General features: G+C 43.0%; 6 protein-coding genes and 1 long non-coding RNA gene across 42 annotated transcripts; 4 read left to right on the plus strand and 3 right to left on the minus strand.

Annotated features, from left to right (window-relative positions):
- The first annotated feature begins 95,871 nt into the window (after positions 1-95,871).
- CRTAP (cartilage associated protein) lies at positions 95,872-118,927 on the plus strand. Its single transcript, XM_075055922.1, has 7 exons — positions 95,872-96,408; positions 99,870-100,019; positions 100,633-100,804; positions 103,012-103,140; positions 104,713-104,858; positions 107,287-107,370; positions 117,135-118,927. Exons 1-7 carry the CDS (start codon positions 95,968-95,970, stop codon positions 117,192-117,194), a joined length of 1,182 nt encoding a protein of 393 aa, XP_074912023.1. The 5' UTR covers positions 95,872-95,967; the 3' UTR covers positions 117,195-118,927.
- Positions 118,928-124,144: 5,217 nt separating this feature from the next.
- On the minus strand, positions 124,145-167,830 carry SUSD5 (sushi domain containing 5). Its single transcript, XM_075022524.1, has 5 exons — positions 167,661-167,830; positions 159,219-159,396; positions 146,167-146,285; positions 137,334-137,522; positions 124,145-127,646 (listed from the first exon to the last, which is right to left on the minus strand). The coding sequence occupies exons 1-5, from the start codon at positions 167,752-167,754 to the stop codon at positions 126,364-126,366; spliced, it is 1,863 nt and encodes a 620-aa protein (XP_074878625.1). The 5' UTR covers positions 167,755-167,830; the 3' UTR covers positions 124,145-126,363.
- Positions 167,831-196,831: 29,001 nt separating this feature from the next.
- Positions 196,832-252,939, plus strand: FBXL2 (F-box and leucine rich repeat protein 2). 4 transcript variants are annotated; one of them, XM_075055935.1, is made up of 15 exons: positions 196,832-196,953; positions 211,264-211,325; positions 227,685-227,739; positions 229,257-229,331; positions 232,557-232,651; positions 235,767-235,835; positions 235,922-236,017; positions 236,323-236,449; positions 236,647-236,721; positions 240,070-240,200; positions 244,220-244,280; positions 245,718-245,762; positions 246,045-246,101; positions 249,858-250,070; positions 251,035-252,939. In XM_075055935.1, the coding sequence occupies exons 1-15, from the start codon at positions 196,951-196,953 to the stop codon at positions 251,140-251,142; spliced, it is 1,272 nt and encodes a 423-aa protein (XP_074912036.1). In that variant the 5' UTR covers positions 196,832-196,950; the 3' UTR covers positions 251,143-252,939. The 4 variants fall into 4 exon arrangements, with proteins under 4 accessions (XP_074912036.1, XP_074912045.1, XP_074912060.1 ...); XM_075055952.1 differs by lacking the exon at positions 196,832-196,953 and adding an exon at positions 197,379-197,454 and having other exon boundaries at positions 235,903-236,017; XM_075055944.1 differs by lacking the exon at positions 229,257-229,331.
- A 235-nt stretch (positions 252,940-253,174) lies between these two features.
- UBP1 (upstream binding protein 1) lies at positions 253,175-292,120 on the minus strand. Of its 8 annotated transcripts, none has more exons than XM_075056205.1 (16): positions 291,858-292,120; positions 282,525-282,676; positions 276,391-276,467; positions 275,155-275,260; positions 274,420-274,526; positions 272,534-272,686; positions 272,270-272,380; positions 271,608-271,715; positions 264,338-264,441; positions 263,452-263,506; positions 263,176-263,266; positions 260,171-260,261; positions 259,341-259,450; positions 257,210-257,352; positions 256,595-256,646; positions 253,175-255,065 (listed from the first exon to the last, which is right to left on the minus strand). In XM_075056205.1, exons 1-16 carry the CDS (start codon positions 291,968-291,970, stop codon positions 255,028-255,030), a joined length of 1,611 nt encoding a protein of 536 aa, XP_074912306.1. In that variant the 5' UTR covers positions 291,971-292,120; the 3' UTR covers positions 253,175-255,027. The 8 variants fall into 8 exon arrangements, 7 of the variants coding, with proteins under 7 accessions (XP_074912306.1, XP_074912296.1, XP_074912329.1 ...); XM_075056195.1 differs by having other exon boundaries at positions 263,176-263,269; XM_075056228.1 differs by having other exon boundaries at positions 263,176-263,269; positions 282,525-282,645; positions 291,858-291,980.
- Positions 292,121-308,409: 16,289 nt separating this feature from the next.
- CLASP2 (cytoplasmic linker associated protein 2) lies at positions 308,410-461,207 on the minus strand. 24 transcript variants are annotated; one of them, XM_075055970.1, is made up of 41 exons: positions 460,822-461,207; positions 448,055-448,133; positions 434,250-434,353; positions 430,705-430,796; positions 430,296-430,371; positions 428,693-428,790; positions 421,151-421,221; positions 401,092-401,238; positions 384,203-384,282; positions 378,729-378,821; positions 377,942-378,087; positions 376,374-376,509; positions 372,976-373,046; positions 370,281-370,340; positions 368,950-369,027; positions 368,183-368,350; positions 365,455-365,510; positions 364,126-364,296; positions 360,864-360,887; positions 358,033-358,050; positions 355,984-356,085; positions 355,822-355,848; positions 350,582-350,752; positions 349,515-349,622; positions 345,190-345,252; positions 344,386-344,492; positions 340,894-341,138; positions 340,180-340,243; positions 334,156-334,319; positions 332,886-332,964; positions 332,672-332,722; positions 327,331-327,474; positions 323,105-323,248; positions 322,557-322,663; positions 321,582-321,735; positions 320,635-320,863; positions 315,954-316,147; positions 314,993-315,121; positions 313,051-313,257; positions 311,790-311,906; positions 308,410-310,682 (listed from the first exon to the last, which is right to left on the minus strand). In XM_075055970.1, the coding sequence occupies exons 1-41, from the start codon at positions 461,014-461,016 to the stop codon at positions 310,596-310,598; spliced, it is 4,656 nt and encodes a 1,551-aa protein (XP_074912071.1). In that variant the 5' UTR covers positions 461,017-461,207; the 3' UTR covers positions 308,410-310,595. The 24 variants fall into 24 exon arrangements, with proteins under 24 accessions (XP_074912071.1, XP_074912081.1, XP_074912090.1 ...); XM_075055980.1 differs by lacking the exon at positions 358,033-358,050; XM_075055989.1 differs by lacking the exon at positions 355,822-355,848.
- Positions 461,208-461,210: 3 nt separating this feature from the next.
- On the plus strand, positions 461,211-473,145 carry LOC142044135 (uncharacterized). Of its 2 annotated transcripts, XR_012654231.1 has the most exons (5): positions 461,211-461,332; positions 466,933-467,014; positions 467,118-467,199; positions 468,232-468,448; positions 470,902-471,550. It is a non-coding gene; the product is annotated as an uncharacterized LOC142044135 (long non-coding RNA). The 2 variants fall into 2 exon arrangements; XR_012654230.1 differs by lacking the exons at positions 468,232-468,448; positions 470,902-471,550 and adding an exon at positions 472,764-473,145.
- Positions 473,146-484,581: 11,436 nt separating this feature from the next.
- Positions 484,582-517,140, plus strand: PDCD6IP (programmed cell death 6 interacting protein). Of its 2 annotated transcripts, none has more exons than XM_075056256.1 (18): positions 484,582-484,927; positions 491,078-491,132; positions 492,922-492,991; positions 495,937-496,064; positions 496,675-496,828; positions 499,957-500,057; positions 502,575-502,706; positions 505,190-505,412; positions 506,168-506,291; positions 506,999-507,176; positions 507,574-507,685; positions 508,487-508,656; positions 509,410-509,658; positions 511,038-511,172; positions 512,114-512,208; positions 514,981-515,113; positions 515,482-515,696; positions 516,475-517,140. In XM_075056256.1, exons 1-18 carry the CDS (start codon positions 484,722-484,724, stop codon positions 516,641-516,643), a joined length of 2,649 nt encoding a protein of 882 aa, XP_074912357.1. In that variant the 5' UTR covers positions 484,582-484,721; the 3' UTR covers positions 516,644-517,140. The 2 variants fall into 2 exon arrangements, with proteins under 2 accessions (XP_074912357.1, XP_074912366.1); XM_075056265.1 differs by having other exon boundaries at positions 502,590-502,706.
- The last annotated feature ends 59,576 nt before the right edge of the window (positions 517,141-576,716 follow it).

Consider the following 576,716-nt stretch of genomic DNA (forward strand, 5'->3'; position numbering starts at 1 on the left):
GCGGACTTCACACGCCCCTTTCCACAGGGCAGTCGCTGCTGGCTTCCGTTCCCGACAACTTGTCGCAATCTCTTTGTCAGGCCGCTGGCGGCCTGCAACCGTGACAACTGCGGAACGGCCACCTTCGGGCGCGCGGCTGGCTCTCCCTGGTTCCTTCAAAGCCTACGAGGACGGGACGGCAGCCTGGGGAGGCTCCCGACCGATCAAAGGTTTCAAAGACTTCTACCTCGCCATTGCAGGCGAGCGTAGCAAAGGTGTCCCAAAAGCGCACTTCCGTTTTTCCGTGGGATTGCCTCCCAAAGTCCTGTTCCTCCGTCTGCAGCGTGACGTGCCCGTGGTGCCCCCTGCTCGGTCTGGGCCAAGACCAGTTTATTGGATGCACTGAAAACCGCTCGAATTGGGGGTTGCTAGGGGGGTTTATGTTGGGTTTTTGGTTCCTTTGGTGGTGGTGGTGGTGGTGGTGGTGGTGGTTTTTTTAATCCCCGTGCCATAAACGAGGGCTGTCAGAAAATCAGAGAGTTCCGACGTTAACGCGGAGATGTAACCGTGTGTCAGAATAACATAACATACGTGTGTGAGTAAGAACGACTACTCCGTCCCGGTAGCCACAGTTGTCCGGACGGCTCCCTTGGCCATCGTTGCCGTATCCCTTTGGCCACCTTTGAGGCTCAGCGGTTGGCCTGCCTTGGTTCGTCTCTGCCTGGCGATCTGTACCTCCTCTCTCCTAAATATGACAGCTTTCTCTGGCCTGTTTCTCATCTTTCCGACGGGAGAGTTTCACTAGCAGACGAGATGCCTTTCCGAAGCAGCTCCTGTTAGGGTAGACACTGGCAGCCACTTGGTCTCCGCGCGAACGCATGCGACGACACGGCTCCCTTTCGTACACCTGTGCACCAAAAGACGCGGTTTGTGCCAAGAAGCCGTGGTGGCCAGGCTGCCGGGCCCACAGGGTTGTTAAGCATCGGAATGCGTACAGCTCTGCCCAGGCGAGTTTTCTGGAAGGGAAACGGTGGTCAAAAAGCTCAGGCCAGCACTCGCGCCAAAGTGAAGACGAGGCATCGGTGGAATTCCGGGATTTAGCTAGTAGGGAACAAACCCAAAGAGCGCCCCGTGCCATTTAGAAAAACGGGGACAATATTAGCGCAATATTAGGGTCAAGAAAAGGCCCGGAGCCCTCAAAAGAAGAAAATGCCCTTTGCACGCCGTAACCCCAGGAGGCAGAGCGGCAGTACCTCTCTCTGTCTGTCTTCCGACCCCAGGTTTACACCGCACGCTCCCGCCGGCCCCGGTCCGGGGACTTGCCCCAGCTCCTCCGAGGGGACGAAGGGAGCCCCCCCCAGCCCCTGCCCCCCGCCACCTTGGCTGGGCAGAAAGGCCTCGCACGCCTCCACCCGCCCCAAGGAGGTGGAAGAGGCATCTCCCAGGCTGCAGGCCGGCACCCGAGGCGCCGACGCCGCAGAGCGCGACGCTGGCGGGACAGGACCCAAAGGCGGGGGCAGAGGAGATGGCCCTCCGCCCTTTTCCAGCCCTGCGGCCCATTTCCCCATGGTGCGCCAGGAGGCTGGAGAGGGAGGACGAGGAAATCCCGGGCAAGAGAGGAGGGGGGAAGCCACCCCCACCCCTCCCCGGGGAGGGGCAGAGGGAAAAGAAAAAGGCGGTCTCCCTTCCCGGTGGTAACCGGGGCCGCCGCCCCTGCTTAGGGGTCTCCCCTGCTTAGCGGTCTCCCTTCCCGGTGGTAACCGGGGCCGCCCCTGCTTAGCTCTTCCTGCAGACACCCCGGGGGTAGTGTGGCGCCACACCGGCCCCCGCCAGCACGGGCCTCAGCGCCGCTCTTGGGCCCCCCGCCCCGCCCCGGCCCCGCTTTCCCCACCACCCGCTTGCCTTCACGCCGGCGCACACCCTCCCCGGCCCGGGGCCGGACCGACTTCCCCCACCCTCCCGGCCCCGACACTGCTCCCCATCCCCATCCCCATCCCCATCCCGCTCCCCTCGCCCCGCGCTGGCGCCCACCTGCTCTTCAGCGCATCACAGCCTCTGCGGTAACCCCGAAACGCAGAGACCTCACTCACTCCAGCGGACTTCACACGCCCCTTTCCACAGGGCAGTCGCTGCTGGCTTCCGTTCCCGACAACTTGTCGCAATCTCTTTGTCAGGCCGCTGGCGGCCTGCAACCGTGACAACTGCGGAACGGCCACCTTCGGGCGCGCGGCTGGCTCTCCCTGGTTCCTTCAAAGCCTACGAGGACGGGACGGCAGCCTGGGGAGGCTCCCGACCGATCAAAGGTTTCAAAGACTTCTACCTCGCCATTGCAGGCGAGCGTAGCAAAGGTGTCCCAAAAGCGCACTTCCGTTTTTCCGTGGGATTGCCTCCCAAAGTCCTGTTCCTCCGTCTGCAGCGTGACGTGCCCGTGGTGCCCCCTGCTCGGTCTGGGCCAAGACCAGTTTATTGGATGCACTGAAAACCGCTCGAATTGGGGGTTGCTAGGGGGGTTTATGTTGGGTTTTTGGTTCCTTTGGTGGTGGTGGTGGTGGTGGTGGTGGTGGTTTTTTTAATCCCCGTGCCATAAACGAGGGCTGTCAGAAAATCAGAGAGTTCCGACGTTAACGCGGAGATGTAACCGTGTGTCAGAATAACATAACATACGTGTGTGAGTAAGAACGACTACTCCGTCCCGGTAGCCACAGTTGTCCGGACGGCTCCCTTGGCCATCGTTGCCGTATCCCTTTGGCCACCTTTGAGGCTCAGCGGTTGGCCTGCCTTGGTTCGTCTCTGCCTGGCGATCTGTACCTCCTCTCTCCTAAATATGACAGCTTTCTCTGGCCTGTTTCTCATCTTTCCGACGGGAGAGTTTCACTAGCAGACGAGATGCCTTTCCGAAGCAGCTCCTGTTAGGGTAGACACTGGCAGCCACTTGGTCTCCGCGCGAACGCATGCGACGACACGGCTCCCTTTCGTACACCTGTGCACCAAAAGACGCGGTTTGTGCCAAGAAGCCGTGGTGGCCAGGCTGCCGGGCCCACAGGGTTGTTAAGCATCGGAATGCGTACAGCTCTGCCCAGGCGAGTTTTCTGGAAGGGAAACGGTGGTCAAAAAGCTCAGGCCAGCACTCGCGCCAAAGTGAAGACGAGGCATCGGTGGAATTCCGGGATTTAGCTAGTAGGGAACAAACCCAAAGAGCGCCCCGTGCCATTTAGAAAAACGGGGACAATATTAGCGCAATATTAGGGTCAAGAAAAGGCCCGGAGCCCTCAAAAGAAGAAAATGCCCTTTGCACGCCGTAACCCCAGGAGGCAGAGCGGCAGTACCTCTCTCTGTCTGTCTTCCGACCCCAGGTTTACACCGCACGCTCCCGCCGGCCCCGGTCCGGGGACTTGCCCCAGCTCCTCCGAGGGGACGAAGGGAGCCCCCCCCAGCCCCTGCCCCCCGCCACCTTGGCTGGGCAGAAAGGCCTCGCACGCCTCCACCCGCCCCAAGGAGGTGGAAGAGGCATCTCCCAGGCTGCAGGCCGGCACCCGAGGCGCCGACGCCGCAGAGCGCGACGCTGGCGGGACAGGACCCAAAGGCGGGGGCAGAGGAGATGGCCCTCCGCCCTTTTCCAGCCCTGCGGCCCATTTCCCCATGGTGCGCCAGGAGGCTGGAGAGGGAGGACGAGGAAATCCCGGGCAAGAGAGGAGGGGGGAAGCCACCCCCACCCCTCCCCGGGGAGGGGCAGAGGGAAAAGAAAAAGGCGGTCTCCCTTCCCGGTGGTAACCGGGGCCGCCGCCCCTGCTTAGGGGTCTCCCCTGCTTAGCGGTCTCCCTTCCCGGTGGTAACCGGGGCCGCCCCTGCTTAGCTCTTCCTGCAGACACCCCGGGGGTAGTGTGGCGCCACACCGGCCCCCGCCAGCACGGGCCTCAGCGCCGCTCTTGGGCCCCCCGCCCCGCCCCGGCCCCGCTTTCCCCACCACCCGCTTGCCTTCACGCCGGCGCACACCCTCCCCGGCCCGGGGCCGGACCGACTTCCCCCACCCTCCCGGCCCCGACACTGCTCCCCATCCCCATCCCCATCCCCATCCCGCTCCCCTCGCCCCGCGCTGGCGCCCACCTGCTCTTCAGCGCATCACAGCCTCTGCGGTAACCCCGAAACGCAGAGACCTCACTCACTCCAGCGGACTTCACACGCCCCTTTCCACAGGGCAGTCGCTGCTGGCTTCCGTTCCCGACAACTTGTCGCAATCTCTTTGTCAGGCCGCTGGCGGCCTGCAACCGTGACAACTGCGGAACGGCCACCTTCGGGCGCGCGGCTGGCTCTCCCTGGTTCCTTCAAAGCCTACGAGGACGGGACGGCAGCCTGGGGAGGCTCCCGACCGATCAAAGGTTTCAAAGACTTCTACCTCGCCATTGCAGGCGAGCGTAGCAAAGGTGTCCCAAAAGCGCACTTCCGTTTTTCCGTGGGATTGCCTCCCAAAGTCCTGTTCCTCCGTCTGCAGCGTGACGTGCCCGTGGTGCCCCCTGCTCGGTCTGGGCCAAGACCAGTTTATTGGATGCACTGAAAACCGCTCGAATTGGGGGTTGCTAGGGGGGTTTATGTTGGGTTTTTGGTTCCTTTGGTGGTGGTGGTGGTGGTGGTGGTGGTGGTGGTGGTTTTTTTAATCCCCGTGCCATAAACGAGGGCTGTCAGAAAATCAGAGAGTTCCGACGTTAACGCGGAGATGTAACCGTGTGTCAGAATAACATAACATACGTGTGTGAGTAAGAACGACTACTCCGTCCCGGTAGCCACAGTTGTCCGGACGGCTCCCTTGGCCATCGTTGCCGTATCCCTTTGGCCACCTTTGAGGCTCAGCGGTTGGCCTGCCTTGGTTCGTCTCTGCCTGGCGATCTGTACCTCCTCTCTCCTAAATATGACAGCTTTCTCTGGCCTGTTTCTCATCTTTCCGACGGGAGAGTTTCACTAGCAGACGAGATGCCTTTCCGAAGCAGCTCCTGTTAGGGTAGACACTGGCAGCCACTTGGTCTCCGCGCGAACGCATGCGACGACACGGCTCCCTTTCGTACACCTGTGCACCAAAAGACGCGGTTTGTGCCAAGAAGCCGTGGTGGCCAGGCTGCCGGGCCCACAGGGTTGTTAAGCATCGGAATGCGTACAGCTCTGCCCAGGCGAGTTTTCTGGAAGGGAAACGGTGGTCAAAAAGCTCAGGCCAGCACTCGCGCCAAAGTGAAGACGAGGCATCGGTGGAATTCCGGGATTTAGCTAGTAGGGAACAAACCCAAAGAGCGCCCCGTGCCATTTAGAAAAACGGGGACAATATTAGCGCAATATTAGGGTCAAGAAAAGGCCCGGAGCCCTCAAAAGAAGAAAATGCCCTTTGCACGCCGTAACCCCAGGAGGCAGAGCGGCAGTACCTCTCTCTGTCTGTCTTCCGACCCCAGGTTTACACCGCACGCTCCCGCCGGCCCCGGTCCGGGGACTTGCCCCAGCTCCTCCGAGGGGACGAAGGGAGCCCCCCCCAGCCCCTGCCCCCCGCCACCTTGGCTGGGCAGAAAGGCCTCGCACGCCTCCACCCGCCCCAAGGAGGTGGAAGAGGCATCTCCCAGGCTGCAGGCCGGCACCCGAGGCGCCGACGCCGCAGAGCGCGACGCTGGCGGGACAGGACCCAAAGGCGGGGGCAGAGGAGATGGCCCTCCGCCCTTTTCCAGCCCTGCGGCCCATTTCCCCATGGTGCGCCAGGAGGCTGGAGAGGGAGGACGAGGAAATCCCGGGCAAGAGAGGAGGGGGGAAGCCACCCCCACCCCTCCCCGGGGAGGGGCAGAGGGAAAAGAAAAAGGCGGTCTCCCTTCCCGGTGGTAACCGGGGCCGCCGCCCCTGCTTAGGGGTCTCCCCTGCTTAGCGGTCTCCCTTCCTGGTGGTAACCGGGGCCGCCCCTGCTTAGCTCTTCCTGCAGACACCCCGGGGGTAGTGTGGCGCCACACCGGCCCCCGCCAGCACGGGCCTCAGCGCCGCTCTTGGGCCCCCCGCCCCGCCCCGGCCCCGCTTTCCCCACCACCCGCTTGCCTTCACGCCGGCGCACACCCTCCCCGGCCCGGGGCCGGACCGACTTCCCCCACCCTCCCGGCCCCGACACTGCTCCCCATCCCCATCCCCATCCCCATCCCGCTCCCCTCGCCCCGCGCTGGCGCCCACCTGCTCTTCAGCGCATCACAGCCTCTGCGGTAACCCCGAAACGCAGAGACCTCACTCACTCCAGCGGACTTCACACGCCCCTTTCCACAGGGCAGTCGCTGCTGGCTTCCGTTCCCGACAACTTGTCGCAATCTCTTTGTCAGGCCGCTGGCGGCCTGCAACCGTGACAACTGCGGAACGGCCACCTTCGGGCGCGCGGCTGGCTCTCCCTGGTTCCTTCAAAGCCTACGAGGACGGGACGGCAGCCTGGGGAGGCTCCCGACCGATCAAAGGTTTCAAAGACTTCTACCTCGCCATTGCAGGCGAGCGTAGCAAAGGTGTCCCAAAAGCGCACTTCCGTTTTTCCGTGGGATTGCCTCCCAAAGTCCTGTTCCTCCGTCTGCAGCGTGACGTGCCCGTGGTGCCCCCTGCTCGGTCTGGGCCAAGACCAGTTTATTGGATGCACTGAAAACCGCTCGAATTGGGGGTTGCTAGGGGGGTTTATGTTGGGTTTTTGGTTCCTTTGGTGGTGGTGGTGGTGGTGGTGGTGGTGGTTTTTTTAATCCCCGTGCCATAAACGAGGGCTGTCAGAAAATCAGAGAGTTCCGACGTTAACGCGGAGATGTAACCGTGTGTCAGAATAACATAACATACGTGTGTGAGTAAGAACGACTACTCCGTCCCGGTAGCCACAGTTGTCCGGACGGCTCCCTTGGCCATCGTTGCCGTATCCCTTTGGCCACCTTTGAGGCTCAGCGGTTGGCCTGCCTTGGTTCGTCTCTGCCTGGCGATCTGTACCTCCTCTCTCCTAAATATGACAGCTTTCTCTGGCCTGTTTCTCATCTTTCCGACGGGAGAGTTTCACTAGCAGACGAGATGCCTTTCCGAAGCAGCTCCTGTTAGGGTAGACACTGGCAGCCACTTGGTCTCCGCGCGAACGCATGCGACGACACGGCTCCCTTTCGTACACCTGTGCACCAAAAGACGCGGTTTGTGCCAAGAAGCCGTGGTGGCCAGGCTGCCGGGCCCACAGGGTTGTTAAGCATCGGAATGCGTACAGCTCTGCCCAGGCGAGTTTTCTGGAAGGGAAACGGTGGTCAAAAAGCTCAGGCCAGCACTCGCGCCAAAGTGAAGACGAGGCATCGGTGGAATTCCGGGATTTAGCTAGTAGGGAACAAACCCAAAGAGCGCCCCGTGCCATTTAGAAAAACGGGGACAATATTAGCGCAATATTAGGGTCAAGAAAAGGCCCGGAGCCCTCAAAAGAAGAAAATGCCCTTTGCACGCCGTAACCCCAGGAGGCAGAGCGGCAGTACCTCTCTCTGTCTGTCTTCCGACCCCAGGTTTACACCGCACGCTCCCGCCGGCCCCGGTCCGGGACTTGCCCCAGCTCCTCCGAGGGGACGAAGGGAGCCCCCCCCAGCCCCTGCCCGCCGCCACCTTGGCTGGGCAGAAAGGCCTCGCACGCCTCCACCCGCCCCAAGGAGGTGGAAGAGGCATCTCCCAGGCTGCAGGCCGGCACCCGAGGCGCCGACGCCGCAGAGCGCGACGCTGGCGGGACAGGACCCAAAGGCGGGGGCAGAGGAGATGGCCCTCCGCCCTTTTCCAGCCCTGCGGCCCATTTCCCCATGGTGCGCCAGGAGGCTGGAGAGGGAGGACGAGGAAATCCCGGGCAAGAGAGGAGGGGGGAAGCCACCCCCACCCCTCCCCGGGGAGGGGCAGAGGGAAAAGAAAAAGGCGGTCTCCCTTCCCGGTGGTAACCGGGGCCGCCGCCCCTGCTTAGGGGTCTCCCCTGCTTAGCGGTCTCCCTTCCCGGTGGTAACCGGGGCCGCCCCTGCTTAGCTCTTCCTGCAGACACCCCGGGGGTAGTGTGGCGCCACACCGGCCCCCGCCAGCACGGGCCTCAGCGCCGCTCTTGGGCCCCCCGCCCCGCCCCGGCCCCGCTTTCCCCACCACCCGCTTGCCTTCACGCCGGCGCACACCCTCCCCGGCCCGGGGCCGGACCGACTTCCCCCACCCTCCCGGCCCCGACACTGCTCCCCATCCCCATCCCCATCCCCATCCCGCTCCCCTCGCCCCGCGCTGGCGCCCACCTGCTCTTCAGCGCATCACAGCCTCTGCGGTAACCCCGAAACGCAGAGACCTCACTCACTCCAGCGGACTTCACACGCCCCTTTCCACAGGGCAGTCGCTGCTGGCTTCCGTTCCCGACAACTTGTCGCAATCTCTTTGTCAGGCCGCTGGCGGCCTGCAACCGTGACAACTGCGGAACGGCCACCTTCGGGCGCGCGGCTGGCTCTCCCTGGTTCCTTCAAAGCCTACGAGGACGGGACGGCAGCCTGGGGAGGCTCCCGACCGATCAAAGGTTTCAAAGACTTCTACCTCGCCATTGCAGGCGAGCGTAGCAAAGGTGTCCCAAAAGCGCACTTCCGTTTTTCCGTGGGATTGCCTCCCAAAGTCCTGTTCCTCCGTCTGCAGCGTGACGTGCCCGTGGTGCCCCCTGCTCGGTCTGGGCCAAGACCAGTTTATTGGATGCACTGAAAACCGCTCGAATTGGGGGTTGCTAGGGGGGTTTATGTTGGGTTTTTGGTTCCTTTGGTGGTGGTGGTGGTGGTGGTGGTGGTGGTTTTTTTAATCCCCGTGCCATAAACGAGGGCTGTCAGAAAATCAGAGAGTTCCGACGTTAACGCGGAGATGTAACCGTGTGTCAGAATAACATAACATACGTGTGTGAGTAAGAACGACTACTCCGTCCCGGTAGCCACAGTTGTCCGGACGGCTCCCTTGGCCATCGTTGCCGTATCCCTTTGGCCACCTTTGAGGCTCAGCGGTTGGCCTGCCTTGGTTCGTCTCTGCCTGGCGATCTGTACCTCCTCTCTCCTAAATATGACAGCTTTCTCTGGCCTGTTTCTCATCTTTCCGACGGGAGAGTTTCACTAGCAGACGAGATGCCTTTCCGAAGCAGCTCCTGTTAGGGTAGACACTGGCAGCCACTTGGTCTCCGCGCGAACGCATGCGACGACACGGCTCCCTTTCGTACACCTGTGCACCAAAAGACGCGGTTTGTGCCAAGAAGCCGTGGTGGCCAGGCTGCCGGGCCCACAGGGTTGTTAAGCATCGGAATGCGTACAGCTCTGCCCAGGCGAGTTTTCTGGAAGGGAAACGGTGGTCAAAAAGCTCAGGCCAGCACTCGCGCCAAAGTGAAGACGAGGCATCGGTGGAATTCCGGGATTTAGCTAGTAGGGAACAAACCCAAAGAGCGCCCCGTGCCATTTAGAAAAACGGGGACAATATTAGCGCAATATTAGGGTCAAGAAAAGGCCCGGAGCCCTCAAAAGAAGAAAATGCCCTTTGCACGCCGTAACCCCAGGAGGCAGAGCGGCAGTACCTCTCTCTGTCTGTCTTCCGACCCCAGGTTTACACCGCACGCTCCCGCCGGCCCCGGTCCGGGACTTGCCCCAGCTCCTCCGAGGGGACGAAGGGAGCCCCCCCCAGCCCCTGCCCGCCGCCACCTTGGCTGGGCAGAAAGGCCTCGCACGCCTCCACCCGCCCCAAGGAGGTGGAAGAGGCATCTCCCAGGCTGCAGGCCGGCACCCGAGGCGCCGACGCCGCAGAGCGCGACGCTGGCGGGACAGGACCCAAAGGCGGGGGCAGAGGAGATGGCCCTCCGCCCTTTTCCAGCCCTGCGGCCCATTTCCCCATGGTGCGCCAGGAGGCTGGAGAGGGAGGACGAGGAAATCCCGGGCAAGAGAGGAGGGGGGAAGCCACCCCCACCCCTCCCCGGGGAGGGGCAGAGGGAAAAGAAAAAGGCGGTCTCCCTTCCCGGTGGTAACCGGGGCCGCCGCCCCTGCTTAGGGGGCTCCCCTGCTTGGCGGTCTCCCTTCCCGGTGGTAACCGGGGCCGCCGCCCCTGCTTAGGGGTCTCCCCTGCTTAGCGGTCTCCCTTCCCGGTGGTAACCGGGGCCGCCCCTGCTTAGCTCTTCCTGCAGACACCCCGGGGGTAGTGTGGCGCCACACTGGCCCCCGCCAGCACGGGCCTCAGCGCCGCTCTTGGGCCCCCCGCCCCGCCCCGGCCCCGCTTTCCCCACCACCCGCTTGCCTTCACGCCGGCGCACACCCTCCCCGGCCCGGGGCCGGACCGACTTCCCCCACCCTCCCGGCCCCGACACTGCTCCCCATCCCCATCCCCATCCCCATCCCGCTCCCCTCGCCCCGCGCTGGCGCCCACCTGCTCTTCAGCGCATCACAGCCTCTGCGGTAACCCCGAAACGCAGAGACCTCACTCACTCCAGCGGACTTCACACGCCCCTTTCCACAGGGCAGTCGCTGCTGGCTTCCGTTCCCGACAACTTGTCGCAATCTCTTTGTCAGGCCGCTGGCGGCCTGCAACCGTGACAACTGCGGAACGGCCACCTTCGGGCGCGCGGCTGGCTCTCCCTGGTTCCTTCAAAGCCTACGAGGACGGGACGGCAGCCTGGGGAGGCTCCCGACCGATCAAAGGTTTCAAAGACTTCTACCTCGCCATTGCAGGCGAGCGTAGCAAAGGTGTCCCAAAAGCGCACTTCCGTTTTTCCGTGGGATTGCCTCCCAAAGTCCTGTTCCTCCGTCTGCAGCGTGACGTGCCCGTGGTGCCCCCTGCTCGGTCTGGGCCAAGACCAGTTTATTGGATGCACTGAAAACCGCTCGAATTGGGGGTTGCTAGGGGGGTTTATGTTGGGTTTTTGGTTCCTTTGGTGGTGGTGGTGGTGGTGGTGGTGGTGGTTTTTTTAATCCCCGTGCCATAAACGAGGGCTGTCAGAAAATCAGAGAGTTCCGACGTTAACGCGGAGATGTAACCGTGTGTCAGAATAACATAACATACGTGTGTGAGTAAGAACGACTACTCCGTCCCGGTAGCCACAGTTGTCCGGACGGCTCCCTTGGCCATCGTTGCCGTATCCCTTTGGCCACCTTTGAGGCTCAGCGGTTGGCCTGCCTTGGTTCGTCTCTGCCTGGCGATCTGTACCTCCTCTCTCCTAAATATGACAGCTTTCTCTGGCCTGTTTCTCATCTTTCCGACGGGAGAGTTTCACTAGCAGACGAGATGCCTTTCCGAAGCAGCTCCTGTTAGGGTAGACACTGGCAGCCACTTGGTCTCCGCGCGAACGCATGCGACGACACGGCTCCCTTTCGTACACCTGTGCACCAAAAGACGCGGTTTGTGCCAAGAAGCCGTGGTGGCCAGGCTGCCGGGCCCACAGGGTTGTTAAGCATCGGAATGCGTACAGCTCTGCCCAGGCGAGTTTTCTGGAAGGGAAACGGTGGTCAAAAAGCTCAGGCCAGCACTCGCGCCAAAGTGAAGACGAGGCATCGGTGGAATTCCGGGATTTAGCTAGTAGGGAACAAACCCAAAGAGCGCCCCGTGCCATTTAGAAAAACGGGGACAATATTAGCGCAATATTAGGGTCAAGAAAAGGCCCGGAGCCCTCAAAAGAAGAAAATGCCCTTTGCACGCCGTAACCCCAGGAGGCAGAGCGGCAGTACCTCTCTCTGTCTGTCTTCCGACCCCAGGTTTACACCGCACGCTCCCGCCGGCCCCGGTCCGGGGACTTGCCCCAGCTCCTCCGAGGGGACGAAGGGAGCCCCCCCCAGCCCCTGCCCCCCGCCACCTTGGCTGGGCAGAAAGGCCTCGCACGCCTCCACCCGCCCCAAGGAGGTGGAAGAGGCATCTCCCAGGCTGCAGGCCGGCACCCGAGGCGCCGACGCCGCAGAGCGCGACGCTGGCGGGACAGGACCCAAAGGCGGGGGCAGAGGAGATGGCCCTCCGCCCTTTTCCAGCCCTGCGGCCCATTTCCCCATGGTGCGCCAGGAGGCTGGAGAGGGAGGACGAGGAAATCCCGGGCAAGAGAGGAGGGGGGAAGCCACCCCCACCCCTCCCCGGGGAGGGGCAGAGGGAAAAGAAAAAGGCGGTCTCCCTTCCCGGTGGTAACCGGGGCCGCCGCCCCTGCTTAGGGGTCTCCCCTGCTTAGCGGTCTCCCTTCCTGGTGGTAACCGGGGCCGCCCCTGCTTAGCTCTTCCTGCAGACACCCCGGGGGTAGTGTGGCGCCACACCGGCCCCCGCCAGCACGGGCCTCAGCGCCGCTCTTGGGCCCCCCGCCCCGCCCCGGCCCCGCTTTCCCCACCACCCGCTTGCCTTCACGCCGGCGCACACCCTCCCCGGCCCGGGGCCGGACCGACTTCCCCCACCCTCCCGGCCCCGACACTGCTCCCCATCCCCATCCCCATCCCCATCCCGCTCCCCTCGCCCCGCGCTGGCGCCCACCTGCTCTTCAGCGCATCACAGCCTCTGCGGTAACCCCGAAACGCAGAGACCTCACTCACTCCAGCGGACTTCACACGCCCCTTTCCACAGGGCAGTCGCTGCTGGCTTCCGTTCCCGACAACTTGTCGCAATCTCTTTGTCAGGCCGCTGGCGGCCTGCAACCGTGACAACTGCGGAACGGCCACCTTCGGGCGCGCGGCTGGCTCTCCCTGGTTCCTTCAAAGCCTACGAGGACGGGACGGCAGCCTGGGGAGGCTCCCGACCGATCAAAGGTTTCAAAGACTTCTACCTCGCCATTGCAGGCGAGCGTAGGAAAGGTGTCCCAAAAGCGCACTTCCGTTTTTCCGTGGGATTGCCTCCCAAAGTCCTGTTCCTCCGTCTGCAGCGTGACGTGCCCGTGGTGCCCCCTGCTCGGTCTGGGCCAAGACCAGTTTATTGGATGCACTGAAAACCGCTCGAATTGGGGGTTGCTAGGGGGGTTTATGTTGGGTTTTTGGTTCCTTTGGTGGTGGTGGTGGTGGTGGTGGTGGTGGTTTTTTTAATCCCCGTGCCATAAACGAGGGCTGTCAGAAAATCAGAGAGTTCCGACGTTAACGCGGAGATGTAACCGTGTGTCAGAATAACATAACATACGTGTGTGAGTAAGAACGACTACTCCGTCCCGGTAGCCACAGTTGTCCGGACGGCTCCCTTGGCCATCGTTGCCGTATCCCTTTGGCCACCTTTGAGGCTCAGCGGTTGGCCTGCCTTGGTTCGTCTCTGCCTGGCGATCTGTACCTCCTCTCTCCTAAATATGACAGCTTTCTCTGGCCTGTTTCTCATCTTTCCGACGGGAGAGTTTCACTAGCAGACGAGATGCCTTTCCGAAGCAGCTCCTGTTAGGGTAGACACTGGCAGCCACTTGGTCTCCGCGCGAACGCATGCGACGACACGGCTCCCTTTCGTACACCTGTGCACCAAAAGACGCGGTTTGTGCCAAGAAGCCGTGGTGGCCAGGCTGCCGGGCCCACAGGGTTGTTAAGCATCGGAATGCGTACAGCTCTGCCCAGGCGAGTTTTCTGGAAGGGAAACGGTGGTCAAAAAGCTCAGGCCAGCACTCGCGCCAAAGTGAAGACGAGGCATCGGTGGAATTCCGGGATTTAGCTAGTAGGGAACAAACCCAAAGAGCGCCCCGTGCCATTTAGAAAAACGGGGACAATATTAGCGCAATATTAGGGTCAAGAAAAGGCCCGGAGCCCTCAAAAGAAGAAAATGCCCTTTGCACGCCGTAACCCCAGGAGGCAGAGCGGCAGTACCTCTCTCTGTCTGTCTTCCGACCCCAGGTTTACACCGCACGCTCCCGCCGGCCCCGGTCCGGGACTTGCCCCAGCTCCTCCGAGGGGACGAAGGGAGCCCCCCCCAGCCCCTGCCCCCCGCCACCTTGGCTGGGCAGAAAGGCCTCGCACGCCTCCACCCGCCCCAAGGAGGTGGAAGAGGCATCTCCCAGGCTGCAGGCCGGCACCCGAGGCGCCGACGCCGCAGAGCGCGACGCTGGCGGGACAGGACCCAAAGGCGGGGGCAGAGGAGATGGCCCTCCGCCCTTTTCCAGCCCTGCGGCCCATTTCCCCATGGTGCGCCAGGAGGCTGGAGAGGGAGGACGAGGAAATCCCGGGCAAGAGAGGAGGGGGGAAGCCACCCCCACCCCTCCCCGGGGAGGGGCAGAGGGAAAAGAAAAAGGCGGTCTCCCTTCCCGGTGGTAACCGGGGCCGCCGCCCCTGCTTAGGGGTCTCCCCTGCTTAGCGGTCTCCCTTCCCGGTGGTAACCGGGGCCGCCCCTGCTTAGCTCTTCCTGCAGACACCCCGGGGGTAGTGTGGCGCCACACCGGCCCCCGCCAGCACGGGCCTCAGCGCCGCTCTTGGGCCCCCCGCCCCGCCCCGGCCCCGCTTTCCCCACCACCCGCTTGCCTTCACGCCGGCGCACACCCTCCCCGGCCCGGGGCCGGACCGACTTCCCCCACCCTCCCGGCCCCGACACTGCTCCCCATCCCCATCCCCATCCCCATCCCGCTCCCCTCGCCCCGCGCTGGCGCCCACCTGCTCTTCAGCGCATCACAGCCTCTGCGGTAACCCCGAAACGCAGAGACCTCACTCACTCCAGCGGACTTCACACGCCCCTTTCCACAGGGCAGTCGCTGCTGGCTTCCGTTCCCGACAACTTGTCGCAATCTCTTTGTCAGGCCGCTGGCGGCCTGCAACCGTGACAACTGCGGAACGGCCACCTTCGGGCGCGCGGCTGGCTCTCCCTGGTTCCTTCAAAGCCTACGAGGACGGGACGGCAGCCTGGGGAGGCTCCCGACCGATCAAAGGTTTCAAAGACTTCTACCTCGCCATTGCAGGCGAGCGTAGCAAAGGTGTCCCAAAAGCGCACTTCCGTTTTTCCGTGGGATTGCCTCCCAAAGTCCTGTTCCTCCGTCTGCAGCGTGACGTGCCCGTGGTGCCCCCTGCTCGGTCTGGGCCAAGACCAGTTTATTGGATGCACTGAAAACCGCTCGAATTGGGGGTTGCTAGGGGGGTTTATGTTGGGTTTTTGGTTCCTTTGGTGGTGGTGGTGGTGGTGGTGGTGGTGGTTTTTTTAATCCCCGTGCCATAAACGAGGGCTGTCAGAAAATCAGAGAGTTCCGACGTTAACGCGGAGATGTAACCGTGTGTCAGAATAACATAACATACGTGTGTGAGTAAGAACGACTACTCCGTCCCGGTAGCCACAGTTGTCCGGACGGCTCCCTTGGCCATCGTTGCCGTATCCCTTTGGCCACCTTTGAGGCTCAGCGGTTGGCCTGCCTTGGTTCGTCTCTGCCTGGCGATCTGTACCTCCTCTCTCCTAAATATGACAGCTTTCTCTGGCCTGTTTCTCATCTTTCCGACGGGAGAGTTTCACTAGCAGACGAGATGCCTTTCCGAAGCAGCTCCTGTTAGGGTAGACACTGGCAGCCACTTGGTCTCCGCGCGAACGCATGCGACGACACGGCTCCCTTTCGTACACCTGTGCACCAAAAGACGCGGTTTGTGCCAAGAAGCCGTGGTGGCCAGGCTGCCGGGCCCACAGGGTTGTTAAGCATCGGAATGCGTACAGCTCTGCCCAGGCGAGTTTTCTGGAAGGGAAACGGTGGTCAAAAAGCTCAGGCCAGCACTCGCGCCAAAGTGAAGACGAGGCATCGGTGGAATTCCGGGATTTAGCTAGTAGGGAACAAACCCAAAGAGCGCCCCGTGCCATTTAGAAAAACGGGGACAATATTAGCGCAATATTAGGGTCAAGAAAAGGCCCGGAGCCCTCAAAAGAAGAAAATGCCCTTTGCACGCCGTAACCCCAGGAGGCAGAGCGGCAGTACCTCTCTCTGTCTGTCTTCCGACCCCAGGTTTACACCGCACGCTCCCGCCGGCCCCGGTCCGGGGACTTGCCCCAGCTCCTCCGAGGGGACGAAGGGAGCCCCCCCCAGCCCCTGCCCCCCGCCACCTTGGCTGGGCAGAAAGGCCTCGCACGCCTCCACCCGCCCCAAGGAGGTGGAAGAGGCATCTCCCAGGCTGCAGGCCGGCACCCGAGGCGCCGACGCCGCAGAGCGCGACGCTGGCGGGACAGGACCCAAAGGCGGGGGCAGAGGAGATGGCCCTCCGCCCTTTTCCAGCCCTGCGGCCCATTTCCCCATGGTGCGCCAGGAGGCTGGAGAGGGAGGACGAGGAAATCCCGGGCAAGAGAGGAGGGGGGAAGCCACCCCCACCCCTCCCCGGGGAGGGGCAGAGGGAAAAGAAAAAGGCGGTCTCCCTTCCCGGTGGTAACCGGGGCCGCCGCCCCTGCTTAGGGGTCTCCCCTGCTTAGCGGTCTCCCTTCCTGGTGGTAACCGGGGCCGCCCCTGCTTAGCTCTTCCTGCAGACACCCCGGGGGTAGTGTGGCGCCACACCGGCCCCCGCCAGCACGGGCCTCAGCGCCGCTCTTGGGCCCCCCGCCCCGCCCCGGCCCCGCTTTCCCCACCACCCGCTTGCCTTCACGCCGGCGCACACCCTCCCCGGCCCGGGGCCGGACCGACTTCCCCCACCCTCCCGGCCCCGACACTGCTCCCCATCCCCATCCCCATCCCCATCCCGCTCCCCTCGCCCCGCGCTGGCGCCCACCTGCTCTTCAGCGCATCACAGCCTCTGCGGTAACCCCGAAACGCAGAGACCTCACTCACTCCAGCGGACTTCACACGCCCCTTTCCACAGGGCAGTCGCTGCTGGCTTCCGTTCCCGACAACTTGTCGCAATCTCTTTGTCAGGCCGCTGGCGGCCTGCAACCGTGACAACTGCGGAACGGCCACCTTCGGGCGCGCGGCTGGCTCTCCCTGGTTCCTTCAAAGCCTACGAGGACGGGACGGCAGCCTGGGGAGGCTCCCGACCGATCAAAGGTTTCAAAGACTTCTACCTCGCCATTGCAGGCGAGCGTAGCAAAGGTGTCCCAAAAGCGCACTTCCGTTTTTCCGTGGGATTGCCTCCCAAAGTCCTGTTCCTCCGTCTGCAGCGTGACGTGCCCGTGGTGCCCCCTGCTCGGTCTGGGCCAAGACCAGTTTATTGGATGCACTGAAAACCGCTCGAATTGGGGGTTGCTAGGGGGGTTTATGTTGGGTTTTTGGTTCCTTTGGTGGTGGTGGTGGTGGTGGTGGTGGTGGTTTTTTTAATCCCCGTGCCATAAACGAGGGCTGTCAGAAAATCAGAGAGTTCCGACGTTAACGCGGAGATGTAACCGTGTGTCAGAATAACATAACATACGTGTGTGAGTAAGAACGACTACTCCGTCCCGGTAGCCACAGTTGTCCGGACGGCTCCCTTGGCCATCGTTGCCGTATCCCTTTGGCCACCTTTGAGGCTCAGCGGTTGGCCTGCCTTGGTTCGTCTCTGCCTGGCGATCTGTACCTCCTCTCTCCTAAATATGACAGCTTTCTCTGGCCTGTTTCTCATCTTTCCGACGGGAGAGTTTCACTAGCAGACGAGATGCCTTTCCGAAGCAGCTCCTGTTAGGGTAGACACTGGCAGCCACTTGGTCTCCGCGCGAACGCATGCGACGACACGGCTCCCTTTCGTACACCTGTGCACCAAAAGACGCGGTTTGTGCCAAGAAGCCGTGGTGGCCAGGCTGCCGGGCCCACAGGGTTGTTAAGCATCGGAATGCGTACAGCTCTGCCCAGGCGAGTTTTCTGGAAGGGAAACGGTGGTCAAAAAGCTCAGGCCAGCACTCGCGCCAAAGTGAAGACGAGGCATCGGTGGAATTCCGGGATTTAGCTAGTAGGGAACAAACCCAAAGAGCGCCCCGTGCCATTTAGAAAAACGGGGACAATATTAGCGCAATATTAGGGTCAAGAAAAGGCCCGGAGCCCTCAAAAGAAGAAAATGCCCTTTGCACGCCGTAACCCCAGGAGGCAGAGCGGCAGTACCTCTCTCTGTCTGTCTTCCGACCCCAGGTTTACACCGCACGCTCCCGCCGGCCCCGGTCCGGGACTTGCCCCAGCTCCTCCGAGGGGACGAAGGGAGCCCCCCCCAGCCCCTGCCCCCCGCCACCTTGGCTGGGCAGAAAGGCCTCGCACGCCTCCACCCGCCCCAAGGAGGTGGAAGAGGCATCTCCCAGGCTGCAGGCCGGCACCCGAGGCGCCGACGCCGCAGAGCGCGACGCTGGCGGGACAGGACCCAAAGGCGGGGGCAGAGGAGATGGCCCTCCGCCCTTTTCCAGCCCTGCGGCCCATTTCCCCATGGTGCGCCAGGAGGCTGGAGAGGGAGGACGAGGAAATCCCGGGCAAGAGAGGAGGGGGGAAGCCACCCCCACCCCTCCCCGGGGAGGGGCAGAGGGAAAAGAAAAAGGCGGTCTCCCTTCCCGGTGGTAACCGGGGCCGCCGCCCCTGCTTAGGGGGCTCCCCTGCTTAGGGGTCTCCCTTCCCGGTGGTAACCGGGGCCGCCCCTGCTTAGCTCTTCCTGCAGACACCCCGGGGGTAGTGTGGCGCCACACCGGCCCCCGCCAGCACGGGCCTCAGCGCCGCTCTTGGGCCCCCCGCCCCGCCCCGGCCCCGCTTTCCCCACCACCCGCTTGCCTTCACGCCGGCGCACACCCTCCCCGGCCCGGGGCCGGACCGACTTCCCCCACCCTCCCGGCCCCGACACTGCTCCCCATCCCCATCCCCATCCCCATCCCGCTCCCCTCGCCCCGCGCTGGCGCCCACCTGCTCTTCAGCGCATCACAGCCTCTGCGGTAACCCCGAAACGCAGAGACCTCACTCACTCCAGCGGACTTCACACGCCCCTTTCCACAGGGCAGTCGCTGCTGGCTTCCGTTCCCGACAACTTGTCGCAATCTCTTTGTCAGGCCGCTGGCGGCCTGCAACCGTGACAACTGCGGAACGGCCACCTTCGGGCGCGCGGCTGGCTCTCCCTGGTTCCTTCAAAGCCTACGAGGACGGGACGGCAGCCTGGGGAGGCTCCCGACCGATCAAAGGTTTCAAAGACTTCTACCTCGCCATTGCAGGCGAGCGTAGCAAAGGTGTCCCAAAAGCGCACTTCCGTTTTTCCGTGGGATTGCCTCCCAAAGTCCTGTTCCTCCGTCTGCAGCGTGACGTGCCCGTGGTGCCCCCTGCTCGGTCTGGGCCAAGACCAGTTTATTGGATGCACTGAAAACCGCTCGAATTGGGGGTTGCTAGGGGGGTTTATGTTGGGTTTTTGGTTCCTTTGGTGGTGGTGGTGGTGGTGGTGGTGGTGGTTTTTTTAATCCCCGTGCCATAAACGAGGGCTGTCAGAAAATCAGAGAGTTCCGACGTTAACGCGGAGATGTAACCGTGTGTCAGAATAACATAACATACGTGTGTGAGTAAGAACGACTACTCCGTCCCGGTAGCCACAGTTGTCCGGACGGCTCCCTTGGCCATCGTTGCCGTATCCCTTTGGCCACCTTTGAGGCTCAGCGGTTGGCCTGCCTTGGTTCGTCTCTGCCTGGCGATCTGTACCTCCTCTCTCCTAAATATGACAGCTTTCTCTGGCCTGTTTCTCATCTTTCCGACGGGAGAGTTTCACTAGCAGACGAGATGCCTTTCCGAAGCAGCTCCTGTTAGGGTAGACACTGGCAGCCACTTGGTCTCCGCGCGAACGCATGCGACGACACGGCTCCCTTTCGTACACCTGTGCACCAAAAGACGCGGTTTGTGCCAAGAAGCCGTGGTGGCCAGGCTGCCGGGCCCACAGGGTTGTTAAGCATCGGAATGCGTACAGCTCTGCCCAGGCGAGTTTTCTGGAAGGGAAACGGTGGTCAAAAAGCTCAGGCCAGCACTCGCGCCAAAGTGAAGACGAGGCATCGGTGGAATTCCGGGATTTAGCTAGTAGGGAACAAACCCAAAGAGCGCCCCGTGCCATTTAGAAAAACGGGGACAATATTAGCGCAATATTAGGGTCAAGAAAAGGCCCGGAGCCCTCAAAAGAAGAAAATGCCCTTTGCACGCCGTAACCCCAGGAGGCAGAGCGGCAGTACCTCTCTCTGTCTGTCTTCCGACCCCAGGTTTACACCGCACGCTCCCGCCGGCCCCGGTCCGGGACTTGCCCCAGCTCCTCCGAGGGGACGAAGGGAGCCCCCCCCAGCCCCTGCCCGCCGCCACCTTGGCTGGGCAGAAAGGCCTCGCACGCCTCCACCCGCCCCAAGGAGGTGGAAGAGGCATCTCCCAGGCTGCAGGCCGGCACCCGAGGCGCCGACGCCGCAGAGCGCGACGCTGGCGGGACAGGACCCAAAGGCGGGGGCAGAGGAGATGGCCCTCCGCCCTTTTCCAGCCCTGCGGCCCATTTCCCCATGGTGCGCCAGGAGGCTGGAGAGGGAGGACGAGGAAATCCCGGGCAAGAGAGGAGGGGGGAAGCCACCCCCACCCCTCCCCGGGGAGGGGCAGAGGGAAAAGAAAAAGGCGGTCTCCCTTCCCGGTGGTAACCGGGGCCGCCGCCCCTGCTTAGGGGGCTCCCCTGCTTGGCGGTCTCCCTTCCCGGTGGTAACCGGGGCCGCCGCCCCTGCTTAGGGGTCTCCCCTGCTTAGCGGTCTCCCTTCCCGGTGGTAACCGGGGCCGCCCCTGCTTAGCTCTTCCTGCAGACACCCCGGGGGTAGTGTGGCGCCACACCGGCCCCCGCCAGCACGGGCCTCAGCGCCGCTCTTGGGCCCCCCGCCCCGCCCCGGCCCCGCTTTCCCCACCACCCGCTTGCCTTCACGCCGGCGCACACCCTCCCCGGCCCGGGGCCGGACCGACTTCCCCCACCCTCCCGGCCCCGACACTGCTCCCCATCCCCATCCCCATCCCCATCCCGCTCCCCTCGCCCCGCGCTGGCGCCCACCTGCTCTTCAGCGCATCACAGCCTCTGCGGTAACCCCGAAACGCAGAGACCTCACTCACTCCAGCGGACTTCACACGCCCCTTTCCACAGGGCAGTCGCTGCTGGCTTCCGTTCCCGACAACTTGTCGCAATCTCTTTGTCAGGCCGCTGGCGGCCTGCAACCGTGACAACTGCGGAACGGCCACCTTCGGGCGCGCGGCTGGCTCTCCCTGGTTCCTTCAAAGCCTACGAGGACGGGACGGCAGCCTGGGGAGGCTCCCGACCGATCAAAGGTTTCAAAGACTTCTACCTCGCCATTGCAGGCGAGCGTAGGAAAGGTGTCCCAAAAGCGCACTTCCGTTTTTCCGTGGGATTGCCTCCCAAAGTCCTGTTCCTCCGTCTGCAGCGTGACGTGCCCGTGGTGCCCCCTGCTCGGTCTGGGCCAAGACCAGTTTATTGGATGCACTGAAAACCGCTCGAATTGGGGGTTGCTAGGGGGGTTTATGTTGGGTTTTTGGTTCCTTTGGTGGTGGTGGTGGTGGTGGTGGTGGTGGTTTTTTTAATCCCCGTGCCATAAACGAGGGCTGTCAGAAAATCAGAGAGTTCCGACGTTAACGCGGAGATGTAACCGTGTGTCAGAATAACATAACATACGTGTGTGAGTAAGAACGACTACTCCGTCCCGGTAGCCACAGTTGTCCGGACGGCTCCCTTGGCCATCGTTGCCGTATCCCTTTGGCCACCTTTGAGGCTCAGCGGTTGGCCTGCCTTGGTTCGTCTCTGCCTGGCGATCTGTACCTCCTCTCTCCTAAATATGACAGCTTTCTCTGGCCTGTTTCTCATCTTTCCGACGGGAGAGTTTCACTAGCAGACGAGATGCCTTTCCGAAGCAGCTCCTGTTAGGGTAGACACTGGCAGCCACTTGGTCTCCGCGCGAACGCATGCGACGACACGGCTCCCTTTCGTACACCTGTGCACCAAAAGACGCGGTTTGTGCCAAGAAGCCGTGGTGGCCAGGCTGCCGGGCCCACAGGGTTGTTAAGCATCGGAATGCGTACAGCTCTGCCCAGGCGAGTTTTCTGGAAGGGAAACGGTGGTCAAAAAGCTCAGGCCAGCACTCGCGCCAAAGTGAAGACGAGGCATCGGTGGAATTCCGGGATTTAGCTAGTAGGGAACAAACCCAAAGAGCGCCCCGTGCCATTTAGAAAAACGGGGACAATATTAGCGCAATATTAGGGTCAAGAAAAGGCCCGGAGCCCTCAAAAGAAGAAAATGCCCTTTGCACGCCGTAACCCCAGGAGGCAGAGCGGCAGTACCTCTCTCTGTCTGTCTTCCGACCCCAGGTTTACACCGCACGCTCCCGCCGGCCCCGGTCCGGGACTTGCCCCAGCTCCTCCGAGGGGACGAAGGGAGCCCCCCCCAGCCCCTGCCCGCCGCCACCTTGGCTGGGCAGAAAGGCCTCGCACGCCTCCACCCGCCCCAAGGAGGTGGAAGAGGCATCTCCCAGGCTGCAGGCCGGCACCCGAGGCGCCGACGCCGCAGAGCGCGACGCTGGCGGGACAGGACCCAAAGGCGGGGGCAGAGGAGATGGCCCTCCGCCCTTTTCCAGCCCTGCGGCCCATTTCCCCATGGTGCGCCAGGAGGCTGGAGAGGGAGGACGAGGAAATCCCGGGCAAGAGAGGAGGGGGGAAGCCACCCCCACCCCTCCCCGGGGAGGGGCAGAGGGAAAAGAAAAAGGCGGTCTCCCTTCCCGGTGGTAACCGGGGCCGCCGCCCCTGCTTAGGGGGCTCCCCTGCTTAGGGGTCTCCCTTCCCGGTGGTAACCGGGGCCGCCCCTGCTTAGCTCTTCCTGCAGACACCCCGGGGGTAGTGTGGCGCCACACCGGCCCCCGCCAGCACGGGCCTCAGCGCCGCTCTTGGGCCCCCCGCCCCGCCCCGGCCCCGCTTTCCCCACCACCCGCTTGCCTTCACGCCGGCGCACACCCTCCCCGGCCCGGGGCCGGACCGACTTCCCCCACCCTCCCGGCCCCGACACTGCTCCCCATCCCCATCCCCATCCCCATCCCGCTCCCCTCGCCCCGCGCTGGCGCCCACCTGCTCTTCAGCGCATCACAGCCTCTGCGGTAACCCCGAAACGCAGAGACCTCACTCACTCCAGCGGACTTCACACGCCCCTTTCCACAGGGCAGTCGCTGCTGGCTTCCGTTCCCGACAACTTGTCGCAATCTCTTTGTCAGGCCGCTGGCGGCCTGCAACCGTGACAACTGCGGAACGGCCACCTTCGGGCGCGCGGCTGGCTCTCCCTGGTTCCTTCAAAGCCTACGAGGACGGGACGGCAGCCTGGGGAGGCTCCCGACCGATCAAAGGTTTCAAAGACTTCTACCTCGCCATTGCAGGCGAGCGTAGCAAAGGTGTCCCAAAAGCGCACTTCCGTTTTTCCGTGGGATTGCCTCCCAAAGTCCTGTTCCTCCGTCTGCAGCGTGACGTGCCCGTGGTGCCCCCTGCTCGGTCTGGGCCAAGACCAGTTTATTGGATGCACTGAAAACCGCTCGAATTGGGGGTTGCTAGGGGGGTTTATGTTGGGTTTTTGGTTCCTTTGGTGGTGGTGGTGGTGGTGGTGGTGGTGGTTTTTTTAATCCCCGTGCCATAAACGAGGGCTGTCAGAAAATCAGAGAGTTCCGACGTTAACGCGGAGATGTAACCGTGTGTCAGAATAACATAACATACGTGTGTGAGTAAGAACGACTACTCCGTCCCGGTAGCCACAGTTGTCCGGACGGCTCCCTTGGCCATCGTTGCCGTATCCCTTTGGCCACCTTTGAGGCTCAGCGGTTGGCCTGCCTTGGTTCGTCTCTGCCTGGCGATCTGTACCTCCTCTCTCCTAAATATGACAGCTTTCTCTGGCCTGTTTCTCATCTTTCCGACGGGAGAGTTTCACTAGCAGACGAGATGCCTTTCCGAAGCAGCTCCTGTTAGGGTAGACACTGGCAGCCACTTGGTCTCCGCGCGAACGCATGCGACGACACGGCTCCCTTTCGTACACCTGTGCACCAAAAGACGCGGTTTGTGCCAAGAAGCCGTGGTGGCCAGGCTGCCGGGCCCACAGGGTTGTTAAGCATCGGAATGCGTACAGCTCTGCCCAGGCGAGTTTTCTGGAAGGGAAACGGTGGTCAAAAAGCTCAGGCCAGCACTCGCGCCAAAGTGAAGACGAGGCATCGGTGGAATTCCGGGATTTAGCTAGTAGGGAACAAACCCAAAGAGCGCCCCGTGCCATTTAGAAAAACGGGGACAATATTAGCGCAATATTAGGGTCAAGAAAAGGCCCGGAGCCCTCAAAAGAAGAAAATGCCCTTTGCACGCCGTAACCCCAGGAGGCAGAGCGGCAGTACCTCTCTCTGTCTGTCTTCCGACCCCAGGTTTACACCGCACGCTCCCGCCGGCCCCGGTCCGGGACTTGCCCCAGCTCCTCCGAGGGGACGAAGGGAGCCCCCCCCAGCCCCTGCCCCCCGCCACCTTGGCTGGGCAGAAAGGCCTCGCACGCCTCCACCCGCCCCAAGGAGGTGGAAGAGGCATCTCCCAGGCTGCAGGCCGGCACCCGAGGCGCCGACGCCGCAGAGCGCGACGCTGGCGGGACAGGACCCAAAGGCGGGGGCAGAGGAGATGGCCCTCCGCCCTTTTCCAGCCCTGCGGCCCATTTCCCCATGGTGCGCCAGGAGGCTGGAGAGGGAGGACGAGGAAATCCCGGGCAAGAGAGGAGGGGGGAAGCCACCCCCACCCCTCCCCGGGGAGGGGCAGAGGGAAAAGAAAAAGGCGGTCTCCCTTCCCGGTGGTAACCGGGGCCGCCGCCCCTGCTTAGGGGGCTCCCCTGCTTAGGGGTCTCCCTTCCCGGTGGTAACCGGGGCCGCCCCTGCTTAGCTCTTCCTGCAGACACCCCGGGGGTAGTGTGGCGCCACACCGGCCCCCGCCAGCACGGGCCTCAGCGCCGCTCTTGGGCCCCCCGCCCCGCCCCGGCCCCGCTTTCCCCACCACCCGCTTGCCTTCACGCCGGCGCACACCCTCCCCGGCCCGGGGCCGGACCGACTTCCCCCACCCTCCCGGCCCCGACACTGCTCCCCATCCCCATCCCCATCCCCATCCCGCTCCCCTCGCCCCGCGCTGGCGCCCACCTGCTCTTCAGCGCATCACAGCCTCTGCGGTAACCCCGAAACGCAGAGACCTCACTCACTCCAGCGGACTTCACACGCCCCTTTCCACAGGGCAGTCGCTGCTGGCTTCCGTTCCCGACAACTTGTCGCAATCTCTTTGTCAGGCCGCTGGCGGCCTGCAACCGTGACAACTGCGGAACGGCCACCTTCGGGCGCGCGGCTGGCTCTCCCTGGTTCCTTCAAAGCCTACGAGGACGGGACGGCAGCCTGGGGAGGCTCCCGACCGATCAAAGGTTTCAAAGACTTCTACCTCGCCATTGCAGGCGAGCGTAGCAAAGGTGTCCCAAAAGCGCACTTCCGTTTTTCCGTGGGATTGCCTCCCAAAGTCCTGTTCCTCCGTCTGCAGCGTGACGTGCCCGTGGTGCCCCCTGCTCGGTCTGGGCCAAGACCAGTTTATTGGATGCACTGAAAACCGCTCGAATTGGGGGTTGCTAGGGGGGTTTATGTTGGGTTTTTGGTTCCTTTGGTGGTGGTGGTGGTGGTGGTGGTGGTGGTTTTTTTAATCCCCGTGCCATAAACGAGGGCTGTCAGAAAATCAGAGAGTTCCGACGTTAACGCGGAGATGTAACCGTGTGTCAGAATAACATAACATACGTGTGTGAGTAAGAACGACTACTCCGTCCCGGTAGCCACAGTTGTCCGGACGGCTCCCTTGGCCATCGTTGCCGTATCCCTTTGGCCACCTTTGAGGCTCAGCGGTTGGCCTGCCTTGGTTCGTCTCTGCCTGGCGATCTGTACCTCCTCTCTCCTAAATATGACAGCTTTCTCTGGCCTGTTTCTCATCTTTCCGACGGGAGAGTTTCACTAGCAGACGAGATGCCTTTCCGAAGCAGCTCCTGTTAGGGTAGACACTGGCAGCCACTTGGTCTCCGCGCGAACGCATGCGACGACACGGCTCCCTTTCGTACACCTGTGCACCAAAAGACGCGGTTTGTGCCAAGAAGCCGTGGTGGCCAGGCTGCCGGGCCCACAGGGTTGTTAAGCATCGGAATGCGTACAGCTCTGCCCAGGCGAGTTTTCTGGAAGGGAAACGGTGGTCAAAAAGCTCAGGCCAGCACTCGCGCCAAAGTGAAGACGAGGCATCGGTGGAATTCCGGGATTTAGCTAGTAGGGAACAAACCCAAAGAGCGCCCCGTGCCATTTAGAAAAACGGGGACAATATTAGCGCAATATTAGGGTCAAGAAAAGGCCCGGAGCCCTCAAAAGAAGAAAATGCCCTTTGCACGCCGTAACCCCAGGAGGCAGAGCGGCAGTACCTCTCTCTGTCTGTCTTCCGACCCCAGGTTTACACCGCACGCTCCCGCCGGCCCCGGTCCGGGACTTGCCCCAGCTCCTCCGAGGGGACGAAGGGAGCCCCCCCCAGCCCCTGCCCGCCGCCACCTTGGCTGGGCAGAAAGGCCTCGCACGCCTCCACCCGCCCCAAGGAGGTGGAAGAGGCATCTCCCAGGCTGCAGGCCGGCACCCGAGGCGCCGACGCCGCAGAGCGCGACGCTGGCGGGACAGGACCCAAAGGCGGGGGCAGAGGAGATGGCCCTCCGCCCTTTTCCAGCCCTGCGGCCCATTTCCCCATGGTGCGCCAGGAGGCTGGAGAGGGAGGACGAGGAAATCCCGGGCAAGAGAGGAGGGGGGAAGCCACCCCCACCCCTCCCCGGGGAGGGGCAGAGGGAAAAGAAAAAGGCGGTCTCCCTTCCCGGTGGTAACCGGGGCCGCCGCCCCTGCTTAGGGGGCTCCCCTGCTTGGCGGTCTCCCTTCCCGGTGGTAACCGGGGCCGCCGCCCCTGCTTAGGGGTCTCCCCTGCTTAGCGGTCTCCCTTCCCGGTGGTAACCGGGGCCGCCCCTGCTTAGCTCTTCCTGCAGACACCCCGGGGGTAGTGTGGCGCCACACCGGCCCCCGCCAGCACGGGCCTCAGCGCCGCTCTTGGGCCCCCCGCCCCGCCCCGGCCCCGCTTTCCCCACCACCCGCTTGCCTTCACGCCGGCGCACACCCTCCCCGGCCCGGGGCCGGACCGACTTCCCCCACCCTCCCGGCCCCGACACTGCTCCCCATCCCCATCCCCATCCCCATCCCGCTCCCCTCGCCCCGCGCTGGCGCCCACCTGCTCTTCAGCGCATCACAGCCTCTGCGGTAACCCCGAAACGCAGAGACCTCACTCACTCCAGCGGACTTCACACGCCCCTTTCCACAGGGCAGTCGCTGCTGGCTTCCGTTCCCGACAACTTGTCGCAATCTCTTTGTCAGGCCGCTGGCGGCCTGCAACCGTGACAACTGCGGAACGGCCACCTTCGGGCGCGCGGCTGGCTCTCCCTGGTTCCTTCAAAGCCTACGAGGACGGGACGGCAGCCTGGGGAGGCTCCCGACCGATCAAAGGTTTCAAAGACTTCTACCTCGCCATTGCAGGCGAGCGTAGGAAAGGTGTCCCAAAAGCGCACTTCCGTTTTTCCGTGGGATTGCCTCCCAAAGTCCTGTTCCTCCGTCTGCAGCGTGACGTGCCCGTGGTGCCCCCTGCTCGGTCTGGGCCAAGACCAGTTTATTGGATGCACTGAAAACCGCTCGAATTGGGGGTTGCTAGGGGGGTTTATGTTGGGTTTTTGGTTCCTTTGGTGGTGGTGGTGGTGGTGGTGGTGGTGGTTTTTTTAATCCCCGTGCCATAAACGAGGGCTGTCAGAAAATCAGAGAGTTCCGACGTTAACGCGGAGATGTAACCGTGTGTCAGAATAACATAACATACGTGTGTGAGTAAGAACGACTACTCCGTCCCGGTAGCCACAGTTGTCCGGACGGCTCCCTTGGCCATCGTTGCCGTATCCCTTTGGCCACCTTTGAGGCTCAGCGGTTGGCCTGCCTTGGTTCGTCTCTGCCTGGCGATCTGTACCTCCTCTCTCCTAAATATGACAGCTTTCTCTGGCCTGTTTCTCATCTTTCCGACGGGAGAGTTTCACTAGCAGACGAGATGCCTTTCCGAAGCAGCTCCTGTTAGGGTAGACACTGGCAGCCACTTGGTCTCCGCGCGAACGCATGCGACGACACGGCTCCCTTTCGTACACCTGTGCACCAAAAGACGCGGTTTGTGCCAAGAAGCCGTGGTGGCCAGGCTGCCGGGCCCACAGGGTTGTTAAGCATCGGAATGCGTACAGCTCTGCCCAGGCGAGTTTTCTGGAAGGGAAACGGTGGTCAAAAAGCTCAGGCCAGCACTCGCGCCAAAGTGAAGACGAGGCATCGGTGGAATTCCGGGATTTAGCTAGTAGGGAACAAACCCAAAGAGCGCCCCGTGCCATTTAGAAAAACGGGGACAATATTAGCGCAATATTAGGGTCAAGAAAAGGCCCGGAGCCCTCAAAAGAAGAAAATGCCCTTTGCACGCCGTAACCCCAGGAGGCAGAGCGGCAGTACCTCTCTCTGTCTGTCTTCCGACCCCAGGTTTACACCGCACGCTCCCGCCGGCCCCGGTCCGGGACTTGCCCCAGCTCCTCCGAGGGGACGAAGGGAGCCCCCCCCAGCCCCTGCCCGCCGCCACCTTGGCTGGGCAGAAAGGCCTCGCACGCCTCCACCCGCCCCAAGGAGGTGGAAGAGGCATCTCCCAGGCTGCAGGCCGGCACCCGAGGCGCCGACGCCGCAGAGCGCGACGCTGGCGGGACAGGACCCAAAGGCGGGGGCAGAGGAGATGGCCCTCCGCCCTTTTCCAGCCCTGCGGCCCATTTCCCCATGGTGCGCCAGGAGGCTGGAGAGGGAGGACGAGGAAATCCCGGGCAAGAGAGGAGGGGGGAAGCCACCCCCACCCCTCCCCGGGGAGGGGCAGAGGGAAAAGAAAAAGGCGGTCTCCCTTCCCGGTGGTAACCGGGGCCGCCGCCCCTGCTTAGGGGGCTCCCCTGCTTAGGGGTCTCCCTTCCCGGTGGTAACCGGGGCCGCCCCTGCTTAGCTCTTCCTGCAGACACCCCGGGGGTAGTGTGGCGCCACACCGGCCCCCGCCAGCACGGGCCTCAGCGCCGCTCTTGGGCCCCCCGCCCCGCCCCGGCCCCGCTTTCCCCACCACCCGCTTGCCTTCACGCCGGCGCACACCCTCCCCGGCCCGGGGCCGGACCGACTTCCCCCACCCTCCCGGCCCCGACACTGCTCCCCATCCCCATCCCCATCCCCATCCCGCTCCCCTCGCCCCGCGCTGGCGCCCACCTGCTCTTCAGCGCATCACAGCCTCTGCGGTAACCCCGAAACGCAGAGACCTCACTCACTCCAGCGGACTTCACACGCCCCTTTCCACAGGGCAGTCGCTGCTGGCTTCCGTTCCCGACAACTTGTCGCAATCTCTTTGTCAGGCCGCTGGCGGCCTGCAACCGTGACAACTGCGGAACGGCCACCTTCGGGCGCGCGGCTGGCTCTCCCTGGTTCCTTCAAAGCCTACGAGGACGGGACGGCAGCCTGGGGAGGCTCCCGACCGATCAAAGGTTTCAAAGACTTCTACCTCGCCATTGCAGGCGAGCGTAGCAAAGGTGTCCCAAAAGCGCACTTCCGTTTTTCCGTGGGATTGCCTCCCAAAGTCCTGTTCCTCCGTCTGCAGCGTGACGTGCCCGTGGTGCCCCCTGCTCGGTCTGGGCCAAGACCAGTTTATTGGATGCACTGAAAACCGCTCGAATTGGGGGTTGCTAGGGGGGTTTATGTTGGGTTTTTGGTTCCTTTGGTGGTGGTGGTGGTGGTGGTGGTGGTGGTTTTTTTAATCCCCGTGCCATAAACGAGGGCTGTCAGAAAATCAGAGAGTTCCGACGTTAACGCGGAGATGTAACCGTGTGTCAGAATAACATAACATACGTGTGTGAGTAAGAACGACTACTCCGTCCCGGTAGCCACAGTTGTCCGGACGGCTCCCTTGGCCATCGTTGCCGTATCCCTTTGGCCACCTTTGAGGCTCAGCGGTTGGCCTGCCTTGGTTCGTCTCTGCCTGGCGATCTGTACCTCCTCTCTCCTAAATATGACAGCTTTCTCTGGCCTGTTTCTCATCTTTCCGACGGGAGAGTTTCACTAGCAGACGAGATGCCTTTCCGAAGCAGCTCCTGTTAGGGTAGACACTGGCAGCCACTTGGTCTCCGCGCGAACGCATGCGACGACACGGCTCCCTTTCGTACACCTGTGCACCAAAAGACGCGGTTTGTGCCAAGAAGCCGTGGTGGCCAGGCTGCCGGGCCCACAGGGTTGTTAAGCATCGGAATGCGTACAGCTCTGCCCAGGCGAGTTTTCTGGAAGGGAAACGGTGGTCAAAAAGCTCAGGCCAGCACTCGCGCCAAAGTGAAGACGAGGCATCGGTGGAATTCCGGGATTTAGCTAGTAGGGAACAAACCCAAAGAGCGCCCCGTGCCATTTAGAAAAACGGGGACAATATTAGCGCAATATTAGGGTCAAGAAAAGGCCCGGAGCCCTCAAAAGAAGAAAATGCCCTTTGCACGCCGTAACCCCAGGAGGCAGAGCGGCAGTACCTCTCTCTGTCTGTCTTCCGACCCCAGGTTTACACCGCACGCTCCCGCCGGCCCCGGTCCGGGACTTGCCCCAGCTCCTCCGAGGGGACGAAGGGAGCCCCCCCCAGCCCCTGCCCGCCGCCACCTTGGCTGGGCAGAAAGGCCTCGCACGCCTCCACCCGCCCCAAGGAGGTGGAAGAGGCATCTCCCAGGCTGCAGGCCGGCACCCGAGGCGCCGACGCCGCAGAGCGCGACGCTGGCGGGACAGGACCCAAAGGCGGGGGCAGAGGAGATGGCCCTCCGCCCTTTTCCAGCCCTGCGGCCCATTTCCCCATGGTGCGCCAGGAGGCTGGAGAGGGAGGACGAGGAAATCCCGGGCAAGAGAGGAGGGGGGAAGCCACCCCCACCCCTCCCCGGGGAGGGGCAGAGGGAAAAGAAAAAGGCGGTCTCCCTTCCCGGTGGTAACCGGGGCCGCCGCCCCTGCTTAGGGGGCTCCCCTGCTTGGCGGTCTCCCTTCCTGGTGGTAACCGGGGCCGCCCCTGCTTAGCTCTTCCTGCAGACACCCCGGGGGTAGTGTGGCGCCACACCGGCCCCCGCCAGCACGGGCCTCAGCGCCGCTCTTGGGCCCCCCGCCCCGCCCCGGCCCCGCTTTCCCCACCACCCGCTTGCCTTCACGCCGGCGCACACCCTCCCCGGCCCGGGGCCGGACCGACTTCCCCCACCCTCCCGGCCCCGACACTGCTCCCCATCCCCATCCCCATCCCCATCCCGCTCCCCTCGCCCCGCGCTGGCGCCCACCTGCTCTTCAGCGCATCACAGCCTCTGCGGTAACCCCGAAACGCAGAGACCTCACTCACTCCAGCGGACTTCACACGCCCCTTTCCACAGGGCAGTCGCTGCTGGCTTCCGTTCCCGACAACTTGTCGCAATCTCTTTGTCAGGCCGCTGGCGGCCTGCAACCGTGACAACTGCGGAACGGCCACCTTCGGGCGCGCGGCTGGCTCTCCCTGGTTCCTTCAAAGCCTACGAGGACGGGACGGCAGCCTGGGGAGGCTCCCGACCGATCAAAGGTTTCAAAGACTTCTACCTCGCCATTGCAGGCGAGCGTAGGAAAGGTGTCCCAAAAGCGCACTTCCGTTTTTCCGTGGGATTGCCTCCCAAAGTCCTGTTCCTCCGTCTGCAGCGTGACGTGCCCGTGGTGCCCCCTGCTCGGTCTGGGCCAAGACCAGTTTATTGGATGCACTGAAAACCGCTCGAATTGGGGGTTGCTAGGGGGGTTTATGTTGGGTTTTTGGTTCCTTTGGTGGTGGTGGTGGTGGTGGTGGTGGTGGTTTTTTTAATCCCCGTGCCATAAACGAGGGCTGTCAGAAAATCAGAGAGTTCCGACGTTAACGCGGAGATGTAACCGTGTGTCAGAATAACATAACATACGTGTGTGAGTAAGAACGACTACTCCGTCCCGGTAGCCACAGTTGTCCGGACGGCTCCCTTGGCCATCGTTGCCGTATCCCTTTGGCCACCTTTGAGGCTCAGCGGTTGGCCTGCCTTGGTTCGTCTCTGCCTGGCGATCTGTACCTCCTCTCTCCTAAATATGACAGCTTTCTCTGGCCTGTTTCTCATCTTTCCGACGGGAGAGTTTCACTAGCAGACGAGATGCCTTTCCGAAGCAGCTCCTGTTAGGGTAGACACTGGCAGCCACTTGGTCTCCGCGCGAACGCATGCGACGACACGGCTCCCTTTCGTACACCTGTGCACCAAAAGACGCGGTTTGTGCCAAGAAGCCGTGGTGGCCAGGCTGCCGGGCCCACAGGGTTGTTAAGCATCGGAATGCGTACAGCTCTGCCCAGGCGAGTTTTCTGGAAGGGAAACGGTGGTCAAAAAGCTCAGGCCAGCACTCGCGCCAAAGTGAAGACGAGGCATCGGTGGAATTCCGGGATTTAGCTAGTAGGGAACAAACCCAAAGAGCGCCCCGTGCCATTTAGAAAAACGGGGACAATATTAGCGCAATATTAGGGTCAAGAAAAGGCCCGGAGCCCTCAAAAGAAGAAAATGCCCTTTGCACGCCGTAACCCCAGGAGGCAGAGCGGCAGTACCTCTCTCTGTCTGTCTTCCGACCCCAGGTTTACACCGCACGCTCCCGCCGGCCCCGGTCCGGGACTTGCCCCAGCTCCTCCGAGGGGACGAAGGGAGCCCCCCCCAGCCCCTGCCCCCCGCCACCTTGGCTGGGCAGAAAGGCCTCGCACGCCTCCACCCGCCCCAAGGAGGTGGAAGAGGCATCTCCCAGGCTGCAGGCCGGCACCCGAGGCGCCGACGCCGCAGAGCGCGACGCTGGTGGGACAGGACCCAAAGGCGGGGGCAGAGGAGATGGCCCTCCGCCCTTTTCCAGCCCTGCGGCCCATTTCCCCATGGTGCGCCAGGAGGCTGGAGAGGGAGGACGAGGAAATCCCGGGCAAGAGAGGAGGGGGGAAGCCACCCCCACCCCTCCCCGGGGAGGGGCAGAGGGAAAAGAAAAAGGCGGTCTCCCTTCCCGGTGGTAACTGGGGCCGCCGCCCCTGCTTAGGGGGCTCCCCTGCTTGGCGGTCTCCCTTCCCGGTGGTAACCGGGGCCGCCCCTGCTTAGCTCTTCCTGCAGACACCCCGGGGGTAGTGTGGCGCCACACCGGCCCCCGCCAGCACGGGCCTCAGCGCCGCTCTTGGGCCCCCCGCCCCGCCCCGGCCCCGCTTTCCCCACCACCCGCTTGCCTTCACGCCGGCGCACACCCTCCCCGGCCCGGGGCCGGACCGACTTCCCCCACCCTCCCGGCCCCGACACTGCTCCCCATCCCCATCCCCATCCCCATCCCGCTCCCCTCGCCCCGCGCTGGCGCCCACCTGCTCTTCAGCGCATCACAGCCTCTGCGGTAACCCCGAAACGCAGAGACCTCACTCACTCCAGCGGACTTCACACGCCCCTTTCCACAGGGCAGTCGCTGCTGGCTTCCGTTCCCGACAACTTGTCGCAATCTCTTTGTCAGGCCGCTGGCGGCCTGCAACCGTGACAACTGCGGAACGGCCACCTTCGGGCGCGCGGCTGGCTCTCCCTGGTTCCTTCAAAGCCTACGAGGACGGGACGGCAGCCTGGGGAGGCTCCCGACCGATCAAAGGTTTCAAAGACTTCTACCTCGCCATTGCAGGCGAGCGTAGCAAAGGTGTCCCAAAAGCGCACTTCCGTTTTTCCGTGGGATTGCCTCCCAAAGTCCTGTTCCTCCGTCTGCAGCGTGACGTGCCCGTGGTGCCCCCTGCTCGGTCTGGGCCAAGACCAGTTTATTGGATGCACTGAAAACCGCTCGAATTGGGGGTTGCTAGGGGGGTTTATGTTGGGTTTTTGGTTCCTTTGGTGGTGGTGGTGGTGGTGGTGGTGGTGGTTTTTTTAATCCCCGTGCCATAAACGAGGGCTGTCAGAAAATCAGAGAGTTCCGACGTTAACGCGGAGATGTAACCGTGTGTCAGAATAACATAACATACGTGTGTGAGTAAGAACGACTACTCCGTCCCGGTAGCCACAGTTGTCCGGACGGCTCCCTTGGCCATCGTTGCCGTATCCCTTTGGCCACCTTTGAGGCTCAGCGGTTGGCCTGCCTTGGTTCGTCTCTGCCTGGCGATCTGTACCTCCTCTCTCCTAAATATGACAGCTTTCTCTGGCCTGTTTCTCATCTTTCCGACGGGAGAGTTTCACTAGCAGACGAGATGCCTTTCCGAAGCAGCTCCTGTTAGGGTAGACACTGGCAGCCACTTGGTCTCCGCGCGAACGCATGCGACGACACGGCTCCCTTTCGTACACCTGTGCACCAAAAGACGCGGTTTGTGCCAAGAAGCCGTGGTGGCCAGGCTGCCGGGCCCACAGGGTTGTTAAGCATCGGAATGCGTACAGCTCTGCCCAGGCGAGTTTTCTGGAAGGGAAACGGTGGTCAAAAAGCTCAGGCCAGCACTCGCGCCAAAGTGAAGACGAGGCATCGGTGGAATTCCGGGATTTAGCTAGTAGGGAACAAACCCAAAGAGCGCCCCGTGCCATTTAGAAAAACGGGGACAATATTAGCGCAATATTAGGGTCAAGAAAAGGCCCGGAGCCCTCAAAAGAAGAAAATGCCCTTTGCACGCCGTAACCCCAGGAGGCAGAGCGGCAGTACCTCTCTCTGTCTGTCTTCCGACCCCAGGTTTACACCGCACGCTCCCGCCGGCCCCGGTCCGGGACTTGCCCCAGCTCCTCCGAGGGGACGAAGGGAGCCCCCCCCAGCCCCTGCCCCCCGCCACCTTGGCTGGGCAGAAAGGCCTCGCACGCCTCCACCCGCCCCAAGGAGGTGGAAGAGGCATCTCCCAGGCTGCAGGCCGGCACCCGAGGCGCCGACGCCGCAGAGCGCGACGCTGGCGGGACAGGACCCAAAGGCGGGGGCAGAGGAGATGGCCCTCCGCCCTTTTCCAGCCCTGCGGCCCATTTCCCCATGGTGCGCCAGGAGGCTGGAGAGGGAGGACGAGGAAATCCCGGGCAAGAGAGGAGGGGGGAAGCCACCCCCACCCCTCCCCGGGGAGGGGCAGAGGGAAAAGAAAAAGGCGGTCTCCCTTCCCGGTGGTAACCGGGGCCGCCGCCCCTGCTTAGGGGTCTCCCCTGCTTAGCGGTCTCCCTTCCCGGTGGTAACCGGGGCCGCCCCTGCTTAGCTCTTCCTGCAGACACCCCGGGGGTAGTGTGGCGCCACACCGGCCCCCGCCAGCACGGGCCTCAGCGCCGCTCTTGGGCCCCCCGCCCCGCCCCGGCCCCGCTTTCCCCACCACCCGCTTGCCTTCACGCCGGCGCACACCCTCCCCGGCCCGGGGCCGGACCGACTTCCCCCACCCTCCCGGCCCCGACACTGCTCCCCATCCCCATCCCCATCCCCATCCCGCTCCCCTCGCCCCGCGCTGGCGCCCACCTGCTCTTCAGCGCATCACAGCCTCTGCGGTAACCCCGAAACGCAGAGACCTCACTCACTCCAGCGGACTTCACACGCCCCTTTCCACAGGGCAGTCGCTGCTGGCTTCCGTTCCCAACAACTTGTCGCAATCTCTTTGTCAGGCCGCTGGCGGCCTGCAACCGTGACAACTGCGGAACGGCCACCTTCGGGCGCGCGGCTGGCTCTCCCTGGTTCCTTCAAAGCCTACGAGGACGGGACGGCAGCCTGGGGAGGCTCCCGACCGATCAAAGGTTTCAAAGACTTCTACCTCGCCATTGCAGGCGAGCGTAGCAAAGGTGTCCCAAAAGCGCACTTCCGTTTTTCCGTGGGATTGCCTCCCAAAGTCCTGTTCCTCCGTCTGCAGCGTGACGTGCCCGTGGTGCCCCCTGCTCGGTCTGGGCCAAGACCAGTTTATTGGATGCACTGAAAACCGCTCGAATTGGGGGTTGCTAGGGGGGTTTATGTTGGGTTTTTGGTTCCTTTGGTGGTGGTGGTGGTGGTGGTGGTGGTGGTTTTTTTAATCCCCGTGCCATAAACGAGGGCTGTCAGAAAATCAGAGAGTTCCGACGTTAACGCGGAGATGTAACCGTGTGTCAGAATAACATAACATACGTGTGTGAGTAAGAACGACTACTCCGTCCCGGTAGCCACAGTTGTCCGGACGGCTCCCTTGGCCATCGTTGCCGTATCCCTTTGGCCACCTTTGAGGCTCAGCGGTTGGCCTGCCTTGGTTCGTCTCTGCCTGGCGATCTGTACCTCCTCTCTCCTAAATATGACAGCTTTCTCTGGCCTGTTTCTCATCTTTCCGACGGGAGAGTTTCACTAGCAGACGAGATGCCTTTCCGAAGCAGCTCCTGTTAGGGTAGACACTGGCAGCCACTTGGTCTCCGCGCGAACGCATGCGACGACACGGCTCCCTTTCGTACACCTGTGCACCAAAAGACGCGGTTTGTGCCAAGAAGCCGTGGTGGCCAGGCTGCCGGGCCCACAGGGTTGTTAAGCATCGGAATGCGTACAGCTCTGCCCAGGCGAGTTTTCTGGAAGGGAAACGGTGGTCAAAAAGCTCAGGCCAGCACTCGCGCCAAAGTGAAGACGAGGCATCGGTGGAATTCCGGGATTTAGCTAGTAGGGAACAAACCCAAAGAGCGCCCCGTGCCATTTAGAAAAACGGGGACAATATTAGCGCAATATTAGGGTCAAGAAAAGGCCCGGAGCCCTCAAAAGAAGAAAATGCCCTTTGCACGCCGTAACCCCAGGAGGCAGAGCGGCAGTACCTCTCTCTGTCTGTCTTCCGACCCCAGGTTTACACCGCACGCTCCCGCCGGCCCCGGTCCGGGACTTGCCCCAGCTCCTCTGAGGGGACGAAGGGAGCCCCCCCCAGCCCCTGCCCCCCGCCACCTTGGCTGGGCAGAAAGGCCTCGCACGCCTCCACCCGCCCCAAGGAGGTGGAAGAGGCATCTCCCAGGCTGCAGGCCGGCACCCGAGGCGCCGACGCCGCAGAGCGCGACGCTGGCGGGACAGGACCCAAAGGCGGGGGCAGAGGAGATGGCCCTCCGCCCTTTTCCAGCCCTGCGGCCCATTTCCCCATGGTGCGCCAGGAGGCTGGAGAGGGAGGACGAGGAAATCCCGGGCAAGAGAGGAGGGGGGAAGCCACCCCCACCCCTCCCTGGGGAGGGGCAGAGGGAAAAGAAAAAGGCGGTCTCCCTTCCCGGTGGTAACCGGGGCCGCCGCCCCTGCTTAGGGGGCTCCCCTGCTTGGCGGTCTCCCTTCCCGGTGGTAACCGGGGCCGCCGCCCCTGCTTAGGGGGCTCCCCTGCTTAGGGGGCTCCCCTGCTTAGCGGTCTCCCTTCCCGGTGGTAACCGGGGCCGCCCCTGCTTAGCTCTTCCTGCAGACACCCCGGGGGTAGTGTGGCGCCACACCGGCCCCCGCCAGCACGGGCCTCAGCGCCGCTCTTGGGCCCCCCGCCCCGCCCCGGCCCCGCTTTCCCCACCACCCGCTTGCCTTCACGCCGGCGCACACCCTCCCCGGCCCGGGGCCGGACCGACTTCCCCCACCCTCCCGGCCCCGACACTGCTCCCCATCCCCATCCCCATCCCCATCCCGCTCCCCTCGCCCCGCGCTGGCGCCCACCTGCTCTTCAGCGCATCACAGCCTCTGCGGTAACCCCGAAACGCAGAGACCTCACTCACTCCAGCGGACTTCACACGCCCCTTTCCACAGGGCAGTCGCTGCTGGCTTCCGTTCCCGACAACTTGTCGCAATCTCTTTGTCAGGCCGCTGGCGGCCTGCAACCGTGACAACTGCGGAACGGCCACCTTCGGGCGCGCGGCTGGCTCTCCCTGGTTCCTTCAAAGCCTACGAGGACGGGACGGCAGCCTGGGGAGGCTCCCGACCGATCAAAGGTTTCAAAGACTTCTACCTCGCCATTGCAGGCGAGCGTAGCAAAGGTGTCCCAAAAGCGCACTTCCGTTTTTCCGTGGGATTGCCTCCCAAAGTCCTGTTCCTCCGTCTGCAGCGTGACGTGCCCGTGGTGCCCCCTGCTCGGTCTGGGCCAAGACCAGTTTATTGGATGCACTGAAAACCGCTCGAATTGGGGGTTGCTAGGGGGGTTTATGTTGGGTTTTTGGTTCCTTTGGTGGTGGTGGTGGTGGTGGTGGTGGTGGTTTTTTTAATCCCCGTGCCATAAACGAGGGCTGTCAGAAAATCAGAGAGTTCCGACGTTAACGCGGAGATGTAACCGTGTGTCAGAATAACATAACATACGTGTGTGAGTAAGAACGACTACTCCGTCCCGGTAGCCACAGTTGTCCGGACGGCTCCCTTGGCCATCGTTGCCGTATCCCTTTGGCCACCTTTGAGGCTCAGCGGTTGGCCTGCCTTGGTTCGTCTCTGCCTGGCGATCTGTACCTCCTCTCTCCTAAATATGACAGCTTTCTCTGGCCTGTTTCTCATCTTTCCGACGGGAGAGTTTCACTAGCAGACGAGATGCCTTTCCGAAGCAGCTCCTGTTAGGGTAGACACTGGCAGCCACTTGGTCTCCGCGCGAACGCATGCGACGACACGGCTCCCTTTCGTACACCTGTGCACCAAAAGACGCGGTTTGTGCCAAGAAGCCGTGGTGGCCAGGCTGCCGGGCCCACAGGGTTGTTAAGCATCGGAATGCGTACAGCTCTGCCCAGGCGAGTTTTCTGGAAGGGAAACGGTGGTCAAAAAGCTCAGGCCAGCACTCGCGCCAAAGTGAAGACGAGGCATCGGTGGAATTCCGGGATTTAGCTAGTAGGGAACAAACCCAAAGAGCGCCCCGTGCCATTTAGAAAAACGGGGACAATATTAGCGCAATATTAGGGTCAAGAAAAGGCCCGGAGCCCTCAAAAGAAGAAAATGCCCTTTGCACGCCGTAACCCCAGGAGGCAGAGCGGCAGTACCTCTCTCTGTCTGTCTTCCGACCCCAGGTTTACACCGCACGCTCCCGCCGGCCCCGGTCCGGGACTTGCCCCAGCTCCTCCGAGGGGACGAAGGGAGCCCCCCCCAGCCCCTGCCCGCCGCCACCTTGGCTGGGCAGAAAGGCCTCGCACGCCTCCACCCGCCCCAAGGAGGTGGAAGAGGCATCTCCCAGGCTGCAGGCCGGCACCCGAGGCGCCGACGCCGCAGAGCGCGACGCTGGCGGGACAGGACCCAAAGGCGGGGGCAGAGGAGATGGCCCTCCGCCCTTTTCCAGCCCTGCGGCCCATTTCCCCATGGTGCGCCAGGAGGCTGGAGAGGGAGGACGAGGAAATCCCGGGCAAGAGAGGAGGGGGGAAGCCACCCCCACCCCTCCCCGGGGAGGGGCAGAGGGAAAAGAAAAAGGCGGTCTCCCTTCCCGGTGGTAACCGGGGCCGCCGCCCCTGCTTAGGGGGCTCCCCTGCTTGGCGGTCTCCCTTCCCGGTGGTAACCGGGGCCGCCCCTGCTTAGCTCTTCCTGCAGACACCCCGGGGGTAGTGTGGCGCCACACCGGCCCCCGCCAGCACGGGCCTCAGCGCCGCTCTTGGGCCCCCCGCCCCGCCCCGGCCCCGCTTTCCCCACCACCCGCTTGCCTTCACGCCGGCGCACACCCTCCCCGGCCCGGGGCCGGACCGACTTCCCCCACCCTCCCGGCCCCGACACTGCTCCCCATCCCCATCCCCATCCCCATCCCGCTCCCCTCGCCCCGCGCTGGCGCCCACCTGCTCTTCAGCGCATCACAGCCTCTGCGGTAACCCCGAAACGCAGAGACCTCACTCACTCCAGCGGACTTCACACGCCCCTTTCCACAGGGCAGTCGCTGCTGGCTTCCGTTCCCGACAACTTGTCGCAATCTCTTTGTCAGGCCGCTGGCGGCCTGCAACCGTGACAACTGCGGAACGGCCACCTTCGGGCGCGCGGCTGGCTCTCCCTGGTTCCTTCAAAGCCTACGAGGACGGGACGGCAGCCTGGGGAGGCTCCCGACCGATCAAAGGTTTCAAAGACTTCTACCTCGCCATTGCAGGCGAGCGTAGGAAAGGTGTCCCAAAAGCGCACTTCCGTTTTTCCGTGGGATTGCCTCCCAAAGTCCTGTTCCTCCGTCTGCAGCGTGACGTGCCCGTGGTGCCCCCTGCTCGGTCTGGGCCAAGACCAGTTTATTGGATGCACTGAAAACCGCTCGAATTGGGGGTTGCTAGGGGGGTTTATGTTGGGTTTTTGGTTCCTTTGGTGGTGGTGGTGGTGGTGGTGGTGGTGGTTTTTTTAATCCCCGTGCCATAAACGAGGGCTGTCAGAAAATCAGAGAGTTCCGACGTTAACGCGGAGATGTAACCGTGTGTCAGAATAACATAACATACGTGTGTGAGTAAGAACGACTACTCCGTCCCGGTAGCCACAGTTGTCCGGACGGCTCCCTTGGCCATCGTTGCCGTATCCCTTTGGCCACCTTTGAGGCTCAGCGGTTGGCCTGCCTTGGTTCGTCTCTGCCTGGCGATCTGTACCTCCTCTCTCCTAAATATGACAGCTTTCTCTGGCCTGTTTCTCATCTTTCCGACGGGAGAGTTTCACTAGCAGACGAGATGCCTTTCCGAAGCAGCTCCTGTTAGGGTAGACACTGGCAGCCACTTGGTCTCCGCGCGAACGCATGCGACGACACGGCTCCCTTTCGTACACCTGTGCACCAAAAGACGCGGTTTGTGCCAAGAAGCCGTGGTGGCCAGGCTGCCGGGCCCACAGGGTTGTTAAGCATCGGAATGCGTACAGCTCTGCCCAGGCGAGTTTTCTGGAAGGGAAACGGTGGTCAAAAAGCTCAGGCCAGCACTCGCGCCAAAGTGAAGACGAGGCATCGGTGGAATTCCGGGATTTAGCTAGTAGGGAACAAACCCAAAGAGCGCCCCGTGCCATTTAGAAAAACGGGGACAATATTAGCGCAATATTAGGGTCAAGAAAAGGCCCGGAGCCCTCAAAAGAAGAAAATGCCCTTTGCACGCCGTAACCCCAGGAGGCAGAGCGGCAGTACCTCTCTCTGTCTGTCTTCCGACCCCAGGTTTACACCGCACGCTCCCGCCGGCCCCGGTCCGGGACTTGCCCCAGCTCCTCCGAGGGGACGAAGGGAGCCCCCCCCAGCCCCTGCCCGCCGCCACCTTGGCTGGGCAGAAAGGCCTCGCACGCCTCCACCCGCCCCAAGGAGGTGGAAGAGGCATCTCCCAGGCTGCAGGCCGGCACCCGAGGCGCCGACGCCGCAGAGCGCGACGCTGGCGGGACAGGACCCAAAGGCGGGGGCAGAGGAGATGGCCCTCCGCCCTTTTCCAGCCCTGCGGCCCATTTCCCCATGGTGCGCCAGGAGGCTGGAGAGGGAGGACGAGGAAATCCCGGGCAAGAGAGGAGGGGGGAAGCCACCCCCACCCCTCCCCGGGGAGGGGCAGAGGGAAAAGAAAAAGGCGGTCTCCCTTCCCGGTGGTAACCGGGGCCGCCGCCCCTGCTTAGGGGGCTCCCCTGCTTGGCGGTCTCCCTTCCCGGTGGTAACCGGGGCCGCCGCCCCTGCTTAGGGGTCTCCCCTGCTTAGCGGTCTCCCTTCCCGGTGGTAACCGGGGCCGCCCCTGCTTAGCTCTTCCTGCAGACACCCCGGGGGTAGTGTGGCGCCACACTGGCCCCCGCCAGCACGGGCCTCAGCGCCGCTCTTGGGCCCCCCGCCCCGCCCCGGCCCCGCTTTCCCCACCACCCGCTTGCCTTCACGCCGGCGCACACCCTCCCCGGCCCGGGGCCGGACCGACTTCCCCCACCCTCCCGGCCCCGACACTGCTCCCCATCCCCATCCCCATCCCCATCCCGCTCCCCTCGCCCCGCGCTGGCCCCCACCTGCTCTTCAGCGCATCACAGCCTCTGCGGTAACCCCGAAACGCAGAGACCTCACTCACTCCAGCGGACTTCACACGCCCCTTTCCACAGGGCAGTCGCTGCTGGCTTCCGTTCCCGACAACTTGTCGCAATCTCTTTGTCAGGCCGCTGGCGGCCTGCAACCGTGACAACTGCGGAACGGCCACCTTCGGGCGCGCGGCTGGCTCTCCCTGGTTCCTTCAAAGCCTACGAGGACGGGACGGCAGCCTGGGGAGGCTCCCGACCGATCAAAGGTTTCAAAGACTTCTACCTCGCCATTGCAGGCGAGCGTAGCAAAGGTGTCCCAAAAGCGCACTTCCGTTTTTCCGTGGGATTGCCTCCCAAAGTCCTGTTCCTCCGTCTGCAGCGTGACGTGCCCGTGGTGCCCCCTGCTCGGTCTGGGCCAAGACCAGTTTATTGGATGCACTGAAAACCGCTCGAATTGGGGGTTGCTAGGGGGGTTTATGTTGGGTTTTTGGTTCCTTTGGTGGTGGTGGTGGTGGTGGTGGTGGTGGTTTTTTTAATCCCCGTGCCATAAACGAGGGCTGTCAGAAAATCAGAGAGTTCCGACGTTAACGCGGAGATGTAACCGTGTGTCAGAATAACATAACATACGTGTGTGAGTAAGAACGACTACTCCGTCCCGGTAGCCACAGTTGTCCGGACGGCTCCCTTGGCCATCGTTGCCGTATCCCTTTGGCCACCTTTGAGGCTCAGCGGTTGGCCTGCCTTGGTTCGTCTCTGCCTGGCGATCTGTACCTCCTCTCTCCTAAATATGACAGCTTTCTCTGGCCTGTTTCTCATCTTTCCGACGGGAGAGTTTCACTAGCAGACGAGATGCCTTTCCGAAGCAGCTCCTGTTAGGGTAGACACTGGCAGCCACTTGGTCTCCGCGCGAACGCATGCGACGACACGGCTCCCTTTCGTACACCTGTGCACCAAAAGACGCGGTTTGTGCCAAGAAGCCGTGGTGGCCAGGCTGCCGGGCCCACAGGGTTGTTAAGCATCGGAATGCGTACAGCTCTGCCCAGGCGAGTTTTCTGGAAGGGAAACGGTGGTCAAAAAGCTCAGGCCAGCACTCGCGCCAAAGTGAAGACGAGGCATCGGTGGAATTCCGGGATTTAGCTAGTAGGGAACAAACCCAAAGAGCGCCCCGTGCCATTTAGAAAAACGGGGACAATATTAGCGCAATATTAGGGTCAAGAAAAGGCCCGGAGCCCTCAAAAGAAGAAAATGCCCTTTGCACGCCGTAACCCCAGGAGGCAGAGCGGCAGTACCTCTCTCTGTCTGTCTTCCGACCCCAGGTTTACACCGCACGCTCCCGCCGGCCCCGGTCCGGGACTTGCCCCAGCTCCTCCGAGGGGACGAAGGGAGCCCCCCCCAGCCCCTGCCCCCCGCCACCTTGGCTGGGCAGAAAGGCCTCGCACGCCTCCACCCGCCCCAAGGAGGTGGAAGAGGCATCTCCCAGGCTGCAGGCCGGCACCCGAGGCGCCGACGCCGCAGAGCGCGACGCTGGCGGGACAGGACCCAAAGGCGGGGGCAGAGGAGATGGCCCTCCGCCCTTTTCCAGCCCTGCGGCCCATTTCCCCATGGTGCGCCAGGAGGCTGGAGAGGGAGGACGAGGAAATCCCGGGCAAGAGAGGAGGGGGGAAGCCACCCCCACCCCTCCCCGGGGAGGGGCAGAGGGAAAAGAAAAAGGCGGTCTCCCTTCCCGGTGGTAACCGGGGCCGCCGCCCCTGCTTAGGGGTCTCCCCTGCTTAGCGGTCTCCCTTCCTGGTGGTAACCGGGGCCGCCCCTGCTTAGCTCTTCCTGCAGACACCCCGGGGGTAGTGTGGCGCCACACCGGCCCCCGCCAGCACGGGCCTCAGCGCCGCTCTTGGGCCCCCCGCCCCGCCCCGGCCCCGCTTTCCCCACCACCCGCTTGCCTTCACGCCGGCGCACACCCTCCCCGGCCCGGGGCCGGACCGACTTCCCCCACCCTCCCGGCCCCGACACTGCTCCCCATCCCCATCCCCATCCCCATCCCGCTCCCCTCGCCCCGCGCTGGCGCCCACCTGCTCTTCAGCGCATCACAGCCTCTGCGGTAACCCCGAAACGCAGAGACCTCACTCACTCCAGCGGACTTCACACGCCCCTTTCCACAGGGCAGTCGCTGCTGGCTTCCGTTCCCGACAACTTGTCGCAATCTCTTTGTCAGGCCGCTGGCGGCCTGCAACCGTGACAACTGCGGAACGGCCACCTTCGGGCGCGCGGCTGGCTCTCCCTGGTTCCTTCAAAGCCTACGAGGACGGGACGGCAGCCTGGGGAGGCTCCCGACCGATCAAAGGTTTCAAAGACTTCTACCTCGCCATTGCAGGCGAGCGTAGCAAAGGTGTCCCAAAAGCGCACTTCCGTTTTTCCGTGGGATTGCCTCCCAAAGTCCTGTTCCTCCGTCTGCAGCGTGACGTGCCCGTGGTGCCCCCTGCTCGGTCTGGGCCAAGACCAGTTTATTGGATGCACTGAAAACCGCTCGAATTGGGGGTTGCTAGGGGGGTTTATGTTGGGTTTTTGGTTCCTTTGGTGGTGGTGGTGGTGGTGGTGGTGGTGGTTTTTTTAATCCCCGTGCCATAAACGAGGGCTGTCAGAAAATCAGAGAGTTCCGACGTTAACGCGGAGATGTAACCGTGTGTCAGAATAACATAACATACGTGTGTGAGTAAGAACGACTACTCCGTCCCGGTAGCCACAGTTGTCCGGACGGCTCCCTTGGCCATCGTTGCCGTATCCCTTTGGCCACCTTTGAGGCTCAGCGGTTGGCCTGCCTTGGTTCGTCTCTGCCTGGCGATCTGTACCTCCTCTCTCCTAAATATGACAGCTTTCTCTGGCCTGTTTCTCATCTTTCCGACGGGAGAGTTTCACTAGCAGACGAGATGCCTTTCCGAAGCAGCTCCTGTTAGGGTAGACACTGGCAGCCACTTGGTCTCCGCGCGAACGCATGCGACGACACGGCTCCCTTTCGTACACCTGTGCACCAAAAGACGCGGTTTGTGCCAAGAAGCCGTGGTGGCCAGGCTGCCGGGCCCACAGGGTTGTTAAGCATCGGAATGCGTACAGCTCTGCCCAGGCGAGTTTTCTGGAAGGGAAACGGTGGTCAAAAAGCTCAGGCCAGCACTCGCGCCAAAGTGAAGACGAGGCATCGGTGGAATTCCGGGATTTAGCTAGTAGGGAACAAACCCAAAGAGCGCCCCGTGCCATTTAGAAAAACGGGGACAATATTAGCGCAATATTAGGGTCAAGAAAAGGCCCGGAGCCCTCAAAAGAAGAAAATGCCCTTTGCACGCCGTAACCCCAGGAGGCAGAGCGGCAGTACCTCTCTCTGTCTGTCTTCCGACCCCAGGTTTACACCGCACGCTCCCGCCGGCCCCGGTCCGGGGACTTGCCCCAGCTCCTCCGAGGGGACGAAGGGAGCCCCCCCCAGCCCCTGCCCCCCGCCACCTTGGCTGGGCAGAAAGGCCTCGCACGCCTCCACCCGCCCCAAGGAGGTGGAAGAGGCATCTCCCAGGCTGCAGGCCGGCACCCGAGGCGCCGACGCCGCAGAGCGCGACGCTGGCGGGACAGGACCCAAAGGCGGGGGCAGAGGAGATGGCCCTCCGCCCTTTTCCAGCCCTGCGGCCCATTTCCCCATGGTGCGCCAGGAGGCTGGAGAGGGAGGACGAGGAAATCCCGGGCAAGAGAGGAGGGGGGAAGCCACCCCCACCCCTCCCCGGGGAGGGGCAGAGGGAAAAGAAAAAGGCGGTCTCCCTTCCCGGTGGTAACCGGGGCCGCCGCCCCTGCTTAGGGGTCTCCCCTGCTTAGCGGTCTCCCTTCCTGGTGGTAACCGGGGCCGCCCCTGCTTAGCTCTTCCTGCAGACACCCCGGGGGTAGTGTGGCGCCACACCGGCCCCCGCCAGCACGGGCCTCAGCGCCGCTCTTGGGCCCCCCGCCCCGCCCCGGCCCCGCTTTCCCCACCACCCGCTTGCCTTCACGCCGGCGCACACCCTCCCCGGCCCGGGGCCGGACCGACTTCCCCCACCCTCCCGGCCCCGACACTGCTCCCCATCCCCATCCCCATCCCCATCCCGCTCCCCTCGCCCCGCGCTGGCGCCCACCTGCTCTTCAGCGCATCACAGCCTCTGCGGTAACCCCGAAACGCAGAGACCTCACTCACTCCAGCGGACTTCACACGCCCCTTTCCACAGGGCAGTCGCTGCTGGCTTCCGTTCCCGACAACTTGTCGCAATCTCTTTGTCAGGCCGCTGGCGGCCTGCAACCGTGACAACTGCGGAACGGCCACCTTCGGGCGCGCGGCTGGCTCTCCCTGGTTCCTTCAAAGCCTACGAGGACGGGACGGCAGCCTGGGGAGGCTCCCGACCGATCAAAGGTTTCAAAGACTTCTACCTCGCCATTGCAGGCGAGCGTAGCAAAGGTGTCCCAAAAGCGCACTTCCGTTTTTCCGTGGGATTGCCTCCCAAAGTCCTGTTCCTCCGTCTGCAGCGTGACGTGCCCGTGGTGCCCCCTGCTCGGTCTGGGCCAAGACCAGTTTATTGGATGCACTGAAAACCGCTCGAATTGGGGGTTGCTAGGGGGGTTTATGTTGGGTTTTTGGTTCCTTTGGTGGTGGTGGTGGTGGTGGTGGTGGTGGTTTTTTTAATCCCCGTGCCATAAACGAGGGCTGTCAGAAAATCAGAGAGTTCCGACGTTAACGCGGAGATGTAACCGTGTGTCAGAATAACATAACATACGTGTGTGAGTAAGAACGACTACTCCGTCCCGGTAGCCACAGTTGTCCGGACGGCTCCCTTGGCCATCGTTGCCGTATCCCTTTGGCCACCTTTGAGGCTCAGCGGTTGGCCTGCCTTGGTTCGTCTCTGCCTGGCGATCTGTACCTCCTCTCTCCTAAATATGACAGCTTTCTCTGGCCTGTTTCTCATCTTTCCGACGGGAGAGTTTCACTAGCAGACGAGATGCCTTTCCGAAGCAGCTCCTGTTAGGGTAGACACTGGCAGCCACTTGGTCTCCGCGCGAACGCATGCGACGACACGGCTCCCTTTCGTACACCTGTGCACCAAAAGACGCGGTTTGTGCCAAGAAGCCGTGGTGGCCAGGCTGCCGGGCCCACAGGGTTGTTAAGCATCGGAATGCGTACAGCTCTGCCCAGGCGAGTTTTCTGGAAGGGAAACGGTGGTCAAAAAGCTCAGGCCAGCACTCGCGCCAAAGTGAAGACGAGGCATCGGTGGAATTCCGGGATTTAGCTAGTAGGGAACAAACCCAAAGAGCGCCCCGTGCCATTTAGAAAAACGGGGACAATATTAGCGCAATATTAGGGTCAAGAAAAGGCCCGGAGCCCTCAAAAGAAGAAAATGCCCTTTGCACGCCGTAACCCCAGGAGGCAGAGCGGCAGTACCTCTCTCTGTCTGTCTTCCGACCCCAGGTTTACACCGCACGCTCCCGCCGGCCCCGGTCCGGGACTTGCCCCAGCTCCTCCGAGGGGACGAAGGGAGCCCCCCCCAGCCCCTGCCCCCCGCCACCTTGGCTGGGCAGAAAGGCCTCGCACGCCTCCACCCGCCCCAAGGAGGTGGAAGAGGCATCTCCCAGGCTGCAGGCCGGCACCCGAGGCGCCGACGCCGCAGAGCGCGACGCTGGCGGGACAGGACCCAAAGGCGGGGGCAGAGGAGATGGCCCTCCGCCCTTTTCCAGCCCTGCGGCCCATTTCCCCATGGTGCGCCAGGAGGCTGGAGAGGGAGGACGAGGAAATCCCGGGCAAGAGAGGAGGGGGGAAGCCACCCCCACCCCTCCCCGGGGAGGGGCAGAGGGAAAAGAAAAAGGCGGTCTCCCTTCCCGGTGGTAACCGGGGCCGCCGCCCCTGCTTAGGGGGCTCCCCTGCTTAGGGGTCTCCCTTCCCGGTGGTAACCGGGGCCGCCCCTGCTTAGCTCTTCCTGCAGACACCCCGGGGGTAGTGTGGCGCCACACCGGCCCCCACCAGCACGGGCCTCAGCGCCGCTCTTGGGCCCCCCGCCCCGCCCCGGCCCCGCTTTCCCCACCACCCGCTTGCCTTCACGCCGGCGCACACCCTCCCCGGCCCGGGGCCGGACCGACTTCCCCCACCCTCCCGGCCCCGACACTGCTCCCCATCCCCATCCCCATCCCCATCCCGCTCCCCTCGCCCCGCGCTGGCGCCCACCTGCTCTTCAGCGCATCACAGCCTCTGCGGTAACCCCGAAACGCAGAGACCTCACTCACTCCAGCGGACTTCACACGCCCCTTTCCACAGGGCAGTCGCTGCTGGCTTCCGTTCCCGACAACTTGTCGCAATCTCTTTGTCAGGCCGCTGGCGGCCTGCAACCGTGACAACTGCGGAACGGCCACCTTCGGGCGCGCGGCTGGCTCTCCCTGGTTCCTTCAAAGCCTACGAGGACGGGACGGCAGCCTGGGGAGGCTCCCGACCGATCAAAGGTTTCAAAGACTTCTACCTCGCCATTGCAGGCGAGCGTAGCAAAGGTGTCCCAAAAGCGCACTTCCGTTTTTCCGTGGGATTGCCTCCCAAAGTCCTGTTCCTCCGTCTGCAGCGTGACGTGCCCGTGGTGCCCCCTGCTCGGTCTGGGCCAAGACCAGTTTATTGGATGCACTGAAAACCGCTCGAATTGGGGGTTGCTAGGGGGGTTTATGTTGGGTTTTTGGTTCCTTTGGTGGTGGTGGTGGTGGTGGTGGTGGTGGTTTTTTTAATCCCCGTGCCATAAACGAGGGCTGTCAGAAAATCAGAGAGTTCCGACGTTAACGCGGAGATGTAACCGTGTGTCAGAATAACATAACATACGTGTGTGAGTAAGAACGACTACTCCGTCCCGGTAGCCACAGTTGTCCGGACGGCTCCCTTGGCCATCGTTGCCGTATCCCTTTGGCCACCTTTGAGGCTCAGCGGTTGGCCTGCCTTGGTTCGTCTCTGCCTGGCGATCTGTACCTCCTCTCTCCTAAATATGACAGCTTTCTCTGGCCTGTTTCTCATCTTTCCGACGGGAGAGTTTCACTAGCAGACGAGATGCCTTTCCGAAGCAGCTCCTGTTAGGGTAGACACTGGCAGCCACTTGGTCTCCGCGCGAACGCATGCGACGACACGGCTCCCTTTCGTACACCTGTGCACCAAAAGACGCGGTTTGTGCCAAGAAGCCGTGGTGGCCAGGCTGCCGGGCCCACAGGGTTGTTAAGCATCGGAATGCGTACAGCTCTGCCCAGGCGAGTTTTCTGGAAGGGAAACGGTGGTCAAAAAGCTCAGGCCAGCACTCGCGCCAAAGTGAAGACGAGGCATCGGTGGAATTCCGGGATTTAGCTAGTAGGGAACAAACCCAAAGAGCGCCCCGTGCCATTTAGAAAAACGGGGACAATATTAGCGCAATATTAGGGTCAAGAAAAGGCCCGGAGCCCTCAAAAGAAGAAAATGCCCTTTGCACGCCGTAACCCCAGGAGGCAGAGCGGCAGTACCTCTCTCTGTCTGTCTTCCGACCCCAGGTTTACACCGCACGCTCCCGCCGGCCCCGGTCCGGGGACTTGCCCCAGCTCCTCCGAGGGGACGAAGGGAGCCCCCCCCAGCCCCTGCCCCCCGCCACCTTGGCTGGGCAGAAAGGCCTCGCACGCCTCCACCCGCCCCAAGGAGGTGGAAGAGGCATCTCCCAGGCTGCAGGCCGGCACCCGAGGCGCCGACGCCGCAGAGCGCGACGCTGGCGGGACAGGACCCAAAGGCGGGGGCAGAGGAGATGGCCCTCCGCCCTTTTCCAGCCCTGCGGCCCATTTCCCCATGGTGCGCCAGGAGGCTGGAGAGGGAGGACGAGGAAATCCCGGGCAAGAGAGGAGGGGGGAAGCCACCCCCACCCCTCCCCGGGGAGGGGCAGAGGGAAAAGAAAAAGGCGGTCTCCCTTCCCGGTGGTAACCGGGGCCGCCGCCCCTGCTTAGGGGTCTCCCCTGCTTAGCGGTCTCCCTTCCTGGTGGTAACCGGGGCCGCCCCTGCTTAGCTCTTCCTGCAGACACCCCGGGGGTAGTGTGGCGCCACACCGGCCCCCGCCAGCACGGGCCTCAGCGCCGCTCTTGGGCCCCCCGCCCCGCCCCGGCCCCGCTTTCCCCACCACCCGCTTGCCTTCACGCCGGCGCACACCCTCCCCGGCCCGGGGCCGGACCGACTTCCCCCACCCTCCCGGCCCCGACACTGCTCCCCATCCCCATCCCCATCCCCATCCCGCTCCCCTCGCCCCGCGCTGGCGCCCACCTGCTCTTCAGCGCATCACAGCCTCTGCGGTAACCCCGAAACGCAGAGACCTCACTCACTCCAGCGGACTTCACACGCCCCTTTCCACAGGGCAGTCGCTGCTGGCTTCCGTTCCCGACAACTTGTCGCAATCTCTTTGTCAGGCCGCTGGCGGCCTGCAACCGTGACAACTGCGGAACGGCCACCTTCGGGCGCGCGGCTGGCTCTCCCTGGTTCCTTCAAAGCCTACGAGGACGGGACGGCAGCCTGGGGAGGCTCCCGACCGATCAAAGGTTTCAAAGACTTCTACCTCGCCATTGCAGGCGAGCGTAGCAAAGGTGTCCCAAAAGCGCACTTCCGTTTTTCCGTGGGATTGCCTCCCAAAGTCCTGTTCCTCCGTCTGCAGCGTGACGTGCCCGTGGTGCCCCCTGCTCGGTCTGGGCCAAGACCAGTTTATTGGATGCACTGAAAACCGCTCGAATTGGGGGTTGCTAGGGGGGTTTATGTTGGGTTTTTGGTTCCTTTGGTGGTGGTGGTGGTGGTGGTGGTGGTGGTTTTTTTAATCCCCGTGCCATAAACGAGGGCTGTCAGAAAATCAGAGAGTTCCGACGTTAACGCGGAGATGTAACCGTGTGTCAGAATAACATAACATACGTGTGTGAGTAAGAACGACTACTCCGTCCCGGTAGCCACAGTTGTCCGGACGGCTCCCTTGGCCATCGTTGCCGTATCCCTTTGGCCACCTTTGAGGCTCAGCGGTTGGCCTGCCTTGGTTCGTCTCTGCCTGGCGATCTGTACCTCCTCTCTCCTAAATATGACAGCTTTCTCTGGCCTGTTTCTCATCTTTCCGACGGGAGAGTTTCACTAGCAGACGAGATGCCTTTCCGAAGCAGCTCCTGTTAGGGTAGACACTGGCAGCCACTTGGTCTCCGCGCGAACGCATGCGACGACACGGCTCCCTTTCGTACACCTGTGCACCAAAAGACGCGGTTTGTGCCAAGAAGCCGTGGTGGCCAGGCTGCCGGGCCCACAGGGTTGTTAAGCATCGGAATGCGTACAGCTCTGCCCAGGCGAGTTTTCTGGAAGGGAAACGGTGGTCAAAAAGCTCAGGCCAGCACTCGCGCCAAAGTGAAGACGAGGCATCGGTGGAATTCCGGGATTTAGCTAGTAGGGAACAAACCCAAAGAGCGCCCCGTGCCATTTAGAAAAACGGGGACAATATTAGCGCAATATTAGGGTCAAGAAAAGGCCCGGAGCCCTCAAAAGAAGAAAATGCCCTTTGCACGCCGTAACCCCAGGAGGCAGAGCGGCAGTACCTCTCTCTGTCTGTCTTCCGACCCCAGGTTTACACCGCACGCTCCCGCCGGCCCCGGTCCGGGACTTGCCCCAGCTCCTCCGAGGGGACGAAGGGAGCCCCCCCCAGCCCCTGCCCCCCGCCACCTTGGCTGGGCAGAAAGGCCTCGCACGCCTCCACCCGCCCCAAGGAGGTGGAAGAGGCATCTCCCAGGCTGCAGGCCGGCACCCGAGGCGCCGACGCCGCAGAGCGCGACGCTGGCGGGACAGGACCCAAAGGCGGGGGCAGAGGAGATGGCCCTCCGCCCTTTTCCAGCCCTGCGGCCCATTTCCCCATGGTGCGCCAGGAGGCTGGAGAGGGAGGACGAGGAAATCCCGGGCAAGAGAGGAGGGGGGAAGCCACCCCCACCCCTCCCCGGGGAGGGGCAGAGGGAAAAGAAAAAGGCGGTCTCCCTTCCCGGTGGTAACCGGGGCCGCCGCCCCTGCTTAGGGGGCTCCCCTGCTTAGGGGTCTCCCTTCCCGGTGGTAACCGGGGCCGCCCCTGCTTAGCTCTTCCTGCAGACACCCCGGGGGTAGTGTGGCGCCACACCGGCCCCCACCAGCACGGGCCTCAGCGCCGCTCTTGGGCCCCCCGCCCCGCCCCGGCCCCGCTTTCCCCACCACCCGCTTGCCTTCACGCCGGCGCACACCCTCCCCGGCCCGGGGCCGGACCGACTTCCCCCACCCTCCCGGCCCCGACACTGCTCCCCATCCCCATCCCCATCCCCATCCCGCTCCCCTCGCCCCGCGCTGGCGCCCACCTGCTCTTCAGCGCATCACAGCCTCTGCGGTAACCCCGAAACGCAGAGACCTCACTCACTCCAGCGGACTTCACACGCCCCTTTCCACAGGGCAGTCGCTGCTGGCTTCCGTTCCCGACAACTTGTCGCAATCTCTTTGTCAGGCCGCTGGCGGCCTGCAACCGTGACAACTGCGGAACGGCCACCTTCGGGCGCGCGGCTGGCTCTCCCTGGTTCCTTCAAAGCCTACGAGGACGGGACGGCAGCCTGGGGAGGCTCCCGACCGATCAAAGGTTTCAAAGACTTCTACCTCGCCATTGCAGGCGAGCGTAGGAAAGGTGTCCCAAAAGCGCACTTCCGTTTTTCCGTGGGATTGCCTCCCAAAGTCCTGTTCCTCCGTCTGCAGCGTGACGTGCCCGTGGTGCCCCCTGCTCGGTCTGGGCCAAGACCAGTTTATTGGATGCACTGAAAACCGCTCGAATTGGGGGTTGCTAGGGGGGTTTATGTTGGGTTTTTGGTTCCTTTGGTGGTGGTGGTGGTGGTGGTGGTGGTGGTTTTTTTAATCCCCGTGCCATAAACGAGGGCTGTCAGAAAATCAGAGAGTTCCGACGTTAACGCGGAGATGTAACCGTGTGTCAGAATAACATAACATACGTGTGTGAGTAAGAACGACTACTCCGTCCCGGTAGCCACAGTTGTCCGGACGGCTCCCTTGGCCATCGTTGCCGTATCCCTTTGGCCACCTTTGAGGCTCAGCGGTTGGCCTGCCTTGGTTCGTCTCTGCCTGGCGATCTGTACCTCCTCTCTCCTAAATATGACAGCTTTCTCTGGCCTGTTTCTCATCTTTCCGACGGGAGAGTTTCACTAGCAGACGAGATGCCTTTCCGAAGCAGCTCCTGTTAGGGTAGACACTGGCAGCCACTTGGTCTCCGCGCGAACGCATGCGACGACACGGCTCCCTTTCGTACACCTGTGCACCAAAAGACGCGGTTTGTGCCAAGAAGCCGTGGTGGCCAGGCTGCCGGGCCCACAGGGTTGTTAAGCATCGGAATGCGTACAGCTCTGCCCAGGCGAGTTTTCTGGAAGGGAAACGGTGGTCAAAAAGCTCAGGCCAGCACTCGCGCCAAAGTGAAGACGAGGCATCGGTGGAATTCCGGGATTTAGCTAGTAGGGAACAAACCCAAAGAGCGCCCCGTGCCATTTAGAAAAACGGGGACAATATTAGCGCAATATTAGGGTCAAGAAAAGGCCCGGAGCCCTCAAAAGAAGAAAATGCCCTTTGCACGCCGTAACCCCAGGAGGCAGAGCGGCAGTACCTCTCTCTGTCTGTCTTCCGACCCCAGGTTTACACCGCACGCTCCCGCCGGCCCCGGTCCGGGACTTGCCCCAGCTCCTCCGAGGGGACGAAGGGAGCCCCCCCCAGCCCCTGCCCGCCGCCACCTTGGCTGGGCAGAAAGGCCTCGCACGCCTCCACCCGCCCCAAGGAGGTGGAAGAGGCATCTCCCAGGCTGCAGGCCGGCACCCGAGGCGCCGACGCCGCAGAGCGCGACGCTGGCGGGACAGGACCCAAAGGCGGGGGCAGAGGAGATGGCCCTCCGCCCTTTTCCAGCCCTGCGGCCCATTTCCCCATGGTGCGCCAGGAGGCTGGAGAGGGAGGACGAGGAAATCCCGGGCAAGAGAGGAGGGGGGAAGCCACCCCCACCCCTCCCCGGGGAGGGGCAGAGGGAAAAGAAAAAGGCGGTCTCCCTTCCCGGTGGTAACCGGGGCCGCCCCTGCTTAGCTCTTCCTGCAGACACCCCGGGGGTAGTGTGGCGCCACACCGGCCCCCGCCAGCACGGGCCTCAGCGCCGCTCTTGGGCCCCCCGCCCCGCCCCGGCCCCGCTTTCCCCACCACCCGCTTGCCTTCACGCCGGCGCACACCCTCCCCGGCCCGGGGCCGGACCGACTTCCCCCACCCTCCCGGCCCCGACACTGCTCCCCATCCCCATCCCCATCCCCATCCCGCTCCCCTCGCCCCGCGCTGGCGCCCACCTGCTCTTCAGCGCATCACAGCCTCTGCGGTAACCCCGAAACGCAGAGACCTCACTCACTCCAGCGGACTTCACACGCCCCTTTCCACAGGGCAGTCGCTGCTGGCTTCCGTTCCCGACAACTTGTCGCAATCTCTTTGTCAGGCCGCTGGCGGCCTGCAACCGTGACAACTGCGGAACGGCCACCTTCGGGCGCGCGGCTGGCTCTCCCTGGTTCCTTCAAAGCCTACGAGGACGGGACGGCAGCCTGGGGAGGCTCCCGACCGATCAAAGGTTTCAAAGACTTCTACCTCGCCATTGCAGGCGAGCGTAGGAAAGGTGTCCCAAAAGCGCACTTCCGTTTTTCCGTGGGATTGCCTCCCAAAGTCCTGTTCCTCCGTCTGCAGCGTGACGTGCCCGTGGTGCCCCCTGCTCGGTCTGGGCCAAGACCAGTTTATTGGATGCACTGAAAACCGCTCGAATTGGGGGTTGCTAGGGGGGTTTATGTTGGGTTTTTGGTTCCTTTGGTGGTGGTGGTGGTGGTGGTGGTGGTGGTTTTTTTAATCCCCGTGCCATAAACGAGGGCTGTCAGAAAATCAGAGAGTTCCGACGTTAACGCGGAGATGTAACCGTGTGTCAGAATAACATAACATACGTGTGTGAGTAAGAACGACTACTCCGTCCCGGTAGCCACAGTTGTCCGGACGGCTCCCTTGGCCATCGTTGCCGTATCCCTTTGGCCACCTTTGAGGCTCAGCGGTTGGCCTGCCTTGGTTCGTCTCTGCCTGGCGATCTGTACCTCCTCTCTCCTAAATATGACAGCTTTCTCTGGCCTGTTTCTCATCTTTCCGACGGGAGAGTTTCACTAGCAGACGAGATGCCTTTCCGAAGCAGCTCCTGTTAGGGTAGACACTGGCAGCCACTTGGTCTCCGCGCGAACGCATGCGACGACACGGCTCCCTTTCGTACACCTGTGCACCAAAAGACGCGGTTTGTGCCAAGAAGCCGTGGTGGCCAGGCTGCCGGGCCCACAGGGTTGTTAAGCATCGGAATGCGTACAGCTCTGCCCAGGCGAGTTTTCTGGAAGGGAAACGGTGGTCAAAAAGCTCAGGCCAGCACTCGCGCCAAAGTGAAGACGAGGCATCGGTGGAATTCCGGGATTTAGCTAGTAAGGAACAAACCCAAAGAGCACCCCGTGCCATTTAGAAAAACGGGGACAATATTAGCGCAATATTAGGGTCAAGAAAAGGCCCGGAGCCCTCAAAAGAAGAAAATGCCCTTTGCACGCCGTAACCCCAGGAGGCAGAGCGGCAGTACCTCTCTCTGTCTGTCTTCCGACCCCAGGTTTACACCGCACGCTCCCGCCGGCCCCGGTCCGGGGACTTGCCCCAGCTCCTCCGAGGGGACGAAGGGAGCCCCCCCCAGCCCCTGCCCCCCGCCACCTTGGCTGGGCAGAAAGGCCTCGCACGCCTCCACCCGCCCCAAGGAGGTGGAAGAGGCATCTCCCAGGCTGCAGGCCGGCACCCAAGGCGCCGACGCCGCAGAGCGCGACGCTGGCGGGACAGGACCCAAAGGCGGGGGCAGAGGAGATGGCCCTCCGCCCTTTTCCAGCCCTGCGGCCCATTTCCCCATGGTGCGCCAGGAGGCTGGAGAGGGAGGACGAGGAAATCCCGGGCAAGAGAGGAGGGGGGAAGCCACCCCCACCCCTCCCCGGGGAGGGGCAGAGGGAAAAGAAAAAGGCGGTCTCCCTTCCCGGTGGTAACCGGGGCCGCCACCCCTGCTTAGGGGTCTCCCCTGCTTAGCGGTCTCCCTTCCCGGTGGTAACCGGGGCCGCCCCTGCTTAGCTCTTCCTGCAGACACCCCGGGGGTAGTGTGGCGCCACACCGGCCCCCGCCAGCACGGGCCTCAGCGCCGCTCTTGGGCCCCCCGCCCCGCCCCGGCCCCGCTTTCCCCACCACCCGCTTGCCTTCACGCCGGCGCACACCCTCCCCAGCCCGGGGCCGGACCGACTTCCCCCACCCTCCCGGCCCCGACACTGCTCCCCATCCCCATCCCCATCCCCATCCCCATCCCGCTCCCCTCGCCCCGCGCTGGCGCCCACCTGCTCTTCAGCGCATCACAGCCTCTGCGGTAACCCCGAAACGCAGAGACCTCACTCACTCCAGCGGACTTCACACGCCCCTTTCCACAGGGCAGTCGCTGCTGGCTTCCGTTCCCGACAACTTGTCGCAATCTCTTTGTCAGGCCGCTGGCGGCCTGCAACCGTGACAACTGCGGAACGGCCACCTTCGGGCGCGCGGCTGGCTCTCCCTGGTTCCTTCAAAGCCTACGAGGACGGGACGGCAGCCTGGGGAGGCTCCCGACCGATCAAAGGTTTCAAAGACTTCTACCTCGCCATTGCAGGCGAGCGTAGGAAAGGTGTCCCAAAAGCGCACTTCCGTTTTTCCGTGGGATTGCCTCCCAAAGTCCTGTTCCTCCGTCTGCAGCGTGACGTGCCCGTGGTGCCCCCTGCTCGGTCTGGGCCAAGACCAGTTTATTGGATGCACTGAAAACCGCTCGAATTGGGGGTTGCTAGGGGGGTTTATGTTGGGTTTTTGGTTCCTTTGGTGGTGGTGGTGGTGGTGGTGGTGGTGGTTTTTTTAATCCCCGTGCCATAAACGAGGGCTGTCAGAAAATCAGAGAGTTCCGACGTTAACGCGGAGATGTAACCGTGTGTCAGAATAACATAACATACGTGTGTGAGTAAGAACGACTACTCCGTCCCGGTAGCCACAGTTGTCCGGACGGCTCCCTTGGCCATCGTTGCCGTATCCCTTTGGCCACCTTTGAGGCTCAGCGGTTGGCCTGCCTTGGTTCGTCTCTGCCTGGCGATCTGTACCTCCTCTCTCCTAAATATGACAGCTTTCTCTGGCCTGTTTCTCATCTTTCCGACGGGAGAGTTTCACTAGCAGACGAGATGCCTTTCCGAAGCAGCTCCTGTTAGGGTAGACACTGGCAGCCACTTGGTCTCCGCGCGAACGCATGCGACGACACGGCTCCCTTTCGTACACCTGTGCACCAAAAGACGCGGTTTGTGCCAAGAAGCCGTGGTGGCCAGGCTGCCGGGCCCACAGGGTTGTTAAGCATCGGAATGCGTACAGCTCTGCCCAGGCGAGTTTTCTGGAAGGGAAACGGTGGTCAAAAAGCTCAGGCCAGCACTCGCGCCAAAGTGAAGACGAGGCATCGGTGGAATTCCGGGATTTAGCTAGTAGGGAACAAACCCAAAGAGCGCCCCGTGCCATTTAGAAAAACGGGGACAATATTAGCGCAATATTAGGGTCAAGAAAAGGCCCGGAGCCCTCAAAAGAAGAAAATGCCCTTTGCACGCCGTAACCCCAGGAGGCAGAGCGGCAGTACCTCTCTCTGTCTGTCTTCCGACCCCAGGTTTACACCGCACGCTCCCGCCGGCCCCGGTCCGGGACTTGCCCCAGCTCCTCCGAGGGGACGAAGGGAGCCCCCCCCAGCCCCTGCCCCCCGCCACCTTGGCTGGGCAGAAAGGCCTCGCACGCCTCCACCCGCCCCAAGGAGGTGGAAGAGGCATCTCCCAGGCTGCAGGCCGGCACCCGAGGCGCCGACACCGCAGAGCGCGACGCTGGCGGGACAGGACCCAAAGGCGGGGGCAGAGGAGATGGCCCTCCGCCCTTTTCCAGCCCTGCGGCCCATTTCCCCATGGTGCGCCAGGAGGCTGGAGAGGGAGGACGAGGAAATCCCGGGCAAGAGAGGAGGGGGGAAGCCACCCCCACCCCTCCCCGGGGAGGGGCAGAGGGAAAAGAAAAAGGCGGTCTCCCTTCCCGGTGGTAACCGGGGCCGCCGCCCCTGCTTAGGGGTCTCCCCTGCTTGGCGGTCTCCCTTCCCGGTGGTAACTGGGGCCGCCGCCCCTGCTTAGGGGGCTCCCCTGCTTAGCGGTCTCCCTTCCCGGTGGTAACCGGGGCCGCCCCTGCTTAGCTCTTCCTGCAGACACCCCGGGGGTATTGTGGCACCACACCGGCCCCCACCAGCACGGGCCTCAGCGCCGCTCTTGGGCCCCCCGCCCCGCCCCGGCCCCGCTTTCCCCACCACCCGCTTGCCTTCACGCCGGCGCACACCCTCCCCGGCCCGGGGCCGGACCGACTTCCCCCACCCTCCCGGCCCCGACACTGCTCCCCATCCCCATCCCCGACACTGCTCCCCATCCCCATCCCGCTCCCCTCGCCCCGCGCTGGCGCCCACCTGCTCTTCAGCGCATCACAGCCTCTGCGGTAACCCCGAAACGCAGAGACCTCACTCACTCCAGCGGACTTCACACGCCCCTTTCCACAGGGCAGTCGCTGCTGGCTTCCGTTCCCGACAACTTGTCGCAATCTCTTTGTCAGGCCGCTGGCGGCCTGCAACCGTGACAACTGCGGAACGGCCACCTTCGGGCGCGCGGCTGGCTCTCCCTGGTTCCTTCAAAGCCTACGAGGACGGGACGGCAGCCTGGGGAGGCTCCCGACCGATCAAAGGTTTCAAAGACTTCTACCTCGCCATTGCAGGCGAGCGTAGGAAAGGTGTCCCAAAAGCGCACTTCCGTTTTTCCGTGGGATTGCCTCCCAAAGTCCTGTTCCTCCGTCTGCAGCGTGACGTGCCCGTGGTGCCCCCTGCTCGGTCTGGGCCAAGACCAGTTTATTGGATGCACTGAAAACCGCTCGAATTGGGGGTTGCTGGGGGGGTTTATGTTGGGTTTTTGGTTCCTTTGGTGGTGGTGGTGGTGGTGGTGGTGGCTTTTTTAATCCCCGTGCCATAAACGAGGGCTGTCAGAAAATCAGAGAGTTCCGACGTTAACGCGGAGATGTAACCGTGTGTCAGAATAACATAACATACGTGTGTGAGTAAGAACGACTACTCCGTCCCGGTAGCCACAGTTGTCCGGACGGCTCCCTTGGCCATCGTTGCCGTATCCCTTTGGCCACCTTTGAGGCTCAGCGGTTGGCCTGCCTTGGTTCGTCTCTGCCTGGCGATCTGTACCTCCTCTCTCCTAAATATGACAGCTTTCTCTGGCCTGTTTCTCATCTTTCCGACGGGAGAGTTTCACTAGCAGACGAGATGCCTTTCCGAAGCAGCTCCTGTTAGGGTAGACACTGGCAGCCACTTGGTCTCCGCGCGAACGCATGCGACGACACGGCTCCCTTTCGTACACCTGTGCACCAAAAGACGCGGTTTGTGCCAAGAAGCCGTGGTGGCCAGGCTGCCGGGCCCACAGGGTTGTTAAGCATCGGAATGCGTACAGCTCTGCCCAGGCGAGTTTTCTGGAAGGGAAACGGTGGTCAAAAAGCTCAGGCCAGCACTCGCGCCAAAGTGAAGACGAGGCATCGGTGGAATTCCGGGATTTAGCTAGTAAGGAACAAACCCAAAGAGCACCCCGTGCCATTTAGAAAAACGGGGACAATATTAGCGCAATATTAGGGTCAAGAAAAGGCCCGGAGCCCTCAAAAGAAGAAAATGCCCTTTGCACGCCGTAACCCCAGGAGGCAGAGCGGCAGTACCTCTCTCTGTCTGTCTTCCGACCCCAGGTTTACACCGCACGCTCCCGCCGGCCCCGGTCCGGGGACTTGCCCCAGCTCCTCCGAGGGGACGAAGGGAGCCCCCCCCAGCCCCTGCCCCCCGCCACCTTGGCTGGGCAGAAAGGCCTCGCACGCCTCCACCCGCCCCAAGGAGGTGGAAGAGGCATCTCCCAGGCTGCAGGCCGGCACCCAAGGCGCCGACGCCGCAGAGCGCGACGCTGGCGGGACAGGACCCAAAGGCGGGGGCAGAGGAGATGGCCCTCCGCCCTTTTCCAGCCCTGCGGCCCATTTCCCCATGGTGCGCCAGGAGGCTGGAGAGGGAGGACGAGGAAATCCCGGGCAAGAGAGGAGGGGGGAAGCCACCCCCACCCCTCCCCGGGGAGGGGCAGAGGGAAAAGAAAAAGGCGGTCTCCCTTCCCGGTGGTAACCGGGGCCGCCACCCCTGCTTAGGGGTCTCCCCTGCTTAGCGGTCTCCCTTCCCGGTGGTAACCGGGGCCGCCCCTGCTTAGCTCTTCCTGCAGACACCCCGGGGGTAGTGTGGCGCCACACCGGCCCCCGCCAGCACGGGCCTCAGCGCCGCTCTTGGGCCCCCCGCCCCGCCCCGGCCCCGCTTTCCCCACCACCCGCTTGCCTTCACGCCGGCGCACACCCTCCCCAGCCCGGGGCCGGACCGACTTCCCCCACCCTCCCGGCCCCGACACTGCTCCCCATCCCCATCCCCATCCCCATCCCCATCCCGCTCCCCTCGCCCCGCGCTGGCGCCCACCTGCTCTTCAGCGCATCACAGCCTCTGCGGTAACCCCGAAACGCAGAGACCTCACTCACTCCAGCGGACTTCACACGCCCCTTTCCACAGGGCAGTCGCTGCTGGCTTCCGTTCCCGACAACTTGTCGCAATCTCTTTGTCAGGCCGCTGGCGGCCTGCAACCGTGACAACTGCGGAACGGCCACCTTCGGGCGCGCGGCTGGCTCTCCCTGGTTCCTTCAAAGCCTACGAGGACGGGACGGCAGCCTGGGGAGGCTCCCGACCGATCAAAGGTTTCAAAGACTTCTACCTCGCCATTGCAGGCGAGCGTAGGAAAGGTGTCCCAAAAGCGCACTTCCGTTTTTCCGTGGGATTGCCTCCCAAAGTCCTGTTCCTCCGTCTGCAGCGTGACGTGCCCGTGGTGCCCCCTGCTCGGTCTGGGCCAAGACCAGTTTATTGGATGCACTGAAAACCGCTCGAATTGGGGGTTGCTAGGGGGGTTTATGTTGGGTTTTTGGTTCCTTTGGTGGTGGTGGTGGTGGTGGTGGTGGTGGTTTTTTTAATCCCCGTGCCATAAACGAGGGCTGTCAGAAAATCAGAGAGTTCCGACGTTAACGCGGAGATGTAACCGTGTGTCAGAATAACATAACATACGTGTGTGAGTAAGAACGACTACTCCGTCCCGGTAGCCACAGTTGTCCGGACGGCTCCCTTGGCCATCGTTGCCGTATCCCTTTGGCCACCTTTGAGGCTCAGCGGTTGGCCTGCCTTGGTTCGTCTCTGCCTGGCGATCTGTACCTCCTCTCTCCTAAATATGACAGCTTTCTCTGGCCTGTTTCTCATCTTTCCGACGGGAGAGTTTCACTAGCAGACGAGATGCCTTTCCGAAGCAGCTCCTGTTAGGGTAGACACTGGCAGCCACTTGGTCTCCGCGCGAACGCATGCGACGACACGGCTCCCTTTCGTACACCTGTGCACCAAAAGACGCGGTTTGTGCCAAGAAGCCGTGGTGGCCAGGCTGCCGGGCCCACAGGGTTGTTAAGCATCGGAATGCGTACAGCTCTGCCCAGGCGAGTTTTCTGGAAGGGAAACGGTGGTCAAAAAGCTCAGGCCAGCACTCGCGCCAAAGTGAAGACGAGGCATCAGTGGAATTCCGGGATTTAGCTAGTAGGGAACAAACCCAAAGAGCACCCCGTGCCATTTAGAAAAACGGGGACAATATTAGCGCAATATTAGGGTCAAGAAAAGGCCCGGAGCCCTCAAAAGAAGAAAATGCCCTTTGCACGCCGTAACCCCAGGAGGCAGAGCGGCAGTACCTCTCTCTGTCTGTCTTCCGACCCCAGGTTTACACCGCACGCTCCCGCCGGCCCCGGTCCGGGACTTGCCCCAGCTCCTCCGAGGGGACGAAGGGAGCCCCCCCCAGCCCCTGCCCCCCGCCACCTTGGCTGGGCAGAAAGGCCTCGCACGCCTCCACCCGCCCCAAGGAGGTGGAAGAGGCATCTCCCAGGCTGCAGGCCGGCACCCGAGGCGCCGACGCCGCAGAGCGCGACGCTGGCGGGACAGGACCCAAAGGCGGGGGCAGAGGAGATGGCCCTCCGCCCTTTTCCAGCCCTGCGGCCCATTTCCCCATGGTGCGCCAGGAGGCTGGAGAGGGAGGACGAGGAAATCCCGGGCAAGAGAGGAGGGGGGAAGCCACCCCCACCCCTCCCCGGGGAGGGGCAGAGGGAAAAGAAAAAGGCGGTCTCCCTTCCCGGTGGTAACCGGGGCCGCCGCCCCTGCTTAGGGGGCTCCCCTGCTTGGCGGTCTCCCTTCCCGGTGGTAACCGGGGCCGCCCCTGCTTAGCTCTTCCTGCAGACACCCCGGGGGTAGTGTGGCACCACACCGGCCCCCACCAGCATGGGCCTCAGCGCCGCTCTTGGGCCCCCCGCCCCGCCCCGGCCCCGCTTTCCCCACCACCCGCTTGCCTTCACGCCGGCGCACACCCTCCCCGGCCCGGGGCCGGACCGACTTCCCCCACCCTCCCGGCCCCGACACTGCTCCCCATCCCCATCCCGCTCCCCTCGCCCCGCGCTGGCGCCCACCTGCTCTTCAGCGCATCACAGCCTCTGCGGTAACCCCGAAACGCAGAGACCTCACTCACTCCAGCGGACTTCACACGCCCCTTTCCACAGGGCAGTCGCTGCTGGCTTCCGTTCCCGACAACTTGTCGCAATCTCTTTGTCAGGCCGCTGGCGGCCTGCAACCGTGACAACTGCGGAACGGCCACCTTCGGGCGCGCGGCTGGCTCTCCCTGGTTCCTTCAAAGCCTACGAGGACGGGACGGCAGCCTGGGGAGGCTCCCGACCGATCAAAGGTTTCAAAGACTTCTACCTCGCCATTGCAGGCGAGCGTAGGAAAGGTGTCCCAAAAGCGCACTTCCGTTTTTCCGTGGGATTGCCTCCCAAAGTCCTGTTCCTCCGTCTGCAGCGTGACGTGCCCGTGGTGCCCCCTGCTCGGTCTGGGCCAAGACCAGTTTATTGGATGCACTGAAAACCGCTCGAATTGGGGGTTGCTAGGGGGGTTTATGTTGGGTTTTTGGTTCCTTTGGTGGTGGTGGTGGTGGTGGTGGTGGTGGTTTTTTTAATCCCCGTGCCATAAACGAGGGCTGTCAGAAAATCAGAGAGTTCTGACGTTAACGCGGAGATGTAACCGTGTGTCAGAATAACATAACATACGTGTGTGAGTAAGAACGACTACTCCGTCCCGGTAGCCACAGTTGTCCGGACGGCTCCCTTGGCCATCGTTGCCGTATCCCTTTGGCCACCTTTGAGGCTCAGCGGTTGGCCTGCCTTGGTTCGTCTCTGCCTGGCGATCTGTACCTCCTCTCTCCTAAATATGACAGCTTTCTCTGGCCTGTTTCTCATCTTTCCGACGGGAGAGTTTCACTAGCAGACGAGATGCCTTTCCGAAGCAGCTCCTGTTAGGGTAGACACTGGCAGCCACTTGGTCTCCGCGCGAACGCATGCGACGACACGGCTCCCTTTCGTACACCTGTGCACCAAAAGACGCGGTTTGTGCCAAGAAGCCGTGGTGGCCAGGCTGCCGGGCCCACAGGGTTGTTAAGCATCGGAATGCGTACAGCTCTGCCCAGGCGAGTTTTCTGGAAGGGAAACGGTGGTCAAAAAGCTCAGGCCAGCACTCGCGCCAAAGTGAAGACGAGGCATCAGTGGAATTCCGGGATTTAGCTAGTAGGGAACAAACCCAAAGAGCACCCCGTGCCATTTAGAAAAACGGGGACAATATTAGCGCAATATTAGGGTCAAGAAAAGGCCCGGAGCCCTCAAAAGAAGAAAATGCCCTTTGCACGCCGTAACCCCAGGAGGCAGAGCGGCAGTACCTCTCTCTGTCTGTCTTCCGACCCCAGGTTTACACCGCACGCTCCCGCCGGCCCCGGTCCGGGACTTGCCCCAGCTCCTCCGAGGGGACGAAGGGAGCCCCCCCCAGCCCCTGCCCCCCGCCACCTTGGCTGGGCAGAAAGGCCTCGCACGCCTCCACCCGCCCCAAGGAGGTGGAAGAGGCATCTCCCAGGCTGCAGGCCGGCACCCGAGGCGCCGACGCCGCAGAGCGCGACGCTGGCGGGACAGGACCCAAAGGCGGGGGCAGAGGAGATGGCCCTCCGCCCTTTTCCAGCCCTGCGGCCCATTTCCCCATGGTGCGCCAGGAGGCTGGAGAGGGAGGACGAGGAAATCCCGGGCAAGAGAGGAGGGGGGAAGCCACCCCCACCCCTCCCCGGGGAGGGGCAGAGGGAAAAGAAAAAGGCGGTCTCCCTTCCCGGTGGTAACCGGGGCCGCCGCCCCTGCTTAGGGGGCTCCCCTGCTTGGCGGTCTCCCTTCCCGGTGGTAACCGGGGCCGCCCCTGCTTAGCTCTTCCTGCAGACACCCCGGGGGTAGTGTGGCACCACACCGGCCCCCACCAGCATGGGCCTCAGCGCCGCTCTTGGGCCCCCCGCCCCGCCCCGGCCCCGCTTTCCCCACCACCCGCTTGCCTTCACGCCGGCGCACACCCTCCCCGGCCCGGGGCCGGACCGACTTCCCCCACCCTCCCGGCCCCGACACTGCTCCCCATCCCCATCCCGCTCCCCTCGCCCCGCGCTGGCGCCCACCTGCTCTTCAGCGCATCACAGCCTCTGCGGTAACCCCGAAACGCAGAGACCTCACTCACTCCAGCGGACTTCACACGCCCCTTTCCACAGGGCAGTCGCTGCTGGCTTCCGTTCCCGACAACTTGTCGCAATCTCTTTGTCAGGCCGCTGGCGGCCTGCAACCGTGACAACTGCGGAACGGCCACCTTCGGGCGCGCGGCTGGCTCTCCCTGGTTCCTTCAAAGCCTACGAGGACGGGACGGCAGCCTGGGGAGGCTCCCGACCGATCAAAGGTTTCAAAGACTTCTACCTCGCCATTGCAGGCGAGCGTAGGAAAGGTGTCCCAAAAGCGCACTTCCGTTTTTCCGTGGGATTGCCTCCCAAAGTCCTGTTCCTCCGTCTGCAGCGTGACGTGCCCGTGGTGCCCCCTGCTCGGTCTGGGCCAAGACCAGTTTATTGGATGCACTGAAAACCGCTCGAATTGGGGGTTGCTAGGGGGGTTTATGTTGGGTTTTTGGTTCCTTTGGTGGTGGTGGTGGTGGTGGTGGTGGTGGTTTTTTTAATCCCCGTGCCATAAACGAGGGCTGTCAGAAAATCAGAGAGTTCCGACGTTAACGCGGAGATGTAACCGTGTGTCAGAATAACATAACATACGTGTGTGAGTAAGAACGACTACTCCGTCCCGGTAGCCACAGTTGTCCGGACGGCTCCCTTGGCCATCGTTGCCGTATCCCTTTGGCCACCTTTGAGGCTCAGCGGTTGGCCTGCCTTGGTTCGTCTCTGCCTGGCGATCTGTACCTCCTCTCTCCTAAATATGACAGCTTTCTCTGGCCTGTTTCTCATCTTTCCGACGGGAGAGTTTCACTAGCAGACGAGATGCCTTTCCGAAGCAGCTCCTGTTAGGGTAGACACTGGCAGCCACTTGGTCTCCGCGCGAACACATGCGACGACACGGCTCCCTTTCGTACACCTGTGCACCAAAAGACGCGGTTTGTGCCAAGAAGCCGTGGTGGCCAGGCTGCCGGGCCCACAGGGTTGTTAAGCATCGGAATGCGTACAGCTCTGCCCAGGCGAGTTTTCTGGAAGGGAAACGGTGGTCAAAAAGCTCAGGCCAGCACTCGCGCCAAAGTGAAGACGAGGCATCGGTGGAATTCCGGGATTTAGCTAGTAGGGAACAAACCCAAAGAGCACCCCGTGCCATTTAGAAAAACGGGGACAATATTAGCGCAATATTAGGGTCAAGAAAAGGCCCGGAGCCCTCAAAAGAAGAAAATGCCCTTTGCACGCCGTAACCCCAGGAGGCAGAGCGGCAGTACCTCTCTCTGTCTGTCTTCCGACCCCAGGTTTACACCGCACGCTCCCGCCGGCCCCGGTCCGGGACTTGCCCCAGCTCCTCCGAGGGGACGAAGGGAGCCCCCCCCAGCCCCTGCCCGCCGCCACCTTGGCTGGGCAGAAAGGCCTCGCACGCCTCCACCCGCCCCAAGGAGGTGGAAGAGGCATCTCCCAGGCTGCAGGCCGGCACCCGAGGCGCCGACGCCGCAGAGCGCGACGCTGGCGGGACAGGACCCAAAGGCGGGGGCAGAGGAGATGGCCCTCCGCCCTTTTCCAGCCCTGCGGCCCATTTCCCCATGGTGCGCCAGGAGGCTGGAGAGGGAGGACGAGGAAATCCCGGGCAAGAGAGGAGGGGGGAAGCCACCCCCACCCCTCCCCGGGGAGGGGCAGAGGGAAAAGAAAAAGGCGGTCTCCCTTCCCGGTGGTAACCGGGGCCGCCGCCCCTGCTTAGGGGTCTCCCCTGCTTAGCGGTCTCCCTTCCCGGTGGTAACCGGGGCCGCCCCTGCTTAGCTCTTCCTGCAGACACCCCGGGGGTAGTGTGGCGCCACACCGGCCCCCGCCAGCACGGGCCTCAGCGCCGCTCTTGGGCCCCCCGCCCCGCCCCGGCCCCGCTTTCCCCACCACCCGCTTGCCTTCACGCCGGCGCACACCCTCCCCGGCCCGGGGCCGGACCGACTTCCCCCACCCTCCCGGCCCCGACACTGCTCCCCATCCCCATCCCCATCCCCATCCCGCTCCCCTCGCCCCGCGCTGGCGCCCACCTGCTCTTCAGCGCATCACAGCCTCTGCGGTAACCCCGAAACGCAGAGACCTCACTCACTCCAGCGGACTTCACACGCCCCTTTCCACAGGGCAGTCGCTGCTGGCTTCCGTTCCCGACAACTTGTCGCAATCTCTTTGTCAGGCCGCTGGCGGCCTGCAACCGTGACAACTGCGGAATGGCCACCTTCGGGCGCGCGGCTGGCTCTCCCTGGTTCCTTCAAAGCCTACGAGGACGGGACGGCAGCCTGGGGAGGCTCCCGACCGATCAAAGGTTTCAAAGACTTCTACCTCGCCATTGCAGGCGAGCGTAGGAAAGGTGTCCCAAAAGCGCACTTCCGTTTTTCCGTGGGATTGCCTCCCAAAGTCCTGTTCCTCCGTCTGCAGCGTGACGTGCCCGTGGTGCCCCCTGCTCGGTCTGGGCCAAGACCAGTTTATTGGATGCACTGAAAACCGCTCGAATTGGGGGTTGCTAGGGGGGTTTATGTTGGGTTTTTGGTTCCTTTGGTGGTGGTGGTGGTGGTGGCTTTTTTAATCCCCGTGCCATAAACGAGGGCTGTCAGAAAATCAGAGAGTTCCGACGTTAACGCGGAGATGTAACCGTGTGTCAGAATAACATAACATACGTGTGTGAGTAAGAACGACTACTCCGTCCCGGTAGCCACAGTTGTCCGGACGGCTCCCTTGGCCATCGTTGCCGTATCCCTTTGGCCACCTTTGAGGCTCAGCGGTTGGCCTGCCTTGGTTCGTCTCTCCCTGGCGATCTGTACCTCCTCTCTCCTAAATATGACAGCTTTCTCTGGCCTGTTTCTCATCTTTCCGACGGGAGAGTTTCACTAGCAGACGAGATGCCTTTCCGAAGCAGCTCCTGTTAGGGTAGACACTGGCAGCCACTTGGTCTCCGCGCGAACACATGCGACGACACGGCTCCCTTTCGTACACCTGTGCACCAAAAGACGCGGTTTGTGCCAAGAAGCCGTGGTGGCCAGGCTGCCGGGCCCACAGGGTTGTTAAGCATCGGAATGCGTACAGCTCTGCCCAGGCGAGTTTTCTGGAAGGGAAACGGTGGTCAAAAAGCTCAGGCCAGCACTCGCGCCAAAGTGAAGACGAGGCATCGGTGGAATTCCGGGATTTAGCTAGTAGGGAACAAACCCAAAGAGCACCCCGTGCCATTTAGAAAAACGGGGACAATATTAGCGCAATATTAGGGTCAAGAAAAGGCCCGGAGCCCTCAAAAGAAGAAAATGCCCTTTGCACGCCGTAACCCCAGGAGGCAGAGCGGCAGTACCTCTCTCTGTCTGTCTTCCGACCCCAGGTTTACACCGCACGCTCCCGCCGGCCCCGGTCCGGGACTTGCCCCAGCTCCTCCGAGGGGACGAAGGGAGCCCCCCCCAGCCCCTGCCCCCCGCCACCTTGGCTGGGCAGAAAGGCCTCGCACGCCTCCACCCGCCCCAAGGAGGTGGAAGAGGCATCTCCCAGGCTGCAGGCCGGCACCCGAGGCGCCGACACCGCAGAGCGCGACGCTGGCGGGACAGGACCCAAAGGCGGGGGCAGAGGAGATGGCCCTCCGCCCTTTTCCAGCCCTGCGGCCCATTTCCCCATGGTGCGCCAGGAGGCTGGAGAGGGAGGACGAGGAAATCCCGGGCAAGAGAGGAGGGGGGAAGCCACCCCCACCCCTCCCCGGGGAGGGGCAGAGGGAAAAGAAAAAGGCGGTCTCCCTTCCCGGTGGTAACCGGGGCCGCCGCCCCTGCTTAGGGGTCTCCCCTGCTTAGCGGTCTCCCTTCCCGGTGGTAACCGGGGCCGCCCCTGCTTAGCTCTTCCTGCAGACACCCCGGGGGTAGTGTGGCGCCACACCGGCCCCCGCCAGCACGGGCCTCAGCGCCGCTCTTGGGCCCCCCGCCCCGCCCCGGCCCCGCTTTCCCCACCACCCGCTTGCCTTCACGCCGGCGCACACCCTCCCCGGCCCGGGGCCGGACCGACTTCCCCCACCCTCCCGGCCCCGACACTGCTCCCCATCCCCATCCCCATCCCCATCCCGCTCCCCTCGCCCCGCGCTGGCGCCCACCTGCTCTTCAGCGCATCACAGCCTCTGCGGTAACCCCGAAACGCAGAGACCTCACTCACTCCAGCGGACTTCACACGCCCCTTTCCACAGGGCAGTCGCTGCTGGCTTCCGTTCCCGACAACTTGTCGCAATCTCTTTGTCAGGCCGCTGGCGGCCTGCAACCGTGACAACTGCGGAACGGCCACCTTCGGGCGCGCGGCTGGCTCTCCCTGGTTCCTTCAAAGCCTACGAGGACGGGACGGCAGCCTGGGGAGGCTCCCGACCGATCAAAGGTTTCAAAGACTTCTACCTCGCCATTGCAGGCGAGCGTAGCAAAGGTGTCCCAAAAGCGCACTTCCGTTTTTCCGTGGGATTGCCTCCCAAAGTCCTGTTCCTCCGTCTGCAGCGTGACGTGCCCGTGGTGCCCCCTGCTCGGTCTGGGCCAAGACCAGTTTATTGGATGCACTGAAAACCGCTCGAATTGGGGGTTGCTAGGGGGGTTTATGTTGGGTTTTTGGTTCCTTTGGTGGTGGTGGTGGTGGTGGTGGTGGCTTTTTTAATCCCCGTGCCATAAACGAGGGCTGTCAGAAAATCAGAGAGTTCCGACGTTAACGCGGAGATGTAACCGTGTGTCAGAATAACATAACATACGTGTGTGAGTAAGAACGACTACTCCGTCCCGGTAGCCACAGTTGTCCGGACGGCTCCCTTGGCCATCGTTGCCGTATCCCTTTGGCCACCTTTGAGGCTCAGCGGTTGGCCTGCCTTGGTTCGTCTCTGCCTGGCGATCTGTACCTCCTCTCTCCTAAATATGACAGCTTTCTCTGGCCTGTTTCTCATCTTTCCGACGGGAGAGTTTCACTAGCAGACGAGATGCCTTTCCGAAGCAGCTCCTGTTAGGGTAGACACTGGCAGCCACTTGGTCTCCGCGCGAACGCATGCGACGACACGGCTCCCTTTCGTACACCTGTGCACCAAAAGACGCGGTTTGTGCCAAGAAGCCGTGGTGGCCAGGCTGCCGGGCCCACAGGGTTGTTAAGCATCGGAATGCGTACAGCTCTGCCCAGGCGAGTTTTCTGGAAGGGAAACGGTGGTCAAAAAGCTCAGGCCAGCACTCGCGCCAAAGTGAAGACGAGGCATCGGTGGAATTCCGGGATTTAGCTAGTAGGGAACAAACCCAAAGAGCGCCCCATGCCATTTAGAAAAACGGGGACAATATTAGCGCAATATTAGGGTCAAGAAAAGGCCCGGAGCCCTCAAAAGAAGAAAATGCCCTTTGCACGCCGTAACCCCAGGAGGCAGAGCGGCAGTACCTCTCTCTGTCTGTCTTCCGACCCCAGGTTTACACCGCACGCTCCCGCCGGCCCCGGTCCGGGACTTGCCCCAGCTCCTCCGAGGGGACGAAGGGAGCCCCCCCCAGCCCCTGCCCCCCGCCACCTTGGCTGGGCAGAAAGGCCTCGCACGCCTCCACCCGCCCCAAGGAGGTGGAAGAGGCATCTCCCAGGCTGCAGGCCGGCACCCGAGGCGCCGACGCCGCAGAGCGCGACGCTGGCGGGACAGGACCCAAAGGCGGGGGCAGAGGAGATGGCCCTCCGCCCTTTTCCAGCCCTGCGGCCCATTTCCCCATGGTGCGCCAGGAGGCTGGAGAGGGAGGACGAGGAAATCCCGGGCAAGAGAGGAGGGGGGAAGCCACCCCCACCCCTCCCCGGGGAGGGGCAGAGGGAAAAGAAAAAGGCGGTCTCCCTTCCCGGTGGTAACCGGGGCCGCCGCCCCTGCTTAGGGGTCTCCCCTGCTTAGCGGTCTCCCTTCCCGGTGGTAACCGGGGCCGCCCCTGCTTAGCTCTTCCTGCAGACACCCCGGGGGTAGTGTGGCGCCACACCGGCCCCCGCCAGCACGGGCCTCAGCGCCGCTCTTGGGCCCCCCGCCCCGCCCCGGCCCCGCTTTCCCCACCACCCGCTTGCCTTCACGCCGGCGCACACCCTCCCCGGCCCGGGGCCGGACCGACTTCCCCCACCCTCCCGGCCCCGACACTGCTCCCCATCCCCATCCCCATCCCCTCGCCCCGCGCTGGCGCCCACCTGCTCTTCAGCGCATCACAGCCTCTGCGGTAACCCCGAAACGCAGAGACCTCACTCACTCCAGCGGACTTCACACGCCCCTTTCCACAGGGCAGTCGCTGCTGGCTTCCGTTCCCAACAACTTGTCGCAATCTCTTTGTCAGGCCGCTGGCGGCCTGCAACCGTGACAACTGCGGAACGGCCACCTTCGGGCGCGCGGCTGGCTCTCCCTGGTTCCTTCAAAGCCTACGAGGACGGGACGGCAGCCTGGGGAGGCTCCCGACCGATCAAAGGTTTCAAAGACTTCTACCTCGCCATTGCAGGCGAGCGTAGCAAAGGTGTCCCAAAAGCGCACTTCCGTTTTTCCGTGGGATTGCCTCCCAAAGTCCTGTTCCTCCGTCTGCAGCGTGACGTGCCCGTGGTGCCCCCTGCTCGGTCTGGGCCAAGACCAGTTTATTGGATGCACTGAAAACCGCTCGAATTGGGGGTTGCTAGGGGGGTTTATGTTGGGTTTTTGGTTCCTTTGGTGGTGGTGGTGGTGGTGGTGGTGGTGGTTTTTTTAATCCCCGTGCCATAAACGAGGGCTGTCAGAAAATCAGAGAGTTCCGACGTTAACGCGGAGATGTAACCGTGTGTCAGAATAACATAACATACGTGTGTGAGTAAGAATGACTACTCCGTCCCGGTAGCCACAGTTGTCCGGACGGCTCCCTTGGCCATCGTTGCCGTATCCCTTTGGCCACCTTTGAGGCTCAGCGGTTGGCCTGCCTTGGTTCGTCTCTGCCTGGCGATCTGTACCTCCTCTCTCCTAAATATGACAGCTTTCTCTGGCCTGTTTCTCATCTTTCCGACGGGAGAGTTTCACTAGCAGACGAGATGCCTTTCCGAAGCAGCTCCTGTTAGGGTAGACACTGGCAGCCACTTGGTCTCCGCGCGAACGCATGCGACGACACGGCTCCCTTTCGTACACCTGTGCACCAAAAGACGCGGTTTGTGCCAAGAAGCCGTGGTGGCCAGGCTGCCGGGCCCACAGGGTTGTTAAGCATCGGAATGCGTACAGCTCTGCCCAGGCGAGTTTTCTGGAAGGGAAACGGTGGTCAAAAAGCTCAGGCCAGCACTCGCGCCAAAGTGAAGACGAGGCATCGGTGGAATTCCGGGATTTAGCTAGTAGGGAACAAACCCAAAGAGCACCCCGTGCCATTTAGAAAAACGGGGACAATATTAGCGCAATATTAGGGTCAAGAAAAGGCCCGGAGCCCTCAAAAGAAGAAAATGCCCTTTGCACGCCGTAACCCCAGGAGGCAGAGCGGCAGTACCTCTCTCTGTCTGTCTTCCGACCCCAGGTTTACACCGCACGCTCCCGCCGGCCCCGGTCCGGGACTTGCCCCAGCTCCTCCGAGGGGACGAAGGGAGCCCCCCCCAGCCCCTGCCCCCCGCCACCTTGGCTGGGCAGAAAGGCCTCGCACGCCTCCACCCGCCCCAAGGAGGTGGAAGAGGCATCTCCCAGGCTGCAGGCCGGCACCCGAGGCGCCGACGCCGCAGAGCGCGACGCTGGCGGGACAGGACCCAAAGGCGGGGGCAGAGGAGATGGCCCTCCGCCCTTTTCCAGCCCTGCGGCCCATTTCCCCATGGTGCGCCAGGAGGCTGGAGAGGGAGGACGAGGAAATCCCGGGCAAGAGAGGAGGGGGGAAGCCACCCCCACCCCTCCCCGGGGAGGGGCAGAGGGAAAAGAAAAAGGCGGTCTCCCTTCCCGGTGGTAACCGGGGCCGCCGCCCCTGCTTAGGGGTCTCCCCTGCTTAGCGGTCTCCCTTCCCGGTGGTAACCAGGGCCGCCCCTGCTTAGCTCTTCCTGCAGACACCCCGGGGGTAGTGTGGCGCCACACCGGCCCCCGCCAGCACGGGCCTCAGCGCCGCTCTTGGGCCCCCCGCCCCGCCCCGGCCCCGCTTTCCCCACCACCCGCTTGCCTTCACGCCGGCGCACACCCTCCCCGGCCCGGGGCCGGACCGACTTCCCCCACCCTCCCGGCCCCGACACTGCTCCCCATCCCCATCCCGCTCCCCTCGCCCCGCGCTGGCGCCCACCTGCTCTTCAGCGCATCACAGCCTCTGCGGTAACCCCGAAACGCAGAGACCTCACTCACTCCAGCGGACTTCACACGCCCCTTTCCACAGGGCAGTCGCTGCTGGCTTCCGTTCCCGACAACTTGTCGCAATCTCTTTGTCAGGCCGCTGGCGGCCTGCAACCGTGACAACTGCGGAATGGCCACCTTCGGGCGCGCGGCTGGCTCTCCCTGGTTCCTTCAAAGCCTACGAGGACGGGACGGCAGCCTGGGGAGGCTCCCGACCGATCAAAGGTTTCAAAGACTTCTACCTCGCCATTGCAGGCGAGCGTAGGAAAGGTGTCCCAAAAGCGCACTTCCGTTTTTCCGTGGGATTGCCTCCCAAAGTCCTGTTCCTCCGTCTGCAGCGTGACGTGCCCGTGGTGCCCCCTGCTCGGTCTGGGCCAAGACCAGTTTATTGGATGCACTGAAAACCGCTCGAATTGGGGGTTGCTAGGGGGGTTTATGTTGGGTTTTTGGTTCCTTTGGTGGTGGTGGTGGTGGTGGTGGTGGTGGTTTTTTTAATCCCCGTGCCATAAACGAGGGCTGTCAGAAAATCAGAGAGTTCCGACGTTAACGCGGAGATGTAACCGTGTGTCAGAATAACATAACATACGTGTGTGAGTAAGAACGACTACTCCGTCCCGGTAGCCACAGTTGTCCGGACGGCTCCCTTGGCCATCGTTGCCGTATCCCTTTGGCCACCTTTGAGGCTCAGCGGTTGGCCTGCCTTGGTTCGTCTCTCCCTGGCGATCTGTACCTCCTCTCTCCTAAATATGACAGCTTTCTCTGGCCTGTTTCTCATCTTTCCGACGGGAGAGTTTCACTAGCAGACGAGATGCCTTTCCGAAGCAGCTCCTGTTAGGGTAGACACTGGCAGCCACTTGGTCTCCGCGCGAACACATGCGACGACACGGCTCCCTTTCGTACACCTGTGCACCAAAAGACGCGGTTTGTGCCAAGAAGCCGTGGTGGCCAGGCTGCCGGGCCCACAGGGTTGTTAAGCATCGGAATGCGTACAGCTCTGCCCAGGCGAGTTTTCTGGAAGGGAAACGGTGGTCAAAAAGCTCAGGCCAGCACTCGCGCCAAAGTGAAGACGAGGCATCGGTGGAATTCCGGGATTTAGCTAGTAGGGAACAAACCCAAAGAGCACCCCGTGCCATTTAGAAAAACGGGGACAATATTAGCGCAATATTAGGGTCAAGAAAAGGCCCGGAGCCCTCAAAAGAAGAAAATGCCCTTTGCACGCCGTAACCCCAGGAGGCAGAGCGGCAGTACCTCTCTCTGTCTGTCTTCCGACCCCAGGTTTACACCGCACGCTCCCGCCGGCCCCGGTCCGGGACTTGCCCCAGCTCCTCCGAGGGGACGAAGGGAGCCCCCCCCAGCCCCTGCCCCCCGCCACCTTGGCTGGGCAGAAAGGCCTCGCACGCCTCCACCCGCCCCAAGGAGGTGGAAGAGGCATCTCCCAGGCTGCAGGCCGGCACCCGAGGCGCCGACGCCGCAGAGCGCGACGCTGGCGGGACAGGACCCAAAGGCGGGGGCAGAGGAGATGGCCCTCCGCCCTTTTCCAGCCCTGCGGCCCATTTCCCCATGGTGCGCCAGGAGGCTGGAGAGGGAGGACGAGGAAATCCCGGGCAAGAGAGGAGGGGGGAAGCCACCCCCACCCCTCCCCGGGGAGGGGCAGAGGGAAAAGAAAAAGGCGGTCTCCCTTCCCGGTGGTAACCGGGGCCGCCGCCCCTGCTTAGGGGTCTCCCCTGCTTAGCGGTCTCCCTTCCCGGTGGTAACCGGGGCCGCCCCTGCTTAGCTCTTCCTGCAGACACCCCGGGGGTAGTGTGGCGCCACACCGGCCCCCGCCAGCACGGGCCTCAGCGCCGCTCTTGGGCCCCCCGCCCCGCCCCGGCCCCGCTTTCCCCACCACCCGCTTGCCTTCACGCCGGCGCACACCCTCCCCAGCCCGGGGCCGGACCGACTTCCCCCACCCTCCCGGCCCCGACACTGCTCCCCATCCCCATCCCCATCCCCATCCCGCTCCCCTCGCCCCGCGCTGGCGCCCACCTGCTCTTCAGCGCATCACAGCCTCTGCGGTAACCCCGAAACGCAGAGACCTCACTCACTCCAGCGGACTTCACACGCCCCTTTCCACAGGGCAGTCGCTGCTGGCTTCCGTTCCCGACAACTTGTCGCAATCTCTTTGTCAGGCCGCTGGCGGCCTGCAACCGTGACAACTGCGGAACGGCCACCTTCGGGCGCGCGGCTGGCTCTCCCTGGTTCCTTCAAAGCCTACGAGGACGGGACGGCAGCCTGGGGAGGCTCCCGACCGATCAAAGGTTTCAAAGACTTCTACCTCGCCATTGCAGGCGAGCGTAGGAAAGGTGTCCCAAAAGCGCACTTCCGTTTTTCCGTGGGATTGCCTCCCAAAGTCCTGTTCCTCCGTCTGCAGCGTGACGTGCCCGTGGTGCCCCCTGCTCGGTCTGGGCCAAGACCAGTTTATTGGATGCACTGAAAACCGCTCGAATTGGGGGTTGCTGGGGGGGTTTATGTTGGGTTTTTGGTTCCTTTGGTGGTGGTGGTGGTGGTGGTGGTGGCTTTTTTAATCCCCGTGCCATAAACGAGGGCTGTCAGAAAATCAGAGAGTTCCGACGTTAACGCGGAGATGTAACCGTGTGTCAGAATAACATAACATACGTGTGTGAGTAAGAACGACTACTCCGTCCCGGTAGCCACAGTTGTCCGGACGGCTCCCTTGGCCATCGTTGCCGTATCCCTTTGGCCACCTTTGAGGCTCAGCGGTTGGCCTGCCTTGGTTCGTCTCTGCCTGGCGATCTGTACCTCCTCTCTCCTAAATATGACAGCTTTCTCTGGCCTGTTTCTCATCTTTCCGACGGGAGAGTTTCACTAGCAGACGAGATGCCTTTCCGAAGCAGCTCCTGTTAGGGTAGACACTGGCAGCCACTTGGTCTCCGCGCGAACGCATGCGACGACACGGCTCCCTTTCGTACACCTGTGCACCAAAAGACGCGGTTTGTGCCAAGAAGCCGTGGTGGCCAGGCTGCCGGGCCCACAGGGTTGTTAAGCATCGGAATGCGTACAGCTCTGCCCAGGCGAGTTTTCTGGAAGGGAAACGGTGGTCAAAAAGCTCAGGCCAGCACTCGCGCCAAAGTGAAGACGAGGCATCGGTGGAATTCCGGGATTTAGCTAGTAGGGAACAAACCCAAAGAGCGCCCCGTGCCATTTAGAAAAACGGGGACAATATTAGCGCAATATTAGGGTCAAGAAAAGGCCCGGAGCCCTCAAAAGAAGAAAATGCCCTTTGCACGCCGTAACCCCAGGAGGCAGAGCGGCAGTACCTCTCTCTGTCTGTCTTCCGACCCCAGGTTTACACCGCACGCTCCCGCCGGCCCCGGTCCGGGACTTGCCCCAGCTCCTCCGAGGGGACGAAGGGAGCCCCCCCCAGCCCCTGCCCCCCGCCACCTTGGCTGGGCAGAAAGGCCTCGCACGCCTCCACCCGCCCCAAGGAGGTGGAAGAGGCATCTCCCAGGCTGCAGGCCGGCACCCGAGGCGCCGACGCCGCAGAGCGCGACGCTGGCGGGACAGGACCCAAAGGCGGGGGCAGAGGAGATGGCCCTCCGCCCTTTTCCAGCCCTGCGGCCCATTTCCCCATGGTGCGCCAGGAGGCTGGAGAGGGAGGACGAGGAAATCCCGGGCAAGAGAGGAGGGGGGAAGCCACCCCCACCCCTCCCCGGGGAGGGGCAGAGGGAAAAGAAAAAGGCGGTCTCCTTCCCGGTGGTAACCGGGGCCGCCGCCCCTGCTTAGGGGGCTCCCCTGCTTGGCGGTCTCCCTTCCCGGTGGTAACCGGGGCCGCCGCCCCTGCTTAGGGGTCTCCCCTGCTTAGCGGTCTCCCTTCCCGGTGGTAACCGGGGCCGCCCCTGCTTAGCTCTTCCTGCAGACACCCCGGGGGTAGTGTGGCGCCACACCGGCCCCCGCCAGCACGGGCCTCAGCGCCGCTCTTGGGCCCCCCGCCCCGCCCCGGCCCCGCTTTCCCCACCACCCGCTTGCCTTCACGCCGGCGCACACCCTCCCCAGCCCGGGGCCGGACCGACTTCCCCCACCCTCCCGGCCCCGACACTGCTCCCCATCCCCATCCCCATCCCCATCCCCATCCCGCTCCCCTCGCCCCGCGCTGGCGCCCACCTGCTCTTCAGCGCATCACAGCCTCTGCGGTAACCCCGAAACGCAGAGACCTCACTCACTCCAGCGGACTTCACACGCCCCTTTCCACAGGGCAGTCGCTGCTGGCTTCCGTTCCCGACAACTTGTCGCAATCTCTTTGTCAGGCCGCTGGCGGCCTGCAACCGTGACAACTGCGGAACGGCCACCTTCGGGCGCGCGGCTGGCTCTCCCTGGTTCCTTCAAAGCCTACGAGGACGGGACGGCAGCCTGGGGAGGCTCCCGACCGATCAAAGGTTTCAAAGACTTCTACCTCGCCATTGCAGGCGAGCGTAGGAAAGGTGTCCCAAAAGCGCACTTCCGTTTTTCCGTGGGATTGCCTCCCAAAGTCCTGTTCCTCCGTCTGCAGCGTGACGTGCCCGTGGTGCCCCCTGCTCGGTCTGGGCCAAGACCAGTTTATTGGATGCACTGAAAACCGCTCGAATTGGGGGTTGCTAGGGGGGTTTATGTTGGGTTTTTGGTTCCTTTGGTGGTGGTGGTGGTGGTGGTGGTGGTGGTTTTTTTAATCCCCGTGCCATAAACGAGGGCTGTCAGAAAATCAGAGAGTTCCGACGTTAACGCGGAGATGTAACCGTGTGTCAGAATAACATAACATACGTGTGTGAGTAAGAACGACTACTCCGTCCCGGTAGCCACAGTTGTCCGGACGGCTCCCTTGGCCATCGTTGCCGTATCCCTTTGGCCACCTTTGAGGCTCAGCGGTTGGCCTGCCTTGGTTCGTCTCTGCCTGGCGATCTGTACCTCCTCTCTCCTAAATATGACAGCTTTCTCTGGCCTGTTTCTCATCTTTCCGACGGGAGAGTTTCACTAGCAGACGAGATGCCTTTCCGAAGCAGCTCCTGTTAGGGTAGACACTGGCAGCCACTTGGTCTCCGCGCGAACGCATGCGACGACACAGCTCCCTTTCGTACACCTGTGCACCAAAAGACGCGGTTTGTGCCAAGAAGCCGTGGTGGCCAGGCTGCCGGGCCCACAGGGTTGTTAAGCATCGGAATGCGTACAGCTCTGCCCAGGCGAGTTTTCTGGAAGGGAAACGGTGGTCAAAAAGCTCAGGCCAGCACTCGCGCCAAAGTGAAGACGAGGCATCGGTGGAATTCCGGGATTTAGCTAGTAGGGAACAAACCCAAAGAGCACCCCGTGCCATTTAGAAAAACGGGGACAATATTAGCGCAATATTAGGGTCAAGAAAAGGCCCGGAGCCCTCAAAAGAAGAAAATGCCCTTTGCACGCCGTAACCCCAGGAGGCAGAGCGGCAGTACCTCTCTCTGTCTGTCTTCCGACCCCAGGTTTACACCGCACGCTCCCGCCGGCCCCGGTCCGGGACTTGCCCCAGCTCCTCCGAGGGGACGAAGGGAGCCCCCCCCAGCCCCTGCCCCCCGCCACCTTGGCTGGGCAGAAAGGCCTCGCACGCCTCCACCCGCCCCAAGGAGGTGGAAGAGGCATCTCCCAGGCTGCAGGCCGGCACCCGAGGCGCCGACGCCGCAGAGCGCGACGCTGGCGGGACAGGACCCAAAGGCGGGGGCAGAGGAGATGGCCCTCCGCCCTTTTCCAGCCCTGCGGCCCATTTCCCCATGGTGCGCCAGGAGGCTGGAGAGGGAGGACGAGGAAATCCCGGGCAAGAGAGGAGGGGGGAAGCCACCCCCACCCCTCCCCGGGGAGGGGCAGAGGGAAAAGAAAAAGGCGGTCTCCCTTCCCGGTGGTAACCGGGGCCGCCGCCCCTGCTTAGGGGGCTCCCCTGCTTAGCGGTCTCCCTTCCCGGTGGTAACCGGGGCCGCCCCTGCTTAGCTCTTCCTGCAGACACCCCGGGGGTAGTGTGGCGCCACACCGGCCCCCGCCAGCACGGGCCTCAGCGCCGCTCTTGGGCCCCCCGCCCCGCCCCGGCCCCGCTTTCCCCACCACCCGCTTGCCTTCACGCCGGCGCACACCCTCCCCGGCCCGGGGCCGGACCGACTTCCCCCACCCTCCCGGCCCCGACACTGCTCCCCATCCCCATCCCCATCCCCATCCCCATCCCGCTCCCCTCGCCCCGCGCTGGCGCCCACCTGCTCTTCAGCGCATCACAGCCTCTGCGGTAACCCCGAAACGCAGAGACCTCACTCACTCCAGCGGACTTCACACGCCCCTTTCCACAGGGCAGTCGCTGCTGGCTTCCGTTCCCGACAACTTGTTGCAATCTCTTTGTCAGGCCGCTGGCGGCCTGCAACCGTGACAACTGCGGAACGGCCACCTTCGGGCGCGCGGCTGGCTCTCCCTGGTTCCTTCAAAGCCTACGAGGACGGGACGGCAGCCTGGGGAGGCTCCCGACCGATCAAAGGTTTCAAAGACTTCTACCTCGCCATTGCAGGCGAGCGTAGCAAAGGTGTCCCAAAAGCGCACTTCCGTTTTTCCGTGGGATTGCCTCCCAAAGTCCTGTTCCTCCGTCTGCAGCGTGACGTGCCCGTGGTGCCCCCTGCTCGGTCTGGGCCAAGACCAGTTTATTGGATGCACTGAAAACCGCTCGAATTGGGGGTTGCTGGGGGGGTTTATGTTGGGTTTTTGGTTCCTTTGGTGGTGGTGGTGGTGGTGGTGGTGGCTTTTTTAATCCCCGTGCCATAAACGAGGGCTGTCAGAAAATCAGAGAGTTCCGACGTTAACGCGGAGATGTAACCGTGTGTCAGAATAACATAACATACGTGTGTGAGTAAGAACGACTACTCCGTCCCGGTAGCCACAGTTGTCCGGACGGCTCCCTTGGCCATCGTTGCCGTATCCCTTTGGCCACCTTTGAGGCTCAGCGGTTGGCCTGCCTTGGTTCGTCTCTGCCTGGCGATCTGTACCTCCTCTCTCCTAAATATGACAGCTTTCTCTGGCCTGTTTCTCATCTTTCCGACGGGAGAGTTTCACTAGCAGACGAGATGCCTTTCCGAAGCAGCTCCTGTTAGGGTAGACACTGGCAGCCACTTGGTCTCCGCGCGAACGCATGCGACGACACGGCTCCCTTTCGTACACCTGTGCACCAAAAGACGCGGTTTGTGCCAAGAAGCCGTGGTGGCCAGGCTGCCGGGCCCACAGGGTTGTTAAGCATCGGAATGCGTACAGCTCTGCCCAGGCGAGTTTTCTGGAAGGGAAACGGTGGTCAAAAAGCTCAGGCCAGCACTCGCGCCAAAGTGAAGACGAGGCATCGGTGGAATTCCGGGATTTAGCTAGTAGGGAACAAACCCAAAGAGCACCCCGTGCCATTTAGAAAAACGGGGACAATATTAGCGCAATATTAGGGTCAAGAAAAGGCCCGGAGCCCTCAAAAGAAGAAAATGCCCTTTGCACGCCGTAACCCCAGGAGGCAGAGCGGCAGTACCTCTCTCTGTCTGTCTTCCGACCCCAGGTTTACACCGCACGCTCCCGCCGGCCCCGGTCCGGGGACTTGCCCCAGCTCCTCCGAGGGGACGAAGGGAGCCCCCCCCAGCCCCTGCCCCCCGCCACCTTGGCTGGGCAGAAAGGCCTCGCACGCCTCCACCCGCCCCAAGGAGGTGGAAGAGGCATCTCCCAGGCTGCAGGCCGGCACCCGAGGCGCCGACGCCGCAGAGCGCGACGCTGGCGGGACAGGACCCAAAGGCGGGGGCAGAGGAGATGGCCCTCCGCCCTTTTCCAGCCCTGCGGCCCATTTCCCCATGGTGCGCCAGGAGGCTGGAGAGGGAGGACGAGGAAATCCCGGGCAAGAGAGGAGGGGGGAAGCCACCCCCACCCCTCCCTGGGGAGGGGCAGAGGGAAAAGAAAAAGGCGGTCTCCCTTCCCGGTGGTAACCGGGGCCGCCGCCCCTGCTTAGGGGTCTCCCCTGCTTAGCGGTCTCCCTTCCCGGTGGTAACCGGGGCCGCCCCTGCTTAGCTCTTCCTGCAGACACCCCGGGGGTAGTGTGGCGCCACACCGGCCCCCGCCAGCACGGGCCTCAGCGCCGCTCTTGGGCCCCCCGCCCCGCCCCGGCCCCGCTTTCCCCACCACCCGCTTGCCTTCACGCCGGCGCACACCCTCCCCAGCCCGGGGCCGGACCGACTTCCCCCACCCTCCCGGCCCCGACACTGCTCCCCATCCCCATCCCCATCCCGCTCCCCTCGCCCCGCGCTGGCGCCCACCTGCTCTTCAGCGCATCACAGCCTCTGCGGTAACCCCGAAACGCAGAGACCTCACTCACTCCAGCGGACTTCACACGCCCCTTTCCACAGGGCAGTCGCTGCTGGCTTCCGTTCCCGACAACTTGTCGCAATCTCTTTGTCAGGCCGCTGGCGGCCTGCAACCGTGACAACTGCGGAACGGCCACCTTCGGGCGCGCGGCTGGCTCTCCCTGGTTCCTTCAAAGCCTACGAGGACAGGACGGCAGCCTGGGGAGGCTCCCGACCGATCAAAGGTTTCAAAGACTTCTACCTCGCCATTGCAGGCGAGCGTAGGAAAGGTGTCCCAAAAGCGCACTTCCGTTTTTCCGTGGGATTGCCTCCCAAAGTCCTGTTCCTCCGTCTGCAGCGTGACGTGCCCGTGGTGCCCCCTGCTCGGTCTGGGCCAAGACCAGTTTATTGGATGCACTGAAAACCGCTCGAATTGGGGGTTGCTAGGGGGGTTTATGTTGGGTTTTTGGTTCCTTTGGTGGTGGTGGTGGTGGTGGTGGTGGTTTTTTTAATCCCCGTGCCATAAACGAGGGCTGTCAGAAAATCAGAGAGTTCCGACGTTAACGCGGAGATGTAACCGTGTGTCAGAATAACATAACATACGTGTGTGAGTAAGAACGACTACTCCGTCCCGGTAGCCACAGTTGTCCGGACGGCTCCCTTGGCCATCGTTGCCGTATCCCTTTGGCCACCTTTGAGGCTCAGCGGTTGGCCTGCCTTGGTTCGTCTCTGCCTGGCGATCTGTACCTCCTCTCTCCTAAATATGACAGCTTTCTCTGGCCTGTTTCTCATCTTTCCGACGGGAGAGTTTCACTAGCAGACGAGATGCCTTTCCGAAGCAGCTCCTGTTAGGGTAGACACTGGCAGCCACTTGGTCTCCGCGCGAACGCATGCGACGACACGGCTCCCTTTCGTACACCTGTGCACCAAAAGACGCGGTTTGTGCCAAGAAGCCGTGGTGGCCAGGCTGCCGGGCCCACAGGGTTGTTAAGCATCGGAATGCGTACAGCTCTGCCCAGGCGAGTTTTCTGGAAGGGAAACGGTGGTCAAAAAGCTCAGGCCAGCACTCGCGCCAAAGTGAAGACGAGGCATCGGTGGAATTCCGGGATTTAGCTAGTAGGGAACAAACCCAAAGAGCACCCCGTGCCATTTAGAAAAACGGGGACAATATTAGCGCAATATTAGGGTCAAGAAAAGGCCCGGAGCCCTCAAAAGAAGAAAATGCCCTTTGCACGCCGTAACCCCAGGAGGCAGAGCGGCAGTACCTCTCTCTGTCTGTCTTCCGACCCCAGGTTTACACCGCACGCTCCCGCCGGCCCCGGTCCGGGACTTGCCCCAGCTCCTCCGAGGGGACGAAGGGAGCCCCCCCCAGCCCCTGCCCGCCGCCACCTTGGCTGGGCAGAAAGGCCTCGCACGCCTCCACCCGCCCCAAGGAGGTGGAAGAGGCATCTCCCAGGCTGCAGGCCGGCACCCGAGGCGCCGACGCCGCAGAGCGCGACGCTGGCGGGACAGGACCCAAAGGCGGGGGCAGAGGAGATGGCCCTCCGCCCTTTTCCAGCCCTGCGGCCCATTTCCCCATGGTGCGCCAGGAGGCTGGAGAGGGAGGACGAGGAAATCCCGGGCAAGAGAGGAGGGGGGAAGCCACCCCCACCCCTCCCCGGGGAGGGGCAGAGGGAAAAGAAAAAGGCGGTCTCCCTTCCCGGTGGTAACCGGGGCCGCCGCCCCTGCTTAGGGGGCTCCCCTGCTTGGCGGTCTCCCTTCCCGGTGGTAACCGGGGCCGCCGCCCCTGCTTAGGGGTCTCCCCTGCTTAGCGGTCTCCCTTCCCGGTGGTAACCGGGGCCGCCCCTGCTTAGCTCTTCCTGCAGACACCCCGGGGGTAGTGTGGCGCCACACCGGCCCCCGCCAGCACGGGCCTCAGCGCCGCTCTTGGGCCCCCCGCCCCGCCCCGGCCCCGCTTTCCCCACCACCCGCTTGCCTTCACGCCGGCGCACACCCTCCCCGGCCCGGGGCCGGACCGACTTCCCCCACCCTCCCGGCCCCGACACTGCTCCCCATCCCCATCCCCATCCCCATCCCGCTCCCCTCGCCCCGCGCTGGCGCCCACCTGCTCTTCAGCGCATCACAGCCTCTGCGGTAACCCCGAAACGCAGAGACCTCACTCACTCCAGCGGACTTCACACGCCCCTTTCCACAGGGCAGTCGCTGCTGGCTTCCGTTCCCGACAACTTGTCGCAATCTCTTTGTCAGGCCGCTGGCGGCCTGCAACCGTGACAACTGCGGAACGGCCACCTTCGGGCGCGCGGCTGGCTCTCCCTGGTTCCTTCAAAGCCTACGAGGACGGGACGGCAGCCTGGGGAGGCTCCCGACCGATCAAAGGTTTCAAAGACTTCTACCTCGCCATTGCAGGCGAGCGTAGGAAAGGTGTCCCAAAAGCGCACTTCCGTTTTTCCGTGGGATTGCCTCCCAAAGTCCTGTTCCTCCGTCTGCAGCGTGACGTGCCCGTGGTGCCCCCTGCTCGGTCTGGGCCAAGACCAGTTTATTGGATGCACTGAAAACCGCTCGAATTGGGGGTTGCTAGGGGGGTTTATGTTGGGTTTTTGGTTCCTTTGGTGGTGGTGGTGGTGGTGGTGGTGGTGGTTTTTTTAATCCCCGTGCCATAAACGAGGGCTGTCAGAAAATCAGAGAGTTCCGACGTTAACGCGGAGATGTAACCGTGTGTCAGAATAACATAACATACGTGTGTGAGTAAGAACGACTACTCCGTCCCGGTAGCCACAGTTGTCCGGACGGCTCCCTTGGCCATCGTTGCCGTATCCCTTTGGCCACCTTTGAGGCTCAGCGGTTGGCCTGCCTTGGTTCGTCTCTGCCTGGCGATCTGTACCTCCTCTCTCCTAAATATGACAGCTTTCTCTGGCCTGTTTCTCATCTTTCCGACGGGAGAGTTTCACTAGCAGACGAGATGCCTTTCCGAAGCAGCTCCTGTTAGGGTAGACACTGGCAGCCACTTGGTCTCCGCGCGAACGCATGCGACGACACGGCTCCCTTTCGTACACCTGTGCACCAAAAGACGCGGTTTGTGCCAAGAAGCCGTGGTGGCCAGGCTGCCGGGCCCACAGGGTTGTTAAGCATCGGAATGCGTACAGCTCTGCCCAGGCGAGTTTTCTGGAAGGGAAACGGTGGTCAAAAAGCTCAGGCCAGCACTCGCGCCAAAGTGAAGACGAGGCATCGGTGGAATTCCGGGATTTAGCTAGTAGGGAACAAACCCAAAGAGCACCCCGTGCCATTTAGAAAAACGGGGACAATATTAGCGCAATATTAGGGTCAAGAAAAGGCCCGGAGCCCTCAAAAGAAGAAAATGCCCTTTGCACGCCGTAACCCCAGGAGGCAGAGCGGCAGTACCTCTCTCTGTCTGTCTTCCGACCCCAGGTTTACACCGCACGCTCCCGCCGGCCCCGGTCCGGGACTTGCCCCAGCTCCTCCGAGGGGACGAAGGGAGCCCCCCCCAGCCCCTGCCCCCCGCCACCTTGGCTGGGCAGAAAGGCCTCGCACGCCTCCACCCGCCCCAAGGAGGTGGAAGAGGCATCTCCCAGGCTGCAGGCCGGCACCCGAGGCGCCGACGCCGCAGAGCGCGACGCTGGCGGGACAGGACCCAAAGGCGGGGGCAGAGGAGATGGCCCTCCGCCCTTTTCCAGCCCTGCGGCCCATTTCCCCATGGTGCGCCAGGAGGCTGGAGAGGGAGGACGAGGAAATCCCGGGCAAGAGAGGAGGGGGGAAGCCACCCCCACCCCTCCCCGGGGAGGGGCAGAGGGAAAAGAAAAAGGCGGTCTCCCTTCCCGGTGGTAACCGGGGCCGCCGCCCCTGCTTAGGGGGCTCCCCTGCTTAGCGGTCTCCCTTCCCGGTGGTAACCGGGGCCGCCCCTGCTTAGCTCTTCCTGCAGACACCCCGGGGGTAGTGTGGCGCCACACCGGCCCCCGCCAGCACGGGCCTCAGCGCCGCTCTTGGGCCCCCCGCCCCGCCCCGGCCCCGCTTTCCCCACCACCCGCTTGCCTTCACGCCGGCGCACACCCTCCCCGGCCCGGGGCCGGACCGACTTCCCCCACCCTCCCGGCCCCGACACTGCTCCCCATCCCCATCCCCATCCCCATCCCCATCCCGCTCCCCTCGCCCCGCGCTGGCGCCCACCTGCTCTTCAGCGCATCACAGCCTCTGCGGTAACCCCGAAACGCAGAGACCTCACTCACTCCAGCGGACTTCACACGCCCCTTTCCACAGGGCAGTCGCTGCTGGCTTCCGTTCCCGACAACTTGTCGCAATCTCTTTGTCAGGCCGCTGGCGGCCTGCAACCGTGACAACTGCGGAACGGCCACCTTCGGGCGCGCGGCTGGCTCTCCCTGGTTCCTTCAAAGCCTACGAGGACGGGACGGCAGCCTGGGGAGGCTCCCGACCGATCAAAGGTTTCAAAGACTTCTACCTCGCCATTGCAGGCGAGCGTAGCAAAGGTGTCCCAAAAGCGCACTTCCGTTTTTCCGTGGGATTGCCTCCCAAAGTCCTGTTCCTCCGTCTGCAGCGTGACGTGCCCGTGGTGCCCCCTGCTCGGTCTGGGCCAAGACCAGTTTATTGGATGCACTGAAAACCGCTCGAATTGGGGGTTGCTGGGGGGGTTTATGTTGGGTTTTTGGTTCCTTTGGTGGTGGTGGTGGTGGTGGTGGTGGCTTTTTTAATCCCCGTGCCATAAACGAGGGCTGTCAGAAAATCAGAGAGTTCCGACGTTAACGCGGAGATGTAACCGTGTGTCAGAATAACATAACATACGTGTGTGAGTAAGAACGACTACTCCGTCCCGGTAGCCACAGTTGTCCGGACGGCTCCCTTGGCCATCGTTGCCGTATCCCTTTGGCCACCTTTGAGGCTCAGCGGTTGGCCTGCCTTGGTTCGTCTCTGCCTGGCGATCTGTACCTCCTCTCTCCTAAATATGACAGCTTTCTCTGGCCTGTTTCTCATCTTTCCGACGGGAGAGTTTCACTAGCAGACGAGATGCCTTTCCGAAGCAGCTCCTGTTAGGGTAGACACTGGCAGCCACTTGGTCTCCGCGCGAACGCATGCGACGACACGGCTCCCTTTCGTACACCTGTGCACCAAAAGACGCGGTTTGTGCCAAGAAGCCGTGGTGGCCAGGCTGCCGGGCCCACAGGGTTGTTAAGCATCGGAATGCGTACAGCTCTGCCCAGGCGAGTTTTCTGGAAGGGAAACGGTGGTCAAAAAGCTCAGGCCAGCACTCGCGCCAAAGTGAAGACGAGGCATCGGTGGAATTCCGGGATTTAGCTAGTAGGGAACAAACCCAAAGAGCGCCCCGTGCCATTTAGAAAAACGGGGACAATATTAGCGCAATATTAGGGTCAAGAAAAGGCCCGGAGCCCTCAAAAGAAGAAAATGCCCTTTGCACGCCGTAACCCCAGGAGGCAGAGCGGCAGTACCTCTCTCTGTCTGTCTTCCGACCCCAGGTTTACACCGCACGCTCCCGCCGGCCCCGGTCCGGGACTTGCCCCAGCTCCTCCGAGGGGACGAAGGGAGCCCCCCCCAGCCCCTGCCCGCCGCCACCTTGGCTGGGCAGAAAGGCCTCGCACGCCTCCACCCGCCCCAAGGAGGTGGAAGAGGCATCTCCCAGGCTGCAGGCCGGCACCCGAGGCGCCGACGCCGCAGAGCGCGACGCTGGCGGGACAGGACCCAAAGGCGGGGGCAGAGGAGATGGCCCTCCGCCCTTTTCCAGCCCTGCGGCCCATTTCCCCATGGTGCGCCAGGAGGCTGGAGAGGGAGGACGAGGAAATCCCGGGCAAGAGAGGAGGGGGGAAGCCACCCCCACCCCTCCCCGGGGAGGGGCAGAGGGAAAAGAAAAAGGCGGTCTCCCTTCCCGGTGGTAACCGGGGCCGCCGCCCCTGCTTAGGGGGCTCCCCTGCTTGGCGGTCTCCCTTCCCGGTGGTAACCGGGGCCGCCGCCCCTGCTTAGGGGTCTCCCCTGCTTAGCGGTCTCCCTTCCCGGTGGTAACCGGGGCCGCCCCTGCTTAGCTCTTCCTGCAGACACCCCGGGGGTAGTGTGGCGCCACACCGGCCCCCGCCAGCACGGGCCTCAGCGCCGCTCTTGGGCCCCCCGCCCCGCCCCGGCCCCGCTTTCCCCACCACCCGCTTGCCTTCACGCCGGCGCACACCCTCCCCAGCCCGGGGCCGGACCGACTTCCCCCACCCTCCCGGCCCCGACACTGCTCCCCATCCCCATCCCCATCCCCATCCCCATCCCGCTCCCCTCGCCCCGCGCTGGCGCCCACCTGCTCTTCAGCGCATCACAGCCTCTGCGGTAACCCCGAAACGCAGAGACCTCACTCACTCCAGCGGACTTCACACGCCCCTTTCCACAGGGCAGTCGCTGCTGGCTTCCGTTCCCGACAACTTGTCGCAATCTCTTTGTCAGGCCGCTGGCGGCCTGCAACCGTGACAACTGCGGAACGGCCACCTTCGGGCGCGCGGCTGGCTCTCCCTGGTTCCTTCAAAGCCTACGAGGACGGGACGGCAGCCTGGGGAGGCTCCCGACCGATCAAAGGTTTCAAAGACTTCTACCTCGCCATTGCAGGCGAGCGTAGGAAAGGTGTCCCAAAAGCGCACTTCCGTTTTTCCGTGGGATTGCCTCCCAAAGTCCTGTTCCTCCGTCTGCAGCGTGACGTGCCCGTGGTGCCCCCTGCTCGGTCTGGGCCAAGACCAGTTTATTGGATGCACTGAAAACCGCTCGAATTGGGGGTTGCTAGGGGGGTTTATGTTGGGTTTTTGGTTCCTTTGGTGGTGGTGGTGGTGGTGGTGGTGGTGGTTTTTTTAATCCCCGTGCCATAAACGAGGGCTGTCAGAAAATCAGAGAGTTCCGACATTAACGCGGAGATGTAACCGTGTGTCAGAATAACATAACATACGTGTGTGAGTAAGAACGACTACTCCGTCCCGGTAGCCACAGTTGTCCGGACGGCTCCCTTGGCCATCGTTGCCGTATCCCTTTGGCCACCTTTGAGGCTCAGCGGTTGGCCTGCCTTGGTTCGTCTCTGCCTGGCGATCTGTACCTCCTCTCTCCTAAATATGACAGCTTTCTCTGGCCTGTTTCTCATCTTTCCGACGGGAGAGTTTCACTAGCAGACGAGATGCCTTTCCGAAGCAGCTCCTGTTAGGGTAGACACTGGCAGCCACTTGGTCTCCGCGCGAACGCATGCGACGACACGGCTCCCTTTCGTACACCTGTGCACCAAAAGACGCGGTTTGTGCCAAGAAGCCGTGGTGGCCAGGCTGCCGGGCCCACAGGGTTGTTAAGCATCGGAATGCGTACAGCTCTGCCCAGGCGAGTTTTCTGGAAGGGAAACGGTGGTCAAAAAGCTCAGGCCAGCACTCGCGCCAAAGTGAAGACGAGGCATCGGTGGAATTCCGGGATTTAGCTAGTAGGGAACAAACCCAAAGAGCACCCCGTGCCATTTAGAAAAACGGGGACAATATTAGCGCAATATTAGGGTCAAGAAAAGGCCCGGAGCCCTCAAAAGAAGAAAATGCCCTTTGCACGCCGTAACCCCAGGAGGCAGAGCGGCAGTACCTCTCTCTGTCTGTCTTCCGACCCCAGGTTTACACCGCACGCTCCCGCCGGCCCCGGTCCGGGACTTGCCCCAGCTCCTCCGAGGGGACGAAGGGAGCCCCCCCCAGCCCCTGCCCGCCGCCACCTTGGCTGGGCAGAAAGGCCTCGCACGCCTCCACCCGCCCCAAGGAGGTGGAAGAGGCATCTCCCAGGCTGCAGGCCGGCACCCGAGGCGCCGACGCCGCAGAGCGCGACGCTGGCGGGACAGGACCCAAAGGCGGGGGCAGAGGAGATGGCCCTCCGCCCTTTTCCAGCCCTGCGGCCCATTTCCCCATGGTGCGCCAGGAGGCTGGAGAGGGAGGACGAGGAAATCCCGGGCAAGAGAGGAGGGGGGAAGCCACCCCCACCCCTCCCCGGGGAGGGGCAGAGGGAAAAGAAAAAGGCGGTCTCCCTTCCCGGTGGTAACCGGGGCCGCCGCCCCTGCTTAGGGGGCTCCCCTGCTTGGCGGTCTCCCTTCCCGGTGGTAACCGGGGCCGCCGCCCCTGCTTAGGGGTCTCCCCTGCTTAGCGGTCTCCCTTCCCGGTGGTAACCGGGGCCGCCCCTGCTTAGCTCTTCCTGCAGACACCCCGGGGGTAGTGTGGCGCCACACCGGCCCCCGCCAGCACGGGCCTCAGCGCCGCTCTTGGGCCCCCCGCCCCGCCCCGGCCCCGCTTTCCCCACCACCCGCTTGCCTTCACGCCGGCGCACACCCTCCCCAGCCCGGGGCCGGACCGACTTCCCCCACCCTCCCGGCCCCGACACTGCTCCCCATCCCCATCCCCATCCCCATCCCCATCCCGCTCCCCTCGCCCCGCGCTGGCGCCCACCTGCTCTTCAGCGCATCACAGCCTCTGCGGTAACCCCGAAACGCAGAGACCTCACTCACTCCAGCGGACTTCACACGCCCCTTTCCACAGGGCAGTCGCTGCTGGCTTCCGTTCCCGACAACTTGTCGCAATCTCTTTGTCAGGCCGCTGGCGGCCTGCAACCGTGACAACTGCGGAACGGCCACCTTCGGGCGCGCGGCTGGCTCTCCCTGGTTCCTTCAAAGCCTACGAGGACGGGACGGCAGCCTGGGGAGGCTCCCGACCGATCAAAGGTTTCAAAGACTTCTACCTCGCCATTGCAGGCGAGCGTAGGAAAGGTGTCCCAAAAGCGCACTTCCGTTTTTCCGTGGGATTGCCTCCCAAAGTCCTGTTCCTCCGTCTGCAGCGTGACGTGCCCGTGGTGCCCCCTGCTCGGTCTGGGCCAAGACCAGTTTATTGGATGCACTGAAAACCGCTCGAATTGGGGGTTGCTAGGGGGGTTTATGTTGGGTTTTTGGTTCCTTTGGTGGTGGTGGTGGTGGTGGTGGTGGTGGTTTTTTTAATCCCCGTGCCATAAACGAGGGCTGTCAGAAAATCAGAGAGTTCCGACGTTAACGCGGAGATGTAACCGTGTGTCAGAATAACATAACATACGTGTGTGAGTAAGAACGACTACTCCGTCCCGGTAGCCACAGTTGTCCGGACGGCTCCCTTGGCCATCGTTGCCGTATCCCTTTGGCCACCTTTGAGGCTCAGCGGTTGGCCTGCCTTGGTTCGTCTCTGCCTGGCGATCTGTACCTCCTCTCTCCTAAATATGACAGCTTTCTCTGGCCTGTTTCTCATCTTTCCGACGGGAGAGTTTCACTAGCAGACGAGATGCCTTTCCGAAGCAGCTCCTGTTAGGGTAGACACTGGCAGCCACTTGGTCTCCGCGCGAACGCATGCGACGACACGGCTCCCTTTCGTACACCTGTGCACCAAAAGACGCGGTTTGTGCCAAGAAGCCGTGGTGGCCAGGCTGCCGGGCCCACAGGGTTGTTAAGCATCGGAATGCGTACAGCTCTGCCCAGGCGAGTTTTCTGGAAGGGAAACGGTGGTCAAAAAGCTCAGGCCAGCACTCGCGCCAAAGTGAAGACGAGGCATCGGTGGAATTCCGGGATTTAGCTAGTAGGGAACAAACCCAAAGAGCACCCCGTGCCATTTAGAAAAACGGGGACAATATTAGCGCAATATTAGGGTCAAGAAAAGGCCCGGAGCCCTCAAAAGAAGAAAATGCCCTTTGCACGCCGTAACCCCAGGAGGCAGAGCGGCAGTACCTCTCTCTGTCTGTCTTCCGACCCCAGGTTTACACCGCACGCTCCCGCCGGCCCCGGTCCGGGACTTGCCCCAGCTCCTCCGAGGGGACGAAGGGAGCCCCCCCCAGCCCCTGCCCGCCGCCACCTTGGCTGGGCAGAAAGGCCTCGCACGCCTCCACCCGCCCCAAGGAGGTGGAAGAGGCATCTCCCAGGCTGCAGGCCGGCACCCGAGGCGCCGACGCCGCAGAGCGCGACGCTGGCGGGACAGGACCCAAAGGCGGGGGCAGAGGAGATGGCCCTCCGCCCTTTTCCAGCCCTGCGGCCCATTTCCCCATGGTGCGCCAGGAGGCTGGAGAGGGAGGACGAGGAAATCCCGGGCAAGAGAGGAGGGGGGAAGCCACCCCCACCCCTCCCCGGGGAGGGGCAGAGGGAAAAGAAAAAGGCGGTCTCCCTTCCCGGTGGTAACCGGGGCCGCCGCCCCTGCTTAGGGGGCTCCCCTGCTTGGCGGTCTCCCTTCCCGGTGGTAACCGGGGCCGCCGCCCCTGCTTAGGGGTCTCCCCTGCTTAGCGGTCTCCCTTCCCGGTGGTAACCGGGGCCGCCCCTGCTTAGCTCTTCCTGCAGACACCCCGGGGGTAGTGTGGCGCCACACCGGCCCCCGCCAGCACGGGCCTCAGCGCCGCTCTTGGGCCCCCCGCCCCGCCCCGGCCCCGCTTTCCCCACCACCCGCTTGCCTTCACGCCGGCGCACACCCTCCCCAGCCCGGGGCCGGACCGACTTCCCCCACCCTCCCGGCCCCGACACTGCTCCCCATCCCCATCCCCATCCCCATCCCCATCCCGCTCCCCTCGCCCCGCGCTGGCGCCCACCTGCTCTTCAGCGCATCACAGCCTCTGCGGTAACCCCGAAACGCAGAGACCTCACTCACTCCAGCGGACTTCACACGCCCCTTTCCACAGGGCAGTCGCTGCTGGCTTCCGTTCCCGACAACTTGTCGCAATCTCTTTGTCAGGCCGCTGGCGGCCTGCAACCGTGACAACTGCGGAACGGCCACCTTCGGGCGCGCGGCTGGCTCTCCCTGGTTCCTTCAAAGCCTACGAGGACGGGACGGCAGCCTGGGGAGGCTCCCGACCGATCAAAGGTTTCAAAGACTTCTACCTCGCCATTGCAGGCGAGCGTAGCAAAGGTGTCCCAAAAGCGCACTTCCGTTTTTCCGTGGGATTGCCTCCCAAAGTCCTGTTCCTCCGTCTGCAGCGTGACGTGCCCGTGGTGCCCCCTGCTCGGTCTGGGCCAAGACCAGTTTATTGGATGCACTGAAAACCGCTCGAATTGGGGGTTGCTAGGGGGGTTTATGTTGGGTTTTTGGTTCCTTTGGTGGTGGTGGTGGTGGTGGTGGTGGTGGTTTTTTTAATCCCCGTGCCATAAACGAGGGCTGTCAGAAAATCAGAGAGTTCCGACATTAACGCGGAGATGTAACCGTGTGTCAGAATAACATAACATACGTGTGTGAGTAAGAACGACTACTCCGTCCCGGTAGCCACAGTTGTCCGGACGGCTCCCTTGGCCATCGTTGCCGTATCCCTTTGGCCACCTTTGAGGCTCAGCGGTTGGCCTGCCTTGGTTCGTCTCTGCCTGGCGATCTGTACCTCCTCTCTCCTAAATATGACAGCTTTCTCTGGCCTGTTTCTCATCTTTCCGACGGGAGAGTTTCACTAGCAGACGAGATGCCTTTCCGAAGCAGCTCCTGTTAGGGTAGACACTGGCAGCCACTTGGTCTCCGCGCGAACGCATGCGACGACACGGCTCCCTTTCGTACACCTGTGCACCAAAAGACGCGGTTTGTGCCAAGAAGCCGTGGTGGCCAGGCTGCCGGGCCCACAGGGTTGTTAAGCATCGGAATGCGTACAGCTCTGCCCAGGCGAGTTTTCTGGAAGGGAAACGGTGGTCAAAAAGCTCAGGCCAGCACTCGCGCCAAAGTGAAGACGAGGCATCGGTGGAATTCCGGGATTTAGCTAGTAGGGAACAAACCCAAAGAGCACCCCGTGCCATTTAGAAAAACGGGGACAATATTAGCGCAATATTAGGGTCAAGAAAAGGCCCGGAGCCCTCAAAAGAAGAAAATGCCCTTTGCACGCCGTAACCCCAGGAGGCAGAGCGGCAGTACCTCTCTCTGTCTGTCTTCCGACCCCAGGTTTACACCGCACGCTCCCGCCGGCCCCGGTCCGGGACTTGCCCCAGCTCCTCCGAGGGGACGAAGGGAGCCCCCCCCAGCCCCTGCCCGCCGCCACCTTGGCTGGGCAGAAAGGCCTCGCACGCCTCCACCCGCCCCAAGGAGGTGGAAGAGGCATCTCCCAGGCTGCAGGCCGGCACCCGAGGCGCCGACGCCGCAGAGCGCGACGCTGGCGGGACAGGACCCAAAGGCGGGGGCAGAGGAGATGGCCCTCCGCCCTTTTCCAGCCCTGCGGCCCATTTCCCCATGGTGCGCCAGGAGGCTGGAGAGGGAGGACGAGGAAATCCCGGGCAAGAGAGGAGGGGGGAAGCCACCCCCACCCCTCCCCGGGGAGGGGCAGAGGGAAAAGAAAAAGGCGGTCTCCCTTCCCGGTGGTAACCGGGGCCGCCGCCCCTGCTTAGGGGGCTCCCCTGCTTGGCGGTCTCCCTTCCCGGTGGTAACCGGGGCCGCCGCCCCTGCTTAGGGGTCTCCCCTGCTTAGCGGTCTCCCTTCCCGGTGGTAACCGGGGCCGCCCCTGCTTAGCTCTTCCTGCAGACACCCCGGGGGTAGTGTGGCGCCACACCGGCCCCCGCCAGCACGGGCCTCAGCGCCGCTCTTGGGCCCCCCGCCCCGCCCCGGCCCCGCTTTCCCCACCACCCGCTTGCCTTCACGCCGGCGCACACCCTCCCCAGCCCGGGGCCGGACCGACTTCCCCCACCCTCCCGGCCCCGACACTGCTCCCCATCCCCATCCCCATCCCCATCCCCATCCCGCTCCCCTCGCCCCGCGCTGGCGCCCACCTGCTCTTCAGCGCATCACAGCCTCTGCGGTAACCCCGAAACGCAGAGACCTCACTCACTCCAGCGGACTTCACACGCCCCTTTCCACAGGGCAGTCGCTGCTGGCTTCCGTTCCCGACAACTTGTCGCAATCTCTTTGTCAGGCCGCTGGCGGCCTGCAACCGTGACAACTGCGGAACGGCCACCTTCGGGCGCGCGGCTGGCTCTCCCTGGTTCCTTCAAAGCCTACGAGGACGGGACGGCAGCCTGGGGAGGCTCCCGACCGATCAAAGGTTTCAAAGACTTCTACCTCGCCATTGCAGGCGAGCGTAGGAAAGGTGTCCCAAAAGCGCACTTCCGTTTTTCCGTGGGATTGCCTCCCAAAGTCCTGTTCCTCCGTCTGCAGCGTGACGTGCCCGTGGTGCCCCCTGCTCGGTCTGGGCCAAGACCAGTTTATTGGATGCACTGAAAACCGCTCGAATTGGGGGTTGCTAGGGGGGTTTATGTTGGGTTTTTGGTTCCTTTGGTGGTGGTGGTGGTGGTGGTGGTGGTGGTTTTTTTAATCCCCGTGCCATAAACGAGGGCTGTCAGAAAATCAGAGAGTTCCGACGTTAACGCGGAGATGTAACCGTGTGTCAGAATAACATAACATACGTGTGTGAGTAAGAACGACTACTCCGTCCCGGTAGCCACAGTTGTCCGGACGGCTCCCTTGGCCATCGTTGCCGTATCCCTTTGGCCACCTTTGAGGCTCAGCGGTTGGCCTGCCTTGGTTCGTCTCTGCCTGGCGATCTGTACCTCCTCTCTCCTAAATATGACAGCTTTCTCTGGCCTGTTTCTCATCTTTCCGACGGGAGAGTTTCACTAGCAGACGAGATGCCTTTCCGAAGCAGCTCCTGTTAGGGTAGACACTGGCAGCCACTTGGTCTCCGCGCGAACGCATGCGACGACACGGCTCCCTTTCGTACACCTGTGCACCAAAAGACGCAGTTTGTGCCAAGAAGCCGTGGTGGCCAGGCTGCCGGGCCCACAGGGTTGTTAAGCATCGGAATGCGTACAGCTCTGCCCAGGCGAGTTTTCTGGAAGGGAAACGGTGGTCAAAAAGCTCAGGCCAGCACTCGCGCCAAAGTGAAGACGAGGCATCGGTGGAATTCCGGGATTTAGCTAGTAGGGAACAAACCCAAAGAGCACCCCGTGCCATTTAGAAAAACGGGGACAATATTAGCGCAATATTAGGGTCAAGAAAAGGCCCGGAGCCCTCAAAAGAAGAAAATGCCCTTTGCACGCCGTAACCCCAGGAGGCAGAGCGGCAGTACCTCTCTCTGTCTGTCTTCCGACCCCAGGTTTACACCGCACGCTCCCGCCGGCCCCGGTCCGGGACTTGCCCCAGCTCCTCCGAGGGGACGAAGGGAGCCCCCCCCAGCCCCTGCCCGCCGCCACCTTGGCTGGGCAGAAAGGCCTCGCACGCCTCCACCCGCCCCAAGGAGGTGGAAGAGGCATCTCCCAGGCTGCAGGCCGGCACCCGAGGCGCCGACGCCGCAGAGCGCGACGCTGGCGGGACAGGACCCAAAGGCGGGGGCAGAGGAGATGGCCCTCCGCCCTTTTCCAGCCCTGCGGCCCATTTCCCCATGGTGCGCCAGGAGGCTGGAGAGGGAGGACGAGGAAATCCCGGGCAAGAGAGGAGGGGGGAAGCCACCCCCACCCCTCCCCGGGGAGGGGCAGAGGGAAAAGAAAAAGGCGGTCTCCCTTCCCGGTGGTAACCGGGGCCGCCGCCCCTGCTTAGGGGTCTCCCCTGCTTAGCGGTCTCCCTTCCCGGTGGTAACCGGGGCCGCCCCTGCTTAGCTCTTCCTGCAGACACCCCGGGGGTAGTGTGGCGCCACACCGGCCCCCGCCAGCACGGGCCTCAGCGCCGCTCTTGGGCCCCCCGCCCCGCCCCGGCCCCGCTTTCCCCACCACCCGCTTGCCTTCACGCCGGCGCACACCCTCCCCGGCCCGGGGCCGGACCGACTTCCCCCGCCCACTCACCCTCCCGGCCCCGACACTGCTCCCGATCTCGTCCCTCCCCTCGCCGTCGCTGACCTGGTGTGCGGCCGGCAGCCGGAGGCGCAGCCATGTGGCTGGTTCTGGCGGCGCTGCTGGCTGCGGCGGGGGCGCAGTACGAGCGGTACAGCTTCCGTAGCTTCCCGCGGGACGAGCTCATGCCGCTCGAGTCCGCCTACCGCTACGGCCTGGACCAGTACAGCACCGAAAACTGGCCCGAGAGCGTCAACTACCTGGAGGTCAGTATGCGGCTCTACCGCCTGCTGCGCGACAGCGAGGCCTTCTGCCACCGCAACTGCAGCTTTGCCGGCCACCCCCCCGCCGCCGCCCCCGCCGCCGGGGGAGCGCTGGCCGAGCTGCGCCTCCTGGCCGGGGTGCTGCGGCGGGCCCAGTGTCTGCGGCGCTGCAAGCAGGGGCTGCCCGCCTTCCGGCAGGCCCAGCCCGGCCGCGACCTGCTCGAGGACTTCCAGCGCCGCGAGCCCTACAAGTACCTGCAGTTCGCCTACTTCAAGGTGAGGCCCGGCCCTTCCTCCCTATTCCTTTCCGTCCCGTCCCATCTCTCGGCCCTGCCTCTGCTCCCTCCTGGCCTCGCCGGGCTGAGCCGAGCCAACCCACACCAAGCCGAGCATGCCTGTGGGTATCACGGTGGAGGGGGACAGCGTGGCGTGTCCCTGCACAGTCTCTATGGAGGCAGGTACCTCGTGCGCCTGATGCCCAGAGCTGGAAAAGCCTCTCATCGTGCTGACCTCTCGCCTGACTCTCGGAGCAGGTCACTCTGGGCCATAGCCCCATTCCCCATCGCCTCTTCCACACCAGTTGAGCTGCCAATTGTCGTCAGCCTGCCCTCTGTGTCTCATGGTCGGGCCTCCCAGTCCCTGCCCTCCCGGGCTGCCCTGCCTGCACTTCATCCTCTTCTCCCCGGCAAGTCTTTCTGCCCCTTCCTCCCACCCACCTCGTGTAACCCACAGTGGGACCAGTGTACCTTGTCTTGCCCACCTGGCACCGGCCAGCTTGCTCTTCTCCAGTTTTGCCACAACTCATCCAGCACGTCCCCTACATTGGCCTCTTCAAGTTCTTCCCAGACGCCCAGCTGCTGCACCCTGCCTCCTTGTCCTGTATGTGTGTCATTCCTACCCCTGTCCCTGTCATCTTTCCATCCGCCTTGCTTGCTTCTGACCTTCTCTGAAACCTTTTCCAGACCCTTCATTTTACCACTCCGCTACTGCAAGCACTCTTTGCTGCTTCCCCTCCCTCAGCCTGTCCGTCTTCCTCGCTTGCTGTCTTCTGGTGCAGGTCTTTAAAGCACAGCAGCCCCCAGGCTGTGACTCGCAGCTAGCCTGATGCCTGCGAAACTCCAGTTTTGTTAGAGCTAGCGGGAAGAAATAAAGCAAAAATCGGCTGCTAAAGTGTGACGCTGATGCTGGCCCTGGAATGGGATTTCCTTTTTGCTCTTGGGTCAGCCAGGGCTGGAGACACACACCTCTTGTAACAGATTTCATCCTGTTTTTCCAGCTTCTTGTCATCCTTCTGTCCAGGATCTAATGGACGATTTTCTCTCTCCTTCTCATCTTCATCTTCTGTTCTCTAAATCAAGGCCCATCCCTCGCGCCAGTCCCTCAGACACTGTGATTACTTGCATTTCAAATAAATGGGACGTCTGGGGCGGGGAGAAAACAAGCTGAAGTCTTTGGTCAGGTTGTTTTCTCTTTTCGGGATTCACTCCCAACACACCCCAGTGTCCGTTATGTAGGGTTGTATGCCTGTGCATTGCTCTTGAGATTGCTGCTTGAAAACGCACATCTTAACTGCTGCTGTGCCTTATTTGCAGGAGTGCTGTTTTCTCATGAAAATATGCAGTGCTTTTCCCAAATTACACAAACAGAGGCAGGGAAATGTGTTCTCATAAAACAGGAAAGGTATCCCCACACACAGCATCACACCGGCATAATTCTGTGCATTTAAAGCCATCCCTAAGACCGTACAGAAGAACTTAACTTTATAGATTAAAGCCTCTGCACGCACAGAACAGAAGGTATCAAACAGTGGACTTTTCTTTTGAATAAGCATGGGCAGGCTCTCCTTGTATTCTCCAAGCCACATAGGGATACCAAAATGACATCACCAGAAATGTTTCCATTCCTTGTGTTTCTTACTCTAACTATTGATTCCCCCTTTGGGGTACGTACAAAGTTTGCCATGTATGGATCACAGCAAAAATCATTTCTGCTTACTGTTTCTGATACTGTTAAGTAACTGGCAGGGAGGAATGTGGGAGGGAAATTTGAGGAACTTCTCCCTTTCCCATTAAACTTTTTCAATCACATTTGCAGGAGGTTTGTGTGGTGCAGTTTGGCAGGTTTGCCTTTAGTGTCTAGAGCTACAAACAAGTACTGTGTACAAAGGACTTTTTCCTGGCTGGGGGTTTTCTGAAGAAAGGAATGTCACTTCGCCCACCGCCCCACCCCGCCAACGGCATTTATAGCGTAGGAAGAAGGCAGAGGGAAAGCCTTTATGTCATTTTTTAGAGTGACCAGGTGTTTATTCAGGTGGGTTCCACAGTGAAATTTTGCCACGTGTTAGATCCTGGGAGTAGATGTTTCTGTGCTGCTGCTTGCTCCTCTGGAGGGAGCTTTCTCGTAGCCAGTGAGTTTGCTCAGCAACACGTTTCTACAAAAACTTTTTTTTTTTTTTTTCTTTTTAAGTGGTGAAAATTGAAACCCAGCATGAATTCTGAACTAAGCAAAAATGAGAGACCTGTCAGCCTACCGACAAACAGGATTTAAGCATAAAGCAGAAAAGAAACCAGGCATTTGACGAAAGTGCAGCTGAGATCTCCCTTTGTGCTTGGCACCATCTGGGCTGACTGGAAGCGCATAGTTTTGGGACAGCCAGGAAGGGCAGCTGGCAGAGTTCCAGCGCCGGGACACTTAGAGCAGCACTGCAGCAAGAGCTCGTGTTAGGACTGAAGTCCTCCTTTGGTGTAGTTGACTCTCAGGTTTCTTTCTGAAATGAAAGGGTACGTTCTATGGATGCAAACAGAAGAGGGCATGTGCATACATGCTTGTGATTCTTGCTTATAGTTTCATACCTACACTTCCATAAGCTATTTCAGATGTGAGGTGGAGCTCTATCGCCTGCACACCGGTACGCTGAACGGGTTGCTGTGGATCTTGGCTTACAAGGGGAAAGGTTTTAACATTTCAGAAATACTTGAAAGACTTTTACTTTCTCTCTCACTCTTCCTAAATATGTAAATCTATACACTATAGCTTATAAAAACATATATATATACACATAAAAAATAAAAAGTATAAATGCATGCACCCAGAAGTATGTATGTGTTTGGCACATGCAGTGGTAAGTGAGGAATACGTACTTCACAGAGTATCTCTAATGCGGTTTGAAGTTAGTTTAAAAAAGGGTACAGAAAATAACATAGTACATTAGGACACGATTATGAAGCAAGTCCCTGCTGTTTGCTCCAACTTTGTAACACTATCAGGATGATATATTACTGTAATATTGTCTGCTGTGCTGCTAGGCAAATAAACAACATAAACACCACATAAACATGGTAAGTGACCAGTAGCCGTAGATGAGCATCAGTAATTTCTGTGAGGTTAATCCCACACAGGAGCAACAGGATAATCTTGTGCCTTATCAGCTTTATGAACAGGGGAGGGGGAAAGGAAAAAGTAATCTTTTTGACTTACGGTCATCATCTATGCTATCTGCAACAATAACAGACTTTTAAAATAAAAAAAAAAATGTTCACAGTGATGCAGCTAAGAGTAAAGAATTCTATCGGTTTTACTGTACCCTTGTATCTGCTGAGACTGTGGTTTCAGTAGAAGTTAAGTTTGGGAATGTAGAGGCTGTGGGAAAGTTCATTGACAAAAACTGGGAAACTTTGAACTGTTTTTTTCCAATTAACCTTTCTTCCCCCCTTCCTCTTCTCCCCATCCCTGTTTAGGCTAATAATCTTCCAAAAGCTATTGCAGCAGCTCACACATTTCTTCTGAAGCATCCAGATGATGAAATGATGCAAAGAAATATGGCCTACTATAAGAGCATACCTGATGCTGAGGAGCACATTAAAGACTTGGAGACAAAGCCTTATGAGGTATGCTCTTTATTCAGTCTGGTCTTGTGGAAGTGTTCCATTGCTTCTCTTGATGTGTGGGATTCAAGGATCTCATTTGCTTACATGTTCTCAGTTCTTACTCTCCTTTCCCTCTTGCTGTCTTCCTCAATCATCTCTTCTTGAAGCATTCAGTAATTCTCACCTCTTGTGCTTTTTTGCACTGGTCCATCAGTGAGTCACAGTAAATCATAGACAGCAACATACCTGAAAGCTACTACGTGCAGATAACTAATGGAGCTAAGCAGGTGCATCAAGTTACTCAAATGTGCGAGTGCTGTAGCAGCACAATGTAAAATAACTCGGATGCTTGCTGTTAAGGTTCCATTGAAAATCACTATCAAAACCTGTGCTTTAGACTCACAGTATTATTTCTGTCCAGCAGGTTTTTCTGTTGATCTGAAATGGAATAATCTACTCTGCTTTCTAATCTGGTAAAATCTATTAGCCATCTGTATTTGTTGCCCTCACATTAATTGGATAACAGCTTATATAGTAACCCCGAAATGCAGAGATGTCATTTACTGTATTTGAGTTCACACGCAGCTTTCCACAGGGCAGTCACTGTTGGTTTTCATTCTTGCCAATTTTTCAGAATCTCTTTGTCAGGGCTGTGAGAGCATACAATGGTGACAATTGGGGAACATCCATCTCGGACATGGAACTGGCTCTTCCTGATTTCTTCAAAGCCTACGATGACTGTACGGCAGCCTGTGAAGGCTCCCGAGAGATCAAAGATTTTAAAGACTTCTATCTTTCCATTGCAGGTGAGCGTAGGAAAGGTGTCCCAAAAGCGCATTTTGGTCTCTTGACCATCATTTCTGTATTAGTTTGGACACCTTTGAGGCTCAGCAGTTAGCCTGTCTTCAAAATGTGCTTTATGGTTTATCTATGTCTGGTGATCTGTACCTCCTCTCTTATAAATACGACAAGTTTCTCTTGCCTATTTTTCATCTTTCCTACAGTAGAGTTTGACTAGCAGATAAGATTTCTTTTTCTTTAGTGTTTAGCTTACAAAATATCCTTTGCTTTGCAAAGGAAGAGGGATGCCACCTCTTTTGATGCTTGTCAAAATGGCGCATAAGCATTTCCTATGCTTTTTGGTAGCGAAGGAAACAAGTCATTTCTGCAGTGCTCTGGGCTCAGCATTGTTGATGATACTTGTGTAGGGAATGCCTGCGCGTTTTCTCAACCAACTTAAAACCATGAAAAATGCAACAGAATTTCCAAGTTCCCAGAAGGAAAACCAGCCCAGCTTCTTGTCCTAAAGCCATATGATGCATTGACAAGGGGAAACCGGTAAAAAACATTGATGCATAAATGTCAAGTACAAGAGCAGCTCCACAGTTTCTCCCAGTGGGTAACTGGTATCCACCAGTACAGCTGACATGGACTAGCCATTGCAGGCTACTCCTGAAGCCTTGCTTTACTCTTGGGCAAAGCAGCTAGGTGTCTAGGAGAGCAGGTGAGGAGAGAAGGTCACATCACAGGCGGTAAAGGAAGAAACATGGGCTTTCTTCCCCAGCGGGTCAGAGCCCTGACATCAGGACAACCCCCAAGCCACTGTAAAGAGCTCAGTGTCCATGCTTAGCTGTGACTGGCACTTGCTGTCGTCCTTCCTCTTCCTCCTTGGAAGGAAAGGACAATTTCCAGCAGCAGTGGTGAGAAGGAAAGGTAGGAGGTATTGCCTGACGGCATCATGGCCACGTGCCTGCATTTCAAATATTTTGTTCCTGAGGTCAGAAAATGGAAATTTGCACTGCTTGGGGTGAACTTTGATCTTGCTCCAGGGAGATATATTCTGCCTCTGAGGTTTTTACTGCAGAAAGTAGATGTAGCAAGAAATGTTGACCAGAAGCATTTGATGATTGCATTGGTTATGTATTTATCCGTGAGCTACGAGTTATGTTTGGAAGCCAGCTGTCCTCATTGCGTGGGATTGCTTCAGAGGAACTTGTGTCTCTGGCTTTAAGTGCTGGCTGGAATTGAACACTGCTTTGTCTGGAGACTCCACTGCTCCTGTAAAAGATGGGTCTGGTAATTCCGTTTGGCCAATCATTTTTAGTTAGCTTCAGCATTCTTCATGTTGGGAGCTGTCAGAGGTGAAAACAGGAGAAGGGGCCTTTGTCATTCTTTTGCCTTGGTCGGAGACTTTCTGCACAAGCTTTGATAACTTGCTTTCACCTGCCAAATGTGGCTAACAGGGAAACTAGGGCTTTAAAATGTTTCTGTTTGGTGGCGGTGTCGAATGTACTATATCCTGAAAACACTTGTAATTCTTTGACGGAAGGTTTTCTTGGAATGTATTTTCTTGAAGATAAGATCACCTCTCATCCTATCCCATTGCAGCAAGCTTTTGTAGGCTGGGTAAGCTTGTGAACTTAAACGTTTCTGGCTGATAGTTGTTCTGCAGCAAGTGATGTATTCATGTCTGCCTTCTATTTTAGAACGTCCAAACTGCAGGCACAAAATGCAGCCATCTCTGGAGGTTTATTTTGCAATCACCTGCTGTATTTCTCTGTGACGAAGTTGTACTCAGCAGCATGTGGACCTTATTCATGCAATAATTTAATGAAATTACAAAGGCTCTCAAAATTAAAAAAAAAAACAAACCAGCACTATTAGGTTCACAGATAGGAAATAATGTGAGACTCCCTAACACTATATAAAACCTACGACTACAGACTGCCTGTAGGTGTCAGTGAAACCTAACTGCTTAGTTCTCTGGAATTGCAGCTTTGATGCATTTAAGTCCAGACCGCATTGATTTTTGCAGAAAGGCTGGAGACCAGCATTGGTATATACTTCAGATGGAGTTGTAGATGCTCAGTGCTTCCAAGCAGCAAGATGCAGATGCACAGGACCCAGGAGAGCATTATAAGTCCAAACTTTAATGGGTAGCTAACGGGAGGGCTTATAACAATTCACTGTATGCTATCCATATCCTGTGTTGTTTTTTTTTCTTCCATTCTAGATCATTATATTGAAGTCCTTGCATGCAAAGTGCAGTGTGAGAGTAATCTGACACCCATTATAGGAGGCTTTGTTGTTGAGAAATTTGTGGCCACCATGTACCATTACTTGCAGTTTGCATATTATAAATGTAAGTAGTCATTTAATGTGCTTCAGTAACATTGGGATCATGTGGGACAGTTTCCATTCATAACCTTCTCCTCCAGTTATAATGCTTTAGAATGTAAATAGTAGCCTCCAGAATCTGCATTTTAACCTGTTCTGGGGCAGAACGTGTGAGCTGCCTGGTGTCTTTCTCCCTGTATAACTGTAGTTAACAGGCATGGGAGGTAAATGTTACGTATAGAGCCCGTGCTCATAAAATTATCCATGACAAAATAAATTGCTGAACATAAGTTCTATAAGGGCTGGATTTTGTCCAGGGCAGACCCCACTGGTTTAAGTTATGCATGGTTGTGACTGGCCTCCACTTGGGTGTTAGGAAAATGAGGCAGTTACAGCCTCAGTGTGAAGTGATCCATTGCTGCCCTTCGTTCTTTTTATGACACCTGCTGCCAGCACAAGTTGCTTATACCCTTCAGAGTGTCATATAAATGATCAATGTTCATCGTATGTATTTTGGATATTTAAATGATACACCAATTCTTCTGCCTTTCTGAAGTAACTCATGTTAGGGTAAACACTGTCAGCCACTTCCTATCCATTGAAACACATGCAATGACACAGATCCATTTCGTACATCTGTGCATCAGAAAACATGGTGTGTTCCAAGAAGCCGTGATGGTTAGGCTGTCAGGCCCACATGGTTGTTAGGCATCTGAATGTGCATAGCTCTAACAAGAATTTTTTTCTTAGACTTCTAACTCATTCAGTTAGAGAGAAGAAAGCTTGTGACTTTAAGGCAACACATTTAATGTAACACCACTTATTCTATTGAATAAATACTCAGTTTTCAATTTATTATTCAGAATTTCTTCCACAGATAAACTTATAGAGTATTTCATACCATTTGCTTTTTCCTAGTGGATTCCTATAATCCTGTTAGAATGGGGTCCATGGGGCTAAATGGCTTTTGAAGAAAGAGGGGACCGCTTAACAGAAGTTGTACTATTCTGGTGCTCAGTGATTACATATTTGATGGGTAAATCATTCAGTGAATTTTGTGGTTTCTTGAGGAGCTGCTTGCACTGTAAAGAACAGATGTAGCCCTTATAGCTACTCCTGCAGGCTCCAACATAAAGGGAAGACACATCCAGCCATGTAGTATCAAGGCATTAATGACTTTTGCTTATGTTACTTGACTACACATTTTACACATTGACTCTTCCCTCTTTGTCAATTCTAGTACAAAGAAATGTGTTTTTTTTTTAATTTGTTTATTTGGTTTTTTAATAAGTGCCCCAGTGGGGATCACCAAGCTGTGGGCTGATACCTCACTGATACTGGGATACCTGGGAGGGACGTTTGGCTAGAATTTTCATAGAAAACCATCAGAGGTGAGTCCCCATTTTTGAATCATGGCCTTACCTGTTTCAGAACACAAAAATAGCATATTCTTTCTGGGAAGCAATTTTTTTCTGCGTAGCTGGTGGGGAGGTAGAAAAGTTCGGTTTCCATCTGAGTTTTTCAGAGCTTAGGTAATAGTAGGAATTTGTTCATTTGCCTTATCTGGATTTTTTGTGTGTGTGTGTTTATTAATTAGTGAATGACATGAAGAATGCAGCTTCTTGTGCTGCTAGTTACCTTCTGTTTGACCAGAAAGATGAAGTAATGAAACAGAACATGGTCTATTACCAGTACCACAAAGACAAATGGGGACTTAAAGAAGAGGATTTTCAGCCCAGATCGGTAGGTGAATTACTTAAAATGCCTTCTAGACACATTCAGGTATTTCCCTGAAACTCAGTGGGTCAGAGGTTGGGAAGATGGGGGTTATCTTTTGGTTCTGGAGTTAAACACATACTGTTTTATTAAAACCATCTAGAAAGTTGTACATAGAGATGTACAGGTACTCTGTAATGTCGATAGTGAATGTCACTATATATGCTACAATAGGATATAATATGATATGATGGCAAGTAGATTCATGCTGGTACTTGTCTGCCACTTATGCATATTTACATCTTTATCTACCTCAATAAATAAAGCAGTTGGCCCCTGAAATCTCTTCATGAAAGGATCACCCCAGTAACATTCGGGCTTTTGTCGATCACTTATTATTTCCCAACATGTAGTTGCCTACCTGCTTGTTATCTCAGGTTCTGTGGGCATTGGAATGTGTCCGGATACGATAACCCCAGCTAAACTCACTTTGCACTTACTCCATTTAGAACATAGCTGGGTAGATGAGGATGCAAAAAGGCTCAGGACTATATTGTTTCTAATTATCTCAGTTAGAATACTTGCTGCAAAGAACCCACAGTAAACATCAGTCCATCCAGCAATGATGTGTGTGGCTTTGAAAAATTATTTTAAAAATGGGTTTCTATGCTGTTCTTAAATTTCCGCATCCAAGGAAATTTGACATATAAAAGCATCTTTGCTGTGTTTCTGGACTGCTGTAGCCTGGACTCTGTCAATCAAACTTGTCATTTCTTGTTACCAGGATTTATGCCATGCAACTGAATTAACTTCTTTGTGATACCTGAGTGTCGCCTTAGGCATCAGTGGTATGTGCTGTACAAGTAGCTGGTCATTAGCAATACGTGTTCCGCAAATGAAGTTTAGTGCCTTGTCTTTCTCGTAGGGCATGACTTCCCTGTGGAAGAGTCATTTAAGTTAACCTAGCTGAAGCAACAGCGGGCATCCCGCAGGGTAACATTCCAGTTGCCCTTTCCATGTTGCTTCTTCAGACACCTCAGTCACAGAGAGCTGTACTGGCCCAAAAGCCCTTGATTCTTAATGCTGTGATAAACTTGGTACATCAGTGTGGTGCTTAGGTGACTGGCTTATCTGTAGCAGCACTGCAGAGGAGTTCATGTATGCACCTTACAGGTTGCACTGATTTGATAATTACAGTTTCCTTCCTCTTAGGCCAGCCAGTTCAAGTCAAAAATACCACTCCATTTGAATTAAGTGGTTTTTTATTTGTGGACAGCTGTTGAGTTAAGTGCAACATACCTTACCCGCGCACTGGAAACCCAGGCATGCCCTGCAGGGCCAACTGGGACAGAAGACAGCAAAAATTTGGTTCTTTCAGGCAGCAGCAGCGAGTCTGAGCTCACGGGGAAAAGGGACCACTCCTTTGTCACTGCTTTTGGGAACAGAACTGCGCTTTATAGCTGTATCGGAGACAATGTTTGATGGTGGGGTGGGTGAGGGGTAACAACAGTATAAAACTGCAAACCGCAGACAGATTTGGCATACCTGTGCAGAAAGGACAGAGCAAGGGCCCTGCACATTAACTCTGAATGTTTCATTGGTAACTTCTCAGGAGCTGGGGACTACAGATAATTTAATTTTTAAATATATAATACTAAATGCACACAGCTGTATTTTCTTGTACTTTGATCTGTGTAACTATGAATAGAAGTTGCTGGCTGTCCTAATCACTTGCCATGAAAACCATAGTGCCTCTGGTTTATTTTCACAAAGTGGTAATGGGGTGACAGCAGCATTTGGCAGTGGCACTAAGCTTTAGATGGTCTTGTGAAAGAGGAACTCTCCTGTGTTCCTCCCCAAAAAGAGTTAAATGGGATAATCAAAGTAGATTACTGTTGGTATTCACAAATAGGAGAGTAGGTGACTGAGCTAAGCTGTGCTGTCCAGGCAAACAGCTGGGGAAGCAAGGAGGGACAGGTGGGTGACTATACAGAATTTCCCTAGCCCAGACGCAGGCTGGGATGGTGAGTCATTTTCATGCAAAATAGCTTAGCATCTGTTTTTCCCAGAACTGCCTGCCACCATACGCCAGCTCACAGGGAGACAGAGGCTTTCTGGTGTCCAAAGCCTGCTGGAATGCAGGCACAGGCTGCTGCTTAGCTCTGGCAGTCTCATTCCTTGCTCTCAGACTCGCCAGTGCTTTGAAACATGAGAATGAGGAGAGTGCTTTGTTCTTCTCACACTGATGGACCCTGCACTTAGAAAGATCCACAGGAGACATTGGATATGCTGCTTGCTGCTCTGCTGTTTACTTTCTCAAACATTATAACCCCCCCCAGGATCTACGTTCTACTAAGTCTGGGTCTAACTTCACTGGAATAGTTTGAGGTGATACAGGATGACGCTCCCCTGTCTTGCCACCCTAAAGTAACATAGAAATTTTGGTTTTTGATAGGAGGCAGTTCGATACCACAACATAACCACACTCCAGTTGGAAATGTATGAATTCGCAAAGGAACATCTGATGGATGATGATGAGGTGAGTTTTCTAGAAAGGAAATTGTGGTCAAAAAATCAGCAATCACATTAAAGTGAAGGTGAGGCATAGATGGAATTCCAGGATTTAGGTAGCATGGAAAAATCTTCTTGTAACCATGACCAATTTATCACAAATTTTTCTTTGCTAAATGGAATATAAGAAACAAACCCAAAGAACATCACGTACCTTTTAGAAAAATATGGACAGTATTAACACAAAGGTAAATATAATGCACTGAGCCCACAGAAAAAGAAAATCCACTTTGCAAGCTGTAACACCAGGGGGCAGAGAAGTAGTATATGTATATTTAAGCCCAACGTTTTTCTGTGCTTTTTTTCTGAAATGTTGTTTCAATTAGATTTAAAGTTCCTTATAATTTTGTCGAGAAGTAACCACCTAAATTGTAATTTTTGTCAAAAGGAAGTCTTGTTATCTGTTATTTTCTTCTGCACAGTAACATTTTGGTCACCCAGTCTTGCTTCTTAAATGGTTGGAATTCATGGCCAAATAACATAAAATGACTACTATTAGACTGGAAATATGTAAAGTGGATTTTTTGTGCAAGAAAAGCAGTTAAATTGTTGAAAGGGCTTTTCTTTGTCTCCCGCAGCTGAAATTAAAGTATAAATCATGGAGGCTTTGGATTGCCTTTTGTTTTGCTTTGTTTTCGGAACCTTTCATTTAAATGTTTAAAGAAATCTTCAAATGATGGAATAGTTCGCTGCTGGCATTGGCAAAGAGCTGTGTTCAATTATGGCATGGAGCAGTGACTTGTTATGAGCACTGCTGAGGTCTTTTTTAGTAGAGAAAAGAGAAAATGTTTTATGTTAAAAGATGAAATCACCTTTGCAATTTTTATGTTAGCCAGCACATAGGGAGAGAGAATATTTTATAGTGGAGAAGTAATAACATGTCTGTGCTGCCTTCGGTATGCTAGTGACCTGAAAACAACTCCATACGTAAAATTCCATTGCAAGGTTACCAGACTTTAGGAAGAGTTTCCATTGTGATAAAACTTTGTGAAAGACAGTTGAATAAGCTTGTTTTAATGTTAAGCTTAGATGAGGACTGGTCTGTATGCATTTTCATCAGGGTGTGAAATACTTGAGCACTTTTTTATATTCCTTTGTTCGTTTATGCTTTGCCCATAATGTTTTCTCATGTTAGGCATAAACTTAATTTGTCATTTTTTCTTTCTTTCATACCTGCTGCTTCAAAACACAGGGATGAGTAATTAAGGAAGGGGAGAAGCAGTTCATTGTGAGGGCTTTCCCCATGTGTTGTTACAAGAAGGGATTATAGAAACTGTCTTCACCCTCAAGCACTGTGTATGGAATAAACAAGCATTCATTTGCTGGCATTCATTCCTGTAGCCTGTTTCACCAGTGCAATTATAAATGACCTTGCCATCTGCAGGAGGGAAGTACAGTGGAAACATCAATTAAACTTTTGGGGAAGTGACAAGGAAGTCGTGTTACACTGGATTATATGTTTGGGTTAAACAACCAAAATTACTGGGCCTGGTCATGCCTATTCCTACCCCACACTCTGATCATATTAGGAAAGTTACCATTCTTCTCTCCCGGGGACAAGCTGAAGGGCTTCTGTGCCCTCTCTTCTTAGGGCTGAAGAACCTGGGAGGGATGGAGGCTGTCCATGCCTCTGGCTTGGCTCAAGCTTTTGGTAGTGAACTCATAAATCCCTGGCTACCAGAACTTGTCTTTGGCTGTAGGAGCCTTCCAGGGAGTCCAGACAGAGCAGGAATAGCACAAAGGTAAAATCACTACCTTGCAGTTTCTGCTGTATGGGCAGGGCCTCATAGTGCAAGTGGAATTTTTTTTTTAATATTTCTCCTGGCACAGATAGAAAAGTTTATTCCACAGGAATGCTGAAAACTGATGAAAAACCCAGATAAGGTGTTATAGTAAAAGCTTTATTAAAAATTGTTAAGGATGGAGGCAAGCTGTCTTTTTAGTGCACTTCATTTAAACCATGTGCTTCTCAGGCCATAGGCCATACCTTTTGTGAGTTTCTGTGGCCCATGTTTGCTGTCCGTGAAGTTGCTTATGGGCCAACAAGCCCATAAAATAATCTGCAGAAAAAAATAATTCTCTTTCCTTGAAGGAAGCAAAAGGATTGATGTGGCAAAAGGATCTCTTCCTATGCGAATATGTCATTATTCCCAAGTGGAGAATCTCACTTTATTCAGACTTCTCAGTACTCCTGTATCCCAGATCATCCATGTGTCTTTTTAAATCCCATTAGCAAAGCGAGTGAGAACATGTGGCTTCTTCCAATAATACATTGCAGTAATTGCAGAGGCTGGAACATGCAGTAATGATTTTTGCATATGTCACTACAAGAAATACTGTCCTGTTCATGTTACTTTATTAATGTTTTTCCACAAGGAAATTAAAAACTCTAGTTCAAACATTTAACACAGTAGAGGTGACAGAGAATATTAGCGCCAACTAGCTATAAATTACATTTTCTTAAAAGTAATTATTATTAAATATCCTTACCGTTTTCCACAGTGAAGTTAAAAGAACATTACAGTGTTGTCATCTTAGTTAGCCACCACGCATAGTCAAGCTTTGTGATTTCTGTTCAGATATGTAATGCATAGAGTCTCTAATAGGTACAACTAGTATTGCACAGATTTAAATAGCAAACTGAAATGCCATTAAGAGCCAGATACTCAGCTAGTGTAGATATAACTTCAGCTCTACACTAATTGTATGAGACATGTTTCTGGCCCATAAAATCAGTGTTCTTGAGGAATTATTTTTCAGGGATAGCTACTTAGCTGTTCTAAATTACATAGGAACCACAATGGGATGATCTTGTAATGTGATTTTTCTTTCAGCACTTAATCAGTAGGTGGAAAACTGTTGGCAGCTTTGTCCCACTTTTTTGGCATCTTGTTCTTTTTGTTCGTATATAACGTGTGTGTTTGTTTGTATAGTAGCTGAAATTCAAATGCTCCATTCCTAAGAGTGATGCGAAGTGTTGAACTTACGTGACCGGTGGAAAGAGAACATACGGAATAGCATCAAAGCACGAGGGCCCAGTGGACTACTGATAGCAAATAATAATCTGAATTCAGCCTATTTTTCTGTTCAGGAATTGCTAAGAACGTATTTTCAGCTTTATTAACTTTTTGCATATGTTCAAGTGATTTATACAAGTACACTTGTAAAGGCAAGTTGTAACTGCAGACCTGTAAACCCTGCCCTGCCAGCAACCTCGGACCAACACAGCTGCAACAGCATGGCTACACTGAGAAGAGCTGGTGACAGCTGTTTCAGAGAGAGTTGGCAGCTAATTGGTATTGTTTTGGTCCCTGTTCAACATACGCTTCTTTAAACAAAAAAGAAAAGGAGATTTTTTTCATCCTCATTTCCTAGTGGAGATGCTGCCCATGTGGCTGGCTTTCCAGCAGCTTCCTGCTTTCCCCTCTTGCTTCTTTACTGTTGGATGTGTATCTTGGTCAAAAGTGTTCCTCCTGCCATTTAAACCACCTACCATGGGAAGCTGCAAGCATGGTTGGGCTTAAATGGCAGGATGTCTTCAAGTTGCGGGTACTGCCATTAGGAGGAATTTTTACCTGCCGAGGTTTTCTTTAGCTTCTGTGTGCAGTATAAAGCAGGCAAGAGGGTGTAAGCAGAGCTCAGAAACAAAGCCACTAGAAGCAATGTTGAAGTTACTCTGAAACTGGGTTGACTCGTGTTTTATAGGCATTATAAAAATGTTAAGAGGAAAGCATATTTACTGGATTGCTGTAAAATACTGCTGTAATAACTGCAGTGTACTGCAATCTCCCATAGTATATGGGAAGAGAACATTTACATGTTCAGAATATATCATTAAAAAAGAAATGAAAAAATATTTGAGAAAGTAGTTAACATAAATGTAAAGAACAACTAAGCTCTTTTAATACTGGGGGGAAAAAAAACTAAAAGCATGTGACAGTGGGTCACACTGTGGACTAAGTATCTGAAAAATAAACAAGTTAAGGGCCAAGTAATTTTTCTGCACAAAGAATTGAGGGATTTTTTTTCCCCTGCTAGAATGTGAGGAATGTCCAGCCTGGTCTGTACTGTTCGTGGAGGATCTGGGAGGGCTTTGAGGTGGTTACAGTGAACTCTCGTGTTTTAACTGAAGGTTAGATCAAGGAGCTTTTTCTTGGTCGAAGGCTGAATAAACCTTTCAGGCTGAGCTCCCCATTGACACATGTCTTACTGTTATCCCAAAATAATGTGTCACACACACCCCCCCCCCAAATATCACTGGCCAGTGAGCTGTGGTGTGCACTTGCAGGCTTTATCAGGCCCAGGGAGCATGTATCCTCCACAGTCATCCATATCCAACCTTTGTCTTCACTCTTGCGAGATGGTTATTCATCCCTGAACAAAATCTGCTGTTTTTCATAACCTTACTCTTTGTCACTACTTCCATTAGTTACTCAAATTAGTTACTGGGGCAGTTACAGGACAATTATTCATTAGTTACAGAGCAGCCCTGACTTCTCCTCACAGAGGCCATCCCTGCAACCCTTCCCACTACCACAACCTTGCCACCTACACCCAACACGTAAGGGAATCAGATCTGTTACTCTCACTGTTGAACTCAAGTTTCCAGTCATTAAGATCTTTGAACTTCAGCAAAATCTGAATTTTTGCTGTGAAGGACAGCCGGGGGACATTTTGTGGGATGAATATTTTCCATCTAGGTCATATATTATAAGGAAACAAAGATCCAGCCAATTCTTCTCGCTCTGTGTATTGTCTCTTTGTTGGATGAGTTAGGATAACGACTGTTTCTTATTCATTCACTGATAATCATGCATGAAAGCATGTCTATAATAATATTTTTCTGTAGATCTTAATCCATTCTAGAAGACTATTATTTTAATATTTTCTGTTACTTCCCTGAAGAATAGGCTATCCCACTGCAGTGCATATGGAATCCCTATAGAAAAGGCCATCAGCAGATCTGCATGGAAAGTATGGGTTACTGCAAGAAAGCTTATTTTTTTCCAGAACTTTTCCAGTCCACACTAAGAAAGGACAGAACAGATTGTAGGTGGAGGCAAGGCCCCATGAATGATTAATATTTGCTACACAGAAGGCAATGCTTAGTCTTTGCAACCAACGGCAAAGCATTGGGGTCTGTCAGTGAGCAGTACAACTGTCACTGCTTGCTACTATTTTTAACTGCTGCTGTTGAAAGAAAAGTTGGTGCTGGACCATCAGACTCCAGTGGGCCATAACTGAGACATGTACTGGTAACTTTTCCTCTTTGTTGTTTATTTTAATAGCTGGCTAGGAGTCTGCAAAGTACAGATGTTTCTTCTAAAAGGTTGTGATTTGAAAGTGTGAATGCAGCACTTAATATTGCATAAGGAAGGGCCAGCAACAATCCCTGGCCCAATGTGTACCTTGGTCTTGGACACTCAGCTTGTGGTATAAGAAGTGAGGAGTTCTGCATTTTTCTCCTTTTTAGGACTTATTTTTTCAAATGCTCTGGCTTCGCTTATAATAGTGCACCAATCTGACTAGCCTGGGTTAGCTTATTCAGAATTGATCAAGAACTCTGTTTTAAAATTATTTTTTATTATAATTCACCTACACACGTATGCTCTGTAAAGCCTTCTTGAATGACTTATTGTGGTATAAAACTTGTTCTTTCTGTTTGTGCCTCTGTTCAGTTGTTAACCTAAGCCAAGGGTGCTCAATTTGCATATCTGGCAGATAATTAGAGGCTCCAGTTGATCAGATCAGCTCCTCTGATTCTTCCTACCACTTGTACCAGCCCAGGAGTGTTCCCCTTCTGCTGTTTGATATTGTGCCTCCCGTATTTCAGTCTATACCTGTCCCATCTTTTCCCATACATCCTTGCTCCATCACTCCCACTTTCCGCTGACTGTCCCTGCACTGGGAGAGGGAAGAGGTTGGTAGCATAGGGAGGGAGGTCATACCTGCTGCGCATACCTGCCCTCCAGTGCAAACCCACAGGCAATGACTGTGGACTGAGGGCAAACTTGCTAACGAGGACGTGCTTCACTGCAGCTGACCAACCAGTCCACATGTGCGTACTTTCCAGTTGTTGGCTGCCTAGCTATCAGACATGTACTGGTCTGGCAGCAAACCCTTCTCTTCCCAGAGCTTAGTCAGACTTCACATACTGATTTGCTAGCTACCAGCCAGACAGCTATGTCAGGCTTTGGGCCATATGTTGCTCAACTCTGATTTACATCAGCACTGTGGCTGAGCAGCATGTTTATGTCACCTGCCTTAGAGCTGGGTGGCTGTTGTCCCCCCAAGTAGCTGGCAGCACAAAGAATTACGGGTTTGCAGCTGACTTTGCATGTAAAATTTTATGTCCTTCCTATTAAGGTAGGTAGGAGCCAAAGAGCATACCAGATAACAGGAGGAACTCTGTCACACTGAATGCTTAAATCATATGAGAGAATCTTTTCAGAATCCAGATCTGCAGGCCAGCATGAAGTTATTAGATATCAGTGGGCAGGCGGCTTTTTCCCTGGAATGAGCACCTGTGAAATATTTGCTGACTTCAGTCATGCAAACTGCCTGATGCTGTGTCAAGTGAGTGCTAATGGGGCAAGGACAGTGATCAATCTGGTCATAGCTGCTAGTGTGACAATGTGATCAGCTCTTCTGATGTAGCGTTGTAACCTTTTCATTTGGCTGCCAACCACACTATGGACAACTTGCAAATGTTTTACATTCTGACTGTGAATGCACAAGCAACAATATTTTAACTACGGGTTTTGTTTGTCTTTAACTGTAATCTGGAGTTTTTGCCTTTTCAAAAATAACCAACATCTAGGCAATTATTCAGTTGCATTACAGCATTATTTTCTGCATATATATTGCTTCAGCAACTATTTTTATATTTTTGCCATATTTCAACCTCTCTTGATCCCCAGTACTTCTCATTAGACCACAACAGCTTCTGTCATACTTTCCTTTAGAGGTCAATTTTAGGCACTGGAGATTTCAGTTTTCAGTCAAATTTGTTTCAAATACTGCTGCTTTTAATATCCTTTTCCATTTAAAACTTGGGCTTCTTATGTGTTTCTGGATTTGAAAACATAACCAGAATTAAAAATCCTGAATTCTGTCTGGATCTTCTGTGTCTTCTGAAATATCCTATCTTGGTGATGAGCGTGACAATACTATGAATTAAGTTCCCATGTAGTAGAGTTACTAAAGGTACAATATTGAAATCCCCATCTCTTCCTTATACTTAATTCTGGGTCATCCAGTCAGATGTTTATGCCTTTCACCCTACCTCTCAGACTCTTACCTTTTGAGGATTGTCTTTGCAGGTAGACCAAGGAGGGAAATCCTTTTTGATATCTGTTATTCTTTCATTAAACTATGATCTTGAGGTGTAAAAAGAATCAGTCTGAATTAGATCTGGGACCCCTATAGTGGACACCTGTAATCCCAGTCTCCTAACTTTGTTCAGAGTTAATGGGACCTGCCTGTCTGTAGTCCTTCAAGAGGCACCCAAATGCTTGTGCCTGCAGTTTTAGGATTGTGCTATAAAACTTGACCTGAAGTCCTCTGTGCCTCCGTTTCTGTATCTTTCAGCTGCTCGCAGAGTGACTGTTGGACCTAGTAGTTATTTTCTTCGTGTGCATTTATGAAGTGGTATTGAGTTCCTCCCACGATTGGGCTCCTTAGGCAATCAAAATACTTCTAACAAAGAAAAACATGCAGAAATGCCAAATTCCTGTTTTCCAGTTGCCAGATTTCCTGCAACCAGGAAGACAAGTAGGGAATATGAAAGTGCTGGCATTTGTTCTTGTGTTTTTATTGAATTGGATACTTAGATGTTTTGAACAAATTCAAAGCTAAATAAATTGCCATCCTTCAGGACTTGCTAAAACCACTTCATAGTTGCAAAAACTTCGCAGTCTTTTGAGATGGAACTGTGAAGCAGGGAACAAGAGCAGCAGTTATTTCAGCCAGCTTTCCTCTCGCTTTTATTTTTGTTTGCTTCGTTCTTGTTATTTCTCTCCTTGCTAATCACACTTCTGAAAAATGTGATGTTAATATTTTTAATCACCATATCCATAATACAGTTGTTGTATTAAAAATAGACAAAAAATCCCTATTTCCTTTTATTATTTTCACTGACAGAGGTTTTAATGCCCTTTCCTCTCCAGAATAGAAAACAGTAAAGTTTTGAGTCTCAAACTGCGTGTGTCTGGAAGGTGCTGTCTTCCTAAGGAATACCTTTCTAGATAAAAATGTGCTTAAAACTTAGTTAGGATTGTAAAATACTGTTTGCAGTCTTCATTGAGCAGACTCAGAAGCCTAATACAGTTCACAAAGACTTGGAATGGGGGTGAAGGGAAGAGGGAGAATAAGCATCCAAGCAAGGATGACTTGCTTTCAAAATAACTGTTATAAATTCTCATTATTTTAAATGTGAGAGTAAGAGCTGATCAGATTTTCCAGCAGAGTATTTTCCTATCAGAAAGTGATGATTTGTTTTGGAAAAAAACTAAATGACATCTTAAGACCTTTTTAGAACAGAGGTTTATGTCAAGAAAGGAAGGACAGGAAAGTTTTAAAAAAAACCAGTTAAAACAGTTCAGCAGAACGTTGTAGTTATTAGAATAAAAGGTTGGAAATGTAACATTGAGCATCCACATCTCTCTTCCAGCTCAGTATTTTGAGTTGTATCAAACAGTGAAAATATGCACAGGCATTCCCACGGGGCCTCCCATCTCAGGCAGTGTTGTTTCTGAACTGTGCATGGAAGGCAAACTGGAAAATATTAGTATTTCTGAGGGTGCCAGCAGATGGGCTGCTACAGTCAGTTTTCAATAGTCTGAGATGCTGCTGCATGTTCACTGTTAGCTCCTTGCTTTTCACTACTGAAGGTGTTAACCTTGGGCTGAAAGTGATTACCACAGGTTTTAGCTCAGTTACTGTAGCTTGGTTGACAAGGCAGTAAATTCCAACCGGTGGGGCTTTATCATCCCAAAGTGCTCAGGCTTGACTGCAGGAAGACATTTGACTATGGTGTATGACTTATAACTCTGTTAGGAGTAGTTTAAATAAAGTTAGATTGTTATGTTGTGTTGGTACCCTGTATTAGCAGAGTGGAGCTTGTAAATACAGTATTTTCTGGTCTGAATCTAAACCCAACGTATTCGTTTCCAGTACGGAAAACATTCTGGTGTCTCTGGTTCTTTACATTTTTGCACACTGAAGCATGGCATGTGAAGATCTGTGGTTGAAAATGGAGGTGTGTGTTTAAGGGTGTCACGGGGGACATAAATGGTTAGAGCAGACAGATGCAAAGTCAAAGTTATGGTTCTACAAAACACTTTGACTTTTGAAGCTTTCTAAAATTCTTTAATGTTTTATGGTATTTTAACAATTTCCTAATTAAATGCTTTAAACATTTTTGCCTCTATTTTCTAAGTTTGAGGATTTCATTGTCTATTTAAATACCTGAAAACTTACAAGAGGTTTACTGTGAAGTGTAACGTTTCCTTCCTGTAAGGTCTGTATGTCACTGCAAGTACTTGTGCTACCCCTGTATGGGTCATATACTTGCATTTTATAGGCTTGTTGTGCTAGCTTCTGTATGAAGGGTGTTACAAAATATTTAGGCACCTTTTATGACAGTTTATGTTTTGATTAAAATAGTTAAAATTTTCTACTGATTTTGCAGTACAGGGTTAACTTGTTTCTGTTAAATTTAATCCTTTCTAGGGTGAAGTTGTGGAATTCCTTGATGAGCTGTTAGAAGTGGAGGAAAAGAAGGAATCCTGATGAGTGAAATCACCACGAAGTATTTTATAAAAGTGAAGACTCACCATTGCTCCTTACTATTGTTTTTGGTCACTTGTAGTTCCAGTTAGATATACCTCAAAGCTGCTCCTTTAAGCTCCACCTTATGTCACAAGATCAGCTCCTGAAAGATCACTTCCATGCTGCACTGACTCTTCCGTGAGCATGGCTTTTCACTGTGCATTTAAAAAATTGGTGCATATGGATTTCCCTCTTGAGCTTTATTTCCTTTACACCAACATAAAAAAACAGACTACTTGTATTTTCTGGGCTAACACTAAGGTTCCTCATTTCAGTGCTGTTCTAAGTTATAACAGTACAGCTACATTCTAAAGAACTTTTGTGAGATTATGAACCACAGAAGACATAATAGTTCCTCTAGACTTTCTGAGCTATGTATTGTACTATTTATATATGTCTTTTTCTGTGATGATGAATAAAGTGATACTGAATCCCAGTGTACCTGAAAGATGTTAAAGATACATTTAAGTAAGATGATCAGCAAAGCACAACTAGTGATCTTGTAAAAATTGCTTCAAGAATTCTGTAAGCAGCGTTGATCTTTCTTAAAAAACTAAATTAAATTCCATGATGTGAAACTGAGGTCACTTAGAACTGAATAGTAAATAATTCCTTCTTCCTACCAATTCTTACTCTTGAAACAACGTGTGGTTCCTGTGTGAGATGGGGCCAATCTTGTATAAAATAATGATGATTGATGTATTTAGTGTTCTTTTCTGTGGAAAACGATTTGCTTGGGTTTGTTTTCAGTCTGGCGGGACTATCTGCATAGTTTTCATCCAAAAGCAAGTGCTTGGACACTGAGGCGATTTTAAGTGGAATCATGAAAAATATTTGCATGTGAATTCCTGACATTTTTATTAAATATATGGCAGAATCCAATACAGAAGTACTTTGAAGGCCCAAAAAATACTGCATTAGAGAGGAGTAGTGAATTAGTGCACAAGACTACTGAAGAGCAGAAATGCCATTGACCTCACGGGAGGATCAAGGATTTCATCCTTTGCTTTCCTCTTTTGTTTTTAAGGATCAAGTCCTGCAAGTGGTTTCATCCCGCTTGCATCAAGGGGAGACAAGAGCATTCAGTGCTTTTAGGACTGAACCCTAGTTCAGCTGAATGGAAGTGAATTGCAAAACCAAAATCTGCTTTAGGTTTTTGAATAGGCAAAACACGGTCTACACTACCTTGCTGAGTTGGTTGCTGCCATGGCTTGTGTATGCTATTAGAAGTATGGCCTTACACTATTGAGCGTCTACAGAGAATAAGAAGGGGAATCCACAGGATCAGGTTCAAATGTCCTCCAGCCTGTGACAGCAATAAAACATTTTTAAATGTTAAAGTTGTGTGTGAAAGATGTTTGGAAGATCAGATTGGGTTTTTTAGCTTCTTTAATATAAATCGCAACTAATGCGCTGAAGCCAATGGGCAGACCATTTTATTCTCAGAATGCAAATCTATCAAGAGCCTTTTAACTTTAGGAGGTTTACCCAGCTCCACTTGTGATAACGAGACCAGAATCTGGCTTGCTGTATGTCTTGGACATATAGAGGGTGTATCAGATTTCCTTGCGCTTTTTGTTCCACACAGTATTAGCACTCCATGTATTGTAATTTTATGTAAGAATTTAACTTTGCTTTTAAAACTTACAAGCAGTTGATTGTAAACCATCACTTACTTCCCCATGAAATACATGTAATATAATACGCAGCTGGGGTAGCTTCTCCAGTTAGTTGTTTCTTGCCAGAGGTGTCTGTATGCTCAAGGGAGAGGTTACTGCTCTGAAGGCCTCTCTTGTCCTTCTGCTTTCTAACCTGCATAGGACAAATCCAGATTTCCTTCTCAGGAACTCGGCCGTTGATGTTAAGATCATATGCCCAAATAACATCGTCTTTGATCCTCTAGCTTGTGAATCCAGAAATCCCGCCGTTAAAGAAAGGGCATGGAGCTGGTTGGAGGTTGATGTATCCACCTACCTTGCCTTTGTTTTACAACACTTTTAGTTTACTTTTTTCTTGTCACCATTTACCAAACTGACTTAGGAGCTCTGCCAAGCACCAACTATTGTCCGGCTATTTGTTTCTGTGGTGCCTTAGCTCTTCTGTGCTGTCTGTAGGTACTGCCATGCAAAACCTTAAAGACTTCCAAGAGAGTTGCCTATAATTCAAATTTCTGAGCCTGAGGATTTCCATAACTATGCATCTTGTGTGGAAATAACGTGTGCATAAAGCTTCTAACCGAATTTTGCCTGTTGGTGGAGCAAGTAGCATAGACTACAGTAGGTACGAGACAACAGAAAATCGGTTCCAGGATCTTTTTGGTTTGCCACCCATATTTATTTCTTTCTAGTTAAAGAACTCCCTTCCCCTCTCCAGCAGTAGTTGTCAGAGATTGCTATAATCTTTTTTAAAGACCAAGGTGTGTGGTAAAATATTGGAATATTTTCATTCCACCAGTAAAACAGTGAGCACCAGAGTTAAGCTGTTTTGTGATTCTACTTCAATGGCTTACACTGGGGATATATTTAGCACTTGTGAACCCTAATTTTTCCTCTTCCTCAAACAGTTATTCAACTACTGCAAGTCTCTTGGGTATTACCAGTTTTCTCGTAAGCTTGCGATTCTGCCTTTAAGGCTTCCATAGCTGATGTCTTTTCATGTTCAGTCATTTCATCAGCTCTCGACCTTACAGCTAAAATCCCCTACCATTGTGCCTTCTCGGGGATTTCATGATTTACCAAGATGTCCATTAGCCAATGATTTATTTTTCTTAAGCCTACGTTAAGTAAGTCTGATGTCCTTTACCATTCCATTTAACTTGAGGAGGCAACTGATATTCTTGCGGCCTCCTGAAATGGCACTGTGATCCCTTTTTCCTTTTGTTCAAGTGTCTGTGGATTTTTTCTGGCTTTCTTAATTTCCACTACATATGGTCCCAAGCCAGTTCAATCTTAATAAGTACAAGTAGTTCTCAAACCCTTGTTCTTGTCTAATGAGAAATAGCTCCTCTTCCAGTTCAGTATTTATTGTGGCTTTTTTCAGCATTCTCAGGTTCTTTCAACTGATTTTTCTTTTGCTGCTGCTATTATTAAATGCCAACATTTACATGTGACTGCAATAAATTAGTGTCTTGTCTTCCACTTCTCTGATCCTGCCAGCTCTTCTTGGGAGGCTGCAGGAATATGGTTCTTGCCTCCCCAAATTCTTGCAGTTATGAGTTGTCTGCCTCAGATATTAGCAGCTTCTGCCTAACCTGAAGTGATATTTAGATTTTGTCTCCATTTCTTTTTTTTTTTGACAAGGCTTACAATATGGTGGTGATGCTCAGGGAAGCATCATTTTGTTGAAGCCACTGTGTTCATGTGACTGCCTTGACCGCAGCATGGGTACGATGTGTCTGCTGACCCTGGAGATGAAATTCATGTTGACCTTGGTAGTATTGCTTGTTGTAGAGCTGTACAATTACGCTTGTTAATAATTGCTCACATCTCTAGTAACAAAGCTGGCTATTTGGGCAGCTGCTGTTGGCCTCTGATCCTCCGTTGCTGCCCACAAGCAGGTCTGCAATAATTCTGAGCATGTCGTTCCATCACCACTTACAGGTGAACGGTGGGTGAAGTCCATCTTCTAGCAGATGGTTAGCACAAGGATCTGCATGCAACATGAGTCGTGTGCTTGATCTCTTGTTGGATGGGGTCCTGCGTGAGGGGGAACTGCTTGAAAGCTGAAGATTAAACAACTGAGTCACAAACGCTGGTGCACTGAAGTGGATATTTGGTTACGTGAAAAACACTACAGCTGGCTGTTGGGACAATCTTTCTTACATAAGAACCAAAGCTTGGGCAAGGGAAGAGATTCACAGGTTGGAAGTCACTGTATCTGGCAGACTGTGCTAAGTATGTCACCTTTTTCAAATTAATGCCTGCTCTTACTGATAGTAATTCTTCATGTATTACTGGCTTCTTGCTAATTCATCCTCATAAATAGCAATATTCATTAAAAAAGGAAGAAGGGTAGTAGTGATTTTTCTCCTCGAAGTTTAATTCTGTTCTCATAAAACATCATCGCAGGCTCCATACTTCTGTGTCTCAGCGATTCTGATAGCCAATAAAGTCAGCTATGAAAAATAAATACTTTTAGAATGATCAGTTCTGGCAAATTCAATGGGAATTCAAATGTCCTGTTGGGCCCTTTCGTTCACCGTGGTGATTCTGCAAGCAGACCTTAATTACGTCTGTTGACAAGGCATGAGCCAAAAGCACATTCAAATAGCCCTATTTTCCAGAGCTTTACTGCTTTGGAATGCTGAAATATAAATCCGAAAGTTAGTCAGATGCTGTTCTCAATTCACCTGGAAAGCCTGTCCAACCGAGGAGGTGCCATTTCTTCGTACTTGCCAGAGTAAGTTTAAGGTAGAAATAAAGGTGGGTTTCCTCAAGGTGAGCTATTCCCCTGAAAATCCTAGAGCATATCCTGCTTTACAAAGCTTTTTCTCAATAGACTGTCACTGTTAATACCCACCATGTATCTTCACATCTTTTACAGTGAATTATTGGTCTCTATTGATAATGAAGGCAGACTTAGAAAAGCTTTCAATTTCTAGAGAGTCTTCATGAAAAATGGTTTAAATAGCATGCAAATTTTACAGTTCTGAAACAGAGTTGTGATTAGACAAAGATTTGTTGCATTATAAAAGTACAAGTGTTTATTATGGCTGGTACTGAGAATAAACAGTTGTCTGCATATGCCAGCTACCATGGAAATATGTTTTTAAGTTCTAATGTGAGCTGTAAACCAAAGCTACTTCAGTTAAAAAAATTCAATACTTAAACTGTGGGGAGAAGTAGTCAGTGCCAGAGAAAACATTCCCATTTAATAATGTTTGAACATAGAGCTGTGATGCAGTTTGTAGCAAGGCAGTGAGAAAAACCCACAACTAATCCTTCATTGCAGCTGTCTGAACTTTTGGTTGTCTGCCATACTTTAAACAGCAACTTCTTTTTCCTAGTGACTCAAGACTTGAATGACCTAGTGTGGAGAGTTTAAGCTATATACAAAAAAGAAGTTAAGTAAGAAATAGCCAAAGTAAGTTGGGTTGCACACCCCAGCAAATCAGGGGTTTGTATCTTAAGTCCTTTTCAGTGCCTAGGAAAAAAATATTAAAATAAATAGACACCTTTTTTATTTATTTATTTTTGGCAAGGAAATATTCAGCGGTTTAGACACCCATCTCTCTTCCCTCCCCTCTTCTCTCTCCTTAGAGTACCAATGATATATGGAAACTAAATTCTGTAGAGAGTTCTGAATTTTTAAGTTTATAAATGCTAACCTTTTCTGTAGAAAAACTTTCTAAAGTTTCTTTGATTATTTTTAACTTTTTCTTCCCTTTGATGTTTCACGGGTAGGCCTTTTAAGTGGCTTGAAGTAACAAATGTGCTTTGTTCCTGATTAATTATTTTGCAAAGTAATGGAACGGGCTTACTTTCAAGTGGGAATATGGGGGTCAGAGATGTAACTTTATGTGACTACTAACTTTAAAGAAAAAAAATTGAGTCTTTCTGCCTTTGCCTCATTCTCACTATCACTTATCTGAAAAGGGATTAAACATTTAAGTGTTATCCTGAGCTGGTGGTAACCCTGTAGTTTGCCAAGCCTTACAACTATCTAATAATTTCTAACTTTTACAATGGTCATTCATAGCTACGTATTCTGATCTTTCACAGCTATGTATTATGTTGTGTCTTTGCATTGGATTATTGGATATATTGGATATATTTATATCCAGTAGAAATTATTGGATATAAAAAAACCTGTAAATTCTTTTCATCGAAGAAAAAAAAATCAATCTATGTTGGCTTCAATGCCTGTGGCAACAAATCCCCAACATAATAGCTTTTAAGGTACAGTATGCAATAAAGCAGTACAGCACAATAAACCATATATTGTCATCTAACTAGCAAATGCAAGGACAAGCACAGAAATTGAGGGGATTTCAGCCTGAGAACTTCCCAAATACCTAAAATCTGTGATCCCTGTGTTTCCATACAAAGGGGAGCAAACACCTTTTGGTTGCAAGGGCCTGAACCCCCAAACACTGCCAGCAGCTTCACTGTCACACCCCACAGTGTTGCTTCTCAGCCTGCCTGACAGCAAATTTATGCAGGACTCTGCCCAGACGCAGCAGCACACAATCTATATGAGATGGGGGCCCAGCTAATAGGTAGTTGTTAGTAAAGGAAAGGAGAGGAACAGGAGATCGTATCTCAGTCTTAACACCAGCGAGCTGGTTCTGGCCAGCCTGTTGTAACACGTGGCTTCCCTAGAAGAGGACAATACATGACTTTCATCACAGAGCAACAGATCAGTCTCTTAATGACTGGATGTCACCATCACAAAATCGCTCCCGATATTTCCCCCTTTCCTTTTTTCTTTCTTAATTTCAACCCACAGCTGGCACTTTCAGCTCTTAATTGCTGTAATAAGTAACTCATCCCTGACTGTATTTTGACCTTATCATCTTCAGATTTTGTATTTACTGTACTATATTTTTTGTTTGCCATGCCTATTGTCTTTGATTAGCTAAGTTTCGCACACAAAAGGAGGTCTAAGTCAAATGTATCATTCATGGGCTGTTTATCCCCATCTGTTTATTAGTTTTCCCAAACTCCCTGAATCATTCTGGTAAACTGAAAACCATGAGTACAAACAGATGCTGCTGCAAAGGGGGTAGATGGTCTTCTGAAGCAGAACTGGGCTGGCAGCCTAAGCTAAACAATTTGCAGCTAATCTTTTTAGTATCAAAAGTGTCTTCTACAAGGATTATCCAAGTGCCAGTCCTATCTTTTCTCCATAAACATATGGGCAAACTGGATGATTTGCACAAGAACACACACAAGCACTTCCTTTCCCTTTTTTTGTGATTTGATTTTTATTTAAATACCTCCAAAACATTATGTTAATGTACATTTTCTTCTGGTTCATGAATAACAAGTCTTTCTAAGTATCAAATAAGATCCCTGTACAATTTGTTTGTAATAGGATTTTGAGTCTCATTTTCAGATGTTCAGAGCCAAGTAGCATTGACTTTTCATTTTGAAGGATGCTACACGGAACTGTAACATGTATGAAACATGTACTTGCACCTTTCAGTTAAACAAAATTTTTAATGGATGTTCCTGTGTTTATTTTTCAGCATATTTCCATGAGATTACAGATGGTATGTTTTAGTTGAGTTAACAGTCTCCATAAAGTTGCTTAGTGCGAAATCCATCGTGGTTTTTTTTTAAAACATTACTGCATAAAAAAATAGTTTACAACAGATATTCTAGGTTATTTCATAGTCTAGAATGCATTAAAAGCATAAAGTCATGCATATGTCACAGAACACAATATTTACAAATCTGTACAGTTTCTGTCCTTCTTTATTTACTGTGGCTCTTGCCAGGCAATTAGATTCAACTCTTACCACTCTGAGGTCAAATTCACCAAGATAACGTATAGCCATCATCTAACAATGCTTTGTTTTCCTTACCAGCACCGAGATTGATGGCTGTGCCTATGATGGGCCCAATTCTGCACTCCATTTCATCAAGTCTACCCTCCATGGATTTAGAGATGGTTACTACTGTCACTCAAGGCAGACATAAAAATGGATGAACTCCACCCAGTCACCTTTTCTTACTCCAATATTTCGATGTGTTGAGCTACCGGCGTATTTTGGCTAAGGCCGTACAATAGAGTGGCAAATGAATTTATTTCTGACCTGCAGATTATTCACAGTTGCCAGTCTTTCTCCTGTTCATTCAGAAAGGCGAGGAAGAGTATTTCATACTAAACTCGTCAGAACTATGTTAAGGGATTCTAGAAAACATCCTCCCCTCTCTCCCTGTTTATGTTCAGAACTGTTGGAAATGGAACATGCTGTTGGAAAAGCCTCTGTGTTTTTACACCAACACTCAGTCTAAAAGCCAACTGTTTGCATTTTATCAACTGGATGCAATTTCTCTCTTTCCCAGGTATTCTTTATCTTTAAAACCACAACAAGCAGCATTCAAAATGGATACCCATCTCTCATAGCCAATGTCCACCCCAGACACCCCTCCAGTTGACGAGAGACCAGAATGGTGAAAATCAGTCCTTCTACAGAATTCATATGGCAGAAGTATTATACATGGCTTCAGTTACCAGAGGTACTACTGGCTGTGAATTGAAACTCAGTATCTTGGTCAGTTGGTATCATGTTCAGAAAAGCAGCTGACTTTATATACAGATCCCCTGGAAAGTGCTTCATCACTCTTTGGCTCTGTAATAAGAGGCTATTCATCATAACACCTGGAATCAAAGGTGCTCTGACTCCTCTCCTGCAGATAGTCAAGGAAGAACGGCACTTACACTATTCTCTGAATTCCAGGGAGACATTATTTCTATAAAAAGATTAGTATAAGAATGGCATTTCTTCACTAAGGCTAAAAGAACACCTTCCAGAAAAATAGCATAATGATCCAACATTTGTGGCTTGTTAAATTCACAACGTTGAAGAAAAGTACCTTAGTAATCATTGCAATACTATCCATTACAGTATGGTAGCAAATAGTTTTTCTTTTTAAGACACATCAGGTAATAATTTGTTACAGTGTCTTATCCTGACCAGCCTGGGCAGGTTCTAAAAAAGGAACAAACACCAAATGTGTGGTTGCTCCAAAAACATCCTTCTCCCTTCCTTCCCTCCTTCTTTCCCTCTTCCACTGAGAATAGACCAAGAAGGCCTGACCAGCCCTGCCATTACATTATAACCAGGTAACACAGAAATTAATCAGTTAATTTATTATTAATAGGAGCAAAATGTAAAAGCGGAACAAATTGTAGATGTACTACCAAGCACGCTGTGTCCTGCTGATGTCTCCAAAAGACCCTTGTGATAAAAACATATATATTCTTTAGCTCTGAAAGGTCAAATATGCTAAACTGTGATTTTGAAAGGATGAAATATTTTCTGTCTTCTATGTTCTTTTAGCATTCTTTTTTTCTTCTGCTTTCTGCACTGCTGGATTTTAGTATCCATGAGTCATGTCATCCTTCTAGCATCAATCTGTTTTTCTTCTGATTCCTAGCATCTCTGCCAAAAGACCCCTGGTTAGACTTTCTGCATTTCGATGTGCTGGTGGTGGTAGTGGTGGTAGCAATGATGTCTGGGTTGACACCTTCCATTCAGTTTATAGACAGAATTTTTCTGCTGCCGTTTTTTGAAAAACCACAGAGCCAGTACAGCTGCAGCCAGTAACAAGCAGAGAAGAATCACAATTACTGCTATGATAGCACCTTTACTGGACTTGGGACAATCCTCTCCCTCACATGGCTCAGAAGTGGGGACAGGCTTTTCTCCAAGGCCCTGGGTTAGATTTTCTTGCTCAGCTAATTCCTGGGACGACGTGTCAGTAATGATATCTGGAGCCGGTGCAGTGGTTGCTACTTGTGCTGGATAGGCGGTTGTTTCTTTTCGTTCTGCATACAGAGTGAGATCGGAGGGGCTGACTATCACAGAGGTTTCTGACATGGACATTTTTAAACTGGTTATGTCAAACAGCATCGTTGTACCGGGCTCCTGAGTCACAGTTTCCAGAGATGTAGTTGGGTGGTCCCATGCAGCATCATCATAACCTCTGCTCACACTTAAGTGCTCCAGACTACTCACTGACGTAAGTGGTACCGGTGTCTCTTTGGCCCCTTCATCATCTATCCTTGTTGTTGCTGCCGTGATCTGTGTTACACCTTCCTCTGGAGCTGGGCTACCGTTGCCCGATTTTCTTACTTCAACGTGATTCGGTTGGTCAGTCGTGAGGACGATGTCATCTTCTGTTCCCATCGAACCATCAACTTTATCCCCCTCATCATCATCATCCTCTACCACTTCTTGTGTTACTGGATAGCCATCTAACCATGACTCATCAGTAATGGCAACTGCATCTATCTCTGCCTTTGTATCATTAGTCGTAAGAATGGGTCCAATGGGGAAATCCTCACTGTCATAAAACATTTTGGCACCCAGTTCATCGTAGGCTGTCTTCACTCCAATGTGGTTATCACCTTCAGAAAACTGTGAATTAGTGGAATCATCTGTCTCTTTCTCTGATTCAGGCTCACTGAAAGCCTCTGAAGGAAACCAAAACAAGTTTTTTTGGCTTAGGAGTGACACAGGGGACTCAGTTGGTGCCCTGCTTCCTTTTTCAGAAATGTCTGTGTCCTGAGTAACACCTTTGGTACTTCCAGTTCTTCCTTCCTCTGAACTTTTACTGAAGGAAAGCTGTTCTTTCTCCTGCTTGATTTCCTCTTTGCCATTGACATGTTCATTCTCAACAATAGGTATTGATCTGTCATCAGGAAAGTTATCTTCATAGTCAATGTGTGCCTCCGTTTCATCTAGAAACATTACAAAAATCCACAAAAGCCAACATTTAATTTCTCCAGAAAAGCACTGGGCACATTTGTTATAAGAAGCCAAGAAGAAAGGTGCAATGAGGAGTGACTTTTAGAGAGTATTTTTCATTCAGTGTTACTGCTTATTTAAAAGGGGATGGTCCACCATAAGCTGATAGTCAATATCAATTTTTTTAAAAAAATCAGGATAGGTGTCAATGCTAACCGCTAATATCTTATTTTTCCAGATTTAAAAATGTATATAAATAACTTAATGTCTGCAGTTAGAGGACTTTCTTCAGTTGCTCATTGTTTTCTCAAATGTTTACTCTCCCTTACATGACTCTTTTTGCCAGACTTGAGGAAAAATTTTCATCATATTCAAGCAAGAAATGGATGTGGAGAGGAACGTATAGCAAAAAGTAATCAGTTACTAATTGGACTTACACACACACACACCCCCCAAACTAGAAGTTTTACAGCAACTTCAATCCTTTTGAGCCAGCTGATTTTAAAGGATTATATTCCAGTACCTTGTGTTCAATTTTTTGTCATTATATTACTTTTCTTCAATGACCTTGGTGTTGCAGTGATACGACACCTGGGGCCAGGTGAGCTGAATGGTATTTCTCATTCCATGAGAGCTCTTCAGAGCTGCCTGAGGAAGACCCCACCACCAAAGCTGACACTGAGTTCTACTCGTCTTCATCTGAAGAAAGCAAGATGCACCCATGACTGTAAGGATTGAAAACTCTGTCTCCAACACTTAAAGCCTAACACCTAGGTATCTAGATAATACCATCTGCAATCAACTCTGCGGCTTCCAATTTTAAGAAACTAAATGTTACCAAAAAGAAAAGAGAAAAAAAAACCAAACCCAAACTGGCAAAAAAATAACTGAGTGCAACAGAAGGGCGGATTCATCATAAAGTTTGTTTTAGAAGTACTCCCCATGCCTCAACAGACCTGCCACTCATAGCAAAATAGGCTTGACTCAAAGCATGAAAGTAAATGTTTGAATTTGAATGAAATAATGCACTGTAATTTATATTTCTTCCACTCTTCTAAAACCTCAGCTCAATGAAAAATTTTCCAAACTAGACAGGGTGGTTGATTTTCAGCTCACACAATTTTTACTCCATAGAAAGTTGATGTAATTGCTGAGATTTATGCTGGCATTAAAAGTCCTAGAAAATAGTGCCTTGGGATATGGAAAATAAACCAAACAGAATCATGGTGAGATTTTTTTCTTTTTAAGAGAGCATTTAGTCTTTCATGAAGACAGTGAAGCAGTAGACCTGGCATGACATGGGAAACAAGAAATTAATAGGAGAAGCTGAATTACAAATCAATGCATTCATAAAGCCTTATCTTTTTTTGCCTTTTTACACTCAACCAACTTTGAATCACATTTTCATCTGGGGCCCACCTCCATTTCCGAATGAGTCACATTCTCCTCGGAGGCTGCTTCCCAGACTTCTGGCAGAGCCATATTTGGTCTACTCTTAAGAAAGATTAGAAATATTGTCAAACCAGTCTGACCAAAAACACTTGTGATACAGCTCACACCAGCTTACTTTTTGCCAGAACAGCTTAAGCCAGGTGCCAGAACAGAATGAGTATTAGCAAAAGGTATTTTTCTTGGAATAGCATCCAGATCTACCAGAAACCAAAGCAGTTATGCTGAGGAAACTGAAATGTGCGACATAGCCTGTGGAGAGTTAATACCTCTGTGAAAGCGATCATGCTGGAGAACTGGATGTTCTCAGCAGGTCCTCTCATCTCACAGCAAGGGTGTAGGGCGAAACCTGTGCATGATACACCAGTGCCAACAACGGATCTCTCTCTTCCTCCTGGTCCTGGTGTCCTCATCTGCTTGTGTAATCCTCCAGATCCTCTCCGTCCTCTCCAAAGCAGGGAAAACTTCCGTTTGGTGTAAAGACGACTTAACAGACAGGGGAATCTAGTTCTCAGAGTGAAAAGCTTCCTGGCAGGACTGTCACTTTTCTAATTAATCCTAAAATAATTTCCAACAGTATTCCAGCCTTTTGTTAATGACTGGTGGGTAGCTCTGAATACCGAAGCATTTTAGCAATGTATTTATGAAGCTCTGTGTGGCACTGGCCATCGCTATGTAGCGCTTATAATAGCCATCAAATAATACTAGTCTCACTTTGTCCCTTGTCTCGCTTTCACTTAAGAATTTTTCTACCTGGCACTCTCTTTGCATGGAAACAGTGCCTTGAACCATTTTGTCCTCTTACCATCCAGACTCCTGCTAAAAGTTGATGTCTGCCATGCCTGCTTCACTGAAGCCCAGTGTCTCTCAGGACAGCCTATAGGTGTCTATTGGATTTATATGAACTGGGACATTGTAATGTGAGAACTCACCATTTACCAACTGTGATAGTCATTGTTTTCTTTTTTGAGATGAATCATCACACCAGTCTGTCTTCATCTGTGTGTGTCCTGTACCTCTATTTTTGCCACACATTTACTTTTCAGACTACAGTAATCCAGCTGAGGATGAAACATTGATTTTTACATTTGCACGCACACATATGTATGAAGAAAAATTACATTCCTGTGCTTATATTGTTTCCTTCAGATATATTATTTAGTTAGCAATATGAATGGGCAGCTAGTATTCATCTTATTGACCAGTCCGGATCATTGGTGAATGCTTAACAAGTATAGTAATATGTTTTTTATAGAATTTGAAGCTCTTCCCCTTTAGTGCCTCTCCTGCCACGTACTTTCAGCCCTTTAGAAGAAAGTCCTATAGGCACATCAGGAAAGAGCATGTGCTCCTAGAAAAATAAGAGTCCTCAGTCTATCAGAACATATTAAGGGTTTGTTGAACCATCAATCAAGTCTCCATCAAACCTGCTGTCTTTGTGCCTGATCCTGCATGTATAGAAATGAATTGGTGCTTTCTTAATGCTGAGTTGAGGAAAGAAAAAGCCCATTATAGTCTAAAGAGAGCCTGAGATTGGAGCTCATTATGCACTGCTTGTCACCACATAAGGGAGTCTTGTTCCTTCTGACAATCAGATTGTGGCCCAAGTTGTAAAGCTGCTATAATGTATTTTCATATGCAATCTCCCATATTTGTACAGTTTATAGCAAAGACTACCAACATAACTAATGTTAGCTTATGGGATGCCAGAATGAAAGCAACTATTGAACTCTCTAACCATCAAAGGAAATACAGACCTCCTTACTCTGAAGCTTTGATTTATATGATCCTGAATCAACTTACACAGTAATAATATTCTATTCTTTCTTCTGGGCCGCAGACCTTCAAATGGGGCTTGGACTTAGTATTTAGTGAGTCTATGTTACCACGACAATTTTTAAGTCAGCCGTGAGCCTGATTTTCCAGGAACAGATTGCACAACTTTTGCACTTCTTTTTGCTCACCTCCTCAGCACCTTCTTGAGCTTTCCAGCTCCCTGAATTTTATTCTCAGTACTGAAGAGCAACAACCAAAGTAGATTCAGCTCTACGTCTTATCCAAATAGTTGTAACCTTTATTTATACACTTTTTAAAAACAGCTAGCAACTGATTTAAAAGTGGTTGCATCTTCCTTCCTATCCAGGCACGTCTGGTTTTAAGAAGAGCCAGCACTAAAATTAATTAGTCCAAGACCAAAATCTTTCTATATTTGGTCATTGTTACATCTTACCCCTACCCTCCTCTGGCAGACTTGAGGATCAGTGAGTTTTGATTCACTGTCTGAGGGATTACTGAGGCTGAAACAAACATTTTTACAGCAACAGATGCTGAAATGGCATACTACGAAAGATGTGAAGCTCAATTAAAATGTAAAATCCTTTTAATTTAGCCTTGTCCTTTCTGGGCAGCATCCAGTCCTAAAAAGCTTTCCTCTCCTTCAACTTTTGATTCTAATGTGAAAACAGTGACCAAACATAGAGACAGGCAAAACCAAAGAGTCTGGTTTTCCACACTCTAGGATCAGTTTAATTTTTCTTTTAGATAACATATTGGCATCCGAGCTCTATTTTGAGTGTTGCTATTTTGGACAGCCATAAAGTGAACTGCATATTTTGTGGAGGTATTTTTGGAGTACAGGAAATTGAAACTTGATTCTATGTAGACCATCATCATAAACATTTCTACTGTATAAAAACATCTTTATTCTAAGAATCTCAGAGTAGTTACAGCAAACATTAAGAAGGCGGTACTTGTCTTTAAGGCTGGGAAGGAAGAGAGGATGTAGGACGATTTGCCTAAGATCAGTCAGATTTGTGAACTACAGCATCTCGAAGAATTAACCATTAGACTTGGATCAGGCACACAAACATACTCCTCGCAAATCAACTGGAGTACACTAGACAGAAATTGTGTTGCCTTTTGTCTTTTGCAACAGCTACAAGAAGGACGATGATTTTTTTTCTAGCAGAAAGCCTGCTAATATAAATAAATAACCCATCATAATTTTTTAAACTAATTCAATTTGGCAGAATCAGTTCATGCCAAATCGATACTTTACATTAATCTAATACAACTGCTCAGTGACAGACCTGAAAAGAGAACCAAAGTTTGTCATAACAATTGTTTTGACAGGCCATGGACATATTTTGTTGCTGATTTTGTTTGTCTGTCACAACTCTCCCTTTGCACTCTCAGAAGGAAAAAAAAAGCATTCCCAAATAAGATCAAAAGCCAGAGATATTTTCTTTTAATCTCCCCATTAAAAAAAAAAAAAAAGAAAAGAAAAGAAAAAGAATTAAATGGTGCTGGCTAGTCATGCTTACAGACCACATGAATGTGAATCAATACTATTCTTGAAAACTCAGAAAGCAACATTTGAAGTAATGAGAATAGTTGAAGCAGGCAAAAAGACAGAGCTGCAGATGAAGCTTTCAGAGGTGGTCAAAGTCAGCCAACTCCTCCTTACACTGAAATGAGAAGTATGGTCCTCAGTGTGGAAAAGTTAGACCAGCTCTGAACACAGTAGACAAGTATCCAAGTGTTGACACTGGAGAGATTCCTTGGATGTGCAGAAGATATGACCTCTCCTGCCACAAGCTGGTTGGAAAAATCCAAAGCAGGCAAGGGAAAAGGATAAATAAATTACATTCTTCTTAGCCAGTTTTAGGGCAGAGATGTGACATGATTTCCCAGCCATCTAATCTACCTTCTCTTTCAGAAAGCAAACTCTTAAAGATGCAGCCTAATGCAATGCAGCCCTGACCCACCCCCCCCCTCCGCCTCCCCCCAAAATGGTAGTATTAGTGCTTCTGATATTGAACCTATGGTTCATTTTGGGGAAAAAAAAACCAACATCATTTGGCAATGGTCACTTTAGTCTCTGTGCCTGCAGGACAGCCACAGCATGTCATGTATCCATCTGCTTTCAGACCTTGCTACAATGCAAAAATTCAGGATATATTTTGTGAAACAAATGTGTTCTCTCCACAGAAAGAGAAAAAATAATAAACTGCAAAAAGCATGTATTTCCTTGTTCTCTGCTTAAAGTTGCTTTGTTGGGTTGAATATCCCTGTGTTTCCAGCTAGAACACAGCCTCTTTTCATGATTAGAAAATTCAGGAAACACTAACTAGACAGAGCCACTTTTTTTTCTTAAAAAGCATCTTGGTTACAAATTACAGTCCATTACCGGGTGTGCAAAATGCACATTAAAGCCATTTGTGATGTACTGTTTTCTTAATTTCCAACATACTTTACTGTATCCAGAATCCACTTAATATAACCCTGAAATGATTTTGTTTAGTTATGCCCATAGCCAAGTTTTGCCATATATTTTGGATTATATGTATATTGATGCATAATATATTTTTTTCATTTCATTTCATTTATGAATTTGCCAACTCTATGGTTGTACACTGACATCCTGTGTGCCAGAATGGACCCTATCTCTTCTAAATGGATCAAAACAGAGAGGAAAGATGATCATAAAGCTACTTCAAAGAACATTTAAGTGCTATATTTAGACACTGCTACGATGATAGTTCTTCGACCCCGCTTTTGCTCTGGGTGAGCAACTGGGAATATAAAGCAGGCTCAATGCTTTTACACAAACAAGAGAAAAACCCAGTTATTGCTGTTTAGTCTGACATTCTGCTTGGACAGCTGGGCATTATGATGTGGCAGTTACCAAGCAGTACAGCAATACGCAGCTGTAACATCCGCAAATCTTCTCTTACGAAGCTGGATAAACATTATCACTCTTTCATGGATGAGGTGGAGTAAGCAGCAGAGAGTATTATAGTGACTTGCCCCAGTCTCAGAGATGGTCCAAGATGTAGGAACTGTCCTTATAGCTTTTAATCCTCTGACTGGAGTTTTATCCCCATGGTTGAGTTGTGTTGGTGTAAGAGCATCAGGACCACCTCACATTTCCAGTTGCTCACCCGGCGCAGATGCAGAACAAGGGAATCATATCATCTTACCAGTCTCTAAACACAGCACTTAAATGTTCACTGAAGTGGCTTCATGACCATCTTTCCTGTGACAACAGGGATATAAATGCTCCGTTAAGTCCCATCATTAACATTCAGGATAGGGAAGTTACTCTCTTGCCTCAAAGCACTTAAAAAGCAGTGTGCATGCTGACTTCTGGAGTACGTAATAATTTTTCTCCTCTCTCCTATGACCCCCAAATATCTGTCAACTAAATCAGGTTTCTTTTAATTAAATTCCTTTTTTTTGTTCTTTTTCACTGAATTCCTACTTTTTTAAAAATAATGAACCCTAGTATCACACATTTCAGTCTTCCTGTAAAGCCTCCTTTCTTAAAGAATTGTGATCAGGAGGACTGAATATATAATTATTAATTGAACATGTATTGTACTTTCTATCGCAGGTCCTTAAAGTGTTTGAAAAACACTAATCAAAGGAAGCCCCTCAGCATGACATCTACATTTAAATAATTTTTAAAATCATAATCCACCATATTACATCTGCTCCCAAGTTCCAGTATTGGTGTTTGTGATTTTACAGCCACACTTTCCTATTTCTTTTAAAAATATTTTTCTCTCCCCTGCAGCTGTGTGAAAGGCTGAGGCAAAACAGGGGAAATAGCCTATTTATCCAGGGGAAACAGTGAAACACACACAACTTAAATGTTCTGATTCTTTCCCTTTCATACTTTGGTGTAATACAGTTTTATTTCTATGTGTGATAAAGTTAGCATTTTCACTAACCTCAGTGAAGGAAAAAGAAGTATCAATTTGGTGCAGATTATAGGAGATTCAGGCCCACTGGGTTATCAGATGTAGATACTCTTTTTTCCTTCTCTCCCTCCATGCTCCTCCTCCACTCCCTGTGGTATTTCACTTAATCATCTGAACTGCTGTTTATAAGAACAGTTCTGGAAGCTGAAATAGTTCAGAAAGATGCTGGAATTTTTAATTTTTATTTTTATTTTTTTTTAATCTCTATACCATTTGCATGGTTTTGAGTGTCTGGTTCCCTGGTGCACAGACTTGACCCATTTCTACTAAGAACAAGTTTGACCTTTTCTCATGATTATCCACTGCCTGGTGGTATATATTCATGAGGAAAAATAACTCCTTGCAAGCCCCTGGGCATTAAGGCATATATAGGTTCTGAAATGGATATGCAAACTCCAGCCCATATAGACAGCTCAGCTACCCGAGAGCTGCCCATTCCTTTGCTTCAAATTTATCTGTTTTGTCAGATATATCATCTTAAAGGTGTGGTATCTCTCTGAAAAGAAAAAGTAAGATAGTCTAATGACTGTTCTTAAATATTGGAAAAATCATGAGCTTTATGCATTGAGCAGGGTAATGTGAGAAAGGGAATGAGAAAGCAGAATTCAGATTGCATCCAAATCTGAACTCATGACAATATTTAGCTTATGTTTAAGCAAGGTTAAAGTTAAAAGTTTGCTGCAGAATTTAACTAACATATAAAGGTGGATTTTCTTGAAGGTTTAGATCTAGGAAATGTCATTATTATAATAAATTTATTACAATTTCCCAGAGCTTCTACATTTTGGTTTGGATTTTTTTTAATAGAAGCCTGATTCCTTGAGTCAAGTTATTTGGTAAGAAAATCCACTTTCATTCCTTTTAATGGAGAAATATTTGGGTACCTACTGTTCTGTATGTAGATAAAAATCCTGAAAGCATGGTACAAGAGAAAAATTGTATGCCTTTTTACTGGGGCAAATTAAAAAATAATACACTTTTTTTTAACTTTTCCATCTCACTGCTTAGCTCTAACCCAAACTGTATTTCTGTCACTCTGTCACAGACTTCTTCCGTGGCACAGGCAGCTATTCTAACTTACATAGGTCTTTAATTTTCCTTACCTATCAAACGGAAGCAGGATGTTTCACATATGTAAAACCAGAAGTTCAAAAGTGCTAAAGCAACTAGTAGGAAAGGGCTAGTAAAAGCTCAGATCAGCCAAACCAGCTTCTTACAAGCCAGTGGACAAAGCCTAGGGCTTAAAAGATGGACAGCTATTGTATTACCCATTTTGCATCCCAAATAAAAATCCAAGAACCGCTAAAGGATGGTCAGCTCAATTCAACCTAGAAAATATAAAGAAGCAGAGGGAGTTTCACATGGGTCTGCTGTGCCCTTGAGAGGTATTGACCCTGTCTCCATGGGGCCACAGTACCACCGTGGCATCTCATCTTTTCTGTAAGGAGGATGCTATCTCAGGGGCCTCGGTGTGTAGCATCACATGTGTGTAGCAGACATAAGGCTGCTGACTGGGTGATGAAGCCATAGAGAGCCTCAGCATGTCTATGGTAAGGAAAGATGTTATTTGCATGCAGGCCATGCTTAGTGCACGCCTACGGAAAGACACTGGCTTTTCTCTGTACTTGCTCTAGGTTCCCAAAAGTGAGAACAAACACCAAGTTTTCATTTCAGTAGCCTGCTCTGTAGCAACTCTGTGGCTTCGTGTGAAAATAAACATAGCAGAAGATATAAAAAACCTGCATTGTACACTCTATCTGGTAAACAATGTCTTTGGCTCACTAACGCTGCCTGGGCATGGCTTTTGAACTACTCTGAAAAAAATACCTCCAGTATCTCTTGTAACATCCATAGTAATCCCTTTCTTTGAGTAAACAAAGTAAGTACACTGAAAAGTTACAAACCTCATCCAGTATCAGAATGAGCACATACAAGATTATGAACAGCTGACTTCCAGAATGGGACTGGTTCTGATATTAAACACGCAGGTAAAGGATCTTCTCAAAGGCTATTTTCCAGTAACTAAAAATTATGTTCAATACTAAAGAAAAAGGGTATTGGGGAAACAAGAAGGAAGACGGTGGACTGGAAGGCAGGAGCTGGATGGCAACTGTGGGATGAGACTCAGTGAATCCCTGAAATGGGGTTAGCAGATATGGAAAAAATAAATATGGCATAAAAAAATTCATTTTTTTATTTTGAATGGCTCCTGCTACCCAGAAAGAAACTTTATGCTCATGTAAGTATGAATAAGTTACCCTCCCCTGTGGTTTACCGGAGATGTGTACCAATGGGATTGTAAAAGCCCTGTTGAGCCAGCTGAGACATTGTTGCTCTAGTCACCAAGACCTTCACTGGGACTGCGCGTGCCCAGGAGACACCCCTGTAAGCCTGAAACTATCTCAGTTGGGCCGATGGGAGGCTGCAACATCCCAGAGGGATGTTCCATGTGCTGGGTGAGCTTACCTTTGACACAGGCCTGAACCTGCCCATACCACTCCCCGCAGCTGTCGCAGAGCAGTGTGAACGCCGTCTCCTTGTTGCCCATGACGTACCCTTGGGCGCAAACATACAGCAGCTCATCCCCCATTTCAAAGCCGGTATGGCCGTGCAGGATCGTGTGGGGGAAGGATGGTGGGTCTCCGCAGGGCTTGTCTGGAAAGAAAAAAAGAAATGAGACTGTAGAGACCTTGCAGTAGTCTTTAAAGCAGTGCTAAAAGAGTTACTCTGAGGACAAATGTCCACATGCCCACAGAACTCATACATCTCATCTGATTCCTGCCCTAATCCTCCTTCATAACTATTTTCAGCTGTACCTGGGAAGGTATATATTGGGCTATAACTGTGATGTGGTAACTGTGATTTATTGATGTGTGACAGTAATGCATCTAGAGGGGCTTTGTTTCCGACAAATCGGCCCAGGCCATCAAGCTACAGCTGTCTTCTCTGCCTTCTTCTACAAAGGCTAACAAAGGCTTGGGTAGGTTGGGACTGGAAAGCAAAAGCTTGGACACAGTCATTTTTCTGAACTGCAGAAAACCTTGTGAAATTGTTTAAGACCAGCACTTTAATGTCTACTACACCGTAGCAAGCAGGCAGAGACTGAGCAATGACCCAGTCCATGTTCACAGAAAGAAAAGGTCCAGGTGGATGCCAGTCATTTTTCAGACTCTCTCTAATATTCTAGTCATACTCAAAATCAAAAGTTTCTTCCCAGATACTCAAATTTCCCCTATTTTAGGTTAGAGACACCCTAAAATAAAGGGTGACTTGTGCTCTTCAACTTAACAACACCCAGGGGGGTAACATAGCTCTGGTCTCTGTGAGAATCTGAAGAGCTAAATTTATCAGGATATAAAGTCTAACAAGATGTATGATAATATTTCTGCTGACAGCACTAAAAGCCAGGAAGCAAAAATTACTATAAACAATAACAAAACTGATTTGAGTTTTTTGTTGCATGAAAGAAGTGCAGAGAGGAGACAGACAGACAATCCCCAATATCAGTAAACTGAATTTTAGCTCTCTTTTTCAGGTTTGAACAATCTTGCCTATTGTGAACAAGGTGGGTCAAAATCTTCTAGAGAACTTCTAGGCATTGCGGTTTCTCTTCTCTCAAAAGTCTTCCTCTCTCAGAAGTGCTCTTCAAGAGAGGTTTGCCATGTTCCCTTTTCCTCCAGATTTTTTACAGTCTCTTTTGGAATAGACATCTCTTTGTTACAGAAAAACAAAACAAACAAACAACCTGTAATGAAAAAACATGATTTTACCAAGAAACCCAATGGACAAAGTGTGCAGTGTTGGTATAAATCAACACTTCTATATTCTTTCTCAAATCTTGGATTTTTTTCAGTGGTTCTAGAGCCCTTATTGACTGTAGAAGACAAAACAACTGTTCCACTTGCCAAAGTAACTGAAGATTCAAAACCTGCTTTTGTCCTGATACAGAACAACCAAAAATGAAAAGGCTAATAGGTAATAGCTCAGGAGTTCTGGTAATTATATGGGATAAGGGAAACTTAGGGCCAGGTCTGTGCTCTAGTATTGATCTCTCCTGTTGAAACAGTTTGCCTTGGTACAAAAACCTAATTACTTAGTTGGCTAAGCAAAGATTATGTTCCTCGGGAAGACTTTTGTTTGGAAGCTGAAAAAGTGACTATGCTCTGAAACATGCAGAAGAAGAAACATCTTCAGAGAGCACCCTTGCTACTTTGCTAGCATCTACTATTAGGACAGCATCAGCACAAGATCTTACAAACAACATTTCCATTGATACCAGTTCATGTCCAGTGTTTTCAATGGGCAATAGTTTTGACAGAAAAGCTTTTTTCATTCTACTTTCTGCAAAAGCTCAGGCTTTCCTGCTTTTGCCCCAGGGACATTCTGCAAGATCCTTGTGAGTCCTGGCTGCAGCTTTTCCCATCATCTACCCACTTCTGACCCAGGCGTAGGTAAATACATGTTTATTTAGAAATATGATGTATTTATGTTGCCAGTTGTTTACCTTGTAGTGAAATTAAAATCCTACAATAAACATCCATGCTCTGTGAAAGTTCTTTTGGATCAAGTTTTTAGAAATTGTCTGATAGACCTGGCTAACCACTTCTCAAATGGGTATGCTGAAAAACATCTGCCACTAATTTAAGGGACACTCTACTGAAGTCAAAGCTTTGAAGTCTATTCTCCGTACTGTACACATACATATATACTGCCTAACACCTTCAGAAGTTAGTGGGAGTTATGCACACACACAGTGACAGAAAAAACAAGCTCTTGAGGCTACACAAAGCGCAGTTTATGTACGGTCTTATGGAGGCTTGGCATCCGAGGAAGTGAGGAGCAGTTAGCAGCTAATGCCTTTCCTGTGAACTGGTTGGATGAATAGAGATTGATGTGGATGAAAGGAATAAAAAAATATTTTATTGCCTCATAGGAAAGCTACAGAGCCCTGCATTTCATGTACTTTATTTATGTAGCTACTTCCATCAGTACAAATGGGAACTGTGTATCTGCTCTGAGGGAAGTATTGATCCCAAGGCTATATGGGACAATTATATATCAGGGGGTATTCTTATCTACAAAGCCTTGCTTCTTAATCCTGTAGCCAGAGGAAGCAGAAAAGTAACACTTACATTAGTTAAATATGGCAAACACATTCAAAAAGCACATTCTAACCTTCCAGGAAAGAAGAAAGCTGAAGGGAGCTTTACTGTAAAATTTGGCAACAGATGTGGTAACAGAGAGATCCTGAAATGAGATCCTGAAAGAGAGATCTGGCTGAAGTGTGAATAGGAAGAAAAGCAGAGATTTTAAAGACGTTCATGGATGAACACTGTATGGGGAACTTTTGACTCTCTCATATGAGACTTTGTAAGGTCACGTCTTTGCTGCAGAGCATATTGAGTGACAGCACGGACAAACATAAGTGAAAGCTGATACCCTGCAAAGACATACTCTAGTTCCTACATCCATTTTGCTGCCATCCTCTCCTGTGTAAGATGTACAGGAATTTTCTGGGTTGCAGCATCTTACAGATCCTCATCCTGCTGCAGTCTCAGTTGCTATGACAATTCCTGCTCAGCCTTTTGCCAAACCTGTTCTTTCTGGTACACGTACAGAAGTGACACTGGCACAGCAGCTCATCACACTGAGCCACTTCTGGGGACAGGCTTCAGGTTTTTGTCTGCAGCCTTTTTACCAGGAGCTGGAAAAGCATGGGCTTGTTTGGAACAACAGCCTGTGCTCAGGGCTGGCATTCAGGCCATTTTCTTGTTGGAAGAGAGGAGGCAGATCTGGGCCACGAAGCGTGACAGGGGGTGTGTTGGCAGCAGCTTGTCATGTAGAGGAACAGTAGTGCTCTTTGTTAAGGCGACCACAGGGGTTGCCTGGAGTGGTGACGCTGGTAGATGAGGATGGGGCTCCTCCAGTGCTGAACTCTTCGTCTGCAGCACTGCTTTTCCCCTCATCTATCCTCCCACAAACCAGCATATTTTCTTCATGCTTGCTAAAAAATGAGCCCAATGCATGCTTCCCAGTAGAAGAGCCTGATGTGCTTGATACTCGGGCCCCATCCAGCAGATCCCATGCTCTGCCTGCTTGTGTGCGAGGTCACATCTCAAACCTGGAAACTTGGAATCCGGTTCTGGACATCATGATCCTCCCTGAGTTTGTCACATATTGACAGTGAGGCCAAACACCTAACAGGGCTCCATACCTTGATGGCTGACCTCCAGTAAGCAAGGATGGACTGGGTTACACAGAGACACAGCACAGCACAGATATAAGGCAATGCTGAAGTACACAGAAGATCCTCATGTCAGCAGTAATTTGGTAGACACTGTCTCCTGGAGTGAAAAATCACCACCACTATCAATAAAGAACTCAATATACATGGGTAGAAATCAGGATGGAGTCAACATCTGACAACTGAATGGGAATATGTGGCACAGCAAAGATAGGTGTTGAGCATAGATACGTTAGGGCTAGAGATGACTCTGGTTACAGACTTTGCAGAGACTCAGTAACTATTTTTTACAAGGGATTGAAGACGCCTCTTGTTAATTGAATTAGCACATTCAGTCATGATTGGCTTTTAGGAATTAGGGCCCCTCTGAAGAGTAACTTTAACTCCAAACCATGTGTGGAAAGGAGTTTGTGACAGGTGATTTCCGGCAAAGAGTCGACACAAGTAAGTTTAAGAACACAGCACCCCTCCTCCCCAACCCAGATTCCTCCAGAAGCATCTTCTTGATTTAAACTACAAGTGTGTCCCATCAGTTTGTATAGATTTTTTTGATATGTTTGATAAAATACTGTCTACAGAAAAAACAGCCTAAGATCAATGCAAAAAAACACCATCAACATGAAAAAGATGCAGACTTCAGCTTCTACACCACCTGGCAGAACTGGGAATCTACTGAAATTTGATTATCTACAATTGCCAATTTAACTGTGTACCATGCTCTGAAAACTGACATGAAACATCGCCTTTGACATAAAACATCCCCTGTTACAACCATCCAATTCAGCAGAGTTTTTCCAGAGAGACCGCTGGAATTTATAGGATGTCATCTTGCCATTAAGAAATTGGAAAATGCAACTCTTAACACTCAGCCCTATGAATGATGAGTGTGGATGTTTGTTTTACTTCTTGATTGCAGAGACACTGAAGTACATGGAATTTTTCTTTTTGGATAAAAATACTTAGTACAAATGGAGTACAAAGAACCAAAACTCAATCATAGCCAATATAAGTGCTGCTTGTAAGCTACCAATGTTAGGATGCCAATACCTCTTTCATCAGATAGGGCTTGTAAGAATTTATTCGTTTAAATGACATCACCAGGTAGCTGGAAATTCAGTCAGCTATATGCAAAGCTCTGGAAAAGAAAGCTGTAGCAATGAAAAAATGAAAAACTTCATATCCACAGCAAAGCATGACAAATACAAAGAAATGGTCCAAATACTACATAAAGCAAATTGCAGTTTGATTGCTCTTGTAAAGTACATTTAATATATTTGCTGTAAAGAACACACTAATTTCTGTTTTTCTTACTGCTGAAAAAGGCAAACTGAAATATGTACATAAGCCATCAAGCTTTGATGGGTATCTGGAACCAGCAGTCATGTTTAACAAAGTTTGATTTGCATTTATGCTGTATGCTACTACAAGTTGCTGCCTGTTTAGTTTTTCTGTGGTGGCAGCAAATCAAAGCCATATGGAATAGAGATCTTGTTGCCTGTAAATATCAGTGGGTCACTAAAAGAAAAAACCAGTAAAACTTCGGAGCTATTAACAAAGAGATCTTTCCTTTGTTGCATTTAAAAAAATACAAGAAAGGGAACTGAGAGGATTATATATATATATATATATATGAAATTGAATGGTATGTGGTCCTCCAAAAAAAAAAAAAAGACTGGTAGGAAAAATTCCAGCTTTCTGTTTTTCTTGCTTTATCTCTTTTATTCTTTGGGGCATTTTCTTATGAGCTTTAATAGAGAATAAACACACACTCTGCGGTCCAGATCTGACTTACATGTGATACTCCATTTTCAGAATAGGCAGACTCCAATACATTTTTAGGTGATTTTTTGCACTCAGGGCTAAGAGAAAATTTTCTGATCTCAGCAGATCCTGAGCTGGTACAGAGTTTTCTTCCTCACTCTCACCGCTGCATAAAACATTTGTTTACAAGAAACTGAGAAGACACATTTTTCTGTACTGCAAAAACAGCAGCTATACTCACAGCATTCATAAAACATTACAGCTACATCTCTCCCTATCAAACATAACTCTTAGTACGAATTCCCTGTAAAACATAACTCAGTATCAAAGATTGCTGTGATTCTTCTGTGTGTACAGAACAAAATTCATTTCAGAAGCACAAAAAAAAAAAAAAAAAAAAAGGTCTCTCTCTTCAGGATTTTTATTTGTAAAAGCCTAATCCTGTAAGCACACCCAGAGTTCTTGCTAGCATCTGCCCGCTGCCCCGACTGTTGAGGCATGCTGAGGTGCATGCTAAAGCAATTCAACTGAACTCATTCACATGCTAAATGTTAATTGAATAAAGATTAATTATAAATCAAGGCCTAAGAAGGGAATTTTGTGATGGTTTTTACTAGAAGTTTCATGGTGGTTCGAGATGCCCTTTGCACAACTCTAAAATAGAGTTGTGAAGAGTTACTATAATCAACTTAGTTTCTGAAGAAGAGAAGGCTGATGTGACTGTTCCCTCTGTCAGTCCTCAACCTGTCAGTCTGTCCGAGCCTTTGCCTGATCTCAGCCAAGTCTGACAAAGAGGGAAAGCTGCTAAGTGTCTGCTCATTTTGGTAAGATGAGTTTAAAATAGGAAAGAGCCAAAGCCGGGCGTCTTTTCCATTGGGATGGGCATAGGTCAGACTCAGCTTTTACAAGCGTCCCCACAGGCAGTGTTGGCCAGCCGATCGGCATTGCATATGGATGGACAAACCAGCGTATTCATACCTCCAAGGCAGCCACAACACGTGCCGCCCCTGCCCAGCCAGCCATGCCCGGACCCGGCAAGGAGCTGAGAGTGTCCCAAAGGCGGGGAGATGATGGGTAAAGGGTGAGGTTAAGAAATACTGGAGAAAGAAACCAATTAATTTCATATGGGACTGCAGATTATTGGTTGGATGGATATGGAAGAAACAAAAGGGCTTGCGGTTATTGTGTATGGGGACACAGGTCTCACTGTAAGAAACCTGGGATTTTGGGCAGGGCAAAACAACTTGCTTTTTGTCCTTGATTTCAATACACAGGTCCGAATACTAATGTTTTACTGTATTATAGTTGAAATTGTATCAATTAAAAGCAGTGTCCACTTTTCTAAAAGAAAAAAAATACTCAGGAGGTTTCAAGTAAGAAACAATTCATTCATCATAACTTAGACGCGTAGATATTAGCCATGTGTACAAACCAGCAGAACAGATATGCTCTGTCTGAGTCTGTGCTGCAGGGTTTGTTGTTGCTGCTTATTACTGGATACTTACTTCCCCAAACTGAAAGCGGCATCCCTGAGGTGTAGGATGTTCTTCCATCAGTCAACTGCTTTGTGCTGGCCTGTGTGTTATTGTGTGCTACACTTGCATGTTAAGGCTGTTTCCTTTCTGGACTTTGGTCTTTTCATACCAACTACAGACTAGGCTTTGCCACACAACTTCGCTTAAGCCTTTCTATTCAAACATTGACTCTGCCTCCAACATTTTTTATATATTTAAAGAAGAGGGGACCTTATTGTCATCCAGAAATGTTTCTCTGTGTAAGGACTGTTTGGTGAGTGCATTGGCATGATCATCCCATTCTGTCATCAGGAAACTCCCTGCCTTGTACAAAACATGTTCATCAATTGTCTCTTCTTTGCAAAAGATCCAAATTTTCCCCTGAGTTTTAAGTATGCAGTTTCTGAGTCCTGTGTAGTACTCCTTTCCAACAAGCATTCTCAGACTATGTTCTTAGCTTCACTTTTACCACGAGCAGTGACCAAATGCAAAAGGCAAATGCAGTTCCTTCCCCGAAATCCAGCATCTACGTGTAAGCTCAGACGCAGCAGGTGGAGAGAGACAGGGGAGCACAAGGGCACAATGGAACAATAGTGGCCAGAGCAATGATTTCAACATCCCACAGCTGTCCCACCCACCGCAAGGTTTTTCTCGAGGGGGGGATGGTGACAAAAGAGAGATTTGAAGGAAGACAATGAGAGAGTTTTGCAGATGTTTACAGGGAGCTGCTCCTATATGTGAGGAGCAGCATGGAAGAAAGCACAAAGGTGCTTGTGTGACAACATTAGCAACCGGGTGACGGAGCTGGCATCGCTCATAGCAGCACGGAGCCTGGCGTTGATATCATGAGGGTTACTTGAGAGGATGGTCAAACTCTGTGATTTTTGGATGACTGGGCGCACATCAAATATGCATCACCTCTGCCACATTTCACTTCAACCATATTTTCATTCCCACTGCTGTCACTGACTGTTTATCAAAATGCTCCCCTGTGTTGTGAACTTATCGTTTCTCAGTAAATGCCATCTGCTTGCCCCTGCTTTTCTTGGAAATGAGATGCGAAACTTCACTGCGGACATCAACAATCTCTTTCAGGGGTTCCCAAACTTCTTTATGCAACCCTGCCTATCAGTAACAATTTACTTTGTGCTTTCAGAATCCATCTTTGCTTGTGGGTTCTGGCATTTCAATATCAAAAAGTTTAAGCATCAACTTAAATTGGAAATAATTTAGTTTTCAGAATCATCCATGATATATCAGAGTCCGTAGCGGGCTGGTCTACACTTGTTAACAAAAAAAAACCCCAACAAAACAAAACAAACAAAACTAAAATGGAGGCAATTAAGTTATTTGTATACAAATGTTGTATACTGATAGGTATGCAACAGTGTGGTGTTTTGCGTCTGGGAGTCAGCTTTCTGAGTTACATTCAGTTAACAGTGCTGAGAATGGGAGATGCTTCAGGCATCTCAGCTGTATTCGTGCCAGATATATTCTTTTCCATAAATGATGTTCTGTGAACACCAAAATGGGTTCTTCCAGATCAGTAGTGCTGTTTGAACTTGCTAAACTGCAGCAAAGACAAAAGATAATGCAATTTATTTCCTGCAACCAATGTCTTTGCTAGTGCAGTTGGCTCACTTAGCGGGCGATTACTATAATGATTTATTCCTTAATATTCCCTCTTTGCCTCTCAGCAGTAGAAAAATTGAAGGCAAAACTTTTAATGTTGCAAGACAGCGATGACTGTGCATTATTTTAATAATATATCAGTGCTGACCTTCATCCTTTACACAAAAAGCATCATATTGGTCATTCACAAAGGGCTCGGTTTCAATTTTAACATCAATGGCTTTCACGCTCTGCTGTTTGCTGCCCGTCTTTCTGCATATAATTGTCCTAAAATAAAGAAGAAGAAGAAGAAAAAAATAATCAGAAATCTTCTGGAGTTGTACATGCAGATGAAATTTGGAGATCTTTTATCACAGTGGACAGGCGTTAGCCTCAGCTTTACTGTTTAAGAGTTGGCACATAAGGCATTAGTGTGAGATGATCTATGAAAAAAGCTGAGGGAGAATTAGAAGTAATTAAAAAAATGTTTGCTGCAGATCAGTTCAAGGCATAGGAAGCAATAAAGAATGTTTATCTTATTATATGCAGTAACACTTCTAAACATCAGACCAAGTCCCAGAGTATTTAAGGCCACATTTTACTCTCACATTCCAGCAATACAGATTTCCACCAATGGCGCCTGGGTAAAAATGAATACAAAACTCAAGATTTGATCTGAAAGATTATAAATCATTAGCATTTTACATTAAAAGACCATTAAGGTTGCATATTTAACTGCTCAAAAGCTAACACAGGCAAGCTCAGAAAATTAATCTTGAGTTCTTGGAAGAAAAACTGCTCTCTTCTTTTTAACAGTAACTCCACACCTGTGTGTAACTCCATTTCTTCTGGTTTGGTACTCAGCAGTACCTAATCTACCCTGTTGCCCTTCATAGACTTGAACAAAGGTAATAAATCTGTGTTTGGTTTTACAACTCTGTAGATGCTGAACATGAGGGAAGAGATTACTAATTATCTCTTCTCTCAGCTGTACTGGCTGCTTAGAACTAACAAATAGAAGACAGTTTGTTGTGGAAAACACTGGTTTTACTGTTACTGAAGGTTACAAAGGCTGGGAAAGTGAATTCAGCCCAAATTTTTGCAGCTGGATATTAATGGGGTGTGTTTTATTTTTTGTGGACAGCAGGTCTGTAGAAGTGTTGCATGGTCAGCTATTCTAGTGAAAGCAAGAAAAAAATGCTTTCCACACAGGAATCCTTCCAGTGGAGGAAATTTATCATTTTGTATTGTGCAATGCCATCAATTTTGCTGTCAGTCCCGCACTCAATTTGGAGAATAAAATAAATGTTGACTAACTGCCCATTCACTGAGTGTGGAAAAGATCCAGTGGAAACCCAGTATTTGATCATGCACTTAAATACTGTATAACAATTGATTTACACAAGTGGGCTGAGTTATCATTGTACAGACCATCTTCATTCTGGCCTGTGTTAGCTTTTGAGCAGTTAAATATGCAACTTTAATGTTCTTTTAATATAAACGAAAAAAAGCAACATGAAAAAAGCCATATGGTGGTGGTCATGCATATGTACCAGAATGGTTCCTGCCACACTTCTGCTCTGGAAAATGACATCATGTCATTCCCTACTAAAAGCCCCTTCATGATTTCAAATTGAGTATGATTCTTTTGTAAGGAAAACAGCCCTTGATTTTTTGTGGGGTCACTTGCAGTACAATATTGTCCATAGAATTTTAAAATCAAGTTCTCAGAATTTAATGCATTTAAAGTCCGAGTCCTCTAAGTCAGTAATCAGGCACCTAGATAAAAGTCACTTGATATGCCAAATTGAATTCAGATCACTGGGAGAATCAGGCAATCAATTAGAAAATTTTTGTATGTATTCAGGTATTGTTCCACTAGGTCTTACAAGGCCTAAGTGAATAAAAGTTATGCCTCCCTTCAAAAAGTGACTTACCCACCTTAATCTTTCCAATAATTACTCACTCAGGTACCAGATCAGTTATGCCTTGCAACACTGAGTGGACAGATACTGACATGTCTTTAAAAATATGTGCTTTTTGTCTGTAATTGTGTACTTAAGACTTGAGATTCTCTTAAAAAAAAAGACAGTTCTGAAGATTGTTGCCATCATAAAATTCTGGTCTCTGAAAATCAGGCCACATTACTTTCTATGCTCTATCAAGGAATAAAATTCCTTATACTTGGAAGCCACTTTTGAAAATCTTATCTTGAATTCTCTGATTTCTAATTCCAATTTCTAGCCAATATATTTTGCTTCTGCCCAAAGCACTGTAATTTCTTTATAATTTCTTCAGTAGGCTAAAAAGTTGTCTGTGGGTGACAAATCCTTAGTACATTCAAGTCATCTCCAAAACAAGATACCTGGCTCACATGTAACATTGTGTATTTGAAGAGCAAGTTTTTCTTACTTTTTTTTCCAAGTATGGTACAGTGAATTGCAAGTTTGTAGTTAATAAAATATATTGATTAGTTAATTAATCTTAAGAGCATTTCTTAGCTGCAATGAGACCAAACTTACAAACGTGTATCTTGTATATATTTTTAACATTATACATAAAGAAAGGCTTTAAATGATACTAAGATTTTTTAAATGTGTTTCTCCCTAAGCGTTTTTTCCTACATCAAGTTTAAAAATTGCTCTTCCTGTCTATTTCTTTTTTGCCTACAACAGACTAGGCCCTGGTTAATCTTCTGTTTAGGACTTTAAATGGGATTTTTGTCATATTAAAATTGATCTGATTAAAATTGCAAACATTCTAAAGTAATTATGCTGAGATGAAAGAAATCACATCTTGTACACATACAAAAAATAGAAGAAAAAAAAAATCTATTTAATCTCTCCCATTCCTCCTTCTCTGTCAGTGGTTTCCTACCATGAGCTCCATGCTGCAAGCTTTAAACATCTTCAGTAAGCTGTTATTACCGCAGCTGAAAGGAGCTTCAAGAGCGCTCAGCATTTCTCAGTAGTGGGTCTAATGATCAGATCTGCAATGCCTTTGGCATAGAAATAGTCTCCTTGCAGTCAGTAGGACTCCAGGTATGACTAAAAATATACAATGATAGTCTCTTTTCTCTGAGTTCTTGAGGGTGGGTATATGTTTTCCTAAATCCTAAAATGCTAGGTTTTCATCTATAATTATAGATTAAATACATAGGTACACTTTTGTCTCAGTTCTAAAAGGCAGGTTTTGATGCTTTTAACTTTGTTACATTTTTCATTTGAGGACCGAAAAATGGCTATCAATTCAGAATTCAACATATTTTAAAATTTCTTCAGCAGCAGCATTGCCATGCTGAAATAAGAAACAAAAATTTATATTTCCTACTCTTTCCAGCACCCCACTGAAAGCTTGTAGAAATGTGTCACCTAGTTCGTTTCTTTACTATTTTGAATTGTTGCACTGGGGCATGCATCATGGTTGAGAGAATGCCATAAACTTTATACTTTTTTTAGGGATACATCCACCTACCCAGCCATTTAGGAGAACATAGTCATGCATGGAACTTTAATTCTATTTATTGCTACTTTCATGTAATAGTTGAACTTAAACAGACTTGCTCATTACTCATCTTGGCATACATTGTAATCTCATTCTTAGAGCAGTGTAATGCATGATTTTGTACCTTGTATTTAAGAAACAGATGCAATTTCATTTTTCCTTCTATGGAGATCTCTGATGAAAGTAGACATGCTCAGAAGAAACATACTGAGTTCAGACTGCAGATCATCCATAATAATCCTCTATATTTAATACACATCTGCTTGAAAGTTTCATGCATCCCTGAAAATTACTCTTACATGGCCATGAACTCACAATCACAGCATAAAAATCAAGCACATACACTATCACTATAGACCACGTAAGTACCATATACTGTCAGTAAGGTAAAAATACAGTTGGGAAAGGAGGGGTTTTAGCGGTGTTGACAACAGCCCCTGCACTCTGATGGAAAGTGGGAGCGTGCCTGATGGTGTCTCCTTTGGTTCCTTGACAAGCCAAGCCAAAAACTACTGAAAATCTTCTCAGTCCACTGCTACCCAGCCTAGAAGGACAACCTGCTTCATGATGCCTCTTCTCCTCTCAAGTGCGAAAACAAGAAACCACAGAGACTTTGCAATATCTTGAACCTCAGCTTAATTCCTGCTGCACGATATGATTCATCCAAGTAAGAACAATTAACAGTCCTTCCTCTGTATCTACCCTGAAAGAAAGATCGGGGTTAGCCAAGCTGATCATTGCTTTCCTGTGCCATGACTCCGATATTGCATTTATCATGTGCACACATGAGGAGAAAACTTAATACATAGCACAATAAGGTATGAACCAGACTTCCTAGAAGCCATCCACTTACTCTTGTGCTGGTTAAATTTTTTCTAATCTATTATGTAACCAATGAGTAATTGGTACATTTTGCACTTCTAATTGCTCAGTTCAAAGCAGGAAATAGCAGAAAAGCTGGCATGAATAGTATTTATTTCACAATATGCCATAATATGCCATTATGTAATATATATTATTAAATATATCATAATGATATACTCAATCCATAGTAATGATATCTAATTTTATATGTTGTATATATGCATGCATAATAAAGATATATATAATAAACATAATATTTATATATAAACTATAAATTTTCTTTATAGTAGTATCCACTGGTACTTCTACTTTCTAAGATAATTACGTAGCAATTTTGTAGTACTTGAAAATTTTTCGGTAAACCCAAGTTAAAACATATGGAGTTAACAGCTGAGTTTATATGACAGTGTGATCCATCAGCACAAGTAGGTGGGACTGAGATGTTTTATAGTCGCTACTGTATCTGCCAGTTGATTGTAAGTTTTGTAATCTTAGTCAATAAATTCACTGAACTGAGTCAGAATGGTCTCATGACATTTATTCATAGTAGTATGAACTTGCATATGAATATATTCAACTCAGAAGAACATCATCAACAATGTGTTAGCTCAGGCACTGGGAAAGTCTGGTTCATAACGTAATATGACTATAACAAACCTTCCTCTAATTAGAAAGCTAAAAACTTCATCACTTTTCTTAGTCAAGATAAATCTTTAATATCCTGTGCTAATTTTTTCATGGGTCAGCTTTACCACTTGTGTTTCAGTAACTAGGTGAAGGAAAAAAATCAGTAGTCTGGAAGCCAAACTAGAGGATTTTTATTCTTAGTCTTTCCCTTCTGTAGTTTGGGAAACTGCAAATTATAAAGCTGGCTCTGATGAGGAATAAAATATAAATGACATGTTCACTATTACTGGAGGGAAGAAAATTTCCCTGAAAAGTCATGAAGGGGAGCACAGGTGGGCTTTGGAAAGTCCATTGACTGGGAAATATAGAGGCTAATTTTGGCTGGATGTGACCCAAAGAAAGCAGCTGCTAAGTGTGACATGAAGACATTCCAACAGCAATACTGCCACTGGAAATGTCAAAAGGAGGTCTTACCAAGGCAGAACCAATATCCTTTAGATTCTTAAAAATATACACCAAAATGCAGCCTTTTGTGCTTAAAATTGTACATACGACTACTGAAATAGTAAGGCCTCTGTTCATTAAATAAATATGGCCCATTCATGCAGATTTTCATACTGTAGCCTAGTATGAAAGATTTTATATAGCCATTTTACTATAATATCACTATGTATGTATAATTTGAGCATTCTTAGTGCACGTGGAGGACAATCGTGTTGCTTCCTGGCCTGGACTAGTTGGGTGCTCAGAGACATGTCAAGTGTCACTAGAAAGTTGGTTTTACCCAGTTTCATTTTATGGGCTCCACTTTAATCACAGCGTTCAGAACAGATGTTATTGATTAGTTACCAAAGGGTTTCAGAAAAAAATACAAAAATATTTGCTGAATGTTATTAATTTACAAAGAAGCTCAATTCTCAGACAAAAGGGGTTCAGATGGGACAAAACATTAGAAAGATTGTAATAAAAGGGCAAAATATGTGAAGTTCTTTTGAAAATTAGAAAATCAACCTCATTAGGACTAACTGGCAAGTTAAAATCCTGGTATTAGTCGCTCTTGTGTATTTGCTAAGAGTAAGCGTATCCCCTTTCCCTCTTCATTTTGCTAGGCTAAACAAACTGATCACCTTTAATCACTTCTGATAAGAGGGGTGCTTTCTTGGACTGATCCTAGTCTGAACTCATCCCTTCTGAGCTTGGATGCCAAGAATTACATTGCACTATTGCAGGTGGTATCTCACCAATGCCCTTCAGTACTGCCCTCTCTCTCCTGGAAGAGCTGTTGGATGTCTTTTAGGAGGACTGCATTTCCTTTTTTCATTAGTTTTATGGCAGTTACTTTATTTTACGATAGGCTCACTGTGTTCTGTGACTACACCCAGCTCTTTCTCCTGTTCTGCCTTTTCCAGCTGAACTGCTAGCTTAAGGCAGAAATTCCTATTAGTCTTCATGTAATACTGTTACATCACGCCCCATTTCTCTTACACCATCTCTGAAGTCAGGCTTACTGTCCTGTTCAATATTGTGATTTTCCTTGGTCTTAACAATGAATTCTAAACTTCTGGCATTAACTAATTTCACTAGCATACCCCTACCTTTTGTGCCAAAGTTTGCTAAAGTTTTGCTAAAGCCCTCAAAGTTTGTTAAAAAAAACTCCCAGTAAAAGTACAATTTAAAAGTGCGAGTCCCAGCTAAATAAATGGCTACTCTGAGGACTGTGATGCTACAGTTTAGCGGATGGTGTTTTGGGTGCTTGTCCTAGAAAATAATACAACAAAAATGTATTTTCTGTTGTATGATGCTTTTCCTGAAAAAGCACATTTTCTAAAAAATTCTTCTGCTTCACAGAACTGTGGCTGTCACACTTTGCCCATGTAAGAAAAGCTTCGCACCGCCCCCCCCAAAGCCAATGCAAAGTGGCTCATGTCCACATTGCTCAGTGATATCATTCCTTGGAGTAAACTGGTCATGTCCATACATTAAATTCAAGTCTCTTGACTGAGCTTCATGTAGAAATCCCTATTCCTGAAACACAATTACTTTGTTTTTTCTCTGTATGAGACTTTCTGAGATGATTGACAAGAAACAATGAGGAGACAAAGTCATCTTGTAGCAGAGCATGACACCAGCTGTGGGCTGTGGGACTAGAGTTTGTGACATGAAGGCATTTCAGAGTGCAAGATCTCCTCAGACAGTTTCATAAGCAATTGTAACATTTTGAATAGGACCGTGTCCTGTCAGTTATATCTGGATTTTTCTTTTGAAGGGAATTAATTGACCTACCTCATACACATGTCTGGGAGCAAATTCATGTGCATTATCATCAGGCAGCAGAGCACAGCCTTGAAATAAAACAGAGAGGTTGCCAAACTGATATATCATTAGGACTGCTGCTCTGCAAATAGGCAAGTGGGCCTGTTATAGCATGTACACCTGGATAGATTTCACAGGGCCCACAAGTTCAAGGGCTTACACACACAGATGAGAGGACTGGCAAGGGTTAGCAACCGACCCTTGTTTCATTCCTTGGATATTGCTTTTTTCTTTCTCAAGAAATGTGCTGTTATTACGCTGCTGCCAGGTGCTGGGCAAGTCCCACACAACAAGCAGAAAAAGAAGGAGGTAGTCTTGTGAAATGTCATTTCTGAGTCTTATTATTACGTTTCCCACTGGTGTCATCTGCAGTGAGGGTCCTGTTATGTTTGACACTGTAGAAGCATTCAACAGGAGTCAGTGCAAAACCCGAAGAGCTAACAAAAGGAAGGAAAAATAGAGATGAAGTAATTTTCCTAGCAGCAAACATCTGGTCTGTGGTCAGCCAAGAAAAGAACACCAGTCTTCTGACTCCCACAGCCAGGCTTTTTCTAGCTGACTCTGCTTGCTTACTCCAGAGTTATCCCCTCTGAAATAAATCCTCCAGGGACTGGGTAGGAACCAGCCCAGGGCAATTTCATGCAAAGGAACAGGTTGACAGCCCTGCAGGAGGTCTGTCATAGAATAGAATGTCTATGCAGAGCTTCAAAGCCCTTGCAGAAGGGATACACGGCTTCATTCTTTTGTAGACAAATAAAGAACAGGATAGGGAATAGGACAGCTTCAGCTTTTCAGTCCTAGAAAAGTGATGGAAATGACTAAATTTGCTATGAATATCTTAATACAAGCTGTTGAGGATGCTTACAATTTCTAAAATAAATAGCTGCTTTCTAATACTCTGTGCACAGGGCTGATAATAAGAAAAATTGTGTCATGTTCACTTTCCAAATTTCAAAAACCCCAGAAATGAACGTAAGACCCTACAGAACATGCTGCCCAGCGCTGGACTTGACACCAGGTTTCCCAGTATGACATCTGAATTCCAAAGATAGTAGTGAGAGCCCTTCAGAGAACTCTGCCACCCTTTTTCATTTATATTCTGGCAGATGGCTTGCTGGTTTTACTGACTCACTTGTCTGACACGCAAATAAGTCGTAAGAGTGTCATTTTTAGTATAAATAGCTATTAGGGGTCATCTGACAAATGAGACCTGCCTAACGACATTTCATTTCCTGAAATGTAACAATGTGTAAGGCTTTATAAATTACATATGTCAGGACTGACTTGTAAATGGTTTACTTCTGGGCTGCTGGAAGAAGTTACCCCTTATCCTCTTAGCCCTATCTACTTGCCAGTGGCTCTTCTCTAAAGGTTCCCAAGCTCTTGGACCTGCCAGTGACTTGCTTGTGCAAGCAGCCCTGAACTCCGAATTGGGTTGGTCAGAACAACTGAAAGTGGAAGACAAAAACATCCCCTTATGCCTGTGAAAGAGCTTTCTGTCCCAGGCTGCTCAAACCACCTAGTTTATTGTCTCTTTGGATTTGCTGGCAGAGATCTATTTGTTTAAGCAATCTCCATCCTACATCAGTTGAACTGAGTCATATTTGTCGAGAACTGCTGCTTGGGCTAGCCCTGTTTGCAGGGACCAAAGTGCATTAGAGAGCACAACATGAGCATCTCCACCAGCAGATTGGCATCTTCTTCCACCAGCATAACTCTCTGCAGAACGATGGCTTTTAACACCCGAACTAGTAGCTGGTTGCCCACTCTGTTCACTTCTGACTTAAAATAGACAAGAGACAAGCACCTCTACCATCACAGCTGAGGAGGCAACAGTCACTGCTGTGGGTCAGTAAGAAGTAGGTTGGAGTGAGCTGGGCAGCCACAACCTCACTGGATCCAACAAAGGATGTTGGATTATAATCTCAAAATCTTTGCATACTTACATATAGACCCACATTTACATACGAGTCATCAGAAATTTGACAGTCACCCAAGTTGGGCTAGTTCTTCAGACCAAATTGTCCTCTTTGCCCATTTAAGAGGTATAGCCCAGAGAGCAGGCAATATAAACATGCTCATGCTGAGTCAGTGATGTGCCTCAGTCATAACAGGAGAAACTCCCATGGGTTTCCGGCCCTGATTTGGCTATAAAAATGATAATAAGGACACAACAGCCAACAGTGATAGATAAATTTACTAGTAGTGGGATTGTAATTATTCACTAAGACCATAAAATAGCCATCAGAAGTGAACAAATCACTGACTTGTGTAGAACATGGAAAACTGATCTAGAGGTGAAAAAGTCCTTACATGTCTGCTAGAACTCCTGTTCAGTTTTGAGTCTGGTGGGAGGAGGACTGAAGCGTGTCAGAAAATCTGCAACAGCGTAATGACATCACTCATATCATTTGCTTGTGTTTACTTCTACTGCCAACATCTAATCCATTTTCCTCAGGGGTAAGGTTGGGATACTTTCCAGGAACCAAATAAACAAACCAAACTGCATTCTTCCTGAAATTAGGAACTTCTTTTATCATGTTCCCTCCTATTCGTCTCCTTTCTGATGTACACAGTCCAAGAGGATATGGGAGAATATTAGACTAAAGCTCTGTGATCTGCACTGGATGTCAGTCAGCTGCTGGGAGGATTCCAAGGTTTTAGATCCAACCTATAAAGTCTTGAACAGTTTTGGACCTGGCAAATGTGGGGAGGTCAGTCCTTTCCCTGGGCCACGCCATCAGATTCAAAGATGTAGACATCCATCAAGATAAGTAACAAAAGGTGTGCCCAGAAAAGAGACCTTTATTTTGGAAATAATTTTCCCTACTTCTGTAACCTTCTGGGCATGCTGTGGAGCCTGCTTTCCCCTCTTCATGTTAAATCAGCTGAGTGTGGATTGAGGTTTTTCTGTTTACCAGCTATCCTTTATCCTTGCTGTCATGTTCCCATTTATTAAGTAAATGCCCAAAGTATTGAATAGGTAACCTTAGGTATATTTTTAAAACTAAATAACTAATTTAGTAAAGTATTCTGAGTCTCTTCTTAATAGCTTTTCCATTCCTTTAATTATTCTTGAGCCCTTTTTTGAGCCTCTTTTAGTCTCTTTCTCAAGATGTGGTAACAGTAATATATATATAGTATTCCAAAGGAGGCTGACCTATATGTGTATATATATATATATATGTATGTAATTTTCATATTGTCCATCCCATTCCATAAGCACTCTAGCAACTTCTTTGTTTGCTTGGTTTTTTGTTTTTACTACAGCTGCAGTTTGACAGAGGTTTTTGTTGTGATGTCCACAGTGATGTCCTCATATCTTTCCTGGGCTGACAGAGGTAAATCAGAACCCTGTAAGGTATTTTCAAGTAGATTGCGTATTCCTCCTGCATGTATTATCATTGAACTCCATTTGTTGTCATTTTGCCCATTCATCTAAATCCCTCTGAAAATCTTTATATTCTACTTGAGCTTGTCCAACTTGGATAACTGTGTCTCATTTGCATACTTTGCACTCAACTGCTCATTTCTTTCTCCAGAGCTGCATTAACTAACAGTGAAACCTGTGTAGCCTTTTTAGGCATTATACTTTTCCTGGTTTTCCCCAGATTCAAAAATACCCAGTTCAGCGAACCAAGTAACATACATTCTGGTGCTTGCCCAGCCACGGGTAAAATAGTCCCAGAGAAGAGAGTATCACATTCCAGCTCTGAAGAACTATTCTCTCTGGTGAAGCTCTCCAGTGAAGGTCAGATGTGGTGACTGCATGTCAATGGCATGCTGATGTGCCCCCACAATGTCCTTCCTGATAAATAAATTTTAGAGATATCCATATTAAAGACAGGTTTACTGGAGGAATGGAGTACAGAAAGTTGAAAGGGATGAGATATCTTCCTTTCCTTTCCATTGGTATGATGATGTGTACATTCTCACATCATCATGGTGTGATGTGTATGATACTATCACTATATCCGATTTTGATATCGAAGATATTCAGGGATAGGTCCACAACAGGTCTATTAATAGTTGTTGCTCCAGTGCCTGCAGTAATTAATTGAGGATCTCTCAGGACTAACTAGTGGTATTGCTTAGATAAAAAAAGGGATGGCTTCTTCTCCTACTCATCATCATTCCTTACTTCCATAATACAGAGGCTGTATAAAAGAACCTGTACAACAACTTTGCCATGCACTTCTTGGAGATGGATAGTTTTCCTGGCTCTTCAGCCTGCATGACCTCTCAGCAGCTGGCTTAGGAATAGAATTTTTAGGGTTTAGATCACTGTCTTATATCCTGAGAGATTTCTGGACTTTTTTTAATGACCAAAAGTACATACAATTTTTCAAACAATTTTTCACCTGGAAAAAAAAGGATCACTGGAACTAGATGTTTTTGCTTGAAGTTGTTTAAATATCACCCTTCATTAACAGTAGCAATTTTCTGTCCTTTGGAAACTTCATCACTAAAAATACACAAACACCAATGTTTACTTAAATAACTGATAACTTCCACAAAATCCAGTAATACACTACAGTTTGGAAACTTGGAAACAGTATCTTGACAAAACTTTATCACCGTTGAGCATGGACAATAGATTAGATATTACCCTCTAATTCATGAGAACTCTGTAAAGCACCTCAGGAGAATGAATATGTATTACGCTAAGGCTGTGGCTGGTAAGCCTGATGAAGGAAAGATTCAAGAGAGAAGGGGCTTTGGATCTACTCATCCTCCTTCTGGGCAAGTCCTGTATGGTCCCAGCTTCAGTGACACGAGACTTTCATGCCAACCCTCAGCTTCTCCATTCTGTTTTTGTTTTACTTTTTAAACTGAATTTTCTGTGATTTGGTCTCTTTGTCAAATATGAAGCCTGTCGACCTGTTCCTGAGGCATGTTGCGAAGACTTCCATTTTGGAAGAGACTGGGCAGTTGGGATGTAGGTGCTTGGCCCAGTGCAGTGCCACATAGCTGGACCTGTGCAAGACTGGAATGAGTCTGAGTTAGCTTGAGTTTGGGAAGCCTTCATCAGCCACAGCAGAGTGGCATGGCAACAGGGCCATGCTGCTTCTGGCATACAGCTGGCACCTATGTGGACATACGTTCTCAAAATCTTAACTTTCACTGAAAGTCATTGGGACTTCCAGAGTACTCATGAAGGCTGACTTTGGCCTCCTGAAATTATGATCAATGGAGGGAAGCGGCTTCAACTACAGGACACTTGTGCATTCCTGCTTTGAACCGGTCTCTATGGAGGCAACGATGCTTCCTGGCAAGGCTGTGGCAGGCCAGTACATCTTTGCAACGCTATCTGTAATGTGAGGCAAAGCTCAGTCACCAGAGCTACGTCGAATAATACAGATCAGCACATCGAGGGACAGTAACAGTTCCCTGGTGAGCTTTCTCAGCAAACCCTCCACCACGTGTGCGTTATCATATCTAAGCACATCTAAAGTCATGCCTATTCAAACATGCCTACTGTCTATTCAGACATGTGTAAATACCTGAGACAGATACGTGGTTTCCATGAGAAGCTCCATTTGCCGAGCTTCTTATGGAGTAGGAAATAACAGAGTCGGTGGGAGCACTGACTCTAACTCCAGCACTGTGTCCTCAGTCTCCCAGCTCCTTTAGGGCTCAGCACAGGTGAAAAGGAACCACATAATTCAGAAGGAAAGAGGAAGAGGAAGTTGCTTTAGGTCTGTGAAATATGTGATCTGAGACTGCTAAATATTTGTGTCCCTGCAACATTAGCTGTACAAAATTGATTTTGTGGGGAGAGTGGCATATTTAGCTATATGTCACGGTGCTTGAATTGTGGCCAGTGTTTTTCAGTAATATTCTTTGTCAAGGAGGAAAACTTGCTCGAGTGTCATTCATACTTCTCAGGAAGGGTTATGCTGTTGTCCTTACCCAGTAGAGCCACTGGCGAGCCATCCCGTGGTGCAGCCAGCGAAAGAACAGTCCAGAACAGCCCTCTTCAGTTCTTCTGCAGTTGCTAAGCGAGCACTCAGGTCAACACAAGCCTTCTCGGCTTCAGCTAAATCCAGACCCTGAGAGTTGTTCTTGGACTCAAACGCAAACACTTTCCCTGCAGCACCAAGAAAGGACATGTCACTCATCATGGTATTGTACTCAATACATATTCAACAAAAGTATTGCAATTTATCACCAAATAAAGTCTTCTTGCTTTTACTAAATACATTTTAATGAGCAACCTACTCCTTGGAATGAGTAATTTTATCAACACCATTAAGTATCTTTGTCTTAGCTTTTCTCTTAGTTTTGTTCATCAACAAAAAAGCAAGTACAGCTAAATCCCTATTCATTCCTAGCCCATATGTGAAGCTTGTCTTGCCTCTATAGATCTGTTCTTAAGATCTGGAGAGAGAAAGCATGACACTCTCTCATATGCACATGTATAGTCAAAGTCAGAACATCTCCTGTAGGCTCTAACACTGGAATTCATTACTAAGCATTTTACAGTTGCATTATAACAACTACATCTATAAAGTAAGCACAAATCTAAAAGCCAGTATTGCAACCCAGTCTTCCATGTCAGAAATAGAACTATACTTATTCTCTAAAGTCAAAATGATGTAATTCTATGGCAACTTGTTCCTAAATGCTGCTGCAAAGCCACTTTGTTTTCATGTCTTTCTGGAAAGATAGAATTTTTTTCTTAATGGAAGGCTTTTTTGAATGAGCATAAGAACATATTTAGCATAACAATTTCTTGTGTTATTTTTCTTTTCAGTTCCATTTATTTCAATTTAATTAATCTAACACTGTGAAAGGTGTAAGGGTGAAAGTTAGAGGTTTTAGCAACTGGGAACAGGGCAGTTGGGGTTTTGGCAATGAAGCTTGACCAGTTCCTGGGTTATGGACTAAACACATTAGCTAGATGTCTCAAGAAAAAGAAATAGATGATGAGACAGTTTACAGTGCTGACATTTAAATTGCTGTAAGTCTCTTCTTTCTTAAGATAACATCCCTCAGGGTATCTCCTAGATTTCAAAGGTACAGGTTGAAGTTGCTTGCAGGTGCAGGAAGACAATTTTTAAGCACTGTTCAGTCAGTTAACACTTCGTATGTCTTATTTCAAAAGTAGATTAGTGGTAGTGGTTATATGAATGCATAGCTTCCGGCACATACTGAGTGTTTGCTATGTAGCTAGCTTCACACTCATAGGATATATTGACCAGTATCAGGAATCCTTCAGACTAATTCAGCCTGTTTCTGTACCAAGTGCCACCCCCACCACATATTATTTCAACAAATTGATAAATCTGAATCTAACCCTAAATATGGGAAACTGATTGATACAGGGTAGGTCTGTGCCTCACCGCTTTCTGTTCTCACCCATGCACAGTTTAACCCACTGGAAGGATCACAGTCCTCGCAGCAAAAATTGCAAAGTTTCTTTCAAGTAAATATGTCTTTTGTGTTTACATTAGCTAGCGAGCGCAGATGGGTCCTGATGAAGATGCCTACTTTGGTGGGAATTCTACATGTGCACAATTAGAAGTCGTCCTGACTTGAGCAGATAGCAATTTAAATGACTGGGACAAGCAGCAATGAGAAGGAACAGGAATTCAGAGTACCCAGAGTGATTTTCTCAGGCAGTTAACAGTAGTTGACCAAGGAATGCAACCCAGAAGCACAGATCAGTGTCCTAACCACTAGACTACATTGTCTCTTGATTCTCAACTATAATCAGCACCATGAACTGTAATTAGAACAGGGGAATTTACACAGAGCAGTGAAAAAAGCAAGCTTCTACAGTCCTAAGTACCGAAACACCAGGATTCTTCTTGCAAAATGTCCCAAATAATGCACAAGACTAATGTAGGCTGCTGTTTCCAAAGCCATGAATAGACGTAGTGAGGTATGCATGGTGCAGGGAAAGATATAATATAAGCAGAAAGATGATGGGTTTAAACAACCATTCTTAAGTTGCAGAACAACTTTCGTTCATAAAGGTAAGCAGGGATTAAGTGTAATGCTTTATTGAGGCTTTGTCCCAAATAAAAACTTGTCCATATTCTATATTTTACCATTTGACTGTCAGAATTGAGATGCATCATCAAAGACATATAGGACAAGTTTGTATAGCATCTGACTTAAATCATAAACGTTAGTTTGACATGGCAGTAACCCTTATTTTCCAGCTATTAGTATTTCAGTTAGAAGACTTAAAGAAAGGAAAATCATTAAGGATTGAGCTCCATCAAGATATAATTAGAAGAAATTAAGTTCATCATTTAGTCTTTTGACCAGTAAGTAACAACTACATTTTTAGAGGAGTTTAGCTAGCCAAGACTGAGGCTGAGACAGCTTTCTTTAACTACTGTTATGTGTTTGCTAGTACTTAAGGTAAATTAACTTTTTACTAGAAGCTATGAAGATGCTGATTCAAAACAGAGTCTTGTCCTTCTAAAAGGTATCTGGGATGTCCAAATTATCTAGACAAATAAGTTTTAGGGTAAGCTAGGAAGGACTTACTAGTTGGGAAAATTATAGTGAACTGCTTTATAGGAAATTCTGGTTAGCCGGAAGTGGATGAAGAAGGCTGACCTGCTTACCAGAGTGACCCATGAATCTTCTCCAAAGCTTTAGAGGCTCTATGGCTATCTGTCCAGTTTCTAACATGTGCCCTCTCTTTTTGCCTAATTTCTTACTTAGAAAATATAGCAGCATGCAAGGTTCTGTTATTGAACACCTGACCACTGGAATAGCTGGATCCCCAGTATCCTGAGCTGTGTCACATTACTGAGGGGCATTTACTGGAAAAAAGGTACAGGAGATATGCTAGCACGGTAATAGGAAAAATACAAAAGCACATCAAAGCAGGAAATCCCCCTAAATAAGTAAGACTACAACACTGAAATTGAATTCTGCACCTTGCAGTGGCATGGCTAACATGCTTGAGATATTAATGTATTGAATTTTTCTCACTTTTTATTGCAAAAGTGTTGTAATTTTCAAGCTGGGGATCTAAGGGTCCTGGATAAATATTTGTAAAATTTTTATTACTGCTAGTTGTAATGAAAGTTTTTCTAGAAAAGGTTTGTCTCTCAGACTTGATGATATGATAGTCATTTTTGGTATTGGGGCTGTGAAACATTCAGATGGCATCCCCTTTCTCTCTAGCACATTATGACAGTGTGGAGTAGTTGAAATCAGTTTTATCTCTGAGATAGTATCAAGAGATGTATTGTCATTCTGTTTTAAATATGCAATTTTAAATATAAGACAGTTCCGTATTTCCATAAGGCACAGGATGAAGGATCATGTCTTTGTGTTTATTTGTGTGAAGAACGTAGTATGCCTTTGGTTGTGGTACCTTTGAAGAGCCACCATGTTTGAACTCTCTCTCAACTCTCTCCCTTCATTTCTGCCCCATAACATTTATTTCCCATAATGTGATGATGGGACAGATAGTATGGAAATTTGTTCCCAAAAGTCTACATACTTTTCTGAAGCCTTTTTTAATCAAAGCTAGTCCCTTTGGTTTCAAGATCAAGCTAAAAATCCATGCAAAGTAGTCTTTCTCAGGAGGCTTAATGCACATCTTGAGTTTAACAGGTTCAGAATAAAAATGCCCTTGTCATAGTAAGTTTCTTCAGGTTCCCCTTTGAAGCTAGTGAAAAAGTTTTAACTTCGATGTTAAGACATAAATGATAAGAGATAGTTCTTCCAACTCTTAATTAACAGCCGGATTCATAGTTCTGAAGAAAAATTCACACTTGAAGCCAAAGACAGTCTTTCTTTAATAACTAGCCTATATTATATCACTAGTCTCTCCCATCATCTCATCACTATTATTACAGAGTATTGATTATAATTTGATATATCAGTAAAAGAATAATTTTTATTATTGTTTGGCATGAAAATTTTGTAAACAAGCAATAGCTGAATATAGTTTTTACTTAAGAGTTCCCCAATATATTCTGAGTGAAAACATACCTATAGAAGCATAGATCTCAGGGCTTCTAGGATTCATTTTTATCACCTTGTTTAATTCCTGCGTAACTAGACAGTAGATTTCCCCCAGTAATTCCACCATCAAGTCCAAAAATTCATGGTTGAACTAGACCATGTCTTTTCAAAAGGCATCCAGTCATGATTCAGTGACTCCAAGTAATGGAGAATTTACAGCACACTTTATAGTAAACTGTTCCAATGGTTCATTACTCTCACTCCGCCTTATTTCCACTTCCAAATTTTTGCTAAACTCAGCTTCTAACAACTGGACCTTAATATGCTTTTGAGACTGAAGAGCCATCTACAATCAGATATATGGAAGCACAAGAAAGGCACTCTTCAAAAATAAAACCAGACCAAAACCTGTTTCTTCATACTTTTAGGAATTGCAGTGAAATTAGCAAATTTTCTTGGTTACCAAGAAGACAGAGTTTGGCTAATTTATTCTAATACAGTAACAGCTAAAAGAAGTTCTTCTGAGACCTATAGGTATGGTTCAAAGCCCACTGAAATGGGTTCAAAGTTCACCGTATCTTCAGCAGAATTTGTATCATGCTTGGAGAAGAAACATAACACTGCATAGCCAAATATACTTTGAAATAAAAATGTCTCTCACAAATAACGTAAAATGAAAGCACTTTAAAAGGCATATCCAGTGTGCTGATCTCATGACATGATACTTACTGGTTCAAAGGATAAAACCTAATCAGTTTCAACAAAATAAATGTGGTAAAAGCTGTGCAAATGTGGAGTCTATTTTATTTTTATGTAACTGTTAAAAACTTCAAATGGAGGTAAAAAAGAGCAGAGGAAGGGAAGGTCACTTCTGTACTTCAGGAGCAATTTAATTTCCATTTCTATGGCTGTGTGTAACAATGGACTTGATTGTAATAGCATGGGTGGAGGATTCAGTAAAACTGTACAAGTACAGACAGAGATTGGGGTAATTACCAGTTCTGCTTAGTGCTCATGAATGTAGAGTTTATTTCTGTGAGAAACTAAAGTGAATGATGTCTTCTTTAATTCAAATTGCTTAAAATATTACATCATCAGAAAAATAGCAAAATTGGGAGGTCACCTTTGAGTTCCTCCTCAGTTAAATTCAGTCAGAGCTTAAATTTTGATTTTACTATATGCTTTAGCATTAAATACTTGGAATTGTTTATGCATTTATTTTTGCAACATACAAGAATACGTGCTGTTTTGCAAGTGGGAGCCTGAAATGCTTAGACACCTGCTACTCAAATGCAAGTGTCTAGAGAGAGCAGAAGAGAAAAAGCATACTTCTTTCCTTTTCTTTACAAAAAAGGTGCAAAGCAAGCCAAAGGAAAAAGTATAGTAGGGTTTTTTTCCTACCTTTGACATCAGACATCTGGTTCTAGGTCAGAAGTATGTATCTCAGATCCTCACCTAATTGTGCCTAGCTTTCTGGATTCAGCATCCTTCCGCTTGCAAGCTCTGTGGTCAGTATGCCTGCTCACTACCAGATGACTGGCTTGACCAATAGGTCTTCCATGTAACCCAAATTTAGCCAACAGAACAACTCCACTCCGGAACAATTAGTAAAGTTTTGTAATTAGCACATTTTTTTCAATTCAGGAGTGTCTCGGTAAGGTAGATTAATTGCCATCATTCTCTCCTGACATGCTCTGACTCAGAGCAAGTACTCTGCAGAAAACTACGGTTCATACGTATGGATATTTTAGCAGCCGTCAAAAGACAAAAGAGGGAGTCAAAAAAAGCAGAGGCGGCTCCTCTGTGGGATGCATGAAGCCGCATCCTTGTTCTCCTGTTCCAGCACAAATGCAAAGAAATTTTTAAAAGCCTGCATCTGCACTGGTATGATTGAGACCCATCACAATAACCTGTATTATTCTCCAGTAACTGCTCTAATAGTAGTGGCACACCATGGTACGTCAGAGCAGGAACAAGCCCTTGAGGAGCCTTCTGTCCCTCTGACCCCATCTCAACACCTATGAGCAAGCACATTTCAATCGTAAAAAAACTGCAGAGTGAAACAAAGCTATCTTTTATTTCGGCATTTACCTTGCTATTTCTGGAGTCTAGCTGCCCTATAGCAATATGCGCTGCGGTAAATACTAGTCAAAAGAGATCAATTAAGCTTCGAGGCTTTACACCTTCACCAGACCTCGATGGTCTCCAGTTTTATTGCCTGCTCTCTGTCATTATTTGTGTGCGAGATATTAAAATGAAAGTCTTCCTTAGGGAAATATATTGTAACCAGTTTCGGAGGTTTGCCTGTAACAGGGGCCAGTCTGAATTTCACAGGGTTTTTACAAGGCGAATTCAAAATCCCTTCAGAGGTTGGCAAAACAGTCAGTAACTTTTAGTTAAAAATAACAAATATACATATGTGTCACCCAGAATGGTCCTTTGGCACTTAAGTCACATTTGCATGTATTGGAGAGTGGCACAATTGTATTTTCACCTACAACTTACAAAAATGAGAAGGTTGTTTCCTGTCTGGATCGGGCCAGAATCTGTTATAGAAGAAAGTATTAATCCTGTTTTGTACTCTCAGATCTTCCTAAATATGTAAGCCTACATGTCGTGGTAAATTTTAAACTTCACATAAAGTGTTTTCTTCTGTATCAACATATAATAAGCCAGACGCTTTATAGGACAGTGTTATGGTTGTTTGCTTGAATATTAATATTAGGAGAACACACTGAAGAGCATGTTAATAGAGGACTTACACATTTTTCACAATGATACTTAGAAGTTATATAAAAATGGATAGTACAGTATTATAATAATGCTCTACAACTGTAATGTACTTCAGAAGTTCTACCCTTTAATTCTTATAATTGCTTTACCGTGTATGAAGTAAATTTGACAAACTGTTGAGTGACAATTAAAATTTGTCACAAACTCTGCCTTAAAATGATGTCCAACATTTTTTTCCCTTTCTCTTTTACAGGATGTCTGTTTAGGAACCAAGAAGATGCCTTTAATTCTATAGAAATAATACCAATTGGGAGCTGCTCTTGAAAAGATAAGGGAATTCTTCAGATGAAGCATTCTTAGCAAGGGAAATTAATTACTCCTGTCCTGTCCCCTTTTCTTAAGTTCTGTGGAGAACCCTCTTTCATGGGTATGCATTTTTTTTCCTCATTTCAGAGGCATTTTGCTAGGGAAGGAGTGTTTCCTAAAATCAGAATTGCAGTTTTGCCTACTGCAACACAGTGCAGTTGCCTGACACATTTATTTTCCTTTATTCTTAATGAAAAATAATTTTCTTGAAATTTACAAGACAAGGTTCTGTTGTATAAATAGTATTTTACACAAAGTGATAGAAACATGCAGGCAAGATTAATTTTCTCCCTTTCCTTTGCCATACTTTGTCATCAGCTGAAATAAATTTAGGTTAAAGAGGAGAAAAACCTCTGAGAACATAAAGAAGAGGGTTTTATTGCCCTATAATGTTTAAGATCTGTTTTCTGGAATAATGCAGCAAACATTGATGGTAAAGGATTAGTGTATCGAAATAAAAAAAATCCCGAGTTCAGGCATAAATCTATCGCAGCTGTGAAAGTGAAAAAATGTGGCCATTCAGCATTGCTCTCCCAGGAAAAGACACAGTTGTTTCAAAAATAAATTGTGTGTTTGCTAAGGCAAGCTGGTCATAGTTACTACAGGCTTAATTGTTAAAAGGGCAATAGGCTACTGGAAACTTTCAAGGGATGCAGCTATTCAGGATTATCATCAGCGAGTAAGAAGTCCCATTTCAGAATAACTGGTGGTTGGTGCTTCAGCCAAATTCATGTCCTGATCACATCCCTCGGCAGTGAAGTGCAGACAAAACTCATGTGCAGAAAGGTGTGTAGTCATCTTCAGCGTGTGTGGTACTGAACAGAAAAGGTTACAAATGCCTTTGACTTCTTGTCTTCCCTTCCTCAAGTACCTGCCCATATAAATTGATTTCGGGGGGCATTTGAAGCAGGCAGATGGGAAAGTTCTTTGGAGAAAAGATACTTTTAATTATAAGGAGAGCTCTCCTAAAATATAGCTGAGTCTTCTTTTTTCATGTTCTGGCTTTGTTTTATTATTCTTATTTCCTCTGGAAAACTTCACTATCCTGTCATTTTGTTTGTCATTTGTAATAAAATAATCTTAGCCTTCTGGGATCTTATTTCCTTTCTGTGCTTAACCCCAGGATATTTGTAGAGTCTCAAAAACCTCTGAATCAGATGTTTCCTAACCCAAACTGGGGCATGTATTTAAGTTTCTTATTAAAAAAAAAAAAAAAAAAAAAAGGTTTGGGGTTTTTTTTTGCAATAACACATTTCAACATACAGCTCTCATTCCAGCCATAGCAACCCAGCCCAAACTGAATGGGGGACTCACCATCAGCCTGAACAGAGATGATCTGAAGGATGAAGAAGACAGATCCCATGCCCTGGAGAAAGGTGAGAGAGAATCTCCGAGAGCCTGAAGCCATTGCCCTGCTCGCAAAGCCCACGGCCGCGGGAGGTTGGCTGCCGAGGCTTTTTCTCTCTCCTCCTCTGCACTTTTGCAGCGGGGTCTGCAGTGATGATTTCAAGGAGCTCTTTCCCTCAGCAGGATCCTGCGTCTTGGGTTTGCACTGAAGGCGGGAGGGGTGGAAAAAGAAAGAGGGAGGGAGAGAGGAATCCTTGGCTTGGCTAGTGTGAAGGGGAGGGGAAGGTTGGGGGGGGAGATGTCCAGCCAGCTGGGGTTGGGGAGAGGCTTTATCCAGCCCTGTCTGCAGGGCAGTGCACGCAGAGAGCCGGTGTGAAAAGTCACATTACCCTGTCGGTAAATACCTAATGGATCACGGTGGAAAAAATGTAAAAGCCAGGAGGGAGAGGGAAAAAGGGGGGGGGGGGGCGGGGAGAGGACAAGCAATGAGCAGTAGAAATCCCTGGCTGAGAGGAGAAGGGCAGCTAGGTAGCTGCGCCGGTATGTGGTGAGTTTGTGGGCTTAGCCGTGCATCTCCAGAGGGATGGGTTCAGATGTGGGGAGTGTTTTGTCTCCGCAACCTGAAATCAGCCAGCGGTGCATTGCTGAGGGTGGCGGGTCAGGGGCTGCCGCAGCAAGAGCGACGGTTTTCAGGTAAGGCCTGAGGAAAGGTGACAAACAGCATGGGACCCTGGCAGCCGAGCCTCCCTGAAGATTGGGATTGGGATGGGTTAATCCTGCTGTTTCAGATCTTGGGTTTGGGATGGGCATGAGGAACTGAAGGTCGAAGCAGGAGTCCATGAGCTGGTCTCTGTCAGTGCTCCTGGTCCAGATGAATGGTGCTGGTCAGGTTTGAATGCTCTGAAAGCAGCTGATGAAAGGACTTTCCAGCTCCCGCTAGCTCTTACAGCACTGACATCTGTCCCTTATTCTCATTCTATATTTGTCCCAACAGAACTCAAAAGAAACCCCCACAATAAGAGGAAACATACTGGTGGTGATGCCAGGATTTATTTCACTAAATATATAAACGGAATAGTTTTGTGTTGCTGTTGGAACTGAGCAGGGTTCAGAAATGTTGTTTTCATATTCCCATCCTATTTTGCTTTTATTTCAGCTTCTTAAAATTTTTTCCCTTAGAAATTCGAAGCTGGGCAAAAAATGCTCAGCCTGCTAGGAACTGTAAGCCATCCGGAATAGAAGTAAGGACCTGACCGTCCTCACTACCAGAGGCCCTGGTGTCCTACATGGCTGGTAGGCAGTTGCAGGCATCTTCTGATAATGATGAACCTGCCCAATCTTGGTTTCAATCTGAAATGACTCAGGCTCAGGAACTTCTGTATACGATATTCAAGGAAGCAAGGGACACCATAATACCGGAAGTGTTAAAAATACCTACGTTTGAGCAATTCAGGCAGATAATGCTCTGATCCTGTTGACTTTTAAAGAATCGTAGCCTTCTTTGCCTACTTTATACCCATGCATGGCACATGAATGTAGTGAAAGCCTTAAGACAGGTAGCTTTGAATTTTCTGTTTATCCAGAGAATAGGGATGGCAGCAGGTTTCTTTACAGTGCCTTGCCAGCCTAACTTGTAAGGAACACCTCTAGAATCAGATGGATGGGCAGTTTCTTGCTTACTCCATCCTTAACACGGGACGGTTGGCACAACGTAACTACATAACTGCATTTCATTTCAATGGAAACTGTATGCTCTGTACAACAGAAATTAACATACAGCATGACAGAAAAGGAATCAGAAAATTGTAGCATTCTTTGAATTTATTTGTGTTTCTTTTACTAGTGACATAGCTAATAGCATAAAATGCAGTTTTAACCCTCCGATATGCTAATAGTTCTACCCCTATTTTAAGTATCAGTGGATAGAAAAAGATGAGAGAAGACGTTGAATCTACACACTTTTAGTGAGAGCAGAGATTCCATGAAACTGCATGAGTAATTACAGCAAGACACACAGGCATTAACAGAGGCTTGACGTGACCACAGCAATAGCTCCATGTTTCCTTAACACTTGTCATAGGACTGATGACTTTGTTGGCCCTTTGCTGTCCTCAAGAGTTTGGCCAAGGCAATTGGAGGAAAGGACAGTATCTTCCGGATTTCCATCTAAAATTCCAAAGGTCTGTTGGATGAGTTGTGCTATAATTGGATCATTTCCTTGTGTTGATATATGTAAAGGCATGTTGCCACTCTGGCTCCTGTCTTGGAAAATCTCAGCTTGTATTCTTGAGTAGAACTTCTTACTGATTTTAAAGAATTATGACAGACCACGGGATCTGTTCCTTTTTGAAGGCATGAACTGTTTGTAGAATGACCTGGCTTCTTGTCATCCCATCTCAACTGTAAAGTAACTCTTTAAGTGTGGAAAGGTAAGGACACTTACCAGTTATTAACTCCTGGAAGGTAAGTACCTCACCACCAAACACTGTCCTTCCAATACAATATTTCTATCGGCAAAAATCCCTGCTCCTAGCGTATTTTGGAAGATTTACATAAAGCTGAGCAGAGTATTTTTTGTACTGAATTGATGTATGCATTGTTTTGCATTGAAATCAACATTCATCAGGCAAAAACCCTGCCTTGAGATATTGGGCTTCTTGGAACCAGAAACTCCAAATGAGATCTGGAAGTTAAGATGGTTAGAAACAGATATAACCTTTTGCTCAGAACCTCTGGCATTCATAGCACTACAGTGACACACTGGTCAAACTATTCAGTGTATGATGTACAATGTATTATGACACATTACAGAAGATTAATTGTACGTGCAGCTTTAAACAACTCCTAGATCATGTCTTCCTTGGGAGTAGTGAATGTGCCAATGGTGGTATTTTATAAAACAGTGCTTCACTATATGCAAACTTTTACATAGGGAGTAAGACATCTGAAGGCACTGGGCCATAAAGTACATACATACACATATGAATGTACACACACAAACCGGGCATCTAGTACCTGAAGAGCATCTATATACATTTACATCTGGAATATGTCATTCAAGGTAGAGTGGATTTTTAATACTAAATAAAACACCTAAAAGAAATACAAGTGAACAAAGACACATTTGAAAACAGGAACATGTGTATTTACAATAGAGATTATTGTATTTGGTCTCTTCATATCGACTGCTAGGAATGTTTATTTTTTGCCATTAAAAATTTATATACTGTAAACATTATAGATGTAAAGGCTCCAATTCTGCAAATTCTAACACATGATCTTAAGCCTTTGCAAGATAAGGACCTAGCATCCTGAAGCCTTGAGCAAATAGACACTCTCAGAAACATTTGCTATCTCAAGCCAAGCTGGGCAGATGGTGGCAGATTTGTTAAAGTGCTGCAGCTGGCAAAGAATCTGGTCTTTGAAGAATGCTGGAAAGTCATAGGAAAGGTCACTTTTCATATCAGAATAAAGCACAATAGAAATGAAGTTTCTGTTCAGAAAAAAGATACCTCTCTTCTCTGTCACTAAAGCATGAGATTCTGTTTAACTTGTTTTTCTGCATAATGCAATAGCTTCAGATATTGACAGTCTGCATAACTTAGGTTGAAGAACTGAATTTAAATGCAATATAGGCTTTAGGTTTACTTATCATCTTAAATTTTAATTCTTTTTTTAAAGAAAGACATCTACATTAATATATGAGCAAGGTGGTGACTAAATTGCTCTAACCAGCATGATTATTAGAATTTATCATGCAGTCTGGAACTTCTGAAGTACTGTCTCCAGATGAAGTGGAAAGGAGATAAATACAGAAATAACTGAGGCATACAGCTTGCTATGTGCCCTACACTCAGCTGCAGAGCCTGCATAAAATGATGGCACTACTGGGTAACTCCATAACCATTTGTGGTCATCCATGCCCAGGTATGAGTTATCATATCCAAACTTTCAGATACCAGTTGATATATGTAAATATCATGAAATGGTTGATTTCCTACAGGCCAGACATGTTGGCGATGGCTGTCCCTGGATACAGCAGTGAGAACTGTGGAAACCAAGAGGATTTGGATTCTGTAGCTTACTAACATGTCAACTTGTAAGGCTGCACAACCTCTTCAGACTCTCTCTCTTCACATATAAATGGAGATAACCAACTTTACACACCATTCTGATATACTCTTAGTAAATCAATGTAAGCTTCTTTATAGATAACTTTGTAGTATCATCTTCTTCCCTGGAGTCTATGACTTGAGCTGCTGTTAGAAACAGGACATAATTATGGCTTGGTTTGCCAAGGACCATGTAAAGGGATCTGAAATACCTAATAGACGACACAGCATTTACATACAAGCACTGCAATGACTGACATCTCCTGAAGGATATGGAGTCTGTGCGACCGAAAGGCGGGCAGGAAACCTTGGTAGTACTGTACACCTATTGTATTCACAGATAGTACACCTACTGTATAGGGGGGTCCAAACTTACTCTGCAGCTGTATCCAAGCTTCTAACCCCCAAAAGCCAACTGGTAAAGGGAAAGAAAAAAGCAGGAGAGAAAGATTTCTTTGTTTATAAAACATGAATTATTAAGCAACAGTAACAGAGACAAACATTTTTCAGTGTCTGGCAGTCTGCAACAGTCTAATAGCTGCAGGGAACTTTTTATTTTATTTATACAGAGTGTTTGCACCTAATTAAATGAAAAAGTAGAAACATGCAGAACTACCTGAAAGTAATTCAGGGAGCTGACAAGAAAAAATAAAATTAAAAAGAAAGGGAAAAGGCATATGCCCCACTTTCTGGGTGGTGTGTCAAACACAGGGACCTGTGTCATGGTGCTGCTGACCCTGAGAAAGACTGTGATTCTTACACTTACATCATGTTATGTGGGGTCAGGCGTTGCCATGTGACAGGCCACAACCCTCATATAAATTATTGCCATGTAAACTGTAAAAATCACACTTCATTTCTTGAAGACTGAGCAGTCTCAAGAAAAGAATGAAGATATCTGGCCATAAAATGGCAGCTGCAATATTAGTGATATACAAAATTAACTCAATTTTTTCCCTGATGAACAGAGGTAAACCAAACATCTGACTGGTTTTGGTTGGTGTTATTTGGCCAGGGGGAGGGTGATAATTTTTACTTTCTTCTTTTTCTAAAACCTTGCAGCAGTTTAATGGGTGAAAATTAGGTAGCAGTGTAAAAAAGTACTCAAGTTTAGCCAAATGGTTTCTCTTTGGTCTCTGTGGGCATCCGTAAAAGTCTGGGTAGAGACAGAATCTAATACCTTACCTGGATTTCCCTCTTCAGCCTGCAGATGAACCACTCCCATTTCACAGTTTTGCCCTCCTTTTCTCCACCCTCTAACCTTCACCAGTCTTGGTCATCATGGTCTTCAGTTAGATGAGAAAGCACAGTTAAATTAAATTCAAGGCTACCTTCATCTGCGTGGTTGATAGCTGCTGACTGGGGACATGAGGCATGGGATGTGATTCATCTTCTCATGGTCCCTGGGCAAAAACCAAAGAAAAGATAGTCCCTTTCTAGGAGTCTTACTGATGCTGGGAGTCTCCTCGGAAGCGGGGTGCCCACACCAGCACCTGTACCTGCATCAGCAGGGTGCCATGCTGCAGGCATTGCTCTACTTCACCTGGACACACTGGGTCAATGTGGACCAACAAGCAACAGCTTGAACTTCAGCATTTATCACAGATCCTCACACCTTCTCCATCCACTCTGACCTTGAGTCCTTCTACCCATCTGTTCCTTCCACCCATCTGTGAGCCCCATTGCATGGAGACCCAGTTAATACTGGAGGGCCAGAGTGCCTGTGGCAGGAAGAGTTCCACGCCAGCAAATTTATAAGGTGCCACCTCTCTGGCACGTGGCAATTGGCATGGAGTTTTCTTTGTGTGGCAGAATTGTGCTCCAGCACCTCAGCTTTGGCTTTCAAAGGGATACGTCTAGTCCTTCCATTTGCAAAAAGACCCTTGCAAATACGGGAGAAGGAGGTGTGCAGAAAGCTGGAAACGGCGTCTCTCAGAGCTGCAAACAACTCCCAACCAGGGCCACGGGGAATACGCAAGGCCATGGTTGTAGGGTTTGTCATGCTTCCAGCAATTAATTCACCATTTATTTTACCAGTCACCTAATATTTTGGCTTTTGTGTCTCAGCCTCCTTCTCCAACTATTTCCTAAAAGTTTGTTTAACTGCATTATAATGTATGTTCCCTGGACCTTAAGGCACCCTTAATTTCTCATTAGCTGTTAGCTCTGCCCTCTAGTGCTGCATGTGAAGGAACTGGATGTTGTGTTATAGACCCATAGCTTTGCCATAAAGCCCAGCTGGTGTTTAAAAGCTGACTGGTCAAATGCTGAATGGTCAAAAATCTTCATGTTGACTAAACTGACTTGACATTTTTTGTGCCTCCTGGGAGTGGGTTACCAGTCCATTTGTAATCATTTAAACAACAGACCTCTGAAATACAACCCACCTAAACCCCAGCATTTTATGATACCAACTGGTTCAACTGAAATTTATTTATTGCATGCTTATGCAGCTCAACCTGTGGCTCTGATCCACCCCACAGGTTCTCAGCTGCTGGGGATGTGACCAAGTGCTGCTTTGAGTGAAGCGCAACTGAGAAAGTTCTTCACATCAATGCCTGGAGTTCAAGGTCAAGGTGGAACAAACAGCTGAGCCAAAGAGAGCATAGGGCTATGCTGAAGCAAAAGGGTTTTACAGCAGGCTGTCACAGTAACCAGACATGGTATAGTCATGAAATGTGAGTTTCAGCCTGGACACTTTGCAGTTTGCAAAGCATATGCAAGAACTTCTGATAGTGCTTTGCACATAAACAGTAGTATTTTTAAGTGGAGCTTTATGCAAACTCCAAAGCTCTGTGTCTTCCTAATTCCACTTGGGGAAAATGACATTGCTCAAACACACTGAAGCAGTTAGGATAATGTTGTCATGTTTCCTAACTCAGCAGAACTGAGTACAGGGAGATGAAGGCATGGCTGTTGATATCAATCTTTGAAATGCTTTTCCTGCTTGCACAAGCCAAGCATGACTAAAGTCACTATAACTTTTTGGTAAGACAATAGAGAATATGAGAAAGGCAAATGCTGAAGAAGCCTTGAGTGTTTCTTGTCATAGACCCTCATTCATACTTGGGAAGGAAATACCCTTCCACACTCCCCATCTTCCCTTACTCCAGTTAGCAAACTTAGCTTTCACAGTCCTACCTCATTCTCACCTCTCTGAGATGTCTCTTAGATATGCGGCTAATTGAGGACAGTGGAACTGAGCATCTGGGAGCGTAAAGGTGCTGAGTGATATGTGCAGGGTTTTATCCAAAGATCACTGAAGCAATTAGCATGACAGAGTGTAGTTCAGAAAAGATAATGAAGATGCAGATGGTACCAAGCTACTTGTGGGAGTTGGGGGCAATGAAGCATGGAGAGAAGGACAGAAAGAAAAAGTTCAAGCTCTTTAGCTCTTAGGCTGGGGAAGCCTAATTTCTCTTTTCTCAATCCCCCACCTACTTCCCTGCCTACAGTGTGACTTTCCATCTTTTCAGAAAACATGTTTATCGGGTTCCTCTCAATCTATTCTCCTGCATCTTTTCTCCAACTCTTCAGCTTCTGAGTCTCATGCTGACACTTACCTCTTCCAGGGGGTTGGGGGAAGGTTGAAGAAGCAGAGCCAGATTTGCTGGACAGACACAGGGCCAAGAAAAGTGCAGTTGATTCAAAGCCAGCGTCAGGATCCTGTGCAAGGCAATGGTTACCAGGGGTTCAAAGGTATGAGCAGGGGGCAGTTGTGTTGGGCTGTATGACGATACTGAGAACGTTGTTTCAAAGAAGATCAAATACCTAAGCAGCTTACAACAGCAGACCTACCTGCCATCAGTTTTACAATGGCTAGGTTACACTTTGGGAACACCATCTTGCATCTTCTCCCTTTCAATGCAACTCTTTGGTATGTGTCAGGGAAAGTAAATACACAATATTCAAACCATATTTACACTACCCGCCAAATACCATTCAAAACATCTAGTTCACTACACTTCCATCCTTGCAGTAAGTCCAATCGTCCAGAGCTGACTGACACTTGAACAGCTGTTAAAGTACACCCTACAAGCCATAATGACAACTGGGGCTGAGCAACAACATAATTTGTGTACCAAAATCAGTAACTGGTCTTAACAGTCTATGAGTTAATGTCAGCCCCTTGAAATGGTCAGCTCTTGAATAATGTGAGAAATTGTAAGTGGTGTATCCACAAATGCAAGGCTACAAACATTGCAACCATCGATTTTTATTACCTGCTACAAAAATAGTAGTGGATTATTATTAGCTAAAAAAATACTGAAAATACATATATGTTGTTACACTAAATTTAAACTGACATCAAAACATGCACCCTTAGCAGTGGAAGTAGCCAGTATATTTTTGATATTAAAATATTTATTTTAAAAAGAAAAGAAGTATTCTTCCTCATTTGGTAAAAGAAAAATCAACACTGTGTGTCCTCAAAGAATTGATCATTTTAGCTCTAGAAGTAGGAGGAAATTTGTAATAACTCTGGATTCCCAGGTCAGTCCAGGACTGAATATTGCTATTGAGAAGATGACTAATTTTTTTTCTTTAAATATATAAATCATATATTTCATTTGCAAATGAAATTGAACCCTGCCCTGAAGTTTGGGACATCTGCAATTTGTAATTGTACAAAGAAGCTGGGAGAACTGAATCAGAACAGAAGCTTTTTGTGTGTACGTGCATGCGTGCATGCACACGCACATGTGTGGGTGGGTGTGCTCGTGCGGGTGTATGAGAAAGAGGGAGGGAGAGAAAAAAGGAGAAATATTTTCCTTGCTGCTTTATTTTTGCAACTCAGGACCTGGCAACAGGTGATTTCCAGACATGGATCTAATGTTGCAGACCTCATCATATGCTGATACCTCCAAAATTAGATTTGTGGCTAAGGCTTCCCACTTGGAGAGCTTTGCTATTTTTTCTGTGCGCCTCATGAGCATATGATATGTTTCAGTAAATGTATGAAAAAGACGCTCTAAAGCATGAAATGAAGCTAGATTTAAAGCTCAATATTTGCCAGAAAAAAAAAGGTTATGGAATAGGAAGGTTAATTAGTAAGGTATCTGATAAGATATTTGAATAAATACACCCGTATTTAATTATAAAATAACTATGATCTAATTTCATTACCTGAGGCATTGCTGACCAAGTTTCTTTACCAAAAGCCAATTTTAAATCAACAATGACTTATTGACCAATAGATAGTGCCTAAAATAAGACCTGCTCATTCTGGCTTGGTCTATGGTCATAGCATATCTAGCAATCCATCTTTTCTCTTTATCTGACTGATCTTTTCTAGTCTCTTTCAGTTTAGTTATTGCCCTCGTGGAGCACAATCAGTACTTACTACTAAGACTACTACTTACCACAAGTAGTCTTAGGGGAGGTGAGACGAGTGCATGAGAGCTTTGCACATGAATACAAGTGCAAACATTCTGTGCCTCTGAACGCAATAGAGAGAAGTTTGTTTTCTTCAGTGTTTCAACCTTCTTGACTAGTCAGAGTTGTACCACAAGAGCAATCTTAGCTTCCCGTCCAAGACACAGTATCAGTGCTTCCATGGTTATTCTTAGTGTTCCCTGGTTTTGTATTCAGCCCTCAGTGAAAACACTTCCATCCAGGTAGATTATACAAGGAAACTTCTTTTAATTTGGGCTTTGCATGGGAAAAAAAAATTCTGACATTTACCCTAGATTAAATATGGCTCACCAACTACAACAAAGGTAAATCCAGTCTCCTGAACTACGTAACTTATTAATTGCTCTTTGTTCCATAGGGACACAGGATACATGGAGTGGCTAAACAGGGACTAAACATGACACATCTATTTCACAAGCTGTAAGAAAGAGTAGATGGATATAAAGAGAGCATGTTACAGCTGGAAATCTTGCAAATTCAATGACAGATTTAAAAGGAGCTGGGAGGCAGTTCACTGTACATTAAGTAGGACAACTCAGATTTTGGGGGCAGAGAGAGAAACACAAAAAAGTCTAATAGAAGAGAGAGCACTAAAAGACAATTCTACATCAGATGAAAGGGACAGGAATGCTACAAGTGACACACTAGCAAAAAATATACGGGGGTAAAAGGGGAACAAATTTTAAAAATAAGAACAACCTTCTACTTTGAAGAAGTAGCTAGACTTTGGTGTGTTTTGCTGGATTATTCCTTAAACCTTCTGAAAGTCAGGCATCACAAATATTTAGGCTATGGAAAAGCACACTGTAACAGCCCTGAGCAGAGTTACATACCTGCTAAAGAAAACAAATTTTCAAGATTTAATTACAGACCTAAGAATTTTAAGAGTCTGCCTCCAACCCAACACTCTCAAAGATCTCTGAATTTCAAGTCAACATTGCCCTCCGGAAGACACATATATGCAGAACCATGTGAATGTGCAGCATTTAAAAGCTTGAAAACACCTGGTGTCCAAAAGTCCATATGCTGCTGCCCATTTGCTTTAGCAGTGCTAATCCTTGGTTTAATATTGGCACAGCTTCAAATCATTAATTACAGATACATAGCTATTTATAGCCCTGATGAGAGCTTCCAGACCCCCAAAGCAGCTGCCATGCTAAAAGGATGGGTATATGCAGAATGATATTTCCTGTTTGTTTGCTTTGCTTTCTCCTCCTAAATCTTCCCCATTGTGAATATTGACATAGTCCTGCTTCATCTCTGTTTCCACCCTTGCTTTCCTTTCTCTGTTTTCTAATTCATCTATTAAGTTGCTGCCCTTCCTTCTCTCTCTGTTCTCATGTTTTTATTCATATTAACTTGTCCAATTTCTTCTTTCTCTGTCATCCTACCCTGGACTACAACAAACAATACAAAATATGAGAGGAACAAGATGAAGTATTGCAGCTCTAGTAAGCTTATTGCACATGTCATGCTATTTGGTATGTGAAGTCTTAGCATAGGGCTGGGGCTTGACTTGAGAAATAGTAATTTTTATTTGGAAAAGAGAAAGCAGCTTTCTAGCACACGTGGTTTCTGAGAAAACATTATCTGAGCATACCCTGAAGGCTAAGAAACCAAAGGCAAATAAAAGGAACCTCAAATTGATTATTTTTAAGCCAGAAGGCAAATAAAAAGGAACACCAAATTGATTATTTTTAAGCCATCCTCATCACGTATGATTTTGGAACACTTAGCACTGGCAACACCACAACACGGATCAAGTGGATTTGCCAAAAATCAGTCTGAGCTTCCTCCGTACGTTTGCTTCCTCTTCTACTCTTACCTATTAGTGCAGGATTTTTGAAGACTGACTGTTAAAATCTATCTCCTGCAAACTAGCAAAAGAGCAGCGTGTACCCTGAAGACTGGTGAACAGAAGCAGCAGCAATCAAAACAGGGAATAGAGGAATTTTATGACTGCCATGCTCCCTCTTTTCTCAATTCCCAAATGAGGATGGGCTCTGAGTCTGGCTCTGAAACCAAAACACTCTTCTGCCTCATTTCTAGGTCTGGTCCACGAGGCCACGTGTCCTCTTGTGACCACAGTTAGTGAATAATGACAAAAATGAGGGGTAGTGTGACAATGCAGGCAAGTGGTGAGCATTATTTGTCCTCAGGTTCCCAGGGGTGAGAAAGGAACATGCTAAGACACAGCATCGTCTTCCTCTTGAGTCTGGGGTGTGTTTGGTTTGCTTTGCTTTTAATAGCCTTAACGACATCTCAGTAATGGCTCAGCTTAAATAAGAAACTTCTCCAAACTTGACCAGATCTTTGTGAAGGATGAAAAAGTCTTTAACTCTCATCAGCTTTGCATTTTCTGTTTTGTTTTGTTAGGAGAGGGAGCAGCAGCATTGAAAAATTACAGAAGTCTGACAGTGTTCCCTGTTCTCAGTTGTTTCCTTCTGTTCGTGTAGCTAAGGTGTGTGGCACCCTGGTAGGTATCACCATATTTCTGGTTTGATTAACACATGTCATACTGGAAATACCACATGACAAGCTCCTCTCTGTGCAGCTACTACCTTATTTTTCAATCATTTTCAGGCACAAATCCATCTATTCCACTCTAAGCTGATCTAAAGCTCGGAAATCAGAAATTGTGGAATCCATAAAGGAAACAGCATACAAAGAAGAAAACCAGCTATTTACGATTATAGTGACTGGGGTTTTTCCAAGAAGTTCTGATTTTGTGTATTCCGCTGCCCACGGTGTTTCAGTTTCTGCGGTGGATAGTTTGATGGATCCGAATTGGAATGACGTTCAACACAGAAGAGGCCAAAACAAGTGCAGAAATCTTGGCAGCGCTGCTGTTGGCTGCTTGCTGGTGGTGAGGATATGGAGACTAATCAACAGTGTAGTTCAGGACACGGTGAGTTAGGGCTTAATTGCTGAGAGTAAGCCATGGAAGGCATTCAGCAATTCCTGTCCAAACTGAACCTGACACAAGAGTTTTATGGGTGTATCGCAGAGATGCGTGCCCACTATGGCTAGATGTATGCCGTGAGGAAGCTGAATGTTTCTAAAGTCTTAGCAATGCTAGGAGAATGAAGATTCAGGTTCACCTTTCCAGAAGTCCATCAAGCTCTTTCCGCATGTTAACATCACCCTGTTCCTCCTCTGTGCGGAGGCATATGTCTCCTTCCTGAACCTTCTTGCCATTTTGAAGCTTTCATGTTACTGGGTAAATGGGGATAAAACAGACCCTAAACTTATCCTGGGGCTCTTTTGTGAACTGCACAGGAAGATAAGGTGCTTAAAATCAGCAGTCATATCTGAGGCTGAATGGTGCATTTAGGAGCTGGCAGAAACCAGCTTTTGAAGCAGCATCATTTTGAAAGTCAAAGGGTCTCAGAGATACAGCCAAACTGTTAGAAAAATTCCTGACTGTAATGCTCATTTGTCCAGTTCATAAATCTGCCTCTGTGTTCTTCAAAGTGCCAAAAGCTATCTAGCAAGACATCCAGCTTTTATAAGACAGTCTAACAAGCTGTCTGGCTCAATTAGTTGAACTCTGATGGTGCTCCAGATTTTCAGTCAGCAGACCACTTTGTAAGGAAAATATCTACTCGCAGACCCCCTTCCCTTCCAGTACCTGTAGCTTAATCTACCATGTTATAGCTCTAAAATGTTTTTTTTTCAATGAACCACAAGAAAAACCTCTGCAGTCCATCCACACACCACCATTTCAGATCCTTGATTCCTCAGCTTTTTTTCTTGGCCTTCTTCACCGTAAATGGTGGAAGCGATACTTTCTATGGTCTGGTTGTGCATAACACGACATGAAAAAAAAAAAATCTGCATACTTGGTTATGACTGAGAAATTCTGAGTACAAAAGTACTCTTTGGGATTTCTTCAGCCTGAGCTCACTTTGTTCTTGAATAATCGCCTAACAGGCTGTTCTATATGACCACAGATGTAAATGGCCCCACAGAAGCTGGACTCTATTACCAAGTTAGACTGTATATGGTTGTATCTAATTGCTATTTCCATTATAACTTCTAGTAAAAAGCTGGTATGGCTCAGTTAAACAGAAGCAGTCCTTATAAAACCACAGTTAGGGCTTTGAATCAATAAAGAGTAAAATAACCACTCGAATTACAGATTTGTTGTGACGCCTCTTCCTAAAAAATGACAACACTTAAGAAAGTAATCTTTTTGTTCCTAGCTGCCCAATTAACCTAATTCTTCAAGTTTTACCCTTGGCTGTCAGCATACACACAGCGAGATTCTCTTTCTCTCCTGGCAGATGAGGGTCAGAGATGTTTTCACCTTCCCATGTTTCTACTGTTTGCCACTAATGGCTTCAGCAACATTCCCACCTGTGCTCCCAAGAACCCAGATGCTTTGGGGATCCCTCAGTAGCGATGTAGGCATCAGTAATACAGCCACACAGACAAGACTTTAAGGAACAAAATCCAGTCAGAAACCTGAAAAACTGGAGACTCAGAATGAATTGCTCCCCATCATTTCATGCACGGTTTTCTTTTTTTTACACTGGCCATGCAAAGCTGATTCAAATATGTTCTATTCTCTGACTGAAAACTGACAGTGACAAAATTCTCAGTCATGCAAAACACAAGGAAAAAAGATAAATACACAATGGGAATGCAACGTTGTTAGAGCTCTTACATCTTCAGGATTTACTAAATTTCAGCAAGCAAATTCAGCAAAACCATATAGATCCATTTTTGTCTGTGTTTAGTTTTTGAATTTTGACCAACCTCTAGCAATACAAAATGAATCAAAATAAGATGCTACTTCTGCATACTACATGGTTGACTTTATTCTGTACAAAATTTTCAGCTAGGTGCTTAAAGCATAACACAACAACTTATCATCCTATATGAAGCAAATATCAGAGAACTAAAGCTATTCTTAAACTAGTTGCACTGACTTCAGCACATTTTAGAGCAGGCCTTATTTTCATAAACTTCACAAGTTAATACACTATTTTTATGAGAGATAATCATCAGGATTATGTGGAAAGATGTTGGCACAGTAACACATACACTAAAACAATTCTCAGAATACTAGTCATTATTCTCAATTATGTTTTCTATTTGATTGTTAGAAGCCAATCTTGTTGACCCAGCAATATACACTTGGTTTTGCAGCCACTGTTGCTGCTTAGTAATGTCTTGGGAAATCCTATGCCTTTGAAACCCTATGCAAATCATCTAAAAGGAGCCAACGTTAACAGTCAGGCTGAATTAGAAAATAGGGAAATACACAAAGTAAGTAGTTTAAGGACAAAGTTGTCTCTAGCTAAAATTAAGCACTGATTCACAGTGACATTATGAAAACACTAAACTGTACGTTAAAATTCATAAACATTGCTGCTATTCACAACAGGCCAATGCAAACATTCGTTACTTCTGTGTCTGAGAGTGAATTTGTAAGTTAAGAAAATGATGTCAGTATAAAAGAATTCAAAACTAATTTTATCTGATTGGCAAGTGAGCTCAAGTACTGAGATACTAAATAAATATTTGACAGCACCATTCCATAGTATAATTTATTTCACATATGCACTAAATTAAAAGGAAAGCTTTTCTAAATTGCAAGCAATTTCCAGGCAAACCACTAAGCAGGATGACGGTGACGGCTGCCATTGTGCCACGGTACAGCACCTTCTTACCCTTGCAAAGGTCACCAGAGTTTTGAGCAAATAGTCTAAACCACAAGGCAGAGAACAGTACAGTAGGTCCACTTTTGTCACACTTGTGATAGAGAATTTAAATTTATACCACTGAGCGCTTCTGCTCATGGGGGAGGAGGAAACAATGCTGAATGCCTGACCTTGTATTTGTGTCAGTAGGGCTACCACTATCGATGAGGAGTTCAGAGTTTTGCCCAGCAATGGGCATTGCTGGGACAATTCCTTCCAGCATGATAGGGCTGTTGTTAAGATCCTATTTAAGTCTATGATATGTTTCAATGAGCACATGGAAATGTGTTATTCACACAACAACCAATACTCATGGGCACACAATGGGACAGCGTGAGACACAACAGGTACGCATGAACTATTAGACATGATGCACAAACAAATCCAGAGCTCAGAAATCCTTTCAAAGAGGAAACTGAGATACAGCGTGCACCAATTTTTTTGTTGTATGCTGAAATGGAAGTTGCAGAGGCGTTCCACTTTCAGGTCCCCGCAGTTTTGGAAAAGGTAGGTCTATTCAGTGGTTCCTACCAAAGCAGAGTTTCTATGAGAAGCTCTGTTACTTAAGATTCAAGCAAAGAAGGAAGAATTTCACATCATTACGAGGATATAGAGCTGCATTTTTAATACCATAATTATGGAGAGAGATAATCCACCTGGTTTAGACCTTGCTGAAATGCTAGGGTCAAAGTTAGAACTGAAATTCCCTCAGATTGAGAGACTATTATGCAGAATTTTTATTTAAACCCCCACAGAGACAATAAATAGCTGCAAAGTTCAGCTGGTTTATATCCCAGAGGACTTATCAAGGGCAAGGTTCATAACTAATTATGAGAAAATATAGGTAACACTTACCTCAAATGCAAGCCTTACTATATGTAATACCATATGCTTTAAAGTACTACAATGTACATGCTCCTACAATGTTTTGGTTGTTAAATGCAAAACAAAAAGTGTTCAATAATAGTTACAAAAGAATCATCAAAAAATCTGTGTTTTTCTTCCTGCTACAGAAAAAGGAGAAGAGTGGTAGAAATCTATTTATCAAAAACAAAAGAAGCGAAATGGAAATGAAAACTCAATTTATATGGTGAGATTAAATTCAGAAAGTCATTTTTCATTTTTTTATAGCACATTTTATGTTTCCCACTTCATTCTCTTCCATAACTTAGAGAAGCCTGGATATATCTACTGATTATCCTGCAAATAATGAAACCTTAACTAATATGCCATTAAAATACTTGAACTATTAAAAAGAAAATGAATAGAGACAGTATTGGAGGTTCTACATTAATCTTCATTCTCGATCTAACAATTTATATCATATGTGAATATACATGCTCTCCTCTTCTTGATGTACTTTCTGTCATGTACACAGGGTCCTCTTCTTTCTAGAGAGTGCTAATACAGAAAAATGCATTTGTTGTGAAGCCCTACTAATACAATACAGAGTCTGTATGGCACTTTGGCATTGTTCAGGATGAAAAGCATTATATGCACGTATGCTGTGTCATTAAAAAAACAATTTGGGTGATGAGAAAGAGTGAATGAGAGAAAGAAAATAGTGGTTCTGAAAGAAAATAATGGTGCTAGGAAGTCAGCATTTTATCTTCCTAGGCTTACAGTGCCACATAATTACCAGTGTGAAGTAGCTGTTCACTTTATTTATCATTACAAAATAAACTCTCTTTGTGTGCATGTATGTTCTGTTGCACTTTGGAATTAACTACAATTCATGGCTATTGAAACACCAGCACTAAACCATTTTTTAACAACATGCAGGAGGGGTGAGAAGGTTGACTCACAAGTCAGTACTTGATCAGTTACCTACTAGCCACGTTTCCAAACTACAGAGGTCTCAATATCTTCTTCTGCAGTTTCTCCCGTTTTAAAACTTTTAGCCTAAAGGTCCACGCACAGATCCTACACACACAATCTTATGGGGCAAGTATACGTGCCCCCAAACTGGGCTACAGCTGTTGGGTTTGTAGATGTTTAAAAAGGTATTTGAATGACAGGTTTAGGTAATTTCATGTATAATTTGTAGCAGAAGTTTGGACTATTTGTATTATTTCAAACTACAGGGAAATTAACAACTGTTAAATTTAGTATCTCTGAGAATATGAATGTGTGGTATAAAGTTGTGGCACACTGAAAGACTACAGAATTTTTTAATAACACTGCAATTAAACAGCTACTGTGATGCCAAGGTATTATTCCAAATTATGTCAGCCTCAATTGGTGAAATTCAATTAAATATATTACAGCTACACCTGATTCTGACCACACTTGGTTTGAGCTGAAGTGTGACACATCCTGACATCAGACTAGGTTAAGTGCCAGTCCAGAGCTGACTTATTCTTTGGTTATGTTAAAATTGACAAAAAACACCTTATTTTTGTCAGGGAATAACTTGAATAAAGGAAATAAATTTTTGTCACCACAATAACTTACTGTTTTCAATGTAATATTACTGAAAAATACATTTTTAGCAGGTGAAAAATTTTAGCATGGGATCTAAAGGATCTCTGATCTTTAATTACATTGACTTTCTTCCAGCTCTTCCTCCCTCATCACCTCCTGTCATGACCTTAGTGCAGTGCTGCGCTGTCCATCAAACTGTACCAGTTTCTCTTCTGGCCTTTTTCTGAGCATAGGCTTCAATTTCCTGCTGATCTACATGGTGCCTGGAGAATTGGTTTGCTTTGAAATGAGGTTGGTTTACCACCCTGTGTTGTAAATGCCACTCTAAACAGCGCAAACACATATGTTGGTTTGGCTTATCCATGTCTTTCAAATCCCTAATGTTATGCTCCAGTAAATTTTACCACAGAACCTTTGCAACAGGCACATTCCATCCACCCGAAGACTAATCCTCTACAAATATGCTCACACAAACGTCTTGATTCTCAGTATCATTTTCTAATTCATTTCTGTAGCGTGGAATGGTCATTCTTGCTGTCAAGTGTCATTTTCATCTGGAAAGGGTAAAAAGACAAGCAAATAAAACTAAATATGCCTACAGAAATAAAGAGTGATAAAGGAACTGGAACTGATAATGTTTGTTTGTTAGTGATTTCAGATTCCACGGCATGCAACGAAGGTGTGAAATTAAGATTCCCAGACTTTTCCTCAGCTGAGGAAGAGCAAATCATGGGAGCAAAGTGATTGCTGGGGGAAATTGTTAAGATAGTCACCACCTCACTCCTGCCTCACTGAGCCGGGAGCCTGCCTCCCTTCATTACAAAGGGAACGCAGACACCTTGTTTGTAGACCCAACACATACAACACACGTACTTCCACAGCATCCATTACACAAAGCCTGCAGCTCATCTGGCAAAATCTGCAGCCCTAGACTACCTTACCCCTTCTGAGAAGAAACCCCCTTTGTTTCATCCATCCGCAGAACAACTGGAACCTTCAGGCTCCAGGACCATGTCAACAGAAGAGGTGAGTAGAAGATGTAAAGTCAGAACAAAGTGGCATCCCCTTGGCTGGGGCACAGCTCTGTGGAAAAGACTCTCATGGTCCTGGAGGTCTGCAAGCTAAAGCATCAGCCAGCAGCAAAGAACATCAGCCCTGGCAGCGAAGGTGGCTGACTGCACCCTGGGCTGTATTAACAGGAACATAGCCAGCAGTTACAGAGAAGTTATTATCTCCCCTCTACTCAGTGCTCATTAGACCACGTCTGGAATACTGCATAGAGTTTTGCATGCCCAGTACAAGATAAGTTGGAGTGAGCTCAGTGAAGGGCCACGGAGATGGTTAGGGAGGGTTGGAGTGCTTGTCCTGTGGGGAAAGGCTGAGGGACCATGGCTTGTTCAGCATGGAGAAGGGAAGACTTTGGGTGGACTCAACAGAAGCCTGCCAGTGCCTGTTGGGAGGCTGTTGAGAAGATGGAGCCAGGCTCTTCACACAGTGGTGCACGATTGGAGAACAAGAGACAACAGATGGGAGATGAAAGAACAGAAGTTTTTACTTCATATTAGGAGAACCTTTTTCTCTATTAGGATAATCAGGCAGTGGAATAGGTTGCCCAGAAAGACTGTGCCATCTCCATCCTTGGAAGTTTTCAAGATCAAACTGGCTAAAGCCCCGAGCCACCTGCTCTGATCTCAGAGCCAATCCTACTCTGAGCAGCGAGTCAGACAGGATGACTGCCTGAGATCCCCTCCAAGCTGAATCATTCTGTGATTCTGTAATTCTAAATCATTATGCATGCTGTTCAGAAAAACAGCTGCTGGAAAAGGTGACTTTAGTTACCTCTTACATGTTGGTTTTACCCTGTCTGACATTCTGCACTCAGAAGAATACTGTGTTGCAGTCTGAAAGATTTTACGGCTAGTCTAAAATCATGGTTATCTTCCCAATTGATAAGCTCTATAGGGCTCACTCCCGAGAAATGCAGAGACTTCTGGTGTCTACCGTTTGACTTTTTTCTTCCCGCATCCTATCTCCCAAATCCACACCTCAACCCCGTACTGCTGCAGTAGTCAGTGAATACAGCAGGAGGATGACCATGGGTAACTCCAGTGCAACCATGTAAAATCAGAGAGAAAACATCAGGAAGAGATAAAGCTGCAGAATGTTATAAAAGGAGCATTTGCAACAAAGTAATTGAACTGGTATGTAAAAAGCTTTCTTTACCTTCCTTGCATAAGATTAGCTTGTTTGCCATCACTTCAGGATTCATACTTTTTCTCAGAACAGAAGAGTATACTACATAAAGTCACAGTATACATTATTGGTAGTAATAGCTTAGCATCAATGTCACACTTTAAACAATGATAACTCTTTCTGCTTGAAACTTGCTATTGCGCTGTCACCACTCCTCTGTGTAATACTTGTTTTACACCCATCCTCACTCTCCTCCAAATTCTGACTTTTCTCCCTGTAGTTTCAGAGATCCTCCGCCTGCTCATTTTCTGACTGGTTTCTGCCTTCAGCGTCAGCCAGACTGTGACTGATAGGAAGAGAAAACACATAGGGCCAGTCACCATGCTGCAGAAAACATTCACAATGGATGCAAAAAAATACACAGGCTTGGTAATATTCCTATAGATGAACAACATAGGAGGTAAGGCACGCTCCAGCAAGTGACCTTAAATAATACATTAATCAAGGTAAGAAAGGAGACATTACATTTGAAGCGACTAGTCGTGAGAATGTGAGACCTGGCACCTAGCATCCACATTGTACATGGATGCCACTTATAAATATGTTTCCTGTAGTGGCAGGTGATGTTCAAGCTCTTCAAGTAACAACCTGGAGGACTCCTGTTTGCCTTCTCCCAGTCATGGGACATCACTGCAGCATCAGATGGGACCAACAGCAGCTATTCAAGTACACCAGGGCCTCTCCACACACAAGGTACATGCTTTTACGCTGCTTAGCACTGAATGCAAAATGATCATGGACTTCCAAGGAAATCTTAAACCATGCCAAATCTTGATCCACCAATGTCAGTGTCATCTTTCCAATGGATTTAATGAAATTGGGACCTTGCCCCTAGATTAATTAAAGTAATTGTCCCATTCTGTATCTTTCAAAGATTTGTTCTGTTTGAGGCACACTGTGTCTATTTGTTGTAATTCTGGAAAATCTTTATTCCTGCAAAGAGCTTGTCCTCCAGAAAATTGAAACACCATCATAATACATGTACCAAAGAAGTACATATTGCAGTGGATAACCTCTATGAAAGCAGACAGCATTTCACTGATAATTTCTAGAAATCCCTTGGGATTGCTTGGCTGTTTCTATTTTCCGTATAAAGTGTAATTAAAAGAAAAAATTATAAGTGAAATTCACAGTATGAAATCTTGAACTAATTTCATTGATGTCAGTAAAATTACAGTGGAGATAAATTTAGTTTTGCCACTGTCAAGGAAAGAAGCTGTTAAACTTATGGATTTATTTTGGTGCACCTTTATTTTTCTGGTAATGAAAGGACACAAAAAGATATTATGTATGGATCCATATATTGTCTTAATAACATATCCAATCCGAAATAAGTATGGCTCACCTTTCGTAATTTATTATTCTCTTCACTAATGTGCTTATTACAAAAGATAGCTGAAGGGTTGCCATTAGGATTTTGTCACCATTTGATGTAAACCAAACTGAAAGTTATTTTTAGATCTCATGTATTCAGTATTTAAAATATAGTTTTATATAAAAATGCAGAGATTATGGAAATTCTTTAGAAATATGGTCTTGGCCTTGTTTTTGCATGTTTTTCTATGTTATTGCACAGTTTTTTGGATATGTTACAGTATTTCCAATCAGCCATTAGTAATAGGTTTAGCAGTTGTTTCAATCTCCCTCAAAATTCTTGTTCTCATTTTTATTCCATAGAAGGCAGTTTAGGGATCCATCTGCAAACACTTGCTATTCAAAGCAGTGCTTGCTACCATTAATAGTCCTTGTGAAATCAAAGTAGCAAGTATTCTACCTACTAATGGGAGTCTGGAGGTTTGGAGCTTAGGTTGCAAATGTTCATTTAATTTTCAGAGGACATTGAGGCAACCCACGTTTTGCACTGCAAGTGTATACCATGTTCAGTAACTCCTGCTTTCTATTTCTAACACTGCTTCTGACCAGCTGTATCTATTTGAACATGGGCCATACTGTCTCCATGCTTCAGTTTACCTGGATTTAGAATAGAAACAGAAACTGTTGCATGGCATTTGGGAACACAGTGCTTTGTTAGGTAATTTGAGAACTAACTATGCCAGTGACAGAAGTACACTGAGGTCTGCAGTGGGAATGCACCCTTCTGAAGAGTCCATGAAAAGCAAAATTTTCAAAAAGATCTTACCCTACTCTATTTTTATGTGGGCATCACGGCTGTAACTCCCACTTACTCTTTCTGTAGCAGCAGTATCTAGTGGTCCTACTCAGGGGCCAATTACACTAAACATTAAAGAAGAACATCCTGACAACATTAATATTTGTGCTTCACTTTGTCCATATAACTGTGTTTACCTCTTGAGGCTTCTAATTTCAGGTTCCCTATGCAGTCAATAGGGAGCAGGTGGGTTCTTAACTTCTCACAGGTCATTATACAGGGAATCTGTTCTTCTAATTTAAGAAGCTAATTTAGATTCAGCCTAAAACTCAGTTGTGTCCAAAACTGTGCACTGAAGAAACTGAATACAAACAAAACAAAACAAAAGCCTTGGGCATCCAGTTCAAAGTGGTAATTGGGGAAGGAATCATCACTGAAAGGAGCAATGACTCTAAAGGAACCAGAAGACTATATAAAACAGGTATCTATGCTATCTCTTAGACTAAATTCCCTACTGTGCTCCACCCTTTTGTTGGTGAGCCAGATGAGAAGGACCTCTCTGCATTTAAGTCTAATCCAAAGTCCAATGTTTCACAATGTTTGCTTTTTCAAAGAATCAGGCACATTTTTTACATTTAAGAAATCACAAATAAGAAATATATGATAATGGAAATGGCAGAGGCATGAAATATCTGTTCTGTTAAAACAACAGCATGTATTCCAAGTTTAGAGAAAGCAGACATGCTGCCAAGGCATTTGACCACAATCATTTTCATTCTCCATTTAAAATTCTACTATTTATCTTCTCTTCTGCTTTTATCCAATAAAACTCCATTCAGGTTTCTACCTGATAAGACAACACAGACACAATGATTTTTAGTTTACCTGACCAAAGACTAACTACATTAAAAGGCTTCTATTTCACAGTTATAAACTAACATTACTAGAAGATTCCAAGATACAAAGCACAGCATAGAACAGGTTTATCAAACATCATTTTCAAACTGCAGAATTGTTGGATGCTACCCCATACTTAATCTAAACTCAAATTAGGTCTACCAAACTTTACCAATAATAGGAGTGCAACAATCTGAAAATTTTTGTCTGGTACTTTTATGCAAATAAATACACATACCTTCCCCCAAAACATAAAGCTGAAGCAAAAATCTTTGCAAAATATTTTTAAGAGTTCACATTTGTTTCTGTTAGTGAGTGGCTTACAAATGTCTGTAAATTAAAAAGAAAAAAAGCAAAAAGCACAGCAGCACAGTGTATGAGAAAAGGATTTTATCACACTTTGTAAAGGGTATCCTATTCCATCACTGCTTCTGTAATCCTAATATGTTTCACATGAATGCAACAAATGGGAACTAATTCAAAGAAGTATTAAACAGTAAGTTTTACTGAAATTTATTTTGACACAGGCAGAAAATTAAGGCAGGCAATAAAGTACCACTCTACTTGTGAACCCAAGTTTTATTTTTATTTGCAACCACACAAATCTCACTACAGTGACTTTTTATTCCTCTAATTTTGACTTCAGTTATTTGAACATAGCTCTAAGCCAAATATACTAGGCTACTGGGGAAGGCATACATGGTCAACCTGCTACCACAAGTCTGTACTGCATGGAAAGTTAGTCTATATCTGTGTACTGTTGATAGATATATGCAACAGCAGTTAAACACATGTTCTATGTCCTTTTATCAAACTAGTTTTCCTGAACAAATACCTTCTAAGGGCAAATGTGATAGAAATTTTAACACTTCTTAAACTAGAAATTTCAACACTTATTAAACTAGAGCTTAAATTAAAAACACTTTAGCAGCGATCCTTCTGCATGGCAAATGAAAGCGTGCTCTGAAACCCACTTTAAATGTACCATGTTAGAAGAAGTACATATAGAGAAAATTCTGGAGCTAGATACGGAGGAACTTCTATAGCAGCTCTCTGGTTTTGTGCTTACTGAACTACTTCAGTAAGTGAGGATAACCAACCACATACGTACTTACAGGACTGGTGCCATGGCTTATCAAAGTCTCACACACAAGATAATAATTGTCAAACATTGCCAACTCATTATTATTTGAGTGACTGTGATAAAGTTCAAAGACTTTTATCTGGTTGAATCTTTGTTCTTTGTTTGTATAAAGTAATTGCTGCAGATTCACTAATACAGAATTGAGTTTAAAAGCACCTCTGAATTTTTCTGAAATAATGGAACATAAAAGAAGGACCAACCATGACCTCTCAAAACTAGGAGAAACAGGTGTTATGGGAAAGTCTTAAATACAAAGCTGCCACACATTCTCTTTTTTCTGATTGAAAATACTGTCTGGTTGACACTCAGAAGACTGTCTTATTTGTCTGGGATATCCTGATGAACAGCAGCATGATCAGAGCCACTGTACAGGGACTACAACCAGGCTGCCATGCGTTAAGAAGACCGAGGACATACCCACAGACCTGCATATGCACAGAAGTTGGTAACTTTTGGGAGACACTGGACTGACTGCACAGACATGACAGCCCGTGTATGCCCAACTGCTCAGGCATCTCCAGGCTTGCATATATTCCCTGCTTTCTGAACCTGAAGGAGGCCGATTCTTCTCCTGCACTTCCTGTGGCTTCATTTGAAATTCCCCATGTATATATTTTTGCCAACCAATTCTACACCTTAGAATTGACAGAATAATAAAAGTTGGAAGAGACTTCCAAGGGTCATCTAGACCAACTTTCTGCTCAAAGCAGAGCTAACTTCAAGTAAGAGCAGGTTATTCATGGCCTTGTCCAGCCACGTTTCAAAAATCTCCAACAGTGGAGACACCACTGTCTCTCTGAACCCTGTTCTAGTGCTCAGCCACTCTCATTGCCATGAATCTATTCCTTATATCCAATTGGAATTTCCCTTGTTGCAACATGTCACCATTGTCTCTTAGTCTTTCACAAGACATCTTCAAGGAGAGTCTGGCTTCATCTTCTCTACAAACCCCCTTTTAGGTAGTAGAAGACTGCAGTTAGATCCCACCTGGTCTTCTCCTTCTCTAGACTAAACAAACATCCAGTCTCTCCTTGCTTGGCATGTGCTGCAGCCCTCAAATACTACAGTGCTCCTCCACTGGACTCTCTCTATTTTGTCAACATCTCTCTGTTGATCAGGACCCCAAACTGCTCACAGTACTTCAGATGCCATGTCCCAGGTGTTGAATAGAGGGTTATAATCACTTCCCTCAACCTCCAAGCTACTCTCTGGCTAATGCAGGTTTTGTTGCTGTCAGGGCACACTTCTGACTGGTGTTCAGCTCACTATCCACCAGGACCCTCAAGTCCTTTTCTATAGAGATGCTTTCTAGCCAGCCAGCCCCCAGCTTGTGCTGTTGCCACAAGCTGCTGCATCCCAGATGCAGGACTTTGAGTTTAAGTTTGCTAAGTGTCCTGAGATTCCCACCAGCCCATTTCTGCAGCTTGCCAAGGTCCCCCTGAATGGCTGCCCTGCCTGCCAGCACATTATATGCTTCTCACATTCCAGGAATGAGGTGGCTGAGGATGTACTGTGTCACTTTGCCAGGTCGCTGGGTTGGACCCCCACAAATTATCTGTGTAGGGCAGGATATTCCCAACCTATGGTATGTGCACTACTAGTGGTATAAAATCAATTTTCAAAAAGGCAACAGCACCACAGAAGTACAAATCCTGGCACACAGCTAGCATATGCCGGTGCTATGCTTGGGGAAGAGAACCAGTTTGGGAAGTCTTAATCTATCAATTCTTACAGGGCAGTACATGAAAAGCTGCATCAGACATTAAAACATCACCTGTTTATGCTTTAATGTGAACATGCACAGCGTACCATAAAAGCATCCCAGAAACAAGATAAACTCCCTTGACCATTGGCACTCATAAAGGCAATTAACAGATGTGGACCTTCTTGTCACAATCATTTAACTTAAAGAAAGATGAGCTCCTTCAGATCCAGTATAGCAGCTTAAAAAGTTAACTACCTACAACCATTTTCCTACACACTTGTAGTCAAAGTCCTTCAAAGCTGAGTTGTGTTAACATGATCAGTCTTGGTGCAAGTTAGCTTCAGGAGCCTTTGCTAACACTGTGGAAGCAACAGCTGTAATAAACAGCTGGGAATTGTAGCTTCCTGAATTTATTGTGCCCGTTCTCTGGGACTTACTTTTCTTTTGACTTGCATAAAGGGAGAAGGGGAAAAGGGAAGGAAAGATGTAACAATTAGCTTGTTTCAAACCAAATTCCTTCAGCCAGTGAAGCAAATTCCTGGAAATATTTATATGTAGATTTATAAGCACATGTCCACTACTAAGAATACTGACCCACATCTGAACTCAAGGGAGTTCAACAATCAAAGGACCACTGTAGAGGAAGCTACTGCATAGCAAGTTTCCTCCTGCACTGAAAAGGTTCAGTTACTGCAGCTTGGCAAGTTCATAAACAACATACATGGAGAAATCTTCACTGCTTATGGAGCAAAGCTGGGGAAAGCATGAATGGGTGGAATCCAGAACCAAAACTCCTGTCGTGAGACTGGGCTACTCAGTCTCTGTAATGGCTTTCTGGAATCTGAAAGTCTCTCTTGGGCTGTCTCTTCAGCCCAGAGGCCCTGAAGCATCTGTTTATCAACAGCAAAGACGTCCAGAATCACACCACTAACCCACCCCTCTCATGGGTGGCAATTATTCATTTTCTCTGACAAGTATTTAAACTATTTTTTGGGGTTTTTTTAAAGTTTGGTAAAAAGGTAAGTAAGAAAGGAATTGGGTCAGCATTCAACGAGAGTCTAAAACAATTAGGAAGAACTTCAGACAGTCAAGTTAAAAGGTCAAGCTGTTGAACGTAGCTCTGCAGCTTACAAAATATAAAAAGGCATCAGTAATAACTTACTTAATCGGTCATTCTAAAATGACCAGTGCAAAGGCATTATCTAAAAACCTAATAATTTTAAAAGAATGCTAAAATTAGAGCTAGCTGGGAATTTTTGAATGAAAAATTTTTCATCACACAATACTGCTACAGACTGGTTAAAAACAGGACACTAAATATGGATATATTCTCTTAACACTTCAGAAGTATATATTGAGACATTCCACAGACAAGAAACGGAGCAGACCAGGATGTATACACTTCTGTACACACATTTCTGAAGTCTCATTTCCACAACTAATTGCTTATTTGACAAAACTCAAGCCAATCTAGAGGGTTTTTTTGAGTAAGCTTTCCTTGAATTTTCAAGTGATACCACAACATAGACAGAAAGGGAGTCCAGAAGGTCAGTAGTGCAGCGCTGTAACACCATTAGCTGGTCCAGATCCAAAGATACGGATTTCAGTCTCTCACATCCTAAACAAATACACAGGTAGCAAATATATGGCTGTCTTCTCTTTCTTGGGGGATGAAACAAGGAGCTTTCTTTCCTATAGTCTTTTTATACATAAAATATTGATTCAAATCTATTCTGTAATGTTCTACTCCTTCTGAGTTTTCAGTCAAATGAGAGCTGATGTTAGGCCACAGGGAGTCTACTTGCACATTTGCCTCCCATCTTGCCTTTCTTGCACAAGCAGATCCCAATTGGGCTGGTTATCCTGAACTCTTCATTGAACACCATTATTATTTTGCAATGTCCCTTCTTTTTGCAAAATCACATTTTTCTTCTTTTTCTTCAGGTTGCTGCAACTCAAACCGATTCTAGCTCCCTAAACGTCTTTCTTTTTACTGTAGTGATAGGAAAATCAGTCACAATCTTTTTAGTACAGCCCAGAGATTTGCATTGAACTAAAAAAAAATATATCATGTGATAATAATCTTTTTTTTTTTTAATGTGAACCAATAGAATTTACAAACTGCTAGCCTGGGCCTTCTGCAATTCAGCTGAACATGTCTAAATTGTTTATACATATTTCACATTTCTGAAGCTTTCTTTCCTACTATACAAACCAGATCAACTGTAAGAAACGGGTCATTCTCCAAAATCTGGAGAGTGTAAGACAGTAGATTCAGAGATGTGCCAACAAATGGTATGTGCATGTACCAACTATTTCCATGCGGGTTCTGAGAAAGGACACTTTTGTAAGAAACTATTTTTTACTGTTAATCAAACCAGAATGTTTCATTCCTTACAGGAATGAGCACAGCCCGTTCCAAATAGCAAACTCCTGTTATTCTACAATGGCCACTTCGGTTTCCTAGAAATCTGAAGGACTGAATCAACAGAAAACAATACCTGCTGGGGTAATTTTTTCTCCCCAATTTTTCCCATCTCCTCGGTTTTGCATGGGGTATTGTGACTGCTGAACAGATGTAACCTGTAAGTGTGCTATTCACAATATTGTATTTGGCTTTGACAGCTGTTTTATGCAGAAGCAAGCTGTGCTCTTACTGACAGCACGCATCGCTTTAAAGCACTTGGCGCTCTGACAGACAAGCTTTTGTGGATTTTTCCTTAGCAATTTAGCATGTTATCATCCCCAGTCATCTGTACTCACGGTCACAACAGGAGCAACTGCACGCTCAGGTCACAGCCCCTCCAGTTTACAAGGCAGTATCTCAGACTAAACGTGTCACCAGCGGTCATCTTCCCTCATATGCCAGGCTGCAAACTGGAGGAGCAAGGAGACGGCAGCTACGCCGGCACTAGCAACACCCAGCAGACCTTCAGGAGATCACGCAGCTGGGACCGGTGCTGCCTGGCAGCTGCACCGGCCCTTCCTCGCCTATGAGCACAGAGGCTACTCTAAATCCCAAGGGCCGACTGGTGAGGGCTACCAGGGCCTTACCACCGGGAGGAAAGGCGACTGTAGGAGAGCCGCGGCAGGGGCCGAGCCAGGGCAACAGCCCTCCCTCACCGAGCTGACGGGCTCGGGACCCGCCAGGCCGGCCTGCCCGAGCTCGGCTCCCCTTCCCGCCGCTGGCAGCCCCTGCAGATCAACGTACGCTCCCACCCCGGCCGCCATGCCACCGTCCGTGCCCCCCCGCACCCCTCAGGGTGCCACCTGAGGCGGGAGGGAGGGGCCGGCAGCTGAGAGGGCGGGGCGGGGCGGCCCGGCCCGGCCCCACCGCGCAGGGGCGGTGCCGGTCACGTGGGCCGGCGGCGGCCCCGTCCCGCCCCAAGCTCCGGCGGCGGCGGCGGCGCGCGCGCAGGCGTTGCACCTGGCGCCCTCTTCGGGGCTCCTCGTCGCCAGGACAACCGGCCTCGCCGCGGTGCCTCTGCCATGGTGAGCCTGCGGCCCGGCCCGGCTCGAGTCGAGTCGAGTCGGCCCGGCCCGGCCCGGCCCGGCCCGGCCCGCTGCTGCCGTCGCCGCCCAGTGTTAGGGGGCTGGTCCGGCTGCTCGGGGCCCAGGGCGGGGAGCGGCGGCGAGGCGAGGCGGGGCGGGCAGGTGTCGGGGCGGGCGGTGGCGGCGCCGCCGCCGCGGGGAGCGAGTGCTGGTCGGGCCGTCTGGAGCGGCCGCGGGGCCGGGCGGCGAGCGGGCCGGCGCCTCAGCCCTGAGGGGAGGGTGGCGGCCGAGGCAGGCGTAGCGTCTGCGCTTGGCGGGCGGGGGTATGCAGGGTATGGGCGTGCGTGCACCGTGGCGGTGCGGATGGGGTGCTGGGCGTGCGGGGGTGCGTCTGCGGGGCGGGGGCGACACGGACACGACTGTGGCGGGCTGTGCCGTCCCCCGCTGTAATGGTGGGGAAGAGAAAGTGTGTCTGTCTGTCCGTCCGTCCGTCCGGAGCAGGTGGGGCGCGGCGGGGTTGCGTTGTCCCTCCCTATAGCACGGGCGGGGAGAGGATATGCCTGCGTGTCTGTGGGTGAGGTGTGACGGGTGTCCTGCCTGCCTGGATAACGCCGGAGCAGCCATGGCTGGAGCCTGCCCGTGTGTAGGGGGGGTCAGGTGTGGCGGGGATGTGTAACACAGGGTAGATAATGTGTGTGTGTGTATATATACGTGTGTGTAGAGCGGCTGGGGTGTGGTAGAGGTGTGTTGTCCCCCTGTAGAAAGTAAGGAGGAAGCTCACGCGTGTGTCGGTGCACAGAGGGGACGTGGGGTGTTCCAGTGTGGATGCGTGGGGTGCTGGGCTATATGCTTATGCATGTGCAGTAAGCCAGGGTGTGGCCGGGGGGGGGTGGTGTGTATAGCAGATGTATGGTAGGACGTGAGCGTATTATTACACATCTGCGTCAGTGTGTGTGTGTATCTGCTATGATTTGGGCTTCCTTTATGTGTGTATTTGGGTTGAAGCAGAGATGTGACATTGTGTGCGGGGACATGACACGGCATCGTATGTATGTAGTTGTGTCTGTATACTGCTCTCTGGTATGGGCTTGTGTCTGTGTGTGTATATATAGTGAATATTGGGTGTGGCATAATATGTGGATATTTTTATAGGCATGTATGCTATGGGTGTGGCAAGGGTTATCTGTACCTTTATAGGTATGTAGCAGATACAGGGTATGGTATTTTGTGTGTATAGAGTGACAGTTGCTTATACGTGCAAGTACGCATAGCTGTGATGGTTTCATGTGTATGCACAGATGCATTTAGGATAGATTTATGGTATGTGTGCGGTGGGCACGAGGTTTGTTGCATCTCTGTGTAGAGATGGTGTGTCATGGAGCATGTGTGCGTGTGGAGGGTGCAGCAAAGGAGAAAGAGTGCTTGAGGTTTGCTCTGTGGGGAGAGTATGTGGGGATGCGATAAAGTATGTGTATGCAGCGAGTGGCAGGGGAGAGGTGCATCATGATGTTTGTGAAAGGAACATGACAAGGCGTGTAATGGGGAGTGAGTAGGGACAGGCACAGCATGTTTGGAAAGGGTATCGGTATGATCCCCGTTTTCAATTACAACTTAAGTGTCTGATGCCTTATTGCTTTGTAGTGATAGTTTTATACAGGAAGAAGGCATGGTTGCTAGCGCTTCACGTGTGGGGAAATTCACAGTGTTTTAAGGCAGAAAACTGCTTTATGTGTGTATTTATGTGTGTGAAATGATAGTAGGTTTCCTGTAGCGAGTTCTGGGGAGGGGGAGGGAGCTCAGCCTCACAAAGGGGAGGAGCATATCCCTGTGGTGGTGTAACTTTTCTCTTCTTCCTTTGCATGAAGGCTTGTTTGTACTCCTTCTCTTTCTTCTCCTGCACTTTGCCTTCCATTCCTTCCCAATTCTAGCCTATATGTTTTGAACCTAAGCAAAACAACCTTGAAAACTAAAATGTGAAGTGGAATAAAAATGCGGATAGACCGTGTGGGATTGCATATGCTCCTATGTAGAATCATGTTGGATTTGGTTTGCAAAGGTTTTAGGATGTATCTCTTGCTACAAGGAGGAGTAAACATCAGTGAATGAGGCTGTGGGTGGTGTAGTATTGGTGAAGTGATTATGATGCGACTTAATGACATGTCCTACTTCACATTAGTATTCCGTCACACATCTTAGTACACATCAGAGAAGATACAGTAGCTTAAAAGTCAATTGAATAAAATGGATTTATCTCATGTTCTAAATTTAGGAAAAATTACAGACTGAAAAACAACGAACAAAATATTTATAAACCATTTCACAATATAAGTAAATATTTTCCATTTACCAAACTTTAGGTATGGAGTTTTCCTTCATGGTCCATTTTGACATTCCTGATTAGATACCTTTAGCAGTCTAAACTCAGCAGACATAGAATCTGCAGAGAAGCACTGAATTGTTGCTGTAACTGCACAGGTAAAATCTCAGAAATTATATCAGATAAGCCTTACTGCTGTGCAAATTCTTATATTGGGCAGTTCCTTAGTTGCATTTGACAGCTGATAAGAAAAGGATGAAATAGTGTCATTTTTTTATTCTTTTCGTATTTTTCAGATATTTTATTCAATGAATGCTTATACCGGAATTGCTCTCTGTTATAGCATTAGTCCTGTTTAGGTTGTTCTTTCCCTCTTAATTCTTCATAGCTGCATAGTTTAAAATTCAGGAAAGGTGAGGAAGGAATTAATTTTGACCAATTAACACCAGACCTTTTAGAACAGGCAGTATCAGTGTTCCTACAAATCAGAAGGACCATTAGCTTATTGCTTGCTTATTTTGATAATAGACTGGATTATTTAGTCATCTTAGTTAAAGTTAGGCATGACAGGGGGCTAGTAGATGTGGAAAGTTTAAAGTAAAAGTCAGATTTTCACTGAAGCATGGCAACTATTTTTAGGTTAGTAGAAAAGTAGTACTAGTCTTGGCACTGTGACAATATTGATCTCAATGCCAGTAGAAGGCTACACATTAACAGTACTTCAGCTGTTTTGTCAATTAGAAATCAGAATAACTGCACTAGTTTCATATAAATTGTGATCAACTTGTGTAATAGTTCTGGTAGTGTTTCTACTGAATCAGAAATACATATAAACAGGGTATGTTAAGCAGAACAAAACCAGATGAAATTGTGAAACCAAAAAGTTCTCCCTCACAGTTCAGACAGTAGCCTCAAGCTAGTTTAGACAATAGCCACAACATTCACTTGCATTCTTTCTAATAACCTTTTTAGGAAGGTGATCCGTATACTTAATAGATTTCTTCATTTTTTTTTTCTCTTTATGTTTTAGCACCATGCAAAAAATGTTAAGAATTTCTGATCATACTTGGGCTATGCATTTTGGGTGACTTGATTTGAATGTGATAGGGTTGGAGTCCAGCTGTCTTCTGAGCTTTTACAAAACAGCTTTCCCACTTGAACTTAACACAGGCTGGGATATTCTAATTTTTTTTAAAGCTTCTGAGAAGGAAGACTATAAACACAGAGTAACTTCTAAATGGTGAAAGTCGGATTTGCATGCTTAAAAATGCAGGAAGTCTTTATCCACTGTTATAACAAAAAAAGGTACACATAAGGCATTTAAAGAGTATGATGATGGCCTTAAAATTCACAGCGTACTGGTATCTCCTCTGTCAATTCCATGTTTATTTTTCAGGATCAAGAAATTACTTGTCTGTCTCTATAAAAGTTTAAACTAGTTCTTGAGATTGAAGTTTTTTTACTAATAGTTTATGAAGATCAAACTTTTCTCTGAGACTAATTTTTCAGAAAACGTACTGTGCTATGAGTGTCTGAATATCTGTGTATGTAGTGTGATTCTACAACCCTGCATGAAACCAAATTGATTATTTCTGTGATTAGATTAATTTTAATTTGAATACAGTCCCTGTGAATGATGTTGTGGTAGAAGCTGCCTTAGATTCTATTTCAGTATGTCTGTGTAGTCTCAAAGTTACTTGAATGGTCAAAGGGTGTTTTGAACGTAGGCTTTTGCAAATTGCATTTGAGTGTCTGATGCCTACGGAGGGATTTATTATTTACCTGGTCATGAAAAAGGAAGCACAGAATCTGTAAGATGCATAAATTTTGCTGACTCCAATGACCTCCCTCCTATCCCCACCTGGTGTTGTGTCATGTGTCCTGGCCCCCCCCCCCCCCCCCAAATGCCTAAACCCCAAGCAAAACTACAGTATGAATTTAAGCATTTAAATGGACTAAAATAATTTCTGTTGGGTACAGAGAGGTAATGGAAATGCAACAATAGCTGCATTGTTTAAAAGACAAGGGCACCTCAGTTGATAGAATCAACTACAGTCAATCTCTTGAGTGATCGCCTCTGGGTTATTATCTTTGCCTTGGAGGAACCACTGCAGTTGTGCTAGAGGAGGATAGGAACTGGAACTGTGCCCTTTTCTGGGCTTGTGCATTTATGACTATTTGGAACCACAAGCCGCTGCTGTGTAGCCCACAAGAAAGTACTTAAAATTTGGTATCAAGCTGCTACCCTTAAAATATTGGCTATACTTCAGGGTATACTCTCTTTTTCTATCCCAGTGTTTTCCTGTGTTCTCCTTTTGGCAGAAGAAATGGTAAACTCTGTTTTCGTTGGATTTGATTGCTGTTCAACTGGTTAATCAGTATGTTCTGTAAATTTAAATCAGTAAGGAGACAAGACATCATCAAATCTACGTAAATGTGAAACTCTACCAGTATGTCAAGCTTGTCTGTCTTCAGAGGTTGAAATTGAGGTCAGAGCTTCACAGAGGAAAGGCATTTCCATATCATGACTTGATGTTATATAGTAGTTATCTAAATGTTAAGGGGCAAAATGTCTGAGTGTGCTTGTAGTTCTGAAAATGGTCTATAATCTACTGCTTAAGGAAAAGTATCAAGGTTATTTTATTTCTGCAGAAATTAAAGAACCATAAATTTGGCAAATACTAACAATTAAGTGAGTGTCCAGTTTCTCGTCTCATTCTCAACTTCTTACCTTTCTTGGAACAGTTTGAAAAAGATGTTTTGGAAGTGCTACTATGATGCTGTTTCCTTTGAAGTCAGTTATAATTGCTGCTTGTAATCATGAAGAGGTACCTAATTTTGTCTCTTATAACTGAAAGCTTTTATTAATTATACACTATATATATGGCATGCGCAGCTGCAACACAGGTTTTGTGTCATCTTTTTTTCTGGTTCATACTCTAGGGACATTGCCTTGCAGAGAAGGTTTGCTCTTCATAATAAAGATTTCACACTCTCAGTACTAGGAAGAACATCCGTTCTGACATAGTGTTTATGATGCAGATCAAGCACTGCTTTGAAATGGCTTTGTAGAAGCTATAAAGTCATTTCTGTAATGATCTGTACCTTTTAAGTCTCAAATATATTTTTGAAGAGCAGTTATGTTTGGGGGAAATATTAGTACTCAAAATTTTTGTTTCACAAGTGCTTTGGAAAAGGTATTCTGCTTCAACCATGCAGTCAGGACTTAAGCTGTAATTTCATTTACAGTTTGAGCTAAGTGTAGTAAGAGAAAGAATTGCCTTTCTGGATGTGGGATTGCGTGGCTGGAGGGAGGACTGTGTCAGTCGAAATTAGAATGGTGCAAACTCCTGGGGAAGTGGACCTGCAGAAGAATCTCCATATGCATGCTCTGGGAGGATTTCAGGTCTCCATTGTCATGCCATCAGTGTGTTAGTTTGTATGCTAATACTGGGGACTGGGAATAAAACTTAGCCATATGTATGGCAGTAAAACCAACTATATGCAGAAGTGATGATTCAGAGGAGGAGTTTTGAAAGGTGTACTCCTAAGGGCTCTGATGAATCTGTTATGTGGATTAAATTTGGATAGCTGAGACTGAATGGCTATCTCTAACCAAATACTGCTGCATTAAAACAAACAGACACCAACTTTTCTCTTGGACTGATTTTTCAGAAACGAATCATGCTCTGAATGTCTGAAAATGTGTATTATATAGCATGATTCTACAAGACTGTGTGACACCAAATGGATTATTTCTGTTATGAAACAAATTTTAATTTGAACACACAGTCCCTGTGAATGTTGTGATGTAAGCTGCCTTAGAATCTATGCTAGTGTTTCTGCTTAGAGTCTCAAAGTTACTTGGGTGGTCAAAGGAAAGTACCTTTCTCAGGTGTTTTGAATTTTGCAAATTGCATTTGAGTCTCTGCTTTATGCTTAAGGAGGGATTTGTTATTTACCTGGTCAAGAAAAAGAAAGGACAGAATCTGACTGTGATGGGCTACCATCAATAACTGCTTTGTCCATCTAATTTTAATTTTCTGCCACAGGTCGGTTGATCTCCAAGCCTGCAAAGTCGATGATATGGGTTTCCCCATGTTCCACTTAGTGATTTGTAGATTTGACTGCTAATTGAATGCTTTATTTTGTTTTTTAGGAATAATGTCTAAATGCCTTATCATGTAATGTTTTTATTTGGAAGTGCATAATCTTAAAAGAGGAATAGTGGATAAATATCTGAAGGAGGAAATAGTCATTAATTTTTTTTTAATGAAAACAAACTGAAGAAAAGATTTACCAATCAGTATATGACTAACATGATGAGGATAAAACTTCGTCAAACCTGTTTTTTCAGCTGTCTCTTTAGGTATGTTTACAGAATATACAGGGATACAATTAACAGCTTTTTCCAAATTTCTTAGTGTTTAAACAGTAGTTGATGGATTTTTTTTTAATTATTTTTTTTTTTCTGAACTGAACCAGTATCTCATCATGAAAGATTAGGTAAGGTATAGTTTATTTTTCCACGTGGTTCAGGTTTGTTTTGCCATCTCTGGTAGTGGTTAGAATAAGATGCTTTAAAAGACAAAGTGTGAACTAGGTGGATCATAACCTGAGTGGAGGGTTAGTCTTCCATGTAGCTCCTATCTCAGAGTAACATGGGGGAAGCAGAACTTGCAGACCTTTTTTGCAAATAATACTGTAGTGTCTGTTTGATTGAACCTAATGTTTTCTGTTATGCAGGCTACCAAACATGAGTTGCATGATAGCATTTTATCAATACTTGCTATCTTCCAGCTGAATTTTAGGCCTGCAAGTAATAAGTTCAACTGCTAATTCTGCAAACCATCGGATTTCCCCTTCATAATTTTTAACAAGTTGAAGTAGGAACTATCGCACTCAAGTCAGTCTGAAATGTTGAGATGGTACAGAAAAGTTTATGCGACTTTGAGTTTGTTTTGTGCCTCTTTGGTTTGTGTCAGAATTTACAATGAATTAAATGTTTAAATCTGTGTCACAGCACCTTAAATAACAGTGGTGGTAAGACAGCAGTATGTGAAAGTATGCTTAATATTTGGGGCTAGTTCAGGAGGTTGCTGTCTCTCTGGTGACTTGGTAGGAGATGAGGTTAAGTCTTGCATTAAAGGAAGAGCAGCTCAGCTAACAGGTCAGGCTAACTTGTTAGGCCTTAATACCTTGGCTGCTTGCAGTAGTTAAGCCATTCTCTTGAAGAGGCTTGAGTGGTGATTTCCAAATGTGTTGGTGGCAGTAGGTGACTACCCTTCTGAAAAATACACAGGAAAGGGTGATGTGAGCTATTTGGTCAACTGAGAATGAGCTGGTGTGCTCAAGGCAGCAGGCAAGGCAACCTCCGAGCACCTCCTGCTCCACGCGAAGAGGCAGTTGAGTTGGAACGGCCAAAGGCCTCGAGATAGAGCTGTGTGGCTACAGACATCAGCTCTGAAGTTCACAAATGACCTTTATCTGTCACCCAGTGAGAACAGGGCCTTGCAGAGCCAGACTGATGCCCTCCAGTAAAATGTGAATGATGTGGTACGAATACCAGTGCTGGCAAAACAAGAATGATGGCTCTTCTGGAAGAAAACCAAGCAGCAAAGTGGGCAGTGTGGCCGGCTGCTTCTGCCTGGCAGGTTTTATTATATTGAACAGCACTTACTCTTGGGAAACTTTAAAAGCAGTATGGCCCTTATAGGCAGCCCTAGGTCAGTGGAAAGCATTATGGAAAGACAGGGAGATGTTCTTAGGTGTATTTGATTAAGGTGAGCCTTAACTGTTTAAGATGACCAACACAGTAAGAACAAAAGGTTTTCATATGAGGTGTTAGTTGCTTTTGATCAGTCAGTTTGTCACAATGCTGGAAGAGAAAAGATCCTGAGGAAAGACCAGTGTAAAAGATCCAGTGGGTATGTGGCAGCAAGGAGGAAGCTGTAAGCCTACTGAAGACAATGCCCTGGGAGAGGGTGTCCAAAGAAAAAAGAGGTTAGCAACCACAACAGACTAGGGTGGCTGCAATTTTAAAGTACACAAAGTTGAAGCCCGAGATGGAGCACCATGAGCAGCTGGAGCATAGGAGTGAGAGCCTGAAGGGCAGATACAGTCTGTGTGTTGAAATAAAAGACTTTGCCAGTTTGTCTCTGCTGTGGACGAGCTTGGTTCGAGACGGGATTGCCTTTCGAGGTTCGCTTTGGTGTGTTGTAATTTTACTGATTATACAGAAAGCTTTACCATGGGTTCTATTTTAACACCGATCCTGTGCCATCAGCTGTTGTGTCTTTGATATCACTTATTTTAGTTCTGTTGGCAAGGTGTATCCCTTCGCCTGTCTAACACTCCTTTTGTTGCCTAGATACGGTTACATTTTGCTGCTTGCATGGTGTTAAATGATTCTGCCTGTCTAATGCATTAATTGTACACTTCTGGAGGAAGCGCCAGCCAGCTAGTAGCAATTCTCTGACCATTAGAGAGCACTCTGTAGTGTAGTGTGAGATAACCTGAGATTTATAGTAAAGGAAGATCGTTTTCCCTTCTTCTTCCTCTGTTTTTCTGCTGTATTTAAATAGAGAACTTTTTAGGATGCCATTCATCACTTTAGTGTGCTCGTGAACTGCTCTGGGTAGCAAAGCTGATCTGCTGGCTTTCCTGCCACTATAGCAAGAGGCGATTTCAGTAGCATGGTGAAGGGGAAGTTGCACAGGCAACAATTGGGTGTCTCTGCTGAGGAGAGACGTGCAGCAAGCTGGTGGGTTTTGCGTTTGGTAACAAAAATCTGCACATCGGGACAACTGAATAAAACTTTAATTTTATTTTGTCAGGATTTTCCTTTAAAACATCTTGTTCTTATGATGCTTATTACTGCATAAATAATACTAAAAAATACTGCTCTTGCCAATGAGAAGCTGAAAGATGATGCTTTTTACATATGGCAATATTTACAATTTAACTAGGACATTTGCACTGTCAACCATAGGAGAAGGGAAATGTATGGATTTAATTCTAAACTACTGTCTCCTTTGGTGACCCAATGCTGGGTTTTATTCCTGACTTGATAAATAATTCAGCCTTGTTTTCAGTATGTATCTGTCTTCTCTTTTTGCTGATGTTCTTCGGGGTGTCTTAGACTACGTCTTCCTTATTTCCCAAATCTACATTTACCCACAATTACTTGCTTAAGCACACTACTAAGCAAGACTCTTTTTGAGAGTCTGTTTTTTTTAACAACTTTTCAAATAAAAAGTTGACATGTTGAAAGTCCTTATCTCCTCTGATTTCAGTGGAAATCAGATACGTAAGTATTTCTGTGGAACTGAGCCATAATGGCTGAGCTGCTAACAAAACTGTTTCATCTGTAAAGAAAATAGTCCTCTTCCATAGAGGACTGAATGACAATCGAAATTACATCATTAAAAAAAACCTAAGGACTATAAACAAAATTAGTAGTATAACCTTATTTTGATCTTGAAATACTAGTTGAAGGGAATTTCTAAATATTTTAGATAATCATGATAAACCAGAACGAATATTCCTTTGTTTCTTTGTAGAGAAAAATGAATTTTTTTGAGCATACTACAGTTCTTTGCCAGACTGGGTACGAAACCACAAATGCACAACTCGCATCAGAGAAGATTTCTTCAGCTCAATAATTCTGGTGAAAACAAGAGAGCTTTATCATTAACTGTTAGACCAGAAGAAAATAATATGTGGTGCTTTTAATGGTGGCAAGCTAACTGTGGTGTACCAAGAAGTTATATTCTAGGACTAGTGGCAATTAGTATGTTTAATAATATGGAAGGGGAAGCAAAATGGGGAGGTAGTCTTTTTGGATTTGACAGATTTACACAGTGGATAATATTTTTAATCTCTTTATTGTGTAAATAAAGTAAGTGTAGTTGCTGAAGAAATTTAGTGTAAGCAAGTATCAGGTCACTTTTTAAGGAAATACTCCCTTTTTAGCTCATTATAACCAGTCTTTCAAAAGTACAGTGAAGATACCGCCAAGAGAGGTCAGTGAAGGAATGTAAAAAATGGCTCAAGATTCAAGTGGTAAGCAATTAACAGTTTTCTTTAGTGGGTTTTGTTTTCTTTGTTCTCACAATTCCTTTAAGAATGTAGAGATTTTCTGTATCTCTTCTTATGTTTACAGGAAATTTAGGGCTGTTTTTAGAGTAACATTTATTCCATATGTTTGATCTCACCTGTCCTTTTTCCTTGTGCACTGATTTGTCTGTTGTGTTTTGGGGTTTTATACAGTTAAACCCACACTTTTCTGGAGTTTGAGATACCCTGTCTTTAACACAGTCAAACTTGCTATGAAATGCAAAAGCAAAGAAAGAAGAGATATTCTTTCTACATCCATGGTATTCTTAACTGTTATTTTGTATTATTGCATACAGGTATTTTGAGGGCATGTCGTTGTCAGCACTATCTGTAACTGAAGAAAAATAAATCATATTTGACAAGATTATTAGAATATTTTTTACAGTGATCAAACACTTCCTTGACATTGGTTTTGGTGTTGTTTTTATAAATAGAAATAAAAAGCTAGAAGTTATGTGATAAAAATCAAGAAAAAAATAAAAAGAACGGCATTGTTTACTTCAGAGAGGTGATACATAAGTGTACCCAGGGTATTTATATTCATTAATGGAAGTTTTAGATTATCAGGTAATGTTCAAAGAATAAATATATTATCCTGTTTGCACCTTCTGTCTGTTCCCTCTGCTTGCACACATTCAAAATCATGTTACAAGTGTTAATCTAGAAGATGACTACCCTGGTTATCCCATGGCTGTTCTTCATTTGGGTGAAAACTAGCATTGGAGAGCCTTTAAGAAGTCCCTCTCATCTTCTGAGATGCAAATGCAGTATGACTCTAGAGGCTGATATACTTTTTTCAGAGTAAAATAGTACTTTAAAGAGATGCTTTCATTTTTCTAAATATTCTTATTCCATAAGAATAATGCTTTATGATAACTCTAGCTAATGCATACAAGAACACTTAAAACTTAGTGTTTGAGGAAAACCAGCTTCGAATCTGTGGCCTCATCTGTGACTTGTGTAGCAGGCATGGTACTTTGTGTGGCTGGGTAAGTCACACACTTCTCATGTTCAGTAGTAAAAGCTGCATTTTTATTTTTTTTTTTAAGTTTTAACTGGGATTCCTAAATGCAACTGTATTGGTCTTATCTGCTGTCATGTATTCAGAATAGTTTGTCCATCCAATTTAAAATTCTAAAGATATCTCACATAAACTTACAGAGATTATACGCTCTTTTCCCATCAGAGTTGCCAGTTTGGTTGTAGGTTTAGATTTTCAGCTTGGCCTCAGTAGAAAAATACTCGCTATTCCCAAAAATCTGTGCTATGATTTGTAGTGATTTGGCTTTTTAATGCAGGAGTTGACGAGTAGTTGGATATACTCAAAAGTCTTGCATGCATTGTAGCTGTTTGTATTAAATAGTAACTTGCTCGTACCTTACTATCTTAAATGCTGCGTCACCTTCACAGAGTGAGCATATATCCATGTTACTGTACATCTGGGAACCTGTGGCGTAAAGAAAAAATGGATAATAACAGCTTTTGTACTGGCAAAGTGATGGCACACATGTAAAATAGTAGCAGTCTGCAAAGTAGCTTTATTTAAAAATATATACTTATGCACGTAAGTGGGAAGTGTATGCTAGATGATGTAACTTTTGAGAAATTATCTGCAACTATAGAATAATTAGATTAAAAGAGGATTTTTAGTGGTCTATGATACTGAATGTTCAGATTCTGGACCAGAATTAATGAGATCTAAGTTCACTTGTCTGTTTTACTGCAGACCTTGTGTGCTCTCACAGCGGTAACTTCCTTTTTTGCAATTTAATTTTTTTTAACCTGTAATGCACAAGAATATTTTCCCACTTTGCTCTTTAGTGATCTTAAGTTCTAAGAGGATGGCATGTATGTCTCCTTTTTCTGAGTGAGTTCTGCAATAAACACAATTAGGTCTATGTTTTGACTGTTCTCCTAAAAAATTATCCCAATATATACTAATTTTTTTCAGCCTATAAGCTGCAAACTGTGAGTAGCATATAATATTAAAATGGCATGCATGCAGATAATTTATAAATCTATGAATTGCCAAGCTCAGAAGCAGTGAACCAGTTCTAAAAACAGTGTTGATGTATACAGTAAAGGCTGAAAATAACTAACAGCAATGGGCATCGGATGTGAAGCAGAACCAGAGCAAACCTGAACCTGTGGTCAGCCATGTGGAACTGCTTAAAGCCAAGAATGTCTCTTTTCTGAAGGAACCAGTGTTGTCCTGTTAAAATATATGTGCATAGCTGTTTTACACTTTGAAAGTGTGTAGTCACCAGTTGGTGAATAATTGTGGTGCTCCAGTTGCAGGAAAGGGAAGCTTGATTAAACTTCTTGGTCCTATTGGAAGTTGACAGGGTTTTTTTGTTCTTAGATGTGCACAGAGGTGGTGGGTGAAGAAAGTGGCTTTTGCTGTTGTGTCAAAATGGAGAAACAATAGCATGCAGTTAGTCCTGAAATCAGCCTTGGATGTACTGGAAGAGAATAAAAGGTTCTGTACGGCAGCCAGAATGAAATTCAAGTTTTCTAATCTTAAAGTACTTCTTAGGGAGATAGTTTCAGAATTCCTGGATGTGTACTTTCTGCTGTCTCTGTTTTTTTATGAAGACAGAGCCAAGCTTGTATTCAGCTTTGTTTTCATTCTTTGCTTGACCTTTTTTCAGAACCACCTCTTGTTGAGCTTACTTTTTCTTCTTTCTTTTTTTTTCCCCCAAGAAGCAAAGCAGATAGTTACCAAGTATGTGATATATGTTGATGGTAGGATGGACAAGGGGTAATATCCTGATGTGTGAATCAGGAACAGCATATTCTTAGTGAAGGACAGGGGAAAGGTTTCTTCCAGTTGTTTTTCATGTTTCTGTTTTGCATGGTTTTCATATTTACCTTTTAGCATTCAGAAAACTCTCTGCTATTTTGGATCCCTCTTCCTAGCTTTTGTTTCTGGTAATGTGTTTAGCAAATGGGCTCCATAAAAGTCTTCTCTTTACAGGGGAAGTGATTGCTTGTGACTTTGACTTCTTCCAGTCTATGCCACGGTTCCTTAAATTCTGATTCACCCTTCTGGTTTGTGTGTTGCTGTGTTGCTCTGGCAAAATTTCTCAAACCTAAATATTTACAGCAAGTCGTAAGTCTGGTCAATATCTCCTTTGTTCAGTTTTTCTATTTAACTGTTGACTGATCCTTTTCTCCTTTTGCAGAAGTGTTTTCCTATATAATCTTAGTATTGCCTGCTTTTTCCCTTGGGTGTTTTCTTTCATTCTTTCCACTTTCTTTTTCTTAGGAGATGTGTTAGTAATATGAAGTTCTGGGTGAGAGGTATTTTTGGTTTTTCTTGTAGTGCTTCCCTTGCTTATATAGCAGTTGCTGTAATATCTGTGGCAGTAAATTCTTTAAGTCTTTAGATTATCATATTTTATCCATATTCACATACCTGGGCCAAAGTATTTACACTGTAGGCAGTGAAGGAAGGGACTTGAATAACTGGAAAGTGTCCAATTTCTGTTTTCTGTAATGGGACAATTTTAGGACTGTATAACTAGTGCATGTTTGTATGTGTCTTGCTATGGCTAGAAGTTTCACTACTGCCTAAAATAATTCTTTATGGGATGTAAGTATGGCTTCTGATTGCTTGTTTAATGATTATTAAGTTGCTCCACAATTTTTTGTGCAGTTAAATCTTAACACTAGAGAAGAGCAGGTATGTGTGTGGGTGTGGCCCTCTTGTGTTTATTGAAATAATGTTATAGTATTACCAACTAACATGTTGAAAACTTGACATCAACAGTAATTTAAAGGAATTAAGCACCTAAGTAGAAGGTGAAAAGACTCTCTAAAAGCTGTTTTTCTTGTTGGTCTTTTTAAATGATGTTTTTTCTTTCTGTTTCTAGGTTTTCTCAAGTAATGATGAAGCCCTTATTAACAAAAAACTACCCAAAGAACTTCTGTTAAGGTAATTCTACATCAAGTGTTAAGGAGTAAAAACCTGGGGATTGTACATTGGTTATGTGGCTTACAAGCTATCAAGCACTATTCATTCTTAAATCTGTCTTGAAATAAATAGCAACATATCTGATTTAATTCTTGGAAGTCTCGAACTTGTCTTTTGGTTAGTCTTAATTTGTTTTAATGTATTCAAATTATACTATACCATGGAAGATGTCATTTAGTAGTGATCTTTTCCTTGCATGTTAGAAGAAGTAGTGAAATAAAATGTCCAAAAAGCTTTGGTGTACAGAGTAGTCAGCTCTTCCATACTGCACAATGTTTTATCTGTCTGAAGAGCCTATAATCCTTTCTCTAACGTAGTTCACACTCTTCATGTCATGAACTTTATTATAACAAAATAAAACATAAGTTAAACTTCAAAGCTTTCAAAATGTCACTGCAGTGAAAAGCACTGCCTGTTACCATTACTGCCAGTCTGTGTTATATAAGGTAGAACCAACAGGAGGATTTTTCTTACTGTAGTCATTCGGCTAGTCATAAATTTCATCAGCTTGCCAATGTGCAAGTAGATCAGGGGTTAACTGCACACCAAGATCAATAAGTTCAGCCCATGGCTGAGACACTGATGGATGCCTTCACGCTCTCATCTTGTTGAAAGTTGATGTCAAGAAAAGTGTAAACTGCCAAATGTGGAGATACTGTTTGACTGGATGTGACCACTTCAGAGCTGGAACTGAACCAGCTCAGCAATGTCTTCTGTACCTGCATACAGGTTTTGTTACAGCCCACTCTTTGAGGGGGGAGGAAGGTGTTGGCTTATAATGGTGCAATTACAGTTTTTAGTGTTAAAATTGGGCTGATGGTTTCTTCTTAATACACTAAAGAGATGTTTGGGTTAGCTTGTATGTATGTCATTGCTTCCTGTTTGATTAGAAGTGGGAGAATGTCTCAAATAATGATATTTTGCATCTTGTGTCTGAAGACAGTGCTCTTAAACATTATGACTTCTTTTAGTGTCTGTACTATCACAATGCTCTCTTGGTGCTATTAAAGAAGCAGACCATTGTTAAAGGAATTGAATTTTAAAAGGATTTTCATTTTTGTTGAGAAATACTCATTCCATATGGTGACAGTGTTGTAAATTAGACTTGTAGAACTGTTTAGAAAATGTGATTAAAAGAGACGTGTCACTGAATGATGCCCTGAACAGAAATTCTAATAACTTTGCTTTGTTGCACTCAGTGCCACACATGAACCACAAAATAAAAGTCAATTTAATATGCTGCCTCCTTATGATTCTTTGCTAATCTGCAAGCAGTTCTTTTCTAGCAGTAGGACTCTCCAGATATCTGTGGAAATGACTGTCCTTTTCACTGTTATGTATGCTAAGTATCCTATTTATGGAATTCAACAGAATTTGTTGATGTGGTTTAGGCAGTGAAAAGTATTGTGCACTGAGTAAAGACATCTTTTGAAAGCACTTATTGATTATGTAGTATGCCTCAGTTTTCATTGTAGGATAAAAAGAAAATATCTGTGAAGCTATATAGATATTAAATTCCTAAATTATTGTGTCTATGCTAATTAATGTGTTGAGGTTGACTGTGGGAATTCCTGCATCTAACTTCTAGGTGTTGGTTTCTTGAATTGTGTATTCCAATGCCAGATTTGGTTAAGTTCTTTAAAATGTTATATAGGGAGTAGCTTGTTTGTTTCATTGAGCAGTATGTTTACTCCAACATATATCTTACTATACAGGAGCTTTTAAAGAACTGAGAAGGAAGAAACCCATGTGCAAGTAATTGGAGAGTACCAGTGGCTTAGCTGTTAGCTCTTGTATTCAAGATAACTTCTTACAGAGCAACTTGGAGGATATTTAGGCTCACCTTGGATTTGACCAGCTGAGGAAGTGGTGCAGCTAGACACTGCCACTACACTATCGTGGCAGTGTCTAAAGAAGCCTTTTGCATGATTGAAGGGCTTCCTGGGGCTGGAACAATGAAATTAAATAGCTTAGGCCAAGCATACACAGAACTGATTCAGCCAACCATCTAGTTCTTGTGCACGTATGTCCTCTTTGCAATTGCACAGTGATCTACCAAGATAGCATAGCAGCTGTAGCCAGAAGAGTTGATGATCTGAGAAATAGAATTGGGACAGTCAGCTTTCTCAGTACAGATCATGATGATCTCATGTGGAATGCTAGGACTCAGGTTATGGGCTGCCTGTAGCCAGAGAGAAATAAAATCCACGTTTCACAACACCCACAATATTGTGCTGACTCTCAGGGCTTTGGAATGGAGGGGAAGGGTATGAGTGGGAAAGATGCTCTGTAAACCTCCTTTTGAAATGCTGCTGCTGCAGAGACGTTCACAAGGCCAGAGGCAGAGTGTGTTAAGAGTGTTATGATGGGATGGGTCAGAGTTCTCATCCCTGCAGAGTGTAGATACCTAGGGAAATTTAGGGACACAAACCTGGCCGTCTAAAGGATTATCAGTGGGGAATTTGTTTTATGCTCCTGCACATAAATGCTTTTGTAAGACTCAGCCTGAATGTCTTTCAACACCTAAAACAGTTTATGATCGTGCTACAACGTGTTTTAAAGTTGTCTTGCCATACAGTTGTGACAGGAGAGATTAAATATTGCTGCACTGAGTGTAATTAATATCCTAATTATTTTTACTATATTAACTATGCAGTCTACCTTTTAATTAAAAGGAGAGTAAACCAGCTGCAGTGGAAACATTTTGCTCACAGTGCTGGAACTGAATAGTAAATACTAGTCAAAGTGTCATCAAATGCACTTAATTCATTACTTATATCAGATAGGTATGAAAACTGTTGGGAAGCACTACAGCTCTTTTTTTTAAAAAAAAACATAAAATTTGACACATGGAAAGACTGGTTAATATCTTGTTGCATTTCACTTCCAAATATTTGTAAACACAATTTCTTCTATTGCAAGAATTGGTTTTGTTCTCATATGCATCAAGTATTTAAACTTCCATAATCTGACTATAACAAGCAATCCAGTTTTTTTCTCTAAAGTTGACATACCTTTTTCTGATGGTAGACTTAGGAAATATTACCACTCTAAAATTTATTCATTTAATGCTACAGTTGCATACTCTAAATTTGAACAAAGTAAGCCCTTGGTCTTATACTGCAGTTCTTTATATTATTATTAATATTATTATTACAACCAGAATTAGATTGGAAGGTTTTCAGGATGGTGTCTTGTCTATTGCATGTTTTCTACAGAATATCTACTATACTTGTACATAATTGACTGAAACCCTCAGCTTCTTGGGCAAGAACCTCATTTGAAAGGATATGAAACCAGAGATTATTTGTTCCTTCTTGAGTAGACGCAGATAACTGGGCAGAGGAGGAAGGGGATATCTGACTATATGGGCAGTGGTGGTTTTGAAGAAGACCCTGGTTTGGAGGGATCAGTTATGCTTTGAGGTAGATAGAATAGCTTGAGTGGAGAGGCGGCAGCATTTCATTTGTAACTTTTTCTGGTTTATGGGCATTTATTTTTATTTGTAATACTGGAGTAATTTTTTTTTTCCTGTGGAAGAAACAGGCTGTTTCTAAAAAATTTGATTTGTAGTACTGTTCAAGCTAAAAGAAAAATGATTACTCCTGTTAGCTATTGCAGTGCTATTTGCCAGTTGGCAAGGAATGCTCTTTCCCCTCAGTTCTTATATATTACAAGAAGTGAAAGGTTGAATAAATGCTCAGTTGTATGATGTTTGAGTAAGAATCCTGCGGAGGTATTAAATAATGTAATTTAAACAATGCTTTCAGACAATCGTAACATTTTTTTTTCTTAGCCCGTGTGTTTATGGAAAAGCACAATTTGATTATACAATACATTAGTTGTGGATTTACGTTGTTGTCTAAAGTTAATAAACGTGTATCTATTGTCAGAAGAATCAGAAATCAAGTCAGAGATAGACTATTGCAATTTTAATGGTAACAACTTTTCCAGTAAGATCTCACAACATTGAAGATGGTCATCTTTTTCTTTTTTTCCTTGTAAATTGCTGGAAAAAACAAATGGATTTTTAAAGTTGCAGTATTTAGTTTGAAAAGCATTGGAAACAGAAAAAACTTAAGAGAATGTAATTAACATTAGAATGTTCTGACTTTTCAACAGCTTCCAAAAATACTTTGTTTTGTGCTTGATAAAGAGTAATAATACATGTTTGAAAATGGAGGTATAGACAATACTTTTGGCATGTACAGGGATAGACAACATTTGTTCTTTCGTGTTTTAACTGCTAATATTCTGTGCTGTAAGGTTTTGCACAAAAATGGCAAGCTGCAGAAACAGAGATGTTTATTCCTTTTGGCCACTTCAACTATTTTCAGTTCCTTTCTGCCTACAAAGTATCAACTTCATAAATTGTACCACAAATGTAGAAGCTATTATGAGTTCTGCTATGAACCATACTTACTGGGTGCATCTACTTGAATAATAGGTCTTAGTCATCAGACTCAAATTTTGAGTCCTCAGTCAGATTTAAAAGAGGATAAGCAAAGTTTTGGGACTCAAATTAGGAGAGGAACCCAGGAGTTGTGTTCCAGCAGCAGCTTTTCTTGTATGCCAGAATATGCAGCTTGTGAGTGGGCTAATGAAGTATTATATATGTTTTCATGTTTCTATTCCTTGTTTTTATTACTGCATACTGCTTTTTGCTCAGCTTGTAGTGTGTTCGTTATTGTAAAGAAGAAAAATTACCAGAAGCTTAACATTGGTGAAGTCAAACATAGTATTTAGTAAATTTGAAGTGATGCTTTACCATCTCTGAGCTTAACCGTGGGGGAAATAAAAAAGGAATATAGCAAGGGTTACAACAAGAAATTGTCATAATGCTATTGGTATTTCTTAGCTAGGTACTGTAGGTACTTAAATGGCCCACAACTGCTGTAAAATTTGGCTGCTGTGTCTTGGTGTACAAAGTACTGACTGGTGATTCAAAGCACTGAAAAATATAAACTTGTATCCGGAACTGTTCTCAGTTGGTAGGAATTTTGTAAACAGACAAACAATGCATGTATTTTTGAAGGGGGGGGGGATATATCATCTCAAACATGATTAATTTTCCCCATTTCAAAGATTTGTATAATTAAATACAGCAGTATTTCACCCTGAGTAGCAAAGACTGCTGTTCAGTGTTTGACAATCTCAGGAAAACATTCCAGTTTTATAATGCACATGCAGTCTTATATTTTGATTTTTAGACCATGTTTTGCATCTCTCAAGTCCTCTATAGTAGTCTGCCAAGCAATAACAATATAGCTATTTAGAATCAGAAACAACCAAATTGATATAAGTCATGAACTGCATTCATACAGATTATGAACCACATTAATTGTATAGGAGTTGCTTATGAAAAGTAAAACTTAATTCCTTTCTGTATATTTACAAAAATCTATAGTTTCTGTAAAGGGAAGTCTAATAGTACCTTGTACAAGTAACTTACTTTACGTAATGAAAGTCCTTTGATTTAGCATGCCTGAAATACATGTGTCCAAGGAATTAGTGCAGGGCAGCTACAATGCTCCCATCTTGCACTAACTACTCCATATAGAAAACTTGTTTACATAAGGGTAAGGGAAACATATTTGTTAACTAGAAATAAGGAGACTAACATTGATGGGAAGCAAGCAAGAACAATGGGACTGATAACAGCATAATATCAAATCCAGACTCACTCCTGTGGAGTCATATACTCATTTCCAGTGGTCCTTACCTCCAAAAAAATGATCAGAAAACTAACTGAGCAAGTGATCAGAATGAACCACAGGTACAGGTCATGCACAAGATAAAGCCTCTGGAAGGTGATTAAATGCTTTGATCTTTAGCCAGGGAAATAATAGATTTATAATTCTTTAGGACTATTTAAGACTTACTGGCTGTTTTCAGAATTCTTACATGCTTTAGCAGCAATTGTTAAATAATATTACACTACCAATACTGTTTTTATTTGTTTTAGTATGATTTACCCAATGTTAAAATGGGTAGTCGTTTAGTTTCTCTGTACCTTCAGCCTTCAAGGTAGTTTATCTAACCTCAAATATACATTGAGAATGCAACAAGTTGCAATTTTCTGATTAATCAGCTTTTGTTAGAAAATTTTCCAATTATTCTGAAGAGGGAATGGGTTTTAAAACTTTCTGGTGACTTACCTCAAATTCAGGACAGAACTTGTGCTCTGTCTGAGAAAACTAAAGACTCGACCAATAGCTTGATGGTCAGCGTACCCCCTTCAGAATATGGAAAAGGTCTTATGTTGACCTTTTTTTACACTGCTACATGTATTGTTTGTCTGCTTATGAAATTCTTACCAAGATCAGTTCCAGTTGTAAGTTTATATTTTTCAGTTCTTTGTCTCACCAGTCAGTGCTTTGAACACATTTTCTGCCTTCTTTGTATGAGATGCTGAACATTTGCAAATGATTACATGATCAATTAAGTTTGGCCATTTGAAATTGGAGTAGGTAGCTGCCATCCTCTATTTAATATGTTTAAGTGATTTGGTTTTGTTCACAAACAAATGCAAAAGTAAGCTTAAAATGGAATGTTTCGGGCAGAGATGTTTCAGATGGAATTCCTTTAAAAATGTGAGAGGCTCTAAGAACACAAGCAGAAAATCGCACGCTGGTGCCCTTGCATACTGTGTTAATGAAGAAGAGGAGATTTGGGAATGGAAGACTTTTTTTTTTTTGTCAAGGTGCTGAGTAAGATTTGTGAATTTTGAAAAGGAAATACTTTCTTTAATGTTTCTGCTTGAACAATTGGGACTTCCTTATAAATGGAGTGCTTCAGCATTACCTCGTTAGATATTATTTCTCAGTAAGAACATGCTTGTGACAAAGGATTAGTCATACTGGAACAAACAAAAGTAAATAACGAGCATTTGGAGCGGGAGTAACAGCTAAAGGGGATATAGCAATGACTTACACAACTCTTGGAATCATACTTTACCATTTATTTTGTTTCATTTTGTTTTCCTTTTATTTGCTATTAAGTTTCCCTTTAGAATCTGTTCTTTAATGAAGATTTAATTCCATTTAGAGCTTTATTACCTTGAAACTGGAGTCTTATTTAAATTCAGTTTCTTGATTAACAAATTATCAAAGCCAAATGTTCTGAAGTATGAGTGATATAAAGAAGTCATGCTTTTTATATGGAGCTTTGGGAGGCAGAGGGGGAAATGTTCTTCCTCATTCAGTGCAAAACGTGCCATCAGAATAAAAAGGCAGTTCAAAAGATACTCTTTAACTTCCTACCAAAAAAAATATTTTTTTCATTTTGTTGAATATTGATGCTAAACAGTTTAAATAACAATACCAAATACTTACACTCTTTTTTTTGTCTGTAACTCTGGAAGTATTTATGGAAGAGGTGAGTTTTCTTATCTGTGTCTTCCTGATGCAGACACAGGTATTGGGAAGAGAAGCCTTTTGTTCAAGGTCATCCTCCAGGCCAGTAGTAGAGCTACAAGTTGGATCAAGTCTACCAAGCCCTAGTCCAGCAACTAACCAAGGTTTCCATAACCTTTATGGCTGTAGCAGTCATTGTTTATGGAGCATCCCTAGGCTGTATATCATCAGCACATCATGTTATTTTTCTACATCTCCTCCAAGTCACTAGCGTGCAGGGAGGGTATAGTTGATTTTTGGCTGTTTGGTGCCCAAACTATATAATCCTTTCACTTGTGGGGAGAAAATAGACTGTAGGATAGTTGGAATGGCCAGCAGGTTGGAGTGGGAGCGTGGGCTGCAAGTTAAACCACTCTGAACTAATCATTAGGCTAACTGCTTTTATTTAATAAGATGTCTTATAGTTGCAAAATTTGTACTTCATAAAATCACTTCATAAAATAAAATTTATATTCAAAAAATTATAGAATAGGTGAGGTAGGAAGTGAACTCTGGAGATCTAGTCCAACTCCCCTGCTGAAAGCAGGGTCATCTGGAGCAGGGTTGTTCTTGGCATTGTCCAGTCGAGTTTTTAATATCTCAAAGCATAGAGACTTGATAAACTCTGGTCAACCTGGTCTGGTGTTTGACAACACTCCCAGAAAAAAAAAAAGTTTTTCTTCTAAGTGGAATTTCTCAAATTTCAGTTTGTGCCTATTGCTTCTTTTCTGTCACTGGACACTACTGGGAAGAGTTTGCCATCTTTACTCCCTCCTGTCAGATATTTATATGCACTATTAAGATCCCCCCCTCAAACCACCTCTTTTGAGGCATGTTTGACACGGTGCTCACCAGAACCACCAACTCCTTTTCTGCAAAGCTGCTTTTGAGTCAGGTGGCCCCCAGCCTGTATGGGTGCATGAGGTATCCTCCCCAGGCTGTGTCTCCTCTCATAGATTCCTGCCTGTCCATAAGTAGTAGTTCATTTCTCATTTATCAACTGCTTTTCTGTAAATTGGAAATCTTCAGCTGAGACTCATTTTTTTTCCTTACAGAATTCTGTCTGTTGGTTGATTGCCCCCCCCAAAAAAAAGCACCTATGCTCTAAATAAGAGCATCTATAGCTAATACTTTGATAAAAATCCTGCTAATAAAGTTAGGGAAGCATACAAGCTGCAACATGCAGGCTTCTAGAAATTACAGAATAATGTCACTCATGCAGCACTTACAAGAAGTGATTAAACTGGACAATCCATGGAGCTTTTAAAGTTAGAAATCTGGATCATCCCCCTCTACAAATATTCCAGTTTTAGGAAAGCATGAAGGATGTTGTGGAGATGTTAACGTGCATGAAAGACGAGTGTAGGGGTATTGGGAGTCCTCTTAGCTTGTTACCACTTCATTTCTAGGTAAAGCACGTGACTTGCCTCATCATTTTGTTTGAAACATACTATTTGGTCTTTAATGAATATTGTGTTTGGAAAGGAGAAAGATGATTTTTATTTAAAAAACAAAAAAGACAAATAGCAAAGAAAGGATTCCGAAACTTTCTACTTCAGCTTCCCTTTTGGAAGCACTCCAGTGAGATTCCTAACTAGTATTATTAAAGACTTTAATAACGGTTGTTACAGTTTTTCTTCTTAAGATTCTTGAGTCTTGCCATTATATGAATCAGGATAACCAATGCAATGGGCGATTCCTTAAAATTGTTAGGTCACCAGCTACTTTGAGTGAAACAGAGCTAAGCAAGGATGCTGAAACAGATTGTAGCATGCATCTGACTTCTTGTGAAACATTAGATAAAATCTGCTTCATGGCTCGAACTTTTCTTGGGCGCTTACTATATTTAGGTTTTGTGTTCTATTCTTTTACTCAGCTTCTAAAAGGTTACAAAAATATGACCTTTTAAGTTGCATTACGCATCCATAATATCTGAATAGCTACAAAACAAAAATGCAACAGGGATACATTCATGTGCTGTCTTCTGGATTTCATTTTCAGACTAAAGTTACTTTATGATTTGCATAATGTAGTTGTATCAGCTATATAATTGACCCTGTAAAAGAAATTACCATGTAATGTAGTTGCTGTATTCTGTATGTTTGACGGTAAATTAAACAGGAGTGGCCCTTCTTGAATTTATTGTTGGGCATTTTGTTTCAGATACTAAGAGAATTAGGTACTGAAAATATTACTGTTTTGTTACATATGGTCATACTTTTACAAATAAGTAAAATTTATTTTTTTAAGGAGTGAGTAATATGATCCACTTGTCTTGAGAGAAATGTATAGGCCATAAAAAGTTAGATGCTGTGCTATAACTGTAAAATGAATCCAGCAGAGCTGATTGTTTGTAGAGAAAGCTGACTTCTGTTTCAACTGAAAATAGATGTTGGGCATCCTGTAGACAGCCTGTTCTTTTGCTATTGCTAATACTTATGTAAGGACTGTGTAGTAATAAGCATCTTGGCAAAAGAAAAGGAGGTTTGGCTTGTAAAGAAATGGTTTTTGGTGCCATGTTTGTTATTGAAAGACTTGCTGTGTGTATCTGCTGAGAAAGGCATCTTAGCTTGAGTAGTTTACAAGTGGAAATTGTAGGAGTAAAAGTTACTGGAAAGTTTTGGAGTGTCTCACAGTTTCTAGTTTATGTGCTTTACTTCACAGAGTAGCACATCCCTAGTAAAGAGGGATTTGTTTTAATAATTGACCTGGAAAGTCAAGCATTAGATGAGTCAGTGGATGCATGCTTCATGTAGAAATTGGTGTTTGTCAGCCTTTTGTGACATGCTGCTGAAAACGAGCCTGACAGAAATGAGCCAAAAGATACTTTTTTTTTTTAATAGAAAATAGTCAGACTCCTTAAGCTTTTAATTTTACCATTTACATTTCCAAGACAAGTATTATTATGTGGTTTTATTGAATAAGGTATTACTGGAATTTACCAATGGAGCAGGTTCCTACCTGCAAAGTAGGTGAAGTTTGGAAGTACACCAACACTAGCATTCTTAATTTAATCATATAGATAAAAATTTATGCATGCAAAATTCTACTGTTACAGATCATGGCTATGAATTATTCAGCTTATCTGTGTGTTTTCTAGCCTGCATATTTTTATTGTAGTGTTTGTACATACTGCTGGACTAATGGTGAGATGCCTTGTACCTCAGTAGTGTTTAGTAAAATGACGGACAAAGGGAGAAGAGAAACTTTCCAGAGATAAAGAATCATAATAATGTTTTGTATTTACTGACTATGAAGTTTTAGGAGAAATACAAGACAGCTTCTATGGTCGTTGTGAGACTTCATGACTGTGCGTTCAAAGGAAATTAGTAGTGGACTGAGAGTGGCTGATGCTTTTTTCCCCTGTCGCTTGTTAACAGAGTATGCTTGGGCATTTTTCCAGAAAATTCTGAGAAAAACCTGCTAAAAGGGGAGAATCAAATCTGTGAAAGCTGTACTTTGTCTCTCTGTGGTACCTTTTCACATGTGTAGGCTTTAATCTTCCGAATTGCATTTACATTCTAATAGCATGTAAAGGACTTTCATTGAGAGCAGGTTTGCTATGCAAGGAATTGTACAAATCACTAATGAAGTTCCATCCTTAAGAAGTTCATAGTCTAAAATGGGGAAGACATGACAAACTTGATGGTGTGGTAAAGTTGAAAGGATCTTCTGAGCAGATTATCTAGATGATGTGCTGTCTTCAGTCAGGCATTTCTCGTTCTTACTATTTTGTTTTTCATTTTGATAGTTTGTCACCATTCTTTGTGTGCAAAACCAGTATAGATTTAAAAGATGTGAAAAACAGCAGTTCTGAAATACAATTCCATTCACAAGTTGGTTATTAAAAAAACCCCTAACTTATGTTATTGCTGAAGCTTTTTAGAAATTATTGGGCATTTCTGTCATACCAAATTTTGGGGTTTGGGCCAAAAATTCCAGGAAGTCACAGTATGCGTGTGTGGTACTTACTGTCTGCATTTTGTTATCCACTTGTTATCAATCCATATAGTATTGTATCAAAATACTTAAAATGAGTCATTGCCAGGCCATTACTGCAAAGCTTATTCCTTACATGATCAAATTTGGAAGGGCCTTACAAAGGCGAGAGAGAAGCAGTTTGACTCTTGTGCAGTTTGATTTCTCACTCTGTAGGTGGTATGCTGTACAGTGTTGAGGTTTTGAGAAATAGCTTTTTCTTTCCGTGGCTCCATGGGGAGGGAAACAAAATATTAGGAGTCAGCCATCTCTGTGTTTGGAAAGACACAGGACAGTCTGTTTATAGCACACAGGAATAATGAAGCATGTGTGGAAATACATGGGAAGATGATAGAGATTGTAGATCATAACTTCTTGTAGTTGGCAGGACCATACAAATTGCTGTGAAAATGCCTTAAAAAGGTGACTTAGGAGGTTTGTGGCCCTCTTAGGTTGAGTTTTGGGTATCAAGAAAATTCCAGAAGACTAGAAGAATATGAATCCTGACTGTAACACTTTTACCTAGGCAAGGGAGAGATGACCAGAAATCTCAGCCTCATATTCAGTATGCAGTAGAAAAACTCACCGTAGATTTGTTTGATAAAAAATTGAGAGAGGGGAATATAACTGGCAGTTGTTGTGGTTTTCTGGAAAATAAGTGATTGGGCAATATCATTCTCTGCAATTAAGCAATTGGTTGCCTTTAACAACCAAAATTACATGTTTCTACTGAGGCATTTGACTTTAACATTTGACCTATTCATTTTAGAAGTAGCACTCTGTGTGTGCAGCGTATTAGTAGTGCATGTTAAAGGGATTCAGGATTGATAGTTGTTGCAGCAATTGACAGGTAGGCCTACAGGGCTTTAATTCAATGCTTTGGAAATCACTGCTTCAGAAGTCACTGGAGATAAAAGTTATAGATGACACAAAAAGAACTGTAGTGGTAAACTACTGTGAAGACAAGGCACTCCTAAGGAAGTCCGAATAACATGATAAATGGGGGGGTGTGGGGTGTGTTCAAACAAGATTAATTTTACAGATTAGTTTTACGTGGATAGATATACAGGACTGGGGAATACTAGAGAAAGAGCTGTGGCCTGGAGCGTGTAATCCCAGAAGAGGATGTGAAGGTGAAATGGGTAAGATACTGTAAGATTCTTGTCTGATGCTGTGTCAAAAAGGCTGTTACAGTGGCCTGAAATAGCTCTGAAAATGGGGGTGGTGAAATCATACTTTATGTCTGTGTACAGTTTTGTTGATACTAATAAATTTTTTAATGCTGCTGATGTCTAGATTTGAAGAAACATGCTGGAAAAATGAAGAATGTGCAGAGAAAATGAGATTGAAAGAACTAAAGAAAAAGATTGTTGAAAAGAGGAATTAACGATAGCCTGATAAGTGCCTTTAAAACTTGATGAGGAGAAAGTACTAACTGCTAAAGCACTCTTTGGTGAAGAAAAGTAGAAAAAGCATAAAGCTGAGAGTGAGACATTGACCTTGGAAATACGGCAAACATTTTAACAGAGTGATTAACTAGTGGAACAAACTACCAGAGAAGGTGGTGATTTTCCATCCCTTGAAGGCTTTCAAATCAAGAATAGATCCTTTTCTGGAAGTTAGGCTTTAGCAAAATACAAGTTTACCATAAAGGAGTTGAGGAACTGTGAGCTTGTATGACCCTTTGTGCCTTTGACATGAAGCTCATGCGTGCTGCAGGTACTGTTAACATTGAAAGATCCCCAAGGCCAAACTCATGAGGCATGCGTCTGGAGTGGTTTGTGCCTAGGGGTGAAAAGTCTTGAAGAGGTCTGTATTGGCTTTGTGTGGCAAGGTTTTGGGGGGGGGGGGGATACAGGGGTGGCTTCTGTAAGAAGCTGCTGGAAGCTTCCCCTGTGTCTGACAGAGCCCATACCAGCCGTCTCTAAGATGGACCCACCACCGGCCAAGGCTGAGCCAATTGGCGATAGTGGTAATGCCTCTGTGATAACATTTTTAAGAAGGAAAAAAGTTGCTGGGACGGAAAACGGCAGCCGGAGAAAGGAGTGAGAACATGTAAGAGAAACAACCCTGCAGACCCCAAGGTCAGTGAAGAAGGAGGGGGAGGAGATGTTCCAGGTGCTGGAGCAGAGATTCCCCTGCAGCCCATGGTGAAGACCATGGTGAGGCAGGCTGTCCCCCTGCAGCCCAGGGAGGTCCACGGTGGAGCAGATATCCACCTGCAGCCCGTGGAGGACCCCACACCAGAGCAGATGGGTTGCCCGAAGGAGGCTGTGACCCCATGGGAAGCCCACGCTGGAGCAGGCTCCTGGCAGGACCTGCGGATCTGTGGAGAGGAGCCCACGGAGCAGATTTTCTGGCAGGACTTGTAACCCCGTGGGGGACCCACGCTGGAGCAGTGTGCTCCTGAAGGACTGCACACCATAGAAAGGACCCATGCTGGAGCAGTTAGTGAAGAACTGCAGCCCGTGGGAATGACCCACATTGGAGAAGTTCGTGGAGGATTGTATCCTGTGGGAGGGACCCCATACTGGAGCAGGGGAAGAGTGTGATGAGTCCTCCCCCTGAGGAGGATGAAGCAGCAGAAAATAACGTGTGATGAACTGATCGTAAACCCCATCCCCCTGTGCCACTGGGGGGGGCTTGGTATAGAATGTGGGAGTGAAGTTGTGCCCGGGAAGAAGGGAGGGGTGGAGGGAAGGTGTTCTGAGATTTGGTTTTATTTCTCATTACACCACTCTGGTTGATTGGTAATAAATTGAGTTAATTTTCCCCAAGTTAAGTCTGTTTTGCCCGTGACGGTAGTTGGTGAGTCATCTCTCCTGTCCTTATCTCGACCCACAAGCCCTTTGTCATATTTTCTCTCCCCTGTCCAGCTGAGGCGGGGGGAGTGGTAGAATGGCTTTGGTGGGCACCTGGCATCCAGCCAGGGTCAACGCATCACAAGAATGGAGCAAAAATAAACACATTTGTTCTGCATTTAGTTTTAATTTACTTTTTTAGCAGAAATCACGCATCAACATTAATCTCTTAACAGCAATAAACAATCAAACGTGAAGACAGACTGCCAGACAACTAAGAGTATTGGGGGTGTATGAAATACCCTTTCTTCAACATCTTAGAATTTCTTCTGTTGTTTCTTATTTCAGTAGAACTTGATACATCACTTCTAAAGCATGTCATGTTCTTCATTTAGGCAAGAGTATTGTGTCATTAAATGGATCGTCACAACCCTTCCTTTTTTTATTACAAGTAACATAGAAGTCTGTCTCTTGTGCTTTTGCTTCTGTAAATTTGAGATCACCTGCTGATTCCACTCATACAGTGGTACTATGAGGAAGCTTCTACAAGCCAAGAAGCTTTTGCAGCTCTCTAGCATGATCTCCACATCCTCATCCTCAGCCATTTGCCTCATGGCAGGGGGTAAAGGTGACCACAGAAGAGGGTTCATGGTGGGTTATTGGTATAAATGCTGCTCTTGAGAGAGAACGTTTTCAGTGCTCATCTGAACAGTCCAGCAATCTTGCTGAGCACATTAAATGTGTACTTTGTGCATGAAATGCTGCTGAGTACCTTAAAGTGGGCAGACCTCAGAATGGGTATTCAGATTACAAAATAGATGCTATCAAAATAAATGTTATCAACAGGGTTTTATAAATTGTTTCATAGCTTCTGAGAATGTCCTTCTGTTTGCATGGCTAATAGTTTTTTAAGAAAATGTATTATTGTACAGTGAAAAAGAGAAAATATTTTCCTCTGTTAATGAAATATTGGAAAACTAATATCTGAAGTAATCGTAACAAATGTCCAGAAGACTGTTTTGTTTAAGAAGTATTTCCATTAACTTACATTACATTTTTGATTCTTGCCACAGCTAAAAATCACAGCGCTTAAGATGTGGGTATCCATTTCAAGCTCTAGCTTCAGATCTCTACTTGGAAAATAGTAAACAATTTTACATGATTAAATTCAGCATCTCTTACAGTTGTTTGCTCCTCAGTGTTAACATCTCACTGTAAGATGAAATTGTTATTATTACTGTTGATTGTTTTGATGACTGAAAAAGTTCACTGGTGAGCAGGTAGCAGTTTATATGTGAATTACAGTAACATCTTTCATATATTTCATATCGTTCTCTGTAATAGAAAATGATTTTGGAATAGGATCTGTATTTTATGCTTAAGCTAATGATTTTTTTTTAAATTTTTTTTTCCTGAGGACATCCTTTGACCCAATTTCATTGTTGTTTGGAAATGGTATTTAGCAAAATTCATTTTGACAGTGAAAAATTTCTTTCAGAAAACTATTAAGAGTTGGCAGCCTTGAGGAATTGGTTCTGTGATGAGAATAGTAATAGTAAATTTTCAGTTGCAGTTGTTTCTTGTAGAGTGAATTAAAAAAAGATACTGACTGTGTTAGACTTGGTAGTCACTGTGAAACCCCTTTAGACATTTGGGTCATTGTTCTTTGTGTTAGTACTTAGATTCTTGAACTTTGATTTATGTATGTGTTGTTTTTCCATTTCTTACTCTTCACCAGCCTCTGAAATCTTCACCTGTATTTGTGTAAGTTACTTCTTTAATTGTAGCACAATTAAAGGTATATAAGCTAGTTTCTCTGAATTAAAAAGAAGAAAAAAGAATTTGTTATCACTCATGCATGTTTGGGTAGTAAGGAGGAGGAAACAGAAAATAGATTTTCAGAAGAAGCACCTGCTGGTTCTAATATGTTGGTGTTGACTGTCTTTAGATGATAGCTATAATATTATTCCTTAAGTCTTAATAAACAAAATAATTTGGTAAAACACTTGCATTTAAAAAACACTTTTATTTAACTTGCTGCTTGTGTAACTGGTGTCTTTCCGGAGAAGTACAGAAGTGTGAATTAATGTATTAGTCTGAATTTGAAATAAAACATTTTAATTGTTGTTCTTTTCCTTTCTTCCCAGAATATTTTCTTTCTTGGACATAGTTACTTTGTGTCGATGTGCACAGGTTTCCAAGGTATGTATTTCTGTTTGGGTTTTTTGTTGTTCTTTGGGATGCTATTCACTTAATTACGTGCAAATCATGGGCTTTACGGCAATCTGCTTCCTGTAATCAAATAGTTCTCTCAGTCTCTTTCTGTATTAAAACAAATAAACAGTGGGTCTAGTTTTGCAGTCAGATGTGGACTTAGTTGCTATGTACTGGACTAATGTTTAAAGGCTATGGAAAAGATATCCAGTCGTGTATGGTCTATATCTGGAGAAAGGATTAAGCCCAGTTTGGCATGATGGCATTTGCTTTTTATAAAGCATGTGGCTGTATAACACTATTTTTCAGACGCATTTTCTGCTTAAAATTCCATGTAGTTAAGTTAATGTGCACCATGTGTTTAAGAAGTACATCCATAGTTTGCTTGCCAAGGACAAAAGGTGTTAAGTAGCTGGACTACCAGTAGAGGGAAAAGGCACACAGAAGATAATAGAAAGCATGTTAAGTTAGCTTTTATGTTTAGCTCGTCTTGATTTTTTTTTTCTTGAATTAAAATGAATAATATTCTGTTCCTACATCAAGTGTGTACAGTGAAGTGTATTCTTATACAACATGAAAGAACTTTTTTATTTCATGCTTTTCTTCCTTCTCTTAATGAGGATTAGGTTTTGTTTTGTTTGCTTGTTGTTTTTATTGGGGTCTTTTTGCTTGTTTTACTGTATAATTAAGTGTGTAACTGGTTCATTCCTATACCCATATCACTCTGACTTGTAACTTCAGTAAGTTTTGTGAGTCAACTAACATCAGGTTTTGTTAGAACCTTCAGCTAAAGCCTAGAAAACAGTGGAAGAAAACCGAAGTGATTGAATAAGTTGTATTTTTCTCTCAGAACTACCTATCAGTTGAATGTGGTATTCCTTTTTCTGTTTTTCTGAGCATATTTGTGTTTCTCTGGCACTTTTATTTTGTTTTACTTTGAACAATTATTGCTTTGACATTGAAGGACAAATTCTCAAACACGTACATGTAACTTAGCATGTGTAAAGGAAAGGCCTGATCCTAACAGTGGAAAGTCAGCAGTTTTCTGAAAGGTTGCTGTTCCTCTCAGAATAGTGAGGTTGAAGAACTGTGGTTTTATTGGAAAGAATCTCATTTGCAGCTACTTTTCTCCATATAGATCTAGCAAAAGTAACTTATTAGACAAATTTACAAAAACTTTTTAAAAAATGGATGGTTAAATCTTGCTGCATCCATGTACATACTTTATGTTTAATTTCTTCCTTTCCTGCATGTTTTATGAATGTAAGTTAGCCTTTGAAGTGCAATTCATTCAGGAGATTTGAGATTCATTTCCACAAATTCTATGTTTTTAAGTAGTTGGTGCTGTATGACTACTAATATCTACAGTTATATTTCTTTTAAAAAAATGCTACCTGAAATTGTGTATATTGTTATATTTGAGTTTGTTATGTTTGAATTGCTGAGAGGAAAATGAAGGGAGCAGGCAGCGGAGGTAATAAATAAACTGTATTTGTTTTCTGTAGGCATGGAATGTTTTAGCTCTGGATGGAAGCAATTGGCAAAGAATAGACCTCTTTAACTTTCAAACAGATATAGAGGTTAGTGTCTTTGGGGTTGTTTTTTTTTCATTCCTATGGTGATGTTTAAGAGCATAGCCCATTTTGAGTATCCCATAGACTGTGCTTGCGTTCACACGTTTTAAAGACTAAAGTTCAAGACGATAATACAGAGGAGGAACGAACGGAAAAGAACTCTGTATTTGCCTTTTTTACACCGGATGAATATTTCGGTTTTGGTTGCCAGCTATGTCTTGGATAATTTGCATATATCATATATATACAGGGCTCTAGAAATTCAAAGCTGCTTATTTCCAGAAAGTAAAGGTATAAATGGTGCCTCGGAATCACTTTCATGATCAAGAGGATAATTTCATTGCTGGTCCCCAGACTCTCTGTGAGAGTGCCATCTAGTGCAGAAAGCTCTCTGGACACTTGGCTGTAGGACTTGGAGATTGAAACAATAAAATGCTGAACAACTTTTCTTACCACTGACTTGCCTAGATTTGATTTGGTGTGTATCTGATTGCCATTTTCTGAACATTTGTTTTATAAGGTTTGAACCTTGCCTGAAATGCAGGTGCATGTGCATGAAAGTCCTTTTCAGCACATAATGAAAGGATTAGGGCAGTCGTGTCTTTGGTAAGAAAAACACGTCTACATTAATGCTATCATAGATGTGCATAACAAAATAAAATATGACATCTGAAAATGAAGACAAAAATCCATGTGGAAATACAATTCCTTAATTGAATCTGAACTGATTTATTGTTTGTTGTTTGATGATACAACTTAAATTTAGAATACAATAATGAATTTGCTTCTGGATTTTGTTTTAGCTTCTTAGTTGCATGAATAAAATCCAGATGGTTTTCATTTGGTGTATTTTGCTCATCGTGTTTCAAACTGTTCCTAAAGCTTTACAGTAATATATAGGGTATATTTTTTTCACCGCTCTTTCAAAATTTTACTGCCAACTCCTCTGCTATACTGATGTTAAACATGAAGATCTTGCAGAGGTAGGAGAAAGTTTTTTGGGTTTGATGTTTTTGTTTTTGGGGTTTTTTTGGCATCTGCCTCTCTCTAAATGTGTCTAAGAAGACTTGAATTGAAGCTATGATGTCATCTTTTCAGTTGCCTTTAAAAAAAGCAAATGAGAAACACAAGCTAAGAAATAATGAAAAAACCCCTACAGGTCTGTGGTCTTCTTGTTGGTAGGCCTTTTCTGTGTCTGAAACCTTCCTGCTATTTAGAAACAGCATTGGATTTTTATGTTTTCGATATGTTTGTCTTATGTTGTAGCTAGTGGTGTTGCCCTTTGAGACGCTATGTTTGTAGCATGGGATTCAGGAGAAGGAATGAAATTAAGTTATGATCCTCTTTTGCTATAAGAAGCTATTGTGGTTTGGAGCAATTAAATTACTTCAGTATATTATATTTAAGTACATTTGTAATATAAACCCCTTAAATTTATTCATAAGAGTATGTTAAACCAGCAATTATTACATAAGGTAGTTTTGAACAAGATAAACTTTCATATTCAGTGTCTAAGAACTCTGTTTTTTCTTCAGCTATTCTAGTAATATTTTTTTGCCTATAGATTTAGGACAGGTAAAAGCTTCTAATTGTATTTGGCAACTTTTTGCTCAGTTGGATGTTGTACTGTTTGGTGGTGATTCACATAGCATCAAGCAGTACTTGATCTGAGACTATCAAATAATGAAAAATTAGGTTTTGTGAAATTTTCCGTATTTAAGACCTCATGTGGTGGAGAACTTCTTTTTTCTATTTTCTTTGAAGAATGCACTGGGGTTTGGCTTTTTTCTGCAATGTAGATTGAACTTGCATTACATGTTACTCATTGACGACTTTAGCCTTACAGTAAAGGTATTTGGCCTCTGTTGAGAAAGAATTCTGACTAAAGCTTTAAAAATACATAATTTTGTTTGTATAATGAATTCCAGTTTGTTTGTTTTGGTGTAAATTCTTCTGAGAGATAAGATAAACAATGTTACTTATAGGATAAGAAACAAGCTCTGATAAGAAAATATTTTCACATAGTGCTAGCCAGGACTTTGGTATTAGAGGTGGACAACAAAATACAAGAAACATTTTACTGTTTCAGTAAAATTGTTACTGTCCTGTATAGAGAGGAAAACAAACAAAAAAACCCGCTAATCTCTAATTCTGTAAGTATTCCTGCTTAAAAAAAAAAAAAAGGAGAAGAAAATAAAGGTGCTGTTAGGTATTAGTCCTGTTTGTTAAATTATCAGTCTTGATTTCTTTTACCTTACCTCCCAAAAATTAGATACAATGTGATGTCTAGTCAGTTTTTGCAGTGGCCACCTGCTTTTTGCTATCTTATCTTGGTTTTCCTACCAAAAAAAAAAAAGGTGTATTTTTATTGTAGTTTAATAACATTTTTGCATAATAGCACTTTCAGATTGAATATTAGAAGTACTATGCCATTCTGCTTACTCCTAATGTATAGCAAAATGCACTTTCAGGATGTAAGTAAAAAGCATTTTGTAGCGATGTGGGGTCAAATAGGCAGGTTTTTTGGTAAGCTGCGCTTCAGCTTTTGACAAGTAACGGTGCATAAAGTGTGTAAGCTTCACGATGTGAGAAGTTCTTTGGCATCCGCAAGTGTTAAGCACAGACACTCAAATATACATGACACTGAAGACTGGCAGGTGGGCACTGGCAAATCTTCTGGAGGCAACTGTGGCTGCTCCCACCAAGGTGTTCAGCACCTTCTTTCCATTGCAGAGGTAATAGAGGTAATCATCCCTATAGCAGGGACTGTAAAACGGGACTCATTGGAGGCTGCAGTTCAGTGACATATGTCTTCATGGACAATTTAAACTTACATGCTGTAGCAGTAACAGTGATGCTCGAGGAACGGGCATGCCTCCCATTGCGTCTCTGGGGCAGTTCTTCAGTTCCTTACACATCTGACAAAACTTGCAGATCATTTTAGCAGTCTTATTGAGTAGGTTTTGCTAAGGCAAAAAATTGACCCATATGTGATAGACTGAAAAAAAAAAAAAAAAGAAGAGAGAACTAAAGATTGAATTGAATAGTACTTCAATGTGAGTGGAGATTCTCAACAGGTAACTTTTTTCGTAAAGCAGCAAAAGAAATTCAAAGAGGTGTAGTTCTGGTGGGGTATAGCTGGGGCTGGTCTTCACTCCCGGCATTTTTAATTTGGTTAGAATGTTATGTCAGAATAAAACTCAACAAAATCTTCCTTTTATTTGGTTTAAGGGTCGTGTTGTGGAAAATATATCGAAAAGGTGTGGTGGGTTCCTGAGACAACTTAGTCTGAGAGGATGTCTTGGTGTTGGAGACTCCTCTTTAAAGTAAGTAAAGTCCTAGAATGAGCATCACTTATTTCCTAATGTCCAGACCAAAAGCAATTATTATTACATTTGCTTGGATTTCTAAGTACTGACTAATGACCAAATGAGATACTTAAGTAAGTATTAAGTACCTTAATAATGACTAAATGAGATGTCAGTTTGAGATTAAAGTATAGCTACTGTTATTTTCTGGAAATGAACTAAGAAATGAGAACTGTGCTTTTCAGAAATGTGTCTTTTTCTTTCACTAGTATTATGTGGATATCTCTCAGGTTTCAAGCAGTTAAAATGTTTTCAGACCTGTACTCTGGTGTCCTACAATATTGGTTTCATCAAGATTAGTAGTCAGTCAGTTTATAGTTTATCTTCTTGTCTGGACAAGAGGTGACCGTAGCAATGTGAGGAAGAATAAAGAGTGGTACGATTGAGTGCCTACAAAATCGGGAAAGGCCTGGGATTCTCTTCTTGCTCTAACATAAGAACAGGCAGGCAACAGGAACATCTCGGGAGTCTTTAGAGACAGTGGCCCTTCTTTACACAGTATATAAATTGAACTGTGCAGTTTGTTCCCAGAAGATCATTTGAATCCATATAAGATTTTTCTACATGCAGACTGTTTAGCCAGACCCTTCTGTGGATATTTCTCTGAGTATTTAAACCCAAAGATCCTACCTCCAGCTGAAGGGGATCCCTAAGCCACAAGTATGTCAGGGCTCAAAGAATATTTGGAGAAAGCCTCAGGGTATGGCTTTTTGTAGTTATGCTTTCCTCTGCTGTCACAGGAGGCTGGGCTGAATGGTGTTCAGTCTGACGTAGTGTGGCCATTCTTAGGAGGAAAATACAAGCACAAAGATTTTGTTAAGCACTGGGCATTAAGTTAGTGTCTTGTGACCTTTAGCTCTTTCTTAAATTTTTAAGTAGGTCTAATGCACTGACTTTTACCTCTAGAGTAGATTCATCCAGCAACTAGTTAAGCAATGGATTTGCCCAAACGGGCATCCTAGCTTCAGACCCGAATATTTCCCCAGAGCTTTCCTTTCCTCTAGGCCCATTCCCAAAATGCTCCGTGGTGTGTCTCTACCTTCAGGCAGTCTTGCCCCCTCAGGGGAAAGTGTGTATCATTACCATCTCCCATATTACTGGCAATTGCTGTCAAAAAAGAGGTAGCCCCAACCAGAGTTAACTTGCTGCAATTCTCCTCCAAGTTCCCAGAGTATTCACACAGATGGTCCCCATGCCCTCAGTAGGGAAGGCAATAGCAGGAGTGGGGGAGAGGGGGAAGGCAGGCTCCGACAGAGGCAGCAACTACCGTGGGGAGGAGGTAGTGGAAAAGGCGATGAGAAGGGTGTAGGAAGAAGGAGTTGTGAAGTAGGTAACAGTTGTTCTGCTCCCCCCAGCCCCCCCGCATTAACTCCATTCTTACGTTTGGTTTAGGCTCCCAGCTGTGCTTTTCAGGATGCTAAGGCTAGGGGACTGCAGTGAGGGTTGTGAATAGGACCAAAAATTGTAGGTGGGTTCAGGTATTAGTAGTGTTTGAGAAGAGGGGGAGGGCTGGAGATGGGATATTTTAAAATAATGATGTATTTAGTAAACAGATACTTAAATATACAGCAGTTCAGTGTGTAGCATGTGTACATTGTAGGGATGATACAGCTAGTTATGCTAGCAGGTAATAGGACAGGCTTACCTGAGACCGGCTACCAGAGTGTTACTGGTGCATCCGTAACAACTAACTGGTGCATATGGTGGTGTTTAAGACAGTTGAGGAAGGAAGATGATTCACCTCTGAAATATAAGCAGGTTATATTGAAATTCACAAATGAATGATAAATGCATGAGCTTTAAGACTTTCAAAACATTAGCATAAGAAAGGTGGCATTAATTTTCAGATACTTGTTCTGAAAATGACTTTTCCTATCAGGCTTTTCGTGTTGAGTTGTTTCCAGATCCATTAGTTTTGTGGGTGACATCAACTTTTGTTTCAAACCAGCCAATTATCAAAGTAGGTATTGGCTGTGGAAGTACCGAACGTTTGTGGCAGCTCTCCTGAGACATGCCCCATGTTTCAATCTCAGAGGCAAAGTTTGCTGCTGTTCCTCCAGAGTGTAGCGTCTTTCCAAGTGATTTGAAGAGTGTCTCAATTGTAAATCTCCCTCCAGTACATGAATTTTGGAATAGCTGTTTTGAGAATTCAAGTGGAAACTCTCACCAGTATAACTGCTTGCTGGGTTTTTTTCCATTGTTTTCAATCCACAGTGGAGAGCCAGGAAGTTGTTACCAGCTGAGTGTGTAGTCGGATCTGTTAACCACGGCAAGCCTCCAGACAAAACTGTTTTTGTGTGTTTCCTCCACCCCTGCCAGTAAAATCCATACAGTTAGAGGAAACACGGGCATAAAAACTGTTCTGAAATGCAATGCAGCTGTAAATGTTACTCTGCAGAGATGAAAAGAAAGTTTGTGTATTTCTTCTGGGTAATTAGTATAATGATACATACAGGCTTTTAGCAGTATAATAGCTCCAATCATCCTTAGAGTTCATACCCAGTAGGGCATGTAGATGCATTTCAATTTTTAAAATCATAAATAACTAATTTGCAACCCACAGGGCTTTCTGTTGGTAGTCCAATAGGCTTAGGTCCTACTTCTGTAATGCACAAGGTACGTTGCTTTTCATTTGATGTGGGAGCAAGCTCCTTAAGACCTACAAAGGCTTCAGTGATGACATGTGCAAAAACTCTTCCCAGCAGCTTAATATTTAACTGATGTGATATTTAAACCTTTCTGTTTATGCCCTTAATGTTTTTAGTTAAGGCATTTGAAGCAAGTCAGTTCTGGCTTATATACGACAGAAATAAACACCTTGCTCAAGTGGTATTTGAGAGAGGAGCAACACTTGGTTTCAGGAGTTGCTGAAGAGAGAAACTTTTAATAGCAAAGGAAAAAGCAACCACTGAAACAGATGTATTTGAAGTGTACTTTGTAACAACACTGTGTGGCTTGAAGATTAAGCTTTTTGACTGAGGTTGGAAGGCCCTAGGGGACAGAGCGCACTCTAGTGACTGTATTGCAACTTGTGACATTATATTAATTCTCCAGCTTTTTGTTGCTGTTCTAGGACCTTTGCACAGAACTGTAGAAACATCGAACACTTAAATCTAAATGGGTGCACAAAAATCACTGACAGGTAAGTCAAAGGGGTTTTTTGTTTGATGGGAAAATTTGGAAAAAGAAGTAGCTGAAGGTATTTTTAGTGTGTCTGCTGTTTTGCAGCACGTGTTACAGTCTTAGCAGATTCTGTTCCAAGCTGAAACATCTGGATCTGACATCTTGCGTAGCCATCACGAACAGCTCTTTGAAAGGTTTAAGGTAAGAAGATTCAGTGTTTTGTGTTAAAGAAAAGCATTTAAAGAGCTGTTCAACATTTAATAAAGTGAAAAAAATCAATGCTGAACCTTAATACTGTGTATCAGTGCTGACTATATCCTGTATCTAGGACTTCTTGGCTGTAGACTGATGTTTGTGTGTGGTCTTTTCTCATGACTTTTCTGTAGAAGCCTGGCACAGTCCGCTGGCTATCATTAATTTCTAACAGTGTGTTTAATTTGGGTTTCCCACTGTTATGACTATTTGAAGGCTGGATTTAACTTTATGTATTTTTTTAATTCTCCCAGTGAGGGTTGCAGAAATCTGGAACATTTGAATCTTTCCTGGTGTGATCAGATTACGAAGGATGGTATTGAAGCACTGGTGAAAGGGTGTAGTGGACTAAAAGCTCTATTTCTTAGAGGTTGCACACAGGTACATAATTGCTTGGGTGATCCTTTAGGAATAAAATTTTATTTTGGGTTTTTGAAATCTCCATGAATTAAAAAAAAAAAAGTTTTTGTTATAGTCTTTTGTTCAATACTACAAGATGTATAGATTCTTTGGGCTGCTTTGCTGTGCTTTTAATTTCTTGTTTCTTTTCCTATGTCCGGTTTAATTGCTAAATACAGTTAGAAGATGAAGCATTGAAACACATTCAGAATCACTGTCATGAACTTGTAATCCTGAATTTGCAATCCTGTACAGTAAGTATTTGAAGCTTCAAAAAGATATATTCTCTAAGAATCATAAGCCATTTTTGAATGCTAATGAATTGATCTGCTACACACTTAAATAATTCAAATAGTACATCTCTACAGAATTTTGTGGAATAGAGGTCTTAAATGAGCTGGCTGTTTCTACAGCTGAGTGTGGATTTGGAGTGTTGGGTCATTTTTTTTCCCCTCATTACACTTTTTAACTGTAGTAAGCTCTAGTGTAAGAATTAGCTGCATTCATTCAAATCTCATGAACTGTGTATGCGCTAAACCATGCAGTTTTACAGATGTAGTTCTTGTTTTCCCATCTGTTAAGGTCAAACATTTTAGTCTATTCATAATTTTAATGTTTCTAATTGAGCAGAAGCCATATTCTGGGCTACATAATTGACAGTAAAATATGATGGCATCATAACTGAAGATGATTCAGAACCATCTAGATAGCAGAAGGGCATCCTTTTTAAATAGTAATGGAAGAACACATGCATTTGTAATTAAATGACTGGGAATCATTCATGTACTTTTAATTCTGCTTAGAGAGTACACAAAAATTAGATTTGCTGTATTTTATATTGGCTTTTTTGTTGTTTCTGATGTGAATTTTTAGGAACACGAAAGATCTAATGTATTTAATGTATTTAAGTCATTCTTTGTCTGTAAATAAGCCTTAGAAAATAAATTAGAATTTCAGTGTTTCCGTCATGCAAATTTGAATGATGAAGCTAGATTATTTTCTTTTGCTTTTGAAAATTTTTCTAAGGTTTTATTGCTAGAAGGTATAAAGTCTGCGTGGGCTAAAACTTTCAAATCTGTTTTACACGTCATTCCTGAATGAATGTGGCATGGGACCATTTTTTATTATGATTTGATGAAAGTTTTTGGACGTAATAGGTTTCTTTAAAGTGTTGAACATTTTGGAGCATTAAGGGTTATTAAAAGTTACATTAAAAAATTGCAGAAATTAAGAACAATACGAATACAAAGCTTGAGCATCCATGAGCCAGATCTTTAGTGAAAGAGAGAATTTTCAGATTTTTTCAATCTGAATTTAGGTGCCTACTGAAGTTGGGCACATAAAGATAATGGGAATGAAAGGACATTCCTTGTTTTAGGCAGAACCACACTTACATAAATAAAGTCAGTATGTAATTTCCTCCCCTTTCACTTTTCCTTTTGCTATCCTCCTTCTCCAAAGTTGTTCTTATGTTTTATTTTACCTGAGACTAATGAGATATATCGAGGCCAGCCTTTTCTGATTATTTTCATGGAAGGATCTCAAGAGGTCTGATGATAATCAGTTATGATCTCTCCTGCTTAAAAGGGGCATTGGCATAGGAGTATACCAGAGTTTTCCTTTGGCCAGTATGTTTGTTGTCATGTAGATATGAAGTACCAACAAAAAACCCCTCATGAGTGAAAGTATTTTTCCCTTTGAATTTTTTGAGTTGATAGTCTGTGTGTCCTACCTAGTTATGTGTGCTTTAAAGTTTTATTTCACTGGACTTGTGTCCTGCTTGCTGTAGATTAGAAGCATGCTTCCAGAAATAGCCAGGCTCTTTATGATCAAAGAGCTAGCACTGATTTTTACACAGCAGGTCTCCTTGTGCTTTATATGATCCACACTTTGATTCTAGTGGCTCTCTTCTATGTACCCTGTAAAATGCCAGGTCAGCTCCAGCAGCTATGGAATGAACTGATATTAGCTCTGGAAACTGCACATCTGAAAGGTACCATCTTTAGAGAAAGATTTTAGAAACTGGGGACTTGCAAGCATTTTTGAGCACTTTTCTTTCCTGAGAGGGATGTAAGCATTGAAATCACAAGCAGTTTCAGAATGGAAAATTCTCATATATAACTTGAGGGTTTTGTCCATCTCCAACAGCAGCATAAAATTTACATAGTCCTCACCTCCAAAATAGTTCCTTTTCACAATAATAGTGTCATGAGTATCTCTCAAAGGAAACAAAACAATTCCAGAAAACATGTTTTGGAGAGTGAAATCCAGAAATACCTGACTGCTGTTGGACTTTTAATCTAAAAAAAAAAAAGCTTATCTTCTTACCTGTAGATGATGCAAATCCTTCTAGATCCACAAAAAGAAGACAAGACTTCTAGTTTTCTGTCTAGAATAATTTTTATTTGACAGAACAAATTGTGCAAATATAAACTGCTATTAAAAAGTGCTGGGTTGGGGGAGGGAGCATAAGGTGATCTCCCTTTGTGCTGAGCTGCTGCTATTTCTCATCCTGTTTTCATCTATGAAAGGTAATGCTTGTGGTAATAGCCTCAGAAATACGCTATAGTAGTATTAGTGTACCTAGATGAGTGACTTATAAAAGGAATGTGTATTTTCCATTCAAAATACAGTAGAGGTCTTTGTTGTTATTGGAAGGGTAATGTTAGGCCAGGAAATAAAATAACCTGTTTCACCATGAAGAATTAGTCATTCAGCAGAAAAATTAAATTCTTGGAGTTAAGAGGAGGAGGAGGAGTGAATAATTTTTCCAGAATAGAAAACATGTAAACAAAATAATATTTGCACACACACGCCAATAACCTAGTTCCTGTTGCTATTTTGTGTGTAGCTGCATTGGGGTTATTTCTTATAGTTCCTGTTTCAGAGAAAACTTTTTTTTCATACTCCAAATTTAGAGTTACTTTTTTCAGAATATCTAGTACAAAACAATTTTGAGAAATGAAAACTCCTCTTTTTAGTTAAATCTTTCAGTTAAAGACAACTGCATAGGGTAGGGCAAACCTGGCTTTTACATTTATCTTCTGTAAAGAATGGGTTATATATAATTGTTTACCTGTAATTCTTGCTTTGAAAACTATCTGAAGGTGAAGGGTTTTTACCCTTGGGTCCTAGGGCTCCAGTGCAAAATAGGTAGTTAGCTCTCCTGCTGTTGAGCTTTGAGGTCTCTTTTGCACTGTTCCTGAACTTACACAGTCACTGGAATGAAAGACCTGAACTCTACAAACATAGAAGCAGCGAGCTATTTCACACAATGACAACTACAATAAAAAAACAAAAGAAAATTATAAAGCAAAAGTAAAGTGAAAGAGGAAGACAACAACAAACAACTCTCCCTCTGTGCTTCAGACTGCCTTTGAGCAGTACTAGAGATCTGTGGAAAAAGACAGAGCTAAGTAGGAATTGTGTGTGTTGATTGTCTTTATCAGTGAAGATGGTTTCATGATGGTATTTTTTGGTTAAAAATCCACAGGTTGCCATGGGTATGTACAGTACATTAACAATTCAGTAATATGACTTGATTTGTGTTCTTAGCTGATTATTTGATAATGGAGTAACTTTAACCTTCTTCTGTGTTGCAGCAAATTTCAGATGAAGGCATTGTAAAAATCTGTAGAGGATGCCATAGACTTCAGTCACTCTGTGTTTCAGGCTGTAGCAACCTTACAGATGCTTCTCTCACAGCACTTGGTCTAAACTGTCCAAGGCTGAAGTGAGTATGTTGTGAGTGTGTCGTGAGTATTTCATGTTATTACTGGCCTGATCTAAGAAATTCACTTCTGAAGATAATCAGCTGATATCCACAGGTTTGATTTAGCTTTGTGTTGTTTGTGTTACCTTTGCAATCAAAACATTAAGTTAGAAGTACAAGCTGAATATAAACTTGAGGGCTGGTCCTCTGTAGCTGACATATGAATGTAGTCCACTGTATATTGGAAAAACAAGAAGTAATATGTGACAAATAAAACACGTTGAACCTAGCAGTTCAATTCTGTGCTTCTAGTTAAGTGTTTTAGGTACTAATTACAAGCCAGAAGAAAAGAAGATATAAAGCCCATTATTTTTTTAAAAGGTAAAAATATCTGTAGATGTGTTGTCTTGTGATGTTTGTACTCTGATGTGGTTTATTGCAGTGGTTTGTCTTGCAAAAAAAATAGCTAAATCATAGCTGAGTATTATATTCACAGATTTTATTAGCATGTTTTTTTAATATGCTCTGCAGTGCATCCTGGCATTCTTAAACTCTGATATGGAGTGTGCTAATGTCTCCACGAGCACTGAGGACTGATACTTATGGGATGTTTTGAGTAATAGGGGCTCATCAGTTAAAAATAATATGAACTTTTACGTTGGTGTAATTTGCGCTAACATACATGTTATGGTGGTATCCTCAGAAGTGAGGACATCTTCAGCTTTAATAACGAAGCTCAGTCATGCAGCAGCTCTCTGGCTGTAGAGACATATAATACTTCTTGCAAGGTCTAATTTTAATGTAAATTAAATCAAACCAAAAGATTTTTGGATGAAAGTAAATTGCCATTTATGACAGGAATGTGCAGGAGTTGCAGCTTGTTATACTTCAGTCACAGATAAATGGAGGAAAGGGTAGACCATAAAAATAGGGGAAGCTACATTCAAACGCCAGTATGCAGTATGCTGACATGCAGCGTTCCTTTAGCTGATTGAATGAAAAAGAGGTTTTGTTACTGTAGAAAACCTGTCCTTAAGACAATTCTAGAGTGACAGTCCCCTTCGTGTCACCATTCATACTTACAAGAGCTTACGTGTGCCAGTGTTAGGGGCTTAGGAGTCTTCTGACACTTAACTGCATTCCTTAGAAAGCTGTGCTGTTATTACTGGTCTTTTTCCATGATTTCTCTTATTCTCTCAATTCACAGCTCAGATTGGAAATAAAAGGTGGTCTAAAGTGCTATTAGTTGTGCAGTTCTTTCCAAGAAACTGTTTTGACTTTCGTAGGTAAACTGTTAGCCCCTGTCTGTACCACGAGGGGGAAGGCGTCTGCCGTTCTTCCCCTTTAATGAGGAACAGTATAACGAAAAAAAAATGACCCTTTGCAGTGATTACTGCAGAGGAGTGTGTGATGGAAGGACAGATGATACAGCTGGTTACATCTAGACTTTTGGGATTATGTATGGAAAGTACTTGATAAAAATTATGTTGGAAATCAAAGGCAAATGTAATTCTGCACTTGTTTGTACCTTCTGAATATTTTGGTGTTTAGTACAAAAGAAAACTCTCCTGCCTCTGTTGGACATGCTGGCCCTGTTAGGAAGCTTTTGGGTATTTTGTGCTGTGCTACTCTAACTTCACTTCAGGGTCTTGGATGTCCCATGATGCTGTTTTCCATGATGGTGCTGTGTTCCACAGCTCTTACCACTCACAAATGACATCTCCTTGAAAAAAAAATCCTAAGCTTGACTGGTTCCCTGGTTTTTTTTCCCCTACAACAAGATACAGGTGTCTCCTCATACCTTTTTATGTCTGCTCATTTAAGTGCTTGATACCTTCTGTTTTCCTTTTTTAGTGCTTTTTAGTGTTAAAATACTAGTAGTTGTTTTGGTGAGGCTTATTGGGAAAAGCACCCAAGAACCATGAATGTCTTTGTCTAGGTGGCCTGTGAAAATTAGGATCATATTTCCTTTAACTCCATTAATGTTCTCTCCCACCTCTGCTAATTCAACAGGAGTAGGGAGGTGCTGTGTGCAGAGACACTCCAGGTGTGCCCAAAAGACATCTGTAGGCAATGAATGTAACTGTGAGGTCTGTCTTAGAGAACATTGCTTTATAAGAGTGCGGAATCTGCTCTTGGATATCATTTTGTTTCATCAGCTCCTATGCTAGGTACTTTGTCACAAATCACTGGATGGGAAATAAATGTCAGCTGTATCTGGAAAAAAGAGCCCTCTGTAACTAAGTACAATCACTAAAACAAAGCAAAAATTAGAACTTTGCTCATTTTCATGCTGACCACTGCCTTCCCACCTGTTTTTCATCCTGGGGCCTGATTGATGCAGCATGTGTATATATAGCTTACTCTACCCATTCTGCCCTTCTGACTGACTGCACACCCAATTTCAGGAAAGCTAGAGCTGCTAGTCTTCTGGTTTCTTACCCCTCTGTTACCATATTCTTATTTTCAACCAGATGTGCAGTAAGTAGCGGCTTCACTATTTTGCACACTGTGGATGTAATTTTTTTTCCCCTCTTTGAAGTCAGAAATGTAATGGGGCTGGGGATCCAATGGTTCTAAGTGTAGGTGGGGTTGAAAGCAAGTAATTGATGAAAGGAGTAAGAATGGTAACAAATGTGACTTGAACCATATTTTGTTGTTGTTGTTGGGTTTTTTCCCTTCCTATTTGGTATCCTAGGTGTAATATTCAGAGTAGCTGAGAGTATTTTATGATGGGTTGCTAACTGCCCTTGATGGAAGGGCACAAGTGCCCAAAGGTGAGTCTGGAAAGAAAATCCAGAGGTGTTACAACCATCCATTTGGGAAGCAGTACCTGTCTTGTACCTCTCTGTTGGCTGTTCTTGAGCTTCCATCATACTTCTGAACCTTGTTGAAAACTAGCACTCTGGAAGTGGTTTTCAAGGGTGTATCCTGTGGGGCTGCTTACCTCTGAAGTCAGCTGTGCTCTTCCTTTTGGCTTGGAAGAGACTGATCCAGCAAAGTCATAGTCAGAGCCCCACATCCTGTACTCTGGCGGGGTTGTATTTTTTTTATGCATGCAGCATGGCTTTTCCCTTTGTACTTTCTCTATGGAGACAGAGCTTTCTAATGACCTCCTAAACCAGTGGAAGGATGTAGGTGCCTCTAAATGTTACTGCAGCAAGAGGTTTTGTCCATCTTTTCCTGCCTTCTCCCTGCTGACCCCAGTGCAGAAATAGTGTTTGCTGTGGTGAGTGTGTAAGTTGAACTTAGTTTGTGCTGCTCATTGCACGGTGCTGTGGTTTCTCCTTATTCATCCTAATACTTACTGCACCTGCAAAGTAAAAAGTGTTCATTAAAAAAAAGAAAACAAAGATGACAAAACATTAATGGGATGGAGGCCTGTTCTGCATACTGATGCTGTTTGGGGCAGTTGACCTTTTTTTAGTCAGTACTGCTTCCCAGTGCCCCTGAAAAGAGTGTTAGGTTTATCTTTCCAAAATGCTGTGTTGTTTTCTTTAAGGTTGTGTTGGTGTAGTTTATTGTTTTTACTGTGGGCTTGGAGAATTTAAGCTCCTTGCTTTCTGGTAACTTGCCTCACTGTGCTTCATGCACAGGCTCTGACCAAATTTCTAGTAAGCCATTTCTCAGTTTTGTGGCTTCCCAACATCCTGTGTTTAGATAACAGGTTTTAGATGCAGGCTTCATCTGCATTTTCCTTAATTCAGGGTTTATTCTCCCATGTCTTTCCTCAGATAATACATGAGAAAACTTGAGCATTATGCTGTCTTACTGAAACAAGAGGTCAAAATGACTATAATTATGTATAATTTTTTCCACTTCGTGTGGAGAAGATTTGAGGATTGAACTTAATATGTTCTGTGACTGTTAGAGTCTTTTGATAAGCTGGATCAAAGTGTGCCTAGTGCTTTTTAATTGCAAATTACTGTGAAAAATAGGCATATATATATTAGCTATCGATTGCAGAAACAGATTTGTATCTCAAATGCTTTTGCTTTTCTCTATGTTAATGTTTTCTTTAACATTTAAAACTTTTCTAGGATTTTGGAAGCTGCAAGATGTTCACATCTTACAGATGCTGGTTTTACGCTTTTAGCACGGGTAAGGGTCGTTTCAGAAGGTTAGAGCTTGTCTTATTTTCATTGCTGCTGAACAGCTGTGAATTGATGTAGTCCTGCTGGGAAGGAATATGAGAAGAAGAAAAATAAAGTAGGAAGAACCCAGTGGAGGAGGGGACTAAAAAGCATGATTTTATTTCTGGATTATACTTAGAGCTGCAACTTGATCTATTTTGCCATCTATCATTGCATTTTCCACTTTCCCCCCCTTTTTTAAGTATGTTTCAATTGAATTTATTATGCTTAACATAATTCTGAACTTGTTCTATGTATTCTAGCCAAACTTCCCCTATAAAAATGATGCATATCTTTGTGATATTTACACCCCCAAAATCGCCATATAATATTATTCTGATCATACCTTTTAAGTTACAAAAATACTTACATTATATACTATAAACACTTGTGCCCTGATTCATGCTGTAAATATGTAAAGGAAGCATATTGATGGTATCAAAAGCTTCAAGTTAGACTTGTATGCTTGCTGGTTTAGGAAATGTGAACACAAAAATAATACTGTGTAAATGGGATTCATTTATGCTGCTGGTACTTAGTGTGAATGAAAGGTACTTTTTCTAGCCACAGTGGTTAAACAGAGTGGTTTTCTAATCATTCAGCACTACAGCCTTGGGCTTTCAATAGCCACCTCAAGCCTGCTTTTGGGAGCTGCAAGTTAAACCATTTCTTCCTATGCCCGTAAAAAAGGGGTTGGGGTTTGGGCTGAGCCATGGCACCATGTGGTCTGCTTTGAGGTCACAAGGTTACATCATTTTCTTGAAAGTAGTCATGATCAGATGTTGAAAGCACTTCCTAAAAGCTTGCTAGGGATATCTCAGAATATTGGGAAAATTGCTTGTATAAATGTGAAGGGCAGCTTTCTCCCAGCCTATTTTAATATTTTTAGCATTCATTAGCAAAGCAAATTGTTTTTAAGGCTGCTTTCTAATGTGAAGAGAGATGTTCCATGGGCTTAAGTGTGTTTCAGATTAGTTTGGTGCAGGTTGACGTACGCAGAAGTTGCATTTATCTGTATGCAGAATAGTTAGCTTTAGTGCACAGACTATAAATACCATAGGTTTGAATTGAAGTTGACCCCAAAAGGGGGAAGGGAAGCAGGGGTGGGCGAGTACTGATATATCCTGTTCAAACCTTACAGGGCATGAAGGAGACGTTTCACTTAGTAAGAGAAAGGCTGCAATGTAGAGGTTGGAGAGGGAGGTGGTGTATTGCTTGTGAATTCCCCCCCCCCCCCCCGCCTTTTTTTGTCCTTTGGTGGTGATCAAATACTTGAAGGGATTTAGCTCACAATTTCCTCTTGGAAGCTGTGCTGTCCTGTATTACTAGCACTGTGCACAATTGTATGTCTATATGTTGTTTTATTTAATCTTTTGTTTATCTGTTTGTTTGTTGTTTATTTTAGAATTGCCATGAACTGGAGAAGATGGACTTGGAAGAGTGTGTTTTGGTGAGATTTAATATGAAAAGGAATATTGAACATCCAGTATAAGAATGCAGTGCATTAGCACTTTTAGATGTGCTTTGTTTTTTATTAATAGTGCTGTTTGTGATAGTAAATAAAAATAATTGTTGGGAAATTCTATACAGGGAAATACTTGAAGAGTATCAAGTGATTGGATATTTTCCAGAAATAACATAACCTTCATCTGGTAGAGAAAGAGCTATCTTATTTGAGGGTGACTCTCCTGCTGTCTGCTGCTTATGGTTGTTTGGTTTCTTTTATTTCTAGATAACTGACAGCACATTGATACAACTTTCTATACACTGTCCTAAGCTACAAGCATTGGTAAGTTTCACTCTTTGTTTGTGAACTTTAATGCATCCCCCAAAACCACACATGTACACAACTCCTGCAATATAAAACCAGGCTGTTCACTCTGTATCTAGAAAAAGTTCCTGATGCAATATGATACTGAAAGAAGCAGATTACTCCTAAAATATTTACAGTGAGCTTATATTTTATGGTTAACATCCTTCATATTTGATTACTTAGTTCAACTTGCAGTACTCAGATCCTTTATAGATACTCTTAAGTGTTCACTAATAGTTTTCTTAGGGACTATGACACTTTACATCAAATATTGAATAAACAAAACCACCCAGTGAAGATAAATGTAATTACTCTGTAATCAGTTTTGCATGCAAGGAGGTTTTCCCAAGGACTACATTTACATAGTAAATTACAGAAGGTGTTTCTGACCTAGACTTTTGAATGTAATTGGAGAGGACAGAGATGCCTTCAGTGGGGTACCCTGCTTACTGTATTTCAAAGAAGTGTTTTCTAGGGAGTGGTTGGTTAGATCTTTCAGAACATCAAAAACAATTTCAGGTGATATAAATTTGGCTGTTCTTCAGTCAAGGGACTCCAAAATTACTGGACTGTCTTTATAATCTCTTCTTAGATGGGATTAAAGGATGGTTTGCTGCTTCATTAATTAAATTGTGTTATGATTAGTTAGTGTTACTTGGTGTTACTAAGGTAGCAGCATGAGGAGAGATGGCTTTTGAAAAGGAGCTTGTTCACTATTTTTTATTGTTGTTGTTTTTTATTCTTGCTTATTAATTGTCCGACCTCATTTCTGTACCACAATTCTTAATGTTAAGCCAAACAAGAGTTGTCAGGAGATGTGGAGCCATTTATATGGGACACTTTCCATTCTTTTGTGACAGATGTGTTTTTGTATTGTAATCCCAACTGTAACCAGTACTTGCGAGAGATCTTTTGTACCAGTTCTGCTAGTGCTTCACCAGAGATATCATAAAACCTCATAATTTCCAAGTATTTTTCTGAACGTGCTCCTGTTTGCTGGTCTTTATGTGTTAGCCCACAGACAGGGAAGTGTGGCATTCGTAAAATAACAAACCTTTTCTAAGGAAACCAGAAAAATTGATTATTTTTTGTTGTTGTTGATGTGTATATCCTGTGTGTAGGAAGGATACATACTCAAAGACTGAGTGAACAGTGATGGCTGAGAATTACAGGGAAAGAAAAAACAGACCAGCAGGTGCCAAATAGCTTATGTGAACTGCTCTTGATACTTTAAATGTGAAATCACATACTGTTGATGGTTCTGTAAACTCCCGTGCTTTAGCAGACAGTTCTGTAAACTCTTGTGTAGCTATGCTTTAGCATATGTTTAGGTATATTTGCAGTTTAAACAAATATTTTGGAATTGCAGAAATTAACTTTGAATTTGTTTCTTGGTGTTTGGAAACGTAGTAGATGGTGGAAATAAGCAAAAGCACTGTTAGACCAATTATAACCAACTATTAATCTTCATCAGTATCAGAGTACTCAAATGCTTTATTACTTACTGAACTTAAACACTTTCACCAGAAATTACTTCTTAATAATTGTACATGCAAATTATTAGAGAAACTATGAAATACTCCTGATATTCCTGGAGGTCAGAAGACAATTGAATTCTTCAGTTCATCATACTGTTTCTTACTGTCACAGTATATCATGCCATTGATTTATACATAGCATTTAGTATGTATTAACAAAAAAAAAGAATTTAAACCTATCTGTTTGTTCTAAAGATTTCAAGCAATTGTCTTTGTAAAATTCCACATTAGTAATGCTTTCTAACAGTGTCATGAAGTCAGAAAAATCATGTGGTTTAATGCGAAGTGTGTATCATTTGGCATATTTGTTTTACAAAGTTTGATAACTCAGCTGTACATCCTGTATTGTCCTTTCAGTACCAAATACAGTGTCTCAGAAAAGCTGATTTTATAAGCTGCTTACTTCCTGGGATGGGAAACTCTTAATTAGCCAGTAGACTGCTGCCATAGCCAACAGCTTCACATAACCTCCTGTCCTTCCTTGAAACAGCAAGTCTATTATAAATGTTCTTTAACCCTGCAGCTGCCGATTGTTTCCAGGCTGTGAGCCAAATCAAATGCTCAGAATATATACATAGAGAAAGTAGGTATAGGAGAGAACTTAAGTATTTAAAAGAGTTGATAGACTTGCAGAATGTAAACATGTTATAATATAAAACACTGTTGATGGGCCAAGCATCTAATTTCTGTTGTCTTTTGGAGACACTATGCACTAGTTGTGGTGTTGCTTGGAGTCACTGCCAGCTGCTCACACTTGGTGGGTGAGTAAAATTGGACTAGCTGGAGCTGAAGGGAAGCTGCTGTGGTGGTTCCCCATCAGACTCAGGGGGAGTTGCAGACCTGTCTGCCAGCCTCTTCTCTGGTTACTTGTTCATCCTGTTGAGCAAAGGAGGAAAAAAGTTGAGGGGCAAGTTGTTCTAAAAGGCAGGACAGATCCCGTGTGTCTGGTAGCAGGCAAGAAATGCTCATGACTCTAGCTGAGGTAAAATAAGGGTAAGGTTGGTAGTCCTCAGGCTTTCTTGTCAGGCTGAAATAAAAGAAGGTAGATGGGATGTACTGAGAGAAGGGAAGGGTTACGTGTTTGATTCAGGTGATTGGCAGGAGGTACTTTTGAGTGCTAGTTAGCTTGCGCCAAGTTACAAAGCATTTTTGGATTGCTGCAAGTGTTTCTTCATCCATTGCTGTCTGGAAAAAAAAACTTGTGGCAAGGAAATGCTACTTGAAAACCAGTCACCATTAGACTTAGAAACAAGTACAGACAAGACATAGGCATGAGCATAATAAAGCAAGGAACTAGCCCAGAGTGAGAGGAGTAAGAGGTCATAGATCCCACACATTTCTAATGCAGAAGACTTGAGAACATTCATTTCACTGGTGACAAGGAGTGTTTTTTAAGGCTCTTCTGAGGAAAGTCCGTTTCCTGTTGTCATCATCATTGCTTCTCCAAAAGTCATGAATTTCCTAAAGGAACCAGGAAACTGGTTTACGTGGTGCTGCTGCCCAAGATGCTGCAACTTCTTCCATGCTCTTGAAATTCAAGAGAGTAAAAAAAAATGTTGAAGAGGAGAATTTTTTTAGTTTATTTTGCTGACTGATGCAGAAAAGACTTGTTCCTGCACCTGTACAAGATGTTTATTACTCCTTGTAGGTACAGCCTGAGGTGCTAAGCGCTCATGGTTTTTTGAAATCATTATTTGGCATATCAGTCCAGTCTGATTGTTCTTTATCTACATGGACTTGCACAGGCGTGGTCCTGGTGGTATGTATGAAAAAATGGTAGCTGTGAAACAGTAACTCCTGTCAGTAGATACTCCTCTGTTCCTGTATGTTCTTGATCATCCTTTGAAGTTGTTGCCTGTTTCTGGTGTGGCACATGTGCTGTTTGCACCCCTCGGTAACAGAGGTGCGTGACAATTGGAACTGAATTTCCACATTAATAGAGAGCAAAGGGGCCTGAGGAGTTGGCCAGTGATGCCTGTTTTGGGAGTCTAACTCAACTTTGAAGCAAAGTTAAAGTACACAGCCCTTTTGTTGAGTAGAGCTGTTTCTTTTGTTACTCTTCTGGATTTCAGCTGTGTACTCTTTGTAACTGTTTAACCACTAGAATGAAGAGGTTGCAGAGGACTTCTGATGTTTAGAGGACAGAGTAATTAGGGCTAAGTGATGTTGTTATCTGTTTGCCTCTCTGTTTCAGAGCTTATCTCACTGTGAATTGATCACTGATGATGGGATTCTTCATCTGAGCAACAGTACATGTGGTCACGAGAGGCTGCAGGTACTAGAGCTTGATAACTGTCTTCTCATCACTGATGTGACTCTGGAACACCTGGAAAACTGCCACAACTTGGAGAGAATTGAGCTGTATGACTGTCAGCAAGTCACGCGAGCCGGAATCAAACGAATCAGAGTACGTATTTGCTGACGTGTTCCAGCAGGAATGCCAGAGCTGTTGATACTGCTTGGGATTGTACGAATCCTGCAGATGTCCCAGGCAAGGGAGGATGGAAAAACGAAGTCTGAATATTGTTCTGTTAGGTCCCCACCTCTAGGGACTAAAGGTAGCTCTTCTATATGAGCAGTAGTAATTGTTTATAACTCATAACACTTTTGCTGTTGGAATGAAGAGTGATTAACTTCTGCTTTCTGTATTTTTTCAAATACAGGCTTCTATGTTTTTAGGATTGTGTAGTGGTATACTTACTTAAACTCTTAAAATATACATTAATATGCAGAGCCAACAGTAGAACATCTGTGTGGAGTTTTCAGTTAATAGGTTGTGGGGCTGTTAGGCCCTGGAATCCAGCCACAAACTTTTCCTCTGTGTACCCCCCCATTAGGTCAGCGACCACCTTCCTTGGGGGCAGTGTTCTAGCCTTACTGTTAAAACTCGTCTGCAGCTTCGTATGCCAGATTCCTGTCCAAACACTTTTGCAATAGGAAAGCTCATCCCTGACTGATAGTGACTGTTGAGGGCAGATGCCCTGTTCTATACCATGCTGCTTTCTAGGATGAGAGAAGCAGAGAATATGAGAGATGGGATACAGATGAGCGAGTCTTTTGTCACTAGCCAGGGGTCCGTCTCTCCCCTGCAGCAGAACACATGCCTCTCCTGACAGGGAGCACTCTGGCCTGATCAGTGCTTTGTTGGGAAGTAAGTGGGAACCCTGAGCAGGTGAGTGTGCCTTAGCTGAATGGGATATGAGAACTACATGTCAGAAGACAGCCTGGATAGTATCAAGTGTATAGATGCTTGCTTTTTGGCTAACCAACCTTAATGAGAGCCCACTTGTTGGCAGTAATTGAGGTGTATGGCTTCTTTTTCTAGTTATGTTTGTTCCTCTCCCATCGTAACACGGACTTTTCATCCACAGGCTCATCTACCTCATGTCAAAGTTCACGCTTACTTTGCTCCAGTAACTCCCCCTCCTTCGGTAGGAGGGAGCGGACAGCGCCTCTGCAGATGCTGTATTATTCTTTGACAGTAAGTGCAACCACATAGAATATTGTGGTGGTGGTGGTGAAGAAGAGAATGGGACTGCAAGTCAGTGGAAGGAGTCAGTTTCCTGACAGTCCTAATGGTGGCGTTTGTTTGGTCATCCAGTTTTGTGACAAGAAAAGCATTTTTTTCCAGGTAAAAATCTTAATGTCATGTGCAGCTGTGGATTAAGTTGGTGATGCTTTGGTTTGTATTAGTAACTCCTTCCTTCTGTTGGCATGAGAACTGAAGTACCATGTAAAATGTGCGGGCATTTCAGCAGTTCACTAAACTTGGAAGTTAATTTGCATTTGTAAGCACTACTCAGCGTGAAGTTCTAACATAACGTGGGGCTCAAGTCCGTCACACCAAGGAACTGAACCTGCTGGTCTGTAATATACATGACAGATTAAGTATCAGGTTTAAGGACAAATCAGCTTTAGCAGATGTTGACCAAAAAAAGGCAAGGTAATCATGAGCTCTTGCAGCAAAACAGCTTCCACTTTTTCATGATTCAGCTTTGTATTGAATTACATAACAGGGCATAATAGGTAATGTCAAAAGGCAAGATAGTACCTCAAGATAACTATATAAATAGAAATACTTTGCAGGTTTTTGAACTTGGTTCAGTTGAACTATGTGTTAGTATAGAGCTTGCCCGTCACTGAAGCACGTTCTAAGCCCAATCCCATCAGCCTTTAAAAGGGGTAAGAAATCCACTGTGGTAGAGCTTGAGCACTCTACTGTCATTGGCTGCCACAATCATTCATGGTGCTTCCTGTAATGCCATTCCTGTGTCCCCTCAGTTACCTCCTCTGTGTTTAAGGAAAGGATGCAGCTGTTCTAGGAAGGAGGGGTGCATTATTCCTGCTTTTCTATAGATGAGAATGGAAACCAGGTTCAGTTATAGGAACTATGGTGGAGCGAGGAATTCAATTCAAGCTGTCTCACCTGTTTTAGGGACACAGCAAGCAGATGGGCAAAAAAATCTTTTGGCAGGAGTTGAACCAAACCAAACCTGTGGTTTTCAAATGTAGAAAGCCAAACTCTTCACATTTGGATTATTTAAGAAGCTGTCAACTTCTGAATGATAATAATAAAATCTATGTATTAACTCTTAAGGCCATGCTTTCATCCTTAGTTTTTCAGTGCTAGAGGGTTAGAAAAAATAATTTTTTTTTATATTAAGCAACTTAATTAACTGAGATAGATAAACTACTCAACAGTTCAGAAAGCTTTTTTGTGTAAGATTGATTGTGTGTATGTTTTAAGAGTTCAGGGCCTGTGTGTTCACTAATAGAAATACTGGCTTAAAAAGCAGCTGAAGAAGCTACTGCTGGATAGTACTGCAATTCCCCCCCCCAGGTTTTAAAAGGAGTGTGAACTTGAAGATACTTTTATGGCTAACAACAGCTGGGTTGCGTTCATGCTTCAGTCACAGATGACGGGGACAGCAAATGAAGACCTCAACTTTGAGCTTAAATTAGAGCTTAGAGCACAGTACGTGGGTTTACTACTAGAAAATAAGCCAATCAGGGCTTGTTTTGCACAGTAGTGAAGTGTTGTTACAATCATACTTAGAGTTCCATTAAGCTACTGCTGTATTGGAGAGTTTTAAGCAGATTTTATTCTCAACTGTACCAGGGAAGTCATTGGTACCAGTATGTCAAGATGTGTTGCCTTTTGTTGGCTCATTTTTTTCTAACATAATGAACCTTGTAAGTCTATTGCATTAAAGATGTACAAAACCAAATGGAACCTACTCTCTGATATAGGACACTTAAATAAACAACCAGCTGATGTCAAATTTGAATTTGTTTCCATTATTTCAAATTTCACAAAGTTTTCTATTCGAAGCAGAAGAAAGATCTACATGTGTGTGTTGGGTGCAGGATAAACTACAGAGCTAAGTTGCTTCTATTGCTTACCTTTACCTACTGTTATTGCTAGGGTAAGTCTTCCAGTTAATCTGAATCTTAACAACAGAAGAAGAAGTATCTCTAATGTGTTAGAAAGTAAACAAAAAGAAAAGCACATTTACAAAATTATTGAAAAACATTTATTATACTTAAATTGAAATGTGTACATCTTATTAAAAAACAAAAGCAATTTGCTGGTGCCATAATTTAATTCCAATTTCAAGTGAGCTGGACAAACTACTGTACAACTTTCAATATTCTTTAAAATTAGATATTTGGATACTTTCCAATCAAGGATTTTTCCATTTTTATAAAATATTTGGATTTGAATCTGGTGTGAGCTGAAAAGACACAAGTGTCAGTTCAAGAAAATACTAGGACCAAACAATACACAAAGATGAACAACTTAAAGGCAGAAATGTTTAAGTACATAAAATTTTACTTTCAGTGCAGAAAAAATAAGAACAGGGGAAAAAACCCTAGCTTTGATGAATTTAAATTTTCAAAATGCTACAGCTTTAAGAAGCTTTTCTGCTAAGCAGTTGAGCCAGTTATGAAAGAGAGGGAATGAAAAAATCAAAGTTGCTTTTCTACATGCTGTAGTAGGGTGTTTACGCTGAACACTGCAGCATAAAAAACAAACTATTCCCAAGCTTTTAAGCCAGAGATCAAAGTGGAACTTTTCAAAGGCACAAAAGTGACAGCTATGATACTGTCACTTAATGCCTTTTGAAATATTCCCCTCTAAGTACCTAACCAGTTGAAACTTAATGTTAACATAGGAAATGCTGTGCCCTGTCTTTAAAAGAAATATCCAAAATACTGAAAAAGCACATTGCCTGTTTCAGAGAAAAGTAAATATTTGGTCACATGGAAGAGGCACTGTAACAGTTGTACAGTATGGATCAGAGGGTGAAAAAAGGTCAACAGAAAAGTTAAGATACTTGTCCATAATAGCAACTACAGCAAGGCCTTTACCTGCTGGGAAGGAGACTTAAATGGTGCACATTTAGTGTTTCTTAAGCAATTTATTCAATGTTGCTGAAAGCTATGACAGCCCTGTGGTGACAGTGGGTTCATCTTCCCTCATCAGCATCATTCCACTATATCATAAAAGTCCACCTCTCACTGCTAGCATTTTTAAACCCACAATTTTACAAGCAAAGAGTTAAACTGCAGCAGTGTTCCGCAGCGAACCTAGGAAACTAAACATAAAGGATGCATAGGCAATTCTTTTCCATTAAGTTTGTTAAAGCAAAACACAATTACTTGGTACCCCATAGGATTTATATTAATTAATCCCTCCAATAAGGTACTATTGATAATGCAGTTTGCTGCATGCATATATTGCATCTGTCTAGGGCTTCTTAAAAGCCCTGTTCTGGCATTTACACTTCTTACATACACTCTTATACACAATTTACATGGGAAGCTGTTTTGACAGCTTTACTCTCAAAGACCTGACAACCTGATCACTATCAGCTTAACTACTCATCTCCACACAGATTAGTATGTGCTCTGCTAACATCAGAAAATAAAACCAGCATAAGGTACAAGCAAGTAATAGACAAACTGGCACAGAAAGGTAAATGCCCCCAAATAAGTTTACATTCATCTCCAACTGGATACAGGTAATAGAAAAGCAACAGCGCTTTACTTCTAGACACTGTATCTACTGGCCATAATTTGCCTTATTTTCAGTAAAGGGCAAGCACCTTTGCTTACATTGTCTTTCATGCCTGTACATAAGCTGTCATGGCATTATACCTCCCTCTCATGAGGACACTTAGCTATGGCAGTGATAAGAAAGTTCACCTATCAAACAGCTCATTAGAAACATCATTTTGTGTTTTCAATATGAAACATCTTATACAGTGAAGTTAGATCCTAAGGTTTTGGATGATCTTCATAATCTTTAGGCAGGACTTAAAATTCTGCGTTGGAGTATCAGTCTAGCAAATTGTGTGACATCACTTCAAAATTATGTGGAAGCCTTCACCATTTTCAGCTGGAAAAGAGAAAAAAGTGTCAGTCTTTTCATAAATGTCAGAGCCAATGCACCAAAACATCAAAGTACGGACTTGGTTTTTATCATGTTGATAGTAGTTCATTCCTACTATGAAATCTTGAACTTGAAATGTGAAGTATCAGTAACTTGCTCTTCAGACTAAATGTGTGAAGAATAACTTTTAAAAATCTCTTTGGGTTGCAGTTATTTCTGAACTCTTCCTATTACACATTAAACCATCTCATTTGACAGTGACAGTTAATATCATAGAAAGAAGTGAACTTCTGCAAGACCAATATAAATTGTTAGCATATGTTTTTAATCATCTATTTTGTGATGCTTCACCTTAAACTAGAAAGCCAAATGGAAACAGCATTAAAAAAACCCACCCTGTGGATTTTATGCTTAGAAGCTAGCACGACCAACAAAAGGCTTAACAACCGAGACAAATGGGTCTCTAACAATCACTAACCACATGAATAGATTTTATACAATGCAAAACAATTAGTTTCAAGTTAGGATGCTCATAAAGTGAAGCACACTTTAAAAATACACCTCATCTATAGCAAAAACATAGCTTTTAAAAATTTCCTACTTGTACTGAACAAAAAGGTTATGATTAACAAATGGAAATTGGATCTTCAAAGTTGGGACAGTTTCTGTAGGTAAAGTTTGCACAGAGTCAAAGTTGTCCACCGATTATAGCAATTTCCTGGCACCTTTTACCAGAAGTAAACTGGACTTCTAAGAAAGCGTTGGATTAATCTGAAACACTAAAAGGGAGACTCACACCACCTACAGAGGACAGCTGAACAACAAACTCAGTGGACTCAGGTTGGCAGCATCCCAGTTTAACTGCATGCACACAATGAAGATGGTTCCACCCGTCTGCTGACAGCATGGGGCAGGGAAGTTCAAGTCTACTAGCTGATGCTAAACAACAGCGTTACAAGAGCAAGTCACTGTTAGGCCGAGGAGACGCGCTGGAGCCTTCCCAGCAAAATGGCAACATCCTGTCTACAGCAGCAACCTACTGAGGATGATTATTTACCCCCAATGAAAGAACAGAATTTTATAGACAGTTCTGCCAACTGTCAGGACTCGGTTAACACTCGATTTCTGAATTTCAGAGGTACTACTGCCAGGACTTTTAAAAATTTTTTTAATTATTTTGAAACCTCACCATTCTCAACAATTATTAACAGCAAGTACAGTTCAGTGATGGTTGACTGAATTTTAAATGAGGTTTGTTATTGAGCGCTGCACTGGTTCTGAAGTGAAAGCTTAGGGAAAGGACTGAGGTGCTACGCAGAGGCTGAAAGGTCTGGCTGAGAGAGGAGGAACTCACGGGTATTTTCTGCTACTACTGTGTGCAGGTTTTTGGGGGGATTTTTTTGGCAAGTCTGCTGTTACTCTTTGCTTGGGAAAGTCTTACTAGGATAGTATTCTGCTTTAAAGAAGGCTCCTTGGTAGAATAAACAAGACTGTTTAAACAAGAATAAAATACACTGTCAGAAAAGACACTGTACCTTTTATTGTGGTGAATAAGAAACAACTCTCATCTTGAAAGTTCTGAACCATCTACCAAAAAAAAAAAAAAAGTTCTGAAACCCTCACGAGTATGACCAATGCAAAACCCAAATACATCAGATATTGAACAGCCTTTTATAAGTAATTGCATATTTCTGCAAGTGACAAGCAGATACCAAATTAAATTAAAATACATTACTGTCAAAATACTGCTTGTTGTGACAACCAGTTGGCAGCCTATTACTGTTGGCTGTGTTTTTGGAACTCTAAATATGCGTAGCAGATGCTTGAATAAGCAGAGTTCAACAGTATTTAAACACTCCCTGCCTTTGGGCATGTTCAAAATAAACACATACTAATTACTGCAGCATCTCAGAACTATATAGACCAGTTGCCTTTCTCATCTCATAATTTGTATTTATTCAGGTAGAGGAAGAATGACATTTAAAGGATCCTTCTGCTCATTTTAATGTAAAGGAAAAAATAAATATCAGAAAACACTAGGTTGCATTATCAAACAGAAAAAAACACTAATAAAGAAGCAAGCATAAGAAAATCCTCCCTTCTATTTAATTCATAAACAAAATCTGTCATGAAAATAAAACTTCCATTACCTGATCACTAACAAGAATGTGGATACCTGTGGGACCCTGTCTGTAAACCTGGTTGATCTGATGCAAAGGAATATTAAATGCCAGAGCAAGCTTGCGTGTGACTTCTGAGGCTGCCATTTCTTCTAAGTAGATTGCATGATAAACTACAAGAAAAAAAATTATTTACGTAAGCATGGTACTAATTGATAACAAGTAACTATATAAAAAAAATCCATATTTGCTTATACCCCAGCTTTAAAAATTTTAAAAGCTAAAAACCTTTACTTTACTCTCCCCCTGCTCTCACTGAGAAGCATGAACTGCCATGACTTTTCTTTCAAGGTGAAGTCATAAGCACAACTCTCGGACAAGGGGGAGGCTTCTATTTGCCCTGATACTGACGGCAACTTCCACATTTTTTTGCCATATCCTGCACAAAAAAGCATAGTCATGTCAAACAGACTTAAATGGATCTTTAGAGAGTTACCTAAAGATGACTTGGGAGGTATTCTGGACTGTCTCAAAAGAAGCAGGTAATACATGTAAGACTTACACTACAGCACTGTTGCTTCAAATAGGGATGTAGATTTTTTTTTTTGGTAAAGTCTTTTCCAACTCTCTGAATAAATTTCCTACAGATCATCTCAGAGCTGAAGAGCGGTGGGGGAGAAAATACAACACAGCAAACAAGCCGAACAGTAAGACAAAGTAGCTATTCAGTTTGATGCTGTATTTACAGTTCTGTAGCTTTATTTAATAGCACTAGAAGCCCGTGGCAGCTCCATTTTTGCACATTATTCCGTCCCAAACCAAAGACTGAAGATATCCAGAGGGAAAAAATATGTATTTGCTAATATCCTATTTATAGATCCTCCTCCACTTCAATTCTCACATGGAAAATACAAAACTACTATTACAGCCACAGCCTATATGGGTTTCAGTTGGTTGGGGAGGGAGGTCTCTTCACTCAAAGCCAAGAGCAAGAAAAGAATCATTTCAACTAGCTCCATTCTCTTAATTGTAAGATTGACATGAATTTACAATTAAATAGTAAGTTCCCATCTGTGTTGAAACAACAGCTATCTTCTCAGGAAAATAATACTAAAATCATGAGCCCGTACACTGCTTGGCTGTTTTTCCTCATCCAAGCTCTACCAGTTTTAGTTCAGCTGCACAGAAAATGACAGCAAAACCTAACAGAAAATGGGAAAGATTTGAAGTGCACATAGCTTTTGCATGCACCTTCATTTATCTGGTTAATACCTTGTCTGTAACAACAGTTAGCACAGCTAATTTGAGAGCTTCTTAATTAATTACCACGTGTTGTGGTTTAACCCCAGCCAGCAACTAAGCACCATGCAGCCGCTCACTCACTCCCCCCCCCATCCAGTGGGATGGGGGAGAAAATTGGGAAAAAGTAGTAAAACTCCTGGGTTGAGACAAGAACGGTTTAATAGAACGGAAAAGAAGAAACTAATAATGATAACACTAATAAAATGACAACAGTAGTAATAAAAGGATTGGAATGTACAAATGATGCGCAGGGCAATCGCTCACCACCCGCCAACCGACACCCAGCCAGTCCCAGAGCGGCGATCCCCCGCCCCCACTTCCCAGTTCCTGAACTAGATGGGACATCCCATGGTATGGAATACACCGTTGGCCACTTTGGGTCAGGTGCCCTGGCTGTGTCCTGTGCCAACTTCTTGTGCCCCTCCAGCTTTCTCCCTGGCTGGGCATGAGAAGCTGAAAAAATCCTTGACTTTAGTCTAAACACTACTTAGCAACAACTGAAAACATCAGTGTTATCAACATTCTTCGCATACTGAACCCAAAACATAGCACTGTACCAGCTACTAGGAAGACAGTTAACTCTATCCCAGCTGAAACCAGCACACCACATCACTGCAGTTAGTTTTATCAATGGACTGAAAAAAAATCAATGATTTAATCCTGAGAGGTTTTAAGGTTCTGTTCACCCCATGCAGTTTTAAAACAACAATGTCGTTCTGAATACAACTTCCTGCGGTTTCTTTGTACGCGAGAAACAGAAATTCAGCCTCTTCACTATTCTTTTTTCCTTCACACCTATCTTGGTTTAGACTTTTTAAGACACAGAAATGGTATGCCGAGAGACCCCTATGCGCCATACCATATATTGCACCATTGCTGCTATCACCATTGCCTGCATCTTGTCTTTCCAGTTGTATGCTCCTTAATGGCTCCTGACAGACATAGATTGTTAAACGGGGCCTAACAGACCTGCAATTCAAAGAAATCACACACCAGAGAAATGGTTACTTGCGCTGGAAATACAGAAATTGATATGCCACAAATGTAGATTTGTTATGCTAATAGTACACTTGAAACATTTTGTTTCACTGACCAAAAAAAAAAAAAAAAGAAAAAAAAATTTAATATAATGGTAAGTTGTCTCTCAGATGCTACTGCATTTAAACAAAATTTCAATTAATTCCGAGTTCATGAAGACGCTGCTTGTTGAAATCCTGGAACATAACTACTGAGTAACGACGACAGTTCTTATAAAGGTCAATGGTAACAAATACCCATTTCAGTCAGAATCAGATACATCAACTGGGATGCTGGCTGTGTTAGCGCTCAACACTTGTACCCTCAAAAAGCCTCAGGTTGTTCTTAGCTCCCCTAAATGAGAAGTTTTGTGTCTTGGCAACAAATCCACCTGTTTCCAAGAAATCGGCAGTGCCCAGCTGCACTGGTACCAGTGTTGCAGCCTACCTGTGAAGTTGTCAGTGCCTGCATCTCATCTGGGGTCTGCCCTGAAGGCGTACACTGGAGAGAGGCTCTTGTTAAACATACTGCTGCAAGTAAGTCCTGAGAGAGCTCGCACAGGCATCGAGGCCCATCCTGAGACTGACTTCCCAGATCTCCCGAATCTAAGGATGGGGGATTCTAGTAAATTACAGAAAAAAAACCACTCAACCTCACAATTCCACATACTACCTGGATTTCAGTGCATTATATAGCCGAATTCCATCGGCTGGACCACAGATTTGTACCAGATCTTCTCTTGTCAGCTTTAATAAATCAGCACCTGGAGAAACACATGAGGCTTTTATGAATATTATTTTAGAACAGCTATACTTTTAAAAATAAGTTTTATGTTCATTTAAACCAAGAATAACAAACTCCACCATTATAAAAATAGAATCCTGCAAACACAAACAAGCAAGTAAAATTTAGAATAGGCACTAGCTAGCACTAAGAAAAAATGACCCATTTTCCAAACATGGTTAGTTTCACTCAATGGCATCGAGGTCTTTGAAAAAGTACAAAGTCTGCAAGGCACACAATTTCTGAAGGGACAGATGACTGTTCTATATCCCAACAATGGCTTAAATGACTCCAAGGTTTAACTGACACCCAGTCACCGTATTTTAAAACACACACAAAATACAGAGCAAAGATAGCTGACAGTTTCTCACTCAAGGAATCATCCCAGGTATTCAACTAATACATATATCCTCTATGCAATTAAGTTACTACAATGCCCTCATTTATAGAAGATACTGCTAAAGGCTGGCATAACTAAAGCAGTGTGGGGTGAATCCGGGTTGTGGGATATTTCCATCCAAAAGCAGGTTTGTTTTGTGGTTTTTTTTAAATGATCCTGGGAATAAGTGATCTGTGAAACAACTGCTTCCCAGAACATTTACTTTAGAAAAGGAAGCTTTAATAAAAGATACTAAGGAGATCTAAACACAGAATGGAAGGAAAAATCCTTCTTAGAAGCAGCATGGGTGTCAACAAAGAAAAAACAGTCTGAAAAATCAGTTGCTGTAATAAATGAGTGGGAGGACAGGAAAAAAACAGATGGTCTGTTTGAAAATGTTCCACAGACAATCTAGAAATGCATAGGTAAAAGTCAGCAAAAGTAATTTGTCATCACAGCCTTTAAATACTGTAATTAAAAAAAAAACCCACCACACCAGAGGAAGTATAATAAAAGCTACATACACTACACCTCTTGCTTCAAAGAAAAATCTATCAGCCAGCTAGTATTTGACTTCTATAAACATATAAAGATAAAAATGAAAAAGAAGAACTGCTTTAAAGGTTTTCCAAGAGTCTTTGTCAGGAATTTGGTACTGAAGTACTATGATTGCTAAGCTTTCTCAGTAAACAACAAGCACAGATCAAAACCTAACCAGCAGCAAAAGAATAAATGGGTCCGTTTCCAACCCTGCAAGGGTTGACAATAAAATATTGTGCTTTTCCATTAGGTCCATGGTATTTAAAATAAAAGCATCATCTCCTTGATTAAGGAGCCTTAGCATGTCAGTCTTGATGAGCTGGTAGATGCTGCTGGTTCAGGGGAAGCTTGCGGCAGCACTGTCCACTGAGGTACAACAGGTTGCTCTGCTAGGAGTACTGAGCCACGCTGAGGAGGGAAAGCCAGGACGGCACTAATTTATTGCTGAGATCACTAGTAGTGCCAAATGGTTCTTACACATTATATATGTTATTTTGGCCTTTTTTTTCCCTCAAATAAATCATGTTCTTATGTGCCAAAAGCTGCAGTTTTTCCAGAGGCCTCATTACCATCTCAAGGTCTGGTCAATTTTTATTTGGAGAAGTTGTACTGCCTGTGCGTAAGAAAACACCGTGGAGCCCTGGTGTCTCAAAATTTTAGTTATTTTTATATTCCTATATTATTATTAGCAGTAGTTTACAAAATTTTAGTTACTTCTGCCCATATTGATGTCACCAGAACAATACATAATAATTTTTATCAACACCATGTTTCCATACTGTTTGCTGAGAAAGGCACTGCAAAATACTGGCTCGTACATTAGTGAGATTGCAGAACTTTCTTTCTCAGGGTTGGATGACACCCTCACAGCTTGTTCAGAGAGACTAAATGTGAGCTCATTTCTCAGAATTTGTATATCCTAGCAGAAAACAGTACGAATTTTAGGCAGAAAACATTAGGCAGCTGCAAACATAATTAAGTAGCTACAGAAAAGACAAAGCTTCGAGTCTTGCAGATTTCAACAATGCCACATTAGAGAATCTGTACTTTTGGGGCACTGCAATCCTTACTAGATTGAATTAGGGAAACATGATCTCAACCAGGGAAGATGCCTGATACAAAGGGAATTCTGGCAGAAGCATGAACTAAGCAAAGAGGCAGAGAGTAGGCATCATTCATCATATTCTCCCCATCATGTGTCACCAAAGAAAACTGAGAAGGAATTTTACTCATGGTGTGTACTGTGTCATCCCACCCTTTGCACAATTACATCGAAGATTAAAGAAGCAAACAGCAAAACACAGCCCCAGCTAGTGCATCTATTGCCATTTCGTGCTCCCATACACATAGTGGAAACTACACTGACAGACATTTAAGGAAGAGCAATCAGACATTCTGCTGAAATGAAAAAAATTAAGACAAATACACGTAGGTAAAGGAATTGTGTTGCATGGGACTGAAGCAGAGTTTGAAACAAAAAAGTATTTGCCATTTCTGTGAATAAGACAACTATTCACAGCTTCAGAGTTCTAAAGAATGAAAGCTTCGTATACTACAATTAAATCTAACTTCTACAAAAAGATCTAACATGGGGCAGATGTTAGCAATTTCTTGCACTTTGAGATCATTTCATGCTGGCTGCCGTCAGGAAACAGCAGAGCAAAATAGACAGCCTGCTGGTCTGACTCACCAAATTCACTCATTTTTCTCAAAGGACTTATCAAGGTCAAAGTGATTTTGCAAACTATGGTCAGGAAAAAATAACCTAGCTTCATTTTGGGGTCTTAGGGTGAATTTGTGCAAAACAAGCTATTAAAAAAAATGCCTTCCAATGCAAACTGAACAATTTAATAAACAATTTAGTAAATTACAATAAATATCAATGCCATATTGTTTTACGAGAATTATTTTTGCACACAAAACTTGCCGACTAACACAAAGAAAGACTCTAAATAAAAAAGTAAACCATAGATACCTGAGAAATTTGAAAAAAGCCTTGTATAGGTAGAGAATCTATGCTTGAGCAACCATTGCTGAGTTTCCTGGATTGTGGCTGAAGGATGAAGCTGCTGTAAGAAACAAGATTGGACATGATAATTTGGATATTAAAAAAAAAACCCAACCATTAAAAAAATCTCCCTCAGTTAAACACTTCCTCAGTACCTATTGTTATCAAGGTATGTATAAATCAAATATTCTGACACAAATATACAGGTATGGCCACGATCAATACCAGAAAGCAAACACTCACATCTCCAGACCCTTGAGAGGTTCCATCTCCTTGATGATTTGGGGAGGAAGAATTGCTACGATAAAAAAAACCAACCAAACAAAAGTATTACTAGGATTTTATTAAGCAAAATATTTAAGCATTGCTGAAAAATAACTTGAAATTCTCAAAAGAATAAATATAACCTTTGAAAGACAAATTAAATGCTGCATAGAGTGAAACTTAAGTTAAACTCAAGAGAAAGATCATCACACTTCAATATGCAAGTGATCTGGTTTCTGTTCTGTATATTCTTTATCAGCTGGAGAAGCAGCTTTACCAATACTGACGGGAGGTCATATGGCCACTTAACTGTCTTAAAGGGTGACTGAGGAAGAGGTAGTAAAATACAAGGCAGGCAAACCTAAAGTATATAGACCAGACAATACCACTGTAAATCATTCCTTGATCACCCAAGTTTGATTACAGTAGTTTACTTAATGCCTCAATATAAAATGTTTTTACCAATACAATTTCTGTTGAAAAGCTTGTGAAGATTATTGTTGGTCTTTTTTCTTGCAAATTACATGAACTGTTTACGAGGGGAACGAAGACTGTTCTTACTGAAAAAGGCTAAATAGTTTCCATAGACAAGGACTAAATTGGAATGGTTAAAAGGTAAAGTATTTGCTATACGATAAAGGACAAGAGGAAAAGTTTTCAACAACGTATAGTAAGAGAAGCAGAAGTAATTACATTATAATTGAATCACATGATGTAAATGTCAAACTCTAAAATAAATATATAGGTCAAAACATCTCTCTTTCCCCAGTGGAACCAGAAAACAGTTGCATTTACTCAGAAAACACCTCTATATAAGCCTGATTTTTAAATGTTACCTTTAATTAGGTACAGAAAAGAAACCTACCTGTCTGGGACACTGTAGGTATTATGTTGAGCAGAGGTAAAAGTTGGAGCAGGAGTAGGACTGTTGTTTACAAATGTTGTAGGAGTATCAGGCCAGGGTGAGCACTGAAGATAAAGAATTAAAACTTAAGGTTCTCTTGACAATATGTTTTTTACTCTGATGCACACTTGTTTCATTTAAAGCCAGGGTTTTATCCACAGAGAATTTTGATTTGTAATTCCAAATAAAGATTCCCTCCATCCCACACATTACATGCAGATACTCCAGGTAAAAATCAGTTCTGTTTTATCTTGTTCTTTCATGAAGACTCCTATTTATACTGTCTTCTGTTAACGAAATGAAGGTATTAGTGGTGGAACTGACAGAAGACCTGTACAGATTACTGAGTTTAAAACCAACCAACCAACCCACCCCAAACCATCTGCTGAAAAAACTTCTTTCATTCTAAAAGGGATGAAAGGGTTGTTTAAACTGCAGGTATCATGACTTGACAACAGGTGTTCAGCAATAGTAAGTAAAACTATGAAGCTGCATTTCACCTTGCAGATAAATTTAATCTATCTGCCCTGACGGCAATTAAGTACAAATGGCATTTTCAGTAGAAATTTTGTGAATTGAAAATTTTTATTAATTTACTGCAGGACTAAAATGATGCTTACATGTACTGCTTTCTCTAAACTGCTTAGTAAACTGGAATTTTATACACAAATTTAAGTCATCACAGGTGTATGATGAGCTAGCTGTCCAATTCAGTCAGTCTTTTTGGGATTTTTTTTTTTTAAACCATCATGATAAAGCCCTTAAAAACAAGACTAGCTTTTAGTGTTTCCAATACCATTGCAAATCCAGTATTTTAAAGAAAAACAAAAACCAAGCAGATTTTGGTATGTTCAAAGACAGACAGACAGGATTAAAACAAGCAAGTTGTCCAAGACAAAGTAAGCTAAGACCATGCCTGTTAAAACAACAAAGATTTCCAATATACTTATCATGCACCAGCTAAATACCCTGTAAGGAAATTTCCAGAGTTGTATCATAACCCTGGGGTGGAGGGTGGGGTGGAGAAGGAGGGAGGGGAACAAGTATGACCTAGTAGTAACAGAAACATGTTTCAACTATTTTGTGTTGAAAGACCCTTTCGCTATCTGGGGGAAACAGTAAATGACTGCAATACCAGCTGAAATCTTCTGTAAAACAGTTAACAACACTTCTGTGCTGGACTCCAGTCTTCACTCGTCAGAGTAAGATTGCAAGTTCCTCAGCATGGTGCATATAATTTAAAAAAAAAAAAGTTTTGCATGCCAATAGCTTAAAAATGGGGAAATTCTTCATCTGTCCGAGATCTAATTCAGATCAGCATTTTCACTAGCCGCTGTGTACACACTGCCTTTGATTACATAGGCTACAAACAGTGCCATCCACAAAAAACATGCTCTTCTTTGACCTTCTAGCATTACCCACTCTTCCTCCTATTCTGTATATTCCCATCTGTTGTTTCTCTGCTCAAGCTCATTTTAACATTAATCTCAAAGATGTTACATTACAATAGGTAGTTAAAATTGGCGTTCATTCCCCAATTACGTGGTCCAAAGCCATACTTTTAAAATAAAAGCTCAACATAATAATGTTAACTTTGTTTTTCCGAAATACTTTGCAAGCGTAATTAATTTTCTTTAATTTTCTGACATTCTCTCCCTAAATTTTAAATGCAAGGTGTTTATCTGGACACACAGATACAAGCTGTACATCCTCAGCCACTCCTCCATTACAAGATTCTTTTCAGCATATATTTAAATTCAGGGGCAGGGGAGAATGCATTGGTGTTGGAGAACAGCTTTTGAGACCTTCCCAAGGCATGTACTGCAGTTAATGTTTCTGTCCTTTAAACCCAGCTGAAGTTGTTCACAACAAAACTCTGAGTTTAAATGCAGGAAGAAGCACATTTGAGATATTTAGAAAAAGAAAATCCCAACCCAAAACATGTAGCCTTTCTCCTCCTAGACACACACTTTCCTACCTTGCCTCTTCTTCCAGCAGAAATGTTACTAACTATCCACTGAGACTGAATCAGTTGGTTAAAAAAAACAAAAAACAAAAAACAAAACCAGAAAGGGAAGAAAAAAGGTAGTAGTATTAGTAATTATACTACTACTGCAACATGCCTATTAGCTCAGTTCTCCTTTCTTCTGTCTTATAGGTTGTGGAGGGAAAAAAAGAGTATTTGAACACTGAGATACTTAATTCTGAAAGGTTCAAGGAACAAGAAAGCCTAGCATTACAAGAAAAAAAGAAAAAAAAAGAAAAAAAAACGGCAACAGAATATATTCTTCCAGCATCTTCTCGCAATTAACCCGAGCTGCTTATGCTTTTGGAATCACTCACATGCACAACTGTCCCTCACTTTGCAAACCCATCAGGTTCAAAAACAGGATTGGACAAATGCCTGGGCATCAAATCCATTAACACTAAAAAGACTAAGCAGGGATGTTCTTTCTAACATCCTGCGGGACAATTCTGGACACTGCAGGGTTATGAGGAGAAGGGATCACAGAAAGCGGCACGGCTTCCCTGAAACAGTGCGAGCAGTTGCCACTGCAGGGGACAGAGCACTGGACTTTACAGACTTGTGGTCTGATAATCGGGATATTTCTTATATTCTTAAGCCCAAAACTGAGTTAACCAAAGGACATTTGGCAAGCTAATGATTCTAATACAGAAGTCCCTGGCCACTGGACGTAAACTTAGAAAAATGTCACTCTGTCACAAGGAAGTATCCAACTCTGTAAAAAGCCATCACAGAGAAGAAAAAAAGATTGGCATTATATCTTTACCTGTAATGAACAATGAATATATACTGGTAAATTTTCAAATAAGTTGTTTTTGAGGTCTCAAGACTAACTGCCCTCCGTTACTAGTGCACTGATACAATACTACCAATACAACTGTACTCCGGAAATTATGCCTTAATTTCCAAACACCGATTAATTCTTGAAAAGAAGAAAATTTATTTTGGTTTCAGATCTTTAACATTCTTCTGCATAGGCTGTGAATAAAGTTATAAAGCGTTGACCAATGGTTTTACTGAGTTAAAAAGGAAGATAGGAAATTTTTCTAAGTATGACTTTTCAGACTCGGGATATTTAGCCTTTAAGCTCAGAATGTTCCTAACATCTGAAGAATTGCAAAAACTCAAGTTATCTTAAGCCACTGTTTAATGTCATTTCCCTTCCTACTTCCAATCTACCTGACTCTGCCCAAATTCATGCTTTACAACAGAGTAAAACTGAATATTGGCGAAGAACTCCATACTATACTCAAATACCAAATCAACATGAAAACAAAATGTACGTTCTCCAAATTAGGCTTATTATATTTGGGGACACAGCATCATCTTTAGACAACAGGGCAGCAATTTTATTACACATGGGACAGAGCTTTTTCAAGGAACCTATAAAATACAGGGTTCTTGCCCCCAACAACAACAGTTGTTGTTGGCAAAAGCAAAAAACTTCTCCTCATATGGACTTAATTATTCTGAATGCAGAAGTAAAGAAGTTATTCCCAACATGTGAAGTCACCCACATTACATATCCTGTATGCTACTGATACTACTATATGAAGTATAGATAGATAGATGTAAGGAAAAACAAATTAAAGAAGTACTATAGGCTTATGTTACTAAAATAGTTTTGCTCCAGCCCCACTTTCTGACTCTCATAGCCTCCAGAAGGTTTTATACTCTAAATTTAAGCCACTTAAATATTTTCTGTAACTTCTGCACCAATCTTTCACATCCAAAACTTAATGTTCTGATTTATTTCAAGGCCTATACTTGGAAGTCTTCTAACTTCCATGTGCCCTATAATCAGTTCTATCTGCCAAAAAATGACCACTTGACTAAGTTTACTCAAATTGTAGCTTTATATAGTCTAGCTTGTGACATACAATATATACTAAACCAAAAATCAACCAAGATACTGCAGACAGAAAAAAGTGCAAAGACCCAACTATCACAGCACAAACTTGCCCACTTTTTCAAATTAAAAGCAGGGGAAACAATCTGGTGGGGGTTTTTTTCCTCTTCTGCCTTAGATAAGCTCTAGTTTCAATATTTCAATTTGGAAGAGAGGAAAAAATAAAGTACTTCCTTCATAAAATGGCCCCTGGATGAAGGTCACCTGTACATAAACATCCACTGATGTCCAGAAGGCAGTGTTAAGTTTGTAGCCTTTTACCTCTACAGAAAAAAAATCAATGCTCCATAGCACCAGAGAAAGTCTTAACAAGTAGTTAACTATGCATCTGTCTGTCTGGAAAATGCTGAGATAAATACTGCAGAAATTGCAGTGAATGCACCGAATTTTGAAACATCAGATGAATAAAAATGAATAATGGAAAAGTATCTAGAGGGTATTCTTATGAAAATGAATGAGAAGGAAAAGGTGGGTGAGGGTAATTAGAAAAAAAATTCTCTGTGTCTTCAGAAAGGATAGGAGAAGAGCAGAGCAAGAATGACCATTCAGAAAGGAAGGTTCACCAAACTCCTTGTATTGTGTTAGAATCCCATACGAATTAAATTGGAAAGAAAAGATATTAGATTCAATGTTTCCTGAAGGAAGCACAGTAAGAAACCAATCTGTCCAAATCAGCTTGTGGCTGAGCTGGAAGAAATCATATGGGGTGGGGGAAGAAACAAAATTAGCAATACCCAGCAAATAGAACAGCAGAATCTTGGAGGGAAAAAATGAAAAAGCAAGGAATAAAAAAGCCTATATAATAGGTTAGGTGTAGGAGGAAGATAACAATACCCAGCTTTAAAAAGGATGAGAACTATAGATTGGATCAACCTAAATTTCTGGAATTCAAGAAAATATAACAAAAACCTATTTCTCAGCATCTAGGAAGCTGCACTGGCTATGTAACAGCCAACACTCTCAACTTTGTCATGAAAAACACACTCCAAACAATCCTGTTTTCCTTCTGTAACGGAACCACAGTTCCTAGGACACGTGAAGTACAAGATTCACCATATATAAAGACCTAGTATGTAGAACAGTGTCAATTCTCATACTTAAAAGTAGGTCTTTAGTTTTTGTGTCTAAGCCTCTCTGTGATGGCTGTACTGTACATATGGTACATTTGATCTGCACATATGAACAGCCAATCCGTCTGATGGCTATGTTTGGGAGGACAGATTTGCAAGGACAGAATTGCTCTAAGTAGAAACATGCATCATCCCCAGTCCATATTTACACGGCCCACAAAAATAAGCCTGTCTGGTGACAAGAGAAAAAGGCTGATGAGTTGGCCTTCAAGCTGTAGATCAGACATCCCTTTTCTAGATCAAGCAAACAATTTGTACACTCAGCTTACATAGTTAAAAGTAGTACTTAATGAGTCTTTAGTGACTACCAAGGTTTCACTATGAATACAGCAAAAATAGTGTTTCATGGTATTTTTTATGGGCTTAGTGATTTCTAATAATTTGCTAATTATAAAGATCATTGTCATGATGGAACAAGTTATGTGTTAAATCTCCAGATGATACCAAGTTAGCAATGCTGAAAGCATTTCATCTTACAGGAATAAAACTCAAAATGGTCTCAACAAACTGACCAAATGATCTCAAGACAGAATTGTATTAAAGGCAAATGCAAAACAGGAGTAGTCAGCAGCACAATTAAGAGAAGTGGAAAGCAGTACATAGCTGTTATTCCAAAATAGTGTGTGGGTCATCCTTCACCCCAAGCAAGAATTGAAGAAACCAACACACACACACACACACACACACTCCTTCATGTCCTTTGTGAAAGGCACTAGTACTACCTGTCCTACCTCAATTTTTCTTCACTACAATTAAGGTAACGCTGCCATTCATAGAAGCTTAGTATTCCAAAAGATTGTTAAGTTAAGAACAGGTTAGACAACTTTCAGTTATCATTTGGCTACAGTGTGTCCTACTCCGGGCAAGGGATTTGTCATATATTTTAAAAATACCTTTTTCTATTATTCTTCCTATAAGCAATAATCATTCAATGAAGTACTTACAACAACAGAAAGAGAAGGGGGGGGGGGGGGGGGGTCATGCAGAAAGTAGAAATCCCTCCAAGGACCAGCTTCAAAAGATGCTTCAGTTGTGCTTTATAAGGGAAAGTGATAAAATCCTGTTTTCTCTTGTACCTCCCATCCCCAAGCAGGGCCATTTGGAACAAATTAAAGAATGTCTGCATTGCCAAAAATTGCTAAAGGTGCATCTTAAAAGAAAGAAAAAAACCCCAACAAACAAGAATAATAGTAGGTAAATTTAGACAGCTCAGTGCTTACAATAGTTTTGGGGGGGTAAAAAAAATCCTCAGAAGAACCCATCTTTCTTAATATTGCTTGTTCCCTCCTGCCCAGTTCCACGGTTTATAAACAAGAGGCATACACTGAAGTACTTCATAACCTAAACCTTATACGTCACTTTCACAGATCATAAATACAAACTCAATAATGTCTGAGGGACAATGTCTACTGGGAAAGAGCTGTCAACACAATACGCCTGTTCAAAGAACAGTCAAATAATTGTCTTCCACAGTCACATCATTAATTGACATTTAAACTTGCCAAATGGAAGACGCAGGATTGTTTCTCATCTGAAAAATGTAACGTCTCAATGATATTCACCTTAAGAAACGGCATTTAAGAAATCTAAAATGCTAACCCTTGACAGAAAGAGTGCGCAGGATATACATTAGATTCATTTTGGGGGCATATACAGGGGTTAGTGTACATGTATAATGAAGATGTGCTGACTCTTCTGAACTGCGTGAAAGCTGCTTGGAGTACAATATGTAGATGGCTGAAGGAAAAATCAGTACCTAACGATCAACAATCTGCAACACTACATGGCGTTTTAAAAATACTGATGTACATGGAAACTTATATTGAATATAAGTACAAATACGGAACAAAACACTGAATTTCACTGTTCTTACTTCCACTAGTTACACACATACAGGAAAGCAAAAGGCTACTTCATTTAAAGTCGCATAAATGGAAAGCTCTTGACTTTTAAAAGTTACACAGTCCCTCTGCAACAGTTTAAGTGTTAGATTTAGGAAGGATTCCTTTGCTGAAAACAAACATGGAGTAATTGGTATACATAAAAGTGAATACAATTAAGACACAGCAATCAAAATATTTTTACTTTATATAATGGAAGTTTCTCCTATATCTAACACTGCACAAGGTATCTTGCACAATGAAAAGGTAAGCAGAAGTCCCTTACACTGCCTCGCTTTGCCAGAGAATCACCGTAGTCTGCTGGCAAAGTCCGCTTGCTGGACTTTTTCTGCTCATGTTCAACTGCATCTTCAATTATAGGCTCAAGCCTCATCTGGACAAACACCAAAGATTTGGATCAATTTCTTTTCATTATACAGTGAGGAAAGATCTAAAAGCCTTGTAAAAACTTCTGAAATCTTTAGAAAACTGCATAGAACTCACTGATGTTTAAATAAAAAGGAAATGCAAAAACCTACTGAGGCTCTGGCCTTAAATTCAGTAATCTCCAAAAAATAGACTCTGAAGCTCTTATTTGGCACATAATTAAATTCTAGGTTCCCCCCTCTTTTTTTTTTCTTTTTTCTGTTCAGCTGCAACGTTTTTAGATCTGTATGAAAAGACTTGCTCTAGGGTTCAGTACAGTCAGTCAAACAGTGTTCAATCTTAGTGTGTTTTAATACAAGCATCTATGGAGTATCTAAATGAAAGCTTACTAAACAAAATCTTAAAATTTAATGTTGCTGTTCACTGGACAGGTTTGTCAAATAAAAAGCTTATCTTTGCATAGAACTAATTCTTCCCCAACCCTTCCAAGACTGCAGCTAAGTAAGATGCTGTACCTATGTATTTTCTCCTCAGTCAGCAGATGCAATTCTATTTTGTTACCTCTGTAAGAACTGTGGTGTCATATGAAGGCTGATATTTTTCTTTTTCATGTGCAGTTCGCTTTTCCATCTTTTCTCTGTCTGTTTTCTGTTTCCTGTCTGCTCCTTTTGGCTAAAAATGAACAGTTACATGAACAAGAACGCAAGTGGAAAATGGTTTTATAATTGAAATCTGATCTGAGAAGTCAAGCAGTAATATAAAGATGTCCCCCATCTTTATAAGAGCTTCTGAGAGACTTATTAAGGTTCTGTTTTCTACTGTTACCTTAAAAACTTTGATTTGACAACTGGCTGAATGCAGATGATCTGTATATTCTCCATTTTCAGTCTGTTTAAAAGTGTCAACCTGAATCCTAAAAGGAACTCCTTTCTCTCCTCCATGTTTACGAGGGGTAAATTCAGTGCTGATACAATGTACCTGAAAAAAAAAAAAAAAAAAAAGGACCCTCAGAAGTATTCTAGACATGAATTGTATTATGTGTTACCAACATCATATAAATTTTCTAAGGATAAGTAACAAATTACCCAGCCTGAGGACCAATCTGCATAAACTAACATTTCATTCCTTTTCATGCCCACATGTAAATGAAGCCAGAAACATTACACTTGAGCTGACAGGGAAGAGGGGAAACAAGTGAGTGTGTCATCAAAACTCTCCAAAAAGCAGAAGTCATTATAGATTTTTATTAAATGAGAACTTGCTGGATCTTAAGAAAAATGTATGTGGATGACAACTATATCTATCATGAATATAGCAAAAATTTTTTCAAGATACTATTGTCCAATGCATTCTAGCTAGAATAAACTTCAGAGTTACTTGGAACAAATATTACCAAAGCTATAGAAGGTCACTGACTGGAAGAGTTTTTTAATCTCATGTGAAACCAGGGTATTTTCAAATATGCCCAACTTCCTATAAAAGTCAGCAGACTTTTTAATCAGCATGTAATTGCCTCAAGTGCTACATCAGAATGAAGACTGGGTTTATAAGCTAGAAATACCCCTGAAAGATATCTAAGGAGAAAATCAGCATAACAGAAAGAGTTATGATGAATTTCACTGGACAGTGCTCCCAATTTTTTTTGCTTCCTCATGGAATTTTAAGCAAGCTGAGCACCATGGACACCTTTTATTCTCAATGACTACAATACTATCTTTTTATTTCCTATGGCCATCAACAACAGACAACCATAGACTAGAAATTGAAGCGTTAAGTGTGTAATCAGTGCCACTATGCTGTGTTCTCTAGCCTTTAGAATAAGTGATCTACACTTGCATAATAAGAATCAGTTCCATTTTCAGTCAGTCTGTTATCACTTCTTCTAAGGAAGTACATAAACAAAAATATTCAATAGTTTATCTCACTCTTCCTCAAGGAGACTACATTTTGGTAATTATGTAATTCTTACTAGAAAAAATGCCTTTGATTGTACAAGATCAAAGTTAATATACTGACAATATGGAATTTAACCTATTTTGGCAGCCTCAGTAAGAAACACTGCTACCTCAAACTTTGTACCTATACCTTTTTATTTTATAATAAAAACAGATCTGAGACAAAAGTAAGCTAAAAATTCCAATGCAAAACTGAACATTCTATCTAAATAATTTCCAGAGAAAGCATGATCAATTGCCCTGAGTATCAAATACATAAATAATAAAAATCCTACTACAAGGAAGCCTATTGACATAGTAAGAAACACCTTTGAATATCTGATTTAAAACCCTCTTTGTAGCACATAATTTTTCATTTTGTATCCTCAAGCCAAGCCTCTGCTGAAGCTCACCACTAGAAGAGTGGGCCTCTCAACTAAAAAAAGAAAAAGTAGTAGTGACAGTTATTTAGAGGGATATAAATTAATTCTAATAGTCCGTATCACTAAATATTTTAACCATGACAGCCTTCTTCAAAGAGCTTTTTGAAAGCCTTTTATTTAAATTGTTTTTAAAAGATGCTTTTATAAACCCAAATCAAGTTGAAAAATCTAACCAGGGACCATTATAGAACTATGAACCTGTGTTTTTTACAAAGCTGGTGTTTAATGGCTTTCCCACAAATAAGAAACCAAGAAGCTTCATAGTGCAACTATACTACTGTTTGTGACCTGAAAGGCACCAAACACAGACATTCAGTCAAGTAAAGTTTCAAACCTGAATAAAAGCAGATGTACATTTTGTTGGATCCCACAAAAATTCAACTGCATTGAGCTGGCTTGGATTTGTCTTGATATCAATGACTCCAACAGACATTGGAATATCTATTAAAATAAGTAGTATATATTTCAAAATAATCATATTCCAAGAAAACACTACAAATAAATTTTAATATAAGTTTACCATCAACAAACACAGGTAGGATGGAAAAATGTGGGCTTTGGTGGCTTGACCATAGGCTCAGAAACAGTTTCTTAGGGCTGTCTGAAGAATCTTAGTAGACTCAACATACAAAGTGCTCAGGGTTTGGGAGTGGTTTTTGATTCCCCTCCTCCCCCCCCACCTCCCCTCCTGCCCCATACACAGCTTATGCACCAAAAATGACAAAAGTTATGCAAAATACAGAAACCATGTTGGTGCCATTTCCACAACCCACCAAAGTTACCTTTGTATGTGTTCTCCCAATTACTGTAAGATTTAGTAATCAAAATTGGAAAGATTACTAAATGTATAAAGTTGCAGAGTTGCTATGTTTCTTCTGTAGCACTTAAAGGTTTTAAAGGCACATGAAAGTGGTTAAGAACACTTACATTCAAAATACACACTATGACAAAGCAGCATACAGAAAACTGGTCTGTGTTTTTTCACCAGCCCTAGCATAAATGTGACCATAATGAATTTAAATTTGGAAACTGAATTTCATATGGTGGCAACTGATAGAAACAATTATACCTAAGTCGAGAAGTCTGTCCCCAGGGCGGTTCCACTTCCAACCTTCTAGCTGCTGGTGCTCTGTATATTGCAACCTTCTGTCATGGAATACAACTCTTATAATACTCTAACAAAGAAAACAAGCATCTGATGAGCCACAAAGTTAGTATACGTTTAGAAACAGCCTGAAGATAAAGCACTAAAACATTCCAAAATAGCCACAGTGCCAATAAATACCTATTTACAGCAAAAAATTTGGCAACCATCAGTATCCCAAAATATTCCAGAACACAGAAATAGAACTGAGCAGCAGGAGATATTTGAAAATGTAGTAAAAATGCAGAAGGCGAATTACATCTGACTGCATATTCTAAAGGTCACCGTGAATTACATGCAGTGAACTGAGCAACACTGACAGCACAGTATCAACACTGTGCAGGCAACACCAACTTATTTTAGAAAACAAACACAAAAGACTTCACTTATTCTGAAAAACAGTGAATATAGTTTGACCATTTTTTTCATGGGAAATTCTGTGAATTTTTGTAGAAAGTTTTAAGAAATAAAATTAATAGAAAATTCCCTTCCTAGTATTTATAAACTTATTTAAAACAAATCTATGATTTTAATTAATAGTAAGAAGTAATAAAAAACTTCCAAACTTTTCCAACTATCCTAGCTGAAATATTAATTTAAAATACTATGACATGATTAACTTTATTCAGCTAGAAGCAATTATACAACAATACCTATTTTTGTTACCAGTTCTTGTACAACTGTGGGCTTAGTCGTATTCTGCTGCATGAATGCACATATAAAACAATTTGTTATACAGAGGGGGAAAAATACTGAACACATACATTAAATCAGGTATTATTATTCATTATATGAATCAGTTACCACAGCTTCCTTTTACTCAGCAGAAAGACATGGGCTTATGTAGTGGAGATTCACTTCATCTTAAAACAGATCAGACTGCAGACCTCACAGAGGATACATGATTAGCTCACCTTTAGTTATCTAAAGTTGCATGAAACAAACCCATTCATAAATGGGGAAATGCATACATGTATATTCTTTTAATTTGTAGTAAACCTGAAATAACAGAACTATGCATTAGGTTCGACTGTGCCTATTTTCTTTATTGGTCAGATCAGCTGGTCCACCTCCCGCTGTGAATCAAGGTTAAGAACTACTCTTTTCATATGCAAGCAGCAGAGATTTGTTAGTAACACTATCTAGAGAACTTCAATTCACCTTCACCAGTTTTCCATTGATCTCCGGTATGTCTCCAGCTTTCCGATTATCTAGCATCCGTATCTCATAGGACTGACCTTTAAAGAGAAAAAAATTTGCATCAGTAGAAGAGTCAGAGCACAAAGTTATTTTGTGTTTAATGCACCTGAATTAGCTTTTGGTTCACAGTACACAAGAATACCGGTACCTGAAACCTCTGTTTAAGAGATTTTTTGTAACAAGGTTCACTTCACAGCATGGGAATTAATGGAACAAAATTAAACTTTTCAGTCCCTTTAAAACTACAGATACTTTTAGAGTTCAGGTATTTCATTTAACATGAAATGTAAGTACTTGTTTCTCTATTTTTTTTCTGAAGAAAAACTTTTCAAAGCTGAATTCCTTTATTTTTGAAACTGATGAAAGGCACCATACCGAGAACCATAAACTGGTCTTCCGAAACAAACTCTGGCAGTTTTTACTCTTCATGCAACATACATACTACTCTCCCATGTTTAATTTTGCCTGTGTACCTGTTGCCTTTGTATGATTTTTAAGCTTTGTATGATTTCAGAAATAAGTCTTTAAAAGAGCCAGTTACTGGTTATTTCAAACAGGATGAGTGAACCTATCTTTCCAGTGAATTTGATGAACTGTTGTGCTTCAAAAGAGACAAAGCTCGAAGTAATTTATTTGAACTGCAGGGACTTTTTGCTTCCAAGGTGAGCAGCATATATTAATTTGCAAAATCACATTTCCCCAATTAAAATATAGGACAAAATTTCTCTGCTTTTTCCTGGAGAGTAGCCACAGGAGCAAGGTGACATAAGGTGCTAGGAACTTTTAACTGCCTGCTGCTTAACACTGAAACTGCAGTAACCTTTCATAAAAATCACAGAATGATCAAGTTTGGAAGGGACTTCGGGAGGTCATCTTGTCCAGGACCCCTGCTCAGGCAGGACCACCTACAGCCAGTTGTCCAGGACCAAGCCTGGCTGCTTCTCAGTATCTCCAAGGATGCTCATCTAGCCCATGCTTCATTAGCTTCTCCATAAGGATCTTATGGGAGAAAATAGCAAAAGCCTTAATGAAGACGATGACTTGTAAACAATATCCAGTGCCCGCCCCTTGTCTACCAAGCCAGCCATTTCCTCATAGAATTTTATCAAGTTGGTCAAGCATGACTTCCCCTTGGTGAATCTGTGCTGACTAGTCCTGATGACCTTCTTGTCCTTCATGTGCCTGGAAATGATTCCCAGGATTAGTTACTCCACCACCTTCCCAGGGAGCCTGTAGTTCCCTTGGTCCTCCTTTTTGAAGATCAGAGCAACGTTTGCTTTCCTACAGTCCTCAGGCACCTCTCCTAGTCACCATGATCACTCAAAGACTGTTAAGAGTGGCCTCACAATGACATCTGCCAGCTCCCTCAGCACTCATGGGTGCATCCCATCAGGACCCATGGATTTTTGTATGTCCAGTTTGCTTAAGTATTCCCTGACTTGTTCCTCTTCCACCAAGGGTACATATTCCTTGCTCCAGACTTTCCCCCTGATCTCTAGGGCTGGGATTCCTGAAGACCAGTGATGCTAGAAATGACTGAGGTGAACAAGGTATTCAGTACCTCAGCCTTTTCCATGTCCTGGGTCACCAGGGCCCCTGCCCTGTTCAGCAGAGGGCCCGCATTTTCCATAGTCCTCCTTTTGCCAGTTACATACTTACAGAAGACCATCTTGTTGTCTTTGACATTCCTCACCAGATTCAATTCCAGCTGGGCTTTCGCTTTCCTGACTGCACGTCAGCATGCTTGGACAGTGACTCTGTATTCCACTCAGGCTACCTGTCCCTGCTTCCACCTTCTGTATGCCTACTTCTTGTGTTTGAGTTGTCCCAGGAGCTCCTTGTTCATCCATGCAGGCCTCTTGCCATTTTTGCCTGATTTCCTGCTCATTGGGATCCACTGCTCTTGAGGTTGGAGGAGGTGATCCTTGAATATTAACCAGCTTTCTTGGGACCCTCTTCCCTCCAGGGCCTTATCCCATGGGACTCTATCAAGAAGATCACTGAAAATGCCTGAGTCTGCTCTCCTGAAGTCCAGTGATGTGTTCTTGCTTTCTGCCTTGCTGCTTCCTCTGAGGATCCTGAACTCCACCATCTCATGGTCATGGCAGCCAAGCCTGCCTTCGACATTCACATCCCCAGTGAGCCCTTCCTTGTTGTATGAGGTATAGCAGAGCACCTCTCCTCATTGCCTCCTCTATCACTTGGGTCAGGAAGTTGTCATCTGATGCTCTCCAAGAACCTCCTGGATTGCTTCACGCCCTGCTATGTTGTCCCTCCAGCAGACACCAGGGTGGCTCAAGTCCTCCTATGAGGACCACAGCCTGTGAATGTGAGACTACTTCTACTTGTGGAAGGCCTCATCTACTTGTTCTTCCTGGTCAGGTAGCCTGTAGCAGACACCCACTACAATGTCACCCATACTGTTCTGCTCTTTAATCCTTACTCATAAGCTCTCAGTTGGCTCATCACTCATCCCTAGGTAGAGCTCCAGACATTCCAGCTGTTCTCCCACATAAAGGGCAACTCCTCCTTCCTTATCTTCTTGCCCTGCCTTTCCTAAAGAGCCTGTATCCCTCCATTGCGATATTCCACTTATGCAAGCCATTCCATCGTGCATCTATGATCCCAACAAGATCATAGCCCTACAACTGCACACAGATGTCTTAATTCCTTGTGTTTACTTCCCATGCTGCTTGCATTAACGTACATGCACTTCAGAGAGGCACCCCACCATCCCGATTTCCCAGGAAGGGTTTTGGGGTTTCCTCATAATGGTGCTTTATAGGCACTTGCTTACATCCAAATGCTGGAGGTGACCCTGTTTAAGCCTCCTTTCGTTGATTTTGTGTTCCCTTTCACACACATCATTCCAGGCCCTTTGCTCATCAACCATGTCCATCACTCCCTCACAGTGCTGCTGGTGACTCTCTCCCTCACTTGTTGTTCCTACTTCAAAGCTGTCCTTACCAGGTCAGCCATTCTGCTGGCAAAGGTACCTTTGCCCCCCTTACTGAAGTGGATCCCATCTCTCCCAAGCAGTTCTTTGCATTCACAGAACTACAAGCCTAGCTGCACTGTGTAAGCCAACCTAGAGAATGCTCCCCCTTTAAAAGCAATTCTCTTCCATACCACTTCTGCTATTCGATATATATCTAGCTGAACAGCAGCCAACTCAAAACATTGTCCTACAATTCTGATATGTATTCTCAACGGACCCATTTAACAGATTTTACAGTTAATAACAACCCTGGAAACCCCTGAACAACCAACCATCATCACTCCAACATTTGAACTTCGAGAATCAGCTTCAGCTGAAAACCTAATCACTTTAAATATTCCACTAGCTCACAGAATACCTCAAGTTGGAAGGGACCCGTAAGGATCGAGTCCAACTCCCTGCTCCTCACAGGACTACCTATAACTAAATCATACTACTAAGAGCATCATCCAGACACTCCCTGAACTCCAAATGACGCTTTTCGCTATTCCAATTAAAATACTTCCTGACAGAGGGTAAAGTCAGGGCTTGCTTAAGTATTGCCTTAGGAAACGTCACCATAGCTTAATAGACAGGGCAAATGTTCCCTGTGCTTCTGGTACTCCCAATCCAGCAAACCAAGACAACTGCTGATGAAATTAAAGAGGGTATTTGCTCTCTATGGTACTCCCTATTCACAATCCTCTTGAAAATTATTTAAGGAAGACACTGCCTGATAATGGGGCCAAACCAGAAACCAGATAACTGATGTGGCCAGGATTAAAATTACTCTTTCTAGAGGACTTAATCCAACTCATTACACAAACATATATATTAGTACACTCAGTGTTGCAGACTGATCCTTATTTTAAGCTGGATTCAGTATGAAAGATGTCATCTTGCAAAACTATCCTAAGATTATTTTTTTTTTACATATCTGCATACACAAATATATATATACACACGCTAACAGCTAATAGCAAAATTTTTAGGAAAGAGTCTTAACTTAGACAACAAATGTACTGTCCTTCTGTCTAAAGTATTAGCACAGAAGCTAAGTTGGCCAACTGGGGTTTTTTTCCCCATATTTATTTAGACAAATGGTATTATACCAATGTCTTCATTCTTCAACATCAGGAAAAGTTACCTAGGACACTGAAAAAGAGCAAAACTTCTTTGCAAAAAAAATCTTTATATTAAAAGATATTTTCAAGGGCAGATGAAACATTTACAGTCATTTCAGACAATGGCAAGCTCTTCTCAGAGATGAGATAGCAAGCACTTTCCTCCTTCAGCGTGCCGCCTTGTGCTGGTTCCCCAGCACACTGAGCTGACCTTCAAGCTTTGCGTTTGGTCAGGGAGGCAGGATCCTGGCACTGAAGAAAACAAAGTGTATTTCTACAGAGTTTAAAGTTTATAAAACTTCAAAGTTTTTTTAAACAGTGCAAAGCACCTTGCTGGCCCAGCATACTGCTGCAATTGTACTGTTTTCTCCTGAAGAGACCGCTCGGGGCACAAAAAGTGGTAAAAAAATAAAGTAAATCTGACTAAGGAAATGGCTGACCTATGTGATCACACATTTGTAAGACACTAGAAATCACCTAAAGAACTTCCATTATTCTCATTAGTATAAGAGTCAAGTAGTGTTTAAAGCATATTTAGACAGACTGGATACTCCAAGATGAAGCACTTAGCAACTTCATTCACATGGAAAGCTGAAGATAATGCACAGATTTTAGAACCCAGGACACAGTTAAACACTTCCAGGTATGAAATGCATCACCAGAAGTTCACACTACTAGAAACATTTCGACCTGAGCAAAAAGGATATCCTATCAAGAAACTGCACATGCAAAATATACAAATTCTGGAACCTAGTAAAGGAATAAGTTAAATAGTTCACAAAGACCAAGGAAAATTCACCAATACATATTTTAACCTGTGTCCTCTTATCTGCATGCTGAAGTAGTACACTGCTCAGAGAAGCACATGAGCTAAGAAGATTAACTGTACCAAAACATGGTAGGATACAGAAAAGAAATGGTGAATGTAATTTTTTAATTTTATTTTTATTTTTCATAAAAGTTGTGCTGCAGGACTGTGTCTTCTAAGTACAGTGCTGTCTATCAAGAGATTTTGGGTCAAAGTCCACAAGGAAAAGAAAAAACAAAACTAAATCTAGGAACAGTGATCCTAGACTGTTTGAGCCAGGAGACGGAGGGGTGCGAGCATACAAAGGCATTGATATGGTCCGAACAAATGATAAATGGTTTTATTTGAGTTCAGAATACTAGCTGGCTAAACTTAGGACACCAATGTCATTTCCAGAGGTGAGGGAGGTTTTAATCACATGGCAATGACTATATTCAGATTATTTTACCCAGCAGTCAGTGGCCTCTGCAGAAGGATAACTGTTTTTTCATGCAAATCAATGACACACTATGAGGAAAACGCAGCAAAACTCACATGAAGTATTTCTCTAGTTAATTTCTGATAAATGTAGACAGACAATAGTGAAATACACACAAACTCCAAAGGTAACTACAAAGGTAGCTGCACTTGTGTTTATGTTTCAAACATAATACTGTTCTGGGCAGATATGTATAACTAATTCAACAGTGATTACAGTGGCCTCTGCTGTGCAACACTTTTTATTTAGGGATTGACATTTTAACATTTATTATGACTTTTTTGGGGGTGTTTATGTGTACCTTATGTAAATATCATCCAATTAACTTGCTATTATCAATCAACTTTAAACAGGAATGCAAAATTAGTCTTGTATTTTAAGCTATTACTACCTGAAATTTGTCTCCCAAAAGCTCTGTCGGCTTGATTTTCTTGGGGGAGGGGGGGATGGAGAGGGATAACACAGAGCAGAAAAAAGACCCCAAATCCAAAAACAACAGACCCTAAAGGAGAAGAAATGACAGACTATAGCTATGAGTCTGCGAGATGGACAAAAGAAGACTACTAGTAAGGTATCCAACCTCATTTTCAACATGCATTTATTTTGGATGTACCCACATGTATCAAATCATCAAATACAATCCCAGTTTTGGACTTGCACCACAAGCTGCATTCACTACAGTTATGCCTGCAACATACGTATACCAACCTTGATTCAAGTATGTAAGAGTTTCATCATATAATTTTACTGCTGGAGATGTTGCAGCACACATAACATACTGGAAGGGTGGATGTTTGGTCTCATTTTCTTGTGGAAGGCTGGAATCTTCCTGTTTGAAAATAGGCAGTGCCAAAACATCACTGAAAAGAACAAACAAATAACTTTGTGAGACTGTTAGCCCTGTTGTTACAGGAAAAAAAAGTTATTTCTGACTTAAAAAACCACTGTGGAATACATACAGAATTGTGTCACTCAGTTTCAAAACTTCAAAGAGATTAGTGAGTTCTATTCAGAGATAGCGTTTTTCTTGCACTCAGGTTTCGTTCATGATGAAATTATCTGCAGATCCATGAAACTTTCCTTGAAAGTTAGGTTATAAACTGAAGATTTCTCACACCACCTCACCTATTGATTCAGTTTTTAATCTGTATGTATCTTGTTTTTCTCTTGCCTTGATCACAGTCATAGATTTAAAGTATTTTGTAAAAGAATTATAAATATCTTATCTGTATTGCACTATTATTTACCTTTTGTATCCTAAAATTTTTCAAGTAAAATTGGTTTTTGCTCTCATTTCTGTGAGAGCATGCTTTATTTAAAGAGAACTCCAATTCCTCTTGAATTCCAACTCCTATCCAGAAAATCAAAAAGTATCAGTATCATAACCAATTTAAAAAGTGAAAATACAGCCAATATGTTTGTGCCACAGAAGGTTATAGTATAGACGGTCTATATGAGGTGTGAGGAGTGCAGCTGGGGCACCCCAACTTTTCTTTCAGAGCACGTGCCCCATACAGTAAAGTAAAGGCCAGCCACATCATATTCCACTCCCCCTAGCTACCTGGAAGAAGCTATATTGACCTGAAAGAAGAAATACTTATGAATGGTGAAAAAGTCCAAGAAGTTTGTCTATACCTTGTATAGACTGTACAGTCTCTCCCAAAAATAAGAACTAGAATGAAAAAAGAACCGAAAAAAAGACACCCATACAGGTTCCTTTCTACTACGAAGAAACCCCAGAAGATGCTACAAACAGGCATGAAAGCAGGACAAGGCAGGATACTGTCCAAAAATGCAGTGCAAACCTGCTGAACCATACCGTAGCTACTTCTGATGCCAGCTTCCCAAACTGGAGCCCAGAGGAGGCTGTATTCCTTTACTAGTTACACAGGAAGATAATGTGAAATACCCACTCAAGAGAAGCAGACACTCTTAAAACAGTTTACTTCTATAGACCAAAGGAGCATCCTACCCAGAGGCAGGAGAAAAAATCTCATAGATTGGTAGACTGCTACTTGAGGATGACTCAGAAGAAACAACTAGATGCTTCATACCTTGCTGTCGGTCAAAAGGGCAGCATGGGCAGCCCAACACAAGAGGGAGCACTGCGACAAGCAGAGGGAAGCATTGTCCCAAGACAGGACTTCTACACCAGGAACCCATGCTCGTCACACACTTTGGCACATAAAACACTCGTTAGTGTTTTTATGAAAAAGAACTTTAAAATGGAAAGAACACGGGAACAATAACAATGTTTAAAATACACACATAAGAGTCAAAGTGCAACAAAGAAGGCATGCAAAGTATCTCACCAAACAACTAACCTGTAATTCTCAACCAAGTTCTGCAGCGCTTGTTTTCACATAACATGCAAGATTAAAAAGAGAAGTCTTCTGTGTATTTTTGAAAAATATCTATCAAGCCTTCATTTTCCACTCACAATTTAAAGATAAAAATGCATCTGGTCAGGCTCAAGAATGTGTGCCGTGGTTAATGAACCAGTTACATTAACAGACAAGGCACTGGAAGCCAACAAATACAAATGGAAGACAAATTTAGCCAGCTTTAAACCCACTTTTGCTAATACTTACAAAGTGGTAATGACTACCTGCCACTGCGGAAGAACACAAAAAAACAAAACCAAAAAAAAAACCCAAGAGACATCCAACTCCTCAACCCTACAATTTAGTTGTAAAGAGAGCTCAATGCACATTCTTAAATGCCACTATTCCAAAAAAAAGCTCCAGCAAATGGCACGAGGCAAATGTAAGAATATTCATGTATTTTCCCAGATAAAAACATATATTGTTCTTATGAAACAGTCTTCTGGGTACTACCACATTCCAAAGGAAAAGAGAAGCCAATGCAATTTAAAACTTCCTAGACCACCTTTAAATAAATACCATTTAAATAACATTTTGATTTGTTCACTCATAAAGAATGAAATACCAGTGTTTTCACATTTAAACATATGTTTGTTCCCACCTAAAACCAGATAAAAGCTACAGGCAATTAAAGAGTCAATAAGGTATGAAAAAAGTATTTCAAATTAAGATTTTTACAGTGTCAGCGATAAATAAATGTTAACTGATTTAGAACCAACTATTATTTCCTCTTAAAGAAAGTGGCGTATCTCTCCAGACTTTCAGGAAGGAAGCTGCTGTGAAGTGACTCGTCTATCCTTCAGTCACTGTCATACAGCAACAGAGGATGACCAGTTTTATTTGATACCCATGAGCCTACGGTTCAGCAACTCGAAAGGTCTCCTGGGCAGTACTGGCAGAAAGAAATTCTGCCATGCAAGCTGCTCCCTCCCTCCCCTTCCCGTTCTACACGATATTTTTCCCAGCTAGGTTGGGATCTCTTGTGTAGCTGTGTGTTGGGCTGTGCTATGAACCGACAACTGAGGATGGTAAAGGCAGGTGACAAAAACCTTACTGTAGAGAAACCCCCATCCTGCCAAATATAACTTGAGGGCAGGCATAATGAGTTAAGCCCATTTCCCTCCTCATGACTGGCAGTAACAGGGATATAGGAATCAGGGAAGAAATTGCTAATGTCTACATTTTCCTAGGAAGTTGTTAGGAACGTGCAGCTTTGAGAAACATAAGAATACGCAGAGCATTCCTCCCGGTTCTCTGAGGTCAAAATCCTCTGTTGTTTATCCTCACGTTAGTTCAAATAGGGACCATCTAAATTTCACAGTGACCAGCATTTTCTACAAAATAAAATTAATTGCTTACACAGCACAGCTGAAGAAAAGATGTGAGATGTACTCACAATTCAGAGAAGGAAACCATGGGAAACAGAAATTCAGTATTTTTAATAGTCCTCTTACACCAAAGAAGAGTATCTTGTAAGTGATAAATTGCATATAATATATGCAGTTTAAGTAGATCAAATTCCTAAAAACTACAGAGATCCTAAATGACAGTCTTTTTACCACCTCCGATTTTATACTGATGCTATTATAAGACCCAACAAAAATAAAACAGGAGAGCAGGTCAGCCTTCTCAGTTCCAGCTTTTTTCCCCTCAGATCCCAGATACAATTTCTGCATTTAAAACGAGCCAATGGCCTGGCAGTGCAAATTATCTGCCACCTCGGTAAATAATTGGCAGCCTCCATGTACGTATACTTCAGCATCCTTTAGTCATTTTCTTACCTGGTAAAATTTGATTTGTGCTGGCCCAAGGCAGATTAGTGACAGGCACTTTTACTGCCAGCTTTGTTCAGGTTATTTAACATGGCAAAGAACCTCTTACCTAAACTGAAGCACCCACTAGCAGAGTTGCCCAGATGGAGGAAAAATAAGTTTTCCAAAATAGCTACTGTTGAAATGATTTCAGGCTACAGCAGAAAAGAGCTTTAGAGACTGATTCTGTTCTTCTTCTGTCACTGATAACTTCTGATCTTGGGAAGTAAAAGAGTCATTTACTTCATTTGACTCATCTGAGTGAACTTTGGACTATTACAAGCAAGCTGAGGTGTAAACGAATAGCACTGTTTTGAAGAAGCAGCAGCTTTTGTTAGACTTCTTGATATTACTTGAAAAAGCAGACATATGAAGGTTTACTCTCCATATGGAAGGAACTCCAAGACCAAATTTTTGAAACTATTAGCTCCCATAAGAAAAGTCTTATCTCAGTCCCTCACAATTTGTTATCTAGTGCATTCAGCTGAAAACATTCTTTCTTTCTTCGTAGAGGGATAAGAAAATTTTCCCAGAAAAGCAAACAGAAACAGTCTTCATGACACACCAAAAGCAAGCAGTAAACACATCTCCAACACCCAATCTTAGCTAGCTATGCTACAGAAGAAGTGCACAAACAAAACTTCACCATACAAAAGTAGGAAGGCTTAGAAGAGGAAGCAAGGTGCACGTTAACACTTGAACTGAAGCATCCAGTGGCACGGATCATGTGCGATAAACTATTCTGTTATGCAGCCTACATGAGCATAGTACAAAAAGACCACAGAAAATATAAGTTATTCTTCCATGTTTGTGAAATGTGTTTGCCAGCCACAAAATCATCTTCCCTCAAAATACAAAACCCTTTTTTCAACATTTTTTCTGAAGCATTAAAAAAAAAAAACAAAACAAACAACCACCAGAATGAAACTGCCTAACAATAGGGTCACAAAATAAATAAAGAACCTCCTGTCCTTACCAGAATAGGAACTAGTATGTCATCAAAATTCAAAGCAACTTTCCATCAATTATCTGCCTTATCTGTCTTCTGGTTTGTGTACTTTTGGGTGTGAATACTAAAGCATCCAAGAACATGCAGGTCTTTTGAAACTTTAAAGCATGCTTTACAAGGGCAAATACCTTCAGAAAAATGTTTCTCCAGCAGTATTTGAATTAGAGTTATGATCTCAAAGCGAAGCTCTGCACTGTTAAGAGGTCTGAACAAGCCATAGGAAAATGTAAGGGAACAGAAGGGCTGATACTTCCTAACACTTTCCCTGTGTCCACAAAAGCAAGTTTGATGTGAGATGAGACCCCTGGAAGTAGTTGCTGGGAAACAACTTTCTCTGAAGCACTTGTCAAGAAGTGAAACATGAATGAGTAAACAGGTACAAATGCAATGCTGTTCTGGGAATCCTACAACCCATCACACGGAAACTCAGCTGGTTAAAGGCCTCAACTTCTGGGGAGTCTTGGGGAGCAAAAAAACAACCAATCAAAGAAAGAACAAAAATCCCACTACCAAAACCTGTGTCCTCCTAAGCTCTTGAAGGTACCAAGGAAAAGCTGTAAGAATAGTATTTGTTCACAATTATAAATCCCCGATTCTCCATCCACTCCTCCGACACACGGAAGTCAGGCAGCTGCTCTAATTTGCAGCAGCTATAGTACAGATTGTTCCTAAGTGGGAGTAATGCATAAAGCGTAAATGAAGGTAAACTTGCTGCCCTGCTCTCAATCCCACACGTCCATCCACCATGAGGTGATGGGAACAGAGAAGATAATTATACAGCCTGAAGAGTCTTTTCCTTAAGAATTAAACTGGTCTCCTTGCCTTTTTGAAAGGTATTCACACATCAGCTGGGAAGAAGAAGAAGAAAAGAAATCTAAAACCAATGTTAGTGACCTAGAACATGGAGTTTATCTTTCAACATGTTTTATCTGTGGTAACAAAGCGAGGAAGTTTAGGTTTGTGGATTTTTTTCCTCAAATGTCTATTTCCTAACAGGTTTTTACATATTTGTGTACCTGCACAAAGAATCAAGCTCCAATTCTAATCAGTATATAAATTTTTACTTTACGGCATCTAGGTGTTAGTGAAAGTTGGGTTTTTTTCTACAGTGCAATACATAAAAACAGACCACTGCAACAGAAGCTTTTCAATGTATTCTGCAGAAAATTCTATGGAGGAAGGGGGAAGGAAAAGGAAAAAAGAAAAGATTTCAGCACACCTTAAGCACTCCTCTTAAAAAAACCCAACGTAACCAGTAGCAGAGTCTCAAAAGAGTGGGAGGCGTTAGAGGTAGCATAAACAGTCATTTTGTCTGTCAGAAAGTAACAGCAGCCACAAGGAAAACAGGGCCTGAATGAGATAACTCTATTTTTTTATTTTTGCACAGTGACTATAAAGTTAAGACAGTAACTGTCATGACCCAATCATGTTCATCAGAGACCAAAAAAACGATGTCAGGGACCTGAAAGTTTTTAGAAGACAACACCCTCCCTCTCTTCTCCACCTGAAAACAAAGCTGTAAGTTTTAAGACAATGGTCACCCAAGCCCTAACAGACCACCTTCGTGGTTACTTTAGCCTAAACTTTGGAGGTGAGTTGATACACAAAGTTCCCTCATTGTCCAAGGCTCTCCACAGCATAGTAAGAAACCAGGACTGACTGCACTAGGTTTTTGTTCTTGCCAAACAAGGTAGCAGCCAGCTCCATTCTCCAAAGACACTCCGTGTGTTTGGGAGATGCAGCAGAATCAAACCAACTTGATTCTCCAAAAATGGAGGACAGTCTGGATTTATTGTCATATAGTCTTTTGCATAGACTTTCCCATTTCAGAACCAAGAATCATCTTTTTCAATTTCTCTTCATAAACTTCAGGTTTTAATCTAGAAATATGTATCACAATAGCTACTCCGGAAATAATCGTCAAATTTCCCAATCACAGGCTTCAATTTTAGCACTACAAATACCATTGGAATTGCAAGCATTTAAATAAATTCATACACTAAGCTTTCAAATTACACATAAAAATTCAGTCATTAAGATACTTGTCCTTATATTAATGTTCATTTAACTTAATTTAAATCAAATCATTAATCAAATAATTCATTACAGGAAAAATGGAATTCTGCTAGTGAAACAGCAGGCAGTTCCTGAAACTTATCAATGAAACAGCCTCCGTTTTTAACAGTTCATAGCAATGATCAGTGGTCCCCAAAATTACAAAATTTCTGACAATAATGATTATCAGTTGAATTGAATCTTGTGTTTATAGGCAGTTTCCTATTGCATGAGAAGACGTCAGAACAACAATCAGAAAAACTGGGTTTCAAGATTTTAAGGAAATTTTGGGAACTATTTAAAACCACGTGAATCTGCAGAGAAATTTTATCCAGTTAGCTTCCTTTTGAAAAAAGTACAGTTAGTGGTCAATGGACATGAGCAGCTTTCTTTGCAAGAAAAAACACAGGAGTAATACCATATATTCTACTTCAGACTGATCATCAACTTGAGGGAGTATCAACTACATTATATACAACCCTAACAGGTGAAAAGGGTTACGTGCAGGTCTTCCTAACAAAATGCAGGGACATATAGTTTGGGGAGCTCTCCCAGCATTCTCCTCTAGACAATATTTCTTTTTCTTCTATCACCTTTTTTTGTAAGGAAGTGACAGATAATTAGCTTCTACTAGCACAAAGAACAGTGACAGTAATATGTTCACTCTTCATGCTATGCCACTTCTCTTCATTTTCGCCTCTCACATCACTTAACAGGCCATGACTTCCCTAAAGTAAAGATCTAAGCAATACATAAAATAACATACTTGCTGAAATCACTCTGAATCCAGCAAACACCAAATGCAATTAGGTGGTCCCTTTAACTATGTGTTCAAAGATTAAAGTTACAAATAATATCAGTGCGTGTTCCAAAAATACTTGTATCTCATCACAAACATAAAGTGTGCAACAAAACGTAAGACTAACGTATAACTTAGCTTGTGTATATTAATTTTAATAGCTGTTTTTAACTGCTACAGCTTTTTTTGTGGTAATTCAAAACATCCTCATAGGCAGGTATATGTAACTGAAAAAACACTTAGGATTGCTGCCCACCATAAAAGAATGATACGAGCAGAAGAAACAATCTACACAACAACAGTAAAGATTAAAACTCTTAAAAGTTTCAAGAAACTAAACAGTGTACATTACTGGGAAAATGAATGAAGTCTACAAAAAGAAAGGGAAATCTTTAAAGAGTCATCCCAGTCAAAACTCAAGACTTCTACTCATAAGAAATCCCAGAAAGAACTGGATCGTGACAAAGAAGGAAGAACGCTTCTTGAACAGGAGCACATGCATTATCCATTGGTGTTTGCACGAGGAAAAAGATAACCAGAAACCGAATGCTGAGAAGCCATCCAGGCAACTGCCGTACAGCTGCCCACAAAAACTGGCACACCACTTCGTGGGGCAAATGTTTGCTTGGCAAAGGCAGAAACGGGACAGAAGTGGAATAAGATGCAGATGAGCTGAATATAAAATCAAGAGTATTCTCAGGAATAGAGATGAATCATCTTGTTCTCAGAACTGGCAAGTTCTCAAAGTTAGTTTTAATTAGAAAAAAACAAACAAACAAAAAAATCAACCCCCCTCCAAAAGAAAAACCCCATCACATACATATCCCACCATGAACCTGCTGAGCTCACAATCCCAAATACTAACAAAAGGATCCTCATTTCTATTCAGCTGAAGCCCTTATTTCTAACTTCCAACAAAGACACTGCAGTTCCAACGCTTCACCTGAAAAGTACTGCCTTAAAATACATATAATAGCCGAAACCTGTGGTGGTCTCCAAGTTTCAGGTAGCCCTGAGAGAGAATGCATCTTCCATACAGGCTAGGCCATCAAAACTACCAAATACCAGTGTTTTACGTCTCCAGGCTCTCAAAATACTAACTAATACTGCTGAAAACCTTAGACTAAAATGTCTGCCAGCGTCTCCAAAGCAGTTTCCCTTTCTCACGCTAGTAAGTCACTCAAGAGTCCACATGTTCTGCTCATAACCAAGATAAAACGTACTTCTTCCAAACAAGTACAGTTTTATCTTAACTTTGAAAAAGCACACCCAAACGCTATTTAAACACTTTCCCTGTAAAACCTGGAGAAGAATCAAAAGGTAAAGAAACTACCAAGTTGATTAAGAACAGAAAGATCTACGTGACAAAGAAAAAAAAAAAAAAGAGACATCACCAAAGACACATACTACACAGAAACATGAAAGAATAAATAAACTGATTAAAGTACAACCATGCTACTACCCTATGAATTACCACAACGTTTACCTGCTTGAGAAAAAACATTTTTTTAACCATCAGAGAAAACAGCTATTCTTTATTATGAACCAGAATTATATTTGTCAAGTACAAGATGATAACCTTCTGATATGCGGAGGCCAGTTACATTGCCAAGGGACGGAGAAACGTCATTTTTATGGTAAAGATTACACCTACGAGGCAAAAGCATCCCAGCCTAAGCAGCAGCCCGCCCTTTCAGGCAGGCCATCTGCCAGCAGAAGGGGAGGGCAGGGCGGGAGACCCCCTGGGGCAGCTCCTTCACCGCCATGCCGAGCAACGCGGCAGTCGGTACCGCGGAAGAGGCGGCTGCAGCAACAGCAGCTATGAGGAGAGACCGGGCCCGCTCTCGGGGAAGACACTCTGGGATACAAAAACATGAGGGAAAAAAAGACTGGGGGGCGGGGGGAGAAGCCCCAGCTCCTTCCCGCGCTCCCGGAGGAGGCCGGTCGGGAGGCGGCACCCACCGCCGGCCGGCCACGAGTTACCTCATGCTGTAGGCACCGGCTCCCAGCTCCTGCCCGATGCCGGAGAGGCTAGCATCGAAGTCGTGCACCAGCCCGGACTCGATCACTTCATCCATCTTCAGCACCCACGCCATTTTCCGCCGCGCTCCCGCGGGAGGAACCGGACGGGGAGGAGCCGCTCAGCGCCGGAGCCGCCGCTCCTCCGGCGGGAAGGCGACGTCTCGGCGGGCGGCGCCGGGAAAGCAATGGGCTGGCGGAGGAGGGGGAGGAAGGAGAAGCGCGTACAGACCGGGTAAGGGGCGGGGGGGGGGGGGGAGGGGGGTTGGGGTAAGTCCGCGTTCAGCCCCGGGGGGGCCCTGTCCCCGCGGCGCGACCAGGGCGCGGGGTGGCTCTCAGCATCCTGCGCTCGCCCGGCCGCCGCGGCAGGCTGGGGACCGGACGGTCGCCGTCGCCGCCGCCGCCGCCTCCGACCGGACCCTACCCAGGGCCGCCGCCGCTTCTAGCGCCGCCCGAGCTCCGACCCAGCCCAGCGGCGCCTCCCGCCGCATCATTCACAGGTGGGAGGCGGCTGCTGCGGCGACGGCAGCAGCAGCGCGGGCACCCGCCGCCACTACGGCCCCGCCGGGGAGGAACCACCGCCGCCGCCCCGGCGTGCCTCCGCTCGCCCAGCGCCGCCGCTCACGCCAACATGGCGACGACTTCCAGCCCCGAGTGCCTACCGGGGCGGGGCCTTCCCGAGCTCGGGGCCGCCGATTGGCTGGTCTCCGCCGAAGGACCCAATCAGGGGAGGGCGGCGAGGGGGGTGAGGGGAAAGCCCAGCCAATGAGCGGGTACTTCCTCACGCGAGGCGACGTCAACTCCGGAGCCCTGCCCCAGGGCCCGTCGTGCACGGCTGCAGCGCCCTTCCTCCCCCGCCCCCGGCTCCGGCGCGCGCGCGGCATGCTGGAAGCGCCCTCCCCGGAAACGGAAGGGCGGCAGGCGGGCAGGAAGCGGCGGTAGGGCCCCGCGGGGCAGGCTGCGGCACCTCCGGCACCGGCTGGGCCGAGGCCGGTAACGGGCCGCCTTCTTCCGCCGCCTCCGGGCCTGTAACGTGCGGGCCTGGGGCCGCCGCCCCCGCGCTACCCGCCTCCACGAGAGTAGTGACGGAAGCCGGCTCTTGTAGGACGAGACGTGTGCTCTGTCAGAAGGGGCAGGGAAGCGGGGGGGGCGATCCGCCGTGAGCGCTGCAAGCAGGGGGAAGGCGGGGGTAACGCGGGCCTCTGCCCCCGCCCCTGGTTCCAGCTCATATCAGGCAAAGGTTCTTACAGCGCAGTAAGTTAACTTACTTCAGGGTAGGGTAAGAGCCGGTGGAGGCTGAATAACCAATTAATACTGGGGGGAGAGAGACAAAAAGATGCAGCAGTACGCACAAGGTGGAAAATTACTTACTTTTTTTGCCTAGCATACTAGCTAGCATATACTATATAAATACACCACTTAATTTGAGGAACAAAATCTCAGCACCTCTGCATCCTGGACTCAGAAGTCTCCAGTTTGTTAAAACAGGAGCATTCACAAGTCGTGAAGGCTCCCACGGCAGGCAGGACTAACTCTGGAGCTCAGAGGAACATACTCTGGGCTCAGAACCCCCTGGTCGCCTAATGGCTAGGAGGAAGCTGCTGTAAATGGACATACAGGAAGCAGATACTACTGTTGTCATCTTCAGGTTAAACTGCATCCACGTGCAGTAAGGTGAAAAGTGCAGTACCTAGAAAGAATTTTCTTAGCTTAGTACTCATTTTCTTTGTTTCTCTCTGGCCTTTGAGTTGTTTCTCAGCCCATTTTCTAGCAATGTAAGTCCATTTTGTACGGTTTTAGCTGCATTAAGACTGCCTTTCGCTGCTTTAACAGGCCAAACCGAGCTAAAGCCAGGCTTACTCAAGTAGCATCAAATTTGTCCTTCTGGGGTATGAATTTATATTTTGTAAAAATTACTAAGGTAGCTTCATTTTATGCTGTTACTAAAATTGACTATTTTATATTTTCCAAGGAAAGGATCGAAGAGGCAGCTAAGCTTTTAATAAATAATTCTTACTGATTATAATGGCCTGGCAGAGAACACTAGGAGGAATGCAAGGGAGAACTATAACTGCCAGTGGTTTAGATTATAATCCTGTCCCCTCTGGTCATAAAATACTTAGTCTGGTGAGGGGTTGCTAATAGGGTAAGTTACCAACAACTTCATGTAAAGAAGGGGTCTCAAAAAAACTCAAATGTTAATAATTCAGAGGATAGTTAAATAATTTTATGAGAAGTTTCCTTAAAATGAAACATCCAGTGAATAAACTACAGAAGAGTACCAAGACCGTAAAATGCATTTTGATCATACAGATACATGCTTTGAGTACCATCACACAAGTTTTTCAAAAGATAAAAGTCAGGAAGGCCCTGAGTTCATGAATGATTAACAAAATACCAGCTGTTGTTTGAAATGTACATACGACATCCTTCAAAGATAGAGAAGCACACAGACCACCTTTTATGATTTTCAAAGGCAATTTGTAAAGGTAAGATATGGCTGCCAGCTTGTCCAGAAAATGGTACTGGTATTTTTGCTGCTGTAATTGATGTAAAAGTTCTCTGCCTATCTGAGGACAGAGGAATGATTCATCTGCATATAAGAGGAAGCTTAAAAAAGAGAAATTTATGAAGAGGGCATGGGCTCACGGACAAGTCACTAGCACGGGCACTAGCTACCAAGTTACAGGTTTTAGTGAGAAGAATTGAAATTGCCACAGGCAAAATACCTCCTTTAAGCCTGACAAGATGACAACAATACCCTGAATTCATTAATTTATTATTACGGTGGAAATATGTTAGCACTTCCGAAGATGGTAGCAACACAAATGATGGCATTAATTAGTTTCAGTGACTGTTACAGGGTGTTTGTGGTCCAGTTAATAAATTAGGAGGCATTATTCAGCACACAATAGTAGTGACTACAAAGTTAGTTTAAACTCCTGTCATTGAAGAATTAACAGAATTTTCACTGAGAACTCAGACCTTACCCTAAGCAGACATTTGTAGACCTAAAGGGGACTTTGTAAGTAAGGTAGCATAAATAACACTAAAAAGCACTTTTGTAAGGGGTACAAGAGAAAGTGGTGGTTTGTGGAAAACTAAAAGTAATGCACTTTCTGCTTCTGACAGTAGAGATATAAGTTAAGACAGGATCCAAGACCAGAGAAGCCAGGTACAGTTTGATTTATGCATAGCAAAACTGGTTTATCTGTTTACTAGCAGTTACAAGATCATAAATTGATGATTTTTATACTGGGAATTGTTTTCTTCTGACCTAAATTCCAACCTCTGCTGAGGGTATCTTGAGTGGATACAGTAAGACCCATCCTCTTGCAGTTCAGTCTTTAAAAGTTGGGTAAAACTTGTCCATGAGAAACAAACTGACTGTTAGTATTTCTGAAGATGTTATCTTTAGCTATTTTAGGACGCAAAGTGTCCTTTTTCTGTTAAAATACGAATATTAACAGCGCATACATTTTTCTTCAGCATTATTTGCATCCCTGGCTAATTTACAACAAGTTTTCTGCAGAAGTTTGTGGTGTGTGTTTAGTTTTTGTTGTTTTTCAAGTACACTGTGATGTCTTTTTCTGGGGCAGGTTGCTAGATCAGTCCTGTTCTCAGATCATCTGCTGGAGGATCAGCAGTGCACACAAACACCGCTTTTCAGCCAGATCTAGCCGGCTCCAGTGTATGGGGTTGTACCTTCAGTGCAAATCAGCTCAAGTACTCAAATCTCTAGTTATAGTAATTATGATGCAGTGTTCTCAACTTTTGCCAAAAGAGTTTAAAAATAACTTCAGGCAGATAGTGATTACAAACAGAAACATTGAAAACAAAAAATTCTGTATTCTATTTTTCATTTTTTACACTAGCCTTGTCATTTTTTTAATGCCTATGGTTGACGTTTTGCATATTGTAGTATGAATGGTAGCTGCTTCCATTTTTTTTTTTTAATTTATTTTTAATCCTACTCTTTCTGTTAGTCTTCCCACAATTTAACTTTTGGGACGATTTGCTGCTAAACTTCTATATTGGCCTTATACTCAGGGAGAGCAGAGTCAAGTTCAAGCTATTTTAAAGACTAAGGAAATAAAGAATACAGATTCCTACTGCGAAAGTAAAGTTGTTCTTATTCTTTACGAGCAACAAAGAGTCTTGACTGGAAAAATTGTCACACTTTTGATGCTGTCTGTATTCCACAGAAAACTAGAGTGGGTTTAGCCAAATAGGAGCCATTGAAAATTCACATATAGTACATTTTTAAATGCCTTTTTCCTAATAAAATTCCTATTCTGCAACATAGACAATATAAGCCCCATGCAGAGTCCCACAAGTTAGGCACATGAGCCTCTTTTGAGGATGAGATTGCAGAATTTGTGCCCAAATTTTTAAATATTTACTTGTCAGTAAGGCTGAGAGTAGAGGCTGCCGGGGAGAGGAGACTCCTTACACTTTATAGAATGATAACAGCTTTCTTCCTGGCTCTCTCCCAAGCTTTCCCTACACAAAAAAAGATTCAAAACTTGCTACCTGCCTGGTGAAATTGTCTAAAACAGGAGTTAAGCATTTTGAGATCTCAAATTGCTTCTCTAACCCGCTGAGCAGGCCAAATCCACAAGCCTAACTTGTCTGAGATGACATTCCCTGTGGCCGTGCACTTACGTTTCTGCATGTCCCTGTCACCAGACCGACTAACTGGAATTGGAGACTTAATACAACAGAGAGCAAGTGCATGCAATAGGAGCCTGATTTTGCAAATATGTCTTTGTAAATGCGTTGTAAGTACAGTTTTACTGGGAAGTTGGAGAAGGGATCCTGGGACACTCCTTTCTCTATCCACTCTTCACTAGGCTGGCTGGCATCCTCCCCTGAAGTCAATTGCTGTTTCTAAATAAGCCTTACTGACACCCAGATGCAGGACTGAAGTGTGGTGCTTCCCTAAGGGGGAAGCGCTGAGGACAGAGCTGGACAACTTGATGATTGTGACCAGACTGAAGCCTAGTGCCTGAACTGGTTTGCAGTCTTTCTGCTTGTGGTAATCGGCCTCAAGGGCCAATCTTGTTAGCTCCTGTACACCACCCTTAATTTATGAACGTGTCCCCGCTGCGTTGTATTTCAATACCAAAACACAGATGCATGGTGCCACCCAAACCTAAAGGCAGGTGCTCAAAAGTGTGTGGGAGGAGTAACTGCAGAGGGACTCAGATAAGGGTGGGAAAGCAGAAACAAATACAGGGAAGCAATGAAGACAGACAAGGATGTAGTGAAAATGGGCCCTGCGAAAAGCTAGGAGGGGACGCACCTCTAGGCTGAAGAGAGAAGGGGGGACTGGAGGTAGGAGTGGACATCCTCACTTTCCCTTGCTTCTTTGGTTGCTTTTGCACTGGGAGCTGTGCACGTCGCTTGTAAACGGGACTGCATCAGGGAACTCCAGCACCCGTTCTTCATTTCTATTTTACTACTCAAGCCAATAGAAGCAGTGCTGTGTTTGCTACATATTTGTGTTAGCCAACCTAAATTTCAAATCACCCTGACCGTTGTATTGAAGTGGATTGATTTTATAAAACTCCACTGCAGTTTTCATTAGTTTCACTCTTTGGAACCCAAATATAACCTCAATTCCTTTGCTTTTTTTAAACGTAAAACTTAACACATTTCTAATAAAAACACGCCACTCGACAATTCTACAGGAACAGAAGTAATGTTTTGATAGAGCAATAGGCATGAGACTACCAACATACAAAAAGCCATGTCAAGGTAGATGATTAAACACTGTCATGTTTATATACATTGTATTTAGCCAAAAAGCAATAAGCTAAAGTTTAATACAGAGAGTGAACTACACTGTAAATTGAAACTCAATTAACATCAAAATTATCTAGAATCTATGAGCCTAGCTCTTGTCAAAGCACAATCATTTCTAATTATAAGAAAAATTTGAATACTGTACACAAGTAATATTTTAGTCACAAAGAGGTAAAGTAGGTTCATAGCTCATAGGAATATGCTGATGCAATAAGTTATATATTGCATCAGAATTTGAATGCAAAGCGATTAGCCAGCATGCCTGCACTGATACGACAAGCAGCCCGTAGTCCTGATCCCACAGACCAGCTGAGCTGCAGCAGATAATCAAAGTAGACACGAAACATTAAGGTATTCATAAGTCTGTATTACTTCATATAAACAGAGTTTTATCTACAGACTGCGAACATAACTTGAAAAAGAAACAAAAAAATAACGCATCTGTGAATATCATATTGAGCAGTAAAACATTACTATCACTGGGTGCTAGTGCACATGTACTGTGGCATGGTTCGTGAAAATCGTGGAGCTATAGTAAAGTAAATCTCCACTGTGTTGACTGTACTGCTCAAGCTATTCTCAAAGGCTCTGTGATCACCAGCTCTATTTGAAAGCTTGAACTTGTGAATTAGCAAAAGCTGTGCAGTCTGCATTCTTGTGTGTTATAGCAATATAATTATTATTATTAAAAATCACACCCATTCTTTCTTACCGCAGGTAGCTGGTGTTACTGGTGGGATACTGGTGATGGTGATAATGTTCAGGCTGGCTGTGCCAGAAAAGCATTTTGGGATGAGATGAAGCGTTGTGCTCAGCTAAGAGATGGTCACTGCAGTGATGGGAGAGAGGAAAATAAACAAATACACACATTCAGATTAAAGTTGCAGTTGGGTGCCTTACATTTAGCTGCTGCCAGCAAGTTTGCTGGTGTCACTCTCTCCAGAAGAGGCAGGTGGCTGAAGCCTTGGCTGGTCCCCACCTACCCTCCGGCTCCCCAAACTTGCTGTGCTGTTAGCTGCTGCCCAGCTGCAAGGCTTTATTGCTAGCTGATGTGACATCAAGTGCAACTCAGACCTCACCAGCATCCCCATTGCTCTCCTCCCCTCCCTCCAACACTGTTGGAGCATCACTAAGCAGTACTGCATGTTAGAGCCAGGAGAAAGCGATTTCAGAGCATTTCTGCCTCAGAGAGGCATGTGGTTCCCTCCTTACACAGTCTGCTCAGAGTACTTGAACACTATAACCCGCATAGGAATGACTGACTGAAGAGAAAAAGGTGGAATACACAACGACCTCTTTAAGGCAAGCAAGATGCCTTCTCGGTAGTGTTTAGACTGTATCCCCTTTGCCTGGTCATTCTGTACATGTTCAAGTGGCAAACTTCTACAGAGTACAACTTTATAGTTACCTTTTTGCCATCAAAAAAGATTTTAACCACCCCCCCCCACCTCCCCCACCCCCCAACCATGAAAACACTGTCAAACTGCAGGAAGAATATTTATTCCAACATCCACCCACATCACCCCTCACACATGCTTTAGGGAAAAATCATATTCAGATGCAAACCAGCTGCTTGGTGCACTCATGTCTCAGTGCCATTTGCTTGCCTGGGTTTGCAGCCAGGCTTGTAGTATCTACTTTAAAACACACAAAATAGTACTGGTTGATCCTGCTAAGACCTTGACAATCAGAAATAAAAGGTGGCACACATCCAAAAACCTTATCTGAAAATAGTTACCTGCAGAGGGCACCCATTCTGCTTGAAATAGGATGGACTACTGACAAATAGCAGTAGGTTTTCAGTGGGGGTTGGTGTTTGGGTTTGTTTTGTTTTGTTTTTTTAAATACCACCTCCACACAAGCATCCATTGCTTGTTCCCTGCAGTTCATTTTATAAAAAGATACTTTTAAAAGGTGGTGCAATATTGTGACAACATGCAGGCTATGAAAATCAGAATATCAAAGAGCAAGGTTCTGGAAAAGAAAAAGGAATTATTTCTTATTAGAGTGAAAGTAATACGCAGCAATCAAAAAAAACCAAACCCACAGATAAACAACATTGTTGGCTGTTTTTTTTCCTAGCACGAGGCAGTTCTCCCTTAAATTACCATTCTTATTCAACATCAAACACCACAAACAAAAAGCAAAGGCCAGAATAATAACAGAAGAGGAACCATAAACATGGGAAGAGAAAGAAACACCCACAAGAGACACTGTCCAGAAAAGCAGACAAGAACTGGGACTGCTGGTTTAGTGATTCTAAGAGGTTATTCTCTTGCAAGAGGCACCTGGGTACCTCAAGGAGGGCTGTCAGAACACAGACCTGCTTGCGTGCCCAAATTTATCTTTGCTCCAGCAAGGGTGAAAGCCAGAGGGATCTTTTCAGGGTTAGTTTTTCCACTTACATGTCTATATGTAACTGCATACTCTTAATAAGCACCCTCCTAGCAGATGTAAAGGGCTGGACAAGTCCCAGTGATCACTGCTGCATTTTTTTAATAATTAATTTGATCTCAGTGACAGAGTACATATCCTGCTATCCAGTTTGCTCCATCTACTGGTAAGTCATAAAATAAAATCACTGTCTCCAGTCCTAGATTTAGGCAAAGATGTTAAATGTGTATGGCATGTTGTATTTGGAAGCCCCATTTCCCTTGACACTGATTATTCTCAAGAAAATGACTACAAATCCCTCAAACCATCTTCACAATCTTCCCCTGGGGCTGGCATGAGCTTCCCATAGAGGGTAGGCATCTGTTTTGTGCTGTGACTTCTATTAAACGGAAATAGTAAAACCACCGATTTCCCTTAACTTGAGCTTTCAGTCCCTAGCACAGAATTGCTCCCACCTCTACGTGTATCCCACAGAGCTCATGTGGCTTTAAATTATCAGGCACTTCCCCCCCCCACACACAAAGTAGCCTCTTGCTTTTGAGAGATGCTGGTTTGTCAAAATGCAGGTGGGAACACTGCAGTTTTGATCAGTCTTTTTTTGTGAAGTCCAGGAGAGGACTTGTGAGCAAAAGCAGTTAAGATTCCCAGATGAATCAGTAGCCTATTTTATTTTTTATCTATATATGTACACTAAAAAACTGCACTCCTATTTTTCCCCTTCAGCACAAAAGTAACTTTGTTACTAGCCCTTTTAGAATTAATTTATGTCTTTTTAAATAACACAAACAACATATAATAAGTACTAGATTTGTTCTTGCATCAAGACAGACAACTTGCTGTTGTTGAAAATAACCACCCCAGGGGAGCCCAGGCACACAGCTGCAGATTAAGCTACTGGCCAGGGTTTAACCTGTGTGTTTTGAGTGTAGATAGTGAGCAACAGCTGTTAGGCCGAGGTACTTTAGTTCTCTGATTTCCATCCTCTCTACCATTAGCTTGCCCAGCTGTTAATAACGCTTGTGACTCGACTGACCACAGCAGTAGGCCATAAAAAACCCCACAGGAGCATCACAGCAAACATGCCCCTTCAGTCTCTTACCTTCATTTGGTTTTTCAAGTATTATGCTTACACAGACTAAAATTAACAGTCATTGGTTACATCCAAAAAGCTACTGCCTCAAAGAGATTGGGTGTTTTTTACTAGAGGAGGGTGAAATGATGAATGCTATTCTGATCTCAGTTTCTAAGTACCTGCTTCTTATAAAAGGCAGAAGTTCAAGGCCTGCATTATGGGTACCCCTCCTGGTATCCGAACTATTTCAAACTTGAGAGAGTGTGGCCACAAAAGGTGCCACTACAAACGATCATAGCCCACCGTGACCACTGTTCCCGATGGTGTAAGAGAAGCAAAGCAGAACCAAATCTTGTGGACTTCCACACAAAAGCCCTGTGGAAATGGAAAATTTGCCTCTTTTTTTTCTCTCCAAGGGTTGACAAGCTTATCACTCACAGAAGCTTCAAGTTCCTTGTATGGAAAGTACTAGACAGAACATGTAGGAAAGATGTTATTATTCAAACTGAAATTAAACACTACCAAAAAGAAATCAGTATTTCTTTTCTTTTTTCTCTTTACAGTCTTGTGTTTTGACTAATCTTTGTTGCAAACAGCGTACAGGTAAAACTTCCATAGCTTTTTTTTTTTTAAATCAGGATAAACTTTCCAGGCTATATTTAATTCTGGTATTGTGCCTCATGAAGCACTGTATATTCCCCACACCCACACCTGCTGCCCTTGACTAACCTCTAGACATAAAGGTATGTGGTTACCCGGTCTTGCAAGTTTGGGGACAAATAAGGTGAGTTTTTTACCTTGTACTGTTTACTGTTAAGGGGCTATTTTTGTTTCTCACTTTATGATCTGCCCAGTAAGTACTAAAACAGATCTCAGCAAAAGAGCATTGTATACACAAACAACAAGACATTATTTATTTAAAACATCTCTTACTTTAAGGCTTGTGTATGGCATGCAAAGTCCAACCTCAAATTTAAGGTGGGGAGGCTAATATTTTGCTAATGGGTGGATCTGCACTGAAGTTAAGTACTTCAGCATATGGTGCCTCAATACTTTAGTTGTTGGATTTTTCCATGAACAGCATCCAAAACGATGAGGTCTCCTAAGGTATCATTCAGTTTGCTCATCTTTTTTATAGTGATCAGACTCCTCACTTCATTTTCTGATTGCCCATCTGAGAACTACAACAAATGACCTTAAATATTGGTATTGTAACTGGTTATATACACTGAATGTCATCTTTGCTCTTTGTTTTTACCAAGTAAAAAATATTCTACACATAACACCACATGGAAAAACTCAGTCAGGTACCACGTAAGACATCGTAAATTCAGTATATATTCCAAAAAAATTATTTAAAGGAAGTTTTTGCTGTCCAGTCATGATTTTTAGTTGTGCTTGAAATACTAGGTCAGTTTAAAATCAGAAGTTGGGTTTATATTTATGCAGGAGCAATCCCCACATACTTCAGCCCCAAAACAGAGTATAGAGAAAGTACTGTTATTTTGATGAGTCCTATTTGGTCTTTGGACACTTTTTGGTTGTGTAACAGTTGCTGCCAAAGGCAGGAAATTAAAACACCCATCAAACCAGATATCAGTGACCCTGTTCACCTGAATGACTACATAACAGTGAGGTATTCAGATCTAGATGATACCCCCTGCTTGGATAGGCTATAAATCCATCATACATATATGTGAAAGGTCCCGAAATGTATTTCTAGCCCCTCTTTCTATGCACTTTTGAATACACAACTGTCTTTCCTATATATGTTGTTAGTGGGATTGTATTCCTTGCCACTACTATAACAAACTTAAACATTGCCAAGCAAGAACTTCTGCATGCGATCCACTGCTGCACTGACTTGCACTTCTCCACACATCTCCTGACACACTAAGAGCTGACCCAGCCCAGTACTATCACTATGTCTGGTCATCTGAAGGTGGCAGAAGTACGCAACCACTGTATCTGTTCAGTGCAGCAAAGGATAAGCAGCAGTGCCTGCATATTCTCCATGTCCACCTGCCACTTTTTTCCTGGACTGTTGGATCATTTTAGACATCCTGATCAGGGCCTACTTAATGTTGAAGCACTGCAAGGACTGCTGCATTTACCAGTCCTTCCTCTGTGATACAGAAGAACTCTTGAGAAGCAGGGCTGCCAATAAAAGGAAAGGGGAAATGGGAAAAACCATAAAGAACATTTTTGGTAGACCTCCTAAATTCCAGGAGAAATCTTAGGATGCTAGCAGCACAGAGACAAGGCAACACAGCACAGGGAATCTGACCAGAACGGCACTCTGCTTGATGCATAAGAGTGCTGAGCACACTAAATACTGCCAACAGCTCCTTCTCATCACTTGGGTGAAATATTTCAGATACGTAGCAGACCATGTGCTTGAGATTGCTTCAGTGTCTCCTTGACATGAGGCACTTGGAGAACTAACTTTATATGGAAAAGAGAAATACCAATTACTTCCAATGCTCAAGTGTTAGTTTACAAAAAATGTACATTTAGCTGCTTCTGAAGAATGCAAGGTATACTCCTTTCCTCATGGGATCTATCCCCTTTTAAAAAAGTCTGGAAGTCTCCACTGCAGGGTGTTCCTGCTCTGTAGTTTATTCCTCCATCGTCATATTCCTCACATAACCTACCTCTGAATCTAAGAAGATGCAATTAAGGTGCTGAAGTATGAACTGAGGAATAAATGTCTTGCTGACTTCACATCTTATGAGATGGAGGCATGCTAGATACTACCTTTGCTTTCTTCTACTGCCTTTTAGGAAGACTTGAAGGCCTGCAAAGGAACCTATAACATGTAGATCATTTGTAGGCCTAAAGAGATTTAGACAGCAGCATTGCCCAGAGAAAATTTTTATTTATTCTATCACACCATACCCAAATCAAAACTTAAGTTAGCAGGTTTTACTGGCTGTGGCAAAAGACGGAGTTAGGTTTTTTTTGTAGAAGATTCAGAACTCTGTAAAGGGGGACAAGTTCAAGTGTTTGTTATCTGATATTCTATGCTTGCTGTGCACCTGCTTCGTAGCCTAAAAATCAGTACTTGGACTCCCAGACTGCTGCAGCAATGTAGGCTTCCTGCATGTTCAACGCTCTGAGGCAGCTTTGGAACATTTTCTAGCATTGGGCTGTCTTGGCTTTGTGGACAAAATCCTCCAACATCAGTGTTCTCCTCTTAATTCCCAATGCAGAAAGCCAGACATTCTGTATTCCAAGAAAATCTCCTTCCTAAAAACATTACAAACCACAGGGGATTTTTAAGGTTTTTAAGAGCAAGAGCTACAACTTACAGGGGGTTAAATTAAGTATATACACCATGTCTGTCTTCTCATATTCTGTAACAACCCTGTTGTTTTCCACTTTCTAACAGGGCAAAAGTCTCCTTTCTTACATGGTTCAAGAAGCAGTGGCTTATTAACAGGCTTCTGAGAAAGGGCAGCCTTGGATGATACCAGCAGTTACTTCTGAGTAAGGCTTTAAAAAGTTTCATCTGACAATTTCTGAACAATCAGGTAACATCCAATTAAGATTTCCCCTCTTAGGCAAATACAGTGATGCATGAAAACTCCTTGGGGAAAACAGGTAATTTCATCTGGATAAAACAGTTCAATTGATTAGTTGGCCAACATGGCCACAGCTGTCATCTGAAAGATCAAAAACCATATCAAACACCTCAGAAATTCTCTGCATAAACCACAACCATCTATAATGGCATTTAGTATGGTGTAAATACTATCATGTAAAAATGTTTTATCCACATCAGTTTAAGTTGTGCTGAAAGGCCAGAAATTACTATTTTACCACTTAAGAGGCTTTTTGCACTTGTATACCATTACAGTTACATTTCAAGTGTATTATATCAGATTAGCAGATTAATTAAGCATTTTAAAACATGCTAATCTGCAATTCTAATTGAAACAGACACATCCAATTCCCCTACAGGCTTGCACTTCAGCTGTTTAAACCAAGTTGAAATCACAGTTTCCTCGTCTTCCCTGGTATTTTAACATGAGCTACATATGCTCAGGCTAAACAAACTGTGCCAAAACCCCAGTATTTTATATACCCTCCCGCCCTTACAGGCAGACTCTCAAAGCCCAAGACAGATATTCACTTTTGCCAGCATCTCTGGCAGAAGCTTCTGATCCCAGGGTGCTGCTGGAGGACCAGTCTGAGATTGTTCCCCAATCTGATTTGTCTGGAATAGAGTAAGGGAGCTCCCACAAGGAACTCTGCGGGCTCTGCCGTGAGCAGAGATGACTAGATGGTGAGGGAATACCTGACCAGTCTAGCTGACTTTTGAGAACGTCTGTCTGCTGCATAACTTAAATCTGTGTGTTTGTTTTTACTGGTATATACCTTCCTTGGATAGACAGGCGCTACCTTTAAAACTAGCCTGACACACAGTTAACAAAACTGACCACAGTACTGATTTTAGTATAAGTTTATAGAGGTCCAAAGATGCACATTGGTGGACAATGGCACAATCTGGGAAAGGAAGCACACTAAAATGGAAAACCTGTAAAACTTTGATGAAGTTTAGTTACCTTTCTACCTACTGCCAGTGGTAACAAGTCTGGATATCAAACAGTTACACGCAGGTATGCTGCTTTTTCCACTGAAGGTATTTTGCATGTTTCGCTATCTATCATTTTTCCAGTCTGGCTCCCTCAAGGTATGTTTCATTACAATCACTTATATCTACCTAAAATACATCAAGAGTTACAGAATTTTTATATTTCATAGAAAATAATACAGTATTCAAAACTGCTTGCAAAATACCATGTCGAATTTTCCAAGAGTTATTGTTAAACAGCAATTTAAAAACATAGTTGCAATTCTGTCCCAGCAGAAATTACCTATTAGCAAACTTTCCCTAGTAGGGAACTTCTCATTAAACACGATTATCCTGAAATCCTATCAGCAAATGAAGAAATTTGTTAACTGGCATAATCCAAGCTGCACAGTTTGGGAACCCTGAGGTCTTAAAATATACTTAAATATGCAAACATGCACACAATATAGAAAAACCAGAAAATGACGTTTGATTTTTTTTTCCACTTGTCAGACTAGCAAGGACATAGCACAATTAGTCTCTCAAACTTCCCACATTACCGAAAATCTTCTGTGTTTTAACAAAAAAAAAAAAAAAGAAAAAAATTAATCTGTTTAAGAGAACACTTATAATACACAAAACAAATCTTTAAAGCATGTGCTTTTAAAGAGTTGGAAAACTTAATTACAAAATGTACGGGGAAAATGTACCAAGTTTTCTTTAGGGAATGTAATATGAATACTGACTTTCATCTTACCTGGAAGTAGAATGCAACTGCAAACCTGATCAGTTTACTGTTTTAATTGGGAGAAAACATCAGTTTTCTCTCTCCCGATAACCCCCCAGTTCCAAAACAGCCCATTTATCCCCTGCATATTTATGTTTATTGTGTTCTGTGTTTCTGCTTGCTATGTCCCAACCTGACACAGTGAAAGTTACCACAACCAGCTGAACCACTCTCACTAGCCTATCACAGGGAGTAAGTGCAGCGTAATTCAACAGATTTATTCCTCAAGATTATTTTCTCCTTAATGATTGTTTTCAAAGGGACATCACCACATTCAGAATTTGAATTCTTTTCCTGAAAATTAAACTGTGAGCAGTTTGGGCCTGCATTCTCAACAGGCTTTTTACATGGGTATGTTTGTGAATTTACCCAAACATTTAAACATTCATAGAAACTACTAAGAATATAGAAGTGTTTCAGGATACAAATGTTTGTTCTTTTGGCTCTAGGACTCAGACCACAAATAATAAACACAACTCAATCTGTTCCAACCTTTATCTTCAAAAACAAACAAGCAACCCAAGTCAGGAAAATTTACATCATCAGCTCTCCTTTCAATTCACATTTACTATCCCAACTTCCTTGCCAAGACTTCAGCTGAACATCATGTGTTACTCAAAATTCTTTAAAGCAAATGACATCTGAGACATCCATGATATGCATTTCCTATGCCAATTCTGCATGTAGCTTGCTTTCCTTCCTCTTTTTTAAGCCCAAACCCAACCTTTAAGAATTACATTTCAGTATTCAAATGATTGCAATTATCTATCTTTACAGAATATTAGAAAGAAATAAAGAAACCATTTCTGAAAGAACAGCATCTTATAATTGTCCTAATTTTTCCCAGACCTTTATGCTAATCCATTAGAGAAACCACCTCCAGCAGGAACATAAGGCATGACTAATCATTGCTCGAATTTAACTGAGCTAATGTCTATTTATAATATAGGAAATGAAGGCAAAAAGCAATGCAGTGAATCTGATAACTGGCTGCAGTGGAAATAATTTTGTTGCAAATTCTTACACTCTCATGGTTCCATGTAATGTAAACAGATTCTACCCACTATAGCAGTCCCATCTTTGGTGGAAACAGAACTAGTCATATCATAAGTAAAATATTCCTTTAAATATATTACATTTAGATATTTAATACATGGGCTATCCACACATAGAACATTTAAAGATGGCTTAGAACCAAAAAACTGATGGCAAAACTTTATGTAAATATCTTCCTCCCCCCGCTAACTGGAGCAAAATTTTTCAGTCATATAGGGGATAAAAACTACTTCCTTTCTACCAATCTTTGTTTATACATAAAAAAATTAGGTTCATCCAGAATATATACTGTATACTTCAATAACTTATTTTTTCAGTATGAAATAGCATCTTCAAATAGATGACAAACAGCAGTCATCTGGAAATGATCCTCTGAAAATAAATATTACCTGTAGAAAAAGCAGGAATTGCATATGGGACTATTAAGCTTAGAATTTAAAGTGACCTTCGTATAATCAAAATGTAAACTACAAGGTTGTAGACTGAAAAATATTTTTGAAATATTAAAAAATGCAAACAATGTATAATGTACAAATAAAGGAAATAGTAAACAAGAAACCTGCCTAGATGAAGGAAACTGGGTGTTCATAAAGATTCTATTCAATTTCCAAAAAACATTTTTCTCTAGTATACCTATATTCACAACATGTTCTCAAATGCCAAGTCAGATTTAGTAACAAGAGTGTATAAAGACACATCATTTGGACACACAGAACATGAAGATTAAGATAAATTTTTTTTTAACCAATGTTGTATCAATCACATATATAATTATTCTTATAGCATGTGATAAAATAACACAAAACCAGAATGTATACATTGCTAATTTTTTAAGTAATGTTATGTACATTTTATTGCCAGTATATGCACAATGGTAAGCATAGAACTATAAATACATAATGTAATTAAACAGTAGAAAACAACAAGAATGTTACACGTAACAAAGGAAAGAAAGAGGAGATACTATTTTCTTGGTGTAGCTGCTAAGAAGGGCTAGTAATGAGTTATGACAGTCTTGATTTTAAGTCTTTACATACATTTCTACAACTTTCCTCCAAATAAATCTCTGCAACAGCATTGCTTCTTTAACAAACACATCTTAGCTCTTTCTATTGCATTTACTGTTTCACTAAAGTGAAAACCACCTTTCATATAACTACGAGCATCTGGCTTAATTTTTATTCAGTTTTGCTTTTCAGGGTTCCTAGTAAGTAAAGTGTATAAGTAGTTTCTTATGACATTTGGCTGCAGTGTTGAAGAATAGAGTTTTGAATACACATTAAATGATAATTTGGAAAAAAAAAAAAAGATTTTCTGTAGATAGTTCTTCCACCGGGTGCTATTATGCAGCAGCTCAGTCAAGAATTAGTCACCCTGAAGAGGTAGAGAGAATTTTAGCCTAGCATAGATCATCATCCTTGGCACCACTATTTTCTCTCTTATCAGGATACACTTCCTACAACTAGACAACATCACAGTCAAAGGAAAAACAAGTGAGGGGAAAAAAAAAAGTTCCACCATTCCTGGGAAGGGCAATGTTCCATCCCAGTTCTCAGCTAATTAGCTTGCTGCTTATATCCAAAACAAAAACAAAAAAAACAAAAAAACCAAACAAACAAAAAAAACAAAAAAAAAAAGAAAGAAAGAAGAAAGACAACATCTAGGGACACATTTACTTGATCTTTGTTCTCTTTCCATTATCAAGTTCATAAATACAAAGAACCATTATTCACAATAAACTAACTCTTTTTCAAAAATGGAAAAACAAACCCTGGAAACATTTCCACACCTTAATGCAGATGGGTCTTGAGGATGCTATTCAAGAAAACCATGCAAATAATTTGGTGCAGCTTTCCCTACTCATCCAAAATATATATATTTTTTTTTGTTTAAATTAAAAGGTGGCAAGATCCATAGCATTTGTGACTATTTCCCCCCCCCCCCCCCTTTAAATTCAATGCAGAAAATCTTGGTGCTTTTAGGAAGGTAACAAATAAATAGTTTTCTGCACTGTTGTCATAAAATCCCATGTGAGTTACAATACAAGACTACTTGTTCCAGCAATTAGGTTGAGAGGAAACATTCTAGTGATAAAGATAAATACATACTGAGCATGCTTGGGCAGAGCACTCCATTCTGAAGCATCCTGCTTGAAGAACGAAAGGTGACAAGGATGGTTAACGTCCATCAAGTGACCATTAACTTTGCTGCTAAAAAGCAGACTGCCACACTATCACCAGGTCAGCAATGCTACCCTGAAAGGGCTGTCTTCCACGTTAAGAGGTACTGGTTGTACCAGTCCTCTAATGCGCACACTAAATTCTTATTTATGCAACAAACATACAACCAATGAACAATATCACTTTTACAGAACTGGATCGAACCAGCTTTTTTTTTATAGGCATATTTCTCAATCTCTAGAATATCCCAAACAAGCTGTAAATAAGATGATGAACCACCAACACAGTGAACAAGTCTCACTGCAGTTCAGACTAGTTCAGCCTTGTTTCACATCACTTCTTGTTTCTAGCGAAGGACATGATACTCAAACAAAACAGCAATAAGAAAGTAATGTTATCTGCAGCTGAATAAAAGCAACGGAATTTATATTTTAACTTCTGAAGCTTAAAGCATACCATTTTAATTAGCATTAAAAAAAATATCTTTTTTTTTAATACAGTAACACTGGCAAAAGTTAGTGGGAAGACACAGAGGATTGCGAACAGGATAACTGATGGATTAGATTATTTTTCAATTTTATTCTGCTTTGATCAACTGATGTTAATACTGTTTTTCCTTGGATTTGGAATATTTCTATTGCAACAGTCACATGCAGGCTGAGGACAGCCGTTGGTTAAAGAAAACAAACAAACAAAACAAACAACCAACAGAAGAAAGGGAAAAAAACCCCAAGAAAAAAGTTCCGAAAGTTGTATGTAAGAATTTTCCTTTCACTGAAGAGGGCCTTGCCCTTGCTTTAGGAGACCGGGTTAACTCTTGTCAGCTTCATTAGCTTTGTCCAGACATATCTGCTGTTGTATCCCCTGGTCCAGAGCCTGTTTGTGCACGTTTGATGTAAAGGTTCAATAACTTCATCTGCAAATTTAAGCCAGAAATTCACCTTGTTTAGTATTTGCAAACTGTACAGACTACAGGAATGGTATAACAAAGGACACATTAAACCATTTTCTTTTCCCCAAAAGCAAAACTATATTTGACACAGTTGATTCAAAGGTAATATACTTGCCAAGGAAAACATCAAACACAGCAAAATTTGTCACAAGGAAACTGCTCAAACTTCTTTAAGGATGTAAAGAGGAGAATGATTTAAGGTAGCTAGATTAAGATAGATGGAATATTTTCCTCAAATTACAATGCTGTTCTAAAAGTAGGGGTTTGTGTGTTTGTTTTTTTTTTTTTCTTTCTTTCTTTCTCTTTGAAGTGAATGTTGAGGTTTTAAGCCTGTAGTTAAGTGTTGTTGATGCTGGTACTTACTAAAGTTACCAATACTGTCTAGAATCACATTCATTGCAATCACTGCCAGAGAGTATTTTTAAGATATAACCGTCTTACTCAGAGATATAAAAAAATTAACTGTGCTGGTTTATTCCCAAAGACAAAGAGATTCCCAGTTAACATACAGCTGTTTGCATGCAAAAAACTGTATGTAAGAGATGTCAATAAAATCATAAATATCCTGAACAAAAAAGGACCACACACTGATTACTATTATTATTATTTGAAATTAGTGGTACTGAAAGGACTGATGAAAGCAAAATAACAAGGAGGAAGAATAAATAAAACTCCTGTATGTAACATTTACACATTACATTTATTGCTTTCCAATCAGAACTTGCATGAAAAACAAGACAAGGAATACTGATAGGAAAAGCCATGCTGATTACAGCCATTATCACTATTACCGGGGGTACCACCAGTAACTAAATCCATTAAACAGCAGCAAGAAACATAATTCAGTATTTATCTTCATGCTAAAGTTTGTACACTTGCATAAAGATCTATGGATTTTCAGTTTTGAACATTTTATGATGAAGTTATATTAATCCTTGGAGGGTTTCAGTAGCCCTGATATTCTCATTTAAGTATATACTTTTATGAAACTTCCTGGCAATTACAACCAAAATGCAAATGCACACATGCAATTACAAACCAAGATTTCTTTAAATGGTATCTTTTACTTACTTTACTGCCAGTGAGTTGACTGAGATGTGGTTTTAGCTCATCACCAATTACTGCATGAATGGCTACAAGGCAGAAAACACATGCCTTACGAACACTGCTCTCTGAATTATCATAACCCTACAAAGCAATAAAATTAACATTAATACCTTATCAGTTAATGATTAAAAGCCTCAGAAAGCTATTTACTTATTTACTATAATAAATAGATTGAAGTCTACAGTAAATTAATGCTAGTGTAGCCCAATGAAGCATTCCAACAAAAAAACAAACACGCAAATACAGAGCATGCACTTAAAAAGCAGGCTGCTTATTAATCACCAGTGATAATAATTTTCCAGAGTGAAATTAAAACCCAGGCAATCCTGTTTGTAAGTTACACTGAAAACAGAGCTGCTGTCATGCAATATGGGAGTACATAAGAGAAATAGTTCTAGATTATACAGATAATTACTTAAAGAGAAGACCACTCGATTTAGAGCTTCCTTACTCTGAAAGAAGTATTTTCTTAACAGCTAAAGATTCTTTTATAAACTCCCATCTCATTCCTTAATGATTTTTGTTTCTTTTGCCACTTTGCTAGTATCCCATGCCTGGCTGTCTCACTCGCATCTCCTTCTCAGAGGGCCCCTTCTCTGCCTTCCTGCAGATGTATGATCGGATCACAACCATTAAAGACAAAAATCTGCAGAACGCAGCTGTCAAACTCTGAAATGTCTTTATCCATCACGTGCAAATTAACGTATCTTGACTCTTGGTAAGGTGGGAAATAATTTATTTTTAAAGACAAAGGAAGAGAAACCTGATATCCTTCTCCTTTTATTAACCTTTCCCCAATCAACTGCTTCTTTGCTCTTGCTTCCCCCAAACCCCAAGCGATAAAACACTACAATCATATGCAAATCAACACGGACAATTCCAGACCAAATGATTACAACTTGGAAAAGACATACAAGCAACAAAAAACTATCTTATAACTAGAAGTATCTACCAAGCTTAACTATAACCAGTACTTTATATCCTACTGAGATTTCCTTTGAGTCCTAACCACAGTTATAATTTAGCTACCTGCCAATGAAAGAGCTTGTTCCCACTGTCTGAGTTATTTTGGGTCAAAGCAGCCATCAGCTATCAGAGAAACAAAATACTTCATGAGAGCCAAGTGATATTGTTTTTAAAAAGTCTTTGCAATTCTTATATATACAGTTTCTTTTTGTTTGTGTGTGTGTGTTTTTTTTTTCTCCTTCCTTTCTTCTTTACTTACCTGTATTAGACCTGGCACAATCTCTGGTAAAAGCTGAGTAAGGCTTTCTTTAGATACTCTTTCTATGACTTTTGTCTGCATTTTGATTGCAGCCAGATTAATGGGGTAATCTGCAGTTTGGATAATTGGACAAAGAACCTTGATGCACTGATCTGGACTAATGGAAGTGGCCAGCATGGAAGCAGCTTCTTCAGCAGATCTCACCACCTATTGAAAGAAAAAGTATAAGACATGGAAAAATTATTTACAAGAGACTGTTACTATGGTCTGTTATCTGGCAGTAATGGTCTTGAGCATAAAAGTTTCATACGAAGAGCTATACAATATTGTAGAAATATGTGAATGAAGAGCCCTTTGAAAATCTGTTTACAAGACTCCAACTGTTGGACATAGTTTCCTAACAAGAAGATTCTTCCCAATATTCTGTGGCTAATCTATGTCCTTGGCAATACGCGTATCAGTTTTTCAAATATGCTTGTTGAACCGGATCTGAAATTCCTCTATCCTGTAATACCCTCCAACTGTATATTGAAATATCACCACCTTTATAAATCTATAATTTCTTGTGTTGTCATTTGTTATTGCTTAGGTCAGTAACCACCAAGAAGAAATGTTCTCACATTCATCTCAAAAACCTATTTAATGACATACCTAGATTGCCACTTCTAGAAGTCAATCTAGCTGTCCTGCCTCCCCTCTAAGTTTGAAAGAAACTATGACAGGAGAGTACTTCAACCCTGAAGATTATGCAGAAGAAGAGTAATTAGGTAGTAAATCAACAGGTACAGAAGCTCAGGATACAACACGGGCACAACAGAGAAAAATCACATCTGATCTTCACATTAGTGCAGCTGCAGTGTCTGCCATCTAACAAGACAAACCACTGTACAAAATCAGCAGTTTGTACATCCATGATGTACAAAAACCACCATAACTGTTTATCTCCATCCGTCTCCCCTTTACTCTCTCACTCATATACATGAAACCAAGAGAGAGAAAAAGCACAGTAACAGAGAAGGAAAGATGGGGACAATACTCTGTAATACATACAGCGTATGAAACAAATCAAGAGGGTGCAGGGAAAAGTGAAACAAGTATCTGAAGAGTGACAAGAGTCATTGGTATGGGGGGGACTGCAGTGAAACTTCAAAACCTGGAACTCCACAGTTACGTTCCACATAGAGTTAAAAGTGCCCTTGCATGGGGAGGGCAGGGAGAAGACGTACACATTTAATAATAAACCTGGATTCTTTCCATAGCATCAATAACACTGACGTGAACTGTTTAATATTGGGGTGGTTACTTTATTTGTGTTTCTTATATCTATGTGCATTATCCTTTATTATGTATGCATGCATTGCAAATACTTCTGAGCAAGATTACAGTTATCCTTCTACTTCTGAATCCCCTCACTATTCTCGGCCACAACCAGCTCCTCCCTTTGATATGTTCCTGTGTGTTCTTCCCTAACAACATTCAAAGCCACGGTCTTGAATGGTGCAGAGCTGGCTAAAAATGGAAAGGGTTGACAATTCCTTGCCATGTTCAGTCCCATCTCTCAACCATGAACCTTCCTGAAATCCAAAAGCTTGTTGTAGAGCTCTGGGACACTTATATCTGGCTTAAAATGTCATGCAAGGAAAAACCTCCCTTCAGTTACTCCTTGAAGAGCAATAATAACAAATTGTCAGTTACTATGTCCTCTTGGACAGCACCCAAGGCAATTGTTATTAGGGCTGATATGAAACATTTGAGAGCTTATAAAACAGCAGGGTTTTTTTTCTTGCATACCCGAGTTAACTAATAACAGCTGAATGCCTGATTATTAAACAAATTATTTGCTCAGTAAAATCTGACTAATTGCTCAAACGTTTTTGGACAGTTGTTTCATTTTGCAGTAATTTGTCATAACCTCAAACAAACAGAATAACTGATTACTAACCTCCTTATGAGGATCCTTATGTGCTTCTAATGTCTTCATGATCGTGAGCTCTGCGTAATTCTTAAACCTTGCTGGCTGGTTTCTTAGAATTTCTCTTAGAACTTTCAACGCCAAAGCTCTAATCGCATGCTAGAGATTTAATATTAAAATAAATGAGATATGTATCTTTAAACAGACATACATATTAACATTTGTTCAGCAGCTGGGAGAGTCTTTGGTAATGGAAAAATATCAGATTATACTCTACGCATATATACAATATGAACATAGTGTTAACAAATAAAGCTAAAAAAAAAAAAATCTTCATTTTCTCACTCTTCTCGATCTCTCTTTTTGCAGATAATTCAGGTGGCATATCATAAACATGTTGCTAACCTAATTGAGTTATCTATGCCACCCAGAAGTTAAGTTGCAAACAATTTTACTCTTCACAAGTGTTGATAAAACCTTTAGCATCACACCATCCAAACACATTTTTGAAAATTTTTTTACAAATTATTATCTTTTTTAAAATAAAACCCCCAAGTATTAGTGTCTTTTTGATCCTCAGTAATTTAAAAAACAGGGCCCTTGCAGAGAACAGTTACATAGAATGCAGCCTCTTCACAATGAGCATTAATGTATTTTAGGAATGTATTTTTAAATGCTTTGCCACACATAATGCTTTGACATTCTAGATTCCACCAGGGTCTATTAACAGATAAGCTTTGAATCCCAGTGAAAAATGTTTCATTTAATCTGTCATGTGGGAATCGACAAATACGTATACTTGAGAAGTATTACTGATGCCCTTTTCACCATCAGAGCATTCAGAATTCATGACACTTTCATATTTACAGTTTTTTGTTTTCTTTCAAGACTAACTGGAATTTGTGTCCTTCCTACTACCCATACAAATTTCAAAGATACTGAAAGTAAACCATTTGCTTTGTTAGCATTAACTGGATTAATCTGAATTTACCTCTTTATCTCCAAGTGTTTCAAGCAGCAAAAGTAATATTGTTTTGAAGTGCTCATCCCAAACACCAAAAGACTCTTCCTGAGTTAACTTCATCAGCTCATACAGGGCAGCCTTTCTTTCCTCAACTCTCTCATTATGGTTTGATAACTCTTTCAGTAACTCTGCAACCAGATCAGAATGGTCCATGGGAGGCTCTGTCAAAAAGGAATACACAAACACAGTTCTCAGATCATTGCAAATAAATATTACTGCCTGCTGTACACTGAAGGATATTTTCTAGGATGGCTAGCTGGCTGTCTAGCATGCTTTTATTTTTTTCCTCAAATTTGTCTGCAAAAATTGCAATTTAGCTACTACATTTTCAGTGCAGCCAACATTGCCAAACAAACTTACAATCACCAAAAAAACCCTACAATGATATCGCAAAACCTCCCTGTAAGCTAGTTTACTGCAAGAGTTTTTATGCTTGCAATACCCAAATTAATAAGTACTCTGCATCCTTTTAAATCTGATCTATATACACAAAGTGCCTCCTTTGCCACATAACCCTTCCATCCAAGATGATAAATGTGTCTTTTCTCCATTAGTATTAGAGAATTGCTTAGACTTTGTAAGTCATGGTTCCACAGCAATAGCTAAGCTGTCAACACCAACAGGGAAAAAAAAAAAAACCCATGCACAAGAATGGTACTTGGTACAAAATAGCTGAAACAGAAGCAAACCAAGGCCGTTAGTCCCACAGAGATTCCCGATAGCAGTCATTACAAGATGGCTCTAGATTTTAGTTTTGAGTAGAGAGGATTCCATGATGATGGAGAAACACATTAGTAACAAGACCCATATTTGTAAACACTAGACTGTGCGAGATCCGCAAACAGTCAAGAAACTTAAAAATGGTCTTAATGAAAATTAAATATCAAGTTGTTGCCTTTATTCCATCATCAAGACCCATTTAGCCTTTAAGAAAGAAAAGCATATAGCTTCCATCTTTGCACTGAGACTTTTGGATAAATTAACAAAATCACTCTTTTTTTTCTGAAAGAAGATTGAAAATATTGGCATAAAATGCAAGTGTTCCTGCATTGAATCTTTCCTAAAATTGTTCCATTTATTAACACATGAAATACATTCTCCATAACAAATTTATTAGGTCATATACTGAGAAACCACAGCCCTTGAACATCTTATATTACTGTATTCAGTATTTTAACTTAAAAATGCTGAACAAAGCACCTGTACAAAGAAACAAGTAAAAGCTGAACACCGTGTGTCAAGTATCTTAAAAAACACACATCAGTTACCTTAAAAATCACACTGTTTCTGAACCCAACATTCTTATTTGCGTTCTGTTTTGCATGAATAATCAGGAGCACAAGCACCTGAAAGCAGAAACTTTTTTCTGCAAGCACTTTTACTGCCTCTGTATTAATGCACGCTTTGCAGGCTCCCTAAATGGATCATTAACGTTTGCTTAAAGGACAGACTGAAATTGCATTAGGCGAGTTATTAATTAGTACAGATGAGCAAAATGGACAATCACTTTTACAGAAGCAAGATCATTACTTTTATTACCAGAATTATTACACTTGTTCTACCAAACTGTGAGGATTACAGCTATAGTAAATCCTATTTTGGGGAATGCATATTGACACATAATTAGCAAAACTACCCATATCTCTTTGAATGGAGTTATTTCCACCGTGAAAATATCAGAATGAAAGGAGTGGCAATTTGAACATATGGAGGGAAGGGATAAAGAGAAAAGAAGGTAGCCGCCATGTCCACGCAGGAATAAAGGGAAGAAAGAAGCTCCATTAGTGGAGAAAATAGCTGGAAATCCTGAAAAACATGAGGACAACCAAGACGAATGTGCCTTCACAGCCTGTATTTTCCACTCCTCTGTATGACTTAGCACCCAGTGTTTCATTTCCAAATATTCTCCAGATAAGAATGGAGAAACGTAAAAGTAGACATATTCAAAGTCTACTCTCAAAATTTCTTTTTCAGAAAGAAAACAAAACACAAATGAGGAACAGATGCAACTCCTTCATTTGAATGAATTAAAATATGCATTGGAGATACAAATATTTGATGAACAGCTCTTCTCAAACCAATCAAATAATACCCTTTTGATAGGATAAATAGTGTATGCAGGTTATGTTCTGAATTTAGTAAAGACTTTTCTTACTGTCACCCATAGCATCTTGATACAGAAGCTATGCAAACATGGTGGCCAAAAAGCCAACGAAGTGGGTGCAAAACTTGATGAATCACCTGCAGGGTGACTGGACTATAAATGGCTTTCTCTTAATCTAGGAGGATACAAGTGATGTCCCTGCTCAGGTCTGTGCAGAGTCTGGTTCTGGTTGATGCTTTTGTTAATGCTATCGAAGGAATATAGAGACCACTTATAAAATCTGCAGATGACATCAATTTAAGATTGCAAACATTCTGGAGAACAGGATAAAAATTGAAAATTATCATGATAAATCAGAGGAATGGTCTGCAAGAAAAAGGATGGTAAATGTAAGGCAAGACACAGAAGCAGAAATCTTAAGCCCATATACAAAGCGGCAGGTAAAAAGCAAGATGTTTGGAAAACACAGTCCATAGAAGTAAGCTGAAATAAATAAGCTTCTTAGGAGAGGAACACTGTTTTTCAACCAGACACTGCTTTTAATGAGTCTGGAAGTAACTTAGAAAGCCAGGTCTCCCTATGCTTCGGATAAAGAGCATCTACCCCTTAGGAAAAAAAAAAAAAAAAAGAAAAAAAAAGAGTGCTAGTGGCTGGAAGATTTAGGCTGTTACTCTGAAAATCTTTTTTACTGCAGGAGAGGCAAAACACTCAAATGGATATGTGGGCTACACTGTGGCACCTCCTCCACTGGAAGTTTTCAACAGTTAGACAAACCATTTGCAAAATACACGTTCATGCCTCAGTGCTGTTGACAGGACTATATGAGCAGCTAAGGTTTTCCCATCTAGCCTTGTATTTCCACATCTTTCTCCCAGTAACAAATGAGAGGATAGCTGGGAGTCCAGTAAAAACAAGATTTTGTGTCATGAATAGGCACCAATTCTGTGGAATTTCTGAAAATTAAAATCTAACATCCAACGAGTGCTTCAGGTTTATGGGAAAGGCATGCAATTCCTAACTGAGGAATTGCAGGCATAAGGTATTTTGCTGAGTGCATCCTTGTTCATGCAGACTTTTTCAAAATTATCCTAGATGAAATGCTAAAAGTAACACAAATAACAGAACGCACATGGTATAACTAAATACTAACGGTGAACACAGGAATAATGCGAGTACTTTGTTAAGATCCATTAAACAGCAAACCCAAATAATGCATTGCAGTACTCCTCCAGCCAGGACAAACTAATACTGGATGTGTATGCTTCACTCCAGCCAGTCATGAGTTTTTATAAAACCAGAACATGCTGGCGCAGCACAGATTGCATTTGGTTTAATGCAATATCCAGAAATATGTTGTCAGAAGGTGTAAAAAGGCTTATACCATGTAAAACAGGATCCCTGTAATATAGAATCTCAATCATAAACTGGCTCTGTATATGGATGGCAAAGAAATTTAATTATTGATATTTACATGACACAATTTGTAAAAATATGCTTTCCCCTCAATCTTTTTCAGAATATAATAATTGGCCATATGCCTCTTCACTAAACAAAACAGAAAATGAAGAGAAAAGCACCTTACTTGTATTTGGTTTTAAGTTAATGTAAACTTAAAGCCAACTTACAGAACAGCTGAATAAAACACCATGTCAGAAAACAGCTTTGCTCTTCAACAGTTTCTACAACACATCTTTGCTGGATGACAAAAGCAAAACAGTCAGAAGGGGGAAAATTAATTTGTCCCTCACTATTAAGAAATTTGTTTACTTAAAAACTGATTTTAATCTGTAACCGAATAAGAAACATCAACAACGATGAATACCAGACTATGAAAACCACCTACTGCTTTTTAAAATAACAATAGTAGTGATACTTTTAAACCTTCCCAACATTTAGCTATAAAGAACTACCCAAAGATATACTGAGAAATATTAAAAAGAAACTCTGGAAGCCTACAAAACAACAGCCCAAGTTCCTAGATTTACATGGGCTAAATGAAGCACATTCCTGGTAAAAGCTGGTTTGGTTGGTTTTTGGATTTTTGCTGTTTTGTTGGGGTTTTTTTTGGGGGGTGGGTTGGTTTTTTTTAAGAATGTTTAGTCAATAGAAAATGCCAATGTCATGTTTCAAATACAAATACATTACTAACAAAACACTCTTTCACTGAATTCCCAAACTGGTTTGATCCAGGTTTACTTCCTTGTTGTAAATCTTTTTTTCCCCCTCTTTAAATTTGAATCATAAAGCAATCTGATAAGTAAATTTATATTGATAATACTGCTACAGGATGTGCTACCAGAAGTATACAATATAGTTCAGTATTGATCTCATATCTACCCTTAATCTCTACAAATACCAGGTAATCCAACCATGTCAGTCAAAAGGATTACTAACAAACAAATTGGAAATACAGTATTTGTAAAAACCTCTCAAAGCAGCAGCACTGGTGATACATACATTTCTAATAATAAACGCAGACACTGAACTGAAAGATGGAAAATCTCACCATTTCTCTTCTAGCACAGAATGCAATCTGAAGCTTACCATCAGGAAATTGCTCTGCATCATCATCAAACATGGCTTCTTTCAAAGCAGATTTATTAAAGGAACTGACACCATCAGAATAATTGTATGGGTTATAATCTCGTGAACGTGGTGAAGAGTGGGGAGGCATTGTGTTGAGTAATGACGTTTTGTTATCGAGAGCTGTTCGACCTGTATCGCTCACACCACTTCCTGCTCGTAGGTCTACTATTCCAGAAGCACTGCAAATCTGCAGGAAAAGAAAAATCATACGAGCATATGAAATACACACTTACATGTTTCAATTAACTACATTACTAATTCATCTATGTAACAAAAAATTACAAATATCAAAAATTTCAAACTAGCCTTCAAATAAGAAGTCTTAGAAACAGTTCCCTAAACTTCGCTTTCCTAAAGAAAAAAAAGAAAAAAGTGTACATAGTCCAAAAATATTCATCATGAACTAGAAACAGCTGTCAATATTTTATCTCAAAAGTTTGATGCTAAGTAACTAAAACCATGTTTAAGCATAAACACATTTGGCAAGCTCAACAAATCTGAAAGCCAAAGTTCCATAGAAACAGAAGTTTAAAACACTGCATGTAGCACTGAAAAACCCACCAGTTTTGTACAGAATAAAATAAAACCTTTGGAAAAACATATGTTAAGGTGCAGACCTCTCAAAAACTGAACTCCAGCTGTTTTGCAAGATAATCTATTTTCAAATTGCTAACATTTTAAATAAACAAACAGCTAGTGCGACTTCAAATTAGCATTGACATTCCAAAATGTGGTTCAAGACTAGGAATATATTTTTCTAAAGCTCTGAAGTAATTTTGGAGAAATGTCCCATTTCAGAAGTCATAACATATAAACCTACTGAAAAAGATGCTTTATCATCTGTAATGAATCAAGCCATTGGCTTGGTTTGCTGATACTAAGATGCACTGATTTTAAATACTCACCGAATCACCATCATCTTTTTTGGAATCTCGTTTTACAGGCTCATTCATATCTTCCTGACTACGAAAACTGAAATTCTGAATGGCTTCAGTGACTCCACGAAGAGAGCTGTAAATATCTTCAGAATTCATGTTTTCAGTGTCATAGTCAAATGCACTGTGGGCCACAGAGGACACAAATTAAGACGGATTTATTTTGTGATCCCATATTTTTAAGTAACATTAGCACAGAACTACATAGACTCAAGAAATATTAATAAAATTATTATTTTTCTTGAAATACATTAAGGAAGAAAGCTGGCTCTCCACATAACGAAATTGTATGATGGTACATCTTAGTAAGTGTACTGCTGCTGACAAACAAAGCACTGGGACTAGCTAGCTAAGGGAAGGGCTACATTATGTAGCAGCATCTGCTGAAGAAACAAACTACTTCTGCTTTGTTTTATGAATATTAAACAACTAGGATTTTTACACCATATTCTTTCTGAAAACAGTTCCAAACTAAGGAGGACTGATAAAACTCAACAGTTTTCACAGTAAGTTGATTGCTAAAAGCAAAATTACACAGTCCACTTTGCTGGCAACATCGGTACCACAAAATTAAAGACCAAAACATTTATGAACTACTACTTTTTTAGCCTCCCCAATATTAAGTCTGGTTTGATGACCCAGCTGACCTAGTCTAACATTTGTTGGAAATGAACATTTCTGTTTTCTAACCCCTTTGCTAATCTATTTGCACTCCAAGGTGCACGGCCCTTCCCACCTCAGGCCAGCCCTGGCACTTGTCATACCCTTCAGGGAGGCTATAAGCAGTTCACTGGGCTGTCATTCTGTGGAGAGAGGGGGATTATTTTTCAGCATCTGTCACTTTGTGCAAAATTCCCTCCACACTTTCACTGTCAGGGTTACAATTTTGGATAACATGTAATGAAGCCTTAGATGCAGACCTATAGCAACACCAGCTTACATTACCTTGGTGACAAAGTGTTCTGCGATGTATTGGTTGGGGAAGTGAGAGGACTTGACCAACTTGCTGGGGAGCGTGGAGTAGGTCTTGTTAAAGGACTTCCCATTGATCCCTGGAGGAGGAGAGGTGAGAAGAGATACTCCAGTAGGACTTCAGCTTCCCTTCTAACTTATTATTGTATTTATTTTCTAGGGCCCAGAAACAATTAAAGAGCTTCTATTTAAGTTCTTGATTGGCTAACCAATTACTAGCAAGTTCAATCAGGTATAACTTTGAAACGAGTAAAGTAAAAGATAAACTACTCTTAAAAAGCACATGCAAACTTATTAGGTCACTTGAAAGCAACATAGACTTAGAAAGTATCATTCTCTGGAGGAAAAAGAAAAGGCATTCCATAAAGAGTGACATCTGCTATTAAGACAGAATTCTACATAGGATTTAGGTTGTCTCCTGTCCTCTACCAACCTTCTTGCTCTCACAAATAACTATACTGAAATGGACTTATGTTCAAAACACCAGTAACTTCAGAAAGAATAATAAGAGGTGTAGATACCTGACCACTGTTGCCTGTATTCCGGAGATGATTATGGAGAAGCTTTGTGGCTCCATCCTGAAATGTTTTTGGTAAAGCACCCAATAGCATTGTAAACTCTGGAGTGTTGAGTTCAAAAAGGGAAATCAGCACTGACTGCGCAGCCTAGAAGAAGAAAATACACATTGAAGATATTAATTTGAGTTTCTAAAGTAATTTTATTAGCAAGAAATGCTATAATGAGTGGCAGTCCCAAAATGTGACTTAAGTCTTGATCAAGCTTGAATAAGGATGTTAATAGACGTGAACAAAAGCAATTCATATTTGCTGGTGAGCTGGAAGTTCAGATATTGATAAATCCAGGTACAAAATAACAAGCTCAAAATTTGCACAATCATTTTAACAAGCAGTCTTTGAGAAACATGCTCCTCAATGCTCCCAACCCCAGATCCCTACTTAGTAAAAAAAGTACTGAAAAGAATTCACAAAATGGTTTTTTAAATTTGTTCAACTTGTCAAACTCTTTAAGAGAGGAATGGAACACATCAGGCAGAAACAAGCCTGCAATTCCTTCTCCTGAGTTCTGCAAGTGGTAATAACAGATTATGGATAATCAACACACTAGCTTGAAAAGGTACGGTTATGGATTTAGAAATTTAAAAAAAAAAACAAACCCCAAACCAAACAACAAACCCCAAACAAAAAAAAAACCAAACCCAAACCAACAGATATCCTAATTTGGAATGAGACAGTCTTGATTTTGAGTTGTGATCACAGCACTTGATATTCTTTATAACTTATCCTACAGTCAAACTAGTTTGTTAACCTTCCCCCACCTTCCCACCCTGCTTCCTTTAGCTTTTTAAAAAATAAGCAAACATCATGAAGAATAATTTAGCTGACTACATATTCTAAAGATGAAAATTGTTAAGTACTGCAGTTTGTGGTCTACTGGATTTCACCTCCCACACCCTCAATTTTAATAGTTCATTTTTAACATCATCCTCATCCTACAGCATGTTTTACTATATATTTTTTTAATTGGTACCAAAAAACAGAGCTCTTTACTGACAAAGCAACACAGTAAGTTACACAATGGTTGGGTTCCCTCTAGTAAAGGAATGTTGACTGCATGACTTAGTAACGCTTGTACAGTTTGATGAATATTCACTGGGTAGTCTAACAAACCTGTCAACATAGCGACTAAACCAACACATGCAATGAAGGCCTACAGATTAAGTTCTCCATAATTTTTTAATCGTTTCTTTGTAGTACGAAACTCTGATTCTAAGATTAAGCAACTATGTCTAGTTTATACAGCTCACCATCAAGGTCTGCCATGCACTGGAGAGAACCAGTGCCTCATGCTAGACAGAATGATAGGCAGCTTGCTTAAGCAGCAATATACTTCAAGCAAGTAGTTTAGAAAATTCTTTAGACATTTATTTCCCTCCTTTTGCTTCCAGAGCAATGAACTGTAGCATTTTTTAATTAAAAGTGGAAAGCCAAGGTATGAGCACACATACCAGCACACATCTCAGTATTAAGTTTAATGACAAAAATACTAGCATGTTAGATTGCCACAAATTATCTTTGCACACTCGTGACTGGCTGTTTTCTTTAACTTTTATTCCCTTCTCGCTCTGAATGCCTTCCTTTCAAGGGAACACCCTGAATGCCCTCTACAATCTGTCTTTAATGTTTCTCTTTTACTTGTTATTTCTTATGGTCAGTCTTTTAACAGAAATTGATACAAAGCAAAATCAAAACAAATCCAGCAACTGAGCAAAGGCTTGAGAATTACCACTTTCATTTTTCTGTCCTGTTATCCATGTCTCCACTCCATAACACTGTGTCTATTTAAGCTGCCGACAGAATAACAGAATAGACAGTCCAGGGTCGTATCAAGAAATAAATCGGTATCATCAAGTTTGCCCAAAATGAAGCTCAGCCTGAAGTATCAAAATTGATACTGATTCAGAGAAGGTTTTCAGCTATACAATTATCTATTTTCCCTCTCTCTTCCTTGACAAAAAAAAAAAAAAAAAAAAAAAAAAAAAGAAAGAGGCATTTTAGAGTATTTGGAGGTTTTTCTTCTCCTCAGCATAAGCTTTCTCTCTTGAGATTTAAGTCCAGTCATACATATAACATCTTTAAAAGTCTGCAATAAGCATTAGAAATATTTGTTTAGTTTTGTTCTTAGAGGAACTCTAAGAAGATTCTAATTCTTTCCAGAAGAACTCTAATCTTAGAAGAAATCTAAGTTCTGAAACATAGAATCTCACCTTCCAGAAAGGACCTCCAGAAAGTACTACCATGTCATTGAACTGCACTAAGAGTGCCCAACTTCAGATTAATACAATAAAAAAGGATTTTTCATAATACTTAGTACCGGAAATGTTTTTACTAAAAAAACCAAAACCCAAACCAACAACAACAAAAAACCAAAACCCAAACCCATCAATTACACAGAAATACACTTGGCAAAAACTTTTAATTTAAAGCATCATACTAAATGCTATAAGCTTATTAAAATACATAAAATGAAAAAGCCTGTGATAGCAGGCTGTGAAGCCTGTTAAGAGAACGAAACATTTTGTACCATCAGAATAACTCTTTTGACTACTTATTGGTGAAATTTCATTTTCAAGAGTTATTAAAGGCTTTTGGCAGTAGTTGCCTCTAACAGCTGTGTTATGGAAAGAAAAAATAAAATGAGAAAACTTCAAGTAATTAAGGTGTTCCAGATGATTAAACTCACTGGCAATTTTTTCCATGATTCAGTTACTTATTGACATAAAAATGCTTATTAGACATATGAACCATCAGATATGACAGCTTGCCACGTGTCTTAGTACTAAAACTTTACTGATTTAGAAGATAGTGCTGCTTCAATTCCTCCCCTGTTTTATGGTCTTATGTATGTCACTAGAACATGGTACTAGGCAAGAAAAGTCCATAGGATATAATCTGTTACTGCTTTCTCACACTCATGAAGCTATAGAAGTGAAAGGCAGAAACATTATCTCCAATATAGACTGTCCTATATTTTTTTATTACGTATTCCACAACTTCTTGATATCTGCAATGTTTGCAAGTTATTTTTACTTTTGTTCTCTTCACATTACACACTTCATGAGACAGCTCCCCCAAAACATCCCTCCTAAAGAAAGGAAGTTTTGGTACTGTTTCCAGAAACAATGAAGTTGTCAACTCTAGTTGCCTTAATTGAAATAGCAAAGGAAATATGAATGAATTGTTACAACTCTTCAAACTGCAGAAATAAACAGACAAAAAGAAACAGAAGAGTTAGTTCTCTGTGTCAAAGATGCTTGCACTTACAAGCCATGAAGTAAATAGGTTTGTTTAGCATTCAAAAAGTGTTAGCATGCTGATAATGGCAGCTACGACAGAATGGCTGGTGACAATCAGAACAACAAAACTATTCCACCAAACTGCAAACAAAATTCAATGATTTTTGCTTTCTATAACTGGAAGGACTATTTAGAAACCGTTTCCAAAGAGTGCACTAGTACATTTCTCATGGCTATTCCGTATCCCTGGTACATCTACATAGCTCACAAATACTAATTTTCACTTCACAACAGTTATGTGGAAAAGGGAGTTTTGTACTGGAACTGGACCATTGCAAGAACAAACCTTTGATACTACCTTATTAAAGCACAAACTTTCTTTTGTCAAAGGGTCAACAGTTATTTACCTGTCTTTTGTTAAACACAAAGGATTTGAGAAAATCCAGAGACTGAACCAAGTTTGCTACCAAACTTACCATTCCTGTTACAAATGTGCTATTAGTATCACAGAGGGTGGTCTCTGAAGTAATATTAAAACTATATAGAAAATGCCCACTGAAGAGATTTTAATACCAGATAGTGCTTGGAACAAAGTTATTCCTTGTATTATGAAAGATAATCTCAACGTATTAACACACATGAAAACACAAACCTAACAGAGAGTTTCAACATGTGCTAATTTTAAATTTTTACTTAAATATTCTTAAACATACAATTTTTGGCAGAGTTTTACTTTGTCACTTCTGATACTTTATACAGAAAAATTAGGTGTGTTTGCCGAGAAGGATATAAAAGTACCTTTTCTCTATGAAAGAGTAAGTTTGTTTTTAAAGAGAAATACTTTTTTTTGTTTAGACAAGAAATATGAGCTTCTCTAATTTGCCAAGATACTTCGAATGTACTGCAATTCTAAGCACACATTAACAAACATACCTTCCTAACATCTGAGCTTTTAGGTTCTGTGGTCCAGGTGATAATTCGAGACACTGCTAACCTAGTTTCACTTGAATTTACAAAATCTCCTGGATCCATCTGTTGTGCAAGAGTCTCTATGTATTTAAGGATTGCAACTTTGACCTGCAAAGAGAAACAGAGTCAGGTGGACAATGAAAATGGTATGCTGCAAGAACAAGTGTGTTCACAGAGTAGAAGGTTCATTCCCTAAATAAAGATGATTCTTTTTTCTAATTAAACTAAACATCTTCTCAGCATTAATATAAAACTCTACAGAATAAATCAATTTACAAATGGATATAACATTTCAAGAAGGGAGTTATTCCTCAGAAATTCAAGTATTAATAAAAATCTTAAATTTCACTGGTAGCAACTAAAAGATACACAAATCATTGCATATGCAGAAGCTTGTATTTAACAAAAACAAAACCGAAGTACTCAAAATATTTAAGAATAATCACAATTTTAAAGAATTACTCAGAGTTATTAAGAACTTTTTTCCAGTACTAAAATGAAAAATGAACATCAGTTGATGAACCAATAATCAGTTCCTATTAGTTCCTCCTATGTAGTTAACAGCATTCTTTTATAAAACACCGGAGTTGAGTAGTCACTATCTTTAGGGATAAGCCACATGAACCTTCCCATTAAACACTAAAAAGGTATGGAATAGAAGTTCTACAAAAGAGTTAGAAGGGGTCACATGCACTTTTCCTTTGAAGCTATTTCAAAAACAGAGACATGGATTTACCAGGACAGAAAAGCTGCTTCACTCCCTCATTTATCTGAGTATCATTCTGCTCCACCAACTCCCTCTAGTCCTTATGCAGAATCTCTGTTTTATACACCCCAGACTGCAGCCGCTCTCTAGTTTCTCCCAAATTGCACCACTGCACAGCTTTGGGCAAAGGGCTATTATGCTTGTATCTCCCTTAAATATTTATGTCCTCAACTCCTGCTGCCCCAGAGATTTGTCATGCAACCCGTCAACAAAAGCAGTGAACATTAATTTAGGCCACCTCTTTGACTTAGCTGCTTTTATTTCCACTAATAATTGTAATGAACCAAAAATACCTCCCAGGAAGGAGACACCTATGTTCATCATAACCAGAAAGAAAAAGAACTCTGGGTATATTTTCAATTGTTCATGGCTTGTAGTACAACTGTTCTGAGCAAAACTATTTAGAAACTTCCCTTGGTCATGAAAACTTGCAAGCTATTAAAAACTCAAGATACACTGACACACACATTAGTGATAACTGATACATGTAGATTAATAACAAATACTTCATTTTCACAGCAGCTGTTAAAGATCGACTTCTCCAAAGTTATACATACAACAAGCAACAGCTGGAGGCTTTCATTCTATGCAGATCATTACCAACAAATGCAGTCAAAAAACCCACTACTTGCTAGACTCTTTCCAAAGGGAAAAAAACCCTCAAACATCTCCGCAGCAAAAAACCTTAGGCTACATGTTTTTCCAAACATGAAGTATTAGTTAAATTTCTAGATTACCAAGTGAAACCATTATGACAGCACTACGTTTCACTGCTCACAATTTAAATACATAAAATATCACATCTTAAAAAAAAAATTATTGGTAAGAACTGCAACACTTAGAACATTGAGGAATTTCTCCCAGTGAAAAAATTCTGGAGCACTGTATCTGAGGGCACAGTATTATTTAAACTATTCCAACAGAGCAAATTGCACAGACTTCTGGAAAGATGGAGGTTCTCAGGAGACAGAAGACCACTGAACAGAATATATATGGAGAGAATTCGCACTAGTAAAGCTTTTCAGTGAGACAGATACCCAAAGCTAAGTTTGACAACTATTTTGAAAGGGACTGTTTTTCACTAATTGCTTTTGAGAGAAGAAATTCTGGAAGGGGTACCTTTCTGTGCTCAAATACAAGACAGTATTATTACAGATAAAAAAACCTCGCACCCTTAAGTAAACTCTGTAATAGCAGTGAATCTACTTATGATGCATTTTTGTCATGATTTCCAGTAAGAGTATATAAAGTTGAGATTCAGAAATAAATGCTCTAACATAGTCCTCTTCAACAATCCATTTAATCTCTCCGAGAGAGGTGATAACAATTTTTTACTGCAATGAAAGCAGCTCCAGGAATTCTTACAATGAATATTTGCTGTTAATCTGAAACCATTGTCTCTGAAGTTGTTTAATGCTGTCTTGACTTTCTTTGTACTCTTCTAAGTTGAATTTATTGTACTTTTGCTGGACTATAAACACTGAAACATTTGTCCTGTACAGCATATAACACAGACATTTTGTTTAAGAATAGCACTACTATAGTGAGCTGAAATACAGATCGAGCCACAATTAGCACTATTGCTCACAAAAAAAAAAGATTAGACATAAATGGAACTGAAGTGCTTCATAAACATCTTTCACAGATAATGAAATTACAAATTCTGGCACAAAAGTACATGCAACTACCTCCAGAGATTCAGGAAATACCATAAGGATGCTACACAGTCAGTGCCAGAAGGCAAATATTTTCCTGTCCTGTGAAAAATTTGAGATTTACACCGTTTCATTTGCTGCATCAGGGCAAGATAAGAGAAACACTTCACATTACAGGAAAAAAGACAAAAGGAGAGAGGAATGTAGAGAAGCTGCTTTACTTAAACCAGAAAAAAGTCCATCTCTTACAGTGCTTTCCTGGGATGCAAAAGACTCTACTCTGCCTTACTCAAACTAAATAAAAGCAATCACACGAAGTGACTTTCAGATTGCCACATCCCAGGTGTCTGTCCCTCAGTTACCAAATACTTAGGAGTGACTGCCTCTGCCATTATTTAACCAAATGACTAAAAGGTAAACTAAAGATGAATTCTGAAGGGCTCTTTCATCTCTGTGAAGCTGTGTCATTGGTTGGTTAGGTTTTTGTAAATCCAGAAATTTTAATAGGGACTTTGGAAAAAGAAAAAAATTCTTCTGATGAACTGTGGCAAAAACCTTTGTCAACAAGTCAGTATTTTCAAAGTAAAGAAGGGTTCAGAAACTTGTAATGAACTTTGGTCACAATGCTTAAATCAATTCCTCACTGCGTTTGAGGCATTTGATATTCAACCTGAGAAAAAGGAAAGTGATGAAATGAAGTGTATTTCAGGACAACACTCATCCTTTGGAAAGCATATGTTCTGCATCTGTGAAAATAAGTTTAATAGAATATATGCCATCTAGAAAATTTGACTCCTATGCCCATCCACACATTTGACCAAAACAGATACATGCATCTGGCACCTCTAAACTGCTTCAGCAGTTCACCACACCTATATGTAAAATTATAGCAAAACAAAATAAGATGAATACAGCGCAATACACTGTGCTGCATCCTCCATGGATTAGGTCAGCAGAATTATATCTTCTCTATGTTTGGTCCTCTTACTGGCTAGCTATCCAAATCCACCTCTGTGGCCACTCTAAAAGCTTGACTTTTATCGTCCAAGACTTAGCTGTGTTTCTAAGTGTAAGAACAACAATGATAGTTTACTCTAAAGAATCATGATTATTTACTACCACCACATGAAAACCAGAGGGAAAAGTCATTTGCAGAAGGGAATCCTTCCACAGAGCAAATTTCTGATCTACCACCCCTTCTTATATCTGACGATCTTTAAGGATGCTGAAAATCCTTTCTCTGATTTTTCCTGTCACAGTGAATGCTGTTTCTCAGTATGTCTAGCCCAAAGGCACACTCTGCAACAAAATAGTAATTTATCAGAATAAGAACAAAAGCTGAAGACTTCAAGAAATGGAGTAGTGCCCTAGGATTATCAAGTGATCTGATAGACATCTGGGTGCACTGAGGATGGGATTTAGACAAAACACTCAAGAACGTGGATATTAAATAGATACTTTTGCAATTTACATTCACTAACTTTACTGTCTGGATCCTGAAGTTGTAGTTACCTCACAGAGATGGAAGTAAGGTGTAGATACCACTTTCTTCTGAAAAAAAGCTTACCTTCTCTTAAACAGTTACATACTTCACTGTCCCAAAAATTCCTTTTAAATACTCTTGATTTTATTTCAAACTAACAGGTGTTGTTCTGTGGAGGTAGTTTTTACCAACATCTTGATTTCAGCAGTCTCTCTCAAATACTGGAAATTATTTTCAGCGTGTCCTCCCATTAAGTGCTTCAGAATTCTTAATTCTTTCTAGGTTGCACAGTGAATATTCTTGAACTTAGCCCCAACTCAGCCTATTAGGAGTCCATGTCTCATTCCAAATCTACACTCTCAACTTTGAAACATGATCGATACGCGTTTACCAGTTATACTACTGTATGGAATAAAGAACATCTCAACCATCAAATTCACCTTCCTGGGGAGGAAAACCAAGTAAAACAAAACCAAGCTCAATTTGTTCCAAGGATTTATTTAAACAACAAACTGATTTTTACTACCTCATTTGCTGTCTTGAATAAATGACAGCAGTCCCTTTTTTAACACAGCTCTAAGAAGCAACAGTGGTCAACATATCAACTGTTCTCAAAAGCTTAAAAATGTAAGTTTTACTGTATTGTAGACAAAAAAGGAATATTCATGTGACTTTAGGTTCAACATAACTTTGGAAAAGTCGTATTCTTGTGCAGTATCGAACTATGTAAAAGTATTTCGTGCAGGATAGAGCAGAAAATGCCAGTTATCATATGCTTGTTATTTCCCCATTCACTTCACTTGTAAATCTTCTTAGGATTTGATGCATTTATCCTAAAAATCAACTCTCTTTGGAACTGTAAATGTACTACAGATTACATTTTTACTTTCCAGTTATACTGGCAGGTCTATGTGCTATAGATTCTTATGTAAAAATGTGTGTAAATATAAAGCTACACACTGCTTTCAGAAAAGTAAGTGTACTACAAAGGGAGCTGATTTTTAATACAGTAACTCAAGTTCATAGTAATATTAAAATAATTTAAATTCATTCAAGACCTATCAGGCTGAACACAGGAAAAAAATATATATAAACTAGGAAAACACAACTGGGAAATCACAAACATAAAATTAGAAAAGACTTGATAGAGTGAGTTTGCATAACCAGCTTGATGTTAGGCGGCCACATTTTTGTTGCTCATTTTTACTGTACTGTGGTTTTATTAGATCTCTCTCGCAGCATTTTCATACTAGTGAAATGTTTAAAATTGAACATCTGCATGCTTAAAGTTTCTCACAAAGGTTAGTAGCAGCATACGAATGCATTCAAATAAAAATTATTGGAAACACTGTAAGAGTTTGACTTAGGGTTAAGAATAAAGACAATAATTCAGACAAAAACCTTTGAGCTCCAAAAAGAGCGAAGCTGGTCCTGTAGTGCTGGCTTGACTGTCTGAAAGTTTACAAAAACAAAATCCACTAATTGAAAACCTTTTTTTGGTTGGGTGTTTTTTTTTTAAACAAAACAAAAATAACAATCCAAATTCAAATATTAAGACAAACAAATGTGTATCAATGAAGATTTATGTTTGCAATGCAAGCCTGAAAATTCTTACCTTCAGGCTAGGTGTTTGGGTTTGATCAACAGTAAATCTCATTAAAATACTGAATTGGAGGTCATTTGGAAAAGATTCCCTGTAAAACAAACAAATCAAATCATGTTAAGTTACATGAAATTTTCTTTTAGTACCTGTTGAGAGGCACTAAATAAGCCCTCATTCTTCTCAGTAGAGAAAAGCTTTAGTACTTTTAAAAGAAAAAAAAATTTCTACCCATTTTGTTGATATTGTATCTGACTTTCAGAAACATTCAACTAGCATGTAAAGGACAAAAATTAAGAAATTCCTGCTTTGAAGCAATTATAGCTAGAATAGGTAACACAAGTAATAATGAATGATATAATGATGATATAGTTGTATTCTGACTCTAAATCTATGCAATCCTCAAATTAATAGGAAATGGTACTGCTAAAGGTATATACCAGGCTCCTCCCGCACACTTCTCTGAACCATCCTGTTCTACCTTGGGCTGCCTCTGCTCTCCCACATTGCACACTCGGGGTATGCCCTTCAAGGGCTCTGCTGCAGCAGCAAAAAACAAGAGATGTAGCAGATCATACTCCCTTCTCTCCCCGCAACATATACCATACCTTTCCCCTGATTTCACTGATGTGATCTGCCACATGAATAGGTTCAGCAGAGGCCTAGACTGCTTAGACTGTCCTGTACTTCAGAGAACAGAGGATGAGAAGTAGATCCCAGAGTTCCTCCAACTCTATTTAAAAATCTAGCCTTCATTTAGAAATAATACTGGCCAGGGATAGGCAGCTCTGATGGCCCCCAAAATCATGTAAGATCATTTTGGATCAGGCTATTCGTGAAGTTTGGGGAGAGTGGAAGACAGAAATCAAATCCATTATTGCGCCATAGCTCCTTAAAAGCCTGCTGGCAGAGAGATGAATATTGCAACAATATTTTTATATCAAAATAAAGAAGTTCAAACACAAGCACTGCATCACTGAACACAAGGCAAGACAACAAACATACATGGCTCGGATGCACATTTTGGAATCAGGTAAGTAGTATCATATTAATTGTTCAGCATTAAGGACTCAAACCCTTTCAACTAAGAGTCATTTAGGAAAGCAAAATGCTTAAGCAGCGAGGTTTACTGAAGTTTCATGTTCTGTTATTAGATCTCTATTTTTCCAAGTATCTCATAGACACTAAAAAAACCCCCAAAACTTGGAAGTAGCACAAAGGTTTGTATTTGGTTTTTAGTGTTGGGTTGTTTTTTTTTAAATTACTTTTTTTATTAACTCATTACCTTGTGACATCAAGTGCCTTCTGAACTTTTGCTTGTACAGACCCAAGCAAATCAGCACCCATCTTTTTCAACAGCTGTGTCAGCAGTACAAACAGCCAGTCCTGCAGGTCTTCTTTATGGACCTGGATGAAGTCCACCAGTGTTTCCAAAAACATACTGAACACCTACAAGGCAGAAGAAGATGGAAAGAGGGTAGGATGGGGCAAAAGAGGAAATGACACTGACATATGCTGAACTTACAAACAAAGAAGAAAGCAGTAAGGGAATCAGAGGCAGAGAAAGGTAGTGTTTTGCAGCCAAGCAGGAAAAGAAAAAAAAAAAAAAAAGAAAAAAAAAAGAAATCTTTCTTGCCCTCTCATCGGATTTTGATACAAGAGTACATTGGAAATGTTAGCGGACTTCTGCAGAAGTTTGACAATTAGGTATTCCATGCAGTTTCGTCAAGAAAAGAAATGCTTACTGTGATGGCTGGCGCAACCTCAATTTTTTCAGTAAAACAATTTTTTACCCTTTCAAGCTTTATCATCAAGTTGATTTGACATATTCCTCAGACTACAAAACCACTTTCTCTCTAAAACCAAAAAAGCTGCTACAATTCTTTAGCAAGATATTGATTTTAAATATCTGCATTACTAAATACTGCAAAATCATGAAAGCTGGCCAATTCCTTTACATAAAATACTTGTTGAACAGAACAAGATTCTCTTGCTATTGCAGGTATCCAAACACAAAATTATTCACTAGAGTATGGAAAAAAGCCACAATACATTTCAGATTGACAGGTGTTTAAACCAGAGAAGTACCTTCATCTTTTCAAAAACATGTTATCCATTGTGTTCTTTTCTAACACATAATGTTGAAAAGACTGCATTCAGGAAAGAGGGGGAGAGCGAGGGGGGAAAGAGGGGGAGAGCGAGGGGGGAAAGAGGGGGAGAGCGAGGGGGGAAAGAGGGGGAGAGCGAGGGGGGAAAGAGGGGGAGAGCGAGGGGGAAAGAGGGGGAGAGCGAGGGGGAAAGAGGGGGAGAGCGAGGGGGGAAAGAGGGGGAGAGCGAGGGGGGAAAGAGGGGGAGAGCGAGGGGGGAACGGCAAACCGGAAAAAAAAGGAAAAAAAAGGAAAAAAAGGAAAAAAGGAAAAAAGGAAAAAAGGAAAAAAGGAAAAAAAGGAAAAAAGGAAAAAAGGAAAAAAGGAAAAAAGGAAAAAAGGAAAAAAAGAAAAAAGAAAAAAGAAAAAAGAAAAAAAGGAAAAAAAGGAAAAAAAGGAAAAAAGGAAAAAAAGGAAAAAAGGAAAAAAGGAAAAAAGGAAAAAAAGGAAAAAAGGAAAAAAAGGAAAAAAAGAAAAAAAGGAAAAAAAGGAAAAAAAGGAAAAAAAGGAAAAAAAGGAAAAAAAGGAAAAAAGGAAAAAAAGGAAAAAAAGGAAAAAAAGGAAAAAAAGGAAAAAAAGGAAAAAAAGGAAAAAAAGGAAAAAAAGGAAAAAAAGGAAAAAAAGGAAAAAAAGGAAAAAAAGGAAAAAAAGGAAAAAAAGGAAAAAAAGGAAAAAAAGGAAAAAAAGGAAAAAAAGGAAAAAAAGGCTTATTGTATTTATAGTAACCTCAGCACTCAGACCAGGAAGAAGGGCTTTTTGGAGGGAAGGGGTAAAGCAGGGCATGACAAATAGGTAACTTAGTTTAAACGGCCTCTTTAGTATCTCACTAATTTTATGTTTTTTCAAGACTTACAGTGAAATCGGGATGTATATGTTCTATACCGGTGTGGCCCATGGGTTTCCCATTTCTCTGAGAAGAAAAATGGGTGTTTGGGCTGAAAACGTTACCTTCACAACCGATATGCACTCCAGCACCAGCAGATCAGTGGGTACCGAAGCAGAAGTATTGCTATGATGCAAAAAGGGTTGGAGAGAGATTGCCTCCTGAGTATGTATGACGTGGGTACAAGGTTGGAAATAGCTGCTGCAGCAGAAGGGCTGGAACCCTACATCCTCCTGAAGCTCACCTGGCTTGCCATAAGGCCAACTTCTGCTGCTGTCTGTGAGAGTGGATGATCCTAAACTGTGATCATACCTCACATGGCTGCAGAAACCAGTCCACGGAAGTGGGCTTTCTTCCACAGCACTGATCAAGGCTGCTGCATGCCCACATCACTGAAGAAATTAGATCTCTTTTCATGTTGATAATGAAGCCAGGGTAGGCAAATTCACACCATAAAGTGAAAAAAAAATAAATCCATACAGGTATCTTTAAAAGAAGTGCCTCAAAATTTACAATAGAAATGAAAAATAAATTCAGGGTTTTTTTGTCAAGAAAGGCAAAATGATCCTTCAGGTCCCTTCAACCTGCTATGCTATGACTCCTTCAAGATCTAATAAAGACCAAGGAGAATCTTTTCATAGACATGTTAAATACTGAAAAGCTGTGTTAGAAACAAAGCAGTACAAATCCTGCTAAACATAAAGCCCATCAGGATGAGTTAATTTAATTAACTTCCCTTTTGGGGCAAACTACATTGAAAAATTTAAAACTAACTAAAAAAAAAAAGATAAAATTGCTAACTCCTCTGCTCTATGTCTAGATTTGTATTCAAGTCTGAGGTTTAAAAATTACCCTCCCAGTAGTGGGAAGAAATTTTTATGCTTGGGATTGGAAATGTCTTCTGTACTTGGCTAAACTGAAACAATATACCACTTTATGCCCACTGCTTGTGCATCCACAATTATAAGACCTAGACAAAATGAAACCAAAAAGTACTTTCTGTATTGTAATATGACAGTCTTTGGATTTCACAGACCTAAAATTCAGGAAAAATATACTGGACTTAGGCAAACAACAAAAAAAATTCTGGTGCTGTAACGATTACACTGAGGGTCTTACAATTGTATTTAAAACCCTTCAAATTAAACTATACAGCTCAGCAGAATTTAAAAACTGTACCTGTTCCTTTGAGTTTCCAGACACTGACACACACATCTTGTTCATTAAAACGTGCAAGCTGAACAAACTGGTTACAACCTCTTACTTGATGAAGTAACATGGACTTCTTATGACACTTTAAACATGTAAAGTGGTTTAAATTGAAATCATTATGAAGTGAATTATGAATCACTATGGCAAAAGTGCTCTAAAGATCCTGTGCCAATGTTTTAGCTGTTAAAAATACACATAACTGAGGACTCAATTTTGTTTTCAAGCTTTGTTTGATTTTAGGTTTACCACAGTGAATGTCTGGAGAAAGCTCCAATAAGTTGAATCATTTTATTGCATTTAAAAAAAATATGAATCATACCATTTTGTCTTAGGCCATACCATGAAGAATTTAAGACAACTGTAAGAGCGTTTAAGGTAAAGGATTAATTTGGAATGGAAAATGGTACTCAACCACTTATATGTTGAATAATGTTTGTAGGTACTGTGATTTTTGCAGTTTCCATTTTTATGATGTAAACTAAAATTCTGAAATCAAGCATCTAAAGTTGAAGTTTTTAATAATTTGATAGCAGAAAAAATAAACACATATGAAAATAACTGTCAGTGATCTACCTTTAAAGTGAATTATTTCAGATGTGCCAACCACCACAATATAAAGCAGGAATGCATAACCAAACAATGTCAGTTAATTAGTAGATAAAGCACATCTCGAAACTTTACCACACAGTTTACGTAATTGTATATAGCATTTTATGATTGCAAAAGGCTTGACACTGCATGAACTCTTTGGGGAAGAAAAATAGAGAAAAAGGGTTAATTGCACATTCATGCAAGTAAGGTTAGGCTTCCAACAAATATTGAACCAACTTACTCTCTAAAGAGAGTTCCAACACAGGGGACAGCATGCAAAACGAAACAAAAACAAAAACAAAACAAAAAACAAACAAAAAAGGGAAAAAGATAAAAACACACAAATTAGTGGCCATCAATACAAAGTTCCTGTATGGAATATAAAACGAAACAAAACAAAAAAGGTATTTCAAAACTTTTATGATAAATTCAGTAATTTTATTTGGATACGCAATGTATTTTAAAAGTAAGCACTTGGCATGTCCTTCAAATCATTCTCACATTTTCTCCTCCAAATAATATTACTCTCTTTTTCTAAGCAATTCCCTACATCCAGCTATCATGGTAAAGTAAACCTTTAAAAAAAAAAAACAAACCAAAGAGATGACAATAATTCCTACAGACACTTGAAAAGAGTCTAAGGTGAAAATTGTCTAGCCATAAGTGTGTGAAATTTCACAGCTCATGAACTCTTAATACTTAAAGGATCCTCCTGATAATAGATTGATAACTATTAATAGCTTTGCAACACCGAAAAGCAGGCAAGGTTTCAGTGGCTGGAATGGGTGTACCACATATGCTATAACACATGCCAAATTTTCAAAATCAAAGAAACATTATTTTGTCAGAATGCTGAGTAAACCAAACAAAACAATCAACTAGGATAATTCCATGTAACATTCCTAAAGGCTTAATGAAAAGATAGAATGCTCTTCTAACACATACAACTAAATCTTGGAACATTTTCATTATCCTTCCCTGGCTCCCCCACTACAAAAAAAAAATCTCCAGGGTAGTTCTGATATATGCATAGCTGCAATATTAATTAACACAAGAACAAGCAAAACTAAACCAAGCTGCTACTCACAATTTTGTCATTACTTCATTTAAAACCCAGTAATATTTCAACATTTAATTTGCTTTCCTTTCCTCTGTCTTAACTGTTCTTTTTATGGACTGTTTTCTTCAGTTTCTCTTTAACTGCTTGGCTTTGGCCTTTTCTTTTGGATTTCTGCAGTATATGAGCAACTTTAATACCATGTTGCTGTGTGCAATGCAAGTTTCTTCCAAAATACAAGGTGTCACAGATAGCAGCTAAGTCACTTTTTCCAGCAGGAAAAATAAGGAGGACAGATGAACACTAAGTTAACCTGTTAAGACTTCTCATTAGTCTGATTTTAAATTTTCCACTGCAGCAATGAGGAAGACTTAAAAAATATGTAAAATGTATTGCATAATCAAAGTCATTTTTCAGAATTCTGCTGGGAAACGCCAATACTTCTGAAATAACTACTTTGGTCTGAATTTTTCTGGGTTATAATTTTATCAATTTTGAAATATGGACACAAAGTGGGACATATTATACTCAACATAAAAGATAAAGGTTTCTTCTGAACAAGCCTATAATTAAAAAAAAAAGTTACATGTTTTTTACATGATACCATTATAACTTTGTTCAGCTCCTTACTTACCTGCAGTCCTTTTGCTATGTGAGATCACTGCATATATAAGCTGTACTAGCAACCCACCTCCCACAAAAATTGTAAAAATACTATCAAGATAAGTGTCTCAGTTAAAATATTTTAATGGTCTTATAAAACAGAAGGATTACTCTCCTTGTTATATCATCTATACTGGGTCTTTACCTAGGTAAAAGTGAATAAAACATCGCATTTTCTTTCATACTAAAGTATAGTCTCCACCTTACTTATTGAATATTAACAATGATGTAAAAATTATTTATTCAACAGTCTCAACTGCCAGCCCTATCTATGAAATTCGAGGAAGACATCATAAGCTATGATAATACAAAATACATTGGAAAATAAATAAGTACACATTTGGTATAGTTCAGACTCATCATGTTTAATGTAGACCACTTTCTTTATGATTTAATTTACTGCACCAGAGCCTTTTGTTTCTAACAGAGAAAATCATTACTCATGTTGAAGTGGCCTCTGTAAACAACACGACTTCTTAAAAATACTTACAAATTTTGAGCACAAACTGTTGAACTACTTCAATGCATTTTAGCTGAAACTAACCTTTATTTCAATTATCCTGCAAAAAAGGTGGAAAATTGTCTTGTTCAAAATTGCAAATTAAATGGATTGAAATCTGATTCCACTAACTGCTTATTTAATATAGTTTGTCCATTTTTAACATATGCAAATATCACTGACATTTTTCCTCAACTGGCTTTCTATTAATGTATATTTTCAAACATTTACTGAAAGTAAGAAAAACCTGAACATACCTTACTGTGAGGATCAGCAAACATTCTTGTGAAGATTTCACACAACCTTTTCAACTCAACACGACTGTCAAAGTGACAACAATACATTAGTCAACTCCCCTGCTAGTACTACCAGAAAACTAATGCACAACAATCAGTGAAATTAACTGTAAATACTGAATCAAATAATCTAGTAAACAAAGTAAAGAAAAGCATTTTGCTTAAGACATGGATAAAAATGTTATAGATTTGGTCTAAAATGAGACTTTCAACCTAGAAATGGCTCTTTCAACTAATTCATATATTATACCATTCCTGGCCATTTTAAAAGAGTAGGTAATGAAAAAAGGTATTCTTAGTAGCTAGTAGTAAACCATTTCTTCTGAATAAATACCCAACAAATAATAGTAATAATAATAATAATGATGAATAAATTATAAGTAAATAAAAATAAAGGCCTTCCATCAATACTAGATGCAAGCACTTTAGGAATCTTTTGTATTGCAAGAATTCTCTTGATTTTAAATTCCATTTCTTAAACTGAGATTTTTAAACAGACCCTATACAGTAGTGGCCTGAAGTGACAATAGCTTCCTCATTCCTTCCCCCACCTTTCTCAGAGACACACCCCCTGCTTTCCCTCTCCCCAGCTGTGTTCATTAGCCTCCTTGCCTACTTCTCTTGCCTCCCTTCAACTCTGAAATAAAATACTTTTCTATTAATGTGTCTTCTTACCTTAAAGTTCTCTGGTTCTTCAGTAAGTTTTGCAGGCCTAAAAGGCCTTCTTTTCTCTCTGACCAGTTGGAGCTGGCACAGCGATTTAGGACTTCAGCCACATCTTCTGTCTGTCTCATATACGTTGGTATGCTGCCATTCCTAGAGCTATAGGACCTTTCTGAACAGGCACTTGATGCATCACTGTTGGCATCATCATCCGAGTACATCCCATAGGACTCGTATCTTCTTCGCACAGGCTTCTTCTATTATACAGAAACACCCCACATTAGTACTGATTTTCAAAGAGATAGTATACATAACCATAATCAGTAGAAAGACTGATTCAAATAATCAGTGTGACCCCTACTCCCTGCAGTGACAATTGGCTCCAACTGTTCAGCAGGTCAAACCAAGTTAATTAAAATATTTTAAAGAAGTATGGCTTGCGTGGTATTCCAAATACAAAAGCAAAGCAAATGCAGAGAAGACATACGTTTGATGAAGCATTACATTAAAGGTTTACTTGTAAAAATCCATAAAATTGCATGATAGGGTCACATAAAAATTGTATTGAAAGTTAGTTATTTCACTTAATAGCTTTATATATGTTACAGAATATAAGAATCACGTCTAAACCCACATATTCTGTCATTTTAACTTACTTCCTATCATACATGTTAATAGCAAAATATTAAACTGTTGAAGAAGGAAAATAGTTTCTATACCTTAGTCCGTATGTCTCCTAAGAGCTGTTAGCAGTAAATTATTGAAAAGAAACAGATATTGAGAACAGGAAGGTAAGGCATAGCAGCATTGTGACTATTAAACTACCTGCCACTGGAAAATGCAGTCTTATTGTAAATTTTGTTCTTAGCTCTCTGTATCTGATTAGCATATCATGCATTGCCAAGAAGTAGTTCGCTAAGCTTCCATTTCCAGGGAAATATTACATATCACCTGCTGGTTGGTCACAAAGACACCTCTGTCATAATCTTTCTGTCTTATGCAGTGATATTTGAGCATGAAGACTTAACACATGCAGTCAATTACTAAGTATGAAACCTTCATTTAAACTTTATTTTTCCATCAACTTCTCCATCTGTCTTTGTTTAACTTCATTTCAGTAACTAAATTTTGTCATTGCAACAATTACTACAGCAATGTCCTACAAAAAAATTAATTACATAATGCAAAATCCCAAATCTCCTAAAAACAAAAACAAGCCAACAAGACAAAACACAACATGCCAAAGGCAGGAAAAAAAAAAATTTAAAAAGCTACTTATCCTAAAAGGAAAAACACACCCCGCTGCCATTCAAATTTTGGTGTTGAAGCTAGTAGTTAAAAATTTGGTTCCATTACATACTTAAAGAAGCAGTAGTATAAGTGATTGTTTTCCCCTCAATTACGATTGCCATTTGCACAAGCTTCTCATTTTTGACTGCAGAATAACTTAAAAGGATATCACAATAAAAACTAGTCAGCACATCACGTAACAAGCTTACTGTCAACAGAACAAGCATACATACATGTGTAAGAGAATAAAGGAAGGGAAAAATCACAAAGAAATGAGTATTTTTGAAAAGGGTCTCCGTAAGTAAAAAAAAAATAAAAAAAAATTAAAGAAATAGAATCTGAAATGCCCAAGGACTGTGAAGTAAAAGGTATGAAAATATGCAAAGATCACCATATTGCTGCATTTTATGTGTCTTATATTCAAACCAGATCTTAGCCAGAAGACTGATACCCCTTTGGCTTGAGCAGTATTATAACTGGCCAACTATTTTTCATACCAGAAAAATAGTAATACAATCCAGAATATTTTTGGTTTTTATATTACATCTGTCAGGACTCTACATTCTACCTTTTAAAAACAGTGTTCTGAGGGGGGGCTTCAGTCTACAATAAAACAAGAAGAGTGTTAATAACTCTTGTTAAAGAAAAAAGCCATTTGTACAGGGCAACCTGTACACAAGCATGGCAGGCAACCAGGTAAAATGTTGCTGTTGTTCATCCTTCTTTGTAATGACCGACTCTAGCTAAAATACACAAACTAATTTTCCTCTAACATTTCTAGAAGCATCATGCTATTTTGGATCCAGGTAATACAAACCAGTTTCTATGAACAAACTTTATACATATAAGCCTCAAGAGCAGTCATTGGAAACATGAGTTTCTCCTCAATTTATATTCTTACTATGTACTTTGCCCAGCTGAATTTGAAGAAGCTATGAAGCTACTAAAGATACTCTTCATGTAGCACCAGTGTGGATAAAACTATAGCACAGGCTTTCAAATTATAGCCAGAAATTTTTCATGTTCCATGGACTGTTTTTCTGTTGTTCCCTATTCCAAAATCCAGACTGACTTCCAGTTTACTAACTAGCATTCCCCATCAATGCTGAAAACTTTTTGCAAGTTTACAATATAAAAAAGGGGAAAAACCACTCAATCTCACCATGACCTCTTAGGCAAGACTGCACAGATATCCTGATCTCTATGCCAGTGAAGGCACACAAATTTCAAACTAATGTGCCAAGAGAGTATTAACCAAGAAATCAATAAATTGCCATACTATGAACATGACAGCGTTCTCCAGATTTTTTCCTCTGAAATTTTGTTTCTCTCTATCCAATCCTATCTGGCTATAATTAAATTTTTTAGAGTCTAATTTGTAGTTTTTTATTAATGTTCTAAATAATATTTTTGTTAAAACAGACTAATAACAAATTCTTTAAAGTATTCTGATAACTAGGTAACAGGTACTTACAAATATTTAGTGATATGCAAATAGTATACAATACCTGATAAAAATGTATCTGATTCATAGCGTCAGTATTTTAAATTAATTGAAGATTTCAGCTTGCTGATGTAACAGTCAGAATAGCAAAATACATGATGCATTCAGTTTGGCTAACTGGGGCAGAGAGGTGGAAGAGCCAAACCCACCCTTTTAAAGAACAGTAAAGGTTAAGAAAGCTAATGGTATAACCAGTTTTAAATTCATTTTGAATTTTGAAAACAAAAGAAACCAAAAACTAAACTTATGAAATGTTGCCTGCCAAGTCACCAGTTTATCTCTTCAGCATCAATCTCACATGTTGTCAGACAGAACAACTTTAAATGGAACCCAAGCTTATGGTAATCACAGTGCTTAAGCTGTCATCATTCCCAGCTCTGACAAGCCTTCAACCTGTCCAGAAGTTTGGCTGTTGTGGGAAACTGCTGGTTAGTGCTACCTGCTCAAGTGTCTCCTTGGACCACTCCAACAGAACAGTCCGAGACTATTTCCTGTCTGCCATGGAAAAACATACATTTCTCAAAAGTTAAGACTTCTGTAGGGAATACAAATTCCAATACTTTGCAACTCTAACAATTCAGTTTCGCTTTTTTCCCCCACCTAGAAGCCAACAAAATAATGAATGACAAGTTCTTTTGGATACTTTAGTGTACAGGTACCAAACATTTTAAGAGTCTGTATCTTAGACAAGGTAAGTGCTAGATTCTTACCAAAGCATCTGCTACTGCCTCTTCCACGTCAGAACCTGTGTTCAGAACTCGCATAGCACTAACGGATGACGACAACCTACTCGACTGACTAATTCCAAAGCCGGTACCTGTTACGACAACAAAAATGAATATAAAGAAATCAGTCAGAATAGCAATATGGGACATTAATACCACATTCACTTAAAAAAACCCAAGCAGAAGAAAAGCATTTGCTTAATATTTCTAATACATTATGTAGTGGCTAAAATACTGGTTATTTTCATTCTGAAGTCTTTAGTGGTGCAGTGAAAAGTAAGAAATGAAGTTAAAAAAAAAAAAAGTCGGTCATATACAAACATACTATTCCAATATCACAGGGGAAAAAAACCCCAAACAACAAAATAATGGTTTTAACAGAAAGAAACTTTCTTTTTTTTTTTTAATTAATGTCTTCTTCATTTTGGGTTTTTGTTTTCATTTAAAAAAAAGGCAAATACAATAGGAAGGCTATTGAGAGTGCTAATTAGAAAACTACATGCATAAAGAATGCTCTACAAATACTGAAAAATGGAAAACTAAAAAAGTTCTTCTGCAAATAAAAATAAAATGGTTGTTGTTAAGGAAGAAAAGGATTAACATTGGAGGGTGGGGGTGGAGACGAAATCTAGCAACATAAACATCTATCTGGATTATTAAAACCACAAAACTCAAATTAATATAAATAATTCTTTTAAAAACTGAACTATGAGAATAACCAAGTGGGTGGGGAAAAAAAAGAATCCAGGATGACTGCACAGATGACAGCAAAGTGTACTCATCCTTCACCTGTAGCCCCATAAGCATCAGGAGCGTAGAGGGCACCAGTGGATCTGGAGTGATGTCTGGAAGCTGGAATAACAGGATCATATAAACCCTACCTATTACCATGGAATCAAAGTGCTGCAATAATTGCTTAGATAAACAAGAAAATATTTATTGAAAAGATTAAGCTTTAGCACAAGAAATTGAGTATTACACAGAAGCAAAAAGCTTCAGAGAAGTTCTTTGATTACACAGAATATGATTATATAAAAATATATACAGATTTATGTACACTGGACATTACATGCATAATTTTTTTTAATTTAAAAGATTAAGAGCAGATTAAAAGCAAGTATGTTTAAGCTCAAAGAAAAAAAAATGCATAGACACACATGCGCACACACACACAGAATCCTCAGAAACATCTTACAAGTTCCACTGATACTGCTCTTCCATTGTAGAGTTAACCCAATTCTATGCGCTCAAGTCAGAGCTCACATACCACACATTTTCTGCTAAGAGTGACTACTGCACAAACTTACTGTGTTAGCATCTGACAATCTGTATAAACTTGAGTTCTTGCCTATGGCAGATAAGTCAACCTCAGTTAAAACTCACAACTATGTAGGTGAAAGTTAAAATTATTCAATTTTAATTAAAACTTTAAAATAATTTAATGCAATCAATATTTGACATTTGTATTGTTTTCTTTAAATAAATAAAATGTGAAATTGAAACATTTATGATAGTCACGGTAGTTCATTAAGATTCTTTAAAGTTATGGAAAGTAGGAACCAAAGATCCTCAAGGGCTTTTGAATAAAGCTGGAGTACCTTCCCACTTCTGGCACTTGTATAAAACTGGTCTTTTGGAGATTCTAAAGAAGTTGACTCACCATTGCTAGTATTTTCTTTCTTAAACCAAGTAATTTTAAGTTTAATGTGTTTTTAAACAATTCACCTTCTTTCTTCAGTTCACTTAAGTTAGAATTTTACAGCCACATAAATGAAATTGGTTTTGACAATTTCAACTTGAATTCAAATGTCCCCCCACAGTGACATAAACCCCAGATATAACCTTATGATTTAATAAATAACTGTAAATGCAAATATTGTACACCCTTTGGATACACAAAGTAGTATAAATAGAAAACAGAAATCAAATAAATCATCATTTCCTCTGATTAACATAGACAGTTTAGAGTCTGATTTGAATCAAATAACCCTGACAGACCAAATCACATTCGGGGAAGCACACCTCTTTTAACCTGAGTGAACTCCAAAAATTATGCTAAGTCTTGTAAAGGTCCTGGAAACAACATTGTGTTTTTTCCACGTAAAGTTCTCTACTCCTTACATAAGGTATAGCACTGTATTTCATTTCAAACTAAACCTGCATGAAATTGTTTAGCTAGGGAATTTTATTTTTCAACTAATGCTTTGTGGAATACTTGGTTCCTTAGAAAGTATGTCTCAGCATGGAAAATGGGACAGGAGAGATGTCAAAACGTAGGCATCAAGGCTGACAGAGCTTTAAATACAAGCAATAATGGGATAAATCTTTCTATTGCTTTCCATCAACAAGCCCTGAAAATTAAAGGTACAACTAAAAAATTCAAACTTCAGGCATGTAATTCAAGACAATCCTGCCCCCATATACATTTGAAATGTGCTGGATGAGTTTTTAAGACAGTGAAAAGTAGTACTATATTGGATCGAACACACCTCATACCAGAGCATATTTTCAAGAATATTCTTTGTACTCCTCAAATTGCAGAAATTGTGAAAGTATTTACTATTGTTGCTTCACTTTTTAAAAGATGAATCAAAGTAAGATTTTAAATGGCCTCAAAATCACATAATTTCTTAGCTAAAATATGGGAATTATACTAGTCTGATATTTAATATTAACTACATGTAACAGAAAAATAGGCACTTCCATATAAATTACAAATCACTTGCTTCTCAGCTGTTATCTCCCAGTTTATACTGTTACATTGAGATGCGAGATTACATAAATACTTCATACGAATGCATAGAGAAACAATTATGTAGCATTTGGGTCATTTTATGCCTCAAAGGGCTTAGCATTTGTAAGCAAAAATTTCTGTGCTGAGAATCAGATGCAATACAAATTACATTTCCCCCTCCAACCTCATGTAAAACTGTCTCTAGCTACAAACACAGAGCTGAATTTGCCTTATTTCATCTTCCACTTGTACCCTTGAAAAACATTACATTTACTATTTTTGATAGAAGTTAATAGCACCCCCTAAAACAAAACTGGTCCAACGAAACACTGAATGACATGCAAAATCATTCAAATAAGAAGTCATACCAGAAGGAATTGTGGGAATCATCATTTATTCCAGGTACAGCTGCCTTTTTGGTTTGGTTTTGTTTTTTTGTTTGTTTGTTTTGTTTTTTTTTAACAACACTGTATTCCTATATGTGCTACCTTGCATTCTCTGTGCTATCAGACAATTCAACCTATTGTATTTGTATAGGTGCTTGTTTTGATATCAGAATACAAAAATTAACCTTCGTCAACAAAAATAAAACCTCTAGTAGCATTTGTCCCAATGACCCATCTTACTGTATTAGTTTAATACAGATTTGTTAAGATAACAAGGATTTGACCAAATATAAAACCTAAATCAGGTCTCGCACACATGCCATTGAAGTCAAGCTGTAAGGTAGCAAAAGCAGCACAAAAAGATCTGGAAAATACCCTCGTTTTTAAAAGAAAAGAAGATATGTGTGTACTATAACACAGTCTACCAGCTGTGTTTTAATAAAAGATACAAGTTTACTAATGGATCCTGCATAATGTCTACTTTTAATTTAATTTCCCAATTACATAGCATCTGGGCACATTAGCATTAGTTATTGAAACAGCTTTCATTCAATTAATCTGTTCTTTGCCAATAAAACCAAGGCTGACAGGAAGCATACTGCCCTAACAGACCACAACAGACTTCTAGTGCCAATTAGGAGTATAGTCAGATGCCTCAATTTGAGATAGAAACCAGAGATTTACTATTTTCAGACTATGTTTAACAGCTAGTATTACAAAGTCCTTAACTGTAAGCTACACTTGAACAAACAAAAGAGGAATACATACTGAAGTGTAACACTGACAGAGATAACGCCAAAAAAAGATCAGTTTCAGATAAAATCTTAGAGACAGTTTTGTATTACCAAACAACCAGAAAAACCCCCCACCCACCCCAAACCCCCAATATCTAAAAAGACTTTTATCAAAATTTACTACCAACTTTGTAGTAACGTTGACAAGGATACATGGAGAAGAGAAGCTTCCCTAATCTTTAACCAACAACATGTTAAAGTAATTATAAGCTAATGTTCCTATGCCTTCTTGACATTTCAGAAACAGACAACAGCTTGACAATATTGAAAAATCTTTTAAGTGTCAGGCCAACAAGCTGAAATACTAAATGAAAACAAAACTTTTGCTTATAGCAGCTCTAGAAATGAGGACTCAATGTGACTATGCATGCATGTGTGAATGTTACATGTTTTCAATTCCTCTTCTTCCCTATGTAACAACAGCTGCTACTTCAATAACTTACCACTTGTTCTACACAGATTAAAAGTAAACTTCAGAACTGTACTATGTTCATCTACTTGTATAAGCACTATGCTACTTGCCCTGCTCATTTTCAGAAAAGGAAAAGCAGCGTCTGAATACACTTCTGCTTCGGGAGATTGGTCCCTTAACTTCACCATCATATTTACTTACTTTAATAGCAAAAAGTTACAATTTTTACTATTTTTTCACATAACACAGTGATGACAATATAGCTAAGGAGACATAAAAGGAAGCGTATTTTTTTTTATACACCAAAATGATTCATTGACTAGGGAGCAATTTTGAACAACAGCAGACCCTGGCTGTTGATGCAAGGAAAGGCAGAGGAGAGGATGACAGCCACACACTATTCTTTGCTCTATCTGGTCAGCGAGAAATGGATTATCTAACTGCACCCAAGCAATGATTGCTATAATAAAAGGAGAAACACATCATTGCAAAAAACTTTCCAAAAGTGGAATTGCCCTTTCAAAAAAAGCATCTAGGCATTGCATATCACACACCTTTCCAGACTTGGCATTCAAAATAAGACTAACACTAGCAAAGCATTTATTTTTCAAGTGTGCAACCCATTCACACATTGGCCAATTCTCCATCCAAGTAAGTGGTGAGTGAGCCAAAGGAAGGGAAAATAATGGTGGCCAGCTACAAGCTAAATGAAGGAGGCATGGGTTCGTTAGGTGCAAATAATAAAGGGCAAAGACAGCCATGCACAACAAGGGGCTCTGAGTACTTACCAAGGGGTGGAAAAGAGCGGACAGGGCTTGTGTCCCTGCTACTTTCACGGCTGGCCTCCCGACTGCAGCCCTGACTCACACTAGGCCGAGGAATGCGGCTGCCTCGTGCTAGTATGATTCAGGGTACAGACAAACAGCAGCACAGAAGGGAGAAGACATAAGAAAAGTTGCAGTTTTAATGCAATTCTGTTTTGCGATAAGATCAAAGATGTATTCCTACGAAGAGACACTGACGATTATGCCATATTGTAAGTCATAACTGTTTCCACACACTCTCTTGATTGTGCTGGATTACACCAAGTGTAGCCAGTTCAATGAAATTATTTCTTCGCACAGCTAAAAATGGGGCTTTACCAACTCTTTACAGAATGGTTAAAAAAAACTCTTGAAAAGGATGGAGGGGAAATAAGCAACAAAAAATATGAACAGAGTATCGATTCAGAATTTGTGCTCAAGATCAAGTGAATCAACAATAATGCAAATGAAAAAACACACAGCTTTCTAAAGAAGGAAAACAAAGTTAATACAGCTAAGGTAAAAATCAAAATACAAAATAAAGAACAGCAATGCCATTAAAATCAACTGATATTTTTCAATAATATTGTTTGTAATAAAGTGCAATCAGATTATACCGTGAGGTTTAAGTATTATGACACTCATTTTTGTATCACAGAAGTATAACACATGCACACACACATACGTAGAAGACTCACAAAAATAATGAAGAAAATAATCTTTTCAAAATGGTATCACACCTCCATTCAATGCATGTGGGTATTTTGGGGGTGGGGATAAGAAGTGAAGAAAAGTGAAAGAGGTAAGGAAGACTGGGAAGTGAGGAAAAGAACAACTACTGCATTCTGACAGCAAAAAAATAAAGTTTCAGCTTAAATTTAAAACTGTCTTGTACATCAAAGACTAGCCTCAGAAAACAGGTATGGTTTAGATTTTTATTGATATGTATTCTTACTTTATCAACTGCCTATAATTAAATGCAAACTGTAGATATCCAGCACTTGAAGTAAGAAGGGCTATAAAGAAACCAAGAGTTAGTCAGTGATTCTTACCTACTGACAATCTAGAAGGACTAGCTTCTCTACTGCATCCCTGACTTCGTGGGATTTTGCTTCGTTTTTGTGCAGTTGCAGGATTCACTAACACTCTCTGAACTCCTGTGTTCATAGTGGAAAGTGTGGTTGTTGTCAAAACTCTTCCAGGAGACCCAGATCTACTGCCAGCTGAAGGCAAAATGAATAAATATAAGTAACAGCATAGAAGATAAACAACCATGGTTAAAAAGAAAAAATGCTTAAAGTTAGTAGGAAAGTGGTGGTAGATTGAAATGGTCTGGAAAAACTTACAAGGTAAAAATGTGAAATAGAAAACCCTGGTCCACGTTCTTACAGCACTACATACAAGGCAGATAAAATTATCAATGCAAGGAAGCACTTGACATGGTATTTAGCACTAGATACACTCAAGATACCATAAATATTATTTCTAGTCTTCCTCAACAGTTCCAATGTCCCCAACATGAACAAACATTGGTGTGTTCATTTCTTAAGCTACATGGTCTCACTAATCACATTTTCTATTAAAAAAGAAAATAAAAGAACTGCTATAAAGCTAAAGGGAGCAACTTTAAACTGTTATTTCATAATTACCCCAGCTCTTCCAATGCAACCAATGTTATAATTAAATAACATTATTTTCCTAACATTTAAACTCTTCTCCCTTGCTTTTAAAAGCATGGGGTCTTCAAGCACTACTCTCTGATAAGTTAAATAAAATGTCACTGAAGACAACTGAAATAGTCATGTTCATTTCTGTGGAGGTTACCCCACAAATTCAAGGAATTTGAATCTTCAATTAGTAAAATCTTCAATTAGTTTTAAACAAACTAAAAAATTATCACAACTTAAGTGTCTTATATTTTTATTAATCAAAACTGCACATTACAAAGTGCTATAAATGTTCATTTCAACACACTGTACTCGCTACCAGAAACTGGTCACTGATCCCTAACTTTGGTATTTTAGTTACAGAAAATTTAAGTTGTAAGGTCTAACAAAGAACCCATTCTTCTCTAGTTATAACCAATTTATGCCACCGATATAAAGATATTGTTTCCAGCTGCAGAATTCAAGAAGTCTGACCAAATAAAAATCAGAACATAATTTTAACCAAAGGTCAATTACATACAGATACGAACATTTCATTAATCTTTTAAAAATAATCAGGTAACTGTATGACCACAGCTATGCGATCGAATCTATAGAACTTAACATGCAACATCTCAAGTGAGTGTCATGGGTTACTTTTTATGTGGCACATTTAAAAAGGATACAAGTTGATTAAAGCTTGACTATATGGGAAAAGAAAGAAAATCCTAAACAAAACATATGCTGAGGGGAAGGGAGAGAACTAAAACAATGTACCATGCATATACTTTCAGATTCATTGTTTGAATTCAAACTTGAAATGATTATTTCGCAAAATCCCTTTTCCAAACTATGGACCTATTCAGCAGAAATTATAAACAAAATATTACACAGCCTGGAAAAAACAAGCATGACTGCTAGAGCAAAAAAAGAATAGACAAATCTATAAAATTGCTGTGGTGTGCAAAAATTAAGGGTTTGGCAGTTTCTTCCTATCAGGGGATTTCCACTTAAGACCTGATATTACTATGCTTTCTTCCTAACGTCCAATATTTTATATCTCTTTAAAACAATGAAAACATTGTAATAGTTTTCACTGCGCCAGAGACTCTTAAAAGATTTTCTTCAATAGGTCAGAAACCTTAAAAACGTACTCTTCTCAGAATATACAGAAAAAATGCAACCTCTCATTCTAATACGTTATTTATCTTTCTATTGTCTGACCTACAAAGTGTACCACTACAGCATAAATAAACCAAATGAAGCTTAATATCCTCAAAATATTATGCTAATAACAGCATTGGCATACTGTTGTCAGTACTACCACCTGTAGCAGATTTAAGTGAACTGAATGATGAAAGAAGGATTACCAAAACAGTATTCCAAAATGACAAAACCCTCCCATCTCTACTGCCTTCTAAATAAGGATTACATCCAATTAGGTAAGTGCAGCACATGGAAAAAAGCGAGCCAGTATTTCTGCTGAATAGGGTCCTTAAATGAGACATGTCAAACAGGTGATCAAACAATGATGTATACACAAATTCTGTAGACTCTTACCACCAATGGGGTTAGCAGACTGTGATCCTGAACAAGTGTAAAGGCAGAATTAGGGTAGGGGTTTATAATCCATGAAGAGGGAGGGAGCAGAGCAGATTAAAAAATGGATGGCAAATGGAAATAAGAAAGCTTTAGTCATTTCACACAGGAAAAAAGCCACAAGGGGGTTATGCTAAAGCAGTGCTTTCAAGTAGCTTCCACAGTTGAAGAACTAAACTCAGATGCTATATGTATAAAGCAGATGAAGCAAAGCTGCACAAGCAAATTACAATTCTTCAGCTTTCTAATCAAGAACTGGATAATACTGAAGAATTAAATTTCAATTAAACATGAAACTGTAGCCTTCATATTACTTTAAAAGAATATTACATTGCCAAAAAGATTCAAGAAGTTCAACTGCTGAACGAAAATTACACACAAGGCCAAAACTTTTTGTTTGTTTGTTTTTTTTAATTGAGACAGACAGTAAAGGAACTGAGCTGCAGGTGCAGTGGATGACAAAAAAAAAAAACAACTCACAATGGCACAACTGAAAAGACTTGCATAGAATTTCAGGTTTTCCTCTTTAAAATTAATCTGAAGTATAAAAGGAAGAATTTTTTGCCATTCAGAAATTTAATTCTTTTTCTCTGAATGAAGATTGTAATGCAATTTAGCACACCTTGCTGAATTACCTGACAATCAAACAGGAAGGGAAAGGAAAAAAATGGAACAATTTTTTTCCATAGATAAGAATAAAATAATGAGCTATAGATTGTATATGCATTTCTTTTACGTTACAATTTAAAAATAGAAGAGGAAGAGTAAAGGGCTTCCAAAACCCTAAAAAAGTATCTTTTGTAAAAGCATTCAAATTTGCAAGTCTTTCACAAAATGATCTTTGAACAAAAGTGCTAAACAGTTGTAAGCCTAAATTTACAAAAGCATCTGTGTTACAGTGTTGTTTTTTTTTAAAATAAAAGCTTAAATCTAATATGAAGCTATTTTCCCCACTATAAGCTGGGGAACTAAAACAATCCCCTGTACGGAAACATCAAGCATCTCACTCCCTACAATGCTGTGAAAATTTTCAGTCACATGAAGCATCACCCAAATAGCTGGCATACAGTGCCTGACAATTCTCCTTCACCTGTCCATTTGTATTTGTCCTGTTTATCTTCCTTAAAACATCTCAGAATTCTTGTTCTCCCCCACTGACAGGTTGTAATGAGCTATCTGAAGCCATCAGTTCTGAACAGAAGTAGTAATAAAAGGCTGTAAAGGTGCATTCATGCATTTAATTTTCACACATCATCACATGTAGACAAATCTAGTTATTTCAGTATCAATTCAACTTATCTCTTTAGACATTAATACCATGTGAAAATGAATTCTCTTGGAAAAAAAATTGTCATTATTAGTAAAACAAAACTGAAAAACTTCAGTTTGTTTCCCTGAATATACAGGCAGTTTAATTAATATTAAATGACAGTGATCATCACAAAAGTCTTATATTGCTACCTGAATTTAACCTCTCCCCCAAACAGTTTATCAAACACCTTAACTTTTTAAGAATTTACCAAATCTATTCAATGTATGAAGTTATTTTCAAAAAGCTGATTTCAGAACTTTCCCAATACTAATGAGTGTTACAGACACTGCTTACAGCTTTTCATAAAGGGAAAAAGTGATTTGGCAGGACTGTTACCTGTTACCTCCCCTCCTTAAATTATTAATCCAAATATTCTTTGCTTATGACATAGTATAGTCATCTTAACACTGAAAACATAAAACAAGTTTTGCACAACCTTTGTTGCAGCAAATAACTAGACTTTATTTTCAAGCTGTCATCCCACAAACACTTGTGGCATTAGAGCACTGTCAAAGCAAATAATGACTTAAAAGAATTACTGTTATTGCATTTTATTATTTTATATTTATCTGTTCAGATTTTTTTAAAGTTTTATTTCACATAACCTGCAAGCATTGGATCAGGTTTGATACAACTGCATTTTTGGAAAATGAAGTAATGCAAAACTGTATGGTAAGTACTCTAAGAGGAAAAAACCCACAAAACTCTTTTACCTGCTTTTTTAACCTCAAAAGTCATTCTATTTATGATAAATGCAGTCAATGCTATGAAGATAAAAGTTTCTGCCATTAAACACTGAATTAAGGGCTTTTATTAAAAGAAAGTGGATATGGTTACTGATAGCAAAATAATTGTATTGGAAAAATCAAAACCCATATAATTAACTGGGTTTATAACATTAGACCTGACAAACTATAGGACTGGTTAATTTATTTTAATTTTATTGTTAACGTGTCTTCCTTTCATTAATTTCTTTCCATTTTACTTGATTAGACAAAGATGAGAATCTGAAAACACTACAGAGCTTAATGAGATGTCATCTGTTGGAGACATCAGATGTGTGAACAAATTGCTGTAGGTCAGCCAGTGCCAAAGAATTTGAGGTAATCAGGTCTTTTTAATTAATGACAGAGTGCTCAGCTAGACTTGAAATTTTGCATTTGCTTTTGTTTCTAAACAGACATAGAAAATTACTGTGGATTAGCTGACATACAGTAAATTGCTTGTTTTAACCCTTTGATTCAATATAGGCCAAGTAACTTACTATAAAGTTAGGATTTAGTATTTTTACTCCAAAGAAGAGTTAAGTAAAGGTAACAGCTGTAATACAAAAAGAGGACTATATATATCCAAAAGCTAGAGTAGTGCCTAGCTTAAAATAAAAATAGGTATTTCTGGCTGAAAAATAAGACTTTTTGAAAAATGAAAAATTAGGTTTTGCAGGTAACACTGAGGACACCATCCAGCCTACCGATTCTTCTGTATTACACATCCATGTGTCATATGTAACTGACAGAAATTTACTGGTGTTTCATGTTGGGGAGGTCAGAAAGGGGGGAAAAGAATGTTGAGAAGTTATAATTGAAGACAGAATTTAAGGGTAGATTTCATTTCCTGTTACTTTATCTAATTTAATTGGCAAACTAAGACCTAAGCTAGTATTTTGCCCAGAGAAAAACAACATGAATTAGAAAAGCATGCAAATACCACTGACCCAAAACACTGAAAAAAATACCTTCATTTTTGTCTGGCGATGATGAACCTAAGGCACAGAACAACAACTCAGTATGTAGCTTTTTTTTTTAAATTAACTTTGACTGTAGCCATTGGTCAATGAATATATGCTTGAGCATTTGGCCTCTTTATCAGGTATAACTGACAAACAGAAAATACATACGCTGAGACTGTGACACCACTTTGGTTCTACTCCGTCCTCTGGAATCTGTTTTAGAATTTCCAATACCAACAGAAGGTGTTGAAAGCTTTGTTCGTACACGACCTATAAAAGAAATATGGCATTAAATCAGTTTTTCACAGTAATGTAGAAAGCAAAGCATCAGTAGCATTTACTAATATTTTCTTAAGTTTCCGTAGATAAAAAAAGAAGCATAACGTAACTCAATTGGTGAAAATTCGCTTGGGATAATTAGTAGAAATTTGAACATCTTGAAGACTTATAGTTGAGGAATCAAAATACTTCTCCTCTGATGCTACATGTTTCAGTGAGCAATTTACACATTATCATTTAAACACCCTGAACTAGCTAGCTAGTTCTTGTTTCCTACATAAATAGGTTGATTACATCAAAAAAAGGGAAGTTTATTAAATATAATAGGCAACGCATATGCTAACATTGCTATATCAGGTACAGTCTTCTCATGATTACTTGTGGTTGTAATTCTACTTCCGCTGTCGTGAAACTACAAAAATTATGTTGAATATTTTTAGAATAGAGTTCTGAGGTTTCTTCCTAACTTCACTCCTCTTTTTAGAAATCTAAACACCAGCTTTCCTATTACTGAAGGTTCTACTGTTTTCCTGGCCACAGTCATATAGACTTCTACAGTATTGCCCAAGCCTTTTACAGCATTTTGCTAAGACTGAGTACACTTAAGTACTTCCCAGTGACTACATAATATAAGGAAATACTAGTCTCCTCAACAGATAGAAGAGCTGAGGAAGAGACAGATTAAACCGAGTATCTACAACTAAAACAATAGATTCACTTCTCTCTAGAATGCCAAACCATCTTGGTTTTGGGTTAGATCTTTCTACATTATTAGCCATGTTCCTCATAACATCGAGAGTATACAATGAAATTACAAAAGAAAGGAAGACCCCAGTTGGATGAATCATAGGTAACTGAAAGGTTATTCATAAAAGAAAATATCAGAGTTGTATACTACGTTTCCAGCCTCTCAAACAACAGAAAAATGAAACAAAAACCAAACCCATGCTAACCATAATTCTTACAAGGTGCAAGAACAAAACCCAAAAAGCTTGTACAGGGTGGATCTAGCTCAACAAGTAATCCACTTTTAGAAACAGCATAATTAAAATATTTTCTAGACAAGTAGAGTCAATATTTGACCCAGAAGAATTAAGTACACAGACTGTTATTTAGTTCTAGCCTCTTTAGGCTTTCCACAGCAGAATTTGGAGACCAAGTTAATATTATTCATCCAAGTAGAGGGAATAGCCATAGATGAGAGTCTATAAGAAGAGAATCAGGATAAAGGTGTTATTCACTAAACTATTAGAAAGTAATATGCTAGCAAGAACAGTTAGATTAACTAGTCCAAACTCTACTAGTTATCCCCGTGCAATGGCAATGTTTTCCCACTGAGTGCTGTGAGACTGCAAGGCATGTAACGGCGTTCAGAATTTGGCCCAAAAACTTAGGAATACAGAGTGCCACTACTTTGATACTATGTTAAATTATCGCTTGGAACCTGGTTCAATATTATCAAAGTAAAAATAAAGTTTGTATTTGTGAGGCAAATGAACTGTTAACTCATTTGGAGTGTCTACATCCATTCACTAATGAAGTTTAAATGTTAATAGTGTACTGAAAATGAATTCCCAAGTCTCAAAGAGATGGATAATAGTAGCACCTGCTTCCCAGAGCGTGAACACATTTGATGAAATTTTCTGTGATAAGAGTTGCTTTAAAAAACAAGTGCAAAATTATAAAGCTCCTATATTTTCACACTAAAAATGTTAAGCAATGACACTTCTACTGCAGATGAGTACTTGAGAATTAAAATACAAGCAAAAGAATTTTAAAAGTACTACATGACAACCAAGTATTAGATGCATAAGCTATCTGGAATTATGAACCTCCACAAAGCCCCAGAAAGACCACATTCTACTTTTAAAGCTTAATTTGTATCAATGAAAATATGAAGCTGAAAATATTAGCTATTCTAACAAAATATTTTCTTACCATCTTCAGAAGCTGTTCCTAAACAGAAAAAATAATAAAATACATGATATTCCAAACAATACTGTATCTCTCCAATTCCTTTTTGAGATTAATCTTATGAATCTTGATAAATTTTGTCAAGCCAAGAGGTCTAAAGCTTTTATGTTGCAACTCCTTTATTGAACTGAAGCAAAATTATCAAGAAACATCCACACTACACTGTTAGTGATTTACAAGAACACAATATATAACACTGTCTTCCAAACTTATGAAACCACAAAAAAAATCAATAGAAAAAAATATCTATGAGGTAAGTCAACAAAATGACATTTACAGATCAAAACAGACAGTAAAAGTATTTTAGTGCAAGCTCTTCTGAAAATACAAAACATACTATTATAAATTATCTCAGAGAGAAACACAAGGACAGCGTTTCCCACACTGGACAGTGATAATTTGATATGAACTGCCAGCAAGGAGGATTTCTCTGAATTTAATCCATGATTACTCTGAAGATCTATGCACACAAGATCAAGTTTTGCTCAGAGAAGTGTAAGTAACATGAGCTTGCTGAAACCAGATTCCACTTGAACAAGTATGCCAAGCTTAACAGGGCTTGATTACGACAAAATGAGAGTCAGACAAATCTTTTTACTGACATCAGTACCTAGGAATTGATGGGAAGCTGTCTAACAGCAGTCCTTCCTATCTCAAAGTTCCTTTGAAACAAATCTGATTATGGAATAAAATCTATATTAGTAGTGACAAAAAATGTTAAATACCTCAAAAAAAAAAAATCAAAGACTATTTCAATTTTTGTTTTTACTCTCTGCCATTTCTGCCTTGTAAGAGAACTACAATGATTAAAACGCCTGTTAGTGTCTTTGGCTAGCCTGAACTTAACTTTCTCAGCAAATCTGGTTATTGCTTTCTCATATTATCTTATCTTCAAAGCAGTATTTTTAAAAACTCCCTCTAGAAAGTTAATTCAGTGTGAATTTCAATGCTTCTTCACAAAAATCCGTTACAGTAATACGTATGTAGGAGTGCCTCAGAGTTTTCCAGATCAAATTTGCCAGTCTGTATTAAAAAAAACCCAAACCCTAAACTACCCCCACCCCCTCAATCCAACATTCTTCCAGAGCTGGATCTTGGAAGGCAGGTTCTATGCAACACCTAAGCCAGGCTAACAGATAGTTGCTCCTGAAAGGGGGGGTTCTGCTTCGCCACCCTTGCGCTACCACCTGGTTTGGATGGCTAAAGGCTCACTGTCAGCTCCAAAAGCTAAATAACAGAATACTATTCACTTTTGTTTATGCAATCAGTTTTCTGGAGTTTGTTCACCTACAGTGATTGATAACAGAGTGCTACAAGGCACTAGTGAAAGAAGTGGTAAAAACATGTGGCCAAGATTAGTGGGAAAAGGAAAAAGGATTAGTTCCTCCTGGTGGCAGTTAGATCAGATATCATAGAACTACAGCTGGGGAGCTAAGCTGTGTTCATTGTCTCACACATCATCCCTACAGATATCCTCTAGAAAAAAACCCTGTAATTACTATCAATTTTGTAGCACTTCAACTACTATTTTTAAACAGATGCACGGGACACCACTAGTTGTGACTACTGATCTGAAGAAAAGAAAAATCCTGTACACATGGCCCTTAGAACCTTTATTGCTGGTGACAACATGCAAAAGCTCAAGTGTTCAGCACAGATAGTTATAAATAAATCCTACTGTATACAACATAAGGCAATCTGTTATGGAAATAAGCGAGACAGACACTACTACACTGTACAATCTCCCCTCATTTTATTAAAGTAGACTGGCCATCTGCAATACTCAAAAATGGCTCAAATTCTCCAAAAAGTATCTCTCATAGAACTCATTATCTGTGCTTTAAAATTATTCAGGATTCTGGATTTTAGAGATTTACCTTCTTACTGTTTTCATTTCTATGAAAAATATCGCCTGCTTTGCTTCCAGTAAACTACTCATTCTTCAAAACATGTACTGTTTAATAAACACATGTGACAAGAATGTAAGTAGCAAACATAACTGACTTGTTAAGTGTTCCCCAGCAATAAATTAGAACTAGAATTATCAGGCACCAAGCTGGGACTCTGTCACTTTATTATATGGGAAGCATTACTTACACCTGAAAAAGACAACTGTTATGAGAAGCCTGATTCACAACTGCTTTGCAGTTAGGATAAAAATATATGACAATTTCCTCCATGTGTTTAGCACAGCAAATTAAGAAAAAAGAGGCACTAAAACTTAGCTGGAATACTTGGTAATCTATTTTACCAGGTAGGTCTTCTTAACAAATTATTCTTTAATAGAATTACATTTTATTACAGGATTTACAGGCACGTAAAGTTTTGTAGCTAGACTAGATTTTGATAGAGTACTTTTGAAAGAGAAGATTTAGTTTTACTTCTTAAAAGAAATCCTTAATAATGTGGTCAGGCACCTTCTGCTCTCCCATTGCTGTTCTGCCAAGAAGTCAAAAAATTTGACTTTATAGGTAAAACTTTGAAACATGATGGAACTAGAGCTCATTTTAAAAAGCATGTATTGATTATAAAATTGCTCTGTAATTAATAGAGCTTTTTTTTAAAAAACAGGAGTAACATCCAATTTCTGGTGCTGATACAGAACAATCAAAAATGTTGACAAATACAGCAATAACACAACATACGTTAAGACATCAAGATTACATGGGGTTAATGAAAACAGCATAGTGTTTTGTTAATGAACAGACAAATATATTAAACATCAGTAATTTTACATAAAAGACACTGTATTAAATATTTAATAGAATCAGAGGACAGACTAAACAATTTCTTACCATCCATCTTGTCAGAAGTATCCTCTTTGTTGAAAAAGCAGGCAAAGAAACATGGAAAACTTAGTGTGTTAGAATAAAGGTGTTCACAGCAGAGTCATAAAACATTAATTAAGGAAAATACATTAATATTAAATACAGCAGACATAATCTTTATCTAATTCATGCATGTATGAGCTACCTTAAGTAAAGTTGGTTTCTCTCAGTCCAAGGTACAAAATTACAGAAGAGGGTACAAGTACCCTGCACAGGGATGTCAAATCTCTCCATATGACTCAGATTTGAGCAAACCCTTACAATAAAATATTTATAAACTGTTTCATACTTGGTGTCAACAGTTACTGAAGCATCAGTACGTATTTATATCATTACTGAACCACAATATTTCTATTTGTTATGAAATTTGCTACTGAGCATGAAGCCTCACCTGGGATAAGGGACAGGAGAGAAAAAGAGATCACAATAAAGACAGAGGACAAATGGGAGAAATTCCACTCTGTTTTAAAAGCTTTAAAGATTTACCAGTTCAGCTGGAAGGTAATGCATACCTATTCTGACAGTAACAATAAAAATTAAAATGTTTAGCATGAGACATCTATAATTACAGCTCAAGCCTCCTCAGAAAGGACATTCATACTTAAGGATGTCAAAGATAGTCAACATTTAGCATAACTTAAGTAGATAATGTTCTCATGCTTCTAGAACAGTCTTTAAAAAAAAAACCAAACATAAATAAGCAAGAGTTCTATTAATAATAAAAAGGGAAGAGACAGGTGGCGACAATTATAGATTACTATGCTCACGAAATTGTGGTCCTCTGAGGCTCTAAATTTGGCAGCTGCTTAAGCAAAAGGTAGACATTTCTCTGTAAGTAAGGGTGAAAATGAAACTAAATTCAAGCTCCAGAGGAGACAATGTTATTTATTTTGGTATTGACTGCAACACCTGAGATGATGTGGAAAGCATTATGGAACTACAGTAACATTTTCTAGGCATTTTAGTATCATGGTCAGCATTATCTTGACAATTCTGCCATTTAAGTTGCCATATTTGGATTTAGTATAAACAGCCCCCTTAAAATGAACAGAGGGGAGAAGTTTACAAATTAGCCTATTTTCTGAAACATGGCACTTGCTTGTATTCACACTCCATTCATTTTACCACTACCTTTTGAAAAATAAGAGCAAACAATATTTTGAGGTGGATTCCATAGTTAATTGATAGCCAAACACACAACCATCACACTCTCTACATAGGTAAGAGGGAACAGGTATGTGTCATTTAAATTACCTTAGCACTATTAAAAAAACTTGTTAGGAGAACAAGCCAAGATCAATCAAGCAGTACTGCTTTTGTGTGACTGTAAACAAACCTTGGTCTCCTTGACTATCACTGCCCTCATATCATCTCTAACAGGATTTGACTTTACTATACATGGCTAGTATCACATTATTTTGCCATTTCAAACTACCATTGTATTCCTCTTCACAAGTGACTGTGTCTGCTAGCACAGCAGAGCTTTCCAGCTACTCAAACCCTTCAAAAGAATATGACCTGGACATACTGCCTATTTATTCCTCTCCCCCACCCCCACTCACTAAATCTATAAACTACAAAAGAGAATAAGCTATTTCTTTATTTCTGTTATTTTCCTGCATAAACCCACCATTATTTACTTCCCTGAAAACCTCAGTGCCCTTCTCAACCCTTGCTTACAAAATTCTGGGCATGAATCACATATTGCTTAAAATTTCTGAAAGCAAACTAATACTCCAATCAAGAGCTAATTTTCTGTGAAACTCTTAACATCAAAGTAGTCCCTTCATTTGAGCAGCATAAAGACGACAGATTAACAGAGAGAGATGTTTTGTTTGACTTTTTTTTTTTCTTTCTATCACTGTCACTTTTACTTCCCACAACAGCTGAACTCCAGTTTTGTCCAAGATTCAGAGTATATCCTGTTGCACACCAAACCAGACCAGGCAACACCCTGATCTTGGAGAATAATCATCCCATCTATACCAGGCTTCTAGGCATTAAGCTAGGAGGCACTGAGAATACCTCAAGCAATAGCCAAGAGTATATCTCCTCCACCCAGCAAAGTGAGAAGCCTAACTTTGGCGTCCCCACCTGCTACCCAGCAGGTTCTCTGACTCCCACCCCGTGGGCACTAGAGGGAGCCCAACACCCCGAATTACTGTTTCAAGTAGCACACATTCCTTTTAGTCAGCATTGCTCATGCTCATAAACTTAATCCTAAAATTGACGATGTTCAAACCATTTCAAGCAGGCCCTGATGACAAAAGAATCAACGCACGTAAAATAGTTTTAAACTTAAATTTTAAAAAGCAGAACCAAAAAATTTTGAAGACCATAGCCTAAGTGTATCCTAACATCTCCCCAAACACAAGGTAAATCAGAACTACATAGTTTCTCTGCCTCTCATGATCATCTTCAGCAATACTGACATTAGGACAGGTCTCCTTGGTGATCTAGCTGGCACATAAGCTGAGAAGAAAAAACTAACAGTTTTGCAAACACTGAACGTCACTCCCCCCATTGCTACCCCTACAGTATGAATAACCTAAAAAGAACAAAAACATGCCCATATTCCTTTATCCTCACCACTTAGTGGAGGTTCTAGCATCTACCACCACTATCAAATACTTTTTTCTGCACTCTTGTCATTTGTAGAACTTTCTATGTCTAACAGCAACTATTCCTACCAATGAAGACTGTCACCTAGATAAAAACATACACACAGTTCCACCAATATGCTTCAGAAGAAATCTATGAAATCAGTGTTATATATTATTGTGTAAAACACTTCTGTACTACACGAAGAAGCCACCACTTACTGCCAGGATGTCTCTCTAGTATTGTTGTAAAATAGTCAGCTAAAGAGCTGAGGAAAATGGAAAATCTAGAGTCTTAACACTCATTTCCCTATTACTTCTAGAAACAAAGCAGCCATGATCACCATCTGCTGTTAAGTGAAGGTACCTCTCCTTCCAATATTCCACTCCAGATTAACACATTTAAAGATCACAGTATCGATACATTCTTTGCATTGGCATTCTTCCAGCAAAAGAAAAATAAAACATCTAGGAAAGTTGGTAACTTACTTCAGAACACCTGCTCTTTTGCAATACTTTAATACTACTAAGAATGATGCCAATTTTTCAAATGTAGAAGTATTTTCCTCTACTTTTTGATCAAAAACCTCAAAAAATATTTCCCTGTATTGTAAAGATGTTTCCCTTACCTAGCGAAGCGTAAGATCCTGGAGGTAGACCGGCTGCTGACAAGCGCCCAGCTCCAGCTGTCTGTCCAGCAGCATGGCGGGCCTTCGCACCTGCAGCAGCATTAACATCAATGTCGCTGCGAGACCTTTGCAGAGTTCCTAGGCTTGGAACACTTTTGCTGCTGCCTGAAACTAGAAAATTAAAAATATAAATAAATTTAGGAAATTAGTTGATAATGAATAAAATTAATTATGTTTAAAAGGTTAACATTTTCTACTACTGCAGCATACCTGCAAAAAGTACAGAAAACAATGTAAAAAAGTGTAAGTCAAGTTAATATTAAACAAAGTGTCATTGAGGTTAAGAAGCAAACTAGACCTGGTGTTGCCATGAAATTCAAATAAAGAACAGTTTATTTTACAGTAGTATTTATCTTCATAGAGCATGAAACTTTAGCATTATTTAATAAAAGCTATGTGCTCCCACCCTAGTACAAGTTACATAAAAAGTTCAGAATTATATGATTTATTACATTATTGAATGCTTCACAAACATAAGGAAATCCACAGCACCCCTTGTGATACTGAGGGAAGATAATATTCCCACACTTCAGCTAAGATGAAGACACAAAGAAGCTGAATGCATACCATTAATTGCTTTAGGGTCTAATCTTCTGTGAAGTATTTTTATATTCACTTCCAATTATTTACTGAATATTAACTGTTCACTTCAGTTAATTTTTAACCATTGGTTTATGTCTTCAAAACTTGACTTGCCCGTAACAGTTTCAGTATCCAGAAAACAAGCACTCTCAATTACTGGCCGTTTGTAAAAAAGAGTTCAGTGATTTACTCCACAATAGTTACAAAGACATTATGTGAAAAGAGAATGAAGATATTCAACTGTGAAAACTCAAGACAAAATTAAACTCTTTGCATTACAAATCTGTGGGGTTTTGGTTTTTTATAAAGAGCAGCAGCTACATGGGTATAGATAAAAGGTAAAATGATTCCTTCACTTCCAATTGCCATAAGCCTAATAATCATGAATAGACCATAGAATAATGTTTTGTTTCTTTTGAGAGTGACTGCTCCATGACAAAACTCCAAGACAGATGCTCAATTAATAGCAAATTCTTATACTTGCAACAACTGAAAACACACAAAATGTGAAGCAAGTACCAGGCAATCTTAGCTCCAGGTGCAGTTTGTAGTGACACACACCATTATTCAACTTGGAAATAAGGTAAATGCTTAAGACAGTAAAATTTTAAGCTGCATTTAAAACTTTTAATTCAAAGAACATAAAGAATAATTACTGTGCGCTGCCCTATATTGCAACCACGTTACCTCTGCCTGCGAGGCTTGCTGGGCTGGCTGCAGACCATTTAGAAGATAGAGGCCGACTGGAAAAAAAAAAAAAATCAATAAACCCAATAAGTAAGTCTCATGTATCAGATCCAAAAGGCAACATATAATAAAATATAACAACATATAATAAAAGAGAAAAAAAAATCTTCTGTTCTTCTCTCCCCTTCAACCTTCTCAGTATATTTTAGAAAAAGACATTAAATACAGAATGGTAAGGAAAACACAATCATCTTATCTTTTGTATTTTATGAAATTACATCTTCATCACAAAGCATTAATCCTTTGGTTACCAATAGGCACACTTTGCTAACACGAAGTTCAGGCATTCCAGACTTGGTCACAGAAACATTTAAGGTGCGTCAGTACATGGTTTTAGCCACAGGGCTGATCTTATAAAACAGCCATCAAACAAAAATAGTGGGAGCTACACAAGAAGCTTGATTTACGAAAGAAATTATGTGAAGTGGTGTCTGCAGTAACAAGGAAAACAGGTGCACAATTCATAAGCCTCCTCCAGTGCTGTATCTCCCAAGAATCAAGTTACAAATTAAAAAGGAAAATGCTGTAACTTCTAAGCAGCTAAACTGAATTTCCCATTTGAATGTTAGACACTCCCACAATTTATAAAAGGAAAAAAATCCCATGTCTTCTCCTCTATGTTTTCTCCCCATTTCCCTCTACTCTAACTGCAAAAATGGGTAGTTGCTGAAGCAAAATCGTTCTGTCTACTCAAGTTTAACTCTGAGTCCTTCCTTCTGCCTTGTTCAGAAAGGCAAAATGCAGTCAGAGGGACCAGGGAAAAGCAAAAAAACTAGAAGAAAGCATGACACTTTATTCATTGATTCATATCTAGCCATCTAAACATTCATCTGACTGGGAAAGTTTGTATTTGCTGAAATAGTTGACTATTTCATCAATAGTCAAATTATAACCCGAGTCTAGAGTCTCAGCTTCAGTAAAAATAATCTCTCTCTAATTTTATACAAAAAAACTAAAAGAAAAGAGATGCCTCATACTGTGTATTTATTTAGTTAGCTCAGATGCTCAATGATAATAGAGGTCAGCACTGTTACCTAACTCCTCAGAGAAGATCATGTATTTGCAGCTTATTATGAATACCACCTGCTTTTCTGACACTACTAACTAGTGTTTTGGAGGTATTTTGCTGCAACTGAGTTGAGGAGGCCAAGGCAGACCTCCTGGGTGCATCCTGACCTTACAAGTTGCTCCAAACAGAAGGCCCAGACAACTTTCACTATCTATTGCAATTGACATTTCATTTAAGCAGTTTCATATAGGTAGGCACAAGTCACCACATTGCTCTTATTTCACCACCCTCTTTAAAACTATTTTTGATCAATGATCTGCAAGAGCTGTAAGTTCAGAGGGTCAAAAATCATGGAAGATCCGACTTCTAGGAAAACCATACCCATATTTCCTAAGCTAGTCTATAAAGGGAGACCTCAGCATCTATCTTAGAAGGCAGAAATATAATTTTGGGTAACACAGGGAAAATAACATGCATCTAAATGGAAAATTAGTAAAAAAAAAAATCAATTAAAATTAATTCATTTCCAATATCACGATGTCTTCTGTTCATCTCTTACTTTACTCCTCCCTTTCTGTACTGTAGTACTTGCATATCTTGCAATACACGAAGTAACACTTGAGGATTTAAGAGTATTTTAAGATAGTAATTTCTCTGTAATTTAGATTTTTAACATTTTATTACTAGTAACTCATTAACAGCACTTTGATTATCAGACAGTGAATATAGATTAATATAAACAAGAGTAATCTTTGAATAAACAGTTGTGGAAAATGAAGTGTTAGCAATAGCCTACATTACAGACAATTATTTTTAATTTTTTTTTTATAATTACAAGTATCATCAGAAAGATAAGATAAGCCTCTGGTATTTAAGGCAGCAGCCAAAAAGAAAAAAATTAACCTCCAATATGCTGGAAGCAGTCTTTGCTTTCAAGTCAAAAGTGAGCAGACAAGTTCTCTGGCTTTGGAAATGAAGCATCTGAATTAAAATTTTAACAGGTTTAAATGCTTTGAGGAAGCTTTCTAGAATTTAAAAGAAAAAATCAGCACATACTACTACTACTATTTTACATTTCAACTAAAGAGCCAGTAGATTCTTTTGCTATTGGTACCTAAGCAAACTTTTATCTATTCAGCTCAAGATTGTCTATACATTTTAATACACCACTGACTGCAGCATAGACCCACCCTCTAGTAATTGGCAGAGCTGCAAAATACTGCTAATACATACTCAATACTGTGGAGACAGGAAAAAAAAAGATCTCCTATCTGAATGAATCTCACTGTTGATGTCTCTTTCTCATACATCTCAGTGAAAAGGGATAAAAAAGGAGTAACGCCATTATTTCTTTCCTAGACTTAGTCCTTGCACCAGAATGCTGGACCAGTATGTGAACCTTGAAGATATTTTGGTGTAACCAAGACTGTTAAGGAATATATGAATAAGAACAGTCTGCTAAAATCCAGTTAATGACTGCCCTTACCTTGTTCGGTTAATACTGTCATATAGCAAAAGACAATAAAAGTTTTTTTATTTAAAAAAAAGTGACAAAATACAATTACAGCTTTTCTGTACACCACAGAAGTCTGGCTCATTTGCTTTTGAGAAACAGTTTTTATTTGTTAACAGGCTCAGAAACAGTTAAGTGATCCTTACTTTAGGCTCTCCTGTGAGCTGGAGGATGACCTGTCTGACTGAGGGAGAGATGCTATACTGCCAGAATTCTTCAAGTAGGTCTGGAGGCTTCTTTGATAGGGCGGCTCAAGAGAATTGTAGAGAGTCTCAGCCTCACTAGGAAAGTGATTTCTAAGACCCAGATAAGCCCTGCAAAATGAGAATAACCACATATAATTGCTCTGTTTTCTTCATAGTGTGGAGTCAGGAAGAAAAGATTACAGAACGAACCAGGGATGGGAGGGAAAGGAACTCAGACTGAAAATACATAATGCATACAATACTACTCATCAAATAATAAAAAAAATCAGCTACATTGACTGAATTAATCTTTTCAAAATAACGTAAGTCCATCCTCTGAAATTCTCACATTCACTTACCAATTCTGTGGGGAAGCAAGAGAAATTATTTTCTGACCTACACACTAGTCAAAGTGCTGCAGTTGTTTACAGAATTAATTAAGGGGGGGGGGGGAAGAATGACTATATGCAGCACTATTAACCATTATGACTCCTGTTTCAGTAGAATCCTCAAATGCTGCACGACAGTATTATTTGCTTCAACTTCTAGAATGTCTTTTGCAAAAGAAACTAGACAGTAATTCAGGATTCCAAGAACAGAAACATCAATTTTCAACCTAACTTGTGTCCTCCTCTTCAGCCATCGTTAGCCGCTCACCTCCGATTAGAGCTTTCTATCACTCATGTAAAACATACAATTTTTCAGAGCAAAACATAGTCAAAACTCACTTTCTTGCCTCCACTCTGGCTTCTGCATCAGCATCATGAATGCCCTTCTTGATTGTTTCAACCAAGACAGCTGCGTGCCTAGAAGAAAGACATTCTTCATGCTATTTTGCTACTCCAACTTCTATTCTAAGTAGTAAAGTTTTACACTTTAATTAACATTTCTTGAAGTAAAAAACAGCTGAGATAGTAGTTCTAAGATACAACATAAACAAATGCTTAAGCATACTGATGACATAATTGCACCTTCTGTAAAGGTTTAGGTAAGCTTCCTCCTTCAATCTAAAAGAATTATAAGCTACTTTTCAGACATACATCCACTTATGCTGAAAAAGTTATTTAGAAGTACCTTTCTTAAAACAGAAATGGAAGAAACTATTTCCCCTACTATATTAATAGTAAGAAAAAGGAAAAAATTAGAATTAGTAACTTTGCTTTTCTGGAAATTCACCTCTGAAAGCTTTTGGAGTTTGAGTTCTAAACCTCAACACACGCTCAAAGAACAGCAAAGCACCCATCAGAACAACCAAAAAACTGGGATGATAAACTGATTTTAATTCAAGACATGTTTGGGGTTTTGTTTTGGGTTTTTTTGTTTTGTTTTGTTTGTTTGTTTAGTGTTTTGGTTGTTGGTTTGTGTTAGGGGTTTTTTGGGGTGGTGGTGTTTTGAGGGCTTTTTTAAAAATACACACATAATACATTCTGACATAAATCAAGTGATCTCCCCATTGCTCCCTTTCTCAGGAGCACCTTGTGGGGTTGAAAGGTGACTATGGAGCTGGATGAGCTCCTCCGAGCCTCCTCTGGAGGCTCTGCAGTGCCTTTGCTCTTACTTTTTGCTTACAGTATACATTCTGCAGACCTGATGCAGGTACTATTTTCCTATCTACCCAGAGAAGCTACAGTGTGCTTTTAATCATTACCAGAAAAAGTCCTCCAGCCTAATCCCATTTGCCTTCTTTTATGGTAAACACACAAACTTCCTCCTTACAGGAGAAAAGACAGATGCTTACCTGTGCATCTTTGCTGCACAAGATACATGACATAAGGGAAACTCTGAGAACGCATGGTACGCATTGCTCACATGTGGTATAGGAGAAGAGGTAGAGGGTAAGGAGAGGAGGTAAGATGTAATCAAGGCTGGAGCTTACAGCTCTCCTCCCCCCCTGGAACTTGAATGAGCCACATGACCTGCTGTGCTAGAAAGGTTGTCTATGCTAGAAAGGTTGGCCAACACTGAACGACATAATCCAATTAAAGGATTCAATGAAAAGATTTCTGTTTTAAAATTCATCAGCAGTTTATTCTTGGGGAAAAAGTATACTGGCCCATACCTTTCCAACGAATGTGTTTGCCACTCTTGTAACAACAGGTCTAAAAATTCAAAGGAGCGCCTAAAAAGACAGAACAAAAAGTTATAATTAATACTCATTTCTCCAACGTGCTTGTGGAATAAACAGTAACTATATTCTTTCCCCCCGAGGGAAATAAATGCATAAAATAAAAGTACATTTATCCATCAAATGAGGACATTGGTTGCCTTATTGCAAAGTTAAAATATTCTGTATAGAAAGCAAACATGCAGGCTAACTAGTCCTAAATTTCAAAAAATTTGATTCAGTTAACCATCTGTTGCTCAAGCCATGTTATTACACATATGCTACATTAGTTTTATTAGCCCCCAAAAAACAAACTGTGATGGTTTAACCCCAGCCAGCAACCAAACTAAGCACCATGCAGCCACTCACTCACTTCCCCCCACTCCAGTGGGATGGGAAGAATTGGAAACAAGTAAAACTCATGGGCTGAGATAAGAACAGTTTAATAATTGAAGTAAATAAATAAATAATGATGATGACGAAGAAGAAGAAAAGGAAGATAACAAAAAGAGAGTGAAATATAACCCAAGAAAGCAAGTGATGCACAACGCAGTTGCTCACCACCCGCTGATCGATGCTCAGTCAGTCCCCGAGCAGCAATCTACCCCTTCCAGCCAACTCCCCCCACAGTTTATATACTGAACATGACATCACATGGTATGGAATACCCCTTTGGCCAGTTTGGGTCAGCTGTCCTGACTGTGTCCCCTCCCCCCTTCTTGTGCCCCTCCAGCCTTCTTGCTGGCTGGGCATGAGAAGCTTAAGTCCTTGACTTAGTATAAACACTACTTAGCAACAACTAAAACATCAGTGTGTTATCAACTTTATCCTCATACTAAATCCAAAACACAATACTATACCAGCTACTAGGAAGAAAATGAACTCTAACCCAGCTGAAACCAGGACAAAGACAAAAATCAATAAAGTTTAAAAATTGTACAAAGCATAAAATCTTAATATATTTTAAAAAACCCAATCCCACAATACTTTAAAAATTCAGCTATTAAGTCACAACATAATATTTCCATGGCAGTGTCCTTCTGTCCCAAACACTATTCCCACCCTTTCATCTGTCATTACCATGTATGTAGCGTAAAGGGAAACATGAGACCATTAGTACAGGGCTCTGCATATAGAAAGCACTCCTAAGGATTTGCTGGCTCTGTACAAACTAAGTTATGTAACCGTATTCATTATTAATTAGGAATTCTTGACAATTTAGTAGAGAGTCATTAGCAAAAGGCATACTTTAAAATATGTCTGAAGCTAGATCCTGGTGAACAAATAAAAGCGACTCAAATTAGGAAGGTGTAGATGAGTTTTCAAAAAGGTAGTGGACTCTGTTTCCTGAAACTATTGCTTTTGTTGGTTATGTTGAAACTTTGACCTGTTCTGGAGGGGGCATATTTCATTTTTGTTCTGCCCAGATCCTCTGGACACCAACAAGGCATGGCAAGAAACCCTGAAAGGCTTTTCACTATTATAACTACCCTAGTTTGTCTTTGTGTTTCCAAAGGAATAAAGTCAGTACGAAAACAATGCAATTTTGGCCACCTTCACTGACGCTCACTGGACTGTGAACTGCAGCACCCAAGCCACCTACAGCCTAATGTTCCTCAGCAAAGCCACGGTAAGCAGAGGCACTGAAGCCCTGTGAATTGTTTTGCAGTCAAACCAGAAGTTATGACAGGTCAGTGTAATCTGGGTTGAGATAATACTTGATTTGGATGCAAAGACAGCTTAGACTCAGAGCAAATAGTTTAGATGCTCAAGCTATTTCTTGTATACACATAGCTATATTGCTTTCAGAGCAAGTGTAGGTCCAGAAACAGTGTTAACTGCTTTTGTGAGATTCTGTGCAGAAAATGACACTCTGTCAGGAATCAATTAATTTTGTCAAGAATCAATCCAAGTGTTCAAGTTTCATGTTCTTGGAAAAAGCAACATGCTGAAGATGCACCTCAGTTGTTAAACATGACAACGCATTCATCCACCATGTCCCATCTAATGTAGCAGCCACTGTCTCAATCCCACAGTCCCCAGCATGGTAGGGTTATTATTTTGGGCACACTATCAGACAGCCTAGCTCTGTGCATTCAAACCACATTGCACAAAAGTTACGCAGTCCTCCTGACATCAGGAGAACAAGGTGCTGGCCCACACCACATGCAGCATGCTGTAGTACTTCAACAAAGAGCTAACTTCACTACGCCTGTCAGGTCTGGCCCTAACAGTGACTAGTAGGCTCAGGCTGGTTCTTCGCGAAGACATGCGTATCCGTTTCATGCTCTCTCAATACCCTTGTTGTTTATTCTCATTAGACTGGGCAACACAGATTCAACTACAGCTTCCCCCTGCCTTCTGGTTTTAAATCAGAAGGTACTTTTTCCAATAAGTGTTAGGAACATTTTAAACTAGAAGAAATTCTGCAGGATACAGTGTACATCCCCCAATACAGCAGAAAGTACCATTCCTCAACATCACCCAGTGTAATTGTGCTGAAATTCATTTTTGTAGTGCACTGGATAACACAGTTTTGTGTGTTCAGAGTTAATGGCCATAAATCGTCCAATCTGTTTATTTTCAACATATGACCGCCACATTTGAAAAAGCAACAGTTTTAATAATTTACTATTTATAATGTACTCACCTTCTAACTGCAACTGATTTTGAGGTACAGTTGCTTGTTATTAAAGGTATGAGTCGTGGCACATGAGTATGCTAAGAGAAGAGAGCAAGGGGGAAGGGAAAAAAAAAAGAACAAGAAAAAAAAAAAAAAAGGACAAAGCAGTTAATGACAAAAGTATTCCTGAATTTGTACTGTACTGATTAAGTCAAACAGAATTAGCAACATAATAAAAATTGTAATCATTTAAAACACTTACTGAAATGAAATGTAGAATACTATTAAATAAGAGACTGCTGCTAGCATATCAATTGATTAAACCTATTTTCTTCCAGAAGGTCAAGCAAAAAGCACTTCTAATGCCATCAACAATCACATCACAATATGCAATATTTAGCTGTCAGAAGTCATATTTGAGGGCTCAAACATAACCAACTCCTCAAGGGAGTTGTAAGCTGATGTTATTTTAGTTTTGCCACAGAAAAAAAAAGTAACAGACATAGCAGTCTTAAAAATCAGAATTATGGAGCAAAAAGTAAATCAATCAATCAGAAACTATGGGCATTCTTTTAGAGATCAATACAATTAGTGCTACAAAGACCAAATTCCTTTTAATGCAAGATATGTCAATAAAGTAAAAGCACTGACATGTAATATAAGCAAGCTTATGTATATAATCTATATGGAAACAGCCAACATCCTCATGTGAAAAGGAAATTCTTGAACTACCATTTAAAGTGGATAAGATAAACTACATAAAATCCAAATGCAATACTTTAATTCAGAATTAAAGCTGCCTTACTTCAGCTTATCTTAACTAATTGTAGATACAAAGTATTAATGTTTTAATTCCGAGTAAGAGTAACATGGTTCAACAAATCCATTTTCAGTTCATTTCTTTACTCCTTTCTTCATTAAATGCATAAGATAACTTCTAAAACAGTCCCCAACAACAGTGTGAAACTGTAAGCTGTGAAAAACTGCTTAAAAAGTACAGTACTGAACAATTGTTAGCATCTCATGTATTATACTTTCTCCTTAGGTAATTATTGTGGCAGGATATAAACACACAAATTACCAAAAAAGCAGAGAGATAATTATCAGCTCTCAGAGTACTGCCAACTTCAGAATTAGGAGGGAATTAATCCAAAAATCTGGAAAAGCCTAACAGTTGCATTTGTTTGTACTGATATACTTTTAAACAGGGGTTTAGGGGTTTTGTTTGTGTTTTGCATAGTTTTCAAATTGAAAAGTGACACATGACTGCTAGAAAGGGAACAATAAGCAATATCAGGGGAAAGAATAAAATGTTTTTACAGATGGAGAAACTTGTATGTTCCAAGTCTTCGGAGCTCTTGACATTGTAATTTCCAGAAAATGTTTTGCAAAGGAATCAAAGCCTCAGGCTTGCTTTTTTTCGGCTTTCAGACTGCACGTTTCATCTGTTACACCCCTCTGAAGCTGTAATGATACACGCTTCCTCCCAACACACCTTGCAGCTCAATTGCCCAACCTGAATCCCACCTCCCACTGGAAAAGACTTTCTGCCACCCTAGCATCTCATCATGATCCCCTCCCCCCCTCCTTTTTTTTTAAATTGATTTCCTGATTTACTAGGAGTCAAGAAAGAGAAATCAGACTACAGTATAAGAATTATCTGGAGAAGAAATATGAAATCCAATAAAGGCACAAAGATGAAATGGAGCTCTTCAATATCACTAGTATAATACAACCTCCCTCTTTATGCAGACTCACTCTTACAGCAATTAGATACTAAAGCACCAGGATCTGAACTGGCTGTCAGTGGATTCTAGTAGGAGTTTCTGAGCAAAACACTGACTCCAAGAGCTGTAATGGCTTGGGCTCTAAATATTCAATGCATCACACACCCCCTGACCAACTCTCATTTAGTCCAAAGGATGTAAGTCCAAAGGAGCGTGGGGCTGCACTTTGTTTGACTTTTGATATTGATTTCTTACTTTTTCCACTGAAACCTGAATTTTCTGTTGGAACACCTTGCATGAGCCATTTATGGATTGGGTATTTGAACACCATGGATAGGATTTTCTTACTTCTATGCTTCCAATCTAGTATGTTAAATTACAGCTAAGAATAACAGAAGTTTAAACAAAATCAGGGCAGCTATAGCCGATGTGTAGGCTTTTCTCCAACTGAACTGAACTAATAAAGCCAATCTAATATAATCAGTGAATTTGTATTTCATGCTGCTTTTCTGCTGCTTGATTTGGCTCCCGTAAACAACAACACAGGGTTAGTTTCTTACATGCCTGAGCTCATCTAATACTAGTGCAAATGTTAGTCTTCTCTTACAACTTTAATCATCCTGCATAAGGGGTATTCCTGCACTCTCAACTCTGTGCCATTAGCCATCTCACAGTACATTGTAAGAGTCTGGGGAAAAAATGCCAGTGGATCTTAGCCCATGTGCTGATGTAAAGGTAATGCAGAAGTCTCAGAGCACATTCTCAGAGGCATGGGTAGGCAAAGTACAGATTCCAAAACATACTGAGGATGGCAACAAAAGGTGTGAGTGATTAAACCACTTAAGTTGTTGGAAAAGTACAAAATTAAAACACAGATGAGATCATAGTGAACAGCAGTAAGTGCCTAGCATTAAGAACACCACAGTTTTTAATGTAGAAACTACACGCAACCTCCCACTTTTATTTGAAACAAAAATATCGGTACAAGTCCCAAAAATCTAGCTAAACATCTTGCCTCTGACACCAGTCAGTAGCAGCTGCTTAAGGAACAGACAATAAAAAACAGCTAGTATACAGCATTCCCCTCTTCTATATGCTATAGCTTTAAGGACTCAGCTTAGAAAGTTCTTAAACCCGAGGATTAAAATCTCTATTGGGCTTTTCATCCATGAACTTGTGCTTTCTGAATGGTCCATGTATGTCTGGCCTCTTTCAACATTTTATCATTAAGTCTATGGGTCAAATTTCTTTTTATTATGTTTTGCGGGTTTTTTGATAAAAAGAAATAGTTTTGGTTTTGTTTTTTTTTTTAAATTCTTACTAGCTTCTTGACTACCAGCTTAACTTTGTGTTTTCCAAAAAGGCAGTTAAAAGCAGTTACCCTTTGAAACACACTTGCCTTTTTACAATTAACACACTAAAAAAAAAAAAAAAACAAAAAAACAAAAACAAAAACCAAAAACCAAACCCACACAAAACCACAAAACAAACAGACTTGCTTTTCATAATTATTCCTCCATCTTGACTTTGGTAATGCTGCCAGTTGGTTTCAATGATAAGTAATATTTGTCCACCTGTGAGAAAAATTACTTCTCCAATAAAGAATGATATATAATCCTGTACTTCAGAATTGTTATTACCTCCGCTAAGAGCCACCACCTGAATATTCCTAGCAAGCAAAGTGAGAGGAACACCTACCCGAATAATGAATCTAATGGCTGCACACCCAGAAGTTGCCATCACTTTGGCGCTGTTGGGAACCAGATTAAAAAGAGTAGGCACAATAGCTTCAGCGCCATGATCAAACTTGTTTCCCAGAACAGTTGAGAGATGGCTGTTTAGGAAAAAGAAATAAAACTTGTTAAAAAAATTAATTTCTTAATCTTAAAATAACAAAGTTCACTGTACATTTTAAAGATTTATCCTTCCAAACAAAGAATTTCTTAATTTCATGATTTCCAAGTCCTGGCCTCATTGGAAATGTGGGCTTTGTGGAACATTTTTGTTATTTAGCAGACACATTAAGAGGCTGAAGACTATTAACTTTTTCTTGTAATTAAAAACAAATACCACAATTTGAAAGGCTAAAAATCTCACGTCCACATAAAATATCGTAGTATTTCTTCTTTTTAACACACTTTTAGAGTACATCTATCTGAAATCTTATGGAAATTACTGTTTGAGATTTTCTCCCTTTTGAATGCAGGCAAAACTACTGAATTTATCATAATTAGCCAACCATAAAATTTGACTCCCTTGCTTATTAAAGTTTATGGTTTTAGTTTTAACAAATATACAAACACATACAACAGACAGTAATTTAACTGTCCAGTGGTGACAACAAGCACTTCTTCCATGCAAAGAGTCTATATAAAAAGAATTTGCAGTCAGCAGCAAACGACACATCAAATATATCTAAGTTTTAGGGATCAAGAAAAATTCCAGGCTTTTAGGCCTGGATGAGGACATTTACACAGTACTTTTACACTACTCCTGAGTTCACATTAGGAAAGGTTAGCATTATTTTCTCAAAGCCTCGATTTCCCTGGCAAGAACAGTTGTATGCTCCAACAGGTCCTATGGTCTGTTCAATCAGGAGACGAGAATAGCAAGGGTGAACTCTGGGGCATATCTGTTCCCGATGGCCACTGAAAATCAGTGGGTACATTAATGTCTTTCCAGATGAAAAAAAGCCATGGAAAACATGGAAGGTGGAAAGACTACTCTGGTGTAAAAATAAGGCTTTTTCCTGCTGCCCTTGAATTTAATGAGTCCCCAGATGGTAAGGGTCAATATCTTATTTCTATTCAGCCACAGCTTCTAAAATTATCATGGACGTGAAAGGTATTACCTCACCAAAATGTACAATGTTCAAACCACTACAGGGCAGCTCACTTTGTTATTACAAGCAGTCACAGTAAAGTGCTGTGCCATTCACCCAACCATAACTGCTCCTAAGACTAGCCCCCAGTACTACAGTATTACTTACAGCCATTTATATTAACTTGCACTAAGTACTCAGTGTAATGATGGTAACTTGTTCTTCACATACCATCCGTTACAGGATTATCAACTACATATATCACCTAAAAAACCAAATTCCTTTAAATGTTTCTTTGGCTTCGGATGCTGACTTGACTCTTCATCAGTCATAGTGTACAGCAACCCAATAAGATAAGCTTTTCTGCAACACTGATAAAGCACCCGTAAGTCAAATGGATACTAAAATCTACCAATGTACGCAAACACACATGAACTGTACTTACGCTACAGTAATGCATGCTTCTCTAACCACCTGGGATCTGAGATCCTTGGCTGACAGCTTGAAAGCACCATCCAACAACCGTAAATGCTGAAAAAATCCATCATACTGTGCAGCTCCAGCAACAAGCAACGACCGAACTTTCTTCAGCTAAAATATTTAAGGCATTTAGTTTAGGACATTACCAATATGCATTTCAAACTAAAAAAGTAACAACTTCATTGCAAAAATGTACATAGGCACGTCTTTAAAGCAAAGCATCATTTTGAAATATATGGCAGTAATTTAAACTGTAAAAAAAATAATCTATCAAATTATAGAGCTAAAAAGTCTCAGCTCCCAGTCTCCAAATATATGAATATGTAATTCTGTTCACATACCTGTTTCCAAACACTAAGATGCCATAAACCTGATAAAAAAAATTTAAGCGCTACGTACACACAAAGACTCTAATCCTGCAAATGAAACTTATTATAGCTGCACATAAGAGGTACTAATACTAGCAGTTTACCTGCAGAATATATAATTTTGCATAAATGCCCACTGAAACATACATGATGGGTTTTAGAAAAGCTTCCACTTCCAATGTCAGCAAAAATGTATTTCAGCCTTCTTAAAATACTTGCTCAAACTTATCTGGTATACAGATATTCAAGGTTTAAAAATTAAAATGAAAATTTATTTGATTATCTGGAGTGTAATTACTTCAAGAAAAAACATTTTCAATTATCTAGCTGCCTGTGCTTTATGAAATACACCCACCCAAACCTGAAACCAGATAAAAAGTTTACCGCATTAGTTCGTTGATCCCAATCATGTTTGTCATCTGAGAGAATTTCCCTGATTTTATTCAACGTTTCTTCAAGTTCTCGACTAGAATAGATCTGAAGTATTAAAAAAATTAGAAAAATTATATTGTTAATATCCCAGTTAACCTGATGAAGGAAAATAGCTTGAAAAGACTGAATACACACTTATAATTCTGAAAATCTTGCCCTAAAAGTTCCACACAACTGTATGTATAAAACAGGCATTTTAAGGCAAAGCTTTGAGGATATCACTGAGCAGTGAATATTCATTAAAAGAAAAGTTGAAGAATCAACATTTTCCTCAAGATTTCACCTTCCACCTTTGTGATGAGCTAATCATATCCAGAATGTCATTAATTCCATTAGGAAAAAAAAAACAACAAAAAAAAAGAAGTAATTCAGTACAAGCAGAGGGGTTTAGATAAGCTGGTGCAATATTATTGCAATTCAATTTCATTTTCATACTCACTACTAGAATGAAACTCAACCAACAGATTTTAACCTGATGCAACTCTTTTGGGACAAGGGACTGTCTTCAGCATTACAAGAGTGCATGGCTCTGTGAGGACCTAAGTGGCTGCTAGTCAACACTAAAATAAAAATTTGTCTGAAAAAATAAATTTAAAACTTCCATAACTTCTGTATATATTACTGCTCCAAGCCCACCATTTATTAACTTATGCAGTCAGCAAATAAATGTAAGGGGCAGCCTCCAATAGGAGTTCTCTTCTCACTACACAGTAACTCCAGCAAAATTGAAGCCTGACCAATCTAACCATGCATCAGTCACTATTTGGTAATGCATTAATGAATGCATTTATTGATAACTGTACACATACAACAAAGGATTTCTAAAGAAAAAAATAAAAAACAAGTCATGAAAATGTATTATTAACGTCAGAAATAAACTGACCACCCTTCTATTCTCCTGGACATAAGCCACAGGATGCTCTTTTCTGCTTCCACTGCATATGCAAAATTTAAAGGGTTTTTTCCCCTAGATTGAGAACAAGTTGAAGAGCATATGAAGCAAATTACTAACCAGAAACTTGATCTGGCCAGAGTTTTTTCAGAAACGTATTTTCAGCTAAAGACTTCCAATTTTTTGGATCAAAAGTTGTTTACATAAACGTATCAGGCAAAACTCAGTTGCCCATACAGAGGCATCTGGTGCCATCTGCCCACATCCAAGACATCCACATGGGGCTGGCAGATTTGATTCAGGACTTCAAGGAAAGTCATACCCTTCTAGAGTGAAAGCTGGAGGCCAGCATGATAACTTACATAGCACCTATGATAACTTACATAGCACCTATGATAACTTACATAGCACCTATGATAACTTACATAGCACCTATGATAACTTACATAGCACCTATGATAACTTACATAGCACCTATGATAACTTACATAGCACCTAAATAGTAGTGCCTGATGCTCCCTCATTATTTATTTAAGGCCAAGACATAATTTTTGTACGTGCAAGAGCATAGAGCACGTAGAGGAAATAAGGACCAGTGGTTAGGACACCTTGCTTTGCATGAATTGCTAAAGAGCTTTGACACTGGTCTCTTGAACACAGATCTGCATGTATAAATGCATCTTTTATTTTATTGTAAAAAGATTTAGGAAGATCTTTCTTCTACTACAGTTAAGCTGAACGTGTAGTTTCTAAAAAATATCTTATTTTCCTGGGCAACTTGAAATTACTATAAGACTTATTCCAAATACAGCCTAGTTTTCCAACTTCCTTAGCATATCAAATGAATTTCACTTACAATAGATACAGGACCTTGACTCTATTGACATCTACTTTTATTCCAATGCTTTAACAGAACATGGTTATGGAGGCCTCTAGATTTCATGCTGAAATATTGAGGAGGTAGAAGACATCCATGCTCTAAAACATCTGCATATCTGGTTTGTAGAAATCGCTTCAGAAAGACACGAGTTATTACACCTAGGCCAGCTTCACTATCATGTGGAGAACAACTTCCGAATATGCTCTACCAATAAAATTTAAATTTTTATTACCACACAGCTGTGTAAGCTTTTCCAGGGTACATTGTGGAAGCTGCTTTGCAGTTCTATGCAAGGGACACAACTGCATCCCTAAAAACCAAAAAGCTAATCCTCATGATTACTGTTTTCTTCTTCATTAGAAATCAATAAACATCTAATGCATAACTTACTTAAAAAGAGTAAATGATTTAATGAAAACAGTGGGTCCAAGTGTAACAGACTTTCTACTCCACTGCCTGCAAAATCGAACATGAGTTTTGTATCACCATTATTTATACTTGGAGCATATGGTACTTGTTACACAACACTAATTTACTCTAACAGTAATTCTATAGGTATCGTTCTATTAAGAATAAATATTACGTGTGTCTCGGTAAGCGTTTTTACCAAATTAAATTTCCATTATCAAAGAAAATTCTTATTTTCCTTTTAAGAGTGGAAGGGAGTAGTCACTAGTTAACTAAAGATGCAGTGTCCTATTATGGTGACCCTAATGCCATCAGAATTCGTGACACAATTCATCCTCCTCAGTCTCCCCCCTTTACCATCATCCATCTTTCCTACGTCTCCTTTCCAATTCAGGGCTTTAACTTACAAAAAGCTAACCCTACAAGAGGAAAGACAAAAATCTCTCTGCCAACTCAGCAGCCTATGCCAGCTTATCACAAAGAAGTGAAGCGTACCACCAAGGGAAGCAGCCTGTCTGTTATCAGAGACCATGTGCTATAGTTACCGCCACAGGATTAAGACATGCTAGGCAACAGACAAACACAGAAGCAACATGTACAATGGGTTTGTCTGCCCTACTTGCATGCCTAGGCAAAGAATTTAATTTTTTCTTTAATTACCTGGCACAAACAGAATTAGACCCAAACAATTTCTGCTATTCAAATTGGCATTGTAATGAGGAATTTAATGAATGGCATAATTTTATCTTGTCATGAAATTAAAACTGTAATTCCACTGAAAAATCCCAAATTGTCAAAGTTGTCCATACCTACATTAGTTTCAGAGGAATAAAAGGTAATATTTTAATAATTTCTTTTCTCCCTGCCCTTAATTATGCTTTTAGAAGGCCAAGATGAAATTCCTTGTTCAGTCAATGACACAATACATTTTTTTTGTTCAGAAGTTCCCACATATGACTTTTATGAAAACAACTAGATTTGTTTCAAAACTAATTTTAGCTACTAATGGGAGTTATTCCTAATAACCTCAACAGAGAATTTTCTTCAGTTTAAGCAAAGGCAAATAAACAAAGTTGTAAAAACATTACGGTTGTCATCTTAACTATGAAGGCACAATCCTCTCACCACAGTACTTATCTTTTTGGCACACAGATCCATCAGACTACATCTCAAAATCACCCATCTTCTTCATAAACTGCTGTTACCTATTAGACAGCAACCACCACCACCCCCCATTAGGGGTAAGTGCAACATCAAAAACAGAAAAATTAAAAGCTCAAACATAAATAAGAGTAATAACTGTACAGATGGAAAGTATTTCCAACATGGGGATTTCAAAGTAGGTATGAATAAACAATAGGATATTCCTAAAAACTAGTGATGACCAGTCATTGGAACAGGTTACTGCAAAACCAGATCTACCATGGGAGGCTTTTAAGAATGAGTTAAACGTACACACACTGTAAGTAACCTCAATTTACTTGATTAATCCAGATGCACTTAATCTTGATTCACAACTGGATCTGTTTTTCCATAATATAGTTCCCTTCCTTACTTTCAATGAAGCCACTACTGAAACCCACAAACGTAATATAAACAGAAAGACACAGGAATGGGCCCAATAATGTACACACAACTCCCTCTCCCCATTCTAACAAGTTTCCTTTGCTTTTAGAGTAACTTGGCAAATCACAGGTCATAAACATTCTTTCTCCACAGGGTCTAGTACAGAAACTTCTCCCTTCCTTAGTAATTAACGTGGTCTCAGACCGTGGGATCTACCCTTCTTTTTGGAAAGATCAGAGATTGTCCACAACCAGAAGCATGAAATTGGACAGCAGGAAGTCATTATTCCTACAGATACTAAAGAAACAACTTTTTTTTTCTGACCCCCCTGGTCAGCAGGTCTTTCTTACATTCTCATCCATGAAACAAATAGGTCATTTTGAGGTCAGTTACACATTTCTCCCCTGCCTCCTCACCTCAACTCGGGTGAGATTAGTAAAGATAAGTGTGTCTTTCTCCTCCACCTCTAGTAGTTTAGGAATGACCTACCTTCCTAGGTCATCCAGCAGTCAGACAGAAAATCACATGTGCTGGTCAATGACATAGAGTTACCCACTTCTGTATTTGCAATGTTATTAACCAACTTGAGTGATTTGAGAACTCTGCTTGGGACTGTAAATACTAAGGCACTGAACTACAAGCAGCACATTTTCTGTCCTGTAGAATATGGCCCTGTTCAACATAATGGGGATAAATGATATTAAGAGCTCCATGTTTTTGCCCTCCAAAGAATTCTTAACACAGTTTGCAGAGGCAAATAAACATAAAGCTCTTTAAGCATAAGACAAAGATTTCCTTGATGTGATAGGGATCATGGAGATAGAGCGTTCCTTCATAAAAGCAGACAGTATTTCTGCCTGCAGAATGAGATCTAACAAATAACTATTCTATCATCTTGGGAAATAAAAACAGAACAGAAGTACACATCAAGAAAAGGGAGTCATACAAATTCCTTCTGGTGCTTGGGAACTATGGCTTACTGAGTTTTTGCTTGCCTTCCGCACCTCAGCTGCTCAATGAAAACTTACTCAAAATAGGTCAAGGAAGATACAAGCACGTTACGTGACTCAACTGTATGAAAGTACCAAATATGTGCAATTCCCACACTTAAAGAACACAAATTAAAATCTGTTCTTTCAACTAAGAACTCAGAATGCACCAGATTCATTAGTATTCAAATAAGGCACTAGATTTCTTTTTTTTAAGTGTTGCTAGAGCTAAGGACATGTATGCCATACATGCATCATTACAGTTCAGGCACATTTGAAAATACAATTCTTGCTTTTTAAATTATTTGCCTATATTATTATTACTTGATTATCCCTTGAAAATGCAGCCCTAAATTTTCCAAATGTTATGTAAATCTTTTTCTTATTAAAATTATAACATACAATTATTTTCAGTAGCTCCCTGGAAAAGATGAAGAAAAGCAATAATGGATTTTAGCTTAAACACAATGTGATAATAATTAGTAGGACAGTAAAGCAAAGGTGGGTTTTTTGGTACCTAACTGGAAAAAGTAAAGACCTTTCCATGGAGACTGTAAATCCAGAATGAAGGAAAAGTAACGACACTTGCTTACAAGACTGTAAAATTACAGAAATTTTAAAAGTAGGCTAACCCATAGTATTGCAAGTAGCATATTGTTGAAAACAAACATGAGTACACACAGCATCTTACCTGTACAGTAGGAACATCTGTAAATGCCTTAATAAAATCATCTTCATCCACAGCTCCAGCTCCTCCTTCTTTAGAGGAACCTAAATAAATGTAAGATACTGTTGAACAGCATGTAATATACATCAAAGTTTTCAAACTGACATAAGCATCTTTCACAATACCTGTTTTCAAACATTTAATATAACTTACAAAAATCCTGAACATTCATCACGTGTATAATCACAAGACCTTGAACTCTGATATCACCATGAATAAGAAAAAAAGTTTAACTTTTTTTCCCAAAAATGACCAATTCTGAGCAGTTTCCAATTTAACGAAGTTAATGGTTTCATTTTATTATTTTTATTTTTGTGTTTAATTGAAAACATGTTTCATATGTAGTAGCTGTTTGCATAGAATTCCGAGACCTGCATCCTGATAATACAAACATTCTCAAATAAAGCTTAGAATTTCAAATTATTTACCAAATGGATAAATTTTCACCTTAACACATATGTCACAAGCAATCAGCCCTGGAAGTTTGGGGGGGGGGTTGTCTTTTTTTTTTTTTTTTTTTTTTTTTTGAAATCTTGCATAGTAGCCCTACATGACTCATTTACCTTGTGCTTCCCAGTATTCTCATGAGGAGCTAAGAAGTGTGAGGCGCATTTCTCGGTCTCAAAGCTCCAGGAACTTCAACGAAGAAAGCAAGGACACAGTGAAGGGAATTTGCATTGGAGCAAAACCTGAACTCCACTGATCAGTGGCCTCCTCCTCAGAGCACTCATCCCCATGCGTGTTCCCCACAGTGGGGGTTCAGGATTATATCACCTGGAGGAAGCTCCCAAGAACCTTCCAGACTCATTACTGAAAAACTATCACACCGAAATGTTTTCTCTCCAAAAGCTTCCATGACAGCCATGCAAGTAGTAGGACACAGTAGTACTTCTGTGCAAGGTAAATGATGGGAACTGTTCTCACATGACAGGTAAAAATGCCCTGAATCAAAGGATCAGGGAAGAATACTAACAGGTAACCTGCTGGTTTCACACTGGCATATGGTTGCCAAATTTCATTAAAATCTTGGGTAGAAACTAAGGCAACTCTAAAAAAGAAAATACTTTGAAAACAGTATCTAGATTTGACTTTCTCGCAAATACTAGTGTTACGAAGAAAGCCCTTTCTTTAAAGAAATGAACTCAAGTTTGCTATCAAAGAACATCATCAGATCGAGGCTGCGCTACAAACCAAAACCTCCAAGTACAAGGTGAAGCTTGGCAGAATCCTTAAATATCTCCAATAATCAAACCAGGAAGATAATATGACAAGACAGGTTAACTGCATGGAGATAATCAGTCCAGTAGAACATTTCTTTCTTGAGAGGAAAAAAAAAAAAAAATCTCTCACAGAAAATGAGCACTCAGGAACAAGGATCTTGTATCAACTCTTTCAGAGTGACACCAACAGGATAGATGGCAGAATATCCTCCCTAACTTGCAGAGCACAGCTGAAATGGAGGCATCAGAGAGAGAAGACATATATTTTACTAACTACAGAACAAATAAAAACCATAAGGAAAAAGCAGTTAAGGCTGAGTGGTCAACTAGAACAAAAAACTAGGGCTTCTTGACAAGTCAAACTCTTGGTGGCCGCACTCTTAAACATTTCATGGTTTACAGTGCCTGATCTCCTATTTATAGGGCAGGGAATTGTCTGCTGTGTTTGTATACTTGTGCAGTCTGGAAACATGAGGGTCCACTACTACTACAAATTTGATGGCAAACTTATTAGAACTCAACACCTCTACGCAGAAGATCTCTCGCATGCCTTTGTGGCTGCTTAGCGTAACAACACTGAAGTGAGATCTAGCAAAATTTGGACATGGTGCCTGCAGTATGATATAGGAACATCTAACAGATTTTGACAGCCTTAGCTCAAGAATCTTGTAAAGAGATGTTGTACATAGCACACTTCTACATGTGTCTCTCCAACGCCATCTGTCATAATTGCCAATGGCAGCCAGAAGGGAAAGAAGAAATCATAAACACCTATTTCTTCTACCTCCAAACAGTAGAGGGAACAAGTCCTTACACAAAGTGAACGAGTACCTGGCTGGCTAAGAGGAAGAGGGAAAGATCCCGTATACACCCAGAACACACCCTTCTGTCACACAAACTTGTACAGCTGCTAAAAGGGAAGATGCCCTGCTCAGAGCAGAATTTTGTGTGGAGAGAAGCCTTGAAAAGAAATAATTTGGCACAGGGGCACCTAGTTTAACTAGATGGAACAACCAACCACCTGGCTGCTCAATTCATAACCTCATTTGTCCCTTCCAAAATACTCCAACATTTAAGAAGCTCTCATAGTACAAAAATAATCACAGTGAATATGTAGTATGTACTCAGGAAAAGTAAATGGAAAATAAAGCTTACGTAGCCAAAAGGTTACCGGAAAACCTAATTTTTAAAGGTTAAAACATAGTTTTCATATGGTCAAAGAAATTTCTTTTAAAATGTTTAAAATGATATAAACAACAGTTCATAAAAGTTTTCTGTTCTTACAAAAATTGTTTTAGTCAAACCTAACTCATTGTTAGTCACGACACAGTAAACCTCTACGAAGCTCATACCACATGTTTCTTTGCAACCTGATAAAGTATTAAGATTACAGTGATCCTATGACACTAGAGGCAAAAACTCTCTGCAATTAACAGTTTATACAAGTCCTCTATTCTTATTCAGTTACATAAATACCCAAATGCCACTGTTAAAGCAGGTAAAAAAGTACTTTGCATTCCCATCTATTACCTACCAATTTTCTGCCAAGGGAATAAATTTACAGAAACCAAATATTAAAAATTGACACATACAGGCCACAAACTTAAAAACATAAAAAGTGCTGGGATTTCAAGTATTCTTTGTGCACTCCTGTACACTATAAAGTAGATATTAAAAGTGAATGAAGTTGCCTTTGCTAAATAAGTAGATGTTGTTGCCTTTAGTCTGCCTTAAAATATCCCACTTAAAATTAGAAAATTGCATGGACTACTTAGCAAACTTTCTAGCACCTTAACATCATTCCGCAAGAGAACAACCTTTACATAAGGAATAACAATTTCTGACTTTAAAGAGAGAAAGAGGGACTGACTACTGTTTAAAAGCCATTTGACATAGCCCAAGGACATGGCATTTCCCACCTTCCCCAGTCTCAACAACTAGTTCACTTCTACAGACCACTCTTCTTTTAAAATTAATATTCCCAGATAATTGTTTGATTGCCTCTTTGCCTGGTAACAGAAAAGATTATGTGGTTTTTGGCAGATGACACTTCAAAAAAGTTGTCTCTAAAAGCACATTCACTAATATTTCACTAATCTTTCTCCTCCTCTACTGCATGATCACATATGCATACCAAAATAAAGTGTGAAGTAAGTCTTCTCTCTATATTACAAAGTTCTCATTTCAGACAGTACTGCCTTCAGACTCAAAACTGACAGCTGACAGAGCATGCATATTTTGATAAGCTGTTTTGTTGTTGTCGCTTACCTTCTCAGACCAAGATGCGATTACAAATTTCTTAATCTCTTTCAAGTGTTAACGCCTTCCACTGAATAATGCATTTTCTTAACTTTACCCACAGAACTCATGAACTTTTAAGTCCCTAGCAGATAACTAAAATCCAAAGCCTTATCACCTGGCTTTTTCTTAAATGAGTGCAATTTACATTACTCTACCTTTCCACTCAGCCCACTGAATCCAGCTGGGCCTCCCTCAGCTGAGACCCAGAAGACAAACACATCTGAAGGAGAGGGAGAAATGTCTTGTGTAGATTGTTATCTACATTATTTTATTTGTTAGTTTTCATTCATAAACTTTACTTATTCTTATCCTTCAAGCACCCTGGTTAGACAGACTCACAGAGAGACCTGGAAGACTAAGTTCAACTTCAGGAAGCTGGTGAGCATCTACTGAACATAAATAAACTTGCTATGGAAATAAATTACAGCAGCTTAAGCACCTGTAAGTTTTAAAGGGTCTTTGTTTTTTGGTTTTTTTTTTTTAACTTAAGTTCGATGTGTCTGGGGATGGAAGCAAAGGAAACGAACCCCTCATTTCCTGCAGACTACTAAGAGAGATGACATCTTCATAAGTTAAATTTAAGGATTTCAAACATTTTGTGAGGTGCTAGGAATCTTTTTTTGAAGAAAGTTTTTTCCAGTCACAAGTCTTTGAGTTCAACATTGTGAATAGCTCAACACCAGAAAGGGTACTGGATGCAAGTGAAGAAATTACCCAGTCTTTTACAGAATCAGTTTTCTCACCCAGGAATCAGTTCCTGTGGTTGAGTTCTTCCCCTCTTCCAACTGAAGCATTTCAAATCTTTCCATCATATCACAATGACTTTGGACTGCTCACTTGCTCTACCACCTTGATGCTCCCCCCACTAGTATCTACAAAGCTGTACATTGTGGGATGACAAAACAACGGGAAAACACTATATGGGAGAAGGATGTTGTAAGGATCATACCAGACTGGTATTTTTGTTTTGAAACAAAGAACAGTTTAAAGCATACAAGCACTTGTCTAAAAAAACCAAAAAATTGCTCAATTTGTATTTGGCAGCATGTCTTTACTAGTCTAATTCACTTTTTTCTACTTCTGTGGGTCTTTTGACAAAAAATTCCAAACAAAAATTTCCCTGTGAAAAAAGGGAATTTCAAAACCAGTACAGAAACTTAGGAGTAACGCAAACTCTAAAACTTTTGTTTCCCTTTTTGTTCTTAAATGCTTTTCTCAAAACACTTCCCTAAAAAATTTATAACTATTTTCTAATACAAACATGCATCACAAATTAAACATTAGTAAGTTTTGAAAAGTGTAGTTACAGAACATTTTTTATGCCTCAGAAATCTCTAACTGCATGCAATAACAGTATCTTACTGAGCAAAACATCTAAAGTAAAATGATGTGGATTACAATTTTTTTCTGAAAGAAACAAAAACCCCCAAAACCTAGAGCTACACTTATATCTTAACTAATTCAAAAACTTCACTTCTCTATCAGAGACTGAAGTAGAAGATGCAGATCGTTCTGGATTAAGGAAAAAAAGGAAAAAAAAATTAAAACATACTGTTACCCTTTTGGTTTTGTAGGATAATAAACAATAAGCTACAAATCAGGAACTGACAGCAGCTTCAGCTCAGCATAGGATAAGTGGATGGGATAAGCTCAAGTACTTACTCAGCTTTTCACATAATAGGTTAACCAGCAACTCCCACTCACTCCTGCTGACCTCCCTCATTCTAACACTAGTACAGCTGAATAGTAAATCACAACGAGGAGTGTCTAAGCTGAGTATAAAGTAAACTGGCCAAGAACAATAGTTTCAATGAATAAGTTCTCTGATCTGCTTCACTGTGGGGCCATACAAACACCATGCTAGCACAATATCCAATGGATGACTCAGGATACAAATGAGTTAGTGGAGATAGGGAAGGAAATGAGTCCATGCAGCTTAAACAGTACAGCTGCTGAAAGCCTAAGCGATACTCAGACAAAATGAACTCAAGGAAGGACAAGTTCAAAGGCAGCCTAGCAGAACAGACAGCATACCTCACTAAATACAAGGCGGGGGGGAGGTCTAAAGACAGTGCTGATACCAAAAAAAAAAAAGCACAAATGCACCTGCACAACCTACAAATAAATTAACAGATTACAGGAACCAATTTTTGGAATTCCTATCAACGACAAAGAGACAAAACCTAATTGTTTGTGAACAGAGTTCTTTAGCATGGTGCTTACAATGGACAGAGACGGTGCTCAATAACCAACTTCTGTTCCCAGTCCTAGTGGACAGATGTTGCAAAGGTCATATTTAATTCTCTCTTTGAATATACATTCTGCTGTTTGTTAAGTCTCTGAAACTGGGATTTTTCCTGAATCTTCTGTAGCTCTCAGTCTTTGCAAAATCTACTTATTTATCCTTGCGTCACCTGTTATTACTATTTCATAAAACTGACAACTTACTTTTAAAATGATATCTGTCAGGGCATGGGGGAAGACGTTACCAGTGCTTCGTGATCTGAATTACCACCTCTGAGATGGCAAGGGTGAATTTTAAAGACAATGTTCTGATAAAGCCTTCTGTACAGACTGACTCTGAATAGCTCAATAAGGAATCTCTTTATCTTTCCAGGTATCATAAGATTACTGCTACAGTTAATAAAACTCTCCAGAATAACATCTTTTCATACATACTTTTCACAATCCTGCTTATGTAAGACATGAACAAAATGTTTGAAAAAGCAGCTGAAGATTGAGAAGCTCTGAAAATTCCCTTCATGTTTTAAATTACTGGGTCATCTAAAGCAACTTGATATACTGTATACACACACCTTGACATATTAACAGAACACAGAAAACATCAGTGGTCTCACCTTAATTCTACCAATGTTCTAATTGTTCTTATTTCCATGTTTGAAAGACTGATCTTTGGATTTTAATCAAAAAACTTGAACAAAAACCTCCCATAAGACAAACAAAGAACTGTTCTTCAGTGTCAAATACCTGGATAAAACACAAAGGTGTTCCTTCATCAGGTGACTAAGAGTCACTTCATATAGAAGCCTTCAGGTTGCCTGCTTAAGTTAGGAAAACATTTGAGAGCAACAAAGAAGTAGCACTTGTTCAAGTAAAAAACACTTTGATCAACATTAGACAAGGTGGGTTTTTGTAAATAAGGCAAATTTACTTTTAGATAAACTGGTAAATCCTCTAGGATGCATATAATTAGACTAATTTAAAGAAAATTATGTTAGTGTAGTAACTTGTACCAAGTTCTACTCACAGCATAAATTGTACCAGCCAATGCATAATTGTTCTGGGGTAACTGTCAGCATTATTTACTGGCTTAGGTATGCAAGTTAAGAAACAGACCATGTGCTAATTGCCACAGCTCTGCCAATAAAGCTTAGGGGAAGACCAAACCATGAAAAGCTGTAGTGATCTTAGTTTAGACAAAAATTTTCATCAAGAGAATTCCAGCTGTCTTGTGTCTGTTTTCTGCGAAAAAAAACAATTGCATCTGGAAACAAGTAACTCCCCATCCCCAAAAACCTCTCTGTTATTATAAACTTGTCTATATTCCTAGTGCTTTTGCAAGTACACACCTTGCCTGCCAGAGAAACGTCACAAATAAAACTTAGGAAACCATTCGGAGATTACCTTATTGGGTTGCTCAGCATATCTGCCTGATGGTAGTAATTACCTGCATATGTCGGGGGGGAGGAACAGCAGAAGGAACATGTACCAGTCTCTTAAGCCATTGCAGTTCACGATTTATTAACTTAAGCTAAAATGCCTTTGACTTAAGCTGAACTGCCTTTGACAAAGACACTGGGCAGACAATTAGCATCAGTAAAGCTATTCAGTTGTTCCAACAAGTCACTGGAGTTTTTCTGAAATAAGTTTCAGAAATAAAATATATTTTTAAATCATCAGATACAACAATAAACCCAAATAAGCCTTTTTTTTTTTTTTTGGCAGAACCTTAACCGACAAAGCCTTCACGTTTTAAACCAGCTTAGAAGACAATTCAAGTTATAACCAAGTGACTTAGCAGAGTAGGAAGGCCTTTGCTAGAAAACCCACCTTAAGGAAACAGATAGATGAATTCTGTCATGTTCAACACCAGTGACTAACATTCACTTTGAACAGACTTGTCCACCTCAACCCCTCCAATGCCAAAAGTCATTGTCCCTGAGGCAGCCAGAGTCATTCAAGCTGAAACAGCTACACAAACTGAACAATATAGCAAAATACCTTCAAATACCTTCATAATACCTTCTATTCCTGACTATCTGCCTATGTTAGAAGCTTGGTGGACATGGTTAGAGAACTTCCCTGGAGATCCCACCTGCTTCATTAAAACATTCCTCCTACATGCCAGAGACATTGCACATGAACAGAAGTTTCCACCCAGCAAGCGAGTGTGCTGCCTCTGAGGACTGAGATGCTAAGCAGATCTCTCCATACAATTACTCACCCCAGGAAAGAACAGGTGCAGGAGGGACAAGAAGGAATTAGGAGTGAGCTATGCTTACAAGGAGGAAGGTGGTGCAAGGTGTTCAACTACTAGGATGGCACATCTCAATCCTTGAGGGTGCCACATTAGTCAGGAGCAAATAAATACAGGACTTGTGTACTAAGAGGAAGCACAAAATATTCTTAAGTGGACGGAAGAGACTGAAGATCACTGCACCAGCATGCATACCTTCATTCCTTTGGAACTGTGTATTGAACATTAAATTCTCTGAGAAATTTAGTCAGTAGTATTTGAAGCTGATTCCCAATACTGCATACAGTTTCAAAAACTTTAGCCTCAACTCCTATGTAGCACAGTTTCACAGGTATAAAAGATTAATAATACTACCTCTTATTTTCACAGGCATGCTAGGGAGATCACTTCAATTCCTAAGTATTTGTGAAACACACAGAAAGTATGACAACTATACAACAAAGAAATTAATAGTGGTTTTACTTAGTATGAAGTTTGGTCAGCATACATTAGATAAGATGAAACCCTGGGTGTGGAGAAAAACAAGCAGTTCCATGAGCAGCAAGAATACAGATACCTGATTTCTTTTAGGCTTATCTCACCATTGATTAATGTCTGTTTCTACTCAACCGGAAGCTCATACAGTCATCTTTCAACTTGTGCACAATGTTCATGCTCACACAGTAATCTTTCAAAGCACTCATGTGTTTCTTTTCTCTATTGGCACTCATTTTTCAAAAATACTTAAAAGTACATACATTTGAGACAGTGGCTCATTTTGTCCAGTTTCAACAGGTGAGTTTTAAACTTATGCTAATTTTATGCACGTAACAGCATTAGTCTTCTTTTCAATCTTTAATACAGCTTTCTAATAACCTAATATTTACATTTTACTTTAATTTGTTCCTAGTTTTACACCAGAATAGGGAAAATTGCACTAATTATTTTACATTACAGAAATTATGGAGAGGAACCAGGAACATCTATAATTTGTGTTGCAAAGCTGGTTTGGGATACTGTGATTTTTTGGAGTTGTTGTGGTGTAATAGTTTCAGAAAAACTATGCATTCTTTTCTGAAACAATTTAAACAGATACTGTATTAAGAGCAATTAGAACTAACATTGCCTGTCATTGCAAATTACACAATTATAATTTTTACATGTTTTAGACACATTTTTATCTTTTAATTCTAAAAGTTCAATAGTGCAAGACAGAGGGTTGAAGTGATTTGATTTTAATATACTGTTTTTCTCTTATATTTTTGAGGACATTTCATTTATTTGTTGCAAGTAATATCTGCACCGTTGGTGAAAATTCTCTACTCAAATTATAAAAATAATTTGCATATCATGCTTCTACTTTCCCTGCTTCTCTATCTGAGAGCATATACTATTGTCCAAAGAAATTAAACAGGTATTTTTAAACGCACTTTTCCCTCCCCCCAGCCCTATAAAGAGGATTCACACCTGCTACTTTGCAAAGCAGCAATGCAGGAATGTTTTGGAATGGTTGTCTTTGCTTACTCTGTAACACAGCCACAGTTTGTAAGGACTCAAAGTGGCAGGGTCAGCTGATTTCAGCCCAGCTTCCTCCTCCCTCCTTCCTCTTTTTCCCTCTGGATTCACCCATATCAAAGTATAAACAAATTGCTTCCCCTTCTTACTGCTTGAAAAAAATCAGTATTCAATGTTAGCAAACTAAACAAAGGGGGGGTTGTCTTCCTTATTCTCATCACTGCCTGATACTACCGTGATTGCTAGTAAGATATTTGGGACTAGAACACAGGGTAGAGTTGTCAAAAGAAGGTTACACAGTGTGGTGAGTTCTTATCTCCAGACCTCTTAATTCCTGCTCCACTGTTACTCTCTTTCTATTTTATCAATTTGTAAGCTGACTTCTAGACTATGAGCCTTTTGAGAGAAGACTATCAGATACAGTATTGTGCTTATACCAACATAATAAATCCTACAATCTAATTGAAGCTTCTAGACATTAGTGCAAAATAAACTGTAGTAGTATGAAGAATAAAGTTCTTCTGCCAATTGTCCTTGGGTGACGCATAGAAAACAGAGAGACTAATGAACAGTAATTATGAATACATAGATATATTCTCTGAAGGTGTATGTATAGGTGTGTGTACATATATATACACACACACAATTTATCATGTTTGTTTATTTTTCATTCAGATTCCTCATTAAGGTTGATTTTCCAATCCACCTGCTGAGGCTAGCTGCAAAGGAGAGTCTCTGTTAGAGGAATGGAAACCCCAGTGACTGGACAAGCATTTTTAATGGCCAAGGAGAACAGACCACTGATCATGTGCAAGGAAACCCTCTCCTGAAGTGCCATTCAGGGGAGTAAACAACAACAACAAAATCCAACAACTCTCAGAGAGCCTGGAAAGTTCTAAGTCCTCCTACTTCCCTGAACTCCAGGTTAGGTTAAAATACCAGCAGTTCATGACTGCAGGATTGCAATCCAGCAATTCCATGGGCAAGGATCTCTCAGGATGGAAGTTGACTGACATTCATTGTGGGGACAAGAAAGCAAATAGGCATTCTGTAACAAATCCTCTGATTCAGACTTTGATACCCAAGGCTGATCAGAAAGACAAAAAGGCTCATTTTGGCTAGGATCTTGCAGAAAAATACTTGAATTTCAGAGCAATCTGCAAACAAAAAAGGGAAGCAAGTGCCACAGAATGTCAGGGATGCTTTGCTGACCAAGATTATCTTGGAGCAGTTTTATATCATACAAAGGCCTAATATAGAACAATTAAAAAAATAATCCTAGTTTATTTTACCTGACAAATACAGCACTTTGGAAATCACTTAAGGGCTAAACAAATAATAGAGGCAAGACTCCTGAACTTATTTTCTGCAGAACTCAAAAAAACCCCTTGGGCATTGACTACCATGGAGCTCTGGGGTTTTTTGTGCAAGTAAACACAGAACTGTCTTCATGAGTCTGAAGACAGTCGATAGAGCAAGCATGAGTTTACCCTGTTTTGAGTCCATTCACTAACAATTTGTATTTACAATTCCACAATTATTGGAGCCCTTTTAACAAAAACGTTTCTTAACTACAGTATGAAGTTTTAACAAGGTTAACTTAACCTGGCTAAGATTTCAGAAAGCAAGTATCTATTTTTCAGTACCACATTTTTTTTATGCAGAGCCTTCCCATTTAAACTGTTTCCTACTAAAGGCTCTAAACACTTCAAAACGTCTTCTGCTAGGAAATAGAGCCAAGAAAAGCACATCAGTACCATTTTAATACTTCTCAACAAAGAGCTGTATTGCTATTATTGGGAAGGAAAAAAAAAGCATTAGGATGCTGATAGAACACACTGTAGACAGATAGACAAACTAAACTTAAAATTTCCTAAAGCTGGGAATATCTTCCTAAAGTTAAGAATATGTTCCTGTAGATTATAGTTCTCACCGCCTTCTTTTGCCAAAACTGTTCACCTGGTTCACCCAAGTTTTCCAGTTACTTGATTCCTACCTAAAAGGAGATATTTTTAATGTCTTTTCAGCTATCATCAAACTTTAGGGGGCTTTTTTTTTTTTTCTTACTTTAAGAATTAAGACCATTCTAAAACTGAGTTATTTCAAATAATGCCAGCATCAAACCTCAAACTGGCAAAGTTGCAGGCTTCACTGAGGACCAGATCCTTTGAACAGTTTAAGAAAAGAAGGCAACACCACAATTTGGGGGGGGGGGGTGGGTGGGTGCTTTTTGCATGCACACATACTTTTTAATAGAAGAAAAATAAAACTGTACATCCTTGCGGTTTCACTTCATATTCTTCACACTTGGCATCAACAACATTGTTACTCCAAAATATCTTTTTAAACAGCAGTTACAATAATTCTGACATTTAAATTAACAACAAACCCTTTGCCATTTTGTGACTGGATGATTCATCCTAAAGCAACATCAGTTGTTTCAAAAGCTGTAACAATGTTATTAGTGCTAAGGCTAGCAGGCCAATACACTACGGATTTCAAAAAGCCAACCAATGTTAGATAAAATATACCATACAATATCTTCCTGTTGAAAACAACTGCAATAAGTAGAAAGTCCACCTTGCTTCAAACTACAACACTAAAGAATAATGTTCCAGCCCTACAGAGGTTCTCATAAAGCATACAACAGAAAGTTAATACAAACTTTCATCATGCTTGGATTTCATCAGCAAGCTTTTCTTCCAAATGCCACATGGCTCTACTGAAGTATCACCATTCCTACATTCAATCCATTTTAAAGACTACTGACTTGAGTTGACATTTTGGGTAAAAGGAAAGAGGCCAGTCTTCTTGTTGAGGTACAAACTGAGGTTTCCTACTGACATCTAGATTACATAAAGCTTCTGAATAGTATACAAGCAAGCAATTTCCTAGAAGACTTGGAACAGGGATCTCACATTTGCAAGAGAACTTGCCAAAGACCTATAAGAGATCTTGAAAAGCGCAGGGACAAGAACATAGCTCATTTGGCTAACATACTCAGGTCTTTTTTCTACTGTAAATTATGGCATCCATTACAACTGAAAAGCCGCTTGCCATACTGCCAAGAAAAAGCCCGTAAGTATCCGTTTCTGGAAGGGCAGAACACACACGGTGCACATTCTCAGTAAGGCCTTAGAGCAAAGGGGTATTTCCAGAGGCTCTGCTGCTTGAATGAAGAGCTGAAAGCAAGCGTGTCAGAAGTAAGTAGATCAGCTGTGTGTTTCCTGGCAAAGGATTAACTCAGGGAAGTGTACTGACCACGGAATAAGAAATAAGCCAAACAAAGCACTGCCCCATTAAGTTGAAGACCCATCACTTCTCATTCATCACAAGCAAGAAGGTCAGCATCTGAACACCTCCAAGCAGCAAAGTCAGATGAGAAACAGCCTGCTGGATTTCCTACTCTCAGGGGAGTACACCACAGAGGCTGCCTGCTCCAATACTTTTCTGGCAAGCTGTCTTCTACAGGCTTAATCACACCTGTCAGCAAATGCACAAGTTCTACAAGCTCTTCCATCACTACTGCCACTAGGAAAAGATTTTGCACAGTCATTCCCAGCACAAGGAGAGAGAATTCTAGCCCAAGTAGGACATTGCTATTGCTAACGTACATACCTGTTTCATCTGCCTTCCTGGACAATGACTTTGCATTTCCAGTGCCACCGAAGTGCATTTCCTATATTAAATGCAAAGTGCCCAACACAGCGAAAACATCTCTTTTTGCATATTGGATGGGTCCTTTCACTTGAACAGAGTATCTGGTCAGTAGTGGAATTACCCATTTCTTTTGCAAGAAACATCTCCATGGAGCATATAATGAAAAGCCAAGCATGCATGTATCTGAGGTATAATTCAGCAGGTATCAGCATAAAAAAAGCAAGCAGCATGGCTAAGAGGTTCCATTTTCTTAGCCTCAAGACAGGATAGCCCCCACTCCCTTTTGGAACCAGGAAAAAGCTGTACTTTCTTTATTGTCATCTACAGCTGATAGGAAAAGATGTCTTTCTAAAGCAATATCCTAGGAAAAGGATCTCTGCAACGTAAAAGGCAGTTTAAATGTATGGAACTTGCAGTAATCTCAACCTATGCTCAACAAGATTTCTACCTGCACTAGCAATTCTGCCTGGTCACAGAGAAGAAGAAGAGAAGAAATTGCAGTGAAGCACTGCTTCAGCTGCAGGTCACTGACATGACTCTGGAAATCTTTGTGAAAAGGAAAGAAAAAGCAACCCAGTTAACAGAGCTGCTGCTACTCCTTCGTCCAAGGCTGAACTGCAACTTCTTAATATGTATATACGTATATATGAAAGAGTCAGAGAAAACGTGGCTAAGCAGGACCAACAGGTGGCAGAACCATGAGGTGAGCAGTTTTGAGCCTGAAATACCTGTAGCCAGTGCTTATGAGGAAAAGGTGAAAAATTATATGCCCACTGATGACAGGCTTGGAATGCAGTGGTGAACAGAAGGATTTGGGACTACAGGATATGGCAGAGCCTTAGTAAAAGTTAGCAAGGGCAGACAATTTCCAGAACCACAGATTTGCTCCATAAAGATGGCAATTTTGAGGCTGGAGAAAAATCTCAGGTGTCCTTCAGGCACCTGCAAAGCAGACCCTACAGAAAGCATATGCGAAAGAGCATCAAGGTTTGTTTGTAGCCATAAAGATTAATAAAGTCTCAAGATAAGCAGAATAGGATGCCTTAACCGGACTCTTCAAAGACCATGGCTCTCTGTGGAATAAAGCTCTCTAAACCCAGCATTTTGTCCTGTAATGACAGTGTTTTTTTAGACACTTGCCTGTTCACATACGTTTCTCTAGCAGCCATTTCTGACTACTTACTGTCAGATGGGAGTGGACTACATAGACCTCTTGTCTGACCTAGTATCACTGTATGAATAATGTTATGGGCAACTTCTCACTTCTGGAAGAGACTATGACTTGATTGACTTAAGAAATACATTTAGCATCTACACTAACGTTCTTTATTAGGATAGGAGATGCAGGATTTGTAAATACTATGCAGAAGGGTTAGGCTCTCTTAGATAGCACAGACCTTTAACATTTCTATCTGCTAGCAAGCTTGTTACTAGACAAACTAGTTTAAACACTGGTAACCTCAAAAAAAAAAAGAAGTATGGAGATAGAGAAAAACATTGAAAGATACAAATAATGAGCAGCAGTACAATGAAGACAAATACTAGCTGCTAAAAACGAAAACAGCGATAACAGCGTTGCTGATCAATGGTGACATATGGAAAATACTAAAAAGAAAAGATTGAGTGTCAACTCAAGGAAAACTTGAAAGGAAAAAAACACCAAAGAAAAATTAAACTAGGAAGTGCATAGTTATATGTAATGAAAGAAATCTGTGCACAAGCAGGTTAATAGACCTGTGAAAGTTCCTCCCTGGTGGAGAGCAAGAGAAAAAAAAGTAGAGGTAGTTGAGAACAACTGAAGACTGGAAGATAAATTCCCATCTTCTAGCCATTTGGTGAAGAACACAAGTCATAACATCTTCCCTAAAAAATATTAAAGCAAAAATTCTCCATGGTCAAGCACGTGAGCAGTCTCCACAATCACACCATAGATACACATACAGACAAGCATTTAAAGAACAATTTTTCATTATTATAAAGGCCAGCCAAACATTTAATCCTAATTTTTCAAAATTCTAACTACAGACGTACTGACAGAATAAAAAAAGAGAGGAAACAGATGCACATGTGAACACTCTTCAATATTTTCTAGAGTTGAAAGGAGACATTATAAAGCAAGGAATGACCAAAGTGCTCGGCTTTTGGCATGCTTCAGTTTTGGCCTTATTCCGTGTGTTTTTTTAATTTTAATTTTTTTCAAGTTTGGTAATGTAGGAAAAGGAAGAAAAACAATGTAATAATTTTTGGTTTTTTAATCTCCTTTACTACTGAATTTTTAGATAAACTGAAAAAATCAGTCAAGTGGTTATTCTGTTCTTATTTCCCTTCCCCTGCTCTCCTATCTCCATGTTTTTACTGCAGAGTACATAAAGTGAAAGTCTCCAAGTAAAAACAATTTTACATTAAAAAGCATCTATATTTAATAAAATATTATTAAAAGAAGCACATGCTGAAAGAAACGGGAATCATGAGCATTCAGTTCTGGTACCCTGTATGTTAGTCTTGCATGCAAAAAACACTGCACTTCAGGTTAAAGGACATGGTATTATTATTACTTATCTGTATAATAATAATAAATACTAAGAGTCAATTTCAAGAGGTAACTTCCTTTAGGAAGTCTTTTAGGTGATACTTTCTGATTCATACTGCTATCAATTTTGAGTTATATTATGGCAGTGTTGAGCCCGCCCTATGGGAATCTTTTCCATTTATTAGGAATTCTGAAGATCACATCAGAAAACAATAAATTGTCAAAGCATCAGCTATATCTTAGTTACATGAATATACTTAAAGCAGCTTGTTTGGCATGTGTATCTTCTTCCGAATTTTATCTTTGCTTTGCAGGTCACATAAGGGAATGTTACATGAATAGGAACATGAAAAAATTACTTACTCTTACAAAAAATCCCCTACTAAAAGAACCACTTATTCATAAAAAAGCCCCACCTGAAGCATGGTATATTTACACTTAATCATATCTTTTTCTGAATGTGTACAGGAACCATTGAAAAAGCTGTCACTTCTTTAGCAGTAAACAGTTGCTTTTGTTAGATTACCCCCGCCCTAAAAAAATGCGGATTTCCGTGTTCAAAGATTATAATTAGTAAGCATCACCATTATACTGCTTTGAAGTCTACCATACAAAAAAATCCTGGCAAGGTTTTTGGCCTTCATTTTTTATCATTCACAACCAATTTCACAATACTCAGTTTAAGAAAAAATAATAAAAGTCATTCAGGTGTAATATACACCTCTGTTGAGGTATATGGTTGATGGCTAGTCCTTTCTAGCCATGTAAAACAGTGCAGACCTACAGTAAAAATTTCATCCACAGACCTACTAGAGAATTTCACAGAATATTTATATATACAGTAAGTGAGGTGTGGATTCTAACAGAGACACCCATACATTCATTTCATCAATACAATTGCTATCTCCAGACATTAATTTTATTTATCACAAGAGACCTTTATAACCTAAATGTACATTCACAAAACAGACAGACATGCACACACCTTTACATATGAATAATTACATAAAACAGGGTCCCTTACTGTTCTCAGCTCTGCAAAAATACTGCAGTCATGAATTAAACATCACCTTCCAAAGTTCTGTTTTGTGCCTGCTCTGGCAAGGTTTCTGGGAACACCGATTAGAATCTGAATAGCTTTACACATTACCTCCAACCTTAGGCCCACCAGCTGATCCTGGCTTTCTTGCACTGTTTGAAGGATTTCCTGGCTTTTTAGGTGCCGGAACCTTGAAGGCTGAAGCAGCTGATGATGGCCTATTTCCATCCACTGACTCTTCATCATCAAAGCTTTTGTCTAGAAAAGGATACATTAAATAAAAATACAACTATTAGACTGGATGTATATATATTTCTTAACCAACTATTTTGCTTCACATTTCACAAAAATTCACAAAATGCATAAATAAAACCAAATATTTATCACTTTGTCCTCTGCCTCTGACCTAGGAATAAAATGACAATGAGAAATAAACAGCATTTTCTACATCTTAAGTTCTTATGAAATATTATTTTGCCTTCATAATCAACCACTGTAAAACTGAGCATAAAAATGAATCCTACGCATTCATTCCCACAAAGGGAAAATGTCTTTGCACAGATTGAAAATTTTTGCCCATTTCTGAATATTTTCCCCCAAAGGAAAGCCCTTAATATAATTTTTATCATTCCAGTCTACCAAAGGCAAACACTTCTCCCTTTTCTTCTTTTACTCATGCATGCATTTTCTGCTACACATCCTCCCACAATGTGTCTAACCAGCACTCCCTGTTTCTCTCCTTCCACCCAGATTTTTCAACTTACAATCACAGATCCTTTTGCAGATCAGCCGCCTCATTCCTCTGATAGCTCTTCAGTCCCTTCACCCTAGGACAGACCCAGCACCTCACATGGCCACACACAATAAATTCTCAATACTAATCAAAGATTCTGTCAAAAACTGCTCGCAAACACCCTAGAGCCACCACTGAGATTTGTGCCGGCATCTTTCTCTCCCTTCCCCGCACTAGGTGCTGCACAACCAATGAGCTGCAAGGTGACATCATCTTCTGGGAGCCACCGCCAGAGGAAAAGGTGAAAATTCTCCATGCAAATAAATTCATTCCCCCACACAGTATTTGCCACTATTCCAATCCCTCATTAAAAAAATTAGACAGGCAGACAATACTCCAGGGTTTGCACTCCTTTGTCCTATGATTTCAGGTTTGTGTATTTCAAGAAAGTAATTCACCTCTAGTGACCAAATAAAATACTCTCAATACAAAATATTTAGCCTTCAAAAAAAACCCCAACATATTCCAACAGTAGAATGTAACAGCTTCTCAATCCACTTCAGGAAGAAGGATTTATTTATAGGTTTGAGCACAGAGAACACACCAGCATATGGTTCCTGTAATAAATAAAATGGGCGAGGCTAAGACACAGCTGCACTACAGTAATGAAAGACCAATTTAGCATATTACCTGCTCTAAACCATGCCATTTCTACAAAAAATAAAATTAATTGCAAAGCTTTATCATCTCTGGAATGGTGACTATTCACCCTTTGCTTATTCAGAACTCGCTCCCAGTGAGACGTCAACTATATTTAATAATACAGCCTCCCAAAGGAAGGCAGATTTCATTAAAAGGGTCAAGCAAGGTTTTGTCCAACAGCATTTGCAGCACCATCAAACGTTAGAATATCCTGCATTTAACATGTCTGAGATCACGGCTGCTGCTATAGTTAGTGCATTTTTCTAGTATTAAAGCTGTGTGTTGCACTAACAAATCTTCATGCTTAAAGAAACAAACCACCATGAGAAACATGTGGATGTACATTGACAATTTTCAGGAACATTATTTCCTTCTCTCCTACAAACACTGATTTTTTAAAGAGAATCTCGCCAAGAATAATCACGTTTGGATATGTAAACTCTCAGAATTGGGGAAAAAGCATCAGTCTCCCCCCCCACTAGCCTGTGTGTTGCCATGGAAACAGCACTCCTGCTCAGCATACGAGCTGAGGCAGAATACATTTTGATTCCTGCTGCTTTTACTCTTGGTATCTTAAATAGAACCAGACATCAAGGTTTTTGAACAGGGAAAACCACTAATCCAAGTGCCAGATTAAGTGCAATGAACTATAATAGAAGTGTAAATAGTAATGGTTAGTATCTAGGATACCTGCATCATTGCAGATAATTTTAAAATAGCCTTAAGAAATATCTTGTAGATTTTTAAAACAGCATGAACAGATCAACATTGACACACAAACAGGCTGTCATAAAAACTGATTAAAAGTGAAAACATGCTTTTCAAATAAAAATGGGTTCGTTGCTGCTTTTTTTAAAGTTGATAACGAAACAGGCTAGACTTTCATGTTACTATCCAACAGCACTACAATGCAGCATTGATATGCAAATATTGCACAAGAAGCCTTAAAAAAAAAATTTGCAGTACAATCTTAAAAATACTAAGTGAGCATTTGCTCATTTATGCAACACCAAATAATCAAAAAACCCTAAACAATCCCAAACAACTGTGTACTTTGGGAACCAAAGGCTCAGATAAATTAATTTTATTGTTGCCAAGCTATTCATTACAAAAGAGTATTGAAGATGGAGAATTGTAGAAGTTACTGCTCAACCCCAAAATGCACAAATAGAGTTTCAGAAAAATGCAAATGCAAACCTCCCAGCTACTGACATGTTGTGTAAATTATAGGACAATATATTAAACACCAGTCTGGTAATATCATCAAATTCCTTTGCCTAGCTAAAGAATATTTCTTCACACATTTAAAACATTGTTAACACTGGATTAAAAACCTACACCACAAAGTGGTTGCATACAGTTTCTTAGTCCACATAAAACATAACTTTTAAAATAAATTCTCTTTTTTTTTTAAAAGCATAAGTGTTTTTCAACAACTTGGAACTGATCTTAACCATTGATACAAGGGTGTTCTTAACTGGACTTCTCATGATCTATGGTAAAATAAATTACAAATTAAAGTACAGTCACTAGAAGTGTTCCAAAATTACAGCACAATACCATAAATGTATAAAATTAATGGGTGAAAAGGATCTGTTTTAATTCTATCAATGCTAAAGTCATAACACAGCTGAATTTCTTTTGTTGTGGGTTGGTTGGTTTGTTTTAAAATAAACATAGGCAGGAAAATTTCGTACTGTCTTTTACAGAAACCAGAGGGTTTCCCCACCTTTTTGGACCTTTATGCTTTTATTTCCCTAGGCTTTAACAACATAACCCCAAGTGATCTTTAGGGACATTCCATTTTCAGAAAGATGCTTAATAGTATTTGTGAAGATCTGAAATCTGAAGTCTGTATTTATAGCAGTTAATGAAACAAAAGCATTATATTTGCATCCAGTGTGATGTGCTTTCCATGTGCTCTCACTCATATGCAATGATACACTTGTTTGCAGCTCTTATAAAAGCATTTCCATATACTTCAGCATACAGAACCCCAGCTCGAGGTATAACTGATACTCTGCAGGGTATAATCAAGGTGCAGTTCTGCTCAAGTCAGCTGAGCCAAACTTCTTTACTACATGCCTTTGGTTAGCCAATGGACCAGGGCTGGGGCTCCTGACTGCCAACATGCAGAGTATGATGAGGGTTGTACTGTCAGTACCAAACTGTGACTGTAATGTTAGTTTCATGCACTCTACAAACAAAATTCATTTCTACAACAGAAGTCATAAAAGCCTAAATGTAACTGATAGATTTGTTTTGAAATATCTGAAGCATGCGAACAGTTTTTTCATTCTAGAATGCCTAGATAATCTTCATTAGAGGTAATTTTAAAGGCCAAACACTTTCAGTGTATCAGGTTTTACATATGCAAATACACCTGACAGCTGAGAAAGCACTATCCAAACAGCATTTTACAACAAAGCTCTAAGCTACTAAAAAACAGGAATAAAAAGCTGTATGAATTGCTAGCAATGTACAGAACATGTTAAATGAAAAACAATTAATGAAAGACACTGAACCTCAGTTAAATCTCGTAAGACTGTTCTTGTACTCTATACCTTCATTTTAAATCACAATGGGTAAGAAGAGATAAGCACACCCCATGGGTAAGAGCTTAGAAACTAGTATTGCCAAAATCTCCTGAAGAAACCTGATGAGCAGCATATGTTCTCTACTCTGGTACAAGTTCTTTTCCAGATGAACAACTTCAAAGCAGGAAAAAAAAAAAAGAGAATTCAAGAAAAGATTGTTCTTATATTCAGAAAGCTAGAAACACAAGATTCAACTTCTAAGTATTACAAGTTTTTTTTTTCTAATAGAGGAAAGAGATCTGTACCACAAAGGACTGTTCTGCAGGTACTACGCAGCAAGTGAACTAGTATCAATGAACTGCTGTGCATTTCTACAAAACATTTCAGAGGAGTCAAAGGAATGTTTCTAGTAAACCCCCCCCACAACCAACCTGTATGGCACATCAGACTCTAGAGTTTACCACATTTTCAAAATGTGGGGTTCAAAGCTATTCTAAGATTAAATCCTGACACACCTGTTCAATTAGAATCACAGACCAGAACTCTGAACCATCACAAGGGTTTAAATACTAAAATTCTTAAGAAAAACTATGCAATTTGAACTAAAAATAACAGAAAGATATAGGATATCTTTGTGCCTTGTAGCATTACGCTTGGGGGCCAGATTACAAATACATAGTATCTGTTTTTCAAAGTATTCCCATATATCAAAGGATACGGATTTACAATCAAACTTGATACTCAAAAGACCATTCTAGTACCTCCAATGCTGAAGACTTCTAAACAATCTATTTAACTGCAATTTGGTTATAGAGCAATAAGGGTAATTACAGATGTAGCCAGAGACAAAGGAAAATCTAAAACATTTCATATCTAGAAAAAAAGAATTATTTTATTTTTAAAGAAAATTAAATTAAAATATATTTATTGTTACGGCAACTCAAGCCTTTAACTTAGGTGTTCTTAAGATTCATAGAATTAATGTGACATTTCATATCTAACATTTTGTAAGCCACAGTCAGTAACAGAAGAAAGACATATACTATCATCTGCACGGCTGTGGAAATAGAAAATCTGTATTCTGTTTGTGCTACTCAGAGGCAGCCAACAGAAGTTAACTGATCTTAAAGCAGATCCCCAAGTAACACCAGAGGGGCAAAAAAATCTGGAACCCCTGCAGTAATGCTAAACTAAAACTGGCCATAAAGCCAAATCTCAGTACTGTATCAGTATTGACACCTTGCATACCTAACACTACTAGGGTTGTAAATACCAACTTGCAGTATTTTACATTAGACTGACAACAGTCAAACCAGAGAACATAGTATCTTTAATAAAACTGCTTTTAAACTTTGACTTTTGTTAAAAATGTGCCTTTCCTATATCCATTTTTCTTTCAAGTATTGCTAACAGATACTAAATGTTTCACTGCTAACAGTTCCTCTTTCACACCGCTAACTGTTTATAATGACATGATTGCAAAATCGTGCCCAAGCAAAACAATGACAAGTAGATGAACTCCTTACATTTTCCAAGTCACTCCCACATCCTGGGCCTACCAAGACACTGACTGCCAGTCTCCCTTCAGTGATTTACAAACATAGACTGCATCAATTACTTGGAACATCTGGGACTGGATCATTAGCTCAATTCCAGATGAACTGGCACAGCCTACAATTATTCCTGTCAAGCATGAAAATGAAGCCGCAAGCACTACAGATGCATCAGGTTAGTTGATCCTTCTAATCCATACTTCAAGCCAATGTCCCACATCATTTAGTGAGCACTTTATCCCTTAGACATCAGGCATCCCATACAGCCCGAATCTGTTTGTCCTGACACAAAGGACAGGATTCATTTGCCTAAACACAGTCATCTAAAACCAGTTTAGACAGTCCTGGGTATCCTGTCTGGCCGTCAGCTGACATTCCAGAAGGGCACAGATCTCTTGCAGGTCTCCCTTATTTGCTCCGTGTAGCTAGTATGGATACTGCAAGGCACCTCAAGTGGCACTAGATGCCTACATCTGGGTAGCTGAATCGCACCTAAGAGGCTTTATATCTACCATAAAGGCATAATTCCTGAGCATTCTCCTTGTACTACAGCAAGTAGAAGGATCTTGAACCATTAGGACACAAGTTCTCATTCAAAAACAAATCTGCTTCCCACAATGACAGAGCATGGTTCTTCAGAAGATGACAGAGTGTAGTGACAGAAGTAACAGGAGGCCACTTACCGATGGATTTGACTTTACTTCATAGTACCTCCTTTGTTTCTCTTTGCATTCCTGAAGGAGGCAACTGTACCTACGATTCAGTGCTAGCAAACAGTTCTCATGTTCTGCGCAACACATTCTGATGCTCATCAGCAACATCCCAAACTCTTACCAAAAGATACTCCTCCTCCTTCCACTGTACCCTCATGGGGCAGGGATATAAAATACCAGTGACAAAAGGAACTAAATAATACAACTTTGTTCAAAAAAACCCCAACATACTAAAGCCAATCGTGAAGCCAAATGTATTCCTTCACATGCTAGTTTTTCATGCAGTTCCAGTGGACTAGTGTCTTTAAAAAAAGAATAAAAAGCAGCAAGCACAGGGAGCAACAGTCAGTAACAAGAATGAGGCAAATATTTATCAGTTAAATTTACACTGTTGATCCAATCTCAAATTCTGGTAAAGTTCCCCTAACTTTTCAACAAGCAAAGTGGACTACAGCTCTCCTACGTTCCAGTGATCAGCTACAGCACACTGAAAGAGGCTTATGCCAGATGTGCACTTTTTTTTGTTGTTCTGGTTGGGGAGGGGGGGATGTTTGTTTGTTTTTAAATGAATCTAAATTAATAGGGCAAAAGAGAAGAAGGGAAAACTGGAAAGAAGAGACTAGACTTGATAAAGACAGTTAGGAAAGAAACATTTAGGAGTGGTGATGGCACTTGCCACAATAATCATCCACATTTCTTACAGGTTTATTCTAATGATACTAATAATTTATCCATTGCCCTCAATAGTTTCATGAAGGAATATGTTCAGAAAAGATTTGTCAGAAAAAATATAACGTATTGCAGTAGTATTTTCCTAACCCCAATGAAACACTAGTCTTACAGTTCATCTTACTATTGTGTGGCTGAAAGACAAGATTTAAATACAGGTTTCAAACAAAGCTGCAAGATGTCAGAAAAAGCAGCTGAGCTAATTTCGCTCCCAAGCAAAGCTTCACCCTCATTTCTAGTTCTGGAATGTCTTCTTTAAACCTAAGTAAGTTATTTTCTCATTTTTACCTATTGAAGTTGAAGACAGTTTCTGCAAGTCTTGCTATTTTTTACCTTTGCAGCATCTGTAAAATTATTTCCACAGTCCAATTAAATTTGTTAAAATAAATAAATAAATCCTTTAGTCAGTTTTAAATTCGTGCAACTGGACTTTGTTATACATTTCCCAAATGCTACTCAGAGCAACTTACTGAAAACTGGAGATGTAGTCAATATACTGTACTTCAGAAATCACCAATTTCACTTAATTTACAGCTTTCCTCAGGCATGTTCAATAGTCTTCTGAATCAACACCTAATAATCTGTAACTTATTAGTAACCAAAACACAATTTTATCAGTAAAGAGGGAAGAGAAAGATAGCCACGGGCTCCAGAACTCATGACAAGGCAACACCTAAAATAGGATTCAAGATTAAATAGCAGGAATTTAAAAAATAATAAAAAAAACCCAACACCCCAAAACCCCCCACAACCAACCACACCCCAAACCAGTATATACGTACTGTTGTTGTTCTTCAACATTTGTACTATGTTATTGCTTTAGGACACACTGAGCCACACTGCACTATGCCCAGCACTGAAATGTTAACAAGTGATGTGTCTTTTGGGCAGGGGGAAGGAAAAAAGTGTAGTAAGGACATGGGCATGCTTTGCAGAAGAAATTAAAGACTGATCATTTCTGACAATTACAGGTTGACTCAGTAGCTGTAACACAGAAACTGATGGGAATACTCCTCTGTTTTAGCACAAAATAAAATATGCCTACCTCAGCAGAGGTGTTTTGCTCTCCTGTGAAGTGTTAGAAGTAAAGCTGAGAGGGGCAGTAACTTCTGAAGCAATCAAGACCTCTGGTAAATGAATGAGTACTCCCGCAGAAAGTCTCCCTATCCAGACACTGATTAAAATGAACTTAGGTAGTTCACTTTAAATAGTAATAACTGGGGGGGGGAATTAAAGTCTTGAAGACAACTTTTACTCAATGCCTGGTAAATCTGTGAGCCACAAAACAGATTCATCATTTGTATCAAAAATTACAATTTATTCAACTGCTGTAGCCTGTCTGAATTCAGACATCATTTTTGGCCTAACATTTCACTCTGTGGCTTAAGTTGCCCTCTAAAAAAGCCACCACTTCAAATATTTTCTTGAAGTATAAGCCCTGCTATTCATCTTTAAAATATTCTCCAATTCAACAGCTAGTCTCTGCTCAGTAGGCCTGGTTTCATTACTGTCTTCATTACCTAGACTCCTGAAGACATTTTATTTCTTTCTTCACAGATTTCCTTTGCTTGTACATCAAGTATCTACTCTCGATAGCACCAGTATTTTCTTCAGTGAATCTAATGACCTGTTTTAAAACCAATATACTTAATATGAAAACACATTATATTTAGAATGCTCTAACCATAAGCTAGAATAATATGACTAGCATTATCGATGTATTTAAGTTCAGAAAAGTGAGAAAAAAGGACCATCATTTTAGTATCTGTAGCTAAGTCAATCAAACACCTGATACCCATTGAGGAAGAAACCATTCATAGCATTTCCAATACTTAACTCATTCACACAGAAACACCTAAAGAGTTTAATGATGTGATTTTTCAAACTATCAATTACATCACAGCAAAGGTAAGAGAGGCAGACATAAGGACCATGTTCATTCACCCTTAACTTATATCACATCTGTATGTGATCGCGAAGGGCCATATGATATGTATCATATAATATCAATACGAAGGCTTACCAACAGTGAGCTTAAACTGTCATTTACTATTAGAGGCTGACAGTGACAAATCTTCTTCTATCATCAGAGAAATTATTTCAGTAGCAAACACTCACATTACTTTTTAGTGTGGCCAATTTCTGTGCGTTAAACTCTGTACCTTGAAAACTTCAAATGGCAAGGCAGATTCACAAATAAAACATAGGTCCTAGAAGCAGAAAGTGTAATAGGAACACACAGAAGATGTAGAAACATTTATTTTTCTACATTTACTTTAAATCCCTGCAGTTCAGGAATTAGAAGATGATACTAATCTCTGAACATGACAACGTGCACACAGCAGCACAGAATAAAAAGGGTTGTTAATGGTCTTTGAGCTTGCTGACCAACCTGTTGTCTACCTCACACATTCAGAAGTGGAGATTAAGAAGTTATGGCAAATTATTTTTAATTTACTCTCAATGCTGCAACTTCACTATAGGTGGCAAAACCTGTGGCTTTAAGAGGATAGACTCTCCTCAAACTGGGCTTCTTACAAGAAGCTAAAAAACTCACATCAGATCTGGAAAATCCAAAGTGTTCTGGTATATAGCCAAGCAGCTTTAGTAGCTGCCATTTCTCCTCTGCTTTTGTGAGAGCATCATCCAATCCCAAAATAGTACATTCGGATTGCTTCCCTCAGTGTTTCTAAATATTTTGCAAAAATCAACTCAACACCACAAAGAAATTTTAGACAAAAACAATCTACACAGAAATGCTCTTGACCTTTAAGTTTAATAGCAAACCTCATATCATTGAGGATTGACCAAAGCACTTTTATCAGGTCACCACACAAAACAATCCCTAATGATAAAAGAGTATTTCGTCAAATATAAATCTACTTCTGCTAATTTTTAGGTGGCCACAGAACATGATGCAGCTCTTGACATTTGATGAAAGCAACAATATCTACTTTGATGAAAGTAAGTTTCTTCTGCAGACTGTTAAGAGCTTTGTTCTACATCTTCATCCCTTCTCCTCACCTTTCCTCAGGCTCCAACTACCCACAATTTTGAGGGCTTAAGTGTTTCTCAGTTGAAGAGGAGAATTTTCACACCAATTAAATACATGCAAAACTGAAGCAGAGAAATTTTAAACCACTAACCGTGCAAACCTTGTTGCCTAGACTCCATACAGCTACGAAACTCCTTTGAGTTTTAAATCGTAGTTACTTCTTGTAAGAATCTACAGGCATAGCTGGTTTTCAAAAGGCTCTTTCAAGTTAAGCACTGCTCCTTCCTGCTGTTGCTACAAAAGCATATTTTGATGAAGGAGTTGGGAAAGGAAAGAAGGCACAAAACCCAAAACACAATTCTTTAAAACTAAGGTACTTTTGTAAACACGATATACAAAGTGGCATTTCTGATTCAGGTGAATACTACAGCAGAACCTTCACCTCTGAAGGCATTTCAGACACCTGAAATGATCCAATTATAGCTTATACTTGCTCATCAGTATTCACTACTGTAAGACTTTATTAAAAATAACACATAACAGTAAGAAAAATCTCCTCATATTTAATAGATAACGAAGATGAAAATTAACCTGCAATTAGTCATGTGAAAGAGTCTTGCAACATCTGTCAAAGAAAATCCTTAGTAGACTTTAAATTTCTCTTTGAGCTCTTGGCAATTCTAACGCTTATTTCAAAACGCCCCTTTAAAAAAAAAAAAGAAAAAAGAAAAAACCCATAATATCAGCAATAGTCTAGAATAATCAAAGATGTTTCAAAACAAATAAGGATATCAACTGAAACACCAAAGGATTTATTTTCTTACGTAACTTGTTCTTAAAAACAAATGGAAACAGACTCCAAAAGCAACCAACACTTTCAGATGCCAGATTAAACATATCTGGAAATCTGTTTAGTGGACTGGTGTTTCACATTTAATGAAAACAACAACAACAACCACCACCATCACCCACACGTTCCCCAGAACTGAACACCAAAAGATTACTTGACACTTTAAAAATGTCATTTTCAAACAGGAAGACAAAACTTGTAGTTATTATTCTAGCATATTAAAAAAAAAAAATCAAGTGCAGTTATCACTCTAGAATCTATGCTAGTTTTGAGAAAAAATTGTCACAGGTTTTTTTAAGTAAGAAATGCTCTGAGTTGCATACTTCTTCCTTGAATTATTTTTTTTATTCACATCAGTGTTGAACCTCACTGCATTCATCTGTTTTCTGAGTAGAAACTGTGTCTTTTCATATAGCACTTGGCTTGTTTACACATTTCCTCCCTCTTCCACTCAGTTGTTTCACTGTCCCCACTGTTCTTTTACTGCTATTAGCAACAGTACATGCACTTTATAGACAAAATACTACTCAGAATCTATGTTTATCACTGGGAATAGCATATGACCTTACCATGAAAAAAAGCTTTGCACTGGTTTGGTTGAGAACACCAATCGAATTCCAAATCACGGTATCTGTCCTTCCTCTCTCAGGCACAGTGACTAAAGCCATTTCCCAAACCAACGTGCCCACCAACTGCTAATGATGGAAGAGGAGGGGTGTGGAGCCATGGCAGGGAAAAGAGCCAGTGCAGGCCCAGTCAGCATGCTAAAAAAAACAGGCCCAAAGAAGAACAGAAAAGGGAACAAGTGATGCAATTCTATTCCCCAGAAAAAACTTCTGCTACTACCTATGATTTTTTTTTATATCCCCCCAGGAAACAGCTCTGAATGGTACAAAGCACCACAGTTACATCCTGCCCAATTTCTAGGCTGGGATAGTAATTGCTTTATTACCATCATTCGCAAGACTCTGTTGGTTTAAAAAGCCTTTCCCCCCCTACCAGAGGAAAGGAAAATCAGAAATACACATCAGAAATGCATATGCACTAAATGTTTTTTTTTAAATCAAGCTAATGTCTCAAACATCACTGTAGCCTCTGTACCTTTAATACGTCCAATCTTTTTTTCAGTCAAAAGTAAAATATTAAAGCTGTACAGCACCCACATTTTACAGAAACTACTAATCAGATTAAAGACTTAAGAAGACAGCCTTCCCTCAGAACACCACCAGCGAATGGAAAATTATTGTTCTTGTGCTCTAGGACCATGCATACATTAATGAAGTATTTTGAAAGAAGACAAAACCCATAATTTGATATGCATATCTAGCAAAATATAAGGATAATTCCTATTCATAAACCAGCCACATACACTTTATCATCTGAAATCTGACAAATGCTTAAAGTCATGAAACATCATTATATTGAGTGCCATTTAAATAAAAATCCACTAATAAAGACATATATTTATCTCATTCGTTATATGATTCAAAATAGCATACTTGGTATATATTAGTGCAACAAATGTGCGCACCAAATATGTCCTCTTACAAAGCTGATTATATGCTTTTAGATAGCCCTCAAATACTTTGTGTCTGGTACTGCAATATGTTTAGTACATCTTAAGAAAACCTATGTCTAATCTTCCCTTCATGGCCCCTCATGGTTTTGGGCAGATAATTTTGTCCTTATTCTAATTACCTTGTTCAACTGGGAGCAAGACAGTCCCTTACCTATGAAATATCAAAGTAGCATAGCACAGACTGACACCAAGGTGAGAAAGCACTGATGGAAGCCACTGAATTACAGCCCTGAAGAGAACACACAACGTGATGTGTGGTACTACAATTCTGTAAGCGACCTCCTGAACACTCTAATCTGGTTATCAACGGATAAGGACAGAAATGCATTATCCCCTCCAAGGAACAAGAAATCCAGAGCAAGGAACGGTTCCTGACTGGTTTTCCTCAGCAGCCTCAGAACACAACTTGCAGGTCAAACATAGAATTAAATTCACCCAAGTATGTGAAATGTCTTTAAGACTGAGATAGTGCATGCCTTCCCACTGGCACGCATTCAGTACAGTAGAAGTCACAGTCCCAATTGTTTGCTGGGCCACAAACACAGTACTATCATTTTTCCTGTACATTCTTCCAACAAAAGATTGGAGAGCTTGAGACAGTTAACATGGGGGCAAACAGAAAATCTGGCTCTTTCCTTTAATCTTTACTTGACAAATCAGATTAAGATTCAAATGCTAAGCACCACGTTTTATTTACATTTCTGTTTGTGCACAAGAAAACAAAAAAAAATCCAAAAGGTTACAATAAGCCACTGTCTTGCATTCAAGATGAAATGTTGAAATCACCACCTCTATATAGCATTTCCAAACATAGTCTGTGCAATTCTGTAACATACCTACGCTGATTGAGCAAACCAAATCAAATGAATTAAAAAAAAAAATCTGTTCTCTGAAGTGTCTGCACAACACCTCCCAGAAAATCAGCATAGTCTCACAAATAATAAGTTAAACATACATACTGGCCACAACAAAGCAACATTTTGTCAAGAAAAGACATTTCTCAAAGGCTACAGAATCACTAACCTTAAAACAGATTGTTTCTTCTATGTAGCATATATTAGGAGGATGTACAGGATATTTGCAAAACAAAAGACCATGGCAAAACCTACATTAAATTCAGAAAAAAAGATCTAAAAGTTTTCTTAATAGTAACTAAGGTTTTGTTTTCCCTAACAGTTTCATAACACAACGTCAGAAGACTGAATTCCTTGTAAATGTGGTAAGCAGTAGTTTTGAGAGACCAACGGCTACATAATCATCCTACACACTGTTAATTGTATCTGGCATTATTGCTCAAAGCTCCTACACAGAATGTCAGCTGACTGCCTGAACAGTACTTTGTTCTTAGTGCCTTTGTTAATGACGAATTAAATTATAGCGAAGAGAGTTCCACAACCACCCTCACTTTATAAACCTCAACCATTACAGAGCCACAAAAATCCTATGGCTTTGCCTAGGGAATACAGTTATTTCTTAACACACTACAACTTGCATCCTTAATCTGCAAAAGTTCCCACAATCCATGTTTACATCATGGAGAACTGTGTTGCTTCACACAAAGGATACAAAGATGAAGAAAAACATGCCTAGAAAAAAAAAATCTCAACAAGAAAGAGCTTACTACATGTTCAGTTCTACAAACACCACGATTTCCCTCGCATCCTGCAGATGGCAAACAAAAATACAAACATCAGAGAACTGCAAGAGTTTAATTATACAGTCCAACCTTAATTTCACTGCTCTGGTCACACTGATTATCTCTTTCAGTCTCTAACACCAAAGAACTAGGTGAAAAACATACATTTAAGGACGCCTTAAGAAAGGGTCTTTCTTGGGACTTTTACTACTGATGTTCCAGCAAATTCAGATAAAAGATTCACCTTAATCTAAGTACGTGATCTTCGTAATACCGTCTTCCTTAATGTTATTTAAAATTATATAATCATTTGCAAAAGCACAGCCCTCCTACTACATTCTCAAACTTACTGCAAGTCCAATAAACACTTCTCAAGTTTCTCTGAAAATAATAATGCATATATAGAAAGTCATTAATATTAAGCTCAAAGAACGTGGCAGTCATGCAAAAACAAGAGATGTGATAAAGATAAAACATATGTCCAGTTTTTAATCAAAACACAACAAAATAGTCTGTATTGCTTTACTGACCTACTTTCAATTGGTTTGTGTAACAATACACTGTGCAGTGAAGGAACTGTAGTAACATCCCATGTCTTTATTAAATATGTATTACTAGCCCTAGAAGCAAGTCACTTCTTTTACAGCTACACTGAATTACTATGAGTTTCTTCACAAAACAGCGCAAATTAACATACACTTGTTTACAAAGCAGTATAGTAAATTCAGTCTTATCTAACAGAACTGGCTAACACCAGTAACACCAAGACAAGAGGAGGTAAACAGACTGCCAACATAAAAATGCAGAGTGGAAACTGCCAGCGTCGTAAATAATTAAGACCACAGACCATCCCGTAAATCCATGCATGGTTAAAATTTAAAAAAGAACCAGAGCTCAGCGCCCAAAGCACCCTCCAGCTGCAGGTACCACCCCGGATACACCGGGATAAGAGGTCCACCCGCCACACAGGAGGCTGAACACACTAAACTACGGCCAAACCTTCCCCTGGGAGGCGGAAGAAGAGGCGCGGAGCCCGGCGGCCCGCTCTTCCCCTTACCGGTGGGCATCGCCCGGCCCCGGCGGGCCCCTCCGGCCACGGAGCGCCCCGACCGACCTGCGCGCCCCTCGCCGGCGACGCGGCACCGCTCCCCGGGCCGCCCGTCGCTTCCACAGGGCTACGACCTCCCCCCCCCCCCGCCCTGCCGCCGGCCAGGGCAGCGGCGGTCCCCGGAGGCGCGAAACTCACCGTCCCCCACAGCCATCATACCGCGGCGGTGCCGCGGCGGCTGCCGGCTCCCTACCGCAACAGTCGCCGCCCCGCTTCAAAATAGCAGTCCCGCCTCACGCGGGAAACCCCCTCCCGAGCCGCCGCCGCGCCTGGCCCGGCCCGGCCCGGCCCCGGCCCCGTCTCACCAGGGACTTTTACTGCGCTCCTTCCCGCTCCCCCGCAGGTCACGTGCCCCGCGGAGTGTTCCCGCCCGCCCCGGCAAGCGGGGGAGCGCAGGCCCACCCGTCAGGGCCCTGAGGTGACATGTCACCCCGGGCGGGGGGACGTTCTCCCCCACGAAAAATGATGCAAGACCCTCCCTGCTTTCTGCAAGGCTGCCTCGATTAAGGAGAGGCCTCCCACGAAAAAGAAATCCACCAAAAAAAAAAAAAGCAAAACCAGAGGAAGCAGAAGATGGCTTGTTGAAGAAAGGTGCTCTCTGAGGAGAGTATTTGGAAATCCCCTCAAAACTTGAAGAGAAATGGCTTTTTAAAGCATGCATGCAACAGATGCTGGGGAGCATTTTGCAGTGGTATGGAAATTACAACAAAAAACCGACCCAAAACCTGAACTTCTGCTTAGAGAAGTTATTCCCAAACAGAAGTTTATTCCCAAACCAATGTTTTGAGTGACGTAGAAAGAGGACAATCCCATAAAGTAAAACAAGAGGAAAAAAAATCCCATGTACTCTGTCCTGCCTGAGAAGTTTAAAACGGAGACAGACACACAACTGTAACGCATGCAGAACTGCCCAGTGCCTGTAAAACATGCATTTTTGTAATTCAAAAACTCAGGGAAGTTCCTTAAAAAACACTGGAAGCATCATTCTGCTAAGGCCCTTTCCTTCCAAATAGGTTTGAACTGACCACTACACTTCACTGGCCAGTATATTTTCCTATTTAGAATTATAAACCAGCAAGAAAAAGAGCTGAAATTTAAAGCAATGTGACTACATTCTGACCATTCACATTGAGCAAGCAAAAGAAATGCATGTAGCTCAAAACCCTATAAAATAATCATGGCAACTATCATCCATTTCCATACTTCCCAAACAATATACATTCATACTATGCCACACTGGTGAGCTCTGTCAAGAGTATGTCATCATTGTCTCCATAGTAACTATATTTCCAAAAAGAAAACAGCAAAGGGGAATAAAAAACAAGAGCGTAATGTGGAAAAACAGATACACACTTGTGCTATGGACTTCTATTTGCCCCCCTGCTTTTTTTTTTTTTTTTTTTTTAAAACCTCAACTGCATCTTTATCACCCATAACACAGCTCCTCCACAGCTGTGATACTAGCATCACTGTATCCTACCTGTCACATTTTACATTTGTAAAGGAACACTACAAGGCATACAATTAAAATGGGAAAATTGCACAGGTTGAATAGAGATGTACTATTTATATTCAGCTCAAATCATTCTGTCTGCTGAATAAGGCAAAGTAGAGAGTTCAACATTATTACTTTCCCTACTTTTCTTTTAATTTCCCATCTCAAAATTTACACTACTACCCAACAGAGGAGTCTGTTTAAATTCTCTTAGAGAAAACAGTATTTACAAATCTCAGGCAGCAGAAACAACTGCTTTTGCAGCTTTAAGATTGGCTGCTAGTTCTGTTTCCATAGAAATGAACATTCATTTGCTGAAAAATGGGGAGGTGCTTTAAAGAACCTTCTGCAGTTTGCAGGGATACACATATTTCTGGTGGAGTAAAAGGGCAAAACTAGCAGTACATGTAAGATTTTTGCTTAACAGGCAAACATCCTGATACGATTCTCTTAATGTGCAACATCATTATGAATGTAAACGAACCCAAAGGTTTTCATAGCAGCTATCATTCACATAATTCACATTAAAGAAATGATGTCTGTTTTTACCATCCACATCTGAGGGCAAGGGAAGATGGGGGAAGGGGAGAAAATAATTAAAAAAAAAAAAGAAATCAAAGGTCAGTTGGAGAGGCAAGTTAGCAGTGTGATACTATTTAAGCCTGCAAGTCATCCTCATCAAACAAAAGCACTAAGAATTTTGCCCAGTCCCCTTGTTAGACACGGGGCCTTCTCATCTGTTGGCTTTTAAAACTCCTTGCCACATCCTGCCCCAATTATTCCATCCATACTTGTTTCAATATGCTTTTCACCTCCTCTACCCTTCAAGAGGATCTGTCAGTTTCTAACAGTAAATTGTTATCCTCCTCCTCTTTCTAGTTTCATCAGGGATCAGATTCAATAAAGGAAGATGGTAACATAAGGCTAAAGGGACTGTTCACGCTACGTCCACTCTAACACAGTCATGGGGAAAATAAGATACTAAATCTACCAGTGTGCGCAAGATTGCAACTACGGTACCTTTTCCTCTCCTCCCTGTATTTCTCCCACATACCTAAGGATACCAATACAATATTTTTAAAACCTGTCATGTGTTTAATCATGCTAGTACTTTTTTAAAAAAATATATATTTGTTTTGATTATTAAAACACTATGAAAGACATTCTTCTATTCAGATTGTTTAAAGCTGCGAGTTCTGAGGTTTTTATTCCTTTTTTTTTTTTGCCTCCTAAGTACATGCTGAATAAAGAGACTGAACAACTGACACTAGTATTATTTGATAAAAAAAATCCTAAGTCACATCTCTGGATTCTCAGAAATGAGGTCAACACAACAAAGATTTACTACCACAGCAGTGTCACTCAGGACTATGAAGAAGCTGACGTCTTCCACGGTTGTATTAGCAAGCCCTTTCCTATCCATCACACACTGAAGAGAACCCTCATTAGTACAGTTAACTTCTTTGGGAAACTCAACTTGGCAAAAAGCCACTCCTTTTGCTGGTAAAAAGGTCCACTACAGAGCTGCGCCAGCCTAATTATATTAAAGCCTATTGAACAGTTTTTTTGCCCCCTCCCCTCCATCTTTGGAAACATAACCTTCTTCCCCCTTCACTTCCCAAACCCTACTCCAAAATACCCAAAGCACTAAAAAAATCCTCAACACTGTAACAGATGTATTTAGACATTAAAATTAGGCCTTTACCCAGAGATGTTTGATAAAGCTCCTAAAGAAAAGTTGGTAACAAGGCTACAGGAATTCAACAGTAACTTTCATTCTACACATGCAACCAGTAAATACAAATTATTCTTCAGAGAATAATGAAGGTCAAAGCCAAGATAAAGCACTAACAGTGGAAGAGTATCTTTTCAATAACATTACAAAAAAATTGTCTAGATGAATACAACAGATAAACTAGGTTCAAGGAAAAATACTGAAACCAACATATTAGAGGCATTCTCTCTCTATGGTACCAAAACAGAATCATAGCAACTTTTGCATCGGAAATGACACCTACAAGACAAAATAAATGGTTTATACTGCTGTAGACCAGCTTTAATATCTGCACTTTGCAGGCAAGATAAAAATGACTTAAAGAAAAACAAACTTAATCAACTCTCTTAAAACAGACAAAAAGCTCACAAGTGCTATGTATACTAGTCCAGCAATGTGGTATTTATATTTTCATATATATTTAAATTATTTCAATGCATTTATATTCCCTCAAATAACCTTCTCTGTTCTCCTGAGAACTACCAACAGAAGAAAATATGTGTAAAATACACCTTTGAACTTCTCAAACCTATGCAGTAGTATTAACTTCAAATGCAGAAGATAATGGTTTAGCCTTCCACAATGAGGAAATTTACCATATAACAGAACATTTATGTAAAACACTTCTCCCCAAAATTAATAAGTTTTCTTTGTGGTTGTTTTTATGTATTAATCCTTACAAATCTATTTTTGTATTCTGTAAGTGTTCAAGAATAGCAATGTTTTATTTCAAAGCAGAATGAAGCATAGAAACTTACTACCTCAAAGAAAAGGTTGTAAAAACACATTCCTTTGAACCTACAGTCTCTTTTGTTTTCACACTAACAAGAAAAGGACGAGAATATTTAAAATGAAAAGGTCTATTTGAGTGCATTAACAAATCATACGCATTTCTCAAAATATTTCTACTCTTGCATAGTTACACTTTTTAGATCAAGCAGAGCCCCCTTTTCAGTCAGCATAGTTGCTTTGAAAGGAAAAGCAACATCAGAAAACCCTCCCCTATAAAACAAGATCTACCAATTTCTTGCAGAAGACAGACAATGAAGCTTTCAAAAACAACTATATTAAAGCCACTGCCACAACAACTCCCTTGTTGTGCTGTTCTGTAACAGTTTTTTTTCTTAAATTATAGATTTAAATAAGAAAGAATGATGGTTTTGCTCTTTTGTACTATAAAATACTATATCAAGAATGCAGTAGGAAGCAACGAGGATTCTCTGCGCAACAGGTTTTCTTTTCATGAAATACACCAAAAATAAAGAGCTCAAATTCAGTACTGATAAGAGTCTTAACTTTCAACATGTAAGTGTCTTTGAATGCTGCAGTCACCTATTTCTATAATTTAAAACTCCACGTACTATAATTATTATTAATCATTTTAACTGAGAAGAAATCAAACACATCCATCACTAAATTACCATTCTTTTAGAAACATACTGAAAGATCGGATATAGATTCCTCTCATCTTTTTTCCCATGCACAAATACTTTGCAGCATTCTTTTATCCTCTACTGAGCAGACATGTAACTTATTAAAGATTCACTGCTTGTTTCCATGCAGCTTCAACACCTTTTCCAATTGTATGCTGACTGCAGTTCAGCAAATACTCTCAGTAATACAGTATAAAAGTTTGTTTCACTGTCTCATTTTCTTAGTATTTACATGTTTCTAGTCATTCATCTCACAGTGATAATACTAGTGTTCAAATATTTATTCTGTATTAATCTAAAGCTGATTATAAATATATGATCTTTCATACTCACCACTGACGCTACTTAAAATCATATTTCCAGAGTTTCTTACTTCATCAAATTTTGCAAAGATTGTTTGCAACCTGTAAAGTACAACAACGAAAAAAATATTTTTACATTTCTGAAATCCCCCTGGACACTGGTGAAAACAGAAATCCATTTATTATCATATACAAAGCAGTAGTACAGAATATACAAGGGATTAAGAGTATCAAGAAACAACTTAAGCTAGTTGAGCATCTTCACACAAATGCACAGAAAACCAAGTCAACTTAGCAAAGAACAAAACTGAGTATCATTATTAGCATGATTAAAAATAACTAAAATTCTAAAGTTCAGGTTCAGTAATAGAATATATTGAGTTCAGATGACTGTGATATTACTCTATTTATACACAACAATAAAAAGCAACAATTTGAACTATGGAATGTTCATGTGGGAGAAAAAATAGGGATTACTATTTAATTTGTTCTGAGACAATTACTAATCTTCCTCAAAATTTCTGCTCCTCAAAATTTCCTCAGTTTTTTAATGAAAATACTTTTGTAGTAGTAAGCACTTCCACAGCAAAAAAAAAAAAAAAAAAGAAATACTTTTTTCTAAGCTTAAGGTACACTAAACACTTTAGTTATGTTCAACACACACCCCACTGATTTAAATTCTCACAAGAGAAAACACACTGCAAGTGCTTAGCTACAGTTAAAGAGTAAAAAAAAAACCAAACCAAAAACAAAACAAACAAAAAAAACCCCAAACCACCAACCCCAAAACCCACCAAAAAACTCTACTTGTGCATTCTAGTCCCACAAGGTAGAAAATGCTATTCAAGCAAGAAAGCTGGCAAAACACTTAAAACAGCCATTTCTCATCACTTCTGCAGAAACTCAATACAGCAGTGGAATTATCTCACAGAAAGAACGTGACCCACACACTAGCAATAGGTTTGTACTGACATAATACACTGTGCAGCTGCAAACAATTGAGAACATTTTCTTACCTTTCTCCAAAGACTTTCCTGCATTTTAGACTACTCAGAATACGGTAATATCTAACATGCATGTGAATTTTTAGCTACAAGACTAGCAGGACTGTTTCCCGACCTTAAATGCACAGTTATGAACTACAAATCACACGAGAGTCTGCAACTCTCCAAACAGGAAAACTTCAGCTACAGTTCCAGTACTAGAGACTACATTACCCAATTCAAAACTTGCTAAAAGAGCAAATAATGAAAAGGCTTTGTTTACAACTCACAGTCCCAACTGTTGTAAGAAAACCAAGAAAAATGGATAAGAACAGTGCTTGGGTATGAAAATTCTCACAATACATAAAGGAGCAAAGTCAAGGACTCACAAAGATTTAACCTGAACATTTCCTTTAGCACACAACACTTTTACTCAATGATCCGTGTAGAGAGGCTGTGCACTCTCACTGTGCACAGCCTACCTCCGCTGACACACTGAATATCCCTTTCATTCACTGGTACCTCATTTATCTAATAATGAAGAATGTGATAAAATCATGAAATGCAGCCAGGCAACGGTATAAAAAATCTGAGCCTTCCCCCCCAACTTTCCAATGTTTTAGGACTCTCACAATGCATTATCTTTACTTTCCAAATACTTCAAAGCAATCTGCTACAGAGCAAATTTGTCCTGGATTTAACAGGCCCACAACAAGAACTACCCAGATTTAGCTGAGAATTCCACAAAAAGGCCTATCCTACTGCAAACATCTAAAAAAAACAAAACCAAAAAAACCCTTAATCATGTAAGTCAATAACCCATAACATAAACTAGCAGTTGTTTTACCATCTCAACTTATCTCAAAACTATATGTAGCTCAGTAGCAGTTTGCCTGATCTTCCCCTAACGTACTTGTCAGTCTTCTCTCTGGAACCTTTTATCCTCTCCCTTTTGCATCACCATTCCATTTACAACCATTGCAGTCACAGCAAAATGTCTGAAATGGCAGCAATTCACAACTGTCAGACCATACCGTCTTAATAATACTAAATCTCAGTCTTTTAATGAAAAGGTCAGTTTGTAAACCAAAGGCAGTTTATACCGAAATGGGGTTTTTCTGCACTTAGACTTGAAAAAGTAAAACTACAGTTGTGATACGAAACGCTTTTCGGGTACTAGCATTTACTAATGACACACGGAATCCCATTAACATGCTATGTGCTTTCAAATGTACAAAGTGAGAAGTTCACCCAAAAATCAATACACATAGTAATGCATTATGCCATCTTGCTTTCGTAAAAGCAAGTTAATGCATTTGCTTCATATGTACCATAGGAAGTATTTCTACTGTTTACCAGTGATTGCAAGTTGCCCTCAATGCTGCTGGATTCCATACTAAACACTGCATTAACAGTTCGCCCAGTTAATGAGGAGGACTTAACACTACATCTGAAAGGCTGAAACTGTTATCCTGAGAGAAATTGAAAATGAAGACTAGAGAGATTAACAGATTTCCTTTAAAATTTCACTTTATTCTTATATCCTGTTAGGCTGATGTTATGCATTTGGCACACTTTTTTTAAAGAATTCAAAAGAAAAACATTTCCTGCTCTTTTGAACTTAGTTTTCAAAAATGTTTTCCTGAGTGTTTTAAACAGAAAAGAAAAATGAAATGCTTCCTTATAAATACATTATAATAATACACACATTGCCTCTCAGTCTGGGCAAAATATCTGATAAAGTACTAACTATGAACATTAAAAAATGGATTTGTCAGCACTGGACGCTATGCAGACAGTGGTACAGGCTGGAGAACAATACAGTACTGCTGCTCCTAAAGCTTTCAAAACATGTCCTTATGACCAGAGGTATGCTTTATAGTATTTTGTTGCAATTAGAAAAAAAAAATCCAATAAAACAGCTGACAAAATGGTCAAGCACTACTGTAGATGCAACCCTCTCTTTAGTACAGCTTACAGGAACTGTAACTACTACCTTGCAAAGACTCACAACATTTTATTCCTCCCTCTCCTCCCACCCAGCTCTTCATGCTACCCTCTTCTCTTATTTCTTCACACAGCCACAGGCAGCAAGGCAGTATGAGCCAAGATCTCTAAAATTATTGCAATCACGGTCAATTTAAGAACATTTACAGCAGTTCAGCTCCTGGCAAGAGAGAGCCTGGCCAACAGGAATCCAAGAAAGTTTACAGGACTAGGTGAAGACTGGTTTCACCATCAGCAATGAGGAATGTTCTTTGAAAAGAGCAGCATTATTACTCCTTTATCTCACATCTGCAAGCCCAAGTCTGGATATGACATGCATAATCAATCAGTGAAGTCATCAGACAATCAAAATAGTATGTCACCAGTGAATTGAAATATTATCTTCTTTCTCCAAAATGCACAGACAGGTGTTCTGCAACTTCATATATGGAAGGAAAAATTCCCATTGATGAAAAACCCATATTCAGGACAGCAGGCCACTTCTGCATGGGCTGGAGAACAGCTGCTGTCTCAGTGAATGAACGAATGTATGAGGTTGCAGCACTTATAAAGGGGGCTCCTGGCAACCTACTTACTAAACCCTCTCATACGGCAGGTGACAGGTCTCTATCAAAGGATTAACAAATTATGGTGATTATGTTCAATGAGAGGAAAACATATCCGTCTAAGACACAGCTTGAGCTGACATGCACGCACATGGAAACGCAGATGCTAGCGAAGAACATGCACTACACTTCTAGACTGAAAAGCTGTTATTTATGACCGTGCTTGATGGAGTTCAACTGTTTGCTTGACAGGCAGAGGGGGATACCTAAAAGTTTGGACCCTGTGATGAAGAGACAAAAAAGCACCACTCCCCTGTCAACAGCAGAAAGATAAAGAAGAAGAAGGGGTGGTAACCAGTCTGTTCTTCATGTCCAAAGTGAGTCTAAAGCAGGAAATGGCCCATATGAAGCCTTGCACTTATTTCCGCCCCCCTAAAAAAATAAAAAGGATCTCGCACAGACATGTGTCCACATCTGGACACACAGATGGACCTCATCTAAAACATGAACTAGACAGACAAGTAGAATGTGCGTAGCACATAAAATGCGGTATTCAGAAGTGCATACTGCAAAATGTTTTAACCTTTCAGGATATAAACTTGTGGCCCTAGACATAAGCATTAAACAAATAACTGGTTTTATACATTTATGTTTCTCAAGTAACAGTGGGAAAAGTTGTCAGATGACTTCCTTAAAGATCTTAAAAAGCTTTTAACACTCAGACTAAGCAACTGCAATCCAGAGCGCCACATATACTATTTCCATTCAGGGAAGATCAGCCACACAGATTCTGTAACAAATTCAATCTGGTCCATATAAAGCTAAACCTGTTCACCATTCTTGGCTCACAGAACAAGAAATATAAAATCCACTTTCAGTATTCACAAATGTATTAACACTAATACTTACAGGCCCGATACCAAAGACTGTCCAACTTCTTTGGCAGCAACTTTAATTAAAGGGCAAACAACATCCAAATTTCCAACCACTGAGTTGATACTGATTTTTCTGAAAAAGGAATGTGCTTCAGGCAAAAAGCACGATATTCTGAGATTTGTAAGTTGAAAAATAACAAATAGAAAAAGTAACTCACTGATTTTATTTATCAACAAACTCACAAATTAATCTCTGTAAAGAATAAAAATGCATTGATGAAAAATACAGTAGTAGCAGGTAGAGTTGAACTACAAAAGTAAGATCCCATCTTCTTTTATGGGTCCAATACCCTTCTCTAGAAAATCCAGTATTTTTCAAAAAGGCAAACCTACTAGGTGCAGATTACAAAACCTTTTAAGCCTACTATTATTAAATCACTAAATACATTTGGCTTTATGTAGACACAACATGTATATACCATTTGCATATTTAAGGAAGTTGAACAATTTCTGAAAACAATGCTTGATTAACTTTCCTGCCTTCCTTTCAGCAGACATGAGCTCTTATTTTCAGTGCTTTGGGGCAGAGCGCATTCAAGCAGCAACACACAGATCTCTAATGTGTCATTTGTTACGTAAACTAAACAAGCGTACATTCTGTTAAATCACGTGTGCACCATATACTGAAGTAATAGGGGTTTCTGCTAATATCTATATTTACGCACAATTTTTAATGCCCTGTCATACCGTGAAGGAGCTGCAGTGCAGTTCTTTAAGGCTGAACTCAACGACTGAAAGCAGCCGTGTCTGAACTACAGATTATCTGTAATACTTAAACCTACCCAGACACACAAATACAAACACAGATTCTCCTCAAAACAATGATACAATGATGCTCTACACGAAAGGGTTTTTTTCTACAGATTACAGATCCTGCATAACCACATGAAAATTTTAATGCATCTAAGCAAAGGGAAAACTTCCAACAGGCGCTGGGGAAGAAATGCCTTAAATTACATCGGCCTCTGAAGGAACAAGGCTGAGCTGCCATAGAGCTAAGCTGTCTTTCCTGAGCTGTGTCAACCGCCTTGTTCCTTGTGCAAAGGAGTACAAAGAGACTACAGGAACTCTGCTTTCTGTCAGCGATGGATGGGACAGAGACTAGTAGCCTCATGCTCAACTCAAATCGTAACTCCCCCCTTCATCCCCACCTGAAAACTACTGCAGAGGACACAGCACCAACACTCAGCTCATGTATTATTTTACACTAGCCTTGACTGTCAGGTGCAAAACTGTTGAGATTCAGTAGCAACAACCTATTTAACATGCACCAACTAGAGCCCTGCTTCTTTATGTAAATGCAAATGGTACAACTATGCTTGCTTTCAGATCAGGGGAATTTTGTATTCAACTGATTCAGACAAAAGAAATAACAATTTGGCACCTACTGCAACTAAATTAGAAGCTGTTGATTGCCCTGAGGATACAAAGCTCTGATGGTGTTTAATCCTATTTGGATCCCAAGATTTACTCAGTTTGTATCACATGGAAATGTGAACAGGATGAGCGCTGAACCTAAACTTACAGTCAGACCCAACATTCATAGCACAAACAAAGGCTGTTGTTACCTGCACTCTTGCGCTCTCATTCCCTGTTCCAAAAGATGTCCAAAACCCTATCTTAATGCAAGAAGGATCTTCTCCAGTATGTTCCAATTATCTGCTACAAAACTCAATTTTTGGAATTGTAGTAATAATATGGCTTAAAATTCTGTGGTAACCATATAGTCTCTTAATAGTCTAAAGCTGTGACAGCCATTAAATAGAAGAAAATATGTACAACTTCCCATTCCCACAAGCAGGGTCAGCTTTTGTCCAAACAGGCTGAAGTCTGCCTGGAATGTGAAACAATAAATTCAACACCATTCTCCTGTGACATTTTGATACCTTATAAATCATCATTAAAAACTAGGGCTAATAGTTTTTTAGAAGGGTCTGATGAGGCACAGTATCCATTCTGATATTCTCTCTGACACCATGCAGTAGATACATTCAGCGTTATCAAAACCAAGAAGTGAGATGAAGACTCACAGCAAAGTGGTATGTTAATTCATAAAGGGGTCAACACATTTTTAAAAGTCTAAACTGTTTTAATAAAGAATTTGAAAGATTTTATTATATAAACAGTCTTGCCCACTAAGTACAATTTCAAGCTCTGTCTAGTTTTCTTAATTAAACAAATCCTTACCAGGGTAGCAACAAAACAATGGCTACTTCTATTTCATATAAACTAATCTACACACAACACAGACCAGCCTTTAAAGATTGGAATTGCTTTTCAGAAAGAGAAAGGACCAATGAAGCAAGCATTGTCAAAACTTCCTTGCACCTTTTGCGAGAAACATCCAGTGTCCTGTGATGGCATGTGTAACAGTCAGACTGATGAACACTCCTTCCAAATACACCCTTCTCACTGAACCCCAGAATTGCAACTTCAGGATTGGGAAGTAGTTATTTTGAAAAGCACCCCTCTCTCATCTAGCTGTAGCCCATAAGCAAACATCTAGGGTGGAATGGATCGGCCTGATGTAATTCTCAAGAAGCAAGGGAAGACAATTTTTCCATTACAACTATCTTCAAGGAAGACGGTTGATTCGCCATACTTTCATTGCACACTCACACATGCACACACACACTTGTTCTCTCTCACACATGCACAATACATGAAAAGTACTGATTTAAGTACTTCAGCTGAGACTCTTCTACACTGAGGCTAAACAGCAACTCTAGAATAAGGAACAAGACATATATACTCATGTATTTTCTGATTATTTCCCCACTGCACTCCATATCTGTTTACTTAATTTTGAAACATTTTTCTACTACTGTCCAGTTCTCAGCTGCTCTTAAAGTCAGGAGATTTTAACTAGTGAATGCAAAACTGCTTTTCATCATACACCTATATGCCTCTTCCAAGCAGAAAAAAAACAACAGCAAAAGAAAGTCAGGAACACTACTAACATCACGATGGAAGCAAAACTAACTAGAAGGTAAAATCAAAACTGTAATAATTTTAAAACAAAGTTATAAATGAGTTTAAAGTTCTGATAAAGAACAGTAACACAAAATGACTCAGGATTACAAAATCAGAACAGCTAACTCACCTGCCAGGAGGAATTCCTCTCTTCGTAAGATCTATTCGTACTTTCTCTCCCACATGTCTATAAACCTCTACAATGGCTAGTATGGCAGCATCTCTCACCTGTGAACACAGTTTAAATTGTTAATTTCAGGGTTACAGAAACCAAAACAACATTCACCGACAATCCACTAATCTTACAGTTTCTATTGACCTGCATGCCAACTCATTTCACAAAACAGTTGAAACAGTGAGGATGGAAGGGAAAGGAAATACAACTGTTATTTCAAAATTATATTTGTTCCAAGTTAGAGCATCTCCAGATGGTAAATGAAAAACCCTAGAAATAACAGCTCTAGAGGGAATTTCTGGGATTGACATAAGAATAATATTTGGGGGGGGGAAAAAAAGTGCTTTATTTAGGACTCTATCACAGTAGGCAATATTTCCAAAAGCTAGTCCCTGCACTCAGCCTTGACACTTCATCTTGCTTTCCTCTGTTTCTACATGCAGCAAGGCCCCTCTGGAAAACTAAGGACCTGACTGCCCACAAGAACGGGCCAAAGTGATCAGCTTTTTGTTTGCTTCCTTCAACAGGAATTACGTGGCATCACATAAGCACACGGAAGGGAGTAAGACAAGATAGGGGAGGAGGAAGAAACAGTTAGAGCAAGGAGACAGAGTGCCTCTTTAAAAATTTTAAACCATAGTCACCACAATAAAAACTGCCAAAAATCCATGTTAGTAAATACCATTATTCTCTACAAAGAATTACTGGAATGGCTTTAGTATTGTTCTTTGTAACAGTTTGAAATAACCCACAATTCCTTTATCAAGATACGAACTACATCTTCACTAGTGATCAACAAACAAGACAAATTCTTAACAGATTTTCTCTAGAACAGAACAATGCTACACTATACAGAGGAGACAAGAACTTTGCTGCACCCAGAAAATAAGCATGAAGACCTGTCCGATTTATCTGCCCATGTCCTCCCCTTGCTACCTTCTTCCTTACTGTATTATTAGTTTTTTCTCTCAGACAGAACTCCAGATAAATCAAGAGAGATCTTATCCATTTACATTTGAAGGTTTTCTGAAGTTCAGATGTCACCGTTATGAACTACATCTTGATTTTCACTGCAGATATTTTTGCTTAATTAACTGATTTAGCTACAGTCCTTGCATGTGCTCAAATGCCATTTGGGTTCCATTTAGGAAATTATTATACATGATAATGTTATCCTCAGCAAATTTGGCAGACTATTACAGGTCTCATGTAGGGGCTCCTTCTGGAGGCAATTCTTCCTGTCAATAGATTTTTCTTTTTCTTTCAACATGCTCTGTAAAAAACAACTACTTTCAGTAATTACTAGTTTCAATCTCTAAAGACAAAACTAAAGGGGCCAGCATATCGCAACACTACTGCCTTTGCAACTCTACTTTCATATTCCAATCGATGTGCTGATTCAGACTAAAATGGGTTTATTGTTTCTCATGGTAGAAAATAACAATCTGTTATATACAAGCAAGCCTATCGGCTTTTCTTTAATGCCTACATTTATTTTGCTTTCATTCCTCTGTGACAGTATGGTTGTTGAAGCACCAGTAAGTAATGAAATCCTTACCTGACTATTCGAGTCACCAAATGCTGTACACAAATGTGGTACCAGCTTGCTGAGGATTAATGGTTGTGCACCATAACTAAAAAGAAAAATAAAAAATTAAGTTAAATCTATTTTTTACAGAAAAAAAAAACAAAAAATACTTGGTGCAGAAGTGAACTTTTAGCTTAGCATTCATAAAATACAAACTTATATCAATCAAGCTCCATCTCTCTCTTACTAGTCCTTTGTCTACTTTTAAATAAGACAAAAATACTATGCCTTTAGTCTTTCTTTCAGTAAGCTCACAAGTTGTTTGATTTTTCCCGTTTTTTAGTTTAACTGAATCAGACTTCCTAAACCATTAGTTTCAGAGAAAAATGACATTCGGAAGGACAGAACCATTACATCTCCATAGAAACAAAAAGCTTACATGTTTAAGGTAGCAATAAGACACAAACACACTCCTTCTCGTGATCGGTAATTCTTGTGTTTAAAACCAACAGCAAGGCGTTCCCAAATGTACTATAAAAACAGAAACAATTGTCTTTGATTACCGGGAGCACAATATAATGTAATTCCATCCATATTTTATAATTACATTCAGAACAGTTGCAAAAAAATAACAGAAGACAGGTCCGCTGGAAAAGTAAAGGCACTTCTCAGGTAAAATTAAGTTATAAAATGCACGGTATGGAACACAACACAGAGTATTCCTATGCCAAAAACAATTTCTAAAAAACATCCTTCAGAAATCTAGCTGAGTATTTTTACTATTTGAGAAACAGCTCTTAAAAGCATACAGAATTGTTACAGTTAACACACACAAAACAACCATTAACATTACAAACTACTGACTCAAGCAGAAGTTGCTATATTCTTTTTGCTTCATATTCTGTTTCCCTGCCAAAATTTCCTCTCATCCATTTTAGCTCATCCTACCCATACTCCTGCTGTCCACTTCTCCCCTACTTTTGCTTTAAATTTATTTCTTCATTTCTCAATTACTTCTTGCCCATTCATTCTAATTACTTTGCTTCCATTTTTTTTCTGCTTTCATTTCTCCTTTTGTGCTGGTGCCGCTTCCTGTAGTACGACCCTCTGGCTCGCTAAACCCTCATTTACCTTCTTGCGCGCTCATTTTCCACCACCTGCCTTCAGCCTTTCCCTCCTCAGTTCACCTTTTTACCTGTCCATCTCCTTGTCGTTCTCTAGCTGTGTGTTACGGTGTAAAAAGCAGAAAGATGACGCTTACGAGACTGGGGATTCTCAGGGGTGTTTCGGAGCAGATGCACAGCCTGGAACTGCGACTGCCCCAGCTGCAGGGCTGCCATTACCTCCTCAGCCAGCATCCGCGGGGAGCGTTGCCTAGTGATGGCTGCACATGGGCAATTGCACATTTTGCAGCCTGGCCACCACCCTCATTCCTACCCCCGAAGTGGTGCGATTGCAACGTTATCATGATTCCATACAGATCTGCTAAATATGCATTGGATACACATTACTGCAACCGTATTTGGCTTTCTGAAAAAGACCCTCACAAACAGCTATTGATCAACAAAAAGAGACAGTGTAAGAGCAAGGAATGCTGCATTCTCTTTACTAATGATGTAGCACACTTCATAGCAGATGTAAAATTTTCCAATTAGAGCCCTGCTTCATCATTTTGCCCCATCTGTGGTTTCTTGTTTGTTTGCGTGTTTTATACTTCATTACATTTAGAGAAAACAAACCTTCGACAAGCAGGATATGGCTTGCCAAAACTGCACATCTTAACAACAAAGAACAGGATTTTACGGAGGAAAACATCCTTCCAATTAACCCACTGTCCAGGGACAAACATGGGAAAAAGGAAATCTCCTTGCTAGATGTAAAAAAATACAGGTAGAGAGGAAAGTGTAGAGTACTGAAACAAGCAAAACAGACTGAAGAGAAATTTAGTCTTTCACCAAATTAACCCCACTTGAAGAACTGAATTCTTCTAAACAGAGGAATTCAAACGGCTGCTTAGAAATTTCAACTCATGACTTGCTAGCAACAGTTGGCATCAAACTCCCTTTGTCCCATTCATGCATTTATACCACCTATATTCTTATTTTTATGCTTTCCTGCCCATACCCAGCTACATCTAGTTCTTGCTCATTAAAAAAAACACAAACCAAACAAAAAACCCAAACACATCTAAAACAAGAAAAGAGAACTGACAACAGGACAAATTTAGTATTATTCAACAACACACTAGAACAGACAAGATGAGTTGATTGGAAAGAAACTTACTGGACTTATCCCCAAAAAATTATTCCACCCAGCTCTTCCACAAGGATGTTTCTCTGTGGCAAAGAGAGCCTAAAATTCTGTATTTCAGTGTTGGAGGCACAGGAAACACTTCTCTGTTTTGGTCCCTGCTGTGAGAATGATTGATGCTTTTCATCCAAATTTTTAACAATACATAAACTGTCCCGAGAGCAGACAACTGAAGCCAGGTTTCTCCCACCCTAGGGGAGTTACCAGAAGAGCCATACCTTCTCTTACTTGCATACGCTGTTCCTTGGACCCCATGAACCTTGTATTCTTTCTGACACTGCCCGTAAGCTTCAAACGGGGTGGAAACTTCCACCACCTCAGTGTACAGCCTAACAACTTCAGAAACTGAAAGATGGACCAGTAATCTAAAACTCTTTCATGATGTGCCTAGCACAAAGCAACTATCACCACATTCTTTATCAGCAGTTGTTCAAATGAAGGTGTTTCCAAGATGCTCTGCTGTGTACTTAACCAAATGACATTACTGTAGAAGTAGGTGAAATTTCAGGTCTGCATGCCAGGTACTTCATCTTGGGCATAGGTTGATGTCACTCATGAACTACCTGCCCTTAAGCATGAAAAAAATGCTGCAATGTCTCTTTGTCAATGAACACAATCGAAACTAGATCTCGTGAAGAGGTAAAGGCATGCCTTTGTGGATGACACTACTAGACTTTGATGCCCAGTCAGGTCTGTGACCAAATCATATGAGAAAATGCCTCATGTTGGAAGGGAGATAAATATGTTTATATAGTTGCCTAACATTCTACCCATTTTTCCTATCAGGCAAACAAAGCAATTGAGAACAATTTTCTCGCTGCAGATCAAGTCTGCAAAATCTTATTCCTTGCGCACAAACATTCAGACCTGTATCTATGAATAAACAAAGCCAGGAATTCACATGCAGAAGAACCTCATTTTCATTCACAAAAAATAAGACATTCCTTATTAACTTCTGCACTTAGAACTCAAACAAATTTCCTTCAGAAATTCAAAACTCGAATGATAAGTTCCTACTGGCAACCAGGGTCCCCAGAATTGCAAATAACATCATTACTCAAACAATATAATCCTGTTAAACAATCGTACATTTTTCAGACTCACAGAGTAGAAATGTAAGACTTAGCACTTGGAGGCCACGTAATGCTAAGAACTGTAAAAAGGTTTGCTGAACTCAAACTTCAACCTAAGACAACAAGTCAGAAGGCAACTTATCCCCATCTCAGTTTGTCCAAGGTTCACGTAGCATGTTTGTCATACATCTAGAAAGGCAGATTTTCTAAGTTAGGATGCAGGACTACTCCTACATGTTCAAGTACAAAGCTAATTTTAAAATAAATTCAGAGCTAAACAAACTTATTTATCCCCATTATGCAACTCAAACCCAGGAGGATGCTTCAAACATGCTTTAATTAAGAAAGTCCTTCCACATGACATGAGAACATCTACTCAGAATTTAGCTACGCAAAAAATATGCAAAAACTGCAGAATTGCACTGTGCCAGATTGTCATCTTTAGCTGCACAACGCATCAGTGTCAACCCATTAAGAATATCTTTAACATTTACACCATTAACAGTCACCCATAACATTGTGACATATTCAAAGTCAAGCTCATGCATAAGTCATAAGCTCACTGGAGGCCTACATGTGAATCTACATTAAGTAAACATACCATGGGTGGTGCTGCTTCGTCCATCAATTTCAATATAAGATTCTGTGCTTGCTCTCGAACTTGGTCTTTGGCATCTCCCATACGATCTATCAAAGGCAGGAGAACTACAGGAGGGGGGAAAAAAAGAAAAAAAAAGAATAAAGATTTTCTAATACTTAAGGATATTTCCTGAAACACATTATGATACATCTCATTCAATAATAAAAGCTGATTTTAAGTTGGTCAAAATATTTGAAAGTCTCAAATATATTTCTGAGTATGTTACAAGATTAACAACAAATGCATTTGACTGAAATTGAAGAAAACAGTCTCTTCCAACAGGCTAAAAAGAAAACAAGCTTCCCATCTTAACAGCTGTGTGAATTACTTCAATTTAATCTTCAAAAAGTATGCCAGTAGCTTCTGAATGTCTGGCTTTTCTGAAAAATAATGCTAGGCCTGGTGACTGCAGAAGAACTGGCATAGGAAAAAAAAGACTATTTTAAAATATCAGTGGGATTTTGCTGCTTAATTATGAAAAATCTAAAAGTTTTAAATCCTCCTATTCACACAGTGTATCTTCTGGAAACTCAGCCTTACTTCAGTGAAAGTATTGGTAAAAGTTACTATTTTAAAACAAGCATCCTCAAATAATATTTAACTAAAATTGCACCATAGCTGATGATTTCACACCCTAAAAATCAGAACTCGCTCAGAATGAAAGGATTTGCCAATTCTTTTCACTTGCTTATCCAGAGAGTAGTTTATAATTACAACTGATAAACAAATTAATGTTACAATATTTAGGAAAGTTACCTGAATGAACACTTAGGTCAGCATTGTGCAAGACATCCTGCTATACTGGTTCCCAGCCCTGCATCTGGGCCCTACACATACAGCTTTGTGAGATTCTTCCCCCCAGTGCTTTTGGTACCAGTTCTTCAAAACAAGGGGTGACAACATCAAGCATGTCACCTTCTCTCAGGAACTACAACTGGATTGGTGGAAATGTCATCTCCCGCAGGACAGTGCTTTTAAAGTTAGTATAAGCACAGGGAACACTACCTAGAAAAAGCAGCATCACATGCCAACAGTAACATTTACCTGTCAACAGCTCAACCTTCTGCATCAGCTTTTGTGTCTCATCTGATCCACAGTCTTCTAAGAGCTGCAAGTATCAGTCACATAATCTAGGTGGAACTTATTCAAGACAGACCACAATACCCACCCAGCCCATTCTTCTGCTCCTGCACTCTAGTTAAGCTGGGGCTACGTTTGCAATTAGCGTATGTGCTGGTTTCAGCTGGGATAGAGTTCATTGTCTTCCTAGTTCCTGGTATAGTGCTATGTTTTGGGTTCAGTATGAGAAGAATGTTGATAACACACTGATGTTTTCAGTTGTTGCTACGGAATGTTTAGACTAAGTCAAGGACTTCTCAGCTTCTCATGCCGAGCCAGCAAGAAGGCTGGAGGGGCACAAGAAACTGGAAGGGGACACAGCCAGGGTAGCTGACCCAAACTGGCCAAAGGGGTATTCCATACCATGTGACATCATGGCCAGTATATAAACTGAGGGGGAGTTGGGCAGGGAGGGTTCCCTGCTCAGGAACTAACTGGGCATTGGTTGGTGAGTGGTGAGCAATTGCATTGTGCATCACTTGTTTTGTATATTCCAGTTCTTTTGTTATTATTGTCATTTCATTATTGTTATTACTATCATTATTAGTTTCTTCCTTTCTGTTCTATTAAGCTGTTCTTATCTCAACCCACAAGTTTTAATTTTTTTTTTCCAATTCTCTCCCCCATTCCACTGGGGGGGGGGGGGCAGTGAGTGAGCAGCTGCGTGATGCTTAGTTGCTGGTTGGGGTTAAGCCAGGACAGCATGCCATTTATTCCAAACTTCTAAAACTAGCATAATATTTACCTTGAGTCTTGCTCATATTCCAACAAAAAAAGATACAGTAACAGCTAAAATCACCTTTTGCTGCATTTGGTGTTACATCTCTGAACACCTGAGAGTACTTTACAGTTTCTGCCTGACCTCTCTCAGCTGTTAACTGCTATAAAATTAATTTTCCTATTTTACCTACAGAAGAAATAACCATATCACCCTATTTTTTGAAAGGGAGATCTGGAAGAGTTTTAGCAGTACTTAATGATTTTATAGTAGTAACTAAACAATAGAGTTGCCAGCAAAAGAAAGGGAACAGAATCAGTAACCCAGGAGGCCTCCTCAGTCCTCTGTTCCTACATTAAAAACAGGAGCTATTTCTGTACCATGATTATTACTGGACAAATACACTGCTGAAGTTTGAATTTCTCCTCCTGCTGTATCTGAACACTTTCTAATTGTCCTAATCTGAATATTTAATTCTACTGGCTCTGGATAGTCCACTGACATCTTTAGCTCCCATTATCATACTTTTGCTTTTTTCATCTATCTTTTCTTCCCTTTCTCCTCTAACTTATTACAGCTACTTTCATTTTACAGTTTGAAGAGAAGGGTTGCGGGTTTTTTTTTGTTTGGGTTGGGATTTTTGTTGTTCTTCTGTTGGTGTGGGGTGCTGGGTTTTTGTTTTGGTTTTTTGAGGGACATTTTTGTTTGGTAGTTTGGTTTGGGGATTATTTTTCCATTTTGTAAACACAGAAGAAACACCCAGAACTCAAGAAGTGATTTTTGGGAGTACACAGCTGAGCCCTCCCATAAATTTCCAATCACTCATATACTTACTAATTACATTTTTCCTCCCAACAGTACTTTTCATGACTATTTTCAGCATTTCGAAACTGACCTTTTACCAGTCAGTAACCAGACATTACTGGTGACCATTGGGCAGCTGAAGGCAACTCTAGCTTTACCATGAGGTTAACAAATACAGCCCCTGAGAAGCTGTTCCAGTGGAGGGAAACACAGCGAGTGCCAGTCCTGCGGGAACACGGCTCCTTTGTGACTAATTAGCACACTGAGTCAGTTGACAGAGCTGCAGATACCAGGGCTTTGCTCAAATCACTAAGGCAAGCACAGAGAACAGCTACTAGAAGCCGCTGAACAGAGATGAGGTCACTGAGTTAAATTGAGCTATGACACAGCCTGCAGATTTCAGTACGCTTAGCTACTGAACATGCCAGCCTCTGTCACTCACAGAGCTCTGACAGAGGGACAGCCTGCTGTGGGAACTGTTAAAGGGCCCAAATGTCTGCAGGCTTGACTTTCCCCCCCCCTAAATCTCAAGTTTCTCTAAGACCCCATATAAGACATGATATATTCTGTTTGCTTAAGACAAATGAAATTAGGCTGTCAAATGCTGGCAACTACCAGCTGGTTTTCAGTTTGGTAGTTCATCTTTTCTGACAGAATAAGCTCCAATAGGAAATTATTTGAAGTAGGTTGCCTATTGATGAAGTTTCAGAATGCTCAACTAGAAGGGGATCTCTACCAAACATACTTCAATTTGAATTCCTAACACCTTCATCTCTTTTTCTCCAAATGTTAGACATGTCTAGGGAGAGATGTAGTGGAAAACAGCTGAATTGTGTTAGCTGTCCTTTCTACGAACGAGTGGGAAACACAACTCCCTACCTAAAACTTCTGACATTTGAGCCACTCGGGTCCATCCTGCGTTGCTGATGACCCTTCTCTTTTCCCTAGTCCAAGCCTCCTGGCCTCTCCTTGCAACCCTCTAGTCCTGCCCAGCCAAAATCACAGAGCACAAGAAACTTTGAGTTCTCATAAGAAACCTCACCCAAGCCCAAAGCAGTGATTACAGCTGAGCGCCAGAGAGGACTGTACAACACAGGCTTTTCCTCTACATCAGGATAAGCCAGCGCTGGCACTAGAAAGCAGCAGCTTTGCCTACTCACTATGCCAAGCACTGTTTCCCCCTTCACAGCCCATACCACCCCTTGTACCAGTATTTGTTTATTTACAAGGTGAATTGAGGACGTACTCAAAAGCATGAGCTAAGAGGTATGCTGGAACTGAGCAAACAGGAACAAGAGGTTTTGGCACCTTAGGAAGTATCTACGGGGTGTTTGTGCACTAAGATTTTATAAAAAGATTTTTACCTTGGCCAGCTTTAGGCAGGTTTCTATCCCTGCCAGGAACAGCTCAAATCATACTTGCAATACTAAGTATTTACCAAAGTATTTACCTTTACCAAAAATCAAGTCTCTACCTTAGAGTACTACTACATCCCAAAGAATGGATGACCAGAAAATACGTCACTAAGAACACTGCTTTTTTTCCCACCAAACTTCACTCCAAATACAACTGAACAATCATTTTGGCTGATACTTTTCCTTTAAGTTTTATGTGCTTTCTCATCAGCATTGTCAAATTAGCAACCTTCTTTATGCTACAGTGCAAATATATGCATTTGGTTATTTCTGGAACCAGCCTACAAACTAAACAATCTCAAATAGACATTGGAGTTAAAAGAAAGGTGAGGAAGGAGAATTATGACCATATAAGAAGGCAGTATTCAAAGCAGTAGTCTCCTAACAAGTTACCCAGTGAAGTATGTAATTTGTCACATTCACTATGGATTCACACATTGCTACTGGTTTATATTAACCTTATCCGTCTTACTTGTTCTGTTGCCTAGTTTCTTTAATTATTTCAAAGGGATTTTGGAAAACCTAATAACATATGACAACTTACTTGCTTTTATTTCTGCTGATATGCAGAGAAACACTACATGAAATTTAGGAGACACTGATTCCCTTTGCAGTTGCTGGTTATTTTTTGCAGAGCCTAGAAGCACTATATCCCATTCAATTTTCCTTTTCACCACATTTTGGCATGTTGTTAAAGTTTCCTATCACTACCAGCCACTCCTGAGTTTTTCCTGTTAAGATTTCTACATTGTTATTTTACAGGTTTTGATTACTGAAGAAAATGTAAAAGTCTTAGTAAAAATATTCTATAGCACATATTAATTTTACCAGATCTACCTCAAACTGACCTGCTGCTTACATCTGAGCTGCTATTTATGCCTTCTTCCTTTCTAATTGCATAATAGTTACCTTTCTATTATATCCCTAACACAGCTTATTATCCCACTGGTTTCTTTTCCATTGCTTCTCTTCCTTCTCTTGGCTCAGTAAATGTAAATAAATTTTCATTTATACAAGTTCACATAATGATTTTATCACCACTAATTGGACAGTAGATGAGAGAGTTAAGGCCAAAACCAGCCTGGAAAGTCAGAGTACAGCCTTGAGAGATTAAATACTTATTTCCTCTACCAGGACTGAAAATAAGTAAATCACAGAAGTCAGTGCCTAGAATGACACCCAATGTATTTTTCAAAATCCTGAGCCGCTTAACTGCATGACCCTCTGCAGCAAAGAATGCCATAGGTAGCACAAACAATTTCCTTTTGTTAAACTTTAACAAGAGTTCCTTCTGTTATGACACAAATACGGAGCTTTTCAGTTTGTATTATCGCTCACAACTCCCTCTATTCCTTCTCTCTTGACCACATATATGTGCCCTTTGTAAGTGCCCATTTTATGTATGCCCTCTCATGCCTACCCATTTCTGTGAACCAACATCAGATAGTCCACGTCTGCTCTACTGCGAAGACTTACAACAAAGCATTAAGTAAATAAGAATCTTTACCAAGGAAGCAACATCAGTATTGGCAAAAATTCCAGTCCTAAAAAGTCTAACTTCTTGACTTACACATTAAAAGAAAAGGCTTTGAGGACAGAAACAGATTAAACCTAGGCAGCAGTATCTTCCCAGTTTTCTCAGAAACCTTGCCAGCTCAGGCAACGGTATTAAACAGCTGCCTCTGCAATTAGAACAGTCTCTGTTCCTCTGGGTAAGATGCACAGGAGAGAAGGGAATCCCACAGAGGCTTCCATGGGGCCAGCAACACGGCCGGTCTGACAGACACACATGGCCAAGGGCTGCTTCTAAGCAAAGAATCATTACCAGGCTCTCAGAGAGGGCCTCTGGGCTCTGCTGCCCTCCTCAAGATAAAGTCCAGTCCGCAGTAAGTTTAATCAAAAGCCATCTCAGACATTAATATGCTTCCTTGGGTCTCTCCAGGAGCCAACCAAGAAAAGCATTAATGGGATTAATGAGAGATACTCTTCATCACCAGTAGTGGACGGGGAAAAAAACAACCCACTTTTTTTTTTTTTTTAATATGATACATCTATGAATCTATCAGGCTCTCAGTCTCAGGAAGATGAGAAGAGAGCCTTCAAGTCCACAGAGTTTCAAGAGGTGTATTAGACCAGCAAGCAAACAATAACGTAAAGAACAAACATTCATGTCATCTTCTGAAATTTTTTAGCTCTAGGCTAGGTTTTGACAGAACTAGTATTAATTAGAACCAAACCAAAACCAAGGAACACTAGGATTTCTCTGCTCTTTATTTAATGGCACTGCATTTCTAGGTGTCATACAGTGAAGTGTCCACAGACAGCAAGCAGATGATACTCTAAATCACAGCCTATCACACAAGCATGGACCACTTCAGGTCAAATTCATTCCCAGTACTAATAAATTGCAGTGCTAGCCAGCCAGGACATAAGAAACTTTAAAAGGCTGCACAGATTTTCCATTTTTTTTATTTTTACGAACGCTTTAGGGAATCTGTCATCAAGATGAAAAAAGTCACAGCTTCAATCAGCTATGACCATTAGCTATGATCATTAACAATAGAGGGAACCAAAGAAAATTTAAGGATTTCTGAGACATTGCAGGAAGTTCATCTTTTTGTTAAATTTGTAAATGTAAAAGCAATTCAGAACATCTATTCTGCAGCAAAAATACAAATAAGGGAGTCGCCTCTAAAAGCCTTTTCTAAAAACAAGTCTGAAATAGTCAGCATTTTATTGTTTAAGAAAATCCTACAAAACATACCCAACACAGCTCTTCCAGAGGCAATATCAGACAAAACACCTGACTTGCATTTAGATGCCACAAGGTATCTTTAAGAAAAGACTTGTCTCACATAAATAGAAAAGCTTGCTTTACATCATCTAAGCAATTCAATTTCTTGAATTATTTGATTTAATTTCAAAGTATTCTCTAACATCTGAGGCTGGTCATACTTTACACAAAGACATAGGCCAGATGATCGCGAAGGTCCCTGCAAACCTAAATTATTCCAGGTTTTGTGTTTAGGTGTTCTGCAAGCATTTGTAACCTGGAATCCTACAGTAGATTGCGCCATTACTCTCCACATTTAAATGAAATTAATAAAAATGAAAAATAAGAACAAAAATCAGTCAGTCCCTGAAACCTGACGATCCAATATTTTTCTACATGCTATATATGCATGGTAGCTCATGCTAAAACAGTTGTTGGTTTTCATGGTGTTGAGGAAAGCACTTCTCCATACATCATTAAAACCACTTATTGAAGAGTCACATCTTGATTAAACCGCACATTTAAGCCTTTTCCATCAAAAAATTTCAATCATTAAGCAGGAGAAAAAGCAAAAATTAAGAACTTGGGTGTCACTTATCTAAATGCAATCTTACTCAAACAAATATGCCCAAATTCTTGTACCAAATGCTTTTAATCCAAATTCACTCAAAAAATTAATGCACATTGCAAGTCCTTACAACTGCTTTAAAACAAATCAGGCAACAAACTTGCATGCTTAATTATGACAATAAATTTGAAGGAGCATTTAAATTAGTCTGAAAAGTCTAATTTATAGGTTCTCCCATTACTTCTAAAAGCCACCTGGGAAAGAATTTAAACACTTCAAATTGGTTTCACATCTTAGTATATGGCACTACAACTATCTTTCAAAGTTATTTTTGCCCACTGGTTTCTTTTTACAGTAAGAAGAATTTGAAACTACTATTACACACATACACACATTTACATATGGGGGGTTTGTGTGTAAAATATGTATAAGTCTGAATATAGTTACACATGTAACGTGTGTATCTGTGTTTGGTCTTTAAGTGTCAAGTATCTTTCCTTTAATTTGCAGATAACTAAAATATATTTTGCAACATCTTGTAAGGTTGTATGTCAAAGTGAATGATAATATAATTCTATCATAGACTAATGGACACTTCAAGATATGCAGAAAAATATATCATGATGTAACATCACATTAAAACTGAAACAGATTCCATATACCTTTATTATACTTTTTCTTTTCCTTTGACAGTAACAAGAGGACAAACTAACATTCACTCATTTTAGAAAATGAAACTGCAAGTATGAGTAGAGACTTTTCCCAGAAACTCTCATCCAGTCACATTTTCCCATAATTCTAATATTCTCTTTTATTTCTGATAGATAATATTTTAATAATTAATGCCATCACCTGGGAAAAGAGATTGTGACAGGGTAATCACGCACTCTTAAGTAATCTCTTTTAATCACAGAACAAGCAGTAGTTTTAAATACTGAAAGATGTAACACTGCAACACTCCTTAATTTGCTTCATTTCTTCCAGAATATAACCACATAGTCTTATGAACTAACACACACCCTGATATTTACTGCTTGCAAAGTATTTTCAAGCATCTTCACTCGAAGTACTAAAAAAGAGATTCCAAATTTGCATGTCCAAGTTCCCAGAACACTGATGCCAGCTGCAGAGAGTGTGCAATGTGGTTAATCATAAAAGGATAACACCTTGGAAGAAAGTTACCGCAACATTAGATTGTTGCCTAGGAAACTGAATTAAGTCTCTTATCAGGCATTATACGTCAATACAAAGATCACTAACATGCTCTTCAGAATATTGGACAGCATCTGTCCTACAACTATGGTACTGATTTTGCCCAAATCTAATTTACAACATATATGTAGGCTGTAAAGATGGAAATAATAATAAAGCATTTGTGATTTTTACTTCTTAGCAAAAAGCCTGCAACGCTTATAGGGGTGAATATTCAGTCACATTAGCTATTTTTGTCTGCATTTGAAGAAATCTATCCCCATCATAACTGAAGAGGAAATTAAAGGGGGGGGGGATATTTTGCCATGTTATAGTTGGGTAATACACCATTATACTTCCATCATTTACTGAGTTCTGAATCATGAAAAAAAACATGACAGGGTCACCAAGATGTAACGCTCTTTATCAAGACAAAAATATATTTAAGGTTCCAGATATTTTATGACAAAACACAGCTACAAATGTTAAACTTCACCTAGAAAATAGGTTTAATTGTATTTTAAAAAAGGCAGAAAACGGAGTAGGTAGGTATTTTATATATACATCTTCCTTTGCTATATTCATGGTGCAATCCTGATCTTCAGTGAGAATGCAAGTACCTACAATAACTTATGGCAATAAATGAGAAGTTAACTATGTTTTGAATATTTCAAAGTAATAATTAAATTGCCTGGAAAACTTCTATTATGCTTGTCTTTGAAAATTAATATACTCACATTTATTTGACCAAAACAGAAGAAAGTAAATGCCTACCATATAAAACACTACTAAGACTTCCTGTGGGGCTATAAAAACTTTCTATCTTGCTTCCAAATTTCCCAACATTTTCAGGCTTTATATCACGACCTTTATCTTCTCCTTATATCACCTGTATGAATTGGGTACTCATGTATTGCAAATTCACACCTCATTTACTATGTTCACATCAAACAATGACCTAACTGGACATAATCAAGATATGAAATAAAAAAAAAAAAAGGCAGTCTGCATAAAATAGTTGATTCTTATTAAATGCATAACTATGGAAAATTTGTAGAAGTTTCAGCAGGGGGAGGCTTATTTTTTTCTAAGCAATTTTCATCGTCCAGATATAACAAAGAGGCTACATCTAAAACCTGAACTAAAAGTACTCCCACAGCATTCTCCTGGAGAAACTGCCTGCTCACAGCCTGGACAGGCAAACTCTTCACTGGGTAAAACCTGGCTGGATGGCTGGGCCAAAAGAGTGGTGGTGAAAGGAGTTAAATCTGGTTGGTGTCCAGTCACCAGTGGTGTTCTCCAGGGCTCAGTGTTGGGGCCAGTTCTGTTTAATATCTTTATCAATGATCTGGATGAGGGGATCGAGTGCACCCTCAGTAAGTTTCCAGACAACACCAAGTTGGGCGGGAGGGTTGATCTGCTTGAGGGTGGGAAGGCTCTACAGAGAGATCTGGACAGGCTGGATCGATGGGCTGAGGCCAATTGTATGAAGTTCAACAAGGTCAAGTGCCGGGTCCTGCACTTGGGTCACAGCAACCCCATGCAGCGCTTCAGGCTTGGGGAAGAGTGGCTGGAAAGCTGCCTGGCAGAAAAGAACCTGGGGGTGCTGGTTGACAGCTGGCTGAATATAAGCCAGCAGCGTGCCCAGGTGGCCAAGAAGGCCAACGGCATCCTGGCCTGTATCAGAAATAGCATGGCCACCAGGAGCAGGGAAGTGATCGTCCCCCTGTACTCAGCACTGGTGAGGCCGCACCTCGAGTCCTGTGTTCAGTTTTGGGCCCCTCACTACAGGAAAGACATTGAGGTGCGGGAGCGTGTCCAGAGAAGGGCAACAAAGCTGGTGAAGGGTCTGGAGCACAAGTCTTATGAGGAGCGGCTTAGGGAACTGGGGTTGTTTAGTCTGCAGAAAAGAAAGCTGAGGGGAGACCTTATCGCTCTCTACAACTACAAGAAAGGAGGTTGTAGCGAGGTGGGGGTTGGTCTCTTCTCCCAAGTAAGAATTGATAGGACAAGAGGGAGTGGCCTCAAGTTGCACCAGGGGAGGTTTAGATTGGATATTAGGAAAAAAATCTTCACTGAAAGGCTTGTCAAGCATTGGAATGGGCTGCCCAGGGAAGTGGTTGAGTCACCAACCCTGGAAGTACTTAAAAGATGCGTAGATGTGGTGCTTAGGGACATGGTTTATGGGTGGACTTGGTACTGTTAGGTTTACAGTTGGACTTGATGATCTTAAGGGTCTCTTCCAACCTAAGTGATTCTATGATTCTACTCTCTTCTGGCATCTGTAAAGAACTCACTATAGTTAGAGTCAGTATACACAGAGTCAGCTATGGCATAGAAGAGACAATATAGCTTTTATAAAGGAAGTGGTACCTCACAAACTCGCAAGAGCTCTCTGCCGAACAGCTGTGCAGAAGGTAACTCCACTAACAGAGCACAGCTGGATTTTCACATAGTTCTCAAGAAGGGGTCTTACAGGAAGGAAGGTACCATAATGATAAAGGCATGGAGGAAGAGACACCGTCCCAGACAGCAGACCCTAAATCCACCATCGCTGCACAGGAAAACAGGTTGTCACAGTAGACAGTCTCATGAATACATTAAGACAATTTTCAGGAAGCAGCAATGTAACAAAGAAATACATAATCAATAGTTATGAAAGTAATAGATGACATAATGAAACCAAACAGAATTATGCCACTATAAACATATGCTGCATCTATGATGTTATGGCTTCCTCAACTCAGAAGCACTACCAGAGAAAGGCACTGAAAGGAGAAACAAGAACAATAAAAACCATGGAACCATGTGTATACAAGAAACAATTAGACCGGGACTCTTACCCGGCATGGGGAGGGAGGAAGGATAGCAGAGGAGAGGCACAGAAGAGATCTGTTGAACAAAGATTGGCAGTCAAGGTAGGAAATGATGGCTCACCTCTCTAACACAAGATCTATCAAGCATCAACTGATCAGGCAGCCAGTCCAAAACAAGAGTTTTGCATAATTAAGCATTACTACAGAACACTGTAGAAGCCAAAGGTCTATGTGGGTTCAAAAACTAACCAGATAAAGCTGTAGGAAAACAGGGTGACAGGGGAGACACCGAAGATACCATCTGCTGGCCCTAAATGTAGTCCGGCCCTAAATTGCAAGACTGCCGACAGCTAGGGAGTCATACTGAAGGAGTTATCACTGCATGTTCGTCCTTGCTTTCTTCTCAGGCATCTGCAAACAGATCACTGTCAGATACGAGTCTTTGGTCTGACTTACTGGAGTCATTCTCAGATTATGATAGAAGCCAAATCTGCAGACTCAATAGAACATGATTTGGGAAACAGCTGGTTCTTTAAGTTTTGTTGAAGGAAGCAGTTTTCTTGCTCACCAGTGTGCTTTTAATTACTCTCATAAACCCCAGACTATCCATGCTCCCAGACATCTACAATAAAGTTTCTGTATTACTGCTTCACTGACAAAAACTGAAAGTGATACAAATCTCATTATAAGACTTGGAAAGACAGCTACCAACTGAACAGAATTCATACTATAAATCACTCTTACAAGTCATCTAAAATAACTTTCTTTTGCTTTTACTGAGACTAACAGTTTAGTGTCTGTTAAGCTTATATAAAAGCTGATCATGCACAACAGTGACATGCATATTCAGGATAATGCACTCTACAGGTCTCAATTCTGGAGACACTCAGAAGACCAGTTTCAGTTGAAGGCACTACTACTCAGCTTTTCTAAAAAGTACTTCTGGAAAACACAGCTTCAGGTGTCCATTGATGTTACACGTGTTCAATGGTCACTCATAGTGCCAGTACACTTTTTTTTTTTTTAAATATAAATGCTACCAAGTATTGAAATTTAAATCTTTAATTTGCTTATAATCTCAAACTACTCAAATACTAGGACAAAAAAAGTAGTGTTTTCAAACTATTCTCAAATAGTTCACATTTAAAAACACAAAACCAGAAGAAATAAAAAAAAGCTTTCCAACATTTAATAAAATTGCTGTAATTCTAAGTTCTACATACCACTAAAATATAAATCAGAGTAAAACTCTGAAGCCTAGCACTGTTTGTAGCTACAAATGGAGATTATTCAGAAAACAATATTCTACATAGCACAATACACCTCCAGTTCCCTTACACTGCTCCAATACAAAACTAAACAGTCAAAGAAAAAACCCTCTGCAACAAAACAGATTTAAATTCTGTAGCACTCTACTGCTGTAGTTCTACAATATCCTGAAAAATGCTTCCAATGAATTTAGATAGTAAACTTTCAAGTTTTGCTGATTTCTTAACTCTTAAATACAAAAGCAGACATGTAAGGAAGAAGCAGCTTAACATTTTGACAGGAAATTTGAGATAGCTGGGTATGTGGGAACAAGGTGCAAGATAATTCATACAAATTTTGGAAAAGGACATTAAGCTAGAAACTTCTGTTATAAATAGCCAGTGATATAACACTGATGTTAATGCCCTAGTATCACTATATTAAGGACAGCAGCAAAACGAGTTGAGCAGTGTAGTTTGTTCATACGTCCCAGAACTGTTTCATACTCAGGCATACATAGATCCATTAATTTGAAATTCATTGGAGTAAACATTTCACACAAGAATAACAGTTAGTACTTTTTTTTATCTCATAACAAGTTTAGACTACTAAAAGCTACAGTCCAGTTATCTAACAGGAGGTGGACCACATAGTCCTGTGAGACCACAGGCTTCATCAGCCATAAGGCTCTAATTAAAATGATCTGCAAATGAAACTTTCAATCTTTAACACAAGTTAAAGATAACACTTATGTTGCAAAGTAATTTTTAGATGACTGTCTTGGGGAGTTGTAAGCAAATATATAGCACAGGAGTGGTAAGCAACTACGTATCATGAAACTAAATCACTGAAAAGATATTCCTGAAACCTTTAAAAAATCCCAACCACCACCAAGAAATCAGTGATTGCATGACAAATGAATATTTACAAGTTAATATAAAATTATTTAAATTCCAACAACAGCAATAAGATGTCTACCAATGCATTGTAATTAGCTCAGAAAGCTTTCAACATGTTCCACTTCAGCTGCTGGGGGGGGGGGGGGGGGGGGGCGGCGGGGAGAAGTGTCTTCTACTTTTTGGTCTTAGGAAAAAGAAAGTTACATTTCACTTACCAGTTCCTATATAGGATTTAAAGCGTCCTGATAGTCTGTCGACAAAGGCACCTAAAACATCTAATCCCAGTAATGCTACCTGTTAAAACAAAAGCATTACATACACAAAACAGATCACTAAAGAATTCTTTAGAAAATATTTTAAAGAAATTAGATCTATATATGCAGGCATGCTGAAAGACTGTATCTTAACCTAATGATAAATTAAAGTTCCAATTAGAAAGCTGATAATTCCTCGAAAGCTTTCATTAAGACAAAGTTATCAGAATAAGTTTGGAATGGATCAAGAATATTTACATATACCAGATCAGTTCAGATTTTTCAGTACTTGTCTTAAAACAGGAAGAAAATAAATATTAGAAATCCAATGTTTTAGTATTTTCAACTACAAATGATTAAACTTCAAATTAATAATCTCAAGGACTAAGAAGTTGGAAGAAGCTCTTCTTTTTCTCTCTGTGGATTATATATTAGGACTGAAATTCTATCCCTCATTTTCTTTAGGAGATGACTCTAGACGTCTAACTCAGCATTAGCTGAAAATCAAAATTCCTTTGAAACAGGTACCAGTAAGGCTTTACGCTTATTTCCTCTACCAAGTTTCTAAGCTGCTTAAAGAAACAAAACAGAATGCCTTACCTACAATAAAAAGCAACAAAACAAAAAAACAACAACAAAAAAAGGGGTGGGGGTGTGTGCAGTTACCATACTCAGAAAAAGCAAACAACTTCAAATGCAAACTAAGCCCCCAAACATAAGTACTAATACAGACTTGAAAAAAAAACATGGTTTAAACAGTTTCCCAGATGTTAAGAGCTTACTTCCATCTGGCTACTTAGTTCATCCAGCAAGGTCATTACATAGTTTTCCAAACTCCCAAAACAAAACAACTGAGAGAAGCTAATACCATCTTCCCTAGAAGTTCAGACCACACCATTTGTCCACCTGCTTGCTGAGCTAGGGGAGTTTTATTTCTCTTCATTTGCTGTTGTTAAAAAAAAAACAAAAACAACAAACAACAAACAAACAAAAAAAACCCACAACAAACCAGAAAACAAAAGGAAGTTCAAAATACTACTGGAATTGTGAGGAGGTTCCCCATCTATGAACAGAAACTAGAGGAGAGGACAATATCCACTAGTATAGAAACAAAAACATGATCCAAAATGGTCAGTTAAACTAAATCATTTTAACAAGTCAGGACACCTTTTTTCACCCTTAACTATCCTGCATACTGTTTCAAGACTTCATTCTTATCTTCCTGTAATAGTTCATTACGAACACCAGAACCTGCATTTTCACATCTTGTAGTTAAGTCAATCAGCTGCCCATTAAGGCACAAATGCCAAAGGAAGGACCTCCTGAAGCTTGGGCACTTGTAACAGTTTTTCCACCTCTTTTTGTAAGACACAAAACAGCAAATTTCTCCCCATGAAGACATGAGCAGAATTACTCCCCTCTATTAGCTATTTATTTTCATAAAACTTGGAACCACAATTTCTTGGGACAACTCTGTTTCCTTAAGATCCTCATCTGTCACAATTGTCCACACTAGACAGCAGGCCAAAAAAATTTGACTGGAGATTAATGTGAATACACATGGCCCACACACACAGGATCATGTGAGCCTTGTTTCTGCGGGAAACTAGACAAATAAGGTCTCCATAAAATCTATGATCTGAAGCAGCCACATAATTAAGCAGATTTTTAGTAATTTCAGTATCAGTATAATAGATCTCCTTTTAAAGAGGAGGTACAAAACTTAGCTCCAAGTTAGTACAATTTACTTGGAAATTTACACAATTTTATTACATACTAAAATGGAGAATAGCAAATGTAAGTGGAAGGCATCACTGGCTTAAATTAATATAGTTCCAAAAAGGTGACTGCATCTACAGCTTGGGATGAGAAAATGGAATCCTGTAATCGATACCTTACTTAGACAAAAAATTTAAGTCAGCTTTTAGGGTAACGTCAAAGCTTCCCAAAAGCTCTTTCCTTTAATGTTCTTTTCCAGATTGTCAAACTATATGAGACCCGAGACAAAATCTCCGTTTAAAAAGCGATGCCTGCAAGAAATAGGCAGGCCTGCAAGAAATCATTCTGGACATACATTGTTTTCCTATGCTTCTGTTTCCTGACTACAAACCCCACCTTAGACATGTCTTCCAGTAGCAACTTTTCAGATACCCTTCCCGTGCAAGTATTTTGGAGTCTATTAATGCACAAACCACTGCCTGCCTTTCTTTAATGGTACTTACAGAGTCTCTCTCCTCTGCACATTTGATTATATTTCTAAAAATCTCTCTTGAAAACTTCTATCATTCTGAACAACAGCAGCTCAGAAATTTAAAGTAAAGCACGCATGACTGGTTTTTTACTACAGATCTGCTCTTTACTAATCCCAAAGAAGAGTTCTGAGTAAGATGGAGAGTATTTCTTGATTATTTCCTCCAGTGCTCAGCCTCTAGGGTCTGGAGTGGTTTTTGTGGGATTTTTTTTTTGCCTTTTTTGTTGGTTGGTTGGTTTTGGTTAGAGGGGTGCGGGGATTGTTTTTTTTAAAAGTCTCACCTGGGTAAAAACAGTGGCCATACGGAATATTTGAACCTCCATATAACCTAAGGGTCAGAGGCTTGATAGCCACCAGAGAAACGGCTATTCATCCTACCATGACTGTTACTGCCAACAAAGAATCTAATCACTTGTATTTCATTTGTCTAAGAGTATTTTATTTGATCAAGAGCACCCACTGAGATATTGCCTGCACATTCCATATTTTTGTATCCCTCCCTGTGAATGGGTAGAGTTTAACTGCCTCTCATGATGCAAGCCACATTTGCCTTGATTAACCATTCAAGCAGCTGTCAATATGGTGTTGGCTCTTTGCAAATGTCTATCAAAGATTTGCTTAAAGAATGCAGTAGGGGTTCTACTTCAATAATTGGTATACAAAAGTCACTTCAGTAAATACTATAAATTTAAAAATGCTGATCAGTAGTTTTGTCTTGTGATGTCTTTATTGTATGAAAATATATAGTTCAGACTGCACATGATGAAATAAAGCTTTCAAAAGTTACCTAAGTCAGATATGAGACTAACGCTGGCTTTAAAAAATGCAAAAGTAACAAACACTGCTGTGAAATCCTCATCTCTTTAACAAGAACCCTTACAGATAAGAGGCAAGGGAACAGGTTACTACAGTCTTAAAGGAGCAATCCTATACCTACAACATGATGGGTTATTCTTTAGCTCATACAAAATCCCTTACGGTCTGCAACTTTGACAAGATAGCAGGTATGAAATGTCAGGATATCTGCAGAGTGAGAAAGTATAATGTAACCTCAGGCTGGAAGTAATGGGAAACTGCTCTAGCTACAAAATCGGCTCTCATTCCACATTTCAAAACAAGTCAGCTGAAGCATACCACTACAGAGTATACCAAATAAACTACCTCTTACTGTCTTTGTATATCCATCTTAACAATTCTCTGCTTTGATACACAATGTTTTGAGTTTCAGCATCTCCTGCTAGGTATAATCCATGCAGTATTCAAGCAGTCCTTTGGAAGGAGTCCTTAACAACTGATATGGGGTCACAAAAAAAAAAAAAACCAAAAAACACAAGTCAAGGCAGAATGATCTGCAAGAAAAAGGTTCCAAGCTCTTAGACACTGCGTGGGACCATGTACCAACACAGGCTCTCCACTTAGCAACAGAAAAACCTCCCACCAGCATCATGGCTCTTTCCCCACCAGCTTCAATGAGTGATGTATTTCTTCTGGGATTAAAATCGTTGGATCTGTTTCTTACTCTGCATTCATTAAGCCTTTCGCCTGCTGCCTAGAAAGAGCCTTTGTGTGTTGAGACTGATTCATCAGCTCACTATTGTTTGATGCATTTAAACACTGCTTTTGACGTTCACAGTAGAAAGTAGGCTTATTTGAACTGGAGTTGGTTAACTGTTGAGCTACTCTTTAACAAGCCAGTGTTCAGGACCGTCCTTGACTTCTCAGATCACACCAAAATCACCAGCCCTACCGAGAAATATTTTACCTGTTCTGAAAAGGACCAGACTCTATTGAAATCAAGATGTTCCAACCAAAATGTGATTAGGAATTGAGCCAGTCATTAGGAAGTGAGCCTATTTCTTGCTCTGCAGCTTGTTCCTTTTCCAGCTCTCTTACATACTCTTTCCAGCACTACCACTGCTCTTCTGTGGGCAACTTCCAGTCGTCTAAGTCTTTGCTAGGAAAAGAAATACTGTTCTTCAAAGCCTACCTGGTTAACCATGCATGCTTACTATTATTCACACTGTGATTCTGTAATTTCCCATCCCTGTGGGGGACATCTAGGGGCAGGACACTGCCAGGAAACCATGTCTAGTTACATTAAGTTGCCAAATGACCTTAATACAAATGTCCTTGGATTTGGTCATAGGATCTCTGAAATGTATATGGAAATACAGATCACAATCTGCAAACTAGTCATGAGAATCTAATGGGGGAATCATGGAGGTCACCATCTGGAACTCCAAAAGAATGAAGTTAAGGCATTGGACTTCCTGTCACCATGGGGACAGCTGTGGTATCACTAACAGTCAACTGACAAACAAAAAACAGCATGCCAAACAACTACACCCGGCAAGAAAAAGCATTGTTCCGGCACTGCAGTGCTGGAATGAGGCATGCACAAGAACATGAGGTTTTCAGGAGGGTTTTTTGGTTTAAGTATTGTCAGCCAAGCCCAAAGGCGTACTTTCTCAATTCTCAAATAATCTCAAGCACCTTGCAAGTAGCTAAACATGAAACAAAAACACATATGTGCATGCGGTCTCTTCTGCTTCACTTCTTGGAAGTTTCTTATTCCTAGTTTTCCTTACCCATCTCCCTGAATACACTTCTCTCCTATTTCACAGGATACTTGATCACTTTTTGCTCCCTTTACTGCTTCCCACCCCAATTCTCTCCACATCACCCACTTCACGGAGATCTACCCATATTCCATTCCCTCCCTTAACCCAAAAGCTTGCAGATATCAAAAACTGCCCCTGGCTCCATGGGCAGAAGGAAGCTTTCATTTTCCTGAGCCATTTCTTCAACCCAGGCGGTTCTTCACTCCCAGCCAGGTCATCTTCAGACTCCATTCTCCCTTTCACAAGAAAATCCACTGCTGCAATCCTCCCACTCAGCATCAGTTGGGCAGCTGCCTCTGCTGACAGCAGTCAAAATTGCAGTCCCTGCTACTGAAGCTACTGCATGCATCATCTGTACTTAAGATATTTTAGCTGACAAGAAAGTATTATTTCCATTCCCTTGCTTCTTTCATCTTCAAGGGTACAAATGACACTTCCAAAGATGTATACAATTTTTTTTTTAACATATATTGCATCACTTCACATTGCAAGGAGAGAGAGGGGTTGCTGGTAGTCTAACACAAAGTCTTCAAGCTCAACAATTTGAATTGCAAGTTCTTCAGCAAATGAAGAGCTTCCTCTATCTAAAAATGCAAGTTTACTAACTTCAAAGCAATGTTTTACAACTATAATTTGGACTACAAGCTAAGATTCTCCTGAGAAAATCAAATCTTTGCTACTGTTAGAACTGCACACCAGCTGCAATCCTCACTGCCTCAAAAGGAGTACAGACTACCAAATTTCTTACTATAATCTTCCTTTCATTATCCTTCTGTGATGGCCAACCGCAAGTCATTTCAGCATCGCAGTGCAAGTAACCACACTACCAAAGGATTATTGAATGAATCACCCATATTTATCCAGAGACTGATGAGTGTAGTTCAGCACTGAAAAAGCTTGGTTTCTTCAGAGGTCCTTCTCGACAGGCCTAGATCTGGGAAGTCCTTGTTATTTTAACCTCTCCTGTATAGCAACCAAAACAAACAAGCATAGTGCTGTCATAAAGATTTTAAAGTTTATAACAAAAAAAAAATTAAAAAAATCTGGTTTACTGCTCTTTCCCCGTGATAGAAACTGTAACATTCCTCCACACGCACATTAATTAAGAAACATTTACCCAATTTTGAAGAATGCATTAGTGCAACACTTAAAATCGTTACCAGAAAAATGTTTACAGCCTTCTATCATCTCAAAATCTCTCATGGTCTTCAAACTGATTTGAGTTCAGACTGAAAGCGTGATCTCCAAATTATTCTGTATTCTCTGGACAATACAGTATTCTAAAGTGTGTCATGTACTGCCTCCAGCTTGATCCATTACAGGAATATCTACAGTTTGCTTCATATGCACATTAAATGTTCCTCCCTTAACCACTCCCATACATTTTTCGTAGACATTGTTCCAAGGGCACTGAGCATAAACCAACAGTATATGATATAGCAACACCTGACATTCTAGGCCTTTTTTTTTTTTGAGATTGTTTGGCTTAAACATTATGCACTGCAGTAGAAAAAGTTTGAAGACAGAGCCTCTTTAAAAGCAGGATTCAGTGGGAAGGCAATGAGATGTATGGCATTTCTCTTTGGAATATATAATCTTTACAAAAGAAAAACCAAAACCAAAAGCTTTTTCCCCCCAGAGAAAACCATACTTGAAAGTCTTTCTAAGCATGTTGATGGAGCAAAACAAAGAAACACTTTATTTTAGGACTTAGTACTTCCAGAAGAATATAATTCTTTTCATGCCCAAGGTCTCTCATTTTCTTTCTCATTTCCTCTTATTTAAATTGTATTAAACATACAGTGATTCCCATTCTCTGCTACTTACTCCTACCTCTACAACCAGCTCCACTACTATGAGGAGACAAGTATTGATGCAGCTGGAGAGTAACCTGCTTTAGGAAACCAGTCCAAGAGATGAACAAGAAAAAGCATCTTCTCAGCCAAATCTCTTCCCTGAGCCTGCTTACTGTGCAGCTTCACAAGCACTCGCACCGGAGCAACGAAGACACGACACACCATCACAATTCAGCAGCCAGGGAAAGAAACTGCTTAAATCAGCAATGCCGCTAAAAACGGATGCTAAACTACGTATGGGTTACGTGCATTGATTGCTGTGAATTCTATTCTGAAGGATGCACACCTCCTCCTGCACACTGCACAGAGCTTGGAAAGGGTCTCTATTCACACCCAAATCAATCAAACTGCAGGCTAAAAGGGCTAGCCCTGTTCTCGCTCTTGACTTGCAGGCATATTTGATCTGGTGCACTTAAATCTCCTGTAGCATCAGTCAAATCACCTTGCTGAAACACTGGAAAATGAATTCAACATCAACAAAAAGTTAACTGCCTCAAGAACAACGGTCAGAATGTTCAGCCACAGGAGAAGCAGAGCTGCTATTTCAACAGGGACTACAGTTAGGCTGGATTACACAAACTGAAGCTGCAAAACAATTGAGAACTGTCAATTCCACCTCTGGAGGAGATGCCTGACAGTTTGAGATTATATATTCCACATTCCTAATTAAAGGCTGGACAAAATTAGTTTTAATTAAACTTAAAATAATTAAAACTTCTTGCAAGTTTCCCTTGTGTTCTGGAGATCTGCTTGATTGTTTGGCTAACATTCAATAGCTTATTTAACATTCTATGAACAGAACATAAATAATACATGAAAAAATAGTAATTATTTCTCAAGAAAGAACTGAATCATTGAGCTTGAAAACTAAAACTGGATTCATACACAGACAGGTCAAATCACATTCTCATTCCATCTCAATAAAAGTAGCTGCCACATAGCCAAGATGAAACAAACAACTTGAAGAAAGGAATAACAAAATTCAGCAAAGAGCTCGAAGTCAAACATTTCTCCTCCAACAAAGAAATTTAAATATTACCACTATTTGCTAACAAAGTCTAAGGAAATACCAGTATCTATACAGTAACTGAAAAATAAAGGTTGAGGTGGGTCCTCTTTTATGCCATTCTTCTGTCCTGCAAGTTAGTCCTACAACTCACTACAGCATATGCGTAGCATATGTCGGCTTGCATTCAACTTCAGATCCAAAACAAGCCACACATTTTCTTCCTAAGGACTGCTCTTAATCACACGCTCCACATCCTGCATTTGTGTGTTCAATTCTTCCTACTGAAATGTCGGACTTTGTATTTTTTTATTTCTGAACTTTCCTTCCCTCCCCTGCCCCCCATCCCCCCCCCAGATCTCAGTATCTCCATATTGTTCAAACATTTTTAAATTCTAGCTTCCACCTCAGAAACTTACATGCAGTCAACGAAATTATAACTGCTGCTATCTCTTTACAAGGACTTTGGACAAACACCCTGACCACTTGTCTTAACTATTTGCAAAATTAAGAGTTCAAATCTTCCGTTCCTTTCTGGAAACTGAAAGCTCCTCCTGCTGGCCTTTTGTTGAACTAAAGACAAACCAAAATAAATACTTGCCAAACCAAGGAAATATAAAAATGCAACAACCATGGTATTTTAGTATGTTTCAGTATTTGGTGTTGAGACAAAGCTAAGAAAAATCTCACTCTACAGGAAGCATAGAATAAAAGATAACTACAAGGATTTGCCTAAAAGAAACAGATTATCCATGCTATCAGAAACAGATAGTGTGAAATGCAATTTTTTCTTTGTATCACAAACAATCTGCTGCTCTGACATAAACCCAGCAATTGTTAATTATTTTCCTACTGCAGTTGATTAATAAAACAAGCTAAAGTATCTACTACAAAGGTAAGAAATCCAAAGATGAGTCACAGTCACAAACATTACTGATTACTCTTCTCACATAAAATTACCTCAGAAACCTGTGGCAAAAATTCTGGTAGTTTCTTATTACTTCTGATCCAGTGTGATTTGCGTGAAGAACCGGAAGGTGGCTTTATGGCTCAAAAAATAAATTTTAAGGGTAACTATTCAATTTTGGTGGGCTTAAAAAAACCAGAACATCCTAACAGCCAAGAGTAGACTTGCAAATCTCTACTTGAAAAGTAGTATTTGTCCACCCCACACCTCTTTAGCAGAAGTTCAAAGCAGATTTCCAGATTACCTATTTGAGTCAGACATGGAACAGTTTGAGCAACCAGACTGTACAAAGTTAAGATAATATTGTAATTGTTTCAAGAGACTATCGAGCAAAGAAAGACATAAGAGATGTGTTAATTAAAACTCATATATACAAAGATGAGCATCCAGGTTAACCCAGTAAAGCCAGAAAATATCTATCAGTAGTGATACCTTCAGAATGGGGAATTAATTTACTGCTTGAAGTTCACCTGAGAGTCTGAACACAAACACTAACACTGTTCGAACTTTCTGAGATTGCCAAATATTTCAGAGTTTGGAGGAGAACAAATACCACCAGCAGAATAATACCATCACCCAACTCTTAATACTTTGCATCCAACTTACCTGCTCCTCAAAAACATTACGGAATTCACTGCCCTTTTTTTTTTTTTCTCCACTATGCCTCACAGCCTTAGGAAAACAGTCATTTTGGGGAGGAAGACAAACAAAACAAAACAAACCACAAACAAAACACCACACACAGAAACACCCCCAAAAAAACCCAAACCAAACCTCTATATTGTAGGAGAAGAGAGATCAGTCCCAACCAATATGAAATAAATCAGATCAAGGTACCAGGACAACAAGCAAACAATTTTCAGTTCAGTGAGCAACCCTTTCATTCTAATGAGATCCAAAATAAAAGCTTAAATTATGCTCATCTTCTGGGTACTCCCTGGTGTTGCAAAGTTTTCAACAGTCTTTGGAAGCTAATTTATCACTGACGGCATAGACATTGTAACGGAAGTGCCCATAATACACCATTAAGGTCACCCTTTAAAGATGACTCATCTCTCTAGGTCACTCCCCATGCTCTGCAACCAACTTTCACCAGACCTGCATACCATTTGCAGATGAGTCAACACATGCTTAATCCCACCTTTTTGATTTATCAATAACTCAAACTGGTAAGCGCATTTTCCATTTCAATGAACTAGATGAACTCAAAAATTTTCCTATCTGCTTTCTTAGTCTGGAACTGCCAGATTGTTTAGTAAACCACTATGAATAGCTGCAAACTTCAGAAAAGCAAAAGCACTATTTAGATGGCCAAATTCTTTTTGAGACAAGTTAATTCAACCTTGCTGATAACAAGTCCATACCTGTTTACTGTACACCTATTCTCTTTTTCCCCACTTATTATCAAATCTGCCAAATCAACCCTCCCATTCCTATCCCCTCCAGACCCTTTCCCTTCTGGTTATGTGAGGCAGAAACTTCCTAGGGTGGCATTCCATAGGAATTTTTCTCTTCTCAGGCATATCATAGAGTTGAGCCTAGAGCCCCCAGATCATGCATCCTCTCTTTCAGTATGGTCAGCAGAGTGCATTGCATACAAGAACTGAGTTTTCACAGAAAAGGAAAGATACGGCACATCCAGGACAAGTTACATTACTTATTCCCTCATCAACCATACCGGCCACCTACAGTGGAAATAATGCTCCCCCTCAAAACTTCCTCCAATATTCCCCACTTATCACTCCAATTCACCTAGCTCAGCAGTTCTGATAAACATACCACTTGCCAGCCATTATCACTGCTCAATTAAACAGCCATGTCAACAGGGAGGGATTAATTGCTTTGGGACCTTGAAGACCTGCAAGACTTTTAGCAAGATACAAGAAGAAAGAGATGATAAGCAGAAACAACTTCAGTACTTTACTTATCCATTCCTCAGCAGAGGAAAGGGTAACCAACAAATTATTAGAAATACAGTAATAAAAATAAAGATTCTTTAATATTTTTCTTGAGAATACATGAAAGCCTGTGGTACTCATTACTTCATGATACCATTCAAGCCCTGAGTTTAATAACAAACTCAGATGTAACATTTAAACGAGTAACACCTATGCTTGCATAAGATAAAATACTCAAGATGCAAACCACAGTTTTCCAGAATATTTTTAATTTTCGTTTTGAAGCAGCAGATGCTGGCAGTCACCACCACAGCCACGAACACTGGAGCTAATCATGAGCAAAAAAACATCCAAAATCCTGTGCTCATCCAGTTAATATAATCTATATAACACGCTTTGAAATAGCATGTTGTATGTATAAAGAGCCACGAGTAAGTGGACACAGAGAAGTGGTAACAAAAAGCTTTTCATTGTTACGCAAGCCATTTTTAAAACTCTTAGAATTTGTAATACTCTTAACCTCATCTTGCATGACTGGGCTTGTGATCTAGATTGCTGCATATTCCTCACTCATCCTACAGTCCTAACAGCCAAGGAGGTCTGTCACCTTACATCAACAAGCAAGCAAAATGTCGTGCATTACGGAAAATACATCTCAAAAAGCAAATGTCAAGTATTAACATCCAATTTTGCCAATTTAGCAGTGCAGGAAGAAACTTTTACATTACACTGTTGAGATAAGTAAGTGTGTAGTCCTCTTTACACGACACGGTATTTTTAAAGACCTGCCTAGGTTTCACAGTAATCAATTATCACCAACAACTGCCCCCAGTTGAGGAATATAAAGGCAAATAAATTATACTTGGCCGACATACATTACATCCTCAAGCTAACCTGACCTTTATTGACAGACATGCTTCCAAAAAAAAAAAAGCATACGTGCAAATAGAGTTAAGCCTTATTATTTTCACACCTCAAACTAAAAAGCGCTATGTGCAAACACTGGCAAGTACACAGCCAGCACTGTAAAGTCAGTGGAGGAAAAAAAATATAAATACCCATTTCACGAACATACTGCCCTTACAAGTTACTCCTATGCCTGCCTCCTGAGCCTAAGCAAACGGAAAAAAAATTTACAATAACCTCACTATGCTAAGTGCAAAGGCCCAAAGTGCAAGTCAGTCATGTCACAAGGCAAGACAGGGAGGTAAGGGCGTAAGATCTCGCTGGGTGACAGACCCCAGCTCAACATCGCAGACCCACACCGCCACCCGACGACGGGAGCGCAGCCCTGTCCCAGCTGTACACCACGCACACCAAATAAAAAATAAATAAATAATTTAAAAAAATCGCCAATGCCATTATCCTTGGTAGGAAAACTACGTTGTCAATCGTGTTGCCGGCTGACCAACGCCAGAAAAATCTACAAATATGACATGAGATGTCCGCAGGAGTAATCACTGTTTTCCTATAGCTCAGTCTAAAACGCACAAAAAAAAAAGCAAAACATGAGTCATCATTGGGCTGCTATAAAGGTACTATATAACTTCCCACGTCCAGGAAAGTCACCTAAAGACGATATAAACAACTTTAAACTTACAATGGGATCCCCAAGAAACAAATTATTCGTTAAATCGTATAACACACACACGGTGTCATACAAACCCAGAGAAACAGCACTCTTTACGGCCTACAAAAAATAATGGCAATCCAATGAAACAGTACACCCAAGTACAGAGACCACGGAACGGGAGTCATAGTAAAGAAAAAAAAAATCACCACCTATCTCATTTCAGAATAGGAAACACAACCCCAGTGTGTAAAATAGTTACGTGGTGGTTTTTTTAGTATTATGTACAAAAACGTTTAACCAACGATAAAAGCAAAAACAAACAAACAAAACATTACTGCTTCTTTTAGGACAGAGGAATAGAAACAAGAAAATGTCAACCAACCCCTCCCAAAATTTCCGAATTTCTCCGGGGGGGGGGGTGGGGGGGGGGTAAAAAGGGGTATAAATGCAGTTTTATTTCTGCTCGTATCCGATTAAAAAGTAATCCGGAGCTCTACACCTCCCTACCATGATGAATCATGCTCTGCCTGTAGCAAGCCCCGTGGACCAGCCTCACCTTAAAATTACTGGAGTTGACCCATGCTGTTAATTCGTCGATCACTTTGTCGAGGCGTTGCTGGTCCTGCTCCACATCGGGGGACCTCGCCGGGTCGCTCAGGTATTCCAGCAGCTCCTGGCCGACCTGCATCCTGCGGCCCACGTCCTTCTGCTGAACCTGGTCGCAGAAATAATCCATACCGGCAGGCTCCATTCTCGGCCGCTGCGGAAAAGTTGGTTGGGGGGCGGGGGGGCGTTGGTGGTTTTTGGTTTCGGTTTTTTTTTCGGAGACGAGCCCGAGCGCCTTGAGGGTCGGAAGCCCGGCCAGGGCAGGGCGGGAGGGAAACGCCCGGTGAGGCGGCGGCGGTCCCCGGCAGGGCCGCTGCCCTCACGGAGCCTCTCCTCGCCCTCGCCGCCCCGGCTCCGCGCCCGGACCCTCCATGCGGACACGCACCGCCGGGCCGCCGCCAAGGGCACGGGCGGCTTCCTCCGGCCTCCTCCCCGAGCCCGCCCGCACGGTGAAGCCTCCGGTAGGAAGGGCAGAGGGAGGCGGACGCAGGGCTGGCAGGCTGCGGCGGCCCGGGGGGTCGGCGGGGGACCCGGCCTCCTCGGGCTCGGGGCTTTCCAGGCGCCTCCGCGTCGTCCTAAGGGATCCCGGGAGGGCTCCCTGCCGCCGCCCCTCCTCTTCCCCCGCCAGGGGCAAGGGAACGGAGGGCGAGAGGGAGCGCTAAAGCTCGCCCTGCGGAGGGGCGGAGAGGGCTCGCAGGCACCTCAGCGGAGGGCGGGCGGCCGCGGGCTGAGGGGGTCCCCGCGGGCGCAGCCGCCGCCTCTCGCTTCCTCCTCCTCCCCCCGCCCGCAGGCGCCGAGAAGCGACTCCCTGGGTCGCCTCTCACCGCCGCGGGCACCGGCCCGTCCTCCCGCGGACGCGGCAGCGGCGAGGCCGGGGCGGACCTCTCATGCTCCCGACGCCGCGGCCTCCGGCCCCTCTTGCTCGCCCAGCGGGGCAGCTGCGAAACTTCACCCCGGCGGGTCTCAGCGTCGATCGTGCTTCCCCTTTCTCCCGTCAGTCCCACGGCCGGCCAGACCAGACCGGGCCGGGCCGGGCGAGCCCCCCGCCAAGCCGCTCACGCTCCGCGGCACCGCCTCCGTCCCGTGGAAGTTCCGCGTCCCGCCGCCCCGCCCGGCGCCAGCTAGACTGGGCGTGGCGGGCGACGGCCCGACCCCGCCCCCCAGCCTCCCGCCTCTACCGGCGCCAAGTGCGCGCCCGCGCGGCCCGCCCCGCGCTGCGGCGGGCGCGCTCCCGAGGGTCTTCGCCCTATACTTCCCTCCCCGCGGGTTGCGCCCTGTGGTAGTGGGCGCATGCGCTCTCCGTCCCGCCCGGCGGGTTGCCCGCTGCGCCGCTGCTCGCAGAGGGGAGGGCAGTGAGTGGTCCGTCCCCGCGGTGCCCTGGGGGTTAGGCGGCGGCGGCGGAAGAAGAAGAAACGTTGAGAACCAGGGGAAGCGGTGTGAAGGGTGCGGGGGGACTTGCTCTCTCCCCTCACCCCCGGCTCGGCTGGGCTCGCTCGCGGGAGGGCGGGCTCCTGAGGAGGCCGCCCTGGCAAAGGCGGGGGGGTTGTCTCCTCTCTCTTCCAGCCCGAGGCGGGCGGCGCGGGCCGAAGGGAGGTGGGTGAGGAGCGGGTGCGGAGGGGGCACCCCTGGCTCGCTCCTGCGCCTCGCCGTGCTTTTTCCCCACCTCCCCCAGGCAGGGCGTCGGTGGCTGGGCGCCTGAGGGTGGCTGCTGCCTGCCTCGCCTTAACCGCGGCCAAGGGGAGAGGGAAGGAAGCTGTGTGAGAACGACAGTGCGGGAAGCAGAGCTCTGTGGGACAGTAAAAACGCGGTGCCCCGCTGCGGAGAGGGAGATGAAGCTGCTGCCTTTTCCAGCGCGGTCCCGACTTTGGCAAGCAGTGCTCTGCAGCCTCTTTCACCATACCCTCTGCTCTGCTTCAAGGTGGAGACCCCCGGGGAGCCAGCTCAGTGCACTTGGTGTGCTTACACATGCAGACTACCGGGAATCGACTTTATTTAAAACTGAGACCCTTTAGTGTAAGGACTGTGACTTGAGGTGTTGTTTTGGGATCACTTTAAACTGGTCCAAATGCTCTTGATGTTAGAAAGGGGAAAGGCAGTCCTGTCCTCCCTCCCTCCACCTTGTCCTAGCAGTGTGTTCATGTGGCCTCTCAGGCCTCTGAAAGTATGGCTGTGATTTTCACATGCAAGGAAAGGAAAGGAGAGGTCACTTTCCCCCTCTTTGGGCCCAGTCTTGTCCCCTGTACCAGGTCCTGTGCTCACTGACTACTTAGGGTTCATTTAATGGGTTCCATGACAGAGTTGGTATCAGTGAGCTGGGCTAGCTCACAGATCCTTAAGGACAGAAGCGCAGGACTCAGGAGATGGGCAGTGTAACATTCCCTGTAAATGGGAGTGGACAGTGATGTTGGTGTGCTCTCCCTCTGATACTGGGAGGATTCACGTTAACACTGAACTGCAAGCTGCTGTTGATGCAGGTAGTCCTTTTCTTCCCCTGCCATCATGTATACAATCCTTCCCTTTCTTACACCAGAACTGGTGTTTATTTGACTTCATGTGAACAATTCAGGGAGATAATTTTTTTCTTTCTTTTTCTCTCTTTTTTTTCCCCACAGAATTAGCTTTTTGCTGATTCAGATCCCTAAATGGCCTCACTCTGGGGTTAAGCAAGTGCCAGAGTTGGAGCAGGCAAAGTAGAAGCAGACAGCCAGAAGCTAGATGGGGGAGAAAAGGGCTGGTGGGACCTCTTTCAGTGATAGCCATTGTGTCATGAAAGCCCAACTTAGATTTCAAGATGGCACAGCCTGACTGTCTCGCGTGCCTCATTAGTCCTAACACTGGGGAAGGGTGAGTCTGCAGGAAAGTGAGGTACTCTCTTCATTTGGCTGCAGGGTTTAGACAGGTATAAACTGACTGAAGAACCACGCCTGCAAATTTACAGCAGTGTAAACCAAACTAAATTGGTGCTACAGTGGTCCTACTTGCCTGCTCCTCACAAATCCTGTTTTCAGGAATTCCGCACTTCCTTTCTGTCCCATGCGCTGACGTCTGTGTGACCAAGCAAAGGGCTAGTTCAGGGACTTGATCTGGCAAAAAAAGAGCGCTCTGTCCACAGGCATAGCAGAAGCCAAGACCACAAGCAGTGTTTTCTTGATTTTGGTGTGATGTGACAAATTTGGGACCCCATGCTTGATTGGTCCCTAAGCGTTACAATAACGAAGATGGTCAAAGAGATTATAGATGCCTTTAAAACACGAATGTATGTATTGTACTGTGAGCTTATTATAATTTTACAAAAAGATTATGAACTGCTCATTGTATTTTCACAATGGATTTCCCTGCATGCATATAAAGAACCGTAATCTTGGATAGAGCTGAACAGTTCTTGTCCTGTGTGTGCAATGCCATTTACAAAGATAGATTATGAAAACTTGATATGGAATTACTAATTGCTTTTATTGAAAATGGTGCTCAAGAAACTGCTGGAAATGGAAAAATAAATAGCAGAAAAATAAAACTGCATTATGTTCTTTCAGTGCACTAGAATCTGATTTGCTGGTGGTGTACGTTCAAAAAGTAAATTTCTTGCTGTGAAAGTTTTCAAAGTAACCGTTGATCCAGTAAGATTGGCTAGATAGAATAGCACTGAGTAGATGATACTAGACTCTTGGACTATACAGTTTCACTCTACCAAACTTTCTGAAAATACCCAAGTAATTTAAAATTCACTTTCATTATAGTCCAAGTAATTTCAATCTCTTAAGACAGAAAATCCTGAGCAAAAAGAGGGAGTAAAGCTCGTGGCACTAGCTTTTCTGAATTTTTCTTGATTCAAAGCAAATATACTGATCAGGTCATCTAATGGCTGTGAATAGCATTAAAGCTGAGGAGAAGAGTAAAGTATAGCAAGACACACACTTGAAATGTTGAAACTATTTTGTCAACCCAAAGATGGCATCACAAAGCTATGTTAAAGGCAAAAAGCCACGTTGGGATATATGGCGCTTTTTTTTTTTCCCCCATTTCAAGTAATAAGCGTTTTCTTAGGAAACACAGGAGAAAATAATTGCCTCGCTGTAAAATCAGAAGATTAGACTACTGTATTTCATCCTCTTACTACCTGCCATGACTAGCACCTTTATATTTTATGGACATTGATATAACACTAGAAAATTAGAAGCCTTTTTATCACTGAGGTGTTCTGATAAGATCAAGGTAATTTCCTTCGAAATCCTAGCACTCAGAAGAATTATCTTTTCTGTGGGATCAATAAATGTTGATTTTTTCCTCTGCAAACAAATAGCATTTTGATTTGGCAAATACAGCTTCTGGATATGCATTCCTTTTTTTAGCAAGGTGGAAGTAGCACTCTTAATGTTGAATGCAGTCCCCCAGCTGGGACACGGTGTTGTTGTTAGATGTTCTCACAAAGTCCTAGTGGACTTTATACCTAGGGATGTGGGCTAGGCTCCAAAAAGAAGGCATTTTCATTCAAGCCAATGATCTTTTAAAGCCTCTTATTCTGAGTTAAGGAGATTGCTTCCTTTGGAATGCAATCTTCTTTTTCATATGCAAGCATGTGAGCATAAATCCACTACTCTTGTGTATTTGTACAAGGCATAATATTTTGTAAAGCAATTAAGCCCCGTAATTGAACACAGAATCAAAATTTCCTTCAATCTTCTGAATATGACTTGTTAGCAACCAGAGCGATTACAGCGGGTGCTGAGGTAAATGATGCTAATCCCGTGAGGCATATTTCCAGCCTGAACTGCACACCAGACCTGTTTCTACGCCCCCATCCCATACAAGCATGCTGCACAATTGGCGCATGTAATGTCCTATTCTGAAAAAGGCAAGAATTGTACAGAGAAACAGGCTGGGAAGGGACAATGCTGTGTTCTTCGTTCCTTCGGCTGATAAGAAAGCACGTACTGTGGTTTAGGTTCTGTTTCCACCCTCTTTTTCTTCCTAGTAGTAGATTTAACAGGCTGGGACCTCACGCAAGCCAGTTATCAATCTTCTGTCGCAGGCCTGTCAGTCATTCCAGCAGAAAGCCCGGTCCACAGACTGACTTCCCCTTCTGAAAAATCCTTCCTGTACAGAAGTTATAATCCCATCGCTGAAAGAACCATAAAAATCCCTTAAAAACCCTCTGATTAAAAGGTCTCTCTATCACAAACAGCAAGTGCAGGCTGTAATAATAAAGATGGAGTGAATTTAAGCATGAGTCACTCAAAGTTCCCGTCAATTACTTGATGTAGCCTAAGTTGACTCTTGAAGAAATGTATCAGAAAGTTGTCCTTACATTCCTGACGGATTCCTCAGCAGCTGGGACGGCACTTTGGCATCGTGTTCATTGAAGTTTTCCTTAATACTGTCAGGAGGTAAAATACTCTCATATTGTGCTATTTTAAGCAGAAATGTGGCATTTTTTTGTTATCCATGTTGTATAGGTATTTATTTTACATCTTTTCTTACATTAATTGTAAAAGCATGATGTGTACCTTTTCAAGCTGAATTTACCACTGTTGATAACTTTTAAGAATCATTTGAATTCTTCCCTCTGGGGTTAATAACATCAGCATAATGAAATCATAAACATCTTCTGAATATAAATCAATTATTTGATGAAGGGAAGTTCTTCTAAGGATGTTGCAATGTGTGTACCAAGCTAGCTGAAGTATTGCCCATTTTTCTCACAAAGCCTTAAAGATGAAATTAGATCTAACTGTACTGAAAATGTACTCAGTGAACTCTGCTACATTTTGGCTTGTGCCATGGATATTCCTGAAATTATGTATTTAATAGAGATCGCTTTCATATGCCTGTTTGTAAAGGAGTCAGAAAGTGAAACTAGTGTTTTTCTTGTACATACTGAGTCAATTTGATTACAGAAGTGGGGCATGGGGGGGGGGGGTCAGACTGACGCCCAATTACTGGATTACTCCATGGTGTTGATCTGTTCCTTATAGTCAAATATGTTTTAACCTGTAGCTACTGCAATTAAATAATTCATCCTGATGAATCTTTAATGATTAATTTGCTAATTTTCTTGGTACAGGTGATACAGAGAAGAAAGAACAAATGAAAAACTGTGGGTAATGAAAAACAGTACTTCAAGAAAATAGTATCAGAATTAACATGTAAGTGGCCACTTCTCTTTTATCATGTCAGTCTATCATGTCTTCTATAATTACTCAAAGCAGTACTACATAACTTAGTATCCTTTATGTCATTTTTGTACAGCAGCAGAAATGTTTGTCTCTGGCGGTAGAAGTATTTAACTGTGGTTTGTCAAGAGAATGATTCCATCTGTTTTGTGCAGCAGGTTAGTTTGCTAGACCTTGATCAATTATGCTTTTCTATCTTTAAATTACTGTGGTGGAATATGATATGCCACTGTTCTGTGTAAAACCTTTGTATAATGTTGCTGTATAATGATTTTGTGTCATGCTGGAAAAATTTGGCATGCAATAGCTCAACATAACAGTACATCAATACAAAATTTTCTAAATTGTTAAGCTTGAGAAATTGTTAAACTTCTGGTTAAAATACCTATGAGAACTATTTCAATATAGATGCAATTACCTTTGCATTGTCATGCTACTGTTTGTAAGAGCAGTACAAAAGAACTAGAAAAGGATCCAAAATACTTGATTCATCTGACCTGAAAAGTAAAAACTAGCAAGCACAGAGTGTACTGCACAGCAATATCAAGGGACAAATAGCTGGGTGTATTTTGGCCTTGGACTGGCAAAATCTCTCTTCTTGCAAAACCAGTCACGGCGTTTTTATTATCTGCGGGAAGTTTGCAAGACAGCAAATGCGCTGAAGAATGTGAAGAACCATGCAGAATGGTATACGTCTCATTACATAAAAACAACTTTCCAAACCAGGCAGTGTCAGTTGATATTCATCCTAGTAACACTAGCGCAGCGGCAGACTGTGCCCACATTTACACAAAGCAACCCACTTCTCACTGTGTGGGAGTTAGAAGGGAAAGGGAAAAAACATGTATGATCTGATTTGTTGGTCTCTGGTTTGGCTTGCTTTTTTTTTTGTAACGCAAACCCCGCTATAAATAGGACTAGATTCAGCAGTCATTTATTACTTGAGTAACTCCTACATTACCAGTATTGATCAAGAAAGGTTTTCTCGGGTAAGAAGCAGCTGCGGGGTTCTTCCTCAAAAGGAGAGAAAGTTTTCCTTACATACATACAGTTTAATGCATACATAAAGTTACAGACATGTAGTTTAAAATGCCTTTTTTTCCATAAAGAATTGTTTGCATTTACATTTTGAGATTAAACTGACTGAAATTTTGGCTGTTGCCTAATTTTGACATGCTTTTCCTCTGTAGTTTGAAAAAAAACTTGTCTGGCTGCTTGAGAGCTCCCTCTCGTGGTAAACCTTCCTCGAAGAAAGTATTCCCGTCCAAAGGCATGCGGTTGAACCTTTACTGTATCTATTACTGATAATGCTATGCAGCAAAAGAAAGAAGCCAAGCTAGCAGTTGTTGCAGATCGTATTTTTTTGCTTGTCTGCCCACCCTTCTCACGTGGAAACCTCCTGGTTTGGTATGGATGCAAATATCAGTTGGTATTTTGGGGGGATTTCTGTAAATAAGTATGCATATGAAAAAAATGCAAGTATTCATCTGTGTCCTAGGGAAAAAAAAAAAAAAACAACAAAAAAACCCCAAGTCATGGATGATTTGCTTTTCTACCCTGAAAAGAATAAGTTACTGTCCTTGTCTAGAATAGTTTAGAATCTCTTGTGTCTGGGTTGGTGCTGCTAAAGGTGCAGTTTAAAGCAGACTGTAGTTACTACAGCCACCAGAAGCTCTGACCAAATACCCGCTGTTACAGGTCTATGCTGTACAACGGCGTGGTTTTACTTAATTGCTTTGCAGTTCAGAGTTGTCCCCTGCTCTGTGCAGGAGGAGTACCAAGGGTTTGGAAAAAGAGGTTCAGACATCCCTCCCCCCCCCCCCCCCCCCGCCCCCGCCAAGTCTTGACATCCTGTGCCTCACCTGGGAAAAGATGTGCATCTGCAGCGTCAGGGACTCAAGCAGCAGCAGCCACAAATCCCACAAACCTCTTGTGCAACATGGTGGAGTCATTGCAACTGGCTATTTGTGTCTCCAGTGAGAGAGGCTGAGCCACGCTTTTTGGTACCTCCGCACCAGCCAAGAGAAGGGAGTGTGAAGGTTGCTTTTGAGAATACAGAGGGTGCACCAATTCTCCCTGTTTTCCTGTGGTTAAAGTGATGGCCTGTCCAGACCTTCCAAGCAAGAGTGAATTATACCATTTTAGAATGAACACTGAAATGACATCATCAGCATAAATATAGCTCCAAAAATAAGAACCAAGTAAAATAGTGGGAAAAGTAAGGTGGATTATGGTGGAAGACAGTAAGGTTGGTTTTGCGTATCACGTGCGTTCTAAAGTGGACTGTTTAAATTAAATGTAGTTGAATTCCTAGTGTTTTAATGATCAACAGATAGCTCATTCTGTCAAGAAAATAAAGCATTTAGTCACATATCGTTATCTAACTGGGAAACAAATAACAAAACCACATGAATCCAAGCAACTCAAATTCAGGCAATTTTTGAAAACTAAGGTTGGATTCAGATCCTATGGCTCTGACCAGTATCAGGGATTGGGCTCGCTCTTTTGCTTTTTTTATTTGCAAGAAGAGGTTGAGGTAGTGATGTGATGTGTACTGATGCGATCTTTCAAAGAAAGTAGGTGGAAACAATTATTACTTGAAGTAATAAAAATGAGTAGAATTTTCTTAACATGTCAGAACTTAATGATAAATTGTTATACAAACATATATGCACAAATTTAATTTAAAAAACCAACCTGTTTCAAAGAATTATTCAGAACAACTTCTAACTTTTCTTTGGTATTTATTGAACCCATGTAGATCTTCGGTTTACTTCCCAACAAATTCTATAGCCACTAATTTATTTGATGTTTGCAGATGCCTTTTGACACATATACATAAGGAGTTTGATATTCATTTACCCTAATCCATGAAGTTGGAGTTAGGACTTTCATAAAACAATGTTTAGGTGCCAATTTAGCAGTATTTTAATAAAAAATTTGAGTACTTCACCATTTCTACATTTTAGAATGGAAACGGTTAGAGAAGTAAACGTACAGATTTGGTACACAGGCACTCTGAACAGACAAAATTTCTTAGAGTTAAATTATGAATAGGGCTTTTGTTCCCCTTTTGGAGCCTCTATCTTTCCACTGAGAGAACTCACGTACCCACATTGCAGCTCTGGCGGACTATTTCACTATAGACAAATCAAGAAAAATATGTCGTAATGTAGGCAACAATATATCTTTTTTTTCCATAAAATCCCGAATAATATCACGCAGATCTGTGGCAGCAGAAGTGGACTCTCTTTAATCTGCTTTTAACTGAGTAACCATAGTGTCTGTGACACCTCAATTATGAATTCCCTTTTTTTTTTAATATTGTATGACTCACAGCAGAAACATTCTTGCATTCATTGCCAGCGTTTAAAGACAATAACCAGCCTATTCAGAAGTAAATTCCTACTGAAATAAAAATTTCTACATAAGGGTGTTTCTGCATACAAACCTATCCTGTGCTATGGCTTTTCCAGGACTTAAGCCCAGCACGAGCATGTCAGGGCTCAAAGTGACGAGAGATGCGAAGCCCTACCCGCAGCACAGTACCCGGCTGTCTTCACAGTGGATGCCTGAACCTTCCCCGGCATTCACTCTTACGGGTGTCACAACAGACACTCATAGGAAATTGAGAATGTATAACAGTGAGAGTGATTGGCCAAATATCATCTACCACCAGAGTTTAAGTTCATTCAGTTTAGATACCTGCTTATGTTAAACGTGTTGGCTGATTTTAAACAATGCTGATCTATGGCCTGATCCTTTTGCAAGGAAAAGGCTGTACAGCCTCAGCTAAAACAGTATCAGTTCAGTGACCAGTAGCTTGTTTTGTTTAATAAAACAGCATTCTTTGTTCTTAGGTCCCAACAACGTAACTTGTATTCAAGGATCCTGGCACCAAGCAGATGTTCTTCTAGATTAGCATTGGATCCTGTGAACCATACACGGGGATCACTGCAGCCAGAGCAGGCTGCTGCATAAGGGGAGGCAAGCAGCTCCTGAGTGGAGTAAATGCAGCTCCCAAGCAAAAGGGGGAAGCCTCCAGCAGGGCTTTTCACAGCTCTTTCTCACCCACCAGCCTTTCACAGCCATCTGATCCGAGGTTACACAGCTACACCACATCAGTGCTGGCCTCCAGCACAGGCAGTCAGACCTCTGCTGGGGGACTGCACCCAGGGTCCTCATACTGTGGATTTAAGGATATATTTGTGGTCTCTGATTTGTTGGTTGTGATTAAAATAAGCTCATTTCTTACCGCTATGTATACTCTCTCATTTTCTAAAGTGTAAAAATACATGCTGCTTTCTGTGTATGAGAGTGGCAGTGTTCCTTTGGCTCTAATGCTTTAAATGTCTGGTACTGAGTATAGGAGAACTTGTATCCCACTTCTGTCACAAAGCTATGTGGTAAAGGAGGAGTAAGAGCAGTAGAACCAGTCCATCCGAACTACAGATTTAAATTTGAGATGGACCTGAAAGACAACATCTAAAATTTCAACATAGAGTTTGATTTTCCACCCACAGTTCACTTTTATTCATCTCTCTGGTTTTGCTGTGGACCATTAGGAGTCTAAGGACTAGTTTCAAAACTTGAGCTGTAGACTTGGGTTGAGATTCAGAAATCCAGAAAATCCTGTTACAATGAGGCTTAGTGTCAGTCCTTACCTAAATACAACTTCCCTTGAGTGGAGTGAGTGTTGCTTAAGTATGAACTTCTGAAGTATGCCCAAAAATAGGAATGAAGCACATCTTGGCAATGGTTACAATTCCTCATATTTATGAAAGCAATCCTGGCGCATGATGACATTTTCAAAACTAGCATCCAGTTATATGTATTTCTGGAAAAAAACCTGAGACTACTTCAACAGAGGATAAGAATATATTATTCTCCCAGTCTCATTTTTCTGAAGTATGTGTGATGAAAGGAAAGTGCTTCCCAATCATCCCTTTTATTTCTTCAAGCAAACACTTCAACCAATCAGATTTTGCTAACTCTTTAGAGAAGTTGCCATGTTCCTGGCATTTTCTATTACTACTTTCTTTTCCCTGGGATCCTGGAGGTTTCACGAAGACTCTGCTCTCTGGATTTCACAGATTAGACCGGCAACATTTTCCTTCTTCGGTGCAATATAATCGATATCTTGATGCTGCTTCAAGAAATGCTAACTTGAGCCTAGAGAATGAAGCAGATATGCTGGCTATGTCTACGTTGCATTTGATGTTACTCTATCCATGTTCATGCTGCAGACTGCAGGGTGCTTCCAGGCTATTACAGGGATGTCCATGCATAGGGAGGCACTGTAGTTATGTCAGAAAAAGAAATCAGACCTTTTGGCTTTGAAAACATTTTCAGGTGCATATTTGTGCAACCTTATGTGTTTCAAGATGTGGGTTTGTGCCTCCAAGGCACTATTTCAGGAAGCATGGTATCTGTATAGTTATGTGACCATATTCCTGGCTGGGCCAGGAATTTTGTTCAAGGAGTGTTATTCAATACAAAATACTTTTACTGTTCTTACTAGCATAAGTTGTAGCCAGAGCCTGTCAGGGTCAGCTCCAGAGAGTCTTGCTAGGTGGTGCTTGGCGTCCCAGGGTTTGGTGTTCAGCTGGCATTGCAGGAGGAAGGCCTGCAGCTGCAGGTGAAAGCCAGAGTGAAAACATAGGTATAGCTGCTGTGGCTGTGCTTGTCTACTACCAACACTGCTTTTTGCTTGTCACTGTAGGTGCAAGACAGACTCTGGCTCCAACAGCCACCAAGCGCTTAGCCCTTCTGGAGCTGGAGTGTGGTGATGTGATATCCTCCCTTGTGCCTTGTCGGTGTGACAGTGTGTCTAGTCAGCCTAGCAAACAAGACAGCTCAATCTCCCACCTGTGCTGCAGAGTCTCTGAAGAAGCACCTCACAGGTGAAGGTAAGCACTGGTGGTGCAGGCTGTGGCATGGCCCTGTAGTTGTCCCAGCAGCAGTGCTCGCAAGCAGATCAGCCGAGACCTCCTCATTGCACGTACTGCTGGACACGTGAGGAGGATCCTCTGCTAGCTTAACTAGGTTACTCTCTCAGTGCCTCGGAGCATGCATAAATAATTGACAGTGGACAGTCAGGGTTTCTGGCCTCAGGCAGTGTACAGTCTAATAAGGTGATACAGCTGAGATCACAGAACCTGTATCACAAAACACAGTTTCAGGTATACTCTGTACCTTCCATGCCAAGACATGATCATTATATGAAAATCCATGGACGCAATTATCACAAAGAGTTTTCCTGAGCTGTGACTGCATCCAGTAGTCCATGTAAACAAATATTTAATAAAAAAATATTTTTCCACAAAGAGGCACACCCCATCAAAAGGTAAAGCAAACTGTACCTCACAGAACTGGGCAATGGCTATGTAATCATTGGTTGAATCCAGACAGTCTTTATCAGCTTTAAAATGTGTCTGTGATCTCTCTTTATAAGCGTATAGATCTCAGCAGGTGTTTTGCCTGAAGGGTTGTACAGCAGCGGGCCTTCAGAGAGTAATCAAGCCAAAACTCATCATATGGTTTCAGAATAAAACTGTTACGGATATTTTAAATATTTCCAGCTTTAATTAAGTCTAGCTACCATTACTCACTCCTATTTAATGTACCACCATTGTAGTTTAATTGCAGATTGACTTTCTTTCCATTACCACCAACTAGCAGTTGGTTTTATGAGCCCTGTTTTTCTCCCACTCTGATAAAAGTCCATTATACAATAAAATCTGACTTAATTTCAAATGCATTCTGGTCACTGTGTTTTATTTCACGTGTCAGTAGTCATAAAATAGAAAGCTGATTCTGCAACAAGGAAAAAATCCAATATTAAATTAATGCATAACAGCTTTGTACAGTGTAATTTTGGACACTGAGAAATTTGGTCAGCATGGCATTTGCAGTTGGTAGTAGATTCAAGAGATACAGTACTCCTCTCAGGAAATAAGTCAAAAGCATGGCCTGAATATTATTACTTTTAGCTTTACCTTGTGGCTGGAAAAAATGAGCTCCCTATTGCTTCTATCAGTACCCCCTATTTATTTAGGCAGTACTGAGGGTGAGGGTGGAAACGTGATTTACATGGTAATTGTTCTTAAGAGTGTTTTCATTCCCTTCTATAAGTGACTTTTTAAAACAGAAGAGAAAAAGTGCATTTTGTTTCTTGATGGTAACAATGTTATCGGTTGTACAGTACAGCATGACAGCTACCTCCGTGCTGTAATACAGAGCTAATTGGCTTGGAACAGCGCTTCTAGAGGCTTCTGCTTGGAGAAGTAGTTTTGGTGGGGCTACATCAGGAACCTCTGCACTGTGCGTTAGGTAAGTAACCTTGTACATTTCCATCTGTCTTGACCTGTTAGCTCTTTACAATTGTATGTTGCTTCAGACAGCGTTTTTTTATTTTCTTGTACAGTAATTCATGCAATCGTGTTCTTCCTCTGCAGCACAGTAACACTGACATCGCTAGAAAAATGAGACGATGTCAGACAGCTTAGTTCCTTTCAGGTGCACTACAGAGCAGAAAGCAAATGCAAGAAATATGTATTTATCTCCATTTTGAAGTTGCCACAGGCCAGTTTGGTCCCTGGAAAAATTCCAGCTACCCTAAGAGTTGCCCTAACTTGTACCATAATTGCTACGTTTCCCATAGGGCTTTTCAGCACTATGCATGACAAGTACTAAAGAATATCTCAGCCACACCTCAGACAGCTTTCATGCTGGCTTACACACGGAAAGATCCATAGCAAACACTACCAGCCTAGTAATTTCTTCATTTTTGGGGAAGACCTCTTCTGGTACAGGTGTTCTTGGGAATGTGAAGAGAAGTAAAAGGGGAGAGCCAGGGAGAGCTAATGGCCTCAATATGTTAATGAATTCTACTAAAACAGAAATCCCTGCGCCTGGCATGAGAGTTCTTCTGGCAAATAACTTCTCTGGTATATTTAAGATAGGTCTATTAATATATAATTGCTTCAATTATTGTCTAACTTAATTAACACTTACAAAGTGTTCCTAAATCTTTGCAAAGACCCTTGTATGCACCTATAGTTATTTACTAGGTATTATGGCAAATAAAACCACACTCCCTATGTTCCTCATTGAACATGTAAAAGCCCTAAAAATTTTGCACTCAACTTAATCAGGACACCCTGAGCTTGATGCTTTTTCACAAGTATTCTGAGTCATCACCACAGCTTCCAATAATTGCCCCACAGTCCTCCATTCTTTACAGCATTCCCTTTTCCATTTCCTGAAGAGTCACCATTCTTAACTCCTCTGTTTCCCCGCATATAATCTGGCTAATATGCCATTCTCAAACACAGTTTATTATTCTGTGTGACTATATGAGAAAATAGGAGGGGAAATGAGTTGGAGCAAACTTTTTGTTTGTCAGTGATGAGATATGGTGTCAGCATGCTGTCACAGCCCAAAAGTGCAAATGACTGGGTACAACTATAGCACTTCTGAAAAAAATTTCTGGTGAGCCTTAAGTTTTCATCTTTAATTTTTATCTTTCCTCTTAACAAATAATACATCACAAGTAAAATTTCCCACCTTTCACTGAGCTGTTTTTTGGGCACATATTTTGATGTCCATGTATTTAGACCTTATGTGAGTTTTACACAAACGGAGATGGTTACCGTTGAATCACTGCATACATTTCTGGCCAATAAAACAGACCATTTAAATAATTAGCATATAAACACTAGGTACATTGAATGAAAAGTCATACTGAATCATCTACATAGTAAAGAAAAAATGCTTTAGCTGCTTCATCCCTGAAAATAGGTACCTCATTAGACACTGATAAACTGCCATGCCAAGCAGGTAATACTGGTAAGATGGAAATGGAAAATATGACAGTCATGAGGTGGAACAAACCATGCCATGGGAAAATGAATTGACCTGCTATGATGATTCACATCTAGCTAACCAACCCGAAGGACATTCTGTGAACCCTGTGAAAAGTGGAGGAAGCAGATGCTAGAAACAAATGTAGACATGAGGGTACAGAAAGGATACACAAAACCCCAAACCTGAAAGTGGATGGACACATGCACATCTAGTGTTACCTGAGTTACAGAAGGATGAAGGATTCTATCAGTAAAGAAGCAGTTAGTCTTTGCTTTTTGCTTTGTGAAAATCACTTGCTGTCCTAGTGTGATTCCAAGGACAATTTAATGTCAGTTATGCCTAGTCATTGTGAAACTCCTAGCTAAGCAGTTTGTAGGTAGTGCCAGCTGATTGCAAAAGTGACTGCTGATAAGCCTGTCAATGCTTGCACAGAGAATGGATAATAATTAAGCATTCATTTAAACATAGTATTTGAAGCAGGAATATACTATCTTGTGTTCCTTGAAATATCTTATTTGTGTACGTCAACATCTCTGTATCTGAAAGGAAACAGTGTTAAGCTGCTAGGCGTACTAGTCTGAAAGGAATGCCACATTACAGTTCATACCAGTCAGTGTAGAATGGAAGAAGTGTTGCAAGTACCAATCAGCTGAATGTCTGACTCCACAGAAGAAAGTATCAGTTAAGAAAATTGATTTTTTTCCCCCTAAAAGTGACTCATTACAAGAATTTCAGTCTGTGTATAAGACAGTAAGAACTTCTTGTAACTTCAGAAGGAATGTCAGGCAGAGCAACCTGAGAATTCATGAGGTATTTGGGATAATCTCCTGAGCTTGTAGAACATAATTTGCATGCTAAATTCCTTACAGTAACATTTTACGTACTGGCAGTAATCAAGCCATGTCCAGGCACCTCATGCCAGGAAGAATCATATATGACAAACAGTGCACTGAGATCTGCCCTAATATATATAACTTTTGCAAAGGTGTCGACTGAAGTGCAGCCTCATAACACAAACTGGCTCACCCAGTGTCTCTCAAACTCTCCCCTTTAATGTCTGAATCAGACTTTGGGATGTCCTATGGATGTCCTACCACATTTAGAAGCAACTTGAGCCACAGTTATCTGCTTTGATGAATAAAAAAAAAATTAGAAAAAGGCATGCATTGTAAAAATGCCCTTAATCAAATCCTCCTCTCCTTCCCTTTTTTGTGCAAAAGCACACAGCTAATGCTGGATTTTGTTGTCTGCTTGCACCACATGTGTTCACATACAGTCAGGAGAATGATGAAATAGAAGATTAAACCACATTTTTTGCATCTCACTTTTTGCAGATTGCGGCAGGGCAAGCTTGTCTATCATTCCTCCTTTGAACATTGCAAAGCAAGCATTTTTAGGAGGAATCCTCTGGCAGTGTTGTTGGCAAATCCTGTCGCCATCTCTTTATCCCCAAATTTTTGTGGTTGGACCAAACTTTGCAAAAAAGCTGCCTGTACTGGCATTTGTTATGTGTAACAGAGAAACTTTGTTCTGATCCATTATGTTTGGAATGCATAAGATAAACCCCTCATATTATGGACAAGTTTAACAGCAGGACAAGAGGATCTTCACTGCTTTCAGAAGTGGATTCCCTATATTGTTATTAGAGGTGGCTCTTTGTAAGCCCGTCAGTATGCGTGTTAAGGAGATGAACTGGGAAAAGTCATAAACCTTTCCCTGCATGGACCATGGAACAATCCTGATCTCAGGGCGTTCTATCTTTTGTTTGATCTTTCTATTTTTGGTAAGGTCTCAGACTGTTGTGCACCAGAGTGGGCTGTTTCCAGAGAATAAGGACCACAGCTGTTCTTCCTGGACTGTGGCCCTGGAGAATGATTCCTTCAATTCCCACCATTAGGAGAAACCTTGAATTCACAGCTTTTAAATCAGGTCCTTGCTTTCCTCCTTACATGCTTGTAATCCCCCTTGGAGCTAAAATTAGGCCTTGGCTCCTGCTGTCGTCTCTTAATACTGCTCCAGCAGCCTGATTCTGCTCTGTCCAGCATGTAATGGCAAATTCTTCCCCCTGACTGTAGGAACGCTTTTACGTAACAGATTCCATCTACACAGTGACAATGGCAATACGCACAGATAGGGGTATGGAAGATCGGCCCATACGAGCATGCTCAAAAGCATGTCTGGCTTTCGATTCACCTTGGTCCAAAACCCCTCAACATCACTTTAATGAGGAGGCAGAGCACAGTGTCTCATTGTTTATCTGAATTAGTGAGTAGGTGGCAAATAACCTAGCAATGAGCAAAGAGCTGAACTGCACATTTGGGCAGCCACTGCTGCAGGCACACGAGTAGAGGCACATGCCCCCAGCCAAAGGACAGATGCTTCCTGCTTCATGCACGGGCAACAAGCTTGTCTCCGTCAGGGCACAGGTATGTGGCGCACAAGAGGGACAAAGTTGATTACTGTCTTCTCAAAAAACAAGACTGCTTCATGCAGTAAAGGAGTTCTAGATACTTGAACTGCGACGTACTACAGGCTCTTCTCCACCTGAAATGCTGAAAATAAAATACTTCACTGTCCATAGAGAGGATTCCTTAGTGGTGTAAACCTCTCACTTGCTATTAAAAGAGTCCGTTGAATGACAGAACTGAATTTCAGCAGTGGTTTTTAGTGAAATTTACCAAGTGAAGGTATTTCTGTCAAGATCTTATGTACTGTCCTGCTTGTTCCATGTAGCAAGAAGTGATCTCTTTGTACTAGCAAGCAAAATGCTGTATAATGGCTGACTACCTAGTTCCCTACTTCCATCCAGACCTATTTCAAGCTATGTAAAATTATTTCTATTTGAATATTTTATATGATATTTCAGGATAAGAAACAGTCCAAACAGAAAATACTACTGAAATAAATGCTAAGTCAACAATGACTTATAAAGGATATGCCTCAATTAACCAGATTTAACTTCTCTCATATCTTCAACGTAATAAACCTAGTAGTCCTGAAATTATACATGGAGTTTTCTAGTCAAGCCTTGTAATTATACTGTAATAAACAGGAAAAGGTATTTTTTTGCATTGAATATATGGGCAAAACCAATGTAAAAATTAATTACATATTGTAAAATACCAACAAAGGACAAATATTAATTTCTGCTTCTTTGAAGGCTACTCTGTGCTTTGGTGCAAAAAGTATTTGGATTGAACTAATGACATATTTGGACAAAATTCTTTATAAAATGTGAAATACAATGCTTTAAATAAAGAAAGCAATGTTTTAAAGTGAATAAAATAAAGCTGTTGCTTTAGGTATAGCCCATATTGCAATAATTAAGAGATTCAAAGTTACCCAGTTATCTTTCATCTATTTTGTTACTTTCCATTATTGATATATTTGCATTAGTTAGTAACACAGAACTTAAGTGAAAACTTTCTGACTTTCAAATCTTAAGGGGTAGCTTAATTAGCCAAGCTTGTAAGAGCAATTTGTAAAATAAAAAACTCTTCTCTCTTCGGGAATGAATAAAGACTCACATACTTAAGTTTCAGTTGTTTATTATTTTAAAATCAGAAGCAGTAAAAACGCAGCATAGTTAGGAGAAGGATATATTGCAAAATACTCGTGTTTCAAGGTCATTAATCCTTTCTTCTTTTCACTTTTAATTAAAGATGTGGTAACATTAGAACACTACCCATCTCCTGGTGGGACTTCTGAAATCCTATGACAGTTCAAGGAAAAGTTCATAGCAAGAGTAAGTGCAATGTAAGGCAAAATTTAGTCCATTATCACAAAAAGCAGACATTTGATTTTTCATCTGCTTCTAATGCTATATGACAGGTACTTTGTTTTCCACTCCTAAGGGGAAAAAATATTTTAAACTCCACAATTTATATATGTAAAGTAGAATTAATGATTTACTAAGTAACATCAATGGTTCAACACTGAACAAAGGTAGAACAAACCTTTTGCTTCGTTCAACAAACTTTCAGAAGGTGGCTCTGAACCTTTTTCAAACCACACACCATAAACATTGCACCAAAATGTGTCGATCTAAGCATATACTCATGCATGACTTTGGATTTTTCAGAAACTTATATGCAAGGTTGGATTCAGTAAATAGCTGTGCAATCTGCCCAGGATTAAATGACAAGATACTCTCTATTACATCCACCTCTTCTTATGCATGATTGCCCCATAACCAATAAACAGGAAACAGGGTGTAAATTTATATCCTCGTAAACACTCTCATTCAGAGTAGAAGTGGCCATTTTGGGGGCTACTGGTCACATAGCACTGCACATTTATGCTTTGCTTTGTATCAGGATAATTACCTATGTGAACATTGCCTCTTTTTAAGTAGAGAGTGTGTATCTGGAGGCAGAATGTGACTGTACCCTAATACATGGTACACAGAACTATGTTAATATAACTAAATAGCAAGCAGTTTCATTCAATGCATTATAAAAAAACATTTTATATGTTTGTATTTATACATCTTGCACTAATCCTGACCTTCAGCTTTTGGGAAACATGTTTTAATAGCCTCTCAGCTATTTCTTACTGAACTGAAAGTTGCTGCCTTCTTCTACAAGCTCTTCTGCTTTGTAAGTCTTCTAGAACCACAGTGATATGAACAGTATAAGCAGTAAAAATAATAACATTTCAAAAATCTTATACATCCTTTTGAGTGGGACATAATTTTACCACAGATTTTTAATAGGATATATGCAAATACTTTAGCAATGCCTTTGGTGCTTGTTACAAAGACCCACGCTACTAGAAACCATGATATGGGACAGTGAAGGGCTCTTTCTTCCCATTTATGTGGTGTATTTGAGTTAACAAGCACAGGTACTATTATTATGTGGTCAGTAATATGGCACATTTCTGAAACCTGCTGAGACTTGAGGAAAATTCTAGGCTGCACTCGAATTGGCCCAATAGCTAACATTCTTGTAGCCATTTATGGAAAATATTGCACTAATGATGGTTGGATTCCCTGTTTGCTTTGCTCTAGTCCATCTACAATGCAGCAGGTAAAATTATTTACCTAGGTCAACAGTTTCCAGGCCTTGCATAATCTCTCTGTCTTTCGTATCTCATCTAAGTTCATATTACTTCACCTCCATCTTCTCTTTAGCCCTCTCTGATCCCCACTTATACTCCTGCTTGCCATTTATTTCATCTACAAGGTTCTTTACTGTGCCACTAGCAATGCATGTGATGCCCTTCTTATTCTAGACCATTCTGCTGGCACCCTCCCCTCGACCAAAAATCAGACATAGCCACTATCCTTATTTAACTTGCGGTTGAAAGGCAACTTTGTTGTCATTACCACTATACACAAGTGTCTACCCTAAGTGTACCGACAGTACCGATTTAGACCTGTCTTCCCCCTTCTCCAGCCTCTCATTTCTTCATCCTGACTTGTACCACATCTGGAATTTAGACCGAAGATGTGTTTTTCTTATTTAGCATTGGAACAGCGGGAGGACAGTGTATCGAGCATTCTTGTGAATGTGGCTTTACAAGCACAAAGATAAGCATGGCCCCTGCCCAGCTGAGTTTGCTATCAACGGGTCTTCTGGTTCAGGTCCCTCCTCACCTATGAGAAATACAAAACTTTAATAAACACAAATTAAAATTGCAGAAAATAGGATTAACAGTTCCTCTAAATTTTGAAACAAAAGGTAAAGGAGTGTCAAATTTGAAGGAAATGGTAGGAATTCTTCCTCCTGCTTTTGATTATAGGAGGAAATTTCATTCATAGGTCATAAGAATTTTACATTTTCTTCTAAATGGGCAGTAGGGCTAGATGGGTTATTTAGATCCAGTCAGAGCTTCTTCTGACATACAACTTGTTTTCTGCATTCCCTCATTTTGGCAACTGATGATGATCACTCCTGAAACTCATGGTCAAAAATAATGGTGATAAATTATTTGGTCTTACCCTATGTCACCAAAAGATTATGTTAGGAGTATCGAAATGGGGTTGGATCTGGGTGATTAAATGAAGCTTTAGGCAAGAGGACCATCAGATTTGTTGAAATGAACAATTAGGTCCCTTATCACTTCCTTTTGCTGATTTTTGATTTGTATAGCCTTTGTGTGCCAATTAGTGCTATTACTACAGGGCAACTCATGCTATGGATAAAGCAGCATGATCAAAATCTACAGAATAAAATACAGCAAATTCAGAATAAAATCTTGCATCAAGGAAGTACCTGTACACAGAATTTGTGAATAGAAAGCAAGCATAAAATAGAACATCAGAGTTCACTGAAGTTTTCTGTCCAAAAATTGTAGACAAAAACCATGAAGGATGGAGAAAAGCCAGTTTGCATACCAAAAGCAAATCTAACTTTTAGAAATGCTTTTGCAAAACTGCGGTACTCTACATGTACATAATGGTTGTTTAGGAAAAAGAGGAAAATTGGGGCTATCTAATGATCTGTCTGTACTAAAGTCAAATCTATCAGTATCCTTGGTAATGCATAAATATGGTTGTAACTTGTTTATGCTGCATTACTTCAAACATTTTAGGGAAAATGTGTTTTAAAGTGGTTCCCTTAGATACTACCATGAATTTGTTGAAGAAGGAAGTATGGTCTGCTGTTTAAAGCACACGACTGTGAGTCAGAAGACGTAGATTATGCCCCCTGCACTGATAACTACTGACTACGTGGCTTCCTTGTCTCTAAATTGGGAAATAGTACTGAACAGAGGTAAGAAGGAGACAAGTCATTACTGCTTACAGTATTATAATTGTAATAATCAGAACAAAGCCTTCAGAGTACTGATTTATTAAGAAATCTGTGGGAAAGAAGCAAATCACCTGTACGTTTGAAGTTCTGGTAACTTGTTCTAAGACAAAGTGAAATTTCTGCACTGTGTTGGTGGCTGGTTTGGGAATGCAAAGTATCAGTCGTTGCATTTGTTAAGCAACAGCCATCTAAAGGTCACCATGGCTCCAAAGTAGAACTGTGATCTCATAGCTGCAGTTTTTGCCCTTCCCTGTTCACACCCTTTCCGTGTTTATGACTGTTATGCTGGAAGGTATTGATGGCTTCCATCTTCCCTATATAGACAGCCACGTTATCCTGTAATGATGTGTAGGCTAACTATACCCCATAACGTCTTGAGGTTGGAAACAAAGGGAGGCAACTGCCCAGCTGACTGTATCTTAAGACTGATCAGAAACTAAGCTTGTGAGTCTGGAGGTTTTGCCTGGGACAGGAAAGGGCAGTCAGTGCAAGGCTGACTCAGGCTAAGAGACCAAATGCATACAAGTGTATGTGGGCAATAACATCTGGGGAAAAAAAGGCAGTGAGGAACTCACATACCCAGATATGAGTAAGGCAGGACAGCTTACCTGCTGTATTCTTTGTACGATAAAAGTTGAGCTGGGTGTTTACTCAGCGCAGGGAGGCAGGAGTGCACTGAGGAACTGTTAACACATATATTCACTTTTTGTGAATATAGCAAAGGTTTGTAACAGAATCAACCCGGCAAGGCTCTGAAGGCTCATCACTTGGGCCTCACGGAAGGTGAGTGGAAGCAGCAGAATGAGGAGCAAACTCCATCGCCTCCTTCCCTATGCCTGTGCCCGGGAGGGCCCGGCTGCTGTTGGAACAGCATCTCTGGATTGTATGCAGGGGCGGTTAATACTGGAGGAGCTGCCCCTCCCAGCGGCGACAGGAGCAATTAAAACTGATTTCCCAGGCTCTACCCTTTCCCTCTTATGCCACCACTTTAGGCGTTCATCAGATGACAAAGCAGATAGCTCTACTTCGTATAGTACACTTTCAGTGGGGAGGGATCATCAGCTTTACTTCACAGCAAAACTCGTGGTCTGCTACAACATGAGACCAAATCCTTTTACATAATTTTAAAAGTACTTTTACCACTCCTTTTTATGGTATCATCACCTCGGGGCTTAGGTAATGAAAAAAATAGGCTTACAGCCTCGGCTGTCTGAACAAGCGGCAGAAGAAAGGGGGAAACGAGAACATGGGTTCAGTATTCCCTTTTGGTCTTCAGACAAGCCAGCCTTGCAGACTGCCTGTTTTGCCTATTTGAGCTATGCTGGGCTGAGTCAGCAGAAAGCAAGTGTGATGTGGATGACAGACCCGTAATTACAACACGTGAATCTGTGCCTTTACTGCCAACGGCAACATTTCAACATTTGCTACGGATACGTAAGGCTTTACTTTATGTAAAATACCGATTCTCAGCATAGGCTGAGTACGGGACCCTTTGCTCCCCTCCAACGCGTTACAACCCTGACCTCTCACGAACTCTCCGGTGGCCGCTACTCTTACCGGCCTGTCACAGCTTACGTTACCGGCTAACGAAGATGCCCTTACCACAGCTGAGCGCCGCGGTCACGTCTTTCGCTAAACGGCCCTTCTCCACAGGCAGCACTCGGGCTCTCTGCCTGCCCCAGGCTCCCAACGCCCCCCCCGCAAGCACCCGCCCGCGCCAACCCTCCGACACGCGGGCGGCTGGTGGTGGGGGGGGTGTCATTTGAGGAGCTCGGTGCCCGCCTCCCCTCCGGCAGCCGGCGGCGGGGACTCCCCTCGGGCCCGCGACGGCGCCTCCCCGAAGCGGCAACGGCTGCGCGAGAGGACGCGAGGGGGCGGGGGCAGCGGGCGTGACGGCGCCGCGTTGGGAGCGCGCGACGATCCCGGAAGCGCGAGGCCGACGGGCGGCGGGCCGGGGCCACTCGAAGAGGCGAGGGAGCGCGAAGCTGCGGTGACGGCGGCGGCTGCCCGCCTCCCCTCGCCTGCCGCCCACCTCCTCCTCCCGCGCGGCGGCCATGACGAACTTCATCTCGGTGCAGCTGAAGAAGGCCTCGGAGGTGGACTTGGCCAAACCCCTGTGCAAGTTCATTCAGCAGAGCTACCCGGGCGGCGACGCCCAGGCCGAGCACTGCCGCGCCGCCGAGGAGCTCAGCAAGCTGCGCAAGAGCGCGCTCGGCCGCCCGCTCGACAAGCACGAGAGCGCGCTCGAGACCCTCCTCAGGTAGGGCCGGGCCGGGCCGCGCCGCCACAGGCCCCTCAGCGGCCCGCCGCGCCGAGCCCCGCCACCCCCCCTGTCCGCCATCCCTCCTGTCCGCCATCCCTCTCCTCTCCTCCCGCTTCCGGCGGGGCGGCCGCGCTCTTCCCCCCCTCCCCCGGTGCTCAGCGCGGCTGAAGGGCCCCTGCGGCAGCTCCGAGCCCAGGCCCGGGGCGCGGCGGAGCCGGAACCAGGTGCGGGCGGGCCCAGGTGTGGGCGGGGCGGGAGGGGGCGGCCGGGGTTGCCGGGCCGGTTCCGGCGGCCTGCCGGTGGCGTGCCCCCCCGCCCGCCCCCCCGCCGCGGGCCTGCTCCGGCGTCTTGCAGCGTCTTGCAGCATCCTGGAGTGTCTTGCTGCATCCTGGGGTGTCCCGCACCCCTCCTCACCGCCACCGCGCGGCTCGGGTGTTGGGCCTCGTGGGGTGTTGTGTGATGGCAGCGCGGGTCCGGCGGTGCGGCAGGCGGGCGGGGGGGTGGTCATGTCCCGATCAACTTCCCCTTCCGAGTGTTCGTAACGTGCCAGTCGCGGTTGGGTCTAGGTAGAAACGCCAGACTATTTCGCCTCTCAGAAGAGAGCAGGCGTGTCTTTTGTTTCAGAGTTACGTTTTGTTGTTACAGCTGACAGCTTTCTTTTCGGTTTTGGTTTTGGTTTTTTTTTTACTGTCATGTTTTCCTTTTGTTTTCTGTGTTTAGCAGCTTTCAAACGTATTTGCAAAGTCACATCCTTATTTTCTACTTAACATGTTTAGTTTGCTGTCAGAAAGTTTACTGGCGACTCAGTTGTGCTTGAGTTACCATCGGTTAGGTGAGCAAAAGATTAATCTGCGCCTTCTGCCTGGTAAACTGCCTAAAGCCTGCTTTAGGACTAACTGCTCCATCATCTACAAAAGCACTTGCTCTTTCTTGTCTCTCTAGAACATTTATGGATTGCAGTATTGACTTACTGTGGTAATCATGTTGCTCTGTTTCTCTCTGTTGGAAATATTTTGAGCCCATTTATTTGTTGCCCATCTATTCACTGAGGGAGCTGCGATTCATTCACTAAATTAATACTAAGTACACACTTCTATTTGCAAAGCTGGGATCAAAGATTTGCAGTACCAGAATATGAGTTTTTACATAGGGGCAGCAACTTGTTTTCTTTTTTTAAAGAAGGAAAAAAGATAGAGGGATTTTCTAGGATAGGGAGAAGTGATGCTTGTAGACATGACACATTTCTGTTATATCATGAACAAGTATAAATATATTTGATGTTGACTAGAATTTATTTATAAACTTAAAAAAATGAAGAGGAATGGAAGATAAACAAGTGACTGATTAAGGAGGAGGCAAGATTTGTAAAATGAGTTACTGATGTTTTTTGAGCTTATCAACCCTTCACTGGGTGTTTGGGCTATAAAAGCTATGACTACTGATCATGTTTTACAGTATCTTTGTAGTTTCCTGTTCTATTCCAATTGATTACTGTGTGTGCTTTTGAAGGTATTACTGTGTATGCCTTTTGAAGGTCAGGGAAATAACAAGCATCTGTGAACTAAAAGAGGGACTCTGCTAGGCAAATTGAAAGGTGTATTATTATCTTCCCCTGAACGCTGGGATTGAGCTTCCTTTTCTGATTGTGCCAATCAGGGATTTCAGGTAGAAACTAATGACAAACCTGTTTGGCCCAGCCACATCACATGACTTCACCCTACCTAACAGCTCTACACCGCCAAAAGAAGGCGGTGCTCTCTTCAGTTCTGGTCCTGTTCTTACGCCATTTCTGGAAGGCAAAAGGTGTACCTGGCTTTCTGACAGGTGAGCAACTTGAATGAGTTCAGTGGAAGGTCAGATGAACATCAGAGCTGGTGCAAAAGAGGATAAAAGTAGTGCTGCTGGAAGCCAAGGGGCTGAGTGGGACCTCCCTCTTTTAGTGCCAGCAGGTCATTAAATTAATTCAAGCCATAGTATGCAACTTCACCACAGGTCTTCTCACTGAGTACTGAAGGGAAACTACTTGCAGTTGCATAATCATGAGTTTTCCTTTTGAGTCAATTCCATATGCAGTGATCTGTTCTCTCTGCTGCTGATCAGTGATCAGCAGATGACTTCAGCTGGCCTGGTTGCTGTTGCAGTGGTCAGGAGGTGTTGAATGTGACTCTGCACCCATGACACCTTATGTGTGAGCATGAAGTGATATTCCTGCCCCACAGAAGCGCCTCTCATAAAACACCTGCTTTAAGTGTATCGTTTGAGAATATTTGTTCCCTTTACAGTGGAAGTGAGATAAGATCAAGGTCTGAATTAACTGTAAACTAGAGAAAATAAAACAATCAGATGTGTTTTCCCTTATCTCTAACAAGTTATGTGTGGTTTGTCCCTGTCTGAGCAGTTATATTCATTACAGTTGCTGGAAAATAATTCTGTTCTTATTCTGTAAGAATATTCTGACATATATTCTGCTAATACTCTGTAAGGCACAGTTACTTTAAAAAGTCAGAATGTCTGCGCACCCAGAAGTTTGAAGTGTCCAGCTGAGCTTATGATTGAAAGAGCACAAGCGCCTGTGTGCCTTTTATTTCCTCTGAAAATTCCCTTACTTCTCCAATTTCCAGTATTTTCCTGTTGCTGTTGCAGAATTGTACTCAGTCTTATGTTTAAGTAACAACTTTAGCAAGATGTTCGTTAAGGTTGGAGTTTAAAACTGTTTTGTTAGTGAAGCAAGGCTGGAAGAGCTAACTACAATGTGGATACCCTTTGCATACGTTGACTTCGTTGTGGCTTTTTATAGACCATAATACCTAGTAGTGCACTGTAGACCATTTAACTGTTAAGAAATGAGGGCTTAATCTTCTCTGATTAATCTAGGATTTGCCCACGGTTTTGTAATCTTTAGAAGCCTTGTTTTGCTGAGTAGTTATTGGAGATTTTTTTTTTTTTTAATGGAATGAATGAACTCGGGTGCAGCCCCGTTTCCTAGGCAAACACTGACCAGTAAGGCTTTGAAGGCACGTGGCATGCTGTTAGACGGATGAATGGAAATGCTTCTCTTGGAGAAGTATTTGAGGTACCCAGTGAAAAGGGGCACAGTGTAATTCGGAAGGACCTCAGCCTGCTTCCAAGCTTTCTTTGTTTTGTGAGAATCTTGAGTGCTCTGAAGGTGACGTAGGTGAGTACAGATGTTTCCCCTTAAATTCTGTCATAGCAGATTTGATTTAGTGTTTCTTTTTTTCTTCTAATTATAGCTTCAAGGGGTTTCTTGCTTCCTCTTGTAATGTTAAAGATAGCCTGGACTTGATTTCTGTTTTCTGGAGGGATGGCATAGTGGTGTGAGCTTAATTGGTTTAATTTTGCTAACAACTCTTGCAGTTCTTAAAAAAAAAAAAAAAGAAAAAAGAAAAAAAAAAGGGGTGTGGTGGTGGTGGGGTGTGTGTATGGTTTTATTTTGCATGGTCAAATTCTCTGAGGGCTGAAAGTTGCAGTTCTGGTTTCCAGCTGTGAGTTCAGGACTCCAGTTCTTATGTAGAAGAGTGAAGACAGATCTTTTTCTTTATGATTCTTTGAAGGAGGAACTAGATTTGAGGTTCTTAATGCAATACATATAATTTAATTAAATTGTAACTTAAACCTTGACTTCCAGCTCATTTGACTACTGTAACTCATTTTTACTAGCATTTAGGAGTGTGTAATGTGTGTTTTGGGGAAAGATTGCTGTACTTCGAGAGCTAAATCAGTGTTGCTGACATCTGCTCTCCCTTTCATTGCTGTAATTGGAACTGGGGCAGTTGGTATGTTTGCATGTTTTCTGTAGTTCATCACTCTGGCACAGCCAAACACATAACGCTCATCTGTGTTGCGTGGGGTCTTCTGTTCTTTGTGTCTTGATAGTTAGGTTACTGTAAATTTTGTTTTAAATAACACCTTTATGTTTACCCTCATCAACTTGTGCATCAGATGTGGACTTCCCTTTGATATTTATTTTCTGTCTCTGTACTGGTAGCTTTATGCAATTATATGGTTAAGTCTTTGTTTACCATTTTGGTGTATGTTTAGTTATGTATACCATTATATTTATACATGTTTAGCTACTGCTAAACAAAAGTAAATGATTTTACTGGTTTTTTTTGGTCTGCAGAGTTTTAAAGAGCTGTTAAATCTTGAGTAGAATTTCAAGTTCTTTAATAAAAAGAAATGACATCACATGCTTAAAATCGTGAAGGGAATAGTAACATAAGTTCTGAACTTGTTTAAAACCAACCAAATAAAAAGCCTTGTGTTCTTGGTATTCATTGATGTTAATGCAGCAATGTACATATTTGGGAGGAACATACACCTCCTCGGCTTATTTTCTTTTTCTTTGTGGTTCTGTTGACATACGAAGAATAGTCTGTTTGCAAGCACCCAATGCTTAGGCGTGCCCGACTTCAGAAGGACATTTAACAAGCTGTGCTTCTTGACTCTACCCTCATGGCAGATGAGGACAGGGTAATCGTGGAATGTGGGAAGATGACTCAGCTTTAGTGGTGGCTTTTGGTTAACAAATTGAGGCAGGAGGAGACAGCATGGAAAGTTTCGTTTTCTTTGTGATACTACAATGAAGGAGGTGCATTTAAATATATTGGTTGCAGTGATCTTCAGTGCTAGGGTTTTGGGTTTGGTTTTTTTTTTTTTAACTATACCTTTTACATTCTTGGTGAGTTGTTAAAAGTAAAAAGTAATCTTGATTAAACTGCTGTCACAGTAAATATCTGCAGACTTTTTTGTTTTTTTTAACCTTAGGAGCAATTTCTTTCAACTCAATTATTAGTGGAAGTCCTCCTGGGTTACTGTTGCAGATTATTGTAGCTTTTGATATAGCTTAGTATATTGTGTCTTAAATTGCAGTGGCTCAGTTGAAGTCAGAAACATCTAGTATTATATACATTGGCAGATATAATTCACTGACGAATATGCTAACACTATATTTTTTATTGTTGTATATGACTTTTAAAAATGCTTCTTGAATTTTTAAACAAGTACTTATTGCCTGCAGAACATAAGCCTTGTACATCTGCTTCAAGTCTAGATCAATAGTGATTAATATTTAATAATGTAATGTAAGGAAACAGGAACAATGTTAACCCTGTTTCACAGATTGTGAAACTCATTACTACAAGGTGTTTTGTATATTGAGAATATAAATTCTTAAAAAAAAAGAATTTGACCAATATAATGTTGGGTCTATGCCCCTATGGCAAGTGCTACAGGAAGAGTATAGGAAACGGGCTTCACGTGTTATGTGTTCTCAGCAGTTAGCAGTTTAAAAGTTTTCTGTTCTGCATCCAGCCTGTCATGTTTAACAAGTGGTGCAGGTGTAGGGTACAACTCTGGAGAACTTTGAATTGCTTAACTGTTGCCTGGATAGACTGTGTGAGGGACTATGCTATATTTGCTGTATTATCTTTCTGGCATTCTTTCCTAAACATCTTCCACTGTGAGTAGACAAAATATTGGCACAGCGAAACTTGTGATTTTAATTCACTGTGACTGGTACAACATACTCTTACTGAAAACTAAGCTTACAATTCAAAAATTTTATCAAGGATTAGGCTCTCCAGTTGATATTGTGCAAGGCAAATGGGATCTATTTCGAAGACGTTGAAGTTTAAACAGATGATTCAGAAATTGTAGGGGAGCGGGATATAACGTTCAGATCAAGAGAGAGCAGTGTAGCTTGTTAATATTATGTTAAGTGCTGTACTTAATTTACTTTCGCAGCATGACTTAATGTCTGATGTTCTCTTCGTCTTCCTGTATGTATGTATACAGGGTCTCCTTTGCATGACATTCTTTTCTAATCCACCCTCCATCAGAAAGTGGAATGGGTCAGCTTTATCTGTGATACTCTTCTACTTCTGATTGAGACAGGGTTTCCACATTATCTGTGGAAGGCTACCTCCTATTGAACTTGTTTGTCTACTAAGAAAATCCCTTTAGGCAGAATTTCTGTCTGTCCTGCAAATCCTCCGTAGTTATGAATGAGCTTCACAATTTGTGTGTGGGATATTTGCACCCTTTTCCTTACATGCCAGTGTAAGAAACAAAACTCTTAATTTGTTTTTATCTAATAGCTATTTCTCTCTCTTTTTTTTTTTTTGGTAGATACTATGATCAGCTGTGTTCAATTGAACCAAAGTTTCCATTCTCTGAAAATCAGGTAAGATGACTTATCAAACCATTAAACTGAATCATGGCACCTACGATGTATGACTTCCAAGCCTGTATCTAATCCACTAAACAGTATTTCTCTTGGGCAAATCATTTAATCTCTTTGAGCCTTATTTTCCTAATCTCTGTTTATTTTCTAGTCAGTGATCATGTATAGTCTGTACTGAAACTTCACCTCTAGTGGCCATAATTGCCTTTGTTTTACAGATCAGAAATGTTTTTACTTTGGCTAGTGGTCACTGTGGTGTAGGTCAGAAAGAGTTGCGTTGGGCTGATTGCTCTTTAACTCTCCTTTTTCCAGGAAGTTTATTTCATACTATTTTCTAAAGGCTTTTAAAAACATAATTTCTATGGGAAAACCTTCAGTAACGGATGGAATATGATACTTGTTTTTTGAAGTAGAACAGATGTTTCATTCACAACAGCTGACAGAATTAACCCCCCTTAAGAGCTTACCACTTAATTCCTGCCTCTGCATCTACAAGTGGCATAATTTTTATATAGATGTAGTGTTCATTAAGTTTGGGGTTTTTTTCCTGCCATATTTCTTTAGAATCCTGTCTCAGAAGAAATTCAGCTTAACTCCTGCCTATTGAAGTCTTCCTCAGGTGGAGACTGGAACAGATCTTTAGGCTCCTGTATTTTGGTGGAAAAGATGTAGGTTTTCTTTGGATGTGTTTACAAATAGGACAGAATTTACATTTCTTTCCTGATCAAGTCATATTTAAATGGTAATGTTATTATTAAAAGAAAAAGTTTCTTTCAGACTTACAGGTTACAAGTGAGGGAATAGTTTTAATGCAGTTCAAACTGATTTGAGTTTTGCATGTAGCTGCATTCACTTGTAGCCAAGAATTGCGCTTTGGTTTTTAGCGTGCAAATGTTTTGCTACGAGCATCTGCAAACCCCGAGACATGGAAAACTGAAAAACTTTAAGAGCAAGTTCTGCAGATCTGTAAACTGTTCCATCAAAGAGAAGAAGTAGTCAGTGAAAGCAGCAATGAACAGCTGGGGGCCAGAACTTCCTGAACTAGAGTTGCTGCTAGAGGAAAATACATTATCAAGCAGTACTGTGTTCTTTCTGAAGTTATTCTTCCCAACCACTTTAAACCGAGGAATTTTGATATCTTTTCTGGTTTTATACCAGTTGCCTACAACTAGTTTGATCAGCTGAGTAAGGAATCAAATTGTGGAACTTCAGCGCAGATTCTGTGAAGTATTTGCATTGTCTATGAGATATATGCTGGAAGTGGAATATAAAACACAGTGGTTTTTACCCGTATTCTCTTCCCTGAACACATTTGCTCGTAATGCTGCTATTCGTTTCACTCAAAGTGATTGAATTTTGGTATTATGAAACAGTTCCAAATATGCTAGTAATTTGGAACAGTGGAAACTGCTTGGTTGGGTGGTTTCCTTTAGCTGTGACTGTACCAGACTGTCGGACTTCTTGGGAGAGGACTATCTTGGTTTGGAAATAAATTTATTTGTCACTCAGAATATGAGCAGAGCTGAAAGATTGAGAATTTCTGTCTTGTCTGCTTGAAATGTTTTGAGCAAACTAACAGGAAGGAAAAAAAGGAGAACAGATTTTTTTTTTTTTTTTAAATAACATTTAATGATTTCCTGAAACTTCCAGGATGTTTGTAATGTTACAAGTGAATTAAATGTTTTATGCGATTAGAATATAAAAGGATAAATATGTGAATTTGGGATATTTTCTGAAGAGTTCATATTTAATTTCAGAGATAAAGATCTTTCTTCTTCACAACTTTCAGGTCTGTGTAACATTTACATGGAAAGATGCTTTTGATAAAGGATCACTTTTTGGAGGATCTGCCAAATTGGGTATGTGAATGTACTGAAAGTGCAAGTATTAATGATACTAGATTTTGGGAATATTTTTATAGAGCTGAATTGTTAATAGTCTCTCTAGTATTCTCAACATAGCTTTCAAATGAGTTCAACTGTATTGGTAACAGATTAATCACTTCAACATTGGTGAAGAATAAATGGGCCCCAGGCAAAGAATTTCTATAAAATTGAGGTTTAATACTAGTTTTCCAGAGGCACAAACAGGGACAATTCTGCACTGCAAATTCAGGATCATTACATGAATTTGGAACACTTGCCAATAGAGAAACTAAGACTAAATCCTTTTGAGTTAAGTGAGGAGTTGTTCAGTCATGTGTCATCATTCTTTAGTGTTTCTATTTATACCTAAGCATTCATCACGACTAGCACTGCGAGACAACCATTGCAATTTTTAAGCTTCAATCAAAGCCTGAAAAAATGTTAGAGTACTTACTCTCTTTTTAGGTTTTTTAAAGTTTCTCTGTCCTTAAAATAGCTCTCTGTTAGCAACTACTGAAAGTCATTGCAGTTTTCCATGTTCTGAATACACCTGCTAAAGCTGTGCTTGTGTGAACTACATGTGTAACAATACACCACATTCCCATGTGTAAGCAGGTGGTGCATACCTTTCCTTGCTTTGTTTTCTAAGAAGTCCTTCCGGATCATTGGAGACCTTCCTGAAGATACTGTGTTTTTTCTCAGAATTTGGTTGGTTCTGTCTTCTTTGGGACTAGCATTTCACGATGATTGAACCTGTTTCATAGTAAAGTTTAGAATATTTAATTATGATTTAAACATAGTTCGTGAATCACCAGAGATTTATAATAATTGTGAGAAAAAGAATTGGTAATCATAATGTTGATGATTATCCTGACAATTTGAACAAATGTGATGTTACAGCAGCTTGAGGAAGCTTGCTTGTTTGCAAGTTAATTATATACTAGTCTAAATAATCTGAGGCAGGTGGCTAGAGATTTATGCGACAATCCATGTGAAATATCAAAGAAATTCTTAACTGAGATGTGAGTAACACTCAGTTAACAAGCAATGGAAAAAATTTTATTTTGAAACTTTAAAGCAGATCTTAGTGCAAAGAAAATAACAAAAGGAGTCTTTTAGTATATATCTTTACAGTGCTGTATCGCAGTTTATCCAGATGCTGCTCTCCAGATTAACTATAGTGTGTGTGTGTATCTCTTTATTTCAGATCAGAATTAGCAGTGGGGTTTCTCAGTGTAAAGCAAAATTTCCATGTACTAAGGGAGAAGAATTTCTGTTGACATCTAAGAGGAGGCAATCCTGTCTCCAGATGGAAATTCAATGTAAAACTCCTTTGACTTCCATGGGGCCAAGATACAGGGGTGTGACTTGAGAGTTCTGGCTCTCGCTGTGGTGGCAAACTCTTTTCTTCCCATCTTCCCCTGAATCCCAAGCCTGTATCACAGGGGTAGCTGACAGATACTGTGGCTGCTTGAAAAGTGACCCAGTTCACAGCATGGCATGTAATCTGAAATATGTTGGCTTAAGTTAATAGGTAGAGCTATAAACAGATGAGTCTGAGGAAAATCTATATTGCTAAGCAGCTGTTCTCACTGTAGTAAATCACACTTGAGATGCAGTCCAGAGTATAAAGTAATTCTGCATCTAAAATAATTTTGCACTTCAGAAACTTTAAAGCCATATTTTCGTTCTTTTTTTGTGTTTAAGTCTTTTGAATGATGTGTAAGTTGTGCAAGATCTTTTTAGAAAAAATCTGGGAGATAAACTACAGAAGAGATGATCTAGATAAATGACTATTGATGAAAGACAGTGATTGTGTAACTCTTCTCTCAAGGAAAAAAATGGGAAAAATGGCGTGTCAGATTTATGGCTGCTTGTCTGAAAATTTAGTGCAGGTCAGGGAGTGTGAACGTAGAAACTTCAGAGATAGGTTAGATAAATATGTAGCTGTATAAGGAGGCTGGATGTTGGTGAAATGAAACAAATGTGCCTCTTTAGTACTTTCATATTTTAAGGATAACTTAGAAGTTGTACCTGGGTTTCTGAAATTGAAAATTCACTAGTTGAGTTTTCTGTATTCTCCAAGAGGAGTGTCTAGACACTTTTTAACAGTAGCAGGAAACTAATATCTGCTGTCTTTAGATTTTCCAGCACTTGCATATGGCCAATAACCTTCTGAAAGCAACTAATAGATTCAAAATGGTTCCTGTTCAGGTGTTACTGATTTCAGAAGTGTGGGCTCCATCCTCTGGGACTGTGAAGTATTACAGGAGTTGAGTCTGGACAGGCTACTCTGCTGTCTAGTGAGCACAAGTTTTAGTTAAGTAAATCCTTAGCTGTTTCAGTACATGTACAACGAAGATGTTTGTCAGCATTTTCAGTCTGAAACAATAGCTTTGAGAGGCAAAAAGTTCCCTGCATTTCAATAGATAGTAAGAGCACGTAAAAAATCTTTGGCCTCAATGAGAGAAGAGTAGTTAATCTTGCATTCAAGATACAGTAGGAGCCTGTAATTGGGCAGTTATTGCAAAGTGATTAATGCATGGAAGTTCTTATTTCAGATTATCCTTCAGTAATTTGTGTGTTTCTGTATCTTCAGGAGCCAAAAAGCTGCACTCTAGTTAGAAAGACTTTCAAATTATTTTGTGTATTGTGTAGATTTTCATACTACCGCTTTTATGCTTTATGCCGCTTTCTGTGGTTCATCACGTGGAAATGCTTTGTGGAAGTACTAAATGAGACTATGTAAAGCCTTTTGAATGAAGATGACTTTGACTTTGAAAGTTCAGTATGATTGGTGTTTTAGGTTTTTTTTTTTGGCTTGAAACTGTTGATCTCTTTAAGTACAGGAATTAGTAGTGTTGGCCTCATCTGTAGGATGCTAGAGTACTGAAGTTTATTTTCTTAACAGTATGGGTAACTGTCTGTCTTGATTGCAGCTCTGGCAAGTTTGGGGTATGAGAAGACGTGTGTTTTGTTCAACTGTGGAGCATTGGCAAGCCAGATTGCAGCAGAACAGAATCTGGATAATGATGAAGGTCTAAAAGCTGCAGCTAAGCACTATCAGGTACAGAGGCTCCCTGCTTATGCTTAGGAATTCAGAATTATTAATCTTAGAACATCAAATAAGTATCTTTCAATTTTAAAGCTATATATACACATAAATAAATAAATATACACATACACGCACACATATTTTCCCCCTCTTAATTGTAAAGGTTGGTTGGCTAAGTACCTGGTCTTGGCTCACATTTATTTACCAGCTTTGAAGGATTTAATTCCAGTTTCCCATACCCCTTCCCCCAAGTGTGTTGCTAACTAGTAACCTTCAGCTTAAGATTTAATAATTTTAGCTAGTATAAATTTTAGTTTTAACAAGTTATACAATAATAATCTCTTTCTTCTTTGTGGAATGCATTAAAATTTCCATGTTCTTATGCTGTTAGGTGTAGCCCATATACTGTTACTTACAGTCTGTCTTAATAAATGTCTCGGTGTAAGTGGCTTCAAGAACAAGAAGTAACAAGGAATCTTTTTTAGTGGCTAAACAATAAATGGGAGACTATATACCAAAAAAGCCCCCCTTTCTTTTTTTAAATTGTTGTATGTATTATATTTGTAGGAGAAAAAATATGTTTGGAAACATGAATGATAATACGTTGTTTTGTTTTACTTAGTTTGCAAGTGGTGCTTTCCAACACATTAAAGACACAGTTTTGTCATCCTTGAATCGAGAACCTACAGTGGACATCTCTCCAGACACAGTTGGAACTCTCAGTCTTATTATGTTGGCTCAAGCCCAAGAAGTCTTTTTTCTGAAAGCTACAAGAGGTATATCTTAATTTTTGGCTTGTATATTTACGTGCTCATTACAACTTCCACAAAAACTTAGAAGTGTTTTAAGTTAATAAGAGCTTGTAAAGGGCCATTCAGAAGTTTTTATTTTTGCCTTTACTGATTCTCCACACCCCCCTCCCCCCCCAGCTTTGCAGGTCATTGAACACAAACTACAGATGCCACTTAAAAATTTGTCTAAGGTTCACCTGACAGTGTAGCTGTCCCATTTGCCTTTCCTTTCTTTTTATGTCCAAAACTATTAGTCTTCATCTTTACAAAAGATTTTGCTGGTTTATATTTTTTCCTTTTCCCCCTTGAGAACAAAAGGCATTCTCTAAAAGAACTGAGAGTACTAGAAATGGTGCATAGGGGTTTTACCACTACTCCCCTCCTCCTCTGTCTGGGGAATGATTTAATGAGAATTCGGGAAGAAAGATCTGACTGTGCTAGGAAACAAAGGACATTTCCTAAGAGTTTAGGGGAAACAAATTCTGTTTGATTGCTCCTATTTTTAAGAGAGGAACTCTTTGACCCAGTCTAACTTTGACAATGCCCTGTTTATCTCAATGTGAAATTCTGCAGGTGGAAGACAGAATTATGTCCCTAACAGTTAAACACTGATTGTGAAATACTGATTCGGAGGCTGCACATTTTAATACAACTATTAAAGAACACATGCTTCAAAGAATTTTCCTGTGGAACAGTACTGTCTTTGGTACCAGATCCCTTACTCATTGCTATTCTGCTATTCTCTCTGTATTTACAAGAAGTTGTGCATCTAGAAATTGCAGATATCTAAAAGTAGAACTATGGACATAGAGGTCATGTGATTGCCCACCAACTCCTCTCTCTCCCCATGTTGTTTGGAATACAATGGAGGAACACAGGGGTTATCTTAACTGGAATGTTTCTTCTCTTCACAGGGAAAATCCCTGAAAATTATTGCAGCCTTCCTGCCTTTAGGAGAATCTCAGTGAGAAACTATTGTCCTTCAGCCAACTGATAAATTGTGTTTATGTTCTTTATCATGCTGGTAGCAGTATTTTAGTCTCTGGCTATTTGGACATTGCTTTGAAATAAAGTTGTATAACAAATTCCTGAGACTTTCCTTCAGAGCAGGAGCAGATGCTTACCTCATTTTGCACGGGAAGTAGATCTTTCTGTCACCTTCTTGATTTCTTATTATTCAAAATGTGAAAAAGATAAAGCAAGGCTGAGCCAAAACCCATGAACTGAAGATTTTGTGGCTACTCCCAAGACCACAAGTCTGCCAGTGTTAGAAGGACAGTAAGGTTAATAATCATCTGACTATGGAGGCTGTAGATTTTGTCAGAAGTAGAGAGGTTCTTCTTCCTGGCAGGAAAGACATTTTATGAAGAATCATGTTTGACAACATGATTAACTTCAGAGACCTATTTTTCAAGTGGAAATGCTTCTAAGTTTGATCTGAAAACTCAAATTGAGCTTCTTGCTGCATTTCTATTTACCTTACTTGCAGTCTTCTGGTTTTTCTCTCATGTGAGACAGGCTATTTAGCAGCTTACCAGCTGATAAATGTTATTTCTGATAGAACTGAGTTCATTCACAAGTTGAAAGAAAGCGGAAGTGTTTGGCAAAACCCAGATTGGTCAGTTAGATGTAACTCCGCTGAATAACTACAGATCAGTTCTTTAATTTCTGAGCCTGTGTTCTGTGTTCACCATTTGATCTCAAGGCTTGCAATATTTTAAAGATATGTGAGTAAAAACTAAAGCTTCTGAGGTGAAGGATCTCTTCTGAGCTATCTGCATGGACAAATGAGTCTCTAACATTTCCTTTATAATAGTTAATATGCCAATATTTTTTTTTTTTTCTTAAGAGCTCAGGCTCCAGGAAGGAAGATGCAACTACTACACACTAGGTGGGGCTAGTAGGACAGTCTATTTAGATTTTAATTGTTTTGGTTTTGTTAAATATTTAGTGCACTGGACAGAAACATTCTAGCAGAGAAGTAAGTTGCTAGATCTCATAAGCTCCTTTCATCATCTAAATCCTGTTCCACAGTGAAAAGGTCTTTCTGGCATACCTTAAATGCATTTACCTCATAGAAGGTAAATATATTACATCATAGCTCATGCCTGAAGTGTTGTTGGTAGATGTGTAAATATGCTGGAATAAACAGACTACTTGGGAATTCTTTTGATTTAATTTTGGCAATTAAGCATACTCTGCAGATTTCCTAATCTCCCCATACCCCCGCTTCATGCTCATCAGTCTGACAGTACATAAAAAATACCTGAGTCAGAAGATGCTTGTTTGTAAGGGCGGCTATTTAGAGTGGATGGCCAATGTTTGCATCGATTGTTTACCTTCTCGTGAAAGGCTGAATTGCTAGTGCAGGGCAGAGCTGATTATAAAAGGAGATAAGGATAGATGCAGCATGTTCCTATTTTAACAGTTTTGGCTTCAGGAGCAGGGTGAGGATGTGAGGCAGGGAATACTGCCACTGCTAGGCACATGTGACTCTGACGTGAAGTAGTGGATACCACTTGGAGAAGCTGTGGTCATTTATGTGTAGGAATGGTGTTTTTATACTCACTGAAAGCTAAATGGTGTGGACTGCCAAGGAAAGGACCAGTCCTTTCTCTTCTGCTGCACTTCAAATTTTTGAGAGTCCTGATGTGGAGCTGCATTAGAGAACAGATCCTGCTGAAAATTAACTATTTTTACTAACTATATTTCAGCTAAATTCTTTGACTATGGCTGCACAAATGCTTGTGCTGGCACAAGGGAAGGGCAGGGAACAAGCTGACAGAGTTAGAGTGGGACTGCAGCTTTTATTGGCAGCTTGCCATTGGTCCGAGGTAGAGCATCACTCTTAATCCCGCATAAATGCCAGCAGCTGCCAAAAGATTTCTTGTACAATTGACTGAACCTTCAGTGTCATGATTGAAGTAGAAAATCTGGAAGCTGCTGTTGGATGTCAGGAGAGAAGAATGAGATCCCACCTTTGAGCTATAATGGAAAGCTATGCGCTTAGAATGCAGTTGTTGCTGTTTGAAGATGGAGTAATTTACCTGTTTGCTTGTAAAACCGGGTGAAAATCATAACTGTTCTTTGTTTTTTCTCCCCTTCCCCCCCAGATAAAATGAAAGATGGTATCATAGCTAAACTAGCTAATCAAGCTGCAGATTACTATGGTGATGCTTACAAACAATGCCAATATAAAGATACTTTGCCCAAGGTTAGTAACTCTCATGGAAATAATCTGGGATCTGCTGTTATTGTGAATAACTGTTATTGTTTACAATGTACTTGATGAAATACACTTAAAATGTATCCTCAAGAGAAGTTGATGAATTGCTACATTTAAGGGAAATGAACCTGTAATTTGAAAAACAGTGAAGAATCTGGGAGGCAAAACATAGTGTGGTTTTTTAAAATAAGTAAAATCTTATTAGATGAAGTGTGTTTACTTGCAACACATTTCATTTAAAGTGGACTTGAAATGTTTATGATAGCACTTAGGGTGGCCTTCTTAATGCCTTACTAAATCTATTTTTCAAACTAATACTTTCTAATGGGGCTTAATTGGCTTCTAGTCTCAATGTTTTCATGTGAAACTTGTTCTCATGTTGACAGCATGAATAGAGTGGTACTGTTCACTTACTTGTTAATGAAAAACATGGCTGGAAGTCAGTAGGTATCCTCTGTCCTTCTGCCTGCCTTCTCTTCCTCCACCCAAAAGAATCTTGATGCTTGTAAATTATCTCAGTTTAGTCTTGACTGTTGATTTGAGTGCTGTTGGTTTTGGAAGTTGCAGAAGGATCTTTCTTCATGCTCTTTGAATATACATTTTATAACAAGTACTTAAAAATGAACAGGTTTTCAGTGTATCAAATCTATCAATTATGTTCAAATCATAAAATAGTAGAAAACCTTTTGTGCAGTGTTATAGACGCAGAAGTTGGGTAAGATTTACTTCTGGTATTGTTGGACTCCTGAAATTTTATCTAGCTAAATAGGAGATAGTCTTCCATAGTGCTTTTTCTGTGAATGTCCCTGAGAAGCGTTCCTTGCTGCTAATTTGCAGTTATTTTTCCTTTGTTAATAGTTTCAAAACTCTAAAATAACTATTCCAGCTTGCAGTGGTCTGTCTTGTTAAAAATAAAACGTGAAATATACTAGATTTACTAAAAACACACTGGAAAACTTACTAAAAAGACTTTTACCAGTGATAAATGGAAGTGGTTGATGTCTGGTCCTGTAACTTAATATGCAATCTTAGTCAAATAATTGCCAAAGAATTTGTTAAAGGTACTTTTATTCTCTCGGGGGCGGGGGGGAATCTGGTAATTCTGCCCCCCCCCCCCCCCCCCCCGGTGTCTAATGCAGAATAGAATCTTGATAATGGTAGGAACTGTATGGGTAAGAGCTATTGTATTAAAGTAAAAGCATGCATTTTTATTCTTAAGCAATGAATTACACAAATGCCTTAGTAGGCCAGTCAGTGACTTTTTGTATCTATTTTTGGAAGGAAAAAAAAAAAAAGTTTTTTGAAGTTAAATTGATATCTTGTTTGGCTGCAACTTGATAGAGCCTTTTATGTATGCACATATTTTCTCTCATGCTTTCTGTGGCATTTTACAGATTGGGCCAATTTCTCACTTAGGTATTACATTTATGATTGATTGCTGAGAGACAATGAGATAGAATAAAGCCATTGCTTTGTGTTTCATTGTTGTGGACCTTTCTAAGCCATAGATCTGCTCCCTGTTCCAGTTGCACAGTAATCTGTCAATTGATTATCTGAAAGAATGTAATAAGGTTTGCTGGTTCTGTGAGTTCAATGCCAGCTCTGAGAACAGTTACGTGTTTAGGACTGTGAAATAGAGGTTGACTTGATGCATCAGACTCCAGTTGCAAGGCCTCCCAGACAGCTTTTTCTTCCAAATTTACCCTTTTTTTTTTTTTTTTTTTTAATCTCGGGGTGGGGGGCAGCAAGTTTGCACAAATGTGAAGAAGCAGGTGTTTATATACTGAAGTCTTTAAAACATCACTCTGGTTTTCCAGTGCTCCTTGATTTAAGAAATAAAATAGTAAGGCCAAATCCTTGATCAAAGACCATGCCTATACTGTGGGCTGCAGCACAATGTTTTCTTCATGTCTTGGTTGGTACTCCTGCAAAGATAAGTGCTTTTATATAAAAGCCTAAAAATGACTTTTAAATCTTTTAAATTGCTTTCCATGTCAATAGTTATTGGTCATCTTTACTTGTTATTTGTATTTGTAATTTTAGAGTTACTTTCTTGATAGGCCTGCTGTTGTTTTAAGTGTAATTGCTTTGTTAAATTAAAAAAAAAAAAAAAAAAAGGTGCCTGTCTTCCCCCCCCTTCTCCTTCTTTTGAGAACACTGTCTTGGCTTTGTCTTGGGGGCATTTGGGTGTGTTCTTGCAACTATCCTTTCTAATATATGCATGCATTTCTAATCTTTGAAGTAAATGTTGTGACTTCATGGCTTGAATTTAAATTGTAGTTCATCTAAAATAATGGACACTAAGAATTTTGCAACAACAGATTGAAAAACGTAAGACTGGATGTAATCCATGCAAAGTCACGTGGTCTCTGACATTTACCTCTAATGTTTTAACCTATCTAAACCATTAATTGGGTGATTCTAATTTCCTTTTCTTCTTCCTTTTTCTTCCTGCATCCCATGTTGTCTGTGGTGGTTAATGTGGTTGGACTTTCCCCTGGTCAGTATTTTTATTTCCAGGAGGTGTTTCCCGTTCTGGCTGCAAAGCACTGCATTATGCAGGCCAATGCAGAATATCATCAATCTATCCTGGCAAAACAGCAGAAGAAATTTGGTGAAGAAATTGGGAGGTTGCAGGTGGGTAACTTTTTTTTCTTCTCTGAAGAATATGGGAAAACTTTAAATCCTGAAAAGCTAGCTCAGAGTTCTAAAATTCACATAACTAAGAATGAAAAGTATTAAAAAATTACAGAGCATGTTTATCACATGAATCAAATAATTAGCAGCTGCAAAGATGAGAGGTATCTCTGTAGCTTTTATAAAGATGTATTTTAATGATTTTGGGGCAGTTTGATACTGCTTGACATGTTAAATCTGTATCTTTACATTTGCATAAGCTTCTTATCTCAGTGTAGCTAATGTAACAGATTTGTTAATAAATTTTCCTAAGTAACATTAAAAAAAAAAAAAAAAACACACCAAAAAACCCCCCCCAAACGGCCCAAAAACCAAAACACAAAACCCCAGAACATTGAAATTCTGTGTGGTCTATAGCCTCTTGCAATCCTGATTTAAATCTGAATAATTTCTGAAAAATGAACAAACAGTTGTATTTTTAGTCTTTATAGATTTTTGCCTCTTTATCTGGTTCCTAGAGGGACTCAGTTATAGATGTTGTAATAAGTAAGGTCTTTGCATGTTTTAAGTAAGGTAGGGAAAAATGGCTAAAAATAACTCCTTTCTTGAAGTCCCCTGGTCCTTGGAGGGGGGGAGGGGGGAAGTGGTGTTTCAACTGACTTTGTAGGATCCATGTGCAATATCTCTTTATAGATACGCAGGAGAGTTGAGGGACTTTTATATGAGAGTATCACGGTGACATTTTGAAAGTTACCATTATGCATTTATTGACTTGGAGTGAGGTGGAGCTTGAAACTCTTTTTTTGTGTGCTTGCATGACAATCAAGTGCCTGTATGAATTTCTAATAGCAAGTTGTTATATTATGATTATATTACTAGGTGATAGATGGTGTATCTGTTTTTTATTCTTGAGTTTCAAATCTGCGCAGCAGAACTCCTTTTCTAGGACTGTACTGTAATAGAATATTAATGTCTTTTTTTTTTTTTTTTAAGTGCTCACCCTTGACAGGTCTGGGTATATCAAATTTACTATCATTTTTAAGTTGTATAGTAAATTAGCTTGTGTCCCTGATTTTTCTTCACGTTGTGTTACAGGAAGTATCCCTCCACGTTGAGTAGTTATGAGGAGTTAAAGTTTTGGTGGGTTGGGCTTTTTTGTGTTGTTGGGTTTTTTGTTTGTTTGTTTGGGGTTTTTTGTTTGTTTTGGTTTTGGGTCTGTTTTTGTTTTTTTAGTGAAGCCTGAGGGGAACTACTCTTATTATTACTTATTTTGGCACTGCTTCATGAACAGCATGTAGTGAGAAGTTAAAATCCTGTGTCTTATTTAATACACTTAGTAAAATGCAACTTAAATCCTGAAACTTAAATTCTGTTCTCCATATTTATTAAAATACTGCTTCCATCATTAATTTAAATTACAGGCTTAGTATCCCTTTTGAGTTTTTGAAAGATGCAGTTACTATAATGTAATACTCTCTTTTTATTTCCCTTTTTAAAAGCTAGAACAAAGATGGATTAAATGGGAGGGGAGATAAATTCTTCCAAATTAAAGTATATGCGCACACCCCAGTTTCTTCTCCTCTCATTTTCTGTTTTTGGCAAATGCTAGTTAGACTGTATTATTGTATCAAACCAGAACCACTGTTGTGTGATGTATGGCAAAAAATTTCAAGTGTACTTCACTTCTAATGTAGCTCAGGTTCCACATCACTATTCCAAGAAGTTTGAGTTTTTGAATTGTTGTGAATTTATGTAAACCTTGACTGACACTGCTGCTCAGTACTTTGTTTTTACACTTTCACAACACACTGTGATAAGGATTGAACAGATAAAATCAAAGGACAATGTTTTTTCTTGCATCTGTCCTGCAGTAAATTGGATGTAGGAAAACCGGGTACCTCAGGGGAGCATCTAGGCTTGAGCAGACAGAAGTGAAGAGACAGCAGACCTTGTATTTTATTTTAATTTGCAGTAGGATTCCAGTGTAATTTCTGTAGCTTCTGAACTCAAGGTTAGATGGGTGTTAGTGGCAGATGTGAAAAGCAGGACTCTGGCCTCTTCCTTCATGAATGTGAGCAAGGTTTGAGAAACAATTTGCAGTACCTGCAAAAGCAAGCTGTGGGTTTCATGAAACAACATGAAGATGACATGGTGGCATTTTGGGGGGATTTTGGGGAGTAATAGTGAAGCTATTGTGAGATGTTAACTTGGTTACTGTTTTTTTGTGTGTGTGTGTGTGTGTGTGTTGGGTTTTTTTGTTGTGGTTTTTTTTTCCTTCAGTGAGCTATTTTACTGAGTAAAATCTCCTTTTTCCTTTTTGATATGTAAGAGGGGAGAATATTTTCTTAAAGGAGAGAATATTGATCATATGCGTTGGCAGTAGTCGCTTGGCTAACTGGGAAGCTCAGCTGTTTTCCTAAGAATATATGAAATGGAGAAAGAAAGAAAAGTTATTATTTTAACTGTATTTTTATTTCTTTTAGCATGCAGCAGACTTGGTGAAAACAGTGGCATCTCGTTATGATGAATATATAAATGTTAAAGATCTGGTTGACAAGATCAACCGTGCACTTGCAGCTGCTAAAAAAGACAATGACTTCATTTACCATGACCGGGTTCCTGACCTGAAAGATTTAGAGTCCATTGGAAAAGCCAGTCTTGTGAAGTCTACTCCAGTTGTTGTTCCCCTCAGCCAGAAATTCACTGGTAAGCAAAGTGTGTGGAGCACACAGGGTAGTTGTTACCTTGTGAAACACATGGCCACTGAAGTTCATTTGTACCATTAAAAAGTAAATGTTTCCTTTTGAATTGTATTAAGTATACAGCAGTGTTTTTGAAAGTGCTATTTGCCCTCTTGTTTGTTGTTCTACTACTTGATAAAAAGTACGGGAAGAATAAACCACAGGTTGAAAATCATTATCTGCAGTGTGCTCTTCTCTTAAAGATTTTCTCAGATTATCTCAGCAACTGTATTTTCTATATTAAACCAACCTTTTTAATTTCAGAAAGAACACTAATAAAAGGGAAAATTAACAAATTGTACAATTTTAACTAACCTAGTTGCTGACCTTCCATAAAGCTGAAAAATTTCAGTTTGTTGACTGTACAGGGGAGTTCTGAAAAGTGATCCTCTCTTCCCTTTCTCATGTTCTTCCTTTAAAAAAGCAGAATTAGAAATGAAGCTGTAAGGAAAATCTGATTTGTAATCCTACAGTTCTTTTAAATATAATGCCTTTAAATTATTTCTAAATTAATTTCAGTCTTAAAAACTGAAATCTAATCTAAAGACCTGTAGAAATAGATTTTATTTTTTTTTAAGACATCTTGGGGAGTGGGGGAGAGTAGCTTAAACTGTTTAGATCAGTCTCTGTAGTACAACCTGTACAAAAGAGCTGTGAAGATGTTTGTGTCCTTTTATCTTCACAGTACAACCTGAGTAATTTATACTACTTTAATTGCAGACCTGTTTGAGAAGATGGTTCCATTGCAAGTTCAGCAATCTGTGAGTGTTTATAACCAGAGAAAGGCAGATCTAGTAAACAGGTTAATAGCCCAGATGAGAGAAGCCACAAATCTGGCAAATGGGTGAGTATGCCTGCTGCTTAAATTTATCAAGAGGAGTTATGGAACAGCCTATAAACACTGGTTGCCTTGCAGCTTGCAGACATCCAGAGAACAGCAGTGTTTTTTTATTACTGTATGGTAGGCTGGCAAACTTAAGCCATAGCAGGGGTATTTAGAACTACTTTTCTGCAGATGTTAAGACTGAAAGCATATTAAGAACAAATAGTATTTAATTTTCTTCAATCTTTCCTCATTTTTTAGGAGTCTGACACTGCTCAGAAAAACTTCCAGTTCCATTAATCTACAAGGATTTTCACATTCCAATGGTTGGCTTGGTTGTGACTCAATACATGATATTTTGTCTCAAAAAATGTTGTTCTTTAAAATAAATAATAATAAAACAATTTATATCAACCTGAAAGATAGGAATGTAACTCAAGGCAGTTGTGACTATCTGGTAGATAAAGAACCTACTGAAAATGTTTGCCATATTTTGTAAGTGCTAAAAGACTATGATTTGTTCACCTTTTAAGAGCTTTGAAACTTGTTTTTGGTGAGGTATACACTAGGAATAAGTTTAGTGTTTTCAATTTGAACTTTCTGTCCAGGAGTACATTATATTCTGCATTATAATTGACTGTGTGATTGTTTGGATGGCAGTGTTATTTACAGGATAAAACGATCTAAAACTACAAACAAGTTGCTGTTTAACATGTTGACTTTTTCAGTGTGTTGGCTTCCCTCAATCTTCCTGCTGCTATCGAAGATGTGTCTGGTGATACTGTTCCTCAGTCTATTTTGAACAAATCTAAGTCTGTGATCGAACAGGGAGGAATTCAGACTGTTGATCAGCTGATCAAAGATCTGCCTGAACTGCTACAAAGGAACAAAGAAATTTTAGATGAAGTAAGCTCAGCAACCGCTAACACTAAAACATTCTTAAAAAAACATCACCACTGCTTTTTTTCTCTTTAAATGACAATAGAAAAAGTGCACAATTATCCAAAATGCTTGTAAGTTTAATAGCACCTTAAAAATATGCCATTTAAGCATTTAGTCCATACAAAAACCGTTCTGTCACATGTGGATGTTCCCTTACAATTATTTTGTTTTTAAAATTGTTGGGGGGGGAATTCTAAAGAAATTTGGGCGATCTGTGCCTTTCATGCCTGTTTTTTATTTGCCAAATTAAATTTATAAAGGATGTATAAGCATTCTTTGTATTTTCTACACTAGCTGTATGTTTTGTAGCTATTTCATGTTTAGAATGGCTTATAATGCATGTAACATTTTACTTCTGTAGTCACTAAGATTATTAGATGAAGAAGAAACTACAGACAATGACCTGAGAACAAAATTCAAAGAACGCTGGCAGAGAACGCCATCCAATGAACTCTATAAGCCTTTAAGGGCAGGTAAATTTCATGTTTCATGCTTTGGATTCTGGGGATGCTCTAAGAATGTCCATTCTCATTGTGTAAATTAAAGTAGTTTTCAATGCTCTGGTATTATCTTTAAATATACAAATTTCAGTTTAAGAGAGGTTATACCAAAATATCTTTGTTGCTATCTGCACCATTGTTTGGAGTTGAGAGATGATGTGATAGCAGAGAATTTGCTGCTGCTTTTGCACCCCTGGAGTACACATGCATGCTAAAGTTTCAGAAAGCATGTGCAATGAAAAATGACTGCTCTCCTAAGAATCTGGTTGCAGTTACCCCTTAAATACTGTAGTTGTTTTTTTCTTTGTATATTAACATTTGTTTGTTTGTTTATTTCCCATCAAGGTGTTTGATTTGGTGTTTTGGTTTGGTTTTTTTTCCCCCAGCAGTTAGTCATACTACTTAGAGCCATCACTACAGCATGTTTCTGTGCACTTGATATGTGTTGTTTTGAAGCTAACAAGGAACTGATACCACTGCCTTAGTTTGGCAAAGTTACAGGTGTTTAAATCTGGGGAGTAGCTCAAACAAGTGTTCATTCATACATTTTTGTATGCTTCTTTGCAGAATTAATATAGGTGCCTAGTTTATGCAGTATTTAAAACATAACTTAGAACCTTAAGTTTTATTTATAAGTCTTAATAACTTCATAGTGGGAAGGCTTATAAAAATATATGAAGTCTTGCTGAAAAGCATGAAAACGGCTCTGGTGCAAGACTTGGCTAAAACTTTTTGAAAGAATATAACCACCCATTTTTTCCCTCCCACCACCAGAGGGAGCCAATTACCATAACATTTTGAATAAAGCTGTTCAAGCAGATGGACAAGTGAAAGAGCGCTATCAGTCTCACCGGGATACGATTGCACTTCTGTGTAAGCCAGAGGCAGAACTCAACGCAGCCATTCCTTCTGCCAACCCAGCAAAAACATTACAAGGAAATGAGGTAAAGCATCGAAATTTGTCCCTATTTTGAATAGAAGTGCTATTTGTCGAACAAAATAAACTTACATGAATTGGTGTGGAAGCTGATCCTTAGCTGCTCTTATTTCTGTCACAATGGATATAGGAGGTAACTAACATTTGGAAAAGAGGATGTCTTTTCATTTAAAATCTGCTTGATGTGACCAAGTTCAATCTTCATGGACAGTGAGACTGGTTGAGTATTATAAAAGGAGCAATACTTGATGAATATTTTTGTTGTGTAGGGTGGTGGGGTGTAGTGCTCAGGTTCTTGGGACAATTGGGCAATGTCAGAGACATGGCCCAGCGTTTTAAAGTATTAGGCAATTACACCAACTTGCTTCCCAATAAAGTCATGGCTCACCTACAGCAATATGATTGTTTTTCTCATAGGAGTGATTTAAAGTCAGTGTTTTTGACTGCCATTTTTAGAATATCCTATTTGAAGGTATCAGATCAGTTTTTAAAAAAATAGATTTAAAAATCTTTGTAGTACTTCAGTGTTATTAGTGGAAGCAAATCTTTAGAGGAGAGCATATAGCTTGAGAAATGCTTGAAGATCTTTGTTTTGTTGCATTTTGTCCTGGTTTGTCATCTTAAACACATTTATAAACAAATACTCGTGCAGTAGTGTTGCCAGCATCAGTGAGGAGTGCAAGATGAAAACAAGTAATAGAGTATACTTCTGCAATAATTCTTCTAAACATGCTAACTTCTGACAATTTTTATTGCCTAGGTTGTTAATGTCTTAAGAACTTTGCTGGCCAATCTGGATGAAGTTAAGAAGGAGAGGGAACAACTGGAAAATGACCTGAAATCTGTAAATTTTGACATGACAAGCAAATTCCTGACTGCACTTGCGCAGGATGGTGCTATAAATGAGGAGGCTATCTCTGTGACTGAGTTGGACAGAATTTATGGAAGTTACACACAGAAAGTGCAAGAGTCCCTAAAAAAGCAGGAAGAACTTCTCAAAAACATTCAGGTACAACACCTTGTATGTCTTCCTTCCTCTTAAACTAAGGAGCAATGATTCTTCTACCTCTCCAGTGCTTTAGAAATCCCACTTTGCTTTCTACTCTGTTTTGCTTGTTACTCTGCCATAGGCCAGTTGATGCTCCTTTACTCCTCTGATCACTGAAAAATACAGGGGTGTTTTTTGTGTTCGCTGGAAACAAATATGATTTTTTTAGCAGACTCTCCCAGAGCTCCAGTGCAAATTCTCTTGGACCCTTTCTTGGCCCAATTCTGCAGATGGCTTTGCCCTTGAAAGAAACTTAACTGGCATGTTAAGAAGTTTTTGGGTTTGTTTTGATTTTTCCTCTCATCCCATCTTAATACTTCTTTCTTAGATAACAGGAGACCTGTCCTTACTGTCTACTAGAAGACATTTTTGGTCTTTGAAGTACATTTTGGTTTATTCCTAATTGCTGTTTACAATGTGCTTGACTTCCAGCATGTGCAAAGCTCATCAAAGTAAAAATTAATGAGAAATTCCCAAAGTTTATTTATTAATTCAGCCTTAATTTGTCATTAACGCTGGAGACAGGTACCTGAAACATCTGGCAAAAGAGGAAGTCTTAGTTCTTGGACAAGTGACTGTAGTGGCTTGAGTAATGATGGAGCCTATTTGCACACAAGATTACTTGCAATGTCTGACTGCAAATTGGATTGCAAGAATAAGACTTTTGCAAAAGGGAAATAAAGGTTTCTAAGTGATGATATGGCCCATGTTTATCAAGGATTTTATATTCAGATATCTTTTAACATAATATACTTCTAAAATCTTGATGGATATTACTTTGATGTTTGAATGTCCTGGAGTTTAAGTTTGGCTGCTTCTGGTAGCTGAAATAGTCTTTTTAAGTTTGGTGGTTTGTTTATTTTCCCAAAAGAAATGAGATGTAGGTGATGCTTCTGTAAGATTTCCACTTCCTTGTCCTTTTAATAGCTTGCCAACGTCAACCAAATTTGAGGTAGCACTTCTGAAAAATACTAACTTTTGGTATGATTTTATGAATGTCAGTGGAGGGTAGTACAGGAGAGAGCCTAATTAGTATAGCCTCTGAAAGAGAGTCTGCAGTATGAGCTTGAGAATTAGCTGAAGGCAGCCCACAACAGAACAGATAATTAGCTGATACCTACTGCCAGTGAGTTAATACATGTGTAGTTCTGAAACAGCCACTGCACTTGGCAGATAGCAAGTATTGGGAAGTACAGTGTGTGGGTGGAAGATGAGGAAGGGCAGGTATTGGGAAAGGGGGGTAGAAGCAATGAGTAAGCAGAAAAAACCTGAAACATACAGAATCTTACATGGAACTAGCTTGCATTATTTTCACTGCTTATTTTTTCCCTTCTTTTAAGAATGCACATCAGGATTTTTCAAAGATGAAACAATCAAACAATGAATCTAATTTAAGAGAAGAAGTTTTGAAGAACTTAGCTGTAGCAAATGATAACTTTGTGGAACTTGTAGCCAATTTAAAAGAAGGCACAAAGGTATGGTAATGCTTAAGGAATTTTTTTTTTTTTTTAACTTACCCAATAAGATGTGAATCAAAACTCATAATAAACTTTGCAGATATGCTAGATGAAGGTACATTTTTGAGGATTTTACTGCTGAATTGAGGACAGTGAGTTGCTTGAATTTTGATTGTTTTGACAGCTGTGAAATGCTTCTTTGTTCTTGTCTAAAAAGTAAGCTTTTCTGAGCACTGCTTTATATTAAAATAGGAAAAGTTGTTAATTACAGCAGTGTAACTGATGCTGAAGTACCCAAATGAGCCATTTTATCTGAGGAATTCTTTCATCTGTTCTCCCATGGTATTTAATCACCTTATCAAATTTGTGTTTTATATACTGCTACTGCATACGTGAGGGGAGATGAGGAGGGCTTTATTTAGCTTGCTTTTTTTGATCTGGGCTTCTGGAAGGTGTCTTACTGCTTCTGCATTAAGTACTTTTAACTGGTTTATTGATGGCTCAGTAGAGGAAAAAAGAAAATAAAACTCTGAAATATCTATAAAAATGAAAAGCATGGAACTGACTGAAGGCAGTAAAATTAAAAGAAAAAGTAAAAATTATCCTTTAAAAAATAAATAGTTAATCACCAGAGGTTATCTAGTTTTGTTCTGGTTTTAATACACTTTCTAGTTGTCGTAAACTATTTTTATATTTATACACACACACACATATATATATATATATATATGAAAAAAACACCTCACAAAACTGTATGATATTACAGTGATGGACAACAGATGACTAATACTTGTTTTTAAAAAGCAGGATAATATGCACTGGCAAACTTCACTGGAATGCCAGGTTCTTGGCACTGCAATAATACAACCCCTATAACTGGATCAATATGTAGAAATATGCTAGCATGGAGTCTGAAAGTATTGATTGAGCATGTTGTGGGATTTTTTTTCATTCACTAGTTCTACAATGAGCTGACAGAAATCCTGCTGAAATTCCAAAACAAATGCAGTGACATTGTCTTTGCTCGCAAGACGGAAAGAGATGAACTGCTCAAGTAAGGTTTCAATATTTGGTTTAAGCATTGTAGAAGCAGTTAAGTATTTATCAGAAATTAATCTTTGGTGACATGTTTATTATGATACTTGATGAAATGAGAAAGGGAAACTAGGTGAGTTAAGACTATCACCTTTTCTATGCCTTAATACTAACCCTGCTGTCCCCTCCCCTGAAAAACTAGGAAAGTGATAAGAGAAATAAATGGAAAAATCTACTTTGAAGTCTACTCTGCTGTTCCTGTATACAGTTCAGCATGAATCTGTTTCATCTTTTCATGATTTCACTCTCAGTTCTTTTTGGCATGCATTCGTTGTTAATTTTATGCTATTATTTCCTTTTGAGGAACTCCTGATTTCTGCACCTTGCTCCTGCTGTCTTTTTGGTTTGAGAAATTAGATAAATGGTTCAGCATACAGTTGCCTTCTACGTGCCCAGTGTGGTGGGGGGAAAAATGTTGGTATTCCACCTCTGCTCCATAGTCTGATCTGGTCTGATATCATTGTTTAGATACGTGGGTTGCCTACACTGCTGGGGTGAGAAGCAGATTTTGTCCTTCATGTGAAGGAAAGTGTCTGATGTTGTCATTGTCCCCCACATGTGATCAGGCTAGTATAGTATGCTTCAGCTGTGATTTTTTAGGCTCTTCTCTTAAGAGGAAATAATAGCTGAAAAGGCTTGCCTTTTAATACGTATTCTTTAGCAAAGCACATAGCCTTTTACAAAAAGGTCTAGTTGTTACTAAAGTTTCAGTTGGTGAAACTGCAGTTGTTCTGTGCACGTACCATGTTGTGAGTGAGGTGCTCAGCCCTCAAATTTTATATTTCCTAACTTCATCCTTTGTAGAACTGTTCTTTTTCAGTTGGGCATTGTGCTTGTAAATTAATTCTCAGTAACTGTATACAACCCCTTCCACTTCCTACATTCATGCCATTTGGAAGCTGTAGGCTGCCTAATCAAGGCTTAGGTCTGGATCTCTCACATCTCTAATATATTAAAAAGTTCAGTGTTAAAGCTGTAGGTTTAGTGTTGATAAAACATTCAGCTGAATCTTGCCATACTATCTTTTACTTCCCTACATGTTAACTGTTTGCTGATGTGAAACCCTGTCAAGGTTAGGGGAGATGATCAGATTTGGGATATTTGTGGTATACATCTACAAAATGTATTTCTCAGTGCGCCCAACCCATGGTTTGAGTGAATTAAGTGTGTGTGTTGCCCCTTCCCCCTGCCCACCTCAATAAAAATATTGACTGTGGGCTGCATCTTTACTTACTGAAATTAAATTTATTTAGATTGTTTCTCATTTAGAACTAGAAATTTTGCCGCCCCCCCCCCCCAATAATGATTGGCCATTGGGGGATCAGTTTTACTGGTGTTTTATGTTTCACATGTAATGCGTTTGGTCACTTTGTGGTCATAATATACTTCACTCTTCATGGTACCACTGTTCTGTAAGTCATCGGTCTTTGCAGTGTGATTTTAAGAAGAAAATTGTTACTTCCATCTGTTATGTCATCTTTTAAGATGTTAAGTTTTGTTTTTGTTAGTTTCAGTATAATACAGTGTTGAACAGTTACTCCACCATCTGCAAGAAATAGTTTGAGATATGCATACGCATATGTACCAGAGCATCAGGACAGTATTTCCAGCTTTTTCTCCATCATTCCTTTTTACTGCAGGGGTAACCGCGAGGACAGTTTTCTTGGAGTTTTTGTTTCAGTCTTGTTCTTTCTACCAAGTTTCTGCAAAAGTTGCCAGTTTTGTTCTTCTTTGGAGGTTACCTTTGCACGCTATACAATAGGAGTCTGTAGTTTGTTGCTAACTAGGCTGTATACCTTTGTCAGTCTCCCCTGTCTTCTGTTTCAGAATGCCAGGTATCAAATTCTAGCTGTTACGTACTGCTCACCTATCACTTTTAAGCAAAATTGTCTGAAATTTTAAATGCTTCCTAAAGTCTCTCTGAAGAATCTGCCCAATCTCAAATATTGAACCTTTGCATTGAGAAATTAACTACATACCTGTGAATATGTAATTTAAAACTGCTTCCTTGGAGTTTTCACGACAAGCTGACTGTAAAATTATGCTCTTTAATGGCAGCTTGTAGTACAATGTGACACCAAAGCCTCCTTGTATCTTACCAAGAGTAATTCCAACACTAGAGGTAACAGAAAAGAGAACTTTAAAGCTCGTGCTGAGCCATTTGAATTTTTTCCAGGGTTTTTTTGACAGTTATAGCTACCCAGATATAAATGATATTGCAGACTATCTAGCAGACTGTTCTTTCTTCTGTTAGATGTGTGGTATTTGCATGCAATATTATTTAATTTAGGGCAATTTATAAACGATGTGACATTGCTTTTCTTCTGTATTGCTTCTCTTTACATGTCAAAATTACTGAAATTTAGTTTCATCCTTTTCCATAGCCTTGAGGTTTCCTTAGGTTCTCAGGAAAGCTTCCAAGTTGCTAAACGTTCTGACTATTCTATAATTTCTGATCCTAAAGCTTTTGGCTAATTTGGTGAAATGTACCCAGTGTTGAGTTGGAATATAAAGACATTCTTAGAAAATAAATGTAACCATTAATCAGAAGGTTGGCTAGAGGATTGGTTCTGTGGAAGTGATTTGGACTCCAGATTTAGTTTGAGCTAGCTCAGGGGTCATGCTTTAAATACTAGATTTAGTCTGTTGCATCTTTTTAGCTTAGCTTGCTGACATGTATAACAAACAATTCTTAAGCTAAGCTGTATGTTTGCTTGTTTGTTTTTAATAGAGATTTGCAGCAAAGCATTGCTAGGGAACCCAGTGCTCCCTCTGTTCCTCTGCCTACATATCAGACCACAGCAGCCGGAGGAAGTAAGCCTGCTGCATCGTCAACTCCAACTCCAGCACCCAGAACCATGGTGGTAAATATATGCTACAGAATTAGGGGGTTGAAAATAGAAGGTCCATACTGTGGAACTCCAAACCGATCTGTAATTTGTGTATATCACTCCTTAATATATTGGTGTATTTGGAAATGTGTTGAAGTGAAATAGAGGGCAAAGTCTAAAGACTTTGCAGAGAGGTGTATTATGGCCTATTGGTGTTCATAATTTATAGATTTGAAATGGAAAGCTTATTGCTTTTTAGATGCTTCACATTATTATCTGTATAGCCTAAATATAGAATGTCCATTTAAAATAAAAATAAAATCAACTAATCATATAACCAGAGCTTTTGATTCCAAGACTTACAGAAAGAAGCTCCAGCTTAATTTACTTTCTCTTGTTAGGGGACTAAACCACAGCCACCAGCGCGGCCACCACCACCAGTGATTTCTGCAGCAAGCAGTTCCTCTTCTACATCAGCACCCTCTGGAACAGCTGTACCTCCTGCTGCTGCTCCTGCTCCTCCTGCTCCTACTCCAGGAGCCAGTGCACCTGCAGCAAGCACTGCACCTTCCCAGGCACAGGGACCTCCTTACCCAACTTATCCAGGTTACCCAGGGTAAGCTGTGGGAGTACTTAAGCAGTTCTTTGTTACCCTGTTACCTAAAAGCACTTGTTTGTTGCATGTGACATTTTAAAATCAGTTACTGTTATAATTGAAGATGTGTGTAGTGTTTGAGGCGCGATGACTTTTTTTAGTTTTATCATGTAATTCTTGTTGGAATCATTTGCTGGTAGCATTTGTGGGAGGGTTCATTTTAAATTTCTGTAGTTTGGCTTTTTTAAAGAAGAAGGGAGATAGGACTGCAGTTCCTTAACTGTGGTTTGTGGACTGTTGCCATCCCTTGCATAATCAGTTGGTGTTGTTTATCTCGAAAGTGTTGGCATATCTAATTTTTCAAATCTTGGTATCTTGCTAAAGATGAAAAAATTCAGAAAAAATTCCAGTTGAGTAGTGTGCTTTCTTCTGATGCTTTTTTCCGTCTTTCTGGAGTCATCATGAGGAATTGAAGGCAGCTGCTCTCTCCTTCAGTAGCAGGCTCAGCAAATGTTAAAATATGTACAATGATATTAAACACAAGAGAATCAATTTAGATCAGTTCTAGTTCTAGCAAGTTGCCTTTACTCCACCTTCTGTCTGCATTTCTGTTCCATGCATTACAATTTTTTTCATGTTTGATCCTTGAAAGTTACCACGCTTTCTGCTGCACAAAAATGGAAATGAAAGAAAGCATTTGCAGTGATTGCATGTCTTTTTGTATCTGTTAATGAGTTGTTATTTGCAAATTATCATCATCAGTGTTTTGCAACTAACGTATGCTTCCCCCCTCCCCCAGGTATTGCCAGATGCCAATGCCAATGGGCTATAATCCATACATGTATGGTCAGTATAATCTGCCGTATGCACCCTCACCTGTATATCAAAACCCTGGACAAGCACCATATCCGGCACCTCAACAACCTGGATACCCTTTTCCTCAACAGCCTTATTACCCTCAGCAATAATGTATCTGCAAAGAAGCTCTGCTTGTTAAAATTTGGGAGAAATTGGCAATAAGCATACTAAAACTTTTAGCTTCAGTTAATGTACCATTCTGAACTATATGCAGTCTATAACTCCTGTTTATTGTTAACTGCTCAAAAATATCTAGATCAGTTTTTGATTACACTAAACACTTTGAAAGATTTGCTGCAGTGGTTTAGACTGTAGACTAATGCCAGAATTAGAGCCTAATTCAGTGGTCTGAAACTGTACACTATGTGTTGGCTAGACCAAAATATTTCTTTGCAAAAATCCTATAAGTAACAAATGGGTTCAGATGAGAAAAATGAAGCAGTGTGTGCACTGGGTGTGATATATTCTACGGAACCATACAGCATTTCCTTCTATACTCCATTGGTTTGTATTTTTTGAGTTTAGTTAAAATACGCTATTTTGTCTAATAATCAAGGCCTTGTAAATCGTCAGTAAAAAAAAATAAATTACTCAAGAATGGTTTAAACATTTGGCATTCTCCTTACCATAAAAATGTGGTTTATGTGTCTGTAGATTCTTTCATTTGTCCCTTGACTTGCATATAAAGATAACTTCACAAGTGTTTAGCCTTACAACTGAATTTCCTCCTCTTTTCCTTGATTCTGTATTTTTGTGACAGTATCTATAATTAACCACTTAAATGTTGGTAGATGAAGTCTTGCAGGTAGAATTTTCCTATAACTTTGAAGTGTATTGGACTAAAATATGTTCATTACCGTTTTAAAAGAATGGTTACTCTCATCTGCAGAATACTACTCAAAAGAAGGGAGATGAAGGTCCCTCTTAGAAGACCAGTGACTGGTTGGTCTAACCGATGTTTTCCAAAGAAATGTTGATCAGAAACATGTTATGGCTCAAAACAGAGCAACTATTGATTTTCAGATTATGTTTTTAAATGATTGCTTTTTTCCCCTTGCAAAAATTAATGTATTCCCTTAGGGAGCTTGTTATCAGTGGAGAAACTTTTTTTTTGGGGGAGGGAAAAAAAATATTATCTTGTAAATTAAAGCACATTGAATGTTTACTTTTGGATCCATCTTCTCAAAGGATTAATAACCTTGCACTACATTTTGCATTAGGTAGTGAAGAATATACAGAAGTTTGCAGCTAATAGCTTTTACCAAATATTTACTAACCATCTTTCAGTCTTTTTTAAACATGCTTGTGTAGTGAGGGACTCTCTATTCCTTTAGCCCTTGACAGGAGTTACTTGGTTCTGTGGGACAGTTAATTTTCTGGGTGCTTCATACAAGATGTTCTGGGCTTGCAGACTAGCTATCACAATACCGATGTTAAATGTTACTGCTTTGTTTTTCTGTTTAAGTGCCTGATTAAAATATTGAGGTATATTTTAATGTAGGGGTTTAGAGGGTGCCAATTACTGTAGCATCTGGGTAGAAATGTCACTGGATCTTGAATACTCTTCCTCATACAGAAAGCAGCACACATATCCATATGAGCTCCTTTCTTTCTGTCTTAACTTCTTGCTGTGCGATCACTCCAATTGCTTTGTGAAGACTCCCTGTCTTTAATACTCCCCAACCCCCATAGAACATGTGGATCGAAAGGTAAAAACAAGTATCCCTTGTAGAACATGAGTATGTCATTCTAAACAAATTTATTAATCCTGTAGAAGCTCAGTGATATGGGGGCACAGGAGGAAGTAAAGGAATACAGCATGGTAAATAAAATCGTGCCCAAGGATAGGTGCTTTCCATTTCTCTATAAGCATTGCTGAATGGGGTGGCACAGGAGCCAATTTTTTCCCCCTGATGGGAATACATAAGAAGCAGGCAAGGACAATGAGAAAAAGCTAGGAAGATAATTGGAACCAACAATCAGAACCTGATTTTACTCTAACTGGAAAAACAGTAATTTTCCACTAATTTCACTGTGTCAATGTGAGCAAGTGCAAGTCTAATGCAACCTTTTAAGTTCTAAGTTTCTAGTACACTGTGGCCTGTAGATTTTTCAGTTCGCACATTAGATACATTTGAGCTATTGAGTAAGTAAGTTTGTTTCTAGTGCCTCAATTTACAAAACTTACTTTAATGCTGTATAAAAATGTAACTTGGTTCAGCATAAAGATTCCTGGAACTGAAAGTTCCTTTTAAAATTTCATAGATCTGGTATCACTGTTAAAACACTTTTTCCAGTTGTGTTACTGCTTGCTTTAGTCTGCTATTATTTGAATATGTATAGAAATCTATGCATTGCCTTCAGCTTTCACATGACCGTTTTTCTCTCTCTCTCTTCCCCCCCCCCCCCCCCCAAAGGGAACAGAAAAATCCAGAGACATGTATGTATCTGCTTTTAAGCATGCAGCTGTCATGACTTCGGTTGAAATGTTACCTTGTTCTTCTATAGTTTATTAAAAAAAAGAAATCAGTTAGAAAACCTGATTTCATGGCTTTTCTCGAGTCCTTTGGCTTCAGACAAGTGTTACTTTGGAAAGGATCGAAGTAAGTTATGGGTCTCCAAGTAAGTTTGTGCTGTGGTGAAGGGACTCAGCATATCAGCTACCATGTGAAATGGTAGCCTTTTTATATGCAGGTGCTTTACAGTACAGCTGCTGCTCTGTAGTAACAGCTGTGTTTAAATCCTGGTAGTTGTGTTTATTTCTGATGGAGTGTATTTCCCTTTGATTAAATGAGGAGGAAATGATAAGGTCCTTCTGCCTTCAGAAACTTTGCTTCAAAGTTTGTTTTCATGAACTCATGTTAGGCTGGGTTTTGTATGATTCACAGCAGCATGGGTATGCCGGGCAAAGCAATTAAAGGATCATAAGGGCAGTTAACTTTTCCCAGCGGATAAATGGCCTCCATGGGCACTCTAAGGGTTGATTTTTTTTATTTTTTTTTTTTACTTTTTCTTTAGAAAAAGACTGTATGATACCGTGCTTATTGCAATTGCTGTGTGGAGACAAAAGTTTATGATCATGTCCCTTCGGAGACTTTGAAGTCAAGCATTTATTTTGTCTTGCATAAAAGCTTTCAGTGCAATTAATGAGAAAAGCAAGTCTTATGAAGCAAACTAATTACAGATCATTGGTGAAATAAGGAACTGTTGCAGGGCTAGTAGGTCTTTCCTCAATTGTTTTTTTCCTTTTTAATGTGATTTCGGCCCGTATGAAAAAGTGTCGTCTTTCCTGACCACTAATTTGACATTGCCAGCTAATGATGGTTCTTTTACTATCGTCCTGAATAGGAAGTAGGATTATTTTGAGTGCTTTTAGGGCTGATCTGTGGGATCTAGTCTGAATTACACTAAAGGTAGTCCTTCCCTCTTTCAAAGTATCTTGAGGCAGTATTTGGACCTTGACAGTCTGAAACAATGTCACCTGTTGCCAGGTAGCTGAAAATAGCAAGAAAATTCTTTGGAAATCAAATTTTTTCTTTTTGTTAGCTGAGAAATGAACTTGTTTGTTACTAAAATGTGTTTGGTTCTGAAGTGACTTGCATCTCAGAACCTGGTTTTGGGCATGTATTTATCTTGACAGAACATTAGAATAGACTAAGCTGAGTGTGTTTTTAAGTTTTGGTTGTATATGACTGGATGAAGCTACCTGAATTTTCAAGACTTCACTACCTTTAGTCTAAAAAAACTATTTTGAAAGTTCTGGCTCTTGAAAAGGTGAGCTCTCAACAGTAGAGCAACACTCAGTTGCTTTTTTGTGTTGTTTATGGGGAAGATTTGGGGCTTTTTGTTGTTGTTGTCGCTTGTGACTAACGTTAGCCACCTGCTAGCTTTTTAGATTTTTTTAATGACTTTTGAAAGTTATATTTAAAATGGTCAGTGTTTATTATTCTTAAAAAGTTGACATCCTGTTTGTCATGATAGTTGGATACTGCTAAATTAAAAAAAAAACAACCCAACGGTAATTTTTACTCTCCCCCCCGTTGTAAGTAATTTCCCTGATGCTTTTATGTTCTGACAAATAGCCAAAAACTTTACACTCAGTTTGAGATTTTTCTGGTTTGGACTCAAATTTGGAACTATAGTAGCTTTTACTGGCAAGCATACAGTTACTATCAACCCCAAATGATAACTTTAGTTTTGCATCTGATTCCCCTAACTGAGTGTAACAGTCCCTTATGGTAACAACTCTATCTCAGTTGTTGTATCTCTCCTTCTCTCTCTCTCTCTCTCTCTCTCTCTCTCTCTTTTTTTTTTAATAAAATGGAGTGATGTTTCTAAATCCTTGGGAGGAGCTGGCCACCAATTTTTATTAACTAGGTTGTAAAGGAAAACTTTCTACTGTGATGCATGAAAAGGAAGAGACAGCTGCCATTGCAAAGTCAGCACCAAGCCTTTATCACAAATCACTGCTATTAGTTCCTTCAGCTCTTTTGCCTTAAATCAACTCAGCTCTTTTGTAGGGCGATGTCTGACTGGATTTACGCTTTTAAGTTGAAGCACTCCTGGGCACTGGAGTGCCGTTCTCCCTGCTGGTATGGTCACTGGTGTGAAGGCAGCCCATTCCAAGTGGCGCTTTTGCCAGCCAAGTGCAGCGGGTGGGCGGGCAGGCAGGGCAGCTGAAGGGCTCTTCCCAGCAGGCAGCTTGCATGCAGCCCCCTTGCTTGGAGGGTGAGGGGGTGAATGAGGGGGTGGGTACGGACCCCCCCAACCCACCTGGCCTCACCTCCTGCTTGTGGGCGTGCGTTGTGCACTTTGACAGCCGACAGTATCTGGGTGTCAAAAACGCTTTGGAGACTTGGTTCTGACTTCCAGTAGTGAGACTTACACCAAAACCAGATTTGACTTAGAGTAACCTTTGACTTAGAGTAACCTCTGTCCTTTGATGTGGAGTGACCTTTATCCTAGAGCAACTTCTGGCTCTGACCTCAACAAACCCTTGACCTTGAGGAGTGTCTGTCCATTGACCTCAACTAACCTTTGACCTTGAGGATCCTCTGTCCTGTGACCTCAATTAGCCTTTGACCTGAAATAACTTTTGACCTCAAGTAACCACTGTCCACTGCCTTTGAGTAACACTTGACATAGATTGACCTCGGGTAACCTTTGACCATGAGTAATGGCTGTCCTGTAACCCCGAATAATGGCTGACCTTTGACCTTGAGTAACAGTCATCTTCTGACCTTGAGTAACCTCTGTCCTGTGACAAAGGGCAGTCTGGTCTTGCTCTGGAAATCTGCCTTAGCAAGTAACCTTTGACCTCAAATAACTTCTGTCCTCAGATAACCTTTGACTTCAACTAACCTTTGACCTCTCTGTCCCTCGTGTGGCGTGAGCTAGGTTGGCTGGGCTTTACCAGTGCTGACTTCCACTGGGACGGAGCAGTTGCCCGAGACAGAAGCTTGCCCTGTGTTTTGGCAGGTTTGGTGTTTACAGGTCATTGCGCTGACCTGGGGTTTGCGATTGGTCTGCCCGCTTCTCAGTGCGTGACGGCAAGAATGTCCGCAGCATACCAGGGAGTAGGGGGGAACTGGGGTGTCAGTCTAAGCTACCCTATGTCTGGAGGATTAATGGCAGTGCTGTCTGAAGATGTGCCTACGTGACTCTTGTTCCTCAGCTTTGTATTTCCTACTGTGAATTTTTAAGTCTCCTCATTGCTGCACCTTGTTGGACCTCTTTTAATTTTTGCCAGTTTGAACTAAACTTTTCTGAGTTTTACATTCATGTTAAGACGGGGCCACCCGGTGCTGTTGGTGTTCTCCGGAGACAAATGTCGGCAGGCCGTGGAGCAACATGGTGCTGTGTGCTGAACCTGCAGCAGAGGGCAGGCTGAAACCGCCTGACGGAGAAAAATGCTCTGCCTTGCCAACACATCTTTTTTGGCGCGACTGTATGCAAAAAGAGATATTTTTTTTTGAGCTTGTGTTGGTGGAAGGACAGGCAAATCGCTTTTAATTAAGCGTTGCCAATTTTTAAGTGCACGTAAGTAGCACAAACGCTCCTTGGTTGTTGACCTGGAGCCTGACCTGTGGAACCAGGCAAGCGCAGGGACGACTACGTCAGCTGCCCGCATCCGCCATCCTGACCAGCCGCAAACTGGACTCAGAGCGCTGTGCTGTGAAGGTGAACGGATAGGTAAGACTTCACGGTCATCCTAAACTGCTTTATTGCTCTGCAGGAGTTATGTAGCTTTGGGGTATTTTCGACCTTTAGTCTGCATACCGGGACAGTCTCTGAATCTACCCAGTGTGGTTTAAACTCACCCCCCTCATCTGACATAAGATGGCTCCTTACCTGGTGCAGGGCAAAGTTATCTGATGAGGCTTAAACGGCTGCTGTGATGAAGTGACACTGGAGCAAAGTGGATGGTGGGTCTTACCGTGGCCCATTCCGAGAGTGGGAGTAGAAAAAGGAGCACGTCACTGGCAGGAGAAAAGCGTGTTGGCAGTGATGGCTCTGTCACTGTGGGGCAGCTACAACGCCCACAGAAGGTGTTGTACCAGGGGGATGAAAAACCCTCAGAGAGGGAAGGTGTCAAAGTGGTCCGAGAGGAGAAAGAGGCAGGAGAAAATGGAAGGAATGCTGAGGGACAGCCGATGGTTGAAGAAATGGGGGGCTTATCAAATGAGTTTAGGAAGAGGAGGGAGCATGGAAGATTTTGACAGCATAAAGTCATAAACTGTAACAGTTTGGGTGGTGCAAGTAAAACAGAATTCAAGTTGAAAAGGCTTAAGAATTAACTGAAACAGAAGAAAGAGCAATGGTAGTAAAGGGCAGGCAAAAAGAGATGGAGCTTTAGCTGTATGGGGTGGGAGGGAGAGTTCAGAAAAGGACTTTAAGGGTAAAGGAAACTAGCATGTTTCCATCCTCCTTGGGTGAGGGGAGAAGTGTAATGGTAAGGAAATGAGTTAATCAGGAAGGTGATTTCCAGAGGGTCTGAAGATCTGGGTGAAAACTAGGGATTGGTGATGGACAGAGAAGGTCTTTAAAAGAGAGGAGGGAAGATGCAGCAGATCGGGTGGATTTGACAACGTTGGCACAGGCCGGCTGTTAATGGGGGGTTAGGTCTTAGAAATGAGCAGGGTCATCCATGGAATCTGAGTAGAGGAATCGAGATAGGTGCTTACATGTCAGTCTCCAGTGTTGGAGACAAAAAGGGGGGATGTGAACCCGGCAGCCTGTAAAGGAAAGGAGAGGCAGCAGGTCAAGGTGCAAGAGCCCAAGAACTGGTGGTAGATAGGAATATCTTAAAGCAAATGGAGTTCCTTGTTTAAGTCAGAAAGCTGACTTTCTTCAGCCTCTTGCTGCCACTTGTTATATTTCATTCGTGAAGGAGTATTTCATATTCTATTAGTAAATTTTTTATTAGTCAGTGGTTTCCAGCAAGTATTAATTTCCATAAGCAGGAAAAGAGTATGTGATCTAGCACAGATACAGATTGTAGATCCAGCAAAACATCCTGCGGTGCATTGCTGTTTTCCGGTGTTGTCATATGGCCACATTGAAAGACTTCTTTTCTTGGTGCTTTGAGGCAAACAAAACTTTGCAGTGCACTTCCAATCCCCAAATGTAAAGAAGAAATAAGTCACCGAGAGTGTCTGGCAGTCCGTAACGCTAGATGGCATTATCCCAACGCATCCCACATGTACTGTACTGCACTGCTGTTAAATCCCTGCATCTCAACGGCATCATCAGCTTTGCATGGAAAATTTTGAATGGCGTTGTTAAGGGTCAAGCCAAAGTGATGTAAGCTGATGGAAGAAAAAGTTTTGCTGTGCTATGAAAAGAGATTGTTGTGCAGATACTAGGGAAATCGGAATGCTACCTGTAATTCTCTAGAAGAGTTTTCTGGATTAAGAGGGGTTTTTTTCCCACCTTTGGCTATATTAAGTACGTGGTATTTCACTACAGGGTTGTCAGTGGGGCTTAAGAATGGAGCCCCTCCACCCCAACTCCAATTTTCTGTGAAATAACACCTCGTGCCCATTATTTTTAATTAAGGGGCAGAAGGGCAGTAGGTTGTGTGAAATACTGATTGCAATGACCTACATTATCAGTTAATAATCTTGCTAGTATAAAATATTTCTTCTAATCTCTGAAGAGAAGGTCATAGCAGATGTGGGAGTCTTCCCCCTCCTCCTGTTTGGACAAGGGCCACCACTTTGGATAACTGCTTATGCTGTTGGGTAGCAAAAGCAAAGTGTCCCAAAGGTGACCATGCTATTGGAGACTTACTGGTTTCTGCCACAATCTAGAGCTGATAACAGGACCTTGAATATTACACATGCTGTAACAGGCTGTTACAGCAGAGGAAGAGTGTGTGCCCAGGGTGAATTTACCTGGGCTAATTTTTTATTTTTTATGGCTTCGTGGTTGCTGTGTTTCTTGTGGCCTCTCATCCACTGTGGAGAGGAGCGTGAAGAGGTGACCTGGAAACTCAGGGTAATACAACTAGAAACTTCTTGTGCCTTGGTGTACTATTCCCTGGAGCTGCACTCGGGGTCTTTTGGGTTGGTGTGAGGAGATATGTTCCCTGCACAGCTGCAATAATATTTGAATCACAGAAAATGTGCTGGCATTTGGAGCACACTCAGTAGATTTTTACCTGTTACTGAACATTACCTGCACGCAGGTTATTAAAACTGTGTGTAGCAGGAGGTACAAAGCCCCTGTTGTGAAGAGGATAATCCTGAAATACGGCTCAACAGTCATACAGGTCACTTTGAAAACGACCATAGGTGTAAATAGAGTTTTCTTCTAGAGTGTTGACTAGTACAGGTTACAGTGGTTTTATGCAGGTAACCTTAAGCATGGGAGATTTCTTAAAGCACATTCAAGATGAGACTGACAGGGCTTTGTCACAAATATCCCACACAATAAACTAGCCCCTAAAGCTTTTGAATAAATGCAAATGCTCCAGCTAGCAGGTGTCTCATTCAACCAGATCCTTCTGCCTCCATAAGTGCTCTGAGCAATACCTGTTGTGGAAGCATTGCTTTGCATACTGTGCATTAACACTGTGCATGGGGAAGACCAAATGGAAACAGAAATTTGTAGTCGGAATGACCTTGAATTCTGGTTGAGAGCCACAGAGTAAGGGTGAGTGTAAAATCGGGCTCTGTGGGAAAGCATCTGGTGTGTGTCTCTGCTGACAGCCTCTACTGCAGCGAGCAAAGAAATGGCTGCCAGTTCTTGTAGAGAGTGGATTAGAGATTAGAAAGTGTAGTAAAAGAAGACAAAGTTACGGGTTATATGCTTGCATGCTCTTGCAGCCTACTAGGGTGCAGTCTTGTGTAACTTAGTTCTTGTAATTGCATTACCAACAGTGACAGAAGGGCATAAAAAACTATGAATATAAAGGTATGCTAAAGGGTTTCATATCTTCCTGAAATGAGGAATGTAGTGATGGATGTTCAGCATTTCTCCCTAATTTAGCTTGATGATCTGACTTGCCCTTTTTCTTGCATACATGGCTGTGAGAGGCAGCATGATAGCTCATTTTGAAGGAATGAAGAGATGGGCCAAACTTGGCTGACTACTTCATATTTTTTTTCTGAAGGGTGCAGGTGGCAGGGCAAGGCACCCCAAAAGGTGGACAAACAGGCAAGATAGATGTTAATTATTCTGTTGGCATCCCAAACTTTCAGGCAGGATGGCTTGCATTTTGACAGTTTCTAAGCAGGACTTCCAAACTCAAGAGCAGATTTCCCATGGATCTGTGCCTTGCGGCAGGCAGTGTGTCACGGTGTTTGATGTCCAAGCAAGTATGAGCTTTCCTACTGAAGCACCTTCTGGAGATGCAGCAGTTACAAGGGGTGGCCTTGTTTTCCTCTCATGCAGGTTCTCTACTGTCTAATGAGATTTCTTTGGCTGGACAACTTACAAGATCACTTCTCCCTTACCTTGATGATTTCACAAAACTGTTTGAATCTAATTATCCTCTGAGCCTCCGCGTTGCAGGCAAATTTTTTCAAAGTTGCTGGAGGCCAGGAGAAGAATACACAGATGTACATACACATGTGTGCATCCACTCACTCCCTTGCAGGTCAGCATCATTGCACAAGTGCTGTTTCCATGGAAACAAGGATAAAATACTGAATAATGGAAATTAGAGACTCATGTAACAAACATTTTCTCTCCTGGACAAGGTTATTCTCATCTATATTCCCTGTCTGCATGTGTCTTCATGGGTTTCTGAAAGACTATGGATTTTATTTTGTTTTGTTGGTACTTTTCCTCTTGTATGCAAAGAAGGACCCTCAGCAGTAGCCCCTGTTGTTCTTCCTTCTGAAAAAAAATGCTGCATTGCATCACTATGTGCTGCTGAAGCACCTCGATGAGATCTGAAATTCATGTTAAGGATTCTTCCCCTTGTGTTGGTTGCTCTGTGACCATGTCCCGCAGAAAGCAACCCCTGGGCCACTGAAGTAGGTAACCCGAAGAAGGCTGTGCGCTGGTGGTTCTTGGTCTTTGAATCAGGGACAAGCGCCTGCTTCACGCCAGCACTGGGAGTGTCAAAAAGGCACATAAGACACCGATTTATCCTTGCCCTGCATCTCTCCCAACTGGGTGTTCAGGACAGTTGGGCTCTGAGCCCATGGTCTAGCGCCCACCAGCGACTGGCTGCACATGCCCAGTGCCCTGCCCCAAGCAAGGTGCCACAGCCAAACAAAGTCTTCAGAAGCTTACAGAAGTGCTCTTGCAATTTGCATATAAGCAAGACTGTACTTCAGAAAATCTTACATTTTATTTCATAAACATAGGCATCTGCTGCTAATTAAAGTAGCAGCATATAATTATACCCTTTCTTACTAGTAGATATAGAGTCTGACAGTTGCTTAGATACAAAATAAGAAACTACAGATTGTCTTCTGCACTTTAACAAGCACAGGGAGCTGGAACAATAGAATCGTAAACTTATTCTGTATTATCTTCAGTAAATGTGCCTGGGAAAAATATGTTTAAACTCATTGGTAACTTGCAATTTTAGCTCTAAGGTTCTTCAGCTACCTCTGTGCTTTCCTCCATGAAGTACCAACCAAAAACTTTTCCAGGGAGAGGGCAGGATGCTTCCTTGGGGAAAACATTAGACAGAAGGAGCAACAGTGCAGTTAACAGCCACCATTTTGCTGAGACCCCATTTTCTAGCTTTTTATTTCTAATGAAAGCAAGTTTCTTCTTATTGATTAAAAAAATGCAGAAGCTAGTGCAGTTATATCATAGTTTAACCCCAGCTGGCAACTCAGCTGCTTGCTCACTCCCCGCTGTGGGATGGGGCAGAGAATTGGAAGGGTAAAAGTGAGAAAACTCATGGATTGAGATAAAGACAGTTTAATAGGTAAAGCAAAAGCCATGCACACAAGAAAAGCAAAAGAAGGTATTCAGGAATTCGTTCACCACTTCCCTTCAGCAGGCAGGTGTTCAGCCGCCTCCAGGAAAGCAGGGCTCCAACACATGTAATGGTTACTTGGGAAGACGAATGCCATCACTCCGAACATCCCTCCCTTCCTTCTTCTTCCCCCAGCTTTATATGCTGAGCATGACGTCATATGGTCTGCGATATCTGTTGTGTCAGCTGAGGTCAGCTGTCCTGCCTGTGTCCCCTCCCAACTTCTTGTGCACCCCTAGCCTGCTCGCTAGTGGGGTGGGGTGAGAAGCAGAAAAGACAATGACTCTGTGCCAGCACTGCTCAGCAGTAACAAAAACATCCCTGTGTTATCAACACTGTTTCCAGCACAAATCCGAAATACAGCCTCATACCAGCTACTACAAAGTGCCAAAATCAGCACTGTAGACACGGCAGATAAATAGGAACATAAAGCGTGCACACAGCGTACCTAATATCTTTAAAAGGCAGATGTTACAGAATGTGGTTGCCTTATTTTTTATGGGTTAAGTTCACAGCCAAAGCACTCTGGATGTGACAAGATGGATCTACGGCTTTCCTAACACAGTCCCTATTGCTGCTTATCAGAAAACTCATGATGCTGTATTGAGAAATCACTTTCTTGCCCCACAGAACATGTCAGCTGTATCCTGAGAGGCACATCTGAGTGTGTGACCTTTTCTTTTCTCACATTCTGCTAATAAGCCCCAACTTTCTTTGCTCACAAATCCAAAACTCTGTTGATATACCCACAGTCTCACTACTCTTGTTATTAAACTGTAGGGAATGTAATCAGAGCAGTTAATGCCACAATAATCCTCCTGATCCCTGCAGTTATCTCTGAAGATATCAGAAATGATGCTGCCTGTAAAAGAGATGAGGTATGTTCTGGTTAATTCTGCACCAGCAAACCTTTGGAGGAATACACTGAGCTAACCTTCAAGATGCTAAAACACTTGAAGCCGCAGTGAGATTTCAAATGCCTTTGTTATCAACTATCAAAAGTGTTCAGTATTTCTCGATGGAAGTGGCTAGCTTATTCCTTAAAAAAAAAAAATTCATTTTGGACAAGGTCTGTGTTTCCTCTGCAGCACTGTTATAAGAGACGTAAACAAAGGGATGAGGCTTGCAGGAATGCTGATGCTGGTAGGACTTGAGCAGCAGGTGGTGCCCGGTGAACGCCGCAGCCAGCCTTGTTCTGCTGGGAGCCAAACCGCAGCATTTCTTCTGCGGCCAGGTTGAAGAATTAGGGGTTGAGCAAAAATATGAAGTTTCTTCTTCACTTAGTTACAGCAGCTTTACCAGAATTTAGGGCACCATTTTGTGGAAAGATGAAGGCAAAGTTAATACACAGACCAGCAGCTGAAATTTGCTCCTCGGCAGAGCGGGTTCAGGCAGGGCTCAGGCAGATCACCAGTACAGCAGCTCATTTGCACAAGGAAATAATGGTTTTTTTTTCAGTCACCTGCATAATTTCTAAGGACTTTAAGTTCTGCTAACTGAGACTCTTTACCACCCCGGGGTCAGATGTGAAATGACCCTCCTATACAAGAATCTTAATTTCTGATTTTCCTCATCCTTCCCAAATACATGTTAAGGGTTGCCATTGGCACTAACTCGTTCTAAATATTTTAGCCAGCAGGATGTCAGGCAGGAGTTTGGGTTCAAGATGGAGGTGGTCATATGCTTTGTTGGTTATAGCTCACGAGCAGCATTTCCCCCAGGAGGCCCTCCTGGTGCAAACAAGTCCAGGAGACAGGTTGCTGGTGGAGAGTGGGGACCGATGGTTTGCTTACCACTGCCTGTGCAGCCTGGTGGGGCTGATGGGCTGGCAAAGGTTAGGCAGGTGAAGTTGGGTGGTGCAGCATACATGGAAATTACTTTCATGTGCTTGTTACTGTCCCAGATTTTAAAAAGAAAAAAAGGGGGGAGGGGGGAGAGAGAGAAAAAAAGAAAGAAGGAGAAAGAAAGGAAAAAAGAAAGGAAGAGAAAGAAAGGAAAAAGGAAAAAATACAAGAAGAAAAAGAGTTGTTTCTGAGCCTGATGTAGTCATTGAGTGCAAACCTTGTGTAAGTACCCTGTGGTGGCTGAGTGTTGGTGGGTTTAGAGCACCTCTTCCTCTCTCCAGATGGCCTTCTAGTGTCGGTGGGTTGTTGCTGTTCTCTCTCCTCTGAAGTATTACCAGTTTTAGGTTCTGCCTTATTGTTTTGGCAAACGTGCCTTTCAGTCGTTGGCATGAATACCTGATCAGTCTACTTGGTGCTTTCCAAGTCATGCAGATCAATAGCACAGGCATTCCCAAAATGCAGATAAAAATGCTTTTTGGTTCAAAGATTTTGTGCTGCGGACAGCATCAGGATGCCAAGTAGATAAAGGCCGAGGCACCTTTTACTCTTGCTGTGTTGGCCCCTGGAGCCTGAATCCCCATCCCCTCACAGTCTGTATGTGAGCTAGTTGGTTTGCTCCGCTCTGCCTGTCTCCTTACAGCCCACTGTGAACTGACATAAAGGAGGACGCAGAGATCAAAAGACACCGGTACATAGACATGTGGGGAAAACATTACAAGAAGGTAAAGTGCTGCAGTGAAGAACTCTTAATGTCTTCTCCCATCTCTGTTTTTGCTACTGGGCTATTTCCCTTTCCTTCCCAATGTGATACAAATTTTATCATGCCAGTACATTAGTTTGCTAGATCCACCTCTGTCTGAAAGACTCCTGAAAAGAAGGCTGCACTGCGAGCTCCTGTGCTCTCTACCTCCCCATCAGATTTTTTCAAATATTTTGATGTGTGTTCAGAAACTGCTTTCTTCTGCTGTTTTTCTTTCTCAGCACGAACTTCATGGTCCCCAGAGGTAGATTCAGAGTTTAAAGGTAAGTGAAATGCAGTGTCACTGGGTATGCTTCAGGCTCTTACACGTGAAACGCAGAAGCACAACAATCCCTTCACCTCCTTCCAAACATAAGTATAGCCCTACTTCCCATCAGACAAGGTCATGCAAAAATCAGTAAAACCCTCAGTATAGCTAGCTGAGTTGGCTGCTCACCCTTTTGATCTGAGGGCAGTTGACAGTTGTGTGAGATGCTTTTTAGAAACTTCCTGATGAAATTGCTTATAAATTCTGCTCCCTCCAGAGCACCATGAATCCTTTTTGGGAAACCAAATTTCAAAACAAGGTAGTCTGAGAGGTTGCCTGCCACAGTCTTGCTTGACATTTTGGCTTCAGGCAAGACATGTAAGCTCATTGGTGTGCTGTGCCAAAAATGTATTTTTCTCTCTTTTTTTTTCTTCTTGATATGAAGCATCTTCAAACCTAAGCTTAGGTGATGAAGATACCTAGTGGCACTGCAGATGATTTGTGGGGTTTTGCTTTGTTCTTGGATGTGTGTACAGGCTCTACTGACAAAACATGTGAGGCTCACGGTTTTCTTATCACACGACTTCCAATGAGCTTACGTACTCACTCTGTTCCTTGGTATCCCATTTTTTCCATAGACCTCTCGTTACACCTTCTTTTTTGTACTTTTCAGGTCCCTCACCTTTTTTAATAAGATATTATTATAGTTTTTTTTTAATATGGCTTTTTTTTTATAAGAGATTGTCCTCAGCCAGCGTGCCTCTTTTCAGACAATGTGTCAGGCATCTCACATAATAGACCTCTGAAAGGCTGTGGATGTCCCCTCTGTTGGTTTGGTGTCCGTTTGCCAGTCACCCTGCCAAGACTTTTGCTACTTCAGCAGCACAAGGGCAGCAATTAGACCTCGTCTTTCTTAGAAAGGGCTTTACAACACAAGGGGAGGTAGTTCCCAGCCATCCGTAGCTATCAGGCTGCAGGAGGAGGCTCTGCATGTAAGCAAGTGCTGCCCATGAAGCAGCTGGGGTGGAAATGTTGCTTTCAAGGCCCAGGTCTGTGGGCTTTTGGTGCAGGCAGGTGTCTGCATGTCCCTAAGGAGGTAGGGGCTGGGTGGGTGAGGCTGGAGAGGGAGGAATATGTGGTTACAGCACCAGAGTAGGGTGGGAGGGCAGGGAGCATCCTTTTTGCTCTGTCTGGGGGGCACACATGGGGCCAGTACCACTTTGTACCATGATCACTGTGCAGGGATCACTGCGGGGAGACATAAGCAGGTTCAGTCTGAGAGAGCTCCCAGAGCAGGTATCTCGCATTACGTGCACGTTATAAGTTACTACTGATCAGGAGTGAGTTCCTAATGCGATACACGTGATCTGGGAGAGAAGGTGTCTGAGAGGTGGAAAGGTGATCCTCCAGCTACAGTGGGTGTAAAACACCAAAGTGTCAAAATGGCTTCTTATATCCCCTCACAGGCTGAAACAATCTTTAATTTGTGCTCTCTCAAATGCACAGAGCTCATCAAAGCTGTAAATGCAATCAGCCTCTGTAAACTGACTAGGAAGAAAGGAGGAAAACTGGGAACCCAGGACCTGCTTTGAAGCTTCAACATGTCACCTTGATAAACTGCAGTATCACCAGTGTGAGGAGAGCTTAGAGCAGGGTCCCCTTTGGCAGACAGCTCTTCAGGCTGCCCAATGCTTACCTGTTGCAGTTAAGGGATGCCTGAAAGGTCTGAAAGCTAATTGGAATACCTTGCTGTACCTTGATGCATCTTGTACCTATAGCATCAGTAGTTTCTTTGCTAAAAGGTGTCTTGGAGAAACCTTGAATAATTCCTTGGCAGAAAATTAGATTTCAAGTACAGGTCAAGTCTGCCTTGACTCACGTCATGCTTTTCTTTTGTGACTTTATTTCCAAGATGTTACTCAAGAACTTGCCCTATTGCTTTGCCAGAAAAAAATGTTTTGGTTTTCTCCAAGTTTTATTATCTGTTCAGCTTGAACTTCAGTGAATCTGACAAATCTGGGATGCTTTTTTCTTCAGTGGACTAAAAGATACCCAGATAAAAGCTGTTGCACTGAAAACTGTTTCGGTGTCTGCAGTCCAAACAAAGTGGGGAAACATCCATATTGTCACAATGGGGTCATGTTGTTCCCTCTATAAAAAACAAAGCTTTTTTTGGAGTATAGGTTTCAAGAATTTGTTAGTCACTGTGTTTTTGAAAAGGAACCTCCAATTTTCCTGTTAGTTAGTGCTCTTCCTGTGCTGTAAACAGTGATGCTCGATCAAACATCCTAACACCATTATAATGAGCGGTACCTAATACCTTAATGAAAACATCTGTGTGTAGGCTACAAGGGAGATGAGAAATAGAGACTATTTTTTGGACTGTATCAGCATGTTCAAAACTCTGTAGTTTGTATAGTCCAGCTAGATAGTCTCTGCTCATACCTTCCCCTGTTAGTTTTTTTTCTTTTTCTAAATCTGCACTGGGTATCCTGTCCCAGCCCCATGTCACCACCTCACACGGCAGTTCTGCTTCTCGGGGCTGTGCCAGTGGTGTTGAGGAAATCCAGGATCCAGGAAAGACTGCAGTGACACTCAGTGGTTTCTCTGCCAGCACATCGCACGTGCCACATTGCTCTGTTCTCTAATCCCCTTGAGCAGGCATTTTGATTCCCATGTCACACACTTCTGACTTATACCACATTTAAGGCCTTTCAGCTTCACCTCCTGTTTCTCCAACGGGTAGAATATTTTTCTCATGTTCTCTGTGCATCCCTCAAAGGCACTACCAAGCACGAGGGCATCATTCAGCTCACAATAACTCATTCACAAATTTTCCCAGGCACTCTTCTAGACCCAGCCAACAAGGCATTTGTTAACTGAAACGGGATTTCAACTTACGTGATACAGTATCTGTGGAGTTGACTGAGCCTGCAGAAAGCTGACAAGAGATGATTTCTTTCAACTGTGAAGCCTTGAACCATGAAGTTCGCAGCATTGCTCATCCTTTCAGAACACTGTCATAATTTGATGGATTAATCAGGGTTATTTAGCAGGGATGCTTACCTGGCAAGACAAGTCTCTAGCTTTTGAGCCTCTTGTATATAAAACTCAAAGCCAATGAGCAGCTGCATCTGGCTCAAACAGTACTGTTAAACTTCAGTACCAAGACCTATGTGAGGTTTATGTTTCACACATGATGGTTTTTTCTCCTTTGAAGATACTGCTGTACTTTGTCTTTGCCGAGGTGCACATTTAATTGTAACCTGCATCATTGCATCTGATGACATTCATAGAGCCTTTTGCTCCACCAGCATTGAGGAGATGTGTGTTTTCTCCCTCTGGTATGTATTTGTTATTAAGTCCAGTGCACGTAAGCATTATTGTTTAAAGGATGTTTGTGCATCAAGCCCTCCAGTGCAAGTTCTGTTGACAGCTTTGAAATCAAACTTTCTCCCCTTCCCCAGTAAGTCTTCCAGCTTCCTAAAGCCTGCCTGGGGAGGTGATCAGCTCTCAGGAACAAGACCCTGCCCACGAGTGTGTGCCAGTGTCCTGAGGCTCAAATGATCTTTGTCATCAGGAAGGGTCATGAAATGCCTTTTGTTAGTGAAGCCAGGGTCCTCGTTTGGCTTGGCTGTCAGATGGCAAGGACAGGACGCTTATTGCTACCTGCATGCAACATGCTCAGGTTGGACTTTGTGGCTTTTGATTCTTCCTGCACTCCTCTGCGTGGCAGCCTGATGTTCAGGTTTCTTTTCCCATCTTAAAGAGAGGTCAAAAGCAAGCTAGCTTGCTGCTTGCCCTGGTCTGCATACCATACTCTGCTTTTGGCACCTGCCTGAGCAGCTTGTATTAATACTTTGATTTTAGTTTTCAGCCTTTGATCTGCTCTCCTTTAGCTATTAATCGTTCTATCTCATTCATCAGTGAGACTGCTTTTCCCCCGAGATGAGATGCTCTCTTCCTCTACCCTGTTTTCCCTCATATTAGAACTACAACATGTTCACAGTGCCTGAACTTAGCTCTGCACTGTATTTTTCTTTAACACATTGCATACAGCAGAATGTAGCTTCTCAAATGACATCTCATCTGCAGATGGACTTGCTTTTAAAGAAAGCCTTGCATTATCTGAATATGACCATGCCATAGTTATGGCAGGGCTGAGGGGAGGAATGTGTTTTGCAGAATGGCAGGGTTGTATTTTGGATTGGAGTCAGCCCCTTGTGAAGCAAACAACACTTCTGCCTCAGATCAAATGCTCAGACTAGAAAATGCTGATCTCTCTCTTCTGTGACTCACCTGGGTCTGCAAGTTCAGCTTAATAGTATTTTATTCTTGGTAACAGGGATCTTCAGAAGCTCTGCGGTGTTGGAAGGCTTGGATCACCTTTTCCCCTCAAAGAGCTTCAGCAGACCAGGAGTGAGCAATATAGTCTGATTATGGCTTCCAGACTAGACCTCGTGACTGTTTCGATAAACCCAAAAGCAAAGGCTTAATCTTTTTTCCCAGGCATCTCCCTACAAATTGTGTTCTGTTAATTGAAAGCCCTTTTTAATTAACATTTTCAGAGTACCCTTCTTGAATAGCTGCTAATTAATGTTTGCTCTATTTTGGCATAGTACCCAGTATAAAATCTCCTTTTAATTGTTTTTGTTGAACCATTGCAATGTGGAGAGTTTTACACCTTCCAAGTGTTGTGGTTTTTCAGTGTTAGGTAGCTTAACTATATATATTTTTAATGCTGCTTTTTTTTTTTTCTTTTTCTTTTTCTTTCTCCCTGCAGTTCTGCTGCAGTCTGTCCTGGAAATATCCTGAACCATAGATTTCTCTTCTGTGCTAATTCTGTAAATGCCATAAAGTCTTCCTGCTTCCACATGAAGGTTTTTTTAACCTTCTCTTAGCCAGAAAACAATTTCTGGCTGCTGCAGAGGAATTCAGCCTGCTCTTGGCCATGTTGCTTCAATACAGCTACTTGTTGACTTGCTAAATATTCCACTTCTAGATGAGAGGCAGTTTTAAAAGTAAAATTTTAATAAATTGAGTACTTTCTCCCTTTTTCGTAACAAAATAAATGCCCTTTTGTCGCTAAATACATACAGCTCGTTCTAGCCTCACCACCGCTGAGCGTTAGTGGCATGGTGCAATGACACCTTATTTTTCTGAGTTACAGAAGGTCTTCTCCACTTGCACGCTGCGGGAATTCTATCCTCTCTCTCTCTCCATGCTTGCCTGCATGGTGCTGCAACGCTGCATGTGGGAAGCCCCAATCTTCCAGCAGCTGACTTTGCTCCGGAGCTGTGGGCAGCTTTTGAACTGGAAGTGTTGGGTGCTGATAGCATAACGCTCGGGCTGATTCACCCCAGGGCTTGTACCACTGCTCTGATGTGACCTTCTAGGCTTTGGAGGGTGCCGACCCAGCACCTCCCACTGACAAGGGGCAGCTGGAGTCAGAGCCGATTTGGCAACGAGGACAGGTGACTGTTGAGTGGTCCCAGAAAAGCAGTAACCCCAAACACAGCGCTTTCCATTTCTAATGTTTTTCCTTTGCAGACACATATTTTTCAAGCCCATCCTGCTGCACAGGGTGATGTACCTTATTCCGAGTAAAGGTGGGTCGGGCTGCTCCTGGGAGGATGGACTGTACTGCTCTGTGCTCCTCTGACTTAGGGTCATGCCAACAGCCCCTCCTGAACCTCGGTAGATCCTCAGTTGCTCCAAAATCTCCAGATAGGAATAGATGCAGGGATGTTCTTTCATTTCTACTTGTCAAAAAGATTGCAAGACCATTTTTTTCTACAGATGGATGTGAACTTGTGCTAACTATCCTAGCCTTTCCCATCTTCATATTAAATTACTTCAGCATATTTCTACATGGGGCTACACCGAGTACAGCATCCAGGAAAGTTAATAATAGAAAAGCAAAGAAGTTAAAAGTAAATCTGGAGTTTTAAAATTCATTCATGTTAATAATGCAAACTGCTACTTTCTAAAATTCCTTGATAGGTTTTAAAAGTGCTATTTCAAAAACCTCTCCATAAAGAAGGCTAAAAATCAAATACAACCCATAACTTTAAGTTGCTTATGATTTTCATGGAGAAGCTGCTGGTGTCCATTGGTTCAATGATTCACCCAAAGACCTTAGGAACATGGGAGGAAATCGAGGAAAGCTCATGTATTTCCTTTTGTCTTTTCATTGCTTGCAACACCACTACAACACACTGCAATGCTCAGTGAGGCTTCTCTGCTGAATGGCTTGTGAGTGTGCTGCCAACTCCAAATAGTGTCCTAGCATGAGGTTTAAAAGAGAAGAACCAATTTGGTTCTTCTCATCCTCCGCTTTGAGTTTTGAGGTTTATGTGGGAATATTTTCCAAGGCCTGGAAGGCTGGATGTTTTCTTTCTTTCTAAAAGGTGGTTAAATTTCCCATGGAATTACCTGACTTAAAAAGCCTGAGGAGACAGAAGTCTCCAAATATTTGGGAACAGTCAAGCCCTGGCACTATGTTGGATGCTCAGATTGGTAGGTAGGAAGGCTATCAGCACACAGAGGTTTCTCTTTGTGACTTCTCATACTGCTAGCACTGCTCAAAAGCTGTTCTTCATTTAGGGTTACTTAATGGACTCAGAGCCTTTGATATGGGGCAATTTGGCAGATTAACATTGACTTAGAGCACTTTAACAGTTCTTAGGTGCAGTATGTTCGCTGAGCTGGAAATACATAGTTGGCAAAGTGCATATGGAAGAAGGGAAAACATTCTTAGTATCATTAAGATACATTTGATAAAAAAGAAGTAGAAAAGGCTTGGCAAACAGAATTTGGCGCTTCTAAACGCCAGAACAGATAGAAGTACCAGGCCAGTTTTGGGCACTTGAATTTTAATCCTTGAAGAAAGCAGGTTGGAAGGATGCAGCTGCAACTGGCTGAATAAGATGGTTCCCAATCAGCGCTCACAGCAAGTGCAGGACCTCCTTCTGCAGCCACTGCTGCAAGGGCAGACCCATGACCAGTGGATGATGCAGACAGATCAGGGAGGTGACCTTTTTCCTGATGCCCAATTCTGTAAAGCAATGAAGTTCATTTTGTTTGGGATCCTTCTGACTGGAAAGGATGGGCAGCAAACAAGAAGCACCAGGTGGAGGCAATGCCTCCTCCCAGGACTACACCAGCTTCTCAGTCCCTTAGTGCACCCAACTGGCCTCACCTGGGGTCTTTCCCCACCCCTGACCATGTCCCAGGAGCCCCAGTTCAGCCCAGCCCGGGTTGCTATCTGGGAGTAGTTGTTTTTTGCTGTTGCTGGTCATGCAGGTATGTGTATGCATGTTGTCTCACTGGGTGCCTGGGTCTGTGCTAGGGCTAGTCCCACCATGGGGGGCAAAACCTGACCAGGTATGTGGTAATTTCAGGCTTTTGATGGGGTTTGCACTGCTCTGACTATATGGCTGGTGCTAGCTCGCGTGTTCTGTTACACCTAGCTGGTGTGTGCCTGCACAGCGGCAGCTACACGGGAGCTGCCTGTCCCTCTGAAAGCCGTGTGCTGCTCAGGCTGAAATTGTGCTGCTAGCAGTCAAGACTCGCTGAGTTCATGAGCGCTCTTAAGGAGGTCTCTGTGGATGAAATCTAACAGGGTAAGCGAGATCCCCCTCTGAGAGGGTTCTAGAGGGCTCTGCAGGAGAGATGGGAATGGGTGCTGTCTCTCTCCCACCTACAGAATGACAGTGCCTGTAAGGCTGGCTGTTTACAAAGGGTCTGTAAGCCCCCAGTCCTCTTCGCATTTGCTCTGCAACTCCATGAAATCTGAACTGGATGTCTTACTTTTCTCTGTTGATCAAGTTGTCTTGGCCCTGGAGCCGGTTGTTCTCAGGCAGCCCAGGTGCTGGCAGTGGCAGTAATGCAGGGTTTCACCACAGCTTGCTGTTTGGTTTTCACAGTGTTAGTGGGGTGAGCTGAAGAATTTGAAAGGAAAGGGGATAGTTTCTTCATTTAGGGGTGCTGGTTACTCTGGGAGCCTTTCCAGCCTTCTGTTTGCCATCCAGTTCCCCAGTGGGAAGCCTGAAGGAGCAAAAGTAATCTATTTCCTACTGTTTAGCTGTATTTATTTTCCACTGCCTGCCTCTGCCTGCAGCACCACTAATGTTCCCAAAGCATCTGAAGTAATTTATTTTCTACCTCTGCCTGTGGCAGTGGTATTGCATGCTAGAAGGTTTTGCTTGAAGCCTTCTGGGCTTTACTGGGGGTGCTCTAGGCATGTGAGAAAATAGACTTAAGAACAGTATGTGTTAAATCCGTGGTGGGTGTCTAGACTGCCAAGGTTTGTGTATGTTTTCACTTTTAATAAGTGTACATAGATATATCAGTATCTGGTAGACAAACATACTCTAGATGCTGCAAACTTGCTGTTCCTATGGTCCTCTCAGGAGCTATTTGAACAGCGTCAGCTTCCCTTTATAAACACTGTAACATTTCTTTAAAAACTTAAATTACTTTTGATTATCTCCATTTAATTAGTAAAATCTTTGCTATGTTTGTCTTGTTTTATGAGCTTTCCTGGGTCATCCGAAGTCCTCTGTGACTAAGGAGGATGCTCTGGCGTTGCTGGGGCTGTTCAGGTCTTGCTGCTCTGAATCAAGCTGTGCGTGCACAGACCAAGGTTCAGGGGTTTGGGAGAGATCAGCAGCTGAGGAACAGAGCCAGTTGGCTGGTGTTTTTGTTGTTGGTTTTTTTTTTTTTTTTGAAGACTGATGAGGTTTGGCATGATTAAATGGCTACAGGCTTCAAAAGTAACAAGCCTTTCATTCTTCTCCATGATTATAAATGGCTGAGAGATAAAATGGGTCCATTTATTTCCATGACTGGCTGCTTAGGAAGTGCCTGGTTCATGCTTTGAATAACTTGTGTTTTCCCCTTCTTCATGCCCTCAGCTTCTGATGATCTCTTGCAGATGTACCTACACATGCTTCACATTTCTATCAGCTGTGTTCCCTTACCCCAGGTGGTGCCAATAATGTGGTATCTAGATCTTGCAACTTTCTTGACTGCTGGCTGTCAAAAAAAAAAAAAAAGCTGCTGGCTTCAAGGTGGGGTTGATGAGCAGGGCTGCTGTCCCCAGTTTATAGCCAGTCTGGCCTCTGATGGTGAACCTGCACCAAGGGAAGATCTGAGGAAGGGACAGGAGAGGGTAAGCCAGGCCTGTTTTGCTCTTATTTCACTTAGGTGCTTTCCCTCTTTCCCCCGTATCTTGCTAGCAAAGACACCTGCTGCTTGTCTGACAACCTGTTAAGGCTTGAGCTGTAAAAAAAGCTCATGAGATATTTAAAACTTCTGTAATTTGAGCTCCTGTGTAGCTTCCCTACTTACCGCAGGGGAGACAAATCCTCTTACCCAATTGTCAAATAAGCCCAGCAGCAAAGCTGGAAAGGAGCTGTGTGTGACCGCCTGGTCTCTGCGGGAGCTCCCAGGAGCATGCTTGGCCCTCTCCTGCCTTAGGGGTGGTGCCTGGAGCTTTGTGGGGACCTCTGGGGTCATCCTGGGCACTCTTACACCGAAGAAGTCCACTCTGCTTGGCAAAGTTGTCAGAGGTGACAAAAGCGGTTTGAGCAACTGATACAGTTGGAAGTTACAGACGAAAAGGGGAACTTCTCATCAAATAATGCAACTTTTCCTGCAATGCTGCTGCCCTCAGGCTTGCCCTCCTAAAGACCCTCTGTTGGCCTGTGCTCACCAGGGTAATAGAAAAATCTCTCTCCCTATTGAGGAGGAAGAGGAGAAACCAAAAAGGAATTGTTTGGGGTTTTTTCCCTGAAATTGTAAGATATTAAGTTTTGTAGAACATCATATCAATCTGGTCTTGCTATGGAGCAAGATTAGTGCTATATATAAATACAGATATTGGGGGGAAAAGACTTAATGCAAACCCTTGTCTTATTCCTGTGCAAGGTGGAACAGCTGCACAATAAATACAAAGCATCCAGTCTGTGTTTAACGTGCTACAAGAAGCCATAAAAAATAAGATTTTTTCCCCCTTTTACTGAAATTACTCAAAAAGCTATGGAATTAAAAATAACAGATGATTCTTATGAATTTTCCTTCCTAGGGGTTTATAAATAACTTGGGTATTTTTATTTTGGACTGTTTGACATTCACACAGCCCAATGCAGAAGGTACATGTAAGATGAGTAGTTCTAAAATGCCTCTTTGAAACATTTCAGAGGCTTCTGAGCAGGCTCTGCACTGAGACATAATTGACATTACAGCATCTATCCTACCTCTCTTAAAAGTTAAAATTGAAACAGTAAAAAACCGATTTCTTCAGTGCATTCCCCCAGGTCACAGTCTAAATGCCGCTGTTTGTTAGCAGTGTGGGATTTAAAAAAAAAAAATGTACCTTGTCAGGAGGTGAGGGAAAGTACTTCATGAACTTTGCAGTGTCTCTGTTGAGGCTGCACCTGAGCCAGCTGCTCCTCCAGGCCCTGCTGAGATTTGTGCAGGTATGGCTCATAGCATTTGTCTCCAGGAAAAAGCAGATTTCTCAAACAAGAAAGGTGGTATTGAGAGCTTTCAAAGCTCTGGGTTGCTCACTTCGAGTGAGGTAACTAGCTGCAAAGCAATCAGGCATCTGGTAGGAAAACTCATTCAGTAAGGCAGTGTTTCGGAATTTGCCAAGGCTGGGCATTTATCTGCTATTTAGTCAGCACCCATCAGGATAGCAACTAATTGAAGCCGAAGGGACCACTCATGGTGTAAGATACTGGGCAGTGTGAGCAATGATAATACTATTTGGCCTTTAATTAGTCATTTACAGTTCATTTCAGAGCTAGAGAGCTCAGGTTGGATTCACTGCTCCTGCATATGTGTTCCTTGTGGATTAATTTGTGGCTCCCACAAAAGGTATGAAGGACTGGTGACTGCAGAGCTGCTGATGTCTGCAGGTGTTTGCACCACTCTCCTACCCCTTCCATTTATCACCTGAGAAATCGGGATTTTTTTCCTCCTTTGTCACAAAATATCTATTGTCTCTCGGGTGTCTCAAATCTTGCTGATTTCTCTCAGTGCCTGCTAAATTATAGCAGCTTTGCTGCAGGATAACAAGACTGGCTACCTCCCGGCTGGTTTCTTTGCTGGCTGTCCAGCTGTTAACCTGACCAGGAAAGTGCTATGGATGTCCGTCACAATGCAGTGTTTGTTTTTCTTGCTCATTCCTTATGTTGCTCTAAGTATATTTGATTAGTGTTGAACACCTGAAGTCTGGGGGAATTAAAATTCTTGATTATTGCTTGTTAACACCTATGCAGGGAGGCTGGTTCTCAACAGGGCTGGATAGGTTTGTTTTTTTTTTTTCTTACTGCTGGGTTTTTTAGGAATATGTCTTCCTGGAAACCTTTTTTTGGTTCTCCTGTTGTCTGTACTAAGAGGTAGACTGACTACTGTGGTGATTGCTGCTGAAAAATGTTGAATGGGCAGATAGGATTAGTGATAAGTTTCAGTGCACCCTTAGCATGTGTCCCTTGAGGTCTGAGGTTTTTCCTGGGAGCCTGTGCTCTGGCTATTATGACTTGATGTGGATTGCTGCTACGGCATTGCCTCTGCTCACTAGATTTGACATTGGTGTGAATTTAGAGAGGTGGTTTACTGTTAATCAGCTTCTCTGTTAATCTCACACAGGTCCACCTGCTGTGTAAAATCTCCCCATGAATTTATACTAGGGTCTCTTCTTGGCTTTGTCTCCATGTTTCTGTTTGTGCTTTGTGTGAGCAATTATATGTATTGCAGTGAGTAACATATCATTTGCTGAATCCTGCCAAGAAATAAGTCTCCTGTTCTTCAAAGTTGGGTGTTGGTGTGGTGGGGTTTTTTTGTTTTGGTTTGGTTTGGTTTTTTTAATATAAGCTGGCTTCTGTAATATTAGTCCTTGTCTGTTCAGGAAAATGAATCCTTTCCTGAAAATTGTTTTCACCCATACATCTTGCTGTACCAGTACTGAAAGCTAGTCTCATCTTGACAAAGGTACACATGCTTTAGCAGTGCTCCCTTTAGAAAAGTGACTTTAGAAAATGGAGGGATCCATTTCGGTACCTTTGGTCTTCTGCATTGCTACTAATGAATCATCAATGAGACATGCTCTTGTCTGAGTTTTAAGTGGGCACAGCTTCAGAGGAAACCTGCTGCTACTTGGACAGTGAAGCAAAAGCACATGTGTTTTTGCCATTTCTGAAACAGAAGCATCTAGATTTAGGTCCTGTCTAGAGGCCTTACCCCACAAAAATAACAGCCACAACAGTACAGGTGTGGTAGGTTGGCCCTTGCTGGGTGCCAGGTGCCCATCCAAGCTGCTCTATCACTCCCCCTCCTCAGCTGGACAGGGGAGAGAAAATATAACAAAAGGCTCATGGGTCAAGATAAGGACAGTTTAATAAAGTGAAAGCAAAGGTCGTGCACGAAAGCAAAGGAAAACAGATTATGTTATTCTCTACTTCCCATCAGCAGGCGATGTCTGGCCACTCCCTGGGAAGCGGGGCTTCAGTGCGTGTAGGGGTTGCTCCAGAAGACAAATGTAAATAATGAATGCCCCCCCTTCCATCTCCCTTTACTTAGCTTTTATAGCTGAGCTGACGTCACATGTTATGGAATATCTGTTTGGTTAGTTTAGGTCAGCTGTCCTGGTTATGTCCCCTCCCAAGACCTTGCCCACCCCCAGCCTGCCATTGAGGGGGGCAAAAATGTTGGAGAGACAGCCTTGATGCTGTGCCAGCACTGCTCAGCAGTAGCCAAAACACTGGTGTGTTACCAATATCTTTCCAGCTACCAATACGGAGTACAGCACTACCAGGGCTGTTATGGGGAGAATTAACTCCATCTCAGCCAGACCCAATACAACAGGGTTGGATCCTCGCCCAGCTCCAATTTGTTTATGAAACTGGAAGGTTTGGCTTCCCTCAGTCCCCAGCTCCTGCAGTCTAAAGCTGCTGAAGGGTTTCATAAGGGTGGGTTGCTAGTGTTATCCCCCTTAAAAGGGGGAGAAAAATGAACCACAAGCAGTCATATACTTTATTAATTAGCAGATTGGCACTGGAAAAATAATTATGCCTACGTGTCCTTGTTTCCTGGTTGCTGGATTTATTGAGCCTATTCCTCTTGACTGCAAGATACATCTGAATATACAAGTTTTCATGCTGCTGCTTAACATGGGCGAAGCAGAGAATTTAAAAATCAACACTTTTGAGGAGCAAATATTTTCAGCCCTTCACTTTTTCACTTTTCTGCCTTTTTACTCTGTTCTCTGAGCTGTGAAAGCTTTTAATGTCTCTGCATTTGACTGTCACCCCTGAGGACGTGACTCATCAGCGAAGGGATGGACATGAAGTTTGTGTTCTGCGGTTTCTTTGTAGGGACACGTCTGTCCTGAGGCAGTTCTGCTTTTTAAGTAGCAGGGGGCTTTAGTGAGTAGAATAAAGGTGGTTTTGACTAGGAATGATAAAGGGTATCTAGTAAAGGCTTCTAAGAAAAATGGTCCCCTAAATTCCTTCAATTTTGTGTTAATAGGGCTTTGTGTCAGTGAGCGTCCAAAGGTAGAGTTTGGTCTGTGGAGGCAGCACAAAAAGATGTGGGCATCCTAAAGGGCCTTCTTTCCCTGTATTGCTCTGAGCTTGGAAGGGTCAATTCTCTGCTTTTGACCACAGTTCCAGAAAGAAAGAGATAGATCTCATTTACACTACAAATAAAACTGTGGGGTGTACCTTGGCTCTGACAGAGCTCCATGGAGAGCTCCCAGCAGCAGCTTCCTCCATGCAGCCATTTATTCTTTCCTTTGTCCCTTAGGTTGTTCCCACTGTCATGGTATCAGGATGCCCCAGGGAGTTTTGCAACTTTAATTAGCTTGTGCTGGCTAACTTACCTCTATGTATCAGCTAGCTGGCTTGCTCTGTGGCACAGGAGTTTGTGATTTAGCCCAGGTGTTCAATACCACTTGGAACCAAGTCACAAAAGTTTGCTTCTGGACAGATACAAATCCCTTTGGAGTGCTCGGTCTTGCCTGTGAAAAGGCCAATACCTATGTTAAGTTAGCTGGCAATACTGCTGTATGTATTTATTTTTTTTTAAATTCTAGTGTGGTCACCCCTGACTTTATAGTCTCTGTTCAACCACAAGGAAAATACAAAGACTCTTTTCCAAATAAATCGGCTCAACTAATTGACAAGGAAGTGTGGTGTCACAGGAGGAGTAGGTGTTCTGGTCCTAGAGTATTTACAGCTGGCATGGTAGGTGCAGTTTGAAGAGTGTTAATGAAGTGAATGGAGAATAGAAATATTAGACTGGAGAACAAACATGAGGTGGCTGCATAATACAGTGACTTTCCTGGTTTTCAGACCTAGGAAGAGGCATACCAATAATGAATCTAGAAGCACCTTGCACACGTACTATTGAGATCAGTATGACTGATCATGTGTAACTGATATAGTAAAGCTGCAGTATTGACTCTTAGTCAAAAGTGGGGGATTTGGGTGATGGTGTGTGGAGCAGTGAAGCATTTTGAAATGCCCCTCACCTTCAGACTGCTCTGCTGACTGGTATGTGTGGGAGAGGTTGGGTAAGAGCCCTGTGGAAGGGAAAGCTGCTCAAAGCTGCTTTCTCTCGATCTTGCCAAGTGGAGTAAGTAGTTTTCCTCTTTAAACAGACCAGTCCCAGAAATGTTTCTTTTCTGACTGTCTGTCTGCTGGTTTAGGGTGTCCTGGGAAGATATTTTATGATGTTCATGAGTGAGTTCAGCAAATGCATGTAATGTTTCTCAAACTCTTTCACTACTGTTGAGGGAACTTCTGGGATTTTGTTTTTTCTGTTAGAGATGACTACAGGTGTGTAAGAATCGAACTTCATAAGCCCATGAACTTGAAGCAAATGAATGTGTTTCCTCCAGTTTCCTATGGCTTTAATCTCAATAGGCTTTGATAATATAAGAACAGGGAAAGGACAGCTTCTTGTGATGGACAGTTTAATCTTACCTGCCTGCTGGTAAGATACACTGGCCAATCTAGAGAACTGCAAAGTATAAATTTCCTTTTTAATACTGATAAACAGTAAGGGAGGGGGGAACTTAAGGAAATACTGCATCTTAATTGTAGTTCTCTGCTGGGATCAACAAATCTGGTTCATCCTTGAACTTCTGCTGCTTACTAAGTCTCTCAACCCCACAATAATTATTTCCTTAACCCTTAATAGGTTGGTGACATAATCTGTGGCACAGCAATAATTATGTAACAGCTTGATGATGGGACTTTTTTGTCCATGCTTATTATATGACCAAAACAATCAGCCAGCTAAGTATCTGTCTGATTCTTCTGTGACTTTGTAAGCAAACTCATAATCTAAATGATGTCTTAATACAAAGAGAGGGAGGTTAGATAATCCCCCTAGTCCCTTACAAGAGAGTAAGTTGCATTCCCTGTTACTTCAGCCTCTTTGCATAGAAAAGGGATAATAGGGGAACAGATTGAAAACACATAACTTCATCACAGAACTGTAGGACTGGCAGTGACACATGAAGAGTTTGTCACACCCAGCCCTTTGTTCTGCCCTGGGAAGAGACAGGACCCTGTCAAGAACTTCTTACTGCATCTTGCCTCTATCACAAGGCAGGGCTGGCTCTTATCAGATTTTCAACCTGATCTGACATGAGAAATTAAAAGTCCTACAACCTGTCAGCTGATGACCAAGCAGCCTACAGGTGCCACAGGTTGGGAACACAAGGATGGATATTGATTGAGAAGATCTAACGTGGGAAGACAGGATGAAATTGAGTCTGGGCTGAATATCTGGCCAGTATTTCCCAGCTGTGAGGTCTAACAGGCTGCGGAATGCTTCTGGGAAAACAGAAGCAGAAATGCTGTTACGTATGGTCCCTGTGTGAGTGTTCAAAAAAAAAAAACCCACCCCTTGCCTATGACCCTATAAAGGGCTGTACTATGCCATTAGGAATGAACAGGCATTGCCTTGGCAATGTGGACCAGTCAGACCCAGGCTAAGCTGGCTGTGATGGGAGCCACTTGCGTCAGGAGCAGCTTGCCTCCCTGTCTGGGCAGCAAATTACATGTTAGTTTAATGAAGGGCCTAAGCCTATTTCCCAAAGATGGATATTATCACTAGTTTATCCAAGAGGAGGTTGAAGTTCATGGGGACTCAAGAAGTGGTTTGGTAACCTATCTATCTCCCAGACCTTGCTCTGACCTTGAGGTGTGCTGACCTTGATCCACCTATGGCAGTGCTGGTGGCACCTCGGTTCAGCCAGATTTCAGTGTGTTGCACTGAGGTCCCCTCATATCAAATCAAGCCCACCAAATCCAGAGTGGTGGTCTGCCCTGACAGAAGGGATCTATTGCATTTGCCTATGAAGCCCTGTTTTAGATGGCTTATTTTTCCTTCTACTCCAAGGTCCCAAATACCAAAGCACTTCAAAGACCAGGCTCGGTTACCTACCCCATAGGAATGGGGCAGCATCAGAGACGTATGATCATGCTTGGTATGGCTTGTCTCTGGCTGGCATGTGGCAGGCACTGAGAAACGGCATGGGAGCTCGGTGTTTTGAACAACTAGGAAAGGGTAGAGTTTTGCTGTTGTGTCTTGGGGAAAATCATCCCCTTCAGAGGAATGGGATCTGCTAACACTATGGTGTTGCATGGAACAGGTAAAAGCACCTGAACTGCTTTCTGTAACACCTGCCTGGGTCACTGGTAGCTTCCCAATTAGTGAGATAGGAAAGGATGACTGGACTCTGTTCTAAGTGCAACCTGTATTTACCTTCTGCAGTTGTTTTATGTGAGCCTGGGAGGGCAGGCATGGAGGGCATCCCTTTTGAAGAGCAGAAAGGGGCTCATTTGGCTTTACTCAGTATGCTTAAGAGATGGAATAAACTTAAATATATCCCCTTCAAGTTTGTTAGGAGAAATCCCATTTGCATGTTACACTACTATTAGCAGAGACAATGGGACAGACATTGGTATCCTGTTAATTATGGGCATGTTAATGATATATATTTCTGCAGTCAAATAGCATTGCAAGTTTATTTCCTGTCTTAATTTTGTGCTGTGCTGTTTGAAATGTTAATAAAGCCAGAATTCTCAAAGGTCATCCTCTGAATGCCTCGGCTTTTTTTCCTGTTTTGCTTCAGAACAATTTAAATGAGGTTTTGTTCCTAATGTTGCTAACAATGTCAACTTTCCTGTTTAATTAATGAAGGTGTGGGAACATGTCTTTGCCCTGGTCAGTGAGTTAAATGAGAAAAGCTCTGTACTCTCCTTAAACCATTCCTTGGCATTTTCCTTCCATGACGTGTCCTCTCTCTCCTCTTCCCCCCAGCAGCCCCTACTTCTTTCTTTTCATAGGCTATGTGAAAGAATGGTTTAAAAACAAAACAAAGCAAAAAAAAAACCCCAAACCAACAGAAAAGTGCAAATTTAGCAGAACTGAGCATTGCATTTTCTGAGGAGCCCTTTATCATCCTCGGAAAGTTTTGATTCTTCACAAATAATAAAGAAAAGGACTGGTAATTGCTGTTTTCAATTAATTGACAGAATTGTGTCATGAAAGAAGGAGAATTTCTGCATTGCCTTTGCTGATGACACTTGAAGGTTGTTTTAAACTTTCCATTGCTGCTGAATTAAGAGACTGTCCCTTGTCTGTGTTCATCATTAATCCAGTACTTGGGTTTTTAATTTGATTTTAATACTATTAGATGACAGGGAAGTGGCAAGTGTAAAGGATGTTTCCATCAACTTGGTTAGTGTGATAAAGCTCTACAGATTTCTAATATTCACCTTAATGTTGCAAAGTAGTGCCTGATTCAGCTTCTAATTTGCAATCTTTCTACCAGTTTCACTGGAAATGCAGCCTTCCAGGTCTCTGGCTTGCAGGGTATGCCACAGGTTTCTACCGGTGACTGAGGGCAGTAGTGAGAATGCCTGTGGGAGGTGCACTCGGGTGGAAGAACTGTTCAGCTTGGTGGCTGAGCTTTGGAGGAAGCGGACAGGCTGAGGAGCATCTAGGAGTCTGAGAAGGGGATTAACTGGTGGAACCATACTCTACCCTCTCTGGAACAGAAATGTCAACTAGGTAGAACACATGGCAAGGGGCATCCTGTACCCTTTCATCACCAGGCAGAAGGTAGTGACATGAGGGATAGAGGTGAATGGATACAAGTCTGCTTGGGGCAGTGAGAGAAGCTCCTCCTTGTCTACCTTGCCTTCCCAGGTGCCCTTATACAACAGATAACAGTCTCTGGAATTGGAAGGACAGGGACACGATGAGGTGGATGATGATACACCTATGCTTCAGCAGTCACTGAGATCAGGTCAGTCTATGCCCTGCTTCATGACCACCTCCATGAAGAAAAAATGGAAGGTTATTGTCATAGGTGGCTCCTTTCTGAGGGGAAGAGAGGGTCCAATCTGCCAACCAGAGCCAACTTTTAAGGAAGTTTTCCGCCTCCTTGGGGCTCAGGTTAAAGATGTTGCCAGGCAACTTCCTAGCCTGGTATGTCCCTCAGATTATTTATCTGCTATTGCTTTTTCACGTGGGTACCAATGAAGTTGTGATGAGAAGTCCAAGGGAGATCAAAAGAGACTTTAGGGCTTTGGGGAGATTGGGAAAGGGATCAGGAGCGCAGCTGGTACTCTCTTCTGTCCTCCCAGTTGTAGGGAATGACATTGAAAGAAACAGTTGGATCCAGTTTATCAATACATGCCTCTGAGGCTGGTGTTGCTGGCAGAATTTGGAGGTTTTTGATCATGGGAGACACCAGACCTGCTGGGTCCTCATGGGATTCACCTTTCTTGATGGGAGAAAAATTAGTGGGCCTGACTGAAAGAGCTTTAAACTAGGTTCGAAGGGGGAAAGAGCTAAAATTAGGCTTACTAGTGGTAAGCTATGGCATGGCATGACAGTGTTTGGTGGATGGTGTGCTAGTGAGGGCTTTCACCCTGCTCCGTGATGTACTGAGTACACTGGAGCACATTTGAACTGTTTTTTCACTAATGCACATGGTGTGAGAAATAAACAAGAGGGGCTAGGAGCTTTGGTTTGGTCCCAGAGCTACAACATCATTGGTATAAGTGAGACTTTGTGGGAAGAGTCCTGTGACTGGAGTGCTGTGATGGGCAGTTATAGACTCTTCAGGAGAGATAGGCAGGTGAGGCAGAGGGATAGCATGGTATGTAAAGGAGCGGTTGGACTGTTTAGCACTTGCAGTTGGGGACGACATGGTTAAGAGCCCCTGGGTAAGGATTAGGGGAAAAGCTAATTAAGTGGATGCTTTTGTGGGAGTCTACTATAGATCACCGAGCCAGGATGATGACACCAATGTATTATCCTATAAGGAACTAATGGAAATCTGTAGATCAGTTGCCCTTATCCTTATGGTAGACTTCAGTTTCTCGGATTTTAACTGGGACTATCATACAACAGACATGAAAAAGTCCAGGAAATTCCTGAAGCGTGCTGAGGGTAACATTTTGATACAAGTACTAAGGGAACTAGGTAGGAAAGGTTGGCTTCCTAGACCTGTCATTTGTCAATAGAGATGGTCTCATGGGTGAAATGATGATTGGTGGCTGTCTTGGCCACCACTGTAGGGAGAAAATTTGTATGGCCAAAGCTCACTTGGGGTCGAGGCTTGCCAGTACTGTGGTGGATAACAAAAATCTGTCTTTTTAAAGTATGTTAACAGCTAAAGGAGCACTAAAGAAAACATTGGTCTGTTAATTGATGAGGTTGGTCACCTCAGAGACATTTACTGCTTTCTTTGCCTTGGTCTTTAACACCAATGATGAGCCCTGGGACCCCTAGAGCCTTGGGTCGGAGGACTGCAACTGGGGGAGTGATAAGTTCCCAGTTGACTTTGAACTGTACAGGATTTGCTGCTGCAACTGAATGCATGTAAATCTATGGGAACCAATGGGATTCATCACAGGGTACTGAAAGAGTTGGCTAATTTGATTGTGAGACCTCTCTGCTATTTACCAACAGTTTTGGGAATCTAGTCGACTGGAAACTAGCGAATGTTATTCCAATTTTCAAAAAGGGGAAGAAAGAAGACTTTGATAGTCATAGGCCTGTCAGTCTCACTTTGGTGCATGGTAAAATTATGGAGAAGATTATTCTGGGAGTTATTGAAAACACCACTTGAAAGACAATGCAGTTGTTGGTCAAAGCCAACATGGGTTCATGAAGGGAAAGTCATGCTTTTCTAACTTAATATCCTTTTATATGACAAGGTTATCCTCCTAGTGGAAGAAAGGAAGGCAATGGATGTGGTTTTTTTTTTTTCCCTATTTTTAGCAAAGCTTTTGATACCATCTCTGACAATATCCTTCTGGACAAAATGTACAGCACACAGCTAGACATATACACAATATGATGGGTGAACAATTGGCTGAAGAGTTGGGCTCAAAGAAAATGGGGTAGCATCTAGCTGGCAGCCAGTCACTGGTGGTGTTCCCCAGGGCTCCAATTTAGAGCTATTTCTTGTTAATGTTTTTATCAGTGAACTGGACACAGGAGTTGAATGCACAGTAAGTAAGTTTGCTGATAATACTAAATTAGGAGGAGCTATCGATTCCCTCGAGGCTAGGGAGGCCTTACAGAGAGAACTGGACGGATTAGAGCACTGGGCAATCACCAACTGTATGAAATTTGGCAAGAACAAGTGCTGGATTCTGCACCTGGAACAGAGTAATTCTGGATGTATGTATAGACTGGGGGACAAGAGGCTGGAGTGAAGCCCTTCAGAAAGGGATCTGAGGGGTTTGGTTGAGGGCAAGCTCAATACGAGTCAACAGTGTGCTGTGGTGACCCAAAGGACCAACACTATCTTGGGGTGCATTAAGCACAATATAGCTAACTAATATTGTTGAAATAAGTGATTGTCCCACTATACTCAGCATTAGTGCGGCCTCACCTCAAGTACTGTGTGCAGTTTTAGGCTTCACAGTATAAGAATGATATAAAAATATTAGAACGTGTCCAAAGTCAGGCAACAAAGATGGTGAAAGGGACTAGAGGGCATGACTTATGAGGAGTGGCTGAGGATAATAAGTTTGTTCAGCTTAGAAAAGAGGAGGCTGAGGGGTGACCTCATTGCTATGTACAACTTCCTGATGATGGGGAGCAGAGAGGGAGGTGCTGATCTCTTGCTGGTATCCAGTGATAGGATGAGAGTGAATGGCTTAAAGCTCAGGGGAAGTTCAGGTTGGGTGTTATGAAAAAGCTCTTCATTGAGAGGGTGGTCAAGCACTGGAACAGGCTCCCCAGGGAAGTGGTCATGGCCCCAAGCCTGTTGGTGTTCAAGAAGCATTTGGATAATGCTCTTAGATATTTGGTTTAACTTTTAGGTTGCCCTGCATGGAGTTGGACTCAATGATCCCCATGAGTCCCTTCTAACTCAGGGTATTCTATGATTCTAAGCTGTAACCTGGCTCCCAGGTTTTAAGCCTCTGATACGGTGGAGCAAAAAAGAAACTGGCCAGTGTGGTAACATGCAGATTTTAGTTTCTACTGGGTTAATCAAAACTGGAATGGAGGGGAAGAGCACAGGTTTTTAACTAGGTATTTTATCAGTTATACTTGTGTGTACCCATAGATCTATGCAGGAGAGGCAAATCTGAGACCTTCTGAAGTAGCTTGTTATTTTTCATGTAATTTAGATATTATGATCATACTGCTTGTAGAGGGCAAATGTGTGAGTGGAATTTCAGCTGCTTGTAATATGAGCAACACAGAGTTTATTTACTTCTTACTTGTTCCATGCAGGTGACTTTGGTCCAGTTCCTATGTTTCTCATTTTACTACTGAGATTGTTAATGTGTTTTACCTTCAATGCCTAGGGCTGGAGAGTTCCTCAAATATTATTTTACAGCATGTGTTTCCACCCACATGTCTAAATTTGGATGTTGGAGTACTTCAAGGGCAGCTTTTGAGCCTGCAGACCCAACTGTCATTCAGGTATAGTGGACACTTATGTCTCTGGGGTTCAGTATGTGCACAACATGCAACCATTGCACAGGCATTGCTGGTTTGTCCATATGTAGAAGATGGGGAAGTATTTACCCTGTGGTGAATAGCTCTAGATACAGATATGAGAGCTGTATGGCAAGAAGTCTATGGTATTCATAGCTCAAGAACACCCAATAGCTTAAAACTAGGGTTGCAGCCATGCAAGCCTCTAATTTAACACAACTACAGAAGTTGGGAGCCTCTTAAAATAATAGTGCAAAGTAAAGCTGGGTTTTGTTTATGCCAACTACAGGCAAGCTCATTCTCTGAGGATGGTATTTCTAGGAAAATCAAACAAGAATGCCGTTGGACTTGGCAAAGCTCAGGGGACAGGTTTGTGGGAATGCTTGCCCATGGAGCACAGCAGCAGAGCTGCCCTAGACCCTTTTCCTGATGCTGCAGGGGAGAAAGGCTCTTTTTCTTCTCTGCTTCTTTCTTCCCTGCTTCTTACTGAGGTTCTCACTTACTGAGGTTTTCAAGCAGCAAGAGATGCAAAGGCTGATCTTGGCTTAATTTACAACTGAAAACAGACCAAAAAAACCCTCCAGACAGAGATTGTCCTCTACTAAATGTTAAATGAAAATGAGGGTTTGGAAGAATGCATATTGGTGTATGTCATAGTCTAATGTTTGTTATGCCTCCACTCGCAAAATTTAGAGCAGTATCCTCCCCCTCCCAAAAAACAATAAATGTAAAGAAAAAGACATGGTGAAGTGGGGTTGTGGGGAGTCCCCAAACTACTGGACAATACCCTCTGCAGTGCCCCTGTTTTGGGAGCTTAAACAGTTTAGCTTGTGGATGTTAGCCATGCTGTGCTATTGTCCAGCTGCAGTTTTTTTTATCATTATAGATTTAGTCACAAAGTCCAGCCTTGCACACAAAGCACTAGCACATCCATCAAGATGCATTATAGTCTCTATGGCTTTATTATATTTAAATGAAGACTGTTTATTTGGTTTTATATTAGAAACCAGCTTTGAGAGAAGATTGATCTTTTCAGCAGATTTTGGTATTTCATGATATTTACAAGGCACAGAAAAGTGCAGAGGGAAAACAATGTGACAATAACTTTTCATAAGTAGCCCAGATAGTTAAATGGAAGTAAAGTTCTTTGTAGTTCCCTGGCAAAAAATGTCTTTTTTGTTTTGTGAGGTAATTATGGGTTTTCATGAGCACTCCTTGCTAATCAGGTTTAATGACACTAAACCCAAATCACATTATAGTTATTTTTCCAAGGCTGTGTTGGAGACATGCCACATTAACTCAAAAGAACAAGCATAGAGATGACAAGAACAACAACAGTAAAAAGAAAAAAGGAAACAGTAGAGAAGCAGGATTCTTATCACTTGTGGCTCTACCCCTTGCACAATGAGAGTCGCACAGCACTAGAGGAACAGGCACTGGTAAAATGACTGATAAATAGCATTTTCCTTGAACCTTCTGGGAATTGAAGAGACTTTGGAAGAATATTCACTCTTAATTTTATCATCTTTATGATGCTGTCTAGCTGATTAAGCTAATAAAAAACCTGTGTATTGTAGGGTTGCATTATTTTATTACAACGTGCTATTGCTTCTTGCTTGCCAAGTCTAACCTTCTTCAGTTGTTCAGTACCAAGGGTTATGACCGAGCCTCAGTCACAAACTGAGGAAAAAGGTTGGGGATCTGAGGGGTGGAGGAAATGTCTACAAGAAACTGATGGTAGAATCTCTCACCTCTGGTGATGTTTAAGGCTTTAGCAGATGGGCATGAAATGATGAAACTAGATCAATTATGCTGACCATGTGGAGGACTGAAAGGTGCAGCCCTCAGCAAGTCCCATGCAGCTGGGAAGCTGTTTGCTTCTGGTCTCCTCAGATCTGTTGTGTTTTCTGAGGACAGCATATGCCAATGTAACAGCAAATGCCAGTGTGGGTTGCCTGCTTTCTTCCATGCTATCTTGCATTTACAAAAAATCAGTAATAATGGAGCCAGTTTAAAAAGAAAGGTATCTCTCCCCCCCCCCCCCCCCCCCCCAAAAAAAAAAACCCAGAAGGTAATTTGCATGTTTTTCCCTTGGCTGGAAAATAATTTTGGAAAGTCTGTCCATACAGGCTGTTCTCCAAATAAGGGGTTGATAGGAATTTCAATTCTGAGCTGGGGAAGGGATATGATCAAACTGGAAGTATCTTAACATTCATACACAGGGCATACTTTTATATATATGCACCTTCTTAGTCCTGGTAAGAAAATAAAGCAATACACTGACACATCTGTATCCTGTTTTGCGATTTTGTCATGTGCACTTATTACTCAAACCCCTCCTTGTCATCCTTAATGCATACTGAGGGGGTAAGATAAACTACATCATGAATTTCCCTGTGCTATACGTTTGCTTTCTAGCCTCCATAAAACACCACGAAAACTTAATCTGTAATTAGTATGTGAGTTATTTGTGGTATTGTAAAATACTAACCGATGGTAGCTGTTGTCTTTTGGCACTACACAACTCTCAAAAATGGATATGTGATCTAGGATATCATCAATCTTTTCTTTGTGGTTCTGAAAAGGAATCCATTTTCTTTGATAAAAGACCCATTGGTCTTTGTGATCTATAAATCATTCTTTCAAAAGAAGCCCTTTGAAATATCAATTCAAGGTATTCTCATAGAATATCACTTTACAGCTTTTTCTAGGGATGGAAGAAAATCCTTGTGCCTATCAAAAAGTAAGATCTGTACAATTTTTCATTGAATTTTGCAGCCTTAGTAGAAGCTCTCTAAAGGCCCAATATTGCCATCTCTAGTCTTGTGTACTGTGCAAAGTTAGCACTTTTGTGTCAAAATAGCATTTCTCTAATGTCTAGCAGAGTCTGAGATGACTGAATTAAAAACAGGATCCTATAAACCAGATTCATTACAGTATTGAAAATCCTTAGCCCTGTTAATGAGAAACATTGGCATTTTGTGTGTGTTTTTGTTTGGTGGGGGTGTGTGTGTTTATTCTTTTGGGGGTTTTGTCTGTTTTTATTAAAGAACTGGTTTTCCATCATCGGAAAACAGCTTTAGGGACCCTGCTCAAATTGCCCTTCTATCAGAGGCCTTTCTTATAACTCAATTTGAACATATCTTCTCTTTTGTGGAAATACTTGCTATTACATGAACCTGTTCTGGATGTACCTGCCTGTATCAAGACTATAAGCCAGTACTTGATAGCTGCGTGGTCCTTGGTCTGTGCTGTCACACTCCTGCAGCTGGAATAAGTGTGTGGTGTGATGGGTCTTTTGGTTTCGGTCTTTTTTTTTTCTTCTTCTTCTAAAAGCATTCATGTTTTCAAGTTTCTTGTTACTCTATGAAGGACGGAAACTTTTCTTCATATAATATGAAAACTGCAGCCATAACTTTAAGGAAAATGTCACATACTGTAAAAATGCTGGAAAAAATTGCCAGGGGAGGCAACAGAGCAGTCACAGGGTGGCTGCCTTTCAGTGGTATAAGAAATGAGCAGCCCTTAAATGTGCAGTTTATCATTCCTCAGAGGCCTTCAGGAACCTGCTGTACAAACTAAATAATAATAAACAATGTAGCTCTTTTACATAAATAATTCTTTCTGTTTCCAATCTACTGGTTTATTCCCGCAGTGGCATATCGTTTGCAGTATTTATCTCGAGGTATTGTTATTGATCTCTATTGCGCAAAGGAAATGAATTTATCTGCATGAAACTACATTGTTGGAGAGGTACTCTATGGCTGTATTTACAGTTTTCTTCTGTTTAGTGTATCTTTTTTTTTTCTTTCCTTCTCAATTTATCTTTTGGTTGGCTGGCTCAGAGCAGCAGGATGTTTGGTGTGGGCTGTGAAACAGATTTAACAAGTCAGAGGTACTTTTAATCCAGCCCTAACTTCTTCAGTCTGTAACCTGCCTGTGGAAATAATATTATTTATTTTCCTTTTTATAGCTTTCTCACCGGGACATCATCAATCCGTTTCCAAAGAGGTGAGGATGGTCATTAGAGGGGAGAAGGGTGCTGCTGGAGGAAGCCTAGTGAAATTGCACCCTTAGTAAAGCTAAATGCAGTAGTCCTAAAGGGTGAGAAAGGGACCAAGATCTGAATCTAGCTGGAGGTCACTCAGGAGGGATGGGGTGTTAAGGCAAACATGTTCCTTAGCCTATATTCCCTGCTGCGAGGGAAATGTGAAGATTGAAGGCTTGTTCAAAGAGCAGAGCCTTCACCACATAGTTGTCTCATCTAAAACTGCATAACAAAGAGTGAGAAGCCTCTTAGATCTGATCCTAGGATGAGAGGATAAAAGAGAAAAATCACACTTCTATTTCTGTTTGCTCGTCCTTCACAACATTAGAAACGGGGCGGTTGTTTTTTAGATTTCAGTAAGTCAATTATTTCTTTGCTTTTTACTTGGCTTGTATTATGGGTGGTGTCAAGGTAACCGACAACTACCAAAGCTTTGGTACAGTTCCCATGGGTTTTCTCATCGTTAATAAAGGGAACTGAACTGCTTTTGTGAGAACCAGCATCCTGAGCTGATCCTCCAGAAGATCCAGAGCAACCAGGTGCATCTTGGCCCAGCTGCATGGGCTGGCTCAGCAGCTGGTTCCTGGGGTCTGAGGGGCAGAGGAGCCTCCTGGTGATTGGCATGGGGGGGGGGGGGGTAATCTCCTTGACCTGCAGCAGGATGTTGGGGAAGGGGTTTGAACTCTGCAGAGTTCTTAAAAATTGCCCTTAGAGTACCCCTTTTCTTTTCCTTATGGAGCTCAGATGCCAATTTGCTTCTTTCCTCCGGATAAGTCAGCCCGCAGAATTGCTGTGGAAATCTACTGGCTTCAGCTTCTTGTTTGACTGCCATAAACAAGGAAATCCGTATCCTCCTCGCCAGCTGTTCAGCAGAACCATCCTGCTTGTTCCTGGGTGGCTGGGTGAATTGGATTTTGGAAGGATGCTTTGTGTCTTTGAAGTCTTTTCTGGCTAAATATCATTAATCTTCAGAGTGATTCAGTTCTTAAGGTAATTTGTGGCTTTCTGCTTTTCTTTAAATCCTTTAAAGGCATGATATGGAAAAACTTCTTTGCTTCAAGATTATCCAGTGTAATTAGAACAGTGTCACTCAACTTAGTAAAGTCCTTTATAGATTTTTTTTTTATATATATATAGAGTTTTTTCTTCTGTCTTGTTAAAATTTAAATCCATGATAAATGAGGAAAAAGTGCAAGTTATTGTTCATTTATTCTGTATTTCCCCATACACTGTATTCCTAAAAGTAGCCAGCACTACTTTTTGGTTTTGTGGCTTTTAGGATGTGATATTGAGCATGGTTAGTTCTGTGAGAGGTTGCTGTCTCTGTGGGAGGCTCTCAGGTGCTTTCCACTTGTATCGGGTTTACTAATTGCCTTTGCAATGTATGAAATCGTTGTGTAAAGGATGATTGTGCAACAAGGCAGTGCAACTGGGATGTCAAATATGAATTTACCAGACACCACCAGGTATGCCGCTTCACTTACTTATGTGTCCCTATTGATGAAAAAGGGAAACCACTTGCTAACCCACCTCTATAAAAGCCTTGTTCATTGGAGGGGAATATGATATTATTAGTGTCCAATGTTGATGTTTCCCCATTCCCCACAGTGTAAGACACAGACTGGAGTGAGGCCATGGAGGGTTATTAATATGGTCAGGGGATGGACTGTGAGACATACTGGTGAGGCTGAAGGATGTGGGTTGGTTTAGCCTTGAGATGGCCAATTGTATTGGTTTTATGTGGCAAGGTTTTGGTAGCGGGGGGGTTACAGGGGTGGCTTCTGTAAGAAGCTGCTGGAAGCTTCCCCTGTGTTCGAGAGAGAGCGAGCCCATACCAGCCAGCTCTGAGACGGACCCGCCGCTGGCCAAGGCCGAGCCAATCAGCGATAGTGGTAACGCATCTGTGATAACGTTTTTAAGAAGGAAAAAAGTTGAGACTGGGAGAAATAGCCGCCGGAGCGAGGAGTGAGAACATGTAAGAGAAACAACCCTGCGGACACCAAGGTCAGTGAAGAAGGAGGGGGAGGAGATGCTCCAGGCGCCGGAGTGAAGATTCCCCTGCAGCCCGTGGGGAAGACCATGGTGAGGCAGCTGTCCCCCTGCAGTCCATGGAGGTCCACGGTGGAGCAGATATCCACCTGCAGCCCGTGGAGGACCCCACGCTGGAGCAGGTAGGTTCCCGAAGGAGGCTGTGACCCCGTGGGAACCCCGCGCTGGAGCAGGCTCCTGGCAGGACCTGCGGATCTGTGGAGAGAGGAGTCCACGGAGCAGGTTTTCTGGCAGGACTTGTGACCCCGTGGGGGACCCACGCTGGAGCAGTGTGCTCCTGAAGGACTGCACGCCGTGGAAAGGATCCATGCTGGAGCAGTTCGTGAAGAACTGCAGCCCGTGGGAATGGCCCACATTGGAGAAGTTCATGGAGGACTGTCTCCTGTGGGAGGGACCCCACGCTGGAGCAGGGGAAGAGTGTGATGAGCCCTCCCCCTGAGGAGGATGAAGCGGCAGAAAATAACATGTGATGAACTGATCGTAAACCCCATCCCCCTGTGCCACTGGGGGGGGCTTGGTATAGAATGTGGGAGTGAAGTTGTGCCCGGGAAGAAGGGAGGGGTGGAGGGAAGGTGTTCTGAGATTTGGTTTTATTTCTCATTACCTTACTCTGGTTGATTTGTAATAAATTGAGTTAATTTTCCCCAAACTGAGTCTGTTTTGCCCGTGACGGTAATTAGTGAATGATCTCTCCTGTCCTTATCTCGACCCGCAAACTTTTTGTTATATTTTTCTCTCCCCTGTCCAGCTGAGGATGGGGGAGTGATAGAATGGCTTTGGTGGGCACCTGGCGTCCAGCCAGTGTCAACCCATCACACCAAGGCAGGGATCTAGGGAACTATTTGCAGCCCTTCCATTCCCTAAAGGGGGCTGTAAAGAAGATGGAATTTTCTCAGATCTACATTGAAAGAACAAGAAGCAATGGGCAGAAGTAGCTGCAATGGAAATTTCTATGGGATTGAAGGAAAATTCTTCACAACAAAGGGTGCTTGAGCACAGAAACAGAGTCCAGAGAGGCTGTGGACTCTCTAACCTCCAAAACTTTCACATCTTGATGGGCTGAGGCTCTGAGCAACCTGGTCTAATTCTGAAGGTGGCCCTGCTTTGAGCAAGGGGTGGGCCTAGATGACCTGTGGATGTTTCTTCCAACCTGTATTTTTCCATGATTTTTAAAATGATTATTTTTTTGTTTTGTAAAAAGGCTAGCTGCAGTGTTATTTTCAGCTAGTATGTTGTCTTTGCTGGAATACTTGCTGTGAATCCTTCTAGTCCTCAACCAGGAGCTGAATATGGCTTGTTGATCTCTTAACTCCAACTTGAGTGGTTGGCTATGTGGAACAGGTTGCTCTCATTTCCAGCGCTCAGGATGATGAAGAAACTGGCTTTTCTCTGCTTCAGTGCTTCATTTGGTTGTGGAAAACCTTATTGCCCAGATATGACTCATATCTTTCTACTGCAAATACCTTGGTTTGGTGGAAAGCTGACTGAAGTCATGGGATGCTGTTCCCTTTTGCTTGCTCATCACTTCAAATTTTATTCAAGTTAATACTATTTAAAACACTATTCATTCATTAGAATTTGGATTGCTAAATGTGACATTCTCTCATGCCTTGTGTAACCATTTGTCATCATATAAAGGAACAACCATGCTGTTCAGTAGACTTTAATAGCCATTTCACATATGTGTAAACAACTATAGAAGGTAAAAGAAGATTTAAGCCAGCCCTGTGCTAGCTGCATATCTGTAATAATTGTTTCCCAAGTATTTTATTTGTTTTGGTTTCCTTATTCTTTGGACTTGATTGTTATTGTTGAAAGGTCTCTCTTCTTTTTGCCCTTGGTTTTCTATGCTTCTAATGGCTCTTTGTTTTTAAGTCTCACAATTTATTCCTCTATTCATGCAATGATGAAACCTTCTCCTAGTTTCTTTTTCAAAGATTTGACCGACTTGTTCACCACTTGAATCTTGGAAATGAGGGTTTGATTTGTGGCCTGCCAGATCCATAATAATTCTTTGTCCACATAGTTCATGTTCTCTGTCAGAAGTTGCAATTTCCTACAAATTGCTGAATAACTGCATGGTGTTTTGCTTGCTATTTGTGCTGATTCCCTAGCAGCTTCCACCATTCCCTATTTGTCGTTACTGTAGTCTGCTCTGTTCAGAGTTCAGTTTTCTCACTTCTACAAGCCTTTGGTATTCCTGTTGTGCCGTGTGAAGCCTCCAACAGGCCTGATCTTGTCAGGCGACTATCTGTTTCCACAATTTCATGAGTTATCTTTCACCTGACAGTCTCCTAGGGGAACCTCTTTCCCTGTACCTTTATGGGGCAGGAGGGTACCTGGCTAGATTGCTCACTTGCCAAAAGAATTTAATAGAAAGCTGTTATTTGCAGACATTTCTCCTGCTGTGTCTGAAGGACAGAGGAAGACAACTGAGCTTTCTCATGAGCCTGTGAAGGCAGTTTAACAGCAGGTAGTCATGAAAAAGTCTCTTTTTGAGGAGGAGTGAGGTCTGTAAAGAAAAAATATGTCTTCATGGTCCAGTTTAATTCTCTTTCTTTGTGGAGCAAGAGAGTCAGGCTTTATCTTCATGATCTGGAAACTCTAATTTTGGTTTGACAAAATGCCGGGAAAACACTGGGAAACACTAAATAGTGGTGCTAAATGCCAAGCTAAATGTTCCTCTGAAGTGTTTCAAGCTTATAGAAGTTTTTTTTGTCAGTTTGATTGTCCGAACTAAAAATCCATTTTAATGCTCCTAGGAGTTCAGGAATTGTCATAAACTTCCAAACACATGGTCTGTCTCCTAATCTCTCTCTCTCCAGGAGTACAGGCAAGGACACAAAATTGCCTGTAATCTGGTTCTGAAGTACTGCTAGTTTGGTTCATGTCCTGAGATGTGAAGAGATTGCATCCCTAACACTTTCAAACGGTTAGCGTGTGTGCTTACATGGTCCTTTCTGTTAATCTTGACCTAAAATCACCATGGCAAGGCTTTTCACAGCTCAGCTATGCACTGATTAAGGCTTTATTTGTAGATTATAATTGAAGGTTTCAAAAATATGATATCTAACTATTATAGCTATTCAACTGAGGTAATAGATATCTTTAGAGAAGGCCTGATAATGAAATAAAGGCTTAAGGAGTAGGATGTCAGTAATCCATCAAAGCACTAAGCATGGGCTGTGGAAGACCTGTATGGCTCTGTACAAGGAGAACATATGGCTGGGAAAATTCAGAGTGTAACATCTGCAGGTAACAGCTCATAATGTGAGCTGCGTCTGTGGTGCTGCTAATCACTGGAGCTTGTGAGCATGCTTCTCCTATGGGGGAAAAATAATTAACCAAATAGAAAATGTATCATAGATGATAATCAATAAAAGAGTGTGCAACCCAGCATACTGATAACATACATATGATATAGCCCATAGCTTGTGTTCTTTGGATTCAAAGTGCTGGAGTGTTGGACACCATCGCTGGTTGTTTAATCACCAATGACGTAATGTGTTTACTACTTGGCAAATATGACAACAAATCCAATATTTAATTGAAACGTGTGGTAAGTTAAAGTTGAGGGAATTGGATTCATTGGAAGAGATGGGATAAGAAATGGCTTCAAGAGCCGTAAAACAATCAGTGGGTAATAAGTTGTATTCTGGAGTGCTGACAGTAATTTTGGGGTCCTAGCAGTGACAGTCTTTGAAGTGCAGATACTGCTATGAACAGGCAGCAGATTGATTGTTTTGGTGTTTTTTAAATTTAAACTTATTGCCTTCAAATTTTTTTCCAGTTGCTTTTCCTTGAGGAAAAATAATTTGGGTACCAGCTCTATTTACCCATTGTTTGTTGTGTGTATAGCTCCTTTGCCCTCTGAATTTTTTTTGGTAGAGGGGAAAGTTGTCTTTCAGCTGACTAGGAACTTTTCTAATACATCATTTTGCACGAAGGAAGCTTAGTTCTTGTCTCCTTTACAGGGTAGGAAGTGCTGCCGTCTAAGTCAGTGGAACTGCTCTGTTGCAAAACTGCTTTATATACATTAGGAGTCACGTTAAAGGAATTTTTTTCAGCTACTTGGACCAAACTGTTTCCCTGGTTTTGGACCCCTTTGCTGCTTCATCTTTGTGTATCATAAGTCTGCAATCAGGCTTTGGTATCAGAGAAATTTCTGGAGCTCTTGCAGATTTTGTTTCAATAAACTCTTCCCCAGTCTGAGTAGGTGTTTCTTATACAGTTCACATTATATTCACAAATAATTTGTCTGTATGTGTATACCCCCACTGGCTCTGTGCCTCAGCATGCACTATAATATTACAGATGAATTCATTAAAATGCTTAGGCATTCATTGCTGACATTTGTTCTGTTTAATTGAAATAATTTCTTCACCTTCTAAACTTAGCTTTTATGACACATCAAAACTTTGGAACATTCTCTTTTCAGTTATTTATAAGCCTTACAAGTTATTTCTTAATTTCTTGTTTGGTTGTCCCCGGTCATGTTTTTACACGAGTATGTATTCATATAATAGCATGCCCTTCATCTTAAGAATGCTGCCTAACTTCTAGCTTCCTAGAAAATGCATCTTCTACAAGCTGTAGGACGAATGTACAACATAAACTGCTCTGTTAAAATGCATAGACTATGGCCATGTTATGCTTTTGAAACAGGAATACTTTCAATTAATATGTGTTTCTTTGTGCTGTAACCTGTCCACTGTTGCGAGTAACCTAGCATCTGGGGCTGCCTAAATGAGGATTTCTTTGTAATTCAACTACACTACAATGACAGAAAATGCAGGACGCATTCTGTCTTCACTTATGCTTTTTCCAATTTACTGAAATCATGGAGGTTTTCATGGCTGAAGCTGAGCTTTATTACCTTAACTTACTGACATGTAAGCCTACTCTGCCATGATACATCCATCCTGCACATTTGTAATTGAGCTGGAACAAAGAAGGAAAAGAGGGTAAGGGTTTATTGACAGAACAGAGTGTTCTGTGCTCACAGACTTCAGCTCAGCCTCGTATTATGAACTGAAACATTGCTACCCCAACATTGCTGCTCTCTGGCTGTCTTAATCATTTCGCATTCTAACCTCTAACAGTGCCTTCAATGTGTTGGTACCAGCAGGGTCGCCCTGTAAATGAGTCTGAGGAAACACATCTTTTTTTTGGTTGCGTTTGAGGGGGAGGGAAAAAAACCACTTCTGCAGCATAAATAGGTTTGGCCTGAATGCAGCAAACCCCAGAGGATGTTGAGGTTTTTAAATATGGGAGTGTCTTCCAAGATTCCTACATCTGCAGTCAAGACACTGAGGAAGAGCAGCCTGGTTAAGTTCACCTGGCTGCACAAGTCCCCTGTTCCTGAGAGCTGCAAGTGCTCAAATTTTTTTCAGGTTGAGAGGCTTTTTTCCCCCTGATTTTTTTTTTTTTTTAAACTTACTTTGTTGAGCCAGCTATCTGGGAGTGCGGAGATAGCACTGAGGTCATTTATAAGCCTGAGCCCTCAGAACTGCAAATCTCGTTTTGCCCATGTTGAAGCGTGCATGTCTCGGGACCCCTGTTTGAGGCATGTGTTTGATTTCACTTTCAGTGCAGAAGTTCTCTCAGTTTCTGGGACCATGTTTTTTTGCTAAACAAGAGAATTTTTTTTATTTTATTTTTTTTGTAGTGTTGTAATTGATGATCAGTGTTGGAACTAATACCTTTGCTACGGGCTGGGCAAGAGAGCTCCGGAAAGAGCAGAGGGTTGTTGTTAAGTGCAGAGAAAAGCAGCAGTGTCTTCTAAAATAAAAAATAACTTGCAGGAGTTCCTGTGGAGATGTCTATTTTCTTGATCTTCATGCAAGTGCTCAGTATTAGTGTTCATAAAAAGATCTTAGTGCTAATCCTCCTGTAGGTTCCTTTGAAATATAATATTTAACTTTTAAGGGAATAAGCAAAAAAAGTTTTTAATGTCTCCTACACTTCTTTCAATGAACACACAGTCTCTGATTTACTAATGCATAATGTGTCCCAGAAATCAGTTTAACTGATTCCCATCCATCAGTCAGCGCCACTTTTTCTATTATTTTGCATTTCTTTGAAGCCCCTGTTTTGTAGACTCTGGATGATATCTCTGTCTAAATTTTCTGAATAAGGGAGAGAACATACCACTTTTATTATTTAAGATTGAAGGGTGCATTAGTAAGAGCCTGAAACCTACTTTCCATATGGTTATTGAGTTCTGTTTTTTAGAAGCTGCCTTTCACTTTTTAACTCTTGGAAATTAATTTAATGATCAAGAACAGACCAACAACACTAGTTAAAGCAATATTTAAGGCCAGGTCTGTGTAGAAATGTGAGGTCTGTAACCATAGAGTATGCTTTCCAAACAAATCTAAACTGGAAATATTACGCCTCAGAGGCATACAGTGCACAAGCCTGGTGCAGAGACTAGATTTATCTTGATACGTTGTCAAGCAAGCATCTTCTGTCCTGCCATTTCATGTCTGTCCTTCCCCTGAGAGTACTCCTACTTGCCTGCCCTGAGGCACCGATCTTTGCTGAATACAGAATATGTTAATTTGTATTTCTGCTCTATGGCATTATTGAAGCCCATGTAGAAGGATGTAAAGCTAGTATTTGTTAGGGCACTTCAGCCATAAAATACTGCCTGTACCAAAGCAATCTAGTGGTCTTTGGTCAGAAAGCAGGCAACAACTGGGGCACAAAGACAAACCTTTTCCTTGAGGACTTGTTATCTTAACTGGCATCTGGGAGTGATTTAAAGCCTCCCCCAGCCAAATGCATCCAAACCTACACCTGGAGCTGAAAAAGCTCAGCTGCAACTAGAAAGACTTGCATCTGCTATGGAGCAAATCAGGAGATAAGCACCAAAACCAAGCTGATCAGAGCAGTGGGTTATACCTAAGTTAGAAATATTCAAAGCAGAAGCCTAGAATTTGCATTCCAGCAAAGAAAGTGAGACATGAGAAATTTCTGGTGCTTAATCCTACACTTGGGGCATGAAGATGACTAGAAGTAGTTCTCTTAAAGTGAGCCCACTTGGGTTTGCTAATGAAAAGCTGTATTACCACACTTCCCTCTCTATTCTGGACAACTGAGGTTGTCCAAGTTTTGAATCAAGTAGCTTCCTGCCATTTAGCAGGAGTTTGCAAAGACTTAGATTAGTTACATGCTTGCTTTTCCTAGAGGTAAAAATCTCCTTGCAAGTCCACAAGCAAGGCTCCATTTCACAGTAAAACAGTGCCTACAGCTTTATGCCTTTTCTCAGAGCTTGTGGGGTAGATGTGGAATCTCTAATGAACAGCAGCACTTCAAAGTTAGCTAAGAGGCAGATTGTGCATTTGCACTGCGGAGAACTTGAGCAACTAGTTCACAGCCACCCCATGGAACTGAGTCATCGCAGTGCTGGAGAGAAAACTGCTGCGCTCCGTACACAGTTAAACAGGCGAGTTAGGATTGCCAATGAGTGTAGGCAATTTGGGAGTAGAAAAATGTGTGCATCAGCATATCTAAAGTAGGAAAAGAAGTAGAAGCCTCAAGTCTGGAAAAGTTTTACGGGTAGGCAGCACCCACTTGCTTTAATCAAGACTACAGGAGAAGAGCTGAAGGTGACCTGTAAGGGTCTGCTGCTTTGCCAGGTATAAAAAGAGGCTTGAAGCTGGTGTGGGTAATAGCATAATAGTAACTTAAAGACCTGAGAGAAGAGAGCTCACTGTTGATACTTGCTAGTGAGGAAGAGGAAGCCACAGCTTTTGGATGAGCAGAGACCTCCTGACTCCCTGAGGGTAGGTCTTAGTTCATTCAACCGTTCAGTAGGAATCCATATTAATTGAATGCAGCCCCTTTCTTCCTGCTAAGCAGAGGTTGACAGAATGTTACAACAAATTTCAGGCTTTTCCTGTTTTGTGTTTTTAATAAGATTGTGACGAAAGGGAGCAGGTCAGCCTTGTGACTGTTTCCAGAGGATGCAGTTCAGAGGTGTAGCATACAAAGAATAGCATCTCCCTTTTCATAAGATGTATTGCTTTTGTTCGGAGGCAGATTCTGGCCTTTATGAAGCCCTGAGAAAGATCTGCTGAGAACTCTGGTACAAGTAGGTAGACAGTGACAGAATTTTATTCATGTTTAGCAGCAGGAGGCCTTCGTTAACTAACGAAATGAAATCGGTGTTGAAGAAAAACAGGAATGGGGATTTGAATAGCCCAGGTTCTCCTCTGAAAAGCAGAGTGATGACATGTGAAAGTCAAGTAATGCAGTTTTTATACAGAAAGACATTTCTGGACAATGTTCTGAACCCAGCTGTCAATACTTGATTTGTTTTCTAGGCTGCGCCTACACTGGATGATTTCATTTTGACAGGACCCCAGTAGTTGCTAGCACTAGCTAGCTGGGTCATTTATGCCTGAGGGAGAGTCCCAATCTCGGCAGTTGGGTTGTGTGCTCTACATGCCACATGGCTGTCAGCATTCCAGCCCATGACCTTCTTCTGACTGCCGCATCCCATCCCACGCTCTGGAAAATACACACATGCACACCCACTACTGCACAGAGTTCATAGAGAGGACACATGAATAACATAAGCTTTGTTATTGAAATCTCTGGTCCTTGCCCTTTGCTTATTTGTTTGTAAATGTTTCTGTGCAAGAGTGTGCTCTGTGCACGGTTGTGTCTAGTTTATAAGTGACAAAATCCGATCTCGCTTTATGCTTACGCTTGTTTACTTGCAGAAAGTGATGTGATATAGGTGCTGAGACACATCCATTGTGAAAACAAAATTAAAAGACCCAGGTGTGCTTGTATACTTTCTTTTTGTGATTAAAGCTTTTTTCCTGCTGCATTATCTTCAAATCAAATTTGCAGTCAGGTAATAGGGCAATAAATGTCCTAAGCAAAGCCAAGGGATGCTTATTAGGTAATCTCTTCGTAACACAGCCATAGCTTTGGATGGTACCTTATGTGACACTAGTCTTATATAGCCAATTAGTAAAGGACAGGCAGTTGCTATAAATAAAAACTTCAAACCCAACCAGCCTTTAAATCTTAAGTCATTAGAAAAATGAGTCCTGAACTTCCATGTAATAGCACCAGGGCGAAGTAGATGGAGTATGCTGTGACTAACTTTGCAGCTAGTAATCACTAAGTGTAAATGGTCACGTAAGAGGCAAACCAGGAGAATTGCAGGCAGAGGTTTGGTTAGTATTTCAAGTGGCTATAAAAACTTGAGAATGAGGGTGATGGAGAAGAATTGGAACAGTTTTACTCTGATAAGAAGATGAGTCATGTTGAAAAAGCTTTTGTTTTTCCTGGTAAATAACTTCAAAGATTAAATATGAAATTAGGGTATGATTGTTTTCCCTTGGGAAATAGTGATGTATTGAATCTAATTTCACTGTGCAACGAAGCAATCCTAACATTTTTTCCAAATCAAAATGGCACTACGCAAACTTGCAGATGACTAGTAGAAACTTGCACTTATGCAGGAAAGCAAACATTAGTAGCCACTAAAAGTACTGACCTGAAAGTGCAGGTGTGGTTGCATTGTCAAATGTGAAGTTCTTCTATGTTTTATGTTTGACTGTGTATTTTTATCACGTGCATGTGTTGCTTTTCCTTTGAAATACCATAAAAATGTCTTTTCTCCTTCCTTTCTGACAGGAAGATCAAGAATTATGTGGCCTATTGGCATGTCAGCATTTATACAGGGCAATTTTCCTGGGACTGGATGCTAATCAAACTTGAATCAAAAAGAATTAGAACTAGAACTCTCCCTCTGTTGGGTGAAGCATATGATACAGTGAAACTAATGGCTCGTGAAAAATGGAACCTGTGTAAGAAAGTCTTCTGTGGGGGGAAATGCTCTGAAATTCCACAAACTGAATTTGAAAATTATTTTACAAGGGGTATGGTTGATAAGTTGGTCTTTGTTTCTGTCCCAATGAATACAGAATGACTGATGCTGCGGTCTTAGCCCCAGGTAGTCCTACAGGCTCCTCCCAGACCTTATTTAAAAACATGGAAAATGGCAGAAGTGGTTGTGAGTGTCAGTAAGCCAAGGCCATTGAATCCAGATTCACCACTTCCTGGGGAGCTGTGCAAGACAAAGATATTGTTTCATTACCTGCACAGTCTCCACCATCCCCAGGAAAGAGTGGGCTTGCTGTCCATATAATGGTGGATGAGGGAAGGAGGAAATTTTAGGAGAGTTTTAGGCTGTTGATTTCTTAGACGCTTGTGACTTTAAGGAGGTACTTACTTAAATTTAAGAAATTTCAGCTGTATCCTCCTTTTAAGAATGTGCTATTGACTGATGGTAGATATCCTTTCTCTTCCTGGTGTGCTAGCCCCAGGGATCACCCTTGTAGTCCCCAGTCATTGTGCTGCACAGGGAATTTCAGTGCTGGACTCTGATTGTGATTTTAAATTTAGTGGCCAAATTCTTGAAACTTTCTTCGTGGGTTGGGGCTGCATTTCTCCTCTGTGTGTGCAGGCGCGTTGCTCCGCTGATAACGACTGTGTTTGTGAAGCCCTGTTGCAGGATAAAGGCAGCCACAGAAAGTAAGGTTTCATCAAAACAAAAGTTTGTTGGGCTGTACAACGCCCACAGCAGGTGCTGCCTGCCTTGGCTGCATCGCATGGATAGGTGACAGGAAATCAGAGTTTCCATGTTCTTTGCTGGGCTATTTGTTACGAGTGACTTACACATCTATATTGCAGAAGTTTTTTCCTATGTCTGTTTTCTTTTTTCCCCTGTTCACTGAAATTTTCTGACTGTGTGCAATGCAGTCTATCATCGCTCAGACCTATCCAAGGAGATGCAGCCTTTACAGCCAGAAAAATACAGTTATTCAAGTGCAACTGATGTTGGGAGATTGCCATTTGTGCTTTACAACTTATTATTGTTGAACAACTTAATATGCTTGACCACAGAGCAGCCTTGATTAGTCTTAGTGTAATGCAGACAAATTCTTTAAAGAGGAGATTGATGTGGCATCAGGGTAAATGTTCATAATAAGCTCTTTCATTTGACCAAGCAGTAGTAATAAACTTGTAATTATTGTATGTGTATTGCCAGAAAAGTCAATAATTTGCTTCCAAAACCACTCAGAATTACATGTGGCCACTCATAACAAAAAGGTTTTTCCTGGTTAATCTTCAGCATGTATCTTTTAATCTCTCATTGAAGATTGAGCTATGATGCCTAGTGTGGTTCTTGAAAGGGATGCCCTTGTCATGCTTTGCTAAAATAAAGTCTTTTACTTGTGGTTTTAAAGTGGATTAAATTAAACTTGACAATGCTGCTGTGAAGAGAGGAAGTAAGGAGAGACCAGGATCACTAAAGTCATCACTGGAAAGCAGCACAGCTCTTCATTAATGCCCTGGTAATTTCGCTGTATTGAGGTATGGGCAGAATCTGAAGAAAATGGCATAAACTTCCACTTAGCCTCAGGCTCTTTAATTCCTTAAGTAAAAAAGGTTTGTGAATCCGCATAGAGATAACAGAGCAAACTATGTCCTGCTAAATGCCTTTACCTGGGTCTAATTTAACCAACTTCAGCAAAATGCCCAGTCACCTGAGAGGGTTGTTCTAGGTATCTGTAATGCCACAAGCCTCTTACCTCATTTTATTGATGCTCATTTAATTTGTCCTAGTAAATTTACAAGATAAGGTCAGAGGAAAATGGAAAATACCGATCCTTAATGCTCAGGACATGCAGAAGTGTTCTCAGTTGTTGGGAAATTTGGAAGGCAGATGTTTCCCTATTTGTGAGCAGCCTTTTGAATGTTTTGGTCTTTAATGAAGTCTGCAGAATTCATGGCATCCTGGCAAGCCCCACACAGAGCGCAGTTGCCAGGACTTGAAACAACTGACTCGGTGTGTCTGGGTGATGGACAACTGAGGAGGAGTCTGCTTTGTTTTGGTTTTTTTTTTTGCTTTGCCTTTTTTTTTGTTAAAAACATCATGAATGATAAGAAAGTTAATAAAGTAAATACTCTATGCTTGCATGTGACACTAAGAAGACTTGTAATCTGTATTATTATTGTTGTATTAAGAGTCCCTATAAGCCAATTGTAATGGCTTGTTATAGACTTGATCTTAGTAGGAGCAAGGTGAACAACAGATATCAAAGACCACTTTTTCAGAACAATGATTATTTTTAATGAAAACTTTGACTTTATTTCTTGATCATCTTAAAGTATACATCTTAATCTGTTTTTTACTTATGCTGTTATCACCAGAAATGCAGTGTGGTTAAACATAAAGTGCCTTCAGAAAATAAAAGTTTACTGAAGTCTTATATGGGCTCTTGATGTTGAAACATCTTTATTACCAGTGTATAGACACTTAAAATATCATTGTCCTATAAGATTAATTGCTCTTGCAACTTCAGTAAAGACAATTACCTGGCCTGCCTTGTATTGAATTAAGCCATTTTATACTTATGTCTAGAGTCATATCCTTATTCCATTTTTAAATACTCTTACATATGTTATAGAAACTGGCAAAGCTTTTTTAGACAGGCTTTTTAAAGGCTTATGTAACTTTTAAATTATATCTGGCTTCTGTTTGTTTACTTGCAGAACCATTAAAGACAGAGGCCTAAATGTAAATGATATTGTAATGTACTTGATGCGTCACTAACATATGGGTCTTGCCATACTCAACTGTTATCCCCGTTCTCACTTTTGTACAATTCCAAGAGGGTATTTACTGGTCTTAGCTTGGGTGTGAAAAAAGACCTGTAGGTAGAGTCCTAAACTAAATCATTTATCTACTTTAAAACAATAATGCAAGGACTGTTATGCCTTCAATATGGGTAAATAGGGGAGGGAAAGAGATTAGAATGAAAAACAGTGAGGTGATGTAATGAGTTGTCTTGGCATACCGGCATATAACCATCAACTGGCTTTGTACGGGCATTTGCCTGTGTGCAGCACCCCTGAGTGTGATGCACAAAGATGGTGTTCGCAATTGCCCACAGGGCAGCTTGGCATGCAGCTACCTGCTATATAAGCACAACAGCTTAGCAGAGTGCACAAAATGCAATTTGTGGATGCATAAAAATATGTGCTGAGAATATAATTCCTCAGAACTGAGTGTACTGATCATTTGACTCAAACTGTTTCTTAATTGAGACACAAAACAGCTCCTCTTTAAACTTCAGACTACCTGAAATCGTGTGTGGTAGGGAATATATAAACTACATCTTCCAAGAATGGTGTGTCTACTTTTTTTTTTCCCCACTAACAGATGCCATTTGGACTAACACATAAGGATTGTACTCACAGCAGCAATATCTGATGAGGTTATCAAATTACCCTAAATTAAACAAAACTTGACAATGACATAAATCAGATGTTAGTGCTGCACATATAAATGTTCATTTGTTAGCCCAAGTGGTATTTCATTTTTGCACAGCTGAGGAATTCCTTTCTTTCAAGATCTGATAATAATTCAGCAGTGTGTTTGACCAGGTTTGTATACATAAATGACTTCAGTAGCACCCAAAAATGTTTGTTCTTCATCTGGGGCTTTCCATCATCAGAGCTTTGTCTATTTTGGCCTGTGGCACTGGGTGGGGTAATTTCAAGTTGAAACTTCCTTTGATAGATATGTGTGTTTCACCTATGATTTTGTTAAAATAAGCATAGATCTGAGACGTTAAATTCCAGTCTTAATTAGACCTATATCAGATCTGAGGTGTCCGGACCTCTAGTTTTTCACTTTCATTTTATTACAGAGTAGGGATCAGTCTTAAAATCCCAATTTTGATCCTTAATATTTGGGGGGCTGTTTGGCACTAGACTTTTTTGTAACCTTGCCTTTGTGGTCTTAAACAGAGTGATTGCACTAGTGGCTATGTTATGTAGCTAAGGATAAGCACTCTGTATGTGGATGATACCTGGGTTTAACAGTTTTCTTTGTTCACAGCCTCATCAGGCATAGCAACAGCTACTCAGTGTCAAAAGCTTTTGCCTAGGGAATACCCTCTGTGTCTTTCTCAGTCAACCTCCTCTTACCACTGAGCTTCCCAACAAGACAAAAGTATTTTGCATGCATTTCTGATTTCGTAGCAGAGCAGTTGGTCACTCTAACGTTTGTTAGGGTTTTTTTCAGGTCTTGAACTTTGAAGAGGTCTGTTTCCATATGGCTGCTTTTACAGGAACAAATGAAAATATCAGGAAAAAACCACCATTGCCCCACAGTAGCTGTACATTAGCACTCGGTGCATTACATCGACTTTCTGGGCTGTTTCACTAATTTAGCAGTGTTTTCAACATTTAGTAGGTGGGAGTCAGAACAATATTGATCTTTTTGTTTCTAAGGATTCAGGATTTAATACAGTCTAGAAATTATGTTGTGATCATTCCATATTGGGACATGAAGAAAAAGGCTACACATCTGTGTGAGCATGATCACACTGTGACTTAGAACCCTATACTGAGTGGTGTTAATACATGGAGGGGAGGTCCTCCTGTTCATGCTATTTCTGGCCCACAAGAATTCAGTTTATTTTTACCATACTTTAAAAAATTAAGGAACGCTTATCATTGCTGCATTTTTCCTCAAAGTATCCAGCAGGGCAAAAGCACAGGGAATTTGGTTCCTTCCTAAGGGGGGCAGAATCAACGGAATCCCAATCTGTGTTCACACTTGTTTGGTGAAGGTGGTGCAGAAATTGCACTTGGAAGAATCTCTGAGAAATATTTGCTGCTTTAGATAGCCTTTTGGACAGGCCTATACATACTTTCTGTAGAAAAACACTATAGCTATCTCCATCGTTTTACAACCTCCCTTTGGTAATATTTGCTTTGAAAGGTATAATCTGGCCTTGCTTTGTTCACATTATGCGCATTATTTCTAGTTTTAAAAGTCTGCAGTGAATAAAAGCAGTCACAGGGTAGGATTCATCTGCCTAAAACTGAGTTTCCTTTACAGTCAGTGGAGATCAAATCAGGACAGTCAATAGATTCTGGAGTGTAATTCCTGCTATTCTAAAGCAGCACTTAAATAGGTTGGATAAACCATGCCTGAGAGGCTTATTTCTTTCCACTGATTTTTAGAGGGAGAGTAGGTGGCTGTGTTAGTCATCAACCCCATAGACACTGAAGTTTTGGTGATGTGCATCCCTCCCATCGCATCAATGGAGAGTAGTTCCTACAGCTCTGCCCTTCAAAGCTCTGGGTTCTTCTGCCAGCCCTGATGTCCAGGTTCATTGGTATGAGCAGGGAGTCCCCATGTATTTTAGAACGCTGTACTTGTGCTAAAAGTGATGTGCTAAAATTGAAACATTTGAATTTACGTAACATATAGGAAAGGAGTGGAGGTGCTGCAGGTGTTTTTTGTCAAACGGGCCTTTTGCTGTAAACCTAGAACAAGTTAGTGCTATTTGGAGCAGGGGGTTGGATTGTGTGACCTCCAAAGGCCTCTTCCAGTCCGGTCTATTCTGTCATTCTTCTGCCAAAACCTCTTTCTACTGCATGATGATTTAGTGCCGGATTTGGAATCAGTCTGTGTTTAGACAGCTATCTAGATCACAAAACAACTCGCAGTCTCGGGTGTGGACCCCATCACGTTTTCTGACCTACTGCTGAGGCTGGATGAGGTCTGATTAGCTTTTCTCCCCAAGATGAGGCTGGATCTTTGTAGATACCCAGAGTATTGCTTTGCAGTACTAAATTAATTTTTTTTGCCTCCTCTATGAAAAATAAATATATAAATTAGAGTGGAAGAAGATGTTCTTAGCAGAACAGAAAAACATTTTATAAGACTTGGCATGAGTGTCCTGGGAGTCTGAGCTAAAGATGGTGAACATATGGGAAAGCCCAGGAGGAAGCATACAGTTTTAGTTTTCAAACCTTGCTCTTGGATTGTTACACTAATGTAATGAAAGGACATTAAATGAGCTGAGGTTATTAAACCCTAAAGGTTACTGAGTCCTATTGGGGATCACATTAAAAATGTAATTAAACCAAGTCCAGATATTTTAATTTCTAGCTGGAGATTTATGCAACATAAGCTGATTCTTTTTCCAGTTCTGAACTTTACTGAAAATGGGCTTGTTAATTTGCTTATTTCTTTTTAGTAGTAACTGAATAGACATTGTCTAGGCCCACTTGGCTCTAGTAAAACAGTAAGTACCAATATGAAAGTCATGGTTCAAATCAGATCAAGTATCTGGGAAGATAGATGCTTGTGCACTGTTATTAAAATCTTAGTCTCCCAAAACTATGTAAAGTCTGCAAACAGGTATCCTCTAAGGCTCTGGCTCTGTGTTGTTCCAGATGGTCCGCTGCTGGTGTAATGTTCTCCATTATGGTGTGAGAAGGAACAATAGCCTAAACTGTTAATTCTGCTTATTAGGAATATGGGATTAGCCTTATTAATATGGGATTGTTTCCATCTAAATTGTTCCAATTTCATTGTAACATGAGCTAAACTATTTTAACTCTTTAATTCTAAGAACACTGAATATTCTATAAAAAAAGAAGAAAATAACTGGTCATTCTGAAATCCCAAAATTTTGTGGATTGGACTTAACTTCTAGTGTCAGACTCAGTTGTTGGAATTGTCTCTCTTCTACTTTCATCTGACTAACTTAGCTGCTCTTCTCTGACACTTTGGCTCTACAACATGTTTTCCTCAGGCATGGAGCTCGTCTAAGGGGTTCAACTTCCCAGTGCTGCAGTTTGCAGGTCCATGCTGGAAAGTTAACTATTGAAATGACTTGGGTCAAAACAATGAACACTCTCCCAACTTACTTCTTGGACTATTTTAGTAACTTGTTTGACATCATGGCTCTGTACAAAACAGCACATTTCTGTGTGAAGCATGATTTGAGTGTGTCCTGTGGCCCCTCTGGAGCAAGGGATTCTTCCCCCTGGCAATAACATCCTTATTCACGTGGAATATGTGAAAATCAATTGAGACCACAAGGGAATAGCTGTCTGTCTTGGTGACTTCTGCACCCACTTACTGGGTTTGACTGAGCCAGGATGATCAGGCACTGTGGCAGAGTGCAGCTGGGACTGCAGAAGACATGGGTTAAAATCCCCAAGGTCAGGAGAGAGGCTCAAACCGAAGTCTCCCACACCTTGCCCAGTTGCTTTGACTGTTGGAGAAAATGGAATGGTACTACGAAAATATTCAAGTTTTGAATTTAGAAATAATTCTGGGATAACCAAAGCTGCCTTTTCAGGAAAACTTACTACTGGCTTTTAATTTTTTGCCTGCTACACCTGTGAGAACATGAAAATGAGGAATCATAGGACAAGGAGGAGGATGAGGAATGTTCTTAGGGAGAGAGACTATTTCTTTCTTAATATCTAGCCATTGGATAAACAAGGTTGCTGTGCCTGAGACAACCAGGGTAGAGGAAAACTTTTAAGAGATCTGCTTTCCTGCTAGAAAGTATTCCTGTTTGGAGGTACCAGTGATTCTTTACAGATTGTAAGCAGACTGGGGTAAAAGTTGATTCAAGGACTGAATTCAGGGAGAACAGTTTGTATGTGGAGGGAGGAGGATGTAATCCTTTATTTTTGCTACTCTGTGGTAAGAGTGCATCTTCTTGGGCTGTGTAGGGGTGGGCTACTTAGGCAAGTGACTGTGTCAAATTAGGGAAAAGGCCAATTTAGGATACTTTTCCTCCTCTGTCAGTGATCAGAAGAGAAACTAGACAAGTGGGAAGCATCTGGTAACGTGTAACAGAAGCCTTGATATGCAGAATGGCATAGAGAAACTGGCTCAGCAGCAGATCTGTATGTGGGAGTCAGCCAATGCTCCCACAT

Source organism: Buteo buteo, chromosome 2 (genome assembly GCF_964188355.1).
Source record: "Buteo buteo chromosome 2, bButBut1.hap1.1, whole genome shotgun sequence".
Classification (NCBI taxonomy): domain Eukaryota; kingdom Metazoa; phylum Chordata; class Aves; order Accipitriformes; family Accipitridae; genus Buteo; species Buteo buteo.

What these genes read in the sequence shown, in the direction of transcription:
- CRTAP (XM_075055922.1), top strand. Translation starts at nt 95,968, where the DNA reads ATGTGGCTGGTTCTGGCGGCGCTGCTGGCTGCGGCGGGGGCGCAGTAC. An exon ending in AGGATTTTCAGCCCAGATCG is followed by an intron (nt 104,859 to 107,286) that starts GTAGGTGAATTA and finishes GGTTTTTGATAG; the next exon opens with GAGGCAGTTCGATACCACAA. An exon ending in ATCTGATGGATGATGATGAG is followed by an intron (nt 107,371 to 117,134) that starts GTGAGTTTTCTA and finishes AATCCTTTCTAG; the next exon opens with GGTGAAGTTGTGGAATTCCT.
- CLASP2 (XM_075055970.1), bottom strand. Translation starts at nt 461,016, where the DNA reads ATGGAGCCTGCCGGTATGGATTATTTCTGCGACCAGGTTCAGCAGAAG. An exon ending in AGCAAGCCTCGCAGGCAGAG is followed by an intron (nt 364,297 to 365,454) that starts GTAACGTGGTTG and finishes TTAATTTTCTAG; the next exon opens with TTTCAGGCAGCAGCAAAAGT. An exon ending in TCCTTCTAGATTGTCAGTAG is followed by an intron (nt 349,623 to 350,581) that starts GTAAGAATCACT and finishes GAATCATACTAG; the next exon opens with CACGAGGCAGCCGCATTCCT.
- SUSD5 (XM_075022524.1), bottom strand. Translation starts at nt 167,754, where the DNA reads ATGGCTTCAGGCTCTCGGAGATTCTCTCTCACCTTTCTCCAGGGCATG. An exon ending in CATCTCTGTTCAGGCTGATG is followed by an intron (nt 159,397 to 167,660) that starts GTGAGTCCCCCA and finishes TTGGTGCTGCAG; the next exon opens with GGAAAGTGTTTGCGTTTGAG. An exon ending in TTTTTGTGTAAAGGATGAAG is followed by an intron (nt 137,523 to 146,166) that starts GTCAGCACTGAT and finishes TTTTCTTTCCAG; the next exon opens with ACAAGCCCTGCGGAGACCCA.
- FBXL2 (XM_075055935.1), top strand. An exon ending in CCCAAAGAACTTCTGTTAAG is followed by an intron (nt 211,326 to 227,684) that starts GTAATTCTACAT and finishes CTTTCTTCCCAG; the next exon opens with AATATTTTCTTTCTTGGACA. An exon ending in TGCACAAAAATCACTGACAG is followed by an intron (nt 235,836 to 235,921) that starts GTAAGTCAAAGG and finishes GCTGTTTTGCAG; the next exon opens with CACGTGTTACAGTCTTAGCA.
- PDCD6IP (XM_075056256.1), top strand. Translation starts at nt 484,722, where the DNA reads ATGACGAACTTCATCTCGGTGCAGCTGAAGAAGGCCTCGGAGGTGGAC. An exon ending in TTCCATTCTCTGAAAATCAG is followed by an intron (nt 491,133 to 492,921) that starts GTAAGATGACTT and finishes CACAACTTTCAG; the next exon opens with GTCTGTGTAACATTTACATG. An exon ending in AAGAAATTGGGAGGTTGCAG is followed by an intron (nt 502,707 to 505,189) that starts GTGGGTAACTTT and finishes TATTTCTTTTAG; the next exon opens with CATGCAGCAGACTTGGTGAA.
- UBP1 (XM_075056195.1), bottom strand. Translation starts at nt 291,970, where the DNA reads ATGGCGTGGGTGCTGAAGATGGATGAAGTGATCGAGTCCGGGCTGGTG. An exon ending in TATAATGCACTGAAATCCAG is followed by an intron (nt 259,451 to 260,170) that starts GTAGTATGTGGA and finishes TTTGAATTGCAG; the next exon opens with GTCTGTTAGGCCCCGTTTAA. An exon ending in ACATTCTTGTTAGTGATCAG is followed by an intron (nt 256,647 to 257,209) that starts GTAATGGAAGTT and finishes TTTTTTTGGTAG; the next exon opens with ATGGTTCAGAACTTTCAAGA.